Here is a 489,693-nt window from a genome sequence, read left to right as displayed (position 1 = left end):
GGCTGGCCTCAGCGCGTGGAAGGGAAGTCTGGCTGGTCTCAGAGCGTGGAAGGGAAGTCTGGCTGGTCTCAGAGCGTAGAAGGGAAGTCTGGCTGGCCTCAGAGTGTGGAAGGGAAGTCTGGCTGGTCTCAGAGCGTGGAAGGGAAGTCTGGCTGGTCTCAGAACGTGGAAGGGAAGTCTGGCTGGTCTCAGAGCGTGGAAGAGAAGTCTGGCTGGTCTCAGCACGTAGAAGGGAATTCTGGCTGGTCTCAGAGCGTGGAAGGGAAGTCTGGCTGGTCTCAGAGCGTGGAAGGGAAGTCTGGCTGGCCTCAGAGCGTGGAAGGGAAGTCTGGCTGGCCTCAGAGCGTGGAAGGGAAGTCTGGCTGGCCTCAGAGCGTGGAAGGGAAGTCTGGCTGGTCTCAGAGCGTGGAAGGGAAGTCTGGCTGGTCTCAGAGCGTGGAAGGGAAGTCTGGCTGGTCTCAGAGTGTGGAAGGGAAGTCTGGCTGGCCTCAGTGCGTGGAAGGGAAGTCTGGCTGGTCTCAGAGCGTGGAAGGGAAGTCTGGCTGGTCTCAGAGCGTGGAAGGGAAGTCTGGCTGGTCTCAGAGCGTGGAAGGGAAGTCTGGCTGGTCTCAGAGCGTGGAAGGGAAGTCTGGCTGGTCTCAGAGCGTGGAAGGGAAGTCTGGCTGGTCTCAGAGCGTGGAAGGGAAGTCAGGCTGGCCTCAGCGCGTGGAAGGGAAGTCTGGCTGGTCTCAGTGTGTGGAAGGGAAGTCTGGCTGGCCTCAGTGTGTGGAAGGGAAGTCTGGCTGGTCTCAGAGTGTGGAAGGGAAGTCTGGCTGGTCTCAGAGCGTGGAAGGGAAGTCTGGCTGGCCTCAGTGTGTGGAAGGGAAGTCTGGCTGGCCTCAGAGCGTGGAAGGGAAGTCTGGCTGGTCTCAGAACGTGGAAGGGAAGTCTGGCTGGCCTCAGAGCGTGGAAGGGAAGTCTGGCTGGCCTCAGAGCGTGGAAGGGAAGTCTGGCTGGCCTCAGAGCGTGGAAGGGAAGTCTGGCTGGCCTCAGAGCGTGGAAGGGAAGTCTGGCTGGCCTCAGAGCGTGGAAGGGAAGTCTGGCTGGTCTCAGAGCGTGGAAGGGAAGTCTGGCTGGTCTCAGAGCGTGGAAGGGAAGTCTGGCTGGTCTCAGACTGTGGAAGGGAAGTCTGGCTGGTCTCAGCGCGTAGAAGGGAAGTCTGGCTGGCCTCAGCGCGTGGAAGGGAAGTCTGGCTGGTCTCAGACTGTGGAAGGGAAGTCTGGCTGGTCTCAGAGCGTGGAAGGGAAGTCTGGCTGGTCTCAGAGCGTGGAAGGGAAGTCTGGCTGGTCTCAGTGTGTAGAAGGGAAGTCTGGCTGGGCCTCAGAGCGTGGAAGGGAAGTCTGGCTGGTCTCAGAGCGTGGAAGGGAAGTCTGGCTGGTCTCAGAGCGTGGAAGGGAAGTCTGGCTGGTCTCAGAGCGTGGAAGGGAAGTCTGGCTGGTCTCAGAGCGTGGAAGGGAAGTCTGGCTGGTCTCAGAGCGTGGAAGGGAAGTCTGGCTGGTCTCAGAGCGTGGAAGGGAAGTCTGGCTGGCCTCAGAGCGTGGAAGGGAAGTCTGGCTGGTCTCAGCGCGTAGAAGGGAAGTTGGACTGGCCTCAGAGCGTGGAAGGGAAGTCTGGCTGGTCTCAGACTGTGGAAGGGAAGATCGGCTAGAGTGTTAGCAAAGGGTAAAGGTGTAGGTTTCTCCCAGGGCCCTCTCTGCAGCCATACATGGTTCTGGGCAAAGCTAATCTGCCATTGTGATATTTGTGTCTCTTTGCTGCCTGTTTGTGGTTGTTTCAGTTGTGCTACATCTCAGCCTCTTTTTTCTTGTGTCTCTGCAGTGATTAGTATTTTTCCACACGGGTGAGTGACCCTTCTAAAGGCAATGTGCATTTCACAGGTGGAGGGGAGGCAGCCCCCGAGGAGCCAGTGTTAGGCCTTGTTGGAGCAGGTGGGAGCTTCCTGGAGCAGGGCTGTCCTGGGGGCACTGGGGTCCCCGTTCGGGGCCTCGCTGGTCTCTTGCTCTCAAAGCCAGCCTGGTGTGGCAGGTGCCCCCTGCTTCCCTCTGAAAAACAAAGCCAGCAGCTGTGGTGGTTTGCTGGTGGGCCTTGTTATGACACTAGTGCGTCTCTGCTGGACCTGGCCTTCCTCTCTGACTCAGTCTGAAACTTCTTTTGGTTAGCAGGATGCCAGTAGCCCGTGAAGTAAAAATACTCATGAGACTGGATTGAAAACGCTGGGTGTGTAAGCTTCTGTTTCTAAAACAAGAGCGGACTGCTAAGAGAGAGCGTCCATCTTGCAAACAGAGGTCTGGGAGGGGCTGGCTCTCCTGTCTCCTGACAGGACGCAGGGATTTATGAGCAGGAACTGGGCTAGGAAAGGGTTTGGAGTTAGGCAAGTGAAGAAGTGGGTGTGGAACGCGGGAGGGAGGCTGCTGGGGGCCAGATAGTAAGCTGGGCTGGGCGGGCAGCGATCTCTCCTGCAGCACAGGGGATGCTCTGGCTTATCAGCCGGGCGGTGTGGGTCCCTGCTCAGCAGGGGCAGGGGCGGGGTGGTGCTCCTGTTGCTCTGGGGAGACTTCCATTTCCTATAGATAAAGGGTGGAGCACTGTCTGGCACCATGGGGCCAATGGCTTGCACTCCTGCCGGCCCGGCCCCCCGAGGGACCCACAGAGTTTTGGATAGTAGCGTCATCTCTCTGTGGATGTGGGGGTGTTCTGCTTACTCTTTATAGAGCTATTAGCCAACTTAAACTTGCCTTTGTTTAAAAATTGAAACGAGCCGAGCACTGGTAGCCCACACCTGTAGTCCTAGCACCTTTAGGAGGCTGAGATCTGAGGACTCCAGTTCTAAGTCAGCCTGCCGCCAGGAAAGTCCAAACCCAGAAGTCAAAACCCAGAAGTCCAGCTCAAGTGCTAGAGTGCTAGTCTTGAGCTAAAGAGCTCAGGCACAGCTTGCAGGCTGTGAGTTCAAGCCCCACAACCGACAGAGAATAAAAGTTTGCTGTTGTTTGAAATGTCTAAGGCAACAGCTGGGCCCTGAGTGGCTGTGGGTATGGGCTCTGACCTGGGCTCTGCTGTCACCCAGCTCCTACAGTGGAGTGCAGGCCTGGCGCTGACACAAGATTGCCAGTCAGCCTGCCGACCTCTGGGGGCGGTCGATAAAGCGCCAGCTCCCAGGCTCATCACTCACAAAAGTATTTTTCTGCGTCTAATCCCTCTCCCTGCCTGTGTGTTGTTCACCCTGCCATGAAAGCTAATTTCCTAGAACAGGCCCAGGCACGCTCCCTCTCGGTGTGGAAGAGTGGTTTCCCCACTGTTTCGAAAGCCTGACATCTTATCAGGGGCAAAGACAACCTTTCATGGAAGACAGCCTTCCACTAGAAAGTCCATTTCTAGTGTCAACATCACTTACAGATCTTCCTCTTAGCAGCTGAGTGTGGAGTGCTGAAATGTACTGGATTTGAGTCACTTCTTGGCCATCCAAACATTGAAACAGAACTCAAACTGACTTACATAACACAGGGATTTGTCCACTCCTGTTGGCTCATTCCTGTAATCCTTGCTACTCAGGAGGTGAAGAGACTGGGTAGATGTGGTTTGAGGCCAGTCTGGGAGCAGGGGATGGGGAGAGCACAGAAAAGAGAGGGAGGGACCATCTCAACCAGTTCAAAGCAGGTGTGGTAGTGTGCGCCTGCGGTCCCAGCTATGTTGGGGGGGGCAGCCCAGGCACACACCTGACTCCCAGTTTACACACTAAACAAAAAAGGCGAAGGGCAAGCTTTAGATGGTAGAGAAACTGCCTAGCTAATGAGCAACCCTAGGTTCACACCGCAGAAATGCCACCCCAAAAAATGTAGTATCCAGATGGGCCTCAGACAAAGCTTGATTTGATAGCTCAACAGTCTTCCAATATCCATATCCAGCTCCACATTTCTGAGCTGTAGTGTTGGACTTCGATGTCTGTGAAGAGGGACAGCTGTGCATGTTGCTTGACCCTCTTCAGTCTGATTGGGACCATGTCCTGTGAACCTTGCCCCGCCCTGTGGCCAGCGTGTGAGGGGCTCTTCTCACAGCAGAGGGCTTCTCTCGTGTGTATGATGCCCTGGGTTTCATCCCAGTTCTGCAAGGGTTAAAAAGAACCTGTTCTCCCACAGTAGTATTTCGTCTCCTTTAATCTTGGCAAAGCATGATGTGGGGAACTATCCTGAGCATGTCTGTTTTATGGCCAAGGGCCCTGGGGTTTAGCGTGATTTCAGTGACGTCTTCAGGTCACACAGTTAAAAAAAGAAAGGCCAAGAACCTAGGGTTTTCCCTTTCTCCCCCTCTCCTCTCTCCTCTCTCCTCCCTCCCTCCTTCCCTCCCCCTCCCCCTCCCCCTCCCCCCTCCACTCACTTTTTCAATGCTTATAAAATCTTATGCAGCAATTCGCAACTTCCCTGTCAACGGAGTCCTGGCTGGAGGCGATTCTCTCTGGAGGTAGGAGGGAACAGGGCAGATGGCAGAGGCTGGGGAGGCAGGCTCACTGAGGACAGGCAGGGTCTGTGAGCAGAGCCTGGGCCTTGTCCAGGATGGTCTGGAGTTGAGGGGGGGGGGGAAGGGGGACTGTGGGCAGAATCCAGAAGTTCTACTGAGAATGATGCTCAGAGATGGAGGTCCTTAGATTGGTCAGCTTGGTTGGAGCACAAGAGGGCAGCCTTCAGGTAGGAGCCCCAGGCTTCCTGAAGGCCAGCTGGGCAGCTGAGGTGCAAGGGTCCATGTTTGGAGCCGGGCTCGATCCTCTTTCTGCCTGAGTCCAGGTCCTTCTGGCAGAAGGGGGCCCTCATGAAGGCCTTGCTCCTGTGTACCCGCTCCTTGCCTGCTGGCATCCCCTTCCACATAGAAAAGGAAGTGGTGCAGGGAAGGGGCAGGGACCACTGATGCAGCCATGGAGACAGAGGTGAGAGAGGACACGGAAAAGGCCCAGAGCACACAGGGGAACAGGTAAGGGGAGAGGAGGAAGAGAGAACAGGGCGGACACTGACCCCACAGACAGACGACACTGACCTCACAGACAGACACTGACCTCACAGACAGACGACACTGACCTCACAGACAGACGACACTGACCTCACAGACAGGATAGACACTGACCCCACAGACAGACGACACTGACCTCACAGACACTGACCTCACAGACAGACACTGACCTCACAGACAGACACTGACCTCACAGACACTGACCTCAGACAGACACTGACCTCACAGACAGATGACACTGACCTCACAGACAGACACTGACCTCACAGACAGACACTGACCTCACAGACAGACGACACTGACCTCACAGAAAGACACTAACCTCACAGACAGACGACACTGACCTCACAGAAAGACACTGACCTCACAGACAGACACTGACCTCACAGACAGACACTGACCTCACAGATAGACGACACTGACCTCACAGAAAGACACTAACCTCACAGACAGACGACACTGACCTCACAGAAAGACACTGACCTCACAGACAGACACTGACCTCACAGACAGACACTGACCTCACAGACAGACGACACTGACCTCACAGAAAGACACTGACCTCACAGACAGACACTGACCTCACAGACAGACACTGACCTCACAGACAGACACTGACCTCACAGACACTGACCTCAGACAGACACTGACCTCACAGACAGATGACACTGACCTCACAGACAGACACTGACCTCAGACAGACACTGACCTCACAGACAGACGACACTGACCTCACAGACAGGATAGACACTGACCCCACAGACAGACGACACTGACCTCACAGACAGGATAGACACTGACCCCACAGACAGACGACACTGACCTCACAGACAGGATAGACACTGACCCCACAGACAGACGACACTGACCTCACAGACAGACACTGACCTCACAGACACTGACCTCACAGACAGACACTGACCTCACAGACAGACACTGACCTCACAGACACTGACCTCAGACAGACACTGACCTCACAGACAGACACTGACCTCACAGACACTGACCTCAGACAGACACTGACCCCACAGACAGACACTGACCTCACAGATAGACACTGACCTCACAGACAGACACTGACCTCACAGATAGACACTGACCTCACAGACAGGATAGACACTGACCTCACAGACAGGACAGACACTGACCTCACAGACAGACACTGACCCCACAGACAGACACTGACCTCACAGACAGACACTGACCCCACAGACAGGACAGACACTGAGCCCACTGACCTCACAGACACAGACACTGACCTCACAGACAGGATAGACACTGACCCCACAGACAGACACTGACCTCACAGACACTGACCTCAGACAGACACTGACCTCAGACAGACACTGACCCCACAGATAGGACAGACACGGAGCCCACTGACCTCACAGACAGACACAGAGCTCACAGACACTGACCTCACAGACAGACACTGACCTCACAGACAGACACTGACCTCACAGACAGACACTGACCTCACAGACAGGATAGACACTGACCCCACAGACAGACACAGAACTCACAGACAGACACTGACCTCACAGACAGGATAGACACAGAACTCACAGACAGACACTGACCTCACAGACACTGACCTCACAGACACTGACCTCACAGACACAGACACTGACCTGACAGACAGGATAGACACTGAGCCCACTGACCTCACAGACACAGACACTGACCTCACAGACAGGACAGACACTGACCCCACAGAAACACACTGACCTCACAGACAGACACTGACCTCACAGACACTGACCTCAGACAGACACTGACCTCAGACAGACAGGATAGACACTGACCCCACAGACAGACACAGAGCTCACAGACACTGACCTCACAGACAGGATAGACACTGACCCCACAGACAGACACAGAGCTCACAGACAGACACTGACCTCACAGACAGGATAGACACTGACCCCACAGACAGACACAGAGCTCACAGACACTGACCTCACAGACAGACACTGACCTCACAGACAGACACTGACCTCAGACAGACACTGACCTCACAGACAGGATAGACACTGACCTCACAGATAGACACTGACCTCACAGACACTGACCTCAGACAGACACTGACCCCACAGACAGGACAGACACTGAGCCCACTGACCTCACAGACACAGACACTGACCTCACAGACAGGATAGACACTGACCTCACAGACAGACACTGACCTCACAGACAGGATAGACACTGAGCTCACAGACAGACACTGACATCACAGACAGACACTGAACTCACAGACAGACACTGAACTCACAGACAGACACTGACCTCACAGACAGACAGTGACCTCACAGACACTGACCTCAGACAGACACTGACCTCAGACAGACACTGACCTCACAGACAGGATAGACACTGACCTCACAGACAGACACTGACCTCACAGACACTGACCTCAGACAGACACTGACCTCACAGATAGACACTGACCCCACAGACAGGCACTGACCTCACAGACAGACACTGATCTCACAGACAGGACAGACACTGAGCTCACAGACAGACACTGAGCTCACAGACAGACACTGACCTCACAGATAGACACTGACCCCACAGACAGACAGTGACCTCACAGACAGACACTGACCTCACAGACAGGACAGACACTGACCCCACAGACAGACGTTGACCTCACAGACAGACACTGACCTCACAGACAGACAGTGACCTCACAGACAGACACTGACCTCACAGACAGGACAGACACTGACCTCACAGACAGACACTGACCCCACAGACAGACACTGACCTCATAGAAGTGAGTGTCCTTCCCTGACCCTGGGTCCTTCCTCCCTGACCCCAGGTTCTCACCCCTCCCCCGCCCCAATCCCAGGTCGTCCCCAACCCTGGGTCTCAGCTTCCTCAGGGTGCTTCAGCCAGGCTCGGCTATGCACTGTCCCTGGAGGGCCTCCCGGGACCTGGCCTCGGCCACAGTCGGCTCCTGGGCTGCGGCCTGGCCCTGGGCCATTCTCTTCCAGAGCTGTGTGGTCTGGTCTCCTCTGGCTGTGCTGCCTGAAAGCTGTGGCTGACTCCAGGCCGCTCTGGCGGGCCTCCCCTCACCTCGTCCCAGGCCTCTGTCTGGACTCTGTGGTCTCTGTCGCAGTCCTAGCCAGGGCTAGGAGGGACTTTCTGGACACAGGTGTGGGTGCGCCGATGGTGGGTCACTGGCGGAGGGGACCTCCTTGACCTCAGACAAGCCTCCTCTTTGTAACCTGCCGCATGGGTGGTTTTGTGCTATGAGCAACAAGGGGTGGAAAACTTTCAAACATGGAGCTATGCAGAGAGCAATGCACCCAATGGAACACAGGCATGAGTCCCAATTAACAGTGGCATAGTTTACTTTTCACTGCTGGGGACCCACCCAGGGCCTGGTGCCTGCTGGCAGCTCTGGCACCCGCCCACACTGCCAGCTCTTAAAGGGTTTATCTAAGAACACACCAACAATATGCAGGCATTAAACTTTGGTTTTAAATGAAGAGATAAAGCATTTGTACTTCCCTTTCCCCGTTGCACCCGGCACATCCTCAGACTGCTTCTCCGCCTCTAATCCCTAATGAACAGCCACGGTGGGGCTCCCATAACTCTGTGACCCCCGAATCACACCACAGAATTATGCGCGGACAGAGCCGCTGCCCAGGGCTGGAGGCCAGCCACTCACGGGGACCTCCTCGCCCCCTCGGGGCTGTGGCCTCTGCCGCAGTCTGCAGCTCGAGCCCATTTCTCACCCTTGCTACAGTGGTCATGTGACCAGGCTCACGGCACCAGCCACAGATGTGGCACCTGCTTCTCCGCATGGAGGGTGGGCATCATCACCGCTTGGGAGCCCACTGTTTCCTGCCACTCCCCAGCCTCAGGCCAGACGCACGTGGGTTTGTCCAGGCACATTCTTAGTGCCCAGTGTCAGGGCGGCTCTGTGGTCCCGCAGCCATTCCCAGCGGGCCTGGACCGGGGAGTGGCACTGGGTGTGGAGGGGACCTGGGGCGCAGGCATGCTTCTGTGCTTGTGTTCTCCCTACAGGCTACAGGCGTGAGGGCAGCTCCTGCAGCCCTGGGACAGCAGGGGGCACCAGACACCCACAGCTCGGCCCAGAGCCGGGAGGCCTGTGGCTTGGTTGTCCTCGGCCTGGACCCTGGGCCTTCCTCCCGGCCCCTGGTGCTTTGGGCAGAGTAGATGTCCACAGCGCACAGCGGAGAGCACTATTAAACCCTCACCCTGTCCTTGGTGGCCACAGGGCTGTCTCGGAGCTGCCTGCTCACCGTCTGTCAGGGGCAGGAAATGCCTCCTGGAAGGCGGCTGGGCCCGGCTAACACAACCTGTTAGTGTATTTGTGCATGAGTTAAGAATATCTCTGAAGTTTTAGAGCTGGACTTCAAAGATCAGTCAGTGCAGGATCTCCTAATTCAAAGTCATTTATACACCATCTTCCCAGGTGTTGACACAAAAGTTACACCAGAGCTACATTATACTTGCTTAATATTTTAACAGCTACTCTTGTAAAAACTTACATAATTATAAACTACATCTATAAATGGAAAATTAGTGTTTTTCAAATACCTGTTAAAATAAAGAATTAATGTTAACGAAAGCTCCCCCTCCTCCCCCCCCCTCCCCACACTGTGGATCTTGCCTTCTGCAACTCTTTACTCTGCATGTTTGGAACCAGGAAAACCAGCATGTGTTCGGCCCGGCCAAACCTGCAGAGCTGTCAGTGCGGGTGCTCCTCTGGACACGTGACCCAGTGGAACAAACGGTTTGGTCATTTTGGTGGGTCTATGACAAAGTTGTGCAGCAGGCAGGGTGCAGACTCCCCATGCTCTCTTAGTGTTTGCAGCAACTTTTTTGACAGGTAATAGGTTTGTGTCTTTGTGGGGTACACTGTGTTGTTTTAGTGCATTTATACATTATGCATTGATCACTCAGGTATTTACATTGCTCAGGACTCCAAACATTAGTCATTTCTTTGTGGAGAGAACATTCACAGCCCTGCTCTAGTTGTCTGGATTATTAACTACAGCACCAGCTCTGTGGCCGCTGTTCTGTGCGCAGGGTAGGGGACATGTCCCTCCTGGTGACCGGGGCTCGGCCCCCACTCACCACTCAGTCTCTCTTTATCCCCGGCCTGCTCACCTCCCCAGCCTGGTGGTGACTCTTCTTCTCTGTTCTCTGAGTTCCGCTGTTTTGCATCCAACAAACGAGTAAAAGCATGCAATGTTTGTATTTCAATGCCTGGTTCATTTCACTGAAGTTTATGGTCTCTAGGTCTGTCATGTGGGGCTTATGCCCTGTGTCTCTGCACTGCCTAACTCCTGGCCTAGACGTGGCCTGGCCTTGACTAGGAGAAACCTGGTGAAAACGCACCTTTGTCTCTCTGCAGATGAAATACTCATGATTCAACAGCAAGGCTATGGGAGGGAAGGGTCTTTGCCTCCATACACTGACCTTGGGCAGATGTAATCATGACTGAACTGTGAGGCTGTTGGACAGAGCTCTCTTGGCTTATCCAATCTCTGTGAACAATCAGTATGTGGCAGTTGTTCGGTTCCAGACACCTGCATGAAGTCTGCTCCCTATCAGAGGCCGCGCCTCCCGTCAGTTCTTACATGGTGAGCGATGCGTGCTGCGTATGTATAAGCTCTCCCAAACTTTCCTATGGGTTCTGTTAGTCTCCGTATTTTACAGATGAGAAAGGTGAAGCTCAGAGAGGTAGAGGCGACCTCTCTGTGTGGAGTGGCATTTGGATGCGAGTAGACCGACTTGTATCCTCTCCTCAGGGAAAGAAGGGTGGTCATTAAGATTTAGTTAAATACAATGAAGACTGAATGAAAACCAGCCCCTTTGTACTTTTTGGTTGTGGATTGGCCCCAGGGCCTTGGCACTCTAGGCAAGAGCTCCCACACGCCACCCCCAGCCTAGCTGACAAGGGCCGGCCAGCGGCCAGGGCCAAAGCACCCATTGCTTGCTGGGGGTGTGTGAATAGGTTGTTTAAGGGTCCCAGGATCCTTCCTTTTGGAAGAGTTATGTAAACGTTAAAATACTACACTAAGTGTAACTTTTTGTGCTGTAAATATTTTGGAAGGCTTTCAAGAACAACTCTGCATGATACAGCAACAGACACTGAAAGAACTCAAGCTCAGGCTTGGATTCCTGTGAGGAAGCCACACAGAGATGTTTCTACATGTAATAACATGCTTTGAATAGTACTTACTAAATAAGACTAACATGTTAAGTTTATGGACAATTACACATTTATTGCTTACAAATCCCAGTGTCCCTTTTATGGTTTTTTTTTTTTTTTTTTTTTTTTTTTTTGGGTCCGGTCGTGGGGCCTGAACTCTGGGCCTGGGCGCTGTCCCTCAGCTCTTCAGCTCAAGGCTAGCGCTCTACCACTTGAACCACAGCACTACTTCTGGCTTTTTTCTTTTTGCTAATGTGGTGCTGAGGAATCGAACCCAGGGTCTCATGCATGCAAGGTAAGCGCTCTGCCACTGAGCCACCTTTTTTTTTTTTTTTTTTTTTTGAGGCAAAAACTCACCTTTTAAAATTTCAGTCTTAAGTCTTTGTCCTTGTCTGGGTTGTAGACCTGACACTATGGTTAAGGGCTTGAGCTGCTGAAATGGCCGAGTTCCTGGCCCTCCGAGCTGCTGAAATGGCCGAGTTCCTGGCCCTCCAAGCTGGTCCCTGCAGGACCCCTGACAGAGAGACCACTGCCCCCCACCGCCCCCTCCTGCCTCTGAGAGCGCCATCCTCACCAGCAAGGGGAGACCCTTACCAGCCATGGGCTGCTGCCCACGGTGCTTCCTCTCTCCTGGAATGACTGAGACCCAGACACACATACACCAGGACCCCTGCACACACTGACATCTGGACCCCAGACACACCTACACCAGGACCCCTGCACACACCTACACCATGACCCCTGCACACACTGACAGCTGGACCCCCAGACACACCTACACCCAGACCCCAGACACACCTACACCTGCACCCCTGGACACACCAACACCTACACACCAGACATACCTACACCAGGACCCCTGCACACACTGACAGCTGGACCCCAGACACACCTACACCAGGACCCCTGCACACACCTACACCATGACCCCTGCACACACTGACAGCTGGACCCCCAGACACACCTACACCCGGACCCCAGACACACCTACACCTGCACCCCTGGACACACCAACACCTACACACCAGACATACCTACACCAGGACCCCTGCACACACTGACAGCTGGACCCCCAGACACACCTACTCCAGGACCCCAGACACACCTACACCTGGACCCCAGACACACCTACACCAGGACCCCAGACACACCTACACCAGGACCCCAGACACACCTACACCTGGACCCCTGCACACACTGACATCTGGACCCCAGACACACCTACACCAGGACCCCAGACACACCTACACCTGCACCCCAGACACACCTACACCTGCACCCCAGACACACCTACACCTGCACCCCAGACACACCTACACCTGCACCCCAGACACACCTACACCTGCACCCCTGGACACACCACCTACACACCAGACATACCTATACCAGGACCCCTGCACACACTGACAGCTGGACCCCAGACACCCCTACACCAGGACCCCAGACATACCTACACCAGGACCCCAGACACACCTACACCTGGACCCCTGGACACACCTACACCTGGACCCCAGACACACCTACACCTGGACCCCTGCACACACTGACATCTGGACCCCAGACACACCTACACCAGGACCCCTGCACACACCTACACCTGGACCTCGGACACACCTACACCAGGACCCCAGACACACCTACACCCGGACCCGGGACACACCTACACCCGGACCCCGGACACACCTACACCAGGACCCCGGACACACCTACACCCGGACCCCTGCACACACCTACACCCGGACCCCTGCACACACCTATACCTGGACCCCTGCACACACCTATACCTGGACCCCTGCACACACCTATACCTGGACCCCTGCACACACCTACACCCGGACCCCTGCACACACCTACACCAGGACCCCGGACACACCTACACCCGGACCCCTGCACACACCTACACCAGGACCCCGGACACACCTACACCCGGACCCCGGACACACCTACACCAGGACCCCGGACACACCTACACCCGGACCCCTGCACACACCTACACCCGGACCCCTGCACACACCTATACCTGGACCCCTGCACACACCTATACCTGGACCCCTGCACACACCTATACCCGGACCCCTGCACACACCTACACCCGGACCCCTGCACACACCTACACCCGGACCCCTGCACACACCTACACCCGGACCCCGGACACACCTACACCCGGACCCCGGACACACCTACACCAGGACCCCGGACACACCTACACCCGGACCCCTGCACACACCTACACCCGGACCCCTGCACACACCTATACCTGGACCCCTGCACACACCTACACCAGGACCCCTGCACACACCTACACCCGGACCCCGGACACACCTACACCCGGACCCCGGACACACCTACAGCTGCTTCCCCACGGGACCATGGAGCAAGCCGAGGGCTTCCCCGTGGCCACGGCTCCGCACCGCCGCCCGGCTCCGTCTCCGCAGATCGCAGGCGCGTGCGTTATTCCTATTTTTCTGGTAAGAAAATCAGGTTCAACCAGAGGAAGCTGCTCAGCCACCGCAGGTGTGCCCCGCGTGCCCCGCAGCAGCGGGTGTGCCCCGCGTGCCCGCGCCGGGCTCTAGCTCCGGGCAGGAAATCCCCTCCCAGCTGGCCGCACCTTCCCGGCGCCTCTCGGGCGGGAACGCGAGGCCCCGCTCAGGGCAGGTCTTGCGGGAGACCCGCGCTCGGTTCCGCGCACGGGGAGGCCCGGGAGCGGGATGCACATTCCAGCCACAGCCGCCGCGCCTGCGGGGCAGGGGCGCCACCGCGGGCTGAGAGCGGGCGCGGGGCGGGCGGGGCGGGCGGGGCGGGCGGGGCGGGCGCGGGGCGGGCGGGGCGGGCGGAGCGGGCGCGGGGCGGGCGGGGCGGGCGGGGCGGGCGGAGCGGGCGCGGGGCGGGCGGGGCGGGCGGGGCGGGCGGAGCGGGCGCGGGGCGGGCGGGGCGGGCGGGGCGGGCGGAGCGGGCGGGGCGGGCGGGGCGGGCGCGGGGAGGGCGGGGCGGGCGCGGGGAGGGCGGGGCGGGCGCGGGGAGGGCGGGGCGGGCGCGGGGCGGGCGGGGCGGGCGCGGGGAGGGCGGGGCGGGCGCGGCGGGCGGGCGCGGGGAGGGCGGGGCGGGCGCGGGGAGGGCGCGGGGAGGGCGGGGCGGGCGCGGGGAGGGCGGGGCGGGCGCGGGGAGGGCGGGGCGGGCGCGGGGAGGGCGGGGCGGGCGCGGGGCGGGCGGGGCGGGCGCGGGGAGGGCGGGGCGGGCGCGGCGGGCGGGCGCGGGGAGGGCGGGGCGGGCGCGGGGAGGGCGCGGGGAGGGCGGGGCGGGCGCGGGGCGGGCGGGGCGGGCGCGGGGAGGGCGCGGGGGGGGCGGGCGCGGCGGGCGGGCGCGGGGAGGGCGGGGCGGGCGCGGGAGGGCGGGCGCGGGGCGGGCGGGGCGGGCGCGGGAGGGCGGGCGCGGGGCGGGTGGGGCGGGGCGGGCGCGGGGAGGGCGGGGAGGGCGGGGCGGGCGCGGGGAGGGCGGGCGGGGCGGGCGCGGGGAGGGCGGGGAGGGCGGGGCGGGCGCGGGGAGGGCGGGCGGGGCGGGCGCGGGGAGGGCGGGCGGGGCGGGCGCGGGGAGGGCGGGCGCGGGGAGGGCGGGCGGGGCGGGCGCGGGGAGGGCGGGCGGGGCGGGCGCGGGGAGGGCGGGCGGGGCGGGCGCGGGGAGGGCGGGCGCGGGGAGGGCGGGTGGGGCGGGCGGGGCGGGCGGGGCGGGCGGGGGGAGGGCGGGCGGGGCGGGCGCGGGGAGGGCGGGGAGGGCGGGGCGGGCGCGGGGAGGGCGGGCGGGGCGGGCGCGGGGAGGGCGGGCGCGGGGAGGGCGGGTGGGGCGGGCGCGGGGCGGGCGGGGCGGGCGGGGGGAGGGCGGGCGGGGCGGGCGCGGGGAGGGCGGGGAGGGCGGGGCGGGCGCGGAGAGGGCGGGCGGGGCGGGCGCGGGGAGGGCGGGGCGGGCGCGGGGAGGGCGGGGCGGGCGGGGGGAGGGCGGGCGGGGCGGGCGCGGGGAGGGCGGGCGGGGCGGGGCGCGGGGAGGGCGGGCGCGGGGAGGGCGGGCGGTTCTCCGGAGCGGAGAAGAGAGGGCGGGTCCCGCGTGGCAGCGGAAGGAGAGTGAGTTCGTCGCCCAGGCGATCCCCTGTCCCCGTCCCCGTCCCCGTCCCCGGCTCCCCGCGCCGTCCCCGTCCCCGGCTCCCCGCGCCCCGCGCCGTCCCCGTCCCCGCGCCCCGCGCCCCGCGCCCCGCGCCGTCCCCGGCTCCCCGCGCCCCGCGCCGTCCCCGTCCCCGGCTCCCCGCGCCCCGCGCCGTCCCCGGCTCCCCGCGCCCCGCGCCGTCCCCGTCCCCGTCCCCGTCCCCGGCTCCCCGCGCCCCGCGCCGTCCCCGTCCCCGTCCCCGTCCCCGGCTCCCCGCGCCCCGCGCCGTCCCCGTCCCCGTCCCCGGCTCCCCGCGCCGTCCCCGTCCCCGGCTCCCCGCGCCCCGCGCCGTCCCCGTCCCCGGCTCCCCGCGCCCCGCGCCGTCCCCGTCCCCGTCCCCGTCCCCGGCTCCCCGCGCCGTCCCCGTCCCCGGCTCCCCGCGCCCCGCGCCGTCCCCGTCCCCGTCCCCGGCTCCCCGTGCCCCGCGCCCCGCGCCGTCCCCGTCCCCGTCCCCGGCTCCCCGTGCCCCGCGCCGTCCCCGTCCCCGTCCCCGTCCCCGGCTCCCCCGCGCCCCGCGCCCCGCGCCCCGCCCCGCCCTCCCTCTGACCTCTGACCCCGCCCCGCCCTCCCTCTGACCTCTGACCCCGCCCCGCCCTCCCTCTGACCTCTGGCCCCGCCCCCGCCCGCGGGCCGCCATGGCCTTCTCGCTGGCCGCCTTCGGCTACATGCTGTCGCTGGTGCTGGGCGCCGCGCTCGTCTTCTTCGCCGTCTGGCACGTGAGTACCGGCCACGGACGGACCGACAGGGCGAGCGGGACGGACGGAGGGACGGAGAGGGGAGGGGGGTGGGGGGAGCGCGGGGAGGGGGGAGGGGGGAGGGGGGAGCGCGGGGAGGGGCAGTGGGGTGAGGGGTGCAGGGGAGGGGCAGTGGGGTGCGGGGTGCAGGGGAGGGGCAGTGGGGTGTGAGTGCGGGGTGCAGGGGAGGGGCAGTGGGGTGCGGGGTGCAGGGGAGGGGCAGTGGGGTGAGGGGTGCAGGGGAGGGGCAGTGGGGTGTGAGTGCGGGGTGCAGGGGAGGGGCAGTGGGGTGCGGGGTGCAGGGGAGGGGCAGTGGGGTGTGGGGTGCAGGGGAGGGGCAGTGGGGTGCGGGGGTGCAGGGGAGGGGCAGTGGGGTGCGGGGTGCAGGGGAGGGGCAGTGGGGTGCGGGGTGCAGGGGAGGGGCAGTGGGGTGAGGGGTGCAGGGGAGGGGCAGTGGGGTGCGGGGTGCAGGGGAGGGGCAGTGGGGTGTGGGGTGCAGGGGAGGGGCAGTGGGGTGTGAGTGCGGGGTGCAGGGGAGGGGCAGTGGGGTGTGAGTGCGGGGTGCAGGGGAGGGGCAGTGGGGTGAGGGGTGCAGGGGAGGGGCAGTGGGGTGCGGGGTGCAGGGGAGGGGCAGTGGGGTGCGGGGTGCAGGGGAGGGGCAGTGGGGTGCGGGGTGCAGGGGAGGGGCAGTGGGGTGTGGGGTGCAGGGGAGGGGCAGTGGGGTGCGGGGTGCAGGGGAGGGGCAGTGGGGTGTGGGGTGCAGGGGAGGGGCAGTGGGGTGCGGGGGTGCAGGGGAGGGGCAGTGGGGTGCGGGGTGCAGGGGAGGGGCAGTGGGGTGCGGGGTGCAGGGGAGGGGCAGTGGGGTGTGGGGTGCAGGGGAGGGGCAGTGGGGTGCGGGGTGCAGGGGAGGGGCAGTGGGGTGAGGGGTGCAGGGGAGGGGCAGTGGGGTGTGAGTGCGGGGTGCAGGGGAGGGGCAGTGGGGTGCGGGGTGCAGGGGAGGGGCAGTGGGGTGTGGGGTGCAGGGGAGGGGCAGTGGGGTGCGGGGGTGCAGGGGAGGGGCAGTGGGGTGCGGGGTGCAGGGGAGGGGCAGTGGGGTGCGGGGTGCAGGGGAGGGGCAGTGGGGTGAGGGGTGCAGGGGAGGGGCAGTGGGGTGCGGGGTGCAGGGGAGGGGCAGTGGGGTGCGGGGTGCAGGGGAGGGGCAGTGGGGTGTGGGGTGCAGGGGAGGGGCAGTGGGGTGAGGGGTGCAGGGGAGGGGCAGTGGGGTGTGAGTGCGGGGTGCAGGGGAGGGGCAGTGGGGTGCGGGGTGCAGGGGAGGGGCAGTGGGGTGAGGGGTGCAGGGGAGGGGCAGTGGGGTGAGGGGTGCAGGGGAGGGGCAGTGGGGTGTGAGTGCGGGGTGCAGGGGAGGGGCAGTGGGGTGTGGGGTGCAGGGGAGGAGCAGTGGGGTGAGGGGTGCAGGGGAGGGGCAGTGGGGTGTGAGTGCGGGGTGCAGGGGAGGGGCAGTGGGGTGCGGGGTGCAGGGGAGGGGCAGTGGGGTGAGGGGTGCAGGGGAGGGGCAGTGGGGTGTGAGTGCGGGGTGCAGGGGAGGGGCAGTGGGGTGCGGGGTGCAGGGGAGGGGCAGTGGGGTGTGGGGTGCAGGGGAGGGGCAGTGGGGTGAGGGGTGCAGGGGAGGGGCAGTGGGGTGCGGGGTGCAGGGGAGGGGCAGTGGGGTGCGGGGTGCAGGGGAGGGGCAGTGGGGTGTGGGGTGCAGGGGAGGGGCAGTGGGGTGTGGGGTGCAGGGGAGGGGCAGTGGGGTGCGGGGTGCAGGGGAGGGGCAGTGGGGTGTGGGGTGCAGGGGAGGGGCAGTGGGGTGCGGGGGTGCAGGGGAGGGGCAGTGGGGTGTGGGGTGCAGGGGAGGGGCAGTGGGGTGCGGGGTGCAGGGGAGGGGCAGTGGGGTGTGGGGTGCAGGGGAGGGGCAGTGGGGTGTGGGGTGCAGGGGAGGGGCAGTGGGGTGCGGGGTGCAGGGGAGGGGCAGTGGGGTGCGGGGTGCAGGGGAGGGGCAGTGGGGTGTGGGGTGCAGGGGAGAGGCCCCTGGACGGGTGGGCAGCGGAAGGCTCTAGGACTTAGTGGGCACAGGGAGCCCGGGTTGGGGGAGCCATCCCCTCCCAGCCTCTCCCTCTCTCTGGTGCTGTGAATCTTCCAGTGGGAGAAGGCTGGGGCTGGCGGGCAGCACCGCGGGCTGTTGGTTGGGAGTGGTGTGGGTTTGCCCTCCCTTCTCTACCACATCTAATCCACAGTGGAGAGTTAAGTCTGGAGGGGCTGTTAAGTTCTGGCCAGGCTGGCCGCAGACCTCCACCTGCGCTGCTCGGCCGCTTCCTGTGTCTCGGGCTGGAATCTCGCACTTCACCACCGTTTCTTTGGTTTCTGCAGTGACCCAAGGGTGGCCAATTTCAGAGGGCTGAGTGGCGGGCGTGAGGGTCTCCGCACTGGGCCTGACTCAGAGCAGGCTGGTCACCAGGGAGAACCACTTTCTCTGGCTCAGTGAGATGATGAATAATGCAAGAACAAGTTAATTCAGGGCCTGACTTTTGCTGCTGGTGACTCAGAGGTGTTTGATTGGCAGCCTCAGGTTCCGCTGGCCCCGTGCTGGCTCTGCTCATCCCCAAGGGTGAAAGCCCACAACCAGCCCTGCTCCGTTCCTGGCGGAACAGGCCAGATTCCTGTTTCTAGTCATGAGAAGTCTGAGCTCCTTGACTTTAATTATAGTAACAGTTCTAAACCCTACCACCGATATTTGGTTCCAGAACACTGAACGGGGAAATTGTCCTGATTTCAGGACACGTGTTGTGTGTATGTGTATGTTGGTTGCACGGCGGTACTTATTTCAGCCAGAATTCAGAAGAGATGGCTCTGTGTTAGACTGTGTGCTTCCCAGATTCTTGTGTTTTTTGCACACTTAAGAAATCTGACATGGACTGTTTAGCAGGTGTTGATGCCCTGTGCCCCGCTGCACTGTTGTGTAGATGGGCTGCGTAGGAAGTCAGGGAAGGCGCTGTCCACGCATGGCCCTCGGGGCCCTGTTCCTGTGGGCTGTCCCCGCTTCTGAGAGTGAGCGTGGAGAGGGCCAGCTGCAGCACATTTGTTTCCAGAGGACACTGTTTCAGTCCAGCCCCATCTCTCTGAACATTTGTCCCATTTAGGAGTTTCATGGAACAGAGGTTTCTTTCCACATCAGGTTCTCAGAGCTCATGTGTTTCAGATGAAGAAGCTGGTTCTGAGAGGTTATGAAATGTGTCTGAGGTTGCACAGCTGTGTGCGCCGCGCTGGGATTTGAGCAGTCTGTGACTCTTCCTGTCACTCCCTGAGGATTGTTTGCAGGAGATAGTCGTCTCTACCCAAGAATTCTTTGTAAACAAGATATTTAGAGTTGGATTTTGGTTTGGAGTTATAACAATATTTCAAGTACTATATTATGTTCTTTTTTTTCTTTATTCTTTTCTGTCAGTCATGGGGCTTAAATTCAGGTCCAGGCGCTGTTCCTGAGCTCTTTTGCTCAAGGCTGGTGCTGTACCACTTTGAACCACAATATTGCTTCCAGTTTTCATGTGGTTTTGGGGGTAAGAGTCTCATGGACGTTCCTGCAGGCTTTGAACACGATCTTCTCTGCTGGGTAGCTAGGATTGTAAGTATGGAGCCACTGGCACCTGGCTTATGATGTCATTTTTAAAGAGAGGAAATCCTTTTGTTGTTGTTGTGCCAGTCCTGGGTGTGAACTCAGTCCTTGGACGCTGTCCCTGAGCTTCTTTTACTCAAGGCTACTGCTCTACCACTTGAGCTACAGCTCCATTTCTGGTTTCTTTTTTTTTTTTTTTTTTGTAGTTTAGTGAAGATAAGAGTCTCACAGACTTTCTTGCCAGGGCCAACTTTGAACTTTGATCCTTAGAGCTCAGCCTCTAGGGTAGGTAGGATTATAGATGTGCTCCACTGGTGCCTGGTAGGGAGTCACATTTTATTTTCTTTAGAATTAGGCTTTTGCTTGTAAAATAAAACAAGTCCATTGACAAATCTTTGAAAATACAGTGATAAATAATGAACCATCACTACTGATCTTAATATCCAGAAGGGCTTGGGCATCTTTTGTGTTTTTTTTTAAATTTTTTATTGTAAAGATACTATACAGAGGGTTACAGTTACATGAGCAAGGTAATGAGTACACTTCCTCTTGAGCATTGTTACCCCCTCCATTGTTTCCCCCCTACCATCCCTTCCCTCCCTACCTTCCCCGAGGTTCTTTTTTTTTTTTAATTGTGATTAAGTGATTACATAATTTCCCAAATTTCACAGTATTGTGGAATAATGATGCTCATTTAAAGTCACAAGTTCATTCTAACTTTCCTGGAGCAAATTGTCTATCATGGTCTATAACATATAACAGTGTTCACATGTTATACACCATACATGTGATCAGCAGCATGGGGAATTCCATGTATATATTTAGGAGGAAAGAAACCCAAATGTTGTAAAGAATGTGCAGCGACATGTTTCTTACCGTGTTTTCTCACAAGAATCTTGTTCTAGCCTGGTGGAACCCGTTTCTGAACTGTATAAACACAGATGACACCATTCTTAGAAAAGATCAGAGGTTCATTACCTCTTATTTTCAGGCTTTTAGTATTAAAGTTTTTATATCTAGAGTCAAGAGTTTGGACATTTTTGAATAAAACTGATTCTACTCCCTAGAAAGATTTGATGTGCAGTTGCACTCTGAAGTTTCTTTAGATTTACAGTGGCATTTGCTGGTGGAGTTTGTGCCTTCACAGGCGCCGGTGGCTCACGCCTGTCATCCTAGCTACTCAGGAGGCTGAGATCTGTGGATCATGGTTCAAAGCCAGCCCAGGCAGGCACGTCTGTGAGACTCTTATCTCCAAAAAAAACACTAGAAAACCGGAAGTGGCACTGTGGCTCAAGGGGTTGAGTGCTCGTCATGAGCAAAACTGGAAGTGGCGCTGTGGCTCAAGTGGTAGAGCGCTAGCCTTGAGAACTGATTGTTAAGTGGTAGTTCTCTGGCCCAGGTGGCCGGTGTCGGCTCATTGGTGGGACATTTGTGGCTCATAGATTATTAATAGGAGCTCACACTCATGAGCCTCCACGGGCTCACACCCGAGTCTCCCAGGGCCTCACACCCGAGTCTCCCTGGGGAGGTGTGGCCTTCAGCTATTGGACCTCTCTTTTCTTCCGCCCTTCTTCTGGCTTCTTAGACAGAGCCCATAAGCTGACCCCAGCTCTGCAACCACAGACAGCCAAGATGGGACTCTGACGGTTTTTGTTCTGTTCTTCTGAGCAGGTACGCCACTGTCAGCAGCGTGCATGCAAACTCCTGTTCAGGTCCCAGTGCTTCTCTGGGGTCCATGCTGACTTTGAGCGGGATTTCAGGGTGAAGTAGCAATTGTATGATTAATTTTTTTGGTGACTCCTTTAGTCTTACAGAATGTTTGGTCTCCCCCAAGCCAGACTTGTATTACTTTGGCCAGATACTTAAGAAAAATAGTTTCCAGGAGGAAGGCTTTATTTCGTTCATGGTTTCAGAGGTCTTAGTCCTCACACTGGAAGGTGAGGTAGAGCGGGGCCTGGGACCAGGGGCTGTTGATCATGCCCGCTTCCTCCAGCAGGAGCTCCCCCCGGCAGGTTCCCCACACAGCACCTCCGCTCAGGACCACACAGCAGGGACTCCATGGGGGCACATCATATTCAAACTGTGACATCACCTTGTGAACTTCCCTCTAGGGCGTCTCTAGCTGCTCAGGTTTGTGAATTTGCTTATGTACCTGGTCTGCGTGGACTTCATGACCTGAACTTCATTGTAGTCACTGTAACAGATATAGTCTTTCTTTAAGTCTTGGCATTACGTCCCAGTTGTCAGAAGTTACAAATGGTCCTTAAAAAGAGATTTTGCCAAAGACAGCTTCTGGGCCAGGCCGACTTTGCCCTATGACCCAGGAGAGTTCATCAGAAGCCATCAGCTGTGTTCTGTGTGTTAGGGCTGAGAGTGTTTGGGTCATGTGAAAACAGAGACATGTACCTGCTACTAAGAACACAGTGTAGCTTGCCAAAAAGTTGTATTGTTGATGGAAGTGTTGTTTGCATCTCTACTCAGAGCAGGGTAGAGCTCCAGTATGCCCTGAGGGCTGTCAGGACTGAGGTCCAGGGACCGCAGCCCCTCTGGGCTCTGGGAACTGGGGCTGTGGCTTTTGCCTCCCTGCTGAGGACTGCTGAGGACTACTGAGGACAGGACCTTGAAACAGCTGGCTGTCAGCTCCCTGGAGACGACTTGCACTCTGACTTCATTTTCTAGTGTTTTTCTGCTACTTTGAGTCACAAAAGTGGCTTTAAAGGAAACAAGTAGGTTTGTAAAGAGGTAATTATTAGTGTATGTGTGTGTGTGTCTATCTCTTACACACACACACACACACACACACACACACACTCAAACATATCCGCCTGGCGGTGCCTTTTTCTGCATACTGTGGGCTTCCCTTTCAGTTCATGGGTTCGGGGTGAGGCAGGGGTGGAGGCTGTAGGCCACTTGCAGCTGATGGAGGGTAGACTAAAGGACCTGCAGGAGAGGTTACCCGTTCATTCAGCCAGTGTTCGCTCTCTCCAACCAGAGGCTTGCGTCTAAGTCTGCACCTGACTGTGAGGAGTGCCGTCTTGGAGCTGCTTTCTAGGCTCTGCTTCTGATTCTGTGCAGTCTGTGAAGACTAGGTGCCTGGAAGGACCTGGGGCGGATGGCAGTGTGTCTGTGGTGTCTGCGGGTGTGTGTGATCACGGGGTGTGTCCCCACGGGGGTGTGTCACCACAGGGGGGGGTCCCTGCAGGTGTGTGACCGCAGTGTGTGCTCAGGACCTAGGTCTGACCAAGTGGTCCACTGGTTCTCTCCCTCTGGATTCCTTTCTACGAGCCAAGGAGGAGCCAGCTCCATAGAGAGCGGCCACGCCAGCCTTCCCCTCACAGGGACCCTCTTGTGGCTGTGTTCAGTGTGGTAAACCTGGTGCTCAGCGCCCATCACTGACCTGCAGGGTGCTGGCCAATCTGGAGCTGGGCTGTTGTTGCTAAGGCTTGGGACTGGCTTTCTTTTCTATCTCTCCCTCCCCTCTCGTCCTGCTCCTTTTTCCTTCTCTTTCCTTCCTTCTGCATTGCCTGTGATCTCTTCATATCTGACTGAGGCCCACAGCTGGTGGTCCCTTCCCTGGAACATAAGCTGTGACCACCTTTCATGTCCACTGCACCTACAACTGCAGACTGATATCCCCAGGGCAGGTCAGCTCCATGGCACCGAGAACCATAGGACAACATCCCCAGAGCAGGTCAGTTCCGAACCACATAGAACCTCAGGCTGACACCTCCTGAGAATGTCACCTCCACAGCACCTAGAACCTCAGGCTGACACCCCCAGAGCAGGTCAGCTCCACAGCACCTAGAACCTCAGGATGACACCCCCCAGCGCAGGTTAGCTCCACAGCACCTAGAACCACAGGCTGACACCCCCAGAGCATGTCAGCTCCACAGCACCTAGAACCTCAGGCTGACACCCCCAGAGCAGGTCAGCTCCACAGCACCTAGAACCTCAGGCTGATAGCCCCCAGCGCAGGTTAGCTCCACAGCACCTAGAACCTCAGGCTGACACCCCCCCAGCGCAGGTTAGCTCCACAGCACCTAGAACCACACCCCCAGAGCATGTCAGCTCCACAGCACCTAGAACCTCAGGCTGACACCTCCCAGAGCAGGTCAGCTCCACAGCACCTAGAACCTCAGGCTGATAGCCCCCAGCGCAGGTTAGCTCCACAGCACCTAGAACCTCAGGCTGACACCCCCAGAACATGTCAGCTCCACAGCACCTAGAACCACAGACTGACACCCCCAGAGCATGTCAGCTCCACAGCACCTAGAACCTCAGGATGATACCCCCAGAACATGTCAGCTCCACAGCACCTAGAACCACAGGCTGACACCCCCAGAGCAGGTCAGCTCCACAGCACCTAGAACCTCAGGCTGATACCCCCCAGCGCAGGTTAGCTCCACAGCACCTAGAACCACAGGCTGACACCCCCAGAATATGTCAGCTCCACAGCACCTAGAACCTCAGGCTGACACCCCTAGAGCATGTCAGGCCCATGCTACCTAGAACCTCATGATGACACCCCCAGAACATGTCAGCTCCATGTAACCTAGAACCTCCGGCTTACACCCCCAGAACATGTCAGCTCCATGTAACCTAGAACCTCAGGCTGACACCCCCAGAACATGTCAGCTCCACAGCAACTAGAACCACAGGCTGATACCCCCTGAGCATGTCAGCTCTGTGTGACCTAGAACCTCAGGCTGACACACCCAGAGCATGTCAGCTCCTTGCCACCTAGAACCTCAGGCTGATACCCCCAGCGCAGGTTAGCTCCACAGCACCTAGAATCTCATGCTGACACCCCCAGAATATGTCAGCTCCACAGCACCTAGAACCTCAGGCTGACACCCCTAAAGCATGTCAGCTCCGTGCTACCTAGAACCTCGGGCAGACACCCCAAAGCAGGTTAGCTCGACAACACCTAGAACCTCAGGCTGACACCCTCAGAGCAGTCAGCTCCACAGCACCTAGAACCTCAGGCTGACACCCTCAGAGCACGTCAGCTCCACAGCACCAAGAACCTCAGGCTGACACCCCCAGAGCACGTCAGCTCCACAGCACCTAGAACCTCAGGCTGACACCCCCTGAGCATGACAGGTCCATGCCACCTAGAACCTCAGGCTGACACCCCTAGAGCATGTCAGGCCCATGCTACCTAGAACCTCATGCTGACACCCCCAGAACATGTCAGTTCCACGTAACCTAGAACCTCCGGCTTACACCCCCAAAGCAGGTTAGCTCCACAGCACCTAGAACCTCAGGCTGACACCCCAGAACATGTCAGCTCCGTGTGACCTAGAACCTCAGGCTGATACCCATAGATCATGTCAGCTCCTTGCCACCTAGAACCTCAGGCTGATACCCTCAGAGCATGTCAGCTCCACAGTACCTAGAACCTCAGGCTGACACCCTCAGAGCATGTCAGCTCCACAGCAGCTAGAACCTCAGGCTGACACCCCCAGAGCAGGTCAGCTCCATAGCACCTAGAACCACAGGCTGACACTGCTAGAGCATGTCAGGCCCATACTACCTAGAACCTCAGGCTGACACCCCCCAGCGCAGGTTAGCTCCACAGCACCTAGAACCTCAGGCTGATACCCCCAGAACATGTCAGCTCCATGTAACCTAGAACCTCAGGCTGACAACACCAAAGCAGGTTAGCTCCACAGCACCTAGAACTTCAGGCTGACACACCCAGAAGATGTCAGCTCCATGTAACCTAGAACCTTGGGCTGACACTCCCTGAGCATGTCAGCTCCATGCAACCTAGAACCTCAGGCTGATACCTTCAGCATGTCAGCTCCACAGCACCTAGAACCTCAGGATGACACCCCCTGAGCATGTCAGCTCCATGCCACCTAGAACCTCATGCTGATACCCTCAGAGCAGGTCAGCTCCACAGCACCTAGAACCTCAGGCTGACACCCCAGAGCACTCAGGCTGACACCCCTGAGCATGTCAGCTCCTTGCCACCTAGAACCTCAGGCTGACACACCCAGAGCATGTCAGCTCCTTGCCACCTAGAACCTCAGGCTGATACCCTCAGAGCATGTCAGGTCCACAGCACCTAGAACCTCAGGCTGATACCCCCCAGCACAGGTTAGCTCCATAGCACCTAGAACCTCAGGCTGACACCCCAGAGCACTCAGGCTGACACCCCTGAGCATGTCAGCTCCATGCCACCTAGATCCTCAGGCTGACACCCCCAGAGCATGTCAGGCCCATGCCACCTAGATCCTCAGGCTGACACCCCAGAGCACTCAGGCTGACACCCCCTGAGCATGTCAGCTCTATGCCACCTAGAACCTCAGGCTGACACACCCAGAGCATGTCAGCTCCTTGCCACCTAGAACCTCAGGCTGACACCCCCAGAGCATGTCAGGCCCATGCCACCTAGAACCTCAGGCTGACACCCCCAGAGCATGCCAGGCCCATGCCACCTAGATCCTCAGGCTGACACCCGTAGATCATGTCAGCTCCTTGCCACCTAGAACCTCAGGTTGACACCCTCAGAGCATGTCAGGTCCACAGCACCTAGAACCTCAGGCTGATACCCCCCAGCACAGGTTAGCTCCATAGCACCTAGAACCTCAGGCTGACACACCCCAGAGCATGTCAGGCCCATGCCACCTAGATCCTCAGGCTGACACCCCCAGAGCATGTCAGGCCCATGCCACCTAGAACCTCAGGCTGACACACCCCAGAGCATGTCAGGCCCATGCCACCTAGATCCTCAGGCTGACACCCCTGAGCATGTCAGGCCCATGCCACCTAGATCCTCAGGCTGACACCCCCAGAGCATGTCAGCTCCACAGCACCTAGATCCTCAGGCTGACACCCCTGAGCATGTCAGCTCCATGCCACCTAGATCCTCAGGCTGCTGACACCCCTGAGCATGTCAGCTCCACAGCACCTAGATCCTCAGGCTGACACCCCTGAGCATGTCAGCTCCACAGCACCTAGATCCTCAGGCTGACACCCCTGAGCATGTCAGGCCCATGCCACCTAGATCCTCAGGCTGACACCCCTGAGCATGTCAGGCCCATGCCACCTAGATCCTCAGGCTGACACCCCTGAGCATGTCAGGCCCATGCCACCTAGATCCTCAGGCTGATACCCCTGAGCATGTCAGGCCCATGCCACCTAGATCCTCAGGCTGACACCCCTGAGCATGTCAGGCCCATGCCACCTAGAACCTCAGGCTGACACACCCAGAGCATGTCTTGGGAATCCTTTCTGTTTTCATATTCACTTGTTCCATTTTGCCTATAGTATCCATTTTTTCTACAGGGGAAAAATTCAGGTAGGAAAGCAAGTCTTGGCACTAATTTCTTTTTCTTCTTTTTTTTTTTTTCCTTATTGGCAATGAATTAAAAAATCTAAAAAAAGAGTTGATAGCAACATAGCCAGTTGGCAGGCGCAGCCCAGATGGCCCCCATATAATAGACATTTGTATCTTGGATTAAAAAAATATTCAAGTGATTTGATGAGCCTCATTAACAAAAGGAATTAGCAAACTGCATTCAGGGTTGTGGGTATGGAAGTGGTTAAATGATTAGCGGGTCTCCTGGATTGCTGTGGGAAGTCCAGGGCCAGGCGGGTGTGTGTGTGTGTGTGTGTGTGTGTGTGTGTGTGTGTGTGTGTGTGTGTGTGTGTGTGTGTGTGTGTGTGTGTGTGTGTGTGTGTGTGTGTGTGTGTGTGTGTGTGTGTGTGTGTGTGTGTGTGTGTGTGTGTGTGTGTCTGTCTCCCAGGCACCGCTGTGCTGGGGAGCTGCTGTGGCTGCCCGGCTGGCCGGGGTGGGACCCTGCCCCACAGGGTCCCCTTGCCCAGCCGACACCCAGGGAGAGCCTGCACTGAGGCATTGCATGTGTGCGCTGAGTCAGTGTTTGCTGCCTTTGTTGCCTTTTCATTAGCCTATCATTGAGGAAGGAGACAGAGTCATGTGATCATGGACCTGGATTTCTATGAACACCGCTTCTGTCTCCTCTGGAAACTAGGCTACGTGAGCCCCAAGGGACCATTCAGCCCACCTAGGGCAAAGCACAGCTCCTGGGTTCTTCCTCCAGGGCGCAGGATCTCCATCCCAGGCCCTGTGTCCTGTAGCAGCATGAAGCGTGTGGAGCTGTTCCCAGCCCTCACAGCCGGGCGTAACTGGGCTAAAGAAAAAATAGATTCCCATATTTCAGATAATTGCATATCCTTGAGGGTCTTAAATAAATACTTCTATTTGTCTGTCTGTCTTTCTTCTGTCACCCATCAATCAAGGAACCATCTATCAAGCTATCTATTCATCTATCTGTGATCTGTCTATCTAATTTATAATTTACCTACCTACTCACCCACCTTGCTATCATCTGTCTATGAATTAGTCTGTCCATTCATCTGTGTGTGTGTGTGTGTGTGTGTGTGTGTGTGTGTGTGTGCTCTTGGAGCTTGAACTCAGGGCCTGGGCACTATCCCATATATATGTATATGTATATTCACTACTTGAACCACAGCTCCACTTCCAGCCTTTTGGTAGGTAACTGGAGTTGAGTCTCAGACTTTTTTCCTGTCTGGGCCAGCTTTGAACTGTGATTCTCAGGTCTCAGCCTCCTGAGTAGGATAATAGTGGTGAGTGGCTATCTCATCTTTAGCCTATCCTCTGGTGATCATTTCTCTGTCTACCTATTATCTCTTGACTTGTCAATTATTTGTGTTGTATCTGTTATCCATCCATCCAGCCATTTAGCTGGTGTCTATCATCTGTCTATTTGTCTATTTTTAAGGAGATGTACTCTCTTCTTGTGAACAGGTTTTTACCCACCTAGCGCACACTTGCATTCTTAATCCTTTTTTTTTTTTTTGTCGGTTGTGGGGCTTGAACTCTGGGCCTGGGCGCTGTCCCCCAGCTCTTCAGCTCAAGGCAAGCGTTCTACCGCTTGAGCCACAGCACCACTTCCAGTTTTATTGGAGATCAGAGTCTTACGGACTTTCCTGCCTGGGCTGGCTTTGAACCGCGATCCTCAGATCTCAGCCTCCTGAGTAGCTAGGATGACAGGCGTGAGCCACCGGCGCCTGGCTTAATCCATTTTTTTTTTTTAAGATGGAGCGTGTGCTACATCTGGGTACCTGGCTCCAGTCACCCCGACGACCCCCCCCTGCAGGGCCCCCCCACTCCATCACACAAGAGGGGCCCTGGCCTCTGCCTCCGGCCTCCTGAGCTGGCCACAGCCCCTCTTCTGCCCTGATGAGCTTCCAGAGTGTTTCTCCCTGGCACCTGGCTTGTCTTTGGAAGTTCTCTACAAGTCATCAAGGGAGCCAGGCCCTGGCTTCTTTGTCATCATGGTCCTCTGACTTTCTACAGTCCTGAAGGTGCCAGGTCTTGAGCCAGGTCATGACTAGCTTGTCTGGAGAGGCTGCTGTCAGCGAGATAGATGGCAGGGACGGTGTCTCCCCCCAAGAGTGGGGGGAGTTGTGGAGCACTGTTCCAGCTCTGTGACGCATTGGTAAAGCCTGGTGCTGGCAATCCTTCATTTTAAGTCTCCTTCAGAAAGGTTATGTTTTCCCTTTAAATATGCTGAGATGCTGGGCACAGAGGAGATGCAACTCGCTAACTGACAACTGCTAAGCCCATCGGGTCTTCCCAGCTGTCCTAAGCAAAACACTGCCAAAGGAGCAACTAGACTACTCTCATGCCAGGCAGGCTCTCACCCGCCGCCCAGCAAGGCCTGCAGTTAGCATACACTCAGCCCTTCGTTTGCATAACAGCCCCATCCATCTGAGGTTGGTGCTGGGAAGGGGTCATGGGGCTGGGCCTTAGCTCACTTGTGAGCAGCTAGGACACTGCCTGCTTTGGCGTTACCACATCAGGTTCTCGGGGCTGGGAAGGTGGCTCAGTGGTAGAGCGCATGCCTTGCATGCCAGAGGCCCTGGGTTCGATTCCTCAGCACCACATAAGCAAAAAGAAAAAAGCCGTAAGTGGTGCTGTGGCTCAAGTGGTAGAGCGCTAGCCTTGAGCTGAAGAGCTGAGGGACAGCGCTCAGGCCCAGAGTTCAGGCCCCATGACCGGACCCAAAAAAAAACAAAAAAAAACCCATCAGGTTCTCGTGAGAGGTGTGGAGGTCTGCCTTTGCCAGGCTGGGGCTTGGAGAAGTGCAGGCGGGAGGCGGTTCCCAGCAGCCACAGGCCAGCAGACAGTCCCAAGAAAGCCCCGCAGCAGGGGGTGCCTGTGGCACGGGGGGGCCACGGTCCCTGGCGCGGTTCCGCGGTCAGATGCCCCTGCAGGAGCTGTAATGGCCCCTTGTTGTTACCCTGGCCGTCAGTGGCCCTGGACTGACGGCCGCCGTGCACTGCCATCGCCCCTGCCTCCTGTAGACCATGAGGACCTAAGCAATTGGCTGTCCTTCTTGCCTAACCTGGACCCATGGGGGGCAGAAAGGCTTGGGCCGGCCGGCCTGAGGCTGCAGCGGCCTTCCAGCTGTTAGAAACGGGCTGCGGTCCCGTGATGGGGTCCGCAGGTAGCGCCTTGTCTGGCTTCTGTGGCGCCTGCGGCAGCGAGTGCCCTTCATGGAGCCGTCCGCCCCTTGCCTTCGCTGGGGACACCTGGTGGACAGTCACATTTTCTGTGACTTCAGTGGTTTTAGATAGATGGATAAGAAACACAGCAGATAGAACCTTCTGTTTATAGTTTCCAAGATAGAAAACCTGCTTTTGAGCAGAACAGATTTCCTTCCCTATCAATGAAGAGACTTGTATAAGTGGAGAAATCAGGAACAGCCTGTTGTGAGGGGGGCCTGCCTGCTGACCTGTGGCCTTTGGCCTTTGGGAAGGCGGGCTGCCTGGCAGGTGGTGTGGAGCTGCACAGTGTTGGCAGGAGGCTGGTCAGCTGAGGCCCCTTCGTGTGTGTCACCACCCTGCAGCGGCTGAGTGACCGCAGGAAGGGCTGTGAGCTGCTGCCCGCTGGCTGCTGGTCCTGTTCTACGCAGCCGAGGAAGGGGAGGAAGGAACGGGAACGGAGGGCTGACATTCCGTAAAGATTTTGTTTCCCTGATGGGCCTGAGCAATTTCCCAGAGCTCCAAGGCTTGCGTTGGGAGTGATGGTGTGTGACAATGCCCAGGTGAGGCTTGCGTTGGGAGTGATGGTGCGTGACAATGCCCAGGTGAGGTTTGCGTTGGGAGTGATGGTGCGTGACAATGCCCAGGTGAGTCTCGGCGGCAGAGCCTCCCTTTGTGGCACCTGCTGGGCGGCCGGGGTCCAGCAAGTGGGGTGGACATCTGCGGAAGTGGAGGGGGGGCCTCGTGAGGGATCCTCCACCACCGTCAGGTCCCGGACCAGCCTGATGGCGCTCAAGGCTCTCCTGTCCTCCTCCCAGAGGGATCCTGTCCTCCTCCCAGAGGGATCCCTGTCTTCCTCCCAGAGGGATCCTGTCCTCCTCCCAGAGGGATCCTGTCCTCCTCCCAGAGGGATCCCTGTCCTCCTCCCAGAGAGATCCTGTCCTCCTCCCAGAGGGATCCCTGTCCTCCTCCCAGAGAGATCCTGTCCTCCTCCCAGAGGGATCCCTGTCCTCCCAGAGGGATCCTGTCCTCCTCCCGGAGGGATCCTGTCCTCCTCCCGGAGAGATCCTGTCCTCCTCCCAGAGGGATCCTGTCCTCCTCCCAGAGGGATCCTGTCCTCCCAGAGGGATCCTGTCCTCCTCCCAGAGGGATCCTGTCCTCCTCCCAGAGGGATCCCTGTCCTCCTCCCAGAGGGATCCTGTACTCCTCCCAGAGGGATCCCTGTCCTCCTCCCAGAGGGATCTTGTCCTCCTCCCAGAGGGATCCTGTCCTCCTCCCAGAGGGATCCCTGTCCTCCTCCCGGAGAGATCCCTGTCCTCCCAGAGGGATCCTGTCCTCCTTCCCTCTCGAGAGCCCCTCCCCCTCTGAGCCCCTGCACCTGTTCCTTCAGTACAGAGCCAGGCACTCCCCAGGGGTCTGCTGGTGGAGAGAAGTCTTGTCCGTGCCTTGGCCTTGGCCTACAATCTGGCCCCCAGCCCGGTCCCCGCTCGGGACTGTCAGCCGTGTGACTATGGACTTGGTGGTGTGTGAGTGGATGCTACCAGGAGCACGGGGTCCACAGAGACAGTGTGACTGGGCCCGGGGCGCCTGGGGCCTGGTGAGCTGCCCCGAGAGGCCATGCCCCCCCCACACTGTCCTTTTGTTCTCGTTCATGTTCTAGCTTCTTGGCACCTCTGTCATGAAATGTGAAGAATGGCCACATTCAAAGTGTCCCCAACCTCTTAGGCTCCCCCTCTACCACTGGAAGTTAATAGTAAAACAGTGAAGCTGGGGATGGTCAGTCCAGACAGGACAGCGGGGTGAGCTGGGGATGGTCAGTCCAGACAGGACAGCGGGTTGAGCTGGGGATGGTCAGTCCAGACAGGACAGCGGGGTGAGCTGGGGGACAGTCAGTCCAGACAGGACAGCGGGGTGAGCTGGGGATGGTCAGTCCAGACAGGACAGCGGGGTGAGCTGGGGATGGTCAGTCCAGACAGGACAGCGGGTTGAGCTGGGGATGGTCAGTCCAGACAGGACAGCGGGGTGAGCTGGGGATGGTCAGTCCAGACAGGACAGCGGGTTGAGCTGGGGATGGTCAGTCTAGACAGGACAGCGGGGTGAGCTGGGGACAGTCAGTCCAGACAGGACAGCGGGGTGAGCTGGGGACAGTCAGTCCAGACAGGACAGCGGGGTGAGCTGGGGATGGTCAGTCCAGACAGGACAGCAGGTGAGCTGGGGATGGTCAGTCCAGACAGGACAGCAGGGTGAGCTGGGGATGGTCAGTCTAGACAGGACAACGGGGTGAGCTGGGGGATGGTCAGTCCAGACAGGACAGCCGTGGTGAGCTGGGGGATGATCAGTCCAGACAGGACAGCGGGGTGAGCTGGGGATGGTCAGTCCAGACAGGACAGCGGGGTGAGCTGGGGACGGTCAGTCCAGACAGGACAGCCGTGGTAAGCTGGGGACGGTCAGTCCAGACAGGAGAGCCGTGGTGAGCTGGGGGACGGTCAGTCCAGATAGGACAGTGGGGTGAGTGGGGCGTGTGAACTCGGGTGCAGGCTGAGCAAGGCTGTAGGTCCCCAGTCTAATGCTCCCTGCCTTGTTTTCAGCCCCTCTGGGTCCTGGTCAGGACGGGTCAGGTCACATCACACCGCTGGTGGGCAGGGTGGGAGAATCTGCTAGACACAGCCACGTGCTCGGTCTGGCTCTGAAGTGGACTGCACGGGAAGGCGGGATGACCGAGGGCACCCAGCCTCAGTGTCTGCCTGGCTGTTGGAAATGGCACAAGATCTAAAATTCTAGGGACAGGAAGAGCGTCTGGGCATTGAGCTTTGTCCTCAGCTGCTGTTGCTTAAATTTCTCCGGCCTGTAACACTGCACAGGCCTGGCTTCTACTTGAGACTTTTTCCTCTACAGTGCTGCAATGCACACAGCTGCCACTAGAGGGCAGGTGTCCCTGCTCCCCTGGTCCCTGCTCTCCTGGGGTCCCTCTACCCTTGGGTCCTGCTCCCCTGGGGTCCCTCTACCCTGGGGTCCCGCTCCCCTGGGGTACTGCTCCCCTGGGGTCCCGCTCCCCTGGGATACTGCTCCCCTGGGGTCCCCGCTCCCCTGGGGTCCCCGCTCTCCTGGGGTCCTCCCCCCTGACTGGGTGGCCGGCCCAGCTCTGCCCTGGGCTCTGCTCCACACTGTGGGCCTGACTGGCTGGGCCAGGAGGGGAGGAGGGTCTGGCTTAGGAGGCCGGAGCCCAAGCATCCACAGGACAGTCTCCAGTGCACATTTCAAGTAGCAACACAACGGTTGTTGCTCTGTGCACAGAGCCCCCTACACAAGCTACTGTGCTCTTGCAGGTGAAACGTTGTATTTTAAGTCATTTCTCCCAGGACCAGGGCTTGGAGGGCAGCGCTCCGTGTTCGCTGCGTGCTGCCGGTGGTCCCGGGGGCTCCTCTGTGGAAGTGGTCCGGCCTCACCCTCCAGGCAGCTCCCCGGGCCACGGGGCAGGTGCTGTGTCCGAGTCTGCGCCTCCTCTGCTTTGTACCCGTCTACATCCAAGAGCCATACGTTTCCCAGCTTCCCTTCTGAGAGAAGCTCTTTGTAAGATTCAGGACCATACTCACGTGAGAAAAGGCCCGGGGCCTTCCGTGCCTGCTCTCAGTGCTCGGGCTGTACTGGGAGCTTGGGGTTGTGTCTGCTTTTGGCATCAGCGTGACGTGGCCATGCATCCAGGACACGTGGCCTGTCATTATTCTGGATGTTTCTGCACACGGCTAACATAAGCTGATGGACTGTCCTGCCAATGTGGGTGGGCTCTTTCCCCTGAATAGAGACAGTCCAACCTCCTGAGGGCCAGCGGCGGCCTTTACATTTGGCCTGCAGCCAGCGTCCTCGCAGTCTGTGTGATCGTACGCGGGCTCCTGAGTGGTGTCCCCACGTCCCCCACGCTGGTCTTTCTCTGGAGGACTCTGTTACGGAGGTGAGATGAAGCACCACCCATTTCCTCCGGTTGGTTGGGTTGGGAGCCTGTCGAGGCCGAGTGTTGGCGGAGTCTGCTGTGTCACGCCCATTGCCACACTCCTGTGGGTTCATGAACAACTGTCTTCCACTGCCCTCACCCGTAGTCCAGCGGGGAGCATGGAGGGAGAGGGAGGGGAAGGGGGGGAAATGGAGAACACAAGGGAGGGGAAGGGGAGGGAGCGGAGAACATGGGAGAGGGAGGGGAAGGGGAGGGAGAGGGAGAACACGAGGGAGGGGAGGGAGAGGGAGAGGGAGGGGAGGGAGGGGAGGGCGAGCCCAGCTTGGCCCTGCAGTTGGGCAGCCTGGCCATCCTCGTGAAGTCGCAGAGCTTCATGTGGACGGTGGTTGGTGGGATGTCAGGTACCACGGACATGAATTAAGCAGGCGGAAGTGCTCCCCAAAGCCTGGTGACCTGCAGCCTGGCACCTCCTGAGGTGCTTTGTGTACCCTAGCCCCTCGGCTCTGAGTGAAGACCTGATGAGCATTCGTACCCGGAGCCCGGAGAAGCTAGCGGAGCTGGGGGCCGACTCCCCTTCTCCTGGTTGCCGATGACACAGACACTTGCCTCCAGCAGCACGACGAATGGGGAGACGTTAAAGCTCCTAGTTTCCTACAGAACTGGCACTGAGCACACACCCTGTGTGTAGCCCGCGAAACAGCCCAGGGCCTTCAGCCTGGCAGCCATCGGAACTCCTGCCGTGCTCCCACCCCCGCCGTGGCCGTGGCCGTGCCTGAAGCAGTGTGGCGGGGCTAGGCTGCGGGCAGGCAGGGAAAGCGGCTCCCTGTCAGGACTGAGAGGGGCTCGGGGGCCTACGGAGGAGGCTCGGGCTTGCCGGGAAGTGCCTCTGCTCACTGCTTGCTCACGGCCTCGGGTAGCACGCACACCACGCTCCAGTCACGCTGGCCACAGGGCCGGGTTCTTGCTTTCATGGACGCAGCAGCTCAAAACAATAGAGCTTGTTCTCGGACGGGGTCGAGCAGGGCCGGGACCTCGCTGCTCAGGCTCTTCTGTACCTCCCGTGAGCTCACCCTCTCTGGGCCTCTGCAGAACAGCTTCCTTGGTGAGCGTCTTCCCCTGGACTCCGCTCGGGCACCTCCTCCTCCCTGGTGCTTCCCTGATCTCCTGCCCCATTCTGACTTCTTTTTGTCTCTGGTTTTATTTTTCCACAAACGTACTATGTTCTGGTCTATGGGTCATCTCCTTCCCCTGACTGTAGTCTCCTGGCAGCCTGCCTCATTCTCCTCAGTGCTGTTCCAGAGATGAGGGCGGGGGGTGGGGGGGTGGGGGTGGGGGGGGAGGGAGGGGCCTCAACCGGCTTGCCTCTCGGCAACCCTGCCTTCTGCCCTTTTGAGGGCCGGGCCTCGGGGGTGGACACTGCAGGCCGGGTCCCCCTTGACCTGCCACACCAGGATCGCAGTTGGGACCCTCTGGCTGGACCGCGGCATGCACTAGCTGGCAATCATTTCAGAAAGGTATGTCAGTGAGCGCGTTTGGCTGTGAGGCATCAGCGACTGAAGAGCTTTCTGAAACAAGGTGCCACAGAGCAGCGCCGGGAGGGAGGGGGAGGAGCAGCGCCGGGAGGCCGGTGGAATCGACTGGGAAGGGGGGCCAGGGAGGCCGGTGGAATCGACAGGGAAGGGGGGCCAGGGAGGCCGGGGGAATCGACAGGGAAGGGGGGCCAGGGAGGCCGGTGGAATCGACAGGGAAGGGGGGCCAGGGAGGCCGGTGGAATCGACAGGGAAGGGGGGCCAGGGAGGCCGGTGGAATCGACAGGGAAGGGGGGCCAGGGAGGCCGGGGGAATCGACAGGGAAGGGGGGCCAGGGAGGCCGGTGGAATCGACAGGGAAGGGGGGCCAGGGAGGCCGGTGGAATCGACAGGGAAGGGGGGCCAGGGAGGCCGGTGGAATCGACAGGGAAGGGGGGCCAGGGAGGCCGGGGGAATCGACTGGGAAGGAGAGCCATAGAGGGTTAGATTGAAGGCCCTGCTCCCGTACAGCCAAGGAAGCTAAGAACGCCCCAGTTGCTCTGACACTCCGTTCCGAAGGGACAGCTTGGGACAGGACTCCTCAGCCGACAGAGCCAAGGTCCAGCCATTCCTTCAACCTCCACAAAGATCCTGCCAGAACAGCATTCAGCAAAGGAACTGTTGTCGATTAGTGGGGCAGCTGTTTTGTCTCATGACTGAAAATGGCTTTCTCATGGGAGCCTTCCTCAGATGCTCCCTAAGGTCCTGCCTCCAGCTGGGCTTGGGCCTCCTTCCCACCGACCTCAGGCAGACAGGGTGGAGGCCTCTGGGCCTCGGCGGACCCTGCTTGCCGGAGAGGTTAGTACAAGCCTGGTGGTGGTAGGAACGACGTCTGTGTTGGAGAAAGGTGCGTGGCACTGGGCAAATCCTGGTGTCTCTCCTCCTCCTCCTCTTCCTTCCCTTCCCTCACGTCGAACCCGCTTTTTGGCCGCCCACTCCAGAGGCTCAGCGTCGCCCCCTTTTCTCAGGGAGGGCCAACCACAGCAGATCGTGGGGCCTGGCCATGGGGAGAATATTTGTGGCATTAGGAAGTTTTAAATCCAAAGGCATTCTTGTGTCCAGTGTTCCAAGTCTGATCTGTGAAAGAAAATAGAATAAACTGGGAAGTGTCACAGTGAAATTATTTTGCTCTTGGCATCATAGTGCTAGGAAAAGAACAAGCCACAAAACAAGAGGAAATACTCCAAATTAAATGCCTTCCAAGGTCTTTGTATCCAAAATATACTTCAAAGTCTGAATACTTTATTAATAAGAAAACTAAAATATACTATTTAAAAATAAGGGCAAAGCGTGTTTTGCCAAAGCAGACGCACAGATGGCAAAAAGCTGTGAGAAGATGCGTAGGAGTCCTGGACAGAGTGCGCTGGACCAGGGCGGGTCCTCTGCGCCTCCGGGCTGCGGCGGCGCAAGGTGAGTTGCCCCTGATGCGTGTGTGTTCTGTTTCAGATCATTACCTTTGATGAGCTAAGGACGGATTTCCAGAGTCCGGTGGACCAGTGCAACCCTGCCCACGCGGTGAGTGGTGGGCGCGGGGCATGGGGACCCCACGGCCCTGCGCCCGGCACTGTTTGGTGCTGAAGTCCTCTTCGGGTCACAGGACCCTTGTGTCGGATTTGCTCTTAGCGGGAACCAAGTGGCTGTGGGCTGAGGCACACTCCTGCTGCTGCTTGGTGGAGGAGTGTGACGGAGTTACGGGTCCTACTTTGGGGTCTTCCTGTGTCCTAGGAACTCCATAGGTGTAATCCTCGGCCTCAGGATGCTGCAGCCAGGGCCCACCACCCTACTCTGTCCTCCACAAAACAGGGCTCTGGTTGAGGTGACATGGGCAGTGGCCTTGGGGAAGCTGGGCTCGATTTCTAGAAAAGTCCTAGTGGGTGCCGCTGGTGTCTGGCTCGGCATGGTTGTAGAGTGAAGGAAAACGGAGGCACCAGCCCTTGTGAGCCCCGTGCTGATGAGGGGGCGGCGCCCTTAGGGTGCCCTGGGTGTGGGGTGCCCTGAGGGTGCCTGGCGGGCCCGCGGTGCCCTGGGTGTGGGGTGCCCTGGGCGTGGGGTGCCCCGAGGGTGCCCGGCGGGCCCGCGGTGCCCTGGGTGTGGGGTGCCCTGGGTGTGGGGTGCCCTGGGTGTGGGGTGCCCTGGAGGGTGTCCTGGGCGTGGGGTGCCCTGGGTGTGGGGTGCCCTGGGTGTGGGGTGCCCTGGGCGTGGGGTGCCCTGGAGGGTGTCCTAGGTGTGGGGTGTCCTGGGTGTGGGGTGCCCTGGAGGGTGTACTGGGTGTGGGGTGCCCTGGGCGTGGGGTGCCCTGGACGTGGGGTGCCCTGGGCGTGGGGTGTCCTGGGTGTGGGGTGTCCTGGGTGTGGGGTGTCCTGGGTGTGGGGTGCCCTGGAGGGTGTCCTGGGTGTGGGGTGTCCTGGGTGTGGGGTGCCCTGGGCGTGGGGTGCCCTGGAGGGTGTACTGGGTGTGGGGTGCCCTGGGCGTGGGGTGCCCTGGGCGTGGGGTGTCCTGGATGTGGGGTGCCCTGGAGGGTGTCCTGGGTGTGGGGTGCCCTGGGTGTGGGGTGTCCTGGGTGTGGGGTGCCCTGGAGGGTGCCCTGGGTGTGGGGTGCCCTGGGTGTGGGGTGTCCTGGGTGTGGGGTGTCCTGGGTGTGGGGTGCCCTGGGCGTGGGGTGCCCTGGGTGTGGGGTGTCCTGGGTGTGGGGTGCCCTGGGTGTGGGGTGTCCTGGGCGTGGGGTGTCCTGGGTGTGGGGTGCCCTGGGTGTGGGTGCCCTGGGTGTGGGGTGTCTTGGGTGTGGGGTGCCCTGGGCGTGGGGTGCCCTGGGCGTGGGGTGCCCTGGGTGTGGGGTGTCTTGGGTGTGGGGTGCCCTGGGCGTGGGGTGCCCGGAGGGTGCCTGGCGGGCACGTGGTGCCCCTCTAGTGCCCGGCAGTCGCATGGTGACCACTCCACAGCTGGGTGACTGAGGTGTACATGGTACGTGTCTGGGAGACATAGTCTAGGGCTGTGTGGAGTGGGGGGGGCTGTGTGGAGTGGGGGGGCTGTGTGGAGTGGGGGGGCTGTGTGGAGTGGGGGGGCTGTGTGGAGTGGGGGTGGGGGGCTGTGTGGAGTGGGGGGGCTGTGTGGAGTGGGGGTGGGGGGCTGTGTGGAGTGGGGGGGCTGTGTGGAGTGGGGGCGGGGGGCTGTGTGGAGTGGGGGGGCTGTGTGGAGTGGGGGGGCTGTGTGGAGTGGGGGTGGGGGGCTGTGTGGAGTGGGGGGGCTGTGTGGAGTGGGGGTGGGGAGCTGTGTGGAGTGGGGGGGCTGTGTGGAGTGGGGGCGGGGGGCTGTGTGGAGTGGGGGGGCTGTGTGGAGTGGGGGGGCTGTGTGGAGTGGGGGGGCTGTGTGGAGTGGGGGCGGGGGGCTGTGTGGAGTGGGGGGTTTGTGTGGAGTGGGGGGGCTGTGTGGAGTGGGGGGGCTGTGTGGAGTGGGGGCGGGGGGTTTGTGTGGAGTGGGGGGGCTGTGTGGAGTGGGGGGGGCTGTGTGGAGTGGGGATGGGGGCTGTGTGGAGGGGTGGCTGTGTGGAGGGGGGCCGGGGGACACTAGTGGTCCCTGTGCTCACCGCAGGCCCTGACCTCTGTCCCCTTTCTCCCCTGTGCACCTGTGCATCTGGACAGAGGGAACGGCTGAGGAACATTGAGCGCATTTGCTTCTTGCTGCGAAAGGTCAGCATGGTCTCCTTGGGGCGGGCGTGGGGGGGCTGGGGAGTGGGGTCCCAGGCGGGCCCTCCTGACGGGAAGCCGAGGTGGATGGGAGGGGGGGAGGCTCCTGCACCAGGCACAGGTGCCGTGGAGACCCCAGGGACCCCAGAACAGCTCAGAAGAGAACCCAGTGAGACGTGAGTGTGTGCTCCACTTTTCTAGAAGCGTTAGCAGACGCCCACTGCTCTGGGCATCCCTGTGCACACTCTGTTCTTCAGAGGACATCTAAATGCTCCACAGAGCTTTGCTTCTGTCCTCCTTCCTGAATGTTCCGCCCGGCGTCCTCTGACAGGGTGATCATTTCTTCTCATTGTATGTGACTTCCTTGCGTATCTAGACGTAGCCTGGTCATGAACTGTGGCCAGACCACAGCATGAGCTCTCGGCCAAGGTCCCGATGGCCAGAGCGCTGTGCCCTGTCCAAGGTCAACACAAAAGCAGAAATGATCATGGCCACTCTCCAGTTTGCACATGCTTTGCATACATTTCTAGAACCCAGACTTTCTGTCCAGGAAACACTGTCCTGTAGGTGTCTTTTCCTGTTCTTTCCCTTTCTGTGGTCTCCTTCCTCACCCACTCCTGCCTCTGTGGTTTCTGTGATGTTCAGTGTAACCGTGGAAGGTAGGAGGGGAGGGTCATCAGCGGGTTGTAGTCACAGTTTGGGGGATACCACATCTGCTATGTCTCTGCCTCTGACAGGCCGATGACTAAATAGGAGGGGCATCCCTCTCCCAATTTAACAGAGCCCTGAATCGTTTTCTTTAGAGCACACTGTGCCGAGGCGGGACTGGTCTGGGTTGGGCTCTTGAAGGAGGGGGTGGTTATACGTTAGATGATCTCTTCATTCCTGGGTTTTAGTTTCTGGGCCAGCAGCCATCCAGATGTCTGCAGAATCTGTGGGCACCAGGGCCATGCTTTGACAGCTCCAGGTTTCCAGTTACCACACAGGTTGACTGAAGATTGGAGTTTCTTTAGAGCCTCCCACTGTTTATCTGCCACTGAAGTACTGGATGGAAAATTCAAAATTTCCAACTTAAGGGTCTGTACTGTCATTGCTGTCTGTGCTTTGGGGGTCCAGTGACCTACACTTACCCCCCTTTTGTTTAACGAACTGAGGCTGTGTAGTGTGGCTGCGTTCCGCAGTGGCTGGCCCTTGAGGGTTATATGGGGTTCCTGTAATGTGCTTGATTTGCCACTTATTTAGGAAGGCTTGCAATCAATACTGGAATAAGCAGGGACATGGTCGGTTTTGATAGTAGAGGGACATCCATAGCAGTGAATCAGGAGAGAAGATGGTTTCTCTGGATAAAAGCATATCCCAAATAAAGCCAGAAAAGGTGTCAACAGTGAAATGTATGAAATGTAATCGGCCAAAGGATGGGTAATGGGTGACATCCATTTGCCAGGTATCACTGGGATTTAAACTTCTATGGTTGGTTCCAGGAGAAAGTGAGGGTGGCGTAATAGGAGCACAGGTAGGACAGGCTGCAATAATGGATTGAGCCTGAGTGTGAGGAAAAGCAGTGTTGGGTGGGCTAAACTGTGCCAGTCTGTAACTTGAATGAGTGAAGGGAGATCAGCTGATCAACAAAATCACTTTCCTGGGACAAAAGGCAATTGAGAATGAGCTCTAATACACATGGCAGAAAGGGAGGTTCTCTGAACTGCCTTCTGCAACCCAGTAAGAAGAAATCAGTGGGAGTTCCCAGTCCCTATTAAAGGAAGAGATGTGGCTGCGTATAACGAGATGAAAAGAAGCAGGCTCACCCTGTAGGGTGACACGTAGCTCATTCTGCTGTGCACACTGACAAGAGCAGTTCATTATTTTTATTTTTGGACCAGAATAAGCTGCCTCGTTTTTTTGTTTTTTTTTTTTTTTTTTTTTTTTTTTGTTTTTTTTTTTTACTTCCATCAGTTAAAGAGAGGTGCTTTTGAAATAGGATAGCTTTTAACAATTCTTTTTTTTTTTGGTCGGCCGTGGGGCTTGAACTCTGGGCCTGGGTGCTGTCCCTCAGCTCTTCAGCTCAAGGCGAGTGCTCTACCACTTGAGCTACAGCGCCACTTCCGGTTTTCTGGTGGTTTTATTGGAGATAGGAGTCTCATGGTCTCTCCTGCCCGGGCTGGCTTTGAACCGTGATCCTCAGATCTCAGCCTCATGAGTAGCTAGGATTACAGGTGTGAGCCACCAGTGCCCGGCTCTTTTAACAATTCTTGGCAAAGTCCATTGAGTATTTTTTAAAAATGAGATTTTGCCTTTTGGATAATGACATCCATATGTCCTAGATAGTTGGAAAGAGCTATCTGCCACGATACATTTTCCTGATGACGATTTCCAATCCCCTTATATGACACAGGAATAATGCTGTCTGGATCTTTACCTCGGATGGTCTTAAGTGGTAGGTTTCCTTGAAAAATCCTGTGTCCTATCTTACCCAAATAAGTTTCTAATTTTTTATCATAGTTGTTAGGGAGAAAAACCCATTCTGTCCCTCCTTCTCCCTGAATTAATCATCTTGATGGGACAAGGAAACCTGTACTGGGGGCCCGGCTGGGATTCCTAGGGAATGGCGTATGCAGCCACTATCACCCCATAATGTTTGCAAGTCATTAAGCATCTTCAATGGATCTGTTCTGATTTGAGTCTTCTGTGGGGGTAATCATGTGACCAGTTATCCTGGTTCCCAGATAAGGGGAGGGGAGGCTCTTGGACTTTCTCCTCTGCTATTAACAGTCCTGAAGCTGACAGCCCTCCTGGAGTGTGTGAAGAGTTTCTCCAGCATGACCTCATGACCAACAATACGTCACCCACAGAAGGGTAATTAATATAGGCATATGGGCAAGATTCCGCCCAGGCCGAAGGACAGCGCCTACTTAATTCTGACACACAGTGGGGTTACTGAGCATTCCCTGGGGCAGAGCTCTCTGGTGGTAGCGTTGTGTGGGCTGTCTCCTGTTTACTCCGCCCTCTCAGTAAGTAGCTATCTGGGTTGGTGACCATTTGGCCAGCAACCTCATCGCACCGCTGTAGTATTCTCACGGTGGAGGATAAGCCAGAGGAGCGGTGCAGGTGCACCACACTGGGCACATGGGCAGCCCTCTGTGCAGAGGAGTGGTGCAGGTGCACCACACTGGGCACATGGGCAGCCCTCTGTGCACAGAGGAGGAGCGGTGCAGGTGCACCACACTGGGCACATGGGCAGCCCTGTGCACAGAGGAGGAGCGGTGCAGGTGCACCACACTGGGCACATGGGCAGCCCTGTGCACAGAGGAGGAGCGGTGCAGGTGCACCACACTGGGCACATGGGCAGCCCTCTGTGCAGAGGAGCGGTGCAGGTGCACCACACTGGGCACATGGGCAGCCCTGTGCACAGAGGAGGAGCGGTGCAGGTGCACCACACTGGGCACATGGGCAGCCCTCTGTGCAGAGGAGGAGCGGTGCAGGTGCACCACACTGGGCACATGGGCAGCCCTCTGCACAGAGGAGGAGCGGTGCAGGTGCACCACACTGGGCACATGGGCAGCCCTCTGCACAGAGGAGGAGCGGTGCAGGTGCACCACACTGGGCACATGGGCAACCCTCTGTGCAGAGGAGCGGTGCAGGTGCACCACACTGGACACATGGGCAGCCCTGTGCACAGAGGTGGCACAGCTCTGGTTTCTGCCTGGAGGGCCGGCCCTCTCTGTGGCTCTGTCCTGGTTCTCTGGGAGCCCAGATCCGGGACGGTCCTGGGGTTTTAGCAGCACCAGGGGCTGACGGGCACTGTGGTGCACTGCAAGTTGGAGCCCAGGCCAAGCCCTGTAATGCCGGGTGGAGGGGGCACTTCTCTCTGTCCCCCAGGGTGTGCTTCAGACGGCCACAGTTTTCTAAATGGTAAAAGCAGCGTTTGCCGCCGGGTGCGGGGGTGGGCTGTCGCTGGCTCCTGACTCCAGCCTGCTTGCGTCCTTCTCGGCACAAACTTTGCTTTTAGATGGACGTTCCTTTTCCAGGATGTAATAAGTAAAAATTGTTTTCAACACCTCAAATGCTCCTCCTTCCCAGTCCTTCTTCTTGCCCTTTTCTGAATTGCTGAAGAAGCAGGAAACATTTATGGATTGTGTTTGTAAGCCATAAAATGGGCCAGTATTACCAAGTCTAACGGCTCTTATTCTCAGGAGCACTACCCCTCCCAAGAGACAAAAATAGAGGGTGCTGGGGCCCCATGGGGCCGGGGGTGAGCTGGGGCCGTGGGAGCACTCACTGGGGGGAGCTGGGGCTGTGGGAGCACTCATTGGGGGGGAGCTGGGGCTGTGGGAGCACTCACTGGGGGGTGAGCTGGGGCCGTGGGAGCACTCACTGGGGGGTGAGCTGGGGCCGTGGGAGCACTCACTGGGGGAGCTGGGACCATGGGAGCACTTACTGGGGGAGCTGGGACCATGGGAGCACTCACTGGGGGAGCTGGGGCTGTGGGAGCACTCACTGGGGGGTGAGCTGGGGCCGTGGGAGCATTCACTGGGCGAGCTGGGGCCGTGGGAGCACTCACTGGGGGAGCTGGGACCGTGGGAGCACTCACTAGGGGAGCTGGGGCCGTGGGAGCACTCACTGGGGGAGCTGGGGCCGTGGGAGCACTCACTGGGGGAGCTAGGGCCGTGGGAGCACTCACTGGGGGAGCTGGGGCCGTGGGAGCACTCACTGGGGGAGCTGGGGCCGTGGGAGCACTCACTAGGGGAACTGGGGCCGTGGGAGCACTCACTGGGGGAGCTGGGGCTGTGGGAGCACTCATTGGGGGGGAGCTGGGGCTGTGGGAGCACTCACTAGGGGAGCTGGGGCCGTGGGAGCACTCACTGGGGGAGCTGGGGCCGTGGGAGCACTCACTGGGTGAGCTGGGGCCGTGGGAGCACTCACTGGGGGAGCTGGGGCTGTGGGAGCACTCACTGGGGGAGCTGGGGCCGTGGGAGCACTCACTGGGGGAGCTGGGGCCGTGGGAGGACTCACTGGGGGAGCTGGGACCGTGGGAGCACTCACTGGGGGAGCTGGGGCTGTGGGAGCACTCATTGGGGGGAGCTGGGGCTGTGGGAGCACTCACTAGGGGAGCTGGGGCCGTGGGAGCACTCACTGGGGGAGCTGGGGCCATGGGAGCACTCACTGGGGGAACTGGGGCCATGGGAGCACTCACTGGGGGAGCTGGGGCCGTGGGAGCACTCACTGGGGGAGCTGGGGCCATGGGAGCACTCACTGGGGGAGCTGGGGCCGTGGGAGCACTCAGTGAGGGAGCTGGGGCTGTGGGAGGACTCACTGGGGGGTGAGCTGGGGCCGTGGGAGCACTCACTGGGGGAGCTGGGGCTGTGGGAGCACTCACTAGGGGAGCTGGGGCCGTGGGAGCACTCACTGGGGGAGCTGGGGCTGTGGGAGCACTCACTGGGGGAGCTGGGGCTGTGGGAGGACTCACTGGGGGAGCTGGGGTCGTGGGAGCACTCACTGGGGGAGCTGGGGCCGTGGGAGCACTCACTGGGGGAGCTGGGGCTGTGGGAGCACTCACTAGGGGAGCTGGGGCCGTGGGAGCACTCACTGGGGGAGCTGGGGCTGTGGGAGCACTCACTGGCCTGGCCTGGGCTGCGGGGTGAGCACCTCCATGACGCAGGGCCAGAGCCACGCTCGGCACCGGTCAGCGTGGTGGAGACGGGGTTGGTCCCCAGCTCGGCACCGGTCAGCGTGGTGGAGACGGGGTTGGTCCCCAGCTCGGCACCGGTCAGCGTGGTGGAGACGGGGTTGGTCCCCAGCTCGGCACCGGTCAGCGTGGTGGAGACGGGGTTGGTCCCCAGTGCGCATCCCAGAGGAGGCCCGCCTGGCTGTGGGTGTGTCCGGTGCCCTCTCCCAGCGTCCACTTGCTGACAGGTTGGCTGCGTGTCCACAGGGGCAGGCCCCGTCAGCTCAGGTCCCGTGCGGACAGGCCCTGTGGGAGAGCGCCTGGGAGCGCACTAGAGGGCGGGGGCGAGGAGGGTTCCGCGGCCGGGGCCTGTCACTTCTGCACACACATTCACCATCGCTTTTAGAGTACAGCCTTTCTTTCTGGTGAAATGTAAACACCCAGCATAGGCCACGGTGGTTTTAGCTCTTGTCAGCTGTTTTTGCCTGTGGGGCTGGACGAGCTGCCAAGCTGCTCTCTGTCTTCTCTTCTGCCCCGTGCACGGCTCTCTGCCCTCCATCCCCCCCTCCACTGCTCTCTGCCCTCCATCCCCCCCCCCCCGTCCACTGCTCTCTGCCCTCCATCCCCCCCTCCACTGCTCTCTGCCCTCCATCCCCCCCCACTGCTCTCTGCCCTCCTTCTCCCCCCCCACTGCTCTCTGCCCTCCATCCCCCCCTCCACTGCTCTCTGCCCTCCATCCCCCCTCCACTGCTCTCTGCCCTCCATCCCCCCCTCCACTGCTCTCTGCCCTCCATCCCCCTCCCCCCACCCACCCCCGTCCACTGCTCTCTGCCCTCCATCCCCCCCTCCACTGCTCTCTGCCCTCCATCCCCCCCTCCACTGCTCTCTGCCCTCCATCCCCCCGTCCCCGTCCACTGCTCTCTGCCCTCCATCCCCCCCGTCCACTGCTCTCTGCCCTCCTTCTCCCCCTCCACTGCTCTCTGCCCTCCTTCTCCCCCTCCACTGCTCTCTGCCCTCCATCCCCCCCGTCCACTGCTCTCTGCCCTCCATCCCCCCTCCACTGCTCTCTGCCCTCCTTCTCCCCCCCCCACTGCTCTCTGCCCTCCATCCCCCCCCCACTGCTCTCTGCCCTCCATCCCCCCTCCACTGCTCTCTGCCCTCCATCCCCCCCTCCACTGCTCTCTGCCCTCCATCCCCCCATCCCCGTCCACTGCTCTCTGCCCTCCATCCCCCCCTCCACTGCTCTCTGCCCTCCATCCCCCCCTCCACTGCTCTCTGCCCTCCATCCCCCCTCCACTGCTCTCTGCCCTCCATCCCCCCCTCCACTGCTCTCTGCCCTCCATCCCCCCATCCCCGTCCACTGCTCTCTGCCCTCCATCCCCCCCTCCACTGCTCTCTGCCCTCCATCCCCCCCTCCACTGCTCTCTGCCCTCCATCCCCCCTCCACTGCTCTCTGCCCTCCATCCCCCCCCCACTGCTCTCTGCCCTCCATCCCCCCCCCACTGCTCTCTGCCCTCCTTCTCCCCCCTCCACTGCTCTCTGCCCTCCATCCCCCCCTCCACTGCTCTCTGCCCTCCTCCCCCCCCACTGCTCTCTGCCCTCCTTCTCCCCCCCCACTGCTCTCTGCCCTCCTTCTCCCCCCCCACTGCTCTCTGCCCTCCTCCCCCCCCACTGCTCTCTGCCCTCCTTCTCCCCCCCCACTGCTCTCTGCCCTCCTTCTCCCCCCCCCACTGCTCTCTGCCCTCCATCCCCCCCCACTGCTCTCTGCCCTCCTTCTCCCCCCACTCCACTGCTCTCTGCCCTCCTTCTCCCCCCCCCAACTGCTCTCTGCCCTCCTTCTCCCCCCCCCACTGCTCTCTGCCCTCCTTCTCCCCCCACTCCACTGCTCTCTGCCCTCCTTCTCCCCCCCCCCACTGCTCTCTGTCTCCCCCTCGGTCCAGGCTGTGCTCTGTCCACCTTCTCTCCCTTGGTCTGGGCTGCTCTCAGCCTTTCTCTCAGACACTGTTCTGCCCCATTCCTCTTAATCCTTTATGTTATTTATCTCTCCTGAGTTTTCTTCATCCACAGCATCAAGCCGACGCCTCCTGGCTTTCCTGCACATGAAACAAACATGTGCATTTACTAGGGAGGGAGGTGCCCAGGCTCAGGGGCCAGCAGCAGGTGACGTGACCCCGGCAGGTGGCACTACCTGCTTGGGGTCTGACTTAATGTGCAGCCTCCAGTCAGAGGCTAAGGATGCTGGGGGCCTCTGGGGGCCTCTACCCTTCATGGACGCAGTGAACCAGGAACAAGCTGAGGGCCGGCATGCGTCAGGTGGGGTGTGAAGCATGGCGGCCTTCCAGAAATCATCAGTCTTGGTGCGGGGGCTCCTTCAAGGAGACCTGTGGTTCGCAGAGGTGGCTGGAGGCTGCTGTGTGGAGGCCGAGGCCTCTTCCTAACTCGAGCCTGCCTCTCTACCTCCTTCAGCTGGTGCTGCCCGAGTATGCCATCCACAGCCTCTTCTGCGTCATGTTCCTGTGTGCTCAGGAGTGGCTCAGCCTGGGACTCAATGTCCCCTTGCTTTTCTACCACTTTTGGAGGTACGTGTAGGGCCGGGGCAGGGCGGGGGGCCTTTCCTGGCCCAGCCACTGGTACCTTCCCCCCCATCCCTCCCCCCTCCCACAGGCTGTGTGAAGCAGCAAGTCAGTGAGGGAGGGAGCCCTTCATACAGGCTCCATTGCTTATAGCCCCAGACCTATAGGTCAGAACTAGAAGCAACCACAGCACTATTGCCGATAGACCCCCAAGCCAAACCAGCCAAAATGCTTATGCATAAAAAGTGTGATATGTCCATACACTGGCATATTATCTGGCAGTGAAAAGCTTCACAGTCACTTTATAGGATTCCATTGACGTGATATGTTCAGACAGAAAATAAAGGTGGTTTCCAGGAGGAAGCAGGAGAGGGCTGACTGCTAACGGGTGCAGAGCTCCTTTCCAGGGAGAAAAAAAATGATCTGAAATCAGGCAGTTCTGCTGGGGGCAGAACTCTAAGCCCCATGTAACTGTATACTTTAAAATGATGAAGTTTGTGGGATGCAAATATATTTCAGTTTTTTTAAAAAAGCACCTACCAGATGGGCTGGATTTTCTGGGACAGTTCTGGTTTCAAACCTTCTGTGCCCCACTAAGACCATGCGTCAGATCTTGTGACTTTGTAAAATGCAGTCTGCATATGGATCTAAGTGGCAGGGAGGAGAATATGAAGTCTTCCCTGTAGACTCCCTTTCCTGAAGACTTTCCCTTCCTTGAAGACTTTCCCTTCCCTGAAGACTCCTTCCTGAAGACTCCAGACTTCTTGGAGACTGAAGAGTACCCTTTGGTTGCTGAGGAGCAGCTTGCTGAACTTTCTCCTCCACCTACAGCACTTGCTTCACAGACATTCTAACCAATGTTCTTTTGCTGTTCTGTGGCCCTTCTGCAGTCCTGTCCAAATAAGTTCCAGAAAACGACTCTGCACTCATGGGAACATGATGGCCCTCCACACTGAGGGCAGAAGACACTTAATCCAAAGCAATTAAATGCAGTAGTAGGTAGAGTGCAGGTTTAGTGGAAGGAGAGGGTGATGTGGTTCTGTGCCTTGACCACCCTCCCAGCTCTGCTGCCTCTTCCTGAGTCCTCCCTGGGGACAACAGGGACATGTTTCCCCTTCCGTTAGGGCGTCTGCTGGGTGGGTGGAGACAACTGATGTGGGTAGATCTGGTGTTGGAGGAGTTTCTGTTTCACCTGTTTGGAGTAGTGGCAGAGCCACAAGTGGTGGTGTGGCCTGTGGCTTGAGGACTGCAGAGGGCCACTGCTGGACATGAGGAGAGGCCCTGGCTGGACATGAGGAGAGGCCACTGCTGGACATGAGGAGAGGCCACCGCTGGACATGAGGAGAGGCCACCGCTGGACATGAGGAGAGGCCACTGCTGGACATGAGGAGAGGCCACCACTGGACATGAGGAGAGGCCACTGCTGGACATGAGGAGAGGCCACCGCTGGACAGGAGTGAGGAGAGGCCACCGCTGGACATGAGATGCCCTGGCTGGACATGAGGAGAGGCCACAGCTGGATATGAGGAGAGGCCACTGCTGGACAGGAGTGAGGAGAGGCCATGGCTGGACAGGAGTGAGGAGAGGCCACGGCTGGACAGGAGCCAGGAGAGGCCACGGCTGGACAGGAGGAGAGGACACGGCTGGACAGGAGCCAGGAGAGGCCACAGCTGGACAGGAGCCAGGAGAGGCCACAGCTGGACAGGAGGAGAGGCCACAGCTGGACATGAGGAGAGGCCACAGCTGGACATGAGGAGAGGCCACAGCTGGACATGAGGAGAGGCCACGGCTGGACAGGAGCGAGGAGAGGACACGGCTGGACAGGAGTGAGGAGAGGCCACGGCTGGACAGGACTGCTGAGGGGCCCCTGCTGGACAGGACTGTGGAGGGGCCATGGTGGGACATGGTTGCGGTGAATGCTCCATCAGGAGTGCTGGCTGGGATGACATCGGGGTCCCCGGGCTTCAGAGTCCATGACCTCTTTCCTGCAGGTACTTCCACTGTCCAGCAGACAGCGCAGAGCTGGCCTACGACCCACCTGTAGTCATGAATGCAGATACCTTGAGCTACTGCCAGAAGGAAGCCTGGTGTAAGCTGGCCTTCTACCTTCTGTCCTTCTTCTACTACCTGTACTGGTGAGTCGGGGACAAGGCTCCAGATGTAGGAGAGCTGGAAGGAGGTTCAGACCAGCCTCCCTCGGGAGAAGGACTTGGGAGGAGGGCCCATGAGAAGGTAGGAGGTCCTGGGAGGAGGCCCTGGAAGGAGGGCTCAGGAGGAGGCTATTCTAGGAGACTCATGGAGGAGGACAGTGCTCTGGAGGTTCTAGGAGACTCATGGAGGAGGACAGTGCTCTGGAGGTCAAAGGAGATTCATAGAAGAGGACAATGCTTTGGGAGGTTCTAGGAGATTCATGGAGAAGCACAGTGCTCTGGGGATTCTAAGAGATTCATGGAGGAGGACAGTGTTCTGGGGGTTCTAAGAGATTTATGGAGGAGGACAGTGTTTTCAAGGTTCTAGGAGACTCATGGAGGAGGACAGCACTCTGGAGACAATAGAAGATTCATGGAGAAGGACAATGCTCTGGGGGTTCTAAGAAATTCATGGAGGACAGCACTCTGGGGTTCTAGGAGATTCATGGAGGAGAACAGCACTCTGGGGGTTCTAGGAGACTAATGGAGGAGGACAGCACTCTGGGGGATCTAGGAGACTCATGGAAAAGAACAGTGCTCTGGGGATTCTAAGAGATTCATGGAGGAGGACAATGCTCTGGAGGTTCTAGGAGATTCATGGAAAAGGACAATGCTCTGGGGGTTCTAGGAGATTCATGGAAAAGGACAATGCTCTGGGGGTTCTAGGAGATTATGGAGGAGGACAATGCTCTGGAGGTTCTAAGAGATTCATGAACGAGGACAGTATTCTGGGGGTTCTAGGAGACTCATGGAGGGGGACAGTGCTCTGGGGGTTCTAAGAGATTCATGGAGGAGGACAGCACTCTGGGGGTTCTAGGAGATTCATGTACTAGGACAGTATTCTAGAGGTTCCTGGAGACTAATGGAGGAGGACAATGCTCTGGAGGTTCTAGGAGACTCATGGAGGAAGACAGTGTTCTGGAGGTTCTAGGAGACTCATGGAGGAGGACAGTGCTCTGGAGGTTCTAGGAGATTCATAGAGGAGGACAGTGTTCTGGGGGTTCTAGGAGACTCAGAGGAGGACAGTGTTCTAGGGGTTCTAGGACACTCAGAGGAGGACAATCTGTGGAGGTTCTAGGAGATTCATGGAGGAGGACAGTGTTCTGGAGGTTCTAGGAGACTCAGAGGAGGACAGTGCTCTGGGTTCTAGGAGTCTGATAGAGGAGGACAGTGCTCTGGAGCTTCTAGGAGACTCATGGAGGTGGACAGCACTCTGGAGGTTCTAGGACACTCATGAAGTAGATCAGTGCTCTGGAGGTTCTAGGATATTCATGGAGGAGGACAGTGCTCTGGAGGTTCTAGGATATTCATGGAGGAGGACAGTGCTCTGGAGGTTCTAGGAGATTCATGGAGAAGGACAGTACTCTGGAGGTTTTAGGAGACTCATGGACGAGGACAGTGTTTTGCGGGATGATGAGATTCATGGAGGAGGACAGTGCTCTGGAGGTTCTAGGAGATTCATGGAGTTGACAGAAATTCTGTGGGTTCTAGGAGACTCATGGAGAACAGCACTCTGGAGGTTCTAGGAGACTCATGGAGAACAGCACTCTGGAGGTTCTAGGAGACTCATGGAGGAAATCAGTGCTCTGGAGGTTCTAGGAGATTCATGGAGGAGGACAGTGCACTGGAGGTTCTAAGAGATTCATGGAGGAGGACAGTGCTCTGGAGGTTCTAGGAGATTCATGGAGTTGACAGAAATTCTGTGGGTTCTAGGAGACTCATGGAGAACAGCACTCTGGAGGTTCTAGGAGATTCATGGAGGAGGACAGTGCACTGGAGGTTCTAAGAGATTCATGGAGGAGGGCAGTGCTCTGGGGGTTCTAAGAGATTCATGGAGGAGGACAGTTCTCTGGAGGTTCTAGGAAATTCATTGAGGAGGACCGTGCTCTGGAGATTGTAGGAGACTCATGGAGAAGGACAGTGCTTTGGGAGATGAGGAGATTCATGGAGGAGGACAGTGCTCTGGAAGTTCTAGGAGATTCATGGAGGAGGGCAGTGTTCAGGGAGTTCTAGGAGACTCATGGAAGAGAACACTGTTCTGGAGGTTCTAGAAGACTCAGAGGAGGAGAGTGCTCTGGGTTCTAGGAGTCTGATGGAGAACAGTGTTCTGGAGCTTCTAGTTCTAGGAGACTCATGGAGGAGGACAGTGTTCTGGAGTTTCTAGGAGACTCATGGAGGAGGACAGTGCTCTGGGTTCTAGGAGATTCATGGAGGAGGACAGTGCACTGGAAGTTCTAAGAGATTCATGGAGGAGGACAGTGTTCTGGATGTTGTAGGAGATTCACGAGGAAGACAGTACTCTGGAGGTTCTAAGATTCATGGTGGAAGACAGCACTCTGGGAGTTCTAGGAGCTTCATGTAAGAGGACAGTGGTCTGGGAGTTCTAGGAGATTCATGGAGGAGGACAGTGTTGTGGAGGTTCTAGGAGATTCATAGAGGAAGACAGCACTCTGGAGGTTCTAGTAGATTCATGGAGGAGGACAGTGCTCTGGGTTCTAGGAGATTCATGGAGGACGACAGCACTCTGGAGGTTCTAGGAGATTCATGGAGGAAGACAGTGCACTGGTGGTTCTAGGAGATTCATGGAGCAGGACAGTGCTCTGGGGGTTCTAAGAAATTCATGGAGGAAGACAATGCTCTGGAGGTTATAGGAGATTCATGGAGGAAGAGAGTGCTCTGGAGGTTTTAGGAGACTCATGGAGGAGGACGGTGTTTTGGGGATGAGGAGATTCATGGAGGAAGACAATGCTCTGGAGGTTCCAGGAGATTCACGGAGTTGGACAGTCTTCTGGGGGTTCTAGGAGACTCATGGGGAGGACAGTGCACTGGAGGTTTTAGGAGATTCATTGGGGAGGGCAGTGTTCTGGGGGTTCTAGGAGACTCATAGAGGAGTACAGTGCTCTGGGTTCTAGGAGTCTGATGGAGGAGGACAATGCTCGAGGGTCTAGGTGACTCATGGAAGAGGACAACACTCTGGAGGTTCTAGGACTCATGGAGGAGATCAGTGCTCTGGAGGTTCTAGGATATCATGGAGGAGGACAGTGCTTGGAGGTTCTAGGAGATTCATGGAGGACAGCACTCTGGAGGTTCTAGGAGATTCATGGAGGAGGACAGTGCTCTGGGTTCTAGGAGATTCATGCAGGAGGAGGACAGTGCACTGGAGGCTCTAAGAGGTCTAGGAGATTCATGGAGGACAGTGCTCTGGGTTCTAGGAGATTCATGGAGGAGGACAGTGTTCTGGGTTTTAGGAGATTCATATAGGAGGACAGTGCTCTGGGTTCTAGGAGATTCTTGGAGGAGGACAGTGCACAGGGGGTTCTACGAGATTCATGGAGGAGGACAGTGTTCTGTGAGTTCTAAGAGATTCATGGAGGAGGACTGTATTCTGGATGTTCTAGGAGACTCATGGAGGAGGGCAGTGCTCTGGGGGTTCTAAGAGACTCGTGGAGGAGGACAGTGCTCTGGAGGGTCTAGGAGACTCATGGAGGAGGACAGTGCTTTTAGGAATGAGGAGACTCATGGAGGAGAACTGTGCTGTGGAGGCTCTAGGAGATTCATGGAGGAGGACAGTGCTCTGGGTTCTAGGAGATTCATGGAGGAGGACAGCACTGAGACTCATGGAGGAAGACAGTACTCTGGGGGTTCTAAGATTCATGGAGGAGGATAGTGCTCTGGAGGTTCTAGGAGATTCATGGGGGAGGACAGTGCTCTGGAGGTTCTATAGAGACTCATGGGGGAGGACAGTGTTCTGGAGGTTCTATAGAGACTCATGGGGGAGGACAGTGCTCTGGAGGTTCTAGGAGATTCATGGGGGAGGATAGTGCTCTGGAGGTTCTAGGAGATTCATGGGGGAGGACAGTGCTTTGGGGGATGAGGAGATTCATGGGGGAGGACAGTGCTCTGGAGGTTGTAGGAGAGTCATGGATGAGGACAGTCTTCTGGGGGTTCTAGGAAGACAATGCCCTAGAGGTTCTAGGAGACTCATGGGGGAGGACAGTGCTCTGGGGGTTCTAGGAGAATCATGGCAGAGGACAGTGTTCTGAAGGTTCTATAGAGACTCATGGGGGAGGACAGTGCTCTGGAGGTTCTATAGAGAGTCATGGAGGAGGACAGTGCTCTGGAGGATTTAGAAGATTCATTGAGGAGGGCAGTGTTCTGGGGGTTCTAGGAGACTCATACAGGGGGTTCTGATGGAGGAGGACAGTGCTCTGGAGGTTCTAAGAAATTCATGGAGGAGGAAAGTGTTCTGTAGGTTCTAGGAGACTCATGGAGGAGGACAATGCTCTGTGGGTTCGAAGAGATTCATGGAGGAGGATTGCATTCTGGGGGTTATATTAGACTCATGGAGGAGGACAGTGCTATGGGGGTTATAGGAGATTCATGGAGGACAGTGTTCTGGGGGTTCTAGCACTTTTATGGAGGACAGTGTTCTGGGAGTTATATTAGACTCATGGAGGAGGACAGTGTTCTGGAGATTCATGGAGATTCATGGAGGACAGTGCTATGGGGGTTATAGGAGATTCATGGAGGACAGTGTTCCGGGGGTTCTAGGAGATTCATGGAGGACAGTGTTCTGGGGGTTCTAGCACTTTTATGGAGGACAGTGTTCTGGGGGTTCTAGAAATCTCATGGGGTTTGTTATGTCACTGGTGTTTGCTGCGTCCCATCCTCCTGGTGTTGAGAGAACTCCCCTGGGTGTATCTGCAGTGTCCTGACCTGCCTTACATCACTGGCGCTTGCCAGCAGTCTTGCCACACTCTCCATGGCTTCCCATGGCTTTCCTCCACGAGGCAGCAAGTCCTGTGTAAATGCAAGGTGAGTGAGCTGAGGTGAAGAGCTGCACCCCGAGCTCAGTGTCACAGGGACAGACTGGCTGGCAGAGGCCCGAGCGGCGTGCCACGGAACTGTGGCTCACTCGCAGCCTAGGGGTGGGGTGGAGGGCCTCTCCTTTGGTTTGCTCCTTAGGCATCCCGTTTTCTGTGTGGTGAGCTGAAGTGCCTGTAGAGGAGCGGAGTGTGTGTCCCTCCTGGTGGTGGTGGGCACCCTCATGGACCATGCTCTGAGTGCCTTTTTTTTTTTTGGGTCCGGTCATGGGGCCTGAACTCTGGGCCTGGGCGCTGTCCCTCAGCTCAAGGCTAGCGCTCTACCACTGGAGCCACAGCGCCACTTCCGGCTTTTTTTTTTGTTTTTGCTTATGTGGTGCTGAGGAATCGAACCCAGGGCCTCAGGCATGCAAGGCAAGCGCTCTACCACTGAGCCACCTTCCCAGCCCTCTGAATGCCTTTATTACACAGGAGGACCAGGGATCGTCCTGAGAACTCATTTTGCTCGTTTACCTGAAGGGCTGTGTTGGCTCGTCACCAGCAGTGCTGGTGGTCTTTACTCTGATCTCCAGCTGTAACACAGAATACAACGCCTTCTGTGGGGCCATTTTGAGCCCAGGGCAGCAGCTGGTGACATGGAGAACCTGCTGAAGCCCCCCACACCCCGTGGCCCCAGAGACATGCCCTGCCGCGGCAGGCAGCAGACCATCTGGGGCCAGCAAGGTACCCGGGAGCAACGGATTTTTCCATCCCAGCGACCAGCCACCAGTGCACTGTGCTAACCAGCGTTCATTTGCGTGGAGGGAGCAGGGAGGAGCTGACATGGGCCGTGGGGACAGAAATGGGGCTGAAGTCTCTGCCCAGAGCCCCCATGGCCCCTGCTAATGCTGCTTCTCCTTTGTTCACAGCATGATCTACACCCTGGTGAGCTCCTAAGGCAAGACCACACCATCAGAGATGGAGAGGCTGAGGCCCCGGCCCTTTGCCCTCGAGTTGCAAGCCCGGCCGGCGTGACGAGCAGCAGACAGCTGTGTGTGTGCTGTTGCCCATCTGCCATGGTCTCTGCCACGTGGCGGGGTGCCAGAGCCCCACACCTCCCTTGAGAGCCCGCGGCAGCTGCTTCTGGATCCACTCCACAGAACAGCTCCTGCCACACTCCCAGACATGGAGACCGGAAGGCAGAGGGTGTGGCTGGGTCCAGAGCCTGGGGGCCAGGCCAAGCTTGACCAAGGGCCACGGGCAGCCGTGCGGGGATGGCTGGCCACCTGGAGGGTGCTGCAGCCTCTCCATCTGCGGCTGAAGGCTGCTGGGCCTCTCGCGGTGGCCAGCCCGGGGCAGGCGGTGCAGTCTGCTCTCTGAGAGTGGGGTGGTTATGTCCTGAGTGGAGTGGGACGGGAGTTGGCAGGCCACGCCCAGCATGGAAGATGGACATGTTCAAGATGCAAGTTCACCGTCACAGGAGGCATCAAACCTGCCAGCGTCATCTAGTGCAAGCCAGCAGCGCGCATCAAAGCCGCCTTTCCACAAAGGCTCAAGGACCGTCCAGCCGGCAAATCCTGCGACGCTTTCTGTGCCGTGGACCGTGGACCCCAGCTGGGGCGAGGGACAGCGTAATTACCACGCTGTCCTCAGTTCAGGGTGCAGGAGCATTGGCCCTGCTCGGGTCAGGATGGGGACGTCAGCTGGTTTGGAATTTCCTGCTGGCTTCTATCCTTTGCCGGCCGGCAGCTGTGCGGGGCTTGGATTTTGATGATGGTTAAATTGGGCACAGTGCTTTCCACCCATTCCCTTGCTTTTCTTCTGTTTGACACATACATGCTATTTTTACTTGTGCCCAGCGGGCGTCTGAAGCCCATGACTCAGGCTTGTGAATGGAGGTAGTGTAACAGGCTGTGTGCCGTGTGTAACATATGTACACCAGGGACTTCTACCCCCACCCCACCCCTGCCTGTGCCTCTCCCCCCCATGCCCCTCCCCTCCCCCTGTGCCCCTCCCCTCCCCCCTGTGCCCCACCCAACCCATGGCCCTCCCCTCCCCCATTTCCCTCCCCTCCCCCTGTGCCCCTCCCCCTGTGCCCCTCCCAACCCATGGCCCTCCCCTCCCCCCATGCTCCTCCCCTCCCCCCTGTGCCCCTCCCCCCATGCCCCTCCCCTCCCCCATGCCCCTCCCCTCCCCCCGTGTCCCTCCCCCCATGCCCCTCCCCTCCCCCTGTGCCCCTCCCCCTGTGCCCCTCCCAACCCATGGCCCTCCCCTCCCCCCATGCCCCTCCCCCCATGCCCCTCCCCCCTGTGCCCCTACCTCCCTGTCTCCCCTGTACCCTGTCTCGGGTGCCTTCCTCCCTGGTGGTGGAAGAGGCAGGACTCTCAGTGGCGTGCTTCTCAGAGTTCTGTGGAAAGCGAGACGCAGGCCTCTGCGGGGCAGTGGTGGGAAGCTGGAGGGGCCCAGGCTGGGTGGGGACAGGTGGGAAGCTGGAGGGGCCCAGGCTGGGTGGGGACAGGTGGGAAGCTGGAGGGGCCCAGGCTGGGTGGGGACAGGTGGGCCTCCGGGGCCGGGGGGGGGTGCCGCCTTCAGGGCTGCTGGGTCCCCCCAGGAGCCCTCTCATCGTCACCCCCAGAACAAGTCTCCGGTTTCAGGATGTGGGCAGCGAATCTGGGCGACTTCTCCCCATGAAGCTGAGGGTTTGTTCACACTTGGGTTCATATTGGAGGCCGGAGCGCACAAGGATGGTTAAAGTGGCCGGACTGGACGTGCTGACCCATATCAGAATAGCACCATCTCAAACACAAAGCAGTGAATAAAACGAAGCCGCGCTCACTGGACGGACAGCTGCCTGCTCACTGGATGGATGGCTGCCCGCTCACTGGACAGCTGCCCGCCCACTGGATGGATGGCTGCCCGCTCACTAGACAGACAGCTGCCTGCTCACTGGACAGACGGCTGCCCACTCACTGGACAGACGGCTGCCTGCTCACTGGACAGACGGCTGCCCACTCACTGGACAGACGGCTGCCCACTCACTGGACAGACGGCTGCCCGCTCATTGGACGGCTGCCCGCTCATTGGACGGCTGCCTGCTCTCGGGCTGCCCGCTCACTGGACAGACAGCTGCCCGCTCACTGGACGGCTGCCCGCTCTCGGGCTGCCTGCCCACTGGACAGATGCCCACTCTCGGGCTGCCCGCTCACTGGACAGCTGCCTGCTCTCGGGCTGCCCGCTCACTGGACAGCTGCCTGCTCTCGGGCTGCCCGCTCACTGGACGGACGGCTGCCTGCTCTCGGGCTGTCTGCTCTCGGGCTGCCCGCCCACTGGACGGCTTCCTGCTCTCGGGCTGCCCGCCCACTGGACGGCTGCCTGCTCTCGGGCTGCCCGCTCACTGGACGGCTGCCCGCTCACTGGACGGACGGATGCCCGCTCTCGGGCTGCCCGCCCACTGGACGGCTGCCTGCTCTCGGGCTGCCCGGCCGGGCTGTCTCCCCACGGGCACAGCTCCCTGTCTGGAGGCACACATTTGGCGGCACACGGTGCCCTCCCCCCTCCCCCCCCGCCGTCCTGTCCACAAGCTCAGACCCCCTCTGCAGCCGCAGTGGAGTCGGCCGCGTGCTGAGCCGCACACATGGCCTCACGCGTCCTGCCAATCCTGCAAGGCTGAGCTCTGCTCACAGAGGAAACAGGAGGGGAGGGAGGGCGTCAGCGGTGACCCTCTGGCCCTCCCTGCACATAGCAGTGGTGTTTGCAGGGCGATGGAGGGCCTGGTTTCAGAACACGGGAGCACGTCAGCCCTGTGCCCTGTGGGGCTCCCGTCTCTTCCTCCCGCCCCATGTGCAGGGCTGGCTGTGCCCAGGCCCCGGGCTCCAGGTTCTGAGGAAGGAAGCTGGCGCTGTCTGTAGAGAAAGAAACCCCGAACCGCGCCACAGATGCCCCACTAATGGTCTGAAGAGATAATCACCTTCCATGAGACCAGTAAGAGGAGACATAGAGATTGCAGAAACCACTACCTCAGCACCTGCTCCTACTAAGTCTTAAGAAGTCAGGAATGTGTGATAGACTGGTGAAAACGTGTCATACATAGCCACCTGCGCCAAAGCAGAACCTTCCATTGAACCAGACGCAGAGCGGCAGCCGCATTCAGCACTAGGATTTGTTTTTTGAGGCAATTTCATAAAAATAGAACGGAAAAGAAAGATGCATGGCATCGCTGTACAGGTGGAAAAGCATCTCTGGAAAACAGAGAAGTGAAAATGTGAGGACCACTGAGTTCCGCGGTGCAGCTGGGTACAGGGACAAGCAGGAGGGCTGGGTTTGTCTCATTGAGAACAGGTGACAAGGTGAATGCTTACAGTAGCAGTACAAATACCCCAGGCTGACCAACGGCCCTAACAGCAAAACTGCACACCACATTCATAGAAGCTACACAAATGTTACTGAGAATTATAAAAGAACACAGAATAGAATTACAGAAAGTGTGAAAGAGTTGAGCCCTTGTGTGCGTGTGTGTGCATGTGCATGTGTGTGTGTGTGTGTGTGTGTGTGTGTGTGTGTGTGTGCACATGTGAGAGAGAGATCTTCCTTCCTCAGTCTCTCACATGCTGGGATTCCAGAGTGTGCCATCACACATAGTTTAAGATGGCAAGTCTTACAAGCCGGTGCTTTAACTCAATAATGTGATAATCTCCTAAACTAAAAAAAGCCATTCTTACATCCGCCTTCACTGTGAGCCACTACCACACTCTACATGTTGTTCATAGAAGTTAGGAATAGTACCATTAAGTACTTGTTGAGTTAACAATTCTAGTAGCCCTGCTATTTTATACTCTCTATCCAGACACATAGATAAATATCTCCACATGCCAGGCAGGGAACAAATGTCTGCTACATGAGTACATAGATAAGTGAGAAGAGAAAACAGGTATTTTTGCTCCATATATGAAACTATTACTTGTCTTGGGAAAGAGTACAAATGGATTTAAGGTACGAGGTGAGGAATTTGAGAACTTTTTATTATTCCACATACTAAACTAGATTCCACACCTGATGCTAGATACTAACCTGAGTGCAGGACGAAATACTTTGTAAAAAGTGGAATTATAGTTTTAAAAAATGGAAGAGAAAAGGAACTGGATATTTGCCAGCCTTTTAAGGTGAAAATAGAGGGAAAGACTGACATTAGGAAATATAAACTACACTTTCTCTAGATCTACCAGTTATGAAAACAGACAATGATAAATCCTCAAAATTAAAAAAAAAAAATCCCAATTGTTGGCAGAAAGAGTAGGATGCATTGTGTGCCAAGAAAATTCAGGTTCCAAAACGGAGCCCTTGGCTTATGATTTCAGATCTCATTAGCTCTTCTGAGGTCCAGAAAGGGGGCTGCTGGGCCCTAAAGGGAAAGGTCCACTCGGGGCTGTGGCCTGGAGGTCAGGGGAGGGAGGGCAGGCCGGGCAGGGCCCAGGTGGCTGTGGCGGAGGCCCGGAGGCCAGACTGGGAGGGTGAGGCTGGCTGGACTGGATGGGAAGAGGGAGGCTCACGGGAGGGGGAGGGGGAGGCTGGCTGGTTGTGGAGGGGGAGGCTCTCTGTGGCCTACAGGTCTGCAGGAAACTGGCTAGGCCATGCATGGGGTGGGGGCAGGGGAGCATGCTGGAGGGAAGTTGCTCACTCCATAGCCAGGAAGCAAGGGGAAAGGGGACAGGCAGAGGAGAGCAACCACGCCGGCTCCACGCCCAGGGCCAGTGAGCCTGAACACCCACAGGCCCCTCCTCCCCAAGGCCACAGCATCCCAGAGGAACCCAGAAGCACTGGCCGGTAAGTGCTGAGACCTGGGAACCAAACAGAAACCAGCAGTGCTCTGGGAAGCACAGGTTTTCAGAACTCAGAGTAACCTCCAGCACCACAGTTCTGTCTTTCCCTCCTTCCTCTTCCCTCTCCTCCTCCCCTCCCACCCTCCTCCTCTGCACCCCCCCCCCCCCGGCCGCAGTCTGGCAGTTGGCAGAGTGGCTCGGCATTTCCAAAGGGCAGCTCCACAATGTCTATTTATACCTTTCACAACACCCACCGCCGTCACGCGGCCGGTAAACAGAGAGGGATAGAAAGATGGTTGCTGTCACCAAGCCTTTTCATTACAACTGTTCGGTTAAAAAAAAAAAAAACAAAAAAAAAAACCAGTGAACTAAATTCCACACGCAACAAGAATTGGGTGAAGTGAAAGGCAGGCAGATCCCTGATGTGTGAGAGAAAGCACAGGGGTGGGCCGGAGCTGGCAAGGCCCATGGGGACGGGTGCGCGGTGATGGAGCTGTGGCAGCCGGGTTGTCAGCACTGAGGAAACGGGCCACTAAGGAAAAGGTCCACTGGGGGCTGTGGCCTGGAGGTCAGGCCGGGCAGGGCCCAGGCCTTGATCACTTGTCCTTGCTGCTTCAGGTGTGTTGAGGCAGTGTGCATGGCAGAAGCACAGGGTGGAATAGACCTGCACACCTCATGACCAAGAATCAGAAAAACCCAAGAGTCTAGGGTTCCAAAAACCCCCCAGCTGTCCAGAGGCCCGGCGAAGCCCCACTCTCTTTGTTGTTTGAGAGTCTGGCTACGGAGCCCGGACTTGCCCTCCTCCTGCCCAGGCCTCCCGTGCCGGCAGTAAAGGCTTCGCCAGGAGGCACGCCACGCTGGGGAGGGGCCTTTGGGACCTGGGCCAAACCACAGCAGCAGCGACCAACGCCTCGCTTTCCCAGCAGGCCAGCACTGTTCTGTAACAGCACCGCCCGCCTGCCCACCTGTCAGACATCCTGAGCAGCCCCAGCTGATCTGACTCGGCAAACCGACCTCGATCTCCATCCAGTGCACAAAGGAGCAAAGGAGCAGGGATTTGTAGAATGAATAGAGGAAACAAGTGGAAAGGTTGTGCCTTGGGGGCTGCATACTTTTGTGGACGGGGAGAGGGTTCTGCCCCTCAGTGTGCTCACCGCAGGCCTGCGGAGGACCCCAGCCTGGAGAAGGAGGGCCTTCCCTGCGCTTTGGCCACGTGGCATTTTGGGCCTTTGACAGATTAATCTCTTTCTTTTGACTGCTGTAGTTTGGACACGGCACTGGGCTGGCGCTTAGGTCGAGCAGCAACTTCATCCAGTTTGCAAGGAGGTGGTCAGAGAGGGCCAGAGAGCAGACCCTTGAGACAGAGGTGCCTGGCACGTCTTCCTTACACCTTCGGAAGGCTTCCGGGCAGCCAGGCACCATGACACACGCCTGTAATCCCAGCACAAGAGGCACAGGCAGGAAGGCTGCAAGTTTGAGGCCAATCTGGGCCACCAAGTGAGACATTGTCTCAAAAAGTCACCACCACCACCAACTGGTTTTCTGGGTATTTTGGTGCTATGCGTGGAGCAGCCAGAAGGCTCACCTGCAGGAGCTGTGGTCCTCAGCCTCCCACTGCTGGAGGCCAGGTCACAACCTGGAGGACCCGCCCCTTCCTCTTCCTGCTTGTCAGTCTGCCGCCACAAGGTGAGCAGCTCTGCCTGGTGCTGCCGCAGTGCACTGTCTCCACACAGCCTCCGAAGCCACGGGCCGAGAGACTGGGAGCTGAGCGGCCACGGGCCCAGAGACTGCCAGCGGACCGACAGAGCAAGGGCTGAGAAACTGAGGGGGAGCACCAAGCTGGGAGTCTTTTCTTATCATCAGCTGGTGACACAGGGTTTCCTGTAGTGGGGAGAGCCGGAGCCGCCCAGAGCACTGGTCCGCTCGGAGCTGCTGCCCAGGTGACTGGCGGCCTGTGCTTTCTGGCCGGCGTGGACATTCGTATTTTGATTTGTTTTGACAGACTGCTGTTCTGAGGAGGAGCCCACAGCCTGCCTTAGTGCCGCCCAGGTGCCCGGCCTCCCGGGGGCTGCTGATGCCCGCTCCCCACCTGAGGCCGGGCCGTGTGTCGCTGCTTGGGAGGTGGCAGCAGGAGGACGGCAGGTTGAGGCCAGCTGAGCAGAGGTAAGGAGATCCCCTCTAAAGACAGAACTACAAAGAAAAGGGCTTGGTGTGGCCCGCGGTGGAGAGCCCGCCTGGGAGGCTGAGTCAATGCACGGAACTCAGAGCGCAGGGGCTGAGGCCAGAGGCAGACAGGGCCTGGAGAGAGGCCGCGTGCTCACGCAGGCTCACCCCCGAGGGAGGCCGCGTGCTCACCCCCGAGGGAGGCCACGTGCTCACCCCCGAGGGAGGCCACGTGCTCACCCCCGAGGGAGGCCGCGTGCTCACCCCCGAGGGAGGCCACGTGCTCACCCCCGAGGGAGGCCATGTGCTCACGCAGGCTGACCCCCGAGGGAGGCCACGTGCTCACCCCCGAGGGAGGCCACGTGCTCACCCCCGAGGGAGGCCACGTGCTCACCCCCGAGGGAGGCCGCGTGCTCACCCCCGAGGGAGGCCACGTGCTCACCCCCGAGGGAGGCCACGTGCTCACCCCCGAGGGAGCCAAGGGAGGCCACGTGCTCACCCAGGCTCACCCCCGAGGGAGGCCACGTGCTGACCCAGGCTGGCGCCTTCCCCGATCATCACGCCTGCTCTTCCCTCTGATTTTCTGCAGCTCTCTCTTCCTATTGTGTTAGTCCATTTCTCAAAATCAAAATACATTAATGGCTAGATTGGTTTTCAGTTTGTCACAGAAACATCTGTTACTTAAAGTTAAAATTATAAAGTTGCTTTTGAGTGGGCAGGGGTGGCAGAGCAGCAGGGGGGTGCAGGGGGGTCTGGAGTGAGGGGGGCAGGGGGCTGGAGCGTGGGGGGGCAGGGGGCTGGAGCATGGGGGGGCAGGGGGCTGGAGCATGGGGGGGCAGGGGGTCTGGAGCGAGGGGGGCAGGGGTCTAGAGCGGGGGGGCAGGGGTCTGGAGCGAGGGGGGCAGGGGTCTGGAGCGAGGGGGGCAGGGGTCTGGAGCGAGGGGGGCAGGGGTCTAGAGCGAGGGGGGCAGGGGGCTGGAGCGAGGGGGCAGGGGGCTGGAACATGGGGGGGCAGGGGGTCTGGAGCGTGGGGGGCAGGGGGCTGGAGCGAGGGGGGCAGGGGGCTGGAACATGGGGGGGCAGGGGGCTGGAGCGTGGGGGGGCAGGGGGCTGGAGCGTGGGGGGGCAGGGGGCTGGAGCGTGGGGGGCAGGGGGTCTGGAGCGTGGGGGGCAGGGGGCTGGAGCGAGGAGGGCCTGGAGGCTGGAGCGTGGGGGGCAGGGGGCTGGAGCGTGGGGGGGCAGGGGGCTGGAGCGTGGGGGGCAGGGGGCTGGAGCGTGGGGGGCAGGGGGCTGGAGCGTGGGGGGGCAGGGGGCTGGAGCGTGGGGGGGCAGGGGGGCTGGAGCAAGGGGGGCAGGGGGCTGGAGCGAGGGGGGCAGGGGTCTAGAGCGAGGGGGGCAGGGGGTCTGGAGCGAGGGGAGCAGGGGGCTGGAGCGAGGGGGGCAGGGGTCTAGAGCGAGGGGGGCAGGGGGGCTGGAGCAAGGGGGGCAGGGGGCTGGAGCGAGGGGGGCAGGGGTCTAGAGCGAGGGGGGCAGGGGGTCTGGAGCGTGGGGGGGCAGGGGTCTGGAGCGAGGGGGGCAGGGGTCTGGAGCGAGGGGGGCAGGGGTCTGGAGCGAGGGGGGCAGGGGTCTAGAGCGAGGGGGGCAGGGGGCTGGAGCGAGGGGGCAGGGGGCTGGAACATGGGGGGGCAGGGGGTCTGGAGCGTGGGGGGCAGGGGGCTGGAGCGAGGGGGGCAGGGGGCTGGAACATGGGGGGGCAGGGGGCTGGAGCGTGGGGGGGAAGGGGGGCTGGAGCGTGGGGGGGCAGGGGGCTGGAGCGTGGGGGGGCAGGGGGCTGGAGCGTGGGGGGCAGGGGGCTGGAGCGTGGGGGGCAGGGGGCTGGAGCGTGGGGGGGCAGGGGGCTGGAGCGTGGGGGGGCAGGGGGGCTGGAGCAAGGGGGGCAGGGGGCTGGAGCGAGGGGGGCAGGGGTCTAGAGCGAGGGGGGCAGGGGGTCTGGAGCGAGGGGAGCAGGGGGCTGGAGCGAGGGGGCAGGGGGCTGGAACATGGGGGGGCAGGGGGTCTGGAGCGTGGGGGGCAGGGGGGCTGGAGCGAGGGGGGCAGGGGGCTGGAACATGGGGGGGCAGGGGGCTGGAGCGTGGGGGGGAAGGGGGGCTGGAGCGTGGGGGGGCAGGGGGCTGGAGCGTGGGGGGCAGGGGGCTGGAGTGTGGGGGGCAGGGGGTCTGGAGCGTGGGGGGCAGGGGGCTGGAGCGAGGAGGGCCTGGAGGCTGGAGCGTGGGGGGCAGGGGGCTGGAGCGTGGGGGGGCAGGGGGCTGGAGCGTGGGGGGCAGGGGGTCTGGAGCGTGGGGGGCAGGGGGGCTGGAGCAAGGGGGGCAGGGGGCTGGAGCGTGGGGGGCAGGGGGGCTGGAGCAAGGGGGCAGGGGGCTGGAGCGTGGGGGGCAGGGGGCTGGAGCGTGGGGGGGCAGGGGGGCTGGAGCGTGGGGGGCAGGGGGCTGGAGCGTGGGGGGCAGGGGGGCTGGAGCAAGGGGGGCAGGGGGTCTGGAGCGTGGGGGGCAGGGGGCTGGAGCAAGGGGGGCAGGGGGCTGGAGCAAGGGGGCAGGGGGCTGGAGCGTGGGGGGGCAGGGGGGCTGGAGCGTGGGGGGCAGGGGGCTGGAGCGTGGGGGGCAGGGGGCTGGAGCGTGGGGGGGCAGGGGGCTGGAGCAAGGGGGGCAGGGGGCTGGAGCATGGGGGGCAGGGGGCTGGAGTGTGGGGGGCAGGGGGGCTGGAGCAAGGGGGGCAGGGGGCTGGAGCGTGGGGGGCGGAGCTGGGGGGTGAATGGCACATTTTACCCCAGAGCTGTGGGGGGGATGGGGAGCCACAGGGCTGAGGGCTCAGCTGCTCTGCCTCACAGGTGGGGGAAGTTTCTGGAAGACAGGAAGCCAAGCAATGCGGCCAAGAAGAGAACAGCACAAGGAGAGCGTACTTAAGGAGGTAGCTCGAGGGCCTCTGTGACCCTAGCATCCAGCTCCTCTGGGGAAGTCTGCCACACAGCGTGGATGCGTGTGCGTGCCGTGTGTGTGCACATGTTAGGGGCAGGAGCTAGGTGCTGTCTGCATGTGGTCCAGCACGGGGAGGAGACAAGGAGACCCACAGATGTGCCTGGCGGAGCCGGGCCCGGGCTGCCCGGAGGGCAGGGCGCTTTGTGAGGGTCTGGGGCACGTGACTGTGTTCTATGATCAGCACAGTCTATGTCTTAAAGGGTTTGGAGTGTGAAAAACAACTTGGTGAACAATGGAAAAGTGCAATATTCTCCTTGAGGAACTGTGGCTGTGTGCGTAACTAGTTTTACGGTGGCACCCGTGCTCACTCTTTCCTGTGTTTTCCAGGCCTGTCTCACCTGGTAAGGGGTCAGGGAGGACCTTCCACAGGCCTGTGTGTCTGAGCACTCGCCGTGCGCCGCGGACCGTGCCGGGCCCTCGCCGGGCACTATGGTCTGGATCTTCTGGGTGGAGTAGCCCCCGCCCCTTCCCAGTCTACTCCTTGTTCTTCGTGGTGCTTCCTGCTCAGCCAGAGTCCCACCCTCACGTCTTAGACTGTGATGTTAGGATCAGCGATTGCCAGAAATCTGGAAAGCTGAGGGAGTAAGGTGGAGGTTGGCTTGGAATCTCTGTCTTTCTGCGGTTGGTGAGAAATCGGGTCCGCCTGGCTCCTGTGTCTCCACGTAGGCCCCAGTGCTGGGGCGGTGGGGAGTGTTCCCCCAGGGCTTAGGCGGGCATGAGGGACTTTGCTAGTAGTTGTTGCTGCTCCAAACTGTTGGAGCCTCAGGCCAAAGTATAGACCTGGGTCTGAGACTTGAAGCCACAAGGCTCCTTACCTGCCACCCCAAATGTCAGGAGATGAAAGAGGCCGCGGAGACACTGCTCCTACAACCCCAAAAGGACAGGAAAGGCCTAACCTGGGTAGCAGCCCGACTTCCTAGGCCTGCTTTGATTTCTTGGGGGGTTGGGAGAACAGCCAGGCTAAGAAAACTCTCCTGGGTTGTCAGCCCCAGACAGGCTTTCGCCCATATCAGCTGGGAGGACGCACCCAGTGGACGAGGGGCGCTCAGGAGGGCTGGGTGGGTGTGCTCAGCTGTGGGCTGTCTTGTAGCGGGTGATTGGCTGCCAGTTGCTGATGGTTAAGGTGCAGCGTGGACGGGGCAGAGGCTGAAGATCCCCAGAGCTGCCCCGGGACAGCACGTGGGGCCCCGGCGGAGTTTGCATCGATGTTGGAGCCACAGGAGCCTTTGGTGTCGCGCGGTCCCAGGCCCCATTCTCTTGTAGACTTGGCGCCCTGTGCACACCAGGAACTGGGTGGGCGGGGTCGGCAGCTTTGGGGAAGTGCAGCCTCGTCTGTAAGCAACCCGTAGCAAACTCACTCACCAGGCTGGAGTTGATTCTGGGCTGTGAGCACCGTCGCCGGTCAGAGGCAGGGGTGTCATCTCCACTTCCTGGGAACGTCCCCCAACACCAGCTGCTCCTGCACCCTCGTGCGGCCCCTTCTAGAGGGCTGCCTCAGCTCAGCTTTCCACTAATTGTTCCACGGAGTCCGGCCCGGCCCGGCCGCCCAGGGGCGGAGCGGCGGGTTTGTGTGTTTTCACACCTTGCTCTGTGCTCTTGATCACTTGTCTGTGGGGCTAAGGCTGTGTGAGGGGCGTCAGGAAAGACTGACAGGAGAGCTGGGTGCCCCCAGCAGCTGGGCGCTGTGTCCCAATGCTGGGTGTGGTCTCCTGGGTGTGGCCGCGTGTGGCTAGTGCCTGATGGGCTGTGGAGGGAGGTTCCTGAGCTGACTCCCAGAGGCTTTGGAGACCATACCAACCCTTGTCGCGTTGGAGGCCTTCCCCAGACCCCTGGAGGGGTCTTGTTTGTGCTTCTGCTTTGTTCTCGCTTCCAATGGCAGTTTGTTAGGAAGAACAGAGCCCAGTCCCCTAATGGGTACCTGGGGAGCCCATGAGCATGGGGCCTGCGGCGGCCGGTAGAGGCCAGGGACACGTGTCGGGCAGTGCTTCAGGCTAGACGGCCCTCTGCGACCTCTGTGCGGTGGAAACTGGATCTGTGGCTCCAGGAGAGAGCATGCCTCTTTCCAGAACTGCGGCTTTGAAGTGGCCTGCGTCGTGTCGTGAGTGACAGGTGCTCGCAAAAGCAGTGGTGCCGCCAGACCACACAGAGCACACAGTGCTAGTAGGATTTGAATTTCAAAATGGAAGCAATTTTTAATAAGAGTGTCTCAATGTCTGAGCATATGTTACTATAAAACCATTTGAGAATCTGAATTCAGGGTCCAGTCCCAGCAACACCAAACAAAGGCAGGCATGAAATTCAAACTCATCTTGAACATCTGTGTTGAACCCTGCAATCTGATTTACAATAAAACATTTTGGATTCATAAGGCTGTGTTTATTTTGCTTAAGATTTAATTTTTAACAAAGTCATGTATGCACAGATTTCAGGAAGATTGCATAATTCAACACAACTTGCTATAAAACAGCATTTTCCCCATTATTTTCTCCTTTCATTTCCCATCTTTAGGTTCTATAGCTGATTTTCCTGGCAAACGCCAGGCTGCATGGTGACTGTGGGTTCCATCCAGGATGGGGACGGAGGCTGTGGTCAGCGCCACTGAGGCCACAGGGGAGAGCCCCAGACTGCCCCGTGTCAGGCCCGCACCGTGGTGGTGAGCGGCGGGTGGGGCGGTCTGTCCAGTCAAATGTGTGGTTTGTGAAGCAGAGGGGAGCTGTGGAGTGAGCTGTGGGTACAGGTCAGGTGGAACCACCCGCAAGTCTGTCCCATACCTCTGCAGTACTTGAAGGAAACCACTTTTACTCCACTTGCTCCTGTGGCCAGAGTGCCGCCTGTCCACAGGAACGTCTGTGTGAGGTGGATTTATTTATTATTTTATTTACTTATTGAAGAAGGCTCGTTTAGACAAGTTCTAACTGCCTTCAGTTGTTAAGAATAAGTTTCTAAACTGAAAGGTCACAGTTGCTGGCGAGGATGCATTTCATTTCTGTAGCGTTCCAAAGCAGAGAAGATGAAATGGTCACGTTAGTTTCTGATGACAGAGAATGGAAAACAAAAGTGAAACCTGGAGAAGGAAAGAAATGCAGAATGGAAGGTGCGTGGCACAAAATGAGACATGAATGGTCTTCAAAGTGACAGCAGACTTGGTGAGGGCCAGCAGATGCAGCGGGAAGGGGGGCGGGTGGTGAGCACCGGGAAGCCAAGTGCAGAGCCCCCCTCCCCCATCCCTGTCTGCCCCCTCTCCGCTTTGCTGACAGGCCTCTCGGACAGCCTTCTCCCTCCTCTGCCCCAGCCACCCGGCTGCGGATTCCAGATGCTTCTGGCCTGCATGCTCTCCACAAGCCGACCCACGCTGCAATCTGTGCAGCCACGCCTCTGAAGACATCAGCTCATTTACAGCTCCCACAAACACCATAGTGCTCACTGGAGGACTTAGTAGATGGCTGCTTAATTGGTATTTAACAAAAAAGAATACTTATATTTCAGTTGCAATAGTTTTCAACGTACTTGCCCACACCGCCTCTCACCTGTTTCTTGGAGCTTATCACAAAGTAAGCAAGGCAAGTGCTAGCATTTAATAAAGCTTGGAAAACAAGTTCAACCATTTTCTTTTAAGCTTTTAGAGAAAAAGGGATGAAACTCAAATTGTTTATTCTGAAATGAGAAAAACTAGAACACAATGTGCTTGATCAGAATCCCTTTTGTGGGAGTCTAGAATAGAATTCTAGGTCATTTCTATATTCTAATGTGAGCAGATGGGCTGGCTTCCTGAGTCTCAGACTGTGAAGTCTGGCCCATTATAGAGAATAATCTTCAGAGATTATAAAGCTAGGTTATAAAACTGGCATTCGGCTGGAGAACAAGGGTGGGTGTGAGGGCCACCGATACTGTCGTCTGGGCACCCGAAGAGGGGGGAAGCTTCACACAGAGGCGGTGAGAGCCCTCCGGTGACCGCGAGGTTTAACCTCCCTCTCTGCCCTGGACACCAGATGTGGGTGAGGACAGCAGTGGTGGGCCGCCCTTGAGGAAGGGCCTCCCTTCCTCGGGTCCGGCTGCCTGGGTCTGCCAGAAAGCGGCCGACGCCGGCTGCCTGGCCAGCACGCAGAACTCTGTGTGCCTAGGACTCAGGGGCTCTAGGAATGACTCATTTGCAGCTTGACTGCTGCGGTGGAGAGAGTCCCCTCAGCTAGCAACGCTGGCCAGAAGGAGGAGACAAGTCAGACATGACAGGAGCTCCTTGGCTCTCACGGGTCTGGTGTGGTTGGTCCTCTGTGTCTGTGTCTGTTCTCAAGTGGTTGGTCCTCTGTCTCTGTGTCTGTTCTCGAGTGGTTGGTCCTCTGTCTCTGTGTCTGTTCTCGAGTGGTTGGTCCTCTGTCTCTGTGTCTGTTCTCGAGTGGTTGGTCCTCTGTGTCTGTGTCTGTTCTCGAGTGGTTGGTCCTCTGTCTCTGTGTCTGTTCTCGAGTGGTTGGTCCTCTGTCTCTGTGTCTGTTCTCGAGTGGTTGGTCCTCTGTGTCTGTGTCTGTTCTCGAGTGGTTGGTCCTCTGTGTCTGTTCTCGAGTGGTTGGTCCTCTGTGTCTGTTCTCGAGTGGTTGGTCCTCTGCCTCTGTGTCTGTTCTCGAGTGGTTGGTCCTCTGTCTCTGTTCTTGAGTGGTTGGTCCTCTGCCTCTGTTCTCGAGTGGTTGGTTCTCTGCGTCTGTTCTCGAGTGGTTGATCCTCTGTCTCTGTGTCTGTTCTCGAGTGGTTGGTCCTCTGTGTCTGTGTCTGTTCTCGAGTGGTTGGTCCTCTGTCTCTGTTCTCGAGTGGTTGGTCCTCTGTGTCTGTGTCTGTTCTCGAGTGGTTGGTTCTCTGCGTCTGTTCTCGAGTGGTTGATCCTCTGTCTCTGTGTCTGTTCTCGAGTGGTTGGTCCTCTGTGTCTGTGTCTGTTCTCGAGTGGTTGGTCCTCTGTGTCTGTTCTCGAGTGGTTGGTCCTCTGTCTCTGTGTCTGTTCTCGAGTGGTTGGTTCTCTGTGTCTGTTCTCGAGTGGTTGGTCCTCTGTGTCTGTGTCTGTTCTCAAGTGGTTGGTTCTCTGTCTCTATGTCTGTTCTCGAGTGGTTGGTCCTCTGTGTCTGTTCTCGAGTGGTTGGTCCTCTGCCTCTGTGTCTGTTCTCGAGTGGTTGGTCCTCTGTCTCTGTTCTTGAGTGGTTGGTCCTCTGCCTCTGTTCTCGAGTGGTTGGTTCTCTGCGTCTGTTCTCGAGTGGTTGATCCTCTGTCTCTGTGTCTGTTCTCGAGTGGTTGGTCCTCTGTGTCTGTACTCGAGTGGTTGGTCCTCTGTGTCTGTTCTCGAGTGGTTGATCCTCTGTCTCTGTGTCTGTTCTCGAGTGGTTGGTCCTCTGTGTCTGTACTCGAGTGGTTGGTCCTCTGTGTCTGTTCTCGAGTGGTTGATCCTCTGTCTCTGTGTCTGTTCTCGAGTGGTTGGTCCTCTGTGTCTGTTCTCGAGTGGTTGGTCCTCTGTCTCTGTGTCTGTTCTCGAGTGGTTGGTCCTCTGTGTCTGTTCTCGAGTGGTTGGTCCTCTGTGTCTGTTCTCGAGTGGTTGGTCCTCTGTGTCTGTGTCTGTTCTCGAGTGGTTGATCCTCTGTCTCTGTGTCTGTTCTCGAGTGGTTGGTCCTCTGTGTCTGTTCTCGAGTGGTTGGTTCTCTGTGTCTGTTCTCGAGTGGTTGATCCTCTGTCTCTGTGTCTGTTCTCGAGTGGTTGGTCCTCTGTGTCTGTTCTCGAGTGGTTGGTCCTCTGTGTCTGTTCTCGAGTGGTTGGTCCTCTGCCTCTGTTCTCGAGTGGTTGGTCCTCTGTCTCGGCTGTTGGTGTCATGACACACCAGGCTTCCTGGCATTCACTACGTGTGTGTCATGGTCTGGGAAAAGCCTGAGCGGGTAGATGTGCTTGTGCTTGAGTCTCAGCGTGTTGGCCTCTGGGTGCAGGGTGTGGCACCCCCAAGGGCAGTAGGCGGGTTGCAGGAGGGGCTGGGCATGCGGCCGCACCCCAGTTGCCTGCCTCCAGAGCCGTTCCCACCCCCGTCCACCCAGCCCCGGTTTACCACATATGTGCCACACAGGAAGCTGAAGTAGCGTTTGAGTAGTAAACTACCTGAGTCTAAAACAACCCATTGCTTCCTTGTGGGCAGAATGGGTTGGCCTGGGCTTTATCTTGTTGTCACTGGGAGAGACATCAAAATGTGCGGAGAAGCGCCCGAGGGACCCTGTGTGGAGCAGGCTGCCACCCTGCGCCAGAGTGGAGGTGGAGCAGGGCTGGGCTGCTGGGCTCTGTGGGACCAAGGGAGACTGGGACCGGCTCCAGCGTCTGACTCAGGTCCCTCCTTGAGGCTGTGGATGGCGCTCAGGGGCCGAGCTCGGCCAGCGCGTCCATCACCCTGGGTGTGCTCCTAAGGCGTCAAGAGCAGGCCAGGCCAGGGCTTTCCACACTGAGCCAGACTCTTGAGGCCCCCCTGGGGACAGTTGGTCCTGCAGAACACCCTAAAAGCCCAACCCCAGGACAGTCGGTCCTGTAGACTCTCCTGAACGCCCTTGAGGCCCACCCCGGGGACAGCTGTCCTGCAGCAGTCATTGTTGTGGCACTCTGGCCTGCAGATCTCCTGTCCTCAGAGCCTTGCTCATAAGGATGCATAAACCACTGCCCAGTGAGAGGTGCCCAGTGCCCACCACCCAGTGAGTGCCCAGTGCCCACCGCCCAGTGCCTGGTGGCTGGACTTTCTCCAGGTAGAACTTCCTGGGGGCCATTTCTGAAGTGACACTGACATCACCGTGAGAGAGCCTAGTCCTTTCCCCAGCCCAGGGCCCGAGGCAGCGGCCGAGGGCACTCTCTGCCTTCTTTCCGGATCGGCTGGATTATTGTTGCACCCCAGCGCTGCCCGGCTGTGCCCAGTGGGCTGCTGCTGCCCTTGCTATATGCGCACAGCATGGAGGCTGTCCACACTCCCGTATCTTGGGCAGAGCACGGGGTTCTCTGAGCTTTGGTTTTCTTGTTGTTAGGAATGAGAAATTGGAATCATGGTTCTGGCTTCTATGAGTCTACAGATCTTTGATTTCTTGACAGGAACATTCTATGACATCATTAACAAAGTTTGAAAAACAGCAAAGTGGCAAGTAGTGCCAGGAAGTCGCTGGACACCTCAGTTCTGTCGCCGTGGGTTCCATGCCGTCCTCTGTGGCGATGGCAGCGGCCAGCACGTGGGCTGTTTTCACTGTGTCGTCTGAAGTCGTTGCAGGCTTAACCACATGCCGTCACTCATCCCCTGGTCACACTGCACACACACGGACTCACACAGACATGCACACACCTGCATGAACACACTCACATGCCACATGTGTGCTCATGTGTGGACAGACACATGTACACACATGCACGCTCCATGTGTACATGCATACACACACAACTGTCTGAGAGGTGTGCGGGGAAGTGCTGAACTCTATACTTGAGCAATGTGCAGCGAGCAGTCTCTCAAATGCACCTGTGCTCAGGACAGTGGGAACACATGAAATGCATACCACTGTTGTGAGACCTTCATGGTGGACCCAAAGGGCTCCTACCTCTGTCTGCCAGGCCTCACCTCGTCCACGCAGTCATAGCATGGCTGCGCCTCCAGGATCCCTTCATTGTGCGTGACCTTGAAACTGGGGAGGAGGTGGTGGTTCTGGAAGGATCTCTTGATTGGGGTTTGTCTGAGATTTCTTCAGCTTATATGATTATTTTTGGCAAGAACAGAGTGGGCTGCGTCCTTCTGGGGAGGTTAGCAGGTGCATAGCGCCCGCGTTCCTAGAAATGCTGTTAGTGTTGATCTTGGGACTAAGACTGCATCTGCTAGATCTCTCCATTGTTGCAGCAGATGCTTTCCTTCCACTAAGGGCCACTGAAGCTATGAGGAGGCTCACTGCAAGGTCCCTGGCCTCACACAGCTGCCCGGCCTTCCCCAGAGCCCGGGTGCCACCCCGTCCCCTCCCCAGAGCCCCGTGCCACCCCGTCCCCCCTGTGTCACTCTGTCTTTCTCAGGAGATAGGGTGCTAGGGATCAAAGCCAGGGCCTGACGGTAGGCATGTACATTACCACTAAGCCACCACCATGGTCCCCTCTGTGTCTGTTTCTCTATCTATATTTCAATTAAAATCCAAACTTCCCAGATGGACTTTTTAAATTCTTATTGTAAAGGTGATGCACAGAGGGATTACAGTTACCTAAGTCAGTGAAGAATACATTTCTTTTTGGACAATGTCACCCCTTCCCTCACACTCTCCCAGTTTTTACCCTGTGACCTGGCAGTCCCACTCCTGGGCATTTACCCAAATGATCACAAACAAGGCCACGCTAAAGCTACCAGCACAACCATGTTCATTGCATCATTGTTTAACCATAACTAAGATATGGAACCAATCCAGATGCCTCTCAGTGGACAAATGGATCAAGAAAAGGTGGCATATATGCACAAAGGAATTCTACCCATCATCAGAGAGAATGACATTGCCCCGTTTGTAAGGAAATAGAAAGACTCAGAAAAGATTATATTAAGTGAAGTAAGCCAGACCCAAAGAAACACAGGCTGCATGGGTTCCCTCATTTGTGCTAACCAGATGGATTTTAAACAATGGTTTTGACAAAGACATTTAGCCAACTATTACCTATGCATCTGAGACCCCAGATGAATGAACCAATCTGGGCACAAACACAGTCTAATGGAGATTGGGTAAAAGCCAAGAGCAGTTGGGATACAGTTGTGGCCCTTCCCATGCTTCCCCTCTCCTCCCCTGCCCTCCCCAGCCCTCCCCTGTCCTCCCCTGCCCTCCCCAGCCCTCCCCTGTCCTCCCCTTCCCTCCCTAGTCCTCCCGTCTCCTCCCCTTCCCTCCCTAGTCCTCCCCTCTCCTCCCCTGCCCTCCTGCCCTCCCCAGCCCTCCCCCTCCTGCTCCTCTGCCTTGAAGCCCCAACCTAGGCCTGAGGTTAAGCTGAACAATGATGCTCATCCAACCTCTCTATCTTTCCCACTCTACTTTAAACCATTCTCATTATTATTATATTTTAATGGTATGCAATGCTTTTTAAAAATCATGCGTGAGCTATGTTGGGGGCTTCAGGTGACATCTGTGCACACACGGTGCTTTTATCAAAACAAGGAAAGGTACACTGAGCTGGTATAATGAGCTGAAGGGTGCCAGCATTCTGAAGGCCTGAGGGGAAAAGTTGGGAAGTAAAGGATCCCATGTTATTAAAAGAGGCAAAGATGGGAGATGGAAAGGCCCTATTTATGTGGGGTGGAGCTCAGGAGAAGAGCTCTTGCCCAACCTGTGCAAGACCCTGGGTCCATCCCTAGCACCATAGTAATAATTAAAAAAACCTAGGGGCTGGGAAGGTGGCTCAGTGGTAGAGCGCTTGCCTTGCATGCTCAAGGCCCTGGGTTCGATTCCTCAGCACCACGTAAGCAAAAAGAAAAAGCCGGAAGTGGCGCTGTGGCTCAAGTGGTAGAGCACTAGCCTTGAGCTGAAGAGCTGAGGGACAGCGCCCAGGCCCAGAGTTCAGGCCCCACGACTGGACCCAAAAAAAATAAAAAAATAAAAAAAACCTACTAAAGGCTCTATTGTATGTGGATATGGTATAGTTTGTATCTTGCTTGACAGAGAGAAAAAAGTGAGTTTGCATCAGGGCACAGTGGCTTAAACCTGAAATATTAACTGTTACCTCTCAGGGGATCAAGGCTGGTCCAGGCAAAGCGCCTACAGACATCATGGCGAGGCTGTGAGCTGCCTGCAGCACTGTGTCGAGGGCCGCAGGGTGCCTGAGATCCAGGGACAAGAAGGAAGATCAAAGCCCAGAGTAAAGTGAGACCCAATCTCGAAAATAATTGACACAGAAAGAGACTGGGACATGGATCAAGTGGTAGAGCACCTGCTTAGCAAGCACAAGGCCCTGGGTCCTACACACGCACACACGCACGCGTACACACACACACACGCACGCACACACATATATTTGCTATGATCTCTGGTGGAAGGGAGGAAAACTACTGTAGAGTATGTACTTACAAATTAATGACAGGAAAGGGATGAGTAACAATAGCAAAGGAGACAGGAGGCAGTACTGCATTGTGAGTTAACATAGCAAGCACGAAGCCCTGTTCAAGTCAAGGTGGCAGCACGGTGTGATACGTGTGTTGTCAACATCCACGCCAGCATGTGTCTGTGTACTCACAGGACATTGCTCCTGAGGCTGGGGCACACCTGTGTGCAGCAACAGCTGGCCTCCATGGTGAGCACACTTACAGCCACCTGACCTTGTGGGTGTATCAGGCACTTCAGAAGGGACTGGCAGTCCGGGTATCATGGACACACACATCCTGCCCGATGTAGCTCCTTGCAGGCCGCAGCCCCTCCACACTCCACCTGTCCTCATTAACCTGGGAGCCCCAGCCGGCCTCCCGCTGACGGAGTGCTCACCCTCAGTACTGCTCAGGTCCCCCTGACGGGGTGCTCACCCTCAGTACTGCTCAGGTCCCCCTGACGGAGTGCTCACCCTCAGTACTGCTCAGGTCCCCCTGACGGAGTGCTCACCCTCAGTACTGCTCAGGTCCCCCTGACGGAGTGCTCACCCTCAGTACTGCTCAGGTCCCCCTGACGGAGTGCTCACCCTCAGTACTGCTCAGGTCCCCCTGACGGAGTGCTCACCCTCAGTACTGCTCAGGTCCCCCTGACGGAGTGCTCACCCTCAGTACTGCTCAGGTCCCCCTGACGGGGTGCTCACCCTCAGTACTGCTCAGGTCCCCCTGATGGGGTGCTCACCCTCAGTACTGCTCAGGTCCCCCTGATGGAGTGCTCACGCTCAGTACTGTTCAGGTCCCCCTGATGGAGTGCTCACCCTCAGTACTGCTCAGGTCCCCCTGATGGAGTGCTCACCCTCAGTACTGCTCAGGTCCCCCTGATGGAGTGCTCACGCTCAGTACTGTTCAGGTCCCCCTGATGGAGTGCTCACCCTCAGTACTGCTCAGGTCCCCCTGACGGAATGCTCACCCTCAGTACTGCTCAGGTCCCCCTGATGGGGTGCTCACCCTCAGTACTGCTCAGGTCCCCCTGATGGAGTGCTCACGCTCAGTACTGTTCAGGTCCCCCTGACGGGGTGCTCACCCTCAGTACTGCTCAGGTCCCCCTGATGGAGTGCTCACGCTCAGTACTGTTCAGGTCCCCCTGATGGAGTGCTCACACTCAGTACTGTTCAGGTCCCCCTGATGGAGTGCTCATGCTCGGTACTGTTCAGGTCTCTGAGTGCCCATGCTCGGTACTGCTCAGGTCTCTGAGTGCCCACAGGCCTGGGTCCTGTGCTGCAGCCTCTGACTGTGGCAAGGCCGCCATCTAGTGGTGCTGCTGTCCCAGTTCACTCTGGATCCTCAGGTGGGCATGGGACACAGAGGACCTGACTCCCAGCAGTGTGTCGGGCCCGTGGGTGAGTAGGTCAGGCCTGTGGGTATGTCAGGCCCGTGGGTGAGTGTGTCAGGCCCACGGGTGAGTGTGTCAGGCCCATGGGTGAGTAGGTCAGGCCTGTGAGTGAGTGTGTCAGGCCCGTGGGTGAGTAGGTCAGGCCTGTGGGTATGTCAGGCCCGTGGGTGAGTATGTCAGGCCCGTGGGTGAGTGTGTCAGGCCCGTGGGTGAGTGTGTCAGGCCCGTGGGTGAGTAGGTCAGGCCTGTGGGTATGTCAGGCCCGTGGGTGAGTGTGTCAGGCCCACGGATGAGTGCGTCAGGCCCACGGGTGAGTGTGTCAGGCCCGTGGGTGAGTAGGTCAGGCCTGTGGGTATGTCAGGCCCGTGGGTGAGTGTGTCAGGCCCGTGGGTGAGTGTGTCAGGCCTGTGGGTGAGTGTGTCAGGCCCACGGATGAGTGTGTCAGGCCCACGGGTGAGTGTGTCAGGACCGTGGGTGAGTAGGTCAGGCCTGTGGGTGTCAGGCCCGTGGGTGAGTGTGTCAGGCCTGTGGGTGAGTGTGTCAGGCCCGTGGGTGAGTGTGTCAGGCCCACAGGTGACTGTGAGGCCCACAGGTGAGCATGTCAGGGCCTCAGGTGTGTGTGAAACCTACGGATGTGTCAGGCCCACAAGACAGTGGATCAGGGCCGTGGGTGTGTGTGTCAGGACGACGAGTGAGTGTGTCAGGGAGGTGGGTGAGGGTGGAGGTGTGAGGGTGGAGGTGTGAGGGGAGGTGTGAGGGTGGAGGTGTGAGGGTGGAGGTGTGAGGGTGGAGGTGTGAGGGTGGAGGTGTGAGGGGAGGTGTGAGGGGAGGTGTGAGGGGAGGTGTGAGGGGAGGTGTGAGGGGAGGTGTGAGGGTGGAGGTGTGAGGGGAGGTGTGAGGGGAGGTGTGAGGGTGGAGGTGTGAGGGGAGGTGTGAGGGGAGGTGTGAGGGGAGGTGTGAGGGGAGGTGTGAGGTGGAGGTGTGAGGGTGGAGGTGTGAGGGGAGGTGTGAGGGTGGAGGTGTGAGGGTGGAGGTGTGAGGGGAGGTGTGAGGGGAGGTGTGAGGTGGAGGTGTGAGGGTGGAGGTGTGAGGGGAGGTGTGAGGGTGGAGGTGTGAGGGGAGGTGTGAGGGTGGAGGTGTGAGGGTGGAGGTGTGAGGGGAGGTGTGAGGGTGGAGGTGTGAGGGTGGAGGTGTGAGGGGAGGTGTGAGGGTGGAGGTGTGAGGGGAGGTGTGAGGGTGGAGGTGTGAGGGTGGAGGTGTGAGGGGAGGTGTGAGGGGAGGTGTGAGGGGAGGTGTGAGGGTGGAGGTGTGAGGGGAGGTTTGAGGGGAGGTGTGAGGGTGGAGGTGTGAGGGGAGGTGTGAGGGGAGGTGTGAGGGTGGAGGTGTGAGGGTGGAGGTGTGAGGGTGGAGGTGTGAGGGGAGGTGTGAGGGTGGAGGTGTGAGGGTGGAGGTGTGAGGGGAGGTGTGAGGGTGGAGGTGTGAGGGGAGGTGTGAGGGGAGGTGTGAGGTGGAGGTGTGAGGGTGGAGGTGTGAGGGGAGGTGTGAGGGTGGAGGTGTGAGGGGAGGTGTGAGGGTGGAGGTGTGAGGGTGGAGGTGTGAGGGGAGGTGTGAGGGTGGAGGTGTGAGGGTGGAGGTGTGAGGGGAGGTGTGAGGGTGGAGGTGTGAGGGGAGGTGTGAGGGGAGGTGTGAGGGTGGAGGTGTGAGGGGAGGTGTGAGGGGAGGTGTGAGGGGAGGTGTGAGGGTGGAGGTGTGAGGGGAGGTTTGAGGGGAGGTGTGAGGGTGGAGGTGTGAGGGGAGGTGTGAGGGGAGGTGTGAGGGTGGAGGTGTGAGGGTGGAGGTGTGAGGGTGGAGGTGTGAGGGGAGGTGTGAGGGTGGAGGTGTGAGGGTGGAGGTGTGAGGGGAGGTGTGAGGGTGGAGGTGTGAGGGTGGAGGTGTGAGGGTGGAGGTGTGAGGGTGGAGGTGTGAGGGTGGAGGTGTGAGGGGAGGTTTGAGGGGAGGTGTGAGGGTGGAGGTGTGAGGGGAGGTGTGAGGGGAGGTGTGAGGGTGGAGGTGTGAGGGGAGGTGTGAGGGGAGGTGTGAGGGTGGAGGTGTGAGGGGAGGTGTGAGGGTGGAGGTGTGAGGGGAGGTGTGAGGGGAGGTGTGAGGGTGGAGGTGTGAGGGTGGAGGTGTGAGGGGAGGTGTGAGGGGAGGTGTGAGGGTGGAGGTGTGAGGGGAGGTGTGAGGGGAGGTGTGAGGGGAGGTGTGAGGGTGGAGGTGTGAGGGTGGAGGTGTGAGGGGAGGTGTGAGGGTGGAGGTGTGAGGGTGGAGGTGTGAGGGTGGAGGTGTGAGGGGAGGTGTGAGGGTGGAGGTGTGAGGGTGGAGGTGTGAGGGGAGGTGTGAGGGGAGGTGTGAGGGTGGAGGTGTGAGGGGAGGTGTGAGGGTGGAGGTGTGAGGGGAGGTGTGAGGGGAGGTGTGAGGGGAGGTGTGAGGGTGGAGGTGTGAGGGGAGGTGTGAGGGTGGAGGTGTGAGGGTGGAGGTGTGAGGGGAGGTGTGAGGGTGGAGGTGTGAGGGTGGAGGTGTGAGGGTGGAGGTGTGGGGGAGGTGTGAGGGGAGGTGTGAGGGTGGAGGTGTGAGGGGAGGTGTGAGGGGAGGTGTGAGGGGAGGTGTGAGGGTGGAGGTGTGAGGGGAGGTGTGAGGGGAGGTGTGAGGGTGGAGGTGTGAGGGGAGGTGTGAGGGGAGGTGTGAGGGGTGGTGTGAGGGGAGGTGTGAGGTGGAGGGTGTGAGGGTGGAGGTGTGAGGGGAGGTGTGAGGGTGGAGGTGTGAGGGTGGAGGTGTGAGGGGAGGTGTGAGGGGAGGTGTGAGGGTGGAGGTGTGAGGGGAGGTGTGGGGGTGGAGGTGTGAGGGGAGGTGTGAGGGGAGGTGTGAGGTGGAGGTGTGAGGGTGGAGGTGTGAGGGGAGGTGTGAGGGTGGAGGTGTGAGGGTGGAGGTGTGGGGGAGGTGTGAGGGTGGAGGTGTGAGGGGAGGTGTGAGGGTGGAGGTGTGAGGGGAGGTGTGAGGGTGGAGGTGTGAGGGTGGAGGTGTGAGGGGTGGTGTGAGGGGGTGGGTGTGAGGGTGGAGGTGTGAGGGGAGGTGTGGGGTGGAGGTGTGAGGGGAGGTGTGAGGGTGGAGGTGTGAGGGGAGGTGTGAGGGGTGGAGGTGTGAGGGTGGAGGTGTGAGGGGGTGGTGTGAGGGTGGGGTGTGGGGGAGGTGTGGGGTGGGGTGTGAGGGTGGAGGTGTGAGGGTGGAGGTGTGAGGGTGGAGGTGTGGGGTGGGGTGTGAGGGGAGGTGGTGAGGGTGGAGGTGTGGGGGGTGGGGGTGTGAGGGTGGGGGTGTGAGGGGAGGTGTGAGGGTGGAGGTGTGAGGGTGGAGGTGTGAGGGGAGGTGTGAGGGGAGGTGTGAGGGGAGGTGTGAGGGTGGAGGTGTGAGGGGAGGTGTGAGGGGAGGTGTGAGGGTGGAGGTGTGAGGGTGGAGGTGGGGGGAGGTGTGAGGGGGGGTGTGGGGTGGAGGTGTGAGGGGAGGTGTGAGGGTGGAGGTGTGAGGGTGGAGGTGTGAGGGGGGTGTGTGGGGAGGTGTGAGGGGAGGTGTGAGGGTGGAGGTGTGAGGGGGGTGGGGGTGGGGTGGGGTGGGGTGTGAGGGTGGAGGGTGTGGGGGTGGGGTGTGGGGGAGGTGTGAGGGTGGAGGTGTGAGGGTGGAGGTGTGAGGGTGGAGGTGTGAGGGTGGAGGTGTGAGGGGAGGTGTGGGGGAGGTGTGGGGTGGAGGTGTGAGGGGTGGGTGTGAGGGTGGAGGTGTGAGGGGAGGTGTGAGGGTGGAGGTGTGAGGGGAGGTGTGAGGGTGGAGGTGTGAGGGTGGAGGTGTGAGGGTGGAGGTGTGAGGGGAGGTGTGAGGGGAGGTGTGAGGGTGGAGGGTGTGAGGGGAGGTGTATGGGTGGAGGTGTGAGGGGAGGTGTGAGGGTGGAGGTGTGAGGGGAGGTGTGAGGGGAGGTGTGAGGGGGAGGTGTGAGGGTGGGGTGTGGGGGAGGTGTGAGGGTGGAGGTGTGAGGGGAGGTGTGAGGGTGGAGGTGTGGGGTGGGGTGTGAGGGGTGGTGTGGGGAGGTGGGGTGGGGGGTGGGGTGTGAGGGGGAGGTGTGAGGGGAGGTGTGAGGGGAGGTGTGAGGGTGGAGGTGTGAGGGGAGGTGTGAGGGTGGAGGTGTGAGGGTGGAGGTGTGAGGGGAGGTGTGAGGGTGGAGGTGTGAGGGTGGGGTGTGAGGGGAGGTGTGAGGGGAGGTGTGAGGGTGGAGGTGTGAGGGGAGGTGTGAGGGTGGAGGTGTGAGGGGAGGTGTGAGGGGAGGTGTGAGGGGAGGTGTGAGGGTGGAGGTGTGAGGGGAGGTGTGAGGGTGGAGGTGTGAGGGTGGAGGTGTGAGGGTGGAGGTGTGAGGGGAGGTGTGAGGGGAGGTTTGAGGGTGGAGGTGTGAGGGTGGAGGTGTGAGGGTGGAGGTGTGAGGGTGGAGGTGTGAGGGGAGGTGTGAGGGTGGAGGTGTGAGGGGAGGTGTGAGGGTGGAGGTGTGAGGGGAGGTGTGAGGGGAGGTGTGAGGGGAGGTGTGAGGGTGGAGGTGTGAGGGGAGGTGTGAGGGTGGAGGTGTGAGGGTGGAGGTGTGAGGGTGGAGGTGTGAGGGGAGGTGTGAGGGGAGGTGTGAGGGTGGAGGTGTGAGGGTGGAGGTGTGAGGGTGGAGGTGTGAGGGGAGGTGTGAGGGGAGGTGTGAGGGTGGAGGTGTGAGGGGAGGTGTGAGGGGAGGTGTGAGGGTGGAGGTGTGAGGGTGGAGGTGTGAGGGTGGAGGTGTGAGGGTGGAGGTGTGAGGGGAGGTGTGAGGGGAGGTGTGAGGGTGGAGGTGTGAGGGGAGGTGTGAGGGGAGGTGTGAGGGTGGAGGTGTGAGGGTGGAGGTGTGAGGGTGGAGGTGTGAGGGGAGGTGTGAGGGTGGAGGTGTGAGGGGAGGTGTGAGGGTGGAGGTGTGAGGGGAGGTGTGAGGGTGGAGGTGTGAGGGGAGGTGTGAGGGTGGAGGTGTGAGGGGAGGTGTGAGGGTGGAGGTGTGAGGGTGGAGGTGTGAGGGTGGAGGTGTGAGGGTGGAGGTGTGAGGGGAGGTGTGAGGGGAGGTGTGAGGGTGGAGGTGTGAGGGGAGGTGTGAGGGTGGAGGTGTGAGGGGAGGTGTGAGGGTGGAGGTGTGAGGGGAGGTGTGAGGGTGGAGGTGTGAGGGGAGGTGTGAGGGTGGAGGTGTGAGGGTGGAGGTGTGAGGGTGGAGGTGTGAGGGGAGGTGTGAGGGGAGGTGTGAGGGTGGAGGTGTGAGGGGAGGTGTGAGGGTGGAGGTGTGAGGGTGGAGGTGTGAGGGGAGGTGTGAGGGTGGAGGTGTGAGGGTGGAGGTGTGAGGGTGGAGGTGTGAGGGGAGGTGTGAGGGTGGAGGTGTGAGGGTGGAGGTGTATGGGTGGAGGTGTGAGGGGAGGTGTGAGGGTGGAGGTGTGAGGGGAGGTGTGAGGGGAGGTGTGAGGGGAGGTGTGAGGGTGGAGGTGTGAGGGGAGGTGTGAGGGTGGAGGTGTGAGGGTGGAGGTGTGAGGGGAGGTGTATGGGTGGAGGTGTGAGGGTGGAGGTGTGAGGGGAGGTGTGAGGGGAGGTGTGAGGGGAGGTGTGAGGGTGGAGGTGTGAGGGTGGAGGTGTGAGGGTGGAGGTGTGAGGGTGGAGGTGTGAGGGGAGGTGTGAGGGGAGGTGTGAGGGTGGAGGTGTGAGGGTGGAGGTGTGAGGGGAGGTGTGAGGGTGGAGGTGTGAGGGGAGGTGTGAGGGTGGAGGTGTGAGGGTGGAGGTGTGAGGGTGGAGGTGTGAGGGTGGAGGTGTGAGGGTGGAGGTGTGAGGGTGGAGGTGTGAGGGTGGAGGTGTGAGGGGAGGTGTGAGGGTGGAGGTGTGAGGGTGGAGGTGTGAGGGTGGAGGTGTGAGGGGAGGTGTGAGGGGAGGTGTGAGGGTGGAGGTATGAGGGTGGAGGTGTGAGGGGAGGTGTGAGGGGAGGTGTGAGGGTGGAGGTGTGAGGGTGGAGGTGTGAGGGTGGAGGTGTGAGGGGAGGTGTGAGGGGAGGTGTGAGGGTGGAGGTGTGAGGGTGGAGGTGTGAGGGTGGAGGTGTGAGGGGAGGTGTGAGGGTGGAGGTGTGAGGGTGGAGGTGTGAGGAGAGGTGTGAGGGTGGTGTGAGGGTGTAAGTGTGAGAGTGGAGGTGTGAGCGGCGGTGTGAATGTGGGGGTGTGAATGTGGGGGTGTGAATGTGGAGGTGTGAGGGGAGGCCCGTATTTGGATGCGCTCAGTCCGCGGTGTGCACTAGGAGGCAAGGTCACGCCGATTTGCGCAGTGGGAGGTGCGCAGTGGGAGGTGGGCAGTTGGTTGTATGGGTACGAGGAGGTGCGCAGTGGGAGGTGCGCAGTGGGAGGTGCGCAGTGGGAGGTGCGCAGTGGGAGGTGCGCAGTGGGAGGTGCGCAGTGGGAGGTGCGCAGTGGGAGGTGCGCAGTGGGAGGTGCGCAGTGGGAGGTGCGCAGTGGGAGGTGCGCAGTGGGAGGTGCGCAGTGGGAGGTGCGCAGTGGGACGTGCGCAGTGGGACGTGCGCAGTGGGACGTGCGCGCCCGTGACTCTGACCGTTATTGGGGCGCCTGGCGCGAAGCGCACGGACCTGGGCCGGCCGCGGACGGCGGACGGCGAGCGGCGGGCGGCGGGCGGCGCGGACGGCGGAGGCCGAGCGGTGAGGGCCGCGCAGCCTGGTCTGGGGTGGTTCTATCGGGCTCGGGCTCGCTGTCGGTGGCTTCTTCACAGCGGGGTCCTGGGGGCTCCCCAGCGGGGTCTCGGGGTCTCCCCGCAACTCTGCCCCTCCTTCGCAGCCCGCCCCCGGCCTGGCCTGTGCCGCTCGCCCGTCCACTGCGGGGTGGCGGTCTCGGCCCGGGCGGCTGTGGTCGGCCTCCTCCCCGGACCCAACGCGGGCCTCGCGGAGCGGGCTGTTCGGCCGCGGGCCTCGCGGAGCGGGCTGTTCGGCCGCGGGCCTCTCGTGGAGCGGGCTGTTCGGCCGCGGGCCTCGCGGAGCGGGCTGTTCGTCCGCGGGCCTCTCGTGGAGCGGGCCGGCCGCGGGGGCCATGTGAGGATGGACTCGGGCCCCGCAGCTGCCCGTGTGGATCCGGCTCCGGCGTGGTCCTGACGGAGCTGCGTGCCGTGTCCGTGCCGTGTCGTGGCCTGGGTCCGGGGGCTTGAACTCGGGGCCTACGGCCGGCCCCGGCCTCTTCTGAGCTCGGGGTGCTGAGGAGTGGGTCAGGGCCGCGGGGGGCTGAGGAGTGGGTCAGGGCCGCGGGGGGCTGAGGAGTGGGTCAGGGCCGCGGGGGGGGGCTGAGGAGTGGGTCAGGGCCGCGGGGGGCTGAGGAGTGGGTCAGGGCCGCGGGGGGCTGAGGAGTGGGTCAGGGCTGAGGGGGGCTGAGGAGTGGGTCAGGGCCGCGGGGGGCTGAGGAGTGGGTCAGGGCTGAGGGGGGCTGAGGAGTGGGTCAGGGCTGAGGGGGGGCTGAGGAGTGGGTCAGGGCTGAGGGGGGGCTGAGGAGTGGGTCAGGGCTGAGGGGGGCTGAGGAGTGGGTCAGGGCCGCGGGGGGCTGAGGAGTGGGTCAGGGCCGCGGGGGGCTGAGGAGTGGGTCAGGGCTGAGGGGGGCTGAGGAGTGGGTCAGGGCTGAGGGGGGGCTGAGGAGTGGGTCAGGGCTGAGGGGGGGCTGAGGAGTGGGTCAGGGCTGAGGGGGGGCTGAGGAGTGGGTCAGGGCCGCGGGGGGCTGAGGAGTGGGTCAGGGCCGCGGGGGGCTGAGGAGTGGGTCAGGGCTGAGGGGGGGCTGAGGAGTGGGTCAGGGCCGCGGGGGGCTGAGGAGTGGGTCAGGGCCGCGGGGGGCTGAGGAGTGGGTCAGGGCTGAGGGGGGGCTGAGGAGTGGGTCAGGGCCGCGGGGGGCTGAGGAGTGGGTCAGGGCCGCGGGGGGCTGAGGAGTGGGTCAGGGCTGAGGGGGGCTGAGGAGTGGGTCAGGGCCGCGGGGGGCTGAGGAGTGGGTCAGGGCTGAGGGGGGCTGAGGAGTGGGTCAGGGCTGAGGGGGGGCTGAGGAGTGGGTCAGGGCCGCGGGGGGCTGAGGAGTGGGTCAGGGCTGAGGGGGGGCTGAGGAGTGGGTCAGGGCCGCGGGGTGCTGAGGAGTGGGTCAGGGCTGAGGGGGGGCTGAGGAGTGGGTCAGGGCTGAGGGGGGCTGAGGAGTGGGTCAGGGCCGCGGGGGGCTGAGGAGTGGGTCAGGGCTGAGGGGGGGCTGAGGAGTGGGTCAGGGCTGAGGGGGGGCTGAGGAGTGGGTCAGGGCTGAGGGGGGGGCTGAGGAGTGGGTCAGGGCCGCGGGGGGCTGAGGAGTGGGTCAGGGCTGAGGGGGGTGCTGAGGAGTGGGTCAGGGCTGAGGGGGGCTGAGGAGTGGGTCAGGGCTGAGGGGGGCTGAGGAGTGGGTCAGGGCTGAGGGGGGCTGAGGAGTGGGTCAGGGCTGAGGGGGGTGCTGAGGAGTGGGTCAGGGCTGAGGGGGGCTGAGGAGTGGGTCAGGGCCGCGGGGGGCTGAGGAGTGGGTCAGGGCTGAGGGGGGGGCTGAGGAGTGGGTCAGGGCCGCGGGGGGCTGAGGAGTGGGTCAGGGCTGAGGGGGGTGCTGAGGAGTGGGTCAGGGCTGAGGGGGGGCTGAGGGGGGGCTGAGGAGTGGGTCAGGGCCGCGGGGGGCTGAGGAGTGGGTCAGGGCTGAGGGGGGGGCTGAGGAGTGGGTCAGGGCCGCGGGGGGCTGAGGAGTGGGTCAGGGCTGAGGGGGGGCTGAGGAGTGGGTCAGGGCCGCGGGGGGCTGAGGAGTGGGTCAGGGCTGAGGGGGGGCTGAGGAGTGGGTCAGGGCTGAGGGGGTGCTGAGGAGTGGGTCAGGGCCGCGGGGTGCGTGCCGCCGAGGTTGGCGACCTTGGAGAAAAGCGCCGTCACTGCAGGGCCCGCGCCTCTGCGCACGGCTTTCCACAACTGACTCGGAACTCACAGACGTGTGTCACGACGTTGTGGACAGCTAATTTCATGCTGTTGTGCGTGAAAACGAGCGCGTTCCTGTGGCGCCAGGGCCCGTGCGTGTGATCTTAGCTGCACAGGAGGCTGAGATGGGAGGATTTCAGTTTGAAGCCCGCCAGGCCTGTAAAGTATTAACTCCAACTCAGCACCGAAAAAGCTGGAAGTGGAGTTGTAGGTGAAGTAGTAAAGCTCGGGGACAGTGCACAGGCCTGCGTCAAGCCTTAGGAGACCCTGGTCTGTGTCTGTCTGTGTGTACATGCATATATATACTTCTTGAGTTTTATATAGTAAGACAATTGAAAAAATGAGAGAATCTACTTTTCATCCTATTTATTTTACTGTGTTGTATCAGTTTTATAGGCTGAGATGGGAGGATTTCAGTTTGAAGCCCGCCAGGCCTGTAAAGTATTAACTCCAACTCAGCACCGAAAAAGCTGGAAGTGGAGTTGTAGGTGAAGTAGTAAAGCTCGGGGACAGTGCACAGGCCTGCGTCAAGCCTTAGGAGACCCTGGTCTGTGTCTGTCTGTGTGTACATGCATATATATACTTCTTGAGTTTTATATAGTAAGACAATTGAAAAAATGAGAGAATCTACTTTTCATCCTATTTATTTTACTGTGTTGTATCAGTTTTATTAGGTGATGAGGGATTTTATTATTACTTGATATTTTATTATCAAGTCAAAATTAAAGGTGCTTTTTTTTCTCTTTGTAGGAGGCTATTTCATTTTTTAAATTCTTTCATTGTTTCTGATGTAGGAGAGTTTGGCCTAAAAAGCTCAAATAACATGTTAAAGTATCTTATTATTGTACTTGATTTATTATTGTGTCCATTTTTGTTACACATTGTACAGCATATATATATATGTGTATATATATGTATATATGTGTATATATGTATATTATGCAGTATATTTATTGTGAAGTGCAAGTTCAGACTTGTTCTGTTTTCCTGGTGAAGTGAACCTTTACTTACTGTATCTAGTGACTTTCAGTACTTTTTTTCTGGTAAAAAATAGCTGTAGTACTTTTATCTTGTTTAATTGTTTGCCTGTGTATCTCTTCCTGCTTTTACTTTCATCCTTTTTTATGTTTTTATTTTAAAGCTTTTTCTTTCTAGTAAGATATAACTGGAATCTTCCTCAGTTTGAGAATCCTTGTGTGTGTGTTTGGGAGTGTGCACATCCAGAGGCTTGAACTCAGGGCCTTCATGCTGTCCCTTAGCTTTTTTGATCAAGGCTGACTCTACCACTTGAACCACAGCTTCACTTCAGGCTTTTTGGTAGTTAATTACAAGTAAAAATTTAATGGACTTTCTTTTTTTTGGGGGGGGGTCTGGTTGTGGGGCCTGAACTCTGGGCCTGGGCGCTGTCCCTCAGCTCTTCAGCTCAAGGCTAGCGCTCTACCACTTGAGCCACAGCGCCACTTGCGGCTTTTTTCTTTTTGCTTATGTGGTGCTGAGGAATGGAACCCAGGGCCTCATGCATGCAAGGCAAGCGCTCTACCACTGAGCCACCTTCCCAGCTCTCCTTCCAACTCTTGATGGGGTTTATTATATCTTTTACAAGCAAGGCTTATGGCTGGTATCTTTCTTGAATTTTTTATGTTTTAAGATGTTGCTATAATGCGTTAATGAAATTTATCTTTGTGTAATATTCTTAAGCAATTCATTTTTCCCTGAAGAAATGTTCTGGCCTTTAAATGTTGTGGAGTTTGCTTTTCAGTTGTCTGATCAAAAAGAGGGGGAAAAAAAATCTGTTTTACACAGTTCAGTTAATGACATTTCTAATGCTTGCCAAATTTTAGGTGGTAACGATGAGAGAATACACAAATACACCTCACAAAGTAGAAGTTGTGATTTGCATGTATTCTTTGGAAGGGATTGGCAAATGATGGTTCACAGGCCATACCTGGCCTGGCCTATGTTTTTGTTTGATCTGCAAGCTAAGAATGAGCATTTATAACCTATTTGATGACAAGCATCAATTACCATCTTTGAATCCTAGTTAAGTGAAATGTTATTCCCTCTAAAAGAACTCAGTTCACAGGATTTGGTGGCTTATACCTGTAATCATAGCTACTCGGAAAACTGAGATCAAAGCCAGCCTAGGGCAGAGAAGTCCAGTCTGTGAGACTCTTATCCCCGATTAACTATCAAAACTCCAGAAGTGGTGGAACACTTAACTAGCCTTGAGTGAGAAAGCTAAGCGACAGTGCCCAGGCCCTGAATTCAAGCCCCAAGACTAGCGCGCGCGCGCGCACACACACACACACACACACACACACACACACACACACACACACACACTAATCTATCTCAGTAGGCTTTTTTTAAAATAAACTCTCTACTCAGTTATTATCAAATAATTTCATCAATAAAACATTTGTAACTTTTTTCTTCTCTGAGTACCTAAGTAAAAATTTCGATTTTGCCTTTAAAAAAATGTGTGCTGGTACCAGGAGTTGAACTTGGGGCCTTGCACTATCACTCAGCTTTCTTGCTCAGGGCTGGTGCTGTACCACTTAAGACATACCTCCAGTCCAGTATTTTTCTGGTTGAGTGGATATGGAGTCTCTTGGACTCTTCAGCCTGAGCTGACTTTGAACCAGAATTCCTCAGGTTTCAGACTTCTGAGTAGCTAGTGCTCAGTTTGAGGAAGAAATCTTAAATTTTTGTGTATCTGTCCTGGAGCTTGAACTCAGGCACTGTCCTTGAGCTTCTTTTGCTCAAGGTTAGTGCTTTACCACTTGAGGCACAACTCTACTTCCTCTACCACCACTACCACTATTTCCTCCTCCTCCTCTTCTTCCCCCTCCTCCTCCTCCTCCTCTTCCTCTTCTCTTTCTCCTCCTCCACCTCCCTTCTTCCTTCTTCCTTCTTTCTGCTTCTGCTTCTTTCTCCTCTTCTTATTCCTCTTTTTTGTTGTTAGCAGTTTACTGGAGATGAGATTCCTACAAACTTCCTAGCTTTAAACTGCAACCCTCAGATCTCAGTCTCCCAAGTATCTAGGATTATATACATGAGCCCACCTGCACCTGGCCTTAAGACTTTTTTTATAATCTTTATTGTGGAAGTTAACATGAACCAAGATTGTATTTATATAAATGTGTCAGTATAAGAAGGAAAACATTACCTTAGGGGAGAAGGTAACATACAGAATACCCTGCAAAGGGTAACTAGCTTAGTGATTAGTCTGGAAATCGTTTTGTATACAAAAAATGCTTGTGGTAATTGGGATGTTATGTAAAGTCTTGTGAGAAGTTGGGAATTATGTATGCAGATTTGAATACTAGTTTTCATAGCTTTCAAATTGTTTTGTATTAAAGAAGATAATGTGAATACATTTTTATAGCAACTCTTTATATAAAAGTTGGAGACATTTGTACTCATTGCTTTGACAGCTGGAAGTCAAGAGATGAACAGGAAAGAAAACCACGGAAATTCAAGGTAAAAATAAGCTATAATGACATGAAGGATGGGGCCTGGCAGAAGTGGCAGATTGCTGCCTAGCAAGCTTGAGGCCCCAATTTCAAACTCCAGTGCTGCCAATAAAATAGAATAAAGTAAAAAAAATGAAGTTTTCTCCTAAAGTAAGACTTCAACAATATAAACCATTAAGTGAAACATCTCACATGTAATGTGATGGTTGATTGAAGTTTAGATGATCAATGGATGGTTCTGGAGTTTATAAATGTTTCTTCAGAAATTTTGTTCCTGACAAGATAGGCAGATTAGCCTTGTCTGTGCTAAAGAGAGGGGGAGAGAGGAGAAAGGAGGTTATAGGTAGGAGAAGGGTGGAAGGTGCCAACTATAGACAGAAAATGACACCACAATGATGGAGAGAAGGCTGCATCCTTTAGTTCCTTTCCATACCCCTGGGGCACTTGCCACCATCGCAGTCCACAGAGACGCACCACCAACATGATCAGCCAGAGGATGGAGAGAAATCAATACCTCACCACTCAGCCCTGGCCCTGATGGGATGAGTGAGTATGTAACTGTGTGAGTCGTCAGGCGCACCCCGAGCAGTCTCCCCCAGTCGGCACAATACCGGGTGGTTAAAGGGAAGGAATGAGGCAGGGCCCAAGGGCAGGAGGACAAAATCACTCCTTGTGGGGAGGAGGTGGGCTGGGAAGGGTTAGTTGAATAAGGAATGATAGAGGATGAGCAGAGTTAAATGGTATAAGTAAATGCCAGTGGGAATGTCTATTGGATATACAAATAGATAAAAAGATGGAAATATATATGACAAAGATACCGTAGTATCAAAATAGCACAGCAGCAGGAAAAGAATCCACACAGTAACTGTAACTGAAGATAGAATGTTCAGCCAAGTGCGCTATAACTGTTCTAACTCATTTGAAACAGAAGTTGACAAACTGAAGGAGAAGTGGACAAATCTACTTTTATAATGGAAAATTTTCATAAGTTACTCTCATCAGTTAATCACTCTGAATCACAAAAATTAGAATATAGAGGATACGAACAACCAAATTAACAAGGTTGTTTTAAAGTAGACAGAGCTTTTTACCCAACAACTACAAGATATATATTTTCGATTAACATGGAAACTTGAGTGTGCAAATACACAAATTTTTAACAAAATTTCTAAACATCACTATGATTACTATAGATCATATATTCTTTAATTACATTAGAAATCAGTAAAAGTGATCAACTAGAAAACCTTCACTATATTTAGAAATGAAACAGTATTTTGAAAATGCTTCTAAGTAAAACATTAAAATATAATACAGGAAAAAAAATTAGGAAAATATACCTTAGAACTGAAAATATTAGACACAAGAATAAATGCTGACGGGCACCAATGGCTCATGCCTGTAATCCTAGCTACTCAGAAGGCTGAGATCTGAGGATTGAGATTCAAAGCCAGCCTGGGCAGGAAAGTCTATGAGGCTCTTCTCTCCAATAAACCACCAGAAACCCAAAAGTGGCACTGGGGCTCAAGTGGTAGAGCGCTAGCCTTGAGCTGAAGAGCTGAGGGACAGCACCCAGGCCCAGAGTTCAAATCCTATGACTGACCAAAAAAAAAAAAAAAAAAGAATAAATGCTTAAACTACTATACAACTATTATGTATTATTGAAAATTGTATGATTTAGCTAATTCATTGTTTAGAGAGAAATGTATAACAATCTAAACCTACATTAAAAAGGAAGAAAATAAGAATTAATGAGCTAACAATCCAAAAGTCTAAACTTGGTGATATACCTGTGAATTCAGCTATACAGAAGGCAGGGACAGGAGTATTGCAGTCCAAAACTGGCTTTAGGGAAAAAAGAGACTCTGTATCAGAAACATAACTCTGCTGGTCATGGCAGTCAAAGTGAGATTGGGAGGTCTGCAGATTGAAGTCAGCCTGGACAAAAAAAGTATGCACTGGTATGTGCTTGTTACCCCAGCTACAGAAGTAAGACCCTATATAAAAAATAACGAATATAGCCTGTAATCCTAGTTAGGAGGCTGAGATCTGAGGATTTCTGTCCAGTGCTAGCCAAGGCAGGAAAGTCTGTGAGACTGTAATCTTTAGTTAGCCACCAAAAAACTAGAAGTGGAGTTGTGGCCCAAGTGGTAAAGCACTAGCTTTGAGTGGAAAGGCAAAGGGACAGATACCTAGGCCCTGAGTTTAAACCCCAGTATTGGCACCAGAAACAAAAAGTAGCACAAACAAGGCTGTGGATTGGCTCAAGTGGTAGAGCACCTACCTACCTAGCTCAAGGCCCAGTACTATCATCAACCAACCAACCTTATCTACAGAAGAATAAAAAAAAGACATTAGGAAGCGAACTGAACAGAATAGACTTTAATAAAAGGAGAAGATAATACCAGAAATTAACAAAATAGAAATTAAAGAGGAAATAGAGATCATTAAAAGCAACGGCAGTAAAGCCAATTGTTGACAATATCAAGAATAAAGTCCAGAAGTAACATTACACATCATTCACAGTGTTCATCATTCACAGTGCAGTTCTGTTCATTGGCACCATTAACCAATAATATTTGGAAAAGGAAGAATAATACAAATGGACCTGTGACTAAAAGGATTTAAAACTATTTAATGACAATAAAGTTGAAAATTTGTACAAGCTATAAAATTTTTTAAAACTATAGTCAAAATGGACTTAAGAAACAAGGTGAATCACTGAAGTTATTGAAGTAGTAGCCGTGATCACTCCTACCAAGGCTCAGCCTATGTACACACATCCGCATGCATACCATGCATAGTTGCAAAGTTTAACATTCTATAAATTGATCATGGTTTACATTGTATTACAAAGTACAGGATATTTCATCTTAATTTATGGTATTAATTGTATCATTTATCAAACTTAAAAATCTATTTCAATTACAAATGCAAAATAATGGATAATATGCTAACATCTTACATTTTATTGGTGTGATTATTCATTTTCTTAGAATTTTTTCTTTGCCAAAAAAGAATTTTTTCTTTGTGATCTTAGACAATTGAAATATAAAGAACAGAAATACAAAAATGTGCTACGAAAGAATCAATCATCCCATGTATCAATAAAAGAAATGCAGAAATATGAAATATTCTCTGCACTCTTGAAAGAAGAGAGAACAGAAGAAATTTATCCAGACTACCGTTCAGGCATGTTAACTTATATTTTCTCTTATGGAAATGGAAAATGGGTTTTCATAGCATTAAATGAGAGCAAGTGAAGTAGATTAAAAAACTAGGTAGAGCCTACTTTCAAAATGTGAAGTTTGATATTTAATTCCACAACTCAATAGTAGTTAGCAATGTCTCCAAATACAAAGCTTGCTTGTTAAATGAACACAATCTAAATACTAATAGGAAGATGATAAAAACGTGGCTACCACTAACATTACAAGAATGTAATATCTCTCTGCCAGTTTACATTTTGTATTGCCTATGTATTGTCTCATACATACCATTTTTTACAGAGGTTGGCATGTTCTCAAGTGTCCAGGGCTTTCTGACTGTGTGACACCCTTTCGTGCCCTGAGTATTTCTCCACATATCTCCATTTTTTTAAAAAGTATTCCTTTGTTCTTGCTCAAAATATATTTCCAGTAATTTCATTAAAAAACAAAACCAAACCAGAGCTTCCTTTTAGAAGCCTTGCCCCGTCTGTAGAACTGATCTTGAGGATGGCTGGGCCCCTGTGCTTTACGGTAACTATCACTCTGCCACACCCTTACAACAGGAGCCATCTGGTCTTCTCTCAGATCTTCCTTTGTGGTCTTTTAAGCACACAAGCATGCTACCTGTGTGACTGAAACAAAGCAAAACCACATGAAACACCTGGAGGCCTGTTTTCCTTCCGGCAGTACCACTAGCACCAGAATTCCCAACATTCAGTTTGTGACTCCTCACCTCGAATTCAGCCTTCATCTGGCTCCTGCTTCCTTTGCTCTACTGATTGGACTTTTCTGTGTTCATGAGATCTTTACTCACAGCCAAATCCTTATAGAAGTGATTCATTTACAAAAAATAATCTTTATTTTACTGTGTCATTTTAATCTTTGACCACTCACTTTTATCTCCCTTGACTCTTGAAGAACACTGTTGACCAAGTCATCTTGCTTGCCTATTTTCGATCTTCTCTTTCTAGCCTCTTCCATGAGTGGCCCACTACCATTTTTAAATTTGTTTTCTCTGTTTTTAAGGTCTGTCAGAAATAACATCCCTTTTCCCCTGGAAACAAGAGTAGACCTTGACTACCTCAGACAGTTTATTTCCTCTTGTAGTATGTATGAAATCCACACATCAAACAACATTTAGCCCATTTTTTTCCATTGCCTTTGGCCTCTGCTTGAAGATTGGTTTGTTTGATTTCCTAAAAGGGCTTGATCTCCAGAACTTAGGACCTTGGTAGAGTGAGACTATTTGAATCTGATCCTTTAGTTAGTTTCCTCAGGAAAGAGAGAAGATACATTTAAGACTGGGTAGCAGTGCAAGGACTTGCTTCGTTAAGGAATAATTTAAGGAATTTCTTATTGTACTTTGAAGATAGAAATTGCAGAAAGACTTTTCATCTTTTTAAATCTTTAATATGAAATTTTGTGTTCATTTATTTTGTTTTATACTGAGATGGAGAGGCTAGAAGAATACCAAGTCTACGTATATTATGTGCGTGTGTATGTATATAAAGATGGCATAATAAGCTCACCACTAACTTTTGAAAGGGATGGGGAAAGAAGTTAAAGTAATATAATAGAGGGAGTAGACTTGTTCAAAGTATGTGCTCCACTTAATGGAATCATCACAATGAAGGCCCCTTATACTATGGATGTATGCTAATAAAAGTAGTTTTCAAAAGACGGTTCCTAGGTCCCTGGATCACTTAACCTAATGAATAGTGGTGCCGTGTACGAGTCAGGACTTGTGGGGTCTGAGGGAGAAGCCAGGAGTTCAGTTGTTGACATGCTGAGTTAGGAATATTTTGATCTATCTCAATGGGGAAGAATATCTGTTGAGCATATTTTTTGGAGCTCAGAGATGTCAGGACTGAAGTGGACCGTGTATTTGGGAGTAATTGGTGGGTAAAAGATTGGACCATAGCCATGGTGAAGTTAAGGGGATTGTATAAAATGAAACTAAAGCAATTGTAGTCCTGAGTCAGAGAAAGAAGGCAGTTGTAATGGACATGGGATTGGTTAGAACAGGCTCAAAGAGGGAGATGAAGAAGAGAATGAGTGTGATGTCATACAAAAGGAAATACTCTGTCAGAAAGGAGAAGTTTATCAATCACACTGATATCTCAGGGAAAATCAGGACTGTAAGAAGTCCATTGAATTTACTGACATCAGATGTCACTTGGGTGCCGTTCTGGTAGAATTTTAAGACTGCAGTAGATTAAGAAATGGATAGTTCACTTAACATAATTTTTTCCAAGTCTTTCCATTTCCTAACAAATGGGGCAATGTCATTCTTTCTGATGGAGGCATAGATTTCCATTAGATAGATAGATAGATAGATAGATAGATAGATAGATAGATGGATCAAGAAAAAGTGGTATATATATCACTTTTTCTTTTTTTTTTTTGTAGGGGGGGGTCCAGTCGTGGGGCCTGAACTCTAGACCTGGGTGCTGTCCCTCAGCTCTTCAGCTCAAGGCTAGCGCTCTACCACCTGAGCCACAGCGCCACTTCTGGCTTTTTGCTTACGTGGTGCTGAGGAATCGAACCCAGGGCCTCATGCATGCAAGGCAAGCACTCTACCACTGAGCCACCTTCCCAGCCCCTATCACTTTTTCTTGATCTATATATATATACCACTTGATATATATATATATATATATATATATATATATATATATATATATATACCATATATATACCACTTTTTCTTGATATATATATATATATATACCACTTGATATATATATATACATATATATATACATACACACACACACACACACACACACACACACACACACACATATACACACCACTTTTTCTTGATCCACTCATTTACTCAGGGGCATCTGGGTTGGTTCCATATCTTAGCTATGGTGAATAATACTGCGATAAACATGGTTGTGCTGGTAGCCTTGGTATGACCTTGTTTGTGATCACTTGGGTAAATGTCAAAAGTGGGATTGCTGGGTCGTAGGGGAGCTCTATGTGGAGTCTTTTGAGGATCCTCCATACTGATTTCCAAAGTGGTTGAACAAGTCTACGCTCCCACCAACAATGCAGAAGGGTTCCCTTTTGGCCACATCCCCTCCAGCATCTTGTTGTTACTAGATTTCTTGATTATAGCCATTCTAACTGAGGTGAGGTGGAATCTCAATATTGTCTTGATTTGCATTTCTTTTATGGCTAGAGAAGTTGAGCATTTCTTCATGTGTCTATTGGCCATTCTTATTTCCTCTTCAAAAAAGTCTCTCTTTAAGTCTTTAGCCCACTTATTAATTGGGCAGTTGTTTCTTTGAGGATTTGTTGTTGGGGGATTTAATTTTTTGAATTCTAAGAAACATAGGTCCCATGGTTTCCCTTTGTTGCAGTGACTAGTACAGGTCTAGGACAAACAGAGAAGGTCAAAGGCTATGTATAGATGACCATATAAGATGATGTTAAGCAAAATGTATCCCAAGACAAGGACACAAGTAGTTTTTTCTTGCTTGCTATTGTTTTTAATGTACTTATAATGCACTATTTGATTCTTTTGTAAGTTCTTTCCCCAGAGTATAACCTGTTTTCACTGTATTTGATTCCGGTGTTCTGCATCTTGTATATATATTTTTGTAATTTGGGGAGAGGAAGGGTTATAGCAGAATGCTTAAATGGGAATGCAGGTTGCCCCATTGTGCCGATGAGATGTACAGGACGAACTTCACAATGTCGGTGCGGGGGGAGAGAGGAGTTGGGGAGGTGGGGAGGGAAGGGATGGTAGGGAATCAAAACAAAGGAAGAGGTAACAACGCTTGATAGGAAATGTACTCATTACCCTACTCATGTAACTGTAACCCCTCGGTACAGTATTTTTACAATTATATATATATATATATATATATAAATGGATAGTACTAAAGAAAGAATAGTGACCCTTATGGCCCATCTATGAATAAAGACAACGTATAAATAAAGTGATCATTGGAGGGAGCTATGGTCACAGAATGAACTTTAAGTAGGAGCTGATATGCAAAAGAATAAAGAATAGTTACTAATACACATATGAAGAGATGGGATCAAACAAAACCTGGAAAGGATTGGTTTCTGGTTGGGAGGCACAGTTTGAACAGTGAGTGCAAATGTGGGTTGCTTGGTTTGTTTGGGAATAGCAGGTTGAAGGAATTCTCATCAAATGCTTTTATGATTCCCGGGAAGTAGACACTGAGATCAGCGAAGGGAAGACTGGAAGATATAACATTTCAAAGATTTGGAATTGCCAGTGAGAGAGTTGAAGAGCAAGTTAATCAGACAAAAAGGAGAGCGGTTTGTGTTCAGGGTCTATTTGTGGTCAGTTAAGTGAATTTGGACAGTTATGAATCTTCTCAGGGGGCTGTGAGACAGTGGTATAAAAAGCATAGCCAGCTGGGTTTGCCCAAGGCTTGTTTTTTGCCATACAGATCAAAAGAAAGAGGAAATTTCGGATATTGGCAAGGGTGTGCAGAAAGACAACATAGTCTGAACTGGACACGGGGAAAAGAGGGAGTGCATGGGAGAGTGACAGGAAGGGCTGGGGCAGAGGGGCCCTCCGGGGAGAGCCGAGACGGCCCAAAGGCCGAAGGGTAAGTGACGTCACACACTGAGAAGGATGTCATCCACACGGATCTAGCTGGATGTTGTTGAGTATGTTTCTTGAAGGCAGTCTGGCAAAATAATAAAACTGACGTTGTAGATAGGGTATATCGTTGCTTGATTTGATTGGCTGAGCTAGATTAGAGATAGAAGAATAGCTGCAAAAGGGGGAGGGATGTGTGTCTCAGAGATCTGAAGTCAGAAAAACTGGAGTTATCCAAATGCTGGAAGATGTGGAGAAAGTAGCTGTCCCCCGTGCCCACGTTGCAGTAGAGCTGAGTGATCAAGCAAGCGAGGTGAACTGATGTTGTAAAAAGTCTTGAGCTTCAGGGGCTGGGAAGGTGGCTCAGTGGTAGAGGCTTGCCTTGCATGCCTGAGGCCCTGGGTTTGATTCCTCAGCACCACATAAGCAAAAAGAAAAAAAGCCAGAAGTGGTGCTGTGGCTCAAGTGGTAGAGTGCTGGCCTTGAGCTGAAGAGCTGAGGGACAGCGCCCAGGCCCAGAGTTCAGGCCCCATGACCAGATTCCGCCCCCACAAAAAAGTCATGAGCTTCAAAGTAGGGTATCATTTTTCTTCCAAAGAGGGCAAATTATAATATTGGGGAAGTGGTAAATTAGAAGCAAGGAGGAAATGAGCTAACTTTCCAATCTGGTGTGAATGGTCTGTGGGATTTAATAATCTAGTTACTCCCTAGTTACTTCCTTGTTGCACAGACAGGGCAGGTAAGGCAGACAGATGATTAACTCATAAGGCAAAAAGAACTGTGGGTGTTAAGCTTTTCTCCTAGCATGGAACCTGGGGGCTTCGACTAGAGTCTCTCCTTAGTGCATTGTTGTTTTAGTGCCTTATATAAAGACTGAGTCACTTGGTGTGTCCAACAACTGAGGTATTATTTATAGCACACACTACTTATTCCATTAATAATGGCTATATTTTCAGATTACCCTCAAGGAAATATAATTCAACAACATATAGTTGCTCCAGAACTAATTTCCCATGAGAAGAAAGAGAAATCGAAGAGGGAAGAGGAACAAATTCATGTTTGTCCAGGAGACAGGAAAGGCCGACACTTTTTATATAATAGAACAGGTATGTCATACCATGCTAAACCAGTAGTTTAGAAAACTACACATTTTCACATTTTCTGTAGTAATGTGTTTATATTGGATACTGATTTTAGCGGGGAAGAGCAATCTTACTGAATGTTTTATGTTCAATTGCTTAAGCAATTGTTATTGTTTTTGTACAGTTTTAAAGAGTTTATTTAGTAAAGAGAAAGTAAAGGCCGCTCAGAAGAATGATCAGTGGGACCTAGAAACCAGTTGTCCCATTTGCTAATCCTTAAATTATTTTTGAAAATTAAAATATCATTAATTAGAAACTTTATAGACTGTTCAGCAATTCAGTTTTTAAAATAATGATAATGTCAAGACGTTCTGGTTTGTTTTAGAAGTTTTATGTAAGAGAAATTGTATAGTTTTGTTTTATGCTTGCAGTAAAGCTTGATGGTTATTTCTTTTTGCTATGCTGGGAATGGAACCCAAGGCTTTACATACACTAGACATAGACTCCACCACTCAGCTGCACGTCTATACCTTGATTTTCTGAGACTACATCTTGTTTAGCTCATGCTGACCTTGTGGTCCGTGTACACAGTGGAATGCAAAGAATAAAAATCCTGTCACTGTGGCAACATGGATAGACAGGGCTGGAGAAAATCACATGAAGTGAACTTAGCCAGGTGCAGAGAGATGAGTGCCACGTGTCCTCCGAAGGGTTCATGTCCTACCAACAGAGGGTAGAGTAGTCCTTGGAGACTAGCTTGCATATGTTAATTTTTTTCTTTAGGTAGAAATGTTGTATATTATCCTTGAGTGATATGGTATTTACATTTACATTTATATTGTACTTAAAATTTTTTTGACACCAGAACCACAGGATGATGAGGTGACAAGATTTCTTACTCAGCTAAGAGAAAAGCTTGGATGGCCAACTGTATTATGGAACCAGAGTCTGAAATATAATTGTCCTGAGCTTTTGGTTCAGAATGATCTAAAGGTATTCTATTTTATTCAGTTTGGGGCTATAAAGATGACTTTGAAACTATCTTAATGAACTATTTAAATCATTTCAGCTGTTACATCAATATAAGATGTTACGTTAATATTAAGGTACAGCAATTATTTCATGGAAAATGCTTTTAAAATTATTTCTCATGACCGGGTGCTGGTGGCTTAACGCCTGTAATCCTAGCTACTAAGGAGGCTGAGATCTCAGGATCGTGGTTCAAAGCCATCTGGGCAGGAAAGTCTGTGAGACTTATCTCCAATAAACAGCCAGAACACTGGAAGTGGTGCTGTGGCTCAAGAGGTAGAGTATTCGCCTTGAGCTGAAGAGCTGAGGGACAGAACCCAGGCCCAGAGTTCAAGCCCCACAAATAAAAAAAAAATATTTCTCATGATTTTATTTGACTAATTTAACAATAAAAAAAATAAAATAAACAATGAAAATGGATAAGGCATATATATGTAGCTATACATATATACACATTTTAAGACTATAACACATTGTAATATTTGTGTCTGTTTCCTCTGAAATCTCTCTCTAGCTGACTGTGTCTCCAGGGTACCCTCTGACTCAAATTAAAAATCTACTTTTTTGTTTTTGCATATCATTTTGTGTTTGTGTGTGTGAAGCAAGTAAAGGAACTCATGCCTATAGTCCTAGCACTCAGGAAACTGAAATCTGGAGGATCAAAGTTTGAAGCCAGCCTGGGCAGAAAGTTGATGAGATTTCATTTCCAATTAACTAGCAAAAAGCCAGACTGGAGGAATAGCTTAAGTGGTAGAACACCAGCCATGAGCAGGCAAGATGAGCAAGAACATGAGTCACTGAGTAAAAACCCCAGAGTCAGAAAGAAAAAGAGAAAAAGGGGGAAAAAAATCAAAGGAGGTAATCTCAGAAACCAGTTAGAAATGCATGTTCTCATTGGCGTCCTCGACCCACTGAATCCGAAACTCTGAAAGTGGGTAGCTAGCTATCTATTTTATTGAGCTCTCAGATGATTTTGATGCACAGTTAAGAACCACTGCATCAAACAAGGGATCAGAAAATTTTTCTAAAAGGGATCAGATGAAGCCAGGCGCCAGTGGCTCACACCTGTAATCCTAGCTAACTCAGGAGGCTGAGATCTGAGGATTGTAGTTCAAAGCCAGCCAGGGCAGGAAAGTCCGTGAAACTCTTATCTCCAATAAACCACCAGAAAATGGGAAGTGGTGCTGTGGCCCAAGTGGTAGAGCGCTGGCCTTGAGCTGAAGAGCTGAGGGGCAGCGCCCAGGCCCAGAGGTCAAGCTCCAGGACCAGCAAAAAAAAAAAAAAAAGGCTTCATGTAGAATGGCCAGTTTCTCAAAACACCAAGTAAATGACAGAGAAATTATATTTTATTGCAGAAGCTTTGAACAGGATTTTAGAGTCAGACTTGGATTCAATTCAGTTATTTGCCATGTCTTGAACCTGTTACCTTTCTCAAATTCCCTAATGTAAGAAAATATGATTCCATATCTGTATAACGAGATTAAAAATCTCACATTTTAATTCCTTAAAATTTAAGAGATAAAAGTTAAGATATTAAAGTCATTGCTATTAGTCTACATAATATATTATTGAATATATTATTACTTACTAAACATTTATTAACAATAATAGGAATTATTACTAAAATACTAAAGCACCATGTTTATCAAAATAAGTGATAGATTTTGTGTGCCTGGAAGGTTCCTGGTGTTGGCAGACAAATTCTCTGGAAGATGGCACATGTGCCATCAAGCTCCTTGGATTAGGAAGCAGGTGTTAGTAGGTACAAGGGACTTTCTGTTGAATGTTTTATCACTATGTTGTGTTAAGGAATGAAAATTAAATATATTAAATCTTTCATAAGATTAATCTTGTTAAAATTTAGACACAATGTGAGGTTAGTTATGCCTATTTTTAATCCATATTAAAATAGTTTCAATTCAATAGGTAATAAGTTCAAACATTTTTATTAGACAATTTAACCACATTAAGTTTTTTTTTTCTATTAGGCACCTTTGAAAAATGATTGTGTATTTGTGTATTGCCTTCCCCAACTTAGTAATAAAGGCTTTTGCAATCCGTATGATCTTCGGATAGTCTCTGCCCATACAGCTAGGCAATGCAAAGAATTTTGGACTGTCTCTGCTTCATTTATTTCAAAGGTAGTATATAATGAATGTCCTCAATTTTCATATTTATGGCAGAAAAATATCCTGTTTAAGCGGTTGTATCAGTGTATACCTACAGTCATAGCACTCAGGATGCTGGGACAGGAGGGTCAAGGGTTTGAGGCCATCCTGGGCTCCACAGTGAGACCTTGTCTCAAATGAATATCTAATTTAGAATTTAATTGCAGAAATTTATCTTTGTGCTTTGGAGAAACCTGATTATTTGAGGAGAAGATTACATTTAATAATCTCCTTGGTAGAAATTTAATAGTGATATTTTTCTTCTCTGTACAGATTTAGGTTTGACAATTAATTTTTCTTAGTTATTTTTGTGTTGGTACTGGGGCTTGAGCTAAGGGCCTGGGTGCTGTCCCTGAGCTTTTTTTTCTCAATGCTAGTGCTCTGTCACTTGTACCACCGCTCCATTTCTGGCTTTTTGGAAGTTAATTGGAGACAAGAGTCTCACAGACTTTCCCAGGCTGGCTTTGAATCACAGTCCTCAGATCTCAGCCTCCTGAGTAGCTAGAATTACAGATATGAGCCACCATTGCCCAGCTTGACAGTTAGATTTTTTTTTTTTTTTGTCGGCCGTGAGGCTTGAACTCTGGGCCTGGGCGCTGTCCCTCAGCTCTTCAGCTCAAGGCGAGCGCTCTACCACTTGAGCTACTGTGCCACTTCCGGTTTTCTGGTGGTTTATTGGCGATCGGAGTCTCATGGTCTCTCCTGCCCGGGTTGGCTTTGAACCGCGATCCTCAGATCTCAGCCTCCTGAGTAGCTAGGATTACAGGCGTGAGCCACCAGCGCCCGGCGACAGTTAGATTTTAAGAAACATTTTCACTTCTGAATTTCTTTATTAATATTTGGTGTCCATCGTGTCTTTTATGTTGTTTTTTGTTTTTTTATTTGTTTTTTTTGGGGGGTCCCTGAACTCTGGGCCTGGGCGCTGTCCCTCAGCTCTTCAGCTCAAGGCTAGCGCTCTACCATTTGAGCCACAGTGCCACTTCAGGCTTTTTTTCTTTTTGCTTATGTGGTGCTGAGGAATAGAACCCAGGGCCTCAGGCATGCAAGGCAGGTGCTCTACCACTGAGCCACCTTCCCAGCCCCTGGTGTAAATTTTAAAGAGAAGAACTTGAACATAGGCATTTACTGATATAAGAATAACAATAATAAAGATTACTTTTATTGGCATGTTGTCAGAAACTTCATTGCTACATTCAGAAATCTCTTTAGTATACTCTTACGTAGCACTTAGATAGCTATTATAAGATACAATTGCACTATTATTTGTTTTGATCAGTTGTTTGACATGTGTTTACTTTTCCTCTGCTTTCCTCGCCTTCCTGCTTGGGCAGGACCATCTCTGTATGAAATACAGCTGTGTGTGCAGATGTTAAATGTCTACAACATGCAATGGCGAATGAAGTTGGAGATGTCTATATTAATAAAAATCTCAGTAGGCCCAGAGCCAGAGGCTCACACTTGGCATCCTAGCTGCGCAGAAGGCTGAGAGCTAAGAATGGTTGTTTGGAACCAGTCTGGGCAAGAAAGTCAATGAGACTCATATCTCCAGTTAACTTCCAAAAATCCAGCAGTAGAGCTGTGGCTCAAGTAGTAGAGTGGGAACAAAAAGCATAATGTGGATGCTGACGTAGACATGCATTTATTTCTGAAAGAAAATGTTAATTTGGATGAGGGAGGGACTTTGGAAGAGAAAGAATTCTTTGATAAAGGGCATTTGAATGTCAAAATGACCCTGGGATTATAAATGAACTATTATGTTCATTTTGAGTTGAGTTTATAAATGATCTACCTATCTAAAACATACCATCATTTCTCTTTACAGATAGATAGGGATATAGCTATAGCTATTGATATAGATATATATTGATGGCCTAATACCTTTGGGGCAAGCATTGTACCACTGAGTCACACCCCCTAACTGAGTTCACTAACACTGCTTTTGTAGAACATATAAAAGTCTCGAGACTCAAAATTTTAATAGTTATTTGTAGGGAGTCATCTCTATGGAGTATCTTTTCTTCTCTCTGTGTAACATAGGAGGCTATCAGGAGAAAATAGCAAGTTTGGGAGCTGTGTTAGGTGAGTTGAAAAAAGCTTGATTAGGAAGCTAAGCCTATGCCAAATGTAGGCTTCTGTAATTTCCTAAATATATATGTCATCTTTTTGTACTGCACACTTACAGATTACTAAAACAGGCGTCAACATAGAAGATGTGGAGCTCATACCTGCTTTAGAATGGCTATCAGAGAGACAACAGTACTATTTCTTGCAGCAGTTTAAAATATTTTCCAATTTCCGGTAAGACAAATGGCACTAAATCAGTTTTTCAATAGTTGATTCTGTTGCCTGAGCCACATCTGCATTTCATGTTGGTGGGACCATGTTTCTTGGGAACTATAGGAGAAATGGGATGTTCTATATACAAGTTTAGGGAAAGGAAACTCTTGTTCTTTTAAATTTTTATTATATTTTTGTGTCTGCACAATTACTAGGATTTGAGCTCAAGGCCTGGGCACTGACCCTTACCTTTGTCCTCTCCATGCTATCATTTGAGTCACAGCTCCACTTGCAGCTTTTTGGTGCTTAATTGGTGTTAAGAGTGGAGTATGTTCTTGCCCTGTGCATAGCCCTTAGTTTTGTTCCCAAAATTCATAAAGTCATTTTGAATGTGGACTTACTGATGGCAAAGGTCATCAAAGATGGTGTTGTTTGAATTTGGAGTGGTTTTGAAAAGTTCAATAAATGCTAGGCATGGTAGTATATACCCACTACAATCCTACTTATGTGAGAGGCGGATTGCAGTCTGAAGTTGGTCATGAGCAAGAAAATGTAGAACCCTCTCTGAAAAATAAAGTATAAGAAAAGGGTTGCAGCATTGCTCAAGTGGTTGTTGAATGTCTGCCTAGCAAGTATAAGATCTTAAGTTCAAACACAGTACCACAAAATGTTTAATGCATGGACCTGTAGATTCATTACAAGGCCAGAATAACAGTTGGAAATAACACTAGTGCAGCTGTTTTGTAAATTTTTTTTTGCTTTTGGTGCTGTACTGGGTTTAAACTTGGGGCCTTGGCATTGTTCCTGAGTTTATTTGCTCAAGAATAGTGCTCTACCATTTGAGCCACAGCTCCACTTCCAGCATTTTTCATTTTGGTGGTTATTTGGAGATAAGAGTATCATGGACTTTCCTGTCTGGGCTGGCTTTGAACTGCAATCCTCAGATCTCCCTCACCCTCCTGAGTAGCTAGAATTACAGGCATGAGCCAGCGGCAGCTGGCTGATGCAGTTTTAAATATACAGAAAATGGTGGAGGGGTGAATTTGTCCAAAATGCATTATATGAATGAATGGAAATGCCATACAAAGCTTCTCGTATTCCAAGTGTGTACTAATTGAAAAAAAAATATATATATGTAAGTGAACAGATACTAAAAACTGTCCTCGATATGATATCCTAAGCTGATAATTAGTTTTACATGGTAAGTAGTTAGTGCTTGCATATCCTTGATAAGACATTTCTGAGAGCTGGTATTCAGCCACCTGCCCCAATGTGGCTTAGATCCCAGGCTTTTAGGCGGTGGGCTGTGTGCTGGTCAGAGCTTTCTGGTTGCATGGTGAGTGCCTGTTGAAGGGCTTTCTTGTGGACTGGTATGCATGGCTAGTGCGGGACTTTCTGGTAGACTGGCATGGATGCCTGATGCAGAGCTCTCTGGTGGACGGACTGATGGGTGTGGTTGGAGCAGTTTTCTGATGGATTGATGACTCTGCCTTGTTCAGAGCTCACTGTGTAGTGGTGTGTTTGTCTTGTGAAAAACTTTCTGGTGAAATTTTATTTGAGTGGTCTAGAACTTTCTGATGGACTAGTGAATGTCTGGGCATCTTTTGTGTGTGACTAGCACAGAGCTTTCTGGGATGTGTATCTGCTTCAGAGCTTCCTGGTGGATGGTGGTGTCAGTTTCAGAACGTGGTGGACCATGTGTGCGACTGCTTCATAGCACTCAAGAGATTTGCCTGTGGCCTGTGCCGAGCTTCCTGGGGGAGGGTGTGCATGCCCGGTGTGTCACTTTCTAGTGTACAAGCGTGTGTGCCTGGTGTGAATGGGTGGTGTCAAGTTTTTTGGTGAAGTGTGTACCTGGCATAGAGCTTTCTTGTGGGTTGATATATGTCTTGGGCTAACCCTTGGGTGGACTCATGTACATGTGTGCTGCAGAGCTTTTGGCTGGACTCCTGTCTGTCTGGTACAGAGCTTCCTGTTGGATTCTTGAGCATGCCTTGTGACAGAGCTTTCTCACAGGCTGTTGGTTGTTGCTTGTGCAGATCTGTCTGTGTGTGGCCAATGAGGAGCTTTGTGATGGACTGGTTTTATGTGGGGGGGGGGGGTGAGGCGGTGCATTGCTATATGGTACAGTAGTATGTGTGCTTGCTGTAGAGCTTTCTGGTGACAGTGTACATGACCTCTGCAGAGCTTTCTGGACTGGTGTGCATGCTTGGTGCAGAACTTCCTGGTAGGCTTCTGTGTTTGGCTCTGGCAGTGCACTCTGATGGACTGTCAGGTGTGGTGTGTGCAGTGCTTTGTGATAGACTGGTATGTTTTCCTGTTGCAGAGCTTTCTGGGGGAGTGTAGGGTACACAGCTACCTCTTCTGTGTGTCTAGGACAGAGCTGTCAGGGGGGTTGGATTGGTCTACTGGACTGGTGCAGAACTTTCTCAGTTGTAGGTTCCTTGGTCGAGAGCTGTCAGGTGGGATTGGCTGTGTAGAAGTGTAGATCTGTCTGGTGGGCCTCCGTGCATGCTTGGTATGGAACTTTCTGTTAGACTGGTGTTTGTGCCTGGCGCTGGCATTTGTGGTTGGCTGGTGTTGGAGGTGCTGATAAGTGTCTTTGGAGAGCCCTTTGGACATCTAGTTTGGTGGACTTTTGTTTGTTGCTTTGCACAGAGCCCTGTGATGGATCAGGCTGTGTTGTGTGCTGGTATTTCTGTTTCTGGCATACTGGTGTGTGTGGTTTGTGTAGAGCTTTTTGGTGGACTTAATTTAGAAATTTTTTTTGTTGGTACCAGGGTTTGAAGAAGTCAGGGCCCTGGAGTTCTTCAACTTGTTTGCTTGGCTGGAATTCTACCTCTTGGGTTATGCCTTCATCCTGTCTTTTTTTTGTTGTTGTTACTGGGGTACAAAAACTTGAACTGGAGGCCTTGCACTCTTACCCAAGTTTTTGTTTGTTTCTAGCACTTCCCACTTGAGCCACACCTCCACTTCTGGCTTGTTGATGGTATAATAACTGTAGATAAGTGCCAGAGATGTGTTTTTCTGGGCTGGCTTTGAACCATGATCTCAGGTCTCAGCTTTCTGAGTAGCTAGGATTACAGGAGTGAGCCACTGGAACCTGGCTTCTAGTGGGCTTTGTGTGTGCCTGGAGCAGAGCTTTCTGGCTGACTGGTGTGTGGCTGTTGGCGAATTTTCTGGTGAACTCAAACATTCACTTAATGTAGAACTTTGAGGTAGATTCTATGTGTCTGGTGCAGAGCTTTCTGATGAATTAGTTGGGTAGTTCATGCAGAGCTTGCTGGTAAAATGGCATGTATGCCTGGTTTAGGAGTTTCTAGTGGTCAGTATGTGTGGCTGGTGCACAGGTTTTGTGTCTTTATTGGTCTGTCTGAGTTACACTGATGTGTTTGTCTGGTGGACAGTTTTCTTTTGGACCATGTTGTGGCTGGTGCAGTTTCTGGCTGGACTGGTGTGCGTGCCTGATGAGACCCTTTCTCGTAAAATGCAGTGCGTGGCTGGCATGCCCCTCTGTGGTGGACTGGTGTGTGCGCCTGGTCCAGAGCTGGCGGGGCTTGGTCTGTGTGACTGCTTCAGGCTGTTCTGATGGGCTGGCTTCTGTGCCTGGTGCAGAGCGCTGTTTGTGTTCTGTGGACTGGTGCATGGCTGGTGCAAGGGCCCGCTGCAGGGTCAGTGCAGTGCTCTTGGGTTGTGAGGGATTTTCTAGATTCCTGAGGAAGTGGCATAGAGGATATGGACTCCTGTGAAATGTCATTGGAAGGCTGCTCATGTGGAGTGCGGTTGCTAGATCTGTGTGAGGTGACTGATTGCTCAGGCCTCAGGTGTGTCTCTAAAGAATACCTGAGATGGCCTTGGACTGCTTAGATAACTCCAGGGTTGTGGCCAAGACTGACCATCCAACTGGATTCCTGGGCATTTGTGTCCCTTCCTCAATGGCTTTCACCTGCTACTTAAGGATTACTAAGAATGTAAAAGTCACAACGGTTACCATTTCCTCAAGAGGCAGTGACCCCAGGGAAGGGGGGTTTGAGGTGTTAGTCAGTTAGACCTCGAGGGTACAAAGTGGGAGTCTGGGCGACAGATCAGAGAGGGGCATGTCTACTTCACATATTATGGAACATAAATAATCACCAAAGAAACCTATCAGCACTCTTTCATGTGGTTCTTTTGAGTTCTTTAAGACGGCACATGAATCTGTGTTTTGTAAGTATGATAAAATATCAAAATGACATATGCCATCTTAATTTTTATTCAGTACTCTACAAAGATTTTTATTTATCAGTTACCATTTCATTGTCACTGAAAATTGAGTTTTGACTATTCTTGGTCTAAAAGTTAGCTTTCAAAATAGTAAGCCAATTACTGTATAAGGGAAAGTAATAAACTTAGAGATTTTGATACTTACTAGTATGTTGCAGCTAAGTAAACTCTGTGTCTGATTTTCAAGTGCATTTATCTCTTACCGTATATTCTGTTGACAGTTTGGTAGAAAATTTATATCATTTAATATTTATTTTAATGCCTTTGGGATAAGTGAAACATATTGTAAGGAATTTTATAATACTGTTAAGCTCTTACTAAATTCTGTATAAACATATGATTTGTAAACATAGAATGTAAGAAGTGTTTTTCCTTTCAGAATTAATAAGGCTTTTGTTACCTGGAAAGTGAATGTTAGGAGAATTAAGACAGAGACGAGCAAGTAAGTCTTGATATGCAATAAATTTATACAAATTTTATATGTACCTATGCACCATTGCCTCACACCTGAAATCCTAGCTAGCCAAGAGACTGAGATCTAAGGACCAAGGTTTGAAGCCAGCTTGGGCAGGAAAGCCCATGAGACTCTTCTCTCCAGTTAACCACTATAAAGCCAGAAGTAGAGCTGTGGCTCAAATGGTAAGGCACCAGCCTGAAAAAGTTACGGGACAGCATACCCAGCCATGATTCAAGCCCCAATAGTGGTACCAAAGATACTCAAAGGAAAGCTATATAAGTGTACTATGAAAGCTGATGCCAGGGTTTGATGCCATGGCTTGCTTGGGAGTGGCATTCTCCCACGCGAGCATATCTCCAGCTCCCAAAGTGTCATCATCATGGTATGCCATTGCCGCACACATTTTTGATGAAACTACACGCTACCCAGGCTGCTTTCTTAGCATTGTCTTTTCAACGTTTTTTTAGTTTGCAGAAGTTTGACAGTGTTTATATGTCTTGTTTGTCTCTATTTTGAGTTCCCTTAGCCTCGTGGTCTAATGGGGCTCATGGTTTATGATTGTCTTTTGCCCAGTTTTGGAAGTTTTCAGCTATTACTTTGTAAATTGAAAGCATATAATTTATATAACTGTTTGGTATCACAAAATTATTAGAATTCAACAGCATAACAGAATAATACTGTGTGTTTTCTCTTCTGTTTTGCTTTTTTACTCAACATACCCAGCACCCAGAGCATTGCATGCAACACCTTCTAGTGCTTACTTGATCGTATTATCTAACGTGTGGTCTGTGTGACAATAGAGGGTTACAGGAGTGTCTTCTGCACAGTGCCAGCTTGCCTCTATGTGAAATAAACTCTGCTAGATACCTCTAGATACATTTTCTGTATTTGGAATAAAATATGTCTGAAAAATTTTAACTTTTAGGATATTTTTGTATAAACATCTCTTTTTCGCTGATGAGTTTTTCCAAGACTGTTTACTACATATAAAGGGACTTTGTGAAGATGCAATGAGTTTCAATAATAATAAAAAACGTAAGGATAAGCCACCCGTGGTGTGTTTTGTGAAGGTGAGTAGAAGGATATCACTATATACCAGTACTGGTATAGAAACTAGGAAAAACAAACAGTTGATTTTTAACAAGCCATTCAGTATATATCTGATTTGAAAGTCAGATTGGGTCATGAATGTTAGGCCCTCAGTAACAGAATAAGGGGAAAACAGGATCCAAGTCTCCCCCAAAGGATAGAGGCCATCTTAGTAAGGTTAGAGAAGAGTTTGCAAGAATTGAAGTTTCTGAGATTTAAGGAAAAGCCAGGTCAGGTATAGGAAGGGCGGAGATGTGTAGTTAGAAAAACAAAGCCTGGGATAAGGAGTCAGTAAGGGGCAACTTGTTCATGAGAACTGGAAGGCTGCAGGGCGGGATGGAGCAGGTGATGCGGGAGGTTGAAAGTGAGGAGATAAACAGGCAGCAAGTTAATGAAGGATGAGGTCTTACAGTAAACACCACAGATGGCACCCTGAGTGTACCAGAACACTCTCTTTGGAGGAAAGCACACTTTGTTTGGCTTTTTTGAGACAGGGTTAGCCAGCCTCAAATTCACTGTCCCCAAACCTTCGCCTCCTATGTGCAAAAGCACATAGGAAAGCACCCCTTTAAATGGGGTAAAATTTCTAGAAAGTAAACCCATATTTGCTCATTTTATTCAAATTTCCCTTTCAACCGAACAACGTGCATTTTACAGGTCACCACCTACCCAGATTCTCAGAATAAGGTACAGCGATGACACGGGATCATTTTTTGTAGCCAAGAGTGAAGTTAGTCAGGCTGGGAAGGTGGCTCAATGGTAGAGTGCTTGCCTTGCACGCATGAGGCCTTGGGTTCGATTCTTCAGTACCACATAAGCAGAAAAAGCCGGAAGTGGCACTATGGCTCAAGTGGTAGAGCGCTAGCCTTGAGCTGAAGAGCTGAGGGACAGTGCCCAGGCCCAGAGTTCAGCCCCATATGACCGACCCCACCCCCCACCCCCCCACCCCCGTTAACAAATTCCTCAGTTGATTCTTACATGGGGTGAATTTCCAAACTTTTTTTTTTTTCTGATCTTGGGCTTGAACTTAGGGCCTGGGTCCTGTCCCTGAGCTTTTTCGTTTGTTTTTGGTTTTTTTGGGTCCGGTAGTGGGGCCTGAACTCTCGTCCTGAGCACTGTCCCTCAGCTCTTCAGCTCAAGGCCAGCACTCTACCACTTGAGCCACAGCGCCACTTTCGGCTTTTTTCTTTTTGCTTATGTGGTGCTGAGGAATCAAACCCAGGGCCTCATGTATGCAAGGCAAGTGCTCTACCACTGAGCCACCTTCCCAGCTCCCATCCCTGAGCTTTTTCACTCAAGGCTGGTGCCTTACTACTTGAGCCACAACTCTACTTCTGCCTTTGTTGTGGTGCTTAATTTGAGATAAGAGTCTCAGGGAGGGGCTGGGAAGGTGGCTCAGTGGTAGAGCGCTTGCCTTGCATGCATGAGGTCCTGGGTTCGATTCCTCAGCACCACATAAGCAAAAAAGAAAAAAACTGGAAGTGGCGCTGTGGCTCAAGTGGTAGAGCACTAGCCTTGAGCTGAAGAGCTGAGGGACAGCGCCCAGGCCCAGAGTTCAGGCCCCATGACCAGACCCCCCCCCAAAAAAAAAAAAGAGTCTCAGGGACTTCCCTGCCCAGACTGGCTTCAAACTGAGATCCTCAGATCTCAGCCTCCTGAGTAGCTATTTTTAAAGAATAATAACTAGATGTTTCTGAACATGTTGTTTGAGGGAAAACATTGTAAATAAAGAGATACTGAGGGAATCATTACACTACTAAAACAATGCAGGTGTAAATATAATTCACAAGGGACTGAATTATAACATTGGTGGTATGAGCAAAGAAGAAAGATTTTGAGACATGTTTTATTGGGAAAATCAGGGCCTAGTGTTGAGCTGTGAGGCCAGGAGAAGGAGAAATAGTAAATCCAAATGCTGAGTGAGAGGAGGGCTGTTTGGTCTTGTTTGCTTGGGGACTATATATTTAATTATTATTATCAGTATACCTAAAGATGCAGAGGTCTGCTTGTTTATTGATGAGAATGCAGCAAAAGAATTTCACTGTAGGAAAAACAAGAAAATACTGAATGAAGGGAGGAAGAATGGTAGCAATTGTATGATAGATCAAACATTCTTTTCCGATGTTACTCCAAAGCATTAATGGCATGCTTGATACAAATTCTCTATACTGGATCCAGAATTAATTATGAGTAAATTTTATCTTATTCTTTATTATTTAATGTTTAGCCTCTATCCTGCATTTCATGTTTATGTTTTTATAAATATTTGGAATTTCAAAAGTAAAAGTAATTTCTAGGATTGTAGGTTTTTCAACATACTTAAAAATATCTTCAGCTTAATCATGGTTATGATTTCAAAAATGTGTTTTTCTCTCTTTGTATCCATGTTTAGGTAGATTTAACTATGGCTATTCAAATTTGAATAACATGTAAGCCATATAGTATATAAAGCATTAAGCATTTAAAGGAGAAATTATAAAGTGTGCTCTTGTAAATAACCTGAAAAGACAACCAAATATCTAATTTTTATGAATGAATTTTTATTTTCCGACACTCAGTATTTACTCTCATTTAACTAGCTGGATCGTTCTCAAACATACTCTCTTGATGAATTTTATGAAGAACAGTTGCAGCAAGGTGTGCGGGCTCTGAAACAACTGGAGGTCATCAAGGATAAATCAATTTTAAAGATAAAAAGCACAATCTTAAAGGTAACTCTTACTATGTACTGCCTGAAGCATGACTCCAAATTGTTTCCTTGGGAAATGGGCAATTGGACAGAAAGGGCAGTTGACTGACCAACTGATACTACCTATGTAGTATGTATAAGAACTTTTTAGCCTGGTGCTGGTGGCTCATGCCTGTCAGCTACTCAGGAGGTTATCTGAGGATCATGGTTCAAAGCCAGTCCAGGCAAGAAAGTCTGTGAGACCCTTATCTCCAATAAACTACTCAAAAAAATCGAAAGTGGAGCTGTGGCTCCACTGTGGTAGAGCGCTCACCTTAAGCAAAAGAAACTCAGGGACAGTGACCAGGCTCAGAGTTCAAGTACCAGGACTGGCAAAAGAAAAAATAGAACTTTCCAAAATGTTACAGAATATGCAAAGAAATATGTATGTATTTGTTGATATATGTCTGAATACCTATATATGTATATTTATACATGAACCTTAAAGCATAGAATCTATCTTGAGCTGGCAATGTAAAGGGAAACTATACTAATAATAAAGTTTACAGCATTCATAAGATAAAGAAAAATCTATTGCTCAGGAAAAACACAACTAGATGAAATAAAACTTTACAAAGGATTTTATAAAGAAGATAATAAATGATGTCTTTGACACATTCTTATTGTATGTACTGGTCACTAATATGTACTTCTTTATGTGACTTCCCAAACTTGAGTCAATTCCTTGGATGAGGCATGAACTTGCAAACTTCAGAAGTAAATTTTTTCTTTCATTTTATTTTTATTTTTTAAATTTAATGTTATTGTAGATGTGATGTACAGAGGAGCTACAGTAACATATTGTCAAACAGTGTTACCCCCCTCTAGTTTTTTCTCCCACTTTACCTCCCCTCCCCCCAACTCTTCCCTCCCAAGTTGTAAAGTTCATTTCCAACATAGTATCTTGTGAGGATCACTGTTGCATTGGTTCACCCTTTGTCCTTTTTCTCACCATTTTGTGATTCCTCTTCCTATCCCCAAATCAGACAAATATATATACAAGACACAGGGCACCAAAATAAAAAAACAGTGACAATGGAATAAACCAAAGGGGGGAGGAAAGAAAGAAAAAAGAAATAACTTCAGATAGTACATTAAAAAAAACAACACCTCTTGTTTGCATATCTTGAAGTTCATTTTGATTACCATAATTTGATATGGCTATTGAGCTATTGATCCTCTGCTAGGACTATACTAATTATTACAAATGAGGGAAACCATGGAGCCTATGTTTCTTTGAGTTTGCTTTACTTCACTTAATATGATTTTTTTCCAAGTCTTTCCATTTCCTTATGTATGTGGGGTGATGTTGTTTTTTTCTGATAGATGCATAGACTTCCACTGTGTGTGTGGTGTGTGTGTGTGTGTGTGTGTGTGTGTGTGTGTGCGTGTGTGCGTGCGTGCGTGCGTGCGTGCGTGCGTGCGTGCGTGCGTGCATGCATGTGTGTGTGTGTATCACATTTTCTTGATCCATTCATCTATTGAGGGGCATCTGGGTTGGTTCCATGTCTTAGCCATGGTGAATAATGCTACAGTGAATATAGTTGTGCTGGTAGCTTTAGTGTGGCCTTTTTGTGATCATTTGGGTAAATGCCCAGAAGTGGGATTGCTGGGTCACAGAGGACCTCTATGTATAGTCTTTTGAGGAACCTCCATACTACTTTCCAGAGTTGTTGAACCAGTTTACATTCCCACCAACAGTGTGGTAGCAGTCCCTTTTGGCCACATCCCTGCCAACATCTGTTGTTATTTGTTTTCTTGATAATGGCCATTCTAACTGGGGTGAGGTGAAATCTTGATGTTGTTTTGATTTGCATTTCTTTTATGGCCAGAGATGTTTGTTGAACATGTCATCATGTGTCTACTGGCTATTCTTCTCCAGAGACGTCTCTTTTCAATTCTTTAGCTCACTTGTTAATGTGGCAGTTGTTCCTTTGAGTTCTAAGTATATTTTAGATATGAGGCCCTTGCCTGTTGTATGGCTAGTGAAGATCTTCTCCCAGTCTGTGGGCTTTCTATTTATCTGGCTAGCTATGTCCTTTTTCCATGCAGAAGTTCTGCAGTTGAATGCAATACCATTTATACAGTCTTTCTTTCATTTGTTGTGTTTCTGGATCTTTATTTAGGAAGTTTTGACCTGTAACAAGGAGCCATAGTATATCCCCTCCCTCAATGTCTTCCTATAGTAGTTTCAGGGTATCAAGTTGAGTCTGGTTCAGGGTGTTATATAAGGATCTAACTTCAGTTTTCTACATGTGGATAGCCAATTCTGCTATTCTTCCATCTGATGATTTTAGCTTCCTTATTAAAGATTAGGTGGCTGTAGGTGTGTGGGATCCTTTTCTGTGTCTTCAGTCCTGTTCATGTGCCAGTAACAAGCTGCCGTGTGTGTGTGTGTGTGTGTGTGTGTGTGTGTGTGTGTGTGTGTGTGTGTGTGTGTGTGTGTGTGTGTGTGTGTGTGTGTGTGTGTGTGTGTGTGTGTGTGTGTGTGTGTGTGTGTGTGTGTGTGTGTGTGTGGCTTTATAATAGAGTTTCAAGTTTGGTCTTGATATTCCTCTGGCACTGTTTTTCATGCTAAGGATTGTTTTTGCTATTTGGGGTCTTTTATTTTTCCATTTGAATTTTTGGAATTCTACTATTAAAGAATGTTGTTGAGATATTGATGGGTGTTGCATTGAATTTGTAGGTAGCTTATGACAGTATTGCCATTTTCACAATATTAATCCTCCCAATCCAGGAGCATGGGAGGTTTCTCCACTTCCTTAAATCTGCTTTAATTTCCTTTTCCAAGTTTTTAAAGTTTTGTTTTTTTTTTTAATACAGAGGCCCTCCACCTCTTTGGTTAAGTTAATTCCTAGGTATTTTTTTGAGGCTATTTACAAAAGGAATTGCTTTTCTGATTTCAGCCTCACTCTTCTCCAGTAAAATTTGAATGAAAGTTGTTGATAAAGTCTTGTCCTACTATATTATTCAGGCTAATAAAATATTGTAAACTACAAATCATGATTTCATCATGTCTTGAAATTGTAGGTTTCAGAGAAGAAAGACATAAAAGAATATTTTGAGGAAAAGCTGTCTACTCTTGACACATCACATTTCAAGCTGCCTAAGCTTCGGCGCTTTTTAGAAACAAACCGGAGGTTTTTGGTCCTGGTTGACTACATATTTCAGGAGCTCATTCGTCAGCTTACGAACATTGCAGTCACTCAACTTTTGGAATTATTCAGTAATTCTGATAGAGTGCCTTTCTCAGTGGAAAAAAAGAATGAAAATCTCATCAGGTAATAAAATAGAGAGAGGGTCCCATAAATTAAATAAAGCTAGAATGTGAAAATCCCCCTTGTAACAGATATATTTATTTTTGTAATTCTTTGAGCTTATTAATTACTAATAATTTAATATTTTCCATGAAATTTAAGAAAGTAATCCCCATTTTCCTTTTCATTTGACATAGATATAGTTGTTGTAAAAAATACAAGATGCCCAGAGAAACCAGAATTTCAGATAACAAATAATTTCTATATATAAATATGTTCCAAACATTACCAATGCTAAAATTATTTGAATTTCTGAATTTCAGATAAACCAGAAATTTCACTGAGTGCCCTGTACTTTCATTTGTTCAATGTGGCAATCCTTGTATTGATATACTGTATCTTTAAAGTTCAGAACCAATTCTTAAAGATATGTGAGCTGCAAATGTAATGCCCAGAGACTTGAAGCGCCTAAAAAGACCACCAGAGACCAAAGATCAATGCAAGCGGCAATGAGTCGTTTATTGACGAGCTCGAGCACGGACCCCTCTGTGCACTGATGTCCGAGTGCAGAGACAGGCCCCCAGCACAGGGTTACAGCACCTTTTATATGTTCTTTGGTAAGGGTAAGGCCTCAGTATGTATTGGCAACGAATCAATACACCACGCGGGAAATTTAAATCATAATTCTAGCGGATGATTGGCACAGTACAAAGCGGGAAAAGGGCTGGGGCTAATAATTGGTCAGCCTTAGTGAGCTATTGTGCTCTAAACTAATTAGACAGTACTTCTAGGGTAATTTAGGAGAAGTGGTTGCCAGATGGCTACTATCTCTGACCCTGACCCGGGGGAAGTGGTTGCCGGGCAGCAACTATCTCCGATCCTAGGCCCAGAGAAAGTGGTCTGGAATGTATCAGGTACTTTGTCAGGTACTCCCTGCCAGAGGGTCGTTAATTTCAGCTCCAGATCCAGGAGTGTCAGGGGCTCAAGGGCGGGTAGAATAGCAGCTGCACTCTTCAAGGTTTAGCAAGCATGTGTACAGAAGCAGAAAGGCAAGTTAAAGAAAGTACAAAATGGTAAATACTGGTCTAATACAAAATGGCAAATACAGGTCTATCTGGTTATATATATCTCACGCTTCTCACAAGTTCCACTGGAACTTGTCTTAGTTCTAAGAGATGTCTATTGGATATTTTCCTCAGCTAAGAAAGTCTCTGAAAATATTTTGATTATTTATTTGTTTATTGTGCTGGTACTGAGGCTTGGAGTCAGGTCCTGGGTGCTATCCTTTAGCTTTTTTTGCTCTAGTATAAAACACTACCGCTTGAGCTACAGCTCTCCTTCTGGTTTTTTTTCTGGTTAATTGGAGATCAGGCCTATTAAATACTGCTATTATAAATAGTACTATTACCAATCAAAGCATGAATGTAGCCACTATTAACTTGTGGAACATGAATATTAATTGAAGTAGTACAATATGTCCAAACTGCCACCAGTTAGAAATAGCGTCTAGCAACAGCTGCAGTCTTGATGGTGAGTGCGCTGAGTGCTGGGAGTATGTTCATCGGAATGGTGCAGTCTTCGCACCCATAAACATGGGATGTCTCTCCCAGTTAGGGAGTCTTTCATTCCTTTCAGAAATATTTCCTACTTCTAGTGTGCATGCCTTAGTTTGTTACTTTTATTATAAGTATTTTATTTTTTATTTTATTGTGAATGGAGTTATTTTTATTTTTTAAATTTTTTCTACTTTTTTTAATTGTAGAAATGCTGTACAGAGGGGTTACAGTTATATGAGCAAGGTAATGAGTACATTCCCTATTGAGCATTGTTGCCTCCTCCGAATGGAGTTATTTTTGTGGTGTGGGGGGGAGGTCCGGTTGTGGGGCCTGAACTCTGGGCCTGGGCGCTGTCCCTTAGCTCTTCAGCTCAAGGCTAGCGCTCTACCACTTGAATCACAACGCCACTTCCGGCTTTTTTTTTCTGCTTATGTGGTGCTGAGGAATCAAACCCAGGGCCTCAAGCATGTGAGGCAAGCGCTCTACCACTGAGCCACCTTCCCAGCCCGAGTTATTTTTAAATGTTAGGATAATCATTGTTTATGTTTGGGAATAAAACTAGTTTAACTATGTTGACCTTGTCCTCAGATACCTTGTTGAATTTACTAGTTTGAATGACTTGTTTGCTTTCTCCATATTACCTGAAAATACAATTTTATTCCTTCCTTTCCAAACTGACATCTTTTATTTGTTTTTGTTCCCTCATTACCCTAACTGGTATATTATGCAGTACAATGTTAGCAGTGGTGAGACTGAGTATCTGTATCTTGTTCTTTATATTAGCTAGGAGCCTTTCACAGGTGCTTTGTATCAGTTGAGGAAGTTCACTTCTATCTTTAGTTTGTTGGATGTCTTTTTAGTCATGAAATGGGGTTGAATTGTTGTCAGATGCTTTTTTTCTGTGTCTATTGACATAACTATATATTAGGTTAATATATTACATGTGTACATTTTTATTAGTTGATCTAGCCTTACATTCTTGGGATAAATATCAATAATTTGTATATTATAGCATATAATCCTGTATGTGTGCTAATACATTATTCGGTTTATTAGTCCACTGCCTTTAAGCACAGCCTCCCACAAGGTTTTAGGACACAAACAAAATATAGACATGTTCTTTGGCATAGTGCAACACAAGTGGCGTCTGACCCTCAGCAAGGCCCTGAAGCCTCACAATTGGCAGTCTTCATTGTCGATAGTTTTCTAAATCAGCTTTTGGCCTTCTGTGTTCCTACCAGAACTGTCTATTATGCTGTACTTACAGTATCCTCGAGTTTCAATAGCCCTTACCTCCAAGCCCTTCCAGTTTTCGCCTGTAAATTCTTCCTTTGCAGCTCACTTGAGGCAAAGGCCTGATATTCACAAGGGTATTTTAATTACAATGACCTGACTTGTCTGGCCTCAGTTTTCTGATTTTCAAACACCTGATGGAGAAAGCATTTACCTTAACTCGGTTTCAGAGGGCTCAGTCGATCATGGTCAGATGTGTGTTGTGGGGCAGAGTGGTTCATACCATAGTGGCCAGGAAGCAGAGACAGGGTCAGTTTGCAATGATGAATAACCATTATGTTTGTGTGTAGATTCTCCCAGCAGGGCTAGCTCTGGTTCAAACCAAAATCCTGAGCTCTTGGCCTCCTGAGTAGCTAGGATGACAGGTGTGAGCCACCAGTGCTTGAAAGTTCCCTTGAATATATGTTTTCCATACTTTTCAGTCTCCCCAAATAGAACTTAGAAAATAGTGTTAAATTCTTTTCCTGATTCCACTGAAATGAGATGCAATTTTTCCCACATTTTTATTAGAAAATATCAATTGTTCAATGTAGAGGGTTTCGTTGGCAATTTTTAATTTTAATTTTATTTATTTATTTATTTATTTGGTCATGGAACTTGAACTATGGGTCTGGGCGCTGTCCCGCAGCTCTTCAGCTCAAGGCTAGCGCTCTACCACTTGAGTCACAGTGCTACTTCTGGTTTTCAGAGTGGTTTATTGGGAGATAAGATTCTCACTGACTTTGCTGCCCTGGCTGGCTTTGAACTGCGATCCTCACATCTCAGCCTCCTGAGTAGCTAGTGTAGCTAGGATTATAGGCATGAGCCACCTGGCGGCCGGCATCATTGGCTATTTTTTATTAGGCTAAAAGATACATAACAATATATATCAATGTAACAATTTTAAGGTTTGATTTGGTAACATTAAGTACCTTCATAACATTGTGTAACCATAATCACTATCCATTCCATTTTTTCCCCTTGAACTGAAGTTCTGTATCCATGAACAATAATTCTACAATATTTTCCTCCCTCTATTCTGTGTACCTCATATCAATGAAATCATAAAAGATTTGTCCTTTGTATCATTATTTCACTCGGCATAGTATCTTCAAGGTTCATCTACGTTGAAGCATGTATCAGAATTTCTTTCCTTTTCAAGATAATAGAATAATATTCTATTACCTATACATAGCATACTGTATTTATCTACTGATCTGTTGGAAAACATTTGGGTTATTTTCACCTTTTAGCTATTGTGAATAATGTTGCTATGAATATGTGTGTGTACATGCCTCCTTGGTTCTTGCTTATAATATCTTTGGGCACACACATACCTAGGCTGGATCTCAGGACAGTTCCGTGTCTCCACTTTGCTAAGCTGTGAGCTCAGAGCCTTGCACTTGTCAGGCAGCGGAGCCCTGCCCTGACCCATTTCTGTAATATAGGATCTTGCACTCCTTTCCAGACTCCAGCCCTCCTGTTTACACTCTGTGATTGCTGGGTAACCACCAGCTTTCCATTGAGTGGGAGGGGATCTTACTGGCTTTTGCCTAGGCTGGCCTTGACCCACAATTCTTCCATTTCTGACTCTAAGTAGCTAATGTTAGCTACTATTACAAACATGAGCTACTGTGCCTGGCTCACATCTGGCATTTTTATTTTTAGTTCATCTGGGGTTTGAGCTCTGGGCGTTGCACTTGTTAGGCGGGTGCTCTACAACTTGAGCTATGCTCTCAGCCCTTTTCTCCATTTTTTCAAATAGAGTCTGTCTTCCTTTTTGCCTAGAGTGACTTGGACTGCAATCCCCTATTTATGACTCACTACTTAGCTAGGATCCATGGGCACATGCTACCATCCCAAGATTTCTTTTACTTCATGACATGATTATAAGCCTTGAACCACAACCCTCCTGATGCTAGCTTCTCGAGTACCACGTGCAGCTTTTTGAGGAAACGTCCTTCCTTTTCACAAGATTGTGCCCTCTTCATCCAGCAGTACAGCCAAACTCTGATGCTCTCTCCAACATGTATTATTTTCTGAGACTTTAGTTTTCTTTTCAATAATAGCCATTCTAATAGTAACACCTCATTAGTAGTAATAATAATAATAACTCTAATTGTAATACCTCATTATGGTTTTCATTTGTATTTCCAAAAGATTAGTGATGTTAATCATCTTTTCTTGTACTTATTATCCATTTTTACTTTGGAAAAAAGGCCCATTCAGATATTTTTTAAACATTATAACTGTTTTTGTTATACCAAAATTCGGGGACCCCCAGAAGACCACGAGAGACCACGATCAATGTAAGCAACAAAGAGCCGGTTTATTGCAAGCTCGAGCTTGGTCCTCCGCGCACACGGTAACCAGTGACGCTAAGAGGCCCTGAGCATAGAATCAGTGCCGTTTTTATAGTATTGAACCAACAACTTTAAGGAACTTTTACATAAGAAATTACATGATTGGTTAACATTTACATTTAAAGCAAGCTAAACTGGGCAAATAATGATTGGTTGACCTTTACAGAAAAAATGTCCTTGGTCCATAGCTTGAACGAAAAAGGTTACCTCACACCCGGACCAACAGAATGCATGGCATGTCTTGCCCGGGGCTCTGAAGAATGGGTTGGTTAACAACTCTTAGTCCTAGGTGGGTGGGGGGCAACACCACTTGGGGGCTAACACCTGCCTTAAGCAAATGCCATCTATGGCTCCAAGAATTGTGCATGGCTTTCTGTCATAAATTCCTAGCATTGGGGCTAAAGTGGATCACGAGTCAAGTCGCAGAACTGAGATGGAGTGTTAAACAAAAATGGAGTTGCTTAGGTTTCTTAAAACATTATAATTCTTCCCTAGGGCCTTACTGCCTCGGCCTCCAGGAGGGGCGTTGCAGCTGTGCGGATAATTCTGAGGACTTTGCCCCCTTGGTCAGGGCTGTAAACCCTTTGAAGTCTTTTACTAAGCAACTCTAGGCTCACAGGCTGACATTCCACTACTAAGTAACTAAAACCAGTCACAGTTAAAACCATACAAAAACCATACAATCATCCAGTACAAAGCAATTCATACAGAAGCAAAAATGGCTGTTAGGTGCTGTCATTATATATATATATATATATATATATATATATATATATATATATGTTTTTTTGCGTTCTTCATTTTTGTCCATGAGTTATAGAAGTTCTTTATATTTTTTTTTTGGGGGGGGGGGTTGGGTCTGGTCATGGGGCCTGAACTCTGGGCCTGGGCGCTGTCCCTCAGCTCTTCAGCTCAAGGCTAGAGCTCTACCACTTGAGCCACAGTGCCACTTCCAGCTTTTTTTTCTGCTTATGTGGTGCTGAGAAATTGAACCCAGGGCCTCATGCACGCAAGGCAAGCGGTATACTTTTTATATTAATTAGATACATGATTTTAAAAGATTACTTCCTCCTGTTTTTCAACCTAGAGCATTGAAAGATGACCTTTATTCCTCCACAATAAAGATGACAAATAGTGAAGAACTCTTTGATTCAAATTCTGTTCAAGAATTAGGAGGGAAGGTAGATACTGATATTAACAAGGTAAGATGTTCTTAAAAACAACTATAGATTAAAAATCTAAGATGGATAATAAATTTTGGAGTTAAAAATATGATTCATGATTGCCGCGGACCGGGTTCTGTCGGGACGAAGGAGGATACCTAGGGGAGGAACCTGGAATAGGATGGGGAGATGGCAAACAGACAACTCACACACATTAGGAGTGGATGCTGAGTGCTGAGTGCGATTTAATGCAGAGGATAACAAACTTTTATAGCAAAAAGTCTCCAAAAGAAAGGGCAAAAGGTTACACAATCTTGCTACAGGGCTTCATTCTTGGATGGTCACCAGCTGGTCGCCTGAAAGGCACTTGTTTCCGGCTTATCTCTAAGAAATATAATGGGTTTCAACAGTTTGTCACCATCTCACCATTACCTTATTTCTATAGAGGCCTTAATTGTCCCATAAGATTTTTCCTGTTCCTTCTTTAATAGTAAGGTCACGGAGGCCTAGATCTAACAAGTCTCTTAGTAAATGAAAGAGAGTAACAGGAAGTTCTTTCTCCTAAGTAGTTATCTCAGCAATTGCCATACATTCTTTCTGTTCTAGCCGTACCTAGAGCTTCTTGCAACTCTCTTACAAACAATTCCTTCTGCTGAAGTGACTTCGTGAAACCCCCAATACTTTTATATTTGCTTATGACTTGTCTACTAGCCTCCATAAGAGGGGTTTCAGGGTAGCACTTAACTCTGGTGAGTTAGTCATATTTTTAAGATACTCATCAGATATTGGAGTCGTCAACACTCTTAAGAAAGAACTTTGAATAAGGGAACGTTGACAATGAGTAAGTACAATGAACAGCAGAAACAGTAAAAGATTAATAGGCACTCTTATGCAGTGAAGAAAAGAAAAGCAAGAACAGAAACACATCTTTCCCAGGGGTTTGTCAGCCTTTCCAGGAGTAGGCTTCTTAGAAGCCCTATTCTCCGAGGTAGACTTCGGTGAAGTCCCAAAACTCGGAGATAGGTCTCTGAAGCCCCTTTCTCAGGTCTGAAAGCTGGTTTCCCATGCTAAGCAGACTCCCCTGGAGTAGGCGTGGCACATGATTACAACAGTTCTTTGATCAGCTGTACACACTTTATGCACACATCTGCACATATACACATGTGCACATGTGTACATACATTTATTCTGTTGTAAAAATCTATGACACCTACCTCAAATTTCTCATTGACATTTGTTTCACAGTTCACTTACTTTAACTTATAAGTGTAGTTATAATTTGCTGTTTAAATTTATTATCCTAAATTACACATTGTATTAGTTTTATACTGTCACTGGTGTGCTAATATTTCTGTTACATTAGATTGTGAGTAGCAGTAAAGTAGAGAAGGATTTGAGAAAGATGTGTGCACCAGTATTTGAAGTAAATCTGTGCTTGAGAATTCCTGAGAGTGATTCTTCAGAAAATATTGCAGAGAATGTTGATGGATTTGACCACTGTATGATATGTGAAGACGATGAAATGTCAGAAGAAGGAGAAAATGTAGTCAAAAGTTGTTCAAGTGCAGACCTGCTCCTAGAAGCCAATAAACTTAAAACACTTGATGCCAGCCTTGAACCTGCTCCTTCAGGTAAGATGATGAGATTATTAAACCTGAAGAGAAATATTTTAAGATCTGGAAAATGATAGGTGAGAAAAACTTCCAACAGTTTGCATACTATATATTCATTGATTTTTACAAATTTTAAGGTAAACAGTACTAAAAGTGAGCAATAAACTTACAGAATTATTTGTGGCATATGTGAATGTAATTTTCCTACAAATCTTTTTGTAAAATCCCACAGATTGAAGTTTTAAATAAAATTTCAAAATTTGTTAGCTAATATTGGACATTGTATAAATAAGAAGCTTAATGAACATTTGACAGTCTTTATTAAGTTAAAACACCTGAAGCTATTATACACGTTTCTCTACACGTACAGTTTCTCACTTGGGAAAAGGATTTGATGACCCTCTTCATGAGAATGATGTCACCTAGAAATCTGTCAGGTGTTTAGACTCTTGGGTTAGGAGAGTAGCCAGCACGCGTAAGACCTGGGTTTCACCCAAAACACAAAAAAGAAGAAAGAAAGGCACACTCTTTCCTCTGTAAACCACCTTTCTCAGGACCTAGAGATGGTTGAGTATTGCCTTTCACATAACCACAGCAGTTTGTTTATCGTGTGTTGGGAGAGCCTTGTCATATATCAAGTAGTTATGTAGCAGTTATAAATCTCAGTGAATTCTTTATTCTTTTTTTTCCAATGGATTCCAATAAACACCGATGTCACAACAGCATATGAGAATAAACACATGTATGAGTAAGTATTAGACTTTTTTTACATTACAAGCAATTGTATTTTTTTAAGTCATTGTAGTATCCTAAACTACACTTTCTTTTATTTTCCCTCTAGAGTTCCAGAATTTCCTACAAATCTCTTTATACAGCCTAACCGATTAGAGTTTTCAATAAAAATTCAAAATTTGATAGCTAATATTGAAAATTGTATAAGTAAGTATTTAAAATGTTTAGTATATTTTGAGCAATATTTTCTTAAATTCAAGCACCTGAAGCTACTAGCCAGTGGTATGACAGGCACAGAGTGTAAGCAGGTCATGCATTCACAGTGTTTGAGATCTTAATGTGAACTTGGAATTATTTGAAGGAGGATGAATTATGTACATAGAGTGTATAAACTACTGGAGTTAGGAAAATAACTCAAGGCTTGAAATTTTCAGTTATGCACTATAGAATTTATTGAAATAGAAATATGTTATGTCATTTGAAAGCTTATGCTTATTTTAAATTCTGCATTATATTTAAATGAAACATGCAAATGGAGAAATACTAAGTTTTAGTAATGCCTACAGAATCCATTATGAATCAAGTAGCTGAGCAAAATCCAGAGATGTGAATGTTCATATTTGAAGACATTACATATTTGAAGACATTACAAACAGCTGTGGTTTCTTAATTTCTTTCCCCCAACGGTTCATAGACTTGTTCCACTGCTTTCTAGTTCTCAGAGTTAAAGATGGGACATCTGATGCTACTTTAAATTGCTTCTCTTGTATAAATCTGTCAGTTCTACTTATGGAAGTGTCCTGACTCATTATTCTGTAGACTATCAGTTTCGTCAGGGGTTTAATAAGTTGAAAGTTGTACATTTGGAGAAATAACTCTTCAGTGGTTGTTTGTTCTTCTTCCTGCATCACATTAGGTGGCTGTGGTGCTGGTATAACTTTTTATTTTTTTATTTTTATTTTCTTTATTTTATTTGTGAACATATTGTACAGAGGGGTTACAATTACATGGGCAGGATAATGCATACATTTCTTACCAAGCATTGCAGCCTCCTCCTTTGTTTACCCTTCACATCCCTTCCCAGCCTCCCCCCCTTTATTTTTATTTTCTGTCGGTCATTCTGTCAGTCGTGGGGCTTGAACTCAGGGCCTGGGCGCGGTCCCTGAGCTCTTTTGCTCAGGGCTAGTGCTCTACCACTTTGAGCAACAGCTCCACTTCCACTTTTCTGGTGGTTAATTGGAGATAAGAACTTCATAGGAGAGAGATTTCTGGGCTGTCTTTGAACTGTGATCTCAGCCTCAGATCTCAGCCTCCTGAGTAGCTAGGATTATAGGCATGAGTTACTGGCACCAGGCTCTGATACATCTTTTTAAGGATAGCTCTGTGACAGCTTGGTTAAGGGCAGTGTCTACCAAATTTCTCCACTATGAATTTACTGTGCTCTTACAACGAATAAGTTTTAGGGGTGAGCTTGTAACATTATACAAATATATTTCTAATCTAATTTAATCTAATCTAATTTGTATAATTTCATTATACAAATATATTTCTTTGTGGTGCTAGAGATGGAACCCAGGGCTCTAAGATATGCTGAACCACTATGATTTATGTATTACTCTTACCTGAAACTTCGTGCATTTGTACTGATACATCCTGCCCCAATTCAATACCTCAGGAGTCATTCTAGCTCTCTTGATATGTCACTTTCTCCTACCGTGAAAACATCTGGCTGATGTAATCAGAAATTTAGTTTGTTATAGTTTTGAAATACTTTAGAATGACTATAGAAACCCGTGAGACACAAATCCATGTCTTGTTTCTCCTTTTCTTTCCCCATTTTCCCTTCATCTTCTCCCCTGGTTTTCCTACTCTAGCTTTTCTTTGCTCTTAGCCTTCCACTTCCTCTGATGCCTTCACCCCCTTTCATCTTTTCCATTTCCTCCTCCCTATCTGCTCTCCTTTCTTTTCCTTTCCCTCTCTGTCTTCCCTGCTTCCTCTGGCCTCCCTCCCCTCTTCCTTCTGCTTAGTTCACCAGCGCCTTTTCCTTCTTCCTCATCAGCTCAGCTTACAGTTTGTAGTCTAAATGCTGTTTCTAAAGTCCCTTAGGCAAACCCCTTTCTTTCTCACTCTCTCCTGTCGGAGAAGTTACATAGTTCATTAGATTAATTTGTCACAATCTATTTTTCATCTAGAGTTCTTCCAGTACCTTGGCTAACTTTCTAAAACTTATATACCGAAACATTTACATTCTGGGTTTAGGTGGTTTGTTTGTTTGTTTTTAAGTCATGGGGCTTGAACTCTGGGCCTGGGCGCTGTCCCTCAGCTCTTCAGCTCAAGGCTAGCACCCTACCACTTGAGCTACAGCACCACTTCCAACATTTTCTGCTTATGTGGTGCTGAGGAATCGGACCCAGGGCCTCATGCATGCAAGGCAAGCGCTCTACCACTGAGCCACCTTCCCAGCCCCTGGGTTCAGTTTTATAACTGTCAGTAATTTGGGGGAATATATTATCGTTGTTGTTACTATTATCGTTAAGTAGGTATAGAAAGGGGTTTCAACTCAACAACTCAATGATGAGTGCACTGCGTCTTGATCAGTGCCACCCCTCAATGTTTCCCAGTCCCTTGCATGCCCATAGGTTGCATGGCTTCCTCTTCACCTCTGTATATTGAATGTGATGACCTGTTCACCCCTCCCCCTTGACCCTACCCCCAGAAAAACATGTTTCAGCTTCCAGATGTTCATTTTGTCTTTTTTTTTTTTGAAGTGGCTGTTCTGATAGTTTAACTGATACTTCATTGTGGCTATTACTTTTTCACTAGTAATTGGCAATGTTACTCACATTTTCTTCTCCTAATGTGCTGTTTATATATCTTCTTTTGTAAAATATCTTCTTTGGGATTTGTTTTTTGCCTATTTTTAGAAGTTTGGATGATGGTCTATTTATTGATTAGTTGTGTTCTTTATATGTTCTATGGATCAAGTCTTCTATCAAATACCTGATTTGCAAACATTTTCTCCCAATCTGTGCCTCATCTTACCATTTTCCTTCTGAGAACTAAACTAAATTTTTATAGAGCACAGCCCATCAATTTTTTTTCTTTTATGGATTGTGCTTTTTTGGTTTTATATCTAAGAATGGTGCCTAACTCCATTTATACTGGTTTTCTCTTAGAGAATTTACAGATTTGTATTTCACTTTTAGGAGTAGGATTCACAGTGCCTTTGTGTAAATATAGGGCAGAGTTTTTATGTTGTCTTGGCCTGTGGATAGCTAGATGTCTGACTGAGCTGTGCTTCTGCACAGTTGAGGTTGCATGCGCTAATCTTTGAACACTCGTGGCATAATACTCTTCACATAGCAGAGATATTCTAAAATGCTACTTAACTGAAGGATTTGTTCTCAGTGTTTAATCATGCATCCTCCTGCCATCACCTGGTTAACTATACATATTACCTCTGTTTTTATAGTATTTATTGTTGTTATTAAGGTGTTGTATAAAGGGGTTATAATTCCATAATTCAGGTTATGAGTACAGTGCTTCTTGGTCAATGTCATTCTTCCTTTGCTTTCCCTTATTCTGTGATATTTGAATCAAGGCTTTACATTTATTTTTAAATTGTGTCTGCCAGTGTAGAATATTGTCTATCCCTCATAATAAAGCAGCTTCAATTTTCAGTAGTTCTAGAGAGCACGGATAATGTTAAAGTGTGGCTTTCAGTGGGACTTCTGAAAATACTGATTTTTGAATTATCTATTTTAGCTTCAATTACCCCTTTTCACCAAGATCCTCGCCTGTCTAACTTTATTGAAATAATTTCAATTATGGAATCATCTAATGTCAAAAGTACTATGACCTTAAAGGAGACCAGCTGGCCAGATTCTCAGATTCTTTTTGAAACAGATCCTGTCTATCAAAATAAAGTAAGTTTAGAAACATCTTAGCTGAGGGAACAGAGTGCCACTGAAGTGCTTATGTAAAATGGTTTGTTGAAGAATTCCCAGTAAAATCGACAGCAGCTGGAAAACCAGCCCCAGCTTCTTTCTGTCTTCTCACACTTCCCACCCTGCCTTCTGCAGTGTCTGCTCATTTCCCCCGTGAAATGAGCTTTCTCCTTTAGGTGGCCCTCACAGTACTAGCTCCCCCCACTCTTCCATCACTGTCAAACGATGTATTTTCCCCAAATTAACAAGAGAATATAATTAGCCTAGCTGGGTCAGGATTGTACCCTATCCAAATTAGGAATTGAATGAATTAGATAAGGTATCGAATGGGCCTTTCTGAGGATGGCAGAGAGATCTGGCAAGGGAATGTGCTTCGAAACAAGCCTATTAACTGCAAAGTTTAGGGCTCAGTAGGCCTTTCCATAAAATCAAAATCTTAGAAAGGGTTAGTTAATTTTCTTAATCTTATCTTTCAACCTATCTTGATATTTAATTGATTCTGAACAAAATGAGCTCCACATAAAACTCTTGCTTAATTTTAAGACACTATTAACTTACAAGTCTATACCTTTATTCATTCTTATAATAAAAATTCTAACTTTTTAATATTTTTATTTGCAGATTGTGAGCCTCCTGACTATTATCGGTAATTCAATGGGCCTAGTTAGCATTTACAGCTTCAAGTTTCTAAAATTTTGCACCATGGTAGAGAAGGCCAAAATCATGAATATGAAAATATCATCTGTTAGACATTTAAATTCTACAGAGTTTAAAATTGTACTGCATAAATTCAGAACCTACTTTCGACATATTGTAACTATGGCTATTGAAAAACGCATTGGTATTTTCAACGTTGTTAGTTTGAATTTTCAGTCAGAATGCTTACCATATGTTGACAATGTCATACACACAAGCAGTAACCTCTTAAGATCTATTATTGAGAAAAAGAATGCAAATCTCTTGGAAGTAAGTATTTCGTTTTTTTGAATTTTCAGTCAGAATGCTTACCATATGTTGACAATGTCATACACACAAGCAGTAACCTCTTAAGATCTATTATTGAGAAAAAGAATGCAAATCTCTTGGAAGTAAGTATTTCGTTTTTTTTTTTTTTTTTTTTTTTTTTGGTTTTGGGTTTTTTTGGTGGTAGTGGGGTTTGAACTCATTGCTTGCTAGACAGGTGTACTGCTACTTGAGCCACACCTGTAGCCCTTTTGGCTTTGGTTATTTTTCGGAACTTAAAGTTTTGCCTGGGCCCACATCAGACTTCATTCCTCCTACCTACGCCTCCTGCTGGGATTACAAGCACACACCTCCCACCTCTCTTGCTTATTGGTTGAGATAGGTTACACTAACTTTTGACCTGGCTGGCTTTGAAATACAGTCCTCCTGATACATGCATCACTATGCACCACCCTGATGTTCTGCTTGAAAAGGGAAGGTAGAATCAGTAGAGGATCCATTAGGTCCTACATTTTCTTCTGCTGGGAGGCCTTATTACTGATTCTCTTTAAGAGGTTTATATCCTCCTTGGTTCAGTTTTGGTAGGGCAAATGCATCTAGGAATGTATCCATTAATTTTGCTCTGTAAGAGGTTGTACTTATCTTCATCATTTCCCCAGTCTTTTGAAATAAACCTAAAAATTGTATGTTTCCTAACAATTCCCTCCTCAAGAAATGATAGGTTTCAGTAATACAGCTCTACACCCTTACCAACTATAAGTCTGCTGTGAGACCATTTCATACTTTTAGTTCTGTATCATACAACTTTTTTACTCCCAGGATGTCCATCTTGTCCATTTGGATTTAACTATATGGGGGGAACTTCCAATCAACCATGATGGAGAAATGCAGACTAGATTTAGACTCTTTCCATGAAAAACTAAAACCTTAATACATGAAATACTTTCAGATGTTGAATAACGGAGTGAAAGAGTATTGCCTTTGAAATAAAATAAACAAATGAGAGATGTCTGCTTGGAGGGAGAAGATGGATGAAATTTTCAGGGCAGAGTCCTTTTAGAAAGGGAGGAAGAGTTGAGTACCAGTGGCTACATCTGTAATCCCAGCTACTCAGGAGGCTGAGATCTGAGGATCACGATTCAAAGCCAGCCCAGGCAGGAAAAGCCATGAAACTCTTATCTCTAATAGTCCACAAAAAAAGAACTGGAAGTGGGGCTGTGGTTTAAGTGGTAGTGTGCTAATCCTTGAGCTGAAGAGCTCAGGGACAGCACCCAGGTCCAGAGTTCAAGCCCCATGACTGACCAAAAAAAAAAAAAAGAAGAAAGAAGGAAGGAAAGAAGGAAAGAAAGAAAGAAAGAAAGAAAGAAAGAAAGAAAGAAAGAAAGAAAGAAAGGAAAGAAAGAAAGAAAAGAAAAGAAAAGAAAAGAAGGGAAGAAGAATTCAAGGCCAGCCTAGGATTCATAGGAATATTCTGTCTCAAAAGACAAGGGGTGTGTGGCGGGTTGTGGGAAAGGAAAGAGAGCTTGGAGAGGGAGGAAAAAACTTCAGAAATTTTGATGAGGGTTTCATGATTGTCTGGTGGTCTAGACTAGAATTTTACTACAGTTTTTACACAGTCAAACTATAGCAAGAACCTGCTTCATATCCACCAAAACAGCTAAAAGTATGAAGAATGGCAGTGCCAACTGCTAACAAGGATGCCAAGGAAGTAGAATTTTCTTTTTTATTGTAAAAATACTGTACAGAGGGATTACAGTTACATGAGTAAGGTAACAAGTACATTTCCTATTGAGTGTTGTTACCTCCTCCTTTGTATTTTTCCCCTACCATCTCTTCCCTCCCCACCTCTCCATCTCCTCCTCCTGCCTCCAAAGTTGTAAAGTTCGTTTTCAACATAGTGTCTTGTACACCTCATTGTTATAATGGGTCAACCTGTATCCTTATTTCAGCATTTTATTTCCCTTCCCTTCCCCAAATTAGAAAAATGTATAGGCAAGATTCAGGGCACCAGAATCAAATACAATGAAAATGAGGGTTGAATTCTCAGACATCCCACAAGACTGAAAAAGTGGCATTGTAACCTTAACACACTGACAGTTACTTGTTGCTGTTTTGCTTTTTGTGGGACTTCAGCTTAGGGCCTGGACGCTGTCCCTGAGCTCTTGTGCTCAGAGTCAGTGCTCTACTGTTAGGACCACTTGACTCTGTCTCCCCTCCTCGCTCAACTTCTGGCTTTTTTGATGGTTAATTGGAGATGAGAGTCTCATGGACTTTTCCTGCTTAGGCTGGCTTTGAACTAGGATCCTACTAAGTAGCTAGGATTATAAGGTAAGCCACTGGCATCTGACATGGCAATTACTTTGAAACATTCACTTCCTACTGGACCTGTCAATCCTAATTTTCATTATTTACACGTGAGAAATAAATACAAGTCCACACAAAACTGACATTAAGTGAGATCATACACTAAAGAACCTAGATCATAAATCCTTACAAAGTGGTAGCCGCAGCAATCATTTCTTGAAAAATTATTCATAGAACTTCTTTTAAGTTTCAATAGCATTTATTTCAGATGTGAGATTTATTCAAGTGCAGTTAATAATAGAAGGATTGGATTGTGTTAGTGCTTTGGTACTTAAATAATACTTAGAATTATGTTGAGGTGATATCTTTATTTTTAAATTATATTTATAAAAGAGAAATTACAAAACAGTGCTCCAGGAAAAGTCATTGTAATTATAATGAACATGTGGATGATTTCAGGTTGTGGAATCATCATTACAAAAGCTAGACCGAGATCCCACCGAAATAGAAGAATTTGTGGACCACTTCACTTTCTTGGAGGAAATGTCCTTAGAAATATCTAAATTAGAAAACGAGTACTTGACAATTTCTCAGCTATATTCTGTTGTGAAGTATCACCAAATTGATATTACAGAAGAACAAAAAGCCCTATCTAAACTTCTTTCTATGAAGTTTGCCCAACTGAAAACATCTCTGAAGCTGAGTGCAACAAACAGATACTCAACAGTCAACAAGTTCAGGAACAACTTGGAAGCGTACATCACTGGTTTACGGGTGGATGTTAGTGATTTAAAAGCTAAAGTAAGTGTTTCCCACTTTTCTTATGAAAACCTTTCTCAGTCCCATGCGTATGGATATTTTCTGTCTGTAGAGTCGTGGCTAATTTTTTTTTTTTTGAGCTGGCACTCAGGGTCCCTTAGCTTTTTGCTCAAGAGTGGCGCTCTGCTCTTGAGCCACAGCTCTACCTCTGGTTCTGTTGGTGGTTAAGTGGGCAGGAGAGTCATCACCCAGCCTTTCCTGCCCCAGTGGCTTGGAACCGTGACCCTCCGGTCTCAGCCTCCTGAGTAGCTGGGATGCAGGTATGAGCCTCACTTGCTGATTTGGTGGTACTAAGGTTTACAACAAGGGCCTCGTGTTTGCTAGGCAGGTACTCTACCACTTGAGCCACACCTTCAACCCTTTGTACTCTGGTTATTTTTGAGATAAGATCTTGCTTTTGCCTGGATCAAACTAGACCACACTTCTAGGTACATTTCCCACTGTGGCTGGGATGTCAGGTGTGAACCACCAGGAAAAGCTTTTCCTGTTGCGATGAGGTCTGGGAACTGCTCTCCCGGAAAGCTTCACACCAGGACCATCCTGACCTCGGCTTCCTGAATGGCGCGGAGTCAGGAGTGAGCCACCATGCCTGGCTTTTCGTCTTAAATATTTTTATCCGTATCCATAGACAGAATTTGGCAATTTGTGAACTTGAATGGGAAATAAAACTACATCTCCATTTCCAGTAACCTTTGTGCCTAGAATTTTCTCTGAATGTAGGTAACCAACAGCAGTGGGGCCGGGGAGTGTAAGTTACCCTAGGCTTCCACGTGCTGCCGGGGTGGCGGCGTTAAGCGGGAAACCCGGGCAAAATGTCACGGGAGCTGCGGCCCCAGCGTGAGTGAAGCGCGCTTGAGTCTACCCATTGGCCTCTGAGAAGGTCTCGCTGTGTTCTCTCTCAGATAAGAACCCCGGTGCTGCTGTGCGCGCGCACCCGGGCGGCGACGGCGATGGAGATGATCCAGGGCCTCTCGGAGGAGGCCGCGGGTCTGGCCCACAAGGCTCAGCTGTACTCGAGCTACCAGGACCACTTCGACGAGGGCCAGTCGCACATGCTCTGTCTGAACGTGGAGGAGATTACCCGCATCGTGCTCTCGGAGGTGGCGGACATCGAGTGGGACCTGACGCTGAGGAGAATTCTGTGGGAGTCGCACGAAGAGTGGCTGACGCTCTTCCGGGAGTGGAGGAAATGGTCCCTCCAGAGCATGGATGTGGAACTGGTACAGAGAACGGTGTCCAAGTGGCTCCATATCCTCCTCGTTCTAGAAAAAGGTGAGCGTCTTTCTCTCGGACTCCCTCGGCCGAGGTTGCGCGCGCAGTGCGCGGGCGCGGTGCTGGGGCGCGCGGTGCTGGGGCGCATGGTGCGCGGGCGCGGTGCTGGGGCGCATGGTGCGCGGGCGCGGTGCTGGGGCGCATGGTGCGCGGTGCTGGGGCGCATGGTGCGCGGGCGCGGTGCTGGGGCGCATGGTGCGCGGGCGCAGTGCTGGTGCGCGGTGCGCGGGCGCGGTGCTGGGGCGCATGGGGCGCGGGCGCGGTGCTGGTGCGCGGTGCGCGGGCGCGGTGCTGGGGCGCATGGTGCGCGGTGCTGGTGCGCGGTGCGCGGGCGCGGTGCTGGGGCGCATGGGGCGCGGGCGCGGTGCTGGGCGCAAGGTCCCGTGGCCTCTCTGGAGACAGCCCCGCAGGGTGGGTGAGCGGGCGATGTCTGCTGAAGCTTTTCCAGCGGTGCAGTGATGAGCAGCGTTTGTGTCCTTCGGAAGCTGGCTGATTGCGGAGCGTCGAGACGTGAGAGTTGGGCTCTGCAGAGACGCTTTAGAGGAAAGGACGCTCGGCAGAGTCGCCGCGCTCTGTGGGCGCCGCGGGAGGTGACGTCAGCACGGCGCTCTCTGGCAGGGCGGAGCCTGTGTGCCGGCCCGCCCGCGGCGCACCGACCTCCCGGGAACGTGTTCTCCGGAGCGCACGCACGAGGCCCTGGTTCCATCTTTCGCACCACCCAAGTTTATAAGTAAGCAACGATTTGGGCAAGAGGCGTAACTAACACAGGATGGCACAAACGAGCTATGAAAACCAAGGCAAGCGGGCGCCGGCGGCTGGCGCCTGGCGGAGGCTGAGGGCTGAGGACCGCGGGTCAAAGCCGGCCCGGGGCCGGGGCGACTCCGATCTCCAGCCAGCCTCCTGAAACCCGGAGTGGCGCTGCGGCTCGGCGGAAGAGCGCGGGCCGGGAGCTGAAGAGCGGAGACCTGTGCTCCGGAGAGCGCGGGCCAGCGTCCGTGCATCCTGCGCCTGCGCCCCGCTCCCCAACGCTGGCCGCCCAGGAGCGGCGGCCTCCCGGGGCGGGGGGCGGGGGGCACCTCGACGGTGCTCCTCAGTGGGGCGGGGGAGGGGGCACCTCGACGGTGCTCCTCAGGGGGGCGGGGGAGGGGGCACCTCGACGGTGCTCCTCAGTGGGGCGGGGGAGGGGGCACCTCGACGGTGCTCCTCAGGGGGGCGGGGGAGGGGGCACCTCGACGGTGCTCCTCAGGGGGGCGGGGGGCGGGGGGCACCTCGACGGTGCTCCTCAGGGGGGCGGGGGGCGGGGGGCACCTCGACGGTGCTCCTCAGTGGGGCGGGGGAGGGGGCACCTCGACAGTGCTCCTCAGTCAGTGAGGTCCAACAAAAGCAAGAAATGCTTAGCATCCTGCTGGAGTTGAGAGAAGGCTCCCGCGCCCTGGCTCCGCGCCCCGCGCCCCGCGCCCCGCGCCCCGGCTCCGCGCCCTGCCTCTGAGCTCTGCGCCCCGTCTCTGTACTCTGTGCCCTGCCTCTGCGCTCTGCGCTCTGGGCCCCGCGCCCCCGAGTCTGCGCCCCCCGCACCCTGCCTCTGAGCTCTGCGCCCCGCGCCCCCGACTCTGCGCCCCCCGCCCTGCCTCTGAGCTCTGCGCCCTGCGCCCTGCGCCCTGTGCCCCGCGCCCCAGCTCTGCGCTCTGCATTCCGACTGTCTTGCAGTGTTACTGCCATCCAGGCACCATATTTTCCAAGATAATTTGGCTTTGATCGTTTGTGTTTCTTTATTTCCATCCTTAGCTGACTCTTACGGAAAGGTGACATCGATAAAGGGTCACTATGTTATGTTACAATGCAGGCTAATAATTAACAGACCAGTCTTAAATTATTAGCAAATTTTAAGAAAAATTAGTATTTTCTCAATTGGTTGATTAAAAAATATAAGGAACATATTGTAAGCTTGTATATTTGTTGTTAATAGGTTTACCTAAAAACGACATAGTGCCACACCTTAAGCAATCTGTGACAGATTTTAAACAAGAGCTGCCAATCATCATAGCTCTGGGGAACCCGTGTCTGAAGCCCCGGCACTGGGAGGCTCTGCAGGAGGTGGTGGGGAGGTCCCTGGATAAAAACTGCACCGTGGAGAACGTGCTAGCCCTCAAGGTAAGCAGAAAGGACTTGAAGAAAGCAGGTGGAAATCGTGGAGAGAGCACTTAAACAGCAGGCAAATGTAGAAGGAATAGGCACACTAGTGGAAAGAGTTAGCTAGCTCTTGTACTACTATTGCATAGGTTCTTAGAGAGCAATACTTTTTACATGTGACGTTTCATTATCTCATAGTGCTATTTCTTATGGAGATGTTTTATAGAAATAGAAAATTTAGAACTACTTATTCTGTTATATATAAAAAGAAAATATATTAGGAACATGGTGTAAATCCTACCAATAACTTGGTATCATATTTAAAATACTAATTGACAACAATTTGATTGACTAAAAATGGCATATTATTTCTTACTTTTTCATGGAAATATTTTCTTGCCTAACTTACAATAAGCTTTCTTAGTAGTGTTTTGACAATAACTAATATAACCCAAATCATCATTTCTCATAAATAATTTTATTATAATGAACAAAGATATATTTAAATAGTTAAAAAAAAGTTTACTGACAACTTTAATTGACTTTTAAAATTAGATTCTTTTGTATCTCCAGTCCTCATCTCAACCTTCCTCTTGAACTGCAAACTTATATATTTAATTTCTTGTTCATTATCTCCGATTATCTTAAAAGCTGTCTCAAAATTAATATGTCAAAAAAGTTTACCTTTTATTCTCTATTTCCCAAATGCTGTTTTTCAGTCATCCTCGTCTCATTTAGTGGGAGCTCCATTCTATTAGCTGCATACACTGACCACCATAGGATGATAATCTTCTAATCTTCAGCTCTCCTCACCTTGCTGCAGTCTCTTACCCTTTCTGGGTCATGGCCAGAGCCTCTTTAACTGTTGTTTGTGCCAAAGGTGGATCTAACCAGCTATCTACATAATGGCAGAACGTAAGAGGTGGTGTCAACAGCTGAGTTGTTTAAGTTCACAAAACAAGCACAGTGTCATTTCCATTTTGAAACTCCTGGGTTATTGGAACCATTCCTGAGCTGGTTAGGTCGAGGGTGAGAATTTGGCAGTAAGAAATAGAAATCAGAAGAGACAAAAAATTGGGTAGCCGCTGGAAGCCTACCTGAGTAGAGGTCCATGATACCTCAGAGGGCCCCAGGGAGCTCTCCTTGCCTTTCCAGCCCGAACGGGTATTCAAAATCAAAAACAGTTAAGGCTGTGAGCGTCCAGTTAACCCTACCATCCTCATGCCCACCCACCTTTGACATGTCATGAAAAATAACAAAGATAAGTCAACCTGTTCATAGTCCTCACGGAGCTGGATTACCGAAATATAGTTAAACACTGTTCTTTAGCTCCATGAAGAGGACGTATGGGAAGAGCTGTAAATCCTTCTTTCTAACCAGCCAGTTGTACAGGCTGGATGTGACTAGCTCTGAGTGCGTCTCTGTTAACTGCATCTGGGAAGTTTAGATCGGGCTTCTGGTGAATGGCATCACCAACACTCAAAGAGACATGTGGTGTACTTAAGGAGATACGGCAAAGAAAGGGGAGTTACATCCTCTCAGGTGAATGTACTCCAGGGCTGATTAAAGAGAGTAAAAGCATGCCACATAATGGTTGAGCCGTAAGTATTAGTAAAGAGGAAAGAACGCTGAAGAAATAACACTATCTGCACATACACAGGCGGGCATCTGATGGTTCTAACCACCATTCCTGCCACTGCACAGGAAGCATGTGAGGTAGTGATAGTGAGTACACGTGATGTGGAAAATGAACTATGCTATGTAACTTGTGAGCAAGGACGGGAGGGAAAAACTGGAGGAGAGCAAAAGAAGCAGTGACGTTGTCCAAAACAAGAAATGGACTCGTTGCCGGACTTCGGAAATGGACTCGTTTCCTGACTTAGGAAATGGTAACCCTGCTGTGCAACACCTTCATAATAACGATAAACCTGAAGAGAGTTCTGTTAGGAAGGATAAGCGGTGGGGACTGGGGCCTCAGGCTGGCCTCAGACCGCCGGTCCCCGTCCTTCTTTCAAGCCATGCATTTAAATCTTCCATTTTAAATGTTTTCAAAATTGTTTGCTCTACCACGTCTTAAAAAATAACTTGTTTATTTTAGATGTTTCAGTATGAAAGTGAAATAAATGAAATATCAACCTCAGCAACTAATGAAGCTGCTCTTGAAAAGATGCTGTATAAGATCATAGATCTTTGGAACACAACGCCTCTGCATTTAGTGATGCACCACTCAGAGACTTATTCAATCTTGGTAATCTCATCTGTGGACGATATTCTAGCTCAGCTAGAAGAATCTCAAGTCATTCTTGCAACAATTAAAGGATCTCCCTATCTTGAACCAATTAAGGTAAATATAATGGCAAAGAAACAATGGTTTTTTTTATTTGTTTTATTTGTTTTAATTGGTTGGTTTGATTGAGACAAGATCTTGCTTATGTAGCCCAGGCTAGCCTCAAATTTGTAATCCACCTAACTCAGCCTCATGAGTACAGAGAAAATATCTTAATTTTCTACAGTTTATCCCTTTCTAGGCCTGTTGTCAGTGGCTCTCTCCTGCCCTGCAATCCTAGCTGTTTGGGAAGCTGAGATCTGAGAATCATAGTTCCAAAGCCAGCCCTGGAAGAAAAGTCTATGAGATTCTTTTCTCCAATTAACCAGCAAAAAAGCTGCACGTAGAGGAGTAGCTTAAGTGGTAGAGCGCTAGCCTTGAGCACAAAACCAAAAGGATAATGCCTCAGCTCAAGTCTTAGTACGCATCTCCCAAATTATACTATAATTTTGTGTTTGAATTCTATGAAATACTTTGTATAGTTACACAGAAATAAGATTAAATATGTAATGCCTTGATTGCTAAGAATAATTATATTGGTTTATATCAGCTATATTTCATTGCACATTGTTCTGCACTCCAGTTTTATTCCCTCTGTCACATTCTTTGTCCCACTCCCTCTCCCCCCAAAAACCTAGCATCTCCAACAGGTTTCTTCATTCTATTTTCATAGTTGCAGATGATCTGTTTCAGCAGTGTTCAATCTCCTGTATCCTCCCCACCAGACCAGCTGCCCTCCTGCTGGTCCCAACAGCCCTCCAGAGTCTTATTCTCTTCTCCCTGTTCTGTTGATCATCAGCTTTGCTGAGTTTCTCTATGCTGCCCTTACATATATACATTTATTCAACCTGGCTAAGAACAATTTTTAAAGAAACAGTAGTTGTGAGGAAATGTCAGAAAGTTTAATTTGGACAGATACCATAAACTTAAAGCATATAAAATATAACCCATAAACCTTGACTTTTACCAGAAGTGTTTGCTATATCCTAATAATCCCTGATTACATAACTCCATGTCCAACCATGTACCGCAGAAGTATTTTTTAATTTTAGCAAAGTTAGTAAGATAAGTAATAATATAGAAATGCTCAATAGCAAAATTAATATAGTTGACTATACACATATGTACACATGCATAGGTAGCTGCAGAGGTGTGTATTCAACGTGTGGAATGCACATGGCTGCAGAGGTGTGTATTCAACACGTAGAAGCCACATTCTTTGCAAATATACAACATTTAGAGATTTTCATTTAAATAGGCTTTAAAGAAAAATCTCAAATTATGAAAAAGAAGAAAAAATTTTAACAATGAAAAAGTGACATAATAACAATAAAAAAGAACAGCAGAATACTTGCATAAAAATCAAACAGGAAATGCAGTTCAAGTTTTTAAAATTCAGAAATAACACATAAGGAGAGATTACATATAAAACCTTACCACAGGGCTGGGAAGGTGGCTCAGTGGTAGAGCTCTTGCCTTGCATGCTCAAGGCCCTGGGTTCGATTCCTCAGCACCACATACACAGAAAAAGCCCGAAGTGGTGCTGTGGCTCAAGAGGTAGAGCGCTAGCCTTGAGCTGAAGAGCTGAGGGGCAGCGCCCAGGCCCAGAGTTCAGGCCCCACGACCGGACCCCCCCCCCCAAAAAAAAAGTTAAAAAAAAAAAAACCTTACCACAGTTTACCACAGCCTTATGAAAATTAATATTTAATGCACTAAATGCCTTTGTCAAAAGTAAAGAATGAAATTAAGAAATAACAAATGAGTGAAACACTTAGGAAGCCAAGAGAACATGACATGCACACACAAACTTCAAAGCAAAATGGAGTCATGCCCCAAACACGCAACCCAAACCAGACAGGACATATGGGATGGTAGTTTCCAGGACGCTGAACATCAGAGAACACAAACCGAGATGTCTGGGATGTGAGAAGCACACAGGTAAGCCCTACGATTACACCAACCCACCACCTTGCATTTCTAGACCTTGGTTGGGGGGAAAGCAAAGAAGCCAGGCAGGACCTGACATGAGATGCTGTTTAACATCTGGAGATGCAAGGGAGCTTAGAGCCTAGAAGATAGTTCATCCGGAGGTGACCTGTTAGAGAACATCAGCATTGTGTAAGGGCCCTCCCTGCTCATGTATTTGCCCAACCCAGTCAATGGCATGTGACTGTGAGGAACTGCCAGAGACCAGGGAACCAACCACCTGAGAGAACTTAGCCTGGAGAGATGCGTTCGCAGGCTTTCCCTTTCAGGAAAAATGGATGTGTTGACTTCTTGATTGTAGTGATCATCTCACAGGCATGAAAATAAGCTAAACTTAATAAACAGTTTAAATGTAAAAGAAAGTAAGAAATAAGTGAACCTAGGCAGAAAACAAATGTGATTCATGCATGGTCCCTTCCCTCAGGAGACAGTCAGGAATAGGCCTGGCTTTTAAGGAAGTATTGTAGCCTTGATTTTTTAAAACCATTTTCCCATGATATTATTTTTTTTTTGTATGTATGTGCCATTGAACTAATGGCCTGGGCTGTCCCTTAGCTTTTTTGCCCAAGGATAGCACTCTACTACTTCTGGCTTATTGATGGTTAATTGGAGATGAGTCTCACAGACTTACCTGCTTGGGCTGGCTTTGAGCTGTGACCCTCCTATCTCAGCCTCCTGAGTAGCCAGGATTAAAGGCACAAGCCACAGGTGTCCAGATCCATCTGGTTTTCTAGGGGAAGGGTAAATTGCAAATGGAATCCCTGGATAGTTTTGCAAGGCAAGAGAAGTCATTGTCAGTGTTTTAAAAAGCAGATTACAGGACAATGGGTACAATACAGTTACATGTGTATAGAAATGCCTAAGAAGGGACTAAAATAAAATGCTTACCAAACTCCTGGCTACACTTCTTCTACAAAAGGAATAGGAAATAAGTATTGAGTGGAAAATTCCTGTTACTTTCTACAGATGGATGTGTTAATTAAGGTTTTACCAAAATTGTTGATCATATAAACAAAATTAAACAAGGTATCTTAAAACTTCAAAAACTTAATATAGTTTGCTTTTCATTCATGTAACCATTAATGATTTTCTGGGTGTCATTAAAAGATCACCCTTCACATTGGGTTCTAGTATGTGGTTCTTGTTGTTTTTTTGTTTTTTTGGGGGGGGGGTCTGATCGTGGGGCTTGAACTCTGGGCCTGGGCGCTGTCCCTCAGCTCTTCAGCTCAAGGCTAGCGCTCTACCACTTGAGCCACAGTGCCACTTCTGGCTTTTTTGTTTTTGCTTATGTGGTGCTGAGGAATCGAACCCAGGGCCTCATGCATGCAAGGCAAGTGCTGTACCACTGAGCCACCTTCCCAGCCCTAGTATGTGATTCTTATAGAGAAGTTTCATACATTTTGTCTATGTGCTGTTTGTTTTTTTGTCTTCTAGGATCTTGTACGTAAATGGGACAAAAATTTAAATCTCTTTTCTTACACTCTTGGAGAATGGATGAATTGTCAAAGAAGCTGGCTTTACCTTGAACCAATCTTTCATTCTGTAGAAATACAAAGGTAAAAAAATACCAAAATATACCATTTCCAGGTAAAAATGCAAAAAATGCATAATGGAGAATTTTACTTCTGTAATTCCTGAGAAATCATGTCAACAAACTATCCACCTAGAGATATTAATTGCTGGTTCATTGTGACATTTTCTTTCATAAGAGATTACAAGCATCATCTTTTTTTAAAAGTCCAATTTCTCTGTTGATAATATAAAGATGTAAAATCTGGGAAGGAGATGTCACATACCTCATGATAACCATCAGTTCCAGGGTATTAGTATGGCCCTAATGTTGCACAAATGAGATTTTAGTAGCACTCATATATTAATGATAATTTTTGGCTTTGAATTTGGTAGATTAATAGAGCACCTTATCAGTTATTAAAATTTTACCTTTTTTCATTCATAGCATTAGGATTAATTGATTTTAATTTGGTTTTGGAGAGTTTGGGGGGGGTTGGTTGGTTTTTCTGTTTTTTTTTTTTTGATCGTGGGGCTTGAACTCTGGGACTAGGCGCTGTCCCTGTACTCTTCAGCTCAAGGCGAGCGCTCTACCACTTGAGCCACAGAACCACTTCCGGTTTTCTAGTGGTTTATTGGAGATAAGAGTCTCACGGACTTTCCTGCCCAGGCTGTCTTTGAACCGTGATCCTCAGATCTCAGCCTCCTGAGTAGCTAGGATGACAGGTGTGAGCCACTGGCACTCCAGGTGACTTTAATTTTTTTAAGTGATTGGTCTTAAGAATGTTTAAGTTGACAGAAATAAGTTTCTAGGAAGAATTGAAACTATTGGCATATAGGCTCATTCCTACAATTCTAGCTACTCAGGGGTCTGAGACCTAGAGAACTGTAGTCCATAGACAACCAGAGCAGAAAAGCCTGTAAGATTCTATCTCCAATTAATTAGCAAAAAGCCATTCTGGAGACATGACTCAAGTGGTAGAAAACCAGCCTTGAACTAGGAAGTTAAATTTGAATGAGAGCACAAGGCCCTGAGTTCCAGCCACAGTATGGGAACCAAAACAAGACAAAATAAAACCAAACAAAACCCAGCAACAACAAAAATGCAAGCTTTTGTAGTCTATAATCTGAAGAAAAGTGAGACTTTATGGGGTGCTAGGAAGCCTAGGATTTCAGGTTAAGTACTTGGAACTTCATTTTGGGGGAGAAAGAAAACTGTTCAGGTACAAGCATTGCTTAGTAGGAACAATATTTATTTTTGATATGCAGTGTTTGGGACGCTGTATATCTACGCTCACTCTTGACAGTCTTCCAAGGTGAGACTACACACCCATGGAGTGTATCCTTTATGGTTGCTCTCACTTTGAATATTAAATTCAAATCATTAGTACTTTTTACTAAAGATATTTTTTATTAATAGATCAGACTCCTAAATAAAAGAGGAAAAAATATGACTAAGTTAACCGTATACAAAATTTGGTGAGATTGTAAAAGGAAATATGAATTGAAAGATAGTAACAGCACTGATAAGATGAGTCTACAGATGATGGGAAATGAGTTGGCAATAGACCTTTAAGTAAAGGGGAAAGATGATAGGACAATACCAACAGGGGCTCTCAGAGAAAGGTGAAGTCACAAGAGGCTCGTGGTGCAGGAAGACTCTGTGATGGGAACTAAAGAATAAAGAATCCCGTGGGTGCCACACTAGAACCTTCCGGAAGGAGGGTGTGTTTCACTAAGTAGAGTTGGTCTGTCTTCTATGATAGGATTTCTGTTGCACTTCAGAGATGGGGAGCATGATAGTGAGAGAGTTCTTGTGAGAGTTTGACTTTTTTTTTTAATTTAAATTTTTATTTTTTGTGAACATACTGTACAGAGGGGTTACAATTAAATGGGCAAGATAATGAGTACATTTCTTATCAAGCATTGCAGCCTCCTCCTTTGTTTACCCTTCACATCCCTTCCCAGCCTCCCCGCGCCCCCCACCCAATCCCGCCCCCCCCCCCCCACCAAAGTTGTAAAGTTCGTTTTTGACATGACGACTTCTCATAGTTGCATCGGGTCCACCTGTATCCTTAAACGACTTGTTTTTCCCCATCTCCTGCACAAATTATACCCACATCAAATATAGTGAAAGCAGGGGTTGTACTGTGGGGGAGGGACATACAAAGCTACAAAGAAATAATCTTATAAATGAGTTAGAAACAAATGCATGAAAGAAAAAAAGACATTTAAATACTTATCTAAGGGTTCATTTTCCTAACATCACATTATCTGATCTTTCCTGCTTGACTCATACATGTACTAGATATTGCAAATAAGGGAAACCATGGGACCTTTGTTTCTTTGGGCTTGGCTTACTTCACTTAATATAATTTTTTCCAAGCCTTTCCATTTCCTAACAAATGGGGAAATGTCATTCTTTCTGATGGAGGCATAGAATTCCATTGTGTATATATACCACACTTTCTTGATCCATTCATCTACTGAGGGGCATCTGGGTTGGTTCCATATCTTAGCTATGGTAAATAATGCTGCAATAAACATAGTTGTACTAGTAGCTTTAGTGTAGTCTTGTTTGTAAACATTTGGGTAAATGCCCAAAAGTGGGATTGCTGGGTCATAGGGGAGCTCTATGTGAAGTCTTTTCAGGAACCTCCATACTGCTCCAAAGTGGTTGAACAAGTTTACACTCCCACCAACAATGAAGTAAGGTTCCCTTCTGTCCACATCCCCTCCAGCATCTGTTGTTGTTAGAGTTCTTGATTATAGCCATTTTAGCTGGGGTGAGGTGGTATCTCAATGTTGTTTTGATTTGCATTTCTTTTATGGCTAGGGAGGTTGAGCATTTCTTCATGTGTCTGTTGGCCATCCTTCTTTCTTCTTCAGAGAAGTTTCTCTTCAAGTCTTTAGCTCACTTATTTATTGGGCAGTTGTTTCTTTGAGGATTTGTTGTTGGGGGATTTAATTTTTTGAGCTCCAAGTATATTTTAGATATGAGACCCTTGTCCGTTGTATGGCTAGTGAAGATCTTTTCCCAATCTGTGGGCTTTCTATTGATCTTGCTAGCTATGTTCTTTGCCATGCAGAAGCTCTGCAACTTCATGCAATCCCATTTGTCCAACCTTTCTTTGATTTGTTGTGTTTCCGGGTCTCTATTAAGAAAATTTCGGCCTGAGCCAAGGAAGCCTAGGGTTTCTCCTATTCCATCCTGTAATGTTTTCAGAGTGTCTGCTTTGACTCCGAGGTCTTTGATCTATTTGGAGTTGATTCTGGTGCAGGGTGATATATAAGGATCTAGTTTTAGTTTTCTGCAAGTAGTTAACCAGTTTTGCCAGCACCATTTACTGAAGAGGCTGTCTTTCTTCCATTCTATTATTTTAGCTCCCTTATCGAAGATTAGTTGGCTATAGGTCTGTAGGTTCATTTCTGGGTTTTCAATTCTATTCCATTGGTCCTGAGGTCTGTTCTTATGCCAGTACCAAGCTGTTTTGATTACTATGGCTTTATAGTAGAGTTTGAAATTTGGTATTGATATTCCACCAGCAGTGTTCTTTCCGTTGAGGAGCGTTTTTGCTATTCGGGGTCTTTTATTGTTCCATATGAATTTTTGGATTGCCTCTTCTATTTCCTTGAAGAATGAGGTTGGAATTTTGATAGGTATTGCATTGAATTTGTAGATAGCCTTGGGAAGTATTGCCATTTTCACAATGTTAATCTTTCCAATCCAGGAGCATGGGAGGTTTTGCCATTTTCTAAATTCTGTTTGGATTTCCTTTTTCAAGATTTTAAAGTTTTCATCATAGAGGTCCTTCACTTCTTTGGTTAAGTTAATTCCTAGGTATTTTATTTTTTGAGGGGCTATTACAAATGGAGTTACTTTCCTAATTTCAGCCAAACTTTTCTCATTGTTGGCATACAGAAAAGCCATTGATTTTTGAGGGTTAATTTTATACCCTGCTACTTTGCCAAAGTTTTTAATCAGCTTGAGTGATTTGGGAGTGGAGTCCATGGGATTCTTTAAATACAAGATCATGTCATCTGCAAGGAGGAAGAGTTTTATTTCTTCTTTCCCTATTTGGATCCCCTTTATGTTTGCATCTTGTCTTATTGCTGTAGCTAGGCATTCTAATACTAGATTGAAGAGAAGTGGAGAGAGTGGACATCCTTGTCTTGTTCCTGAGTTAAGAGGAAATGGCTTTAGTTTTTCACCATTAAGTATAATGCTGGCTGTAGGTTTGTCATATACAGCCTTTATTGTATTGAGGAATGTTCCATGGATTCCTAATTTTTCCAAAACCTTCATCATAAAGGGGTGTTGGATCTTGTCGAATGCTTTTTCTGCATCTATTGAGATAACCATGTGGTTCTTACCCTTGCTCCTGTTGATGTGATGAATAATCTTAATTGATTTGTGTATATTGGACCAGCTTTGTGTCCCTGAAATGAATCCTGTTTGATCGTGGTGTATGATTTTTTGGATGAATTGTTGAAGTCGATTGGCCAAAATTTTGTTGAGAAGTTTTGCATCAATGTTTATCAAAGAGATGGGTCTATAGTTCTCTTTCTTTGATGAGTCCCTGCCTGGTTTTGGGATGAGGGTTATGATGGCTTCATAGAATGTGTTCGGTAGTGAGCTTTCTCTTTCAATTTCATTGAAGAGTTGGAGGAGTGTTGGTGTGAGCTCTGCTTTGAAGGCCTTGTAGAATTCCGCTGTAAAACCATCTGGTCCTGGACTTCTCTTAGCTGGGAGGTATCTTATTGCTGTTTCTATTTCAATGCTTGATATGGGCCTGTTAAGCTGGTTTAACTCATCTTGGTTTAGTTTTGGCATGTCAATATTTGCTAGGAAAAGGTCCATTTCTGTCAAGTTCTCAAACTTATTAGCATAAGGTTTTGAGAAGTATTCCCTTATAATGTTATGAATCTTGGTTGTTTCCCTAGTGATGTTTCCATTCTCATCTCTGAGTTTATTAATTTGGGTGTGTTCTCTTCTTTTTCTGATAAGATTTGCTAAGAGTCTGTCAATTTTGTTAATTTTTTTGAAGAACCAACTCTTTGTTTTGTTGATTCTTTCTATAGTTTTTTTGGATTCTAATTCATTTAATTCTGATTTAATTTTAATTATTTCTTTCCGTCTACTGGATTGGGGTTTATCTTGCTGCTCTTTTTCAAGGAGGTTCAGATGTCTCATTAAATTGTTGGTTTCAGATCTCTCCAATTTGTTGATGTAGGAGCTCAGAGCTATAAACTTGCCTCTGAGTACTGCCTTTGCTGTGTCCCAGAGGAGCTGGTAATTTGTGTGCTCATTTTTGTTGAATAGCATGAACATTTGAATTTCTTTTCTAATCTCTTCCATGACCCACTCGTGATTCAGCAGTGTGTTGTTCAGCCTCCATGTGTTACTGGACTTTCTTTGGTGGCTTTTGGTGTTGAGTTCTAATTTTATTCCCTAGTGGTCAGAGAGAATGCAAGGTATAACTTCAATGTTTCTGAATTTGGACAAGTTTGCTTTGTGGCCTAAAATGTGGTCTATTTTAGAAAATGTTCCATGTGCTGCTGAGAAGAACGTGTATTCTGATGCTGCTGGGTGAAATATTCGGTAGATGTCTGTTAAATCTAGTTGATCTATGCAGCTGTTTAGACCTGCAGTTTCTCTGTTGAGTTTTTGCCGAGTTGATCTATCTAGTGGGGAGAGTGGTGTGTTAAAATCCCCAACAATTAATGTCTTTGGATCTATGTGGAATTTGGGGGAAAGTAGTGTTTCTTGGATAAATTTGGATGCTCCATTGTTTGGCGAATAGATATTTAGAATTGTAATATCCTCCTGAAGGAGAGATCCCTTAATTAGTATGTAGCGACCTTCTTTATGTCTTCTCACGAATTTTAGTTTGAAGTCTATTTTATCTGATATTAGGATTACAACTCCCGCCTGTTTATGGGGGCCGTTTGCTTGGTAGATTTTGCTCCAGCCTTTAACATTGAAAATGTGTGTGTTTTTACAGGCAAGATGTGACTCCTGAAGGCAGCAGATAGAAAGATCTTGTTTTTTAATCCAACTCGATAGTCTATGTCGCTTAATTGGAGAGTTTAGTCCGTTAACGTTAAGAGATAGGACTGAGAGGTATTTGGGAGTTCCTGCCATGTTATCCACCTTCTTGGGGGTTGCGAACACTGGGTTCTTCCTATGGTTCTTGGATTCTCAGTTTGGGTGCAGTTTCTTGGCCTTTATTGTGGTCTTGTTGGTTTTCTATGTGTAGGACATCTTTAAGAATCTTTTGTAGGGCTGGTTTGGTGGAGATGTATTGTTTCAATTTTTTTTTTGCTATGGAAGGTTTTTATTTGGCCTTCAGTTATGAAGGAGAGTTTAGCTGGGTACAGTATTCTTGGTTGATAGTTGTTTGTTTTTAGGGCTTGGCATACATCATTCCAGGCTCTTCTTGCTTTGATTGTCTCTGCTGAGAAATCTCAGGTATTCTAATTGGTTTCCCTTTATAGGTGATTAATCTTTTCTCCTTCACAGCTTTAAGGATCTTTTCCTTGGTCTGAGTTGATCTTGTGTGGATTATAATGTGAAAGTGGGATGTCCTATTCTGATCTGTTCTATTTGGAGTTCTAAAAGCTTCTTGTATCTGAATAGGCCTGTCTTTTTGCATTTTTTGGAAGTTCTCTGCTAGGATCCTGTTAAACAAATTTCCTAGACCATTAACTTCTGTTTCTAGGTGCTCCTCTACACCCATTATCCTTAGATTAGGCCTTCTGATGGTGTCTTCCAAGTGCTGGATAGATCTATCATATTTCTTGGACTTGTCTTGGATGGTTGTATGTTCTTTCTCTATAATATCTAGGCTATCTTCAATCCCCGAGATTCGATCTTCTGCATGGTCTAACCTGCTGTCAATACTTTCTGCTTTGTTTTTTATTTCTTTTCCTTCTAATTGGTCAGCTTTGATGGCTTCAAATTCTTAGTTGGAGCTTTGTTTTAGATCTTGTATGGACTTCTTTACTTCCTTAATTTGGTGTTCAGTGTTTATTCTCAAATCACTTAGTTGATTGGTTATAGTTTCCTTGGACTCCCATTCCTTCTGTTGGGTTCCATTCAGCATTCCCTTTATGGTCTCCCTGACTTCCTTCAGCTCTTTGTTAATGGATTCCATGAATGCCTTTAGTGATCTTTGTGTATTCTCTTCCTGCTCTCTCAATTCCTGTATTACTCTTTGATTAGCTTCCTCCCGTTCAGGGGATTCCTATAGTTCTCTTTGAGTGTTCTCAGCCTGTTCATGCCATTTCTGCCTTTCTCTTGAGTATTCTCAAGCTGCTCACACAAATCCTGTATCTTCACGCTCATGATATTCCTGTATAAACCTTTGGATTGCCTCCTCTCTCTCCCTATCACGCTCATACAGAGTTCTTTGTATATCTTCAATCTTTTCATTTATCATGTTTGCCAGCAGTGTTTGTAGAGCTATTTGGGAACTCTCCTCTGGATTATTCATTATCTGTTCTGTCCCCTAATAATCATGAGTGGGAGTGGAGTTACCCTGACTTGCCATTTTTCTTGTGGTTTTCCGGCTTACTCTGCCCATTTGGGATGAAAGTAACACCAGTTTTGTGCTAGAACACTAACTTAAGGCAAGCATCAACCAAAGTCTGAATTTGCACAGTCAATAGTCTGCAGATACAATCTAGTTCAACAGATACCTCTATTTAACATCAAACAACTATATATTAATGGGCTACGAACCGCAAAGAAGAATTTGGTAAACCAGAAATTATTAGGGTTAGGGGGAGATGTGGGTAAAAAATAGGAATAGAGTGATGTGGGAAGGTACAGGGAGAGTTAACTAAGTCCTAGTCTCAAAGCAGGAAATAGGTTAGATAGGATGAAAGTAGAGAGAGAGAAAACAAGAAGAAAGAGAAAGGGGAAAAAAAGACACCAGAAAAAATAGAAAAATAAAAGTTAATAATATGCAGATTCAAGAACAATCTATTTAAAGAACGTGAATATATTGAGAGAAGGGGAGAGATATAAAGGAGATGTGAAAAACTTAAAAATAAAAATACTTAAAATACTATATAGGTATAAAGAGGTAGTACTGCTATTAAGGAATTTAAGTCTCAGAAGTTTTGAATTGAGTAATAAATTTGTGGATGAAGTGTGTACACAATGGGGGATAGGGTCTAATAGTAAACTACAGGTTTATCTGAGGATGTGCAGAACAGCGATTAAGTCTCATAAAGAAGAACAAAAGAGGGGGAGGCTGGGAAGGGAGGTGAAGGGTAAACAAAGGAGGAGGCTGCAATGCTTGGTAAGAAATGTATGCATTATCCTGCCCATGTAATTGTAGCCCCTCTGTACAGTATGTTCTCAAATGAAATAAAATAAAATTAAAAAAAAAAAAAGAAGAAGAACAAAAGAGGGGAAAAGGTGAGAAGGATAAGGAAGAAAGAAAAAAAAAGATCAGAAGTTCAGTCGAGCTAAGCAAAAAAACAAAAAAAATTTTTTTTTCTTTTTTTCTTTTTTTTATTGTAAAGATACTATACAGAGGGTTACAGTTACATGAGTGAGGTAATGAGTACACTTCTTCTTGAACATTGTTACCCCCTCCATTGTTTTCCCCCTACCATCCCCTTCCTCCCTACCTTCCCCGAGGTTCTTTTTTTTTTTTTTTTTTTTTAATTGTGATTAAGTGATTACATAATTCCCGGAATTTCACAGTATTGTGGAATAATGATGCTCATTTAAAGTCTCAAGTTCATTCTAACTTTCCCGGAGCAAATTGTCTATCACATCTGTAACATATAACGGTGTTCACATGTTATATACCATATATGTGATCAGCAGCATGGGGATATTTAGTAGTGGTTCAACAAGATGAGTGGGAGTTCTTTGTTTCTTAAGTCCTGTTAGTTTTGTCGTATCACCTAACGTTTTGGATTTAGCATCCACTTATCAGGGAGACCATGTACCGTTTGTCTCGCTCAACATGATTCCTTCTAGCTCCATCCATTTCCCTGCAAATGCCATTATTTTGTCATTTCTAATGGCTGCATAATATTCCATTGTGTATAGATACCACAATTTTTGGATCCATTCATCTGTGGTGGGGCATCTGGGTTGTTTCCATATCCTAGCTATTGTGAACAGTGCTGCAATAACATGGAGGTGCACGTGTCCTTGTATATTGGTTCCTGTTGTTCAGGAAATTTTTTTTAAAGAAGAAAAAAAAACAAAGAAAAATGCACACATACATGTATCCCTAAAATAAAGATTATAAGGGGGAAAAAAAGTTACTAGAAAACAATTTTTTTCAAAAAAGGTAAAAATAAAAAAAGTTTTAGAAAAGAAAAAAAATTTTTTTGTAAAAGGTGTAAAAAAAAAAAGAGGAAAAAAAAAAGTTCTTTGATTTTTTTTTTTTTTTTTTTTGGGGGGAGGGTTGGGAAAAATCCTGTATCTCCCTTGTGTCTGTAATCAGCCTCTGGTTGGAGTCTCTGGTCTGCTTGTGGTCCTGTGGCTTGGTTGGTTTCTTAAGTCAGTTTGTTTGGACAGGCAGAAAAATGCTCTGCTTTACCCAGGATTTTTCGATCCTCCTCCCAAGTTAGTTCAATGGGAGGGGGGGTGTGCTTTGAGTATCACAAAAGAGGGAGATGGCTTTTTCCTCAAGTTTGGAGATGCTGTGAGGAGGCTAGGTTCTGGGTAGAGTTGAGACCTTTCAGCAAACAGTAGCTTTTCCCGGGGGCTAGTTTGTGAGAAACTCACAGAGCCCAGCCTGGAGCCACTCTCAGGGTTTCTGTTTACTGAATTTCTGTTGATTGTCGAGGCTGCTAAAGGGAGGGGCAGCCTCTGGCTCTGATTACCCGATAAAGAAAGTCACTCCTAGGGCTGGCGCCCCAACTGGGTGACTTTTCCCTGGGTGGAGCTGAGTCTGGCAGGTCACGCTGCTGTTAAGTTCTTGTGACCTGTTAAATGACCCTAGTTTTATTCCAAGGCCTGAGTTGGAGCTAGCAGCTCCACCGAGGTTTGTCGGTATCCAAGATGGAGATCTCCAGTACTGGGGGGGGAGGGGTGGCCTTCCCTCCTCTGCTCCCGGAGAAGGAGTGAGGACATCAGGCTTCTACTCACGCTGAGTCTTGGTTCCTGGGTCGTCTCTGGTCTGCGAACTGCAGGATGAAGATGTCTGCTCCTTGTCGGTTCTTGCTGGTGTTGAGTAGAATCCGCTCGCCCGCCGCGTCTGGCTCTTTCGTCCTGGACTCTCTCTGTTTCAGGTATGGCAGTACGGCCCCCGCTGCTGCCGCCGCCGCCGCCGCCGCCGCCGCAGCAGCTGCTGGCAAGATCTCAGATGTGTCTCCTTGCCTGGATTTTCCCTCTCTGGCCTAACTCTGTCCTGTGATGGCACACTTGGTGTGATTTTCTGGCTTAGGACTGTGCACTGGAACTCTAAAACTGCTTTCTATGCGAGAGCTTGTTATGCCTCCTGCTTCTCCTCCGCCATCTTCCCAGACAGGGATCTTAAAACTCTCCATAGGAATCTTCTCTCCGTGAAATTACACGGGATAAAAGGCACTGGTACGCACGTGGTGCAGGGCAGGTGGAAGGCTGTAAATACAGGTGACAGCACTGACACATGAGTGAAGGCGAAGAGTCTTTCAAACTTGAGGAAAAAGTAAACCTGCTTGACTTGAGGAAGTCTGGAAGAGTTGAGGTGAGGAAGAGAGGCAGGATGCGTGCGTGGCCTCCAGGAACCCAGCGCAAGAATGACTGGGGTCAGCTGCGCTTCTGTGAGTCTCCTTGTTCCTTGGTTCCGGATCATCGAGTAGAGTGGTCAGGGTGTGGGTCTTCTTCCTCCCAGAGCCTGGCCTGCATGCCACCCACCTCCACCCGCCTCTCGAGTTTGACTTTTTTTTGTACCAGTATGTGGGGGCATTAAAAACCAGGGGGCTGGGCTGGGAAGGTGGCTCAGTGGTAGAGTGCTTGCCTTGCATGCATGAGGCCCTGGGTTCGATTCCTCCGTACCGAAAGTAGTGCTGTGGCTCAAGTGGTAGAGCACTAGCCTTGAGCTGAAGAGCTGAGGGACAGCGCACAGGCCCAGAGTTCAGGCCCCACGACCGACAAACAAAATAAACAACAAGGGTGCCCCTTCATGGGCAGCTCTAAAGCAGTCTTTAATAACAGGACCAACAAGGAATACAGGGGTGCATGGTTGTTATAGACCAGGAGCTCCCTGCAACAAGAGTGATTTTAGAGGTGTGTGTGTGTGTGTGTGTGTGTGTGTGTGTGTGTGTGTGTGGTGTGTATAGTGTATGCCTGTCAAGTGCAATTAATTTTCAGTTCAGTGATAGTTATATGTCTAATTTTCCTAGTATTTTTTACCATATACATTACCTACCATATACATTATACACATATATTACACTCATATTTATTCATTATGTATACATTTCTTACCATATACATTACTTAAGTAATATATAGTAATTAATAAATATATTTACTATATATAATTATATATTAGCTACTACATAAGTAACTATATAGCGGATATAATTAATATATAAGTATATAAAACTCATATAATTCAAATGATCAAGGAAAAAACATCAAAATTGTTTTATAAATACCACAGTATTCTGTAGCAAATACATTTAGATTATTATGTTAATGATAGTGCTTTCAAAAAACGGTTAAATCTAATTTTATTTCTAAAGGCAGCTCCCAGCAGAAACAAAGCACTTCTCCATGGTGATCTCCATGTGGAAGGAATTAATGTCAAAAGTGCAGAACAAGCTAGAGGCCTTACGAATAACCACTTCCGCAGGAGTCCTGGAAGTGCTGCAGAACTGCAATATGCATCTTGAGACTATAAAGAAAAGTCTGGAGGTAACTGCACAACCATGGCATGCAGACCCACTGCACACGCAGATAGCACCAGCGTGGGCTTCCTGCTTTCTTTCTCACTGCCAGCACTTCTCACACTCACGAATTTTGGAGGTCCTGAAAATAGGATTAAGAAAAAAAAAAGGACGACTGATCTCAGTGGCCTTCAGGCATAGTATCAAGGTTCAAGGTTGTTTTTTTTGGGGGGGGTCCTGTCGTGGGGCCTGAACTCTGGGCCTGGGCTCTGTCCCCCAGCTCTTCAGCTCAAGGCTAGCGCTCTACCACTTGAGCCACAGCGCCACTTCCGGCTTTTTTCTTTTTTCTTATGTGGTGCTAAGGAATCGAACCCAGGGCCTCATGCATGCAAGGCAAGCGCTGTACCACTGAGCCACCTTCCCAGCCCAAGGTTCAAGATTTTTTGTGCCCAGGATCCCTTGTCTTTAGGTTGAGAGTAAAGGCAGTGGTTCCCGGGGAGCAGAAGGGAAGGAGAGGACGCTGTTGAAGCACAAGATCTGGCGCTTACAGTTAATAAGTATTAATAGCATCACTATTAATTGTAGTTTTAGCAAAAACTGAATTCAAGTTATTTATTTTTGTCAGTCTTGGGGCTTGAACTCAGGGCCTGAGCACTGTCCCTGCGCTCTTTTACTCGAGGCGAGTGCTCTACCACTTCGGGCCACAGCGCCACTTCTGATTTTCTGGTGGGTTTAATTGGGGAGAAGAGTCTCAAGGGACTTTCCTGCCTGGACTGGCTTTGAACCTTGATCCTCAGATTTCAGCTTCCTGAGTTGCTGGGATTACAAGTGTGAGCCACCAGCACCCAGCTGAATTAGAATATTTTGATGAACTCCTACATCATTGTATTGGTCCCCTATGCTTTTTACATTGCCAGAGCATTAAGGGAGAAGAAGGGCGTCTCAAATTTTTTTAATAAGGAGGTTTTTTGCAAGGGAAAGATTGACGAGATAGGAGAGTAGGAAAATGGCTGCCATCCGCAAACAATGTATCTGTTTTACTGAAAAGAAGGATAACCATACACTAACTAGTGTGAAGTTGTGGAGCAGGAAAGGGGAATTCTGAGTAAGGAGAATGTGAGGTTATTTGAGCAGTGAGGCCGTGTTTCTCAGGTGAGGACGACACACAGAACTAGAGCAGCCAGAGCACACACACATGTGGGAACACCACAACGGCGTCCTGCTGACTGATAGTAAGTGTGCACATGTGCACTTTTCTGCTTGCTTTCATTTGGACTTTGGTTTTCCTATTTTATTTAAAATGTTTTCACAACTTAAACATAGCTTTCATTACTCACAGGCTAATATTTTGACTGACAACAGCTTTCACTGTGATATTTGTATGTAATGTAGGCCTATATGATGATTCAACCCCTATCATAGATTTATCTTCTGAACTGCATTTCTTTTGGTTCTGGACAGGATTACCTTGAAGTTAAAAGAATGATTTTCCCAAGGTTTTACTTTCTCAGCAATGCTGAGCTTCTCGATATACTGGCTGACAGCAGGAATCCTGAGTCTGTGCAGGTAACAGGAGCATTCTGTTAGCAATGTTATTTCCTAACCAAGTCAGGATTTTACAATATTACCAACATTATTTTCTGGTCCACAGCCTCATCTTGTGAAATGTTTTGAAAATATAAAACAAGTATTGATCTGGAAAGGAGAAATTGGACCCCCTGCTGTAAAAATGCTCATATCTGCAGAAGGAGAGGGTCTTCTGCTGCCCAAGTATGAGAGTAGGCCACCGGCTCATGGCCAAACCTCTTAGAAGCTTCTTATTTTGAAATTTCTGCTTAGATGTTCTCAGTAGTTGACAGGAGTTTGCCATGTGAAGTGTTTCTTCCAAGGCTTTCACTGTCTTCTTCTTAACACAGAACACTCTCTTCTGTGCTTCTTTGCTGTGTCCTAATGTTAAAAGGTAATCTTCAGAACTCTGCAGACCTTCTCATTTGTGCCTGTCTTTTGCTCTATCATTGAACTCAGCTTTAGTTTCATACTCTTTATGTTTACTTCCAAGTTTTATTATGAGCATAGATGGGAAGAAAATTTACTCTTTTGAGTTGTTAAGGTTACTACCATCACTGCGTCCACCAGCCTCTGTTTTCATCATTCTGGGGTTCCAGGAAAACAGGACAACTAGGGTTCTAGTCCGTGGAGCCTAAGCAAGGGCCCCAGACAGGGTCCCCACCTCCCAGCATGCTTTAAGAACCCTCCCAAGTCCCAACCAAGTTCTGCCACTTGAAAAGACCATGAGCAATCCAAAAATATTTTATGGTACAATTTTTCTATTTTGTGCATTTCTATTTTCAAATTCCTATTTGCCTAATTATTGTATATATTCATAGGTTTGATGTCAACATTTCCTGAAGCTAGGTAGTATGTTTTCAATATCATTTTCTAATTTAAAATCTAGAGAAACCAGAAAATATGATAGAATTATATTCCTCTGGTCCATAAGTAATATAGATATGTAGAAAACAGTCTATAAGTTTATCAAAAGACTGACATACAAATGAATTCATGTGATTCATAATATTATATAATAATACTGTTTTTGAAATACATAGGAAAATCCGCATAAGAAGTGCTGTGGAACAATGGCTGTTAAATGTAGAGAAAAGCATGTTCGATGTGGTGAAAAAGTGAGTATAACACTCAGATCCTAAAATTCTGTGATATACACACACGCACATATAGACACGCACTTTATTACCTGCTAATATAAATGGAAGGATGTTGGTAGAGTGAAGGCGCATATGTGGCTTTGTGCCCTTTGAGTTCATGGACACCTGAAGAGTGGCCAGACATCTGTCTCTGCCTGCTTCCAAGTACCTCACCCTCAGCCTCCAGTCTCATCCAGTTCAAGCCCCTTGACTGACAAAAGAAAAAAAGAACCCTGGAGACATTGTAACTTGCCAATATAATAATAATAATCCTGTATCTTTCTCTACACTTCTTGTGTGTGCCAGTACTGGGTGTCGGGTCCTCGGGTCCTTGTCTGTCCCACGAAAGACGGATGGGGTCCGGACAGGGTCTCCCAACCAGCCTCCCTTAGCCCAGGAGACAATCAGATGCAGCGGGAAGTCAAGTCAAGCAGGGACTCCTTTTATTACCACACAGCAAGCCCTTTTTGAAGCAAAAGATTGCGTGGGAGGGGAGGAACCGGAACCAACCAATCACTGTAAAGGTCACACCCTATCATGCACCTAAGCTTCCAGGAGCTGTTTATGCACTGAAGGTAAACAAGTCCGGCCCTGCCCACTCAACTTCCATCTTGGCTGCCTGTGTGCCCCACACTGGGGCTTCTTAATTAAATTGACTTCTGAATATTTTCTCTGTAGCTATTGTGAATGTGTTGATTTCTTAATTTATTGTTCAGAAAGTTTGTTGTTTATATAAAGAAACACTACTGATTTTGAGAGTTGTTTGGGCATTCCGGTCTTGTCATTGAGACTTGAGGAAACATTTTCAACTTTTCACTATTATTATAGTAACTGTACAGTTTTCATATGTAGTCTTGATTGTATTGAGGTACATTACCTTTATGCCTAATTTTTTTAGTTTTACCAGAAAAGGATGTTGAATTTTATCAAGTACTTTTTAAAGTATCTGTTGAAATTGTAGTTTCCCTTCATTCTATTAAAATCATAGATAATATTTATTGACTTGTATATATTGAACCATTTTGAAAACCATTTAGATCCTATTAGATTATGGAAAATGATTCTTTTTTATTTTTAAATTTTTTAAATATTTTTATTGTAAAGATACTGTACAGAGGGATTGCAGTTACATGAGTGAGGTAATGAGTACATTTCCTATCGAGCTTTGTTACCCCCTCCTTTGTTAAACCCTACCATCCTGGGGCTGGGAAGGTGGCTCAGTGGTAGAGTGCTTGCCTTGCATGCCTGAGGCCCTGGGTTCGATTCCTCAGCACCACATAAGCAAAAAGAAAAAAGCTGGAAGTGGTGCTGTGGCTCAAGTGGTAGAGCGCTAGCCTTGAGCTGAAGAGCTGAGGGACAGTGCCCAGGCTCAGAGTTCAGGCCCCACGACTGGACCCAAAAAAAACCCAACAACAACAACAAACCCTTCCATCCTTTCCTTCCCCGCCCCCCCCCACCAAGTTGTAAAGTTCCTTTTCAACCTAGTGTCTTGTACATCTCATTGTTACAAGGGGTCAACCTGTATCCTTATTTCAGCATTTTGTTATTTCCCTTCCCCTCCCCCAAATTAGAAAAAAATGTATATACAAGATGCAGGGCGCCAGAATCAAATACAGTGACAACAGGGGTTATACTGTGGGGGAAGAACATTCAAAAGAAACAAAAAAAAATCACATAGTACATTAAAAACAACAGTGACAAAGATAAAACCTCTTGTGCCCCTATCTTGGGGTTCATTTCACTTAGCATCATCTTATGTGGTCATATGTACATAGCTTTGACCTTTCCTGCTTGTCTGGTCAGATTATCCTAGATGTATACTAGTTATTGCAAATAAGGGAAACCATGGGGCCTGTTTCTTTGGGTCTGGCTAACTTCACATAATATAATTGGAAAATGGTTCTTTAATATACCATTTTATTTTCCTAGTGTTTTTTTCAGAGTTTTTATATTTATGTTCATTAGAGATACTGGCCTGTGACTTTAATAGTGTCCTTGCCTGGCTTTGGTGTCCTTGAAAAATGAGTTTGCAACTACTCCTTTGTCAGTATTTTGAAAGAGTTTGTGAAAAATTGGTTTTAATTCTTTAAATGTTTGATAGAATTTAGCAGTGAAAATACAAGGTGGTAGGCTTTTCTTCGATAGGATTTAATCGCTATATTCATTGTCTGCTCAGATTTCCAACTTTTTTCTGACTCAGTCCTCCACCTCATTTTTATGATAATCCACTGCTGTTCAAGGGAGTTTCTTGCTCATACAAGAATCGATGTGCTGGCTTTTCAGCACTCACTGAAATTACCATAACATGTGGACTCATTCTTTCCATTTATGCCTATCTTTGCTCGTGGTTTGGGGTCAATGGATATTTTTACTTCCTATTTTAGATTGTTCATTTCTTTGGGCATACTGTATGACAATTATAAACATCTTCTACTGGATACTAGTAACACTTTATGAATCCTATTTTTCTTGAAGCCTACACTTAGTAAAACTTGTTATGGCCCTGTAAGCAAGAGCCATATTTAAGAATAAAATGAAGCACCAATGGCATAATACAAAATAAAAATTAATTCGTAAAGATATATCTGCTATTGATAATGCTTTTGAAATACTGTCATCCCTCAATGGCCCCAGGGATTGGTTCCAGGACTCACTTCCCCCAGGAGCAGCAAGATGCGCACATGCTCAAGTGCTGTGAATAAAGTAGAACCACGTTTGCATGCCACCGTGTCTTTCCATACCGTCAGAATAATACCCAATACTCTATGTAAATGGTGATCACATCTATTGTTTAGGGACAAATTACCAGAAAAAAATAAGAATGTATTAAGTAGAGACACTTTTTAAAAAATCTGATGTTGGTTTTAATTCATGGGATGTAAAGCGCATTATGCATATAAAAAGTCACTTTCGTGACCACATCCATAACCCCCAGCACTTGGAAAATGGAAGCAGGAGGATCATGAGGGAAGGGCCAGTCTGGGTGGGCTTTCCAGTGTGAACCTGTGTAAAAGAAAAAAGTTGTATGACATGCTTCTTTTTAGCAACAGTGATAAAGAAGATAATACAAATAATAGCTATGATAGACAAGCACAGCAAAATTTAAAAGCATCAATGCTTCATTTCAATGTTCAAGTAAAATGTAAAACAATAAAGCTATTGCAGTCCTTTAAAAAGTCAATGAAAGCTAGTATTGAGAATTTGTAATCTATGGTAGTGATAAATTAAAGATAAAATACTGATAAAAGAAACTTAAAGTTACTCTATTAAAACCTGTCATGACTATCAAAATATATAATGTTGGCATATGTTACTTCAGGTCTAAATAAAACTTTCTAGATATATTTAATAAAACTTACCCTGGCTGGATACTGGTGGCTAACAGCTACAATTCTAGCTTTTCAGCAGTTTGAAATCTAAGAACCAAGGTTTGAGGTCAGCCTGGGCAGAAAAGTCCATGATACTCTTATCTCCAATTAACCTGCAAAAGAAAGCTGAAGTAGAGCTGTGGTTCAAGTGGTAGAAGACCAACTTTGAGAGAAGAAGTGAGAGGAAAGGCCCTGAGGTCTAGTCCCAGGAACTCCTCCCGCGTGCGCGTGCGCATGCACGCGCGTGTGCGCACGCGCACACACACACACACACACACCTGTCTTCTCCATTATAATTACCAAATGCAGGGCTCTATTATGAAGATTCACTTGAAATTTGTACAAAGTATTATATATTTGCTCTTGGTAGCACTTACAATTTGAAGGTTAATTTGTGTGTTTTTCTAGGTTAGTATGTACTTTTATTACTTCAGAGAGTGAATGACTAAAATAAGAAAGTAGAACGTGGTAGGAGCCACATAAAGGATTTGCAGTCTGCACAGACAGGTGAACAAAGCAATCAGCTGTCACTCAATGGCTGTGGCCACTGGTTAGACTCAGATAATGCAAATACGTTTTTGTTTGTAGGTTTGTGAGTCAAGGGGTTGAAGACTGGATGCAGCAGGATTTTTCCCTGTGGGCGGTGTCTCATCCAGGACAGGTGGTGCTCACGGTGGTAAGTCACACTGCTCTGAGTGTGTGGAGGAGAGTTCAGTGTGTGGCTCCATCGATAAAACCAAGATCTGGCAAAGGAGCCATTATGAAGAATACTAATACTTGTCGCTTACTTGGAAATACATTAAAAATAAGATGCCATTAGTCTGAATTGACAGGTGTAAATAATGTCATCGTAGAGCTCTGTGGGTTAGAAGACAGCCTGGGGTCCCCACACTGAGGTCGTGGCGTCAGAAGGCTTCATCAGGTATCTGCACTGAGACCAGAATGTCCGGTGTCTCTGGGCTTTCTGTCTCATTACTCCTGTGCTTATCTTCAAAGCCGGCACTGTTGCTTCTCTCTGACCTTCTTCCAACTCAAAGGTAGAACATGTTTTCCAGTTTTAAGAACACACATGATTACACTGAACTCAAATAATCCAGAGTAGCCCTCCCCCTCAGTCCTCGGTGCTCACAGGTGACATGGCCGCCGGTTCTTGGGATTTCCATGGGGCCTCTCTGTGTGAAGCCATTATGTAACCTGCCCACTTGATTCTGCACACATATTTGCAATATTGGTTTTCCTGGAGACTAAAAGAGAATGAGAGGGAAAATTTGGATGATGTCCAGAAAGTCTGAATTGGCAGTTGTTTTGTTGAAGCTAGAGGAATTATAGGGCTTCAAGCAGAATGTATAAAGTAAGTGTAAGGAAAGAGCCCAAGGAACAGCAATGTTTAATGAGTGGACAAAAGGAAAGCCACAGGGAGAAATGGACAAGAAAAACAAGAATGCCAGGGAGCAAATGAGGAGGTACAGGAAGTGGAGAAAGGTAGGGGAGGAGGGAGGAGAGCAAATGAGGAGGTGAGGAGGTGGAGGAAGGCAGGAGGGAAGAGGGAGGGAGCAAATGAGGAGGTGAGGAGGTGGAGGAAGGCAGGAGGGAGGAGGGAGGGAGCAAATGAGGTAAGGAGATGGAGGAAGGCAGGAGGGAGGAGAGTTGGATGAGAGTTGTCTTGGAGCTGAAGGAAGACACACTTTCTGTTCATTTCTTTGACCTTTCTCTAGAAAGAATTGCTTATTTAAAAACAGAGGTGGTCATAATTTTTAAAAGCTCTAGACAGTTGCAAAGATTGTCATAACCTGTTAGTCATGAAGCTCGTTATGAGCGTAGGGTTTGTTTTTGGTTTGTGTTTTGTCTTTTGGTACTACTGGGGCTAGAACCTAGGGCCTTGTGTTTGCTATGCGATTTCCCTACCTGTGCCTCACACGTCGTTGAGATCACAGCTGTGAACCACAACCCTGAACTTACTTTTTGAGATAGGATTTTTACAAAATAGTTTTCCTTTTGCCTGGGCTGTTCTCAAACCATGATTTACCTGATCAGCACCTCCTAAGTAGCTGGGACTACAGGCATAAGACTGTGCTTGTTCCTTCATTTTTTGTTTTTAGTGGGGTTTTCCTTGGCCTCAAGCTTGCTAAGCCTCTTGAGCTCTACCTCTAATTAAAAATAGTAGTTTTTCTGGAGTGGTAATAGTAGAAACCATGTTGCCACGAGTTGCTACTAGCAAGTATGTTTTAAATATGGATTTCTAGCCCATTGAAATATAAGTTCACACCAAGGCTCCAGTGTCTCATGCTTGAAACCCTAGCTACTTAGAAGTCTGAGATCTAGAGGATCATGGCTAGTATCAGCCCAAACAGAGAAGTCCCTGAGACTCCATCTCCAAAAATGACTAGGAAAAGCCAGGCTGGGGGCATGACCTAACTGTTAGGGGCGAGTAAAGCTGAGTGAACAAGTGCATGGGCCTGATTTCTAGTACTGGCAACAAAAATTAAAAAATGAAGTAAGAATAACTTCACATCTTTTTACTTTAGCTTGATCTACTACAATTCAAGTTTTCTAAGTTAATCTGGACTTGTAGGCAAAAATTATTCCTGTTAAATCTCTTTGTCCTTTATACTACTTAGTCCATTTGACTGAACAAATCCCATCTTCATCTGAAAGACTTCTTTAAGCAGTTCTGTACAAAGATGACAATAATAATGATGAGTTGATCTGCATATTTCTCTAGTAAATTCTACTAATCAAAGCTGCATTAGTAAGGGGTCTTCCCCAGATTCCTGGTGTTCCAAACATGTCTAACAATAAGAAACTGGCATTAGAAGTACTTCACGGAATGTGCCCTACCGATGCTGATTCATCTTTCCAGGAATAGTTTACCACTTCCCTTTGTCTTGAACCGCTGTGTGTGTTGCACAGAGGAGCTGTCTCTTAGGAGATGTAAAGGCCCCTGCAGGAGTACATACCAGGGGGTGTCTTTATGCATTGGCCACTGTGAGAATTTCAGTGTCCACTGACACAAAATAGTATAACCATTCTTTAAATAAATGAGCAAATAAAAAATTTAAGACCCATTTCACAATCTCTCTCCCCATGGCCATTCTTGAAGAATGGCTTTAAGTAACAGCAGTTCCATGGCATAAAGGAAAAAGTCTCTCCACACCCCATCCAGTAAAAGCATTGACTGGATTTCAGTTAGTCTTCAAATATACATGTTCAAGCTCTCTCCTTTACACACACACACACACACACACACACACACACACACACACACACACACACACACACACACACACACACACACACACACACACACACACACACACACACACACACACACACACGTATACATTATACAAATGTCACATATACTTCATAAAAGTGTTTTAATTAAAATGAAATGTATTTCAACTCATTTGCCTTTTTCAGGGCCAGATCATGTTTCATAATGATTGTATCAGAAGCTTTGTGAGTTCTAATCCAAGAGAAGAGTTGGAGAAAGTCCATGTTGCTGTGATTTGGCATCTGAAAGAAGTTGCAGAGCTGATTGGGTTGAATACTAGTAATTCTCGAACAAAAACTGTGCTGGAAGCATTGCTTACCCACTACGTTCACAGCAGAGATATTGTGATGGATTTACTACTTAAAAATATATTCAATGCAGAGGATTTTGAGTGGTCAAGGTAGGGAGATAAACTATAAGTATGTGTAATAACCTCTCATAAGCATCATTAGGTAAATAAATTCTCTGCTTCAAACGTTGTAAATATCAACTTGTAATTTTCAGGAGTTTGCCAAAATTCAAAGCAAGTCGCCCCCTTGTACCACATTCCTGCTCTGCCTTGTTTACCTCTTCTCTCCTCTCTCTATCACTTTCATGTCTTCACACTTTGTCTTTCTAATCTGATGGGGTTCTTTTTGCCACTCATCCGAGGAACATTTTTTAATTTCCCGGTGGTATCAACTCTCAAAACAAGTCAGAGAACACGTCTAGCCAGCTCCCTGGCCAGTACCTCCTGTGCTCCTTGTGGAAATATGAAGACATAGGAGAAGAGAGGCTGCCTGTGATGGAGCATTACAGTCTTAGCTTACATGTGAGATTTCACATTTTTATTTCTTTCTAAAGGTTGTCATCTGTTTTTTTTGTTTTTTTGTTTTTTTTTTTGTCGGTCGTGGGGCTTGAACTCTGGGCCTGGGCTCTGTCCCTCAGCTCTTCAGCTCAAGGCGAGCGCTCTACCACTTGAGCTGCAGCGCCACTTCCTGTCATCTGTTTTTGCTGATGATTATTTTTACCTTTGCAAGTTTGCAGTGCACACATTTTTAGACTTTTATTTTAACTTTTGTTTAGAAGTTTCTGTGTTTTTTTTTAATGATTTCTTTATAATCTTCCCTGTTACCCCAGAGAGGAACAGGCCCTCACAATGGTCTGTGAAGATGTATAAGAGACTCCATGACAACACACTGCAGGTGGAAGGAGAAGGGGCAGAGGGGATCCGTGCTGGGCCAGGCCTTCAGTGGGGTGCATGGCATTGCCTGAACCTCTAACCGCACTGAAACGTAGACACGTGATTTTTCCTATGATGTGTTAATTACTAAAACAATCAAGTATAAAATATATTCCAAAAATGGTCCTTGCAAATAGAGAGTGAAAGGTGGGAGGAAGCAGTCGTAATATTCAATGTATATGTGTGAAAATTGAACTAGGTGAACTTAGGGAAAGGGTAGGGTTGGAAGATATGGGGAAAGCAATGACAGAGGTGACGTTGGCCAGAGGTGCACTACACTCACAATCTGACAGGTTGCATTGAAAACCTGCTGTACAACTATTTAAAGATAATTCCTTTCAAAATAATCTTTGAAAATGAATTGGTACTGGTGGGCACATAAAGCAGTCAAGCATGAATTTTCATAAAATCACCTGTGGTTCTCGGACTGCACTCAGAGCCTTGAGAAGAAACATTTATCCTCAGCTACACAAGTCACAATGTTCACAGGATAGGTCAAAGTGCAGGGTTGTTGTTTTTTTACTTGTTTTTTTGTTTTTGTTTTTGTTTTTCCCCCCTGGGCCTGGGTGCTGTCCCTAGCTTCTTTTGCTCAAGACTAGCTAGCACTCTACCACTAGAGCCATAGTGCCACTTCTGGCTTTATCTGTGATTAATTGGAGATGAGTCTCATGAATTTTCCTGCCCCAGCTGGCTTCAAGCTATGATCCTCAGATCTCAGCCTCCTCAGTAGCTAGGATTATAGGCATCAGCCCTCAGCCCCCAGCCCCAAGCCCAGGTTTTTGATTCTTAAGTAACTATTTCTCAGTTCCCTCGTAAGAATTAAATTGTAATGAACAATATGTTTGATCACATTCCTATTGGAAACTAGTGAGCTATATAGTACCTTCAAATAGGAGGTGACATCATAAATCCTTCTTTGGGGTTGACATCAAACAAAGTAGCCCATATGTTTATAGTCATAACTTGTAATACTGGTGAATTTTATATCACATCTCATTTGTGTTAACATTTTGACTTCTGTTTGTTTTTTTATAAATTCCCCATTTTTAAACTCTATTAGATTTATTTGTGTGAAAAAAGTAATGTTACCCAGATAATATATGAGCATTCAAATATTTTGCTTTCAGACATTTGCAGTATAAATGGAATGAAAAACAAAAGCTGTGTTACGTTATGCAAGGAAACACCAGTTTTACTTATGGATACGAGTACTTGGGGTGTACCCCAAGGCTGGTCATCACACCCCTCACGGACAGGTGCTGGCTGACATTCTTGGGAGCACTGAGCCTGAACCTAGGCGGCTGCACTGCTGGCCCTGCTGGAACAGGAAAAACGGAAACTGTTAAAGATCTGGCTAAGGTAAGTGGCTTTCGTGTCCAAAGTAAAGCTTCTTTAATTTTTATCCTGTTCCACACAATTTAACTTGTACTATTCCTACAGTTTATTGCATTTAGCAAGTACCTTCATTAGGTCACACAACTCATCCATTTGTGTGTGTGTGTGTGTGTGTGTGGGTGTGGGTGTGGGTGTGTGTGTAATACTGGGGATTGGATCCAGGGCTTTATACGTGCTTGGCAAGTGCTATACCAATTAAGCCATATTCCCAATATTTTTTTTCTTTGAGGGAGGAATGAGCTAGGGTCACACCAATTTTGCCCAAGCTGGTCTTAGAGCTTGAGCTCACCCTGTGTCCACTTCCCAAATCACTGGGATTACAGATGTGCACCAGGCTTCAGCGATTGAGCTTTGAATTCCTGTTGGATGGAGGACTTGGGGTCTCAATGAGAGGACATTTGCTTTGTATTTGTGTGGAATATTACTATGTGAACTGCCTGGCACATGAAGCAGGTGACTGATAGAAGCAGAAAGTATAGTTTGTGACTCTAGTATGATTATTTTTTTTCCGGTCCTGGGCTTGAACTCAGGACCTGAGCACTGTCTCTGTCCTTTTTTGCTCAAGGTTTTCACTCTACCACTTAGAGCCACGGTACTACTTCTGATTTTCTGGTAGTTAATTGGAGATAAGTCTCACGGACTTTCCTACCCAGGCTGGCTTCAAACCATGATCCTCACCTCTCAGCCTCCTGAGTAGCTAGGATTACAGGTGTGAGACACCAACACCCAGCTCTTTTTCTTTTTTTTTAAACTGAAGATTTGAGTAAAGATTTGGTACTAAAAGGATCCTTCGGGACCATCCTAGGGAACCATGCAGAGGCAGGCAGGCAGAGGAGAAAGATTATTATAAGGTTTATTAGAGGGGCCATATCTCCCCAGGAGATGGAGCACATGGCGTCTGCCCCTATACAAGTCGAAGGTAGGTCTGGGAGAGGTGAGGGCGGAAGTGAGGTAAGTGGGTCTGGGGGAGATAGGGAGTGGCCAGCTATGGGGTGGGGGGGAGGGGAGACTCAGGGCAGGGAGGAGCTGAGGTCCTAACAGGTAGGAACTGATCAACTGTCAGTAACAGTATATGTATTTTTGTACTATATTGAATTTGGTGAAACTGATTTGGTATTTGATTGCAAAACTTTTCTCAAGAGTTTAACAGACATTTTATTGCTCTGGAACATTTAATGTTTTTGTTTGCTATCATGATTAAAGAACTATAGTAAGATAACATTTTTGTTTCCCAGGCCTTAGGTAAACACTGTGTAGTGTTCAGCTGTTTTGAAGACTTGGATTATAAGGTAATTCTTAGACATAAATCTCTGGGGGAAATATACACATAAAACAATTCATTTCGGAATGAAAAACCATGTTAAATATTAAGAATATTAGCTTAATACTTCTTAATATTAAGTATTAAAGAGATATTAAGTATTGAGAGAACTAAAAACAGTATCATTGTTTGAAGCTAATAGAGTAAAATAGAAACCTAGAGTGTAATAGAAACTTAGAATATTAGCTAACTTTTAGTTCAGCTGAACTCCTTAAAACAATAGTTTTCAGTCTTTAAGTCACTCTAAATATTTACTTACTGAAAAAATTATTAAAGGAAGGAAATTTTTTATGATTAATACCAAAATATGGCAGGAGCTCACCCACTTAGCAGTATCTTCAGCCCTGTGACTTATTTTTGCAAAATACAAGTAAAACACCCATGGTGAACAAATAAAGACAAAATCTGGCCTGCTGCCCGAGTGAGAACTCAGCTTGTGTGCTCATCCAGGTCTGGTGGATTTTCTCTTTTCTTTTCTGTTATATACATCTGATAAAATTGATGGCTTCTTAACCTGTATTCAGCCCAAAGATACGTCATTTTGCTTGTCGACTTTTGTTTCTTTCATTTTTTATTGTTATTATTAAGTAGTTGTACAAAGGGGTTACATTCCATAAGTCAGGGTGTGAGTACAGTGCTTCTTGACAATGTCACCCCTTCCTTCATTCTCCCCCATTTCTCCTCTCCCACTTTTTTTTCTCCCACTTTCCCTCCCCCCAACTCTTGCCCTTTTATTGATTGAGTTATTAATTGGGGGGGAGTTTCTTAAGGTCTTCTTATATTTTGAATATTAGATCCTTGTCACATGTATAGATCGCAAAGATTTTCTCCCACTCTGTAGGCTTATCTTTTTAGCTTAGTAACGATGTCCTTCGGTGTGCAGAATTTTTTTAGCCTGATATCGTCCCTATCCTATTTGCTGTGACCCTGGGACTCTCTTTAAAAAAAGTTCCTGCCTATGCCTATAAGTTGTAATAGTCTCCAACTTCATCTTGTAGTAGTTTCAAAGTTTCAGGACTGTCATTGATTTGATCATAGGGCAAGATGACAAATGGATCCAATTTCAGTTTTTTACATAGGGAGGTCCAGTTTTCCAACAATTATTAAAGAGGCATCTTTGGCTCCTTTGTCAGATGCCAGACGGCTGTGGACGGCAGCTTCCCTGGGCACACTAGTTTAGATTGGCAGCTGTTGCCATTGAGAGATGAGTTATATACTGCTGCAGGCTCTCCTGCATTTGGAGTGTGTATTGAGAAATCTGCAGTTATTCCAATCTTCTTTCCATTGTAATAAAGTTCTCGCTTTAATTTTGCTGCCTTTAAAAGTAATTCCCTGTTTAAGTCCAGAGTCTTTACAAGAATGTGTCTAGGAGTCTTTTTTTTTTTTTTCTGGTCTTGTCTGCTTGGAGTTCTGTATGCCTCTGTCATGTGAGTAAGATTATCTTTCTTTAACTTGGGGATGTTTTCTGTTATTATTTTGTTGAATGGGTTCTCAATGCCTTTTGTTCTGAATTCTTCTCCCTCATCTATTGCGATTATATGTAGATTTGATCTTTGGCAAAATCTGCTAATTCTTGAATGTCCCTTTGCATGTTCAGTGTTTCCAGTGCCTTTGACAGTTCTAATTCCTCTGCTTTATCTTCAACTCCTGACACCCACTTTTCAACTTGTTTTGCTCTGTGGCCTGTGCCTTCAACTGTGTTTTGTAATAGGAAGATAGAGCTCTTCCTGGTTCCAAGCTCTTTAGTGATGCTGTTTCTCTTGCCCTTCATGGAAGTTTTCATAGTTTCTGTCTCCTTGTTGGCCCTCTTTCTCATGTGCTGCATTTTCTTCATAATTAAATCTTCTTGTCCATTTCTCTTTGGTGCTCTAGTGGTTCATGTATCTGTTCTTTTATTTCATTGGCCATTTCTCTCATCATTGCTTTGATGATTCTTTTGTTTACCATCTCTTCTTCACTCTCATTTAAGTCTTCCCTGTGTTGTTTTTAGTTTTTGAGAGTGGCCTCTTGTTTGTTCAGGAATTTGTGATGTTTCATCATGGTTTACACATCTGGGTTCAGGTTTGTAGAGGCTGGCCAGTGGAGTCATGATGGAAGTGGGGAGGTGAGAGTAAACAGAGGTGGTGGTGGTGGTCAGCACTGTTCTTCTGGAGTCCCTGTGGCATTTCCCCCAAGGAGGGAGTGGTGTGAAGTCCTTCGTCCACCGCCTCCTTGGGGCTCTCTGAGAGAGGTGTCTGCAGGTGGTGAGGCTGGTACTGTCTGTGTCAGATTCTCGGTCATTTTCCAGTCCTTCAGACCCAGAGTTGTCAGTCTGTGTCTCCTCCCTGGTGTGGTGGGCATGCAGGTGTCAGAAGAAAGAAAAAAGCAGACGGAACACAGAAAAGAGAAAGCAAAGGAAGAGGAGAAGGAGAAGAAAGAGGAGGAGGGGAAGAAAGAGGGGGAGGGGAAGAGTTGGGTGGATGCGAAAGAAGAGGGAGAGCTGCTGCCTGATTGTCCCCAGTGTGCCAGTGTGTGCCCACCGAGGTCTGGCTGTCCACAGTGTCCGTCCCAGTGTGTGCCCACCGAGGTCTGGCTGTCCACAGTGTCCGTCCCAGTGTGTGCCCGCCGAGGCCTGGCTGTCCACAGTGTCCGTCCCAGTGTGTGCCCGCCGAGGTCTGGCTGTCCACAGTGTCCGTCCCAGTGTGTGCCCGCCGAGGTCTGGCTGTCCACAGTGTCCGTCCCAGTGTGTGCCCACCGAGGTCTGGCTGTCCACAGTGTCCGTCCCAGTGTGTGCCCGCCGAGGCCTGGCTGTCCACAGTGTCCGTCCCAGTGTGTGCCCGCCGAGGCCTGGCTGTCCACAGTGTCCATCCCAGTGTGCCCGCCGAGGCCTGGCTGTCCACAGTGTCCATCCCAGTGTGTGCCCGCCGAGGCCTGGCTGTCCACAGTGTCCATCCCAGTGTGTGCCCACCGAGGCCTGGCTGTCCACAGTGTCCATCCCAGTGTGTGCCCGCCGAGGCCTGGCTGTCCACAGTGTCCATCCCAGTGTGTGCCCGCCGAGGCCTGGCTGTCCACAGTGTCCGTCCCAGTGTGCCCGCCGAGGCCTGGCTGTCCACAGTGTCCATCCCAGTGTGTGCCCGCCGAGGCCTGGCTGTCCACAGTGTCCATCCCAGTGTGTGCCCACCGAGGCCTGGCTGTCCACAGTGTCCGTCCCAGTGTGCCCGCCGAGGCCTGGCTGTCCACAGTGTCCGTCCCAGTGTGCCCGCCGAGGCCTGGCTGTCCACAGTGTCCGTCCCAGTGTGTGCCCACCGAGGCCTGGCTGTCCACAGTGTCCATCCCAGTGTGCCCACCGAGGTCTGGCTGTCCACGGTGGCCCTGCTGTCTTTGCTGTGTCCTGACTGTGTGTCCCTTCTGTCCTGCAATGGATTCGCCACTGCAGCCCTGCTGACCCTGAGCTCTCCCACCATGTGCCGGCTTTATCCTCACTGCTGAGACCCAGCTCTCTTGGTGTGCAACTTTCACTGAGGCAGGCAGACTAGTGGTCCTCGGGTCCAGGTGGCCACAGGCACGCCTGCGGAGCACGCGCAGGAGGCGCTGGCTGGGCATGAGATGGGAAGAGTGCGCACAGCTTTAACCCCAGTCAGAAAGTGTCAGCTTACTTTAGAATAATTTCCCAGTCAGAAAGTGTCAGCTTACTTTAAAATAATTTCCATGATGAGCATTTTTTTTCTTTCTATGCTGCTTTATTTCTGTAAGGATACACTGAAACATTAGATGATAACAGCTAATGACAGAATGCAGAAATGAAGCATCGGTGTCTACAACCACTTCTACAAGAATTCCAATATGTATTGTCATTACATGTTTACTTTTGATTATTTTCTCATTATATATGTAATGTAATCATGGAGAATACAATAAGTAGGTGATCCCACAATTTCAGGGAAGCAAACTGTGAGGTGAGCGGCTGCCCCACTTCCCCAGAGAGACCTAAGTTCTCTAGGAAACCTCCTAGGAATCACAAGAGAAGGGACTTCGTAGTCCTCTTGAACACATGGACAAAGAGCCGACAACTTTTATTTTACAAAGGGATTTCACTTGTCATGGTTTTGAAATGTGATATTCACATTGACGCAGTCTGGTGCCTGCTTAAGCTACCCCTCAAGAGTTTTACGGTCACTCATTTCTATAAGATGAATCTCCAAACTGCAGTGACATCTGAGGGGGCTCCATGTCATGCAAGTTTCCAAACCCATAAACTATTTTTACTATTTAAACAAAATGCATTGAAAAGAAATAAAAAGGACGGAAGGGTGAGTTTTGTCAAGCTTCCACTGTGACAATGTGGCTCTGAAACAGGTTCATTTTCTCAGGTAGGCATATACACCTTCCCAGTCACCTATATATTCTGTACTTTAAAGTGGGAACGCTCAGAAAACATGCCACTGTCGGGCGGGGCAAGGGGGGGGTATTGGACGTTAGTAGGGAGGAAACTTAACAGCTAAGTTCAAATGTTAACTTTCATGAAATTCAATGTTAGTCAGGTGAGATCACAAAAGAATAGAAGGAGGGTCAGAGTTTTGAGGAGGATGTTAAACCATGCATTCCAGCAAGTTCTTTTTCTGCTCACCAGAGTGTGAGCTGTGAGCTACAGCAGCTGCTGCGACTCTTGCACGCCATATGACTGACTACATGGCAGGTCCCAGCTGAGCCTGGAAAGGCAGCTCAGCAGGAGCTTTATTGCTTATGTTTCTTGCTTACATCACAAAGTGGCTAAATGGTTGACACTTTTCTGCTCTATGATAAACATGCAGAAAAGTCAGTTCTAAGTTTTTGTTTGCTCATTGCAGCGGTAGAGAAATTAACTTTGCTACAAGGATGCTTGTTGCTAAATCCTAATACAATCACTGTTTGTCCTTATTTGAGCAACACTGCAAAACAATAGAAAGGACAGAAGGGAGAAGTTTAAAGAGGTGCAAAACCACTCTTCCCCTATCAATGGTGTGGGGCAGAGAAAAGAACAGGGCACAAAAAAACATGACTGAAATTCCGTTTCACAGAACTGACGCCCCCATCAATTTACAGCCTTTTGGCATAATCAGGGCAATACACCTGTTCCCCATGAAAAACAAAGCCTTGTTGGCCAGATTCACGGAGCATTTTTTGCAGTGGAAGCAATAGTTGTGCCAGGATTGTCCTTCATAGGCCACCACACTGGAGCCTTTACCAAACCCAGTGATGGGGTTCTTGCATCCAGCACACTTCTAGGCCACAGAGTTCTTGTAGCAATCCACGCAGGTAACACACACAGCAATCGGCATGCCAGGGCTGATCCTGGTAAGTGATTCCTCCACCTGTGATGACTTTGTTGCACTTCATGCAGTGCTTGGCAAACTTGGTCTCATGGCAAGTCACACAGTAGAAGTCCTCCCCTTTTGGGAAGAAGCTTCCAGTCTTGATGACTTGCTTGCAGTTGCTGCACATGAAGCAGTCTTTGTGCCACATGAGGCCCTTGTACTCCACGTTCTGGTCTCCTGCCACAGGGCTTGAAGCACCCTTTGCACCTAGGGTTGTCTTCCCACCGGTGGCATACTTGTTGCACAGAATATTGCTGTCCTTGGCCACAAAGGTCTCACTGGCCGAGGGGTGAAAGCACTTGGCACAGCGGAAGCAAGAGTCATGCCAGAAGCAGTTCTTGTAGTGCACTTCCTTGGAGTCTGGCCGATGGGCTTGCGGCATTCCACACAGGTGCTGGCACAGTACTTGCCAAAGCACTTCGGGCAGCAGTGATGGCCATCCTTCTCCACATACGTCTTTCCCTGCAAGGGATCTCTGCAATAGTGGCAGTCAGACTTCTCAGCCATGGTGCCCACCGTATACCTGGAGGGTTAGCTCGGGGATGCTTGCCTGCGCAGCTGCCCGGAGTGTGGCTGCCGGAGTGCGGCGGCAGTGGCTGTTGATGGCTGCGGCGATGATGACCGTCTGAGACTCAACTTTTTGGTTGTGTGTTGTTTATTTGCTTGTTTGTTTGTTTTCAGGTACTGGGAAAATTCTTCTTTGGCTTGGTTCAGTCAGGAGCCTGGTGCTGCTTTGATGAATTCAACCTAATTGATGTGGAAGTCCTCTCCGTCATTGCCTCTCAGATCCTGGAAATCAAGGCAGCAAAAGACAACTATTCCATCAGGTATTGTTGTTTAATTAATGTTGTTTTTCTTCTGTAAGTGTTTGGGTCTTTGGGGCTTTATGTTTATTCATTTTTATTTATTATTTTTTATTGTGAAAATACCATACAGAGGGGTTACAATTACATGGGCAAGACTATTTTTATTTTTTTATTTTATTTTATTTTTTTTTTGTCGGTCGTGGGGCTTGAACTCCGGGCCTGGGCACTGTCCCTGTGCTCTTCAGCTCAAGGCGAGTGCTCTACCGCTTGAGCCACAGCACCACTTCCGGTTTTCTAGTGGTTTATTGGAGATAGGAGTCTCACAGAGTTTTCTGCCCTGGCTAGCTTTGAACCACGATCCTTAGATCTCAGCCTCCTGAGTAGCTAGGATTATAGGTATGAGCCACTGGCGCCTGGCTTGCTTATTCATTTTTAAAGCATGTATCAAATGGAATGTTTGAGTATTTCTTGGTAAATGATATGAAAAGTTTACAGGAACTTTGCCTTATTCATGGATTTATTACATATGACTCTGACCAAGTATGGTCAGAAAAACAATAAATCATAATTCAAAAAATTAGCCAATACCAGTGGCTCATCCCTGTAATCCTGGTTATTCGGGAGGCTGAGATCTGAGGATCAAGTTCAAAGCCAGGTTAGGCAGCCAAATCAAAGAAACTCTTGTCTTCAATTAAGCAGCAAAAAGTCAGAAATGGATGTATGGCTCAAGTAGTAGAATATCATCCTTAAGCAAAAGAGCTAAGCAAGAGTATGAGGTCCTGAGTTCAAGTCCCAGAACTGGTGCACAGAAAAAAAATTTTATTCAAAAGTCAAAACTAAATTTTTGCACAAGTCACTTAATGTGGAGAAGCTTGTCCTGCGTAATCATCAATTGTGTTTAAACCATGTGATCTTCTATGTGTTTCTCTGCTCTGAGTTTTGTGAAAATCTGTTTTCCAAACAGCAAGGTGAAAGAGAGTGTGCTTCATTGAAGTGAACTTGGGGATGTGTTAGCACGCAGCATGTCTGTGGTGGGGACTAGGCAGGCCACGCTGAAAGCAGGCTTGCACTCCAACATCTGCAGCACAGAGCTGGACTCTGCATCCTGGGCATGCCTGGAGCCTCATGCCCATGGTTACCGACTCCGCTGGTTGGTTCTGCTTTCCCATGAACTTAAAGGTGTCTGACACCCAGCTAGGTTTTAACACACTCTCTGGAGCTGCCTGCCAGATCAAGGATGCAAATATATGTCAGCTACTCTCTCTCTTTTTTTTTTTTTTGGCCAGTGAAAAGCATATGAAAACATGCCTCTTATGTGTGATCATGTGGGGAGTTTGTGTTCTGGCTCTAAGACCCACATAGGAGAGAAGGCATATGTCATTTATCTCTCTAGGCCTGGCTTATTTGCTCAGTATACTATCCGGGTCCATCTGTTTCCCTGAAAATAACATAATTTCATTTTTTCTAATAGCTGTGTAAAATTCCATGTTGTGTATGTGTCACTTTTTAAAAATCCTGTCATCCACTGTGGAGCACCTGGGCTATTCTGTACCTTGTCTGTGTGAGCCGTGCTGTGATGAGCGTGGGTGTGTTCAGGGAGGTGCCTTTCTTGCATTGTGGAATGCAGTTTTTCAGACATGGAATGCCCAAGAGTGGTACTGCTGTATCTTAGGACTGCTCTGTGTTTGGTTTTTTTGAGGACTCTATCCGGGTATCCACAATGGTTGCTCTGGCGCACACCCCGCCAACAGTGCATTGGGGACTCTCTATCCGGGTGTCCACAATGGTTGCTCTGGCGCACACCCCACCAACAGTGCATTGGGGACTCTCTATCCGGGTGTCCACAATGGTTGCTCTGGCGCACACCCCGCCAACAGTGCATTGGGGACTCTCTATCCGGGTGTCCACAATGGTTGCTCTGGCGCACACCCCGCCAACAGTGCATTGGGCTGTCTTTTTCTTTCATAGTCACCAGCACTTGTTGCTGTATGTATTCTTGAAAATGGCCGCTCTTAACTGGAGTGAGATGAATCTCAGTGTGGTTTTCATTTGCACTTCTCTTATGGCTAGGGATGATGAACATTCTGTATGGGTTTGTTGACCATTTTGTTCTGCTACTGGGAAGGTCTCTTTAGCTTCTTTGCCCACTTACTTATTGGTTCTCTGAGGCTTTAGGATTTTTTTATATTTCTTTTTATATTCTTTGTATATTCAGGTTATTAGACTCTCATCGGATGTATAGGTAGCAAATATCCCCTGAAACCCTTCTTGTCTTGTTGCTCTAAATTAAGATGCTTTCATTGAAAAAAAAAAAAAACCTTCAGTAACAATATATGTAAATTGAGTAATACAAACAAGATGTTACTCTTTGAGATAAACAGTAATTCACATGATTTACTTTATGGATTTGTGGGTTTCAGTTTTTATGAAACATTTCTAATTATGGAAATAGGTGTAGCTTGTCATTTTACTCTTTAAAGCCTCTGTTAGTAGGCTGTGCACGCCTGTAGATAAAGCTGGCCCTGCAGCGACCAGATCACACCATTCAGGTGTGTGCCTCAGCCGCTACAGAACTTCCTCGTGCTTGCCATTGATTCCCAGGTTCTGCCCTGGCTGTCCTTCTTCTCGTGTTTTCACCATCATCTTTGGTAGCAGTCATCTAAGAAGCCCGTCATGGTGCCAGTATCCAGCCAGGGGTTTATTTCACGGTTGTCTGAGGTTTTGTACCTAGGGAAAGGGTGATGTGGTAGCCATGCTGTATTTATCTGAAGATGGAACCGGGAGCTGCTCCCCTTCTTGTGTCTGTTCTCCCTATCATTTCCCCTCATTCTTGCCTGTGTCATCTGTCCAGATGGAACCTTCTAGTGTTAAGAAGGGTCTTCCAGACCCTTTCAACATCTTTCGAGGTGAGCACACACATGTGTGTGCCAGCAGAGGTCACCTCATTGCTCAGCATGGGCCCTTTGTTTTGTCTCACCACTGTTTTTTCTAGTGTGTACTGTTGGAATTAAATGTGCTACAGATCACAGACTTTGGCCTAGATAAGCAATTCATTTTAGTGGTGAATACTGTAATGTCTTGTAGATTTGTGCTGGATGGAAGAGAAATACGCATGAACATGTCCTGTGCAGTGTTTATCACCATGAACCCTAGGTGAGTACCAGTGCACGCGGAAGGGGCAGACACTGACTGAAAGGCTGTTCTTTCCTTGTTTTGGTTTTTATCATTTTTATTTAGCAAACTTTACTTTGGGGATCAACTTGAGTTTCATAACAAAACTGAGCACTCACACTTCCCCAGCCTCCTTCACTACTGGTGTCTTCCACCACAGGAGCAAACCTGTCACAACCCACAGCCTGCCACTATCCCGCCATTGTCCAAAGTCCATAATACACCTCAGAGTCACTGCCGGTGACGTACGTTTCATGCATTTGAATAGATGCATTATGATACATAGCCACGATTGGAGTATCGTTGGAGTAGTTTTTCCTTCTAGAAAATCTTCTGTTCTGGGCTTTTTAACTTTTATTTTGTTATAAAGGTGCTGTACGGAGGGGTTACAGTTACGTGAGTAAGGTAATGTGTGCATTTCTTGTTGAGCATTGTTACTCTCTCCTTTGTTGTTCTCCCACTATCCCTCCCGCACCTCCTCACTCCCTCCTCCCCCAAAAGTTGTGAAGTTCGTTTCCAGTCTACTGTCTTGGGGTATCATTGTTGCAGTGGTCATCCTGTGTCCTTGTTACAGCATCTTACTCTTCCCCTATCTTCCACTATCAAGTCCAGCGGCAACAGGAGATATACCATAGGGAGAGAACATACAAAGGAGACAAAACGGTCTCCTAGGGCATTAAGTACAACAACTAAGAAGAACTGCTGGTGTCCATATCTTGGGGTTTGTTTCGCTTAGCATCATCTTACATGGTCATGTGTACATAGTGTTTGAGCTTTTCTGCTCATCTGATAAAATTATCCTAGCCGTATACTAATTACTGCAAATGAGGGAAACCATGGGGTGAAAAACAGTAGAGCAAAAGAATGAACTGTATAGAGGGGCTAATGAGAGCCTCTTTTTTTGTGAAAGTTGGTGTGCATGTTAATATGCTTCTAAAATGCACTAAGCATTTGGGATCTGGAGATCCCCTGTTTAGAGTATCTTCTGCATATTCTAGTTCTTACAGATGAGGAGGGAGATCATGTGACCTGCTTTTCTGGCTTACTTCGCTTAATATAATTTTTTCCAAGCCTTTCCATTTTCTTATGAATGGAACAATGGAAGCATAGAATTCCATTGTGTATATGTACCACATTTTCTTGATCCATTCATCTACCGAGGGGCATCTGGGTTGGTTCCATATCTTTTTTTTTTGGGGGGGGGTCCAGTCGTGGGGCCTGAACTCTGGGCCTGGGTGCTGTCCCTCAGCTCTTCAACTCAAGGCTAGCACTCTACCACTTAAGCCACAGTGCCACTTCCAGCTTTTTTCTTTTTGCTTATGTGGTGCTGGGGAATCGAACCCAAGGCCTCATGCATGCAAGGCAAGCGCTCTACCACTGAGCCACCTTCCTAGCCCCTGGTTCCATATCTTAGCTCTGGTAAATAATGCTGCAATGAAACCGTTGTACTGGTGGGTTTAGTGTGGCCTTGTCTGTGGACAGTTGGGTAGATTCCCAGAAGTGGGATTGTTGGGTCATAGGGGAGCATGGGGTCATATGTGTAGTTTTTTGAGGAACCCCCACACTGCTTTCCAGAGTGGTTGAACAAGCTCACTTTTCTTTTTTTTTTTTTTTTTTTTTTTTTTGTCGGTCGTGGGGCTTGAACTCTGGGCCTGGGCGCTGTCCCTCAGCTCTTCAGCTCAAGGCGAGCGCTCTACCACTTGAGTTACAGCGCCACTTCCGGTTTTCTGGTGGTTTATTGGAGATAGGAGTCTCACGGTTTCTCCTGCCCGGGCTGGCTTTGAACCGCGATCCTCAGATCTCAGCCTCCTGAGTAGCTAGGATTACAGGCGTGAGCCACCAGCGCCCGGCAAGCTCACTTTTCTTAAACTTTAACCATAGATGGAATTACCTGACATCATGTACCTGACTTCCAAACCCTCCAGACCCCTCAGACCTTCCCCAATACCCACACCCATTGTGAACCGGCACTTCATAACAGCTCTTCACTTGTTCATATGGTAGTCTCTGGCCAGGGGACATTTCCATTTCTTCATCTCGAGTAAGAAAGGAAGAGGTCAGCTGTTCATCACCATGGTGACACAGGCAGAAAAGCTGATGACAGGCAGGGGCACTGTGCGATTAGGCCACTTCACTTGTCAATTTATTGAATGCTGATGGAACGCCATATTAGTCCAGGGAACTTGGGAGCTGAGGTGTGATTAATTGTGGGATAGAGCATGGGAAGAAGTATGGTTTTCCAGGGTGCTCCATGAAATGAAAGATACACTGTGAACCACTCTGTGAACTCACTTTAAGATAAAGATCATACAGAGAGCCAATAGAATTATTTGGGAGGAAAGTACCTTATGTGGTTCTTCATTTGGAAAATTTCAGAGTAGGGGTTTATATGTTGTTATCCTTGTTACATTTTCTTTGCTCTTAAGGTATGGCGGTCGAGTGGAGCTCCCAGACAACCTAAAATCACTGTTCCGCCCTATAATAATGATGGCACCTAACTTCCAAATGATTAGTGAAGTAATACTATTTTCATTTGGCTTCAAGTCTGCAAAAGTACTCTCCGGGAAGGTAGTTCATCTTTATGAATTAGCTAGCAAGCAGCTTTCACAGCAGGTAAGGAACTGGTTTCTCAAACCATTTGAAGGCGCTGTTTGAACATAGTGTCACATTCCTGTGAACCCAGCTAAGCAGAGGCCAGGCAGGGGAGAATTGAGGCTTGATGCCAGCATGGGCAAAAGTTAACAAAACCTTATCTCAGAAAACAAGCAGACACTGTAGTCATTGATAAAACCTAACTTTATTTGAAAATATGATGAGCCTATAGTTGTGTGTTTTTAGATAGACTTCGTTTAAATTTCAATGGTTTTTATTTTTGCCAGTCCTGGGTCTTGAACTCAGGGCCTGGGCGCTGTCCCTGAGCTTTTTTTGCTCAAGGCTAGTGCTCTACCACTTGAGCCACAGCGTCACTTCTGGCTTTTTCTGCTATGTGGTACTGAGGAATCAAACCCAGGGCTTCATGCATGCAAGGCAAGCACTCTACCACTGAGCCACCTTCCTAGCCCATGATATACTTCATTTTAATAAAACATACGGTTTGAAGGAAAAAACAAACAATCTGGATGTGGTAGTTTGCATCGTAATGTCAGCTAGCTGAGAAAAGGAAGTCAGTGCAGGGCAAACACAAGATCTGAAAACGTCAACATCTAGGCCTTTCGTTTGAGAGTCTAGAGATTGATGATGAACCTGTAGCTTTAAGTAACTTCACATCTAGAACAATATTCTCCAGCTTTATTGTATGTCAGAATAATTGGGGGACTTGTCAGAACACAAGTCCAGGTTTGTAATTCTGTGTCTGATGTGGAACTGTGCAGTTTCAAGAACCCCTTGACTGTTTCTAATGATACTGATTTGAATCCCACACTTTGAGAATCACCATTCTGCAAATCAAAAATTTATGTCTAATCCAAAATGATTTGGATAGAGAATCTACTTTCTCCAAAGATATATACTTTCAAAATATTCTCCAAATTTCTCTTTCCAGTTCACAAATAATTCAGATGCTGATAGTTGTTAATACTCTTCTTACCTTTCCTTTTGAGAATGAGGCATTTGGGCAGACTCAAACCTGTAATTCTAGCTATTCAGGAGGCTGAGATCTGAGGGTCATGATTCAAAGCCAGCCTCTTACAAGCTTTCATAAGAAAGCTTATGAAACTTTTTTGGGGGGGGGGTCCGGTCGTGGGGCCTGAACTCTGGGTCTGGGCGCTGTCCCTCAGCTCTTCAGCTCAAGGCTAGCGCTCTACCACTTGAGCCACAGCTCTACTTCCGGCTTTTTTTCTTTTTGCTTATGTGGTGCTGAGGAATCGAACCCAGGGCCTCAGGCATGCAAGCCAAGTGCTCTACCACTGAGCTACCTTCCCAGCCCATGAAAGCTTATGAAACTCTTATCTACAATTCATCACCAAAATGCTAGAAGTGGAGCAGTAGCTCCAATGGTAGAGTGCTAGCTTTGAGCAAAAACCTCAGGTACAGCACCCAGTCCTGACTTCAAGCCCCAGGACTGGTGCACATAAGAAAGAGATTTTGGGGGAGTACAATGGTGGGCCTCTGTATTCCCAGAAGCTCAAGAGAATTGTTTGAGCCTGGAGTTTGAAGTCAGCCCAGGTAAGATATCAAAACTTTGTCTCAAAAATGAAATTGTTAATACTTTAGCCAATCTAACTAACCCAAATGAGTAAAATTAGAGATGAAAATAAGAACACGAAAAATAGGATAATGAGAGAATAATTTGAAAACCTTTACTCACAAAAACTGGAAAAGGTAAAAGAAATGGATGCATTCCTAGACGTATATAACCTATTAAAATTGAACCAAAAAGACATACACCACTTTAACAGATCTATAACAAGCACTGAGATTGAAACAATAGTCTCCTAACAAAGAGAAAGCCCAGAACCAAATGGATCCAATATCAGATTCTATCAGACCTTTACAGAAGAGCTAACACAAATACTCCTCAAACTCTTCCCTGTATAATAAGGGAGATAATGCTGCCAAAATCAAAACCAGAGACAAGATAAAAAAAAAAACAAAGGAATTACACATCAGTCTCTTTAATGAATGTACCTACAAAAGTCCTCAATGAAGCTCTTGAAAACTGAATTCAATAAAATATTAAAAAGATAGATATACACCATGATCAATGAAACTCTTGCTTCTACGAATAATGTAAGCTAATTTTTTTAATATCCTAAGAGAGAGCTGGAAAGACATGGATGGAGAGAGGCTTTGAGGAACTCCAGTGTGGGCGGGTGGGACATTGGCAGCAGCGGGAGTGGAAAACAAGCGTCCTGGGATCACATGGCTCTTTCCCTTCACAGCATAGATAGCCAGCAATTCATGGTCTTGTGCAATTACTTTCAGGTGGTTTTACTTTTCCTACACAACCTATAAAAACACAGATTTTTTTAAAACTTTTGTTTTATAGGATCATTATGATTTTGGCATGAGATCTTTGAAGACAGTTTTAATAATGGCAGAAAAGAAGAAGCAGGAATTTAAACGGTCAGTTCAAATTTAAATTTAGTATTAGGTCCAAGGAAGTCAGAACAATAATTTGTAGAGTTGTATATAATGAAGGCAAGTTAAAATGAGAGGTTAATCAGTGTCACAGTAAAAAAAAAAAAAAAAAGATTCTTGAAGGATATGAAATAAGCTGGTGTGTTTATAGACCTGTGCTCACAGCTTCTTCAGAGGCCGGCCTGAGTGAGACAAGCAAAAAGCCCGCTGAAAGGTGCTGGGCATGGCTCACGTGACAGCATGCTTGTCTCAGCCTGTGTGAGGCCCTAAGCTCAGCTCCTAGTACACATACAAATTTTAAAAGTCAAAATAAAAATGCATAAAATCACTCTATAAGGAAAAAATAAGCTTTACCTTTACACAATGAGAAACATAGTGGAATAAAAGACCTTATTTAGAAGAGAAATAAATTATAAAACTTACACAAACATAAAATTTATACCCTGTCCAGAGGTTCTTCAAGTGGGGATTCAACCAACTGTAGACTGAAAATATTTGCAAAAATACATCTATACAGAGCATGCATAGACTTCTCTGTCATTGACGCCTACACAATACAATTTAACAACTATCTACAGAGCATTTATGTTGCATTAGGTATTTTAAGTAATCTAGAGATGATCTAACGTATATGGAAAGAAGATAGGTATCAATGGCTCATGTCTGTAATCCTGGCTACTCAGCAGGCTGAGAACTGGAAGGTTGCAGTTCCAAACCAGCCTAAGCAGAAAAGTCTGTAAGATTTCATCTCCAATTAGATGGAGGCCTGGCTCAGGTAGGAGGACATCTGCCTTGAACAAGAAAGCCAAGTGAAAACACAAGGCCATGAGTTCAAACCCTGGTACCTGCACAAATAACAACCACAAAAAGAACATATGGAAAGGTGTGTGTAGGTTCTATGCAAGCACTGTGCGTGCATGCAGACTGGGACTTTCTCAGACCTGGATGCAGGTGGAGTCGTAGAACCAACCCTGCACAGACAGTAAGGGGTGGCGGGATCTGCGTAAGACATGTGCAGAACCTCGGCAGGGAAAACATGGGTAACTAAAACAATACCCTGCCTTTGTAATGTTTTGTGTTTGCTTTCGTTGTTTTGAGATCCCAGCTACCCTGGGACTCACAGTTCTCCACTTCAGCTTCCCAAGAGCAGGGATTGCAGGCACATACCACCATTCATAGCTATATAGCATTTTAGAGAACATAGCATGAGGCTGGAGACATGGCTCAAGTAGTAGAGAGCCTTCCTTGCAAATACATGAGCCTTGAGTTTAAGCACCAGTATGGACCAAAAAACAGACAGCTTAACATGATGAAGAGTTAAATTATTTACTATTAATTTTTGGATAAGAATATTCTCATTAAAAATACCAAAAGGTGGGTTTGTTTGTTTGCTTGTGTTTTTTTAGACAAGCTGATACTGAAACTTATACAGAAAAATAAATAAAACTGGGTAGAAAAACAAGAGCAATGAAAGGAAAATAACCCACAAAATACCAAGTCGTGTTGTAAAGCTTTAATCATTGAAACTGGTGATACTGGCTGAGTAGAAAGGCAAGCAGCTGAACAGAATAGAAAGTCTACAGTAGGATTTTCTCCTTTGGGCACTCCCAACCAAGGCAGTAATGATTCTGTAGTGAGCAATTCTAGGAAGGCGAAGCAGACGGGCGGAAGACTAAGGTGGAATCATTCCAGTCATCTGTCAGAATCAGTAAAATAATTTAAACAAAAAAATATCTGGGGGAAAAAAACCAAGTACAGAGGCTTTTGAACTAAGACTCAAAAACCAGAAGATTTATAAATGGTCACCATATATATTTTCTGAATGAAAGATGCTTGCAGCTTACTGCCTACAGCAGCAATTACTTCTAGCCCTGGATCTGGATAAACATCTGATTCTGAGTCACATTGTCCCTTATGAGACAATACTGGTGTTTTGCCTTGCTGGGCGATCACTGTTCACAGGTTCTGGAGCAGAAGACGTGAGTGGACACAGGGAGAGCGAATTTGTTTGTACTTAGCATACACCTTTTTCCTTGGTTCCCTTAGAAGAGTCTCCCCCTAAAAGAATTTTCCAAAGTTCTTTCATTTAGAAAACAAATTAATTGTTCAACAATGTACAGTCCTAAGACCCCTTAGTAGAAAAGATTTGTATGTTAACTCCTGTAATTCCTTTCTCTCTCACACACTCTTTTTTTCTGTCTCCTGGTACCCAGGGCTTACTCACCTAACTCTCTCTACTCGAGCCTGCCTCCAGCCCAGATTTTTACTGCTTGTTTAGAGATGAAGGTTCCTGACCTTTTCTGCCTGGGCTTCAAGCTGTGGCCACTGGATCTCAACATCCTGACTGTCAGGGTTACAGCAGGAGCCACCAGCACCTGGCTCACATGTCCACTTCCAAAATTTAGAAGTCTTACACCAGTGCAGGCCACAAAATGAGCCCCAGCTAATTCCAAAGACAGGGCATCATGAGCACTTTAATAATGGGTCAAATAATATTACGTTAGTTGACCTTTCCTTGAATCTTAGTTGTTTGCATTTATCTAAAGCTTTCCTTGTTTATTCTGTGATTTTTTTTTTTTTTTTTGGTCTGTCATGGGGCCTGGGTGCTGTCCCTCAGCTCTTTAGCTCAAGGCTAATGCTCTTGAGCCATAGCGCCACTTCCGGCTTTTTCTGCTTATGTGGTGCTAAGGAATTGAACCTGGGGCCTCCTGCATGCAAAGCAAGCACTGTACCACTGAGCCACCTTCCCAGCCCCTCCTTGTTTATTCTGTAACCAGAACCAGTGTAATTTAGCCTGCTATCCCCAAAGTTACTGTTATGGACTTTGATGAAATGTTAGATTTATATTAGATATTATTATATTGTAATGGAATTGGCTCTAAATAGCTATATTTAATACTTCCCCTCAACTATATGTACTTTTCACTTCTGGTTATTTCTCATTTTCTTTTAAAATAAAAGAAAATGTCTTATGAAAAATATTAAAAAGTGACAGGTCTGACAGGGACCTTTACCTCTTTTCCACTGACATCTTTTAGGTAGAAATGAGCCATTCCTCTGCCTTAAAGTCAGAGGGTCGCCTGCCCTTTCTCTACTGAAGCACATTCAGATATATTCTTAGGGAAACAAAACAGCCAAAACTGACTTCACCCCAGCAGGGAACAGCAGCGTGACCTCAGAGAACACGGGCCCCCCCTGGCCTGCGTCCATCTCTCCATGGCTCCGGCCTCATCATTCTTATCAGTATCACTCTTCCCGATTCTTAGGTTATCAGGAAGCTTAATACAGTACTTGTTAAGAAAATTAGGCATACACCCTAGTAAGATGTTCTCAATAAATGTCATTTTATTAGGAATTTTAAAAAACAAAAACAAAACCTTTCACTGGGCCAGACTATAGTTCAGTGATAGAGCACTTGTGTAGCATGTACAAAGCCCAGCACCCTAGAAAAACCAGAAACAACAAAACTTATTACCTTCCTGACGTCCTCATCAGGTATCAGTAGACAAGAGCATGTGATAGAGGTCTATACAAAGGAAGCTTCTTCCATCTCCAAAATCCCTTCATGCCCCACACAGTCACCTACTGACCTTTTTGGTCACATGCTTAATACATACAGTACATACCCAGGTTTCCTCACAGAGTAATAGATGCATGTTGAGGTAATGGAAGGAGTGTGTTAAAAAATAACAAAGCACTCACTAGCTGCTCAGGAGACTGAGATCTGAGGACTGCAGTTCAAAGCCAGCCGGGGCAGGAACATCTACGAGACTCTTATCTGTAATAAACTACTCAGAAAAAGCTGGAAGTGGCACTGTGGCTCAAGTGGTAGAGCGTTACCCCTGAACACAGAGAGGCTCAGAGACTGTGCCCAGGCCCTGAGTTGAAGCCTCAGGACCAGTAAAACAAAAAACAAAACAAAGAAACCCACTCAAGTGGGCTTAAATAGTAGAAAGAATTTGCTTTCTGGCCAAATTAGGAAGTCTGAAAGTAGGGCAGAATAGAGTTTCAGCTTCATTTCCTTGAGATAGTCTTCCCAACACTGCAGTCTTTTGAGTTCTGGCTTATATTAGGCTAGTGTCTGTTGTAGCAAGATGACTTTCAGTCTATCCATGTGATTGAACTGAAGTCCTGAGCTTCACGCTGAACAGGTAAGTTCTTTGTTTCGACTCTTGAGTCATTATGTAAAGAACTGCGACACACTGGGGCTAGAGCTGAATCTATATTTCTTGAGTGTATATTTGTAATACCACACATTTGCTTCTCCTTTGTAACTATGGCTTTGATGAACAATCTTTGTAAGCCATGACAGCTACCTGAAGCTAGTGAAAATAGAAATCAGATACACGGCCTATTGTGGTGTGGTGACAGCAGGCCCTCTCTGTAAACAGTCGGCAGAAGTAGCAGGGAGTCCAGCAGTGCGTGTGTCCCGCCGGCTTGCCCAGCCCTCCGGTGGTGACAGTCCTGTCACTCTGGTCTCCACAGACCAGTTATGGAACATGATTTGGGCCATTGCTCCATTTTCATCCTCCTAGACACTCTTAATAAATCAGGGGATTTTTTTTGTTTTATATTAGCCTATATTCATTTGTTATTTGATACTAAAATCTCAGTGATACTGTGCTCATCCCCAGATTGCTGATTAAGGAATGGCATTCCCGTATTAGTTCTACACCAGTGAGACCTGGAGCAGGAGACCCGAGTAATCCTGCCATTCAGCCTGGCTGCGCAGCAGCAAGGGAGGGTGGAAAGGCATTCACAGAGAGCCCCGTAGAAGGGACTTTAATGCCACACAGCTGGCTTTTTGACTTGTTCTTCTTCCACCATTGAAGGGATAGTTGCAGCAGTCTTTGTGAAGCCGAGGAAACCGCGGTCATGATCAAAGCCATCAGAGAAGCCAGTCTATCAAAGTTTCCTCCTGAAGACGTCCCACTTTTCGAAAAGATTATAGCAGATATTTTTCCTGAAGTGAAAGTTTCGAAAGAAAGCCACCCTAGCTTGGAGGTAATAAGACCTTTGAAAACAATCAAGTTACTTGGCTGGGGAATACAAATTAGGTTAAACACCAGAGGTGGCCTAAAAAATTCTAGTCATTCTTTTTTTTTTTTTTCTTTTTTTTTTTTTTTAATTGTATTTTATTTTATTTGAGACATACTGTACAGGGGGGCTACAATTACATGGGCAGGATAATGCATACATTTCTTACCAAGCATTGCAGCCTCCTCCTTTGTTTACCCTTCACTTCCCTTCCCCGCCTCCCCCCTCCCCCCACCCAATTTTACCCCCTCCCCCCACCCAATTATACCCCCCTCCCTCCCCCACACCGACATTGTAAAGCTGGTTTTGACATGACATTTTGTACTTCTCATTGTTGCAACAGGTCCACCTGAATCCTTAAACGACTTGTTTCTAGTCATTCTTGAATGCTCTATTTACATAGAACAAGTAGGAATAAAAATACTTCGGTTTATTTCTGTAATAGTCTTTATTATTTCTACTAATTTGAGGTTTGGTTTGTTCTTGTTTTTCTTTTCAATGTATAACAGGTTATTTAAATGAGATCTTTGTGCTTTTATGATATAGGTGCTTATTCCTACAAACGTCCTTCTGAGAATTGCTTTTTCTGTTATCTTGTAGGTTTTGCTATGTTGCTATGGTTATCTGTCTCAAGAAATTTTATGATTTCAGTTTCTTCATTAACACATTGATTCTTCCGGACTATCTTGTTTAATTTTGTGTATTTGTTTAGTAACAGAATTCTTATCAACTTCTAGTCTTCTACCATTGTGATCAGATATGATACTGACATGATTTCCATTGTTAAAATATTGAGGCTGTTTTGTGGCCAACTCTGTGGCCTATTAAAGAGTTTTCTGTGTGCTGCTGTGGGGGAACGTCCTTGGTTGTCCTGGGGATGGTGAGTATACATTTTGAGGCAGTATCTCACTGTGCAGCCAGGCTGGCCCAGACCAGAAGTCCCCTGGCCTTGCCCTGCTGAGCTCTGTAATTACAGGTGTGTGCATGAGGGTTTCCATTTTCCCTTCCGTAACAGGAAGTATGACCCAGGAGTTTACTGTGTTCCTAAATGTATGAGATTTTAATGTGATTTTTATTATCAATATTGGTTGAATTTTAACATTTTTGTTATTAATTTTGGTCATAGAATATGCTCTTTAGTTTGTCCTTTATATTTGCTAGAGTTTTGTATATCACATGAGGAATGGGTGTTTATTACAGAAACTTCAGATACTGCCAGAAGCAGTGTGTGTTCTATGCTTGATTGTTCTATGCCTTTTTGTCAGGGCTTTGGTATTGGCCTATTTTTATTGATCCATCAGTTTCTGAGGGAGGATTATTGGGCTCTATCTCATCCATAAATCTGCTTTCTTGTACTTCTGTCTTTGTGGCTTAAGGGACTTTAAAGTTTTAAGTTATGTACATGCTTTCTTTTTCATTAGTATATTATAGCCCTTCCTGGCCCATAAGCTAGTTCTGTTTAGTCAGACATTAAGGTTGTTAGCTAACAAGTTTGTTTTCACTTGTTTTGCAGTGCTGGGAACCAAACCCATGTTTAAATGGTTCTGAGCACCGTCACTCAGTCACTGTTTTATTTCCAGTACCCTTACTGAACAGGGGTCCTTGCTTCCACCTGACTGGGCTGGACTTTCCTAACCCTGCTGTGTCCAGACACAGGCCTCACAGAGCTCAGCGATCCGAACACGCTCACCTGTGTGTAGGATTTTGTAGATTTTCCTTGTTCCTTACTTTAGTAAAAATGCAAGTTTATTTTTCTGTTTTGCTTTGTGAGGCTTCCAAGAGAAATACAGTTGGTACTTGTTTATCAACTAACAAAATCTTAAGTATTTTGATTTATATTTACATTTTGAGGATTTTTCACTTTAATGGAAAAAATGGAAATGGCAAGTTTCATTTTCTGTCTGACATGAGCATCTTTTTGTATTTCCCAGAGAGAGCCAGACTCCATTCCCCTTTACCTAGTCACAGCATTTAGGTGCCTCTAGTGTTACATTTTTTACGTGTGTGTGTGTGTGTGTGTGTGTGTGTGTGTGTGTGTGTGTGTGTGTGTGCGTGTGTGCGTGCGTGCGTGTGCGTGCGTGCGCACTCAGGGCCTGGGAGCTGTCCCTGAACTCTACCACTTGAGTCACAGCTCTACTTCTGTCTTTTTGGTGATAATTGGAGATAAGAATCTCACAGTCTTTCCTACCCTAACTGGCTTCAAACCATGATCCTCAGATGTCAACCACCTAGGCAGCTAAGATGACAAGCATGAGCTGCTGGCACCTGGCTCAAGTTGTGATGATTGTAAGATTAAATTTGAAGTAATATAGTCTTCAGTGCTGCTGTTTTGATGACCGTAGAGTGAGCAGCTATGCATCACATGCCACATAGGCTCTGTCTCATTAAGCACACAGTCTGTGCAAGAGGTGACTGTACTTTGCCCAACTTGTTCACATATGTGTCTCCAACAAGAAGTGTGCATGTTAGCTAGAGCAACCAAGAGATTAGCTGAAAACTACTTAGAGAAACCACATCAAATAATGATGGCTATGTACAGGTCACAATCCAATTGACTACAAGGAACATCCTACATAGCTTTATTTTAAAACCTTCCAAAGTAGGATGTTCAAAAAAATACTTAGCTGAGAGGGATGACTTGTCTCAGTGTCTTTTTTGTGACTGTCGTGATTGAGCTGATCTTTCCTGCATCACATGCGATCCCTACTGGACGCCTCTGTGACTTATGGCTCACATCCTGGCAGGCACCAAGGCTAGTATTACTAACTAGACAGAATTCAGTTTCCTTGTCTAAAACTACTCCTAGTCCAGGTGATTAGTGGACATCTAATCGTTTCTAAAGAACTCTTCTTTTAAAAACCCTCTCAGCTGACTGCCTACCTGCAGTTAGTCTTGCCATCAGAGATGCACCTCTGCTGCGTATCTCTTCTACTCCTGCAGCTGTTTCATTCTGTCTCATTGTAGGGATGCAAGGAATGAAGAAGGGTCTAGGAGTGGCCGGTGGAAAGAAAGGGTGATACTTGCTTTGTGTAGATAAATGTGTTAACATTTATCCCTTTGCTAGAAAATTAAGAAGCCTTTGCTAGCTGCAGGACACCCCTTGGACATTTCAGCGTATAACTAGATCATGTTTTTGAACTTTCCAGTTTTGCTTGCTATCTTAGAACATTCTTAACACCGAAACATTAAGATAATCATTATAACATTTAAAAAGCTCCCTTAATGGCCCAGGGTAATGAGATGGTGGTACTCTGGCAATAGCTAGTTCCTAAAAGTATTATGGAGCAAGAGTTCTGAGAGGGTTTGTGAATTTGCTACCAGAAATCTATGAATATAAAATTTTGTATAGAGAGTAATAATTTTCATTATTCCAGAGATGGAGGTCAGTGAACTAAAAAACTGAGAATTGTATCCATCTAGCAAGCACACGGCCCTGAGTTCAAAGAAATACCATCTTACGGTGCAGTAAACGGTACCTAGTTCAAGACTTTGAAGGATTAAAATGTAAAGGGTTTGAACTAAAGGTGCAGCTCAGTGGCCTTGCTTGGCATGCTTGTACATAGTGCTGGATATGATTCCCAGATAGCCCTTCTACTCCAAAAAGACTAAAGGATTCATTTGCAATGCACTTTAACATACTTATTTCCTTTCAGAAAGCAATAAGCATTTCAACGAAACTATTAGGCTTTCAACACTGGCCACCTCAGAAAGAGAAGATCATACAGTTTTATTTTCAACTACAGGTATGGATAGACTTACATGTTGGCAGTTCTTTGCCTGTGTGTAAGGTGTTGGAGCAGAGAAAAGGTGGAGGGAGTAGAGTGTGGAATGTCTACCCTAGAGCTCTGCACTGTCAAGCACCTCTGGGTTTGTACATGCACAAATTAGGAAGTGTACATGCACAAATTAGTCTCGAGAGCCAAGGATGTGGCCAGTGTCCCCTGACTAGCCTGGAGCAGGGACTCATCTGAAATCACCTTAGCCTCAGCATGACACTACTACTCACCCCTGAGGGTGTACAGTGCTGAGTATGTGAGAGAGCCTGTGGGCTGGAATCCAGTCCAGTCTTCCTGCACTTATGTGAGCACACTCCAAAAGCTTATGCGGAATCAAGTCTGACACAAAGCTGTAGCTATGCAGCACACATAGGAGTCCTTTACTGTACCTGAGACCCCAGACTCGATGCACAGGGCCACAGGGCAGGATGGGCAGGGGAGGCTCAGTCAGACAGAGGATTCTGAGTCATCTCACCACAGACCCAGGAGTCAGTGAGACAGAGGATTCTGTGTGATCTCACCACAGACCCAGGGGTCAGTGAGACAGAGGATTCTGAGTGATCTCACCACAAACCCAGGGGTCAGCCAGACAGAGGATTCTGAGTGATGTCACCACAGACTCAGAGGTCAGCGAGACAGAGGATTCTGTGTGATCTCACCACAGACCCAGGGGTCAGTCAGACAGAGAATTCTGAGTGATCTCACCACAGACCCAGGGGTCAGTGAGACAGAGGATTCTGTGTGATCTCACCACAGACCCAGGGGTCAGTCAGACAGAGGATTCTGAGTGATCTCACCACAGACCCAGGGGTCAGTGAGACAGAGGATTCTGTGTGATCTCACCACAGACCCAGGGGTCAGTGAGACAGAGGATTCTGTGTGATCTCACCACAGACCCAGGGGTCAGTCAGACAGAGAATTCTGAGTGATCTCACCACAGACCCAGGGGTCAGTGAGACAGAGGATTCTGTGTGATCTCACCACAGACCCAGGGGTCAGTGAGACAGAGGATTCTGAGTGATCTCACCACAGACCCAGGGGTCAGTGAGACAGAGGATTCTGTGTGATCTCACCACAGACCCAGGGGTCAGTCAGACAGAGAATTCTGAGTGATCTCACCACAGACCCAGGGGTCAGTGAGACAGAGGATTCTGTGTGATCTCACCACAGACCCAGGGGTCAGTCAGACAGAGGATTCTGTGTGATCTCACCACAGACCCAGGGGTCAGTCAGACAGAGGATTCTGTGTGATCTCACCACAGACCCAGGGGTCAGTCAGACAGAGGATTCTGTGTGATCTCACCACAGACCCAGGGGTCAGTCAGACAGAGGATTCTGTGTGATCTCACCACAGACCCAGGGGTCAGTCAGACAGAGAATTCTGAGTCATCTCACCACAGACCCAGGGGTCAGTCAGGTAAAGGATTCTGAGTCATCTCACTATGGGCCCAGGAGTCTGCCCATTTGCTTGGTTGATAGTTTTATTTATTTTCACACTTTTTAACCTCCCAAAGAGGTGGCATATTCAGCCCTAAGTTTTCCTAGAGCCAGAGCATATAGCTAGACTATTGGCAAAGCCCAAGAGAAATGTCTGCACACTGATCAGAGGGAATGTGTGTGCTGGCCCGAGCTACACAGTGAGAACAATCCGGGTTTAGTTTGCTGAGCCCTTGATAAGCCAGATTCACACAGATGAGGAATATCTGTGAATCAAAAGTCCCAAGAAAGCTGAACACAGTGGCCTGTCCCTGTTATTGCAACTACCTGGTAGTGATTGGGAGGGTGGTGGTTCAGCATCAACCCAGACATAAGAGTTCAAAATCCTATCTAAAAATTTACTGAGGCAAAACAAAACACAGCAAACTGAGGGTGTAGCTAGGTGGTAAACTTGGAAAGTAAAAGTTTGGTTGAACCAACAGCTTTCTTTTAGGTGACATTCACTGCAAGGTTGTTTTTTGTTTGTTTGTTTTTGGTTTTTTTTGCCATTCCTTGATGACCCACCGTGGTTTGTCCTGGGGTGTCTTGCTTATCTTCAATTTGAGATCTTGACGCTAAGTGCTGGGATTATAAGTGTATCCAGCTTACATGTTTGATTCTTAACATTGTAGGGCCTGGAAAAATCCAAGATGAAGGTACTGGCAGATTCAGTGTCTGCTAAACCCTCTTGTAGGATTATGAGTGGTCACCTTATTGCTCATCCTCATATAGGAGGGCAGGGGTGGTTAGAGCAGACGGGCCAGGACCTGGTAAGCACACATGAGCACGCGGGGTTCTCAGCTCCAGTGCCACCACATGGGGCAGAACCTCAGCATGCAGGTGTGAGGAGGGCCCAGGCCCTCAGTACAAGGCAACACAAGGTAATTGGAGTTGGGATGGACAGGAGACAGGACCAGGAAAAAGCTTTGTAAGAGACAAGGGGATACAAAAGATTAATATCTTACTCTGGAGAATTGGTACACAGGGATTTGACCACTAGATTAGGGGAATAATAGTAGTGATGGTGTGAAAAGATGTAAGTTCGATTATGTTACAGTTTAAGAATTCTATGAGACATCCAGATGGAACTATTAAGTCTTGAAAATCTGGTGTATCCTTTGGAACTAAAGACTGGGATAGGTGCGTGCCCTGGGGAACTCTTAGGGTCTACTGGAGTCCAAGGCCCTGTGGATATGACCAAAAGGCAGAGTGCCGCGGGAGCACCTCAGGCAGAGGAGAATCGGAGCCCAGGGAGGGGAGACTGCAGCGTCCTGACAAACAGCGTTACACAGCTGCAGCCAGAAAGAAATGGAAGGTAGGGTAGAAACAGCTCAAGACTGTAAGTCAGCCTTGAATCTCAAAATTAGGAGTCTTTATATGATTTAAACGTTAGCCTATTCAGAAACAGCAGAAGCCAGAGCACAGTAATGGAACAATGATTGGAAGGAAGATCAAGGATATAAAAAGAGATATATTTGTACATAAATTGTTAAGATGATTTATGAATGAATAAATGTACACATTTCTTTTAGGCTTGCGTGGGTGTGATGTTAGTGGGTCCAACAGGTGGAGGAAAGACAGCAGCCAGAAAAATTTTAGAAAAAGTATTAATATTGTTACCAATTATAGACACCTTATCAATCACAGAGAGGCGATCTACTTCAAAGGTAAGTATTCTATTAAAATATTTCTCGATTTGTTTGTATTGTATTTTATACTTCAGTTAACATTTTCTTTTTCACTGTGTTTTCATTGACTATTATTTCTCATTTTTAGTTTTATGTGTGTGTGAATGTGTGCATGTGTATATACACATGTGTACGTGTGTGTGTATACACCTACACATGGATATGTGTGTATTTCATAAGGAGCATATTTAGGAAGCAGGCAGAATCTCAGGGATTATTGTTGTTTGGTTCATCCTCTTTAGTTCACAACTTCTCATTAGTCTGGTCAAGATATTTGTATTTTAGTTTAATCTGTCTTTTTGTTTTTATTATCTGGTCTCATTTCTCTTTATCATTGAAATGCTCTTTAGTGCTTTTATTGTGTGTTCTTAGGTATGTATGTGTGTTTCTGGATCACAGTGTAACTCTGCCAGATCAAATTCACACACACACAACTCACACACTCACTCACACACATGCTCACACCTGTACACATGCTCACAGCCACATGTACACACACACACACACACACACACACACACACACACACACACACACACACACACACACACACACACACACACACACACACACACACACACACACGCTGGTCCCTAATGACTCAAACCTAGAATCTTAATTACTCTGAAGATGGAGATCTGAGGATCTAGTTCCAAGCCAGTCTGAACAGCCAAATCCAAAAGATCCTTATTTCCAGTTAACCAGGAGAAAACCAGAAGTGGTGGTGTGGCTCAAGTGATAGAGCACCAGCCTTGAGGAAGAAGGCTAAGAGTGTGAAGCCCTAAATGTAATCCCAGTACCAGCATGCACAAAAAAGAGAAATTCGTACAACATTGCTGTTATAAACATTTGTGCATGAATTGTTAAGTGTCTTGGGATTGAACTCAGGGCCTCGCTACCTGAGCCACGCCCTTATCCCTTTTGTTTTTTACTTTTGGAATAGGCTCTCAGTACTTTTGCCTGAGCTGGCCTTGAACTCATAGACTTCTTACCTCTACCTCCTGAGTGGTCGGGATTATACATAAGTACCACTCCTGGCTCACAAGCAACTGCTTCGAAGAGCATAGAGTACATGGCGTTTCCTGAGGCCCAGTGCTGTACAATCTTCACCCCTCTGCCATTTCAAAGCCTTCTCACCACCTCATGGTGACAACCAGCTCCTCCTCCAATAAGGAATCAATCGCTTTCTGTACCCTCCCTGCTCTCTGACAACTACCAATTGCCTTTCTGTTTCTATGGATTTCCTACTCTGGATATTTTACTTAGAAGGCCCTTTTGTCTGGCATGTGTTGTTGGAGTTTATCCAAGGTGCAGCATGTATCATGTATCAGTATTTCATCTCATTATAGGCCTGAACAATTATAGTAATTGTGTATCCATTCATCACTATTTGTTACGCAGTAGATAGATAGTTAGGTTGTTTCTACCTCTTAGATATACCAAATATTGCTATGACAAACATTCTTACATGAACTTGGCAGGGGCGGGGAGGGGGATACATGTTTTCATTGCTCTTGGGTATGTACTGGGTCATATGGTAAATCTATAGTTAATGTTTGAGGAGCCATCATAAATGTTCTCCACGGTACTTACACTGTTTCAACTTGTCATTAACAATAGAGGAGACTTTCTCTTTCTCCACATCTTTCTTAACATTTTTTCTTTCCCCGTTCAAGCAGATATGAATATCTCATGATGAAGTTGATTTATGTTTTCTTAATGAAGGATGGACATCCACTCCCCTCCCATGTATGCATTGGCCATTTGTTTATCTTCTTTGGAAATGTCCAATTTTATCCTGTTTTTAAAGATTATCTTTTTGCTTGTAGAATTCACAAACTTTATAGACCAACACAATGACCATTTGCCTTGTGAAGGTTAAAATGTGTTTATAACTTTAACTAAGTATCATTATCCTGCAATACTGTGAAATTGATGCAATCATTTAATCTCAAAATTATTATAAAAAAGATTGTCTTTTTGTTTCACAGTTGAATTCTTTGTATAATCTGGACATGAAACATGATTAAATGTAAGATTTGCCTATTTTTGTGTTCTGTGAGTTATCTTTCCCCATTCTGGATGATGATGTACAGAAGCCATTGATTTTTATTAAATCCAATTTATTTAGTTTTTCCTTTATTGTTTATGCTTTTGGTGTCAGATCTAAGAATGTATAGTTAAATCCAAAGTCATAAATACCTCTTGTTTGTAATGGCTTACAATTTTATTTCTCACATTTTTAGTTCATTTTTGTATATGCATTGAAGCAGGGACCCACCTTCATTCTTCTGCACCGGCTGTGTGCTGTCTGTTCCATTTGCTATAGTCTGTTCTCTCCCTCTTGCAAGGGGTTGCTGCCCATGTCAAGACCACATTGCTTGGGTTTATTTCTGGACTCTGGCTTTTAGGCCATGGCTATTTCTCTATCCTGATGCCATAATGTCTGGGGTTTGATTGTCATGTGATTTTATAGTGATATTGAAAGTGGGAAATGTGAATTCTCTACCACACTGCCCTTTTGAATGTTGTTATGACTATTGAAGGCCCCTTTGAATCCTTCTCATTTCTGTACAAAGGCCATTGGAACTTGGATAGGGATTGAATTTGTCCTAGTCTGTTTTCTGTTGACATAGCCACATACCCAAGCCTAAGTACTTTATAAAGAGACCCACTCAGCTTACAGTTTAGCAGGGTTAGAGCCTTCCTGAAAAACCATGACGTAGCCGATGGTGTCTTGACCTCTTGGCAGCAGCTTGTATGAGGAGATAGAGATGTAGTGAGATGGTGTGTGAGTCTGTAGTCTATAACTAGGACAAAGTACCTGTGGAGGCACAGTGCCTCCTAATAGGAGCATGTGGTGGTCAAGTCCTGCTTGTTCACTGTAGCCAAGAAACAAAAGGAGACGAGAATCTCAGTGACCCAGTGTTCTTCCCTAGACCCCTCTCCCAAGACTCCACTGCATCCCAGTAGAGTCACAGACTGAGATTCGATGTGAGAGACGGGAAGCAATGGGTGCAGGGGCTGGGCTTTCCTGCTTGTGACACCCTCTGACAAGAACCAAGTCATAGGCTGGAGGCATGGTTCAGTGTCAGAACACCTGCCTAGCAGGCAGAAGGCCCAGAGGTCAAACACCAGTATCAACAAGAAAAAAAGGAGTCGAGTCACTCTATGAGACTGAAAGTAATCCCTTCTGAGGGTGATAACCATGCCTTGACCCCACACCATACGGGCTCCTCACTCAACACTGCACGCAGGGAGCCAGGCTCCCAGCTCAGCGGTGTTTGAGGGACGCACCCCCAACCCATATCCAAACCACAGCAGCCTTGAATCTGTACATCACTCTAGGACACATCACCATCTTAACAGTAGTTTCTCAATCCATGAATAAAGGATGTATTCCTATTCTTAGGTCTTTCTTTTAGCAATATTTTTGAAGTTCTCCTATTAGTAAATTTATTTTTCAGCATTTTATTCTTTGGATATTGTAGTAAAAGAAGTTGTTCTTAAAATTTCCTTTTTTGATTGCTTTCTGTTGCTGTTCAGAAACAACTGACTTTGGGGTTCATTTTACACCTTAAAAATTTGTTGATTAGCTCTGATAGTTGCTTTATGAATTCTTGTGGATGTTCAAAATATATAGCATCACATTATATGCAAATAGAGATGGTTTTGTTTCTTCCTGTCCACTGTGTTTGCCTTTTATTTCTTTTCTTGCCTAATTACTTGGCTAGGACTTTGAGTTGACTTGACATTTTTCTCTTTTAATGTGTTTAATAAGTGTTATTTTGGTTCTTAGTACTTTCATTGCATCTCAAAAATGTTGGCATTTTGGATTTTCATTTTCACTCATCTCAAAGTATTTTTTAAATATCCTGGCTATCTATTCAGTGACCCATTGGCTGTTTAAATATTTGGCATTTTCTGTTAGTCTTGCTTCTGTTTCTAGTTTCATACCTTTGTGATTGGTTAAGATAACGTGGCCTAACAGGTGATCTGTCCAGCAGTATGCTCCATGTGTACTTCAAAAGGAAGCATGTGCTGCTCAAGTAGAGTGCTTTGTACAGTGTTAACTCTGAGTCACAGTTTTGTTATGGATCTCCATCTATGTGTTTTGTCTACTACTGAAGATGAGTACTCATGACTCCAAGTGCTAATGCACAACCACACATTTTCTCCAGTTCTGTCATACAATCTGTGTATTTGTTATTGGATGTGCATGTGTACAATAATTATTTTATTTGCTTGACAAATATACTTTTTCATCAATATATAGCATCTTTGACCTAAAATCCATTTTCCTGATATAAAATCAGTCCCATACCAGAACCCTAAACTCTAGGGGTTCCAAAATTAGTATAGCTACTAGCCCCTCTCCCAGTTACTGTATATGGAATAATTTTATCATGTTTTCTCTTTTAAACTTTTAAAATGATTCATATAGTTCCACTTTCAAACTACTTAAAGTCTTGTTTGGGAGTCTGGAATAAGTCTCCTTTATGCAGCAAATATTATTTTTGGTTTTGGATTTTTTTTAGTCCTCTGTGTTATTCTCTTTTAAGTAGTAATCTAGATTTAAAATAATACTGATAATGAAAGACTTCTGTATTTTGCTGCTGTTTTCCTGTCTTTTTATTTTCCAATTGTTCCAGTGCTGCTGTCATTAAATATTTAATTGTAAAAATTTTAATGGAATAACATAGCAATTTGATAGCCATTATCACCCATTTAAGAATAATTAGTAGTTCAAAAAAGACTATATATTATGGATAATTTTACAATGTCAGTTTTCACTGTTCCTTTTAAATTGCTACCTTTTCAGAAGATTTTTCTTTAATGAGAGGCTCTTAAAAACCTTCATAATAACAGTGCAAAAATTAAATAATTCTATCATAGTTACTGTCTTATAAGTAACACCAAATTTTTCTCAGATTCCAGGAAGAAAAGGAAAAGTAGATATTTGTGTTTTAAATCCAAAGTGTATTACTCTTGGTGAGCTATTTGGACAACTAGATCCTAACACTATGGAATGGACTGATGGGTTATTAACAGCAGCAATTCGAAGTTATGTGTGTTTGAATAGTGAAAGGTACTCAGAAAATGATGGTGATCCTGAACTAAAGTCAGAAACCTTATCAGTAAGTTTAATATGGAATACGTATTTTCATTTGACTAACACACAATTACATATTCAAAGACCAGGACTAAAGTATCTTTGGATACCTGTTAGTAGTATATGAGTAAATTTAAAGGTATTATGAGCAGTTTTTAAAAGAAAAAAGTGTTATTAAAAACAGAGCATGCTGTTGTGTTTTTCAATGCCCAGTAACATGAGATGAAGACATTTGCTTCCAAAGGAGCACAAAGTGAATTAAGTGTGCCTGAGGTACCCTGGTTACCCTGCCCAGCAGTGCATCCTGAGCCAGTAAGATAAAATCGCGTTAGTAAATAAAACAATGGAAGATTCTTCAAAGAGTCATACAAATGGCAAACCATTTTAAAAGTCTTATTCTTGTTAGTAATTAGATTACTGGCAAATTTTATCAGCTATATCATTGTAATTGAAAAGTATCACAAAGTAAAATTTTACTTATTTACATATGTAAATTTACAAATTTTAGGTTTTCCAACTTGATTCCTCTGATACAACAGATACTGATAAGTTTGTGAATAATACAGAGAAAAATGTTAAAATTAGAGAAGATCACAGTGAGTATTATTAGTAAAGATGATTCATTACTATAGAAAACAAACTTTGAGCCAATAGGAGCCATCTTTATGTCTTTAAGTGCTTTTTTTTTTTTTTTTGGTCCAGTCATGGGGCCTGAAGTGTGGGTCTGGGCGCTGTCCCTCAGATATTCAGCTCAAGGCTAGCGCTCTACCACTTGAGCCACAGCGCCAGTTCTGGCTTTTTTCTTATGTGGTGCTGAGGAATCAAACCCAGGGCCTCAGACATGCAAGGCAAGCGCTCTACCACTGAGCCACCTTCCCAGCCCCTTTAAGTGCATTTTTGATTAGTGATATTCTGTGTTATACAACTTTTTTTCTCCAATATTTATTTAAAATGTGTATAGTATTACCACATACACTGTTGCAATATATATTATTATTTATCTCCTAAGGCTTACCTAGCCCTTCATTTTATAAGTGACTATAATCTGCCATTAGAACCAAGTAGATACTAAAGGTGGCAAAGGCATGTGGAACAGCAGACACACACACCATGGTAATGCTCCTGAACTGGGACTCCAGGCAGTCTTTCTGTGACCATCCACAACAGATTGTCTCAATGAGTTGCTCATCTGATTGATACATGCTGGATATTTGGCCACATGCCCCAGAAACTGAAATGTGCATACAGTCTGGTCCCTGGTCCTTAAGAGCTGATGGCCTGCTGGAGGAGTTGAAGCCATTGCTTTGCCTGGTCCAGACTGAACCACCTAACAACGTGCTCTTCAGCAGCACATTTATGACACAGACTTCAAGAGAGACTTCTATTGCTGCTTTACCTTCCTGAAGCTTTACCTGTCATTTTGAAAAGAGTACAGTGACTTACATATTGAGTTTTCTTATGGAGTTTTTAGAACAAGCTGTAGGACAGGGTTTTCAGCCAGTCAAGCCCATCTTCACACTGGCTTCTTTATGGAGCCTGACTCTACTCTTTGATTCTCCTGGGCTAGGATAATACCTTTAGTGATAACTCTTCTGTCTGCTGTGTAACCTATGCATGTTCCCCTCTCCTGATGAATAGATTTTCTGCAATGGAGTGCAGTGGTGGACACAAGCATGTGTGCTGTGGTCTGAAAATTTATATCCTTCCCAAGATTCAAGTCTTAAAATCTTAACCATTAGGGTGAGGCTATTAGGAGGTAAGGCTTTGGGGAGAATGGGTCACAAGAACCTATGTGGATGGAATTAATGCTCCTGCAGAAGAAGCCCAGGGGAGACACGCTTGCACTCCTGAGAACAAGAAGCCCACCCTCACCAGACCCTATATATGCCAGTACCTTGGTCCAGAGCAGCGAGAAGTAAACTTGCTTATAAGCCACCAATTCCACAGCAGCCCAAATGGAACCGGTGCATAAAGAGGCATGGATTAGTTCCAAACATGATTTGTTTCTTTCTTCAAAGGGTGTCTGTTTACCTTTGCTGTTCACCAGGGGCAACACATCTAAAAAATGTTTCTCAGTAAAAAGGAAAGATTGACAAATCATACTATTAAGAAAAAGATAAAATCAATCTCCATTTTCTCCATTATCCCATTCGACAGTCTAAGAATGCTCAAGGCCTTATCAAGTATGTATCATGAATCTCCACATGTAATGAATACTAGAGCCCACATGTAAGTGTCACTTCTTTTCACTCTCATACTGTTGTGCAGGTGAAGAATGTCTAGCACCGGGCTCCAGTGCAATACAGACTAGTGTACACACACATCAGTGTTTTCCCAGAACACCAGTTTTCATCTAAATCATAAATTTTAAAAATGCAATGAGAGCAGCCGAGACTGCTCCTGACCACATTAACAATACTGTTCTCTCCAGATCTTGATTGGAAGTGGGTTGTCTTTGATGGCCCAGTAGACATCTTGTGGGTGGAGACCCTGAACTCTGTGTTGGATGATACAAGGACACTGTGCCTGGCAAACAGTGAGAGAATTGCACTGACCAACACAGTGCGTCTGATATTTGAAGTGGACACTCTCTCCAAAGCCAGTCCTGCTACTATTAGCCGGTGTGCGATGGTATACATGGTGAGTTCTCTTAAGCCAGTGTGCAATGGTGTACATGGTGGGTTATAAGCCAGTGTGCAGTGGTGTACATAGTTCTCATAAGGTGTGTGCGATGGTGTACGTGGTGAGTTCTCATAAGGCAGTGTGTGATGGATGGTGTATGTGGTGAGTTCTCATAAGGCAGTGTGTGATGGTGTATGTGGTGAGTTCTCATAAGGCAGTGTGTGATGGACGGTGTATGTGGTGAGTTCTCATAAGGCAGTGTGTGATGGTGTATGTGGTGAGTTCTCATAAGGCAGTGTGTGATGGATGGTGTACGTGGTGAGTTCTCATAAGGCAGTGTGTGATGGATGGTGTATGTGGTGAGTTCTCATAAGGCAGTGTGTGATGGTGTATGTGGTGAGTTCTCATAAGGCAGTGTGTGATGGTGTATGTGGTGAGTTCTCATAAGGCAGTGTGTGATGGATGGTGTATGTGGTGAGTTCTCATAAGGCAGTGTGTGATGGATGGTGTATGTGGTGAGTTCTCATAAGGCAGTGTGTGATGGTGTATGTGGTGAGTTCTCATAAGGCAGTGTGTGATGGTGTATGTGGTGAGTTCTCATAAGGCAGTATGTGATGGATGGTGTATGTGGTGAGTTCTCATAAGGCCGTGTGTGATGGTGTATGTGGTGAGTTCTCATAAGGCCGTGTGTGATGGATGGTGTATGTGGTGAGTTCTCATAAGGCAGTGTTTGATGGATGGTGTATGTGGTGAGTTCTCATAAGGCAGTGTGTGATGGTGTATGTGTTGAGTTCTCATAAGGCCGTGTGTGATGGATGGTGTATGTGGTGAGTTCTCATAAGGCCATGTGTGATGGATGGTGTATGTGGTGAGTTCTCATAAGGCAGTGTGTGATGGATGGTATATGTGGTGAGTTCTCATAAGGCGGTGTGTGATGGTGTATGTGGTGAGTTCTCATAAGGCAGTGTGTGATGGTGTATGTGGTGAGTTCTCATAAGGCAGTGTGTGATGGTGTATGTGGTGAGTTCTCATAAGGCAGTATGTGATGGATGGTGTATGTGGTGAGTTCTCATAAGGCCGTGTGTGATGGTGTATGTGGTGAGTTCTCATAAGGCCGTGTGTGATGGATGGTGTATGTGGTGAGTTCTCATAAGGCAGTGTTTGATGGATGGTGTATGTGTTGAGTTCTCATAAGACAGTATGTGATGGATGGTGTATGTGGTGAGTTCTCATAAGGCAGTGTGTGATGGTGTATGTGGTGAGTTCTCATAAGGCAGTATGTGATGGATGGTGTATGTGGTGAGTTCTCATAAGGCAGTGTGTGATGGATGGTGTATGTGGTGAGTTCTCATAAGACAGTATGTGATGGATGGTGTATGTGGTGAATTCTCATAAGGCAGTGTGTGATGGTGTATGTGGTGAGTTCTCATAAGACAGTATGTGATGGATGGTGTATGTGGTGAGTTCTCATAAGGCAGTGTGTGATGGTGTATGTGGTGAGTTCTCATAAGGAAGTGTGTGATGGTGTACATGGTGAATTCTCATAGGTGGTGTGCAATGGTGTGTGCGGTGAGTTTTCAATACAGATTTTTTTAACAATGTGTGTTGCTTATAATAGTAACTAGCCACTTTCTGCAGTAGGTTAAGTTACTTTTACCTCTGGACCAGTAAAGTGACCCCCAATAATTCAGACGTTTATGTCCCACAAAGCCTTGTGATTGAGTTTATAGTTCATAATCATAGTTGTGACCTCTTCTCCCATAGGCCGAGTGTCAGCATGTCCATAGCTCTGAGCGAGCAGGACTTTTTATGTAGACAGGCTAGGCTGCTGATAGGAATTGCATTTCCAATAGAAGAAAGATTTCCCGAGGCCCCTTATTATCCCATGTTTCTTATAACGTGGGAAACACATCACTGAGACTGGTGAAGAGGGAGAAGACACACAAAAATAAGGATTTGTCTATGGTTAGTCTTGGCTCTGATGTAATAGTCTGAGCCAGGTGCTGATGGCCTCTAGATAGTCAGGAAACAGCCCACACCTGCATGGGATCTCAGCATATGCCTGCTGATCATCATACATTGCCTGATGTCTTAAGAAATACCATGCTTAAGAATCTCACATCATCCCATGACCATTTTCCCTTCAATAAATAGTCATTCATCACAGGTGTGATGCAGTAAAAAGATAGTAAGAAGGTAGGAGAATTGTTGCATTTCCATAAGACATTCTATGTTTTATTTTGTATCAGGACCCTGTTGACCTGGGATGGGAGCCTTATGTTCAGACATGGCTTTTGAAAACTTCTAATATTATGAGTCAATCAGGAGTGAACTGTCTTGAATTATTGATTAAAAAAAGTGTCCCAGAGGGTCTGCGATTTATAAAGAAATTTCAGAAATTCCAGCCCTTCCCTGTGCACAGCATAACAGCCGTTACAACCCTGTGCAGAATTCTTGATTCTTTCTTTGAATTCATGAGTACGAAAGGAGGCTTTGGACAAGGTGAGTTTTTATTCTCCTAATTCTAATAATGACATTATGTGTTATCTAGTCTGTGACACTTTATCAATTCATGATAGATTTTATAAAAGACAATAAAACAAGAGGCCAAGAATTTTCAGCCTATTTGAACCAATGGCAGACCTGTGCATTAAAAAACTAATCACTTATAGAAAAAGAGGACTTTAAGTGGAGGAAGAACATGGTGAAGTGAGAACTGCTGTTTAAATTGACTGCTCCAGAAATGGTGTGGAAAGTGCATCTGAGTGGAAGAAACTGGAAATGAGGCAGGCTGGACAGTCAGTGATGAGGAATCCTGAGCTAGTATGGTGGTATGAGTGAACAGACACCAAAACAGTGCCTATGTCAATGAGGGCGGGGGGAAGGGAAAGAGCAAGAATCAGTCTCTAGTTTCTGACTAGGGAGCTTGAGTTGTCACCAACTGAAGCAGAATTTCAAGAGGGCTAGTTTCTAAGAAATAATGGATTAAGTTTTTACATGTAGATTGTGTGGGATATTCAGTTGAATTCATCCAGCAGGAAGGTAAGCTCCAAAGCGGGTCCAAATTTGGCATTCATCAGCATGAGCGTGAATGAGGTCATCCAAGGAGAATACCCAGAATGGGAAGGACCCACAGAGGAAGAAGCTGAGAATAGGAAGCAAGCAAGCAGACAGAGGCAAAAAATAGACCTTAGAAGATGCCTGTGGACATCAGTTAACTATAGGAAGGCCTCTCATAGGCCTTGGGAGAGATGAGCATTACAAATGTGTCTGGGTAAGGACTTAGAAACCTGAAAGTTGTCACCTCTGGTGAGTTCAATTCTTCCTACAAAATTAGAAGTGAACTTAATCCAAAGATGAAAGGTAGGTTTGAGGTAAGTGATAAAGGCTTGGTGATCATTAAAAGACTAAGAAAATATGTTAATCAAGACCAAATGAAGAATTGATGATTTAGGTTGATGGCTCATTTGACCTTTCCTGTGGGGAAGAATGAACATGATGTTAGAAGACTTCCGGAAGCTCTCGGGTAACCCTCTTGTATGTGAAGCATGGTCAGCCCACAAGACTTCCATTTGCTTTCTCTTATTGTGTCTTATACCTGCTGAACAAGAGCAACTAGTCCAAGTTATGTAATTGGAAACAAATCCAGTTTGTATCAGCTATATTCTCTCTAGAGTCATTAATTAAACAAATACAGAAACAAACATAGATCAGATTTGTTTCATCTACCACTTAGCTAAGTTTAGCAAAGGAAAGCCAACAGTACAGTATTATAAAAGTTGCTCCTCATAAGGCACAAAAGAAAAATTAGACATCAGAATTAAAATCTGTACACCAAAAGATACATATTAAAAGATAACCCATAGAATGGGAGAAAATATTTGCAAATCACATGTAGAGGTTAATATCCATAATACATAAAGAACATCCACAAAAACTCATTAGCAACCAATTCAAAAATGGGCAAAGACTATGAATAGGCAATTTTTAGAAGAAGGCAGACATATATGACCAGCAAGCAGGTGGAAAAGCACTTAGTATTACCACTCACTATGGCAATAGAAACCAAACCACAGTGAGATACCACTTCACACACACTGGGATGGATGTTACTAACAGTAACAGATATTAGCATAGCAGTGGAGAAACTCATCAAAAATAAAATGCTATGAGCCAGTATGGAAAGGATTATGGTAATTCCAATTTTGCACAGGTATTGAAAATAACTGAGAGCAGGAATTCAGACATTTGCATGCAAATGTTCATCTAGATAAAAGGTGGAAAACCAACATAACATCTGTCTGTCAGTGGGACAGTGTATAAACAAAATACAGCAAGGAAAAAATAGGTGAAGTAATGCAGGAGGAGGAGGAGGCAGATAGAAAACTTCTTTGAACAACTTAAACATTTACTAACATTTTCAATAAAGCTTTTACGAAAATATTCAACATTACAAGAAATAGAAGTAAATTTTCTTTGAAAGTAGGATGAATCTTTTCTGTCAAATAGTAGGATTTTCTAAAACAAAACACATCAGTGGCTACAGTGTGCTGACACATAAACTTTAACGTAAGGTACTTGAAGTACAGTGATTCTTCCTTCTTTGGCAAGCTATTTGGAAATGTTTGTAGACAATATTAGTGTACTCTGCCTTAGTATCACTTTTTGTGGAGCCATGATGTAAAGAAATAATCCAAGAGGTGCACAAAGATTTATGCACAAGGAGGTTTGCACATAGGTAGCAGACTTATTTGCAATTATAAGGCAGCCTAAATTTGAACAATGGGGGAAGAGCTTGGTAAATTACAGTGCAGCAAAAGTATGTTGTGAAGGATTTTAGCAGCTTAAAATTGAAGAGCTAGATAAGAATACAAGTTTTTTAAATGTGTTTAAGTTTAAAATTTAAAATATGTGTGTAACTTATAAGCCAGTATATAAGAAGTACATTAACATTTTTACGGCTGCCATCTGGGAGTGATAGTTATGTGCATTTTCTCCCGTGGGATTTTCTGTATTTTCTAAGGTAAATTTTATTTCAGTATTTTAAAAATAGTAGGAAAAATAAGATAAGAAGGGTGAGTAATGGCTTCCTGCCTGGGTTCGTGACTTGGACACCAGGAAGTGGTGGGGATGTGGAGCTCAGAGCAGGGGCAGCACTGGAGGCTCAGCCTCCTTCACTAACCAGCTGTTGCTCATTGTGCAAAATCTTCTTCTTTTTAAGGTGATAAGAATTACAAGAATGACACTCCAGCTGAGGAGCCACAAGCTCCCAAAATCAAATTCAAGGATGAGAGGAGGTCAGTCACGTTCTGGTAGTGCCTGCGCTCAGATGCATGCAGGACTAGTGGCCGAGAAGCCATGCTAGGTTTTGCCATAATGTGAAAACCCACCTGAATGCACTTCATTCCAACTTAGAGACCTCAGTACACCTCACAAAGAACAATTTGCATACTGTTTGAAAATAATGCGCCTTTTATGACTAATTGTCCATCCTCTGTATGTATTTGAGAAAGTTACAAAATTGATATGAATCTCTTTTATTGAAGCTGCCATTTATAAGATGTAAAAGGTTGAAGCAGTGACCACATCTTTTAATTTTTGTCTCACTCATAAAGCCAGAGTCCTGTGAGTTGCGTGGCTGCAGTGTGTGGAGTCAGCCAGGGGCTCCTTGAAGCCAGGTTGTTGTGTCACTTCTCTGTCCTCTCCTTCCTTTCCCCTCCCCTCCCCTCCCCTTCCTCTCCCCTTCCCCTCTCCGTTCTTTTTCATTTTTGTCTGAGATGAGCTCAAGCTGAGCTCCTTACCTGACACTTTTGTTCATTGGCTAGTGACTCTACCAGCTGAGCTATCTCTCCAGCCTCCCCTCCCTCCTCTCTCCCCACTTCCCCTCCTGGTCTCCCCTTCCTTCTCTTCCTTCCTAGAATAGTGTCCTCTGAATGGACTCTGTCCTCTCCAGGCCCTGTGAGTTTTCAGGCCTGGAGACGACCTGGTTTTTTTTGCAAGGCTGACTCTTGTCATCCAAGCCTGAGCCCCTATTGGGCTCATCCTTTACCAGGGGACCCTAAAAATTCCCACTGTTGCCTTCTGTTCATCTCTGCCCCATCCCAGGGTGTGGCAGTTTGACTGCACAGAGCAATTATTCTGTCTTCTCATAGGTACCCTCAAACATCTTTTGTTTTTAGTTAAAAAGAAATTGTTATTATAAAGGTGATGTATAGAGGAGTTACTATTTTGTAAATCTGGTAATGAGTACTTCTATCCCACCTGTCCCCCCCTATCTCTCTTCTCCTCCCTCGCCCCTTTATTGGTGCTGGGCCTAGAGCTGGAACTCTGGGCCTGGGTGCTGTCCCTGAATTTCTTTTGCTCAAGGCTAGGGCTCTACCACTTGAGCCACAGCACTACTTCCAGGTTTTTCTGGGCTAGTAGTTTGTTGGAGATAAGAGTCTCATGGCCTTTCCTGCCAGGGCTGGCTCTGAACCATGATCCTCAGATCTCAGCCTCCTGAGTAGCTGGGATTATAGGCATGAGCCATCCACACCCAGCATGAGTACATTTTTTTTTGGACAATGTCACCTCTTCCTTTGCTTTCTCCAGTTTTCTTTCCTAGTCCTGCCCATAAGTTGTATAATTCCTGTTAACAGAGTGTAATCTAGTAAGTACACTGTCCCTGAGCTCTTTTCACTCAAGGCTAGCCACAGCACCACTTCTGGTTTTCTGGTGGTTAATTGGAGACAAGCCTCGTGGACTTTCCTGACTAGGCTGGCTTGTCTCTCAGCCTCCTGAGTAGCTAGGATTACAGGCGTGAGCCACCAGTGCCTGGCCCTAAAATTTTTATATCAACATTTAATTGTAGTATTTAAGGATGAAACTGGCAGAATATTAAAGTAAACTTATTTGCTCTTTTCTAAAAATTTTACCCTTCACCTTCCAGAAGCAGCTATTCCACGGATGAAAGTACATGGTTTCTGGAGAAAAATCCAGATAAATTAGCAATAATGCTCCAAAAGCTTTTTGTATTTGCATTTACCTGGGCCTTTGGAGGAACTTTAAAACGTGAAGATGAGCATGAAAACGATGTAATATTTCATTCAACATTTGGAAATAATTCACTTGCAGAAGTAACCTATAATTTTGATAGCCTTGTTCGTGAAATATTTGAACACGATTCACATAGAGGTATGTTCTGGGAGCAAAAAATCATTATTGTGCTTATTTAGAATATTTATTAGAAACTGTGATGGGCTCTGATTGATTAATGTGTGAAGATAAAAGGTACCCTCACTCCACTCAAATCACAGACTCGCCAACCGCAGCCCAACCACGGTGAAGCAGAAACTTCTAGAGGCGAAGAATAGTAGATTGTTAATTTTTTTTAATTCCAGTTATTTTATAAAGCCTGGGATTTACTCTGTATTTGTTTTGAGGTCAATTGCAATAAATGGAATCCACCTTATACTTTAAAATAGCAGCCTCCCCATCAACTATTGCTGATTGAAAGAGCTATAAACATATAGATTGTTGGAGCTGATATCAAACAGATAAAATATGAATCTACTTATAAGAATTTTGTTAACTAGGATGAGTACTAAAACATGATACTGAAAATGCATGTCCTGCTCACCCCTCCTCCCAGACACTCGCTTTGGAACCAGGGCCTTTTCTGTGAGAGCCCTGCACTCCTAGCCCTTTTATGTCAGAATTTCCCACTAAAAAACAGTATTACTTTTACAATGGAAAGTAGCTGAGTGACAAATAAGTGACACATTGGGTTGGCCACAGTCAGCACATTATGAGCATTTGCTAGCTTCCAGGCACAGGGTGGTAGGCAGGGCTTTGCAATAAGATTTCTAAGGACATCAGACAATAATTTTACTTTTTCTGTGTATAGAAAGAACAAAAAGCTAATGTAAGTTTGCTTTTGTACCACTCAATATTAGGGGAAACACAGGCCTATTTTATATAGTTGGATAAACCTTTGCTTCAAAATATATACCCTCTACTTCAAACACTACCTTTTGAGTAGAGTTCATATTGCTGTTGAGCACTCCTAAGTTGAGCCCTAATCTTACTTGGATTTTCTCACTCATCATTTTCAGAGTTAGGTATCAATCTACCAATTGGCGACCAGTCTATCTTTGGATATTTTGTCGATATACAGCAATGTGAATTCGTACCTTGGTCAGAGTTAGTTCCTAGTGTTCATACACTAATTCATAAAGGTAAGAATATTTTAAAAATCATATTTGGAACTGTTCTGAAATTCTGAGAGTGCTATATAAAAAGTAGCTATATTAGCCGGGTGCCGATGGCTCACGCCTGTAATCCTAGCTACTCAGGAGGCTGAGATCTGAGTTCAAAGTTCAAAGCCATCCAGTGCAGGAAAGTCCGTGAAACTCTTATCTCCAATAAACCACCAGAAAAACCGGAAGTGGCGCTGTGCTCAAGTGGTAGAGCGCTCGCCTTGAGCTGAAAAGCTGAGGAACAGCACCCAGGCCCAGAGTTCAAGCCCCACGACCGACCAAAAAAAAAAAAAAAGTAGTTATGTCTCCATCTTTGAGAACTAATAGATTCAGATTGTATACAGATGGTTTCTAATTTATGTTTATTAAATAAGCCTTATTAATCTTTGAATATTGCTTTTTGAGAAATTTGGAGTATATTTGGGTTTGTTTGTTTGTTTGTTTGTTTTTTGGGTCTGGTTGTGGGGCCTGAACTCTGGGCCTGGGTGCTGTCCCTCAGCTCTTCAGCTCAGGGTTAGCATTCTACCACTTGAGCCACAGTGCCACTTCCTGCTTTTTGCTTATGTGGTGCTGAGGAATCGAACCCAGGGCCTTATGCATGCAAGGCAAGCACTCTACCACTGAGCCACCTTCCTAGCCCGGGTGGAGTATATTTGTTTAGAGGCACATTGTAAAATTATAATGCATTAAAACTCTTTATTAGTGGTAGTATTTATTCTTTTAATTTGCTGTGACTACATGAAAGGAGAAAACGGCAAAGACCACTTCTGAGACAGGAAAAACGTGTATGAAAGATCTTCTGCTTGGTTATAAAGAAAGCCAATAATTTACAAAAGAGTAGTCATACTTTTACTACTTATGACATAGACATCCATCCACAGTAACTCTCTCAATTGTCTCCTGTCACAGGAGACACAGGAATGAGCCACACGTCAGGAGCTGGGTAGAAGTTTAAAGCTCTTTTTTAAAATCCTTGGCTTATGGTTTTTCCAACTGTGAAAACAGTTGCCATTCAGTTGAACCCATATGTTGAATTCTGAATTTGGATCTTTTCCCAGTCTAGCAACAAGCTACAGGGCTCTCTCCTAGTGCTGGGCAGTGCAGCAAGCCAAAGCCAGGCCACGGCCCCCACCACTCAGCATAGTGTTCCCAGGCAGGATGCTCAGAAGGCTAGATTAGGAAGTACACTTTTTAATCCCCTATTTTCAACTTACTGTAGGTTTACTGGAATGTAATCCGTCGCCTGTGTGTAAGAGCATGTGGGTAAGACATTTAATAAATGACAGTTGAATTGCTTTGAGGTCACATTTCTCTCACCAAAGAACTTCAAAGTTTGGTTGCAGGAAGTTTTGAGAGGAAAAAACCAAGGCTATCACAATTATAAAACCCTCAGAAAGATCTAATTCTACATTTATGTTGGCTGGAAACACCAAGATTATATTGTACAATATTTTACCACCCAGTACATATTAGTAGACTTAGTTATTTAAAACACCTACATTGTTTTTCATGTTAGAGCTATTATTGATTTTGGGAGTGTTGTGCTTTTTTTCGTTTAGTTTGCTTTTTTCCCAGTCCTGGGGCTTGAACTTGGCTAAGGTGCTGTCCCTTAGCTTTTTGTTCAAGGCTAGCACTCTACTACTTGAGCCGTAGCTCCACTTATGGCTCTTTTGGTGATTAATTGCAGATAAGAGTCTCACAGACCTTTTTGTCTGGGCTGGTTTTGAACACAATCCTCAGATCTCAGCCTCCTAAGTACGTAGGATTACAGTCATGAGCCACCAATGCCTAGCTTATTGGTCATTTTTATCCTTAGATTTTTGCTGTTATTGAGAAAAGATATAACTAATAGCATTTATTCATAACTCCAATATCCAATAAATGATAGTTATTTATGAATAAAATATATCTTCCTCTTTGGGAAACCAGTGTTATTTTCTCCAGTTCTATTCTAAGACATTGCTTCCTTCTGGTTGCAACTTTCTGCATGCAAACAGGTTTCCAAGCTGAATCTGTAACCAAATTTTTCACAAAATCCTTTTTCCAGGGAAAAACCAGTTTACATATGAAGCATTGTAGAATTGTTCAGCAACCACCCCTAGTGACTGAGGCTTTTCCTCACAGAATTTGTATTTAAAAAGAATAATCCTAATTGTTTGTTATCAGGAGATGCAGGACACATTAACCAATCAGTTTCTCAACGTACATACCTTTTTATTTTTGTGGGAATATAAAAAAAAGATCAATGATAAATGGTTCATTCTTCCATAGAAAAGTGGGAAGATGATGATCCTTTTAAATAATTTTAAAGAGAGGAGGGTATATATATTCTCCTCCTCTTTGCCCTTTTTGCTCCTGGTTGCAGATATGTAATAGAAAAAAGGTTCCCACGGAGGACCTGAATGGGAAAGTTCAAGGATAGCAGGGCGAAAAGATAAAGCTGGGCGGACTCCCAACCCTGAGCAGCTGACATAGCTTTACAGAAGAATGAGTCCACGGTTTGAAAGGCATTCTTCTTTTTTGTTTAAGTTTTTGTTATCTTTAGGTAGTTGTACTGAGGGATTGCCACTTAACAAAGCAGTTTGTGAATACAATGCATCTTGATCCATGTCACCCCTTTCAACATAAGCTACTCTTATATGTGGAGCTGTTATGGCAAACAGGAAAAATATACATATTTCCTTTTTTTTTCCTTTTTTGGCTGGTTCTGAGGCTCGAACTCAGGACCTAGGCTCTCCCCCTGAGCTTATGTGCTCAAGGCTAACACTACCACCTGAGCTACAGCCCTACTTCCATGCTTTGGTGGTTAATTGGAGATGAAGAGTCTCCCAGTCTTTTCCACCTGGACTGTCTTCAACCACAACCTCAGATCTCAGCCTCCTGAGTAACTAGGATTACAGGGCCCAGCTAAAAATAGGATTTTTATCACCCTAAATACACCTTTTAGTAGTTGGGCATGAAGTGATGACATTAAAAGAGTCCTTGACATAGCTGACACTAGAGACAGAGGCTTGGTGATGAGGGTCTGTCACTGGGGAGACCCTTGCGACATTGGTGTGGCCTGGTGCACACTCAGCAGCCTGTTGCCTGTGGTACCTTGGCGGAGAATAAGCACATGGGAACTGACTGCTTCAGGCGCCTGTACTGACGTCCAGTAAGAGAGAAGTGGATTTAGATAAATGCACGCGAGCTGCAGGAGAGGATAGGGAGAGCAGGGCCTTGTGGGGCCACCGCCCAACGGTGCAGGGCCTGGGCCGGACTTCGGGAAACAGCGCTGCTTCTGCCCCCAGACCTCAGAGGTTGCAGCGTGGACCTTGCATTTCTCAGGGGCCTTGTGTCCAGTGCTTTCTGCTAGGTGGGTGCCTCTCCACAACGAGGGTTGGTCCCCCCACGAGGGCCTGTGGCTGCCTTCATGAACTTGGGGGGAGGATAAGCAAATGGGGTGAGTACAGAAAGCAAAGAGCGAGGGCAAACCCAGTGCTTGCTCTACCCCTGAGCCATGCCCCGAGACCCAGAACAATAGGTGAAACCTCTTAGCATCCTTGCCTGGTTATAGCACTGACTGAAAGGGAAAAGATGGGCTAGCCTCTGTCCGGAGGATTGCAGAACTCTCTTTCCACTCTCACGGTAGAGAGGGGACTGGAGGAAAGCATGAGATGAACCACACACCTTATTTAGGCTTCCCATCCCACTTGATACGTTTAAATATGAATTTCATAATACTACAATTCAACCCAGCGAGATTACTGAAGAAATTAAACAAACTGATCAAGTTAAGACTCAGGTTTGCTGTTTGAGGGCCAAGAAAAAGAAAGCCAGAGCTGCCTCCCTCTGCCTGCTTTCCTCCCCCCTCTCTCTTTCTCTCTCTCTCTCTCTAATAGAGATTCTTTTTTTTTTTCATCTTTAACCTTGGCAAAGGTCTTGGTTACTTTGGGAAGGTATAAAGACTCCAGTATTGGCAAGCAATTTATCAGTGTCCATCAAAATCATAAGCCAGATGCCTGTGGCTCACACCTGTGCCACTCCTGAGGAGGCTGGAATCTGTAGGGTCATGACTGAAGCCAACCCAGGCAGAAAAGTTCACTGGTTTCCATCTCCGAAATAACCAGCAAATGGCACACAGTTAGAAGTGTGGCTCAACTGGTAGAACACCTGCCAAGAGAAGAAACAAGCTTAATAAATGTGAGGCCCTGTGTTTAAAAGTATAAAGTGTACAGTTTATAATTTATGTTGACCACAATTCTACTTACAAGAAGTGATTCCATGCGTATGTGAAACGCTATGAATATTGCATAAATCTAATTTATTTATAATAGCAAAGGCCATTTGTGTAGCATGAGTGAAAAGCTTACTATTAAATGGAATCAAAAAGCATCTAGTACCTAAAAGACTAGATTAGCATTTCCTTCTAGGCCATTGGAAACTTGAAAGGTTTTTGAACTTAGGGACATCACTGCTGAGTGACCTCCAACGAGCTGGTGAGAACATCCTGATGGAGTACGGAGGGTGGATTAACCATACTGCCACCAGGGACACCACCTGCCTCACGTTCCTCATGAGCCTGCTCCTGAAGAGCTCCAGCCCTGTGCTGCTCATAGGTAAGACAAATGTGTAACTGAAACCATGTCAGAGGTAAGAAGAGGTCTGAAGATGACTTATTCTTTGCAGTTTTGAAGTGGGTGAATAAACAGGCCCTTGAAAGGGTTTGGCAGTTTATATTGATTTCTGTTCTAACCAAGACTATTCCAGTACAGGACAGACACACAGCAGTTCATGAACACCCACATTCCAGTACAGGACAGACACACAGCAGTTCATGAACACCCACATTCCAGTATGGACAGTACAATAAGAGCTGGTCTAGAACTCTCTATGTAGTCCTATTGCCTCTGTCTCCTGAGCCTCCATGTGCAGCTTGGGCATTATAAATCTTTCTATATTGTTATTTCCCCCAGGACTAATTCTAGAATTAGAAGTATTATAAAAAATTGGGTTGACCTCAATAGACAATGGGCTTTCAAGTCCCAATTGGTTTAATTAAACATTATTACACAAATATTTTCAGCCTCTACTGTCACTAAAGGGTAATTTGATGTAACTCCTACTCTAAACATTTCTTTGAATTTACCAGTTACCTTTACCAATCCTCTAACTTGTGTATCAACAGAGGCAAATTGAGTGACATTTTTATTTCTACCTTCAAAAACATGGCAGTAAACCGGGCACCAGTGGCTCACGCCTGTAATCCTAGCTACTCAGGAGGCTGAGATCTGAGTTCAAAGTTCAAAGCCATCCAGTGCAGGAAAGTCTATGAGGCTCTTATCTCCAATAAACCACCAGAAAACCAGAAGTGGCGCTGTGGCTCAAGTGGTAGAGCACTCGCCTTGAACTGAAGAGCTGAGGGACAGCGCCCAGGCCCAGAGTTCAAGCCCCACAACCAACCAAAAAACAAAAAAGAAAACAACAAAAACAAAAACTTGGCAATGTAACTCTGAAAATCCATAGCGTGCCAATCACTGTTTCTACTGTACTTCTTTGTGGAATGTGAAGTCACAGGTCCCTTTCTGCTTCAGAAAGAAAGTCATGGCCAGGCCCATGGCTTTAGTGCTAGAACCCCTGCCTAGCAAGCATGAGCCCTCAAGTTCAAATCCCAGAACTACCAAAAAGTAAAGAAATGTATCACTAAATTTCTCCTGCAGACTGTACTGGTAGAACATTTTCAAAGAGCTAGTAATGCTGGCACACAGCTGTAGTCCCAGCCCTTGAGAAGTTTTGAAACAGAAAGATCATGAGTTTGAAACCTGTCTGTGTTTCATAGCAAGACTGCCACACACACACACACACACAAACACACACACACACACACACACACACACACACACACACACACACGAATTAATGGATGCCGGAGCCTGCCGGCAACGAAAGGGAATCCTGAATTAGGGGGCAAGGACGGAAAAATAAAGACATAAGACAAAGGATGGGGTCAGGAGGTCTGCAGCTCAAGACTGCAGTACCGTTTATTTTTAACTTTCCCTAATATATACTATTAGAAGTCAAGAGATAACATAAGGTTACAGTAGTCCAGAAAAACGAGGAAAATTTCAGTAAAAACAGAGTGCAGTAAAAACAGGCCAAGGTCAACTGGTAGAAAGTAAAACAAACTCTGAAGACATAGCAAAGCAATCCCGGGCACCGGGTGTTTTTCAAGAAAGCCAGCTCCTTGTACGTGCCTTCAAGTGAGCATCAGGGTCAAGATGACCTTTAAACTTTACAGTTGGCTCCCAACAAATGGAGATTTCATTTCTTGTAGTATCTCTACTAGTAGTATCTCTTGTAGTATGCTACAAGCAAAAATATTTGCAATAGAAATAATGATTAGCTCTTAATCTACTTCTAATAAAGGATGTAAATCAAACAGATTGAGAGGTTCATATTAACCACTTAAATTAGCTTCTCCTGCTTTAATTTAAAAAAAAAAAAAAAGAAGAGAGAAGAAAGAAGAAAAAAAGGATCACAGTTTAAAACCAGCCCAGGCAGAAAAGTCCATGAGACTCTGTCTCTAATTAACCAACAGAAAGCTGTGTTGGAGGCGTGGATCAAGTGATAACATGGCACCATGCACAAGCACACTGAACAAGAGTGTAAAGCCCTGCGTTCAGCCTCCAGTAGTAGGGGAGGCTGTACAAATTTCAAAGGCAGGAGAGTGCTATTGCTTCACTTCAGCGTGCTAACGTGTATTTCCTCCTAGGCGAGTCTGGTGTTGGGAAAACGGCGACCATTAACCAAATGCTTGAGAAGTTAGAAGTCCCAGGAGCACTGGATATCAAATATGGGTCCATCTTAGGAGATGTCCTATTACATAATGAAATTAAAAAGTCAAGGTTGTATATATTAAACTCCAAATGTTATTTGTCTGATAAAATGTTTGCCTTAATGTATGTGTACCTTGTTTTAAAGTAAATCTGTTATCCCAAAATGAAAAATTACTCAAATGAAATAATTTTTTTCTATTCTCAACTGTCCATGTTTGACAGACAATAAGTGTTATCTATTTTGCCTACAATATAGTTAGGAAACAGCTGTTAGCTAATTAACATCCTTTGCCCCATACACTTGACATTTATTTTAATGAAAACACTTAAAATTTGCTCCTTTAGCAACTTTTAGATATACATTATTAATTACTCCATGCTGTACAGTAGACCGTGAAATCTCATTCCTTCTATGGAACTGAAGCTGGTGTGAGATAAGCATCTCCCCATTTCTAGCTACCCTGCCATCGGCTCCTGACAAGAACATCTTATTGTCAGCATCTCTTCACTCGGCTTTTCTCAATTAGTAATAGAATGAAGATTATGAAGTCTTCATTTTGCCATGCCTGGTTGATTTCTCTATTGTCATGCCAGTTCCATGTTATTGTCATTACTTTTGACTTGCAGTATATTTTGAAGCCACATGCTATTTTGCCTTTGTTCTTTTTTGTTCAGAATTGCTTTGGCTATTTGGAGTTGTTTGTGTTCCAAAGGAAAAATGAAAAGTAGCACTAGAATTTTGCTAGTGATTTCATTGGATAGGACAGGATGGATGAAGTAACAGAACTATTTCTTCTAGTCTGTGAACACAGGGCAGGGTTTTCCATCTATTTGTGTTTTCCTCAATTTTTCCCATTAGTGCTTTATAGTTTTAATATGTAGATTTTTCATCTCCTGATTAAATTTACTCCTAAATGTCTTTTCAGCCATAGGGATTGAACCCTGTTCCTTGCCCATGTTAGGCAAATGATCTACCACTAAGCTACCAATCCTTGGAGTTTTGTTTTGTTTTTGTTTTTTTGAGACAGTCTGTCTTTGTAACCCAGGCCAGCCTAGCCTGGGAGCCCTCCTGCCTCAGCCTCTGAGTTCTGAGATGTATGGTATCTGAGTTATTTTCTAGTGATAGTGTGAAGGAGGTAGCTTTTCTTTTTTCAGATAGTTTGCTGTTAGCATATAGAAACTGAACTGGTTTTTGTATTTTGATTTTAAATCCTACAACTTTATTAAATTCATTTATCAGTTCTGATTATTGGTGCAAATAAAATGATACCATCAGCATAAATAATCTCACCTCTTCCTTTCCTCTTCATATGCCTTTGTTTCTTTTCTTTCCTGGTTGTTCTGATGGAGACATCTAGCACTAACTTACAAGGAAGTAGCTGGTGCCCTGGCCACACAGGAAGAACTCTGAGTGGGAGGCTGGCTGTGGATTTGCATGTGGTTTTTAGGTTGAGGCACATCTCTTCCTAACATTGTAAAGGTTTTGTTATAATGGAATATGTTAACTTTTGTGGCATGCTTTTTCTGTGGCAGTTGAGATGGTCACACAGCCTTTGCCCCTCTCTCTACTGATGTGATGTATCACATTTATTATTTTTGTGTGTTGAACCCTGTATGTTGAACCACTTGATCATGGTGACTGATCCTTTTAATGTTCTTTTTGAATTCAGTTTTGTTAACCTTTCATTGATGATTTTTGCCTCTGTGTTTATCTAAGATATTGTCCTAAAATTTTCTTTTCTTGTAGTGTTATTTTTGGGCTTTGATGTCATGAAGATGCTACTGTTGTGAATTGAGTTTGGAAGTATTCCTTCCACCTCCACTCATTGTTAACATGTGAGAGGTTTGGTGCCTGTTCTTCCTTCAATGATTGGCAGAATTCATTAGGAAGCCAGTCTGTCAGCTCTTCCTTAAATGACTGGTAGAATTCATTATGGAGCCATGCTGTTCTGGGCCCTTCTTTGGCAGGAGGGTTTTAACTACTAACCTCACCTCCTTGCTTTTCATTCGTTTACCCAGATTTTCTGTTTAAAAGAAAATAGTTATTTTTCCAAACTACTAGCAATGAGATTCATTCCTCTGAGTCAGAAATTCTTACATTTATTTTTAATATAGCAAAATTTTAAATCTCAATTATTATATAGCATGAAATACAGCTGCAAGCCTGGCACTGGTGGCTCATACCTGTAATCATAACTACACAGGAAGCTGAGATCTGAGGATTACATCTCAAAGCCAGCCCAGGCAGAAAAGTCTGAGAGACTCTTAACTCCACTTAGCCAGAAAAAAAAAAACAGCCAAAAGCAGAAGTGTGGCTCAAGTGGTAGAGCAGCAGCCTTGAGCAAAAGAGCCAAGCACTAATGTCAGGCCCTGAGTTCAAGCACCAATACCAGCACAAAACAGAAAGGAAGGAAAGAAGAAAGAGAGGGGGAAAGGAGAAAGAGAGAGAAAAGGAAATAGGGAGGGAAGAATGCAGGGAGGGAGGGAGGGTAAGACAGAGAGAGGAAGGAAGGGAGGGAAGGAAGCAAAGGAAGGAAAAGGAAAGGCAGAAAGAAAGAGAAAGACAACGAGAAGGAAAAAGAAAGATAGGTGTAAACTTTTTCCTCCTAGAATAAGCACTTAAGCTGTACAAATCAAGTTTTTCATACTATTGTTGCACTAGAAAAAAAGATCTACTTATCAAACATAAAAATGCAGGGGATTTCCCACCTCTTACTGGGGGAAAAAAGAAAAATTATAAGTTGTACAAGCAAAAAGTGTTACTACAAGTTACTACAAGTTCTGTTGATGTATTAGAGAAAACAGTTGTTGTTTGGATTGAACAAGAAGCCCTGCTCTAGATGATAGCATTGTATTCCATGTCACTGGGCTTGGACATCTCATGTGCGTTGACCTTAACACATCCAAAACCTGACTTTACATCCCTTCGAGGCCCCGTCACCCATGGCTTTCATTCCAGCAAATGAGACTCCATACTGGGGCCTGGGGCTCAGGGCCCATCGGGTGTGGGTCATTTCTCATCTTCTCCAGTCTGTGTCCAAAGCCCCTGTGATCCTGCTCCCCTCCCCCGCTGACGCCTACTTCACTTCAATACCTCCTTTTTAAAGTGGAAATTATTTCTGAAGCTAATACAGTAGAATACATTGCTAGCACAAATAATTGGGAATCTGATAAAAAATATGTACACTTAACATTTTAAATGGATTTTGACAACAGAGAAAGACAATTCTTTTCAATCCAACACAAAAACTTTACTGTAAAATAAACCCCCTAGTGTTAGGTAAATGAGTCTTTTGGTGTTTGATCTGTAGAGCAAAATGCATTTTATAAAGGCCCAAGGAAATGATGGCTTAATTAACCTTAGAAAATGTCCAATAACTGGTATGTTATGAGTATCCTGGGTTTTTTTCAATTTAATCCAATATTTTATTAAATTTGAATGTTGATTATAATAGTGATACTGATTTTATCTCAAAAAATGTAAATAGAGAAAAATAAGGCTTTTTGTGGGAGATGGAAACAAAATAAGCTATATGCTGTTATGGTTACTATTTTTTTCTTACTACAACTACGGTGGTAATCAACTAACTTTGGATCCTTAAATCATTTGATTCCAATAGTCTAAAGCAAAATCTCAGCATCCTGATCTCCAAGACTCACAAGAAGGAGGGCGGAAGCCCAGGTACATGTGATAGTGCCGCTCAACAACCATTCCGGGATCATGGTGCAGCCACACAACCATACACAAGCCACTCAGAGGGAAAACCGTACTTGGTAAATGTATCCAGTACCTCAGAAAGCACCTGAGGCCACTCAGAAAGCAGAGGCTACCATCAAAACCTGACATCCAGCTCACGCCTGCCAACAATCTGCTTCTCTTTCACTCACTTAGATTTGGCACAGGCAAAAGTTACGATTCTGTAGCCCTCAAATCTGGTCATAAGACAGGAACATTAGATGGGATCTCAGGAGTAACAGCTGTGCTTCCCAGGAAGGAAGGTGTGGCAGCGGGAAGCTGGGGAAGGGCAATGGGAAAGGCAGCCAGAAGATGTGCCAGAGGCATCTGTGTGTTGAAGTGTGGTTCTCGCTCAGGGAATGCACTCTGTTTGGGTTTCCTTGGCACAGCCGCTGCATGCTGCTTTGGGATCTAGTTCTGTGTGTCTGACATGCACAGATGGGAAGAGGGTCTGCTGAGCTTTCCCACTGCTGCACGTGGCTGTGGCTCAAAACTTTTGCCTCCAAAATCAGTGCTGAGTGTTCTAAAGTCAGCCTTCTTTCAGAGTAATTTCTTAAAAAGGACAACAGCATAGCAAAATTACATCATTCCCAAATTTCTTAACACCCCAAAATAAAGCAAAAATACCAAATGTTCTAAATTTGTTTCCTTTTCATGGTTGACATAGATGCTACCACTAAGAAGCTCGAAGGTAGCCCTGATGACAGTTCACTTAAAGGAATTACAGCAACCACAATAAACTTCAGCGGCAGTCTCACAGCCACCAAAATCAAGGAGATGATTCTTAAGAAATTAATAAGAAGAAAGAAAGATACCCTCGGAGCCCCTAAGAACAACAAGGTATGCACCCACCTCTGGTCGGCATCTGTGGTTCTGTGAGAGCGACAAAGTGATTTTCTTTTACTGAATGTTTGTCACTGGACATTCCCAAAAGAGCATTTTAGAACAGACACTATGGTTTTCAAATCAATACAATTCCATTTCTAGCATGCTGGTTAATTGGCAGATAAACTAAAACCAGAAGCCACTGAAATCTGAGTGAAGAAGTCTAAACTTGAGTTTGAAATCTGCAAATGACATTGCATGCTATTCTTTGTTAATGTGCATTCTGTGAGGTTTTCTCTTCATGGCCTGGAATCGTGTCTTCCCCAAGGAATAGGCTAGGGAGCCCTCCAGGGGCCCAGGGAGCCACACAAAGACCTGATGTCTCTTCTTCTTACGTTTGGTCAGTTAGAACAGGATTAACTGTCCACTAGTTTAACCAAATTCTCTGCAGCATGTGAAATCGGTCAGGATGAAAGACTTGCAAGGCTCACGAATAAGAAAAACACACAGTCCCTGAGGAGCCCTGTGCTTTTAACCCTGTAACTATCCACTTCAGGGCTCTGTGCATGGGCCTCAGACTACTTTGATTTTAACTTCTATAAACTTGATACATGGGTAAACTTTAGGGATTTTGAAAAGGCTAATAAGGCTGCAACCTCATCACACAACTGGAAAGTGTAAGCAAGAAATATTCATGTCCATTTGTGATACAAGACAGGGAAACTGAGTGTCTTACTAAAAACTGGTATTGATTGTTAAAGATTGAGTAATTAGGTCGCTAAAGTAAAATAGCTATTTTGTAATTTGAAAAGTAGCACTTTTAAACATGGAAATGTGCCTGAGTTTTCTGCTATGTGTTCATGATACCACTTGCAACAGATGTAAAAATCTATCTCTAGATGATGCTTCTATCATCAAGCCAGGGTGCATGAGAAATGAACAGCTTAAACATCTACACATCTGCCAATAGTATGTGCTTAATAATAAAGGCTTAATAAATGGTACATTCCTTCTTGAAATTTATTATATTTGTAAAGGAAACATATTGTCAGGCATAACTACTACAGATCTAGAAAGGGTGGGTAGAATTTTTGCCATTTTGAACACTTGTTTTCTAAAAACCATATCTTCAAAATACAATTTGATCTGTTTTTTAATAGAAAAAGATATTTCATTTTTATGTTTGTTCTTGAACTATAGCATAACTTAATATTTGTACTTCATATTTAAAGAATGACTGTCTTGAAACACGATGTTTTTCTCAAGGTTGTAATATTTATTGATGACATGAACACGCCAGCATCAGACCCAGGTGGGAGGGCACAGCCGCCCCTGGAGCTGATCAGACAGCTGTTGGACATGGGAGGGGTTTACGATACCGAGCAGAACACATGGAAGGTACAGTGCTCACATCAGACATCGATACCTGCTATAAATTCAGTGTTTATACTAATTTTTTTTCTTTTTTATTGTGAAAATACTGTACAGAGGGGTTACAATTACATGGGCAAGATAATGTGTACATTTATTATCAAGCATTGTAGCTTCCTCCTTTGTTTCCCCTTCCTATCCCTTCCCATCCTCCCCCCCGCCCCCCTGTTTATACTAATATTGAGTGAAATCTTGAAAGTCTAGCCAAATGGACTTGTTGGGACCCTGAGCTGATGATATCAAGTTTATCTCCAGTTTAACACAGATGGAAGGGTTCATAGAAAGTCTAGTTACACTGGGACCGGTGGCTCACGCCTGCAATCCTAGCTACTCAGATCTGAGGGTGGCAGTTCAGAGCCAGCCCAGGCAGGAAAGGACATGAAACTCTTATCTCCAATAAACCACTCAGAAAATAGGAAGTGGCACTGTGGCTCAAGGGGTAGAGCTCTAGCCTTGAGCTGAAGAGCTGAGGGACAGCGCCCAGGCCCAGTACCCAGCCCCATGACCAACAAAAAAAAAAAGTCTAGTTGTGGTAGGTCCAGATCTTATGAAGATGCGAGAAGAGTCTCCTAAAAGTTTCATTTGAGTCTAGTGATGCTCACTGCTGTTGACAGAATCATGACTAATCAGAATGTTTATGTCTTAACAGTTAGTTCAGCTGAGGAAGGCCAGTGAAGCGAAGGCCTGCCCAGTGCCTCCTAAATGTCTGTGGAAGACACATTATACACGCATGGCATAAACATCATAATGAAACCCCACAGCACAATGCACATATGCTAACAAACGTATGAAAGACTTCAGATGTCTACAGCAAAGAACATACACAAGCATTTCTAGAGATATTATATGCCGCGGACCGGGTTCTGTCGGGACGACGGAGGATACCTAGGGGAGGAACCTGGAATAGGACGGGGAGATGGCAAACAGACAACTCACACACATTAGGAGTGGATGCTGAGTGCTGAGTGCTGAGTGCTGAGTGCTGAGTGCGATTTAATGCAGAGGATAACAAACTTTTATAGCAAAAAGTCTCCATAAGAAAGGGCAAAAGGTTACATAATCTTGCTGCAGGGCTTCATTCTTGGGCGGTCACCAGCTGGTCGCCTGAAAGGGCAAAAGGTTACACAACCTTGCTGCAGGGCTTCGTCCTTGGGTGGCCACCAACTGGTCGCCTGATAGGCACTTGTTTCCAGCTTTACCTCTATTTTTAAGAAATACAATGGGTTTCGATGATTGTCACCAATTAACCACTACTTTTTTCTATAGAGGCCTTAACTGTCCCATTAAGATCTTTCCTGTTTCTTCTTTAATAGTAAGCACCAAGGAGACTTCGATTTAGCAAGTCTCTTAGTAAATGAGGAAGTTCTTTCTCCTAAGTAGTTATCTCAGCAATTGCCATACATTCTTTCTGTTCTAGCCGCACCTACAACTTTTTGTAAATTTCTTACAATTCCTTCTGCTGGAGTGACTTTGTGAAACCCCCAATACTTTTATATTTACTTATAACTTGTCTACTAGCCTCCATAAGAGGGGTTTCAGGGTAGCACTTAACTCTGGTGAGTTAGTCATATTTTTAAGACACTCATCAGATATTGGAGTCGTCAACACTCTTAAAGAGCTTTGAATAAGGGAACGTTGACAATGAGTAAGTACAATGAGCAGTAGAAACAGTAAAAGATTAATAGGCACTCTTATGAGGAAAAGATAGGCAGAAACACATCTTTTCCAGGGGTTTTTGCCAGCCTTTTCCCAGGAGTAGGCCTCTTAGAAGCCCTATTCTCCGAGGTAGACTTCGGTGAAGTCCCAAAACTTGGAGATAGGTTTCTGTAAAGCCCCATTCTCTGAGGTAGACTTCGGTGAAATCCCAAAACTCAGAGATAGGTCTCGAGGCCCCTATCATGGTCTGATAGATGGTTTCCCATGCTAAGCAGACTCTACTGAGGTCGGCGTGGCAATTATAGTCAAAAAAATCTGAGAGACTCCTGTGCAGCGATTTTTGTTACATTAAACAAAGTGAATAAGGTTTAAGAATTTGAAAGAAAAAGTATATGTCCTATTTTCAATGATTGCATTTTTATTCTTTCATTTATAGACAATCATTGTACATAGATGTTGGGTGAGACATATATAGAATACAGATACACAGTGTATGGCAGTCAGATTTGAGGAATTAAGGTATCTTCACATTTGTCATGAGAACATTCAAAATCATCTAGCTCTTTTGAATGTTTCACAGATGGTTGTTCAATATAGTTGCCCTACTGCACAATAGATTTTTCTGCTATCTGTACTTGATGCCTGTGGTCCAAACATGCCACACTCGCTCCTCGCCTCTGTAAGACCAGCTCTTTAGATTGCACAGCTGAGTGAAATCCTGTGATATTTGGCTGTGCCTGTTCACTCAGCATTAATCCATGCTATTGCAAATGGCAAGGCATCCTATTAGCTTAAATAGTATTCCATTATCTACCACATTTCCTTCATCCACCCATCACTAAGGCACATATTGTTTGATTCCATATCTTTGCTAGAGTGAGCAGTACTATGTATGAGTACCTTTTTGACATACTAATTTCAGGGTGGTTTATTTTGTCAGTTGTAGGGCTTGACCTCTGGGCTTGGGCGCTGTCCCTCAGCTCTTCAGCGAAGGCTAGTGCTCTACCACTTGAGCCACAGCGCCACTTCCAGTTTTCTGATGGTTTATTGGAGATAAGGGTCTCATGGACTTTGCTTCCCCAGTTAGCTTTGAACTGTAATACGCAGATCAAAGCCTCCTGAGTAGCTAGGATTACAGGCATGAGCCACCAGCACCTGGCTAATCTCATTTTTTAATACATGTTTTCAATAGATTGTGTGACCATGTGATGATTCTAGTTTTAGCTTTCAGAGGGACTTCTGTGCTTTTTTCACACTAATTTATGTCCATCAGTAGCATATGAGAGTCATCCTTCTCCCCACAGCCACGCTGACAATGTTATTTTCTGCCTCTTTGATAGTAGCTATTCTAACTTGGTGAGATAATATCTTACTGTAGTTTCTATTTGCATATTTCCTGGTGATGCATAGATCATTTTTTCACATAACTGATGCCATTTTACATTATCTTTTGTTAAAATATTTTGCCTATTTTATTGGATTATTGGAAATTTCTGTTGAGCTGTTTAAGTTCCTAATATATGCTGGATATTAGCTCTTGTTAGAGCCATCATTTATAAATATTTTCTCTGATTTCATAGTCTGTTCACTATTTTAACTGATTGTACAAAAGATTTTTGCTGTGATGAAGCCCATTTATCTCTTTGTTTTTGTTACCTGTACTTTAGAAATTTTATCCCATAAATCTCACACCAATATCATGAAACATGATCCCATGCTTTCTTCTAGTAGTTATATAGTTCCCAGTGGTTGCTTTGGGAGTGGGGGCAGTTCTGGGGCTTGAACTCAATCCCTCATGTTCTCAGATTCCACTCACAAGTGGTGCTCTACCACTTGAGCCACATTTCTAGCTCTCAGATTGTCTACCTTAGAAACTTCTCAATTTTGCTGATCCTCAGATTTGAGCCTCCCAAGTAGCTAAGATTGAATACATGAGCCACTGGCCACTGACCAGCAATTGCTTTCTTCTTCTTTGTCATCTCCTCCTCCTCCTCCTCCTCCTCCTCCTCCTCCTCCTCCTCCTCCCTCCTCCTCCTCCTCCTCCTCCTCCTCCTCCTCCTTCTCCCTCCTCCTCCTCCTCCTCCTCCCTCCTCCTCCTCCTCCTCCTCCTCCTCCTCCTCTTCCTCCTCCTCCTCCTCCTCCTCCTCCTCTTCCTCCTCCTCCTCCTTCTCCTCTTTTTCTTTGCAATTCACTGAAACAGTTTATGAATACAGTACATCTTGATGAATGTCATCCCTTTCAACATTCTCACTAGCCCCTCCCAACCCACTACTTCTCATACTTATATATATATTATGACTGTGTTCAGTCCTTCTGCTCTCCATTTCTCTACTCCCCTTCCCTTGACCTTACCCCTCCCATAACACATGACCCAACTTCCTGGTATTCTTTTTGTTAAACTGTAAGTTAGTTGTTCCAAGGAGTTACAGAAATGGAATATATTCTCTCATATGTGGAAGTTAGATCTCAATTATAAATATGTATGTAACTACATGCAAGGTCATATGCACATAGATACAAATGTGTTAACTAAAGTATGGTAGATTCAGGAGAGGGTTCCAATGGTGAAAACATAGATTTCTACTAGCATTTCAAGTAAATAGTCATCTAAATCCATTTGCTCAAGTAAATTTCATTTCCTTCAGGTGCATTTAGATATTCTCTGTTTTGCTTTTCGCACAGACTATTCAAGATCTTTCCATAATTGCTTCCTGTGTCCCTGTATTTGGTAGGAGTGACATTAGTCCACGCCTCCTCAAACACTTCTCCATGCTGGTGTTGCCTCACCCCCCACAAAATGCCTTACTTACGATTTTCCAGGTAAAAGCATCTAGCTCATTTCGTTTCTGCTTTCCTACTTTCCTTCCTCCCTTCCTCCCTCCCTTCCTTCCTCTTGTTCTAATGTATCTAAATATAATTTAATGTGCATAAGTAACACAATTGATGAATGTTCAATGTATATTTAAAAGACAAATACCAGGATTTCATTCTTAGAGATTTGGGGCCCAGTATATCTGAGTCTGAACTGGGGAATCTGCGCATGCCTTAAAGTAGTTGAATTTTGTTCTTTTCATTTTCATATAGAATGAGAATTATGACCATCAAGCTGGACTAGTGTATGTTTGGATACTTTCTTCTAAGACAGATTATTTTTTAGATGTGGACCCTGTGACCATTAGCATCAGAATTTTCAAGGGCATTTTGAAAAATATAATTTAAATGTATCTTTAAACTTTATAAAGAATAAAGTATAAGATTATATTAAGTGAAGTAAGCCAGGCCCAAAGAAACATAGGTCCCATGGTTTCCCTTATTTGCAATAACTAGTATATGTCTGAGACAAGCAGAAAAGGTCTGATAAGTTGATGTTAGGTGAAATGAACCCCAAGATAAGTATTCAAATGTTTTTTCTTTCTTGTGATTGTTTCTAACATATTTATAAGATGATTTCTTTGTTGCTTTGTATGTCCCTCCCCCATGGTATAACCCCTGCTTTCACTGTATTTGATGTTGGTATAATTTGTGGAGGGGAAGGGAAAAAAAATCATTTAAATAGGGATACAGGTGGACCCATTGCAACAATGAGATGTATAAGTCGTTATGTGGAAAAACGAACTTTACAACTTTGGTGGCAGGGGAAGGGGGGGTGGGGGAGGAGAGGGAGGGGATGGGATGGGAAGGGGAAACAAAGGAGGAGGCTACAATGCTTGATAAGAAATATACTCATTATCTTGCCCATGTAATTGTAACCCCTCTGTACGGTATTTTCACAATAAAAATTTTTTTAAAGATTCTTCACAATATATTTTAAAGAATGTAGCAGTTTTTGCATAGGATATATTTTTCTAGCCTTGCTAGATTTCAAGTTGACTCATTTCCCAATAAGATGTTTAGAATTTTCAGAAGAAAGCATGAATGAAAACTGTTCCAAAATGAGATCATATTCTATCACTTTGCAGGTCTAGTAACAGTTGCTAGGGAGCAAGGAAGTGAGAGTTACAGGCCCCCCTGATTGTATGGACATGGGACATACACTGTCCCAAGCTCAGCATTCAGGGATCTGGTATTCTAGACCATGCTTCAGACTAGGGCCATCTGCAGCTCCAGGGTGTCTTTGTACATATTCCCTCACCCTACTCTAAATGGATCTTAGTTATTAACATTTCTAGTGAGGTGCACAGGTCTGCTTCTTCACAGAAGAAGTCAGAAAGGGTCTATAGGTTTTAATTAGCTAAGTTTTCATGCTTCTTTTTTATTTTTTTTAAACTTTATTTTATTTGTGAACATACTGTACAGAGGAGTTACAATTACATGGGCAGGATAATGCGTACATTTCTTACCAAGCATTGCAGCCTCCTCCTTTGTTTACCCTTCACATCCCTTCCCAGCCTCCCTCCTCCCCCCCAATCCCAATCCTTCTCCTTCCCCCCCTTCCCCACCCCCACCCCCCCCCCCCGCTCATTTGGGACATGACAACTTGTACTTCTCATTGTTGCAACAGGTCCACCTGTATCCTTAAACAACTGGTTTTTCCCCATCTCCTCCACAAGTTATACTGACATCAAATATAGTGAAAGCAGGGGTTATACTGTGGGGGAGGGACATACAAAGCAACAAAGAGATAATCTTATAAATACGTTAGAAACACATGCATGAAAGAAAAAAACATTAAAATACACATCTAAGGGTTCATTTTCCTGACATTACATTATCTGACCTTTTCTGCTTGACTCATACATCTACTAGATATTACAAATAAGGGAAACCATGGGACCTATGTTTCTTTGGGCCTGGCTTACTTCACTTAATATAATTTTTTCCATTTCCTAACAAATGGGGCAATGTCATTCTTTCTGATGGAGGCATATCATGCTTCTTTTTTAAAGGCTCATTTGGGAATCTATTTCTCCAACAATGGCTTTGTGCCTGACATTCAGAGATGTAGGGAACAGATAGCATCTTGCTCCCTGGCTGTGTACTACTTTGTGTGTAAGACTATGTTACCAACGCCAGCAAAATGCCACTACACGTTCAACCTTCGAGACATGTTTAAGGTCTGCTTTTAAATTCGTTTTCTGGATTTATTTCTAAATTTTAAGTTGACATGTAAGTTTACTGCTTTGAACTTCTCCTCTTCCTCCTCCTGGTTGAGTTTTCAAAATTAAATTCTTAGAAACAGAATTGTAAAATTCATGTGGTTAGTTTTGCTATAAGCCAATGAGTAAGTTGAAAAGAACTGTTTGAATAATTTCAAGCAGGAATTCAATAATGAAATTACTAGAATTGTCTGAGCTACTCAGCAGGAAAGAAATAGCAAGGTCTAACACAGATTTGATTTTGCTTTGTCTTAGAGATTTATTGTGCCTACTAGGAAATCAAAGCATTATACATCTCATGAACACTGTCAGATTTTACCACCCATGCTGACTGAGTCATCAACTTTGGTTAAATAATTTTCAAAGTTGCAGTGTTTCCTGGCACCAGTGTCTTGTGCCTATAATTCTAGCTATTCAGGAGGCTGAGATCTAAGGTCTTGTGGTTCAAAGCCAGCCTAGTCAAAAAAAAGTCTGTATGACTCCATCTACACAATAACCAGCAAAGATAGCATGTCTAGAAGCATGACTCAAGTAGTAGAATACCCTAATCTGCCAAAAAATGACAGTGTTAATGAAAACAACCTTTTTTAATATTTTTATTGTAAATACAGAGGGATTACAGTTATATGAGTAAGATAATGAGTACATTTCCTATTGAGCATTGTTATCCTTCCTTTGTTTTTCCCTACTATCCTTCCCTCTCCACCTCTACAACTACTCCCCCCCAAGTTGTAAAGATCATTTTCAACATAATGTCTTGTACATCTCATTGTTACAATGGGTCAACCTGTATCCTGATTTCAGCATTTTGTTATTTCCCTTCCCCTCCCCAAATTAGAAAAATGTATGTACAAGATGCAGGGCGCCGACATCGAATACAGTGAAAGCAGGGGTTATACCGTGGGGGAAGAACATACAAAAGAAACAAAATATTCACATGGTACATTTTAAATACATTAAAAACAATAGCAAGAAAGAAAAAAACACTTGAGTCCCTATCTTGGAGTTCATTTCACTTAATATCATCTTATATGGTCATATGTACATAGCTTTTGACCAGATATGGAACCAACACAGATGCTCCTCAGTAGATGAATGGATCAAGAAAATGTCACACACACACACACACACACACACACACACACACACACACACACACACACACACACACACACACACACACACACACACACACACACACACACACACACACACACACACACACACACACACACACACACACACACACACACACACACACACACACACACACACACACACACACACACACACACACACACACACACACACACACACTGGAATCCTAGGCCTCCATCAGAAAGAATGGCATCTCCCCATTTGTTAGGAAATGGAGACTTGGAAAAAGTTATATTAAGTGAAGTAAGCCAGGCCTGAAGAAACATAGGTCCCATGGTTTCCCTTTTTTTGCAATAACTAGTATAAGTCTAGGACAAGCAGAAAAGGTGAAAACAACTCTTAATATGGATCTTCCTTCTGTAAGAGCTCAGCTTCAGCTAGCGCATACAACCTTGAGACGCATTATGAGATTTGTTAGCAGGCTCACCATCGTATAAACATAGCAGTGCTTGCCTGGCCTCCTCCAGCTCACTGCCTGCTCCTGAGCCCTTTCCTCTCAGGGTCCTCCTGAGCCCCCCATGTCCTCAAAATGCAGATTGCGTGTGCGCGTGCGTGCGTGCGTGTGTGCGCGTGTGTGCGTGTGTGTGTGTGTGTGTGTGTGTGTGTGTGTGTTTGCTGGTCCTGGGGCTTGGCCTTGGCTCTGAACCTGAGCTTTTTTGCTCAGTGCTAGCACTCTGCCACTTCAGCCACAGCCCCATTTCTGGCTTTTGGTGGCTAGTTGGAGCTAAGAATCTCGTAGACTTTCCTGCCCAGTAGCTAGGATTCCAGGCAGGAGCCAGGGCCACCTCACAAGGGCTTCTATTATGGAACATAAACCTGCAAAACGTATGCCTTTATTTCACACACAGTCCTGATAATATTTCAGAGTCTGTTCTTTATAAATCCCTAACAGCTTCTCCTAGGATTGCTGCAAGCTGACAAGAATGTCATCATCAGCCCAGAGATGGCTGCAAGGTTCTTCATTCACGAAGCCACCCGAGTGTTTCATGATCGCTTAATCGAAGCCACTGAAAAATGCCTCTTCCATCAGGCTCTTTCAAAGGAACTCGAGAATTATTTTCAGGTAAACTTTATGTTATAAGAATTATTTCAAATGGCAAAAATATTTCCTGAAAGTTTTCAACATTTCTCTGCTAGTAAAGCAACTTTTTAATATTTTTTTAATATTTTTATTGTGAAAATACCGTACAGAGGGATTACAATTACATGGGCAAGATAATGAGTACATTTCCCCTTCTCATCTCTTCCCATCCCCCCCACCCCCCCTACTCAATCCTCCCCTGTCCCCCGCCTGACCAAAGTTGTAAAGTTTGTTTTTCAACATTACGACTTGTACGTGTCATTGTTGTAACGATTTGTTTTTTTTCCCTTCCCCTCCACAAATTATACCGACATCAAATACAGTGAAAGCAGGGATTATACTGTGGGGGAGGGACATACAAAGCAACATAGAAATAATCTTATAAATGTGTTAAAAAACAATCGCATGAAAGAAAAAAAAACATTTGAATACATATCTTAGGGTTCATTTCCCTAACATCACCTTATCTGAGTGATTCTGCTTGACTCAAACAAATACTAGTTATTGCAAATAAGGGAAACCATGGGATCTGTGTTTCTTGGGCCTGGCTTACTTCACTTAATATAATTTTTTCCAAGTCTTTCCATTTCCTAACAAATGGGGCAATGTCATTCTTTCTGATGGAGGCATAGAATTCCATTGTGTATATATACCACATTTTCTTGATCCATTCATCTACTGAGGGGCATCTGGGGTGGTTCCATATCTTCCCTATGGTGAATAATGCTGCAGTGAATATAGTTGTGCTGGTAGCTTTAGTGTGGCCTTGTTTGTGATCATTTGGGTAAATGCCCCAAAGTGGGATTGTCGGGTCCTAGGGGAGCTCTATGTGGAGTCTTTGAGGAACCTCCATCCATGCTGCTTTCCAGAGTGGTTGAACAAGTTTACTCTCCCACCAACAATGCAGTGGGGCTCCTTCGGTTAAAGCAACTTTTCTTATGAATAATTCCACTGTTGACTTGAAAAATTCTGGGAGTGTATGTAAAGAACTGTGGAGGTGATGGGGTGATGTCTTTGTGGGCACTTCTGCCTCTCTGGAGCCCACAATGGCCCGTTGTCCCCCGGGACTGAGGACTGCCTGGGGCGCCTCCTGAGACGCTGCCCCCTCGGCCCCTGGAGTTTTAGTCCCGCTGCTGTCTTTCAGGGTGGTTGCAGAGACAAGGATCTCAGTAAACGGACTCACAGGAAGGCCGGCGTCTGAGCAGGCCACTGCGGGGCCTGTGTCTGACCTCTCATTGAGAGAGCTGGGAGATGTGTCCCTCCAGCCAGCAGTCCTCTGGTCCCACGTCTCCTCTTTGCTAGTGCTATCTCCTCCTACCCTAGTCATAGAACTCCGAGAAACAGAATAATTTACAGGACACAACTGTACTTGATAAGAGAGAAAAAAGAATTCTAAGACTATAAACGTCATGCATGGAAAGAAAGGTAGCCATAGACACATTGTATACCACGTGCAAATGATGTGTGAATCTGCCTGTAGGTGTGTAGGTGTGCATACACACACACATATGGACTGAGGGTGTGGCTCAAACCATACACAAGCACAATAGCCCAAATTCAAACCTCATTACCACCAAAGAAATACATCTTTTTGAAAACTTTAAGATGTTGCCACCATTATTTTTCCTGCCATTTTCACCATGATATAATCACCCATGCCACATCTGTTCGAGTCGTGTTCCACCTCCATCCTGGTGTCCCCCTCCGCGTCCTCTGTGCCGTCCTCCCAGCCCTTCCTGCATGGCCTCAGGTCTCAGTCATGTCACCCACTGCTCTGTTGTTCTCACCCTTCTTCCCAAATGGCCAGAGACAAGGGCCCTGCCTGTGTTGAACGCCCCCTTTCAGGTGCTCTGTGCACTTGGGCAAGGGACCCCTCCTGTCTTGGTTTTCTTGTCTCTGAAATAAGGCTGTGTTCGTGCTGCCTTGTAGGACTAGGTGAGAATGAATAGCACCAGCTTAAATAGAATAGTTAGACTAACTTCTGGCACATAGTTTATCTTTGGTAGATGTAAGCTACATGTTGTATCTACTTTCTTGTGCAGGCAGACAGTTCAATGAACCCAAACTGAACTTCAGAGACAGACCTTAGTCTGGCCTCTATATCTGTGTTGCATTACTTGGCTACTCTGGGCATTTCATGCTCAACATGTGCATGTCCATTCCCAATGTCCATCCATGCAGCTTCTCCACCATCAAGACTCCCTGCCCAACTCCCCCCACTCTATCCAGGCTGGACCCTTGATTCTAGGCAACACAGTGTATCCTCACCACCGCTTCCCTTACACCTGACAGCCCCTCCTTCCAGTCACTCCTAGCTATTGCTCGAGGCTTGGCTAGGCCAGGCTCCGTGGCTCAAACCTTTAACCCTAGCTAACTAGGAGGCAGAAACACAGAGGCTCTCCATCTCAGAGAACAACCCAGGAATCCCAGCTGCACTGGAGCACTGTGAGGGGATGGGGGATGTGGGGAAGGGAGGAGGGAGATTGATTAGAGCACTCTGTAGACATGTGCAGACACTGCTGCATCCTAATAAAAAATATGTTTTAAGAGAAAGTTATTCTGAGAGGTTTCTAGAGGCTTCATGACCAAAAGTAGTCCACAGCACAGGGAATACAGAGCCCAGTCCTCCAGCCCCTGCTACAGGACCTTCTCCAACACAGGGTGAGAAGTGTAACTGCACTATGATGATGGAACTTGAGTCTTAGGAAGTAAATGATAATTGGGTTCCTGTTTTACCGCAGATTGAGTGGAATTACCAAAAGCTAATGGATGACTCAACTATATTCGTGGACTTCCTGGATATCAACAAGCCTCACAGAAAAAAGGCCTATCAGAATACCAATGACTATGGGAAACTTGCCAGTGTGCTTAATGATTTCCAAATGAAGTTAAGTTCTTCGCCTTTGGAGGTAAAGACATACAGAAACCCACATAGTGCTGTGTGTGTGGATGTGTTCTTAGGTACACACGTATTTACTTACCCAGAATTGTGTGTGAGGTGTGTGAGGAAGAGCTAGAGGGGAAAACATGTCCTCAGATTCAAAGCGAATGGTAGCTGAACAGTTTTACATTGTTTTCATCGTTTTGTCTCAGCACATATACTTTTGCAGTCAGTACACACAGGCTGTGGGAGCTGAATGAATGGCATTAGTGAAATTAGGAAACCCAAGACGGTGACACAGGGCCTAGGTAACAAAGGGAAACATCTTTCCATCGTTCCCTTATCATGGGCAAAGTGTGCTCAAAAGGCAAAAGGCCACCAAAGCACAGACACCTGAGAAATGTCTTGCTCCCATCATCCACCGCTGCCAAGATGGCCAAGGCCAGATGCTCTTCTTCTCCACTGCCCAGCTTACTCACCGCAGTGTGAGCCCTCACTGTGAAAATGTGCTCTTCCCAAACACTGGCCAAACCACTGAGTGTACAGGGTCCCCAGACTGCTCAGTTATAGTTTACTCCTGTGCCCCAAGGTGCAGACCATGGGGCACACCAACCTCACCTCTAGGACCACGGGGAAACATCTGATTCTTCCATAAGATTGTCTCATCTCTCTTGACAGGTCTCTCACCCCATGGTGTTTTTCAAGGAAGCCATTGAACACATTGCAAGAGTTACAAGAGTGCTCAGACAGCCAGGGAGCCACATGCTCCTGGTAGGGCTTTAAGTTTCTCTAGTGTGTGTGAGTTTGTAAACTAATTCTAATGCCAAATAATCTATTTAGAAAAGTCTCATGCCTTCTTTATGAAAACTCAGAATAATCGAGTCATAGGACAGAATCTGTCCTTAGAATAATCGAGTCATAGGACAGAATCTGTCCTTACTAGTTTACAAAAGAAACATACCAAAAATGGTGCTTGTTTCTGGAAGGTATTTGCTATGAATAAAACTAACAAGCCTGCCCCCTCTCATGTGGCCTGGATGTAATACAGGCTCTGCACAGGTGGTCCCTGGCTTCAGAAATAATGCATCATCTTGAATGTTGATTTAGAAATGGGAGCAAAGGCAGAGTCAGTGAGCAGGAGCAAAATTCTTGGAAAATTCCCAAATACTTTAAAAATATTTTTGGAAAACTAAGCAAATTCCAGCATATTTATAAACAACTTGTTATTTGATTTATATGTTTTGTGTTGCTAGACTTCTCCCTTGAAGTAGAGCTTTATTTAAAGGGCCCTTTATTCAACGGAGCATGGTAGCACACCCGTGATGCCACTACTCAAGAGGTGCAGGCAGAATCGGGAATTAAGGCTAGCCTGGACAAAATGAGTGAAACCCTATTTCAAAAACAAAGACAAAAAGGGCAGAAGCATAAATCAAGTGATAAAGCCATGGATTCCTTTCCAGTGGTTGACATAAGTAAATAAACAAACAACCTTTATTTAAATTGACATGCAACAAAATTAGCTAAAAAGATTTATTTTGTTAATGGCCAATATGGGTGCTGTTGTTCATCTCAAGATGTGGAGAAGTGACCTGTGCCCGCTCAGAACACAGGGATGATACGTGAACTTTAAGACTTCCCTTGCCAGATGTGCCTGCAAGTTCTGGTCATGCACTCATGCAGAGTGTGTGCTTCTTAACATCTCAGAGAGAAGGGAGACGTAAATAGACCTTGTATTCCTCCTATTCTTGTTGCTGACCCCTAAAAGCACATGGTAGGAGGGGAGAGTGCTTTTCTGAGCCTTCAGTTTATACTTCCTGGGTCTAATTTCTGAGTCTGGCTCTTTTCAGTATTTATTATTTTGAATTTCCCCATTTCTTCTCTTATCCATGAGTATGTCACCTGCAGATGAGGCCTGGAGACTCCAACGAGAATCCACTCAGCTGCATTTGTGTTTCCAGCAGCCACACCCCCCTTACCTTCTTCACCCTCCCTGGCCGCAGCCAGGAGAGGGCTTTGCTCTCAGTATCATTGTGTTAGTCACCAGATGAGTTAGGGTAATCTCACATTGCAAGTTTTCAAGATCCTTGGCCTTTAATTATACCTGCAAAGTCTCTCTTGTCCTTCACAGGTTTCAGGATCTGCCTACCAAAAAAGAGTAACTATATTTTACTCTTTTTCTCCTAATTGCCTTAAAAATAATTGAGTGAAAAAGTGCTAGAGATGTGACTCAAGCCGTAGCAAGCACAAAGCCCACAGCTCAAATTCTAGTATTTCCAGGAATTATAAAAAAGATAACCGCACAAAATAATTATAAAAATTATTGTTAGTTCTATAGAATACGAAGAGGTAATGAGGTTTCAAAAATAAAAGAAGACAGGGGCTGGGAAGGTGGCTCAGTGGTAGAACGCTTGCCTTGCATGCCTGAGACCCTGGGTTCGATTCCTCAGCACCACATAAGCAAAAAAATAAATAAATAAATAAAAGAAGACAGAGGAAACAGAGCTTTATTGGAACTAACCTTATTGACTTAACTGGAATTAAACTTGTATTCATCTGAAGTAGATTGCCATAAACTAATTTATAAAGTATCATCCAGTTATGCAAGATGAGTAAGACCCAGAGCGCTAATCTATACCATGACACTGTATAATTTCCTTGAGGTTTAGTAAAAGGACAGAGCTTAAATTTAATCTTCTCACATAAAGAACCAAAATATAAACATATAAAAAAGGAAAAATTAAAGTAGAACCCTAAAAATTAATATAATGAAGGAAAAACAAAAAAGGAAATGAAACATTGAAAACAGCAAAGAGGTGGGAAAAGGTCAAACTATATCAATCATAACCATCAATATAAATGCATCAAATATTCAAAAAGGGAGAGATCTTAAAACCATAGCTTAAAAAGAACAAACTCTAAATGTATGTTCTTAACAAGATTCAGAGATGTAAAATGATCCGAAATTAAAGACTTGGGGGGATGTGTGCAGTCTGCCCCAAGCCAGCAAAGAGCCAAAAGAGAGGGAGGGGGACGGAGAAGGAGTGGAGGTAAGTGTAATCAAAGATCATTTGCAATTAAAAGATCATTATGCAATTAAAAATTAAAACAGTCCATTTGGAGTATTTACAACAAAATACCTGGGTCTGGTAACTTGCACAGTAAACATGTGTATTTGGCTTCTGGTTCCGGTAGCTAGAGGGATCAGAGAGGCTGACAGCAGTACCGTGTGTGGCCTCGCAGCACCACACAGGCAGAGAGACTGAGGGGATGTGTCCATGAGCACAGGGCCACTGTGTGCACAAGGACACAAGAGATTTGGGAGCGCGGGCTCTCTTACAGCACCTGCTCTTGGCAGTGTCTCACAAAGCTGAACAACCCAGCCACCGGGCAGCTACCTATGTGCCCAACTGAACTGAACACTTAGGCCCACACAGAGTCCTCCAGTGAATGATGACATCAACCTTATTCATGATCAGCAAATACTGGACACAACTGACAGGTCTTCAGGTAAAAACACAGGGACCTGGACGAATGCCTTATGACCTGAAGTAAGTTTATTGTCAAAATCTCCAGCACAGATAAACAGAAAACTCAATCCCAGAAAATATACAGGAATCATATGTTGGATTTTTTTTCTTCGAAGATTGGAATTGATGGGTGTGGAAAAGAAACGTGTGCAACCTTAGCCTGTTACTTGGAAGAGCACAAACTGTTCCATGTGCCCGCACCTTACCTGGGTGCCTACATGGAATTCAAGGAAATGTTTAAGAAAGTGTTCATCCAAACGGGGCTGGAAGGGGACCCTACCATGCTGATGCTTGCCCCGCTGCACCTAGAGCACGTACGTACCTTCCTGGCCGTACAGCTTGCGGATGTGGATGCGATTGTGTAGGTCCTACTGCTTGCCCTCTCTGTTGTTTTCATTATCTGTCCTCTGCACCATCAGCATATATTGTAGTCATGCCAGAGTTTTTCTGACTTTACCATCTTCATTTTAATGGAAAGGTCCAAAGTAATATATATGTTGATCTGGACTTGGTTTTTTTATATCAGAACTAGTCTATGCTGTGTGCATTTTAACAGACGTTGTCAGCGGTGTGCAGTGTGTGTGATCTAACGTGTCTCCACAGTTCCTTCCTTGGTCACCATCAGACACAGTCAGTTTTTCCTTGGAGAAAATTCTTCTTTGCATGCAAGCTAAAAGTGCTAGTATATATTGTTTCATTTTAAGACATAATTTATTGTGTTTATATTGTGTTGTATTTTAAAACACAACTAAGAATACATCTCAGATTATATTTACTCCCATTTTATGATGAGATTGAAGGGAACATTGTTTCACATTTGTAATTTGACATGTAATAAGTATTATTACAAACTCTTGTCCTGATTTTTCTTCTAATGCTCAGTCTCTACCATAGAGTTTTATTTGTCCTTCATAACAATTTTTTTTTATTGGTCATGGGGCTTGTACTCAGGGCCTGGGTGCTGTCCCTGAGCTTTTCTGCTTGAGGCTAGCCATCTACCACTTTGAGACTCAGCTCCAGTGCTGCTTTTCTGGAAGTTAATTGAAGATAAGAGTCTCACAGACTTTCCTTCCTGGACTGGTGTCAAACTATGATCCTCAGATGTCAGCTTCCTGAGTAGCTAGGATGACAGGCATGATCCGTGGATGCCTGGCTTCATGACATATTTTAAGGGTAAATCCAAGTACCAGATCATACCTGCTGTATAAAACCTGCTCTTTCTGTATGACCTCCTCAAGCTTGAATTCCCTGCTCTACTGATCAGTAGAGTCTCTGCACACACTTCACAGCAGTCACCTTTCCCAGGCCAGCCCAGCGTTGTCTTTTAATAAAGCATTCTTCAGAAAACCACTTCAGGACAAAGCTGAACTGAACTGTGTCCCCCACTTCCACACCACTCAGGACTCCAGGTCCTGCTATCCAGCTACGGCATTTCTGCCCACCTGTGTAGGAAGCCTTATCCATCTACCATCCCTGCTCACCAGAGGGTCCCCCCTCAGGGGCCCCCAGCTGGACCTCTGCAAGCTGGACACGACCCACAGGTCTCTGACCTTCCCTACCACAAGTCTGTGAGTGTTTGAGAAGGGTCCTGAAGAGAGTTGGATTCTCTTTTTTTCTTTGTAAAGAAAGCTTGTGTTTATTCTCACTGTAAATAGTTACACCTTTATGAGAAGGCTCCCTCTAGGCCTGTCCTCTGCTTTGCCTTTCCTGTGAGATAGAAATGCACTTGGTGAAGGCTGGGCATAGTGACCAGGCCCGTGGGTCCAGATGGGAGTGGCTGAGGCCAGAGGGCCAGGTTCCAAGGTCCTCTTTCAGAGAGACAGACAGACGGAGACAGATGGACACAGACAGATAGATGGAGAGATGGAGAGAGACAGTGAGCTTGGTTAAGTGAAGCCCTCTCCCAAGTTCTCTCTATTTTGCCCTCTAGTCTAACCCGTGAGAGCTTGTGCTGAGGGCTTCCGTGATTGGTTGACACTGGGCCTCCGTCCGGCCTGTCAGCAGCCCACTTCCCGACACGGGCATCGGGCACGGTATAGGGGCCAGGCTGAGGACCTGGCACAGAGGGCTGAATACATGAGTGGGCGAGAAAAACTTGCCTGGACTCAGAAAAAAAAAGTTACCTTTCAAATGTGTCTTCCTAAGGTCATATATATGACCTTACATATAAAGTTTACTCATTTCTAATTAAATACATCTTTCACCTAAGGAATCATTTTTGGAAGATTTGAACTATATTATCAATTTGGGGAAGATACCTGACTTATTTGAAAGTGAGGAGCTGGATTCCATCACAGTGAGGATTAGGTGTTATGCGGAACAGTTTGGCTATGTAGATGACAGACGGACTTTACTTTCATTCTTCCAAAAGGTAATTTTTTTGTAAATTATTTTATGAGTGCGGACCACATTGTACAATTCTGTTTGTAATGTTCAAGTCCAATATTACTTCTTTAGATCATGGAGTGAGAATTTCACAGCTAAAATAATGACTGTCCTCCCAACACATGCCAACAAGTATGAGTCTGATTCACTGTTGATCTGTTTGTCATCATCATAACAGCTGAGGACAATGAAAGAAAAACATCATCTTGAGATTATTTCTTATACTAAGATTCCTTTCTAGTTAGTGAAGTTTTCACTTTAACTGTGTTGGTAACTAACAAGTCAAGAAAGAAAGAAGAAAATTCGTTCAGTCCTTTCAACCGCTGTGGACACGACCAGAAGAAGGTGTGGAATGGGCCTGTGGCAGTGTGAAATGGGTGAAATAATCCGTCTACCAGAGAGAGCAGACAGCTGAGAGGGTCAGAGGGAGGGAGGGAGGGAGGGAGGCCGAGGGAGAGGGGGAGGGAGGGGGGAGGGAGGGAGAGAGAGAGGGTCAGAGGGAGGGAGAGGGAGGGTCAGAGGGAGGGAGGGAGGCAGAGAGGGGGAGAGGGAGGGAGAGAGGGTCAGAGGGAGGGAGAGAGAGAGGGTCAGAGGGAGGGAGGGAGGCAGAGGGAGAGGGGGAGGGAGGGAGAGAGAGGGTCAGAGGGAGGGAGAGAGGGAGGGGGAGAGAGAGGGTCAGAGGGAGGGAGGGAGGCAGAGAGGGGGAGAGAGGGTCAGAGGGAAGGAGAGAGAGAGGGTCAGAGGGAGGGAGAAAGGGAGGCAGAGAGAGAGGGTCAGAGGGAGGGAGAGAGGGAGGCAGAGAGAGGGTCAGAGGGAGGGAGAGAGAGGGTCAGAGGGAGGCAGAGAGAGAGGGTCAGAGGGAGGGAGAGAGGGAGGCAGAGGAAGAGGGGGAGAGAGGGAGGGAGAGACAGAGAGAGGGAGGGAGGGAGGCAGAGAGAGGGGGAGAGAGGGTCAGAGGGAGGCAGAGGGGGAGAGAGAGGGTCAGAGGGAGGGAGAGAAAGGGGGAGAGAGAGGAGGAGAGAGGGTCAGAGGGAGGGAGAGAGGGAGGGGGGAAGAGAGGGTCAGAGGGAGGGAGAGGGAGGCAGAGAGAAGGGGAGAGAGAGGGTCAGAGGGAGGGAGAGGGAGGCAGAGAGAAGGGGAGAGAGAGGGTCAGAGGGAGGGAGAGAGAGGAAGAGAGGGGGGAGAGAGAGTGAGGGAGAGAGGGGGGAGAGTGAGGGAGAGGGGGAGAGAGAGTGAGGGAGAGGGGGGAGAGAGAGTGAGGGAGAGGGGGGAGAGTGAGGGAGAGGGGGGAGAGAGTGAGGGAGAGGGGGAGAGAGTGAGGAGAAGAGGGGGGAGAGGGAGGGAGAGAAAGAGGGGGAGGGAGGGAGGGACGGGGAGGGAGGCAGAGAGGGAGAGAGGAGAGGGAAGGAGGGAGGGAGAGGGGGAGGGAGGCAGAGAGAGGAAGAGGGGGAGAGAGAGGGGAAGAGTGAGGGAGAGAGGGGGAGAGAGAGGGAGAGAGTGAGGGAGAGAGGGGGAGAGAGAGGGAGAGTGAGAGAGGGGGAGAGAGTGAGAGAGAGGAGAGGGAGAGGGAGGTAGGCAGAGGGGGAGGGGGAGGGAGGCAGAGAGAGAAGGGGGAGAGAGAAACAGAGGCAGAGGGGGAGGGAGAGGCAGAAGAGGAGGGAGAGAGAGGCAGAGGGAGGGAGAGGAGCCAGTGGCTTAGTGGACAGTCAGGCATGATTCCCAAGTCCAGGGAAGAGCCGGGTTGGCTTATTCCTGGGTCCCTCTTTTTGCTGGACTCAGAGTCATTGGAGGCAGACCCTGGATCCCGCCATTCCTCAGCACATCCCTGCTTGGAAGAAGTTGGTTTGTTTAAATCCCGGAAATGGAGTCCACAGTCGATGGAGAACAAAAGGAAAAGAGACTACTAAGATTGGCTACATTTTATTTTTTAATTAATTTACTTTATTGTTGTTATAGAGGTGATGTACAGGGGGTTACAATTACGTGAGTGCGGTGATGAGTGCGTTCTCTTTCTACAGTGTCTTCTGTTCTCTCCCTCGCTCCCAGTCCCTCCCTCCCTCCTGTCTCCACCCACTTCCATCAGTGTCCAGGGAGCTCCACCGCCACTTTTTCACCCTTTCCCTTGTTTGTACCCTTCCACACCCCCAAAGCTATCCATGAGAATCACCATACATAAGGAAAAGAAGACAGAATCATCAAAACATAAAAACTAACCAAAAGTCTGTTTCCATACCTTGGAGTTTGTTTCAGTATGTATATTATTTTCTATAAACGTGAAGAGGCTCTTAGGCATGGCCCGTTCTCTTAAGAACATCCTCTTTTGGTCTCACTGTGTGAGTATCTAGAATCCTGCATAGTTTGTCATATCCCAGTGCATTTTAGATCTAACTTCTGCATATCAGAGAGAACATGTGCCATTTGCCTCTCTGATCTTGGGTTACCTCACGTAATATGATTGGTTCTAGCTCCATCCACTTCCCTGCAAATGACATTATTCTTTCTAATAGCTGCATAGGATTCCATTGTGTATAGGTATCACAGTTGTTGGATGCACTCACCTGTTGTGGGGCATCTGGGCTGTTTCCGTGTCTTGGCGGTTGTGAATAGTGCAGCAGTGAACATGGATGTGCAGCTGTCCTCATATCCTGGCTGTGGTGCTCAGGAAGATGCCCAGGAGTGGTATGGCTGGCCGCAGGGAAGGTCTCTGTTGGGCTTTTTGAGGAACCTCCAGACTGCTGTCCAGAGTGGTGGTTTAGTTTACATCCCCACCGGCAGTGCAGTGGGGTTCCTTTTCCCCACATCCCCGCCAGCATTTGTTATTGTTCCAGTTCACAATGTGTCCAATCTAACTGGGGTAAGATGGAATCTCAGGGTCATTTTGATTGGCATTTCCTTCATGACGAAGGAGGATGAACGTTTCCTTATGTTTCCTTGCCATTCTTACCTCTTCTGAGCAGTCTCTCCTCAGCTCTCTTGCCCATTTAATGATTGATTTATTAGGATTGGGAGGGGTTCGTTCCTTGAGCTCCTTGTATCTATTGGATATTAGGCCTTTGTCTAATGTATTGCTAGTTGGCTGTCTTTCTAGTTTAGTAACTATGTCCTTAGCTGTATGGAAACTTTTTTCTTGGTTGATCATAACATTTGAACTCTGAGCCTGAACACTGTCCCTCAGCTCTTCAGCTCAAGGCTAGCACTCTACCACTTGAGCCACTTCACTACTTCCAGTTTTCGAGTGGTTTATTGGAGATAAGAGTCTAGCAGCCTGCCTTTCCCAGGCTGGCTTTAAACCCTGATCCTCAGATCTCAGCCTCCTGAGTAGCTAGGGTTACAGGCATGAGGCACCAGCGCCACCCAGCTTTAGAAACTTTTTATTTTAATGTAGGCCTACTTGCCCAGTCTCTCTTATCTATTGCGCCCCAGGGACTCTATTCAGGAAGTTCCTGCCTGTACCCATAAGTTCTAAAGTCTCTCCTACTCTCTCCAGCAGTAGTTTCAGAGTTTTGGGTCTGACGTTGAGGTGAGGTCTTTGATCCACTTTGAGTTGATTTTAGTGCATGGTGACAAGCAGGGATCCACTTTCAGTTTTCTGCATGTGGCTGCCCAGTTTTTCCTAACACCAATTATTGAAGAGGCTATGATTTTTCCACTGAATGTCTTTGGCTCCTTTGTTGGATATTAGATGACTGTAACTATATGGTTTTATTTCTGGGTCTTCTAATCTGTGCCATTGATCTTGGGGTCTGCTTTTGTGCCAATACCACCCTGTTTTTGTTATTAAGGCTCTGTAGTAGAGTTTGAAGTCTGGAATTTTGATCCAGCCTGCGTTGCTTTTTTGCCTAGAGTTGCTTTGGCTCTTCTGGGTCATTTGTTGTTCCATATGAATTTTTGGATTGTTTTCTCTATCTCAGTAAAGAACATCATTGGGATTTTGATGGGGATTGCATTGAATTTGTGTGTATGACCATTCTCACAATACTGATTCTATCCATGAACATGAAAGGTTTTTCCATTTCCTGGTGTCCTCTTTGTTTTTTTCTGAGATTTTTATAGTTTTCACTATAAAGATCTTTTACATCTTTGGTTAATTTCTAGATTTGTTTGTTTAAGGCTATTGCAAATGGACTTGTTCTCATGATTTCCCTTTCTGCTTGTGCATTGTTCGCATACAGAAAGGCTACTGATTGTTGTGGGTTAATTTTGTATTCTACTTTGCCAAAGTGGTTGATTAGCTCTAGGAGCTTGAGGGTGGAGATTTTGGGGTCTTTTAGATATAAGATCATGTCATCTGCAAATAGGTATAGTTGAATTTCTTCTTTCCCTATGTGAATCTCTTTAATGTCCTTTTTTTGCCTTATTGCTCTGGCTAAGATTTCCAGAACTATATTGAAGAGGAGTGGAGAAAGTGGTGTCTTGCCTTGTTTCTGATTTTAGGGGAAATGGTTTTAACTTTTCCCCATTTAGTATGATGTTGGCTGTTGGTCTGTTGTGTATAGCCTTTATTGTTTAAGGAATGTTTCTTCCATTCCTAGTTTCTCCAAAGAAATGAATGGATGCTGTATTTTGTCTAAGGCTTTTTCTGCATCTACTGAGATGATCAGGTGGTTCTTGTTCTTGGCTCTGTTCACGTGGTGAATTACAGTGATTGACTTGCATATGTTAAACCAGCCTTGCATCTGTGGGATGAAGCCTACTTGGTCATAATGTTTGATTTTTTTTAATTTCTGGCTTCTGTTGGCTAATACTTTATTGAGGTGCTTTGCATCTGTGTTCATCTGAGAAGTTGGTCTGTGTGTCTCTCTTTTGGCTGGATCCTGCCTGGTTTGGGGATGAGTATGGTATTGCCTTCATAGAATGAATTTGGAATTTCTCCCTCTGTTTCTATTTCACAGAAAACCTTGAGGAGTGGGGGCTGGGAAGGTGGCTCAGTGGTAGAGTGCTTGCTTTGCATGCATGAAGCCCTGGGTACAAGTCCTCAGCACCACATAAGCAGAAAAAAGCCAGAAATAGTGCTATGGCTCAAGTGGTAGAGCACTAGCCTTGAGCTGAAGAGCTGAGGGGAACAGCACCAGGCCCAGAGTTCAGGCCTCACAAAAAAAAAAAAAAGAAAAGAAAAAAGAAAAGAAAACCTTGAGGAGTATTGGTGTTAGTTCATCTTTAAAAGTCTTAATAGAAGTCAGCAGTGAATCCATCTGGTCCTGGGCTTTTCCTTGTTGGAAGACTTCTGATTACTTCCTCTATTTCGTTGTGTGTTGTTGGTCTGTTTAACTGTTTTTTTTTTTAATTGTTTTGGTTCTATTTAGGAGGTTTGTATGTCTCTAGAAATTTGTCTGTTTCTGCTAGGTTTCCTTTTTTTTTTTTTTTTGGTCAGTCGTGGGGCTTGAACTCTGTTCCTGGGCGCTGTTCCTAAGCTCTTCAGCCCAAGGCGAGTGCTCTACCGCTTGAGCCACAGCGCCACTGCTGGTTTTCTAGTGGTTTATTGGAGATAAGAGACTCATGGACTTTCCTGCCCAGGCTAGTTTTGAACCGTGATCCTCAGATCTCAGCCTCCTGGGTAGCTAGGATGACAGGCCTGAGCCACCGGCGCCCGGCTTCTTTTTTTTTTTTTTTGAGTATAGGTTTTGAAAGTAGTCCTTTACAATCATTTGGATTTCTTGGATGTTTGTTGTAATGTTTCCTGTGGTATCTCTGATTTTATTGATTTGAATCTTGTCTCTCTTCTTCATCAATCTCACTAGTAGTCTGTCAATTTTATTAATTTTTTGAAAAAAACCCAGCTTTTTCTTTCATTGATTTTATGTATAGTTTTTGGGTTTTTTGTGGGGGTTCTCTACTTAGTTAACTTCTGCCCTAATCTTTGCTATCTCTCTCTGTCTGTGGTTTGTTCTTGTTTTTCTAGCAGTTTTAATTGCATCAGAAGGTTATTTACTTGAACTGTTTGTATTTTCTTTATGTGTGTGCTTAGAGCGATAGTTTCCTCCCAGCACAGCTTTTCCTATGTCCCAGAGGTTCTGTGTTTTAGTTTTCATTGAGTTGTAAGAACTTTCTAATTTCTTCCTTAATTTCTTCCGTGACCCAGGTGTGAGCTACATTTTAAAATAGCACATTTGTCTGGTAAGTTGTCTGATTTATTAACTAGATTGTGAGTGGTAAGGAAGAACAGAGAAATTCTGATTCAGGTGTGGTAAATAGTGAACTCAAAGAGTAATAAACCATGAATCCCAGCCAGAAATCTATTTTATGGACATGTCAAGACAAAACTCACTTCTGCAACTCACTGGTGCCAATAAAAAAGTATATGGGAGAAGGGAAATCTGTTTTAATTATTCGGGTTTATTAATTAGGTTAATGTATATTTTAATTGTTCTATTGGTTAATTAGGTTAATGTATGTTTTAATTGTTCTATTGGTTAATTAGGTTAATGTATGTTTTAATTGTTCTATTGGTTAATTAGGTTAATGTATGTTTTAATTGTTCTATTGGTTAATTAGGTTAATGTATGTTTTAATTGTTTGGGCTGGTTAATTAGGTTAATGTATGTTTTAATCGTTTGAGCTGGTTAATTAGGCTAATGTATGTCTTAGTCGTTTGGGCTGGTTAATTAGGCTAATGTATGTGGTTCTGTCAGGTTGATAGCTCTCGTGTGCAAGTGCATATACATCGCGTGTACAAGGCACCTGCGGGGGGGGGGGTGTGAGGCAAGGTTCTTCCACTGTCACACTGGACATCTTGTGGGGTCTGGATTCTGCGTTGATGAGGTACACGTTTCATTTATAAGCATCTCCCCTCGAGGGTGGGAGCCGGGTGGGCCCCATGCCTCAGCTCCCTCAGAAGAGCTCTGTGGCTAGCACGCACTTCATGCACAATTGGTCTGTCTCTCACCTACCTGATTGAACCAGGTTTCAAAGATGTTGATAACATATTTTTATTAATTTCAGAGAATATTTAAAAACCTGCACATCTGCCTGGTCATGAGTCCTGCAGGATCTCAGTTTCGCCAGACCTGCCGACGGTATCCATCCATGGTTAACTCGTGTACCATCGACTGGTACCAGAGGTGGCCTGAAGAAGCTCTCCTTCTGGTGGCCAACTCTTACCTAAGGGAGAAAGTGAACTTAAAGCACAGACAGGTACCTGCTGCCCGTGAAGGGCTCACTTTATTCATCACCCCTGACAGCATTGAACTCTAGATGGGCAGAACGGGCAGCTCTAAGCCAGATGGTGAAGTGAGTCCATCTGTTTATCTTGATTCCTTGTCAGCCCCCGTCTCCCTCCCCGCTCACCAGCCCATTTTAAAGATGGGAGCTCCGTGCTTCCTGGCTCTCTTCTCTGCTCTGTCCCTGTGGTAAGCAGAAAGGTGTCTGTGGAGAGACAGGAGGGTCTGTTGGCAGACCCTTTGGTAAGATGTCTACTCGACATTGTGAATTGTTCTGGCACATCTACAGCAAAGAAATAAGAATTCTCCCCACAGTGTGAACTTAGTGCTTGATTGGCGAGCCAGTGGTGAGGAGCTCCTCTGGGGTGAACCGAAGCTACGCTCTGTGGGACGCTTTGTAAGAGGGCTGGAGAGAGCCGTCTGTGTGCAGGGAGCAGGGGAAGCTGCTGCTGAATTGACAGTGATCCTCTGGGTTTGCGATTACGCACAAGCAACCAAGATGGGGTTATGTCTACATGCGCTGGGCACTCCTTCTTCTCTGGGCCCTTACACTTTTGTTGCCTTGTTTGACTCAAGGAAATTTCCTCCAATATCTTGGAGTCAACATTGTTTGACTCAAGGAAATTTCCTCCCTCAACATCTTGCTATTCTCAAGTACTTCTACAAAGGAATTGAGATATTATCCCTTGGCATGGTCCTGGTGCCCTAAATTCGCCAGCAGTTACATCAAGCCTGAGGGTGAGGCCCGGGAGCAGCCGTAGACCACACCCGCTGCCCGGCTCCCTCCTCTGCCTGCCTCTCTCCAGCCACTGCCACCCCATGGAACCGTTTGTCCAGAATCTAGACACACAGCCCTACATCTCAGAAGTGACCAACCACTTTCAGTTATCACCCTTCTGCTTGTGTATATTCAGATTGCTGGCCTTTGATTCTTTAAAAAATATTTTTCTTCAGCACTTAAGAGAAAGATTTGTCCGAACGTGTGTCCAGATCCACAAAAGTGTAAGAGACTTGTGCACACAATACCTTGAAGAAACTAAAAGTCACTACTACATCACTCCTAGTAGCTATTTACAGTTCATGGAAACATTTGTACATATTTTGAGGTCACAAGAAGAGGAGATGCAAAGAAAGAGGTAAGACTTTCTATTTCCATGCATGCATTTTATATTGGTGCTGTTATTCTTTGTTTTATTTTTGTTTTGTGGAACTTGTTTGTGTTTTGAGATGAGACTAGCTCATCTCTGTGTGTCCCATGCTAGCCTCAGACTCGTATCTTCACTAGTGTTGGTATTGCAGGCATTTGCCACAAGGCAAAAGCACCTGGCCAGCACTTTTACATGAGAGAGAGAAAGAGGGAGGGAGGAGAAGGAAGGAGGGAGCGAGGGAGAGAGAGAAAGAAAGGAAGAGAAAGAAAGAAAGAAAGAAAGAAAGAAAGAAAGAAAGAAAGAAAGAAAGAAAGAAAGAAAAAAGAAAAGAAAGAAAGAAGAAAGAGAAAAGAAGGAAGGAAGGAGGAGGGGAGAAGCACAAAACAATGAGGCCATATAGGGTAGAAGCCATTTTGAGGACAAACAAAGCATCTCAGAGAGTGGGGGAGGAGGGAGAGAGGGGAAGAGGGAGGGGGCGAGGTCACCTGTCTGGCCTGAGGATGACGGCAGGGCCTGTGCTGTGCCCACGGGGTGGCGAGGTCACCTGTCTGGCCTGAGGATGACGGCAGGGCCTGTGCTGTGCCCACGGGGTGGTGAGGTCACCTGTCTGGCCTGAGGATGACGGCAGGGCCTGTGCTGTGCCCACGGGGTGGTGAGGTCGCCTGTCTGGCCTGAGGATGACTGCAGGGCCTGTGCTGTGCCCACGGGGTGGTGAGGTCACCTGTCTGGCCTGAGGATGACGGCAGGGCCTGTGCTGTGCCCACGGGGTGGTGAGGTCACCTGTCTGGCCTGGGGATGACCGCAGGGCCTGTGCTGTGCCCACGGGGTGGTGAGGCCGCAGCATGGCTGCCCACCTCTCAGCCACCAGCGGCTCCTCCCCCAGGAGACAGGAGGAGAGGCCCCGGGACCCAAGCCTCCATAGCAGCCTTGGGTCTAGTTTTACAGAGCTTTTGTTGCAGTTGGTGGGGTGTGGGGCAGCTGAGCCCTCTGGGCCAGCACGGGGCACCTTGAGGCCCGGCCCATTCCGGAGGCAGGGGGCCCTCACTGGCTGCTGCTGCTGCAGGCAGGTTCTACTATGAGAGGCTTCCTGGTTCCCCAGAGACTCCCAGAGAAGAACCCAGCGGTGACCAGCGTCTCCCTACACCCAAGGAGCCACCTGCTGTCTCCGCCCTCACACCTGCACCTCCCTCCTCTTCCTCCCTCCTGCCACCCAGGTCCAGAGGACATTCCTTCCCTCTGTCCCCCCTCTCCTGGACCATCTCCCCATCCCCCCTCTCCTGGACCATCTCCCCATCCCCCCTCTCCTGGACCGTCTCCCCATCCCCCCCTCTCCTGGAATGTCTCCCCATCCCCCTCTCCTAGAATGTCTCCCCATCCCCCCTCTCCTGGAATATCTCCCCATCCCCCTCTCCTGGAATGTCTCCCCATCCCCCCCTCCTGGAACATCTCCCCATCCCCCCTCTCCTGGAACATCTCCCCATCCCTCCCTCCTGGGACGTTTCTCTCCAGGACATTTAAGAGTTAAAGAAGAGGAAAAAATCACTGCCCCATGTTCCCTCTCGTCTGCAGGAAGCGTTTCTCTGTGGGTCTGTCTAAGATCCTGGAAGCAACCTCACTAGTTAAAGATATGCAGGAGGAACTCTTGATTATTGGCCCTCAAATAGAGCAAAAAACAAAGGTATGTTTTATTTGAAATTGTTCTTGAAGACCCAGTGTTAGAAAGCAAAGGCTCTGACAAAAGTGAGTTCAAATTCCAGGGTAGCTGTGCAGCCTTGAATAAATGCTTAACCTCTTTTGGTCTCAATTTCCTTATCTGTAAAATGAGGGAGGAAACTGGAGGCACGGCTTGAGTGCAGAACAGAACACAGAGGCCTCGAATTCAAGCCCAAGTGCCAGAGAAAAGACAAGAAAAGGAGGGCAAAACAGCAACAAGAACAGAAAATAGTAATGTGATTACACTTAATCATTTAAAGTGACATAAGGAATCTCAGTGAAAGCTATTGGTCAACAGGGACTTGGGAGATAGAAAGACATAGAGACAGTTATTCAAAGCAAAATATAGAATGTGTATCTGAAAATGGAAAAAAAAAAACAACCTTGGTGCAATTTAAAAAAAAGAATGATAGGAAAGTAACATGGGTCCTGGGTGGGATGCGGCGTCAGCAGGAGGAGAATAAGCATGAACACATTCAGCACGTGTATGTTATAAACGTGGGTGGTCCATGCGCAATTCATCTGAACTGTGATGTGAGCGCTGCCGCCTGCCTGGTATCCCAGAGGGCACAGTGTGCCCCCTGCCCGTGGGTGGGGCTGCAAAGGGGCTGGGCCCAGGGAGTGAGCTCCTCCCAGCCTTGTGTCTTGTGTGGAATAATACTAATTGTGTTCATCCAAATTAATCTCTTAAAAACTTACTACATGCTGGTTGTGATAAATTGTATAGTAATAAAGTAAGCCATTTGAATCTCTCGTGTCTCTAAACTCCTTCTAATAACCATTTGGTTGACTAGGAAACAGAAACCCTAATGGAAAAACTACAGAAAGATTCACAAGTAGTTGAAAAAGTTCAGATGCTTGTTAAACAGGATGAAGAGATTATGTCCGAAGAAGTAAGGATTGTGGAAGATTACGCTCAGGTAAGACCCTCCGAGAGCCTCCAGGTGTAAAAGGGTGGACTGTCCTTAGTGCCTAGTGCCCAGCCAGAGATACTTTTTATCCTAGCAAATACTTACTGAGTCCTCACCCTACACAAGACACTATTAGGTGGAAGGTAGGGAGAAAAGAAGCCAGCTTTGGAGGCTTTTTGTGTTCCACGAGACTCACCCAGCCCTTAGGAGAAGCATCTGCAAGACATGAGCCGCTCCAGGGCTGCTGGGACCTGCCACCTCTACCGCTCACCGTTCACCTGGCCACTCTCCCATTCCCTGCCTTGACTTGCTCATCAGGAGCCCACATGGTTCCACTCTAGTCTGACCAGAGATTGGAATGGAGCTGTACCTCCTGTCTTGTGTGTGTGTGTGTGTGTGTGTGTGTGTAGACAGACAGATATAGAAAGATACATATATATGGATACATGGCTATTTCCCAACATTGTGTAACTACCAATCACACACACACGTGCTACTATCATGGGCTGAAATTACAAAGCATAAGACAGATGAGGTTTTGTGTGAGCCGCAGTGAATGTGAAAACATCCCATCGCTGTGGTCATTGGGGGTGACTGGTGTCTTCTTGTCAGACATGAAGCAGTCTGTGTCAGGAACTAAAGCAGTCAGCCCATCCCACTCTTGGCAGTACTTTCAGTCCAAATTGCTTTTCAGAAATCTTTTTAGCTACCTGCCATTTTTGATAGTTTGGAAATTTCTTTCAGCATTCTAATTCACTATTGCCAATGCTGCCTTCCTTTTGAGAACTGTTATCAGAGGGTATTAGCAGCAACAGCCTTTCCAGGCTTTTGTAGAGTGATGAATTTTAAATATTGTTTAAATTGATTATATTTATTAGCCAGCTTTGGATCATTCTCATTACAGAGATATATTCCAATATTTAAGTTATTTTTGGTAATGTTACTATTTATCATAAACTCACCAAGAAATAAAAAATGTTCCCAATAAAATCATATGATTTCCATGTTGCTGGGAATTAAGTCCAGGGCCTTGACTTGGGCTTACTGGGCAAGGACATTTGGGTAAGCTACACCTATAGCCCTTGGTTTTTGAAGACAGAGTCTCCCTATGTAGCCCTCCTGCCTTTGTCTCCCAAGTGCCAAGATTACAGGTGTGTACCACCATATCTGCCTTAATCATATGATTCAATCTTGATTGCCTGATTAAACAAACCACTGTCAACTTCATCCTAAATTTATTTTTCCTTAATAAATTACTGATTTGGGTATGGTATGAAATTCTTTATCACTGTTTGCTCCTCAGTATCAGGATAATGGCTAGTGATTTTATCAGACATTTACTTTTAGTTAATTTGTAAATAAAATGTAAGATCATGCAATAAGGTGCTTTTTACAGTTCTGTGTGGAAATCTGTACTCTCTCCCTGATTTTGTTGGAACATTCCAATACATCATTCCAAATGCAACAATTGTTACTTAAAACCTAGAAACAGCTGGGTGCTGGTGGCTCATGCCTGTAATCCTAGCTACTCAGGAGGCTGAGATCTGAGGATCTTGGTTCAAAGCCAGCCCGGGCAAGAAAGTCCGTGAGACTCTTATCTCCAATAAAACACTCAGAAAACCAGAAATGGTGCTGTAGCTCAAGCGATAGAGCGCTCGCCTTGAGCTGAAGAGCTGAGGGACAGCACCCAGGCCCAGAGTTCAAGCCCCACAACCAACAAAACAACAACAAAAAAAAACCTAGAAATTCTGACTAATTCTGTTCTATACAACTTCCTTTAAAAAAAAGTGGATCGTACATTTAAATGAAAATCAAACTCTCCCCTTACAGTTTTATGCTTCTAATAAATAGAGTTTTCACTGAACTCACAAGGTGCAAAACACTGCCCACAGTCTTCTGGGGCTAGGACCTGTAGGCCAGGCTTACCTAGCCAGGTGACTCGGGCTCTATATCTTACTGTCACGTGGTCAGGAAAATTGGAACAGTAGACAAAAGAAATTTCTGAAAACCATTCCTATTGCTGATGACTTAATAGTGAAGTCACTATTAACAGTATAAATATTATTTCCACCTTACCTCCCCATAACTCCAGTACCTCCTGCCTGCTCAGAGGGGCAGAGACCTGAGTGTGTTAAACACCTCACTTTGCAGGTTTAAGAGGCATGGACAGTCCTTCAGACACGAAGCAAGAGTTCATGAGCTGCACCATTCTTCAAATGGGCATCCAAATGGAACCCTAAGTCTGAATGAGAAAGCTGTGTGTTTTCTCTTCCACAGACTGCATAGCTCTACACATAGGGCTGTGGCATGTTTCCAGAAGAGGAAACATGGGTGCACATATGTAAATCACACGGATGCAGAACTTCGTGCATTGTAAAATGTCCAGTTCAACACATAAAAGTTTAAGTGGGCAACTATATTCAGTCATACGTGTTTGGGGCTTACTCTTTTATTGCAGAAAACTGCCAATGAGCTAAGAAGTGTGATGCCCATCTTAGAAAAGGCTGTTGAGGCTCTAAATTCATTGGATAAAGCTGATGTTGCTGAGTTAAGGTAAGTAGGTCACCTATTTCTTCTGAGATGGAAAAACAGAATAAAACATAGATCCAAGCTGGGTGCTGGTAGCTCACACCTGTCATCCTAGCTACTAAGGAGGCTGAGGTGTGAGGATCGTGGTTCAAAGTCAGCCCATGAGACCCTTATCTCCAGTTAACCACCAAAAAAATGGAAGTGGCTCAAGTGGTAGAGTGCAGCCTTGAGCAAGCATCCAGGGACAGCATCCAGGCTCCAAGTTCAAGCTACAGGATCAGCACACACACACACACACACACAGAGAGACAGAGACAGACAGAGATCTAGGTTAAATATTATAAAATATTCCAATTTGCATTTTACCCATTTGGCTGTGTTTCATTACATCTGGCACATTTGGTAGGTTACTCATTTTATGATACCATCAATTGTAAGGTATACCAGGATTTTAAGGAGAAAAGAACGCTGTCCATTAGCTGTGCAATGTCATTTCTTACACTGAATCCTAGTCCCATCTCCAAGCTGATAGTATTGCTGAGCTGCAGTTCCAACCAGGAGCACCATAGGTGCACCATTTGGGCCCCGGGGCTGTGGATGGAGGGCAGGGCACACACAGACGCACCTCCACCTTATGCACCCTCCCAGAGGGAGGGAAAGGGGCTAAAGACAGTGCATAAGAAAAGACTGGAAGCCATGAAACACTTCAGGCTCCAAGGCCGGGTCCTGTTAGTTCAAATTTGAACTAGAGATTTTCTTAGGTTTATTAGCACAAATTATTATACAAAGAGGCTTCACTGTCTATGATTTACTTTGACCAAATTTACCCCATCTGTATTACTTCACATCAGTTTTAAACGTTTGTCGTACCGTTTTCACACATGTACACGAGTGTGCTTTTGTAATTTTTATCTCACACACCCTCTTCCTTCCTTTGCCCTTCCCTCACAGTCTCCCTTTTGCGGGTGAAAAATGTGAGATTTGTCTTTCTGAACTTGATTTACTAATTTCACATACCATGATGATCTCCAAATGCACCCATTTTCCTGAAAATGCTGCAGTTCCATTTTACTATTTAGCAAATAATACTTTTCTGTGTACAACTTCATTTTCTTTCTCCAGGCATTGGTTGGTGCCTAGGCTGGTTTTATATCTTGGCTGATGTGAATGATGCTGCTATAAACAGGGTGTGTGTCTTGTGTGTTGACCACGCCAGGGGTGGTGCGGCAGGATTGGGTGGTAGACCTCCTCTTAGCTCCACACCGTCATGGGGCCGCCTCCACGGAGCTGCATGTCAACGTTCCTGTCTGTTGCAGGGTGTACACACGCCCCCCCTTCCTCGTACTAACTGTCATGAATGCAGTGTGCATCCTGCTTCAGAAGAAGCCCAACTGGGCCACCGCAAAGCTGCTGCTCTCAGAGACTGGCTTCCTGAGGAGACTGACTAACCTGGACAAGGACAGCATTCCTGATAAGGTAAAGAATTCCCCGAGATGAGTACAAGATTGATGCTTTCCGTAGTTCTCATCTATGAAGCCAAATAGACACAGTAGAATTAAAATTCCAGATTGTGATTTTTTAAAGTTATAAAACAAATTTTAGCACACACACACACACACACACACACACACACACACACACACACACACACACACACACACACACACACACACACACACACACACACACACACACACACACACACACACACACACACACACACACACACACACACACACACACACGGAAGAAAGTAGTTAGAGATAAACAACCAGAGAGCAAGTTGCAGACGAAACAGAAGAAACTGCTTGGAAATGTCCAGCAAAGCAGCCGATGCCTGAAACGGGAGGACAGATGTCTCTGCATCTCCTAACATACCGAGGATTCCCGTGGGGCAGTGTTGTAGAAAGGACCTCTTGGCCGGATGTAGTATGCTATGAGTGTACAATGATTACACAAAGTTGCTGGCCTCAGTGGCTCACACCTGTAAGCTCCTCAGGAGGCTAAGGTCTGTGGATCATAGTTTAAAGCTAGCCCAGGCCCCAAAATCCCTGAGACTCTTCTCTCCAACTAACCACCCATAAAAAGCAAAAGTGGAGCTGTGGCTTAAGTGGTAGCGCATCAGTCCCAAGTGAAAAGCTAAAGGAGACTACCTAGACTCTGAGTTTAAGAATATTAAAAGCAAAGGAGATAAAGGGGGGGGGAGGAAAGAAGGGAGAGGGAGGGAGGGAGGGAGGGAGGGAGAAAAAAAGCAAGCAATACTTCACGTGAATAAGAACACCCCGTACACAAGTTACACCCCTTTTTTTGGAAGGTGGCTCTTCCCCCAGTTCCTGTAGCCCATATATAGCACCTCCTTCTGAGAACTGACTCCCCAAAAAGTCCCATATCCACATAATGTGACCCATGTGACCGTCCACTAAAATCTTGTTTAAATTCCACCCATCTGTCCACTACTGCCCCCTCCATTCCAGCTTGGAGCGTCTGGCAGGTCTGTCCCCCATAAAGCCTTGGGCCTGTAAAAAGAAGAAAGAGAGAAAAGAACACACCAGTAAAAAGCTGAGAGTGGGTTGCCTGCCCTCTGACTTCCTAGTAAAATCATTCTTCCAGGCAAGAGGGGGTGAGGAGGCCTGCGAAGAGCCTCATTGCAATGTGACTCCCACGGGTGGACGGAGTTCCAGATGGCTCGCTGTGGGCCGCTGTGAAGCCAGGGCATGTGGCGCAGCGTGGCCAGGCCTCCCAGAGCCCTGGGGCGCAGGACTCTGCGAGCCACAGGGGTGGGGGAGCAGAATGCTGTCCCCTCCCAAGGAGATGCAGTCAGGACACCAGGCCTCCCTGCACAGAAGAGCTCCCTGGCAGGCCAGCCCCAGCCGGCCCCAGCCAGCCCGGGCAGGCTCTTCCTGCTCTTGAGCGTCTTTGACTTAGCTGTTGAAAAGTAGTTGAAGTAAAACGCCATTGTCATGCACATTAGAAAAAACTCCAGATGAACACATTTTTGTCACAAATAATTCTCTCTAGGTTTTTCTGAGACTGAAGAAGATTTTAAGCCTTCCTGATTTCAACCCAAGCAAGGTCGCCCTGGTCTCCATGGCTTGCTGCTCCATATGCCAGTGGGTCATAGCTCTGAACCACTACCACGAGGTGCAGAAGGTAGGCATCCTCCTCTCAGAAGGAGACATCCTCCTCTCAGAAGGAGACATCCTCCTCTCAGAAGGAATCCTCCTCTCAGAAGGAATCCTCCTCTCAGAAGGAATCCTCCTCTCAGAAGGAGACATCCTCCTCTCGGAAGCACAGTGTGACCTGGAGGGAAACACTTCAGTCAGATGCATTGTGTGAGCTCACCTATTAGCTCTTCTTAAAAGTTTCCAAAACAGCAAATGCTATATTCTTATTTGTTGTAATATTCTGACCATAATGAACTACTTTATATCCCTTTGTACATATACAGCATCCCTGGAAAGTTCTCTTTAGCAGTTGATACCTACACACATCTCAAAGAAAAGGGGAAATTTTCCTATTTTACTCTTTTATTAGCATATATGATTAATACAGGTTTCCTTGTGACAGTCTTGTAGATGCCTATAGTATCCTTTGAACAAATACACCCTGCTGTATTTCCTTAGTCTCTCTCTCCCTCCCTTCCCTTTTTTCAAACAGCAATTGGTGGGTTTTATTGAACCATCTTTGTGTGTGCGTGTGTGCATGTGTGTGTGCGTGCGTGTGTGTGTGCATGTGCGTGCGTGTGCGTGCGCGCATGTGCATGCATGTGCCTCTCCTTTCCCGCTCATTTCCTGCTGATACCCTCCAGACAGTTGCCTTTTTATACTAATGATCATCATCATGATCACATTAGGTCTAGATCCTATATTTGAGTGAAAACATGCAATACTTAGCTTTTTTGAGTTGGCCCTTTTATTTTCAATTACTTTTACTGTTGTTATAGAGGTGATGTACAGAGGGGTGACAGTTACACAAGTCGGGTACAGAGCACATTTCTTTTGGGACAGTGGCGCCCTTCCCTTTCTCTCTCCCAGTTTTTCCCTCCCCTCCCCACGCACGGTTATATAGTTCATCTTCTACAAAGTGTCCGGTGAGCACCGCAGCTGCATTTGTTCCCCTTTGTCCCTCTGTGTGTGTGCTTCCTCTTACACTCCCAAAGACAGGTAAATGAAAAAGACAAGAGCAAAAAGGAAAAAAGCTTGTTTCCATTTTCTGGAGTTCATTTTGATGTATGTTATGTTATATGAGCAAATGCACATTGGCAATGTGATTTCAATGAATGTTATAAGATCCGATGCACCTGGCATTGTGACTCGGCTTCTTGCTCAATATAGCATCTATTTCCATCCATCTTTCTCGAAATGGTATAACTTCATTCTTCTTTGTGGCTAAACGATACTCCACAATGTAAATGTACCACATTTTTATCCATCTTTTAGTTGTTGGGCATCTAAGCTGATTCTACAACTTGGCTATACTGAGGTGTTGCTGTAAGCCTGAGTGTCTGGTTTTCATGAAAGGCATGCTTAATAGTCCACTTGACACATCCTGTCCTTCTCTTTCAGGTAGTGGGCCCTAAACAAATCCAAGTTGCTGAGGCGCAAAATGTCCTTAGAATTGCAAGGCAAAGACTGGCTGAAAAACAAAAAGGTGTACAGCTGGTAAGAAGTTTTCTTTTTACTTATTAAACTCTTAGTACTTTTATGAACTATACAAAAGCATGGAGAGAGAGCGACCGTCTCGGGGGCTGAGATGCTGGGGGTATTGGAGTTCTTGCCTGAGATGCGAGGCCTGGTACCCCCGGCACCAGGGAGGACGAGCGTCACCGCAAAGGTCAGATCAAAAGATCAAGGCAAGACTGAGTAAACAATGCAGATCCACATGTAAAGCTCCTAGTGCTCGCTGCGTAGTAACATGTACAGTAACGGTAATGATTGTGCAATAGCATTGTAATTTAGCATTTCACCAGATTTCTCTGGGAGAAAGACGTAAGTGGGGTCAATGTGTCTTCCTGGCGCGACCTGTTTGTATCAGTTACTCTGCCACCTTGGAAAGGCATGGTTCTTTCTGAAATGTCTGATTTTGAGTGGGAGTGTGCGGAGGCCCGCCACACCAGTCCCTGTGCGGCCCTCATCCTGAGCGTGTAGAAGCCAGACCGCGAGCAGGCAGCCAGGCCTACCTGCCGCCAGCACCTGCCCTGCCTGGTGCCTTCACGTCTTCTCAGAATCCAGAAAACCTGGCGACCAAACAGCTTTTCACTAGAGCCACGCCTCCACTTCTGGATACTTGTTTTTTAGAGATAATAGTCTCTCAGACTTGTCTGCCTGGACTGGATCTCAGCTCGGATTGCAGGCGTGGCACTGGCACCTGGCAGAGCCCTACCCTCACTTGGCTGTGATCAGTCCATGGACTGCCTGGTCCTGGAAGGGTTCTTGCATACTCCAACATCCACACAGAATTGAGTGTTTGTGAAGGAAGTCAGTGAATTTGGCCTTGGTTCATTTCACATTGGTATATCATGGTATTTGTTTTACTGTAACTTAGCTGTATATTTTGTTTTGATAGGTGCTGGACAGCGAATGTTTGCTGAGCTTCTGCTGTCCTCTGAGTGCCATGCTGGCACTGTATGCACCTTTTCCTCACTTAATCTTCAAAACAATATTTAGAATTATGTATTTACAAAGGAGAGAACTAAACTTGAAAGCATTCTTTAAGTGCTCAAGCTGTTGGGGGAACAGTAGACATACTCTGATTCACATCTGTGCAATCTGAAGCCTATGTGTTTAACTATACAGTGTAAAATCCTAAGATAGCCAGCAACCAGTGAGGCTGCCTTGCGCAGCCCCACTGCTGAGCTCACAGATGAGGTCTGGGCGGGACAGGCCGGGCCGGCACCCTGTGGCGGGCAGCAGCTAGCCTCCAACTTGCTGTAGTGAGGACCCGGGATTTAACACAGTGAATCAGATGCATGTAATAGACGCATCGCCAAGCACACAGTGCCTTCCTCTGCAGTGCTGCAAGGCATCCTGCAGCTCAGTCTGCACTGGGCCACAGCATCAGTCTCAAACATCAATCCACAGACACCACACGTAGTATCCACGCGACCACAGAGGATGAAGTTTGAAAAACCTCAAAACTGGAAAACTCACTGATACACAGGAAGTAAATCACACATCTTAATGGATCCGAGAAGAAAGCACAAGGGAAATTAGCAAATGCACAGAGACAACTGAACAAGGGCAGTGTTCCAGAGAAAACTAAGTTAAAAAGAAGGAAAGGTGCTGTACAGAGGGGTTACAGTTACATAAGTAAGGTCATGAGTGCATTTCTCATCCAACAGTATCACCCCTGCCCCGACTCCCCTCATTACCTGACTTATATAACTGTAACCCCTCTGTAATCTCCTTTACAAAAAATAAATTAAAAAAACAAGAATTGTGCTCCCCTGCCTGCTGTAACCATCTCTCAGGCAGATAGAGCTTTCCAGAAAAGATAATTCTGCATTTATAAATAGGTGAACCAAGAAATTAAATAGTAGTCTCTTCACTTGTACCTTTTCCACTTGATACACACTCCCAGCTTGTACATTATTTCTGTTTTTAACAAGATGTCTTAGTGAGAACTGTTTAAAACTAAGCTGATAAAATGCTCATGCTGTGTTTGTATCCTGGGGAAAAAAAGAAGGAAGATTGCAAATCAGTAACCTGAAGGAACTAGAAAAAGAACAAACTAAACTCAAAGCAGGCTAAAAGAAAGAAATTAGAAATTAGAACTGAGCCAAGCGCTGGTGGCTTACACCTGTTATCCTAGCTACTCAGAAGGCTGAGATCTGAAGATCCAGGTTCAAAGCCAGTCCAGGCGGAAAAGTCCCATGAGACTCTTTATCTCCAATTAATCACCAGAAAACCAGAAGTGGCTCAGTGGCTCAAGAGGTAAGAGTGACTGCAATGAGCTAAAGAGCTGATGGACAGCACCCAGGCCCAGCATTCAAGCCCCATGACCGACCCCCCAAAAAAGGATTAGAAAATTAAAACAGAAGAACAATACAGAAAATTGGTGAAGCAAAAAATTAAGGGATTGGGGGGTCGGGTGGGGGGAGGGTTGTAGCTGAGGAGGTAGGAGGAAAGGGATAGTAGGGGAAATACAAAGGAGGAGGCAACAATGCTGGATAAGAAATGTACTCTTGGGGCTGGGAAGGTGGCTCCGTGGTAGAGCGCTTGCCTTGCATGCATGAGGCCCTGGGGTCAATTCCTCAGTACCACATACACAGAAAAAGCCAGAAGTGGGTGCTGTGGCTCAAGTGGTAGAGCACCAGCCTTGAGCTGAAGAGCTGAGGGACAGTACCTAGGTCCAGAGTTCAAGCTCCACAACCAACCAAAAAAAAAAAAAGAAAAAGAAAGAAAAGTACTTGTGACTTTGCTCATGTAACTGTAACCCCTCTGTACAGTATTTTCACACAAAAAAACTTAATTTTTAAAACATTAAGTGATTTTTAGAGATCATCAAAATTAACACATCTCTAGTTTAAGCAGAGCAAGACAGAAGAGAGAGTGGGGAGGGAGGAGAAGCAAGTAACTAAAACCAGAAAAGTCTCTGACTTAAGCAGAGAAGGACCAAGGGAGATAGAGAGAGGAGATACAAATCAGAAAAGAGATTAAAAAAAAAAAAAGAGAGATTAAAAAAAAACTTTTGTATGAACAAGTATACATAAAAAAAATCGACAACGTAAGAATGGACCAATTCCTTGAAAAACCTAGATTATCTAAACTGACCTGAGAAAAAATTAGCCCATATAAACAAGAGATTGAATTGATGATCAAAACCTCCCCAACAAAAATATTTAAAGAATCAGCATTGGTCCCTCTCAAAGTTTTCCAAAACTTTGAAAAGGAACTATTTTGTCTTATAATAATAACACCATTAGAGCGGCAGAGGTGTAGTTCTCAGCCTGCATGAGCTGGGAGGGGTGGCAGAGGGCGGCTTCGGGCCTGACGTGAAACCTGTGGTAACGCTGTATCATTTGCAGGATTAGGATTTTAGCGTAGGAATTTGGAGAAGATACAAACTTTGAGGCTAGAGGTGAAGTACCTAGGAAATTCAAAGGAATTGAAACAGGACTACAAGCACTAGCATGTAAATGGTCAATATCCAGCAGGTGTCCTGTTGAATGGACACTAGTTAGAAAAACACAATGGGAGAAAAACAGCAACTACAATTACAAAATATCTAGGAATAAACTTTCTTACAAAATAGGCAGTATCAGGGCTGGGGAGGTGGCTCAGTGGTAGAGCGCTTGCCTTGCATGCATGAGGCCCTGGGTTCGGTTCCTCAGCACCACATAAGCAAGAAGAAAAAAAGCCGGAAGTGGTGCTGTGGAGCTGAAGAGCTGAGGGACAGCGCCCAGGCCCAGAGTTCAAAAAAAACAACAACAAAAAAGGAAAACAAAATAGGCAGTATCAGCATATCAGAAACTATAAGGCTATAACGAATAAATATTCTTTTTTTTTCTCTCAGTGGTGGGGCCTCAGCTCTTCAGCTCAAGGCTAGCGCTCTACCACTTGAGCCACAGCGCCAGGCATGCAAGGCAAGCCTCTACCACTGAGCCACCTTCCCAGCCCAAAATATTCTTGAACAAAACAATATTCTAAAGATGTTAGTTTCCCTAAAGTGGTCCATAAACTTGAAACAGCTACAATTAAAATACCAGCTGATTCTTTTTGGAGCTTTTCAAAATAATATTATAAATGTGGTAAGTTTAATTAAAAAAGCTTGCAAGCACAACTAAATCAACCTCAAAGGGGAAGGCAGGGGTTCTTGCAGTCATGGGGGTGGGCTACTGTAGTTTGGTGCTTTGCAAATAAATGCTGGAGCGCTCGGCACGGCTGTCACCGCTGGCGCCGGTGACACCTGCCTCCGGCAGGTGCCAGCAATCACCGGTGGCCAGCATTCGACTCCAAGTGAGAGCTGCTGCGACCCCGAATGAAGGCAGCGTGCGTGGCCAGGCAGCGGCACCCAGAGACGGCGGCACGCGGGGCGCGCAGTGCGCGGAGAACCCTGAGCCCTGAGCCCAGAGACGGCGGCACGCGGGGCGCGCAGTGCGCGGAGAACCCTGAGCCCAGAGACGGCGGCACGCGGGGCGCGCAGTGCGCGGAGAACCCTGAGCCCTGAGCCCAGAGACGGCGGCACGCGGGGCGCGCAGTGCGCGGAGAACCCTGAGCCCTGAGCCCAGAGACGGCGGCACGCGGGGCGCGCAGTGCGCGGAGAACCCTGAGCCCAGAGACGGCGGCACGCGGGGCGCGCAGTGCGCGGAGAACCCTGAGCCCAGAGCCCAGAGACGGCGGCACGCGGGGCGCGCAGTGCGCGGAGAACCCTGAGCCCAGAGACGGCGGCACGCGGGGCGCGCAGTGCGCGGAGGGCCCTGAGCCCTGAGCCCAGAGACGGCGGCACGCGGGGCGCGCAGTGCGCGGAAGTCCCTGAGCCCTGAGACGGCGGCACGCGGGGCGCGCAGTGCGCGAGGGCCCTGAGCCCAGAGACGGCGGCACGCGGGGCGCGCAGTGCGCGAGGGCCCTGAGCCCAGAGACGGCGGCACGCGGGGCGCGCAGTGCGCGAGGGCCCTGAGCCCAGAGACGGCGGCACGCGGGGCGCGCAGTGCGCGAGGGCCCTGAGCCCAGAGACGGCGGCACGCGGGGCGCGCAGTGCGCGGAGAACCCTGAGCCCAGAGACGGCGGCACGCGGGGCGCGCAGTGCGCGAGGGCCCTGAGCCCAGAGACGGCGGCACGCGGGGCGCGCAGTGCGCGAGGGCCCTGAGCCCAGAGACGGCGGCACGCGGGGCGCGCAGTGCGCGAGGGCCCTGAGCCCAGAGACGGCGGCACGCGGGGCGCGCAGTGCGCGGAGGGCCCTGAGCCCAGAGACGGCGGCACGCGGGGCGCGCAGTGCGCGGAGGGCCCTGAGCCCAGAGACGGCGGCACGCGGGGCGCGCAGTGCGCGGAGGGCCCTGAGCCCAGAGCCCTGACTCGCATGTCCCCTGTGCCAGCAGGCCCCTCCCCAGGGTGTCCCCCACTCCACACACACCTCTTCCTATTTTAGAAGCAGACCTTTTGTCCACCTGAGCCCAATGTAAAAGATGCTTGTGAAGCACGTAGGGAGTGTGCGGAGACGTGGTTCCCGGTGCTGCACTGCTGGAGACAGGCAGGGGCAGTGCACGCCAAGGCCGGCTGAACATCTAGATGTGATGGGAAAAGACAGAGAGTGATGGCTCTTGACATGGCAGCAGGGCAAGGACATTTTGAGAGAGGAAGGTAGCATTTCGGAACATGCGCTTGGGCATCTGCGTGCGCGGGTGCACAGTGTGGTGCGAAAGAACCTGTACACAAAGTAACAGTGAGGGGTTTTGTCTTGTTTTGATTATTCTTCAGGTGGAAGAACATTTGCAGGCTTTGCAGGCATCCTACAAAGACACTGTCGCTGAACAAGAGCTCTTAGCGAACCGGAGAACACTGGCCACCAGGCGCTTGCAGTGTGCGGCTGTCCTCCTGAGCGTGCTGGGGGAGGAGAAGGCACGCCGCGCCCCGCTGTCCCGCCCTGGGCTCTGCCGCCCCAGCCCCTTCCTTACTCGCGGGGAGTCTGGCCCTGGCAGTCCGCGGCCGCAGAGGCCTGAGGCACTCTTCTCTTGCTTCTGTCCGGTGATGAGGTCCCGAGCACTCTTGAGTTTTCCTTCCTCATCCTGGAACACCTGGGCCAAGGATGTAAGACACGGGTGGGCAGGAGCGAGGAGCCAAGTGACAGAAGTAAAGGAACACTGCGTTTCCTTCTGCCAGTATTCTGACCCTCATCTCTTTTTAATTTTGCCTCTAACTCATTTATTTGAGTCTCAAGTAAGCTAGCAAAAATCTTGGTTAAGTTACACTTCAGCTCTTACGAAATTCTCAAGGTAATTCTAATGTAATTATTTAAATAAATACATACCAAGGAAGACCTGTGGGGCAGGGTGAGGTGGCTATGACTGAACCCTGCCAACCCCGGGGAAGCCGCAGCCCTCAGAGGCCCTGGCACGTGCAGATTTTAATGGTCCAGGCACTTAAGTAACTTATCGAGTTACTTTGATAAGTTTTTAAGCCTGCTTCCCTGCTGTGTTCCATCCCAGTGATTGAGGATCTGGGTGTGTGCAGCACTGATCCAACACATGGGCCACAGGCAGCGAGGAGGAGTCCAGAAGCCTGGGACGGACATAGGACATAGGACTGGGGGGTCAGAGAGTGAGTTGGGGCTCAGTGTGTAGCCCAGGCTGCCCTCAGACGCTGTCCCTCCTGTTTCAGACTCTGGAGCACTGGGGTCACACCTAGGCCCCACCTCTCCGTGGCCCTTAGGGCTTGGGAGGACCTTGAACCTGTCCCAGCCCAAGAACAGGGCAAGTGCTCCTCCTCGTGAACGCGTTCATATCACCTCCCCCTGCACCATCTCCCAGCACACAACTCATTTTTGCCGTACTGTTTAGATACGATGGCAGGAAACGATTGAGCAGATTGACTGCAAGCTGGAAGGGACGCTGGGGGACGCGCTTCTGGCCGCGGCGTGCATTGTCTACAGCGGGGCCTTGACACCCGAGTTCCGGCGGCTGATCATCAGTAAATGGGAGAGTTTCAGCATTGAAAACAACATCTCCATTTCTTCCAAGTTCTCCTTACCGGACGTGATGGCACAAAAGAATGAGGTAGGACTGTTCTTGCCGCTCCTTAACAGGCTATTGCTGGTATGGGCTTTCGCTTGGATTTCCTTTCCCTAGATAGCGCTGATAAACTTTTGAAGCTTTAATTAATTTTTTTAACTTGTAGTTCTAATACCTCAGTTAGCTATATCACTATTCCGTATCCTTTAAGCAAAATTGACAACATATTATTTTTCCATTGTAACCCTCCTGCTCTCTCCTGATGGGCTCAGCCCATTTTCCCTGGAACTCCGCGAATCAGTAATACAGCCAACCACAGTCACAGCCAGAATGCAGGCCTTGCAAATGTATCAATAATAATCTATGGTCTACTTACCTAAGTCCTACGCTCATGCTCAGAAGGCCAGCACGGCAATATGCCTACGTCTTAAATCCTCACTGATAATTTTGACTTGACCATAAAGTGGCCTTCTATGCCTTTAGTGCAACTGCCTGATCGTGGCCCTGCCTCAAGTTTTAACAAATATCAAAGACCTGAAACCATACAAACCAAAAAATGCCCAGCCAGAGCATAAATGAGCTTGAGTCAGCAATTAAGACAACTTTGAAAATCAACATGGAAAAAAATGATACATTGATTTTTTTTTTCTTGGAAATTGTGGCTGTGATGGAGGGTCATTAGCCAGGTGCTGCCCCCGGCCCGGTGGGCACGCCTGCAGCCAGCCGGAGGCAGCACCGTGACACGGTCCAGCACGGAGGAGGGACAAACAAACTAGCATGCACGCACACCATCAAAACCAGCGTTTAGCAAAGTCAGCCTGGAAAGGGTGTTTGCCCTTCTCTGTGCAGAGGGCTAAACAGTGCCCGACGCTGCTCAATCTGACTGTCACAAGGGGGCTTGGAAAGTTCTGCAAACTTGAGAGAGAAAACAATGAGGTGCTGAGATAGATGTGAACGCGTGTGCCAAACCGATGAATCTGAAGATGCAGTACAAAGTCCCCAACTCTATTCAGATGTATCCACAGGTTCCACGCAATCCAACAGGAGTGTGTGCACATGGGTGTGAGTGGGCGTGTGTCCTGAACAGATGAATTTTTTAGAAAAGTACAGAACCACAAACCTCAAACTATCCAAGATAGTGAAGGGGTGCACAGGAGCGGCAGGCCTGCTGGGTGTGCCTGCTCCTCGGGTTTTGGCTGAAGGCACACCCTTCTGCAGAAGTGAGGTTTGTCTGAGATTGTGACTGTCACCGTGGCTCTGCTGGTTGTTGGAGAGCATGTTTATAATAGTAATAATTTTAATGAAGACATGGTATGTCTTTCTTTGGCTCAAATTACTCAATTATTGCTTTTGAAGGAACATTATTGTTACCAACTCTGTAGTTAATATTAACCCAGAAATAAATTGCTTTTATAATTTCTACCAATTTTTTTAAAAAGTAAGTGTTCAGTTGATGCTGATGGGCTCACATCTGTAATCCTAGTGACTCAGGGAGCTGAGATCTGAGGATCATGGCTTGAACTCAGCTGGGGCAGAAAAATCTCTGAAACTCATCTGTAATTAATTAATCATCCAAAAAGCCAGAAGTGGGCTGTGGCACAAGTGGTGGAGCCCTAGCCTTGAGCATCAAAGCTCAGGGACAGCGTTCAGGCCGAGTTCAAGCCCCAGGGCCAGCACACACACACGCACACGCAGAGACAGGATTAATCTTTAATAAAGGTGCATCATGAGGACCGTGGTGTAGTTTATGCGTGCTCACACTAATCCAGGGTGGACAGCACCATAGAAGACCGTGGGGGACCCACGTAGGCCCCTACCACAGCACTGTCCTGCAGAAGCCCATCCCTCTCCCTATGGGCGCTGTCACAAATGGCCCTCACTTCATACCACACACAAAAATTCAAGTAGAGCACAGTTTAGGAGACTGTGCATGGCCTTGGGTTAAGACAAAAGATTTCTTAAAACTAAAACATATGGGGTACAGGAGTGGCTCAGTGGTAGAGTGCTTGCCTAGATGTGTGAGGTTCTGGGTTCAATTCCTCGGCACCACAGAGAAAGAAAAAGCCAGAAGTGGTGCTGTGGCTCAAGTGGTAGAGCGCTAGCCTTGAGCTGAAGAGCTCAGGGTCAGCATCCAGGCCCAGAGTTCAAGCCCCATGACAGACAAAGAAAAACAAAATTAAAATATATGGTAAAACATTGATCAATTACATTAACGTTTAGGCCCATTCACCAAAAGACACCATTAAGAGGGTAGAAGGCTGAGCCAAAGGCAGGAGATGACTATTTGTGACATGTATTTTCAGCAAAGCTCTGTCTAGGACATAAAGAGAACTAGTAGGAACCAAGCCAGAAATAGACAGCAGCCAAGAGCCTGGGTGGGCAGCTCTCCCGACAGCCAGACCCCCCACCCCCCCACCCCGGGACTCCGAGGGTGCTGGGTGCTGGTGGATCCAAGACCCGCGGAGTGCCCGGGGCTTCTGGGGGGTCTGCTTGCCGCCTCTCACCACGTGGCTTTCTGTGGCTGCCTTCTGCTACCACCGGTGCTGCCATGAAACGGTGACTGGGCCACAGGTCTCCACAGCATGTGTCACCTGCCTTATACTGGGTGTGCCGCCGCCGTGTGGGAACCTGACCTATAGCCTCCCTGTCCCCAACGGGGAAAGGAGGGCATGTGGAGAGATCTGCCGAGAATACACAGACGTGCACACTCCTGCCGCCGTCCACGGCTGCGGCCGGAGCAGGTCTGCACAGCTGCAGGATCCAGACCACTACACAAGTTTCACGTCCAGGCTGCTTTCATCTTGACAGCTCAGGAGCCTTGTGCTGGCTAGGCAGGTGACCCACCACTTGAGCCATTTTTGTTTTGCTTTAGTTATTTTTCAGATGAGTTTCCGTTTTTTTACCTGGGACCCGTGTGTGGCTGCGCCCCGACGTCCACCTCCCACTCTTTGCCCAGCTCCTTCCTGTCCCCGAGTCCTCAGGAGCTGGGGCTACAGGCGCCCGCCACCCCTGACCAACGGCGTCGTCTGAGTGGCTTTGGAATTGCTGGTGCCCTTAGTCCTTGGTGAAGTTCCTTTCCAAAGGCGGCGGTTCTGCAGGGCCGTTGGGCACCCTGTGCAGTGCCAGGAGTGCGTGTCAGGCGTGCGGCGCTGAGCGCTCAGGCGTGCCCCGTGTGCTCCGGGTGGGGGGGTGTGAGCGCTCAGGCGTGCCCCGTGTGCTCCGGGTGGGGTGGGTGTGAGCGCTCAGGCGTGCCCCGTGTGCTCCGGGTGGGGTGGGTGTGAGCGCTCAGGCGTGCCCCGTGTGCTCCGGGTGGGGTGGGTGTGAGCGCTCAGGCGTGCCCCGTGTGCTCCGGGTGGGGTGGGTGTGAGCGCTGCTCCGGGTGGGGTGGGTGTGAGCGCTCAGGCGTGCCCCGGTGTGCTCCGGGTGGGGTGGGTGTGAGCGCTCAGGCGTGCCCCGGTGTGCTCCGGGTGGGGTGGGTGTGAGCGCTCAGGCGTGCCCCGGTGTGCTCCGGGTGGGGGGGGTGTGAGCGCTGCTCCGGGTGGGGTGGGTGTGCTCCGGGTGGGGTGGGTGTGAGCGCTGCTCCGGGTGGGGTGGGTGTGCTCCGGGTGGGGGGGGTGTGAGCGCTCAGGCGTGCCCCGTGTGCTCCGGGTGGGGTGGGTGTGAGCGCTCAGGCGTGCCCCGTGTGCTCCGGGTGGGGTGGTGTGAGCGCTGCTCCGGGTGGGGTGGGTGTGAGCGCTCAGGCGTGCCCCGGTGTGCTCCGGGTGGGGTGGGTGTGAGCGCTCAGGCGTGCCCCGGTGTGCTCCGGGTGGGGTGGGTGTGAGCGCTCAGGCGTGCCCCGGTGTGCTCCGGGTGGGGGGGGTGTGAGCGCTGCTCCGGGTGGGGTGGGTGTGCTCCGGGTGGGGTGGGTGTGAGCGCTGCTCCGGGTGGGGTGGGTGTGCTCCGGGTGGGGGGGTGTGAGCGCTCAGGCGTGCCCCGTGTGCTCCGGGTGGGGGTGGGTGTGAGCGCTCAGGCGTTGCCCCGTGTGCTCCGGGTGGGGTGGTGTGAGCGCTTGCTCCGGGTGGGGTGGGTGTGAGCGCTCAGGCGTGCCCCATGTGCTCCGGGTGGGGGGGTGTGAGCGCTCAGGCGTGCCCCGTGTGCTCCGGGTGGGGTGGGTGTGAGCGCTGCTCCGGGTGGGGGGGGGTGTGCTCCGGGTGGGGGGGTGTGAGCGCTCAGGCGTGCCCCGTGTGCTCCGGGTGGGGGGGGTGTGCTCCGGGTGGGGGGGTGTGAGCGCTCAGGCGTGCCCCGTGTGCTCCGGGTGGGGGGGGTGTGCTCCGGGTGGGGGGGGGTGTGCTCCGGGTGGGGGGGGTGTGCTCCGGGTGGGGGGGTGTGAGCACTCAGGCGTGCCCCGTGTGCTCCAGGTCCGCCTGTGGCACAGCCAGGGGCTGCCCCTGGGGCAGCACGCGGCCGAGAACGCCGTCCTGATCCTGCACAGCCTGCGCTGGCCGCTGCTGATGGACCCGCACCGGCAGGCCGGCGCCTGGATCCGCGCGCTGGAGGGCGAGCGCCTGCAGACGCTCTCGGCGCTGGACAGCACGCACATGCGCAATCTGCAGCACGCCATTAGCACGGGCGGCAGCGTGCTCCTGCAGGTACGGCCGCGCATGCGCATGCGCATGCTCACACATGCGCACACACGCTCTCCCGGCTGGACAGTGAGCACGTGCGGCAGCGTGCTCCTGCAGGTACGGTCGCGCCTGCGCGTGTGCATGCTCACACATGCGCACACGCGCGCACCTGCGCAAGCTGCAGCGTGCCACGAGCACGGGCCGCACGCATGCTCACATTCACTGGCACGCTCACACACGCGCCCCACATTCCAGGACGTGCAGGAGGCGATGTCGGTCGGCCTGAAGGCCGTGCTGAAGAAGGACGTGTACCAGAGGAGGGGGCAGGACTTCATCCGCGTGGACGGCTCTGACATCGAGTACAACATGAAGTTCAAGTGCGCTCCCGGCCGCGCCGACGGGAGGGGTGGCGAGGAGGGGACAGGCAGGGCGGCTCAGTGGGCGGGACACAGTGATGGGCGGCAGGGCAGTGGTGGGTGGGGTTGGGTGTGAGGGGAGATGGCGGTGGGCGGGGCCGGTGGTGGACCCGGGCAGGAGGGGCCAGTGGTGGGCGGGGCCGGCGGTTGGGCGGGGCCGGCGGTGGGCGGGGGCAGGAGGGGCTGGCGGTGGGCGGGGCCGGTGGTGGGCGGGGCAGGAGGGGCCGGCGGTGGGCGGGGGCAGGAGGGGCTGGCGGTGGGCGGGGCCGGCGGTGGGCGGGGGCAGGAGGGGCTGGCGGTGGGCGGGGCCGGTGGTGGGCGGGGCAGGAGGGGCCGGCGGTGGGCGGGGGCAGGAGGGGCTGGCGGTGGGCGGGGCCGGTGGTGGGCGGGGCAGGAGGGGCCGGCGGTGGGCGGGGCCTGCGGTGGGCGGGGCCGGCCCGGTTCTCCCTGCTGGGCGGGCCGCCGCGCATGGCCCTCCCTGCGTGGGTCTGGTTCCTGCACGCGTTTCCCTCCCCTATCTCCCCCCTCTTCCCCCCGCCCCCCGCAGGCTGTACCTCTCCACCGACAAGGAGAACCCGCACTTCCTGCCGGCCGTGGGGAACCTGGTGACGCTGGTGAACTTCTCGCTGACATTCCTCAGCCTGCAGGACCAGCTCCTGTCGGCCGTGGTGAGCCGCAAGGGCCCGCGGCTGGAGGAGCGGCGCGGCCGGCTGCTGGAGAGCGTGGCGGCCGACAGCGCGGCGCTGGAGGAGCTGGAGAAGCGCACGCTGCAGCTGCTGCGCGAGGCCCAGGGTGCGCCATGGAGGGCAGGGGGAGGGGGAGGGGAGGAAGGGGAGGGGAAGAGCGGGAGGGGAGGGGAGGAGGGGGGAGGGGAGGAAGGGGAGGGGAAGAGCGGGAGGGGGAGGGGAGGAGGAGGGGGGAGGGGAGGAGGGAGGGGGAGGCCGCGCTGGAGGCCCCGGTCCATCCCACCGCCCTGAGAGCCACTGACCCCTGACTCACTCTCATCCGCCTCCCTGTCCCCTCCAGAAAGTTCTACTTCTCTGTAAGGACACCTGCCGGCCGTCCACTGTGGGGTCCCCTAGATCAAAGCGTCCGCCTGCCATCCCAGATGCTCAGGAGGCTGAGACTGGAGGATCGCAGTTCAAAGCCAGCCCGGGCAGGAAAGGCAGTGAGACTCTGATCTCCGGTGAACCAGGCAGCCGGAAGTGGCTGTGGCCTGAGCGGTAGAGCGCTGGCCTTGAGCTGAGGAGCTGAGGACAGCGCCCAGGCCCACGACCAACCACAACAAAAAAAGAACATAAAACAAAAGGCAGGGCATACCACGTGACACATGAACTGATGGTGGGCTAGCTGTTTCTAGAATTATTTTTTTTTTTTGTGGGTCCTGGGGCTGAACTCTGGGCCTGGGAGCAGTCCCTCAGCTCTTCAGCTCAAGGCAAGCGCTCTACCACCTGAGCCTTGGCACCACTTCTGGTTTTCTAGAATTTTTATTGTAATGTTTGTAATGGATCATATTTTACACACACACATATTCACATACATGGTCACAGTGTATTTGTTAGGATGAAATAGTTACTATGATCCCGTAATAAAATAGAAACCTCAAACTCCAAAGTAATATCAAGAAGAGAGGGTGAGTGCTGAGACCAGTTTCAGCCGGCATCAGTGGCTGGCAAATGGAAGGTGAGCGGCTCAGGAGGCTAGATTCACAGCTCAGAGCCAACCACGAGATTATCATCTCCAATTAACCAGAAAAAAACCAGGATTGAGCCATGGCTCAAGGGCAGAGTGCTAGCCTTGAACAAGAGACGCTCAGGGACAGTGCCTAAGACCCAACGACAACAAGCCCACAGTAAAAAAAAAAAACACCATGTTCCAGCCGCCGCTCGGTTAACATTATACTTTTTATGTGTTTAGGGTGCATATTAGATAATGAAGAGATTGTAGATACTTTAAAAAAGTGTAAAATGACATCAAACGAAATTTCAAAACGCATCAAAGCAACGGAAAAGGCGGAGAGTGAACTCCAAGCAGCCCGGGAGCAGTATCTGCCCATTGCCACTCGGGGAACCCTGCTCTACTTCCTGGTAGCCGACCTCGCCCGGCTCAACTACATGTACCAGTTCTCCCTGTCCTGGTTTCGGGAGGTGTTTGTTTCTTCGGTAACTTCCAAAAGCGAAGAACAAGAAATTGACGTGAAACAGGAGACAGTGCCTCCAGATCAAGTTCATGGGATCACAAGTCTAACAACACTACCTGACCTGGAACATAGGAACAGTAACATATACACGCATATTAAAAACACAATGGATGTGTTGACAAGAAATGTGTTTAAGGTGAGCTTTTGATTAGTGACTGTGAATTCTGAGGTATGTTTATTTGGGCTGATCTGACAGCTGTGTGCTCCCACAGGTTGTTTCTTCCACTTTATTTAATCAACATAAACTCTGCTTCTCCTTCTCACTGTGTACTACGATCATGAAAAATAATGCTGATGGAAATTGGATGAGTGATCTTGGGTCTCTGCCAGAGGAGGAATGGAACATCTTTTTATACTCTGGCATATTGATAGATATTAAAAGTATATTGCCCACACCTGGAACTGACAGTAAGTAAAAGTAATTTCTCTGGATGTGGCCAAACTGTGACCCTCAGTCACTCTTCTGCGGTTGACTGAAGTAAACACACGTAGATGTGGCTGCCCAGCACAGTGCGTGCATATGTACCATCATTGTAACCCCTGCGCATGTGTGTGTGTACACGCTCATGCACCGCTTCTGAGGTTTGAACTCTGGGCCTGGGAACTGTCCCTAGCTAGCACTCTTCCACTTGAGCCACAGATCCAGTGTCAAGTCAGAAGATCCTCAGAACATTAAGAATAGAACTATTTTGCTGAGCACCAGTGGCTCACCCCTGTTATCGTAGCTTCTCAAGAGGCTGAGACCTGAGGATCACAGTTCAAAGTCAGCCAGGACAGGAAAGTCCCTGAAATGCTCATCTCCAATTAACTACCCAAAAGCCAGAAATGCAGCCATGGCTCAAGTGGTAGAGAGAACACTAGCCTTGAGCAAAAAGGGTCAGGGACAGTGCCCAGGCCTTGAGTTCAAGCCCCAGGACCAGCACTAAAAAAGAAAAGAACAAATAGAACTACTCTATGATCCAGCAAATACACTCCAAATATATATCCAAAAAGTTAAAAGCAGTTCAGTGAATTGATATGTAAAAATGTAACACAGACACACCTTGGAAGAGTGTCCAGCCTGACAGAGGAAGCCTCAGCACGGGTGAACCTTGTAGAACAGATTTGAAATGAGCTCAGGTAGGCGGCCACTGCGGAAGCTGAGCACTGCTCACCAAGTTCTTGGAGAAGTGGGGAAACAGGGTGCATTGTGTAACGGGTGGAGGGGTTTGTATTTGCAGACAAGGGTCTGCATTCACAGGGGTGTGAATGTGGCTCCACCCCTGGACTGTGTGCTCTTAGTAGTCCAGATAAACTTTTTGTGCATCTTACCACAATAACCTGAGTAAGTTTTGTGTAAACTGTTTCTCTGCTGTGCAATAAGTAACTCGATTGTTACTCTGATGAGTGAGTGACAGCTAAAGGACTTGGCTCTTGTCACATGACCATGTTTCTTTTCCTGTTAGATGTGTTTGAGACCTGCAAAACCCAACATCTTCAGTGGCTGACCCCCTCCAGATGGAAGCAGTGCCAGTATGTCAGCCATCACCTGGGGGCGTTCGCGCCCCTCTGCAGGTCCCTCTTGTCGGACGCCCCGCAGTGGGAAGCCTTCAGGAAGAGCAGGACGGTGTACTCGCTGCTTAGCATGCCTTTCTCCTCAAAGGATGGCTCATCCCAGGAAAGTAAGAAGAGCTACTGGCGCTCACGCCTGTAATCCCAGCTATGCAGGAGGCTGAAATCTGAGGCTCACAAAGCCAGCATGGCAGGAGTCTGTGAGACTTCAACCAAAAGGCTGAAGTAGAGGGTGGCCCAAGTGGGAGAAAGCTAGCCTTGAGCAAAACGGCTCCTGAGTGCAAGCCCCAAGACAGGCACGCACCAAAAAAGTCTTGGGCTTTCCTCTGTCCTAAGTGTGTGTCTGTGTACACGGGTTGGCAGCTGAGAAATAATTCCGGGTCTTACATTTTAACATTAAGGGGAGGAATACAGCCATGCTCCACGCACAGCCACTGCTGAGATGGCGTCCCAGGAACTCTGCCCACGCCTGGGAAGGTGCTCAGGCAGGAAGCCGAGTTCGATCCTCAGCACACATACCCAGAAAAGGCCGCAAGTGGCGCTGTGGCTCAAGTGGCAGAGCGCTCGCCTTGAGCGCGAGAAGCTCAAGGAGAGTGCCCAGGCCGGAGTTCAAGCCCCACGACCGGAAAACACACGCGGGCTGCTCTAACCGGTCCTCCCCGCCTGCCTGCGTCCACAGAGCCGCTGGGTGACCACGAGCAGCCGCGGGAGCCCTCCCGCTTCCCCTGGGAGGAGCTGACGCCCTTCCAAAGACTCATCCTGGTGAGGGGGACGCGCGCGCGGGGGGGGGGGGGGGGGGGAGGAGGGGGGGACGCGCACGCGGGGGGGGACGCGCACGCGGGGGGGGGGGACGCGCACGCGGGGGGGGGGACTGGGGGGACGCGCACGCGGGGGGGGGAGGAGGGGGGGACGCGCACGCGGGGGGGGGGGACGCGCACGCGGGGGGGGGGACGCGCACGCGGGGGGGGGACTGGGGGGGACGCGCACGCGGGGGGGGGAGGAGGGGGGGGGACGCGCACGCGGGGGGGACGCGCACGCGGGGGGGGACGCGCACGCGGGGGGGGACGCGCACGCGGGGGGGACGCGCACGCGGGGGGGGACGCGCACGCGGGGGGGGACGCGCACGCGGGGGGGGGACGCGGCGCTCGCCCCGCCCCGAGGAGGGGACCCGCCCCCGCCCTGCCCGCACTTATGCAGGGGCCCGGCCAACCCAGGCCTCGAACCCCGCCACCCACCCGCCCGGACCTCGGGCCCCGCCACCCACCCGGGCCTCGGAACCCGCCACCCACCCGGGCCTCGGAACCGGCCACCCACCCGGGCCTCGGGCCTCGGGCCCCGCCACCCACCCGGGCCTCGGGCCTCGGGACCCGCCACCCACCCGGGCCTCGGGCCTCGGGACCCGCCACCCACCCGGGCCTCGGGCCTCGGGCCTCGCCACCCACCCGGGCCTCAGGCCTCGGGACCCGCCACCCACCTGGGCCTCGGGCCTCGCCACCCACTCGGGCCTCGGGCCTCGGGACCGGCCACCCACCCGGGCCTCGGCCCGGTGCAGCCAGCAGAGGGAAAAGCAGGAGGGAAAGTCTTCTTGTGCTGAATCAAGGAGCACGGCCGGGTGCCGCCCCCCCTCTGCGGCCGCACACGGCCTCCCCCCCCTGCGGGCCCAGCCTCCCCCCCCCTGCGGGCCCCAGCCTCCCCCCCCCTCTGCGGCCGCACACGGCCTCCCCCCCCCCTGCGGGCCCCAGCCTCCCCCCCCCTCTGCGGGCCCCCAGCCTCCCCCCCCCTCTGCGGGCCCCCAGCCTCCCCCCCCCCCTCTGCGGCCGCACACGGCCTCCCCCCCCCTGCGGGCCCCAGCCTCCCCCCCCTGCGGGCCCCAGCCTCCCCTCCCCTCTGCGGGCTGCACACTGCCTCCCCTCCCCTCTGCGAGCCCCAGCCTCCCCTCCCCTCTGCGGGCTGCACACTGCCCTCCCCTCCCCTCTGCGAGCCCCAGCCTCCCCTCCCCTCTGCGAGCCCCAGCCTCCCCTCCCCTCTGCGAGCCCCAGCCTCCCTCCCCTCTGCGGGCTGCACACTGCCTCCCCTCCCCTCTGCGGGCTGCACACTGCCTCCCCTCCCCTCTGCGGCCGCACACTGCCTCCCCCTCCCCTCTGCGGCCGCACACTGCCTCCCCTCCCCTCTGCGGGCCGCACACTGCCTCCCCTCCCCTCTGCGGCCGCACACTGCCTCCCCTCCCCTCTGCGGGCTGCACACGGCCTCCCCCCCACTCTGCGGGGCCGCACACGGCCTCCCCTCCACTCTGCAGGCCCCAGCCTCCCCCCCTCTGTGGGCCGCACACGGCCTCCCCCCCTCTGCGGGCCCAGCCTCCCCTCCCCGGGCCCCGGCGCCCGGGTCCTCCCTCCATAGAGCCTCCCGGGTGGTGGCAGTTACCTCATTTGCTCTTTTTCCTTTTAGATAAAGATTCTTAGGCCAGAACACTTGAAGAATTCAGTGAGAAGCTTCATAAGTGACCACATGGGACATGAATATATCCCCAGAACCACAGTGAGTCTGAAGGAATCCTACGACGACTCCACGTCCCGGAGCCCGCTGCTCCTGATCCACCCCTCTGGTGAGGCGGGCGCGCTGGCTCTCCCGAGGGGCGCGCAGTGTGTCCGGGTGCGCGTGGGTTCGCTTCCCCACCGAGGTGCGCGTGGGGTTCGCTCTCACCGAGGTGCGCGTGGGTTTGCTCCCACCGAGGTGCGCGTGGGTTCCCTCCCACCGAGGTGCGCGTGGGTTTGCTCCCACCGAGGTGTGCGTGGGTTTGCTCCCACCGAGGTGCGCATGGGTTCCCTCCCCAACCGAGGTGCGCATGGGTTTGCTCCCACCGAGGTGTGCATGGGTTTGCTCCCACCGAGGTATGCGCGTGGGTTTGCTCCCACCGAGGTGCGCATGGGTTCCCTCCCACCGAGGTGCGCGTGGGTTCCCCTCCCACCGAGGTGCGCGCGTGGGGTTTGCTCCCACCGAGGTGTGCATGGGTTTTGCTCCCACCGAGGTGTGCGTGGGTTTGCTCCCACCGAGGTGCGCGTGGGTTTGCTCCCACCGAGGTGCGCGTGGGTTCCCCTCCCACCGAGGTGCGCGTGGGGTTTGCTCCCACCGAGGTGTGCATGGGTTTGCTCCCACCGAGGTGTGCGCGTGGGTTTGCTCCCACCGAGGTGTGCGTGGGTTTGCTCCCACCGAGGTGTGCGTGGGTTCGCTCCCACCGAGGTTGTGCGTGGGTTTGCTCCCACCGAGGTGTGCGCATGGGTTTGCTCCCACCGAGGTGTGCGTGGGTTCCCTCCCACCGAGGGTGTGCGTGGGTTTGCTCCCCACCGAGGTGCGCGTGGGTTCCCTCCCACCGAGGTGCGCGTGGGTTTGCTCCCACCGAGGTGTGCGTGGGGTTTTGCTCCCACCGAGGTGTGCGCATGGGTTTGCTCCCACCGAGGTGTGCGTGGGTTCCCTCCCACCGAGGTGCGCGTGGGTTTGCTCCCACCGAGGTGTGCGGTGGGTTCCCCTCCCACCGAGGTGCGCGTGGGTTCCCTCCCACCGAGGTGTGCGCAAGGGCTGCTCTCCGGTGGGCACGGTGGTCGCCAGAGGGGTGTGCCTGGGGTGTTTTTGCTTTGGTGCTGTGAGGCCTATGCAGAGTGCTGGCCCAGAGCAGCTGGGGAAGGCCAGCCCCGGGCCTAGCACACACACAGAGCAGAGCAGACTTGGTATTTTTACGGACTGGGCCTCCAGGCACCCTCTCACGCTCCAGAGAACAGAATGGAAGGAAGACGTGGGGCACTGCTCCTCCAGGGAGACAGTAGGTCTGCCCAACGTGTTGATAACAGCTGCACTGCCGGGGCCTGGCCACAGGCCTGGAGCCCCGCGACTGAGGAGGAAGGACAGACAGGCATGGAGCAGACAGCGCCCCCAGCACCCCCTGCCTGCCCTCCCCTCCCCGCAGGAGCAGAAAACCCAGGTCACGGCAAGGAGGGGGCAAAGACAAAACACCAAGTCTGGGCTCTAATTTCAAAACCCTGTAGCCTCAGTGCTCTGACTGTGTCCTCCCCCTCCTCCCCCTCCCCCTCCTCCCCCTCCCCCTCCCCCTCCTCCTCCCCCCTCCTCTTCTCCCTCCTCCTCCTCCTCCCCCTCCTCTCCCTCCTCCTCCCCCTCCTCCTCCCCCCTCCTCTTCTCCCTCCTCCTCCCCCTCCTCTCCCTCCTCCTCCCCCTCCTCTCCCTCCTCCTCCTCCTCCCCCTCCTCCTCCTCCTCCCCCTCCTCCTCTCCCTCTTCCTCCTCCTCCCCCCTCCTCCTCCCCCTCCTCCTCTCCCTCCTCCCCCTTCTCCCCCTCCTCCTCCTCTTCCTCTTCTCCCTCCTCTTCCTCCTCCTCTTCCTCCCCCTCTTCCTCCTCCCCTCCTCCTCCCCCTCCTCCTCCTCCTCCCCTCCTCCTCCTCCTCTTCCTCCTCCTCCTCTTCCTCCTCTCCTTCCTCTTCCTCCTCCTCTTTCTCCTCACCCTCCTCCTCTCCCTCCTCCTCCTCCTCTTCCTCTTCTTCCCTCTTCCTCCTGTTCCCTCCTCCTCATCATCTTCCTCCTCCCCCTCCTCCCCCTCCTCCTCTCCCTCCTCCTCCTCCTCTCCCTCCTCCTCCTCCTCCTCCTCTTCCTTCTCTTCCTCTTCCCTCCTCCCCCTCCTCCCCCTCCTCTCCCTCATCTCCCTCCTCCTCCTCCTCTCTTCTTCCTCCTCCTCCTCCTCTTCCTCCTCTTCCTCCTCTCCCTCCTCTTCTTCTTCCTTCTCTTCCTCCCCCTTCCCCCCTCCTTCCCCTCCTCTTCCTCTCCCTCCTCCTCTCCCTCCTCTTCCTCTTCCTCCTCCCCCCTCCTCCTCCTCTCCCCCCTCCTCTTTCTTCTCTTCCTCCTCCCCCACCCCACTCTCACCCCTGCACCAAAGTGCTGCCGGTTTTTGAAGAGGAGATGAAATGAGCTCAGTAGTTGTGGGGTTTGAGGGTTTGAAGATTTGGTTTGTTTGGTGTGTGTGTGTGTGTGTGTGTGTGTGCGCGCGTGCATGCGTGCACATGCACACCTGCCAATCCTGGGGCTTGAACACAGCATCTGGACACTATCCCTGAGCTTTTTGCTCAAGGCTAGCCCTCTACCATATGAGCCATGGCTTTTTGGTGGTTAATTGGAGATAAGTCTCACAGACTTTTTTAGTGCCTGGGCTGACTTCAAACCGCAGTCCTCCGATCTCAGCCTTCTGAGTAGACTGGACTGCAGGCGTGAGCCATGTGCCGGGTTACACGCCTGTCCCCCTCTGCACAGGGACAGACCCGGCTGGCATGCTCCTGAGGTTTGCGCTGGAGTTGAAAGGAACCACGAGCCACGTGACCATGATTTCCTTGGGCCGAGGCCAGGCCGCCAAGGGCAGAAGATCTCATCTCCAAGGCGCTGGGCAAGAAGCAGCAGTGGGTCTTCCTGCAGAACTGCCACCTGGCCGCCTCCTTCATGCCCAGACTCTGCGCGGTAGTGCAATCGTAAGACCCCGTGGTTCACTGTCAGGGATCAGATGGTCAGAGCTACCAACAGAGGTAGAAGCGGCTGTAGACACTGTGCCAGACAGAGACAGATGGTGCAGGCAGAGGGAGTCTGAGCCAGAAAGCAGGCTGAGACAGGGCAGTCCTTGCTCAGGACTCCCGTGGTGTGCGTGCCTGCTGTGCTCTGTGCTCTCTGGGCCTGTGCGCTCCGCTCAGATGCAGGGGGTAGGCCTGTCACAGAGCGAGGCACATTCCACACGGTTCTGGTCCACCGCACGCGTGCGCGTTCCATGGGACTCTGGGTGGCACACGTGCTGTGTCTGCCGGCCTTCCCTGGAGGACTCGTGGTCACTCCACCACCTCGCCCAGGGAGAGGCAAGCAGGCTTCTCCTGGTTTGAATGCGGGCTGCTGTGACTGCATGAAACTGGGGGGTCTGTCTCCTGCCCCCCAGCCAGCGGTCTGTCTAGTTTTATGGGCACTGTTGTAGAATAAGCGTGTCTACATGATGGTCTCTCACTGCTGTGTGTGTGCATGAGCATGTGTGTGTGTGCGCGTGCGTGTGTGTGCATGAGCATGTGTGCATGTATGTGTGTGCGTGAGCATGTGTCTGCGTGTATGTGCGTGCGTGCGTGCGTGTGTGCGTGCACGTGTGCGCTGTGTGCGCGAGTGTGTACGTGCGTGCGTGTGCGTGTGCATGCATGTGTGTATGCGTGCATGTGGATGGGTGCATGCGCGTGTTGCAGGTCTGAGGTTTGACCTCAGGACCTTGCGTTTGCTAGAGCGCCTTCTGCCTTCGGAGCCCTGTATCCAGCCCAGGAGCTCTGAGGCTGCCAGGGGGGGGCTGTGGTTCAGTACCCAAGATGACACTCACAGCAGCACACCCCACTCTAGATGAGAGGAGAAAGAAGAAAGGATGAGGGAGGGAGAAAAGAGGGGAAGGAAGCAATTAGGAAAATCTTCAGAACATTATATGTGAAAACTTAATGGAGCCAGACTATGATGAGCAGGAATTTGTTTCCTTATTCATCACGTCTTTAGCATGTTGAAGGCTACCATTCTAGGAACCTAAGTGGGAGAGAGAAGCGTGAAGAAATAGCTCTCAAGTTTACAAGTTAAAGAAACATATTCATAATAAATTGCTAGAGGAAACAAACAAAGCTAGGGATCGATTGCGTCTTATTTTAGACACGAGAGGAGTGGTCACAGGTTTGTTTCATTTTTATTTAGCGGCATTCTGGGGTTTTGTGGTCTTTTCTTGCTTCTCTTATTTTGCTTTGTACATTTTTAAAGAACAATTTCAGACTTGATGAAAACCTGCAGGGTCAGTAGGGCCTCACCCTCCCCTCTGACTTCCAGAACTTTCTGCCACATGCACATGTTTTAAACTGTCACCCCACAGTTTATGCATTCCTCGACTTTCAAATGAAGTACAATTATTGTTGTATTGGTTTCTTTTTTTTTCCTTTTTTATTTTTTGGGGTCCCGTTGTGGGGCCTGAACTCTGGGCCTGGCCGCTGTCCCTCAGCTCTTCAGCTCAAGGCTAGCGCTCTACCACTTGAGCCACAGTGCCACTTCCGGCTTTTTTCTTTTTGCTTATGTGGTGCTGAGGAATTGAATCCAGGGCCTCATGCATGCAAGGCAAGTGCTCTACCACTGAGCCACCTTCCCAGCCCTGAAATGGTGTTTTTCTAACTCTACCATTGCTCCTAAATTTACTTGAAGGAGCTCAGTGGTAACCAGCAAGCCTAGCGTGCGGGAGAGGCAGACTCAGTCCTTCTGCTAGAACTATTCATTTATCTACTTAGGAAAGTATGGACTTGCTAATTCTACTTCATTCAATGGATTTGGCCCATAATAAGAAAGAACAAAATGAAGATTTGTGGTTAGCTCAAGTGCTGGAGCACCTATCTAGCAAGCATGGGGCCCTGAGTTCAAAACTTTTGCCAGTAGATTAAAAAAAAAAAAAGGGAAAAGAGTGGACAAAATGAAGAGTGCTACTTGTCAAATTTGGGACAATTAAATGCAAAAATAAAGGAGGGAGAGTGGGAGTTGATGAATTTTATGCAAATTCTTGTACAACATGGAAGCTCTGTGGTATTTCTAAGGTCACTTCAAATACTGAAGTGCTGGGACTCTTAAGTACACGTTGTTTAGAATATTTATATTAAAATACTTTGTTTTGCAGATTTAATAGGCCAGAGGTGTCAGTAGACCCTGACTTTAGGCTGTGGTTAAGCTCAAAGTCAGTCAGTACATTCCCAGTTTCTATTCTTCGAAAAAGTGTGAAGGTAAGAACAAAGTCAAGCGTGTTCGGAAGAGGGTGCTGGTTCTCAGGCTGAGCTGGGCCCAGGCCCAGGCGAGGCTCGCAAGGTGCTGACACAGTCCACAGAACTCACGGCGTAGCTCCTGCCCAGAGCAAGTAGGGATGCTAAGGGTCCAGGGGCTAGAAACCAAAATGCGCCTTCATGTGTTTTTGAGCCGGTCTCCCTGTACGTCCTAGGCTGGGCTGGGGCTGGAGATTTCATTCACCCTTCCACCTCCTCCTCTAGCATGTGCACGCTGGCTGCACGCAGCCTGTCCGTGGCCACTCTACGGTCCGTGGGACTCTGAGTGAGGACCCGGCTAGCTCTGGGCAGGGTCCGTCGGGCAGGCAGGAGACGTGGCGCTTCCCACACGCACATGCCTCACGGGGGAGGGCAGGTGTCTGTCCCGGATGCGCGGGGGGGGGGGGGGGGGGGGGAGGGGGAGGGGGAGCGCTGGGCGCCTGGGCTGCCGTGCCGCTGCGCTCTGTGGATGTTTGTCCTCTGTCTGCTGGACATTTTGTAATAAAGTCCAGCTATCTGCTGACACGGCAGGTGCGCGAGAACCCCGCGCTCTGGGCGCGGCCGGGGCTCTCCTGCCGCACAGCCCCAAGAGTCACAGGCCACGCCGAGCCACAGAGACTGTCCCAAAACACACACACACGTGAAGTTATTTAAAAATAGGAAAAGAAGGGCTCTAGACACCTCTCCTCATTCCCAAAGCAAACATCTTCCCCATGGCACACACCACAGTCCTCCATCCTGTCCAAACCCCCCCCACACACACACGTGGGGAGCGGTATGAGCGTGTGCAGGTCACGCACACATGCACAGCCATATGCCTTATGGCCGTCTTGTGTATACAGCCACACAATGGTATGAGCCAGGTATAGCAAGAATACATACCACAGGTGTTTTGACTTAGAAGGAATATGGAAGCAGTTACATTCTGGCTTTGTGTACTGAGCAACGTATCAGACCCTTCCCAGTTTTGGGCTGACAGCCACACTGTGACTTCCATCCTCCTCCCCCCACACCCTCAGCACTGTCGCACACATGCCCAGGGCTGAGGGTTTTACTGGCTAGGTTACGGGCATGAGCCACCAGCACCCAGCTTCACACAGGCACTTTTCTTTTTTTTTTTTTTTTTTTTTTTGCCGGTCATGGGGCCTGAACTCTGGGCCTGGGCGCTGTCCCTCAGCTCTTCAGCTCAAGGCTAGCGCTCTACCACTGGAGCCTCAGCACAACTTCCGGCTTTTTCTGTTTATGTGGTGCTGAGGAATCGAACCCAGGGCCTCATGCTTGCAAGGCATGCACTCTACCGCTGAGCTACCTTCCCAGCCCACACAGGCACTTTTCACCGCAGTGCAAACTATGAGTTGGAACAATACAGAGCGTCCAGGACGGTCCTTTTGTAGACAAGGTTTTGATTGGTTGATGAACCCTGAAGGTCTCAGCGGTGTTGATGGACGTGTCTCCGGTGACCTGCGCCCCCATCTTCACTCCCAGATCGCTATGGAGCCTCCCCAGGGACTGAAGAGCCACTTACTCCAGATGTTCGGGAGCGGTGGAAGTGGAGAGGTGACGGAAGAAACACTTGAAAACCCTGAGTGTGGACCAGCGTGGAAAACACTTCTCTTTAGCCTGTGCTTTTTCAATGCTGTGATTAAAGAAAGGAGCAACTATGGAACACTGGGGTGGAATATCCCCTATAAATTCAGCTCCTCGGACTTTGAGGTGAGCGTGACTCTATAGAGAAGCAGCCAGGGCCCCCAGCGGAGGGGGGGGCCCCGGAGGGCGGCGGCTGAGCTCACAGCCCTGCAGCCAGCCTTCGCGGTCAGGGCGGCGGACACAGCGGTCCATTTCAGCAGTGTGCTGTAGCCAAGTGGATTTATTCTAGCAGTGTATCCGTGGCTCACTCCTAGAAATCCACAATCCTGCTTTAGACAGTCATCTCAACAGGTGTGGGGAAGGCATTTCTTATGACTTTTTGAAGCCATTTTGAATAAAACAGCAAGGAGAGGGGGGGTGAGCACGGCGGGCAGGCAGAGCTGGTGAAGGGAAAGGAAGGCAGGAGCGGAGGGGGGACAGCTGTCCCACCAGCCTCCCGCTGGCTGGGTTGGGGTGCGGGTCGGGGCTAGGCCGGGGGCCAGGCCGGCCCTGCCTGCGAACGGAGCACCACGTTTTGTTTTGAAGAGGTCATGTAAGTAGCTCAGTGTTCAACACAGCAAAAATGACTGGAAAGCTGTGTCGCGCTTTGCCTGTGGGAGGGGTCCAGGGTCAGGGGGGCTGATGTCAGCGTGCTGACGCGCGGACCCTTTCTGAAGGTGTCGGTGAAGGTGCTGGGCAAGGCCCTGAGCAAGCAGGCCGCCGTGCCCTGGCAGGCCCTGCGCTACATGGTCGGAGAGGTGACCTACGGCGGCCGGGTGTCGGACGTTTGGGACAGCCGGTGCCTACACACGCTGCTGTACAGGTTCTGGAACCCTGATGTGCTCAAGGCTGGCCATGAGGTAGGAAGAGAGGCGTCTCCCGACAGTGCTCAGTTGCCTGCAGCTGGGCATTGTGACGCTATGTGAAAGATGTGTTTAAATAAACGCTAGTGTTTGTGAACTTTTAGGACAGGGCCACAAAGGTAATTTGCCACAAGTAATCCAGGAGGCAGAGATACTCTGATCATCTCATTTTACAGGGGAGAAAACTGTGTCTCAGAAATGAAGATACTAAGCAAGGTAACATAAAATCTGGGCTTGGCTAATCCTGACACCAGAATTATATAAACTCTTCCAGCTCTTAGGGTTCTATTTCTTGCCCACTAAGCATGAATTATAGCCAGGCATGGTGGCTAGTCCTAGCTACTCTGAAGGCTGAGATCAAAAGGATTGTCATTCTAGGCTAAGTCAGGCAAATGCTTGTGAGATCCAATCTCAACCAATAAAAACCTGGATGTGCATCTTAGCTGTGTGGAAGACGACACAAGATTGCTGGCCAAGCGGAGAGCAAGAGCCGGTGCGATCTGCGCAGAGGGGCTGGAGGCATGGCTCAGGTGGTAGAGCAGCAACCCAGCGAGCACTAGGTCATGAATGAAAACCCCAGGACTGGAAAGAAAGAAGAAAGAAAGGAAGAAAAGAGGGAGGGAGGGAGGGGGAAGAAAGAGAGAAAGCAAGAGAGAAAGAAAGGGTGAGAGAAGAGATGTGGATTATAAAGTTTATGTGATACTGAGAAAGACTTTAAACTATTGCAATTAAATGTAACCGTAACTCTGACTTCAAAGATATTGAAAACATTGGGAAAATGAAAAGTTTTGATAAATTAAGCAAAAAATGGGATTATTTCAGCTCATGATCAAAAGCATGACTCTATGTTTTGGAATCCCTCCTTTCCACGTTAATTTTTTTTTAAGATAATCCCCCTATTCCTCTATTAAATACCATCTTAAGCAGGGCTGGAAATAAAGGCAGTGATAATAAAAATAAAAGGACATGACCGGCATACAGGCATGGCTCAGGGGTGAGCCGCTCACCTGGCACGCATGGAACCCTGATCAAATCCTAGTGTCACCCCAAAAACAACTGTTTTTGAGCTCTTAGCCACGCACAAGTGGTTCACACCTATAATCTTAGCTACTCAGAGGATGAGATCTACAGGATCATGATCCAAAGTAGAAAAGTCAGTGAAGGTTTATCTCCAAAGCAACCAGCAAAGGTTGGACTGGAGGCATGGCTCAAGTAGAAGAGCAGCACCAGCAGGTGAAGGGCTCTGAGCTCAAGCCTGGGGCCAGCAAAGGTCCATGCCCTATGAGAACTAGAATATAAAAGGCAAGGCCTGGGAAGGTGGCTCAGTGGTAGAACGCTTGCCTAGCTAGCACACATAAAGCCCTGGGTTCGATTCCTTAACACCACATACACAGAACAAGCTGGAAGTGGCTCTGTGGCTCAAGTGGTAGAGAGCTCACCTTGAGTAAAGGAAGTTTAGAGACAGCGCCCAGGCCCTGAATTCAAGGCCCAGGACTGGCCAAAAAAAAACAAAAAAGGGCAGTAGGGAACAGAGGCAAGCGGTGTGGATCCTGGTGCACACGGGCGAGAGCGCTCAGCACGAGGCTGATGAGCAGCAACGCTGTGCCCCTCCCCTCCCCCACACCCTGGGCCTCTGGGCCCCTCCCCTCCCCCACACCCTGGGCCTCTGGGCCCCTCCCCTCCCCCACACCCTGGGCCTCTGGGCCCCTCCCCTCCCCCACACCCTGGGCCTCTGGGCCTCCTCCCCTCCCCCACACCCTGGGCCTGTGATGACCTGTCTGTGGTGGCCCAGTGCATCATGGGGGAGGAAGGAGAGGGGGAGGGGGGCTGTCACAGAAGCTGGGAGCAGACTGAGGACCTCTCCCATCTCCCCGGCCTCTGCAGGGACACACTGGGACAGGCAGGGACCAAGGCTCGACCTCCCCAGATGCCCCTAGATACACTTCCATCCCAACCCTGACACCGGGACCCTCACTTTCCTCCCACAGTTTTCCCAAAGTAAAATGGCTAGTTCCAACTGTGGCATCCATTGTCAGTGAAGTGCTTGCCCGGCCCCCTGGCATTTAAGTCGGGCCCGCCTGTGGTCTCCGCGTTGTGTGAGCAGAAGCTAACCAAGTGCCTCGACTTTCAGCCGTACCCACCAGTGCCTGGCTCCGGAAGCTTCCAGGACTATGTGCAGCTTGTCCGGGCCCTGCCTGAGGAGGACAGCCCCGAGGTGCTGGCCATCCACCCGGAGGCTACCAGGAGCTGCAGGGAGGCGGAGGCCCAGCGGCTGGTGGACAGCCTGATGGCCCTGCGGCCCAGGGCCGTCCCCCTCACGCTCATAGTCAGGTGAGAACAGGCCACCAGTGCCACGCAGGGGCAGGGCGGCCGCGCGCACACCGCGCCTTTCCACAGGAACCGAGGCGAGGCGCACACTGCTCCCGCCCCAGACGCCTCTCCTGTGCTCAGAATCTGTTTCACAAGGAGCTCTTAGTCTTTAGAAATCCCTGTTTCTGTTAGGTTTTTTTTTTTTGTTTTTTTTTTAATTTTTTTATTGTAAAGATTCTATACAGAGGGTTACAGTTACATGAGTGAGGTAAAGAGTACACTTCCACTTCCTCTTGAACATTGTTACCCCCTCCATTGTTTTCCTCCTACCGTCCCCTCCCTCCCTCCCTTCCCCAAGGTTCTTTTTTTTTTTTTTTTGATTGTGATTAAGTGATTACTTAATTTCCGGAAATTCACAGTATTGTGGAATAATGATGCTCGTTTAAAGTCACAAGTTCATTCTAACTTTCCTGGAGCAAATTGTCTATCACAGTCTGTAATATATAACGGTGTTCATATGTTATATACCATACACGTGATCAGCAGCATGGGGATATTTAGTAGTGGTTCAACCAGATGAGTGGGAGTTCTTTGTTTCTTAAGTCCTGTTAGTTTTGTCATATCACCTAACATTTTGGATTTATCATCCGCTTATCAGGGAGACCATGTATCTGTTAGGTTTTTAAAAAGAGGTAGCCAAGTAAGAACTGCACCACGCACGTGGTATTCAGGTAAGGGGTTAGGTTTATTCAGTAGACCTGCTGGGACCAGGCAAGGTTGGCACTCCACGCAGCTGGCAAAAGAAAAAGGGCGGTCAGGCCGCGGTTTAGGCCTTATATAGGGTAGGGGGTGGGGAAGGGTGTGTCCAGGTAAAGGGAAGTGGGATCAGGTGGGAGAAAGGTGTGGCCACATCAGGTTAAGATGTGACCTCAGCGGATGCGGATGTGACCTCTTCCAGGTGTCCCAGTTGCCTAGGTAACGCAGGTACTGGGCGAGGTCTGTTTGCCGTCCAGGAATGGACTTTACAGTTTCCTTCTCTCTCCATGTCACCAGACAGCATTCTTGTGTGTGTGTGTGTGTGCGTGCGTGCATGTGTGTGCGTGTGCGCATGTATGCGTGCGTGTTTGTGTGTGCGTGTGCGCATGTGTTTGTGTGTGTGTACATGTGTGTTCGCGTGTGTGTGTGCGCGCCTGTGTGTGCATACGCGCGCATGTGTGTGCGCGCACACACGGCACTCAGGAGGCCCCACTTCTCCCTGCAGTCCTGGGCAGAGCAATGAGGACCTGGTGCTGGAAATCGTGGCCAACTTGCTGGCCCAGCTGCCGCTGGGAGTGGAGGCGGAGGTCCCCCAGGAGTCCAAGCCCACCACCCTGAGAGGCCTCCTGGCCAGCTCCATCTGGCAGAAGCTCTACACCAGCATTCAAGGTGGGCCAGTGCAGGGCCGGGCGTGCTCGGGCTGCCGGGTGACATCAGTGTGAAGCAGGTGTCCCTGTCACAGGCCGACGCGGGCTGGGCATCGCCAGGCCTCGGGGGCCGCTGGCCGGGCTTTGGGCTGCATCCAGCCCTTCATATCTTGTGCAAGCTAAAGCGGTGTTTGAATTTTTAATGGTTTAATGGGCCGTGGGCGCCAGGCCCGCAGCGGCCGGTTCCCAGGCTGTGAGCACGTGCACCCCCGCCAGGAGAGCAGGCAGGGGCCTCCGACAATACGGCATCCGCCATCTGAGACCCGGGAACCCCCTCCCCCCCCGGCGGTCAGAGCCTTGCCGACAAGCCCCGTTCTGTCCCCAGGCCATGACCCCCTCATCCACTGCGCCCTGATAACCTTCCTAAACCAAGAAATACAAAGGTTTGACAAGTTGCTGCTGGTGGTACACCAGTCACTGAAGGACATCCAGCTTGCGGTGAAGGGAGAGCAGGTGCTGACGCAGGACATGGAGGAGACCTACGACTGCTTGATCAGCATGAAAGTGCCCACCCTGTGGCAGGTAGGACGGCCAGGCTGACGCACACGCCATCCACGGGAGCTGCCACCCAGATCTGTGAAGGCCACCTCTGAGAGCAGTGTGGGGATTCCATTCATGCATGAGGTGTCAGGCGGGGCAGAAGGGGTCAAAGGGCAGAGGGCGGATGCCTGCAGGCCATCGGGTAGCGGTGAGACTATCTTATTTTTTGGGGGGGGGGGGTCCGTTCATGGGGCCTGCACTCTGGGCCTGGGCACTGTCTCTCAGCTCTTCAGCTCAAGGCTAGCGCTCTACCACTTGAGCCACAGTGCCACTTCCGGCTTTTTTCTTTTTGCTTATGTGGTGCTGAGGAATCGAATCCAGGGCCTCAGGCATGCAAGGCAAGCGCTCTACCACTGAGCCACCTTCCCAGCCCCGAGACTATCTATTTTTTAAGGATTATAAAAATATACATGTTGGCGCCAGGCACTGGTGGTTCACGCCTGTAATCCTAGCTACTCAGGAGGCTGAGATCTGAGGATCTCAGTTCAAAGCCAACCCAGGTAGGAAAGTCCTTGAGACTCTTATCTCCAATAAACCACCAGAAAACCAGAAGTGGCGCTGTGGTTCAAGCAGTAGAGTGCTTGCCTTGAGCTGAAGAGCTAAGGGACAGCGCCCAGGCCCAGAGTTCAAGCCCCACAATCCACAAAATATCACACACACACACACACACACACACACACACACACACACACACACACACACACACACACACACACACACACACACACACACACACACACACACACACATATACACACATGTTTGGCTGGGAAGGCGGCTCAGTGGTAGAGTGCTTGCCTAGCGTGCATGAAGCCCTGGGGTCAACTCCTCAGCACCACATAAGAAAACAGCCAGAAGTCGTGCTGTAACTCAAGTGGTAGAGTGCTAACTTTGAACAAAAGAAGCTCAGGGACAGTGCCCAGGCCCCGAGTTCAAGCCCCAGGACTGGCACATATATGTATATATACATACATACATGAGGCATCCATTTCTTTATAAAAGCATGTGTGTTTTAGATTCAAGAAACACAAGTAGAAGGTTTAGAAGGAAAGTACGTTGTGTTGGTGTCTGTGAGGGAGGCGATGAGCCAGGAGCCCGTGGTGGAAGGGGACACTTTCCTCCGCTGTTAGGTTTTTAAAAAGAGGTAGCCGAGTAAGAACAGCACCAGCACGCACGTGGTATTCAGATAAGGGGTAGGTTTATTCAGTAGACCTGCTTGGACCAGGCAAGGGTGGCACTCCACGTGGCTGGGAAAGGCCTGGGAATGAGAGAGAGCTGGGAAGAGAGGAAAGAGAGAGAAAAGAGCAGAGAGAGGGGTAAGAACAGTAGCACTCACGTGGTATTCAGGTAAGGGGTAGACCTGCTGGGACCAGGCAAGGTTGGCACTCCACGTGGCTGGGAAAGAGAGAGAGCAAGAGAGCAAGAAAAGAGCAGCAAGGGCTAGAAAAGAGCAGAGAGAGAAAAAAGGGAGAGTCTGGGCCTGGGCTAGGCCTTATCTAGGGTATGGGTGGAGAAAGGTGTGGCCACATCAAATTCAGATGTGACCTCAGCGGATGCAGATGTGACCTCTTCCAGGTGTCCCAGTTGCCTAGGTAACGCAGGTACTGGGTGGAGACTTTGCTGCGAGGAGGGTGGAGTCTGCTCGCCATCCAGGAGCGGACCTTACACTCCGCACTTTGTCTTTTACGCTGTCGGTGTGTTTGCCGCCTTACTGGGACTTTTTTCTTTCTTTTTTTTTTTTACTGTATTCAGGTTTTAGAATAAAATTTGAAGCATTGGCATTGACTGTTGAACTAAAAATGTTTAACTATTTTAGGATTAGTAAACACAGGGAAGAGCCGGGGAGAGGCTCGGCTTAGCAGAGCCGGAGAGAAATGCAGGGCTCAGAGCTGTCCAGGGCGGGGCCGCGGACAGGGCGGTGGGGGCCGGCGGGCGGCGGCTCGGCTGTGGACAGGCCTGTTCCGGAAGCCCAGGGCCTCCCCACCCCGCCTTGGTGTGTGGAAGATGACTGGTGGACGGGGAGGAGAGGGACCCCGGAGAGGCCAGACAGGGAGGCAGGAGGGAGCAGGCCAGCCGCCCCTTCCGCGCTGAGGACACTGACTCTGCCAGCCCTCCTCCCTGGCAAGGAAGGGCCAGCCGCCCCTTCCGCGCTGAGGACACTGACTCTGCCAGCCCTCCTCCCTGGCAGGGGAGCGCTTAGCAGCGTTTGCAGACGCCCCCCTCCCGACCCTGTCTCCTTCTAGAAGCATGCTTACAAATCCTGCCGGCCACTGAGCTCCTGGGTCAGCGACCTCATGGAGAGACTGCGCTTCTTCAACACCTGGGCCAAGATGGCCTCCTCCGCCATCTACCGCAGGTATGAGGAGCCCGCCCGCCCGCCCGCCCACCTGCCCTTCCCCCCTCCCACTCCCTCCCTCCCTCCTTCCTTCCTTCCTTTCTTCCTGTCTCTTTCTGTCCCGTTTCTCCCTCCCTCCCTCCCTCCCTCCCCTCTCCCTCTGTGTACTGCCCTGAGCTGATGTGTGGGCAGGTTGATGGCTGGGTTCTTGCTCTTTCTTCCCTGCAGGGCTGAGCCCGGCACAGTGACGGGAGCACAGCCCTTTCTCCACTGTGCTCAGGAGACTAGCTGGAGGGTGTGACATAACATAGAAGGAACTCCTAATCAGTAACCAGAGTGCTCAGGTCTTGCCGGGGGTCAGGACAGAGCCGTGCACACGTAGCTCTGGGTGTGAGACACACCTGCTCTAGACCAGACCCGGTGCACGGGCACCGAGCTCTGCACCCGGGGCCGCCATCCACCCCTTGGGCCATTCTCCAGGTGACACGCTGTGGACACGCGTCCAGCCGAGTCAGGGCAGGGGAGGGGAGGGGCTGGAGAGGGCCTGACCTCCTAAGGAGCCACGGGTCTACCCAGCCTCCACCTGCGCCCCCACCCGATCTGTGCACCCTCACCTGTGTCACCTGTGTGTCCTCACCTGTGTCACCTGTGTGTCCTCACCTGTGTCACCTGTGCACCCTCACCTGTGTCACCTGTGCACCCTCACCTGTGTCCTCACCTGTGTACTCTCACCTGTGTCACCTGTGTGTCCTCACCTGTGATGTTGGGTCTTCATCTGTCCCACAAAAGACGGACGGGGTCCAAGGAAAGGTAAGTGCGGCGCTCGCCCGTTCCCTAGCCTCCCTCAGCCCAGGAGACAATCAGACACAGCAGGGAGCCAAATCCAGCAGGTAGAAAAACTCATTTATTAACAGAGAGCAGCCCCTTTTAAAGATAAAAAGGGTGGGTGGTATGGTAAGTGAGGAAGAGGAAGCAATCACTGTCAAGGTCACACCCTATCATTCACCTGAGCCTTCACGGGCTGGTTAGGTACTGATCAGAAGATCAATTGGGGTCTGCCCACTCAACCCCCTCCCAGCGCCATCTTTGCTGCCCATGTGCTCCACAGATTCCCCCCTTTTTTTTTTTTTGTTTTAATGGCAGACCCACCTAGCACAGTAATAAACATCAGTCCCACCACAGTTAGAAATGTCGGAAGCAGTTCAATTAATTCCTGGGCACCTGGTGTCTTTTAAGTAAGCCAGTTCCTTGTACGTGCCTTTAAGCTAGCACAGGAGTCAAGATGACCTTTGAGCTTTACTGTCAGCTCCCAATTGCTCCCAACATCATCTCCCCCCATCTTTGCTTAAAGAAGCGAACCCGCCTGTCTTAGGTTGGGTGGATCGCCTTGTCTGCCTTACCTGTCATCGGGAACTTCTTCAGAGCGAAGCTGAAGGCCCTGTCTTAGGTTGGTCAGACTGATACCCCCTCTTACCCGTCTCTGGCTGCGATTCCTCTCAGGGGGGAAATTCATTCATTTGGAGCTTGACAACTGGCTGGCTAAGCTCATAAGAGTATTACAGTGCACGTATAATGCAAGGAAGGCATAGAAAAACCATCAGCAAAAGCATTCCCAGGCCAGGAAATGTCACTAGTCCTTTAACCTTAGTGAAGGATGGGATAGCAGTCTTTGCCACTTCAGAGTCCAGAGGTGGGGATTGTTCTAATCCAGCTATTCGCCTGTGGGGTTGGACAAAATCTAAGCTGAAAGCATAACAAAAGGTGGTTGTTTAACAATAAGTATGGATTCAATGCTGCTATACAAGCAATTAGTAAAAGGACAATTAAAGCAGGTAACATTAAAATAATTAACTCCTAAAAAAAATATTAAATAGTCCATAGGGTGGTGACCAAAAATGAAGGTCAGGCCACCAGGTCGAAGGGACAGCTTCTCTTGTGGTGCTCCTGACGATTTCTGCATTGCCAGCGTTGATCACCGCCCAGGTCAGATTCCATAGGGCCGTTCACAGGACCGGGAGAGTCAGGACAGCCAACAGCTGGAGTATCTGCAATTGTTAGAGAACACCAGAGCTTCTCAAGGGCTGGTTGCTCTTGGGGATGGTTAATGATTGTCTTTCTGGCTTTTGTCTTTAAAACACAAGCCTTGGCCATGGCCTTTTTGTTGTTGTTGTTGGTTAGCTTATTCTTGGGCATCCTCCTGTATAGAGGAAATGGGTAAAAACTTACGGTTCCTGGCAGGGATCCAAATAGGAGCGGACTCCCCTATGGGGAAAACTCATCCAAATCCCCTGCCCATAGTAACTAGGGGGTCAGGTCCTCTCCATTGGTGTGTCAGGGGGTCCTTCCACCTGACTTTCACTTGGGGCTTAGGGTTTAGTTGTCCCCAGTGCTTCTGAAATCTGGATTCAGTTGCCTCTTTTGACAAATTTAAAAACAAAGCTAGCTGTACCTGTACATGGGGGCTAACTCCCATTTTTTGTTTTAAGGGCACAAGACTATCTTTAGGGACAGAAACCCATGGCAACAGCCAATTGATTTCCCCTAAAAGACTCTGAAGTTGGGTTAAGGTTAGAGTGGCCGGAATATCCAGCAAAGGCTTAAGGGGGCTGGCCTGAGTCAAGGTAAGGTGGGTCCCGAGCACCTTAAAAGGAGCCACCTTTTGTATTTTATTAAGGGCTATGGTAAAACCCCCCTTTTTTAATATGTCCAGAACCTGGGCCAGAAGGCCCTCCAGGCAGCTTGGGTCTCGGTGCCCCAGAATTATATGGTCCATGTAGGCATAGGCAAGGGAGGTATCTGAACCCAGCACAGGCTCTAACAGTGTAGCCAAGTATTGTTGGCAGAAGGCCGGGCTATTGGCCATACCCTGTGGCAGCACTGTCCATTCAAACCTCCGATCAGGCTGGGAAAAATTTAAGAGAAGGTATAGAGAAAGCAAACTTCTCGCAGTCATCTGGATGCAGAGGGATAGAGAAAAAACAATCTTCAATATCAATCACAACCAAGGTATATTCTGAAGGTATAGCAGGAGTCCAGGGCATGCCTCTTAGGGGCGTTCCTAGAAGGGCGGATATGCCCGAGGCTTATCTGCTCCTCCACCAGAAGGTGGAGGGCTTCAAGTTTAGGTTTGGTCAATGGCCACTGCTCCACCCAGATTGGGCTTCCCGGCTTCCACCTAATGGGAGGTACCCGGGGGGGCAGTGGCCTTTAGGATTGGGGGTGCACCCGAGCGGGCCCCCTATGTTCTTCTCTGTAATTATGAAAGTTAAAAAAATCCCTTTCCTTAACTCCCTCTCCATCCTGTTTAAGCCTTTGTGCTTCTTGCCCATCCAGGATATCATCATAGGATGCTCGATGGTCTGCAGTGACCAGGCATCCATTTGTCTTAGCATATCTTGCCCTAGTAAATTGGCTGTGAGGTTCTTTGCCACTAAAGGGCGTATCTTTCCCTGTTCTCCATCTGGGCTAGTCCATGTCATAAGGGCAACCGTTTCTTTGGTCTGGGAGTTGTCCCCTACCCCCAATATCGGGGGCCCAGGTGCAAGCTTCCAGTCCAAGGGCACTTCCTCCTCCCTGAGTATGGTTCGGTCTGCCCCAGTGTCAATTAAGCAGTGAAACCTCTTTCCGCCTATGAGAATACTCATTTTAGGGCGGAGTCCGTCCACCAGGGGGAAGGTCCAATGGACCTGGGCTGCCCTGCCATGCGGCTGCCTGGGCCTCACAGCAGAGGGGGTTCCTCCTTGAGTTAAAGGGGCTAGAGGATGCCCCTCCCCAAGTTTAAAGACTTCCCCTCTAAATCAAACTTGTATCCCTCCATGCCCCTGGGGCAGGGTGTAGGGGGCGGTTTGCCCTCAGGCCGGTTGGCGGGGGATTGTTGTAAACAGTCCCTCTTAAAGTGCCCCTCCTGCCTGCATTTAAAACAAGTCCCTCTCCCCTATGGTCTTGGGGTTCCTCGGCCCTGGGCTGCCAGCGCCTGAGTAATAGCCTCAGTCATTGTAAACGCCTGAGCCTGTAAAGCTAAAGCTAGTGATTGGGACTGGTGCTGTTGCGTTTCCACATCCTGTGAGGTCACCACCCATCGGCTCAGGGAACTCTCTCTCAATCCCGCGCAGGCTATGCGGTGGTCTGCATTCATCCCTTCCCCCGTCCCTGCTAGCATGGCATAAGTAATAGGTTGAGCCTGCCGGTTACTCTCTGCTTGCACTCTGCATTCCTCCTTAAAGAAAGCACACCATTTCCAGTCCTTAGGGACACACGGGTGATAGGCAATGTCTTGTAATAGGGTCTGGGTCCAGGGAGAGTTTGGGCCATCCTCCGCCACCGCCTGGCGGAGCTCTTTAAGATCCTTAGCTTCCCATGGATACCATTCCAAGGGCCTGTTAGCTCCTGGTGCCAGATTGACTGGATACGCTTGGGGAAGCGAATCCTGTGGCCGAGAGTCTGGGCTCTTGGGTGGCCCTTCCTTTCCAGGGCTCTTTGGTGGCCCTTCCTTTCCAGAGGAGGTCTCCGAGGAGGTTACTTCCCCGGCCCTCGGCCCCTCCATAGAAGGCTGGTAGGGGTCTGGGTCTTGCAAGTCCCTCTCGCAGGTCTCGTAGGGCGCCGTACCTCCCCTCCAATCAGGAGAATAGGGAGGGGGCCTCGGACCGTCAGGATCAGCTGGGTCAGAGGGTAATTTTTACCCTCGTTTTGACTTCTACTGTGCACGTCTCAGTCCGTTATCAATTGGATTTGACCCTTTCCTTTTCCTTCTCACTTCCCACATCCTCCTGTACCCCTTCTAGGCCTAATGTTGTCTCTTCCTCCTCCTTCTGTGAGATAGCATTACCCATATTTAGGGTTTCACTTACCCCGAGAGACCGCTTAGCCTCGGCCGGTATCTTTTCCTTTCGTGCCCCACGTTGGGCGCCAGATGTTGGGTCTTCGTCCGTCCCACAAAAGACGGACGGGGTCCGAGGAAAGGTAAGTGCGGCGCTTGCCCGTTCCCTAGCCTCCCTCAGCCCAGGAGACAATCAGACACAGCGGGGAGCCAAATCCAGCAGGTAGAAAAACTCGTTTATTAACAGAGAGCAGCCCCTTTTAAAGACAAAAAGGGCGGGTGGTATGGTAAGGGAGGAAGAGGAACCAATCACTGTCAAGGTCACACCCTATCATTCACCTGAGCCTTCACGGGCTGGTTAGGCACTGATCAGAAGGTCAATTGGGCTCTGCCCACTCTCCTCTCTCCCAGAGCCATCTTGGCTGGCCATGTGCTCTACAGTAAATTAGGCTCTGCCCACTCAACCCCCTCCCAGCGCCATCTTTGCTGCCCATGTGCTCCACATGTGTCACCTGTGTGTCCACACCTGTGTCCTCACCTGTGTCCTCACCTGTGTCCTCACCTGTGTCCTCACCTGTCCTCACCTGTGTGTCCTCACCTGTGTGTTCACCTATGTGTGTCACCTGTGTCTTCACCTGTGTCTTCACCTGTGTGTACTCACCTGTGTGTCACCTGTGTCCTCACTTGTGCGTCACCTGTATGTTCTCACCTGTGTCCTCACCTGTGTCACTTGTGTGTCCACACCTGTGTCCTCACCTGTGTCCTCACCTGTCCTCACCTGTGTGTCCTCACCTGTGTGTTCACCTATGTGTTCACCTATGTGTGTCACCTGTGTCTTCACCTGTGTCTTCACCTGTGTCCTCACCTGTGTGTACTCACCTGTGTCCTCACCTGTGTCCTCACCTGTGTGTCCTCACCTGTGTCCTCACCTGTGTCCTCACCTGTGTGTCCTCACCTGTGTCCTCACCTGTGTGTCCTCACCTGTGTCCTCACCTGTGTGTCCTCACCTGTGTCCTCACCTGTGTCCTCACCTGTGTGTCCTCACCTGTGTCCTCACCTGTGTGTCCTCACCTGTGTGTCCTCACCTGTGTGTCCTCACCTGTGTCCTCACCTGTGTGTCCTCACCTGTGTCCTCACCTGTGTGTCCTCACCTGTGTCCTCACCTGTGTGTCCTCACCTGTGTCCTCACCTGTGTGTCCTCACCTGTGTCCTCACCTGTGCATCCCACCCGTGTCTTCCCCCAGGTACATGACATTCGTCACGCTGTGGAAGCATAAATCCCAGCCGATGCCTGGAGACTTTGCTGACCCGGAGGGTCCCCCTCTCGGGGGCTTCCCTCAGCGCTACTGGTTCCCCGCCTTCTTCTTCCCACAAGGTGAGGGGGGGATGGGAGGGGGAGGGGGCCTGGCCTGGCCCACACCGGCCCAAACCTGTCACGGCCCCTGCCAGCTGCTCTGCTTTATGGCAGAGGCCCAGCCCTCTGCTGCCCGCCCAGTGCGTCCAGCTTAGCTCAGGCCCAGCTCCAGGCCCCGGGTGTGAGGCCAGAAGCTGACAGCCCTGGGCCATGCCACAGGGTGGGGTGGGAGGGGCAGGAAGGACTCCTCAGCTTGCAGGTCCTTACGTACTGGCCACTTCCCGCCATGGGCCGGGGACGGTGGAGGAAGGGGAGGAGGGGGAGGTGGAGGAGGAGGGGGAGGTGGAGGAGGAGGGGGAGGTGGAGGAGGAGGAGGAGGTGGAGGAGGAGGGGGAGGTGGAGGAGGAGGAGGAGGTGGAGGAGGAGGTGGGGGAGGGGGAGGTGGGAGAGGGGGAGGAGGAGGAGGAGGGGGAGGAGGAGGGGGAGGGGGAGGAGGAGGGGGAGGTGGGGGAGGAGGGGGAGGAGGAGGAGGTGGGGGAGGAGGAGGAGGGCGGCGGCGGCAGGCCAGGGCTGCCCTCAGACCCAGGACGGGCTCCTGTGGCTTTCTCGGAAGGTTTTCTTGTGGCTGTGCTGCAAGACTACGGGAGGTCCCAGGGGCTCCCCATGAACATCCTTGGCTTCTCTCACCACGTGATCTCCGACACACACAGCCACGACGACCCAGAGACCTCCCCAGGGCTGCCCAAGATGCTTAGCATAGCCGAGAAAGCCTTCAAGGTACTGGGACCCCCAAGGCTGGGAGGGACGCGGCCAGCCGGGCCCCGACGGGAGGCCGCCTGGAGTTCAAGATCGCCCAGGCCCCCAGCCGCCGGGGGCCAGCCGGGCACAGGCACTGCGTAGCCCGATTCAGCTACTCCAGTTGCACCTGACGAGCGGATGGCAGTGAACTTGTATTGCTTTGGGGTGATGTGGGCCTCGTGCATGCCAGACAGGCGCGCGGCCTCGGCAGCCACCCACCGCAGCCCTTTTATAGATGTGCTTATTTATTTATTTTGTCAGTTGTGGGGTTTGAGCTCTGGGCCTGGGCGCTGTCCCTCAGCTCTTCAGCTCAAGGCGAGCGCTCCACCACTTGAGCCACAGCGCCACTTCTGGTTTTCTGGTGGTTTATTGGTGATAAGTCTCATGGACTTTCCTGCTGGGGCTGGCTTTGAACTGCGATCCTTGGATCTAGCCTGCTGAGTAGCTCAGATGACAGGCGTGAGCCACTGATGCCCGGCTAGTTCTCTTGTTTAGAGGGACTTTGTCGGTCAGCGCAGGGTCATGCGGCTCATCACCTTCGGACAAAGCCCTGTGCTCCCAGGTCTGGGCTGCGGTGGATTTTCTGTTCCTAGCCTCTCTATGGAAATGACCACCTCAACCCCCACAACTCTGTCAGTGGGGAAGTCACTCCATACCAGGCCTGCTTCTGGAAGCTTCTTTCCTGCCGCTGGCAGGTGTCGGTCAGTGGCAGCCCCTGAGATTTTCTCTCCGGGTCTGAGGGAGGCTCAGGAGGCGTACCCTGCTCTCCTTGCTCTCCGGAGGCCATCCTGACCCTCGAGCAGACAGGACTTTAATGACCATTCGCTGACACTGTTCCACTGCTCAAGCTTGAACTCACCTGCTTGGGTTTCCCTTTTTCTCCGGTGTGGTCTTTGGCTCAGGAGGTGGGGCCGGGACTCCCTCGTGGGCTGGGTCCTCGCCTGCTGGGGTTGGTTTAGGGTTTGCTCTGTGCTGAGCTTACCGGGGCCTCGTGTCTGCGACAAGGGCACGGGACCCATGGGGCTGGGGAAGGGGAAGGGTGCACATGTCTGTGTATCCTGGGGGTGGGGGGGGACACCACGTGCTGCAGCCCTGGTCTTTGCCCTCACTGGGTCCAGGCCTCAGAAGGCTGGTGTAGGGGATGGGTGGTCGTGGGGAGGGAGGGAAGGAGGGAGGGAGGGGGGTGTGGAGGGATGGGTGGTCCTGGGGAGGGAGGGAGGGGTGATGTGGGGGATGGGTGGTCCTGGGGAGGGACCTTCTCCATTGTTTCGGCTGTATACCAGGGAATGACTTCAATTCAGGTAAAGATGGCTTCCAGGTGCAGTGAGAGGCGCTTCAGAAAATGTCTTTTATGGAAAAGACCCCTGTTTTGCACGGCCAGGCCACAAAACATGAAAGGAAGCCGAGACTCTTCTCCCCGTGGTTACAGCGCCCAGGGTCACATTTCTGTAAATCCCATGTGCAAAACCACTCGCAGAGTAAGTCAGAAATATAAGCGCTCTCCGTGAATCCTCAAGGTGTCACACAGCTGGGTCCCAAGCTCAGCGTGACAGCACCGTGTGGTACCGGGCAGCAGAGGCCTGGAGCCGCCTGCACGCCGCCTACCGGCCCCGGAGCCCTGCCTGCACGCGTACAGTGCCACACGTCCACGCGCGCGCACGTGCATGCCGCACCGCGGGGCACACGCTGGGAGCAGAGGGGACGGCTCAGCAGCTCCCACAGCTCGCTCCGTTTATTCATCACCTTGTGTTATTTCTCAAATGGAAGACAGAACCCTTTCCGGCCTGTTTCTAACTCCCAGAACCTGGCTGAGCAAGCACCACACGGCCCAGGCTGCCATGCCAGCATCTCCTCAGACGCCTTCTGTCCACTTCAGGGCTCGGACGATACTCACGGAGGAGTTGATGTTTTTGGTTTATTCATCGAGGGGGCCCGGTGGGATTATGAACAGAAAGTGCTAGAAGACTCGCTGCCTCTGGAGATGTGCTGTGATTTCCCCGACATCCGCTTTTTGCCAACACAGGTACCACCCCCCGCCCGTCACCCCTGACCTCACAGGAAATGCCATGTCTCTGTACAAGATGCTGACAACAGCTGCACAGAGCCAAAGCCTGACAGGTCCCAGACCACCTCTGCCCACCTTAGAGCATGGACTAAAGTCACCATGCAGCAAACACCAAACTGTTTTCCAGGCGAAATTTCCATCTCATTCGAGCCTTAACTGTAATTTAACTCACAATAAATTCCCCCAAACCCAGCTTACTGAAAATACTAGTTTCACGTGACTGTTGCTTCCTCTTTTTTAAGATTTCTACTGACATGCCCAGTGCTTCCGACAAGACAGATTCAGACCTCCACACTTTTGAATGTCCAGTTCACCAGACACCCGAGAGGTCAAGAATTTTCACAAGTACTGGCATCCCGACAGCTGTGACATCCGTGCATTTACCAACAAGGAGACCCCCAAGCCACTGGGTCACCATGCAGGTCGCACTACTGTGCGAAAAGAATGAATAAATTTCCATACCACCCCCTGCAGGCTAGAAGCAGGTTTACAGGAGCGGAGATGTCCCCACGTGGGCAGTGCCCTTGACGCGTCTCGTGCACCCCGGCATGCGTCTTCCCCAGCACGTCACTGGCCACCTCACCACGGGCGGGAACCATGTGCCTAGAAGGCCCCAGGGCACTCTGGGCGCAGGGATGCAGGTGTACAGGGTGTCCCAGGGAACGCTCCCTCAGGCCTCTGCAAACATAGCCACCTAACGGCAGCCTCCAGAGCCTCTTCCCAGCGACACAGGCTTGCAGGAGTTCCTGCAAAAGCCTCAGCCCCCGGGCGCTACCCTCCAATTGGGCCAAATCTGACACAGCAGCTGATCCGGCTCCCGGCTGAGTGGGCGGTGGGCCCACAGACACACTTCATCCCAGAGCCAACTAGGGGAGGCCACAGCTCACTCCTGGAGGGTTGGAAGAGGGCGGGGTGTGCGAGAACCTAACCACACACACTGCCGTTCAGAAAGGAAGTGCAAGGCAGAAGATTAGAATTTTAACAAAAGGCAAACAGGCGAGGCTCAGGTGCAACCCGCTGAGATAGTTAAGAATTCATCCATGGTGGGCCAACAGCCCAAGCTCTGTGACCACCACCACCAGGCTTTGTCCCAAACAGGAACCAGATGTGGGCCGAGTCCTGCTAGTGCAGGAGTGCAGGGAGCGGCACACCCCCACCACTGGGGGCACATGCACCTGGCCATGGGGGAACAGTCCCGGCCGCTGCGCTGAGTGCCAGGCCGACGGCAGACTCCTCGGGCCCTAGCTCCCGAGTGTGAAGAGGTGGGTGTGTGCGCGCTGAGTCTGCACGGGCCCGGCTCCCGAGTGTGAAGAGGTGGGTGTGTGCGCGCTGAGTCTGCACGGGCCCGGCTCCCGAGTGTGAAGAGGTGGGTGTGTGCGCGCTGAGTCTGCACGGGCCCGGCTCCCGAGTGTGAAGAGGTGGGTGTGTGCGCGCTGAGTCTGCACGGGCCCGGCTCCCGAGTGTGAAGAGGTGGGTGTGTGCGCGCTGAGTCTGCACGGGCCCGGCTCCCGAGTGTGAAGAGGTGGGTGTGTGCACGCTGAGTCTGCACGGGCCCGGCTCCCGAGTGTGAAGAGGTGGGTGTGTGCGCGCTGAGTCTGCACGGGCCCGGCTCCCGAGTGTGAAGAGGTGGGTGTGTGCGCGCTGAGTCTGCACGGGCCCGGCTCCCGAGTGTGAAGAGGTGGGTGTGTGCGCGCTGAGTCTGCACGGGCCCGGCTCCCGAGTGTGAAGAGGTGGGTGTGTGCGCGCTGAGTCTGCACGGGCCCGGCTCCCGAGTGTGAAGAGGTGGGTGTGTGCGCGCTGAGTCTGCACGGGCCCGGCTCCCGAGTGTGAAGAGGTGGGTGTGTGCGCGCTGAGTCTGCCTGGCCCGCATTCCCTTGTCTCAGCACGCCTCCCCCCCTCTCTCTACCTCCTTTCAAGCTCCACCTTGCTGGCCAGGGGCAAATGAAGACCCCCAATAATGTTCCCAGAAAACATGGGGCGGGGGGATGTGTCTTGGTACCAAGAGTCCTTGCCCAAAAGACAAACGAGGCTGCAAGACAACCAAAGCAACATCTTTATTTTCTAAGATTTTTTTCAACTTAATCTACAGCTTAAAATTAAAACCTCATTACCAAGCTTATCAAACAAACCTGCCATAGACAAAATTAAAAACAAATGAGCTGCTCCCAGAGGTGGGGGCAGGCGGGGCCACGCCACGCCACGCCACGCCACGCCACCCTCCCCCCCCCCCAGCACGGGCACAGCGCACACAGACGGCAGGGACAAGTGCGAGAAACACACCGACTCGGGTACCAGCACCAACGCCGGCACGCCGCGGCCAGGGACGCGGAGCGCAGCCAGCCGCTGCCCCGACAGTGCACGTGTGTCAAGGTGGAACTCAGGCCCAGGCACTGACAGGCTGAAGCTAAGCCACGAGAAAGCAGCCCTGCGTGCTCTGTGCTCTCTAGACAGAGCGCCTACCGGGAGTAAAGTTTTGTAGACACAAAAGATGTACAAAATGCACAGCATAAATGTGCGGAACAGTGAGCAAAAATGCTGCCAAGTTGAAAACTCAAAACATATAAAAATACTAGCCCAAAGTGGCAAATTTTCAAATACCAATGTGTAAAAATGCTTAAAATAGTGATGTTCCTCAAAAATATATTTTCTATCTGCAATGGTTTATAAAGGCCAACACACATCTGCAAATTGAGGTAGCAAAGCCAAATTCACAAGTTCTGGATTAAAAAAAATACCTCTTACATTTTAACAGCGTCTTCTGTACAATAGGAAAAGAATTCTAATTGTTTCAAAAATTTTTAATTCACATTACTCTAAAGTGTAAACCACTGAAAATGTCCTTTGCTACCCAGCTCCACATCCTGACAATTCCCTGACATTCAGAAATCTGAAGCCACCGTATGCATTACGTAGAAGCGAGCTTTGTATTTACATTTTCTCCCAGCAGTGCCAGTCCCTGCTCTCACTTCGCACAGCACTGAACGCGTGCATCAGGTTTATTTGTATCACATAACAAATGCCTTCAACAAGAATAAGAACCCCATTTCCTTCCCTGGGTTTGAGATGGGGCTTCTCCACGGTGTAGCCGGGCCTTGCGCTCTTGAGCCTCCCAAGTGCTGAGATCACACCGGTCCTGTCCTTGCTGCCCCCACGGGGAAGTGCTCTCCTTGCTGGGGAGGGACGGTGAGGACTTTGCCTGCCTGGCAGGCATTCTACCAAGCCCAAAATTCTATTTTAATGCAGTGAACCATAGTGTATTTTAACACTGTTTTCATCTTTAAAAAAATCAACAGGCAAAAAAAAAAAAAAAAGCAAAAGCAAAGAACGCAGCTTGGAAGGAAATGAAACTATACACATCAAGAGCATCCTTTTGGGCGGGAGCCTGGGGCCGGGGGGCTCTACCCCCCGCCCCCCCCCCCCCCCCGCCACGCAAATGCTAGATTCTTCATTTGTATTTGTTCCTTAGGTGAACGGGTAAAACTTTAATACGAACACAGTGAACCCGACTACATTAGAAGACCTACTCTGCATCTATGGTCCCAGCTCAAAAAGACGACACAAACTCAGGGCCCGCCAGTGCACAGAGTCTAGGGACTCTCCGTGGGCGCGGGCTCAGTACACGTAGGGGAGGAGGCGGTAGGGCACCCGCCGGCAGTACTGCTCCCAGGCCAGGCCGTACTTCCTCCGGCAGTGCTGCTCGTCCCGGGCCTCGCGGTGGACCAGCAGTGCCGTGAAGTAGATGACGTAGAAGTAGGGCAGAAGGTGACCAAAGCCTGCAAGCAGGGGACAGATGTCTACTAGACCCGTGCTTCTCTCCTGCCTCGACCCCCCCTTACAGGGGACCCTCCCAGCCCCCCGCAGCAGATGAGGACACGCACACGGCACACGGCACACACCGTGCACACCGCGCTGGGCCCCAGGAGTGCGGCCCGCTTACCGCAGGGCAGGGACCAGGCCAGCGCCATGACCAGGTCGCCCAGGTAATTGGGGTGGCGGACGAGGCCCCACCATCCGGACACCAGCAAGCTCTTCCCAGTAGAAGTCTGAATCGTTTTTAAATCTACACAGAAACAAAGGCACACTTAATGACCTCTAAGAAAGAGACTTAAACCCCCACATCAGAAACAGAAATCAGAACTCACGCGCAAGCTTTGGGTCCGTGGGATTTTTCCGGAATGCATTTTTCTGAGAATTTGCACATCGGAAGATTACATATCCACAAACTGAAATGTTAAGTCATACTTTTGTTAATAATTTAGATAGTCTAATGTTAAACATCATCTAGAATTTCTCTTACAAATCATTTCTGGGTTCTGAGGAAATGTCCTGATGAGAATGTGATCTTTTAAAAACAAAAAAAAACATTCTTTTGGAAGTGGCTCAAGTGGTAGAGCGCTCGCCTTGAGCTGAAGAGCTGAGGGACAGCGTCCAGGTCAGAGTTCAGGCCCCACGACTGACAAAAAATAAAAATGAACATTCTCGGTTTACAATGTCAAACAGTAGTTGGGGGCACTGCACTGAGGCGGGAACTCAGGCCTCACACCGGCTAGGCGGGAAGGCGCCTCTTCAGCCACGCCCCTAGCCCTATTTGGCTGTCTGGATGGTTCTTTCCTTCCGGCACATCCCTGCTGCCTCGGCCAGGACCAGAGGGCGGGCCTCACAATCTTCTCAGTGGTTGGGTGGAAGGCAAAGACACCCCCTGGCAGAGGTGGTCTCTGAGGTCTGCATCATCATCCACCATGGCTCAAACCCGCAGTGAGGCAGAGTGGAGTTAGCAGCCCCACCAGGAAGGCCACGCGGGCCCAGCTGCAGGCTACGCTGGGAGCGGCACGCGTGTTGATAATGCCAAAATGAGCTGGGTGCCACTGGCTCACGCCTGTAACCCTAAACTGCTCAGGAGTCTGAGATCTGAGGATCACGGTTCAAAGCCAGCCCAGGCAGGAAAGTCTTGATCTCCAACGAACCACCAGAAAACCAGAAGTGGCGCCGCGGCTCACAAAGTGCTAGAGCACTCGTCTTAGCAGGGCAGCACCTGAGCTTAAGCCCATCACCAATAACCAACAGGCCTGCTGGCACAACAGAGGACCATCTTCAGAGTCCAGAGTAAACAAAGGCCTCTGCTGGCCACTACTCACTAGACGGAGGAAGGACGGACACACACACACACGCACACACATCAGCCAAGGGTGAGATCGTATTCACCCAATGGCTCTGCATTCCTTCCGCGTCACACGCCAACTCCCCTCCCCTACTTCTGACCCTCAACTGGGCAAAAACAGAGCCGCTCAACTCCCCTCCTCCCCCTGCCCCTTCCCCCCTCCCCACTTCCCTTTCTCCCCCTCCTCCCTCCCTTCCCACCCCTGCTCTCCCCCCTCCTTTCCCCCACCATCCCACCTTGCCCATGAAAGGACTTCAAGCCTGAGCTGTGACCAGTGGGAATGGCCGTGACAGGCAGGCAGGCAGGCAGGCAGCTCCATGCGCAACACTCACGTTTCAGGGCGGTGGAGAGCGCGGCCACAGGCCACGACAGGTCCTGGGGGTGGCGGACCAGGTAGAAGGCCTGGAGGCTATAGGTGAACGGAACCCATACCAGATCTCCAAATGCCAGCATGAACCCAAACCCGTCGTGCGTGATGTCCATGGTGGTCAGCAGAGCCTCCTGTGCACACGGACAGACAGGGAGGAGACCGCTGGGGACGCACAGTGCCCACACACATCCCACTGCTGGCCACGACAGCGGGACCGCAGCGGCCTGCGTGGCACTGGGTGGCGACCCTGACGAGCAGGTGCGCGCCCGGGCGCTCCTGCCCGGCTGTCTACGGCTTGGTCTCACCTCTGCCCCTGCCCAGGGCCTTCTCAGCGGGGCCACCCGAGTCGGGGTGGAGAGAGAGCTCCTCTCTCCAGAAGTGGGGACCACTTTCTACTTCCGTCACCCACGCCCGGCAGATCTGGCAGGGAATGAGCAGGACGCTGAGGCCACCAATTCCCACAGCAGCCCGCACGGCCTCCCGTGGCACAGGCGCCTCCCTTGGCACTGCACCAAGCGCATCCTGGCAGGCCAGGGCCCCTGGGCTGGACCTGACCTGGGCCCACAGAAGCCCCTTGCTGCCCAGCACGCCTGGAATCCCAGCTCCTCCAGCAGCTGAATATTGAGGATTAAGGTTTGAGGCCAGCCCAGGAACAAAGCACACTAGACTCCATCTCCAAAACAACCAGCCAAAAGCCAGACTGAAGGCACAGGCCTAAGAGGTGGAACATGGACTGAGCAAACAAGTTCAAACCTGGGACCTGCCAAGAAAAGTTCCTAGCTTAAGAAAGAGATTAAGAAATAAAATGCTCATTCATTCCTATCTAACAATAAACCTAACAAAGGAGGAAAGAACCTCAAAAGAAAACCATAAAGCTGAAATCCTTCTGAGCTCCAATGATCAATGTTCAAAGCCAGCCTGAGAAGGAAAGTCCATGAGACTCATATCTCCAATTAATCATCAAAAGCTGGAAATGGAGCTGTGAATGAAATGGCAAAGCGCCAATCGAGTACAAAAGCCAAGGATGAAGCCGGGCGCTGGTGGCTCATGCCTTGTAATACTAGCTAGTTAGGAGGCTGAGATCTGAGGATCGTGGTTCAAAGCCAGCCGGGGGAGGAAACTCCATGAGACTCTTATCTCCAATAAACCACCAGAAAAACCAAAAGTGGCACTGTGGCTCAAGTGGTAGAGCGCTCACCTTGAGCTGAAGAGCTGAGGGACAGCACCCAGGCCGAGTTCAAACCCCACGACTGACAAAAAAAAAACAGCCAAGGATGAGTGCAACCATGCAGTACTAACACACACAGATAAACAGACATGAATGCAATGTGTGGAAGAAAAGAGACCACAGAAGACAGAGATGGCCAGTTTAGGAGAATCAGTATCAAGAACACATCCACACTGCCCCAAGGTCATCTACAAATGTAACACAGTATCTATCGAAATCCCAACATCAGTCCTCACAGAGATCTTACAGCTCACATGGCAAGCTATTCTTGAGCAGCCAGAGCAACCCTGAACAACGATGCCAATGCTGGTGGTCTTCCAACACCAGACTCCATTATTCTATAAAGCCATTCCAAGGCCGGGCGCCGGTGGCTCACGCCTGTAATCCTAGCTACTCAGGAGGCTGAGATCTGAGGATCGCGGTTCAAAGCCAGCCCGGGCAGGAGAGACCGTGAGACTCCTATCTCCAATAAACCACCAGAAAACCAGAAGTGGCGCTGTAGCTCAAGTGGTAGAGCGCTCGCCTTGAGCTGAAGAGCTGAGGGACAGCGCCCAGACCCAGAGTTCAAGCCCCACGACCAACCAAAAAAAAAAAGCCATAACAAAAAAATTGGCTTGGTAGCTGTCCAGAAGCAGATCCTAAGACCAATGGGACAGATCAGAAGACCCGAAAATAAGAACATGCATCACAGCCAACTGCTATTTGACAAAGAAACAGGAAACACACATTGGAGAAAGAAGACCTCTTCACCAGACAACACCAGAACTGGACATCTACAGGCCGACTTAAACTGGAGCCCTGTCCCTCATGCTGCATCAACTCAAAGTGGATCAAATACATGCCTGTCAGGCTGAGACCCTGCGACTACAGTGAAGCCAACTTGTCAGCATGGCAGAAACTTCCTGACAAGAATTCTAGGGGCTCAGCAAATAGAAGAATTGACAAATCGAACTGCATTAAGATACAAGGCTCCTGAGCACAAAAGGCCTTGCACAGTAAGGGCAACAGCCTGGGCTTGAACCCCAGTATCAAAAAAGACAACAAAAAACTTAAAAAAAAAAAAAAGTAAAAACTAAAACCCCAAGGAATCAATAACCCAGGTAACAAACGGGCAAAAGAGCTGAACAGATACTTCTGGAGAAGTTTAAAGGGCTAATAAACACATGAAGAAGTGGTTAGCATCCCTGATCAAAAAGGAAATGGAGGGCTGGGAAGGTGGCTCAGTGGTAGAGCGCTCACCTTGCATGCCTGAGGCCCTGGGTTCCATTCCTCAGCACCACATAAGCAAAAAGAAAAAAGCCGGAAGTGGCGCTGTGGCTCAAGTGGTAGAGCGCTAGCCTTGAGCTGAAGAGCTGAGGGACAGCGCCCAGGCCCAGAGTTCAGGCCCCACGACCGGACCCAAAAAAATAAAAAATAAAAAAAAATAATAAAGGAAATGGAGGCTGAGATCTAAGGATTGAAACCAGCCAGGACATGAAAGTCCATGAGACTCTTATCTCCAATTAACTTGGCAGTTGAGGCTCACATTCTATAGCAACAGCCAAGAACACAAAAGCTCAGGGATAGCACCCAGGGCCACGCTCAAGCTCCAGGATCACTGAAAAAAAAAATCTGAATATTCATGTTCACTACAGCACTATTTACCATAGCCAAGTAATGGAAATAGTTGGATGCCCTATAACAGAAGACAGGTCAATAAAATGTGGGGTAGAACAATCAAATTATATCATTTCCCAGGAAAAGGATGGATCTGGAAAAAAAATGATACTCAGTGAAGTAAGCCAGACCCAGAAGGACAAAAAGCCATGTTTTCTGTCATGTGTGGATAACAGAGCCAAAAGACAAGCTCCCAGGTACACACACACGGGGAATCCGAATACACACATGACCATGCCAACTCAAGTGTCACATGCTACACACCGTAAACCTTCAGAAAAATTCCGCGGGATAAGCCTGAGTATCAGGAAACGGAATGGTTTTGAATGGGGAGGGAACAGGACACATGCAAATGAAAGAAGGGAGGTGGTGGAGGAGGACAGTCCTGTGAGAAAGGAAAGCAGTCTCTGGGACAGAAGAGGACTACGGGGAGGGGAGGAGGATGGAAGGGGTGCCGTGCTGGGTGCGTAAGACACGTCCTTGACTGAGACTACCCTCCTGCAATCATTTGTAGATTAAAAACTTTAGAAAGGGCTGGGAAGGTGCTCAGTGGTGGAGCGCTGGCCTCGCATGCGTGAAGGCCTGGGTTTGATTCCTCAGCACCACATCTACTGAAAAGGCTGGAAGTGGTGCTGTGACTCAAGTGGTAGACTGCTAGCCTGATCAAAAGCAGCTCCAGGATAGTGCCCAGGCCTGAGTTCAAGTCCCAGAACTGGCACCAAAACAAAAAAAGTTTTTTTTAAAAAAAGGAAAAGGAAAAAATGGCTAACTCCATGGATATTTCTCCAGAAGATAAAAGGACCAAGGATTTTTTTTGCGGGGGGAGGAGGTGGGGTGGGCGACCCTCACTACTCCCTGGCAGCAGGGGGAGTGAATGGGCCATCCTCACTACTCCCTGGCAGCAGGGGGAGTGAATGGGCCATCCTCACTACTCCCTGGCAGCAGGGGGAGTGAATGGGCCATCCTCACTACTCCCTGGCAGCAGGGGGAGTGAATGGGCCATCCTCACTACTCCCTGGCAGCAGGGGGAGTGAATGGGCCATCCTCACTACTCCCTGGCAGCACTGAGAGGCCGCTTCAGCAAGAGCCAGCCACTGGGGCGGAGTCCGTGCAGTGAGGGGAGCCGCCATCAGAGCAGCTGGGCTGCCCCTACCCCTGCCCTCTGTCTCCACCCTGCAGAGCGGGTGCAGGGTCACACCACAGTCACTGAGTCTTCCTCTGTCTTGCATGAAATGCCAAATTTAAGACCAGCCTCAGTGCAGGGAGAAGACAGCAATGGAGGGAGAACGTCGTGAAGAACTCAGTGCACGTCCTGTACAACTAACTAAAGGCCGTGAGAGGAGGACTGGGCTGGAGGGGTGGGTGTGAGGCACCGCATGCACAAGCTGCTTTGTTAAGTACTAATTCCTGTGTACAACTACTTAAATTTACTCTTGTCTCTGAGTATCTTTTTTTTTCTTTTTGCCAGTCCTGGGGCTTGAACTCAGGGCCCGGGCACGGACCCTGATCTTCTTTTGTTAAAGGCAAGCGCCCCACCACTGAGCCACACTCACAGCCCCGTCGCTAAATATCTTGTAACTGAAAAATTTGTATATTATTTGCTCTATTAACCTCTCTTAGTGGACAGAGATGATCTAAGTTTTGTGAGCTTTTTTCCTATGGTTATACAAAGTATGCTTTCAGACTTGGACTTGTTTGCTGTTCCTACGGCAAACCATGTTCAGTACATCTTAGCTATAGAAAAGAAAGCCACAGGAAAGCCTCCGACTCAAGAGGCTTACTCTCCAAATGTCAGCAGACTCTCAAGCACCTTGAAACTGCGCTGCGCTGACATGGAACTGCATGCCCCCAGCACCAGGAAGGCAGAGGCAGAAGGAAGGGGGATGCGCCTGGCCAGAGCCACACTCAAGACTCTGCTGCAAAACAAAAACAAAGGCTGACACCTGTCATCCCAGCCACTCAGGAGGCTGAGATCTGAGGATCGCGTTCAAAGCCAGCCCAGGCGGGACAGTCTATAAGACTCTTATCTCCAATCAACCACCAGGAAACCAGAAGTGGCGCTGTGGCTCAAGTGGCAGAGCGCTCGCCTTGAGCAGAAGAGGTGAGGAACAGCGCCCAGGCCCAGAGTTCAAGCCCCACGACAGACAAAAAAAAAAAAGTACCTCATTCCAGAGAGCATCTACCACATACAGGAGCTGGAAACTGTTCACCAAGATCATTGCCAGGGATGGAGTGGGGCGGTTCTGCACTTCCATTTCAGCCAAGAGCATCACCAAGTTAACAATCACCTGAAATAAAAGAGCAGTCTCAACGGCCCCCAGTCCTTGCTCCGCAGGGACCAAGGCCCAGGCCAGGGCCAGAATCACCGCCCTGTGCCAGCACTGGGAACAAGACATTTCAACACCGTGACCACCGGGCCACAATCCAATGAGATGCAACACAACTTCCGGCTGTTCCTGCCACGCACCGGCGACCTCACTGGGGCCATGAGAAAACACCCAGGGCTTCCCTACAAGTGACCTGGTCTTGTTGCTCCCTATAGCAGGGCACAGCAGCCTCCTACAGAGGGCGCTGCAACAGCGCTGCCAGGGCCGGGTCTGCAGCTTGGCTAACGGCCCCGCAGAGGGGGTTACTGCAGTTACGCAGCGGCGGTCACTGTGTGGGCCTTCATGTCTACACTGGGAAGGGGGGCAGGGCAGAAGGGAACTCGGCACTCTCTTCTATAAGTCTGAAATTAGGCTAAAACAAAGTTTTTATTAAAAAGGGAATAAACCAGAAGAGAGCAGGGGAAGGGGCGACACTGCCCCAGAAGTAATGTCCTCTGCCTGACTTATGTAGCTGTAGCTCCTCTGTACATCACCTTATAATAAAAATTAAGACAAAAAAGGAAATAAAATATGGCTTCTCTTATTTTAATTCATGTACACAAGCACAACATGAATTCAAAAGTGTTAAAAACAATGGAATAACCTCGAACAAGATATCCGCTGGCAAATACTTGTAGTATGAAGACACTGAGGAAGACAGAATTATGGAAAACTAATACTTCCTAAAAGTCTACACCTACTTCTTACTCTAAAATTGCTTATATTTCTTTCTAAACAAAAGATGAATGTACACTGTTAAAATAAAATAAAATTTAAGAAAGAATAAGACATACCCATCCAATCAATCCTGGACGCAATTCACAAAAGTATTTGAGATCAAAAGTGCCAATTCGAGGGTTTAGTTCACGGCCAATGAAGAAATCATAGACAGCATTTCCTGAGAAGGGAAAAGGTTTTACCCAAACCACGACCCATACCAGTGTGAGTATGTAACTCCACCTCTGGCTGCAAATCCGTTACAGGTAACAGCTGCTGCAGCCAGCTCCCGCAGCCCAAGAAAGCTGCCAGGTTTTCCAATGTGAACTCATTTTTTAAATAAGCAACTTCAAAAAAACATTTAAATCCTTTAGGCAAGAATCAACCCATTTGCCACTTCTTATTTTTGTGGGAAAATAATTATCCTCTTCCTTTAAGTTCCTTTATTTTTCTTACTTTGCTTCATTCCCCATAAAATGAAGCTAGGAAGCTCTCTAGAGATGGTTGCCGGGCTCTGGGACACCCAGCCACAGGCGAAGCCCCACAGGCGAAGCCCCACAGGCGAAGCCCCACTGCTCACCAGAGCTGGCGGGCGCCAGCTCACTCCTGGGCACCTTCAGAGAGCGAGCATAGAGGTAAACACTCAAGACCACCGAAAACACTGTGGCCGCGAGCGCCAACTGAAGGAAGTGGCTGTACACCCAAGAGAGTTCCACGCCCCAGAAGACAGCTGCTCCAACCCCTGCCAACGTCAGGGCGAACGCGTAGAACCCTGTAAAATAAGAAAGCAAAATGTCTAACACATCCGCCAGCTCAGGCTCGCCTGCGATTCACACCATTATAAAGAAACAGGATGTGTTCTGTGGTTTTTTTTCATGAGCTCGGGCCTTGCTAAGTCGTCCAGACTGGCCTTAACCTCCAGGTCTCCCTTGTGACCTCCCACGGGCTGGACTACAGTATGCCCACCCTATGCTCTTAGACAGGGTCTCATCAACTCTTTTGCCCTAATCTAAAACCAAAACTCTCCTGATTACCTCCCAAGGAGCTGATTATGACAGGACTGAGCACCAAGCCTGGCTCACTATCTGCTATTAACATCACTGCCAGGAAAGATATAGAACTTTACTGTCATAAAACTGAAAGAATCTCAAAATGCACTGAACCCCAAAGTCAAATGGCTAAAAAATGAACAAAGTTAGGCCAACTATACATTTTAAACTCCAGTGCTATTACCTAATGGTAGAGTAACTAAGTACAAAATTATCAGTATTTGTGCTTGAATTAGCTTGTTAATAATGGTTCAGATTCTAGTCATAGTCTACTATCTAGAATGTCTCGGAGCAGAGGCCACAGGGAAGCCAAGGCCAGGCCAGCCTGGAGGAGCAGGCACCATCACTGGCACAGCAAAACAAACCTCCAGTCGGCCCTGGTGGCTCACACCTGTAAACTTAGCTACTCAGCAGGCTGAGATCTGAGGGTCATAGTTCCATGCCTCAGCCAGGGCAACTAGACTCTGATCTCCAATTGACTATCAAAAACCACAAGTAGAGCTGTGGCTCAAGCGTTAAGAGCACCAGCCTCGAGTGAAGAGCTCAGGGACACAGGGACAGTACCTCAGTCCTGAATTCAAGCCCTAAAACCAGCACTAACAACAAAAAAACAAGACAGGCTTCTCTCCCACTGGCTTAACAGTTCTATGTCTTTGAGATTCCAAAGAAACACAAACACATTTCTTAGAAGCCAACTGATGCCCAGAATACCACTAAGAGAAATCTACGGGCAAGGGCAAGCAACTGACTGACATAGGCCCAGCTCGCCAGCACACGGTAAGGAGCAGAGCCTAACAAGTGCTCCATCAGCAAGGAGTTTGCCAGAACACTGTAAAGGTTTAAGCACCCCTGGGAGTCTGGCACTGAGCTCACACACTTGACACCAAAGGGGCAGATGAACCCGGTAGTCAACACCAGATGAGGTACTGATGAGAAAGTATTCGGTCAAAAAGCAAGGGTGAAGGAAGTAGCGGTGGGCCTGAGTGGAGCTCGGGAGTTTCCCATTCTGGCATGGTAGGAGCCAGGCTCAGATCTGCCTCTCCTCCCGCTATGACGCAGGCTCAGAGGTCCCTGTGGTGTGGTGCGGTGCGGTGCGGCGCAGCACGGCCTGTGGCCTGTGATCAGAGGCCAACAGCTCTGCAGCGCACACTGCTGCCCAGTGCAGTGCACTGGGAGTGCACCCTAAGTTACCGGGCATCCGTAACAAATCCTCAAGAAAGCGAAGACAGCCGGGCGCTGGTGGCTCACGCCTGTAATCCTAGCTACTCAGGAGGCTGAGATCTGAGGATCGCGGTTCAAAGCCAGCCCGCGCAGGAGAGACCGTGAGACTCCTATCTCCAATAAACCACCAGAAAACTGGAAGTGGCGCTGTAGCTCAAGTGGTAGAGCACTCGCCTTGAGCTGAAGAGCTGAGGGACAGCACCCAGGCCCAGAGTTCAAGCCCCACGACCGACAAAAAAAAAAAAAAAAAAAAAACAAGAAAGCGAAGACACCCTACCTGGTACAGTAAAATGGATAATCATTCAAGGAAATCAGATTTGCAATATTCTATCAGTCTTCAGATGGCAAAACCAGATTGATAGCTCCTGCCACATGAGAAACTCGAAAATCTGTTCAGTTCTTGAGTGCCAATGAAGCACTCCTACTATAACTCAGTGGTGGTTGTACTGGGTACTCGACGGTCTGAACTAGGGACTAAGAAGCAGTTGTACTGTGTACTCAGCAGTGGTGAACTGGGTACCCCTTCTAGAACCCAAAGGCCTCCATCAGCATGAGTCTCAGCTCATGAAGCTTTGTCGAGGAGGCAAAAAGTTTGGATGAATGAACAAAGAGCACTAAAACAGGAAGACACAGTACCAGAGAATAAAACAGGGCATGGAAGAGGAACGGACCCCAAGGCTTCCCGAAAGCATTTCAGGGAAGTTTCCCAGGAAAAGGGCTGAGAAGAATGTGACACAAACTCAAAAGACATCTCACAGGCCAGCCAACTGGCCAGACCAGCCAGGCCAGCAGGGGTTGGGGGGGGAGGGGGGAGGACACCCACACCAGTGCATAGCTCACAATGGTAAGATCACAGATGCACAGGCACGGTACTTCAAATAGTGACAAGTCCATTTGAAAAAACAAAACTAGAGCTGGGCACCGGTGGCTCACGCCTGTAATCCTAGCTACTCAGGAGGCTGAGATCCGAGGATCACAGTTCAAAGCCAGCCTGAGCAAGAAAGTCTATGAGACTCTTATTGCTAATTAAAAAAAATAAAGACAGAAATGTCTCTGGGGCTCAAGTGGTAAGAGGGCTAGCTTTGAGCCAAAGCAGCTCAGGGATAGTACTCAGGCCCTGAGTTTAAGACCCAGGATCAGCACAAAAAAAGAAGAAGAAAAAAGAAAACAAAACTAGCAGGCATAGTGGCTCACCCCTGTAATCCCAGAACTTGGAAGGCTGAGGCAGAAAGATGCAGAGTTCCAGGCCAGCCTGGGCTACCTAAAGACCCTATCTCAAAAACAAACAGGAAGGGAAGGACAGAGAGAGAGAGAGAGAGAGAGAGAGAGAGAGAGAGAGAGAGAGAGAGAGAGAGAGAGAGAGAGAGAGAGGGAGGGAGGGAGAGAGAGAGAGAGAGAGAGAGAGAGGGAGAGGGAGAGAGGGAGGGAGGGAGGGAGGGAGGAAGGGGGGAAGCAGAGTTGGGGAGGGGAAGGGTGGAGGGAAACTAGATGTCAACAGTGACTGATGAGCTGTTACTTTATGTGGCATAAGTTTTACATATTGGTTTATCTGCATGACTTTCTTCAAACTACTGAGATGGTTTACTACTTAAACTGTGGTGTCACCAGCTTTGACAGTTTGAAGAGTAGAAAAGTGGCCAACTCATTAGTTTTAAAAGGCATCACCATTTAATCTATACTCGAGTCTTCTTCCATCCACAAGAGGTGTTCCTTCTACAACCTTAAAAGAAAAACAATTTTAAATTAAAAAAGCAAACCCAACTCACTGGACTGTACATTTTAAATAGGTGATTGAATGGCATGTCGCTATATCTCAACACAACTATCGAATTCTTTCAAGGCACAATATACAATGTCTTCAACTTCATCACACCCCATGAAGAGGACCTTACAGTAGGAAAATACAGTAATACGCTGCAAAAACCTTAGTATCTATCCAGTTCTTCGATGAAGCAGTTCCACCCTCAGGAACGTATCTTAAATACAAATCAATCAGAAACGCTCAGAGCACCCGACCAGTGTGACAGCCACGCCCCGGGCCAGAAATAACCACTGTCTTCCCACTGCTTACAATGCCATTTGCTCACCGTCATGAGGTTCTTTCCAAGTAGGTTCTGCCCCACTTACCCAGTCTACCGTAGCCGATATCATACCACCGACGCCACTGCTCACATGTGCGCACTCACCCGGTGCTCATTTACTGTGCACACATGCACGCCCCCCGCCCAGTGCCTCTAGGAGCAGGAGAGCTCACACTGTGTGGGAACCACCCAGCTCTTCCCCTGGCAGGGTGCATGGCAGCTCCCGTGAGAAGTGCAAGGACAGCCATATTCTAACGCCACGGCAGCAACGAGTCAGTACTAAAATGGCACCATCTGCCAGCACCCTCTCATGAGCGGAGAGAAGCATGAGCCTGTCTGAGATCACTCGATAGCACCTGGTCATTGCACAGGATCCTTATCAGAGGTATCTATTACAGAGGGTGAATAGACAAGCACACACACACACAAATAGACACATATGCACATATGCAGAGAATCACTGTATTATATGTTTATGTATTTGTAATTATATGTTACATGTATACTGAGAATTACCATCCAAACTGCCTCTCTAAATATTATCTGCTTTAAAACAGCCTCATCCTACATTAATTGGAATTTGACTACAAAGCTTTAACAATGACTAAAGTCCGTAATTGCAGAAATCTATGATAGACCCAACTCAGCCGCTGGTGAGATCGGGTGATCCTAAGTCCACACACTGTTTGCAGCTATAACCTCCTGTCATCGGCACGAACTCCTCCTAACGGAACTGTAACCTCTGCTTTACAGCTAGCAAACTTTGTAATGCCCTAAGACTATGATCCTTATTCACTGCTTCAGAATCACGTTCCTTTAAATATATCTAAGAAAAATATTCTACATTAAGAAAACTACACTTGGGACTGGGAAGGTGGCTCAGTGGTAGAGCGCTTGCCTTGCATGCATGAGGCCCTGGGTTCGATTCCTCAGCACCACATAAGCAAAAAGAAAAAAGCCGGAAGTGGCGCTGTGGCTCAAGTGGTAGAGCGCTCGCCTTGAGCTGAAGAGCTGAGGGACAGCGCCCAGGCCCAGAGGTCAGGCCCCACAACCGGACCCAAAAAAAAAACAAACTACACTTAGCAACAGAAACAAATTTAAAAACTATCATGAGATTGAAAAGTACACAGAATGTTCTTGACAATGAATTTCTAAAAGGGACAAAAATTAAAGTCATGAAATTTTTACAAAGCCTAAAAGATATACTCTGATGTCCCCTGACCTCGGAAGACTCTCAGTTAGTGATCTGTCAACCTAGCTACTCAGGAGGCTGAGATCTGAGGATTGCGGTTCAAAGCCAGCCAGGGCAGGAAGCTCCTTGAGACTCTTACCTCAAAAAGATCAAAAACCAGAAGTAGTACTGTGGCTCAAATGGCAGAGCACTAGCCTTGAGCAAATAAACTAGGGACAGCACTCAGCCACTGAGTTCAAGTCCCAGAACTATGACCAAAAAAATATCTGAATCAGGTTTTTGGGGGGTTTCTCAGTTGTAGGGCTTGAAATCAGGGCCTGGGCTGTCTCTGAGCCTTTTTGTGCTCAAGGCTAGCACTCTATCACCTGAGCCAGAGCCACTTCCGGTTTTTGAGGGGTTAATTGCAGATAAGAGTCTAATGGGGACTTTACTGACCCAGCCAGCTTCAAACAGGGATCCTCAGATCTCAGCCTCCTGAGTAGCTAGAATTACAGGTATGAGCCACTGGCGCCCAGCTATATCAGGTTTTTAAATTTCTACTTAATAACAAGTGTAATAGAGCACAATAGTAAGTTTTGGTAGTTCTGCCCAACAACGACAGATTCTCACCTCAAAATAACTAGACATGGAAAATAAGCTAAGAAAATCTCACAGTACCACACATACCCCACTAACAAAAACTTACCTTCCCAACTGGCAGTAGGTAGAACAGGGCTTGAACGAGAAACCAGAGCAAGTAGACTCCACACACTCTGGTCTCCCATACGTCAGCCCAGGCAGGCAGAGGAGGGGGGAAACTCAGCAGGCTGGGGTCCTGCTGCTCACACATGAGCAGCAGCAGGAAGAGGAAGACAGGCAGGCCGAGCATGATGAGCAGCGCCCCTGCAGGACACCGGTGAACAGTCAGGCACAGGGGAGTCTCAGCCAAGGAGTGTTCAGTTATCTTGTTAGTGAACTGCTGTCAGTGAGTCTAAAAGTCACTGTCCACCCGCAATGTCAAAACTCAGGTCTGGCTCCCAATCCAGTACTCACACCTGATCCTAGCTGCTCAAAAGGCTGAGATAGAAAGATCACAGTTCAAAGCAGCCTGGGCAGGAAAGTCGAACAGATTCCATCTCCAGAATAACCAGCAAAATGCTGGTCTGGAGGTGTGACTCAACTGAGCAAGTATGAGTCCGAGTTCAAACTGTGATACTCACAAAACAACAACAAAACTGAGGTTCAAGGAAGATACAAGGAAATGGAAAGACTTGGAAAACATTACATTTAGTGAAGTAAGCCAGACCTACAGAAACAAAGGTTGCATAGTGTCCCTGGTAGATAGATTGTACCTATAAATATGCAAGTAAACACACTAGGTTGTATGCAAGGGGTGACCAGTAAACGGAATGAACTGTTAACAGCTCTACAGCGAATGCAGACACTATAATGCCTCTGCTCGGATCGGCCCTCGGGCGCTGTGCAGACTATAATGCCTCTGCTCGGACCAGCCCTCGGGTGCTGTGCAGACAGTATAATGCCTCTGCTCGGACCGGCCCTCGGGCGCTGTGCAGACTATAATGCCTCTGCTCGGACCGGCCCTCGGGCGCCCCCTCAGCACCCCTCTCACTCCCCCTTAAGCCAGGTGCAGGTGTCCCAGAGGCATTTGCAAGGCACCCAGGAGCAACCAGACCCTGCTAACCTACCAGGGACTCCTCCAAACTCCAGGTCTTTCCTCTGTGGGCTGGGTGTCACTTTGAAGGTTTTGAGCAAGTCGGGTTCTTTTGGAACAAGCTTTTCTTCTTTAGAACTTGTTTCTTTTGCTTGCACCTCTTCTCTCCTCAGACGAAGGTTATATTGTGAAGATGTACAGCTACTTTCTTGTGACAAAATCAATCTCTCCTAAATAAAAAATAAAAAGCATTAAATATCTATAGTCAAGAATTGTCAGCCAGGCACCATGGCTCACGCCTGTAACCCTAGCTACTCAGGAGGCTGAGATCTAAGGATCACGGTTCAAAGCCAGCCTGGGCAGGAAAGCCCATGAAACTCTTATCTCCAGCGAACCATCAGAAAACTGGAAGTGGTGCTGTAGCTCAAGTGGTAGAGCGCTAGCCTTGGGCTAAAGAGCTGAGGGACAGTGCCCAGGCCCAGAGTTCAAGTCCCACGACCAAAAAAAAAAAAAAAAAGAATTGTCAGGACTTATCATTGCTTCTGGAGGAAGAATCACTTTGATAAAGAAAGAAAACGGGCTGGGAAGGTGGCTCAATGGTAGAGCGCTTGCCTTGCATGCTCGAGGCCTTGGGTTCGATTTCTCAGCACCACATAAGAAAAAAGCCAGAAGTGGTACTGTGGCTCAAGTGGTAGAGTGCTCGCCTTGAGCTGAAGAGCTGAGGGACAGCGCCCAGGCCCAGAGTTCAGGCCCCACGACCGGACCCGAAAGAAAGAAAGAAAGAAAGACAGAAAGACAGAAAGACAGAAAGACAGAAAGAAAGAAAGACAGAAAGAAAGAAAGAAAGAAAGAAAGAAAGAAAGAAAGAAAGAAAGAAAGAAAGAAAGAAAGAAAGAAAGAAAGAAAGAAAACAATGACTCAAGATGAAAGAGCGCTGCTGTTTCCTACCTGGGAGTTTTTATGAAGAATGTCATTGCACTCCCTGTGTTCCCGCTCTCCATTGTAGATGGTGACACTGTTTCCAAATGGCTTCTAAATTGAACATAGCATTTTAGTCCAAAGAACTGTAACTCATTAAAAAGAAACACAACAGTAACAAATTACAACTATGATATCCAACAATTAAGCAAAGCTCAAGACTTTCACAGTCTTAATTCTAACTAATTCTGGTGCAAATTTGCACCAGAAAACCACGGCACTTGGGCTTACCAAGTTACCTTGCTGGTAAGAGATCAACTCAGAGACAAATGTTAAAAAGTCACAGTAACAAGTAAAATGTAAATAAAAACAATGAGCTTTGAAAACCTCCAAACACACTGGCAAAAAAAAGGAAAATAAAATAAAAATGAACATTTATACACTATTGATAATTGGCATAACCTTTCTTTTTTTGTCTGTTGTGGGGCCTGAACTCTGGGCCTGGGCGCTGTCCCTCAGCTCTTCAGCTCAAGGCTAGTGCTCTACCACTTAAGCCATAGCGCCACTTCCGGCTTTTTTCTTATATGGTGCTGAGGAATCGAACCCAGGGTCTCATGCATGCATAGCAAGAACTCTACCACTGATTCCCTTTCCAGCCCTGGTAAAAACTTCTTTAACACAATCTGATAATATATAAAAGGCATCTAGTTTGTGCTATACATCTGACCTTGTAATCTCATTTGTGAAAATTTATCCCAAGGAGATAAACGGATTGTATAAAAATACTTCCTTAGAAAAACACATATAATGTTGACGATTTAGAAGGAAAAACACTACAAGAGCTAACTCAATCACTGTACATCTCTATAATTTAGGACATATAGTATATGATACAACAAAAGTGTAGAAAAATATACCATATACACTCCTAGTTTTAAAATTAAGTAGTTTGACTACAAAACAGTATACATGCAGTCCATTATTTTTAAGATTATTAAAAGCTGATGGATACCAGTGGCTCATGCCTGTAATCTAACCCATTTAGGAGGCTGAGATCTAAGGACCACCATTCAAAGCCAACCTGGGCAGAAAAGTCCGTGAGACTCTCATCTTCAATCAACCACCCAAAAAGCTGAAGTGGAGTTATAACTCAACTGGTAGAGTGCTAGCCTTGAGCAAGAGCTCAGGGACAGCGCTCAGGCCAAGTTCAAGCCCCAGCACATACACCAAAGAAATTATTAAAAGCCACAGATGGCCAACTGCTGGTGGCTCATCCCTGTAATCCTGGCTACTCAGGAGGCTGAGTCTTACAATTCAAAACCTGCCCAAGAAGAAAAATCCATGAGACTTTTTCTCCAATTAACCACCAAAATGGTGGAAGTGGGGCTATAGCTCAAGTGGTAGAGTGCTGTCCTTGAGCAAAAAAGCTGAGAGACAGTGCTCAGGCCCTGAGTTTAAGCCCTAGTACCAGTACCACCAAAAAACAAAAAAACAAAAAAAAGGCAATGTATATTTGTTTTGTTTTTTGGTTTGTTTTTTTTTTTGGTCCAGTCGTGGGGCCTGAACTCTGGGCCTGGGCGCTGTCCCTCAGCTCAAGGCTAGCACTCTACCACTTGAGCCACAGCTCCACTTCTGGCTTTTTTTCTTTTTGCTTATGTGGTGCTGGGGAATCGAACCCAGGGCCTCATGCATGCAAGGCAAGCGCTCTACCACTGAGCCACCTTCCCAGCCCGGCAATGTATATTTGTATGCACATTTTATCCATAGAAGAAGAGATACAATTATGTGACCAGAACACAAGGTAATCCTAATTCTTTTCTTTGAAAAGCGGTCAGTCTAAGAACTCTTGTGTGCTATAACACACCCCCTCATACTTCCCATCATGCACTTTTAAAGTAATTCCATTAAACTGCCATTTCTAAACGGGGATTCAATGCTAAAAACAGAGTTAGTTACGTAAGTCAGGCAAAGAATACATTTCCTTTTGGACAATGTCACCTCTTCCCTTGCTCTCTCCCAGTTTTTCCCTCCCATCCCCCCACAAGTTGTATAGTTCATTTTCAGCATCTTGTCCAATGAGTACCACAGCTTCATTTGTTCACCCTTTGTCCCTCCATTTCTATGCCTCCCCTTACACTCCCAAAGACAGATAAATGAAAGAACAAGACAAACAACAAAAAGAACAAAAAAGGAAAAAACCTTGTTTCCATTTCCTGGAGATCATTTTGACAAGTATGATTTTGTATGATCAGATGCACACAGGCATTATGCCTTTTTGTTCCTCTCCAGAGAACAATTTTAAGACCACACTATTTAACAGCACGTCAGTAACTTAAGGACACTCTTTTTTCTGATGTTGAAAAGAACTATACTTGCTACTCCACTTTTAATATAATCTCCCAAAGTCATTACATATTTAATGTCTGACACGTTAACATAATTAAGTGTAAATGGTTTGAATGAACGTTTATACATAGCAAAGAATGTCTTACACAGACAAAATGCCAGATAAGGATACAGTACCAGTACAAGCGGTGTCAACTTAACCTCCAGAATCTGACCCATCGTTCCCTTAAAGTCAGCTTGGTAGGAAGCAGAAGCCGACCTTCTGGAACCTTTGGGCGGTCTGCCAGGGGATCTGGAGCGTGACCTGGACCAGCTGCCACGGCTTCGGCCCCGGCCCCCACGGCGTCTGGAGGGCGAGCTGGAAGTTGAGCCACTTTTCCTTTGCTTAAAGGATGTTAAAGGCTGGAAAGGGAGAAAGCATCAAAGAGCTCACCACAAATCACAACACCTGGAGACAAAGTCAAGCTAGACAAGGACAATCTCTAAAACCATCATGGAAACCACAAGGCCTGAGAATAACACAGGCCAATGAGAAATGTTACCATCGTGATGATCCTACCTCTGATCAATGTGGCCTTTTGACCCCCATAGTATGAATCAAACTACGACACTTCTAATGACATGTACAAGGAGAGTTAAAACTAATGTTAGTTAAAACAGATACTATTACTTCACCATTTTGTTGAGATTAGACTTTGAATGGGGCACATGATCAAGCATGACAATGCTGACTATAGAACAGTATGCATATATTCATTCAAAGATACATGCAACCAATAAAGAAAGTGACCCACATTTTGCAAGTCTGAGTTACCTGGCTCTATCTGTGCCAATCCCGTGGATTCCTACCCCTTCATTTCACTGCCTTAGGGACCCAGTGCTGGGGAAGGCACTGATAAATTATACCCCAGCCAAACACCACCCACTCATTCTTTTGTGTGTAGCCTCAAGCTCACCACTTTTTTTTTTTTTAACAAATCTTTAAATGACTGCAAACAAAACCATAACTATCTATCTATCTATCTATCTATATTTTTTTTGTCAGTCGTGGGGCCTGAACTCTGGGTCTGGGCGCTGTCCCTTCGCTCTTCAGCTAAAGGCTAGAGCTCTACCACTTGACCCACAGCACCACCTCCAGCTTGTTCTGCTTATGTGGTGCTGAGGAATCAAACCCAGAGCCTCATGCATGCGAGGAAAGCACTCTACCACTGAGCCACCTTCCCAGCCCCCCAAAACAATATTTGACAAAATTACCTGAAATTCAGGCCAGCACTGATGGCTTACGCCTGTAATCTTAGCTACTCAAAAGGCTGAGTTCTGAGAAAAAGCTGAGATCTGAGGACTGAAAAAAGGACGGGAAAAAAGTCCCCATGAGACTCATCTCCAATGAACCACCAGAAAACCAGAAGTGGAGCTATGGCTCAAAGTGGTAGAATGTTAGCAGCTCAGGGACAGCACCCAGGCCCTGGATTCAAGACCCACAACCAATAACTCGCCCCTTCCTCCAAAAAAGTTGCCTGAAATTCAAATCTCATTGTTCATGAAGTTTTATTAGAACCTAGCTAGGTCCCTTCCCTTCCTGGGGCTGACCCAGCACCACAGAAGCCACATGGATCACAGAGCTAAAATATTTACTAGAGTGTACTACATGTGATCCAGGCCTGGGTCCCCAATTATTTGTTGCAGATAAGCAACAGGTACCAAAACTAAAGGATGCTGTGTGAAAGTTTTAAAAAAGGATTGTACACCTGGATCAGAGGTTTTCAAACCCAGCGGTTTGAAGCTGTGGGCGATACTCAGCTCTGCTGTCAGAGTCTGAGTTGAAGTCCAAACTCCTGAACACGGAGTATCAGCACCAGTTCCAGCGGGACACCTGCTGGCCCCTCCATCTACTCTGCTGCCACTGGCTGTGTTCCCCTCGCCCCCCAAGCCTTAGAAGCTGCCCCTGCATCACCGTCATTTTCCCATCTGCCCTTACCACTTGGCTCCTACATCACCATCTGTGGAAACACCTTAAAACCTGGGTCCTCAGGTAGGGAAGGTGGCCAGCATGCATGAGGCCCTGGGTTCCATTCCTCACTACCACATACACAGAACAGGCCAGAAGTGGTGCTGTGGCTCAAGTAGTAGTGCTAACCTTGAGCAAAACAAGCTCAGGGACAGTGCCTAAGCCCTGAGTTCAAGCCCCAGGGCTGACAAAAACAAAAACAGGGCCCCCCTTGCTACCCAGCTATGCCAATACCACCCCGATCAGACCCTCGCTCTTCCTGTGAGTCTCTGGCAACTATACCTCCTGCCTGATTCACACCTTCCCAGAGCAGAAGACAGCATGTACCCACAATGGGAGCAGACCCACCTACACCTCTTAGCGAGTCCAAGCTTAGAAACTGCATCTACAGACCTAGAGTTGTCCTTTGCACTGCGAACGCACCCAGCGAACAAAGGAGCACTTACTTACCTTGATATCATTCTCTTTCAACTCAAGTTCGGTTCCATCTTTGTATTTTACCGTGTAGAGATGTGACTTTTGGTCGTAGCTCAGAACTTCTACTTCATAATAAAGTGAACTTCCTGGCCACCGACCTCTCACCACTTCACCATCTGCAAATTTCCTACTTGGCATTTTCTAGAGTTAGCCTGAACAATTTTAAAGAAAAAAAAAAGTTAATATCTACGCTAATGTGTGTTCCAGAGATCAGTCATCAAGAAGCATCTTCCAGATGTGTTAGATGGTCAAAATTTTAGGCCAGGAAGCCTTCCCCAAAAGTGGCATGCAACTTAAAGATGACAACCCCGAAGCCTAAGGTGAGCACTACGTCCAAAGGCACAGAACTGATGCCCAAGTGCAGACAACACAGGCAGCTCTTCCAGCACCCAGGGGTCTCACGTGGAGTCACCTTAGCCACTGTGGGACAGGTAACTAACCCTGAGAATTAACTACAAGGCAGACCAGACGCCCCTTTGTACCATGCAAAATGCAGCCCACCTAAAATGATCAAAAATCAGATTATAATCTCACAAAATACATTTTTCGGGGGGGGGGGGGGAGGGTAGGTTGTGGGGCTTGAACTCTAGGCCTGGGCACTGTCCCTGAGCTCTTCAGCTCAAGGCCACAGCACCAGTTGCAGCTTTTTCTGCTTAGGTGGTGCTGAGGAATCGAACCCAGGGCCTCATGCATGTGAGGCAAGCACTCTACCACTGAGCCACCTTCCCAGCCCACAAAATACATTTTTGAGTTTTGTTTTTTTTTGGGGGGGTCCAATTGTGGGCCTGAACTCTGGGTCTGGGTGCTGTCCCTCAGCTCTTCAGCTCAAGGCTAGCACTCTACAAAATACATTTTTATTTGTAAATTTTTGTGTTGCTTTCTGAGAGATTTAAAAATATATTTAAGGGGGCTGGGAAGGTGGCTCAGTGGTAGAGTGCTTGCCTCACATGCATGAGGCCCTGGGTTCGATTCCTCAGCACCACCTAAGCAGAAAAACTGAAAGTGGTGATGTGGCTCAAGTGGTAGAGCACTAGCCTTGAGCTGAAGAGCTAAGGGACAGTGCCCAGGCCCAGAGTTCAGGCCCCACAACCAGCAAAAAAATAGATATGTATATAAATATATTTAAGTTTTTAATTAATTACCCTGCTGAAAATAATAAACTAGGAAACAGACTGGGAAAAACAAGGATATGCCATCATCAATACCAAGAAAAATAATTTCAAATCTGTAATGAATAATAAAACTGAGTTTATTACATAAAATTCCAATTCTTGAGCCCAAAAATTGCATACCAACTATTCACAATAGCCAAGATATGGAAAGAGCCCAGATGCCCCACAATAGATGAGTACACCCAAAAAATATGGTACCTATACACAAATGAAATTTCACACAACCACTAGAAAGAATGTCATTTGCAGGGAAGTGGATGGAACTAGAACAACTCATATTACATGAGGCAACCCAAGATCAGAGAGACAAATGGCACATGTTCTCTCTGATATGCAGAAGTTAGATCTAAAATGCACTGGGATATGACAAACTATGCAGGATTCTAGATACTCACACAGTGAGACCAAAAGAGGATGTTCTTAAGAGAACGGGCCATGCCTAAGAGCCTCTTCACGTTTATAGAAAATAATATACATACTGAAACAAACTCCAAGGTATGGAGACAGACTTTTGGTTAGTTTTTATGTTTTGATGATTCTGTCTTCTTTTCCTTATGTATGGTGATTCTCATGGATAGCTTTGGGGGTGTGGGAGGGTACAAACGAGGGAAAGGGTGAAAAAGTGGCGGTGGAGCTCCCTGGACACTGATGGAAGTGGGTGGAGACAGGAGGGAGGGAGGGACTGGGAGCGAGGGAGGGAACAGAAGACACTGTAGAAAGAGAACGCACTCATCACCGCACTCACGTAATTGTAACCCCCTGTACATCACCTCTATAACAACAAACTTAAGAAATAAAGATTTGCATAGCAGGGACCCCAGGCCAGCATGTGCCTGGCCTCAATCCCAGCTCTCCTTCCTCAGCCTATAGCAGATACCCACTCCATTAACATTCCTATACACTGTCTCAGAACTGCCTTGTGCACACTGCAGGACGCCTCAACCTTCATAATACCAACTGCCTGAGGGCTGAGGCAGGAAGACCACCCACCAACTAAATGATAATGTTGCCAGGTGCTGGTGGCTCACACCTGTCATCCTAGCTACTCAGGAGGCTGAGATCTGAGGATTACGGTTCAAAACCAGCCCAGGCAGGAAAGTCCATGAGACTTATCTCCAATAAACCACTAGAAAACCAAAAGTGGTACTGTGGCTCAAGCAGTAGAGTGCTGGCCTTGAGCTGAAGAGCTGAGGACAGTGCACAGGCCCAGAGTTCAAGCCCCATGACCGACAAAAAAGAAAAGAAAAATAATGGGGCTGGGAAGGTGGCTCCGTGGTAGAGCGCTTGCCTTGCATGCATGAGGCCCTGGGTTCTTCGATTCCTTAGCACCACATAAACAGAAAAAGCCGGAAGTGGTGCTGTGACTCAAGTGGTAGAGCGCTAGCCTTGATCTGAAGAGCTGAGAGACAGCGCCCAGGCCCAGAGTTCAGGTCCCACGACCAGCAAAAAAAACAAAAAAACAAGAAAAAGATAATGTTTACATCTGAAGTGGACACGGCTTTTAGTTTGTACTCAGTGTTTCTACAGTGCCTAAGTTTCACGTGTAAACTGAGGAAACACCTCTGTGTGGAAAACATTCTGGCCCCTGGCATTGTTACACTTCTTTAAAAATGTTATTAGCCAGTTGTCCAAAAAGGTTATACCTCCCTAAGTCGGGTCAGGAACCTGACCAGTGTCCCCTTCCACCCTCTGCTTCGGCTCAGTCCTATCTCCTCCACAGTCCAGCTTCTACACACGTGCACTGCATGTAACGACTGTGTGCTAAGCAGGCAGAAAGCCCAACACCAAAGGAAGCAACAAGTGCGCAGGGCCTGAAGATAGGGCCTCTGACCCGCCACCGTGGCCCAGACGCCCAGCTCCCGGCCTCATGGGCTCGCAGCACGTCAGTCCCACGGGCTAACAGTCTGTCAGTCACAGGGCTCGCAGCACGTCAGTCCCACGGGCTAACAGTCTGTCAGTCACAGGGCTCGCAGCACGTCAGTCCCACGGGCTAACAGTCTGTCAGTCACAGGGATCACGGCACATCAGTCCCACGGGCTCAGTCCGTCAGTCCCACGGGCTCGCAGTCCGTCAGTCCCACGGGCTAGCAGTCCGTCAGTCCCACGGGCTCAGTCCGTCAGTCCCACGGGCTCGCAGTCCGTCAGTCCCACGGGCTCGCAGTCCGTCAGTCCCACGGGCTCAGTCCGTCAGTCCCACGGGCGCAGTCCGTCAGTCCCACGGGCTCAGTCCGTCAGTCCCACGGGCTCAGTCCGTCAGTCCCACGGGCTCAGTCCGTCAGTCCCACGGACTCGCAGTCCGTCAGTCCCACGGGCTCGCGGGCGGTGCGGGCCGGGCGTAGGTGGGGAGACCCGGGCAGCGGCAGCCGCCCGGCCGCCCTCCTCCTCCTCCTCCTCCGCAGCCTCCGGCGGGAGCTCGGCCGGCTTCCGGCTTCCGGGTCCCGCCCCGCCCCGCCCGCCGGCGCCGGCCCCGCCCGGGCGCGCGCACGCGGCCTGCCCGCCGGCGTCCGTGCGCGGCCGGGGTGCGCGGCGGGGCCCCGGGCCGCCGCCTCCCGCCCGGGCCCTCGCCCCGCCGCCCCTCGGGGCCGGGCGCCCGCCACCGGCACAAAGCGCCGCCGCCGGGTCCCCCCGCGACCCCCGCCGGAGCCCGGGCGCCCGCGGCCCGTCAGCGGCCCGCCTCCGCGCCCACCCGAGGCCCCGCCGAGCCCAGGGCGCGCCCGGCGCCGCCCGCCCGCCGCCGCGGGGTCGCCGGGAGGCCCGAGCGGGCGGGGGGGGGGGGGGACGGGGCCGGCGGCGCCCCCTCACCTGCCGTCCGGCGGGAACGCACGGCGCGGGACTCCGCCAACAGCTCGCTCGGCGAACGCGCCGCGCCCGGCCCCGCCCCCGGGCCCCGCCGCGCCATCCTATTGGCCGGCCGCTCGTTTGAATGCTCGCCGACGCCGGCGATTGGCGCGCGGGGTGGCGCGTCCGCCCCCGCCCTGGAGGCGGCCGCCGCTCCCGCCTTATCCGCGCGGCCCCGCCCGCCCCGGCCCCGCCCGCCCCGGCCCCGGCCCCGCCCGCCCCGTCCCCCCCACCCGCCCCGGCCCCGCCCGCCCCGTCCCCCCCCCCGCCCCGGCCCCCCCCCCGCCCCGGCCCGCCCCGGCCCCGCCCCCCCGTCCCCCGCCCGCCCCGGCCCCCCCCCCGCCCCGGCCCCGCCCGCCCCGCCCCCGCCCGCCCCGGCCCCCCCCCCCGGCCTCCCCCCCCCGCCCCGTCCCCGCCCGCCCCGTCCCCCCCCCCCGCCCGCCCCGGCCCCCCCCCGCCCCGGCCCCGCCCGCCCCGGCCCCCCCCCCGCTCCGGCCCCGCCCGCCCCGGCCCCCCCCCGCCCCGGCCCGCCCCGGCCCCGCCCCCCCGTCCCCCGCCCGCCCCGTCCCCCCCCCCCGCCCCGGCCCCCGCCCCGGCCCCGCCCGCCCCGCCCCCCCCCCGCTCCGGCCCCGCCCCGGCCCCGCCCCCCCGTCCCCGCCCGCCCCGTCCCCCCCCCCCGCCCGCCCCGTCCCCCCCCCCCGGTCCCCGCCCGCCCCGGCCCCGGCCCGTCCCCGGCCCCGCCCGCCCCGTCCCCCCCCCCCCCCCCCCGTCCCTGTTCGGGCGGCCACGGGGACGGCAGGGAGCAGAAAGACCGGGAGTGAGGGGAAGGGAAGGGGGGGAAGGGGGGAGCGGGCGCTACGACCCCACTGCGCCCCCCGCGGTGGACGCTGGGCTTCCTGCCGCTGCCCTAGTCCGCCCTCCTCCCGCTCCCCCTGCGCCCTCCCCTCCCCTCCTCCCGCTCCCCCTGCGCCCTCCCCTCCCCTCCTCCCGCCCTCCCCCTGCGCCCTGCCCTCCCCCTGCGCCCTCCCATCCTCCTGCCCTCCCCTCCTCCCGCTCCCCCTGCGCCCTGCCCTCCCCTCCTCCCGCCCTCCCCCTGCGCTCTCCCCTTCTGCCCTCCCCCTGCGCCCTCCCCTCCCCTCCTCCTGCTCCCCCTGCGCTCTCCCCTTCTGCCCTCCCATCCTCCTGCCCTCCCCTCCTCCCGCTCCCCCTGCGCCCTCCCCTGCCCTCCTCCCACCCTCCCCCTGCGCTCTCCCCTTCTGCCCTCCCATCCTCCTGCCCTCCCCCCTGAGCTTTCCCCTCCCCCTGCACTCTGCCCTCCCCTGCCCCAACTCCTGTCCTCCCCCCCTCCCCATGCTCTCCTCTCCCCTGGTTTTCCAACTCTTGCTCAGCCCTGCTGAGCCTCTTCTTGGCCACCCCTTCCAAGGCCAGTGGGGCACTGTGCCTCCCGGGCCACTGCTGGCTGGCCCGCCCCCTGCGGGAGGTGAGGTGGGCCAGGCCTGCCCAGCCGCCCTGCCCTTCCTGCCCTGCCCACAGCTCCTTTCCTGGGTTAGGCCTGGTCAGGCTGTCATTGCCCACAGCCCTGGGTTGTAGTCAGAGCAGCCCCACAAGCCACCACCACCAGTACCTGAAGTGGAGCCCGGCCCAGGGCAGGCCCCAGCCTCCCAAGGAGATACAGGGTGGAAAAACCTCACTGTCGGGGTCAAGCTTACACAACCCTCCTGCAGCCTGCAGGTCCAGTAACAGGACACAAGGTGAAGCCAAGGATGGCAAACCTCATGCCGAAAGTCATCAACTAGAAAGACCCTTGTTTTAATAGACCCAATTTTGACATTGGAAACTAAACAATTCCTTTTCGCTTCTAGTTAGTGGACAGCCGCATGTGAAAAACCAGATAAATCCTCAGGCTATTTTGCTCAATGAAGGGAGCTTGGTGTTTTCTTTACTAGACTGAAGGTGTGACTCAAATGGTAACACACCTGCCCAGCAGGACCAAGCCTTTCAATTCAAACTGGCAGAAAAAAGTACTACAAACTGTGCCTTTTCTTTTTTTGGCCAATCCTGAGTCTTGAACTCAGGGACTGGGCACTGTCCCTGAGCTTCTTTTGCCCAAGGCTAGCACTCTACCACTTGAGCCACAGCGCCACTTCTGGCTTTTTCTGTTTATGTGGTACTGAGGAATCAAACCCAGGGCTTCATGTAGGCTGGGCAAGCACTGTACCAAGACACAGCCCCAGTCCAAATTGTGCCAATTTTGAAGTGGAATTTTCAGGCTTAATTTTCAGAAACACGTTTATCAACCACATTAGCAGGTTTTCAGATATACAAAGTGAGTCATGAGATTCATGTTTTGGCACTGCTGTGTCGGCAACCCAGACAGTGGAGACGGGCCACACACCGGCCAAGAACCCTTCAAGCATGGTGTGCCAGTGTGCAGCGGCCCCCAGGCAGCAGTTCCCCAGGCTGCTTCAGGACATTCATCCAGGTAAAACCTCACGCAGCATGAGGGCCAGCTGCACTGTGTGGTGCTGTTTGTAAGAAACAAACCTTGACGTGTTTGTGTGGTAGATGTACCTAAGAGCCTTCTGATAGAGCTGTGCAGGTGCATCTTTTGTTTGCAGGTGGATCTTCACCTGTGCTGGAGGCGAGCAGGTCCGGTTCACAGGTGGAGAGTGACAGGCACCTCAGCAAGCCGGGAAGGCTTCTGGTGCAAACGGGAGTGAGGGGAGGTTCTTGGTGGCGGAGACTCACCTTCCTCCCCTCCTTCCTCGCACTCGCTCACACCTCTGCGCTGCGGCTGCTGCTCCCACACGCCCACCAGCCAGGTTCAGCCCACCAGCCAGGTTCAGCGCACCAGCCAGGTTCAGCGCACCAGCCAGGTCCAGCCCACCAGCCAGGTTCAGCGCAGCAGCCAGGTCCAGCGCACCAGCCAGGTCCAGCGCAGCAGCCAGGTTCAGCCCACCAGCCAGGTCCAGCGCAGCAGCCAGGTCCAGCGCAGCAGCCAGGTCCAGCGCACCAGCCAGGTCCAGCCCACCAGCCAGGTTCAGCGCAGCAGCCAGGTCCAGCGCACCAGCCAGGTTCAGCGCAGCAGCCAGGTTCAGCCCACCAGCCAGGTTCAGCCCACCAGCCAGGTCCAGCGCAGCAGCCAGGTCCAGCCCACCAGCCAGGTTCAGCGCAGCAGCCAGGTTCAGCGCACCAGCCAGGTTCAGCGCACCAGCCAGGTTCAGCGCACCAGCCAGGTTCAGCGCAGCAGCCAGGTCCAGCGCAGCAGCCAGGTCCAGCGCAGCAGCCAGGTCCAGCGCAGCAGCCAGGTTCAGCGCAGCAGCCAGGTCCAGCGCAGCAGCCAGGTTCAGCGCAGCAGCCAGGTCCAGCGCAGCAGCCAGGTCCAGCCCACCAGCCAGGTTCAGCGCAGCAGCCAGGTTCAGCGCACCAGCCAGGTTCAGCGCACCAGCCAGGTTCAGCGCACCAGCCAGGTTCAGCGCAGCAGCCAGGTCCAGCGCAGCAGCCAGGTCCAGCGCAGCAGCCAGGTCCAGCGCAGCAGCCAGGTTCAGCGCAGCAGCCAGGTCCAGCGCAGCAGCCAGGTTCAGCGCAGCAGCCAGGTCCAGCGCACCAGCCAGGTCCAGCGCACCAGCCAGGTTCAGCCCACCAGCCAGGTTCAGCGCACCTCTCAGGACCCACAGAGGACTGTGGCTCAAGTGGTGGAGCGCCGGCCTTGAGCTGAAGAGCTGAGGGGCAGCGCCCAGGCCCGGGGGTCAAGCCCCAGGATCAACGGAAAAAACAAAAACAAAACCACCTCAGACTATTGGCTGGGTTCCAGCAGCTGGAAGTCATAATCCTCCTCAGGGGACCCAGGTCTGAGGACCGCGCTCAAAGCCAGTCCAGGTAAGTCCCTAGGAGTTCCCTTAGGATAACGACCAAGACGCCGGATGAGCAGCTGTGGCTCAAGTGGCAAAGCCAAAAAAAAGCTCAGGGTCGGGCCCAGGCCCCGCACTCAAGCTCAGGACCAGGAGACGCACAAAATACCTCCAAATTGGAAACTGTCCCCCTGTACTAGAGCTGTGGTGTGCGGGAGACCAGGGCGCGGGGAGCCGGCGTCAGGGCTCCACCCAGGGGCTCCGCGCCAGGGCCGTGGGCTGGGCCGGGGCCGGGTGAGCCCCCCGCCGTGAGGCCGGCCCGGTGCGGGGGGTCCCCGGGGTCAGGGTGAGCCCCCCGCCGTGAGGCCGGCCCGTGCAGGGGGGGGAGTCCCCGGGGTCAGGGTGAGCCCCCGCCGTGAGGCCGGCCCGTGCAGGGGGGGGAGTCCCCGGGGTCAGGGTGAGCCCCCCGCCGTGAGGCCGGCCCGTGCAGGGGGGGGAGTCCCCGGGGTCAGGGTGAGCCCCCGCCGTGAGGCCGGCCCGTGCAGGGGGGTCCCCGGGGTCAGGGTGAGCCCCCGCCGTGAGGCCGGCCAGGTGCAGGGGGGTCCCCGGGGTCAGGGCGCGGGACTGCCAGCCCCGCCCCGGAGCCCCCGCCGTGAGGCCGGGCCGGTGCAGGGGGGTCCCCGGGGTCAGGGCGCGGGACTGCCAGCCCCGCCCCGGCGCCGCAGCTTCCTGTTGAGCGCAGCCTCGTGGTCGGCAGGGCCGGAAGCTCTGCCCTCCGCGCACCTGCAGGGGTCAGAACAAAACAATGCTGGGCCTCCTTTCAAGTTTCCAAACAGGAAGAAAAAGAACAGAAAAACGAGCTTGGTTTCCTCCGGAAGCCGCGGGGCGGAGGCCCTGGAGCCCGCGCTGGGCGGCCCGGCGGCCCGCGGCACCCACTCTGTGCCCAAACGCATCTAACAATGAGCACATGATCAACGGACAGCGACGGCCGGGAGCCCGGGGCCGAGGCCCGCCCGCACGGGCCGGGCTCAGGACGCCTGTTGGGGGCACGGCCGTCCAGAAGGCCACCCGGGTGGGGGGCGGAGTCAGCCCTCAGATCCTCCCCGGCCTCAGCTCCTCCCCGGCCTCAGCTCCTCCCCGGCCCTCAGCTCCTCCCCGGGCCTCAGCTCCTCCCCGGGCCTCAGCTCCTCCCCGGCCTCAGCTCCTCCCCGGGCCTCAGCTCCTCCCCGGCCTCAGCTCCTCCCCGGCCTCAGCTCCTCCCCGGCCTCAGCTCCTCCCCGGCCCTCAGCTCCTCCCCGGCCCTCCCCGGGCCTCAGCTCCTCCCCGGCCCTCAGCTCCTCCCCGGCCCTCCCCGGGCCTCAGCTCCTCCCCGGCCCTCCCCGGGCCTCAGCTCCTCCCCGGCCTCAGCTCCTCCCCGGCCTCAGCTCCTCCCCGGCCCTCAGCTCCTCCCCGGCCTCAGCTCCTCCCCGGCCTCAGCTCCTCCCCGGCCTCAGCTCCTCCCCGGGCCTCAGCTCCTCCCCGGCCTCAGCTCCTCCCCGGCCTCAGCTCCTCCCCGGGCCATTGCTGACCGTGCCCACCGGCCCGCGATGGGCTGGAGCTGGGGGAGCCCTCGGGAGCCCTCGTGTGCGCCGAGGGGCCTCCGGCCGGGGTTCACGTCGGGAGGGGTGGGCTGCGCAGAGGCTCTGCGGGAGGCAGAGTTGTTCCCGCGTTTCTTTTTTTTTTTTTTTTTTTTGGGTCTGGTCGTGGGGCCTGAACTCTGGGCCTGGGCGCTGTCCCTCAGCTCTTCAGCTCAAGGCTAGCACTCTACCACTTGAGCCACAGCGCCACTTACGGCCTTTTTCTTTTTGCTTATGTGGTGCTGAGGAATCGAACCCAGGGCCTCCGCTTCCCAGCCCCAAATTCCCACGTTTCCAAAGCCTCCCCCCTCCCCCCTGTATCCTGGATGGGGCCGGGAGGCGGGGCGGGGCCTGGGGCCGGGAGGCGGGGCCTGGGGCCGGGAGGCGGGGCCTGGGGCCGGGAGGCGGGGCGGGGCCTGAGGCCGGGAGGCGGGGCGGGGCCTGAGGCCGGGAGGCGGGGCGGGGCCTGGGAGGCGGGGCCTGGGGCCGGGAGGCGGGGCGGGGCCTGAGGCCGGGAGGCGGGGCCTGGGGCCGGGAGGCGGGGTGGGGCCTGGGAGGCGGGGCCTGGGGCCCGGGAGGCGGGGCCTGGGGGCAGGGAGGCGGGGCCTGGGGGCAGGGAGGCGGGGCGGGGCCTGGGGGCAGGGAGGCGGGGCCTGGGGGCAGGGAGGCGGGGCCTGGGGCAGGGAGGCGGGGCCTGGGAGCCGGCGGCCCCCAGCGCCCCCTCGGAGCCCTGTGAAGCAGAATTTCAGTTCTGCGCCTGCGCGTGGCGAGGGCCGGCGAGATACTGGCCTCCGTTCCTTCAAAGGAGACAGCCGACAGGCCGGGTGGGTGGCGGCCGCGCCCCTGGCTCTCAGGAAGCGCGCCGCGCCCGCCCAGCCCGGGAGACCCGCCACGCTCCAGGCACGGGGCCGGGGCCGCCTCGGCCGCGCCACGCGTCGGGAGCCTGCGCGTGGGCCCCGGTCACCCTGCCCCCGCGGCCGCGGCGCGCCGGGACGCAGTTCCCCGGCCGAGAGCGAGCCTCGGCCCGCGCGAGTCCGCCGCGCCCGGGCCTCACCGCGGCGGCTCCGGGTCTCTCGGCGCGCGCGCCGCCATGAGCGCGCCCGTCCCGAGAGCGCGCCCCGCCATGAGCGCGCCCCGCCATGAGCGCGCCCGTCCCGAGAGCGCGCCCCGCCATGAGCGCGCCCGTCCCGAGAGCGCGCGCCGCCATGAGCGCGCCCGTCCCGAGAGCGCGCGCCGCCATGAGCGCGCCCGTCCCGAGAGCGCGCCCCGCCATGAGCGCGCCCGTCCCGAGAGCGCGCGCCGCCATGAGCGCGCCCGTCCCGAGAGCGCGCCCCGCCATGAGCGCGCCCCGCCATGAGCGCGCCCCGCCATGAGCGCGCCCCGCCATGAGCGCGCCCCGCCATGAGCGCGCCCCGCCCCGCCCCGCCCCGCCCCGCCCCACCGCCGGGCCGCGCGGCGCCTTCGGCTGCGGCCTTGGGGGGACTAAAAACAGGTGGATCTGGGCCTCGCCACGGAAGTGGGCTGCCCTCATCTAGACAGGGCCCTGGACAAGGTGGAGCGCGACAAGGTGGAGCGCGACAAGGTGGAGCGCGACAAGGTGGAGCGCGACAAGGTGGAGCACGCAGCCGCCTCCCCCTCCTCCCCACAGGCTCAGCTGGGAGCACTCAGCCTCCTCCCCCTCCTCCTCCCCACAGGCTCAGCTGGGAGCACTCAGCCTCCTCCTCCCCCTCCTCCCCACAGGCTCAGCTGGGAGCACTCAGCCTCCTCCTCCTCCCCCTCCTCCCCACAGGCTCAGCTGGGAGCACTCAGCCTCCTCCCCCTCCTCCCCACAGGCTCAGCTGGGAGCACTCAGCCTCCTCCTCCTCCTCCTCCTCCCCACAGGCTCAGCTGGGAGCACTCAGCCTCCTCCTCCTCCTCCTCCTCCCCACAGGCTCAGCTGGGAGCACTCAGCCTCCTCCTCCCCCTCCTCCTCCCCACAGGCTCAGCTGGGAGCACTCAGCCTCCTCCTCCTCCTCCCCCTCCTCCCCACAGGCTCAGCTGGGAGCACTCAGCCTCCTCCTCCTCCTCCCCACAGGCTCAGCTGGGAGCACTCAGCCTCCTCCTCCTCCTCCCCCTCCTCCCCACAGGCTCAGCTGGGAGCACTCAGCCTCCTCCTCCTCCTCCTCCCCACAGGCTCAGCTGGGAGCACTCAGCCTCCTCCTCCTCCTCCTCCCCACAGGCTCAGCTGGGAGCACTCAGCCTCCTCCTCCTCCTCCTCCTCCTCCCCACAGGCTCAGCTGGGAGCACTCAGCCTCCTCCTCCCCCTCCTCCCCACAGGCTCAGCTGGGAGCACTCAGCCTCCTCCTCCTCCTCCTCCCCACAGGCTCAGCTGGGAGCACTCAGCCTCCTCCCCCTCCTCCTCCCCACAGGCTCAGCTGGGAGCACTCAGCCTCCTCCTCCTCCTCCCCACAGGCTCAGCTGGGAGCACTCAGCCTCCTCCTCCCCCTCCTCCCCACAGGCTCAGCTGGGAGCACTCAGCCTCCTCCTCCTCCTCCTCCCCACAGGCTCAGCTGGGAGCACTCAGCCTCCTCCCCCTCCTCCCCACAGGCTCAGCTGGGAGCACTCAGCCTCCTCCTCCTCCCCCTCCTCCCCACAGGCTCAGCTGGGAGCACTCAGCCTCCTCCTCCTCCTCCCCACAGGCTCAGCTGGGAGCACTCAGCCTCCTCCTCCTCCTCCTCCCCACAGGCTCAGGTGGGAGCACTCAGCCTCCTCCTCCCCCTCCTCCCCACAGGCTCAGCTGGGAGCACTCAGCCTCCTCCTCCTCCTCCCCACAGGCTCAGCTGGGAGCACTCAGCCTCCTCCTCCCCCTCCCCCTCCTCCCCACAGGCTCAGGTGGGAGCACTCAGCCTCCTCCTCCCCCTCCTCCCCACAGGCTCAGCTGGGAGCACTCAGCCTCCTCCTCCCCCTCCTCCCCACAGGCTCAGCTGGGAGCACTCAGCCTCCTCCTCCTCCTCCTCCCCACAGGCTCAGCTGGGAGCACTCAGCCTCCTCCTCCTCCTCCCCACAGGCTCAGCTGGGAGCACTCAGCCTCCTCCTCCCCCTCCTCCCCACAGGCTCAGCTGGGAGCACTCAGCCTCCTCCCCCTCCTCCCCACAGGCTCAGCTGGGAGCACTCAGCCTCTACCGCCCCTCCCCCTAACCAGGCTCAGTTGCTGTGCAGGCCAGACTTCTAGTGTATTCCATGCAAAGAAAAACAAACGCAAAAACATGGAAATACTCCAATTGCACTGTGCCAGAAGACAGACTTCCTAGCTTGCTGTTAGAATCACCTTATTTCCCAGAAAATGAGAACACACATAATGAAAGTGTATCTTATATCAAATGACTCCCAAACACGTGGGTACACACACACACACGAAAACAACACTGGCCACACAGGACCCACCTGCTGTAGTCCCAATCTTGCCCATCTCTGATCTGTGGACATGGATAACTGACAGGAAAAACAAGCCGTGTGCCCGTCTACCAGGGCCTTTTGGACATCTCCTGATGCACACAAATAGGTGCTAATATTTAAAATAATTACAAGCGGCCCTTTGGAAAGCACCTATTGCCCGTGTCCCTTCTCTTGGATCAAAAGAGAATAAATCTAGCCAGGCACTGGTGGCTCATGCATAATCTCAGGAGCCTGAGCTCTGAGGATCACAGTTCAAAGCCAACCCAGGCAGAAAAGTCTGTGAGATTTATCTTCAATTCGCCACCAAAAAATGGGAAGTGGTGTTGTGGCTCAAAAGGGCAAAAGAGCTCAACGTGTGGGCTCTGAGTTCAAGCCCCAGGACTGACAAAAACAAACCAAAAGAAAAAAACCAAAGCCTAAAGCTACCGATAACTGCAGAGACGCTCAGCACTAAATGTGAGCAGAGGAACCTCGCGGACAGGCAGGCATGGGCTGCTGGCCAGGCTGGGTGCCACACACAGCGACGGAGCAGAGACGCAGAGCAGTCAAGACGGAGTGCCACACGGCCTCCCCTGTCCAGTGTCAGTGACAGGCGTCATGGTGAAGCCCAGTGGCTGTGAGGAAGCCGAGTGACTAAATCTTCACCCCTTCACGAGAGGAGGGAGACCTGGCTGGACCCCAGCACTGGGTGTAGGCCTCCATATTGCCTTTCCCAGAGGCAAACCCTCCTCCTAGGACATGCTACGCGGCAAAGCAGGCGTGTGCAGAGCGGAGCCCTGCCAGCGCACCCAACATCCGGGCCTGGCCACCACGCTGCTAGCATGCGCCCAGGACAAACGGAACTCCAGGCAGGAGAACGAGAATCTGACGCCGGTACACCTCCCACTTCCCAGTCCAGGTCTGCACCCGCATCGAGGCAGGCAGCAACACTGGATTTCTCACGGAGCGTGATGGGCAAGGCAAGTGGAGCAGGTCTGGGGAGCAAGGCACCCCAAGGACCGAATCCTGCAACTTGAGCAGCGCATTGGGTAACTACAAGTTTCTGTTGCTCAGGGCGGGGAACAAACCCTGGGCCCAGCACCCCCAGGCACACACAAGCTGAGCCGCACCCCGGCCCCAGGGCATATTTTAAGTATGAACCAAGAACTTTTCTATGAACTTGGACAGAAGCTTTTGTGCCTCACAATTAAATACCTCACTACAAACACCAATACATACACAGTTCCTCCGAGGGTATTTCTCATGCAACTAACAGTGCCAACGGCATGGCTTGTGTGGATTCTCAAGGAGTACCCCAGGCCACACAGAACCAAACCACCTATGCGATTTCACACACACACAAGTGCTGTCATCTACAAAGGAAAGCTGGGGCTCAAAGGTGGAGTTAAATCAGATTGGTAACATTATAAACCACGAAGTTGTCACTGTGTACACTTGTTTTCTTGTGGAGTAAGTGCAGTTTAACACATTTAGCTCTAATGAACTACGTAAAGCTTTTATTTTTTTTGTTGGCCGGTCTGGGCCTGGGCACTGTCACTCAGCTCTTCAGCTCAAGGCCAGTACCACTTCCAGCTTTTTCTGTGGTACTGAAGAATGGAACCCAGGGCCTCAGGCATGCAAGGCAAGCACTCTACCACTGAGCCACCTTCCCAGCCTCTGTGAGACTCTTAACTTCAATATAAACCACCAGAAAACTGGAAGTGGTCTTGAGCTGAAGAGCTGAGGCCGAGTTCAAGCCCCATGACCAACAAAAAAAATAAAGAAAGAAGAAAAGAACTTTTTGTTCACTAATGTAGACCCAGCAAATGCCTGCAACGAACAAAAGCACAATGCAGTGGTGTGCTCTGCTCCTCCTGGCCATCTTCCCTGGCCGGACACAAGTGCCCGAATCCCACACATGGCTCAGCGATGGAGCCTTCGCTCACACACGCAGTGTCTGCGTGTGCATCTGTGATAGAGGGGAAAAGCCATTCCTTTCCACCTCCATCTTCACACCAATCCTCTCCAACTCAACAGAAACCATCAGTAAACAGGGCAAATTCTTACAAGGCCCAAAGTCACCACAACCAAGTCATTTTTTTCACCTTTCCAGAAGGACTTATTAAGAAGATGCGTAATTATACTTGTGCAGATTTGCGGTTCACCAATTTTCATCTTCTGACTTGATCACTTTGCTATTCCACTAGTAGTAACCATTCTAAATCAACTGTAAACTTTTTATGGCACATGGCTGACAGCTCAGCTTCTTGGTGGAACGTGTGTTCATTGTGCCTGTCTTTATAAAGATACCAAGAGCCACTGTTCACTTTATCGCTGCCTTCGAAACACCTTACAAACATTAAATGATGGCTTCCAGTGACGTGACCTGGCCCTCCCTTCTCCCCCGCTCTGGGAGGCTCTAACCTTCCCCGTGTGCAGAGCCGAGGGCCACTCCCCCTGGTGTGCGTGCCACATAGGGGTCCCCACCCCGAGTCCACCTTTCTATTTAGAAAAGTGTTACCCAAAAGGCTGAGTTTGGAAGCAAATGCTAGAATAAAACTTTCCTTTGGGAAAGGTGGATCAAAAGCTTCACATACATAATTTTCTTTGTATGATTGTCAGATTTTTGTGCTTGTAACTCATCGAATTTAAAGGGAACAGGTTAATACTACAGCAGTAGCTCACCTCTGCAATCCACAGAAAAGCTGATTCTTCACTGTGGCTCTCTCAAGTGTATACAAACCCAGAAGACAAAGTTGCAGTCAGGCAAATCTCAAAGGCTAAAGTCAGTGGCTCACACCTGCAATCTTCAACTATTCAGGAAAAGCATGTAAGACTCAACCTCCAAAACCATCAGCAAAGTCAGACTGGAGGCATGGCTCAAGTCGTAGAACATCAGCTAAGCAAGCTACTGGAGCACAAGGTCTCAATTCAAATACCAGTGCCAACAAAAGGTTAGCATCTACAGCTTAACTCATTTTCAAACTGGAAGGGATTTTTGTCTAGACAACACTGTGATTCACATACAGAGAAGTGGAATCTGAACGTGTTTAAAAGCATGTTGAATGGCTGCAAATGCTCATGGGGAGGGGGGCAGATCTCAGTGGAGGGGAACAAGAATGATGGAAAAACTCCAACCCCCGCCCCAGAAGAATGTTGTTCTTCTAACAAAGACACTGGGATTCTAACACTGAAAACAAAAGTACTGAGGCTCCTATGTATGAATCAAAATTACTCAGTATCTCCTCTACCTTGCAACTATACTAGGAAAAATTCTATATGGGGTGAAAAAGAGCCGTGGGGGACGGACACTCATTCACCGTCTTGACTGGCACAAAACGCCCAGTCAAGCTGGCTGAGGGAAAGGGACAAATGCCACCTCCCACGAGGCCCCACTGGCTCCATGTCCCCCAGTGGGGTTGACCTGTACAAGCCCCACAAAACAAGGATGGAAGCCAGGTGCTCTGCTGGCGCGGGTCCGTGTGCGTTTTACTGGAGAAATGACAGGCGATTTCCCAAGACCGCCTGGGCAGTGTGTATATACCGCAACTTTATTTCAATTGCACAAATGAAGTTAGCGTGTAAGAAATTTAAATCAAACAGTTATGATAAAAATAGCCAGGAAATGAGAGACCTAGAAAGGCATGAGTTCAACATTCATCTGTGTTCCACCTTCGGTTCTGGCCGACGCGAGCTGAGCCGGTGACAATGGAGGCGGCTTCGGCGCCAGCGCTGGGATTTGCACGTTCAGTTTGTTTTCCAGAGTGGATGCAGGTCAGATCACAGTGTTGAGAGCAGTGCCTTCCTGCAGAGGGGCCCTGAGCTGTCCTGGGGAGGACATCCACACAAGCCACACTGGAGGGAAACCACCACGGGCCCGTGCTTCCCTCCCCACCGGCTGACATCCCCAACAGAGAACCACGGGGGTTCCCAGAAGCAGCCCGCTTTGCATGGCTCCACACTGCTTCTCCAGCTCTACAGACATCATGTTGGGGTTAGACCAAGGCACGGCACGTTAGTGAGTAAGCCAGGTTCTCTGAAGGTTCAGCATGTGTTTTAGTCTTTGATCTTACTTTGGACCACAAGGCTAGGCGATTTAACTAACCCAACAAAATCAAAAAGTCATTTCTGGTCAGATTCGTAGGGGCAATAAACATTTACACTGTCGAGGTATCTGCATGGCCCAAAGCACACCATTAAAGAGAAAACTATTTCTTTTAGACAACAGTAATTTAAAAGCATACTGCATCTTCAAAGCCTTTACTACTACTGCATGTGATGAATAATAGAAAAAAAAAGCTATGTTTGCATTAGAATAGCTCATCCATCACAGTTTAGTCTAAGAAGTACGTTTCTACAGATTTTAACAGTGGAAAACCTTTCTTCCATTCAAGGTCTTTGTGTGGTGCTGGCTGTTAACCAGCGGCAGGCTTTCGGGAAACTGTGCTGAGCTATCAGGAGAATAGATCAAAACGGGCCGTTTCTTCAACATTTTAGCTAAAGGTCGGCTAAAGCTTTCGAAGCAAATATGGCACGTAACAACTCAAGCGTGTACTGATGTGGAGAGCCTGGGGGCTTCCGACTCCCTAAATCTGCCAAAAGCTGTTGAGACAAGAGACAGGACCTCCCTCCCTCGGGCCGTTTCTGTAACCTTAACTGGTGCTGTCACTGTCCCTGGCTGTGCTCACGGTAGCAGTGTAGAAGTTCAGAAGCAGTCTGCACCCAGGCACGGGTGCCTGCACACCGCAGGGCTGCGGGGCCCGGGAGAGCCCAGACAGACCCAACCTCGAGTTCCACAGTAAGGTAGAATCCACGTGAAGCTCACAATCATGCTTCAGACCATTGAAATTACCGCTTAAAATACAAACAGCTGAAGACATGACAAAAAGATTAAGTACTTGGTTGTGTTAACGTATTTACCAATCAAAGTCACAAAATACTTCTCATTATTAGTCATGCAGGCAATTGAGAGAAAAAAAACAATAGTGCAGAAATTAAATAAAAAATTATTCCTTCCCTTCCTCCCTCTATACTCTACAAAATGTCTTCCCCGGGACCAGGTCTGGAGAGGCCTCTACACGAGCATGACATGCTTCACCCTCTGCAATTAAAAAAGCTAACTGCGGTGACTTATTACATTATAAAAATGTCCACATGCAGAAGTCTAAAAAAGATTGAAAAGCTACAGTAAATCTACAATATATTGTTGTACATTTGACCACTGGTTTTATATAGAAGTCATAGATTTGGTAAAGCATTGTAACAATTTAGGAAGGCATCTAAATCTGTAAATTCTTGGCGAATTTATGTTGTTTAAACTACAAAATTGCATGAAGGCTAACTTGGACTTCCTATCACTCTACAATCCCTCACGACGGACCCGGTCATCTTCAGACACTTTCTTGTAAATGTCATCCTTTGAAAACATGTACAATTCCATTTGTTCCTCATCTTAAGATCTAAACCTACACAACGCTGATCTCAATTAGTCATGGAATACCAAAAAAACGATAGGAAGACAAACCTGAGAGAGACATTTGCAATACAAAAGCAGAGCTTGCTCAGTTCCTCAGCACCCGGGGAGGGGAGGGGGCACGGGGAGGGGGGAGAACTTCATGAGCCTTTCTCCTCTTTATTTTAGCAGTGGGTTGTGGGAAGTGTGTGGTTTTATTTCAATGTGAAAATATCTCAATGCATGGCGATCTTGCCTGATGGGTTTACATTTTCTGCATAAATGTTATGGGAAACTCATACATAACTCTCTTTTCATCCTGTAGTAAAGGTCAAAGCAGCAGCAAATGGAGAGGAAAACAGATGATCACCAGAGTCACAACTTAAGAAGGTTTCCGAGGATGCGATTTCCCCTCGACTCTGTTTTCTCTTTCTTCTGATAGCTCGTAACTGAAGGGGTGGTGTTGACAGTTGTTTGTAGGAATTTTTGTTTTTCTCCAGATTCAAGTCTTATCTCTGCTTCTCTATGCAGTATTTGACTTGCTCAGCTCCTGCCTGATTGCTACAAGAGGAAACAAACAGCACTGAAAGTTGATTCTTCTTGTGTGTGTATCCTGGTTCTGGACTTGAACTCAGGGCCTGGACACTGTCTCTTAGCTAGCCACAGTTCCGGTCCCAGCTTTTTGGTGGCTAACTGATGATAAAGAGTCCCATGGACTTTCCTGCCCAGGCTGGCTTAGAACCCAACCCTCAGATCTCAGCCTCCCAAGCAGCTAGGATTACAGGTGTGAGCCACCTGAGCCCATCCTTTTTTTTTTTTTTTGGGGGGGGGGGGGGAGGGGGTCGGACCTGGGGCCTGAACTCTGGGCCTGGGCGCTGTCCCTCAGCTCTTCAGCTCAAGGCTAGCACTCTACCACTTGAGCCACAACGCCACTTCTGGCTTTTTCTGCTTATGTGGTGCTGAGGAATCGAACCCAGGGCCTCATGCATGCAAGGCAAGCGCTCTACCACTGAGCCACCTTCCCAGTCCCTCACCTGAGCCCATTCTTAAGAAACCTTACAGGTCATGTTCAAACTCAGTCCTAAGGAAACAGTCTTTAAATCTTTACTGTAGGAAGTGGCGCTGTGGCTCAAGTGGTAGAGCGCTAGCCTTGCGCTGAAGAGCTGAGGGACAGCGCCCAGGCCCAGAGTTCAGGCCCCTCAACGACAAAAATCAAAACCAAAAATCAAAACCAAACAAAAACTTTACTGTGTATATTTGTTTAACATTATAAAGACAATACTAACATATATGCAGATTTACTTACTTCCTCCTTTGCAATAAAATGAGGCACTGACTCTGGGCTCAAAAATAAGGAAGGGGTCGGGCGCTGGTGGCTCACGCCTGTAATTCTAGCTACTCAGGAGGCTGAGATCTGAGGATCGAAGTTCAAAGCCAGCCCGGGCAGAAAACTCCAGGAGACTCTTATCTCCAATAAGCTCAAGTGGTAGCTCAAGTGGTAGAGTGCTCGCCTTAAGCTGAAGAGCTGAGGGGCAGCGCCCAGGCCCACTACCGGACCCCAAAAAAAGGGGGGAGGGAGGGGCGCCTGCAGGAGCTGGGGAGGACCGTGGGGGGAGGGGCACCTGCAGGAGCTGGGGAGGAGGACTGTGGGGAGGGGGGGATGGGGGGAGGGTGGGGAAGGTTGTGGGGGAGGAGGGTTGTGGGGGGAGGGGCGCCCGTGGGGGAGGAGCCTGGGAGGAGGACCGTGGGGGGAGTTTTAAGTGCTAAGGACCACTTACCATCAATGAGCTCCTCTTTCAGCTTAGTTAGTTCTTTTCTCATCTCGTCTAAAATATCCTAAAATATTAAAGAAACACGTGAAAAAACAAACATACTAAAACTTCTTACTCTTATGTACATTTAAGGAGCGACACAATACCACTTTTTGTTTCAATAACATCAACCTTGGTACGCTTTGTCTGAGTGTTTTCTAACCTAGGCAGACATGCAAGGGGAGGCTCTGGGGGTCACTCAGTAGCCAAGGCGGTGGCTGTACGGCTGTGCGTGGCGCAGCACAGACACGTCAGCATGTCCAAGAAGAGGACCCCACTGGACACCAGCCCTGGCAAACTCCCGACCTGTCTCACGTAAGGCATTTCTCAGGTGCCACCCAAATATCCATACTTCAAACTGCATTCCACAGACCTACCCTCCTCTGCAAGGCCTGGGAAAGGCCATTCTGGGCTCATGCTGCCCAACACAGCAACAGCAGGCCCAGCCCGTGACCTGCTGAGCTCCTAACAGAAGATGGAAAACACACCACACCAGATTCCAAATAGTTACTAGGAAGAAAGCAGGCCAAAGCAACACACTGGCATTTCATAATGATGACTACGTATTGAAATGATTGTTTGGAATGCATTAGGTTAAATGAAGCACTTAACAAACAGGTCGTCTAGTGTAACTAGTAGTTTTTTGTGTTTTTTTTGAACTCAGGGCCTGGGCCCTGTCTCTAAGCATCTCCACTCAAAGCTGATGCTCCACCACTTGAGCTACAGCTCCACTTCTGGCTTTTTTTTGGTGAATTGGAGAGAAGAGTCTCTCAGACTTTCCTGGGCTGGCTGCAAATCCTGATTCTCAGGATTTGTTACGCTGGTTATTTTTATTTTTGAGATAAGGTCTTGCTTGCAACGCTGCTATATGATAGCTGGACCATGACCTGTACAGGCATTCAAAATATGGACAATAACTTTTTCTCTTAAGAAAAGAGAAAATGCACGCATTTGCATTGTGACTTGTCTCAGATAAGACAGCTAAGTGTTCACAAGTCACCGTGAACTATCTGGGACCCAACTCCACTACCCCTGTGTACGATTCTTCCATACTTTGCATTCATTTACTTGCAAATATTCCTTGAAATAAAACTGCTGGGGTAAAAGTTTTTTAATTTGTTTCTGTAAACTGATTCTTAGGAGGAAACATCCAAGTCTACATGATTTTGTTGTTGCTTTTTTTAAGCAACTGCACATGCTGTGCTCACAGCTAAGCTAACAGCCTCCCACTACGCCCCGCACCCCTCCCCCCGCAACCCCCCTCCCCCCCGCACCTCACTGAATGTGCCTCCAGCCAGAATCAAGGCCCCCAGAAGGGGTGACGTGCTGGGGGGCTGCTGTTTAACGTGCACGGAAGTGTTTTTTCACCATCTGGTTGTCCTAAGCACATCCAGGCGCGTCAGGGTCTGGAGAGCACCTACCTGCTTCAGTCTGTCGCAGTCAAGGCTTTCCGTCTGGACCCCGTTGGCACTGGGCTGGGACAAGGGTGTGGACTTAGGTCTGTACAAATGATATTTCCAGGACAGGTAGGTAGGTAACTAGTACTCAGAAGATTTAGTGAGCTCATAAATAGAACCTGAACAACCCAACACCAGATTTTAAATACACTTCTTAAACAAAACCCATAATGTTAAGAAGTTAAAATTTTAAGACTGTTTAGAACAGAAAACTAATATTATAATTTCAGTAATTTATACACAAATTAGGCAAGACAGCAAATGACAGTAATCACACAACAGGTGGACTTGGACCTCCATCAAGAGGCCACTGAAACTTCCAGGGTCTCATCTTCTTCTGAAAACACCCAGAAATCAACAGAAGGAAAGACGAAGACATACTTTATTCTAACATAAATCTGCTTGTGAGTTGTGTGTTTGGTTTGCAGAAAGAAAATATTTCAGTCAACATCATTTCTTTGTATATATTTTACTCCATTGCCAGCGTGAATATAAATAAAAATTTGAAAAAGTGATTATTTAACTAGAAGTATCTATAGTCAGCCAGGCACCGGTGGCTCATGCCTTTAATCCTCCTCAATCTACTAATTAGAATTATTCCTAGTTATGACGCTATCCTTGGCAGAAAAGTCTGCAAGACTCCAGTCCAAAACCACCAGCAAAAGCTGAGTCAGAAGGAAAGCTCAAGTGGTGGAGCACCAGGCAAGGAAGCAAACCGCGCAAGTGTGGAGCTGAGTGCAGACCTCAGGACTGGCTCCATACAAAGCGGCTCTATTTTGTTTTGTTTTAATATGGAACTATCATTGTTTTAAAAATAAATGTTAAAAACAGAGTCTCAAGTATTATTCACTTTCTAAAGTTTAGCTTCAATTAAAAAATTTTACCAAGCTGGGCGTCGGTGGCTCACGTCTGTCATCCTAGCTACTCAGGAGGCTGAGATTTGAGGATTGCGGTTCAAAGCCAGCCCGGGCAGGAAAGGCCGTGAGGCTCTAATCTCCAAAAACAACACCAGAAAACCCGAAGTGGTGCTGTGGCTCAAGTGGTAGAGCCCTGAGCTGAAGAGCTGAGGGACAGCGCCCAGGAGGCCCAGAGTTCAGGCCCCATGACCGGACCCAAAAATAAAAAAATTTACTTGACAACACACACACACACACACACACACACACACACACACACACACACACACACACACACACACACACACACACACACACACACACACACACACACACACACACACACACACACACACACACACACACACACTTACTTTTCTTTCCTTCTTTATGCTGGTCCTGGGGCTTGAACTCAGGGTCTTGGCATTGTCCCTATAGCACTCTACCACTTGAGCCACAGCTCCACTGCCAGCTTTATTTTTGGTGATTTATTGGCAAATAAAGAGGTTAACAACTTTCCTGCCCAGTCTGGATTCGAACTGGGACCCTAAGATGTCAGTCTCCCAAGTAGCTAGGATTATAGATATGCGCCACTGGCACCCAGTGAATTAGGCCTATTTTAAATACAAGTTTTAACATAAAGCAAGGGGCTCTAGTTCTGCTAGTTAGGAAAATTCTCAGCAGAAAACCTGGAATTTTAACAGGGATACCTTTGCGTTCTAGCTAAGCACAATAGAAGGAGACTACTCTTTAAGGTCTACAAGTCAGGGCTGTTTGAAAACATTAGTCAAAGCTCTTATTTTACCACTATTAGAAATGTGAATCAAAACCCAGCAGGCATACTTTTTTGGGGGGAGGGAGAAGGGCAGTCCTAGGGCTTCAACTCAGGGCCTGGGCGCTGTCCCTGAGCTTCTTTTGCTCAAGGCTAGCACTCTACCACTTGAGCCACAGCACCACTCCCAGCCTTTTTCTGTGTATGTGATGTTGAGGAATTGAACCCAGGGCTTCATGCATGCTAGGCAAGCACTCTGCCACCAAGCCACATTCCCAGCCCACATATAGCTTTTGTTAAGTTCTATTTTATAAATCATGTAAGACACAGCACCTCAAAAACCCATACACATTATTCATGAAGCCGTGGAATACTGAACTAATCTGCTTTAGTAGTAAAAGACATCACTGGTTAAAAGTTTATCATGAGGGGGGCTGGGAAGGTGGCTCAGTGGTAGAGCGCTTGCCTTGCATGCCTGAGGCCCTGGGTTCGATTCCCCAGCACCACATAAGCAAAAAGAAAAAAAGCCCAGAAGTGGCGCTATGGCTCAAGTGGTAGAGTGCTAGCCTTGAGCTGAGGAGCTGAGGGACAGCGCCCAGGCCCAGAGTTCAGGCCCCATGACCGGACCCAAAAAACAAAAAAGTTTATCATGAGGGGCTGGGAAAGTGGCTCAGTGGTCGATTGCTTGCCTTGCATGCATGAGGCCCTGGGTTCAATTCCTCAGTACCACATAAGCAGAAAAAAGCCAGAAGTGGCGCTGTGGCTCAAGTAGTAGGGCGCTAGCCTTGAGCTGAAGAGCTGAGGGACAGTGCCCAGCCCAGAGTTCAGGACCCACGACCAATGGGGAAAAAAAAAAAAAAGATTATCACGAAGCAAATCAACTAATTTTACTTCGAGTGTCTGCTTATATGGACAAGGGAATAACCTCCAGAAGCGTTGTCACTCAGTGCCGCCCAGGCACAGGTGCTGAGAGGGTGCCGGTGCTCACAGGACGCCCCTCTTCCTCTGCTGAGACCCACGTGTCCTGGGGTTGGGGTGCAGACACATCACTTTTCATCCACTCTTATCTATCCCTGCTCTCCAGAATGCACAGCTCCAAGGGGCCACATAACTGGGCAGTATACTATAGATGTATTCACATTCACTAAAGAGTGTCATGTAATAATTGTGGAAACATGCAATTTTTACAAAATTATTTCATGCTAACATGCAATCCTCCACCACCACCACCACCACCACCACCACCGTGAGAGTTAACTCAAGGGGAACTTTTCATACTGAAGGAAAGATGTAATCACCACTTTCTTATTTTTTTAAAGGTTTTTTTCAGCAACCTTATCCTGGGGTATGATGTGTGAAAACAGTAAGATCTCATGGTCAAATACTATTTTTCTATGTTCTAACAAATTTTCGTAATCTTTTGTTCAGAACAGTTAATCCACCTCAGAAACACTTTTTCAATATAAGCATTCTGTGGAGATTTATTTAGCTGATAAAATAAACCTGTCAGGTATTTTGTTAATTAATGACATGAAAATAGCTTTAGCACGTAAGAAGTTTTACCAGTCCCGTCACTGAAGGATCACTCCCGGCCTCGGGTATACACTCTGTATACTATTTAATTCATGTTTTCAGTAGGGTTGAAATGTGTTTTACCATCCAGCTACCAAAGTAGCCCAGGAGGGCCTTGAACTCTCCATCTTCCTGCTTCATCCTCCCAGGCCCTGGGATCACAGGTGTCAACAACCACATCTGGCTTTCTCAGGTTTTAATCTATGGGTTTCAACACAACTGGTAACAAAATACCAGTTTATCAGAGGTTTTTGTTACTTTAAGAGTGTTGCCTCTAGACACTTGCTTATAACTGTACTACTACAATGTTTAAGTTCCTATTCTGCCAAGTAATTTCTACAAATAGCTGAGAACTATTTGGAGATTTTTTAAATTGTCAACTTCTTTTAATTAAGCAACAGATGATTCATACCAAGTGTTAACTACTAGAATGCAAGATATTTGACTATAAAGCACCTAGGACACAGAGATCTTTGGTATCCCCAAGAAACGCCCGCAGCAACGGGGCTCCCCATGTCCTGTGGCCTGCAGAACTAGCCTGCGCTCTTCCACTCCACTTTTTACAATCTTGTCTCACGGTACAAAGAAAGCTGAATTTAAAGCTACAAACAGCCTAGACAAACTACTGACCATTCTGTTTTCCATTTACATGGATTGTAATCAACGATTGGTGATAGCATGTAAGTGTTAAAAATAAAGCGAACACTGAAAACCTCAATGCTCCTAACGCCCTCTTGTGGTGATTACCAATCCAGGTAGAAAAAGCTCGGCCTGTCCTGTCTCCAACCACAAGGCCACAGCAGGATGATACCTGTATAATGGCTCATAGGACCTGTTGTCAAAAACAATCTGATTTTTCCTTGGAGAATCCCGTCTACGAAGGGGAAAAACCATTTAAAGGGGTTTACAGCAGAACTTAAAATAGTCATTCTCATGTTACTGTGTTACAGACTTTGTAGTTATAGCAAACAAAGTAAGAATGAAAGGGGCCCATTATTCTTAAATACTGATTTTACGCCGTAAACGAAGAAGCTACATTGAGACTAAGGTGGAGTTCTAGAGGAGGATCCACTCACAGAGCACACCATGGGGAAACCGTTCATGGTCAGTCAGGAAGCAGCTCCTGCTCCAGGTGGGAACAGCAGAACCTGCCTCTCACAGTCTGCTATAGTCATCAGAGACTAAAAACCACTGAAGCCTCAAGTGCACAAACTCACCATCCTTAGGCTCCCCAATGGTGAACAGGAGTAACCTTTTACCGGAAAAACCCAAACACTTTCCAATACTGCATTCTAGCTGGGTCTTAAAATGTCTAGACTCCAACCTTATTATTATTATTTGGTGGGGTTTGTACTTGCGAGTAAGATGTTCTGTCTGTGTGCGGCAGGCCTCCAAACCTCTGTGTTTTTAGTTACTTCTCAGGAAGGGCATCGTGTTTTTGCTGTGCTGGTTTGCTGCAGTTCTCCATCATAGGAGCTACATGCCCAGTTTCATGACTGAAGATGGGGCCCCACCACCTTTTTACCCAAGTTGGCCTAGAACCATGATCCTCCCAATCTCCGCCTCTCAAGTGCACCACCAAGGCCCTTTTCTGTCTGACAGCACTTCACATGTAACGTGGCATCCTGTGCGCAGCAGAGGGCAACCAAACCACCTCCATACAGAGGATCCAAAGCAACGCTACGGCATGATCAAACCACAGAACCACTGGTGTACTTGCCTTCAGAAGGAACAGAGGCAGTGACTTAGAATAAGATCTGCAACATACTTGTTAAGACTTTTTAAGAAACTAAGTCTTATCTGGTTAAATCAATTTCACCTCCAAAGGTCTCTGAGTGGTCAGCACTTCCCGAAGCTCCGCCTACCAGATCTGAAGGTAACTGCTAAGAGTCAGCTCCTCTGTGTGTGAGTCCTTTCAGAACAGCAACCTTCTCAGCACTTCAAATTAAACTTCCTCCTTTGTAGAAGGCTGAACAGAGTATTCTGGAGAATTATTTTTTCCTTTAAGTATGGTCAGGCAAACTAAGGAGCGCCTCCCACGCGCAGCCCAGTGTGGCTGCAGTCTGGCGCCGGGCAGCTCTCTCTGTAACTACCCTAGAGAAGCAGGGCGCCGGGCGGCTCTCTCTGTAACTACCCTACAGAAGCAGGGCGCCGGGCGGCTCTCTCTGTAACTACCCTACAGAAGCAGGGCGCGGGGCGCGACTGCCACAACTCAGCTGCAACAGGCACGTGCACATCAGTGCACGCGGGAGCTCTGCTCCATCGCTTTCCTGTTAGCTACATCAGCCTTGATGGTGCACTACTAAAGAAAACAGGTTCCGGTCACCTTCACTAGGCATCTGAGAATAGAAATACACAATTTTCCTGCCCTATGGAGAAAATGTCCACCCAAAAAAGTTCTCTTTTACAGTCAACTATGACTACCTCTGGGTCGTAAAGAAACTAGCAGCTTTTATGTATTAAATAATACAAAGAAAGCTTGAACAACTGTGTCTCCACCAGGTCTTTGCCAAAGAGGCCAGATCCAATTTTTTTAGTCTAATGCAGAATAAGTACACTTCTATATTAATTTTCTATAATCCAGTCAAGTGTGCTTTACAGAAGGAAAAACTAAGAAAACTATCTTAATTCTCTAAATATATACCTCAAAATTTCCACTGTGAAAACGCTTTTTAGGATCTCTCACCGACAAAAGTTGAACGTGTGATGACAATGTAGTCGTGATGATGATGCGTGCTTAGTACTGGGGCCCTGCATCTGCCTGACCCTGCCTACTCTAAGGTCTGCCAGGACCCCTCCCACCTCCTGGCTAAAGTCTCCACCCAGAATCTGTTACGTAGGTAACTGGCAGACCTGGAAGCCATCACCTTCCCCTCCTGCCACGTCACAGCCTGGGCTGGCTCTGGTCACCCCTCCCATCTGACCTTACGAGTGTCCAGGCCCTGAGGTCACACCCAATCCAGTGTGGCATGGCCACACTCCCCCCCCACCCCCGGGCCACATCTCTTCCTCCCCCTGGCCTAAGCCCGGGGTGGGCCTTCCTTTTTGGCCATCTTTCTCCGCCATGCATGCTGGGTGGGGGGGCGGGGGACAGGGGGCAGCAGTTCGGTAAATAAACTTCTTTTCCCGCCTGACTAGCGCGTGGCTGCTCTCTTCATCACCTACCTAATAAAACCTACCTAACAAGTTTTGTTTCTGGCACCATCTTTCCTAACTTGATTATAGTTAGCAAATGTTTTTCTTTCTGTTGGTCATGGAGGTTGAACTCAGGGTCTAGGCACTGTCTCTGAGCTCTTTTGCTTCAAGCTAGTGCTCTACCACTTTGAGCCATAGCTTCACTCCCATGGTTAGCAATTTCAACTGACATAGAACACATTCCACTTCACAAATTCAAAGTGTTATTCTGACACTGCCCCCCATCTCCACCTGATTTTCAGTTTTAAAGTTTAGAAAATTGTGTGCGTGTGTGTATGTGTATTTATTTATTTTTTTGCCAGCCTGGGTCTTGAACTCAGGGCCTGGTCACTGTCCCTAAGCTTCTTTTGCTCAAGGCTGGCACTCTACACCACTTGAGCCACAGCACCGCTTCCGGCTTTATTCTGTGTATGTGGTGCTGAGGAATCAAACCCAGGGCCTCATGTGTGCTAGGTGAGCTCTCTACCACTGAGCCCCAGAAAACTGTACTCATAACATACTCATAGATGTGTACAAGTATGTAATTTTCATTGTGTGTGTATTCCCGTGGAGATGACTGCGGTAGGATAAGGGGGAGGGGAAAAGAACTATGTATGACGGTGACATAAGGTAGGGTTTGGGGTCAGGAGAAAGCTCATGAGAGGCTTATTCTGATTAAAATATAAAACATAAAATGTCTGCAATGCATGGTGAAACCCTTTGGTATTATTTATATACACCTACACCCAAAAAGCACCTCAGAAGACAAAGAAATGACAAGAAAGCAAAACAGGCTCTGTTGGGTTTCTGGGTAATATGGTAGAAAAGGGAGAGGAAAACAGAGATAGTAAACGATGATAAATACGGTTGTAGTACTTGGTTTTCATATATGAAAATAGAAAAATGAAACTTGTTGGAACTGTTTTAGAAGTGAGGTGAGGGTAAGGGAGAGTGGTATAATAAAATATGAATTTGTATGTATATATGCAAATGTCACAATAAAGCCCCCCTCCATACAACTAATATATGGTAATAAAAGAATATTTTAAGTGGGCTGGGGATGTGGCTTAGTGGTAGAGTGCTTGCCTAGCCTGCAGGAAGCCCTGGGTTTGATTGCTAGGTACCACATAAACAGAAAAAGCCAGAAGTGGCACTGTGGCTCAAGTGGTAGAGTGCTAGCCTTGAGCAAAAGAAGCTCAGGGACAGCGCCCAGGCCCTGAGTCTAAGCCCCAGGACTGGCCAAAGAAACCAAAAGTCTTTTAAGTAGGTAAAGCTATCTCAATTTTTAGTAAAAATGTAATTGGCATCGAGCACTGGTGGCTCACGCCTGTCATCCTAGCTACTCACGAGGCTGAGATCTGAGGACCACGGTTCAAAGCCAGCTGGATCAGGAAAATTCATGAGAATCTTATCTCCAATAAACTACCAGAAAACTTGAAGTGGCGCAGTGGCACTTGCCTTGAGCTGAAGAGCTCAGGGACAGCGCCAAAGCCCAGAGGTCAAGCCCCACGACCAACAACAACAACAACAACAACAACAAAAACAGTAATTGACTCAATAGCTATCAAGGAATAGCAGGATGAGGGTGCTTTGTGTTCTCCCTGCATAACTCCCATTTTACGACTTCATTATTCCTATATGCCAAAATGCATTGGTTTATATGTGTGTGTGTGTGTGTGTGTGTGTGTGTGTGTGGGTGTATCTCCATATATACATATATATTTGATTTAAATCATCTGCATGTATTTTAGTACCTGGAGATGACAGGTGACTTGCTGCCGTTCATTGCATTTGTTCTTTCCCAAGGTTTCCTGGTTGGTTCTTTAAAAATGAGAGAAATATTTATTAAGTATCAGTATGTGTCCTAAAAATCACTGTAAAACAAACAATGAAATACTGAAATAATCATACCCCTTTGTATAGTAATACAGATAAGAACATTCAAATTTAAATCCTAAACACTATTCTAATTTCTATAATTTCAGTTCTTAAAATAAGAATAAGCAAACATATAAATTTCCTTAAAAATGCCCTTACAGGGCTGAGAAGGTGGCTCCGTGGTAGAGCGCTTGCCTTGCATGCATGAAGCCCTGGGCTCGATTCCTCAGCACCACATACGCAGAAAAAGCCAGCCTAGGCAAACAAATCCTCAAGAATCTCAGTGAAGCTGTGGCTCAAGTGGTAAGAGCACCAGCCTTGCCAGGTGCGGGTGGCTCACACTTGTCATCCTAGCTACTCAGGAGGCTGACATTTGAGGATTGCAGTTCAAAGCCAGCCACAGGCAGGAAAGTCCATGAGACTCTTCTAATCTCCAATTAACCACTAGAAAATCCAAAGTGGTGCTGCGCTGTAGGGCACTAGCCTTGACAAAAAAGCTCAGGGACAGCATTTAGGCCCTGAGTTCAAGCTCACGACTGACAAAAAACCTACAAGCCAACAACAATAACAACAAAGCAACAAACACTTCGAGCTTTGAGTGAAAAAGCTAAGGGACAGCACCCAGGCCCTGAGTTCAAGCCCCAGGAGCAGCACACACAAGAATCTATTTCTAGGCGTCAATGCAATTGTAATGACTCATGAGGCTGAGATTTGAGATTCTCAGTTCAAGGCCAGTCTCAGTAGGAAAGTCTGTGAGCCTCTTAACTCCAATTAATCACCAAAAAGCTATAAGTGGAGCTATGGCTCAGGTGATCCAATGCAGCTTTGAGCGAAAAAGCTAAGGGACAGCACTCAGATTTCTGAGTTCAAGCTAGCACAAGAGAAAGGAGGGAGGAGGGGGAAGAACTATTTTAATTAGGCCTATTTTGAATAGATACTTTTTGTTTACCACTTAGCATTAAATGGTAAGCAAGTAAAAAGTGTAATATGTCTGTGTACTTACTTCAACACTTCATCTAAAGCCAAGAAAAAATTTCTTTAAACATCTCAAAACAGATTACAGAATCATGTCATTCTGAATCAATTCTTAGGATCTGGCAGACAATTCCAAGCCCTGTCACAAAGAGGCTGGTGGCTGGCCAGCTAGCGGGGCGGGGGCGGGGGGAGGGGGGGGGCAATTCACCGGTGTGGTTGCCGGGCTTCACTGCAGGACTGTGGGAAACTGTGAGTGGAATCTTGTCTTGATGAAAAGCATTTGGACCACATGGAAATAAATGTATATATGGGCTGTGATTTTGCTGTTTTTTCTTTCTAGTGCTGAGTCTTAAACTCAGGGCCTGGGTGCTGTCCCTGAGCTTTTTTCTTCAAGGCTAGTAATTCTATCACTTGAGCCATAGCTCTACTCCCAGCTTTTTGGTATTTAATTAGCAATAAGCGTCTCAGGCACTTCTCCACTCTGGCTACTTTCAAAGCAGGATCCTCAGATCTGGAGGATTATAGAAGTGAGCCACCAGCACCGGGCTCCACTGAGTCGTTTTCACCAAGAATCTGAGCTCTTGCTTCTGAGATGGCCTCTAACTAGCTTCTGCACATTGTTACTTACAAGCTTTAGTCTCTTTTAAATGCACAGATTCAAAACTAAGTCTCCTACAAAGCTTTTTGGTACCGAATTTCTGTTGCATGCAGGTGTCTACGTAAGACAGCTTGTCTTGCTTTATTCCTCATCATTTCAATAGTTCCTTCCTTTTTTCACTATTTTTTATTCCTCCAACATATAACACTTTCTCTCACTGACCCTCCCCCCCCCCACCCTCCGGGCTGGCAAGTTCCAGAACATCAGATAATCAGAGGGCATTTAGGATGGGCAAGTCAGAAACACATTCAACACAGCAAGCAGCCTAGGCAGGCGTGAAGATGAAAAACCTGCTGCAAGCAGTGGAGAGGGAGAAGCACCATCCATCAGACAATGTATCAGAGAGGGGCAGGTGGAAGGTCCAGAGTGGTTAAGACAAAGCAACCCTCTCCAAGGTCTTTTCTCCACTAGGCAAGCTAGACTGGCCCTCAGCCCCACAGGCTGGCTGTTGGGAAGATGTGCTCAGTTTGGGCGCGGAAGACCACGGAGAAGCAGTGTAGCTCAGAAGTGCTGCGGCTGGGCTGAGCCCCGCCCGGCCTAGGAACGTCCTCCCACACGTTTCTGCCCTGCTGACTACACGTCACACCTCAACACCCGAATGTTTCACAGTTCTAACTCACCTTCCCAATACCCCAGTAGGACTGACCATTCCGGGCAGCTGAGTCTGTTGATTACTTTTCTAACTTTTTGACGCTGCCCCACCTTTGTCTCAAGGGCTTATTAATCCACTTGACGTGCAAAGTAAAATGCCGTTTTTTCTACAGAGATGACCCCATATATAAGTGCCCTCTCTGAGTTTTTAGATTCAACACGGGGTCGTAAAGGTTAACTCCCCCTTGTGCATGCCTCACATCGTCAACTGGACTGTGGGGTCAAGGTCTTCATTCATTTGTTTTGCCTATTGAAAAAACTTGAACGAAACAAGTAGAAAAAGGCGTCATAGCCCTTCTGAATGATGCCATTTTACATGTGTGACACACACAGGGACATGCTAAACACAAACTCATGCTTTAGCTTTGCACACGTAAAACAGGGAGAGCTGTACTAGACAAGATATTCTTAATGTGGAGATCACGGGTGACCATCCAGGAGTTTAGAAGCAGTAGGAGGTCATGAACAGATCTGTATGACCTGTATAAAAATGACTCTTTTCTGGGGAGAGACTTTATGACTCTGACCATATTCTAAAGATTTTGTTGTCCTCAAGCACAGGGCAGTTCTAAATATCTGTAACAGTTAATGTCTAAAGTATCCTAGTAACAGTTGTTTGGGGTAGTTCTTTTTTTTGGGGGGTATTGCTAATACTGGAACTTACTTGGGTCTCACACATTCGCTAGGCATTTTCCACTTGTCACTGGTGCACTACCACTTAAATCACACTTGTGTTTAAAGGGTAAAAGTCCCAAGGATTTGTCTGCCCACACTGGCTCTAACCCTCAACTTTCATACCTCAGCTGAGTATTTAGAATGATAGACATGAGCCTCCAGTGCCCAGCTTAATATAGATAACAGATTTTGGCTCAAAAGGATAAAGCTAGCAGGGTGTCAGTGGCTCAGGTCTGTACCCTTAGCTTGAGAGGCTGAGGTTTGGGGGCCAGGGCTTGAAGCCAGCAGGGCAGGAATGTCTGTGAGACAACCAAAAAAGCCAGAGGCAGATCTGTGGCTCAGTGGTAGAGTGCTAGCCTTGAGCAAAAATGCTCAGCAGCGGTGCCCAGGACCTGAGTTCAAGCTCCATGACCAACAAAAAACCAAAAAACCAAAACAACAACAACAAAAAACCCAGATATAGGTCAAGCACTAGTGGCTCATGCCATTATGTAGAAATACTAGAGGTGGTTAGTAGCCTCTAAATCAAATATGCAGGTAGCAAGACAGATCACTCCCTATAATGGTTCCTATGAGCTATTCTGGATATTCATTCTTCACATTTATCTATGTCACTTCATTCCAAAATAGATCAGAATGAAAACAGACAGCCCAACTTCTTAAGCACTATGAAGACAGGCATAAAAATACACTGTGGCTATGTACTCCTATTTTGGAGCTAACACTTCAAGTAAACACATCAAGTAAAACATTTTGTTAAAAATGTATTTTATATCCAAGAATCCTTATGTCAGAAACTTTATTCAATGTTTTCCCAAGTTTTTAAACTTAATTTCAATTTAAACGTAAGACGCACAATTTCCTTAGCTGACCAGCAACATCAGCCAAGATGAATGATTAAAATGGTAATATACTTTTTTTCTTCTGGTTCTGGTGCTTGAACTCAAGCCTTAAGCTCTTTTGTCAACTTTTTCACTCATAACTGGTATTCTACCACGTGACCTACAACTTCAATTCTGGCTCTTTACTAGTTAATTGGAGGTAAGAGTTTTTCAGATTTGTGTCTGGGTGGGCTCAGATCTCAGCCTCCTAAGTAGCCAGAATTATAGGCGTGAGCTGCCAGTGCCCGGCACTGTCAACCTTCTTAATCTGAGAATGCCTTGAAAGACTGCAGTGATCATCTACTTTTTACCTTTCAGATGAAAAGTATCTCTCTTATCTAATAATGTAATTTCCCTTCTTTTACTGAGCAATTTTAAATCATCAACCATATACATAGCATATGTAAAAAACATTTTTCCCCCAAGAGAGCCATGGGCAAAATTGCTGAATTTTACCAGCTCTTAAAGAGTGCCAGGAAAAGAGCTTTTGGTTACTACAGCAGAGACTATCCATGTCAACAAAGAACACTCTTATTTTTGTGATCAAACAGTCACTTGGTCCAAACACAGGACCATGTTTTAATTGTACAGTGTTAACATTTCAGGAAAGGTCAGGAAAGGTTGTACAGTATTATACCCTCCTGAACTTACCAGGTGTACTTGTTGATGAGACCTTAGAAGTTACAGGTTCTGACTCTTCCTAAATACACAGAAACACATGTGTAAGTCTCATAGCCACTGGAAAACAGCCACTGTGCACACACGGTGTTTCTCCCATTGGCGTTTCCCCGTCCCTCCTCCCTTCACCTGCCCCTCTCCCTTGCATGCCAACCAGCTGTGACCGCTTCCTTCTCTCACCATCCCACTACCCTCCCCAAGACCCTGTTCCCGACCACGCTGCAAAGCCAGGTAAGAGGCAGGAGGAGGCAGCCAAATGGCAGGGAGAAACACTATGTCATATGTTGACCACCAGTGTATAGAACAGGCAAAGCAGTCTGCCAGGCTCCAAGGGGGAAGTTCAAACACTATCATTTACAGGATGGAGGGTGCTCCAAAGACTAAAAGTGGTCGCTGACTTCTCCATAGCCCATCATACTACTACTGGGCATATATCTGAAGGAGGAAAAAAAACACTCCAGAAAGGTGTCTGCCTATAATTGTGCCTATAGCCATTGATGGAATCAGCCAAAGTGCCCAACAACAGACACACATGCATGCGTGTGCATACAGCATACACAGGAATACTACACAGCAAAGCAAAATCATGTCATTTGCAGGAAAACATATCCAACTGGAGATATAATATACATATTCTCACTCATATGTGGAAGCAAGACTTAAAAGATACTACATATTCATGGATATATACACATAACCATCTATATCACTGTATATATGGATAAATGCAGAATATGAATCTAACTAGGGAGTTACTTAGGAGGACAGGGCAAGGGGAAAAAAGCTTTTCCCACATTCTCACACATTCAAGTCATTTTATAAGAACGCCACTGAAATTTCACGAATATTACTCAAACAAGCAATTTTAAATATCTGAATAGTTAAAAACAAGCAAACGCCAGTTCAAACTGAGTCCAAATGAAACCTTGTCTTTTGTGTGGTTTTCTGAGTAGGGCCATCTTTATTCACTTACATTTTCTGCTTCTATTGTTGATCCCTTTTCAGCAATTCTTCTCCTAGAAAGAAGGCAAATTCTATTTTTAAAAATAATTATCTCAGACTGGGTACTGGTGGCTCATGCCTATAAATCCCAGGCACTCAGGAGGCTGAGATGGGAGGATCATGGTTCAAAGCCAGCTTAGCCAGCAAAATCATGAGATTCTTACCTCCAATTAATCACCAAAAGGTTGGAAGTAGAGCTGTGGCTCAAGTGGCAGGGCACTAGCCTTGAGCACAAAGAACTCAGGGACAGGGCCTACGCCCTGAGTTCAAACCCCATGACCAAAAAGGAAACAACAAAACCCCTCTAAAACAAAAATAAATCCCCAAAACAGCCGGTTATCTTGGTATAAGAACTTCTCTCAGAAGTTCATCCAAGCTGAAGTTGTGTGCAGGTGAACTAATGTTAGCAAGCTCCGCTCAGTTCGGGCGTGTCCCTGGGAGCAACTCTCACCTCCTGGCCAGCAGCGCGCTCATTTCCTCCATTAAGCTGCTACCCGCCAAGGGAACGGGTCCATTCCCACGACCCAAGTCTGCTTTAGCTGAGGCGGGGTTCACACCAGCGGCCGTCCCTCCGCCCGGCAAAGAGGCATCTTCCACCTGAGTGAGGACACAGACAGCAACTTCCTCAAATATGGTCATTAGCCACCGAATGGAGAGTAAAGCTCTCTATCACGAGGTGGTGTCAAATCTAACATTACCAATAACGGGATGGAATACACATTTAGGTCATACATGTTACACTGAGAAAGACACAAATCTACTCCAAAATCTACTCCAAAATACAATCTGAATCCAATCTTGAAGAAAACAAATCAGACAAGCTAAACTAAAGAACAATCTGTCATGACACTCCTCAAAAACATCAAAATCATGAAAGGCTGAGAATCTTTCACAGGTTAAAGTAGACTAACAAGACATTACCACTAAATGTAACCCGTGACCTTGGACTAGAAAAAGAAAGCTGTATTATTGGACAACAGAGTTGTGAGTTACAGGATTGTGCCCATGTTAACTCTTCCAACTCTAATAATTAATTATACTGTAGTCAGTCAGGTGAATATCCTTATTCTTAGAAAAGATACATTCTTAGAAAAGATACATGGTGGAAGTAGGGAAGTAAGAGCATGATATTTTTGGCCAACTCTCAAATCATTCAGACAAAAAGTTGTGCCTATTTAAGAAAACATACACATAGAAAAGAAAAAGCAAACATTGGTAAAATATTAAGGTGACTCTAGATGCTGAGTTCATAGAAATGCTTTATACTGTTCTTGAAACCTTTCTGCAATTTTAGTTAAACTTGTAACCAATGAAGCAGAGAACACAGGGTTCAAGAATTCAAGCAGAGTCCCTGCTCAGGCACACACAAGAGGCACACACACGCCTGCAGAGGTGTTCACACGGCTCAGGCACACACAGGAGGGACACACACGCCTGCAGAGGTGTTCACACGGCTCAGGCACACACAGGAGGGACACACACGTCTGCAGAGGTGTTCACACCGCTCAGGCACACACAGGAGGGACACATGTCTGCAGAGGTGTTCACACCGCTCAGGCACACACAGGAGGCACACACACGCCTGCAGAGGTGTTCACACGGCTCAGGCACACACAGGAGGGACACACGTCTGCAGAGGTGTTCACACCGCTCAGGCACACACAGGAGGGACGCACATGTCTGCAGAGGTGTTCACACCGCTCAGGCACACACAGGAGGCACACGTGTCTGCAGGTGTTCACACGGCTCAGGCACACACAGGAGGGACACACGCCTGCAGAGGTGTTCACACGGCTCAGGCACACACAGGAGGCATGCACACGCCTGCAGAGGTGTTCACACGGCTCAGGCACACACAGGAGGCACACACGTCTGCAGAGGTGTTCACACAGCTCAGGCACACACAGGAGGCACACACGCCTGCAGAGGTGTTCACACGGATCAGGCACACACAGGAGGGACGCACACGTCTGCAGAGGTGTTCACACGGCTCAGGCACACACAGGAGGCACGCACACGCCTGCAGAGGTGTTCACACGGCTCAGGCACACACGGGAGGCACACACGTGTCTGCAGGTGTTCACACGGCTCAGGCACACACGGGAGGCACGCACATGTCTGCAGAGGTGTTCACACCGCTCAGGCACACACAGGAGGGACACACACGTCTGCAGAGGTGTTCACACCGCTCAGGCACACACAGGAGGGACGCACACGCCTGCAGAGGTGTTCACACGGCTCAGGCACACACAGGAGGCACGCACACGCCTGCAGAGGTGTTCACACCGCTCAGGCACACACAGGAGGGACACACGCCTGCAGAGGTGTTCACACCGCTCAGGCACACACGGGAGGCACACACACGTCTGCAGAGGTGTTCACACCGCTCAGGCACACACAGGAGGCACACACACGTCTGCAGAGGTGTTCACACGGCTCAGGCACACACAGGAGGCACACACGCCTGCAGAGGTGTTCACACCGCTCAGGCACACACAGGAGGGACGCACACGCCTGCAGAGGTGTTCACACCGCTCAGGCACACACAGGAGGCACACACACGTCTGCAGAGGTGTTCACACGGCTCAGGCACACACAGGAGGGACGCACACATCTGCAGAGGTGTTCACACGGCTCAGGCACACACAGGAGGGACACACGCCTGCAGAGGTGTTCACACGGCTCAGGCACACACAGGAGGCACGCACACGCCTGCAGAGGTGTTCACACGGCTCAGGCACACACAGGAGGCACACACGTCTGCAGAGGTGTTCACACGGCTCAGGCACACACAGGAGGCACACACACGCCTGCAGAGGCGTTCACACCGCTCAGGCACACACAGGAGGGACACACACGTCTGCAGAGGTGTTCACACCGCTCAGGCACACACAGGAGGGACGCACATGTCTGCAGAGGTGTTCACACCGCTCAGGCACACACAGGAGGGACGCACATGTCTGCAGAGGTGTTCACACGGATCAGGCACACACAGGAGGCACACACGCCTGCAGAGGTGTTCACACGGCTCAGGCACACACAGGAGGGACACACGCCTGCAGAGGTGTTCACACGGATCAGGCACACACAGGAGGCACACACACGCCTGCAGAGGTGTTCACACGGCCCAGGCACACACAGGAGGCACACACACGCCTGCAGAGGTGTTCACACGGCTCAGGCACACACAGGAGGCACACACACGCCTGCAGAGGTGTTCACACGGCTCAGGCACACACAGGAGGCACACACACGTCTGCAGAGGTGTTCACACGGCTCAGGCACACACAGGAGGGACGCACGCGTCTGCAGAGGTATTTACCCGTGACACTTTCCTAAGCTTGGCTCCAGCAATCGCAGCTGCAAGTCCAGTTAAAGGACGATTGTCTTCTGATAAGGATCCCGAAAAAAATCCAGATGCAGGAAGGGGAGGGGCAGGAGGTGGTACAGGAGGGGGAGGGGCTTGATTAGGAAGAGGGGGTGGGGGCGGAGGGGGAGGAGGGCCAGAGGATGGCAGTGGGGGTGGAGGAGGCGGTCCTGGGGGAGGAGGGAGTACAGAGGCCTGGGCTGGACCTGGTGGGAGTGGTGGAGGAGGTGGAGGTGCAGGTGGTCCCAAAATAACACCTGAGAAGAAGCAGTGTTAACATAAGCCATCAGAAACAGCGAAGTGACTGATACCAGCTCACAGAGGCAGGCACACATACTGCCACAGTAAATTAAGCTGACTCAAATAGTACACAGGAGGGCAATTTGTCGTAACGCTTAAAGTCTACTAGATTCATAAACTGCTTCGCTAAATGGCAACTGCTTTGTACAACTATTTAAAGATAATAACAACAAGGAAAAAAGGATACTAAGGTTACATATAACTATTTTAATGTTAGTCCTTTAATAACACAACTATACAAAACAAAGATCATATAATTAAATGTTTTACCTCAATAATTTGGAAAATAATCTTTAAAATGCTTATAAAATGTGAGGAGCAAGCACTCCTGAACACACACACACACACACACACACACACACCAACCAGTATACGTGGTACACTGCTAGTGCTACATGAAGTAGCAGACCCTAAGCAAGAGGCTGAGACCATATACTCTAGGATGAAGGCATGTTTATTATGTACAGATGACCAAAGTACCTGGGTTAAAAATATGGAGGTGGAGTGGGCCTTAGGCTTCAGTATCTTAAAATTAGTCTACATTTCACCTCTCCATGTAACAGGGCCCTAGTGGCTCATTCTTGTAACCTAGCCACTCAGGAGGCTGGCACTAGAGCATCAGGGCTCAATGCCCAGGCAGAAAAGTCCAAGTAACCAGCAAGATGCCAGAAGTAGGGCTGTGGCTCAGGCAGGAGAGTGCCAACCCGAAGCAAAAAAGTCAAGTGACAGCACAAGGACCTGTGTTCAAGAACCAGCAACAGCACCAAAATATGAGCATAAAAAGAAACGTGTCCAAACCTTGTAAAAACACAGAAAGTAAACACCAAATTAGTACTCCTTTCTTTTTATTTTTTTGGTTGTGGGGCTTGAACTCAGGACTTAGGTACTGTCTCTGACCTTTGCTGCTCAAGACTCTAACATTATGAGCCACAGTGCCACTTCTGGCTGGTTCTCTGGTGGTTAATTGGAGGCTGAGAGTCTCAAACACATTCCTGCCCAGCTCGCGTGGGGACTTGGAGGACGGGTGAGACTGGGTGCTGTGTGCACACAGGGTGCTGATGGCTCTCAGCAGTTTCTTGGGCAGCTGCACAAGCAGCACACAGAGCAGAGAGTGTCAGGATGCCCGGCACTGTCACAGGGATACAAACTGCCAAGAACCTGACTACTTTAAAGCACTGGCATGTCAAAAATATTCATCATGTCATTACTTCACACTTTACATTGAAAAATGGTATCAGAACACAGTTCATGCATTTGGTCTCAGCCATCCTCCTTTACCCTAATACCACACAACCACAACAAAGCCCCAGCCCACTGCAGCAGCTCCAGGGGGGCAGTCACTGGAAGGACTGCCTTCTAGGCCAGTCCTGGCAAAAGCTAAGGGAGACCTCATCTCAACAGGCAATGTCAGGCAATATAGTTCATACCTTAAGTCAGGTAGGCAAGAGCCTGCAGATAGGAAGATTTGGGTCTAGGCAGGCCTAGACAAAAATGCACTTCATTTCAAAGTAGTTAAAAAAACAAGGGCTGAAAGAAGGTGAGGTGCAGGTGGTAGAACACCTGTCTAGGAGGCATGAGCCGGGAGTTCAAACCCCACTGCTTTCAAAAACAAATGTAAACCGGTGGCCAAACGCTTTCTCAAGGAGCCAGGTCCTTGTCTGCCAGCCTAGGCGGTGGCCACGCCCTCTCTCCCGAGTGCCACACCACGTACTGTGTGCTGGGGGGTCTGGGTACAGCTGCAGCGCATGCCACTGTGTTTCCCTCCGCCTTCTGGGCATAGCCAGGCTGGGGGCTGAGGGCTGGGGGACGGGACCGATGGCCCAGCCTGAGAAGGGCCCCAAAGCAGAAGGGCTCCAGGGAAAGGCTAGGGTGGCAATGATGAGGACCGCTGAGCACTCAAAGATAAAGCCTTAAGGAACACAGGCCAGGCCCTCATGATGGGCTCACGCCTGACCTCCTAGCTAATCCAGGAGGTGAGATCTAAGGACTGCAGTTCAAAGCCAGCCCAGGCAGGAAAGCCCAGGAGACTCTCACCGTCAATAAACTACTTAGAAAAAGCTGGAAGTACAGCTGTGGCTCAAGTGGTAGAGCGCTAGCCTTGAGCACAAAAGCTCAGGGACAGCACCCAGGCCATGAGTTCAAGCCCCAGTACTGGGGCACAAAACCAAAAAGGAACACACTCACACCACACACACACTGGGGTCGAGCAGTGTACACACACACACACACACACACACACACACACACACACACACACACACACACACACACACACACACACACACACACACACACACACACACACACACACACACACACACACACACACACACACACACACACACACACACACACACACTGGGGTCGAGCAGTTTCCCCAGTGCCTTAGGAGCTGGAGAGCTCTGTTTAGAATGCTGCAGTACACTCTCAAACCCACTTCCACACGACACCCTTCAACTGCAATCGAGCAAACAGGACTCACATGGCTGCTTTTTACCTTTCATCTTTTAACTTTCGAAACCACATGGCTCTATGGTAAACAAACGTCCAACCCTCCTCCCAGTCTCCTGGGCAGCTCAGCTGTGACCACTGTCAGGAGCCATGAAGAAACCTTACCCTGCGGGGCTGGAGCCTCGGCCGGCTGAGAGGCTGCCTGCAAGCCTGGCTCTGCAGCAGAGGGGTCTCCCAGCTCAGAGTTTACAGGGGTCTCCACAGAGGCAGGGGTGGCTGCAGAGGGAGAAGGGAGAACACTGGGCTTGGGGGCGGGGGCGGGAGCGGGGGCAGGGCCCGGAGGAGGAGAGGCCTGCAGGCCGCAGTGTGGGAGAGATGCAAGGGCAGGTGGCGGCCCTGCCGGCCCCGCGGCGGGCGGTGGAGACACAGGGCACGGCACCGAGTCCAGCAGCCCCTCCGGTGCTGTGGGCGACGGAGGCATTTGGGGCACAGGAGAAGAGACACAGACAGGGAGGACAGGCCTCGGACCAGTAGCTTTGCCAGGGGGACTGCTAATCATTATTGGAGGAGATGGAGGGAGGGGTGAGAAACTGGAAGGAGACCAGGCACAGGACTTCGAAGCTGGAGGCTGAGGAGAGGGTGTGTTCACAGGAGAAGAAGGTCGAGAAGTTTTGCTCAGGGGACGAGGTGCTGTGGCGTAGTGGGGAAGAACGGGGTGGAAGGCTGAGCCTAGGGAGGTGGCGAAACGTGTAGCTGAGTGCCGCAGTGGAGGTGTGGGGGGCGTGGGAGCAGGAGGCAGAGCGGTCACTACAGCGTAATCAGGAGTGGCCTCCGACTCCGGAGCAGAGATGACTTTAGCGTATGATGGAGGAGGTGCTGAAGGAGGCTGGCAACTGGAATACTCAGGAAGTGGAGCACTATACAGGGAGCTGTCTGAAGACGGAGCTGGACAGAGGTGGAAAGCAGCAGCAAAAGACGATAAAAAAGGAGAGAGAAAAAGGGAGCTAGTGAAGCCACAGAACCAGCAATCAGACAAAATGTATAAATGTAGACTAGTTAGTAGCAGAGAATTGGACACATGTGCAAATCACTTTCATGCAGTACTTTTAATCTATACACACATTTTAAGATCTAGAAGAGGATGAAATAAATTTTATCTTAATCTAATAAGTAGATAAATTATTCTTATAAGGATAGTGACAGTCTTAATTTTAATTACTGCGTCCATTACAGACATTAAAAATATGTGCAAAAGCTCATCAACGAAAAATAACTTAGTTGTTTAAAGAAACAACAACAAATAGCCAAACTGGCAAAATGTTCACTACAAAGGGCAAGTGATTTTCTAATTAAATGTTTATTTGTGAGAAAGTTTTGTCTTCTTCCAGAAGATAATTAGGCAGTTAAAAACAAATGAAGTATAACAGACCAACCAACTAATATTTAGTCAACTCACACTGAGGATTCTGATATAGGCAACAAAGAATACAAGTTCTTTAGAGAATGTTAAATGCCTCAAACTTTCAGCCACATCTCAAATCTTTATGTCCTCTAACAAGTGCAATTATGTATTTTTTTTCCACTGGCTTTTCAGAAGACTATAAAGTATATTTAAGCAACCAGTAAATGTGGGAATGTATTTTTTACCTACTATTTTAATTCCTCCTTCAACACCTAGACCTTATCAAGCTAATTTCTTATTGCACAACACTGAGATAGGGTGTGAAGTGCCGGGTACTTTCATGCGGGAAATATCCTCCAGGCTCACTCATCATGAAAGATGTCCCATGTAACACCTCCACCTCCTCCATGGGGGTGTGGGAAGACCTGGAGTACTAGGATAGATATTCCCAGTAAGAGGACGTAATGGCTGCAGGTTCCTGTCGTGGCCTGTGTTGCTGAGACCCGAGCACCTCGCACACAGCTGAGCGGAGCTCCCTTACCAGCACTCGACACTCTGCGCTCTCGCTCCCATTCCACCTGCTCCCGCTGCTCCAGCCGCTCCCGTTCCAGCTGCTCCAGCCTCTCTCTCTCCAGCCTCTCTCTCTCCAGCCTCTCTCTCTCCAGCCTCTCTCTCTCCAGTCTTTCCCTCTCCATTCTTTCTCTCTCCAGCCTGTCCCTCTCCAGCTCCTTCTGACGTTGCTGTTCTTGCAGTTGCCTGAAATAAAAATTAAAAAATAAAAACATGCACCTACTAAAAAGGAACCCATACTCACAAAGGCACGTGGCGCCTGTGCTCTCGGGAAGGAAGGCTGCCTTTGCAACGCCTTTCCATCAGTCCCACACTGGCCCCGTGCGGCAGCACATCACGCTGAATGAAGCCTTGTTCTGTATTCCCAAGAATAAAGTGTTAGAAACAAACAAACGTTCCATATAATGGAATAGACCACTTTAATGACTGGAAGTCGTTATTATAACCATTTAAACCATTTCATTTTTCTTCCTAAAGGTAACAACCAAATTTTAACAGTACAAGAAATAAATGGTCACTCTATAAAGTATCCTGATGGGACAAAGCTGAACAAGCACTTGCTGAATTCAAACAAAACACAACAGGGAAACCCAGAATTTGGAAACATGATGGTCTATGCCTGCAACCCCAGCCAATCCTAGCCAGAAGGTGGTAGTGGGAAGATCACAGGATGGAAGCTAGGCCCAGGAAACAAAGGAACCTTCCAGACTGTCTCAAATAGAAACATAAACACAAAAGGGCTGGGAGTGTGGATGAAATGGTAGAGTACTTGCTTTAACTACAAGGACCTGAGTTCAATTCCCAGCACCATAAAACAAAGTAAGACAAAACCACTCCCAAAACATATTTAAGAAGACAGAAATTCTGAATCAAAAGCAGCTGTAACTTTTTGTTTGTCGGTCGTGGGGCTTGAACTCTGGGCCTGGGCGCTGTCCCTCAGCTCTTCAGCTCAAGGTGAGCGCTCTACCACTTGAGCCACAGCACCACTTCCGGTTTTCTAGTGGTTTATTGGAGATAAGAGTCTCACGGACTTTCCCGCCTGGGCTGGCTTTGAACCTCAATCCTCAGATCTCAGCCTCCCGAGTAGCTAGGATGACAAGCGTGAGCCACCTATGCCCGGCAGCTGTAACATTTTGATTCTCTGTTTCTCTCTCTCCCTTTCCAGGACTTGCCTCCTATAAAAATACACACACACACACACAATTTAAAAACCAAACAAATTACAATAATAATGTCCCTATGCTTGCTTTCTTTTCTTCAATACATTGTGCTTCATTTTTTCCATGAGAATGTAACAGTGCTCGGCTGTCTCCTGTCCAAGGAGACAGGAGAGATCCTAACACTGTCACTAAAGGCCGCAGGCCTCTGCCTTCATCCCCAAGATCAATACCAACACACATTTACTAGTGAAATGGCATACATCCCCAAAGATTCTTAACATATGAGTCCAAATTTCCTTTAGGTAATTGTACCAATTAGCCCTCCTTAAAAAACCAAAGTCTCATCTTACAGATCTATTTCACATCACTGTAGGGAAGATTAAATGAGCTGATATTTTTTAAAGCTCTTTAAAAAGTAATAAGCATAATGGTTCACACTGGGCTAATTAACTATTTGGGTTCTATGTAGAGGCAAACTTATAAAAACAAGTGTGCTACTGTTTCTCCCAGCAGTATGAATAAACCAACAAAATCTTTCCAAAAACCTCCCCCCTTAATAGAAAAGAAAAAGACCATTTGACAAAACAGAAACCAAAGAACCCAGGGGACAATCCTGTGATGGCCGCCCAGCTGCTACGGGTGGCAGTGATGGAAGAAATCAGACACGCGTGGGGAGACTATGCTAGTGAGAACCAGACAGGTAAGTCCGGTTGTAAAACATGAAGTCAGTGAACAACTCAAATGGAATTTGCATGAAAGAACCAAGATTTTAAGACTTTTCACATGTGTCTCCTTATTAGAATGTTCTTCATTTATATCAAAATAACAGAAAAATACAGTTTTACAAATCCCATCATTTCCCCAGTCTTTCCAGTATTTTTTGTTATTGGCTTTAGATATCTACGTTCTAACGGTGAGATGCTTGCCATCCCTCCTGTACACAGGCTTTCCCCAATGCATACGTAATCACAGGAAAAACCAGTGCGTAAGATTCCATTCTTAGTCAGGCGCCAGTGGCTCACGTCTGTCATCCTAGCTACTCAGGAGGCTGATTTCTGAGGATCACAGTTCAAAGCCAGCCCGGGCAGGAAAGTCCGTGAGACTCTTATCTCCAATAAACCACTAGAAAACCAGAAGTGGCGCTGTGGCTCAAGCGGTAGGCGCTCGCCTTGAGCTGAAGAGCGCAGGGACAGCGCCCAGGCCCAGAGTTCAAGCCCTACAACCAACCAAAAAAAAAAAAAAAGATTCCATTCTTGATCCAATGAAAGTATCATAGGCATGGCCCAGCTATGATATTCCAATTCCACTTCATTTCTGACTCTTATTCCTAGTGTGCGGTGTGTTTTAAATGAACAGCTGTTTCTAAACAATATGAGGCTTTTTTTTCTTTTTGGTATGGGGCTTGAGTGCTATCCCTGAAATTTTTTGCTACCAGTTGAGTCACAGAGCCACTTCTTTTTTGATTAAGTGGAGGTAAGAGTCTCATGGACTTTCCTGTCTGAGCTGGCTTCAAACCTCAATCCTCTGATCTCAGCCTCCTGAGTAGCTAGGATTACAGGTGTGAGCCACCAGTGCCCGACTCTAAAGACTTTTTGAAGCATGTGGAATACAAGTAACAAAATCTCAAAATGCCTAACCTAGGTAAATACAGAGGGATTTCAATCTTACCATAATAAAGTAGGAGAGCTGACTAAGGAAAATGCTTTGAGTAGGTAACATTTTGTCACATTGATATTATCATTCATACTTTTCGGAAAAAACCTACAAAGATATAGTTTGCTTCCCTGTTTGAGAACAAAAGAAGTGGATAAAACCTACCAAGATAGTTGAGTTTCAATATCATAAAGCCTAATTAGGAACTAGCACTTACAACAGAAGACGGTCCACTTTTGGTCCATCCTGCCTCTGCAGGGTCAGGAATGGGCTGCACGCTTCCATGGCCCGGCTCCTCCGGTCTGTGTGGTGCCACACCCCTTTATAGCTGCCAGGCGAAGTGGTGACCAGAAGGCTATTTATAGGTATGAACTGAATTACACTCTATGCTTTGACTAGATAGGACTGACTCATGTTTCTTAGAATGTATGTTCCCATCACTACCAAGGAAGCCAGATGTTAGTAAGGTGAGTAGAATTTAAAATTAACAAATGATAGACAAATGAGTAGAAAACCTTTTTTTTAACTATCATGTTACTACAGTAAAAAGTATTAGACTAGTAAAGTTTAACATGTAAACACTTACCAACTCAACTTTACACTTACTAGCTTAAAAAGTCAAACAAGTCAGGTGCCAGTGGCTCACGTCTGTAGTCCTAGCTACTCAGGGGGCTGAGATCTGAAGATCACAGCCAGCCTGGGCAAGAAAATCTGTGAGGCTCTTTTTTTTTTGGTTCGGCCATGGGTCCTGAACTCTGGGTCTGGACCCTGTCCCTCAGCTCTTCAGCTCAAGGCTAGTGCTCTACTGCTTGAGCCACAACATCACTTCTGGTTTTCTGGTAGCTAACTGGAGTTTTATAAAAGTCTCATGGACTTTTCTGCTGGCTCTGAACCGTGATCCTCACATCTCAGCCTCCTCAGTAGCTAGTATTACAGGCGTGAGCCACCAGTGCCAGCTCTGTGAGACTCTTATCTCCAATAAACTACCAAAAAACCAGAAGTGGGGCCTTGAGCAAAAGAAGCTCAGAGACAGTGCCCAGACCGAGTTCAGACCCTAGCATCAATGAAAAAAAAAGTCAAACTATTAAAAACTTTATGATGGGGCTGGGAAGGTGGCTCAGTGGTAGAATGCTTGTCTTGCATGCACGAGGCCCTGGGTTCAATTCCTCAGAACCACATAAGCAAAAAAGAAAAAACCTGGAAGTGGTGCTGTGGCTCAAGGGGGAGAGCACTAGCCTTGAGCTGAAGAGCTGAGGGACAGCACCCAGGCCCAGAGTTCAGGCCCCACGACCGGACCACCCCCCCCAAAAAAAAAACTTTATGATAAAACAGTTAACATCCCTCAGCACTCTTGGATTCCTCTTCCCAGCAGCAATTGCATTCAATACTCTGATATTTAATCTCATGTTTCTAAACAGCCACTTCTTTAGAACTATCATTTCTTGATATTTCAGATTCAGATGATGTACGTACGTACGTACGTACACACACACACACACACACACACACACACACACACACACACTCCTATCTGTATCTGTCTCTATATTTACATACTGACCTCTTCCTAGCCACGTGATTTTATAATTGTAATTCTGACCTCACAACCTTTTTCTTTCCCATTACCTCAATACAATTGTAACAGCCCTTTGATTATTGTTAGCAATATTCATATGTCATATTATTCATCACTCATCACATCAGTTGTCAGAAAAACACTTTTCTTAGTATTTTTTGTTTGTTTTTTGTTGGTCATGGGTCCTGAACTCTGAGCCTGGACGCTGTCCCTCAGCTCTTCAACTGTAGACCAGCGCTCTACCACTTGAGCCTCAGCCCCACTTCCGGCTTTTTCTGCTTATGTGGTGCTGAGGAATCAAACCGAGGGCCTCATGCGTGCAAGGCGAGCGCTCTACCACTGAGCCACCTCCCCAGTCCCTTCTTAGTATATTTTTAACATGACTCCAACTTCCCATCAAACCAGAACCCTCCTGACTGGACAGGCATGTCGGGGCCTCACGCTTTGCTTGTTTTGCTTTTCCTTCCCTCTGACACCACCCTGGCCTCAAGGATCTAGTGGAAGAGCTGCCCTTCTACCACCGAATGGCTCCTCTCCCAAACAGCATCCCAAATGTAAGCATGTTCAAAGCATGAGATTAACATCAAAAATCGTCAAACATACACTTAGCTTATGTCTAAAACACTTTTTGAAGCATATACAATATAAATGACAAAATTCCAAAACTATGTTTAACCCAAGAGGTGGGATCCAGGCGCGCGCGCGTGTGTGTGTGTGTGTGTGTGTGTGTGTGTAGATGGTGAGGGGGGCTGAGTGTGCAGGCCCCTGTCCAGGTGAGGGGTGTGTGTGGGGGAGGGGGTGTGTGCGTGTGGGAGGAGATGGTGAGGGAGGCCCCTGTCCAGGTGAGGGGGTGTGTGTGGGAGGGGGGGGGAGGAGACAGTGGGGGGGGCTGAGTGTGCAGGCCCCTGTCCAGGTGAGGGGGTGTGTGTGGGAGGGGGTGTGTGCATGTGGGAGGAGATGGTGAGGGGGGGCTGAATATCGAGGCCCCTGTCCAGGTGAGGGTGTGTGTGTGTGAGAGAGGAGACGATGAGGGGGGGGCTGAGTGTGCAGGCCCCTGTCCAGGTGAGGGGGTGTGTGCGGGAGGGGGTGTGTGTGGGAGGAGACGGTGGGGGGGGGGCTGAGTGTGCAGGCCCCTGTCCAGGTGAGGGGGGGCGTGCGGGAGGGTGTGTTGTCCAGGTGAGGGTGTGTGTGCAGGAGGGGGTGTGTGCGTGTGTGAGGAGACGGTGAGGGGGGCTAAGTGTGCAGGCCCCTGTCCAGGTGAAGGGGGTGTGGGAGGGGGTGTGTGCGTGTGAGAGTAGACTGTGAGGATTGGGGGCCCAGTCGGGGATCCAAACGCTCTTCGCAAAGACTCTTGAAGTCACCATCTCATGTTAGGATTACTAACTGGCTTGCTATGGACCAGCACCACAGATCTTCACCCTAGATGATCTTCATTCTAAGCTTTGCTGATGGAGTACAACTAAGTTAGTTACCTCTTGTATTTGTCAATTTTGTGCAAATCAAACAAAGTGTGTGACTGAATTCAGAAAAGAAATGCATGGTTGAGGAGTGTGGTGCATCAGAGATAGTCACAGGAGCTGCCCTGGATATGGGAAAAGGGGCCCTAGAAATGCTGAGCAGAGGGGTGAGGGTGGGAGCAAGATAGGAATGTTCATCTGGTTGGTAGACTCTGAAGCCCAGTGTCCTTCCTCCATTCCCAAATTATACAACTCCAGAATCGTACAAGTATCTATCACACTCATGATAAAGCAGGTAACAAACAGCAGGAAGGAGTATACATTTACCTTTGATATATTCCAACAAAGGCCAGTCTTGCCCATCGTAGGCCGTCCTACTAGCTCAGCCAGGTAGATGATGCCCCTTCCTTCCCGCACACTCCCGCTCCCCCAAGACTTACAATGAGCTGCTCACCAAAGGAGCTTCTCAGCTGGCTCTCCTGCCGTCAGTCAGATGGCAGCTGTGCTCACAGCAAAGTGCTACACAACCCTTCAACAGCACAGGACAGCCTGGCCAATGTCTTTTTTTATCCTTTTTCTCTTTTCCATCTTTAAGTAGTCGTACACAAAGGAGTTGCCAGTCAACGATTAAAGAACACAGCAGATCTTGATCAATGCTACTCCTTTCACCGTTCTTTCCCACCCTTCCCATGACAAAGGCCTCCCTTATTTTTCTTAATTTTATAGGATATATGCTGAATTGTATGACTGCAATCTACCCACTTCCTCTCTCCATTCATCTACCCTCCCCCTCTTAATCCTGGCCCCTTTTCAAATGCTGTGTCTTGTACTGTGTTGGACTGTAAGTGAGCCTTTCTAAGGAATTACACAATTTGAGTTTTCCTCTGAATAAACAAGCAGACCCTAGGAAAAACTACTTGAAGGAAAGCTGAGACGCATAAGCAACGATTTAGGAGGACATAATTCAAATTAAGAAAAAGAAGAAAGAGACATTGAAGGTAAGAGCCGTAAGACAGCACACAAGCACGAAAAGGAAGAGACCATGTGCCCTCCGTTAGGTCCCACAGGCACTGTGGCTCCTGCACACTCTGCATGCAAGTTGTTGTCAGTCTGAAAAAAAATTAGTTTGTTGGCTGTGGGGCTTGAACTCAGAACCTGGGCACTGTCCTTGAGCCTCTGTGCTAGCATTGGGCCACTTGAGCCACAGCACCACCTCTAGTTTTTTATGGTAATTGCAGATAAGAGTCTCACAGGGACTTTTTTTGGGGGGGGAGGGGGGGTAACCGGTCATGGGGCCTGAACTCTGGGCCTGGGTGCTGTCCCTTGAGCTCTTAAGCTCAAGGCTAGCGCTCTGCCACTTGAGCCACAGCACCACTTCCGGCTTTTTTCTTTTTGCTTATGTGGTGCTGGGGAATCAAACCCAGGGCCTCAGGCATGCAAGGCAAGCGCTCTACCACTGAGCCACCTTCCTGGCCCTCACAGAGACTTTTCTGCCTGGGCTGGCTTCGAACCTCGATCCTTAGATCTCAACCTCCTGAGTAGGTAGCAGGCGTAAGCCAACAGAACCAACAGAAATGTTTTTAAAGTATAAAATATGCACTGAACTTGGTATGACAAATGTTATTAGTGCTTTTAGTGTTAAAAACGTATTTTTTGATATGGTAGATTTCATCTATTATCCTATTTCACTCACTAATTAAAAACAGCACTACTCAACAATGCTGGCCTAGAATATAAGGTTACTAAGAAAATTAGCAGAGCATCAGCTGTTACACAGGTAACCCTAGCTACCTAGGAAGTTAAGATCTGAGTATCCTGGTTCAAAGGTAGCCTGGGAAAAAGTTCTTGAGACTCTTCTTCTTAATAACCAGTAAAATGCCATACTAGAGGTGCGCCTTATGGTAGAGTGTCAGCATGAGAGAAAAAGCTGGGAGAAGGCCAAAGAGACTGGGCCCACGCCCCAGTACCCACACCAAAAAGAAAAAACAAAACAAAACCTGCCAGAATATAGAACAAAATACATGGGAAACTGGGAGCAGAACAAACAAACAATAGTCAAGAACAGAGAAAAGAAAATGCTCAAAGCAATAAAGTTTAGAGAATTTTAAGATTGTAAATGAGGGCTGGGAAGGTGGCTCAGTGGTAGAGCGCTTGCCTTGCATGCCTGAGGCCCTGGGTTTGATTCCTCAGCACCACATAAGCAGGAAAAAAAAAGCCGAAGTGGCACTGTGGCTCAAGTGGTAGAGCGCTAGCCTTGAGCTGAAGGACAGCACCCAGGCCCAGAGTTCAGGCCCCACGACCGGACCCTCCCCCGCCCCCCAAAAAAAGACTATAAATGAGTCTTTAAATGGAAAGGGTACCAAACATTGGGCTATGTAAACAGAAATATGCCTGCCTACATCTGCCTCGGAGGAGGCCAACAATGGTTAAGTACGACATTGGCATGCATTTACACAGTGTATAAAGGGAGCCACGGGGCTTTAAATGGACTGCTCAAACACACAAGACCAAAGATTCACTGACAGTCAACAGGAGAAAATCAGCTGCAAGATGGAGGCAGAGCAGGGCGCGTGCAGAACAGCTGTGCCTCTCCACCAAGCGAGGCCACAGGTTCTGTGGTTGTTTGAAAAAGAAGCCAGTGCTAGGACAAAAAACTCCATCTGTACAACGGTCCAGGCTCACAGTGGTGACAACCCTCTCCCTCAAAAACAAACAAGAGCATGGCCACCTCTAAAAACCTTCCCTCTGGGATGTCATGACACATGTCTCCATAATCGTGTCCCGGGTCCTGTCTCCTGGCATCCCAATTCAGCTCTCCACTGGAGCCAAATTGGTTTGATGATACTGTTTTTGTTCTTTCTTTCTGGCCTGTTTCCCAACAGTGTTGTACTTGGAGGCTGCAAACCTCTGTTACAATGGGCAGCCTGCAGACTGCTAGTGTTGTAATAAAGGCTCTCAATATGCCACCCTCAAAAAAAACCCTTCACTTTGCTTAGAAGCGGGACACCTGATTTAGCGATCTTATTTTCAGTTACGGAAAGTACCTGAATTTGAAAAGCAGTATTGCAAAATACTTCATAATGCAAACAGATAATTTTTTAAAAGTTACCCCTAAATGCAGCTATCTGTAGACTATTGAAATGATGTAAATGATGTTGCTAATTCAGTTCAAACAGCATCTAGTCATAAGGCAAGATATTTGTCTTTTACCACTACAATTATCTTAAGATGGCCACTTTGTAGAACCAGCCAACACAATGTCAACGTTCTAGTTGGGTTGGTTATGTAAAATAGTTAGATTTTATGATTAACTATTATAAAGTGAGACTTGTTGTTAAGTGTGCTTAACATGTTCAGTTGTAACAAGTTATGTAAGATTTAATAACACCTCATGTGAAGCATTCACAAGTCACTCGTTGCTCGTGATACGCAAACTCACATAAAAGTGGACTTTCAAAGCTCTGAAAAGACATGAACTACTTCCAGTAGTAGGGTGTTCACAGTTTTGTCTTCTGCAGTAGGAGAAAAAGAGTGAAAACAGTGAGTTACCTTCTTTGGATTTCCAACTCTTCTTGGGATGGGCCATTTTGAACTTGAGCAGGCAGTTGTGAATTTTGTCTAGGCAATGTTGGCCCTATAAAGGAGGAAAACATTACAGGTGAACATACGTTCCATTAATTATCAAGAAGTAAAATCATGAGGGCAACATAAAACCATCACATATTTACAAATGTATCTTCTTTGTCTAGCAAAATAAATTGTAAGCTTTACATAACACACAGCAAATGAAAGACTGCAACGTAATACTGTCATCATCCCCAGAAGGCTTGAGACAGATGAAAACATCAACGACAAAGGAAAATAAACACTTCTATATGAAGAGAGCTTGAGTAAAACAAGTGTTCAATGAGCATCCAGTAGGCACCCGAGCTGGACATTTGCTAAGACAATGAGACATTCTCTTTGGGTAATTCATGAAGTGGAGAGGGAAAACTTAAATGAAAATTCAGAATTTAAAAACTCACCTAAATAGAACACTGGAATGAAAAACAGGAGAAAGAGAGCATGAGAACCTTATTACTAGACCACAGAGGTATGCTAATGCATTATCCAATTTGCCCAACTTAAGCTGCCACTTCTGCTTAATAGCCTGGCATTTCCAATACTGGTGAAAGAAACATTTGCTTAACTTTCATATAATAAATGAACCTACATCTAATTTTAAATATCAAATTCATAAAATGTAACAGAGGTAATCTTAATGACTTTTCATTTGGGAAAGAAAGAAAAAAACCGGCATTCATACCAACATGGTACTGTCACAAGAAACTAACAACCATCCATTCCTGCATACCATATACATAATGCAGACCCATTTCAACAACCTAGACAGAATGCTACTAAATTATGGGGAACCTTAACAGCACTGGATATAGAAATTAAGTGAGATCATTGCTGGACCTAATATATTATGCCTTAGGATATTCTAGAACAATCTTGAAACAGCAAACAAGAGAGTAAAGAGACAGTTCTGGCCCACTTCTGGGGATGGGTGCGGAGTGGTATACTACATATACTTCTGAATTCTAGTCTTCCTGACCAGTTCTGAAAGATTATGGTAACGCACCAGTATAAAAATCTTTAAATGCTTCTATACATAATGCAGACTCTTACAATCTATGAGCCATAATGCACTACTGGAAGTTAGCTCCATCAGGGTAAAATATTGTACTGGTATATTACAGATACAGAGAAACAGAAATAATTTGATCTCAACTTACCTAGTAGCTTTATCCTCACCTCTTTATAAATGTTTTTAGACTAATCACTTAATTTATTCTCTAAGGACAAATTAGACAAGTGCAGTGATATATTTCATAAACTATCCTAAAAGGCTGTTATTTTAATAGCCAAATGAAGGAAACATCAAAAATCATTAGCAATCAAAAACCAAAAAAGCTTTTTATAATCAAGATTAAAAATACACATAAATACTTGCAAAAATAAACAAATAACTTTTTTCTAGTAAGCAGACTAGAATGCTTTGGCAACTAACATGATGATTTAAAAAAAAACTGTCACATTTTGTGACCTACTAATGCTTAATGTTTTACAGGAATTAAGTCCCCTCTCCTGGAAGAAGTGGGGCTATTACACAAAGTGGGAGCGGAGGTTTGAGAAAAAGTAAAATGGATGGGGACAGGTGTACTTTATCCAAAACTATTAAATGCAAAAGAATTTGGCACGGTCAAATTAGTATGGCTTAATTACCTTTAAAAATAAGGTTTGAAAATTTAAGTGAAAACTTCAGGCTACACAAATATTAGAACAAGACTTGTTTGACAGATCTAAAACAGGGATTCTATCAACAATAATTGAAATTTTAAGTTTTATTTCAAATATATATATTCAAGAAAAAAGATGTCAAAATTCCAACCCAATACTGTTAAACAGGTTAAAAAAGTAACAAGTCTGATATAACTCATGAACAGAGTTAAGAAAAAAATGTTTATACCAATCTACAGAACCGTTCTCAACTCTTTCTATTGTTTTCTGTGGTTGTAGCACACATGTAATGAAATTTACTGCTTTTCCCCCTTGTTTTGGTGGTGCTGGGGAATGAACTCAGCACCACCACACAGACAGGTGCTCTACCACTTAAGCCTCGCCTCCAGCCCCTCTGTTTAAGCTTTTTAAAAGCTTTCTTGACAAATCCGTTGAAGAAGGGTACCTAGGAAAGAGGAACATTTTTGATCCAAGAACTCTTGACATTTATTCATTACCTGCTACACAGTTCTCCGTGATAAAGGCCAGATACTCTTCCTGCAGGGAAGAGGGAGGGAGCCCGCCTTTGCCTTTTCCCTCATTTATATTTAATCTGGCTGTTTTGTTTGCCTTTTCTTCATCAATATCATCAAATTGTAAAAACTAGAACACTGGAAATTTACATGCATTTAAAAATGCTTATAAACAGCATGACATATTAAATACAAGTTCTGGATAAATGTGAAGCAGAGGCACATAATTACATTTTGCCTTGTGGTCAAACATTCTAATGGGTTTTAAAATCAATGACTGATACCAAGGCAGTACACATCTAACAGTGAGAAGCCACAGCCACGGGCAGCCAAGGCTGTGAGCTATCACTGTCCTTTCCGGGATGTGGCATTTCTTCACAAGGTCTAACTCCTACTTCATAAAATACAGAACAGGTGGTGACAGCATCACATGGGGACTAACACAAGGACAAGCAAGCTCACGAGCTACAGCACAGCCACAGTAGCTCTTTCAGGGTCAGTCTCCTCCCCTAGTACCAGGGACAATGTTTGACCTTAATGTGTCCTGGCTGCAGGATACACGGCTTGTGACCTGCTTGTTTCTAATGAAAAAATGTGGCAGTGTCACTGACATAATAGCCCACAAATGATAGGAGCTGTGTGCAAGTGGCTCACGCCTGAAATCCTGGCTACTCAGAAGGCTGAGATCCAGGGAATCTGGCCAGGGCAGAAAGTCTGAAAGATTCCATCTTCAAAAATAACGAGCAAAAAGCTGGACTGGAGGTAGGGCTCAAGGGGTAGAGCACCAGATAAGCAAGCCAAGAGTGAGGCTCAAGTTTAAATCACTGTCAAAAATAAAAGTAAAAATAAATCCAATAGAAATCTCCCTGTGAAACATGAATAGCACTATCATCTTGCCTTCAATGTTCAGTTTTGGTTAAAGTACTTACTGTTCCTATTTTAATTTTCACAAGTCTAGTTTCACACATAGCCACAGACTATTTAAAAGCACAGGACTAAAAGACAAATAGATACTATTATTCACAATAGGATTCATTTAAACTTAGCAAAGTTGTAATTATGCTGTTTGCTCACAGATAAAGGTAGTAACAGAGGAAATCTGCTTTCTAACCTATTATTTTACAAACTTAATATTCACCTGTATTAATAGGCCAAATCCATGTTTTTGCTACAGTTATGTAAACTATTCTGCATGGGAACCTAAGATTTTAAGATGAAAGTTAAATAGGTGTTCAAAAATGAAATCAACTGATCCTTAGTAATAAAGGTATCAATGATCTCTCATGGCTAGCTCAAAGAATGGTCTAGAAGAACCTCCAGGAGGAGGCAGGAAATCAGAAATAAGGTTACTAATTGAACACTTAGTCTGTACTGCTTCTTATGGAATCTGAAAGGGAGAGGAGAGAGCTGTAAAATGTCCACACAATAGGCTCAATACTGAAACAAATCTAAAATATAATTATAGTCAGGAAATATATTAGAAGCCAGGCACTGAAGCTCACACATATAATCCTAGCTGCTCAGGAGGCAGAGATCTGAGGATCAAGGTTTGAAGCCAGCTAGGGCAGACAAATCTAAGAGGTTCTTATCTCCAATTAACCAGCAAAAAGCTGGAAGTAGAGGTGTGGCTTAGGTTGTCAAGTGCCAGCCTGGATCCAAAAAGCAAAGCAAAACCACAAAGCCCTGAGTTTAAGCCCCAGCACTCACAACCACACGCAGCACACACACTTTTGTTTTCAATTTATATACGTTTCTATACCTAAACCAGTAAATACATAAACTTTAAAATGATTCTCTTTAAGGAAATAATACCAGTAATACTGAGGAACCTCATTAAAAGTTTGAGTCCCATGTATAAAGCACAGACACACAGACTGTGTTGTTACAAAATTCTTGCAGTGTATCAGTATAGAGCTTTCTTTCATAAAATAATCTGGATGGTCAAGATATACATACATGAGTCAAAATAAGTTACATAAATTTAAAGAAAGCTCAAATATAATTAATTCACCTTTTGGAACTTGGGCTTTTAAAATGTAAAGTTTCAGAATCAAATGGAAATAAAAGGACTTCAAACAAAGATACACATCTCTCTCTCTACCTATCTATCCCAACATGCAAGGATAGGGATGTGAACACACCTGATCAGCTCTCATCTGGGCTAAGTGACAAACCTCACTTGTCCATGCAAACAATACGTGTGTGTGCACACATGTATGTATGAGTGAGCATGACAAAAATATTCTATAAGCCTAAATTTACTCCTAAGCCACAGGCATCTAACATATAAAACATAAAAAGAAAAAAGGAAAAAAAAAGCGTGTTGAGCAGAAGCCTTTTTATTAAAGCAGTATTTACATCTGCCTCTTACAACATGCACATCTAAAATTAATTCAAGTTAAGCAAAAGCTCCCTTCAAATAAGACATTTACATTCCTCAAATATTAAAATGCATACAAACATTTCCTTAAATTCTCAGTCAAAAGTCTGCTTTCAAACAAAATAGTTAAAAACAAAAATGAACAAAAATCCCTCTCCTTTGTATTGGAAGAGGTAGGTGTTAAGATTAAGAGGTAGAGGTGTTAAGATCCCAGTTCTAACTAAATCCCAGCAAGCCAATTCAAGAGCTGGCCCAAATCACCTACACAAACCACAACGAATATCACAACATTAAAACAATAGCTTGCTATATATCCCAAAAACCACAAACCAGACTACGGCCTAAGGAAACAAAAGGTATGGAAATGTGTAAGTAGTATGTACCACAGCTTGAGAAAGTAATGTAAACATAATGTTGCTTACCACAGAAAATACATCGCAAATTAGAGCTGTCCTGGGTAGCAGTAACTTTGCTCTGGGCTGCAACAGACACCTTGGTGTTAGAAGCTTCCAAGGACAACGGGGCCATCTGAAGAACTTCACATAAACTAAAAGGTGCTCTGAAAGTTCAAAATGTTTTTACACACACGTCCTATCTAGATCCTCATTCTGGACGCGCTGTAATTTAATAAACAGTATCCTCTTTAGCATAGCTCTTAAAAATAACTTACATGTAATCTTACTTGTGGAAAACCCTAGAATAAGCCTCACAACACAGGATGCAGTTATAACTTAGTTCTAGAGTTATACAATCAAAGAGTGCAACTCGCATTGTAAGATTGTATTTTTAAAACATTAATGAAGATAAAGTACAGAAAGCTGAGATCTAAGGCAATTAGATTTTATAGTCTACCTTCCCATTTAGGAAAATTACACCTGAATAAAATTTAGGGGAAATACTCAAGATTCATTTAATGTGAGATTAATGCATTTCTACAAGCTAAAAAACAACAACAACAAAGGCTGCTATAAACAGCCTGCTGCAGTACATATTCACTGATATAAAATATTTGCTTTAAACTTTGAAAAAAACCAACTATTGTTTACCAAACCACATTTCCACATTTCGTTTTTTTTCTCAATATGTCCACATACTTGACAAAATATTTTACTGAACCAATCGCATCAATTAGCCATTTTATTTAGGCTATTTAGACAAAAATTAGCTAAGTGTCAATGAAGTAAATTCTCTTTAGAGAAAAACTCAGAAGTTAGTAATTCATTAAAAAAAAAAAAACCACCTTTTCCCACATGAAGGTGATATTAAAAACTGGGATGGAAAGACAAAAGTAAAATATATTTTCTTATTAGTAACATCTAAAGTTTTCATCAATTTTCTACACAATTCTAAAGAAATTCTATTTAGCATGTCAAAAATTTTGTGTTCATTCATATCAAGATATAGTTCCTGGGTTAAATATACATCAGCTTATGAAATATCACATAAAGGCAAGTAACTATATTTTATATTTCCCTGAACCTACATTTCTTTCAAGAATGTTGTAACTCCTGCTAAGTGAAAAAGTTGGAGTAGAATCAAAACCAAATTAATTTATAAAGAATGAATACCGTAAAATGGTAGTAAGTCTTAAATAGTCAAGAAAAACTTTGTAGTTTGAAAAATATATTTAACACAATTAAGTTTGTCTGGCTCTAATATATTACAGATATTTGCAAACACAAAATAAATAAGGTTAATAAAAGTTACCTTGCTAAGTTCTTAAAAGCACGACTATATTATTAAAAGTTATATCGTCTTTATATTAATTACAAAGATACAGAAAGACCACAAATCTAATCAGATCATTCGAAAAAGCAATTTAGAAAATTTGAACAATTACATTTTAAGTTTGAATTGATTAAAAAATAAATCTATTGTACTGATAATTCATAAATGGCTATTAACAACACATTTACACTAATAAACATGCCTAGATTTCAGGATTTACCCATTAGTTCCTTTTGTATTTAAGGGAAAAATCAAGAACAAAACAAAACACAAACTTACAGGAAAAAACTGAAAACACGTCTCCTTTCTGACAGCAAAGGAAGTGTTCTATCTCACTGCGGGGAACTTCAGCACAAAGTTTCTGACAGCTGCCACACAGCGGCACACCGTGATTAGTGCACAGATACCACACAACACGCCCAGCTTCACGACAGGCTCAGGGCGACACCAGCCTCTTACGCGCCACTGACTTTTACTTCATATCATCAGGTAAAATACTCCTCTACCTCCTGACAGACCGCTGGGATTCTACTGCAGTTTGCATTTCCTGAAGATATTGCATCTCAGGCACTTCCTGCTTCATACACCATTAACTGCTCACTCAGTCAAGGGCACAAGATGGGTTAGGAAAAGATTCACTGTTTGCACTGAATGAATTCAGTAGCAGAATGTGAGCATTTACATATTACATCGTTTTTTCCAAAGGTATTTACATTATACATACATAGGGCGGAAAGAAATAAGGATGAGACCCCCCCAAAAAAGGGGAAAATGGGAAACTTGAAATGTACCAAGAACCTAAAATTGAATATCTATACTATCTATACTTCAGGAAAAGAAAACTTCTCGTATTCATCCCTATTCTACCATGTAGTGGTGTCCGCTCATCCACCCCATCTACATGTGACAGTGTCCCCTCATCCATTACATCCACATGTGACAGTGTCCCCTCATCCACCCCATCCACATGTGACAGTGTCCCCTCATCCATTACATCCACATGTGACAGTGTCCCCTCATCCACCCCATCTACATGTGACAGTGTCCCCTCATCCACCCCATCCACATGTGACAGTGTCCCCTCATCCATTACATCCACATGTGACAGTGTCCCCTCATCCATTACATCCACATGTGACAGTGTCCCCTCATCCATTACATCCACATGTGACAGTGTCCCCTCATCCATTACATCCACATGTGACAGTGTCCCCTCATCCATTACATCTACATGTGACAGTGTCCCCTCATCCATTACATCTACATGTGACAGTGTCCCCTCATCCATTACATCTACATGTGACAGTGTCCCCTCATCCATTACATCCACATGTGACAGTGTCCCCTCATCCACCCCATCTACATGTGACAGTGTCCCCTCATCCATTACATCCACATGTGACAGTGTCCCCTCATCCATTACATCTACATGTGACAGTGTCCCCTCATCCATTACATCCACATGTGACAGTGTCCCCTCATCCATTACATCTACATGTGACAGTGTCCCCTCATCCACCCCATCCACATGTGACAGTGTCCCCTCATCCATTACATCCACATGTGACAGTGTCCCCTCATCCATTACATCCACATGTGACAGTGTCCCCTCATCCATTACATCCACATGTGACAGTGTCCCCTCATCCACCCCATCCACATGTGACAGCAGCCGTGTGGCAGTGATGCCTAGCCCATCTCCTACTCTGGTCCTGTAAGGGAGTTCCTGTGGAGGCTTGGTGCAGCGCTGTAGCTGGGTGAGGCCTATTAGGAACAGAAGAGGACAGGCACAGGCTCTCTCAGTCTCACATTGGAGGTCTCTACTTTTAGCAGTGAGCTCTGAGACCGTGTGTAATTGGCAACATTAAATGACATCATGTTTTCTTTTAAAGACTGGTTTGGGTTTGGTTTCCAGTTTCTGGAAATCCAGTCTGTTGAATATTAGTGAGTCAAAGCAGTTGTGTTCATGCTCTGAACAAGAATGTACTTCCCGCCGGGCGCTGGTGGCTCACGCCTGTAATCCTAGCTACTCAGGAGGCTGAGATCTGAGGATCGCGGTTCAAAGCCAGCCCGGGCAGGAGAGACCGTGAGACCCCTATCTCCAATAAACCACCAGAAAACTGGAAGTGTCGCTATAGCTCAAGTGGTAGAGCGCTCGCCTTGAGCTGAAGAGCTGAGGGACAGCTCCCAGGCCCAGAGTTCAAGCCCCACGACTGACAAAAAAAAAAAAAAAAAGAATGTACTTCCCACATGACAAAGAGGGAGGGGATGCGAAGGTATCTGTCTGCTCTAATGTGAACAAAAAGTGAGAGACAGGCGTTGCAGTGGTATGGTTATATATAGTTAAAAATCAAGCACTTGCTGAACACCATGACACTTGTAATCCTCACTACTTGAGAGGCTGGGATCAGGAGGATCAAGGTTAGAGGCCAGTCAGAACACAAAGATCACCAGACACCTTCCACAAAAACAGCAGGCCACCGTGATGTGTACCTGCCACCCAGCCCCACTGAGAAGCATAGGTGAAAGGATTGGGGTCGAGCCCAGCCCTGGAACAAGACGGGCTGGAGTACGCCAGAGCGTCAGAGCACCAACCAACCTCCCAGGCATAAAATCCTAACCACCAGTTTAAGCATTAAGGAAGGTTTTTACACCTAGTAGGAAACCAGCCAACCAAAAACCAACAGCAAACCAAGCACCAGATTGTAGAGTACTGGATTTTGGAACATGGAAACTACAAACAATAAATTTGATTCAAAGAAATAGACCTTTTTTTTTGGGGGGGGGGCGCGGTAGTGGGGCTTGAACTCTGGGGCCTGGGCACTGTCCCTGAGCTCTTTAACTCAAGGCAAGCACCCTACCACTTGAGCCACTTCCAGTTTTCTGGTTAATTGGAGTGGTTGATTCTAGATAAGAGTCTCACAGACTTTCCTGCCTGGACTGGTTTTGTACCGTGATCCTCAGATCTCAGCCTCCTAAGTAGCTAGGACTATAGGCGTGAGCCACCAGCACCCGGCAGAAATACTTTTTTATTGTTGGTGGTGGTGGTGGTCATGGGGCCTGAACTCTGGGCCTGGGCGCTGTCCCTCAGCTCTTCAGCTCAAGGCTAGCACTCTACCACTTGAGCCACAGCGCCACTTCCGGCTTTTTTCTTATGTGGTGCTGAGGAATAGAACCCAGGGCCTCATGCATGCAAGGCAAGCACTCTACCACTGAGCCACCTTCCCAGCCCCAGAAATATACATTTTAAAAGTGGTATTATGAAACACTTTCATGGCCTTATTTCAAATTTTATTTTGAAATGGTACATGTTTTAATGAAAGAAAACCTCTGTCTCTCTCAGGAAATACAAGTATCATGAAGCTACAGTCACACATGAAAAAAATAGCACTTTCCAGAACTCTCCTTTCTTACACAATCTTAGGGAAATCTACATAGATGTTTGGGCTCTCCCCTTCCTTTGTTTATTGTACAGCTTCACCTGCAGTTTGTCCACGCTACGGTAACTATGGAAACGACAGCTGGCGGCTGATCTCAAGATGACTTCCTGTGCTGCACCAGTGCACCAGCTCATCATATGCTTTGTAAATCATTTATTTTTGCCTCTAGTAAAGAACTCCAGAAGTTACCAGAAGGTGAGGCTTATCATCCTCACCCCTACCTACCCTGTCAAATCTGCTGGTTCTAAGGCGAGAGTAAACAGTATCCTCACACTCATTTCCTACTTTCTCTTTGGAAGTAGGAATCATCTGTGCCTGCCCAAGAAACCACCACATTCACGGCTCGAGTAGGGGCTAACTCTCTAAGCGGCAATCTACGCAGTTCCACACACCACACCACAGCAAGATCAAAAGCCCTTCCTTCTCTTCACTCCAAACCTGTCAACGCCGCCTCCTCATCGACCTGGCCTATCTTCACTGCTGTTCTTCTCATGCTCTGACCTCTTATATACTAGTTTAATTGCTGTTCGAAGTTTAGTCACACTACAGGGTTGTATTCTTCATAAGACATTTTCTATATTAAATCACAGCCCTTTATTGCCTGCCTTCCAAAAATAAAACACAAAACGGCATCTTTGAATTTAAAAGCAAAATATGACTTTACATTGTTTACTGAGTAGCAGACAGAAGATGTCTGTAAGATGAAGGGAAAGCTGACTGTCTACTTAACAATCTGTTCCTGCTGCTTCACCAGCCTCGGAAGGTGTTTAAAGGTACTGTGCCCTGCCAGCAACCAGCATACAGCTTAGCCCATAGAAAGGAATCAACAGGCTTGTTTAAACTGTTTTCTTTCTTTTCTTTTCTTTCTCTTTTTTAACAGAACCAACTTTTTTTTTTCTTTTGGGTCAGTTGTGGAGCTTGAACTCAGAGGCCTGGTGCTGTCTTTGAGCTCTTTTACTCCAGGCTAGAACTCTAGTACAATGCCACTTCTGGTTTTCTGATGGTCAATTGGAGATAAGTCTCATGGACTTTCCTGCCCAGGCTGGCTTTGAACCTCAATCTTCAGATCTCAGCCTCCTGAGTACCTGGGATTACAGGCGTGAGCCACCAGTGCCCAGCTCTGATTCAACTTTTTAACAGACTTTAACTCAAGGTATACTATCTGCTACTTGTTTGTTTGTTTGTTTTTGGTCGGTCATAGGGTTTGAACTCTGAGCCTGGGTGTTGTCCCTTAGCTCTTCAGCACAAGGCTAGCGCTCTACCACTTGAACCACAGCACCACTTCTGGTTTTCTAGTGGTTTATTGGAGATAAGAGTTTCACGGACTTTCCTGCCCGGGCTGGCTTTGAACCGCGATCCTCAGATCTCAGCCTCCTGAGTAGCTAGGATGACAGGTGTGAGCCACCAGTGTCTGGCTCTGCTACTTGTATTCTAAGTTTTGTGTGTGTGTGTGTGAATCTGCTCAAGTAACACAGATGGAAGACAAAGAATATGAGGATGAATGAATAACTATGTGCACATTTTGCAATAAAGGGAGAGGTAGTAATGATTACAAAAGATGTTTTTATCTTGCTTGATTATGAAAGTAGGAGTGACAACGACAACTCAGAAGGAATGTATCCATGTTATATGGACACTGGCAAACTGGTAGGTCATTTTACAGACTCATAATACACGGCTAAAATTAAATTGCAAGCAGACATGTAGCTGCTATTGTGGGTTCCAACTATTCCCTCCAGATTAGAAGTGGTTCCAGCAATCTATTCTTACCATCTATGCACAACAGTATATATATTGGTTGATTAAAGCCTCTCTTTATCCTGGTGGGAAGATGAGCTGCATCAGACAATTCATTTTAAGATGCCTGACTACCAGAGAGACAAAGATGCAAGGCAGGGGGCACAGTACTTACATGACAACAAACTGTAGACTAAATGACTTGCTTCAAGATTAGAAAGCCGGAGATGGTTACAAAAATAGTGTCTGCCTCTTTTAGTCCATTAATCCTTCCTCTGTGGAACAGGACCAATTTCTGACCAACTTCCTAAGACAGAGCTTGCTAAGTCAGGCAGACCTGACTATGAGCAGCCTAAAAGCAGCATCCCTGAACTGCGGTGAAGCTCCTTTATGATAAGTTATGGCTTACTATGATAATTCACCTATATTAGCATATGACACATGTAAATAATGTAACAGAAATCACAAACACCCACGTAACTAGCAAGCAGACAACCTAAATTTTTTTTTTTTTTTTTTTTTGGTCTGGTTGTGGGGCCTGAACTCTGGGCCTGGGCGCTGTCCCTCAGCTCTTCAGCTCAAGGCTAGCGCTCTACCACTTGAGCCACAGCGCTATTTCCGGCTTTTTTTCTTTTTGCTTATGTGGTGCTGAGGAATCGAACCCAGGGCCTCAGGCATGCAAGGCAAGCGCTCTACCACTGAACCACACCTTCCCAGCCCCGACAACCTAAATTTTTAAGAGGCAGCAATAGAAAACTGACAATAACTACTGTGCCAGATAGACAGACAGTAGTTTGGGAACCTACCACAGGACAACTTGACATATTAAGCATGACGAAAGACACTAGAGCTACATCTTCCCCTTCCAGTGATGGGGGAAACCATGAAAGGAATTAGAAATAATCTCTATCCACTTCTGTGACTTGCAAAGTCCCAATGTCAAACACCAGCTTCCTTATACTGGCTTCTTCATAGAGAGGAGATAAAACACAAAAGCAAAAAAAATTTTTTTTGGTTGGTCATGGGGCTAGAATTCTGGGCCTGAACGCTGTCCCTCAGCTCTTCAGCTCAAGGCGAGCACTCTACCACTTGAGCTACAGTGCCACTTCTGGTTTTCTGATGGTTTATTGGAGGTAAGAGTCTCACGGGACTTTCCTGCCCGGGCTGGCTTTGAACTGAGATCCTCAGATCTCAGCATCCTGAGTAGCTAGGATGACAGGTGTGAGCCACTGGCGCCTGGTTGCAACTTTTTTTTTAAATCTAGAAAAAATATTTCTTTGTTAGCAAAGCCAGACATGCCCTCCTACACTAAAGGGAAAGAAAGTAATTCCTATCTAAAAGACAACCCTTAAGGCTTCTTTGCCAGATGGGAAGACTACAGAAACTGTTCTCCACCATGAGCTTGCCTCTGTAAGTTACAGCAGCAGTTTTCAAAGGTTCTGGTCATGAGATCCACTTAACTTAAACCCCTAAAATTATTGAAGATCCTGAAAAGACTATGTGTTTTATCAATTATAGTTTGCTAAGTTTCTAATTTGTACTAATTCATTTAAAAGCTGTAACATCTAAAAGTAGTAACATTATGAAAAAATTGTTTCCAACACAAGAATATCTACTGTTGATTAGGAGCATGTAGCTCATGTTTCTGTGAGTCCTGTCAGGATCTGGTGTTCTCTGACTCCGAGGCTCTGCCTGTTGGTGTCGGTTTTCAGTGACGCAGGGCAGAGCCCCACGGTCGTCGGTCACTGGGGACGCCCCACCTCAGGAAGGCTCTGGGGTAGCTCTCCTGGGACCTTCGTGAGCTTCCACAGGACTCTGGCGAGAGGCACTGCTTCCTGGCTGGCACTGTGATCTCCTGACCCGAAGTGTGCAAGTCCCACTGTGATGACATTGGCCTGAGACTGTGGCCCAGCCAGGAGCACAAGTCCCCAAGACTCTCATCTCAGCAAATAGAAAAGCTGGACACAATTGTATGCAACTGCCACCCCTGCTCTGTGGCTAGCATCAATAGGAAGGCCATGGTCCAGGCAGTGTGTGCAGAGAGACCCTATCTCAACAATAATCAGTGCAAAAAGGACCGGAGACATAGCAAAAGCGATAAAATGCTTGTCTAGCAAGCCAAAGACCCTGAGTTTAAATCCCAGTACTGATATGAGGAAAAGAAGAAGGAGGGAGTGAGGAAGAGGAGAAAGGAAGAGGGGAATGAGGGAGAGAGGGAGGGAAGGAGGGCTCAGCTGGTAAGACTGTCAGCAAACACAGAACCTTGTGTTCAAATCCCAGCAGGACATCCTTAAAAAAAATAAAGGCCAGAAAGATGATAAATGAATGGCCAAGCGCCGGTGGCTCACAACTATAAATCCTAGCTACTCAGGAAGCTGAGATCTGAGGAATGCAGTTCACAGCCAGCGTGGGCAAGAAAATGTGAGACTCTTATCTCCAATTAATCATCAGAAAACCGGAAGTGGTGCTGTGGCTCAAGTCACAGAGCACTAGCCCTATGCTGAAGAGCTCAGGGACAGACCCAGGCCCAGAGTTCAAGACTCACAACTGACCAAAAAAAAAAGAATGATTGAAACATTCTACAAAATATTATGCAAATTTACCCCTGCCAACCATAATAATATTAGTTTATATAATCCATAGATATTTCCTGCAAAAACCTGTAAATGATTAATACAGAAATAATATCAATGTGGGTAATATACTTGTTTAAAATAGAGTCAATTTCCACTGGAGAAAGGGAAAAAATACACTGCAGCATTTGGTATAAAAGAAATAGCACCAATTTACCTCTTAAAAAAAAAAAAAAAAGCCGGGCGCTGGTGGCTCACGCCTGTAATCCTAGCTACTCAGGAGGCTGAGATCTGAGGATCGCGGTTCAAAGCCAACCCGGGCAGGAATGACCGCGAGACTCCTATCTCCAATAAACCACCAGAAAACCGGAAGTGGCACTGTAGCTCAAGTGGTAGAGCGCTCGCCTTGAGCTGAAGAGCTGAGGGACAGCGCCCAGGCCCAGAGTTCAAGCCCCACGACCGACCAAAAAAAAAAAAAAAAAAAGTTAAAGCTTTCTTTTTTCACTGTACTTTAGCACCTTCTTACTTTTCAGTATACCAGATAATTGCACACCATATTAAAAGCAAAATAAAATTCTCTCCACCTGCTTTTTAAAAATAAAATTATAAAAGTATTAAATACATATACACAGATACAACATCATGAAAAGGTCAAAATGAGTAGCCTCAAAGAAAACTAGGGTTATATTTGTTGTTGTTGGTTGTTCTTAATTTTAAAAAATTTGAACCAGACACCTGTGGGTCACGCCTATAATCCTAGCTACTCAGGAGGCTGAAATCTGAAGATCTTAGTCCAAAAGCCAGCTAGCTCAAGGAGGAAAGCCCATGAAACTTTCCAATTAACCAGCAAAACGAGAAATGGAAGTGTGGTTCAGGTGGTAAAACATCAGCCTTCAACAAAAACAACTAAGACACTGCACCCAGACCCTGAGTTCAAACCCTCATGCCGGCACACACAGTGAAGAAACCTCACATAGTGCTACATGCCCGTAACTCTAATAGTCCAGACGCTGCCTCAAACCTCACACATTGAGAGAACCTGGGACAGCAGGGCTTGGAGAGGAAGGGAGAACTGTGTGAAGAAGAAATATGCAAACCTGTTCTGAAAAGACATGCAGGTGCATTACATAATGGCCTCAGACCCACATCAATCACAGAAGCTTTTTTTTTTCCCCTGGTCCATTTGTATCATGAGCTTTGGTAAAAGATTTCATCTGAACCAATGCCCATGATTTTAGTCTGAAAACCACTAAGAATTTACCAATAATAACACTTATTGACATAAACACCTAATACACAAATGTAAGCAGAAACACTTAGTAATTATTCTTCCATTTCCTTTTGAATGGTACAATATTCTTTCTGATGAGCAAATTCCATGTGTATATATCAAATTTTCTTGGTCCATTCATCCACTGAGGAGCATCTGGGTTGATTCCGTATCTTGGCTATGGTAAACAGTCCTGCAATGAACATGGTTGTGCTGGTGGCTTTCGTGGCCCAGTCTGTGGGCCCAGGAGTGGGACTGCTGGGTCACAGGGGAGCTGTATGTGTAGTCTTGAGGAACCTCCATTCTGATGTCCAGAACCAGTTTACATTCCCACCAACACTGTGACTACGTCCCTGCCAGCACCTGCTAGTTTTCTTGATCATGGCCATTCTAACTGGGGTGAGCATGTGTACCATTCATAAGGAAATGGAAAGACTTGAAAAAAATTGTATTAAGTGAAGTAAGCCAGACCCAGAGAAATGTAGGCTTCATGATTTTTTCATTTGTGGTGGCTAGAATAGGCCTATAAATCTACAAGTAAACACAATGGATGGTTCAAAAAAATACACTGGGACATGACAAACTATCCAGGTCTCTAGGCATACATTCACACACAGTGAGACCAAAGGAGGGTGTTCTTAGGAGAGGAACACAAAGGCACAATAGCTGTGTGCATCTGATCATATAAAATAATATTTATTGAAACAAACTCCAGGAAATGAAAACAAGGTTACCTTTTTGGTTTTCCTTCCTTTTTGTCTTGTTTATCTGTCGTCGGGAGAGTAAGGGAGGACACAAATGTGGGACAAAGGGTGAACAAATGCAGCCTGTACTCACTGGACACTATGTTGAAAATGAACTATACAACTTGTGGGTGGGGACGGGGAGAGCAAGGGGAGGAGTGAAATGTACTTTTTATCTGACTGATGTACTACCCAAAACCCCTCTGTAGATCACTTTTATAGTAACAATAAAATGCATGAAAGTAACTAGCACACATTTGTTGTACAAAGGGGTTTCGCAGTGCCATTCCCATTACGTACAGAAAATATTGTGGTCAAACTCACTCCCTCTACTGCTTCCTCTCCCCTTCTAAAACAATTTCAACAGGTTTTATAATTTTATTCCATGAGAGTCTCAAGTACTTCAATCGTACCCACCCTTATTTACCCTCTCCTATGCTCTTCCTCTCTCATCTCTGTTACTCGCCTATCATTCTTTTTGGAGAAGATTTTTAAAGTGGTAAGAATAAAACTAGGGGAGACAATAGAGGTTAAGAGAGGTGGGTATTTTTAGTCTGGTATCAGTATGTATGAAAAGAAATAGGTCACAATGAAACCTATTTCTCTATGTAATAAACACCAATGTTTTTAAATGCTGGATGCTAGTAGCACGTGCATGTAATCCTAGCTACTCAAGAGGCTGAGATCTAGAGGATCATAGTTTGTGGGAGACCACATCTCCAAAATAAGCAAAGAAGGCTGGATTGGTAGCATCACGAGTGGAAGAGTGCCAGTCCAGGAAGCAAGAAGAACTAGGCTACAGGCCCTAATTCAATATGATGTTAGAGGGGCTGGGAAGGTGGCTCAATGGTAGAGCGCTTGCCTTGCAAGCCTGAGGCCCTGGGTTCGATTCCTCAGCACCATATAAGCAAAAAGAAAAAAGCCAGAAGTGGTGCTGTGGCTCAAGTGGTAGAGCGCTAGCCTTGAGCTGAAGAGCTGAGGGACAGGGCCCAGGCCCAGAGTTCAGGCCCCACAACCGGACCCAAAAAAAAAAAAAATAATAATCAATATGATGTTAGACATTACGAATTTGGCAAGATTGTTAGCCAGTTGCTTTCTCTTTATAAGTAAGTTTATGTTATTTTTGCTCCTGGTCAGTTTCATTGAGCTACTGTTTGTTTATGGAAGACGTTCAAGTTAGGCTTTTTCAATTGGCTTTGGCAGAAAGACAGCAGATGATTTCATCAGGGAATCAGCTGTGAACCCAAAGCAAACAGATCTGGTGGGGGACATATGGCCATGCTGAAAGAGGCAATGGTTATTACTAGGTATGTTTGTTTAGGTGGGTGAGAAAAAGCCCATATAATCACACCAGGACAGGAATCTACCTATCCTGAACTGAACTGAACCATCTGAACTGAACTGAACCATCCTTCCTAAGGACACTTTTTGTTTTGTTTTAGTCAGTTGTGGGGGCTGAACTCAGGGCCTGGGTGCTATCTCTGAGTTTTCTTTTGCTCAAGGCAAGCGCTCCACCACTTGAGCCATAGCATCACTTTGGCTTTTTCTGGGTAGTTTATTGGAAATGATAGCTTCATGGACTTTCCTGCCCAGGCAGGCTTCTACCCGCGATCCTCAGATCTCAGCCTCCAGAACAGCTGGGATGACAGGTGGGAGCTGCCAGAGCCCAGCAAGGATACTTCTTAATATCCACGTCCTCCATGCTGCTAGTTTCAGGCCAAGGCCAATTAACAGCATCAAAAGTCAGAAAGGGCTGTTCTGTAAGTGTCAGTTCCTAAATAAACCAGATTGTCCACATTAACTACTTAAATGTCTAGCCCTCTACAGAACTGGAAGCTTCTTTGCGAGTGAGGTGGCTGGTGATGAGAGACGGCTAACACGGCCAGCTCCTCTCACAAGAAAGCATCATCATCTTAGAAGAGTGCTATTTTCTTTCTACGCCAAAACGTTTCCTCATCAAGTGAAAAACAGGGAGCTGATTTCCTACTTGCAAATTCTGTGTAATGTTGAACACTCTTTTTTAATGCTTACTAAACTCTATAACAGAATGTAATGGAATCTACATTAAAACAATTTCAAAAGATCAAGATGTGGTCAGAAGGAAAACATTACTAACATTTGATTATGAAAGCAAACTATATGGCTACTATGATAAAAGCAATTTTTATTTGGTTAAAAAATAACACAATAAGCAATAATTTGAACTATGATAGCATTCAGTCTTAAATTTCACTAGCTACTCTTCTGAAGGCTCAGAAATAAAAATAACGGTCGTTTCTTCCAAACACATGAAGATAAGTGTCATCACACAAAATAGGTTAACTGTTCTATTAAACAAGATACAGAGAACTGTGATTAATTTCTATCCTCTGGTAAAATTATGATTGGTGAAACTGATTATATAATTTTATCACAGATAAGAGGGCTAATAAAATATACAGTAATTTTCAAGAAAAGTACAGTGATTTAAAAATTATCTACATGAGACCAAACTTCCCCTATGCTGTTTTCTGTACTGAGAGACAAACTAGGACACATTTCAGTAATTTCCTTCCTCAACGGGAAAAAAGGGTGAACCAATTCAGCCGTGGTACTCACTTCACACAAAGTTGGAAATGAACTATACACAACTTGGGGGGAAGAAAAAACTGGGAGAAAATGAGGGAAAGGGTGACACTGTTCAAAAGAAATGTACGCAATACCTGACTTACATAACTGTGACCCCTCTGTCCCTCACTTTTACAATAAAAAAGACAACTATCAGAACAAGTTACTATGGATCCCAATTTCCTCAAAAGAAAATCTGATATAAAACATATACAGGTACAATAACATAAGAGCTTCTTCAAGATCCCAAAATGCCTTCTTGCTCTAAAATCCGTATTTAAAATAGACATACACAAGCTAGATGTTTCAATCCATTTTGAAATAAGGCAAAATGTAAATATAATTTAATGTTACAGGTTTTTGAAATTCTATACCTTTGACAAAGTATCAAACTTTCATCTCATAACACATTTATATCCTTAAAACCACTAAATATACAGTGTGAACAAAATACTATTTTTATTGCCTTTATATATAACCTTTACTGACTATAAAACCTCTTCAAACAAATACTATACATTAGTGCATTTCTGTTTCTACTTCTGAAACCAATACAAAAGTAAACTTAACCTTGGAACACGCTGAGCTTTAAGCTTTGAGATTCTTAATTATTTCTAAACATCCTGCTAAAATGCAATGTCAAAAGAGGCAATTCATAGCTTCTACCACATGAGGGCAACCCTCACATCTTCCAACAACTTCTAAAGTCAAGTGTGTGTTTTCCTAGGACGGAGACTATCCCATGGGAAGTTCCTGGGCTCAGTAGCTGATTGAAAAAGGATTTTCAGCAAATGTGTTTCCTCATAAAAAGTAAAGTAATAGGCATGGGACAGGGTGCTTTTAAGTCCCAGTTACGGGGGGGGGGGGGGTTGATGCCAGCCTGTACAACATAGAAATGTCCACAAAAATTAAAGGGAGCATAATAATAAATGTGTGTGATTTCTAGCCACTCTGCCTCTTCTAGGCTTCACATCCCAGCAACAACAGTTGAGTTTCTAGAGCAGAATAGAACAAACTAATCAACTTCAAATGAGAAGGTAAAGAAATCACTGGATTATTTACTACCCACAAATGTTCACATTTTCATATTGTCAACAAAGTTCAAGAATTATACCCAATACATGTGTGATTAAAACCGGAGAGCACAGTTCTGCCTTAACATGTGCATGGCACTTCAGGACCGCACGGACGCCTCACCTGCCTCCTGTGAGTTCAGCACTTCTAAGGCATGCATCATAGCACTTGCGAAGACATTGGCATCCTCCTTGCTGCCAAAGTTAAGGCCGTACACCTGCCTGGCATCCCTCCACTGGTGGAAGGTCTGCGTCGCCTGATTATACTTCAGCCCTTTGGGGATGGCGCAGTTGATCACCACCTACAAGGCAATGGTAACCGTTATGCGTTTTCTTACGACTCTCAGCACTAGGCCACAGCACCCCATATTCGCCTTTCTATCTTCCTTCAAGCACTCCCCTCCGGAACTCTGGAGTCAGTCTCATCTTCGTGCACTCGCTCTCTGCTGCATTATTTTCTGTCTCACCATTTCACCTGACCATCACTGACTATTATTCTATTGTTTCTTTTTTTTTCAGGTGGTGCTGAGCTTTGGACCAGTCTTGCATTCACTGGGAAGGTGCTCTAGTGCTTGAGGGACATCTCCAGCTCTTTTCTGCCTTGTCTGAATATGAAACTTGAGCCTTCAGACCTCAGCCTCTTCAGTAGCTAGTGTTGCAGGCATAGTTACTGGCAAATGGCTATTGTACTTTCTTGGGATGAATGGCTGACTCAAAATCAGTGTTACTGATTTTCTTTGCTACACATTTAGTCTTTACTTCTCATTTAGTGCTACTTTACCTGCATTCCATTGGAACCGATACTAGTGTTCAGCTCAACAGTTTAATTTCAGTCTTGCTTGACTCACAGGTTAATTTTTTTTTTCTGGTACAACTTTTTAAAAGCATTTAATTTACTGAAACACTCCTGTTTACATAGTTCTGCTTGTACTGTTTTGCTCTGTACTGACACATAAAGTTTTTTACATTATTTTCAGGCAGGGGTTGTGATAAGACTTTTCTTTTGTGTTTGTAGTCATATTATCATTTAGAGTTTGTCTCCTCACCATGGAAAAGAGATTTTGGTTATTCATTGAAGTATTTAATTTCTACTCCTACATGGTTCTCTATCTTATTTCCAAATTAATTCTGCAGGAACTAGAAAACATGACGTGCTTCTAACCCTTTGAAATGTGTTGACACTCAATTATGAAATATGTGACACCTAAGTCTGGAAGTATGACCGGGGTACCAACCCAGTTAAGTTTGATGTGCACCTGAGGCCTGTCACAGTTACCAGGACACATGGCTCACAACTGCTATCTTAGCTATTCAGGAGTCTGAGAAATGGAAGATCCAAGTCCAAACGATTTTTTATGTCCAAAAAGCCTGGCCGGAGGTGTGGCTCAAGTGGTAGAATGCCAAACAAGCAAGCAAGAAGCCCTCGGTTCAAATCTAGTTTTCAAGAAGAACCTTCATCGTGACTCATGAATTATGCCTGTTGTCACTTGGTGGAGCGGGTCTCACTGAGAAGCCAGGCTGGCCTGGGCTCTGATCCCCATCATGAATGCTGGGATTATGTGACAGGGGAATACAGTCCATCTGGCATTTCCACATTCTCTTTACTGAACATATTTTAGTAACCTGCCCCATGTCCTCTCAATAACGTATTTTTTGCCTTACAAACTACTTTGTATAACAACAGCTCTTTCTCAGCTAGGAGCTTTCTAGTTTGTCTTTTTTTTATTCATGTGTTTACTTTTTGTGCTCATACTGGAGCTTGAACTCAGGTCTGGGCGCTGTCTCTGAGGATTTTTGCTCAAGGCTAGTGCTTTATGACTTGAGCCACAGCTCTACTGCTGGCAGGTGGTTAACTAGAGATTAATGAGTTTCATGGACTTTATTATCTGGGCTGGTTCAAACCACAATCCTCAGATCAGAGCAGACTGGAGTAGGTAGAGTAGCTGGGATTGCAGGCATAAGCCACCAGCACCTGGCTCTTTTAAATTTAACATTTCCTGTAGTCTTATCTTTCAATATGAATGTTAACAGAATACTTTTTAAGTTGTTTATCCAACCTTCTACTTTCTGCTTTGAATTTGCAATCAAGTTACGTTTAATGTAAACTAAACATAATTTTGGACCTCAAACTGCCATCTACTTGCTTCTATTGACCAGACTATTGCATGTCTGTTTCTCTTCTTTTTATTATGACCTCCACTAGCCTATTAGTTATATTTTTCACTGTTGTTTTAGTAGCTGCCTTAGAGATTACAACAGACATCTTAAACCCATCTCCAAATAAAAATTAATACCTTTATTTTTTTCAACAATACAGGCCTTCACAAGGGTGTCCTCCAATAATACCCCTCTGGCAAGTCAGCCCTTCAGATTCTATACTACGTTTTAGCAGGTATTTTAAATCAAGTATATTTTACGCCCTGTGACTGTGAAATGTGAATATTAATTTCATATTGCCAATGACCATTTAAGATTTACCCGTAACAATTGTTTTTTTTTTTGGGGTGGGGGGGAGAGGTTGATACTGGACTTTGAACTCAGTCTTGTGTGTGCTACTAATCCTCTTTTTATGCACAGCTTTGTCTTTCTCACACATCTTAGCTTCAGTCTGAATTATTTCTTCTGACTTACAAGCTAGTTCACCAGTACTCTTTTAATGTGCATTTCTTTGGCAGTACTGCAGTTGAACTTCTCTACTTCTTAGGTCGGCAGACACTCTACCTCTTGTCCTTTTGACGTGAGCTCTGTTTTCAGACTCAGTCTCACCTCGATCTTTCTAACTCCATCGTCTGAGTACTGTGCCACCAAGCCAGCTCACTGGTTCTTTTTAACTATTTCTGAATGTTCACATCCTCCTATCACTGGGCTGTTAAGAGAAGGCACTACTGGTAACTCAGGAGCTGGATTCCTCAGTGAGTCTGCTCTAACGCTGTCCACTTTGCCTCTGTTTATACCGGTTATTTTGTTTGTCAGACATCACGTATGGTCAACTGTATGGAAATTTTGAGGCCTCAAATGATGTTAAAATTTCTACCAGTGGGGCTGGGAAGGTGGCTCAGTGGTAGAGCGCTTGCCTTGCATGCTCAAGGCCCTGGGTTCGATTCCTCCGCACCATATAAGCAAAAAGAAAAAAGCCGGAAGTGGCGCTGTGGCTCAAATGGTAGAGCACTAGCCTTGAGCTGAAGAGCTGAGGGACAGCGCCCAGACCCAGAGTTCAGGCCCCATGACCGGACCCCCAAAAAAAAAAAAAAAAAATTTCTACCAGTAAGACATTCACTTCTGGCAAGCAGCTCGGGAAACTAACAAATTCCAATTACCTCAACTCAAACAGTGATTAAAACAATTAAGAGGCTGGGATTCTGCTCCTGTGAAGGCTAGTCTAATTCTCAGCCAATTTCCCCTTTGGTATAGAGATTACTAAAACTAATACTCCTGCTTTGTTACCAGGCCAGAAACTGTACCATTTTCTAATATGGATCCTACATCTGAATCCCCCCAGAACTGCTCAGCTTTTCAATGCAACTTAACATGCCTCTCAGGTAAAAGGCAAACAGATTCAGAACTAGAGTTACCTCTCTGGTTCTTCTTTTTGAGGGGGGAGATCTGTACAGGGGCTTGAATTCAGGGCCTTATGCTAAGTTGGCATGTTACCATTTGGGCCACACATCTAGCCTGTTTTTGCTGGTTGTTTTCAAGATAGGGCCTCTAACTTTTCTGTCTGGGCGGACCCCAACTGTGACCCTTCTGCTCTCATCTTCCAGAACAGCTAGGGTTACAGGCGCCAGCCACTGGCACTCCATTTCCAGCTCTTTAGTGTTTCCAGCTCTTTAGTCTCTCGGACGATAGACTGATAATTTAAGCTCTCCAGATATTTCCTCTTCTTTTTACATTCTGTGCAATTATTGTAGTCTCAGATAGAGGCTTTACCAAAATCACCTACTGATAGTGAAATATACATTTGAGAATTACATTATTAAGTAAAAAGGCTGGGCATCTGTGTCCATTTTATCACAGCTATCATGTGATTCTTCTTACATACCTAAAATCCAGAGAAACAAGGAGAAAGTGGTGAATAGGGAAGGGATGAAATGGGGAATTATTGCTTAGGAAGTAGAGACCCATTCTGAGCACCTGAGGGAGGTGAGCTGGTGTTGACAATTACACAGTACTGTGACTGTATTTAGTGTCACTGAACTGTAAACTTAACAATAAGTAAAATGGTGAATTTCAGACTACATATTTCACAATAAAAATATAATGACCACTTAGTTTTTTTCTATAAATATTGAGGTGAGGCCACAAAACTCTAGCTACTAGTTATCACTATTACAAATTCCATTCTGGGACAGATTTATATGCTTACTTGGCAAATAGCCTAAACGTGGTAACCAAGAAAAGGAGGAGTTACATTGAGTTTATGCTTTTCCACAACATTGTCTCTTGAGAAAACACTAGAATCAAACTTAGCAAAGAGCTCTTTTTTTTTTCTGCCTCATGCTTACCATCTTACTCAGAAGGTTAAGAGCTGAGGATCACAATTCAAAGTCAGAGGAGTCCTCAAGACCCTGCCTCCCATTAACCAGTAACGGAAGACTACGATCAAGGCCTAAGTAGTAGAGCACCAGCAGCAAATGAAAAGGCCAAGTTGAGCGGATGTTGAGTTAATGCCCTGGCAGTAGAATCCGTATTTAAAAGTCAATATCCTAGTCGCCTAACCTTTAAGAACAAAACACTACAAACAACTTTCAAAAGTAAGGAGGAGCGAGGTGCTAGTGGCTCATGCCTGTAATCCTAACTACTCAGGAGGCTGACACATTAGAGGAACGATTTCAAAACCAGCCCAGCCAGAAAAAGACGCTTACGTTTGATTAACCTCAAAAGCCAGAAATGGAGCTATGGCTCAAGTGATAGAACGCTAACCTTGAGCAAAAAAACTCAGTGGCCAAGCCCTGAGTTCAAGGCCTAGGACCAGCACCCAAAAGAAGTAAGGAGCGAGTGTATGTTTTCATTACTGGATATCCTCTAAAGTGTGCTGTCAAAGCATAGACCCACAGGCTGTGGCAGCAAGTCTGGCGAGCAAGCCCGAGTTCTGGTGTGGTGTGTTCTAACACAGACACACCCTACTCTCCCATACCCTTCCTCAGTGCCAGCCTTGTCTGTGAAATCATCCATGACTTCTCCTAGGTTGTCTCAACAAACTAGTGATTCTTGAATGCTCAAACTTTCATTAAAGCTTCTATTATAAAAATTAACATATTATTAACTAAACTGATACAAGTGCTAATTCCTAAATATGTAAAGTCAAAACTATATTTTCTGCTTATTGCTAGTTATATATAAATGTTACTGGTTTTTAAATACTGATTTCTAGCAACCTTACTAGTTTTCATACTTTAAAGATACTGGAATATGTTTTGATGTGGACAAAATTATATCACTGGTGAATAAGAACAACTATTTCTTCCTTTTCAATCGTTAGAGCTTCTATTTATTTTATTTTATTTTTTGGTTGTGGGGCCTAAGGTCTGGGCCTGGGCGCTGTCCCTCAGCTCTTCAGCTCAAGGCTAGCACTCTGTCACTTGAGCCACAAGTACCACATCCGGCTTTCTGTTTGTGGTACCGTGGAATCGAACCCAGGGCCTCATGCATGCGAGGCAAGCACTCTACCACTGAGCCACCTTTGTTAGCTAGAATGTACTCAGCAACACTAATGAAGTTGATTAAAGCAGAAATCCTCAACTTTTACAAGATAAATAAAAATCAGTGAAGTATCTGCTTTAAGTTTGTATTATCCACCTTTAGCAGCTTAAGAAAATTCATTTTTATGCCTGATGTGCTGTAAATGACTATGGAATGGTTTGAATTGTATCAAGCTATTCCTGATTCTCTTGTCTCTTGTTTGTTTGCTGCTGGTCACACTACCAGTTATCTAGTGGTAAACACTCCTGAAAAGAGACGTGGATTCTGTGCCGCTGCATTTGGTCTATAACGGTTACCAAGGGCTTCTGCATCTGTATGTACGTTCATAATCAAGACTGACATGTAGTTCTCCTCTCTCTAACTGCTCTTCTTCTGTTTTAGATATCAAAATTACACTAGCTGTGTGAAACACTACTCTCTACAACAATATGCATCAGGTGGCGAGTCTCTTGAAGCCTACAAGTCTCATTTGCAAATGCTCTGCACTCCCAGGCATCCTTTTAAGTTAGGGGTCCATGTTTTTATCTTACGTTGTAGTCTACTTCTCTTTATACTCTTCCATTTCTGGTTGGTCCTGGGGGCTTGCGCTCAAGGCCTGAGCACTGTCCCTGAGCCTCTCTGTGCTCTACCATTTAAGCCACAGCACCACTTCCTGCTTTACCTGACTCGTTTATTGGGGATGAGTCTCACAGACTATGTGAGAGGGGCTGGCTTTGTAGAACTGTGATCCTCAGGTATCAGCCTCCTGATGGGGTAGGATTATAGGCAGGAGCCACTGGTGCCTTGCTTATATTCTTCTGTGTTAGAAAATTATGGTTTTCTACAAAATGGCCCACTTTTAGCATTTTTTAATAACATTCCTTTTTATTTTCTTCCTACAATGATAGTCATTTTTGTGTTTTTGTTGTTGGTCATGGGGCTTGAACTCTGGGCCTGGGCACTGTCCCTCAATTCTTCAGCTCAAGGCTAGCGCTCTACCACTTGAGCCACAGCGACACTTCCGGTTTTGTGGTGGTTTATTGGAGACTTTCCTGCCCGGACTGGCTTTGAACCATGATCCTCAGATCTCAGCATCCTGAGTAGCTAGGTTGACAGGTGTGAGCCACTGGCACCCAGCAATGACAGTTATTTTTTATTCCTACTATTATCTTTTCACTTTTTTTTTTTTTCCTGCTTATGTGGTGCTGAGGAATCGAACCCAGGACCTCAGGCATGCAAGGCAAGCACTCTACCACTGAGCCACCTTCCCAGCCCTATCTTTTCACTTTTTAAAAAATCCTGCCAGTCTGTCTAGTTTGTTTCCATTTCTTTTTTGGTATTTTCTTCTTGGGGTAAGTTCGTTACTCCCCCTTCTATCCCCCAGAACGTGCCAGTAAAATCTGTCCTCAGGGCAAGCTCTAAGAACATCTTAGTTGACTTACAGGCTATTTTTCCTTTGTGCTTGTACTGGTGCTCTATCAATTGAGATATACCTCTAGATTCAGCTTTTGGATGGTTAACTGGAGACAAGTCTGGTGGATTTGTCTGCCTGGGCTAGTTTCAAACTTCAATGCTCACATCTCAGACTGCTGAGCAGCTAGGATTACAGGATGTTCAACAATTTCTATCACCCAGTTTTATTTTGCTCTCTGTAATAATATCTTAAGGGATAACTCATTTGTCTCTTGCCTAACTCCCAACTGGTGCACCCTGCTGGAGATGGATGAAAAGAAAGCTCACAGCATAATCCACTGTCTACAGACCAGGGTACAGAGCTGTGGTAGAGAGGCTGAGGAGAGAGCAGAGGCAGGAAGCACAAAGCAGTGGGGAAGGAGGAGGGCTAGAGTCAGAGAGGGATACCGAGGAGGCAGAGAAAAGGGCCAGCCTGAGACAGTTTCTATTAAATCAATCAACTTGATATTTTCAGCGAATTGTTTTCTGTAGACTGACTTCAAAGCTGTCCCTTTCTCTCCAGAGGCATTGCATTTATTTTTACCAGGTGTCCCCAGAGAGTCACTGGCCTGCCACTAGTGTTGTTGATAATTTCTTGGCTAGTGTTGTTAAAGAGGTTGTAGTTTCCATTTCTTGAGAAAGCTCCTAAACCAGCTCAGACAGAAACTGTTCTTTGCCTCCCTGTCCTGAGAAGGTCTTCTGTAGTTCTCTCTAACTCAGTGCTACTAGGATGCCTAAGTTTCTGCAGTTACCCATTTCCCAGCCCAATCTCTCGCTAATCTGTAGTTCATACATGTAATCTAAGCCCCTGGCTACTGTAGTCCATACTCTCCATTCTAAAACGTGGTTAATGCAGCAGCATCGGTTTCACATTATCCACCCATCACATGTCCTAGAAGCCTAAGGATGGCCTTTCTCTAGCTTAACTGAACACTGAGAACAAAACCTGGTAAGATTTCCCTTGAATTTTGTCAGAGGGACTTTAACATTGGCTGATTCTAACATCTTTGGAAATTTTTCTCCCAAAAGTATGTTGTATGGCTTGGAGTATGGCTCATGTAGCAGAACACCACCTTAGCAAGTTCATCATATGTCAGTAACAAAATAAAAATACGTAACACATACACACATAAGCATAGTTCGTAAAAGTTTTTGCTCCTATTATCTGATAGTTAGTGCTAACAAGACCCTATGTACCTTTCCTTTGCTCTATTGCTTCTGATTTGTTACAAACCAAGAACCAAAATATATCAGGTTACTTTATTGGAAATGTAGAGAATTAGGAAAAGCTTAGTGATCCATGTTAGAAATAATCAGCAATTTTAATTCTTATCATGTATGAGCTTAACACGATTTCCTGAAACTACGTACCCTTTTCATTCCTTTTGCTAGCCTCATAACCCACTCTTTTGGCAGAAAACGGACCTCATAAACACAGTCTGCTCCTTAAATACTACTGCATTACTTTTTATCCTTAGATTGCAAAAACTGGCTAACTGCAAGGGCAGATGATCTAGAAGATTCATAGAGAAACAAAAATTTTTGCACAATTAGATTATCACTCTTCATCTAAACTCAAGCTTCCTAAGCAGCAGAATGAGTGGGCAGGCAAACCTATGTTCAATTTTTCCCAGAGAGATTATTTTGAAGCACTACTTTATTTTAATGATATGCCAATTACTTCAAACAACAACGTCTGTGAGTACTTACCTGATGGTCCTGGATCTTCCTGCCCACCACTCTGAATGTGTTGTTGCCTGTGTGGTGATAGATATGGACTCTGCTGAACCCAGTTGAGCCACCAGCTGGCACCCACTTCTTATTGGCATCATCATAAACCATCACAGCAGCTCTTGCCTGACAGATACTCTGTTCACTGTTAAAAAAAAAAAAAAAGAATAAAATAAAATATTCAAAGTTAAAATCTTTAAAATATGCTGGATACCCCTCGCAGCCATGTAAACCAGGGTTCATTAACCTAGTAGCCCTTGAGTAAGTGTCTAAAGGAAAGACAAACAGTACAGGGTGATAAGGGTCCAAAATGAGATGAGAATCCACAGAATAGCATGTAGACAAACACAGCATTTTTTTCCTTTCATGTAGTTAATTTAGTCATTAAATGGAATACAAGTATCAATTAATCATCATTTAAGTGTGCATATGCTTTTTATACTGATGACGGATTACCCTTTATTGACATTTCCATTCCTTAAGACATGGGAATTAGTACTTACTAGTGCTTGATGTCACTACGACTAAAACCTTGAGTCTCTTTGGTCAAAGTAATATACTATACTTCAACATTTTTTTTTCATTTAGAAGTACAAAAATAAAAAAGACTTAAGGAGTCTAGATTTCAAAATCTAACCTGAATAAAGAAAAGGCAATTCCATGACAGAATTACTGTCTTAGTTTCACTGTCTCAATGATCAGAGAGAGAGAAAAAAACTCTAATCCATATAAAGTAATAGGTTCATCTTTCCAGCATTCTGTAACACCTCTGGATGAAAAACTTGACTCAAATTTTACCTTGTTCCATACCATTAAAAAAAAAATCATGCCAGGCGCTGGTGGCTCACGCCTGTAATCGTAGCTACTCAGGAGGCTGAGATCTGAGGATCGCGGTTCAAAGCCAGCTTGGGCGGGAAACCCTGTGAGACTCCTATCTCCAATAAACCACTAGAAAACCGGAAGTGGAGTTGTGGCTCAAGCAGTAGAGCACTCACCTTGAGCTGAAGAGCTGAGGGATAGTGCCCAGGCCCAGAGTTCAAGCCCCATGACCAACTCAAAAAAAAAAAAAAAATCAAATTCTGATGTGCACCAAAAGTGATCATCAGAAATAGGTGCATCAACTCTGCTGGCTACCCGCCAATTCTCACCCAGAAAAGCCTTGTGGGGCTCCCAAGTGCTGGGTGAGAGGCCAGCAGCTCTGCAACTGCAGGTGTAAGCAGTACTTCTATGTGGTTCCCCCCAAGCCAGGCCCCGCCCCCCCCCAAGTACAACCTAAATGCACAATGAACGCAACTCTGCAGGGGGGGTTTATGGTGAAGTCTCACCCAGATGTGAAGGCAAGATCAAGAGGTCACTGAGCAATGAGGTTATCACTGCGCATCGTTTCTAATAGGAAAGGTTAACAAAAACGAACATAACAGTATTGATGTAGCAATCCCAATGGTGCATCATTTTTATGCTCAGCTGACAGTTTTTACTAAAACATTTCTGGAAATAGAAACAAGACAATGTGACTAAAGCCTGAATTACTTTTAAAGGGTCAATTAAAAGGTACTTGTCAGCACAAAAGTTAAAATCTCTTCACTCACGAGAAATAGCTGCTGAGTGATATATAACTATAAAAAGATTACATTAGACAAGTTAAGGTACCTCATACCGCTTATAATTTAACAAATTTACCAAGCTTTGGAAAAAATTTAATCAGTAAACTTACGGGCTAGAGACATGCCTCAAGTGTTAGATCTCCTGTTTAGCATGACCACAAAACAAATATAATTTTTAAAACCCTATAAATTAATGCAGAACATTTTCTAGATCCCAAAAATTAGTATTTGGGGGGCCTACATTTGGCTTCCGAAAACCCAAGCAATATTTTCTTTTCAGTAAGTCATAGGTCAAGCTGTGCATTAAAAAAGTTTCTAGGGGGATGGGAAGGGGAAATCAAGGAGGAGGCTACAAAGCTTGATAAGAAATGTACTCATTATCTTGCCCATGTAATTGTAACCCCTCTGTACAGTTTTTTCACAATAAAAATAAAATAAAATTTAAAAGAAGACATGCTACTCCAAAAAGTCTTCCTTCATCATCCCCAGAGTTGCATGAAGACAAACTAAATATTAAAATAAAACATGGGTAGTTTAACAGCACTAACTAGTGCCAAATCAAAAGGTTATAAATCTAATAATATAAATAACTGTGGGCCAAAAAATATTCAGAAGGAAAAACCCTGCATCCATACTGAGCATGTGCTGGACATAGACAGCTTTTCTCCTGTCATTATTCCCTAATAATACATGTTTACATTGTTTTAAGTATTACAAATAACCCAGAGATGCACCACGATTACAGGGTATGCTGTAAAGGGATCTTGGAACCAATTACCCACACATAATGAAGAACAAGTATGTAACAGAACTCTTGGTCAATAATCAAAATCAAACGTCTGGCTACTTCAACTTCCTGAGAAAGCTATAACTACAGTGGAAGATTATCCCCAAAAGGACACAGCCAGGAAGTGAAAAAGGTAAAATTAATAATAATAATAATAATAATAATAATAATGGAAATAAAATAAGGGAAAGTGGGAATTACTAATTTTCTGTTGAAGAAATTTTCTAAGAAGTCATCACAGAGCTGCAACTTAAAAGAACAGCCAAGTGAGTTGCTATTAATGCAGGGGTACGAACCCTGGCTTTGGGAATATCCAGAGTTCGGTTCTGATCTACCCATTACTTTTTCTTGCTCTCTTTCAAGGAGAAGGAAATCGCCAGCTAACCTGGATTAATGGGAGTTCGCATCAAAGCCACAGCCTGACTGGTGGACAGACTGAGGTGACATACTTAAGAGCGATTAGACTACTCATCAGTGAAAAAGTAAAATCCACGCCAGGGTCCCACCCTGTGGCAAGAGATGAGATACAACATAAAAATGGGATCCTTAATTTCTAACACACTTAATACATCACCATCTGCCTCCCAATAGACCTGCCTTTACAGGTTAAAGCAACAACATGTAAGGAACTGGAGCTGTTACAGGGACACGGGCACAAGGACCAACTGTGGGAAGCGGCATCAAGAGGCTGGCTCCTTGGAAGGCCCAGGAGGGGCTCAGAGGACAACTATCTTGTGATCATTGTCAACACAGACTTCCATCATCCAGAATTAGGAGCTTCTGTGGAAGTCAAAAATAACAAAACAACAAAAGAACCCTGAAGAAATAGATCAGTAGAGGATACCAACAGTGAACCAAGTACACGATGGGTGGATTGACATGAACTTATCAGCAATTAAGTAACTTTTCTCTTTTGCTATATCATTAAAACAAAAACTCTTCCAGAAACGGGGTGGGAGAGGGTCGGGAAGAGCTCTGCGTGCTGGTAAGTGTGATGTTCTGCCCCCACAGCTCACCGAGGAAGGACCGAAGTCACTGACAAACAGCAGATTCAAACAAACCTGCATTCTGCAAACACGTAGAAAAGCAAACTTCCCCTAAAAGAACACAGCTTCATATCCCATTTTCCAGGGAAATTGACAGTTGTTTTTTTCTTAAAGAAGAAATACTGAAATGCCTCTACTATACCTACCTCACAATACTTATCTACAATGTAAAATGCAAATGTAATCTAGTAGAAGAATTAATTAAGAATGTATCTAGGGCTGGGAAGGTGGCTCAGTGGTAGAGCGCTTGCCTTGCATGCCTGAGGCCCTGGGTTCCTATATTTCAGCACCACATAAGAAAAAAGAAAAAAGCTGGAAGTGGCGCTGTGGCTCAAGTGGTAGAGTGCTAGCCTTGAGCTGAAGAGCTGAGGGACAGCGCCCAGGCCCAGAGTTCAGGCCCCACGACTGGACCCAAAAAAAAAAAAAAAAAGAAAGTATCTAAAGCAAAACAGCATATTTTAGAAAACATTTCAGCAAAACTAGGGGGCCTTAAAATATAAAAACATCTCAAAACTATGAAGAAAACTGTTATGGCCACATTTGTAAAAATGATCTTAAAGGAAGTCATCCCTTACTTACTCAAGTAAGTTTAGACTACAGAATTCAAATATGTCTCAGTCAACAGAAAAAGCCAGCACTCTCATTAACACACGTGGAGACAAGGGATGTAAAAACAACACAAAACACACAAGGTTCCAGCTACAGCAGAAAACAAAAACTAGGACTGCCATCTAGGCACACTACCACCACCTCAATCCAAATGTCTAGGTGTAAGTTAATGCAAAGTCAAAACCCTGGGGACAGTTAAGGGTTCTATTCAATTACATAATGATACAAATAATACATATGGCCACCAACACTGGTATGTACACAGTCATTGCCAAGTATCCTATATTGTTCTGTATGTTTTTGCTTTTATTCATTTATCTCGACGTTTTATTGGCATAGACTGTTAATATGCCAGTTCACAAATAGGACACTAGGACACAAACACTGAGGTAAACTAACTTGACATTCTACAGGGAGAGGCAGAGATGGGAGTCAAAGAGTCAGTGGGCTTCCAAGCCTGCACCTGACCATTCCACTGAAGTAAGTAGATTATGTCCATCAATCACAGCAGGTCCACAAAATTACCTTTCATGTATTTTCCATTATTTCAGTATTATATGTCATGATACATGCTTAGTTCGAAGGTTAAAATAAAGGAATTTTTTAATTTGCTCAATTTTTTTAAAATAAGCATACTTGCTTGCCTTGCCCGAAGCCCTGTCTTCAAACCCTAGTAAAAAAGAATCCAAAAAAATCACACTACTGAAAACACTGTGTTGCCTTGTAACAAAAATATCTCTACAATATCACAGATTTTTTAAAAGATAACAATAAAAAGTTAACTCATAAAACTTAATGTTCCAAGGAATGTTTCTTGCAAATAAGATGTTTCCTTCAATGTTTACATCAAAGGCAAAATCTGCAGGGAATTTTAGGTATTATATTGCAGATACACACACACACACACAGACTAAGTATGCCTGGCGTCTGAGCTGAGAACACAACAGAAGCTCAGCATGGGCTGGGCAGGTAGCTCCGTGGTAGAGCGCTTGCCTTGCATGCCTGAGGCCCTGGGTTCGATTCCTCAGCACCACATAAGCAGAAAAAGCCAGAAGTGGCGCTGTGGCTCAAGTGGTAGAGTGCTAGCCTTGAGCTGAAGAGCTGAGGGACAGTGCCCAGGCCCAGGGTTCAGGCCCCACAAAAGGGAGGAAGGGAGGGAAGGGGAGGGGGAGGGGGAGGGAGAGGGGGAGGGGGGAGGGGAGAGGAAGAAATCACAGCCTTTTCTCCATCTGAAAAGCCCCCAAAGGTTCAGGTGCTTTGGGGATGTGTTTAGCTCACTAAACCACTGATGAGTCAAATACTCTCTCTATACGGCATAAAGTGATAATTTTGGTACAAGATAAAACACCTGTATTGAACAGATGAGTTTCCAATAAGGTTGGCAGAAATTTTACTGTTAGATTGTTTACAGGGTATATTCCTGTCTGATTTTCCTTCAATTAGACACAGTAACAAATATGAATCCCAATCACTGTCTGAACGTGAAAAGTGAGCGGATGACGCAGTATACTCCGGCACAGCACTGCTTTCTACATACACAACAGATGCCCCAGAATCTTAATTTACAATACTGTGCTAGTTAGTTACTTTTTAAATCTGCTAACAAGACTTTTTTATACAAAGTTTGGACTTTCACAAACAGACTGAAAAACAATTTATAACTTGGTAAACTTTAAAACAATTAACTACTTAAGTATCTTTCAATTGTGCTTTAAAGTTAGTACTTCTCTTATCATCAAAATTAAACTACAAGCTGAGCACTAAAGGCTCAGACCTGTAGTTTGAAGCCAGCTAACGCAGGAAAGTCTTGCCAGAGCCATGGCTCAGTGGTGGAGGGCCAGCTGCTAGTTGCTACCTGCTTGGTTCTGTAGCATACTGTGATTTCTGGGGGATAAGGTTGAGCTGGGTGTCTTGGTCTATTCTAGAATCCACTGGCTTCTTGCCTCAGCCTTATAAGTGCTATGAGTACAGAAGTACACACCATTCCCCAATACCTTTTTTTGAAGTTTTTAAACATCTAGAGTCATAAAAAGAATAGACAAGCTGGCACCAGCAGCGCAAGTCTATAATCCTAATTACTCAGGAGACTGAGACCTGAGCATCACAGCTCAAACCCAACACAGACAGGAAAGTTAGTGGGATTCTTATCTCTAACCACCAAAAAGCCAGAACTGGAGCTGTGGCTTGAGTGGTAAAGTGCTAACTTTGAGCAACAAAGCTCAGGGACAGCACCTAGTCCCCAACTTCAAGCCCCAAGATCTGCAAAAGGGGATGGAGAAGGACATATAGACAAAGACACTTTTAGAATTAATCTTAATCACAGTAACCGCTGACAGTCTCTTCCGTAAAATCTCTTTGGAGTTGCATCTTTATGGCAAACTTTGCTTCAAAAACTTCGGGGGGGGGGAGGAGCTGGGGAGTTGGGAGGGAAGGGATGGTAGGAGAAAAACAAAGGAGAAGGCAATACTTGATAGGAAATGGACTCATTACCTTGCTTATGTAACTATAATCCCTCTGTACAGTATTGTCAGAAAAAATTCTGGCCCTGTTGTGCTTCTAGACCCTATTCTAAGTATACACTATAGACAGACAACAAAAAAATGCTTATTAATGATCTCCCCACCTAGTACTCATAGACTTGTCTGTTGAATAGAGTAAGGCAAGAATGTCTCTTCCAAGGTTAATTTACAAAAAGATGCAGGGTCCTGCACTGCTTGCTACCTTACAGGCACACCCACATGGTCAGTCACACTGCCAACCAAGAGAGACTCAGCTTCACAGTCCAACAGCCCACACACAAATGAACCCAAGATCTTAGAGGCAGACTTTCTCTGGTAACAACTTCAATTGAGATTTCAGTACTGGCCAACTTGACTACTCTGAGAGAGCCCCGAAGGCTGAGGACAAGCTACCCTGAACAGGACCCAAATCCACAGAAACTGGTCATCACTGCATGTGATCTGATGTCTGTCCATGAGTCACCAAGACCCCACCACTCCACTCAATTGTTCCCTGTACCTTTAAAGGTCTTAAAAACAAAATAACCTCAGATTTCATGTCTCATAAAACTTGGCATACACGTAAGAATGTGAGCTTCTTAGTGTTTAGTCATCCATCTGTTTTTTTAAGTTAATCTGGCTATTTTCAAAAACCAATTCCCAATGCACCCACAGATTTACTCTCTCATTAACAGAACAAGAGCTCACAGAAAGTCTACAGATCTAAAACCGGTCAGTGAAGGGACAGTACAGGGACACACTTTCTTGTCCTAATAAACCCTACCTGTTTCCTGCAGTTACTTCGCCTCACATTCTTTCCCGTTAAGTTCTACAGCAAAACACCCCCCAAAGTGTTTCCAAACAAAATGGCGTGAAAACCAGGAAGTGTGGCTAATTTAGCTCAAGATGCGGGTGAGGCCAGGTTAGGATGGATTTGGAAGTTAAAAACAGAGTTAAGTAAGAGGGGACTCACTTTCCCCTGCCCTCCATGTTTAAGATCACTCACAGCGTGAGCAAAGCCAGAGGCTCTCCACAAAGACCACCGCCACAGACCCTCAACCCCCAGAACTACCAGAATGGCACCTTTCCAATGACAGGAAAAAACGTGGGAAAATCTTAAGTAGCAGCTATGTGAAGGCACTGGAGAGTGACTAGAAGCACCCAGCTATTAAGAGAACAAGTGACACGGGAAGAGCTGGGATTCTCGCCAGTTTGAGCTGGTGCTGCACAGCACTGCTAACTGTAACACTAACCACTCCCACTGCTTCTGCACTGCAGAGTTCAGAGCATCAACAGCTGCTGAAAAATGAAACGCTACCTCAAGAGGGGAAAGGAACCAAGATGCCCCCAGATTGTATAGACTTCCTGCCGGAGCCGCTGAACAACCCTGAACACAGCGTTAGAATGTGCCAGGTCACCAACAAGCAATGAAAAGAACTACATCATGTCTGACCTGCTGTCCAACTCAGAGGATCTGCTATTCAAGTCCAACTGAACAGCTACTCATAAAAAAAAAGTATAAAAAATTTAAATCACAGCCTAGATGCTGTCCCTTAGCTTTTCCGCTCAAGGCTAGCACTTTACCATGGGAGCCCAAAGCTCTACTTCTGTCTTTTTGCTGGTTCATTGGAGATAAAGGCTCTTGGACTTTCCTGCCCAGGCTGGCTTCAAACTGCAATCCTCAGCTCTCAGCCTCCAGAGTAGCTAGGAATATAGGCATAAGTCAAGGGAACTTGGCTTTTAGAGAACTTTTTAAATATGAAATAAAAATTCCACTACCCTTGAGCTGAAGAGCTGAGGGACAACTCCCAGGCCCAGAGTTCAAGCCCCACAACCGACCCAAAAAAAAAAATTCTACTACTGAAAAAATATTTTTCTTTATTAAAAATAGAAATTCTTTGGGTGGGGCAAGCAAAACGGAGACAGCAGAAGAAAGAAATAGTAAACTTTCTATTAATTGTTTTTTTTTTTTTAAGATCTCGCCAGGCACTGGTGGCTCACATGTGTAATCCTAGCTAGGCTGAGATCTGAGGATCATGGTTTGAAACCAGCCCAGGCAGGAAAGTCCGTGAGACTCTTTATCTCCAACTAAATCACAAAAAAGATAGATGTGGCTCTGTGGCTCAAAGTGTAGATGCTACCCTTGAGTACAAAAGCATAGAAAACAGTGCCCAGGCCCACACTTCAAGCCTCAGGACTAGGAAAAATAAAAATGAAAAGATCTGCAGGGGCACCCAGTGGCTCACGCCTGTAATCTGAGGATCATGGTTCAAAGCCAGGTAGGCAAGTCCATGAGACTCTTATCTCTAATAAACCATCAGAAAAACTGGAAGTGGCGCGTTGTAGCTCAAGCGGTAGAACGCTCGCCTTAAGCTGAAGAGTGCGGGACAAGCACCCAAGCCAGAGTTCGGCCAACCAAAATAAATAAATAAAAATAAAATAAATAGATCTTGCTTAGAAATAAAGAAAGGATTTGGGAAAGGGTTATTAACAGGAAGTTAGAAGTCTGGGATAAGATCAACAAGTCTAGCCAGGCACTGGTGGCTCACACCTGTAATCCTAGCTACTCAGGCGGCTAAGATCTAAGAATTGCGGTTCAAAGCCAGCCTGGGCAGGAAAGCCGTGAGACTCTTATCTCCAATAAACCACTAGAAAACTGGAAGTAGTGCTGTGACTCAAGCAGTAGAGTGCTCACCTTGAGCTGAAGAGCACAGGGACAGCGCTCAAGCCCAGAGCTCAAGCTCCACAACCAACCAAAAAAGAAAAAGATCAACAAGTCTAGGCGAGCATAATAAATCTAGAAATAGCCATAGGTATGCATATCATCGCCAAAAACAAATCTAGAGAAACACTAGAAACAGCCAGAGGAAAATGAAACATTACACACAGGAGAACAACGGTTCAAATTACCAAAGATTTTTCTTCAGAAACAGGAAAGACAAGAAGACAATAAAACGGTCTCTTTAAAGTTCTGAAACACAAAATTGTCAATCTAGAATTCTACATCCAGGGAACATACTTGAAAACTTTTATGTTTTCAACAAGTTTTCAACTATGACCACGGTAGAAAGAAGGCAGTAAGCAAAAGATTTTCAGATAAAAGAGACTTGTAAGGAAATAGTACTAGATAGAAATTCAACTATTCCACAAGAAATGAAGAGCACCAGGTGCTGGTGGCTCACACCTATAATCCTAGCTACTCAGGGGGCTGAGATCTGGGACTGTAGTTCAAAGCCAGCAGGAAAGTCTAGGTGATACTTATCTCCAATTCACCCTCCATACCCCCTGCAAAAAAGCCAGAATGGAGGTGTGGCTCAAGTGGTAGCGCTAGCCTTGAGCACAAAAGCTCAGGGACAGTTCCCAGGCCCAGAGTTCAGCCCCAGGACAGCACCCAAAAGCATGATACTAAAGGAACATGCCGAACATTTTTATGCCAAGAAATCTAACAAATTAGATGAATTTTTTTTAAAAAACTCAAAAAAATAGAAACAAGGTATAACAAAATGAAACTATGCTATTACTAAACACACTGTTATAGAAGGTTCTGACAGCGAGCCACAGCCCATCTCCACTGGTGAACCACACACATCAGGCATTCAAGGATCAAACAGCACTAACGTGACACACATTCTCAGGAAGTAGAGGAAAACATTTCTAGCCTGTTGCATGATGCCAACACAATCTAAACAGAAAGTGATGAGCACATCACAAATAAAGAAAAGTACAGGACACTTCCATAAAACAGATAAAAATTAACAAATTATGCCCAAGCAACATTAGTAATATGTTAAAGAGAACAGAGCGCATATTCCAGAATTACAAGCAAAGAAATCCACTGTTAACTGGGAGAGAATGGAGAAAAAGAGCACTAAATAAAACGCAACGCTTTCATGACAAAAACTCCCACCAAAGAGCAGAGGCATTTTTGGGGGGGGCGGCAGGCGGGGATCCGTCGTAGGGTTTGAACTCAGGGCCAGGGCGCTGTCTCTGAAGTCTTTCCTGCTGAGCTCTTTTGCTCAAGGCTGGCACTCTACCACGTGGAGCCACAGCACCACTTCCAGTTGGTGGTTAACTGGAGACAAGTCGGCTTGGGCTCCATTTGAACCACGGTTCCCAGATCTCAGCCTCCTGCGGAGCGAGGATTACAGGCTTGAGCCACAAGTACCTGGCTAGGAAAAGTGTTTAAATGTGATCAAACACATCGATAAACCCTGCTTTGTGAACTCAATTCCTTCAGGTGCATGGCAAGGAGACCCAACCGTTGGCCTTCTGCAAGCAACAAACTTACGTAAGGGAGAATGAAAGACGGGCCAGGAGGGGCAGAAGGTGAGAACGGAGGTGGAGAGCATGGAGGGGGGAGGGGGCGCAGGCCTCACACAAGCAGGCACCAGCCAGGGAAAACACACATCTGACATGGCCAAGATGCATTTTTAACATTCCTACAACTAAGTTGTTAAAATACAGATAACCAATCAAACAGCAGGCAAATTATTTGAACAGATGTTGGAAACATAAATGTTCGGCAAATTCATGTGAAAGTGCTAAGCATCCCCATTAGGGAAACCCAACTACAGGCCCACCAGAATGGCCAGAACACGGTGGTAAACTAAGTCCCGCATCTATACTCACACTGGTGACTCAAGTATGAAATGATTCAAGAAGTTTGAAAGGCCACAGTTGGAAGTGTCTGACAGAAACTCCCAAATATCTCAAACGAGCCAAAAGTTTAGACACCCTTCAAGAGGAAAATGAATAAATCATGTTATGTTTAAACAACGACCTAGTACCAAGAAAAAAAAGTATACAGCTGATACATATAACAATTCGTGAGGGGCAGGGTAGGATGGGAAGGGATGGGAAGGAGAAACAAAGGAGGAGGCTGCAATGCTTGATAAGAAATGTACTCATTATCTTGCCCATGTAATTGTAACCCCTCTGTACAGTATTTTCACAATAAAAAAAAGGGGGGGCTGGGAAGGTGGCTCAGTGGTAGAGTGTTTGCCTTGCATGCCTAAGGCCCTTGGTTCAATTCCTCAGCACCACATAAGCAAAAAGAAAAAAGCTGGAAGTGGCGCTGTGGCTCAAGTGGTAGAGTGCTAGCCTTGAGCTGAAGAGCTGAGGGACAGCGCCCAGGCCCAGAGTTCAGGCCCCACGACTGGACCCAAAAAAAAATTTAAAAAAAGCCGGGCGCTGGTGGCTCACGCCTGTAATCCTAGCTACTCAGGAGGCTGAGATCTGAGGATCGCGGTTCAAAGCCAGCCCGGGCAGGAGAGACTGTGAGACTCCTATCTCCAATAAACCACAAGAAAACTGGAAGTGGCGCTGTAGCTCAAGTGGTAGAGTGCTCACCTTGAGCTGAAGAGCTGAGGGACAGCGCCCAGGCCCAGAGTTCAAGTCCCACTACCGACCAAAAAAAAAAAAAAAAAAAAAAAAATTTAAAAAAAGATGATGCAAGGAAGACTCTCAAAAAAAAAAAAAAATTAGTGAAAATGTGCTATTAAGGAAGCCTTTTTAGACATTTCAATGATTTCTATTAAGTTCTGGAACTAAAAACCAATCCATAGTAAAAATTATTCAAAACAGCATTTGTCAAAAGGGAAATCTAAATCCAAGAATGACATGGGAAAGCACTTCAATGACCTCTGCCACCATTCCAGAATGCTACGCAACCTTGAAAGGAACTGAGTGACACATGTGTGCATCTGTCAACACGCACCCAGTGGTCTCTGTCCTGCATTACATACATACATCAAAGACAAAACACATGTAAACATTATTAAACCTATTTAATGATGCACTTACTGGAATAGGAAACTGTGCTAATAACTGTAATTAATTTTAGAAGTGCATATGAATAAAATTAAAAGGAAAGGCAGACAGATACATGATAAAGCAAGCACAATAAAATATTTATGGGGGCTGGGAAGGTGGCTCAGTGGTAGAGCGCTTGCCTTGCATGCATGAGACCCTGGGTTCATTTCCTCAGCACCACATAAGCAGAAAAAGCCAGGAGTGGCGTTGTGGCTCAAGTGGTAGAGTGTTAGCCTTGAGCTGAAGAGCTGAGGGACAGCGCCCAGGCCCAGAGTTCAGCCCACAACTGACCAAAAAAAAAAAAAATTGGGCTGGGAAGGTGGCTCAGTGGTAGAGCACTTGCCTTGCATGCTCAAGGCCCTGGGTTCGATTCCTCAGCACCACATAAGCAAAAAGAAAAAAGCCGGAAGTGGCGCTGTGGCTCAAGTGGTAGAGCACTAGCCTTGAGCTGAAGAGCTGAGGGATAGTGCCCAGGCCCAGAGTTCAGGCCCCACGACCGGACCCAAAAAAAAATAAATAAATAAAATAAATTATGGTACTACTCTAGATTGTGGGTACATATGTTCACTAAATATTACTTCCAATCATTCTATAATTTTTCATATTAAAAGGAAGCTGGGCAGTGGAATCCTAGCTACTCAGGAGACTGACATCTGAGGGTCACAGTTCAAAGCCAGCCTGGGTAGGAAAGTCTGTGAGACTCATATCTCCAATTAACTACTAAAGTAGCCAGAAGTGGAGCTGTGGCTCAAGTGGTAAAGCACTAACCTTGAACAAAGAAGCTCAGGGGCATCACACAGGCCCTGAGTTCAAGCCCCTGAAACAGTTAAAAATAAAGGATGGAGGAAATTAATCATGTGCCATGCGCTCTCTTCTATAAGAGCTAATTATGCAAACTTTATAACTATAATAAAGATTATATAAGAGGATATTATATCTTCATTGAAAAAAATGGAAAGACAGATGACTGGCATGTTTTATTTTCTCATACTCATTCAAATGAGAATTTTAAATTGAATAGGTGGAGAAGCAATGCGGAGATGAAAGTGATCAAGGTCTAGTAGGAGTGTGGTGACTAATCCCTCCCTGAGCAGCTCCAAACACACACAGCACCAAGGATCAACCAGTCCACATGCAGGGTTCCAACTACCACCCGTTAAAAAGTGCCAGGTGTTATTTACAGTCTATCCTTCTCCTCTGAGCTCCAAAGCCTGCTATGGGCTCTCCCTCATCTTACCATCGTACTCTATCAGCTCCCCTCTTCCTTCCCATACAAAACACTCCAAGTCCCCGCTGTCCAGCCTGGCTAGGGAACGCATGTCACCACCAGTCTGTCTCTTCTCCTATCTCCTCCTCTTGGTGCCACTGTCACATGCACTGTCTCTTCCCCAGATAGCTACACAGGCCTCCAAAGTCACCTCCTTGTAGGAGCCACAGAGTCAGACCTTTCAAGCCAATACTAGCTAGAAAATATGCTATTTCTGCATAGGAGACTTGAGGCAAGCATATTTTTATTAGAACCTCTCACAAAGCAAATTTACAGTTCTGTTGACTTCCTAATCTCCTTTTCAGGCAAACCATTAAAGAGTTTTCACCTAGTACATTATTCTGTAGCGAAAACCAAATGACAATGACGATCTGACTTAATTATATAACTTACTAGACACAGGCATTATCAAAATCACTGACAAAGACTACAATGTGGGTTGGTTTATGTTTTTCACCAAGGCCTCAGAGTCTTTCTAAAATCTCAGACATAAGGTATTTAACTCTACAAGACAGAAAGTGATTATCTTTACAGAACTCTTCATTACAGAACACAAAAAGATCAGGAAATTAAGTGGCTAGAAAAGACTTTAAAATTAACTGTCTGCCGGGCGCCGGTGGCTCACACCTGTCATCCTATCTACTCAGGAGGCTGATATCTGAGGATCGAGGTTCAAAGCCGGCCAGAGCAGGAAAGTCCGTGACACTCTTATCTCCAATAAACCACTAGAAAACCAGAAGTGGTGCTGTGGCTCAAGTGGTAGAGTGCTCGCCTTGAGCTCAAGAGCGCAGGGACAGCACGCAAGCCCAGAGTTCAAGCCCCACAACTAACCAAAATAAAATAAAATAAAATAAACTGTCTAAAGGAATGATATAGCAAGGGTGAGTTTGATCAGAATACATTGTATGGCAAGGACACAATGAGATTCTTTGTATAAACTAAGCTAATAAAAGTAATTTTAAATTAGAAAAGACTAAGCGGCTGAGGCAAGAACTAGAGTGAGCAGTACGGACTGGGAGATGCTGCATGCCAGCGCTTGGTGCCTGTGGACCAGCCACCACACCTGGTACCACGCTGGATAAATAAAGCACGGTCATGTGCAACAATTTGCTTCTGGGGTTTATTTTCCATACTTGTAAAATTGAGAGGTAAAGAGGCTCTGAAATTAAATGAGATCAAGAAGCAATTGTTTCCAGCATTCAGTAATGACAGCTTTGTTTTAAGGAGGTCTGCAGTTTTGCCTATCTTTTGACTCTAATTACTTATTTCATAACTTATAAAGGAAATAATATATGCAAATATTTATCCGTGATTATCATATAATTACTAATATATAGATATTTAGCTATAGCCTTTATATGTAATGTTCGGCCAAGTGCTTGGCTGGATAGAAAAGTCCAAGAGCTTCTATATCCAACTAACCAGTTAAAAAAAAAAAAAAAAAAAACAAGCTAGACTGGGGTGTGGCTCTAGTGACAGTACAGCTGTGAGAGGACCAAGAAGAGTTGGGTAAGATTGCAAGGCCCCAACAACAAATGCTGGCGGGGATGTGGGGAAAAGGAACCCCACTGCACTGCCGGTGGGGATGTAAACTAAACCACCACTCTGGACAGCAGTCTGGAGGTTCCTCAAAAAGCCCAACAGAGACCTTCCCTGCGGCCAGCCATACCACTCCTGGGCATCTTCCTGAGCACCACAGCCAGGATATGAGGACAGCTGCACATCCATGTTCACTGCTGCACTATTCACAACCGCCAAGACACGGAAACAGCCCAGATGCCCCACAACAGGTGAGTGCATCCAACAACTGTGATACCGATACACAATGGAATCCTATGCAGCTATTAGAAAGAATAATGTCATTTGCAGGGAAGTGGATGGAGCTAGAACCAATCATATTACGTGAGGTAACCCATGATCAAGAGACAAACGGTGCATATTCTCTCTGACATGTGGAAATTAGGTCTAAAATACACTGAGATATGATCAATTATACAGGATTTTAGATGTTCACACACAGTGAGAGGATACTCTTTGGAGAGAAACACAAAGGTGCGATGCCTAAGTGCCTCTTCATATTTATACAAACTAATATACATCCTGAAATGAACTCTAAGATATGGAAACAAGAGACCTCTTTTTTTCTTTTATTGTTTTTGATGATTCTGTCTTCTTTTCCTTATGTATGATATATTCAAATATACATGTTAGGAAGGGTTGGGGAAGGGTACAGAACTTGAGGAAAACAGAGTAAAAAAGTACAGCAGGGGAGCTCACTGGACACTGATGAAAGTGAACTCTACTCGTGGGTGAAGATGGGAGGGAGGGACTGGGAGAGAGTGAGGGGCAGAAGACACCATACCAAAGAAGATGTACTCAGTACCTGACTCATGTAATTCTAATTCTTCTGTACATCACTCTATAATTACAATAAAGTAAATTAATAAAAAAATAGTATAGCCGGGCGCTGGTGGCTCATGCCTGTAATCCTAGCTACTCAGGAGGCTGAGATCTGAGGATCACGGTTCAAAGCCAGCCGGGCAGGAAAGACCGTGAGACCTCTATCTTCAATAAACCACCAGAAAACCGGAAGTGGCGCTGTGGCTCAAGTGGTAAAGCGCTTACCTTGAGCTGAAGAGCTGAGGGACAGCGCCCAGGCCCAGAGTTCAAGCTCCACGACTGACAAAAAAAAAAAAAATAGTATAATAAAGCTGGGTGCTGGTGGTCATCCTAGCTACTCAGGAGGCTGAGAGCTGAGGATCGTGGTTCAAAGCCAGCCCAGGCAGGAAAGACATGAGACTCTTACCTCCAATAAACCACCAGAAAACTGGAAGAATCCTTGTGTCTCAAGTGGTAGCGAGTTCGCCTTGAGCTGAAGAGCTGAGGGACAGCGCCCAGGCCCAGAGTTCAAGCTCCACGACCCCCCCCACAAAAAAAAAAAACAAGGCCCCAAATTCAAGCCCCAGTACCAGCAAAACAACAAAAATACATATTATTTATATATGTATATTATATAATGCTCATTTTGTGTTTAAAATGGCGAAAGATTCAGAAACAAGAATAAAACAAAATTCAACTGCTTAAAGCATTATTGAATATCCTATAATGAAATGGCAGAGATGAGACAACAGAAATTATGCAATAAATAATGAAAGTACCACTGATATTTTGAGAAAAAAAAAAACAGGTTACAAATCAACATACATTATGGCCCTACTTATGTACAAATACATGTACACAAACACACATATACACATCACATACATACACACCAAAAACACCAAATTGTTTGTAGTGGTAATCTACGTAGGATGGAATAATGATGGACCTTAACTTTCTGTTTCAAGGAGAGGAAATGGGATCCATATCCTCAATACTTCCTACATTAGTAAAAAAGGGAAGTTATTTAAAAGCAAACTGTCTGATAGATGTGGTAGCTCACACCTGTAATCCTTGCCACTGGAAGGACCGTGGCTCCAGGCCAGCTCAGGCAAAAAAAGACCCCACTTAAACCCAAAAACAGGCCCGCTGTCCAGTTCTGTGGACAGCAGAGCAGAGCCCAGGTCCAGATTAACCCCATAGTTAATCATCATGGCTCATGATAATGATAATGGTCCTAACTACTAACCACCAAAACAAAAATAAATAAAATAAAGCTGTGGCTCAAGTGGTAAGGCATTAGCCTTGAGCACAGAGGCTCCAAAACAGTGCCCAGACCTTGAGCTCAAGCCCCAAGGCAAGCACAGAAAAGAGACAGAAAGACAGAGAGAAAGAAAAAAGGGAAGAAGGAAGGAGAGAGGAAGGAAGGGAGGAAGGGAGGGAGGAGGGAGGGAGGGAAGGAGGGAGGGAGGGAGGGAGGGAGGGAGGAAGGGAGGAGGCAGGGAGGGAGGGAGAGAGGAAGGAAGGGAGGGAGGGAGGAGGCAGGGAGGAGGCAGGGAGGAGGCAGGGAGGAGGCAGGGAGGGAGGGAGGGAGGAGGCAGGGAGGAGGCAGGGAGGGAGGGAGGGAGAGAGGAAGGGAGGGAGGGAGGGAGGGAGGAGGCAGGGAGGGAGACAGAAAGGGAGGGAGGGAGGGAGAGAGAGAGGAAGGGAGGGAGGAGGCAGGGAGGGAGAGAGGAAGGGAGGGAGGGAGGGAAGGACAGACACAAACCAGACCTGGAGGTGTACTGTAGCATAAATGGTAGAGTGTTTGACGTGCAAAGAGTGAACAACTGTCAGGCTAGGGAGATCACGCCCATAATTCTAGCCATACAGGCAGCCACGATCTGAGGATCAAGGTTTGAAGACAGCCTGGGTAGACAAAACTGAGACTTATACTTATCTCTAACTACCAAACAAGCCAGAAGTGGAGCTGTGGTTCACCAATAGAGCATCATCCATGATTGAAAAGGCCTAGCAAAAGTGTAAAGACCCGAGTTTCACATGGGCAGGCATGCTGGACACGTGCACACCCCAATGAAACACATGAACATACTAGGCACTTGCAGTATATGGTACAGGTTGCAGAGCAGCGTTTTGGCAGGTGGAGACAGTAGAACCCCTCCTCCAATACAGGAACCTGGAGTGCTGCCAGCCCCACGTGGGGAGCCAGCTGGCCCACACCCTAGCCAGGTAACCAAGCTCAACTGCCTATCAACTGCATCCCAATTGGGCATTCCTCATTTCTATTCATCCTTGGGTACACATTGATATAATGGCTACAAACTACAAATGGCTGTTTTGTAACACATCTTCATAACCATTGGAATACAATCCTAATTTCCTGCCACAATTTAACTACCACTGTATTTGATAATCATATAATAAGGAGTGTGGGGTTGGGCTGGGAAGGTGGCTCAGTGGTAGAGCGCTTACCTTGCATGCATGAGGCCCTGGGTTCGATTTCTCAGCACCACATAAGCAAAAAGAAAAAAGCCGGAAGTGGCGCTGTGGCTTAAATGGTAGAGCACTAGCCTTGAGCTGAAGAGCTGAGGGACAGCACCCAGGCCCAGAGTTCAGGCCCCACAACCTACATAAATAAATAAGGGCTGTGGGCACTTTAAGTCCTAAGGATTACTTATCATTTTTTAACCCATGCAAGGCACAAATGTAAACAATACTCAGGACATTAGATGTGTCCCCTGCTCAAGTGCAAGCTCTTGAGGGAAGCCTGGCTCTCCCATTATCCCAGGGAAACCTTTAATTGTTCAAGAGAATTTCTTGGACACTTGTGGTTCCAGAACTATTATTTATAAAGCTTGGCGAACACACTTTACATCTGCCAGCTGCCAGTTCCTGCTCAAAGCTACTTTGTAAGTTGTGAAATTCCGCTACCGCTGGGGACCATACTTCTCACCTCTTTCTCCATATGCAGCTGCACCACTGAAATCAGGAATCTGCTCCCAATGTAAGATAGCAGATTGCCCTTGGCACAAATAAACTAAACCAAAATGAGGTCAAGGACTAGCTTATGACGACTTCGATATGACAAAAATTCCATCAGACAGTATTGAAGAACACACATTTTTTTTTTTTTTTTGGGTCCGGTCGTGGGGCCTGAACTCTGGGCCTGGGCGCTGTCCCTCAGCTCTTCAGCTCAAGGCTAGCGCTCTACCACTTGAGCCACAGTGCCACTTCCGGTTTTTTTCTTTTTGCTTATGTGGTGCTGAGGAATCGAACCCAGGGCCTCGAGCATGCAAGGCAAGCGCTCTACCACTGAGCCACCTTCCCAGCCCAAGAACACACATTTTTATATGCTGCATAGTAGATCCTGTTCATAACATTCTTTCAGCCACATTGCCATGGGATGTGGACAGGCCAATGCCCCGAGAGAGGGCTGCTCTCACACCTCAGTGTGAGGGCAACTTGTGCTTACACCTCCCAGGCAGGGATACAGGATGCAACGTCCACAGTCATGCTGAAGACGCATGGGGACAGCTAAGATGATTTAGAATCACTAGCATATGATGTTTTGTTCATATACTTCAAGGCTATGTTCAGAAAGTAATGACAGCACTGCATAACTGAAGACAATTACTAATTAATTAAAAACAAACAAACATGGAAGTGGCACTGTAGCTGAAGTGGTAGTGAGCTAGCCTTGAGCACAAAGAGACTCAGAGAGTGCCCAGGCCCTGAGTTCAAGTCCTAGGACTTACTAAACACACACACGCACACGCGCACACACACGCACACACACACACACACACAACAGTAGCCTACATCTATGAATCATCTTCAGTCAAATACAAGCTATATGACATTCCGAAGAGTTTGGACTCTCTTAACTTGTGCTTCTGTAAAACAAGGTGTTAGCAGTCACTAGTACATGATTTTTAATTATGAAGTGCTTGTATACTTGTATAAAGGGGTTACAAGTACTCTGTAAGTCAAGTTATAAGTACAACGAGTCTTGATCAGTGTCATCCATTCCATTGTGTTCCCCCCTCCTACTCTCGTTACAGAACTCCTTTTTCACACACAATACACTACACACAATGCCTGCACTTGCTTACCCCCTCTTCCCAACATGCTTCCACTTCTTGTCATTCATTTTGTTACACAGTTCACTAGTTGTTCAGAGGAGTTACACCTTTGGATTTCTTCCCTAAGTATACCATCCTTTGGTCAGTTTGTGTATATATGATAAAGCACTGTAGACAGTTATCATGTTTGTATTTTAGATCTAGCTAGCTTCCATACTGAGAGAAAGCACTGTCTCTGAGCCTGACATCACTGAACATACATGTTTTCTCTAGTCCCAACCATTTGTTTCTAACAGATGAATAAACTTCCACTGTGTATATATGCACTACATTCTCACGATCCACTCTGGGATGTTTTTATAACATGTCTCTTGAGAGTAATGCAGCAATGAGCATGAGTGTGCATGTGCTTTTGACCACATCCTGGTCTGTAGTGCCCTGAGTCAATGCCCAAGAGTGGCACGGCTTGGGCACAGTCTCCTGAGGAACCTCTATACTATCTCCCAGAGTGGCCAAACTAGTTCACGCTCAACCTCTCTGCATCCCTGCCAGCATGTGCTACTGTGTTCTCAATGATGGCCAATCTTACTGGGGTGAGATGGAATCTCAATGTTGTTTTGATTTGCATTTCCTTTATGGCTAGGGACACAGAGCATTTCCTCATGTGTTTATTAGCCATTCTTACATTTTCTATTTACTTCCTTTGCCTATTTATTAACTGGGTTTACTGATTTTTGTAGGGCATAGTTTCTTAAGCTCCAATATATTTTGAATTTTAGGCCCTTGTCAGATGTATACAAGGTGAAGATCTGCCACTCCCTAGCTTAGTAACTCTATGTCTTTTGCATTGCAAAAATGTTTCAGTTGGGGGGGGGGGAACTATAGTAGTGGAGATGGGAGGGCAGGGATGATGATGGGGGAAAAACAAAGGAGGAGGCAACAATGCTTGATAAGAAATGTACTCATTACCTTGCTCATGTAATTGTAACCCCTCTGTACGGTATTTTCACAATTTAAAAAAACTTATTAAAAAAATGTTTCAGGAAGTGGAGCTATGGCTCAAGTGGTAGAGCGCTCACCTTAAGCTGAAAAGCTGAGGGACAGCGCCCAGGCCCAGAGTTCAAGTCCCATGACTGACAAAAACAAAAACAAAAAAAAACTTAAACATTAAAAAAAAATGTTTCAGTAGTCTGATGCAACCCCATTTGTCAAGACCTAGGACATCAACACAGAAAGTTCCTGTCTACACCAATAACCTCTAATGTTCCCACTACTCATTCATGTAGTAGCCTCAAGGTTTCAGGTCTGAGGCGTGAGGCCTTTGAGTCATTTTAAGTTATGGTTGGTGCATGGTGTCAGGGACTCAATTTCATAGATGTCTAGGTTTTCAACACCATTTGTTAAAGAGGCTGTCTTTTTCTTCTACCATGTACTTTTGGCTTCCTTGTAAAAAATCAAGTGACTACGTATATGGGTTTATTTCTGGGTCTTCCAATCAATTCCATTGGTCTTCAGGCCTACTTTTTTTTTCTTTTTTTTTTTTTGGGGGGGGGGATGATTTCGGTCGTGGGGCCTAAACTCTGGGTCTGGGCGCTGTCCCTCAGCTCTTCAGCTCAAGGCTAGCACTCTACCACTAGAGCCATAGCACCACTTCCGGCTTTTTTCTTTTTGCTTATGTGGTGCTGAGGAATCGAACCCAGGGCCTCATGCATGCAAAACAAGTGCTCTACCACTGAGCCACCTTCCCAGCCCCTTCAGGCCTACTTTTATGCCAGTACCCAAGATGTCCACTTTCTCTACTCCTTTTCAATACAAAACTGGAATTTCTAGCCAGAACAGTCAAGAGACAGACATAAAAGGGATCCAAATAAGGAAAGAAGTCAAATTATCCCTATTTGCAGATTATATGACCCTAAAGGACCATAGACTCCATTCCCAAACTTCTAGAGCCTACTAATAACTTGGGCAAAGTAACAGGACACAAAATTAACCCACAAAACTCAGTAACTTTGCTGTATACCAACAATGTAAGGAGAGAGAAATCAGGAAGACAATCCACTCGCAATGGCTTTTTTCCACCCTGTGTGAATCAGGGAGGACTCCAGCACCACACACTCCAGGCAGACCCTACTACAGTAGGGCTCTCATTCATTTTCATATGCTCCCCAACACTCAACCCCAAATGGAACTGTGATTAGGCAGAGCCTTTAAGAGATGATGAGGGGCGAGGTGTAATGGGACGAGAGTGGTACTGCACAGGCACATTAGATAATGGCTGGAGGAGGCCCCAGTAAGAATGACCCACCCCCTCTCTCTCCATACAGATGTAGCCACTTGACCCTGGTTCCTGCTACCTCCAGGGCTGTAAGAAGTCACTATTCCTTACAAATCACTCAACTCAGGTACTCTGTTAAAGCAACACCAATTGTAGTAGGACAGGAATAGGCAACTTTGGGGCTGGGAAGGTGGCTCAGTGGTAGAGCGCTTGCCTTGCATGCCTGAGGCCCTGGGTTCGGTTCCTCAGCACCACATAAGCAAAAAGAAAAAAGCCGGAAGTGGCGCTGTGGCTCAAGTGGTAGAGTGCTAGCCTTGAGCTGAAGAGCTGAGGGACAGCACCCAGGCCAGAGTTCAGGCCCCACGACCGGACCCAAAAAAAAATAATAATAATAAGCAACTTTATATTTGAGGTCAAAAGGAAAACTTCTCTTTATGGATAATGTTTGCTGTAGGAACAGAATACAAACAGCTTTACTAAAAGCATGATCAATGGAATTTAGAAACTCTGTGTATCTACTAAGAAAAAACATACAGAATTTATACAATTGAGGAAAAATAGTTGAAAGGAAAAAAAAATCCATATATGGGGGTGTTTCAAGTAAGTAAAAAGTACCTGCTAAGCAAGTACAAAACCTGAGTTCAAGCCTCAAAAAGAAGTCAACACGTAACAATGTGAGAGATAGTTATTTGAAGCTTCAGCAAAACTCCTCACCAAATCAGCCAATTATTCATGGCACAAAGACTCAAACTACTCTGACTAATCAATACATTTTGACAAATGAAGTATGGAATTTGAAGATAATTTAATGAAATACACTTTGACATTAGTACTGGTCATTCTTACCTAACTCCTAAACAAATGAGGGATAATACGCCAGACAGTGAAAGACAGACTTCTAGCTATGAAATGAGCTTAGTCACGATGGTCTAGTACTTAAAACCAGGTAGGCCTGCCTAGAACATCTTATCATTCCGATGCCCCCCTTCTAAGGATTTTTATTTTCATCTGGATACTGAACTCTGGTAATCCTAGCTCACATTTGAAATCCTACCTACTCATGAGGCTGAGATCTGAGGATCACAGCTTAAAGCCAGCCTGCACAGGAAAGCCCATGAAATTCATCTTCAAATTACCAGAGGGGGGAAAGCCAGAAATGGAGCTGTGGCTCAAATGGTAGAGTGTCAACCTTGCCGGAAAAGGTAAGTGAAAATGTGTGTGATGCCCCGAGTTCAAGCCCTAGTGCTGCCCCTCCTCCAAAGAATAATGTCTTTTTATTCTCATTGTGAGTTTATTTGTAGCAGCCATCAGCTGACATAAGTTCCAAATCATGACCTGATTGCTCAGCATTATGCACACATTTCTCTACGCAACAGCTGTGTAATCTTTCTAGTATCTAAAAATACATAAGTTCAAAACATTAAATGAATTTCATCTAACATTTAGAAATATGACTCAGCAAAATACAGCCAATTCAAAGCATGTTAAAGGAAGCCAACATTCGAAATGATGAGCAACCTAATTCATAAAAGAATGACAGTGTTTATGGGCTGTATTTTAATTTTCGAAGTGTCTGCAATGCCTGACTGTTTCTCAGCTTCTGGCTGAGATCACCTGAAGACAGCAGGACACCCACCACAGCCCCCAGCCCAAGGCCTCACACAGCCCCGAACTTAAAACATTTCTTCTACTTATTTCTCTTTTTGGCTAAAATATTAGAAAAAGAATTTTTTTTCAATATCCTGATGTAATTATATGCCTCCCACAGCTTCTATTGTTGAAAAACACTCTCTAAAGCAGGTTTGTCTATCCTTGGATGACCTCATAAGCTACTTACCTAAACAGCTCATGAAATTTTCTAATACTCTATCCTGAAGTCTCACTGCTAATGAGTGTTATATCTAACTCAAAGTTCTCTTCACCCAATTTCTAAATACCTTTCTCCTCTTAGAGACAAAACTAATAGCTACCACATAACTGACTCCTCTACCAGTCATAGCCGGCACTAGACAGCAGAGGCAGAGGTCTGTAGCGCAGGCCCCTCCAGTCTTTCAGTAAGTTATGCATAAAATAAAGGATTCCTGGAATTTCCCAAACCTTATTATAAGACTAGGAGATCCAAAGCAGATGTAAAGAGACTATAAAGCTTCAGACTAAAGAGGGGAGGGTTTTAAGGTGAGCTCAACAATTAATTAGCTTCAAACACCTTTTTAAAAAGGTCAACCACTTGATACTCATCAAATAAATCATACAACTGTGGCTTATGAATACTTTTCCATTTATTAAGCCTAAAAAAATGATTTAGCTCATATATCTTAGCAATTCCTAGGAAAATCTTACCAGTGACAGATTCATTTCAAAAGCCATACAATATAAGCATTGTAATGTGGCGATACAACGTGAGCAGCAAAGACTTCACGCTTGCTGCTCCCTCTGCAGTTAGACTAGTCCTCACAGACAAGGCGCTTGCTTCCTTTTTTCTTTTTTGGTCAGTTGTAGGGCTTGAACTCAGGGCTTGAGCACTGTCCCTGAGCTCTCCCCCTCAAAGTTAGCGCTTACCACTTTGAGTCACAGCTCCACGGTCATTTTTCTTGTGGTTAAAAGGAGATGAGTCTCACAGACTTTCCTGTCTTGGCTAGCTTTGAATTGTGATCCTCGGAATGCAGCCTCCTGAGTAGTTAGGATTACAGGCATGAGCCACCACTGCCCGGCACAAGCTGACTGCAACCTTTCTATAACATTAAAATAAAACATCAACTAGAGGTATGGCTCAAGGGGTAGGGTGGCAGCTGTGAGCAAAACAATCAAAGGAGAGCACCAGGTCCTGAGTTCAAACCCCAGTACCAGCATCAATGACTGACTGAAACAAACATCTGTCCAGCTAAATAAAAATGGTAAGTTAGTCTAGAAGCCATTTTGTCATTCTGTTGACATTTAAGACGTTTCTTCCTATCTTTCATCTTTCTACCCATATTGTTTAAAAAAAAAAAAAAAAGCAACTGCCAGGATTAGTGATCCACCTGTAATCCCAGCACTGAGAGGAAGGAAGACCTTTAATTCAAGGCCTACCTGTGCTACATAAAACAATTCCAGACCAACTTGACTACAGATAGAGAACCTGTCTCAAAAACAGACAGAGAGACAGACAGAAGACAGACCAAAAAAAAAAAAAAAAAAAGCAACCAAGGTCTCCAGCTCACACTTGTAATCCTAGCCACATGACATAAGAGATTGAGATGTGAAGATCGTGGTTTGAAGCCAGCCTGGGCAGGAAAAGTCCATGGGCCTGGGCGCTGTCCATGTGCTCTTCAGCTCAAGGCGAGCGCTCTACCGCTTCAGTCACAGAGCCACTTCCGGTTTTTCTAGTGGTTTATTGGAGATAAGAGTCTCATGGACTTTGCTGCCCAGGCTGGCTTTGGACCATGATCCTCAGATCTCAGCCTCCTGAGTAGCTAGGATTACAGGCCAGGCGCCTGGCCAAGAGACTCTTATCTCTAGTGAAAGTGAACCGAGGCGTGGGCTCTGTCCTGATCTCTTTCTGCTCAAGGCTAGCACTCTACCACTTTACTTTCTGCTCAAGGCTAGCACTCTACCACTTTGAGCCATGAGTGGTAGAGTGGTAGAGTGCTAGCCTTGAGCAGAAAGAGATCAGGACAGAGCCCACGCCTTGGTTCACACCCATGACCAACCAAAAAAAGTCAAGGTTGAAAAAGACTGAATTGTTCTAAACTAAAAAGAGAAAGGGGGCGGGGGTAACAAAATGTTACTAACCTATAATCTGAATGAAATCCTAGAGGAGGGAAAATATTATTTTACATTTGGTACACAAGGACAAACCTATTAACCTGCAAGCAAGAGCTACTGGCGGTATCTGTCCTTGGATCATATTCTATGAGATCTACATCTCAAATTAACCTGTTTAACTTTTTAACTTCAAATTTTTAATTTTAATCAGCAACATTAAGAATCCCTCTCTGCTTAATATTTTTTTATCAATTACCAAAATTTTTGTCTAATTCTATGATTCTATCTTCTTTCAGTCCTCAAACCTCTTTGCAGGGTTAGTATTCCTCTTTTTTACGGGGAGAGGGGGAAAGTTGAGATTTAAACTCAAAACCTAGATTGCTTCTACACCTTGAGGATTCTCAATGGTTTGTCCCTTTTTTTAGATAGGATCTCAAATTTTGCCTGGGCAAGCTTGGGACTGTAATCCTCATACTTATGTCTCCAAGGTAGCTAAGATCACAGGCACACACCACCATGCCTGGCTTGTTGAGTAAGATGGAGTCTCTTGAACTTTTTGCTCTGGCTGGCCTAAAATCAACTTCTATCTCTACCTCCCAAGCTGCTAGGATGCCAGGTATATACCTCTGACCTACATTATTTTTTAACATTAGGAAACAGCAATCTATAAAAAACAGAAGAAACTTACATACAAGCACTTAGCTGGACCGAAATTTACTTCAGTGTTTAATATGCACTAATGCCTTATACAATAAAGCATTAGTGTGCTGGGCGCCAGTGGCTCACGCCTGTAATCCTAGCTACGCAGGAAGCTGAGATCTGAGGACCACGGTTCAAAGCCAGCTTGGGCAGGAAACTCGGTGAGACTGGTATCTCCAATAAACCACTAGAAAACCAGAAGTGACACTGTGGCTCAAGTGGTAGAGCACTCACCTTGAGCTGAAGAGCGCAGGGACATTGCCCAAGCCCAGAGTTCAAGCCCCACCATGGACAATAAATAAATAAATAAATAGCATTAGTTTTAAGGGACTAAGTTGTTTGCCTTTTATTTTTTTTTAGTTGTTTGCCTGTTAAAACTATTCCTACACTCTCACAGGAAGTACTAAGCTTTATTATTTGGAAAGTAAACTATTCAAGAAATGCATACAAATCTTCTAAGAGAGAAAGCTGACACGAGTATGGAAGGAAGAACAGAAAAGTGAAGGGAGGGAGACAAAGTGTGTGTGTGTGTGTGTGTGTGTGTGTGTGTGTGTGTGTGTGTGTGTGTGTGTGTACATATGTATGTGTATATATACATACACACACACACACACACACACACAAAAGCTAAAAGTTGGGGGAGTGAAAGGGGGTGACATTGTCCAAAAAGAAATGTACTCTTTACCTAACTGATGTAACTGTACCCCTCTGTACATCACTTTATAAAACAATAAAAAATTTAATGCCAAATTTGTTACCCTGAAGAATATTAGTAAGAGGAAGCCATGCCCAAGAAAATAAGAGTATAATAAAGATAGTTAAATTTTTTTTTAACAGTGGCAACATATAAGTCAAAGACAAATGACCGAAAACAGGAAAAAAGAATGTACAACTTCTAAATCTATTAATCAAATGGAAAGCAAGGCAAAAAAGTAAAGAGAAGCCAGGGGCCGGCGGCTCATGCCTGTAATCCTAGCTACTCAGGAGGCTGAGATCTGAGGATCACGGTTCAAAGCCAGCCCGAGCAGGAAAGTCGGTGAGACTCTTATCTCCAATAAACCACCAGAAAACCGGAAATGGTGCTGTGGCTCAAGTGGTAGAGTGCTCGCCTTGAGCTGAAGAGCTGAAGGACAGCGCCCAGGCCCAGAGTTCAAGCCCCACGACCGACAAAAAAAAAAAAAGTTAAGACCAAAACTTTTAAGAAATACAAATAATAGAAAAACTCTGGACTCTTAAAGAATTATGTTATTCAGCTATCTAGCACAATGTGAGACCCTGGCCACTACCATAGGAAATTAAGGAGTTTGACCTCTGGCTGGGCACTGGTGACTCATGCCTCTAATTCAAGCTACTCAGGAGGCTGAGATTTGAGGATCTTGGTTCAAAGCCAGCCCAGGCAGTAAAGTCCATGAGACTCTTATCTCCAATAAAATACCAGAAAACCGGAAGTGGCGCTGTAGCTCAAGTGGTAGAGCACTGGCCTTGAGATGAAGAGCTGAGGGACAGCACCCCAGGCCCAGAGTTCAAGCCCCATGACCAACCAAAAAAAAAAGTTTACCATCTGGAAGAGAAGCGATAAGGCTGTCATTGTTACCAATGACATCATCATCACACTAGAAGAACAGAGGCAATCTACTTTCCTACACAGACTAACCTACAAAGTGCTGCACTCTCCAATTGCCAGGTAGATGCTAAGGAGTTCTACAAACCTAGCCAAAATGTTTATGTGGCCTTGAAGGCAGCAGCTAAATGACCCTCAAGAAGCAACCTGCATGATGATACTACGGAGGACAGCCACACAGTTAAGAAAAAGGAGGCCCTGACCACAAGAGCAAAAGGTAAAATACAACTCACATGAGGACCTAACGAAGGGAAGGACATCACGTATCACGCTGAAGAAAGTCATTGCCCTTACTAAGTCATACATACTTAAAATTTAAGAAGTTCCACCTCTATATAGATCTAGATCTATATAGATCTAGATCTATCTATCTATATACATATCTTAACGTAAGTTTAAAATACATATTTAAACACTCCTGAGTTAGTAAAAGAATAACCACCCATGAAATAAGTTGATGTAATTTGCAGCTCCAAGGAAATAATTTTAATTATATACTAATATTTAAAATAAAAATAGCAAAAGTTGGGGAGAAAAAAGTACAGCTGTAAATATAACCTTGCTTTTTTCTTTCCACTCTGCTCATCTTCAAATTTAACACTACTATCAAGCTCAGTTTCAAAAAGGAAAGGAATTGCTATGTTTATCCAACCACAGCCTCAAAACGTACAGAGAGCCACTCTTTATAGCCATGCTTCGGCTACCTAAGAGATATGAGTCATATTTATTTTCAAAGACATTAGGGAGTATCAATCAGAAGGAATTTTAGAAAGCACTTATGGGGGGAAAAATGAGCATTTACTAAACAAAGTTTTAAATTAGAGCATTAATTGTAATTCATTTCTCAATTTAAACAAGCATATGGCTATGGGCTAAGTGGTCAAAGTAATCATTGTTTTTCCCCACCTTGGGATCATAAAGAAAAAAGGGACAAGAGTATGACTTAAGTGACAGAATATCTGCCTATCAAGGCAAGTGATAGATATCTGCCTATTAAGACAGGGCCCAGAATTCAAACCTCCGGAGAGGAAGGAAGGGAGAGGGGGTAGAGGAAATGGATGGGTTCGAGGGGGAAGGGAGGTTTAGAGGAGGAGAACAACAAGGGAAAGGGGGAGGGTGGAGGGAGAGAGAAGGGGAGAAGGGAAGGAAGGAAACAGAAGAGGGGGAGAACAAATAGGCAAGGCATGGTAGTGCATGCCTCTAATTCCAGCAAACATTAGCTTGAGCTACATAGGGAGAACTTTTCTGAAAATTAATTAATTAAAAGTAAGAATAAAACAATGTCAGAAGCCAGGAGCCTACCATCTAGCTTCTCGGGAGGCCAAAGCCTGGAGGATGGAGATTGAGCAGAAAAGTTCTCAAGGCTCCATCTCCAATTAACTAGAAAAATGCCAGACTGAAGGTGTGGCTACAGTGATATAGTATCAGCCATAAGCAAGGAGGCTGAGCAAGAATGCAAGCCTTGGTACTGTAGAGAGTGAAGTGTGTGTCTGAGGGTGTAGCTCGATGGCAGAGCACTCGGCCAGTGTGTGCATGTCCCTAGGCTCCACTTATCAGTCCACCACTGATCAATCACCCAATGATGCGTTGGGTTTTTGTCTTTTTGTTTTTTAAAGAATTAAATAGTATTAGGTTGAATTTCGGGCATAAGTCCATAGTCTTACCATTTTTGGCCACTTTGGGTTGTTAGGGAGGGAGTGTTGGTAACTGGAAAATGTTAGGGCAGAATGAACAGAGCTAAAATGGTGTAAAATTGAGGACTTTTGCTATAAATAGAGTATGTAAGTAGGTGGGAAAATACAGTATTGCTAGTACTATCAACCGAGCAACTACATACTGAATGACAAAACAGACTTTTTGAACAGGGGAAACCAAGATTTGAGAGTAGGTATAATTGAGATTGCCTCAATAAGCCCCGAAACAACATACTGTAAGATGGCTTTGAGCATGCCTTGGCCAGCATCAATGAGACACTAGAGTATGGGCTTTGTACATAACAAGGGTGATTTCAGACTATGGTACTGACCAATCCCTGGGCTAGAGAGAACATCATCAGGAAAACAAACCTATGGATTTTGAGAAATCAATTTGCTTGCTAATATCTGAAATGCAAATATAAAACACCATACTAAAAACATCTCAAAAAGAGAAGCTTAGTTATTACTCCTGAACACACCAAACACGTAAAATGCAACTTAAAACAGATATACAGCAGAAGTATTTTGTACATCCTTTCAGAAAGAGCTGGGCTAGTACACAAAAAGTCCCAGAATCATGGGTAACCATCAAAAAAGATGTCATAGTGTAATTTAAGTTGAATGCAAAGATATGGCTTTAAATTTTACTGCAAAATTTTTTAAAAGCCCACAATCTTCTTTTAGTATGCAGCTAACATAGCTAACCACTAAAACTAGCCTTTGATCAAACTGACAAATTTTTATTCTCTGCCCAAATCTATATGCAGTGGGAGAGAAAAGGACAGACACTCACAACCAAGTACAAAGCAAACCTCCACAGTGAACTCAACTGAAAACTAATACTGTAGGCCCACACCGGTGGTTCACGCATGTAATCCTAGCTACTCAGGAGGCAGAGATCTGGGGATTGCACGTTGAATCTAGCCCAGGCAGGAAAAAAATCTGTGACACTTATCTCCATTTAACTGCCAAAAAGCTGGAAATGGAACTGTGGCTCAAGAAGTAGAGCACCAGCCTTGAACAAAAAAAGCTTAGGTAGGGGCTGGGAAGGTGGCTCAGTGGTAGAGTGCTTGCCTTGCATGCCTGAGGCCCTGGGTTCGATTCCTCAGCACCACATAAGCAAAAAGAAAAAAAAGCCAGAAGTGGCACTGTGGCTCAAGTGGTAGAGCGCTAGCCTTGAGCTGAAGAGCTGAGGGACAGCGCCCTGACGCTCAGGCCCCACGACCGGACCCCCCCCCAAAAAAAAAAGCTTAGGTACTGCATCTAGGCCCTGAGATCAAGCCCAGTACCAGCACCAAAAAAAAAAAAGAAAAAAATTCAGTAGAGGAATAAATCAAGAAAAAGTGGTACCTATACACAATGGAATTCTATGCCTCCATCAGAAAGAATGGCATCTCCCCATTTGTTAGAAAATGGAGACTTAGAAAAAACTATATTAAGTGAAGTAAGCCAGGCCCGAAGAAACATAGGTCCCATGGTTTCCCTTATTTGCAATAACTAGTGTAAGTCTAGGACAAGCAGAATAGGTCAAAAGCTATGATGTATGACTATATATGATGACGTTAAATGAAATGAACCCCAAGATAGGGACACAGTGTTTTTTTTTTCTTTCTTGCTATTGTTTTTAATGTATTTAAAATGTACCATGTGAATATTTTGTTTCTTTTGTATGTTCTTCCCCACGGTATAACCCCTGCTTTCACTGTATTCGATGTCGGCGCCCTGCATCTTGTACATACATTTTGCTAATTTGGGGAAGGGAAGGGAAATAACAAAATGCTGAAATCAGGATATAGCTTGACCCATTGTAACAATGAGATCTACGTTGAAAACAAACTTTAAAACTTGGGGGGGAGGGGAAGAGGTGGAGAGGGAAGGGATGACAGGAGAAAAACAAAGGAGGTAACAATGCTCAATAGGAAATGTACTCATTACCTTACTCGTGTAACTGTAACCCCTCTGTACAGTATTTCTACAATAAAAAAGTTTTTTTTTTAAAAAGTTAAAGCATGCTGATCACATATATGGTATATAACATATGAGCACCGTTATATATTACAGACTGTGATAGACAATTTGCTCCAGGAAAGTTAGAATGAACTTGTGACTTTAAATGAGCATCATTATTCCACAATACTGTGAATTTCCGGAAATTAAGTAATCACTTAATCACGATCAAAAAAAAAAAAAAAAAGAACCTTGGGGAAGGGAGGGAGGAAGGGGATGGTAGGGGGAAAACAATGGAGGGGGTAACAATGTTCAAGAGGAAGTGGAAGTGTACTCATTACCTCACTCATGTAACTGTAACCCTCTGTATAGTATCTCTACAATAAAAAAATTAAAAAAAAAAAAAAGTTAAAGCAAAGAATACGGTGATTGTGGTGACTATATCCTAAACTATTTAAGTTTTTACATAATTAAGAAATGAAAATCAACTAAAAAGATGTAGTCAATAAATCCTTATATAGTTACAAATAGCTGGGGACACACTTTTTTTGTCTTGAAATAAAATAATAAATGCTATTTAAATAGATTCTTTGTATTACGATGCTACTGAAGTTCCCTGGAATGCCAGGAACAGAGGCACTGAACCAAGAGCTCCACTCCCACAGCCTTATTAATCCGACGCCTGCCTGCGCCAGTGCATTCAGCACTGGCTAGGAGCTCTACAGGTACAGGGCAGACGGGCGTGGTGATGATGCGTATGATCTAGCACTTGGGAAGCTGAGGCAGGAATACAGACTTCATGGCCAGCCTGAGACACACAGTAGGTCTCTGTCTCAGTAAATAAATAGGTAATTTACACAGTGAAATGACATGTAGCAATACAGATGGATGGCACAAACCAAAGAAGCCAGACAGAGGATAATGAAAGTTGCTTAGTTCTTATTTGTCTATTCACTAAAGTACAAGCAAAACTACATTACACTGTCAAATCAAGTTCCCTTAGAAAGACAACTTGCCTTCAACTTGACTACTTACACACACATACACAAATTATCAGTTAGAAACATAACTAGCCAAAACCAAGTCAGGGTAACTGCAGTAAGAGGAAAACATGTTCTTGAGACAAGAGAACTTAATTCAGGAGCTTGCTACAACTTCCACTTATGAGACTTTTCATGAGAAATCTTGAAATACTTTTATGTGGATCTCGATGGGGAAATGGGGAACCTGAGGAACCCCTCTACTCTTACCTGGTGACTACGGAGTAAATCTGGCTGAACAACATGGAACATATATAAATCCTGAGAAGATCAAGGCCCTAGTCTCAAAGCAGAAGATCATGCATAAATATTCAAGGAGACAGGTGGAGGTCAAAGGGGAAAAGTAAGTTCCTTAGGGAGTGGGAATGCACGCACACCTCTAACCTCAGCACTAGGAAGACAGGAGGATTACCACTGCGGCCAGTCTGGGCTACAAAGAGACCCAGTTACAAAAAAAAAAATAGAGTATCCATAGGAAGGAGGGTCAGGAGGGAAAAACTAGAAGAAAATGAAGAGAGGTGACACCGTTAAAAAGAAATACATGCTGGGCGCCGGTGGCTCACACATCCTAGCTACTCAGGAGGCTGAGATCTGAGGATTGTGGTTCAAAGCCAGCCCGGGCAGGAAAGTCCGTTGAGACTCTTATCTCCAATTAACCACCAGAAAACTGGAAGTGGCACTGTGGCTCAAGCGGTAGAGCGCTAGCCTTGAGCTGAAGGACATCGTTCAGGCCAAGTTCAAGCGCCATGAACAACAGGAGAAGGATAAGGAGGAGAAGGAGAAGAAGAAGAAGAAGAAGACGAGGAGGAGGAAGACGACGAGGAGGAGGAGGAGGAAAGAAATACACTCATCTGACATGTAACTGTAACCCCTCTGTATACCATCTTTACAATAACAATAAAAATGTATTTTTAAAAAATAGTGTTCAGCAGAAGGCAAATAGTCTCCAAAAAAGCCCACCCCACATACTAATTCTTAAGTTTATATGTGCTCTGCTATTCTCTTTTTACATTTGCCCACTGTCCTTTATTCTAGACCACTAATACAATTAAATTCATGATCCATGAGTAAGAGCATGAATTTAGAAAATATTACATAGAAAATCCAATGGCTGTAGACTGCATCATTTAAGAATTCTCTAATAATATACATTAAACTACCAAAAATATATTATCTGTATACTCTTCAGAAAGGAATAGCATATAAAATGGTACAGAAATTTACTGAAAAGGTGAGCCAAAACTTGTTTTACATCATTACCATAGCATATATAACTTTCCACAATTAGCCACAAGATAAAATAAGCTGCATTCTTTTACAATATCTAGGGGAAAATGTCTAAAAGGTTGGTGATTTACACCCAAACTAACTCATTAGCAGCCCAAAATAATATATTAACTTCATTTGAAAAAGCTACAGAAAGTAACTTGTTTTTTAAATAAAAAACAAAACAAAACAAAACAAAAACACCATTTTAAACAGAAAAGAAAGGCACTCCAAAAGAGGGCAGCCTAGCACAGCAGTAAAGAGCACAGAAGAGCCGGACGGCTGGTGCTGGAAGCCTGGCTCCACTAATCACTAGTTTTGTATTCCTGTCTCTACCTCAGTCTTCCCATTTGGAACAAAAGTACTTACCATAGAGGGCTGTTATGATGATTAATTCATCCAAAGTGTTTAGAAGACAGCCTAGGCTAAGTTCTACCCAGTGGGGTACAAAAAGCTCCTACACAGTTTCAGAAATGGACAGCAATGAAGCTGAACCACAATGTACAACTACTTCATGCAGCAGATGGTTAAAATGTATCATAAAGCTATTATTCATCAACCATTTTCTTTTAAAGCATTTTAACTTCTCCTAGTAGAAAAATATTCTATATTTACTTGTTTTAAAAATAACTTGGGGGGCTGGGAAGGTGGCTCAGTGGTAGAACGCTTGCCTTGCATGCATGAGGCCCTGGGTTCGATTCCTCAGCACCACATAAGCAAAAAGAAAAAAAAGCCGGAAGTGGCGCTGTGGCTCAAGTGGTAGAGCGCTAGCCTTGAGCCGAAGAGCTGAGGGATATCGCCCAGGCCCAGAGTTCAAGCCCCACGACCGGACCCCCAAAAAAAAAATAACTTGGGGGATGGGGGGGAGATGGGAAGGGATGGGAAGGGGAAACAAAAGAGAAGGCAACAATGCTTGATAAGAAATGTACTCATTACCTTGCTCATGTAATTGTAACCCCTCTGTATGGTATTTTCACAATTAAAAATAAAGAAATTTAAAAAAATAGCTTTATGGGGGCTGGGAAGGAGGCTTAGTGGCAGAGCTCTAGCCTTGAGATGAAGAGCTCAGGGACAGCATCCAGGCCTAGAGTTCAAGCCCCACGACAATAATAATAATATTAATAATAATAATACAATAAAATAAATTTCAGGATATTGGCTCACACTATGGTAAAGTTCGAATTATTTAACTTGAATTCTCAAGCAAAAACCTATACTAGGGGGGCTGGGAAGGTGGCTCAGTGGTAGAGTGCTTGCCTTGCATGCCTAAGGCCCTGGGTTCGATTCCTCAGCACCACATAAGCAAAAAGAAAAAAGCCGGAAGTGGCGCTGTGGCTCAAGTGGTAGAGTGCTAGCCTTGAGCTGAAGAGCTGAGGGACAGCGCCCAGGCCCAGAGTTCAGGCCCCACCACCGGACCCAAAAAAAAAAAAAAAAACCTATACTAGGAATTAGCAGTAATGCCTTTTTTATAATAAAAATACACTGCTCTAACCTGAGACAACCAGGAAGTATCTATAAAACTGTGAACATAGCATTTTAGCCTATCTTCTGCTTTGGTAAGGAAAAATATAACCAATTACAAATAGCAACAAAAATCTTCTGATGCCTGTTTTAAAATAAAACCATGTGAAGTAACCTCTAACTACTCCTCTCAGATTACAAAATGAGCATGTGGTGGAAAGGGACAGAGAATACCAATTTACTATACCCTATACTGCCTGAGAATGTTTGTTGCATAGCAACAGGACTCTGCAGTCTGAAGCAGCACAGAGTTCCTTTTCTTGATTGCCAAGCCACAATTAACCCTATCAGGGCTGAGAGAATATTCAAAAATACATTTGCCACAGCCACCAACATCAGAAGTTTGATGTCACCAGCCCAACTTCTCATACTTACAACTATGAAGTATTGGTATATCTGTGCTCTTCATGCCTCTTTATGTTCTCAATGCTTTTCTGTTACGCAAAAGAAGGCTAAAGCCTAATTTCAGATCACATTTCATTTAAAAACATAATCTCAAAGAGAGCTTAAAAAAAAAACTAGGTAATAGCATTCCCACACATCTTTTGTTTCAAAATTCTGAAAGTTTGATCCTTTCAGTTTATGTTCTAAAAGTCATAATTTACAATAACTAATTTCCTAGTGGTTTAAACTCTTCTTAGAATTTGAACTATTTCTATGAGCCGCCAATATATATAAAACTGTTAACTTTTTAAAATAAAATTCTACATCTAAAGAACTAAAAATTAAAATTGCAATTATTCCTAACACAGTTTAAATACTTGTTTTGGTGTTTCCCTTTGTATTCTGAGAACGCTTCATAGCCCTAGCCAAGAAATAGATTAAGAAACAGATTCAATACAGAGAAAATCAACTTAAAACAGTAGTTCTGGGGCTGGGAAGGTGGCTCAGTGGTAGAGTGCTTGCCTTGCATGCACGAGGCCCTGGGTTCGATTCCTCAGCACCACATAAGCTGTGGCTCAAGTGGTAGAGCGCTAGCCTTGAGCTGAAGAGCTGAGGGACAGTGCCCAAGCCCAGAGTTCAGGCCCCACGACCCACAAAAACAAAAACAAAATGGGGTGGGGGGAGGGGAGACAGTAGTTCTCTGAAGTTTCAAAGATGAAATGACACTAAATATATGAACTGGGGGCTGGGAAGGTGGCTCAGTGGTAGAGCGCTTGCCTTGCATGCTCAAGGCCCTGGGTTCGATTCCTCAGCACCACATAAGCAAGAAGAAAAAAAGCTGGAAGTGGCGCTGTGGCTCAAGTGGTAGAGCGCTAGCCTTGAGCTGAAGAGCTGAGGGACAGCGCTCAGGCCCAGAGTTCAGGCCCCACGATCGGACCCGAAAAAAACAAACAAACAAACAAATAAATAAATAAATATATGAACTGTTCTATTTGTAATAGTCCATGCACTTTTCATTTACTAGCTCTTAAATGCTTCTATACATAATCACCAAAGCCCCTCTGTAAGCTTGAAATACAATACACATGAATGCGGTCATCTTCAGGCTACAGACAAGGCTTAGCAGACATAGGTGTTCAACTATGCTTCAAATAAGGAAGTGGCACTGTGGCTCAAGCAGTAGAGAGCTAGCTTTGAGCACAAAGAGGCTCAGGGACAGCACCCCGACGCTGAGTTCAAGCCCCAGGACTGGAATAATTAATTAATTAATTCTTACTATCCTAAAACCTCAAGTTAGAAGTCAGTAATTCATCAGAAAGGTTGAAATCATTCATCTTAAAGGAAGGCCAAGTACCATATAGTTTGGAAGTGAGAGGTTTGGGTCCCAGCTCTGCCTCTTTTTGGGCATGCACTCCTGGGGCAGGGGCATTCATAAAACGCTCCTTAGAATACGGAGAGAGAAGTAACAAACAGGAAGTGTATGACACACTGGCTTTGTCCCTTCACTGCCTGTCACTCAAAGCCCTATACAATCCAGTCCAATCTGCCACATTTCCTACCACTTCCCACACAAACTCCAGCATGAGAATTCCGACAGCACTGGATGTGATCTTAAGGACAGAAAATGAAATCTGAAAAGTAAACAGCAGTGAAAGATACAATAGTAAGAAGCCATATAAAAAAACTTAAAAGCAAGGCCTTAGACATCGCACAGGCCTGATTGACATCTCAGCTGCCACCTACCAACAATATGACTTCAGCAAGTCACTGAGCCTCAGTCCCCTCCCCTGGGAAAGGACAATACTGAACCAGTGTGTGAGGTGACCCAGGTCCGGTACCTCATCTTCACATGGCCATCAAACACTGAATGTACATCACCTAAGTAAGGAATATTAAGTTATCTATAATCTGTTATCCATCTTGATTTTGTATCTAGTGTGAGCAAATATTAACCAAAGGTGAGGTCCAGAGATGCTCTATTCTATGCCAAGGAATCATGGCCTGTACCAGGGTATATGCTATGTTGATGTTCTTCAGCTGTTAGGTAACTGGATCACTGAAGAAAACTTAAAACCAGATTTGAGAGATCATAAATTAATCTTTAAAAACAGTAAGTTTAAATACTTGCATTGAATTAACAGTAAGTTACAATGATATCTGTCACAATACTTTCATTCCACTTACATTAAAATTCAAAACCTGAATTTATTTCTTGAGGTACCCACTAACTTTCATCAAATAGGCTTCTATCAGTTGGCTTGGTTTGTTGTTTTAAAACAGTATCACTAGGCGACATAATCTGGCCTGGAATTCTCAACTCTCCTGCCTCAGCCTCCCACGAGGTGGAATTGCAGGCATGAGCCACCAAGCTGAAGCGCTTTTCATTTAAACATCAAACCCTGAAATATGAGCTAGGCATGTGATGCATACCTGTAATCCCAGCTAGAGGCAGGAGGAGGAAGACCCAGTCCAATGCAAAAGCGGCTCTATCTAGGGGGAAACAAGGGAAAAGGGGTCTGGGAGTGTGGCCCCAAGTTCAAATTCCCAGTACCGCCAAAAGAAGTTAAATATATTGAATATATTTATGAAACTAATGAGTTATGCAGAAGTTGCTGGATTCACAGAATTTAGAAGTACAGTCTGCAACTGGAGTTGGGGGTTTTCTTGTTTTGTTTTTTGTTTCAGTCGGTCGTGGGGTTTGAACTCTGGGCCTGGGCGCTGTCCCTGCGCTCTTCAGCTCAAAGCAAGTGCTCTACCACTTGAGCCACAGCTCCACTTCCGGTTTTTGAGTGGTTTACTGGAGATAAGAGTCTCACAGACTTTCCTGCCTGGGCTGGCTTTGAACCACATCCTCAGATCTCAGCCTCCTGAATAGCTAGGATTACAGGCGTGAGCCACCCAGCTGGGATTTTTTTTTGACCTTGTAAAAAAACTGGCAGTGAGCCAGGAGCCAGTGGTTCACGCCCATAATCTTAGCTACTCAGGAGGCTGAGATCTGAGGACTACAGTTCAAAGCCAGCCCAGGCAGGAAAGTCTGTGAGACTTATCTCCAATTAACCACCAGAAAACCAGAAGTGGCGCTGTGGCTCAAGTGGTAGAGCACTCACCTTGAGCTGAAGTGCCCAGGCCAAGTTCAAGTCCCAAGACCAACCCAAAAAAACAAACAAAAACAAAGAACCTGGCAATGTCAGGGGACATTTGGCTATCCCAAGAATAAAGGGCACACAGCCAGCACCTAGCGTGTAGCGGACAGCCTCACAGAGACCCACCATGCCAAGATTAAATGACCCCGATTTACATGCGGGAAAGAACACTGAACTGTTTCAAAACTTGGCTTTTTCTTCCGTCATTTGTTGAAAAGATTATGATGTCTTTTCCCCATTCAATAGTTTTGTCCTCTTACTGGAAATCACTTAACCTATACATTTGAGTTTTATTTCTGGACTCTCTATTCACTGCCAGTTGTAGTCTATTTTAACTACTGTAGCTTTTTTGCTAAGTTTCAAACTTGAGAAATAAAAGAATCCTCCAATTTTTACAGCTGCAGTGGGGTGCTAAAATCCCTTATCAAGTTTAGATGGGTTCTTTTATTTTATTCTTATTTTATATATTTTTTTTGGGGGGGAGGTCAGTCATGGGACTTGAACTCAAGGCCTGGGTGCTGTCCCTGAGCTTTTCTGCTCAAGGCTAGTGCTCTACTACTTAAGCCACAGCTCCACTTCCAGCTTTTTTGGTGCTTCATTGGAGATAAGTCTCATGAAGGGCTGGGAAGGTGACTCAGTGGTAGAGTGCTTGCCTTGCATGCCTAAGGCCCTGGATTCGATTCCTCAGCACCACATAAGCAAAAAGAAAAAAGCTGGAAGTGGCGCTGTGGCTCAAGTGGTAGAGCGCTAGCCTTGAGCTGAAGAGCTGAGGGACAGCGCCCAGTCCCCAGAGTTCAGGCCCCAGGACCGGACCCAAAAAAAAATAAAATAAAATAAAAATAAAAAGTCTCATGGACGGGGCTGGGAAGGTGGCTCAGTGGTAGAGTGCTTGCCTTGCATGCATGAGGCCCTGGGTTCGATTCCCCAGCACCACATAAGCAAAAATTTTAAAAATAAAAAAATTTTAAAAAATTTTAAAAAAAGTCTCATGGACTTTCCTGCAAGGTTGGCTTCAAACCACAGTCCTCAAATCTCCTCCTGAGAGGCCAGAATTAGAGGCATGAGCCAGCAGTGCCCAGCACATTCTTCTACTTTTAGAAATATCAGTCATTTTCATAGGGACTTCACTGTATCTTCATTGTATCACTTTAGGTAGTAAGTACTGTCATCTTAACAATATTAAGTTTTCCAAAATTATAAACACAGGTCTTTTCATTTATTTAGGTCTTCTTAAAAAATAATCAATGTGCAACTATTTCACCTTTGGCCAAGAAAGTTCAACTGATTCCTAGGTATTTTATCCCTTTAGATTCTATCATAAATGGAACTGCTTTTCTTAGTTTCTTTTTTGGATGGTCCATTGCTGCTATGTAGAAACAAAACATTTGTGTGTGTGACTCTCAGACCCTACAACTCTGCCAAATGCATTAGCTCTCACAGCTTTATGGATCTTTGCATGTATGTATTTTTAACTTGCATATAAACAAGTTTCCTTCTATATCTGACATGAGGTAGCGCATCTAACTAAAGATGAATGAAATCAAAATGACATATACCAAAATGGAAACTTGGGCAAAGCACTGCAGCTGAAAACCTAACGGTAGTATATGACTCCATCAAGAAACAGTTATTGCCAGGGTTGCTCACGCCTGCAATCCTTGCTACTCTGGAGGTCGAGATCTGAGGATCATGGTTCAAAGCCAGCCTGGGCAGGAAAGCTCAAGGAGACTCCTATCTCCAGTTAACTACCTAAAACCAGAAGTAGAGATGTTACAGCACTAGCCTTGAGCAAAAAAACTTAAGAACGTACCCAAATTCTGAGTTCAAGCTCCACAACCAACAGAAAGAAAGAAAGGAAGGGAAGGAGGGAGGAAGGGAGGGAAGAAAGAAAGAAAGAAAGAAAGAAAGAAAGAAAGAAAGAAAGAAAGAAAGAAAGAAAGAAAGAAAGAAAGAAAAAGGGGCTGGGAAGGTGGCTCAGTGGTAGAGCACTTGCCTTGCATGCATGAGGCCCTGGGTTCAATTCCTCAGCACCACATAAGCAAAAAGAAAAAGCCGGAAGTGGTGCTGTGGCTCAAGTAGTAGAGAACTAGCCTTGAGCTGAAGAGCTGAGGGACAGCGCCCAGGCCCAGAGTTCAGGCCCATGACCGGACCCAAAAAAAAAAAAAAAAAAGAAAGAAAGAAAGAGGGGGGCATGGGGGGAGGGAAGGAGAGAAGGAAGGAAGGAAGGAGGAACAGTTACTACAGATAGAACCAGGTGGTAGGGCTGGGAAGGTGGCTCAGTGGTAGAGTGCTTGCCTTGCATGCCTGAGGCCCTGGGTTCAATTCCCCAGCACCACATAAGAAAAAAGCTGGAAGTGGCACTATGGCTCAAGTGGTAGAGTGCTAGCCTAGAGCTGAAGAGCTAAGAGACAGCGCCCAGGCCCAGAGTTCAGGCCCCACGACTAGACCCAAAAAAAAAAAAAAAGAACCAGGTGGTAGAAGAAACAGTTACTACAGATAGAACCGGGTGGTAGGTCCTTAATCTTTTAAAAGGAAATGTATCATCAAACTCAACTCATGCCTGTAACCTCAGCACTTGGGAGTCTGAGGAAAAAGGGTCATGAGTTCCAGGTCCGTCTGGGCTCCATAGCAAGATCCTGACTAATAAACAAGGAAAACGTCTGGAAAGCCACGAGACCACCGAGACAAAAGGCTGGGGCGGGGCACTTCAAGTCAAATCATGTCAGGGACCACAGCAAGGAAGGAATCCTGAATCGAGACCGAGACCGTAACACCGAGAGTCTACCTCAATCGCCAGATACTGGCCTGCCCTACAATCTGGACTCAAGGTTCTCCATCGACTCTTCTGAGTTTCCACACTATGGGTGGCCGTACTATCCCAACTGCATGAGTCCACTCCAAACCCTCTAACCTGACGGCAAATCTCAAACTAAGGGAATTATAGTCCCATTTTGCAGACAAGAAATTAAGGCTTGATTAATGAATATCTCAGCCAGCAAGTGGCAGAACAGCTTCGAGGTTAATGCTGATGCACTAAACTGAACTACCTGCCCTCAAAATAAAAATCATTGGAAAGGGGCTGGGAAGGTGGCTCAGTGGTAGAGCGCTTGCCTTGCATGCATGAGGCCCTGAGTTCGATTCCTCAGCACCACATAAGCAAAAAGAAAAAAGCCGAAGTGGCGCTGTGGCTCAAGTGGTAAAGCATTATCCTTGAGCTGAAGAGCTGAGGGACAGCGCCCAGGCCCAGAGTTCAGGCCCCACGACCGGACCCAAAAAAAAAAAAAAAAAATCCTTGGAAAACTTCAAGAGGGCATTTCCTTAAATTAGAACAAAAATAACACTTTACTAGAATGGCACACAATAACACTGGCTTCAGATGTACTGCACGAAAAAAGTAACTGTAGTTAGTCATGTAAATTTCAAGTAAAAAATATCAAATGAATCTCCACACACAAAAAAATTAACTGACACGGTGGGTATGTTATTTGGCTTTAACCATTCTACACTGTATTCTACACATTTGCCAAGCATCCCACTGTATGTCAAAAATGCTATACAACTCCGATCTTCCCATTTAAAACTGTAGAGGCTGGGCTCTACACACCTGTAATCCCAGTCACTGAGGAGACAGTGGGAGGAGTGAAGGTAAAGGACAGCCTGAACAAACATTAGTAAGATGCGAGGTAAACCCACAATCTGCACCCAATGATCTATTCACGCAGCCCCGGCAAAATGAGTGGCCACAGCCCAGGTGGGCCCAGAGTGAAACCCTAGCAGAAAAACAACCAGCCACAACCCCAGGACTCGGTAGAGTTTTGTCTTAGCAAGCACAAGCCCTCAGCTTAATCCTTCAACACAACAAAAATTTATTTTTATGAAACAAATCATTGGCCATCTCTAAAAAGCCTAATAAATATTACAAAAAACTTTAAATATTGTGCGAAAATACCATCATTTAGAATGGAATCAACCAAATTACATGTAACGAATGGTCCCTGCCCTCACTGTGCAAGGACTGTTTGCAATACTGGAGAACTGAAGGATGCTGCATTCCCTACTAAGCCAAGTGCTCAATGAGAGCACATCTTAATTCCATGAGCAAAGATGACGTGGTGCTGTAGACATGAGGTTGAGCGAGTCAAAGGAGAATTTCAGAAAGATCTGATATTATCTCTTACAGATATAAGACTGCTGAGAGTAACAGACCAGAAAAAAATGTGAGAATCCAGAATAATGCTATGCTAAAATGGTAGTACTGTTTCCACCTTACTGATCTGCAAACCTACTGGACCCACAGCTATGTGAACTAATTTCCAAGCCTACAAATTCTCCAATCTTACTATGGTAAACCTCAAAATAAGGTAATTATTAATTGCAAGGGTCTCAATATAAAAATTCACTGCCCGGCTCTCAGAAGTTATCAGGGAAGTAAAAATAATCCTAACATAAAAATATCCACGCAAGCCGGGCGCTGGTGGCTCACGCCTGTAATCCTAGCTACTCAGGAGGCTGAGATCTGAGGATTGAGGCTCAAAGCCAGCCCAGGCAGGAAAGACCGTGAGACTCCTATCTCCAATAAACCACCAGAAAACGGGAAGTGGCGCTGTAGCTCAAGTGGTAGAGCATTCGCCTTGAGCTGAAGAGCTGAGGGACAGCGCCTAGGCCCAGAGTTCAAGCCTCACAACCGACCAAAAAAAAAAAAAAATATCCACGCAAGGATTAATGTTTATAAACTAAACCCATGCTGTGTGCCAGTGGCTCACAGGAGGAGCTATTCAGGAAGGTGGGATCTGAGGATCGCAGTTCAAAGCCAGCCTGGGCAGGAAAGTCTGTGAGACTGTTATCTCCAATAAAACATCAGAAAACCAGAAGCGGCACTTTGGCAAGAGGCAGCCGGCTCGCCTTGAACTAAAGAGCTGAGGGACATCGCCCAGGCCCAAAGTTCAAGCCGTCGACCGACAAAAATTTAAAATAATAAATAAATAATAAACAAACGGAACCCCTTGGAACATCCCCCAGACAGGATTAGCTTCCAGTGGGCTGCTATCTGTCCAGTCAACTTCTCAATGACTGGCAGGCACTTTTGTTTGAAAATCACACACAGCAAACCATCTATAGGGTAAAAGTGTGAACTATCCTTTACAGAAAAGATAAATGATGTCTCCACCTAAAGGCAACAATGAACCAGGTGCTAGTGGCTCACGTCTATAATCCTAGCTACTCAGGAAGTTAAGATCTAAGGATCAAAGCCAGACTGGGAAGCGAAGTCTTTTGAGGCTCTTACCTCCAATTAACCACCAAAATGCCTAAAGTAGGGCTGTGGCTCAAGTGGTAGTGTGCTAGCTACTCAGGAGATTGAGAGCTGAGGATTGAGGATCAAAGCCAGCCTAGGAAGCAACGTCTTGTGAGATTCTTCTCTACAATTAACCACCAAAAGGCCCGAAGTGCAGCTGTGGCTCAAGTGGTAGAACACTAGCCTTGAGCAAAAAGCTAAGGGGCAACCCTGTGACCCCGAGTTCAAGCCTCAGTACCAGCACAAAAAAAAAAAATAACAAATAAAAATGCAAAGATTAAGAAGACTATAAAGAAACAAAATAACTAAGCTTTAAATAACACGTTTCAGAAATCATAAAATGACAGAGCCGAGCACCACACCTGTAATCCTAGCTATGCAGGAGGCTGAGATCTGAGGATCACAGTTCAAAACCAGCCTGGGCAGGAAAGTCTGTGAGACTCTTATCTCCAATTAACCATCAGAAAATGAAGTGGTGCTTTGGCTCAAGGTAGAATGGTCACCTTGAGCTGAAAAGCTCAGGGACTGCACCCAGGTGGTGCTTGTAATCCTACCTACTCAGGAAACTGAGATCAGAAGGATCTTCTAAAGCCAACCAGGACATTCCATTTCCAAAAATAATCAGCAAAAAGCCAGGCTTTGGCTTAAGTGGTAAAGCATCAGCCAAGCAAGCAGAAAAATCCCTTCACCGAACTGAAAAACAAGCAACTTGGGTTCGCACCCTTGAGATTTAACCTAAAGTTATCCCATTGAATCTTTCTTACTTCTCTACTACCAAGCAGACAAATATAACACAGATACCCAAAAGAGCAGAAGACAGAAGAAGCTTGCTAAAGCCAAACAAAGAGCAGTCATTTGAATTTCTATCATCAGATACTACCTAGACCAAATATTCTCCCAAGTCTACCCAAGAAAGACACTAATCTCACTTTAAAATATCATCAGGATATCTGAGAACAAACACTCAAGAAAAATACTACCCAAGCCAGACAGCTTCTCAAAAGCCTGGAAGCAGCGTGCCTACCAACCTCAAGGCCCTGAGTTCAAACCCAATGCTGCCCCAGCAAGTTTCCAAAGCAGTCCGATATATCTGCTTCATAACATTCTGCTGGTGCCCTTCATCATCCCTACTCAAAACGAAGCCATCAGAGAAAAGGCTGACAAGCTTAGAGTGAAGTGTGCCCAGCCTCTCAAACACATCACCATCAGGGCAGGTACCTCAGCCTCCTGTCTGGTCCCACAGAAAACAAGTCCAGCAGTCATGTCTTCAAGATCTTTCCTTTAGAAAATATGAAAATGTTAGCGTTCACCTAAAGTAATAAAAATGTCAGTATTAACACACATTAAAAAGAAAAGCGGATTCCCTTCTGGCATCATCTATCCTAGTGAGTAAACTGTAACAATGATAATCCCAGGTCGGTAGCTCTTGACATACACATTAAGTCGTTCAACCATCAACACTGTCTAACTCAGAACATGTTCATCACCTCCAAAAGGAAGCCCATACAGAAACAGAAGCCACTCCAAATTCCTCCCAACCTGCCACGACCCCCCAGCTTGTCTGTACTCATTTGCCTGTTCTACACGTGTTCTATAAACAAAACCATTCAGGATGTGACCTTTTGGATCTAGCTTTCTTCTCTGTGGAATGCATTATTAGTACTTCTTCCTTTTGATGACAAATATTATATCATTATATGGATAATTCACACATTTTGGTTATCTGTTTGGACTTCTGGGTTGCTTTACAAATGATGATGGTATGAACACTTGTGTACAAGCTTTTAGGTGGACATATACTTTCATTTTTCTGTATTTCTATTAGTGAAATTGATAGGTTATAGAACTCTCAATTTAAATTTTTGAGGACCTGCCAAACTATTTTCTAAAGCATCTGCAACGTTTTCCATGGATTTTTCTTCTACATTCTTAACATAAACGTGAGATGTTAAGACTTCCATAAAAGTACTGATTAGAATTATTCTTACAGAGCCTGCTTTGGTGCCACATTTTAATTTCCCAACACTCTGTAAGGCAGAAAGAAATCCAAATATGGAGGAAAAAAGTTTGTAAACTACTCAAAAATGAGAGAAATGAGTTCAAAACTAGAATTTGAACCGAGTGACTTCAAAGCCTATACTCTAGACCAAGCATTTACAGCATTTACTTCTCAAAGATATATTAACACTGCTTCACACCAAAAGGACCCTTTGCAAAAGCTAAGTGTTAAATTTATTAGAATCAGCTGGCGCCGGTGGCTCACGACTGTCATCCTAGCTACTCAGGGGGCTGAGATCTGAAGACCGCAGTTCAAAGCCAGCCCGGGCAAGAAAAGTCCATGAAACTCTTATCTCTAATAAACCACTATAAAACCGGAAGTGGCGCTATAGCTCAAGTGGTAGAGCGCTAGCCTTGAGCTGAAGAGCTGAGGGACAGTGCCCAGACCCAGAGTTCAAGCCTCATGACAGGAAAAAAAAAAAAATTAGAATCACTGCAATACCGAAATGTCCCAAAAAAGGAAATCCCTATAAAACTGTAAGTCAGGGGCTAGGAAGGTGGCTCAGTGGTAGATTGCATTCATGAGGCCCTGGGTTCGATTCCTCAGCACCACATAAGCAGAAAAAGCCAGAAGTGGCGCTATGGCTCATGTGGTAGGGTGCTAGCCTTGAGCTGAAGAGCTAAGGGACAGCGCCCAGGCCCAGAGTTCAGGACCCACGACGGACCAAAAAATAAAGTCTCTAACAATGTCTCTATAGTTACAGGAAAACAAAGCCTACTATGACTCCCTAAGCACTGTAGGTTACCTTCTTCCATCAAAGTTGTGTTCACCAACCAAAAGCATACAGACATCCTCAGCTATGCTCTGATGAGTGGTGCCTTCCTGGTTAACAGACAGATGATCTGAAGCAATGTGGGTGTATTCAGAGGCAGGACTCTCAGGGGGAACCGTGGTTACGTGAGATCTATAGATCTGGCCCCTAACCTAACCTAACAGGGTTGGGGACTTCACAAGGAGAGTGCTAGATATATGGCTAGAGTGGTAGAAGACTCTAAATTCAACTTTCAGAAGAAAGGAGAGGGGAGGAAGAGAAAATGGGAGAGGGGAGAGGGGAAAGGAAGACGGAGACAAGGGGGAAGGAGGCAAGGAGAGAGGAGAGGGAGAGGAAGGGGGGGAGAGGAACAAGAGGGGAGAGGGAAAAGGGGGAGAAGGGGGAGAGAGAGAGAGAGAGAAAGAGAGAGAGAGAGAGAGAGAGACCCTCCAGCCCCACTCATCCCACCAACTGAAGAGAGAAAGGAGCCTTCTCTAAGAAAGGAAGCACCCCCGGGGACCACAACTACATCGCTGGCAGGAACCTGACGACGAACTTCCACTCTAGCTGTACAGAGAAAATAAATTCCTGTTGTTGAAGTCCACAGTTCTTTGTTATTATGCAACCCTGAGCTAATATGCATCTCCATGAATATCATAAGCTACCAAATTACTGGAATCTCAAGCATTGGAACAAGTCAGACAATGCACATAAGCTAAACTAAGAGATTCACAAGCTTGTCGCCCAAATAGATCTGAGTTAGTTCATCAACAGACTAAAACCAGAATGATGATTCTATTCATCAGTACTCAACAATAAAATCAAGGCATCTTCCAAAGGTGTCTGAAGTTCAGAGAATTCTGAGGCTGAGCCTGTGCTCTGCTGAGGAGTAAGAGACATATCCCAGCCGAGCGATGGTGGCTCACACCGGTAATCCTACCTACTCCGGAGATTACAATTAAGAGGATTTACCTTCGAAGTCAGCCCAAGCAGAAAAGTCCTTGAAGCTCTTATCTCCAACTACCAAAAAGCTGGAAGTGGAACTGTGGTTCAAATGGTAGAGCACCACTCAAGCAAAAAGCTGAGACAGCACACAAACCCTGAGTTCAAGCCACGGCACACGCGTGGGCACGCAAACACACATACACACAGAAGAAAAAAAAAGCAAATTCTAAACCCACTTCTGTAATCAAGATGTCAGTTTTTAATTTTAATAACAAATTATCTGGGCTGGGAAGGTGGCTCAGTGGTAGAGCGCTTGCCTTGCATGCATGAAGCCCTGGGTTCAATTCCTCAGCACCACATAAGCAAAAAGAAAAAAAAATAACAAATTATCTGCCAAAAATTGTGCATCCTACCGTATCTAGTAGTTTCTAAGCTTGTATAAAGTTATTGGCACTCCAAAAAAAAAAAAAATGGCGATTGTTACTGTTAGTAAATAAGGTCATACAAGAGACACCAAAAGGTCAAACTTTATATAGATACCCTGTATTTGCCAAGTATTGTATCATTGTGCTGGTATTATAATTATGCAACTCAGACCCTTAAAACTAGTGACACGACTCAGTAATGGAGTGTTGCCACAAGGTCCTGGGTTCAACACACACACACACACACACACACACACACACACACACACACACACACACACACACACACACGCGCGCGCGCGCGACCCTATCTTCAAGAAATTTACAATACAGGTCAAACAGACTCAGGTAATTATAAAATAATATAAAAAATGCAATAGCAGCCAGGCGCCAGTGGTTCATGCCTGTAATTCTAGTTACTCAGGAAGCTAGGATCTAAAGGATTATAGTTCAAGGCCAGCATGGCAGAAAAGTCACTAGACTCCTAGCCATCTTCAAAATAATCAGTGAAAAGCAGGACCGAAGGCAATATAGATCACCAGGCTAGCAAATTTAAAACTCTGAGTTCAAATCCCAATACTGCACAGGAGGGGAGGAAAGGGGGGAATGATGTAGGAGTAGTACAGAAAATAAAGAGTGTAGAGGACATACAGGAATGGGGAAATAGAGGAATCAAGAACTACTTCTCCATTGTCCCAGGGCACCCACTTGTTCCTCACCCAGAAAAGCGGACAAGCCCTAAGCAGAGCGCAGCACCCATGGCATTGGGAATGTAGTCAGATTCTCACTAGAGTGTCTACGTCCACGCAGTTCTGTTTCAAAGGGGGTTTGGAGTAACAAGTGACGGTAGCACCAAAGGCTCTGAATATCTGCATCAAAACTACCCTCACTGTCCCATATCTTTCTTACATTCATGATAAAGACAGTGTTTTACACCAGGCGCCAGTGGCTCACTCCTGTCATCTAGCTACTCAGGTGGTTGAGATCTGAGGATCACGGTCCAGCCCGGGCAGAAAAGTCCGTGAGACTCTTATCTCCAATAAACCACTAGAAAACTGGAAGTGGTGCTGTGGCTCAAGAGGTAGAGCACTCACCTTGAGCTGAAGAGCTGAGGGACAGCGCCCAGGATTCAGGCCCCAAGATCGACAAAAAAAAAAAAAAAAAAGACAGTGTTTTACAAGTTACACAATCACCCCTATTCCAACCTATTGAAGGATAAATTATCCAAATCATCAATTCAGTGTCTGTTTTTTTTCTCCACCGTTCATATGACCCCTATGAGTTATTTTGCTTATTCCAACTGGACTAAAAAGATAATGAAAACTCTGAATACTGTATTAAGTATTGGTAAACTTTTCCCTACTTATCCACACTCTTATTCAAGATACACTTAATAACTACCTATGATACTGATGTTCAGAAAACTGAAGATATGGCTCCTGAACCTAAAATACATTTTCATGGGAGAATCACATATCCAACAGCTACAAGTATAAATGAAGACCCATGGGAAGAGAGACTACTATTTGCATCCTTTCAGGAATATCTTACCTCACACTATGATCCTGGAAGGTGAGAGCATTCCCTCCACTGTTGCCAATTTACTCAGTTAACGTTAAGTCAGCACATACAACCTGGATTTCCCAATCCCAACTGGATCACTCTAAAACGTCAATTTATCCTTACTTACATGAAGGTACAAAATCACAAACAGTAAAGATTCTAAACACAGGAAGAAACTTAGCAGTTTCCTCACCTATAAAACAAAGCTGGAATAGTCACAGATGGTTAAATAATGGACATTCCAGGAACCAATGTCCAGCGCCAGCCTGTGGAAGCCACTTGCCAACCAAATTACTAGTAACAAATCCTGTGTTCTTTCCCATCAAGCCCCAAAATGCACCTATAGCAAAATGTACTCTCGACATCCTTAAATAAAGTCCAGAGGTAAAACAAACTGTTCAAAAACTTTACTCAACTAGTCTAAAATAGAAGTAGGCAATATACAAGGTAAGTAACATAACTGTATAATGCTTAGAAGCACTCAAAATATCTTTTGTCATTTAATCTTCACAGCCCAGTAAAGAACTGCCTCTATCTTTACTGATTTTTTTGGGGGGGGGTCAGCTGTGGGGCTTGAACTCTGGGCGTGGGCGCTGTCCCAAGCTCAAGGCCAGCACTCTACTGCTCGAGCCTCAGCGCCATTTCCGGTTTTCTAGTGGTTTATTGGAGATAAGAGTCTCACGGACTTTCTATGCCCAGGCTGGCTTTGAACCAATCCTCAGATCTCAGCCTCCTAAGTAGCTAGGATTACAGGCGTGAGCCACCGGCACCCAGCTTCTTTACTGAAATCTTAAGAATATAATTATGTGCTTAGTTCAAGGTCAGCCAGCTAGTAAGTAAATTCTCACAACCCCATCATGTCTTTTTACAAGAGAGTAGCTAGTAGATGCGTGGTCTGTTACTAAAGACACAAGAACAGCAATACAAAATTCCGAACTTTCTTAGCCATTAGACCCCGGGCAATTTTTTTAGATAAGACAAACTCTTCTTCTTGTAAAAATTAAAAACCTTCTAATTAACCAACTAATATTAAAAGATAGGGATCTAAAGAGCATACAGAACCTTTCCTACACAAAGCCTTCAAAAAAATTCCTTTTTTTTTTTTTTTTGGTCCAGTCGTGGGGCCTGAACTCTGGGCCTGGGAGCTGTCCCTCAGCTCTTCAGCTCAAGGCTAGCGCTCTACCACCTGAGCCACAGCACCACTTCCGGCTTTTTTCTTATGTGGTGCTGAGGAATCGAACCCAGGGCCTCGAGCATGCAAGGCAAGTGCTCTACCACTGAGCCACCTTCTCAGCCCCAAGTGCTGCTGGCTCATCCTATAATCCTAGCTACTCAGGAGGCTGAGATCTGAGATGTTGGTTCCAAAGCCTGCCAGTGCAGGAAAAGTTCAGGACAGTCTGTGAGATTTTTTTATCACCAACTAACCACTCAAAAGCTCAAAGTGATGCTGTGCCTCAAAGTGGTAGAGCCCAAGGACAGCACCCAGGCCCTGAGCTCAAGCCCCACAACCATCACCACCAACAACAAATTCTTTTACTTTTCAAACACTGCATAAGTTAAAAATAGAAAGCCAAGCCGGGCGCTGGTGGCTCACGCCTGTAATCCTAGCTACTCAGGAGGCTGAGATCTGAGGATCGCGGTTCAAAGCCAGCCCGGGCAGGAGAGACCGTGAGACTCCTATCTCCAATAAACCACCAGAAAACCGGAAGTGGCGCTGTAGCTCAAGTGGTAGAGCACTCGCCTTGAGCTGAAGAGCTGAGGGACAGCGCTCAGGCCCAGAGTTCAAGCCCCACGACCGACAAAAAAAAAAAAAAAATAGAAAGCCAAACACCAAAAAATAATTGTAATAACATTTAATGAAACTCTTCATATTGGTAACTACTTACTAATTTTTCATTTGAAAAAGTAACCTCAGTGCTAAATCCCTCCAGCAACGTTACCCTGCTGTTGTGTAGAAACTATCGGCCTACTGGTGGGAATTTCTTCCTTCCTCTGTGTCAGGTGGGCAGTGAGGTCTGGGGCTGGGCGTGCAGGGACAGGCGTACGACCAACAAATGATGGGATTTTATCTGTTTGACTCTTCTCCTTTAGCTATTTGCATTAAACAAACGCCAAATATCTTAAAAGTACTTTGACTTTCAAAAAAAAAAACCGAAAGCCAAAAACCTGGATACTGAAAATACCAGTGTTTGTGGTCTCAACCTTTCCATTCTGTGTAAGCAACAGACTTTTTCATTTTTTAATGCTTACCTTTAAACAAAATTAACAAATCTATAAACAGTGTTTTACATGTGCAGAATGCCTTATGACTGACTCAGAAACACAAAGTACTATTCAGTTCCCTTCTGTTTAATCTCAGTCAGCAAGCTATTCCTGAAATCAAAGTAATCTGAGATATTTTAAATCATAAATATTTGCACTGTAACATATTTATCATGTCCTATTTTTAGAGCTGTAACGGGCTTCTTCTGGATGGCCTTTGAAAGACCAAAACTACCCTTTCATAACTAAAAAAGACTGGACTTTAAAAAAAAAAAAACTACCACTTATAGAGTGCTTGGCCTTGAATGCCTGAGGGCCAGGGTTCAATTCCTCAGCACCACATAAGCAGAAAAAGCCGGAAATGGCGCTGTGGATCAAGTGGTAAAATGCTAGCCTTGAGCTGAAAAGCTGAGGGACAGCGCCCAGGCCCAGAGTTCAAGCCCCATGACGGACAACAACTACCACTTATATAATATTATTTAAAAGCATCATGGAAACTAATGAATACCAATGAGAAATCCTTGCTTACAGACCAAAATATCCCAAAAAGTGCTACCCACACTTTTTACCAGCTCATCAGCAAAAGATATACAACCAAGCTGAACACCTAGCAAATAACCCAATGCCTTTCAAAGGAAAAAGCAAAACCTGATTCTTTTTCTGTTCTTAAGTTATTTAAAATCAGTCTACAAGGAATTACCCTAAGCTCCTTCAGAGAACTTTTCAGACCTGAGTCCCACGTTTTGTATTCATGCTACTGGAAAAACCGCAGAGTGATTCCTTACTTTCTACGCTTACAGGATAAGGCAAAAAAAGAGAAGCTACATTTGACTAGAAAGGGAACCTCTGAGATCTTCCCCCTTTCACAACGTTTAAAGTGGGTAATCTATGATTGTTTTTATTTTAAAATACTCCTCTTTCCTGAACATTTTCTAGTCCAAGATAAATCTGGTCTGCAAGGCCCTAGCAACCGCTCTCTCGAACATCAACAATACGCAAGGGTCCATGGCAGACGCTTCACTACTGCTCCTTCATTCTCAAGAATACCCGCAGCTCGATTTGAAAAGTAAACTAACACGAACAAACATACAAGTTTTCCAAGCTGCATTTTACAAGAATTATGGTTTCTGGGCTGGGAAGGTGGCAGTGGTAGAGCGCTCGCCTCGCACGCATGAAGCCCTGGGTTCGAGCCTCGGCACCACATAAGCAGAAAAAGCCGGAAGTGGCTGTGGCTCAAGCGGTAGAGCTCCAGCCTGGAGCCGCGGAGCCGCGGAGCGCAGGGACGGCGCCCGGGCCCAGCGTTCGGGCCCACGACCGACCAGCACAAGAGCGGGGAGGGCTGTGCCTCTGCCCCGCACGCCGCGGTCACGCTCACCCGGGGCGGCCGCGGCTCAGGGGGCTGGGTGGCCCCGGCGCCAAGCCACGAGCGCTCGCGAGGCAGACAAAGCCGAGCGCCCGCCGCGTGCAACGGCCCGGCCCGCGGGCGGCCTCCGGGGCCCAGCGGCCGGCACGAGCCCTCCACAAAGGGGAGTCCCGCTTCCGAGCCGGGGGTCCCGGGAACCGGAGGGACAGGGAACCGGAGAGGGCCGGGGCCCAGGGGGCCTGGAGTCCGGAGGGGGCCGGGGCCGGGGCCCAGGGGGCCGGGAGTCCGGGGAGGGCCGGGGCCGGGGCCCAGGGGGCCGGGAGTCCGGGGAGGGCCGGGGCCCAGGGGGCCGGGAGTCCGGAGGGGGCCGGGGCCGGGACCCAGGGGGCCGGGAGTCCGGAGGGGGCCGGGAGTCCGGAGGGGGCCGGGAGTCCGGGGAGGGCCGGGGCCCAGGGGGCCGGGAGCCCGGAGGGGGCCGCGGTCGGGAGCGCCGGGTCCCGAGCCCACCGAGCCGGCAGACGCGGGCACGACGCGGGCGGGCACGAGCGGCGGCGCGGGGCGCCCCGCACCCCGGGGACGCGGCAGGGGCCGTCACGCCGCGAGTCCCGCACCGCGGCAGGGCGCCCGCGCGGCGGCCGGGCGCGGCGGGGACGCGAGGCCGCGGCCGCTGCAGTGCGGGGCGGGCCGCGGGGGCAGGTCCCCCCGACGGAGCGCACCTGGCGGCCCCACCCCCCGAGACGACGCCGACGCGGGAAGTACCTGGCCGGCGGCGGCCCGCGCCCCTCCCCGCCCGCGGCCCTCGGCATGGCCGCCCCGCGAGGCGGCGGACGGCGCCGGACGCGGTTCGCGGGCGCGCGGGGCCCGCGGAGGGGCGGACAAAGGCGGGCCGGGCCGACGCCGGCCGCGGCCCGCGGAGGCCGGCCCGCGGCACAATGGCGGGCGCGCGCCCTCACCTCATGGCGCCGGCGGACGCCGCGCGGGCGCGGGCTCCTCGGGGCCGGCGCGGGCTCCTCGGGGCCGGCGGGGTCGGCTCGCTCCGCTCCGCTCCGCCGGCGGACGCCCTACTCCATCGCCGGCCGCGCCGGCCGGGCCGGGGCTGCGGGGGGCGCGGGGCCGCGGCGGCGCTCCCGCCGGTGCGCGGGCTGCCTCGGCCGCCCGCCGCCGCCGCCGCCGCCGCCGCACAGGCCCGCGAGGACCGAGAGGACCGCAGCCGCCGCAGCCGCGGGAGGAGAGTCGGGAGCGCCGCGGGGCGCCGGGGGCGGGGCGCGGGGAGCGCGCAGGCGCCGCCCTCGCCCCCCGCCCTCCCCCGCCGCCGCCGCCGCCGCCGCCCTCCCCCGCTCCTCTCCCCCCGCCCTCGCCATCCCGGCTCCTGCCCCTCCCCCCGCCCCCTCCTCCCCGCGCCCCCCCTCCTCCCACTCGCTCCGCGGGCGACGGACGTGCGGGGGCGTGGCCGCCGTGGAGGGCTGTGGGCGGGGCCTCTGCGGTGTGGGCGGGGCCGCCGCGGGCGGGGGCGGGGCGGGGGCTCGGGGAGGGGGCGCGCGCCGCGCCGCCCTTTGTTGTTGCCGCGGCCCCCGCGCCGCCCGGGGCCCCCGCGCCGCCCCGGCCTCTTCCCCCCCGCCCGCCCGCCGTGCCGCAGGCAGGGAGGCCGGGGCGGCGCGGGGATCCGGGGCCGCGACCCCCGGGCCTCGCGGCGGCCTGCGGCGCGGAAGGCGTGGCCGTTGGAGGCGCGGAGGGGAGCCGAGGCCGGACGGGGCTCCCCGCGCGGCGGCGCCCGTGGGTGTCGTCACGGGCGCGTCACGGGGTCGGCCCTGGGCGCCCCGCTCCGCGTCCCCGGGTGGGGGAGATGGCGCGCGGCGCGGGGCGGCGGCCCCGGATCCCTCGTCACCGCGGAAAGGGAATCCCGGGCGCGGGGCCGCGGCCCGTCCTCCGGGCGCCCCGCCTCCGGCGCGCGGGGCCCGCAGCCGGCGCCCGCCCGCGGTGGCCCGCAGCGCCCGCTCCCGCCGGCGGCCGCGCTCCGTCGGTCCGTCCGTCCGTCGGCCGGTCCGTGAGGACGGCCGTCGGGGCGCTGAGACGGGGCCATCTTGGGAAAGCACCTCGGGACCGAGGCCGGACTCGGTGGCCAGGCCTCGCGTCGGGCGGCGTGATGAGAGGACGCGCCCGCTCACACCGGAACCGGCCCCGCACACCGGAACCGGCCCCGCACACCGGAACCGGCCCCGCACACCGCCGCTCACACCGGAACCGGCCCCGCACACCGGAACCGGCCCCGCACACCGCCGCTCACACCGGAACCGGCTCCAACAGCGCGCGGAAGGACGGAGGCCCTGGGGCCGGTCTGGGGGGCCGCTCCTGCCGCTGTGTCTGCTCCCCGTGGACCGGCGAGAAGGCCGTGTCCGCCCGGCTCGAGGGGACGGCCAGCCCCCGGTGACCACACCGTGTCCACCCCGAGGGGACGGCCAGCCCCCGGTGACCACACCGTGTCCACCCCGAGGGGACGGCCAGCCCCCGGGCGGCCACACCGTGTCCACCCCGAGGGGACGGCCAGCCCCCGGTGACCACACCGTGTCCACCCCGAGGGGACGGCCAGCCCCCGAGTGACCACACCGTGTCCGCCCCGAGGGGACGGCCAGCCCCCGGGCGGCCACACCGTGTCTGCCCCGAGGGGACGGCCAGCCCCCGAGTGACCACACCGTGTCCGCCCCGAGGGGACGGCCAGCCCCCGGCCCACACTGTGGGCTTTGGATGTGGATACCTGGGTGGCCTGACCGGCAAAGGTCATGGCAAGGAAGGGCTGGCGGTTGCTGTTGCTGCTTGTTCATAGCTGGCTTAATGTCAGAAGAGAAGGGCGGGTGCTGGGGTGGGAGACCGGGCAGAGAGCATCACCAGTGAAGTGCCACCGTTCTCGGTCCCCTTAGGAATTACCAGGACAGTCAGAGCCTGCGTAGAACTGAAACCTGACCCCCAGGTTTCCAGTCCTTAGTCCTCCAACCCTCTCCCCAATCGTGGGATTTGTATCTGCAGCATAACACTCGTGGTGAGTCTCTTCTCATAAACCTTGCTTAAATTTAAAGCAGACCTTCTCTGAACGTAGAGAGCCACGCCGCACACTGGCCACCCTAGCGCTCTGGAGCCTGGGGAGGGGGATCACAAGGTTTGGGGCCGGCCTGGGCTACAGCACAGGTTTGAGACCAGCTTGGGCTACATAGTAACAAGCTGCCTCAGAAAAGGGAGTGGAGGGAGGGAGGGAGGAAAATCATCTCAACTGTCCTCCAAGGTGTTTACTCAGCCTGAAATCCAGCGTCTGTGTTGAGAAACAAATATTTGAAAGATGAATGAATGTCTTAATATAAAGAGAAAACTAATTATTAAAAGAAATAAAGGGGGGCTGGGAAGGTGGCTCAGTGGTAGAGTGCTTGCCTTGCATGCCTGAGGCCCTGGGTTGGATTCCTCAGCACCACATAAGCAGAAAAAGCCGGAAGTGGTGCTGTGGCTCAAGTGGTAGAGCGCTAGCCTTGAGCTGAAGAGCTGAGGGACAGCGCCCAGCCCAGAGTTCAGACCCCACAACCAGACCAAAAATAAATAAATAAATAAATAAAGGGGCTGGGAAGGTGGCTCAGTGGCAAAGTGCTTGCCTTGCATGTATGAAGCCCTGGGTTCGATTCCTCAGCACCACATAAACAGAATGAAGCCAGAAGTGGTGCTGTGACTCAAGTGGTAAAGTGTTAGCCTTGTGCAAAAAAAAATCAAACAGCTGAGGGACAGCGCCCAGGCCCCAAGTTCAAGCACCAGGACTGCCCCCCAAAAAATACCATCAGGGGTTGGAGACATGGCTCCATTAACAGAGTATGCACCAGTGAGCAAAAGCATCAGGCACTGAGTTTGAGTCCCAGTCTCAGACTAAGAAAGAAAATTGGGAGTGGTTTTTCCTCATGCTGAGCCTGTTCTGTACTGTTCTGTGCCACACAGTAAGAGGCCCGCTCTGAGCAGACAGTGCAGCCTGGCACTGAAACAAGACTGAAGGGACACATGCCTGTGGGCACCATAGGGCTGTGGCTGTGGTAGGGCCTGTGGGCACCGTAGGGGCGTGGCTGTGATAGGGCCGTGGCTGTGGTAGGCCTGTGGGCACTGTAGGGGCCATGGCTGTGGTAGTGGCTGTGGCTGTGGCTGTGGCTGTGGCTGTGGTAGGCCTGTGGCTGTGGTAGGCCTGTGGTAGGGCCGTGGCTGTGGCTGTGGCTGTGGTAGGGCCGTGGTAGGGCTTGGTAGGGCCGTGGCTATGGCTGTGGCTGTGGTAGGGCCGTGGTAGGCCTGTGGTAGGGCCGTGGCTGTGGCTGTGGCTGTGGTAGGGCCGTGGTAGGGCTTGGTAGGGCCGTGGCTATGGCTGTGGCTGTGGTAGGCCTGTGGCTGTGGTAGGGCTGTGGTAGGGCTGTGGCTGTGGCTGTGGTAGGGCTGTGGCTGTGGTAGGGGCTGTGGCTGTGGCTGTGGCTGTGGCTGTGGTAGGGCTGTGGCTGTGGCTGTGGTAGGGGCTGTGGCTGTGGTAGGGGCTGTGGCTGTGGCTGTGGCTGTGGTAGGGCCGTGGTAGGGCTGTGGCTGTGGCTGTGGCTGTGGTAGGGCTGTGGCTGTGGCTGTGGCTGTGATAGGGCTGTGGCTGTGATAGGGCTGTGGCTGTGGTAGGGCTGTGGCTGTGGTAGGGCTGTGGTAGGGCTGTGGCTGTGGCTGTGGTAGGGCTGTGGCTGTGGCTGTGGTAGGGGCTGTGGCTGTGGCTGTGGCTGTAGTAGGGCTGTGGCTGTGGCTGTGGCTGTGGTAGGGACTGTGGCTGTGGTAGGGGCTGTGGCTGTGGCTGTGGCTGTGGTAGGGCTGTGGCTGTGGCTGTGGCTGTGGTAGGGGCTGTGGCTGTGGTAGGGCTGTGGCTGTGGCTGTGGCTGTGGCTGTGGTAGGCCTGTGGCTGTGGTAGGGCTGTGGCTGTGGCTGTGGTAGGGCTGTGGCTGTGGTAGGGGCTGTGGCTGTGGCTGTGGTAGGGCTGTGGCTGTGGCTGTGGCTGTGGTAGGGGCTGTGACTGTGGCTGTGGTAGGGCTGTGTCTGTGGCTGTGGTAGGGCTGTGGCTGTGGCTGTGGCTGTGGTAGGGGCTGTGGCTGTGGTAGGGGCTGTGGCTGTGGCTGTGGTAGGGGCTGTGGCTGTGGCTGTGGTAGGGCTGTGGCTGTGGCTGTGGCTGTGGTAGGGCTGTGGCTGTGGCTGTGGTAGGGCTGTGGCTGTGGCTGTGGCTGTGGTAGGGCTGTGGCTGTGGCTGTGGTAGGGCTGTGGCCTGTGGCTATGGCTGTGGCTGTGGCTGTGGTAGGGGCTGTGGCTGTGGCTGTGGTAGGGCTGTGGCCGTGGCTGTGGCTGTGGCTGTGGTAGGGCTGTGGCTGTGGCTGTGGCTGTGGCTGTGGCTGTGGTAGGGCTGTGGCCGTGGCCGTGGCTGTGGCTGTGGTAGGGGCTGTGGCTGTGGCTGTGGTAGGGGCTGTGGCTGTGGCTGTGGCTGTGGTAGGGCTGTGGCTGTGGCCGTGGCTGTGGCTGTGGCTGTGGTAGGGCTGTGGCTGTGGTAGTGGCTGTGGCTGTGGCTGTGGTAGGGTCTGTGGCTGTGGCTGTGGTAGGGCTGTGGCTGTGGTAGTGGCTGTGGCTGTGGCTGTGGCTGTGGCTGTGGTAGGGGCTGTGGCTGTGGCTGTGGTAGGGCTGTGGCTGTGGTAGTGGCTGTGGCTGTGGCTGTGGTAGGGCTGTGTCTGTGGCTGTGGTAGGGCTGTGGCTGTGGCTGTGGCTGTGGCTGTGATAGGGCTGTGGCTGTGGCCTGTGGCTGTGGCTGTGGCTGTGGCTGTGGTAGGGCTGTGGCTGTGGCTGTGGCTGTGGCTGTGGTAGGGGCTGTGGCTGTGGTAGGGGCTGTGGCTGTGGCTGTGGCTGTGGCTGTGGTAGGGCTGTGGCTGTGGCCTGTGGCTGTGGTAGGGCTGTGGCCTGTGGCTGTGGCTGTGGTAGGGCTGTGGCTGTGGTAGGGCTGTGGCAGGGCTGTGGCCTGTGGCTGTGGCAGGGCTGTGGCTGTGGCTGTGGCAGGGCTGTGGCTGTGGCTGTGGCTGTGGCTGTGGTAGGGCTGTGGCTGTGGCTGTGGTAGGGCTGTGGCTGTGGCTGTGGCTGTGGCTGTGGTAGGGCTGTGGCTGTGGCTGTGGTAGGGCTGTGGCTGTGGCTGTGGCTGTGGCTGTGGCTGTGGCTGTGGCTGTGGTAGGGCTGTGGCTGTGGCTGTGGTAGGGCTGTGGCCTGTGGCTATGGCTGTGGCTGTGGCTGTGGTAGGGGCTGTGGCTGTGGCTGTGGTAGGGCTGTGGCCGTGGCTGTGGCTGTGGCTGTGGTAGGGCTGTGGCTGTGGCTGTGGCTGTGGCTGTGGCTGTGGTAGGGCTGTGGCCGTGGCCGTGGCTGTGGCTGTGGTAGGGGCTGTGGCTGTGGCTGTTGTAGGGGCTGTGGCTGTGGCTGTGGCTGTGGTAGGGCTGTGGCTGTGGCCGTGGCTGTGGCTGTGGCTGTGGTAGGGCTGTGGCTGTGGTAGTGGCTGTGGCTGTGGCTGTGGTAGGGCTGTGTCTGTGGCTGTGGTAGGGCTGTGGCTGTGGCTGTGGCTGTGGCTGTGATAGGGCTGTGGCTGTGGCCTGTGGCTGTGGCTGTGGCTGTGGTAGGGCTGTGGCTGTGGCTGTGGCTGTGGTAGGGGCTGTGGCTGTGGTAGGGGCTGTGGCTGTGGCTGTGGTAGGGCTGTGGCTGTGGCCTGTGGCTGTGGTAGGGCTGTGGCTGTGGTAGGGCTGTGGCAGGGCTGTGGCCTGTGGCTGTGGCAGGGCTGTGGCTGTGGCTGTGGCAGGGCTGTGGCTGTGGCTGTGGCTGTGGCTGTGGTAGGGCTGTGGCTGTGGCTGTGGTAGGGCTGTGGCTGTGGCTGTGGCTGTGGCTGTGGTAGGGCTGTGGCTGTGGCTGTGGTAGGGCTGTGGCTGTGGCTGTGGCTGTGGCTGTGGCTGTGGTAGGGCTGTGGCTGTGGCTGTGGCTGTGGCCTGTGTCTATGGTAGTGGCCGTGGCTGTGGTAGGGCTGTGGCTGTCGTAGGAGCCTGTGGCTGCTGTAGGGGCCTGTGATAGGTGCTGTAAGGACAAGGCCCACCGGCCCTAGGACTGGTGGAAGGCTAGCCACACAGGCTCCCCCTCCGTGGACCAGCAGGAGGAAAGTGTGGCTCCGAATCCTCAGCAGTCAGGAAGTCAGAGCAGGAACTGTGCAGGGTGTGTGAAGAAGAGAAGGCAGCCGAGGGCGCCTGGCTGTGTACTGCCTGCCAGGGTACCATCCTGTTGTCCAGTGGTCATTGGCTCACAGCGTAAGACTTGTTTAGGACGACATGCCAGTAGCACTGAAGGTATTTTTATGTTTCAGCTCCCAGCTCTGACTGCACACATGTAATCTCAGTTCTTAAATAGTGTGCAAAGACTGTCCAGGAAACCACTGACCTTTCTGCCGTTGGTTATATATTTCCTTTCCAAGTTAGGACTTCCTTAGTTCATTTCACTTATTCTTCCCCAGTCTTTTCTTAGTTCAACAATGTGTAGACTTGTCAGAAGTCTACCAGAAGCAATGGTATTGAAGTTAATCAAGAGACATACTCCATAAAATACAGGCCATTGTTTCCACACAGCTCAGCCATAGATGACATTAAAGAATATGGCAGGACTCGCCTTGAGCTGAAGAGCTAAGGGACAACGCCCAGGCCCAGAGTTCAAGCCCCACGACCGACAAAAATAAATAAATAAAAGAAAGAATATGGCAGGAGGGGCTGGGAAGGTGGCTCAGTGGTAGAGTGCTTGCCTTGCATTCATGAGGCCCTGGGTTCAACTCCTCAGCACCACATAAGCAGAAAGAGCTGGAAGTGGTGCTGTGGCTCAAGTGGTAGAGCTCCAGCCTCGAGCTGAAGAGCTGAGGGACAGCGCCCAGGCCCATGACCAACAAAAAAAAAAAAAAAAAAAGGAGGAGGGTTCCATTTCTAGATAATAACCAAATAATGGTGCTTTAGGAAATGGCTGAAAAGAAGTACGATTATAATCCATTCTGAACCCTTATCTCTCTTATTTTATAAGTCTGGCAGGTAGCTTTGTAAGAAAAACAGTGGTTTCCCTCTTCCTTGAATTGAATTGACTTGCTTGTCCTATTTATTGTAATCAAACTTTAAGAGTAGAAGGTCGTTCTACTGGACATTATTATCAATGACAACTGACCTTGAAGAATTTCCTTGAAAAAGATCAGAAAGAAAGTCAGTAAAGCAACATTATATATTGTATTATATATATATATGTATATGTATATATATTCAACTTTATACAATGGGCATACACAATATGTATGGCTGATCATGGTAGAGAAAAAGCCACTGCCACTGAGACGTACCTTGAACAAACTTGCCAAAGATCAATCGATGCACACTGCTCAACATCACCCCTTTGGAGTTTTTATGCCACCTTTGAGGTTGCCCAGCCTATTGAAAATCCCAGTCATCTTTCTCTTTGAAACTGTTGCTAAGCATGGTAACTTGGCAAAATCCTATTGTGAAAATTATCTTCATTTTCTTGGGTTCAATATCCAAAGTCAATCTGTCTACCTAAAGTTTGAAGAAAGGCAGAAAATAATTTCATTTTATCTTATTAGTCATAATACATTCATTTGGCCTCCAAGTTTTCTATTACCTTTAACTTCATAGTCCTGCCAGATGAGGACATCAAATGGTGATATTGTACTCGTTCTATAAGGAAGATGTGGAGTCCTTTCGTCAAAGCAGCCAGTGGCTAAATACTGTGTTTACTGCAAAGTGAAGTCAACTGTGGATCAAAAATGGAAGCCATTGTAGGCTGGGTGTGGCTGGGGTGAGCGGCAGGCCTGGCTCGCGCAACCTTCCCAGGGTTTGATTCTCCAGCACTGCCTTGGGGGAAGACTACAAGTTTGCCTCTTGTTTCTAGCCCTTTGTCCAGTACTTGATGTAAATGGAAGCTGACATTCACAAGCTTTACACTTAGGGTGCAGAGTGACCCCGCAGTCCCGGGCGTGCCAGTGCGGCCAGCTCCTGAGGTGAGGCCCTGGCAGCCACGCGGCCGGTTCCTCCGATTTCAAACAGACAAAAGCTGGGGGGCATGAAACTCGGCAGAACTGAGACACGCGAGGCCCCGGGGTCTGATTCCCAGCCCTGGAAAAGCAAAGCAAAAAAGGCCTCAAGACCAAAATCCCTCCACACCTAACTTTTCTGCCACAGAAAACTAGAATGCAGTCTTTGGTAAAAACCTAATATTCCATCATCCCCAGCCACGGCCAAGCCCGTGTGTGTGTGTCTGTGTTTCTGTGTGTCTGTGTGTGTCTGTCTGTGTGTCTGTGCCTGTGTGTCTGTGTGTGTCTGTGTCTATGTGTGTGTGTGTGTCTGTGTCTGTCTGTGTGTCTGTGTGTGTCTATGTGTCTGTCTGTGTGTGTCTGTGTCTATGTGTCTGTGTGTATATCTGTGTCTATGTGTGTGTGTGTGTCTGTGTGTGTCTGTCTATGTGTGTGTCTGTGTCTGTGTCTATGTGTGTGTGTGTGTGTGTGTCTGTCTGTGTGTGTGTCTGTGTCTATGTGTCTGTCTGTGTGTCTGTGTGTCTGTGTCTGTCTGTGTCTGTGTGTGTCTGTGTGTGTGTCTGTGTGTCTGTGTCTATGTGTCTGTGTATGTGTCTGTGTGTGTCTGTGTCTGTGTGTCTGTGTGTGTCTGTGTGTCTGTGTCTATGTGTCTGTGTGTGTGTGTCTGTGTGTGTGTCTGTCTGTGTCTGTGTGTGTCTGTGTCTATGTGTGTGTGTGTCTGTGTGTGTCTATGTGTGTGTGTTTGTCTGTCTGTGTGTCTGTGTGTGTGTCTATGTGTGTGTGTGTGTCTGTGTCTGTGTGTCTGTGTCTGTGTGTCTGTGTCTATGTGTGTGTGTCTGTCTGTGTGTGTCTGTGTCTGTGTGTGTCTGTGTCTATGTGTGTGTCTGTGTCTATGTGTGTGTCTGTGTGTCTGTGTCTATGTGTCTGTGTCTGTCTGTGTGTCTGTGTCTATGTGTGTGTGTCTGTGTCTGTGTCTGTCTGTGTCTATGTGTGTGTGTCTGTGTGTCTGTGTCTGTGTCAGACAGACAGCACGTGTTCGTGCGTGCTGTTTTTGCTCTGGAAACTTCTGCCTGTCTCTTTGTTGAGACAGGGTCTAGCTGTATTCCCAGGCTGGCCTTGGAATTGTCATCCTCCAGCCTCACCTTCAGTGTATGCCTGCCTGTCATTGTGCCTGGCTGATAGTGGTGGTGGTTTTGCTTTGTTTTGCTTTTTACAAATTACTGCATACTGCCCAAGTCATTCATGTGATTTGGTGAGTTTGAACACATGCTTGTGGATTTTTAGGTTGTGCGAAAAGTGTGTGCCTTCTCTACTGACACACAGGCTCAGGAGGGAGCAACACCAATGTGACCCTGGTGCTTGCTGCTTTTGCTTTGGTTGTTCACAAAGTAAATATAGAAGTCTTCATCTAGAAGCCAGTTGCTGGTGGCTCACGCCTGTCATCCTAGCTACTCAGGAGGCTGAGATCTGAGGATTGTGGTTCAAAGCCAGCCCAAGCAGGAACGTCCCTGAGACTCTAATCTCCAATTAGCCATCAGAAGACTGGAAGTGGTGCTGTGGCTCAAGTGGTAGAGCACTTGCCTTGAGCTGAAGAGCTGAGGGACAGCGCCCAGGCCCAGAGTTCAAGCCCCAAAAAACCAAACCAACCAACCAAAAAAAAAAGTCTTCATCTAGAATGAGGTATGCCAGAATCTTTTAAAAGAATCCATGGGTTTCTTCATTTACATTCTCATGAAAGACTTTTAGGATCTAAATTACTCATTTAGAACTCAGCTGTAACGCACATGGTTGTAATACTTCAGAAGGAGTCCCTGAAGAGGCCCGGAAGCCACCTCCTCACGCCCGTTCAGGTGTTCTCTTCCACCTCAGTGCTGGCTTCAATCTGCCAACCTCCTCCATTCGTTTTCCTCTAACTGGCTCTTGGTGCTTTGTGTGGCTCCCTCCCCGAAGCACCTCATTGTACTTGATTGTATTCCGTGTTTCTCCCTTGCAAACATGATTTCCCTTCCAAAGTTCACAGTCTGGTCTTTCTGGTTTTTTGCTGTTTTCTCTCCTACTGCTAATGAGATAGCGATTCTTGATTTGCTTTGTTTGAAGTACTTACTTATATCTTTCAGCCTCTGTTTAATATCAAATCTGGCTTGATCCTTTTCTTACTGCATGATGCCCAAATTAAGTTTAGACACAGTTCCTAAGAAAGCCGTCCCGTAACACGTCATGCTTCCTGGAATCCCGAGCGCTGGCCAGGCTGTTTAATTCTGAAAGCTGGTGTAAGCGGTGAGTGCAGCTGTGTCGGGGTGACTCTAGAGTGTCTTACAGCACAGCGGTTCCAGACCCCCGCGGGAAGCCGTGCAGGGAGGGGGGTCAGCATGCATCAGGGTTGTGGCCAGGGCTGGGACGTCTAGGTTAAGTCCTTCCCATGTGGCATCAACCCGGAGACTACGAGACACGTGGCCAGGTCCTAGTGAGAGAGGTCTTCCAGAAAGGAAGTCTCCGGAAGAGGGGTCTCTGATGCTGAGTCCAGTGCCCCTCGAGAAGGAGTGCGTCGGCCTCGGCCCGGCCAGGCTCGCATTAGACTCCCGGCCGCAGCCACAGAACCCAGATGGCCTGGTGTCTGTGTGCAGGCAAAGCCTGTCCTTCGGCTGGGTGGGTTCTGGGGCTCAGGCAGTGCCACTGTCTCCACCTCTCACCTCTGCTTAGCCCTGTCTTTATGTCTCAACCTATTTTCTCCTGCGGCCCTGTGTGGTGTGGCCATCCCAAACCCACCACCACAGCCGGGGAGGGGGGAAGGGGGGGAGGTCTCTAATCATCACCCGGCCCGGGGAGAGCCCAGCTCTTCCAGGGAGGGAGGATGAAAGAGGGAGGATGAAAGGATGAAAGATTGTACTGTGCCAGCAGCCAAATCCTGATCCACCCAGAGCCCTCCAGTTGGGGAAACTGAGGCTAAAGGATGACAAAGCCCTTCCATGAGACAGGAGGCGTGGGCAGGGAAGGATTTTTCTTCAATGACGGGTCAGTTTGCAAAGAGCAGAGAGCAGAGCCCTTGGAAAGCAGTATTTCTCCAAGTCCAAATATAGCCATGGCCCTCTACAGATGCTGGGCGACGGCCAGAGGCCAGAGCCCGGGGTCCAGGCCGAAGCCCCGCAGAGCACGGGTCACCTCACAGAGCCCGGGTCACCTCACAGAGCACGGGTCACCTCACAGAGCACGGGTCACCCCACAGAGCCCGGGTCACCTCACAGAGCACGGGTCACCTCACAGAGCACGGGTCACCCCACAGAGCACGGGTCACCTCACAGAGCACGGGTCACCCCACAGAGCACGGGTCACCCCACAGAGCACGGGTCACCTCACAGAGCCCGGGTCACCTCACAGAGCACGGGTCACCCCACAGAGCACGGGTCACCTCACAGAGCCCGGGTCACCTCACAGAGCCCGGGTCACCTCACAGAGCCCGGGTCACCTCCTCACAGAGCCCGGGTCACCTCACAGAGCCCGGGTCACCTCACAGAGCACGGGTCACCCCACAGAGCACGGGTCACCTCACAGAGCCCGGGTCACCTCACAGAGCACGGGTCACCCCACAGAGCCCGGGTCACCTCACAGAGCACGGGTCACCTCACAGAGCACGGGTCACCCCACAGAGCACGGGTCACCTCACAGAGCCCGGGTCACCTCACAGAGCACGGGTCACCCCACAGAGCCCGGGTCACCTCACAGAGCACGGGTCACCTCACAGAGCACGGGTCACCTCACAGAGCACGGGTCACCTCACAGAGCACGGGTCACCCCACAGAGCACGGGTCACCTCACAGAGCACGGGTCACCTCACAGAGCACGGGTCACCCCACAGAGCACGGGTCACCTCACAGAGCCCGGGTCACCTCACAGAGCACGGGTCACCTCACAGAGCCCGGGTCACCTCACAGAGCCCGGGTCACCTCACAGAGCACGGGTCACCCCACAGAGCCCGGGTCACCTCCTCACAGAGCCCGGGTCACCTCACAGAGCACGGGTCACCTCACAGAGCACGGGTCACCCCACAGAGCCCGGGTCACCTCACAGAGCCCGGGTCACCCCACAGAGCACGGGTCACCTCCTCACAGAGCACGGGTCACCTCACAGAGCACGGGTCACCCCACAGAGCACGGGTCACCTCACAGAGCACGGGTCACCCCACAGAGCCCGGGTCACCTCACAGAGCCCGGGTCACCTCACAGAGCACGGGTCACCCCACAGAGCACGGGTCACCCCACAGAGCCCGGGTCACCTCACAGAGCCCGGGTCACCCCACAGAGCACGGGTCACCTCCTCACAGAGCACGGGTCACCTCACAGAGCACGGGTCACCCCACAGAGCACGGGTCACCTCACAGAGCACAGGTCACCCCACAGAGCACGGGTCACCCCACAGAGCACGGGTCACCTCACAGAGCCCGGGTCACCCCACAGAGCACGGGTCACCCCACAGAGCACGGGTCACCCCACAGAGCCCGGGTCACCTCACAGAGCACGGGTCACCCCACAGAGCCTGTCTTAGCCTAGTTTCAGTTGCTAATATACAAAAAAACATAGACTGCTTCAACATCTCCTGCTTTGTTGGTTTTTTTGGGGGGAGGGTCTGGTCATGGGGCCTGAACTCTGGGCCTGGGCGCTGTCCCTCAGCTCGTCAGCTCAAGGTTAGCACTCTACAACACCACTTCCGGCTTTTTTCTTATATGGTGCTAAGAAATCGAACTCAGGGCCTCATGCATGCAAGGCAAGCACTCTACCACTGAGCCACCTTCCCAGTCCTTCTGCTTTGTGTTTGAGACAAGAGTCTTAAACGCTCCGCCATGTTCTTCTGCCCCAGCCTTCCAAGCATTGATATTGCAAGCCACACAGCTGGTCCAGACTTCATGCATTTTAAAGGAACGAGTTTGAAGGTCCAGTGTTGAAGGATTGAATCTGGTGTGGACTTTCTTGCTGGGAAATTCCAGAGGCAGTAAAAGGTATCAGATGGCAAAAAAAAAAAAAAAAAAAAAGTGTGTGTATTCATGTGTGCTTGTGTGCGCATGTGCACATGATCTCTTTTTTGGTGGTGCTGGGGTCAGAGGGTCTTACACACGCTCTGCCCACTCTGCTGGTGAGCCGCAGCCCGATGACCCAGTGCACTCCTCGTCACCCCCAAAGCCAGGCTGCCAGCCTCAGTCAGATTACGTTCCCAAGCTCTGACCGGCTCAGCGTGGAGAGTAATGCCAACATGAGGTTCAGGGGGACAAACCATATTCAGCCAGAGCAGTTGGTGTAGAAAAGAAAGCACAGCACAACATACATTTGTCTTGAAAAAAAAAAAAAAAAAAAGATTAGAATGACTGAATCATTTGGTTTAATATTGACCTCAGATAAGAACTGGACTAGGGGCTGGGAAGGTGGCCCAGTGGTAGAGTGCTTGCCTTGCATGCATGAGGCCCTGGGTTCGATTCCTCAGCACCACATAAGCAAAAAGCCGGAAGTGGCACTGTGGCTCAAGTGGTAGAGCGCTAGCCTTGAGCTGAAGAGCTGAGGGACAGTGCCCAGGCCCAGAGTTCAGGCCCCACAACCGGACCCAAAAAAAAAAAAAAAAAAAAAAGAACTGGACTAGCCGGGCGCAATGGTGCTGAAGCAGGACTAGGAGTTAAAGGCCAGACCCGACTCCAAAGTGCGGTCCTGTCACAGAAAATGGTAGGGACAGGTAGAGTCCGAAAGCATTGTTCCATTTTGCACCCCGCAACAGTAAATGAGAGTTTCATTGCTCCACACCCAACCCTTAAGAGTTTTTAAATTCTGACCATTCTAGTAGGTAGGGAGTGGCATCTCTTTATGATTTAAATGCGTATTTCCCTAATGAGCCTCATCTGTGATTATTGGCTACCTCCGTTTCTCCTTGTTCTTTTTCATCAGTATCTAACCACGTGCAGGCTCTCAAGAGCTCCTGCCAGACACAAACTTCTAACTCATTCCATGACAAACCCAGGTCTGATGTCTCCTGGCCGCTTGGAAGCCTTCCGACTTCTCAGAACACAGTTCACCCTTGGCGCCAGCCAGCACTAAAGCCTACCCATTTAGCCACCTGAGAATGTGACAGACTGATTTTCTACCAGTTTTCCTCCTAAACTGTCATGGTTTCCCTAGTGCTTTCCAGCTGCTCCTGGGCCTGGTGGTCGGCTGTGGCCCTTGATGCCACTGGGGTCACCTTTGCCCTTCCCTGGGTGACAAAACACTCATCATTAAGGCCCAGGTCAAGGGGCCCTGCTCTGAAACCTTCTGCCTCAGAGCTGACGACCCCTCCCCATGGCCCTCCCCTTGGTACTCCCCCATGGGCCTCCCCCCAGTACCCTCCATGACTTTCCCCCCTTGGTGCCCCCCCCCGTGACCCTCTCCCTGGTGGCACCTGGTCCCCCATGCTGGCTGTGGAGCAGCAGCTTTTCCTTGCTGGAGTTTAACTCCTGTAGAGCAGCTACCTTGTCTCTCTATATCTGGAAGCCCCATCAACTGTTGCTTAGTACAACTTGACAATGTCAACTATGTAAATAAGTGCACAACACACCAGGCGCTGGGGCTCACACCTGTAATCCCAGCCTCAGGAGGTGAGATCTGAGGATCGCTGTGTAAAGTCAGCCCAGGCCAGAAAAGTCCCGTGAGACTCTCACCTCCAATTAACTACCAAAAAGCCAGAAATGGAGCTGTGGTTCAAGTGGTAGAACTCAGAGTCAGCACCCAGGCCCTGAGTTCAAGTCCCAGGCCCAGCACCTGTGCGTGTATATGTATGCACAGTGCTCTCCGTGACCTCTGGCCCTTGCTGCCCACGGAGGCCCCTTGGTAGCAGCAGCCGGGGGGTTGGGTGCCTGGTATTTTCCCATGTCCTCCCACGTTTCAGCGCCTCTCTATGACTTGCAGCACCTAGTAAGCGGGAGGCTGCTCTGCTTGCTGGACGACACTGACACGTCTGCAGGGGCCACGCGTCTGTGCAAGGGGAGGAAGGGCTGGAGCTGAGCTGGGGACGCAGCTCCGTGGAGGAGCACTTGTCTGGCACACCGCTCCAGGTCCTGGGTTCCATCTTCAACAGCTGAACAGCAGCATACACCATATTGAATGCCACTGGGCTGTATATGTTGACAAAGGCTTCATAGGTTAAAATGTATGCTATGTATGTTTTTTATTATTTTTTAAATCTAACATCTCCAAGGAGACAGGTTTTTGGGATCCCTGATGCTACTCACTTCCCTCCCCTCAAAAAAAAGACCTAACTCAGGGCCGATTCAGCTCAGGTTCCCTAGCCGGAGTGTGGTCACCGTGCCTCTGAAACCCCTCTTCCGTCCACTTGTTGTAGGACTGGCTTGGCCAGTGGTTCTGTCTCTCTTTCTCACTTTCAAATCAACAGGGATTGTGAGAATGCGAAGGGATGGGGCATCACTACGCTGTCACCTCACTTCAGGAAACGGAGCTGCTCCGCCCCGCCCCGCCCCGCCCCCACCACAGAGCTCAGTTTTCAAACGGCTCAGGTTTCCTCACACCCTTCCAGAAAGATGAAGTCGTGAAGTTGTTGCTTGTCTGCCTTAAAGGTGGATGGTATCAGCGGGGCCTGGTCAGTGCTTGGAAATGCCAGGCTGAACAACAAGATGCTGATGCCGGGCTTCATGGTACCGTTAGGCGGAGCATTCCGGCACTGACCGGACGGGAGCGGCTCTGTGTGTGGAAGGAGCTTAGTCGGCCTCAGCAGTTCACGTGCTTGCCACACTGGACCGAGTTACCAGCTCTTCAGATTAACTTTTTTAAAGCAAGGAATGAGCCCTTCGGAGGTGAATGCAAGGGCCTGAGTTCGATGCCCAGTGTCCTGTGAGCCGTGAGCTCTATCGGAAGCCCAACCCCAGGGCTGCAGCTCCCTCGTGGCCCCGTTTGGCCTCCGTGGCGTCTGCACGGGGAGGAGCTGTGGGTCCTGCTCCGGTGACCCAGTGTCCTCCAGCCGGCCTGGAGCGCCGCTGCTCCGGGACAGGGGACAGTCTCGGCCCGCCGCTCAGATGCTGTGACAAGGGCGCGGAGAAGGAACGCGGGCTTTTATCTTGAAGTATGAATAGAATCCCACAGGAGAGCTCCGAGCCTCAGTGGAGCAGCTCCCCACGGGCCCGGGTGTAAGGTCGCTCCTGGATGGCCAGCAGACTCTGCCCTTCGCAGCAAAGTCTCCACCCAGTACCTGCGTTACCTAGGCAACTGGGACACCTGGAAGAGGTCACATCTGCATCCGCTGAGGTCACATCTGAATTTGATGTGGCCACACTTTTTTCCCCGCCCATACCCTAGATAAGGCCCAGCCCAGGCCAAGACGCCCTCTCTCTGCTCTCTCTGCTCTTTTCTAGCTCTCTCTGCTCTTTTAGCTCTTTCCTCTCTCTCTTTCCCAGCTCTCTCTCTTTCCCAGGCCTTTCCCAGCCGCGTGGAGTGCCAACCTTGCCTGGTCCCAGCAGGTCTACTGAATAAACCTAATCCCTTACCTGAATACCACGTGAGTGCTGCTGTTCTTACTCAGCTACCTCTTTTTAAAAACCTAACACAGGGGCCCTGAAATAGCTGGCCGTGTGGAAAAGACAGGCAGCCTGGTACCGACCGCGGTTCATTTTCCTTCAAGCAGACACAAGCTCCTGCGGAGGACATGGCTTTGCCTGTCCTCTGCCCTCCCCGTCCCCGCCCGGCCCGTTTCCTCCGTGGCTCTCGTGGTGGTGAGGGGCTCTGTGGCTCTCGTGGTGGGTGAGGGGTTCCGCTGTGGCTCTCGTGATGGTGAGGGGCTCTGCCATGGCTCTCGTGATGGTGAGGGGCTCTGCTGTGGCTCTCGTGGTGGGTGAGGGGCTCCGCCGTGGCTCTCGTGATGGTGAGGGGCTCTGCCGTGGCTCTCGTGGTGGGTGAGGGGACCCGCCGTGGCTCTCGTGGTGGGTGAGGGGCTCTGTGGCTCTCGTGGTGGGTGAGGGGTTCCACCGTGGCTCTCGTGATGGTGAGGGGCTCTGCCGTGGCTCTCGTGGTGGGTGAGGGGCTCTGTGGCTCTCGTGGTGGTGAGGGGGCTCTGCCGTGGCTCTCGTGGTGGGTGAGGGGCTCCGCCGTGGCTCTCGTGGTGGGTGAGGGGCTCTGTGGCTCTCGTGGTGGGTGAGGGGTTCCACCGTGGCTCTCGTGATGGTGAGGGGCTCAGCCGTGGCTCTCGTGGTGGGTGAGGGGCTCTGTGGCTCTCGTGGTGGTGAGGGGGCTCTGCCGTGGCTCTCGTGGTGGGTGAGGGGTTCCGCCGTGGCTCTCGTGGTGGTGAGGGGGCTCCGCCATGGTCTTCAGGGACAATGTCAGCCCACTCACCGCTGTCAATCATTGGCTTGAGAAGAAAATGCTTTTCCTGGGCTCTTCCTTGGCGTTCCCTCCTTCCCACAGCCGATGGTTTACATGGAAACAGCCCTGGAGCTCCGTGGAAACAGGACCCACAAGGCGGGGGCCCTGCGGGGCCGTGGGAGCCAGGGGTGAGCGCCTGCCTCCCAGAGCTGGAAGGGCCCTGCGGCCAGCCGCACACACCACGTCCTAACAAGACCTGCATGCCGAGGCCCTGAGACCAGGCCCCCGGGGCCACCTCTGGAATTTGCTTTTCTCACTTATTCATGTCTTTAGTTTGATTTAACTAATTTAGGTAGCACTAGAGTTTGAACTCAGGGCCGTGGGATCCTCAGGCAGGGGTTCTACTGCTTGACGGGCCCAGCCCCAGCTCTAGTTGTGTATCAGATAAGGTCTTCATTTTTGAGTCAAGAAACTTCAAACAATGATCTGCCCAGTGTCTACCTTCCAAGCAGCTGGGATTACAGGTATACACATAGCGCCTGGCTTGGATTTGCCTCTGGTGGCAATAGAAATGCTACTCTGAGTGCCGAGCGTGGGGCTGGCGGGGACCCCCAGCTCGTGGCACTGACCTTGGGAAGGGGTGCAGACCACGCCAGGCCAGGGTCACCTCCCAGAAGCTCCTGGCAGGTGCTCTGGCAGGCCTTTGAATCTCTTTGGACCCTACGTCCCAGCACACCTCTGGCTACGGAGGAAATGGAGGCCACATGATTGGGCAAAGCCAGGTGAGGACGGCGCTCTGACAACTTGGTCCTGCAGCAAGCTCCTCCCCAACACACCCTGCCTCTCCTGACCTTCCCCCAGCGCTCAAGAGCCCGGCGGCCCAGGCGCTGGCCACCCATGGAGGACCGTGAGGTCCAGAGCCACGGGGGAGGAGGGGTGAGCACGGTGAGGGTGTGTGTGATCCTGGGAGCACGGTGAGGGTGTGTGTGTGTGATCCTGGGAACACGGTGAGGGTGTGTGTGATCCTGGGAACACGGTGAGGGTGTGTGAGTGTGATCCTGGGAGCACGGTGAGGGTGTGTGTGTGATCCTGGGAGCATGGTGAGGGTATGTGTGTGTGATCCTGGGAGCATGGTGAGGGTGTGTGTGTGTGATCCTGGGAGCACGGTGAGGGTGTGTGTGTGATCCTGGGAGCACAGTGAGGGTGTGTGTGATCCTGGGAGCATGGTGAGGGTGTGTGTGTGATCCTGGGAGCACGGTGAGGGTGTGTGTGATCCTGGGAGCATGGTGAGGGTGTGCCTGTGATCCTGGGAGCATGGTGAGGGTGTGCCTGTGATCCTGGGAGCACGGTGAGGGTGTGTGCGTGATCCTGGGAGCACGGTGAGGGTGTGTGTGATCCTGGGAGCATGGTGAGGGTGTGCCTGTGATCCTGGGAGCATGGTGAGGGTGTGTGTGTGTGATCCTGGGAGCACAGTGAGGGTGTGTGTGTGTGATCCTGGGAGCATGGTGAGGGTGTGTGTGTGTGATCCTGGGAGCACGGTGTGTGTGAGTGATCCTGGGAGCACGGTGAGGGTGTGTGTGTGATCCTGGGAGCACGGTGAGGATGTGTGTGTGATCCTGGGAGCACGGTGAGGGTGTGTGATCCTGGGAGCACGGTGAGGGTGTGTGTGTGATCCTGGGAGCACGGTGAGGGTGTGTGTGTGATCCTGGGAGCACGGTGAGGGTGTGTGTGATCCTGGGAACACGGTGAGGGTGTGTGTGATCCTGGGAGCACGGTGAGGGTGTGTGTGTGATCCTGGGAGCACGGTGAGGGTGTGTGATCCTGGGAGCACGGTGAGGGTGTGTGTGTGATCCTGGGAGCACGGTGAGGGTGTGTGTGATCCTGGGAACATGGTGAGGGTGTGTGTGATCCTGGGAGCACGGTGAGGGTGTGTGTGTGATCCTGGGAGCACGGTGAGGGTGTGTGTGATCCTGGGAGCACGGTGTGTGTGATCCTGGGAGCATGGTGAGGGTGTGTGTGTGTGATCCTGGGAGCACGGTGAGGGTGTGTGTGTGATCCTGGGAGCACGGTGAGGGTGTGTGTGATCCTGGGAGCACGGTGAGGGTGTGTGTGATCCTGGGAGCATGGTGAGGGTGTGCCTGTGATCCTGGGAGCACGGTGAGGGTGTGTGTGTGATCCTGGGAGCACGGTGAGGGTGTGTGTGATCCTGGGAGCACGGTGAGGGTGTGTGTGTGATCCTGGGAGCACGGTGAGGGTGTGTGTGTGATCCTGGGAGCACGGTGAGGGTGTGTGTGATCCTGGGAGCATGGTGAGGGTGTGCCTGTGATCCTGGGAGCACGGTGAGGGTGTGTGTGTGATCCTGGGAGCACGGTGAGGGTGTGTGTGATCCTGGGAGCACGGTGAGGGTGTGTGTGTGATCCTGGGAGCACAGTGAGGGTGTGTGTATGTGTGATCCAGGCCACGTCCCACATGCCCTGCTCAGACCCCTGCTGCCTTCAGAGCCACCCCTCCCCCCTCCCGCCCTCCCCTCCCCCCCTCCTGCCCTCCCCTCCCCCCTCCTGCCCTCCCCTCACCCCTTCCTGCTCCTCACCCAGTGGGTGCTCCTCCTGAGCCCCCACCCCTCCCTCCCCTCCCCCCTCCCACCCTCCCCTCCCTCCTTCTGCTCCTCACCCAGTGGGTGCTCCTCCTGAGCCCCCACCCCTCCCTCCCCTCCCCCCTCCTGCCCTCCCCTCACCCCTTCTGCTCCTCACCCAGCAGGCGCTGCTCCCTGAGCCCCCACCCCTCCCTCCCCTCCCCCCCTCCCGCCCACCCCTCACCCCTTCTGCTCCTCACCCAGTGGGTGCTCCTCCTGAGCCCCCACCCCTGCCGCTGCTTCCATACTTGTCACATCTTGCACAGACAGCATGGAAAGGAAGTTGGCAGGCGCCCTGGGTCTCAGCCCATCAAATGCCAAAACGAATAGGGTGGTGGGCCAGGAGGAACTCCCTGATCAAGCGCAGGTCATGCACAGCCAGCTCAAGCTAGACGTGCACCGCGGAGACCACACCGCCCCAGCCCACGGAGGCGCGGGCCCGAGGCCACGGGAAGCCCGTCCCCGCGCTCAGCCCTCACGCTCCTACCAAGGCTGGTCCCTCGCCTTGCACCCGCCTCTCCTTCCATCTTGCCCTCTACATTTGGGTCACTTAACAGACAAGGATCCTGGCTAAAAATAAATCCTCATTCTCCTCTGAAACGCACTGTGTTCTCCAAGCTCCAGCCAACACTGCAGGTGCACGGACGCACGCTTGTAAAATAAACCCGCAAGGCTCCTCAAAGCCTGGACTGTTCCAGAGACTTCATTCAGATGCCGCCGGCCTTCTGTCTCTTTGTTTTCGTTCATTTTGTTTTAGTTTGGTTGTTTTGAGGCACGTTCCCTCCATGTGCCAAGGTGACTTCGCACTGTGAAGCCTCCTGGGCGCTGGGGTGGCAGGTGTGTACCACGGCGCTGGGCGCTGGGCGCTGGGCGCTGGGGTGGCAGGTTTGTACCACGGCGCTGGGCGCTGGGCGCTGGGCGCTGGGGTGGCAGGTGTGTACCACGGCGCTGGGCGCTGGGCGCTGGGCGCTGGGGTGGCAGGTTTGTACCACGGCACTGGGCGCTGGGCGCTGGGGTGGCAGGTGTGTACCACGGCACTGGGCGCTGGGCGCTGGGGTGGCAGGTTTGTACCACGGCGCTGGGCGCTGGGCGCTGGGGTGGCAGGTTTGTACCATGGCGCTGGGCGCTGGGCGCTGGGCGCTGGGGTGGCAGGTGTGTACCACGGCGCTGGGCGCTGGGCGCTGGGGTGGCAGGTTTGTACCATGGCGCTGGGCGCTGGGCGCTGGGGTGGCAGGTTTGTACCATGGCGCTGGGCGCTGGGCGCTGGGGTGGCAGGTGTGTACCACGGCGCTGGGCGCTGGGGTGGCAGGTGTGTACCACGGCGCTGGGCGCTGGGGTGGCAGGTGTGTACCACGGCGCTGGGCGCTGGGGTGGCAGGTGTGTACCACGGCGCTGGGCGCTGGGGTGGCAGGTGTGTACCACGGCGCTGGGCGCTGGGGTGGCAGGTTTGTACCATGGCGCTGGGCGCTGGGCGCTGGGCGCTGGGGTGGCAGGTTTGTACCACGGCACTGGGCGCTGGGCGCTGGGCGCTGGGGTGGCAGGTGTGTACCACGGCACTGGGCGCTGGGCGCTGGGCGCTGGGCGCTGGGGTGGCAGGTTTGTACCACGGCACTGGGCGCTGGGCGCTGGGCACTGGGGTGGCAGGTTTGTACCCCGGCACTGGGCGCTGGGCGCTGGGCGCTGGGCACTGGGGTGGCAGGTGTGTACCACGGCGCTGGGCGCTGGGCGCTGGGGTGGCAGGTGTGTACCACGGCGCTGGACGCTGGGCGCTGGGCACTGGGGTGGCAGGTTTGTACCACGGCACTGGGCACTGGGCGCTGGGCGCTGGGCGCTGGGGTGGCAGGTGTGTACCACGGTGCTGGGCGCTGGGCGCTGGGCGCTGGGCGCTGGGGTGGCAGGTGTGTACCACGGCACTGGGCGCTGGGCGCTGGGCACTGGGGTGGCAGGTGTGTACCACGGCGCTGGGCGCTGGGCGCTGGGCGCTGGGGTGGCAGGTGTGTACCACGGCGCTGGGCGCTGGGCGCTGGGCGCTGGGCGCTGGGGTGGCAGGTGTGTACCACGGCGCTGGGCGCTGGGCGCTGGGCGCTGGGGTGGCAGGTGTGTACCACGGCGCTGGGCGCTGGGCGCTGGGCGCTGGGCGCTGGGGTGGCAGGTTTGTACCACGGCACTGGGCGCTGGGCGCTGGGCGCTGGGCGCTGGGGTGGCAGGTGTGTACCACGGCGCTGGGCGCTGGGCGCTGGGCGCTGGGGTGGCACACAGCACTGGGCTATTTTGTTTTTAATGAAACAACTCTCACTCGGTAGCGCCTCCTCCCCCTCCCCCCATCTGGAACTTGTGATCCTCCTGCTTCCACTCCCAAGTCCCGCCACGGATCATGGAGAGGTCCTCTCCTGGAATTCGCAGCCCCCTTTGCTGGTGTGTGGCGCTGGGGACCAGCCCACGCCGCTGCACTCAGGGAGAGCTGCACCACGGCCCCGCCCCCGCCCTCTAGTGTGTTTTTGGTGTTGCCTGTGTTGTTAGCCTCCCTCCAGGGAAGAGATTCTTGAGATAAATCCACTTAAAAGAGAGGGAAGGTTCCAGTCCGGGAGGCAGGCCCACAGCTTTGGGCCTGTGGCAAGGCAGACATCATGGACGCGGGTGGTGAAGGCAAGCACTCAGCTCAGGACGCGGAGAAGTGAGAAGGGGGGGCGGCGGGGGGAGAGGGGGCTGCAGTGTCCCAGCCCCCCAGACGGCCCCGCGGCCGAGCCTCCTCCCTTCTAGGGACTTCCATTCCAGGAGCACTCATTAATTAGTTAGTTTATGCTCACTGCGCAGGTGCTCTACCACTGAGCCACGTCTCCAGTACACAAAAATTAATTTTCTTTACAGGTTAATTTTGTTGGTCGTGGGGCTTGAATTCTGGGCCTGGGCGCTGTCCCTCAGTTCTGCTTGAGGCTAGCGCTCTTCCACTTGAGCCACAGCACCACTTCTGGTTTTCTGGTGGTTTATTGGAGATAAAAATTTCATGGCCAAGCCGGGCACTGGTGGCTCAGGCCTGTAATCCTAGCTACTCAGGAGGCTGAGATCTGGGGATCACCTTTCAAAGCCAGCCCGGACAGGAAAGACCGTGAGACTCCTATCTCCAATAAACCACCAGAAAACCGGAAGTGGCGCTGTAGCTCAAGTGGTAGAGCGCTCGCCTTGAGCTGAAGAGCTGAGGGACAGCGCCCAGGCCCAGAGTTCAAGCCTCACGACCGACAAAAAAAAAAAAAAAAAAAAAAATTTCAGTGGTAGAGCGCTTGCCTTACATGCATTAGGCCCTGGGTTCGATTCCTCAGCACCACATAAGCAAAAAGAAAAAAGCCGGAAGTGGTGCTATGGCTCAAGTGGTAGAGCGCTAGCCTTGAGCTGAAGAGCTGAGGGACAGCGCCCAGGCCCAGAGTTCAGGCCCCATGACCGGACCCCCCCCCAAAAAAAAATTTCATGGCCTTTCCTGCCCAGGCTGGCTTTGAACCCTGATCCTCAGATCTCAGCTTCCTGAGTCTCTAGGATTACAAGTGTGAGCCACCAGTGCCTGAAATTTTTATTTTTTTGTTTGTTGTGGGGCCTGAACTCTGGCCCTGGGCGCTGTCCCTCAGCTCTTAGTTCAAGGCGAGCGCTCTACCACTTGAGCCACAGAACCACTTCTAGCTCTTTTTTTTGTTGGCTTATGTGCTGAGGAATTGAACCCAGGGCCTCATGCATGCAAGGCAAGCACTCTACCACTGAGCTATCTTCCCAGCCCCTGAAAATTTTATTTTTAATACATATCCCAGTACCTTTTGTGGGTGTCCTTTATCTACAACAGGGTTGTACCTCAAAACAGCATCCAGCCTACACATCCCAGCTCCGGCTTGCCGCGCCCGGTGTCTTCAGAACAGGAACACAGGCCGACAACAGGACAGGGAGCAAGTCCAGGCCTGCTTCCTTCTCCCTGGATAACTCATGGCTTCTGGAATGCTGGATTGAAAAACAGAATGGTTGCATGGTTATATGTTGCACTGTGATGTTGAACACAGTAAGTCGAGCCCTTGTGGGCTGAAGGTGGGCTGTGGGGGAATGGACTGGCAGTCTGTGGAATCAGGGTGCCCAGCCCCAGACCCACACTTCTGAAGTTGTTTGGGAAGAGCAGGGGAGTTGCCTTCCTCTGCCCTGGGCGATCACCATCGCAACGTCTCCCAGGTTCTGCTGGCTATGTGCTCAGACCCTCAAGCTGAATACTTCACAGTCAGAAGACCGCCGATGTTAACAGAGGAAAACGAAGGTCCAAGAGAATGAGTTCAGGGACCTAGTGGCGGGTGATCTCTGGCCAGGTTAGAAATGCATATGCTTATGTTTTTATTTTGTTTTCACTTTTTGTATCTGTCCAAAAGTGATCCACATGCAGAGGGTTAAACGGATGAGGAAATAAATTCCGTGGTGTTGGACTGAGTCACAGGGAAGCGGTATGTTCCCGAGCCTCAGCTCTCCAGCTCGTTTGTGGCTTTGGGTTAGCCACGGCTGGAGTTCCATGGCACAGCTATTGGCTGTTGGCTGGAGAGGATTAAATGTTCAGCGTCAGCATTCGTTTCCCTCTGTGCTGCACACTGTGGCCGTGCTGCGGGTGGGCTGGTGTGGAGCTGGGGTTCGCCTTGTGTCAGGGGAAGGGGGGCGGGGGGGGGGCAGGGAGCCGTGTCCAGCCCAGTGGCTGTGGCTTCACCCTGGATCTTGCGGGCATTTCTCTCTGTTCCAACTCTGACTAAGCAGTATGGAGAAATGGTGACCAAGAACCCATCCTGGTAAGACACGTCCATACAGCGCGAACGCCCGTGGCCCCTGGGGCACCCGGTCCTTGGCCGGTGGCCTTAAAAGAGCCAGAATCTGGTCCGGAGGTCGCACTGCCACCTTCAAAGTCTCAACCAGGAAACCCCTCACCGCTGCACCTCAGAGCCTCCCGGGGCGAAGCCAGCGCCCAGGCCTCGAGGAGATTCCCGCAGAGGCTGAACAGGCCTAGGACGCTTTGGCAACTTCCACCCAAAGGCCCCGCGGTCTTTGGACTTTTCCTCATCGTCTAACTTAGAGCATGGACAAGAACATCGGAAGCCATAGCCACCTTTCCCCATGGTCTCGGTGAGCTGTGAACTTGGGGTAAGTCACGAAGCTGTTTGCTCTGACCTGGCGTGTTCATGACCACCGTCCTGGACAGAAGCTCCTTCCCCCGCCTGGGGTGAGCAGCGGGGGCCGCGGGGGGAGCAGGGGGGGAGCAGCGGGGGGGGGGAGCCGCGGGGGCCACGGGGGGGGGGACAGGGGGGGAACAGTGGGGGGGGGAGCCGCGGGGGCCACGGGGGGGGGAACAGGGGGGGAGCAGTGGGGGGGAACAGGGGGGGAGCAGTGGGGGGGGAGCCGCGGGGGCCACGGGGGGGGGAACAGGGGGGGAGCAGTGGGGGGGGAGCCGCGGGGGCCACGGGGGGGGGAGCAGGGGGGGAGCAGTGGGGGGGGGAGCCGCGGGGGCCGCAGGGGGGGAGCAGGGGGAGCAGCGGGCCCTCGGGACGCAGTTTGACCCTGGGCGGGGCACCGGCTTCCCACACCACCAAACAGAAGGTGAATCCAGAAGAGGCCAGGCTGCCTGCCCTAGTGCTGCCAGGAGCAGAAGACACACAAAGGCCATGGACCTGGCCACAGCCCCACGACCGGCCAGCCGCCTCCACGGCCACCAGGCCCGGCCTGGCCACGGCCCCACGGGTCAGCCGCGTCCACGGCCGCCAGGCCCGGCCTGGCCACGGCCCCACGACCGGCCAGCCGCGTCCACGGCCGCCAGGCCCGGCCTGGCCACGGCCCCACGACCGGCCAGCCGCGTCCATGGCCGCCAGGCCCGGCCTGGCCACGGCCCCACGGGTCAGCCGCCTCCACGGCCGCCAGGCCCAGCCTGGACCCCGCAAGATCAAGGTCAAGTAGAAAAGTGATCCCAACCATTCTGAGAACACAGGCTTCACGCCCCCGACGTGGAGGGGAGCTGCGTGGCAGGCAGAGGTTACAGAAGGCTGCAAGGCCGGGCACAGGCCTCAGCAGCAGCCTGTGGGCAGCGGGCGGCTCCATTCCAGAACTACCAAAAAAACAAAGGGCACAAGACCATCTCCCAGCACACCTTCGTTTCCGTGTGCTCCCCCGGAGGGCTTGCACACCCACCTGACTAGTTAATAGCTGGGCCCAGCCCACTGCAGATCCCCTCCTGCTCTGCGTCACCCAGACCCTCTAACCAACCCAGAGAGAGCATTTCTTTTTGTTTTGTTTTGTTATTTTGTCAGTTGTGGGGCTTGAACGCTGGGCCTGGGTGCTCTCCCTGTGCTCTTCAGCTCAAGGTGAGCGCTCTACCACTTGAGCCACAGCACCACTTTTGGTTTTCTAGTGATTTATTGGAGATAAGAGTCTCACCGAGTTTCCAAAGGCTGGCTTTGCACCATGATCCTCAGGTCTCAGCCTCCTAAGTAGCTGGGATTACAGGCGTGAGCTGCCGGTGCCCGGCTGGAGAGAGCATTTGGACACTGCTATCTCTGGCCGCTCCCGCTGCGAAGTGCGCACGCGCTCACACAGCCTGGCAGGTGCGTCCACACTGCCATGTGGGCCTCCAGGCTGTGCCCAGGCTGCCCGCAGCCCGACGGCTCAGCTGAACAGCTCCACGGAGTCAGGGAGTCAGGGCAAACGTTCTGTGGTCTCGTGGGAGCCTGCCATAACGACGGCAGCGGACCCAGCTTCATGGAGAGGCGGCCTGCGGGGCCCGGGGAGGCAGCCGGCCGGGGCTGGCCGGGCCCCTCCCAGGGCCTTTGGACCCAGAGTCAGGCTTGCTCTGTTTAGATGGCAACCAAAACTCTGGATACGTATTTAAGCAGTTACAAAGCTTTTAACAGGCCCCGAACTTGGAAAATGAAACACGCCACTCTGGAGCAGCTGCACATCCCCCACCGCGAGGCGACGGCTGGGCCTCCCCGAGCGCCTTTGGTCCCCAGGCCATGAAACGACAGCGTCCGTCCGCAGGGGCTGACCTGACGGCGGCCAACCAGGAAGGAGCCGCAGGGCCGGCCGCGGGCTCGGGGGCAGCGCTTGCCTTGCATGCATGAGGCCTGGGATCGATTCCTCAGCACCACATAAGCAAAAAGAAAAAAGCCGGAAGTGGCGCTGTGGCTCAAGTGGTAGAGTGCTGGCCTTGAGCTGAGGAGCTGAGGGACAGCGCCCAGGCCCAGAGGTCAGGCCCCACGACCGGAACCCAAAAAACAAAGAAAGGTGCCACAGCCCGGGCTCCTCGCTTGGAGGAGAGGGCCCTGCCATGTTCCCAGCTGGCCCCAAACCCAGGCTTTGAATCGCACGGTGCACATTGCCCCCACATGCCACGGTGACCCGCACCCCCAACCCCAATCCGGGGTCCATGAATTCCAACCTGACACTGCACGCAGGACGCGTCACGCCGCAGGACCTGGTTTTATGCACAAAATGACTGGAAATACTGTACAGAGAATGGCCTGCTGCGAAGTTTGTGAGGCGCGTGATTTCCAGCCTGACGTCTCATTACGTAGGTGAAACATGGCAAAAGTCCACCAGGCATGGTGGCACCTGCCTGTCCTCTCGGCACTTGGGAACATGATATAGAAGATCACAAGTTCAAAGCCAGCCTGGGCATCTGAAAAGCAAAACCAATGACAAAAATTCCAAGCTGGATGCCGGTAGCTCCTCCCCATGACCCAACCACATTGGAGACTGAGATCAGGAGGATTGCATTCAAGATAAATGTGGGCAAATTCGTGAGTCCCTTCTTGCCAACAGCCAGGGTAGCAGCCTGAGCCTGGTCTGCCTGTGGCAGGATGTCTAAGCGGTAGAAACTGGGAAAAGGGACCCTGGCTAGCCAGGGCAAAAAGCAAGACCCAAACTCGTGATGAGGATCTGGTCTCAAATAACCAGGAGGCTGAAATCTGAGAATCATGGTTCAAATCCAGCCCCAGCAGCAAAGTCCCTGAGACTCTTATCTCCAATTAACCATCATGGCTCAAAGTGATAGAGCGCTAGACTTGAGCAAAAGAAGCTCGGGACAGTGCTCAGGCCTTGAGTTCAAGCCCCCTGACCGACAAAAAAAAAAAGAGAGTTGGGGGCATAACTAAAGTGATAGAGCTCCTGCCCAACAAGCATGAGACCCCAAGTCCCCCAAAAAGCAAAAATAAAGAATCCAAATCACACGCAGCCCAAGCAGTGAGGCCAGGAGACCCTCACCGGCTTTTATCCCTCAGCACCCACCGGGCAGAAAGGGCTGACAGACACACAGGTACCAGAAATGGCTGCAACAACTGAGCAGAAACATCTTCCCAGAGGGCTGCAACTCTGTTCCCCAAAGGCCCAGCACATGCCAGCCCCCCACCACCACTCCCCTCCTTCCCCACTGCACCCCGGGCCCAGCAGGGCCCAGCAGGGCCCAGGGGGTGCAGGCCCCCCTCCCTGGAATGGAGCCTCCAGGCCTCGAATCGTTCAAAGCATTTCTCAAAGCTCTGCGAGCCAGGCCAGGAGCACTCAGAAAGCCGGAAATAGCGCCTGCCCGCCGGCCACGGCAGCTGCGGCACTGCGAGTCAGTGCCCCTGACCACAGGCTAGGAATCCCCGACAAATGATAGGAGCCTGTCCACCTGTCGGGAAGCCAGCGGGGGTGCAAAGAGCCGAG

The 489,693-nt window shown here is 48.7% G+C and overlaps 6 protein-coding genes and 1 pseudogene across 24 annotated transcripts; 3 read left to right on the top strand and 4 right to left on the bottom strand.

Annotated features, from left to right (window-relative positions):
* Positions 1-16,033: 16,033 nt before the first annotated feature.
* Cnih3 (cornichon family AMPA receptor auxiliary protein 3) lies at positions 16,034-56,622 on the top strand. Of its 6 annotated transcripts, XM_070023256.1 has the most exons (8): positions 35,649-35,806; positions 36,331-36,657; positions 37,306-37,374; positions 39,498-39,545; positions 47,671-47,783; positions 49,769-49,912; positions 54,674-54,781; positions 55,698-56,622. In XM_070023256.1, the coding sequence occupies exons 2-8, from the start codon at positions 36,550-36,552 to the stop codon at positions 55,723-55,725; spliced, it is 618 nt and encodes a 205-aa protein (XP_069879357.1). In that variant the 5' UTR covers positions 35,649-35,806; positions 36,331-36,549; the 3' UTR covers positions 55,726-56,622. The 6 variants fall into 6 exon arrangements, with proteins under 6 accessions (XP_069879358.1, XP_069879361.1, XP_069879362.1 ...); XM_070023257.1 differs by lacking the exons at positions 35,649-35,806; positions 36,331-36,657 and adding an exon at positions 16,034-16,134; XM_070023258.1 differs by lacking the exon at positions 39,498-39,545.
* A 26,971-nt stretch (positions 56,623-83,593) lies between these two features.
* Positions 83,594-86,337, bottom strand: LOC138827574 (uncharacterized). Its single transcript, XM_070023149.1, has 2 exons — positions 86,290-86,337; positions 83,594-84,568 (listed from the first exon to the last, which is right to left on the bottom strand). The coding sequence occupies exons 1-2, from the start codon at positions 86,335-86,337 to the stop codon at positions 83,594-83,596; spliced, it is 1,023 nt and encodes a 340-aa protein (XP_069879250.1).
* On the top strand, positions 83,937-123,848 carry LOC138827606 (dynein axonemal heavy chain 14-like). Of its 3 annotated transcripts, XM_070023253.1 has the most exons (13): positions 83,937-83,995; positions 89,728-89,773; positions 92,807-92,958; positions 98,523-98,672; positions 99,514-99,641; positions 101,666-101,818; positions 104,028-104,143; positions 108,765-108,827; positions 109,768-109,912; positions 112,511-112,642; positions 115,690-115,940; positions 122,195-122,309; positions 123,746-123,848. In XM_070023253.1, the coding sequence occupies exons 2-13, from the start codon at positions 89,742-89,744 to the stop codon at positions 123,773-123,775; spliced, it is 1,467 nt and encodes a 488-aa protein (XP_069879354.1). In that variant the 5' UTR covers positions 83,937-83,995; positions 89,728-89,741; the 3' UTR covers positions 123,776-123,848. The 3 variants fall into 3 exon arrangements, with proteins under 3 accessions (XP_069879354.1, XP_069879356.1, XP_069879355.1); XM_070023255.1 differs by lacking the exons at positions 115,690-115,940; positions 123,746-123,848 and having other exon boundaries at positions 122,195-122,254; XM_070023254.1 differs by lacking the exons at positions 122,195-122,309; positions 123,746-123,848 and having other exon boundaries at positions 115,690-115,944.
* Positions 123,849-129,381: 5,533 nt separating this feature from the next.
* On the top strand, positions 129,382-300,351 carry Dnah14 (dynein axonemal heavy chain 14). Its single transcript, XM_070023147.1, is given in 72 exon segments — positions 129,382-129,403; positions 129,511-129,650; positions 132,289-132,630; positions 133,551-133,920; positions 135,887-136,071; positions 138,149-138,394; positions 141,797-141,918; positions 153,578-153,749; positions 155,183-155,287; positions 155,373-155,491; positions 156,331-156,405; positions 160,383-160,470; positions 163,215-163,468; positions 165,418-165,649; positions 166,921-166,974; positions 173,021-173,166; positions 176,230-176,298; positions 178,743-178,929; positions 181,304-181,380; positions 186,228-186,399; positions 190,086-190,175; positions 193,217-193,351; positions 198,304-198,510; positions 198,994-199,081; positions 200,917-201,125; positions 203,357-203,609; positions 206,329-206,404; positions 208,036-208,280; positions 209,201-209,323; positions 213,790-213,942; positions 216,096-216,228; positions 219,780-219,841; positions 220,563-220,735; positions 221,987-222,118; positions 226,490-226,627; positions 228,694-228,861; positions 230,954-231,124; positions 233,884-234,051; positions 234,702-234,794; positions 237,667-237,864; positions 239,760-239,921; positions 246,875-247,066; positions 248,047-248,228; positions 249,810-249,918; positions 250,748-250,873; positions 253,323-253,417; positions 254,710-254,869; positions 256,412-256,543; positions 257,959-258,054; positions 263,809-263,949; positions 264,888-265,103; positions 269,456-269,686; positions 269,918-270,039; positions 270,626-270,870; positions 271,996-272,414; positions 272,491-272,686; positions 273,724-273,939; positions 274,509-274,591; positions 276,275-276,431; positions 279,135-279,235; positions 279,237-279,346; positions 281,533-281,635; positions 283,157-283,384; positions 283,975-284,157; positions 286,292-286,491; positions 287,732-287,895; positions 288,259-288,455; positions 290,717-290,829; positions 296,869-296,999; positions 297,592-297,755; positions 299,653-299,799; positions 300,084-300,351. Coding segments are annotated over 72 exon segments (11,523 nt in total). The 3' UTR covers positions 300,294-300,351.
* Positions 172,062-172,864, bottom strand: LOC138827566 (four and a half LIM domains protein 1 pseudogene; annotated as a pseudogene).
* A 1,520-nt stretch (positions 300,352-301,871) lies between the features above and the next one.
* Lbr (lamin B receptor) lies at positions 301,872-331,186 on the bottom strand. Of its 2 annotated transcripts, none has more exons than XM_070023252.1 (14): positions 330,833-331,186; positions 324,253-324,431; positions 321,972-322,196; positions 319,479-319,562; positions 318,565-318,760; positions 317,565-317,761; positions 315,272-315,326; positions 311,917-312,108; positions 311,414-311,517; positions 310,416-310,541; positions 305,332-305,500; positions 303,984-304,064; positions 303,779-303,901; positions 301,872-303,614 (listed from the first exon to the last, which is right to left on the bottom strand). In XM_070023252.1, exons 2-14 carry the CDS (start codon positions 324,415-324,417, stop codon positions 303,454-303,456), a joined length of 1,878 nt encoding a protein of 625 aa, XP_069879353.1. In that variant the 5' UTR covers positions 324,418-324,431; positions 330,833-331,186; the 3' UTR covers positions 301,872-303,453. The 2 variants fall into 2 exon arrangements, with proteins under 2 accessions (XP_069879353.1, XP_069879352.1); XM_070023251.1 differs by lacking the exon at positions 330,833-331,186 and adding an exon at positions 328,253-328,353.
* Positions 331,187-340,699: 9,513 nt separating this feature from the next.
* Positions 340,700-461,149, bottom strand: Enah (ENAH actin regulator). 11 transcript variants are annotated; one of them, XM_070023240.1, is made up of 16 exons: positions 460,883-461,149; positions 405,828-405,993; positions 397,111-397,288; positions 382,238-382,294; positions 377,187-377,271; positions 367,763-367,977; positions 365,985-366,764; positions 363,024-363,325; positions 360,153-360,298; positions 359,673-359,715; positions 358,673-358,721; positions 354,058-354,124; positions 349,941-350,003; positions 345,854-345,932; positions 344,400-344,457; positions 340,700-343,182 (listed from the first exon to the last, which is right to left on the bottom strand). In XM_070023240.1, the coding sequence occupies exons 1-16, from the start codon at positions 460,885-460,887 to the stop codon at positions 343,145-343,147; spliced, it is 2,331 nt and encodes a 776-aa protein (XP_069879341.1). In that variant the 5' UTR covers positions 460,888-461,149; the 3' UTR covers positions 340,700-343,144. The 11 variants fall into 11 exon arrangements, with proteins under 11 accessions (XP_069879341.1, XP_069879340.1, XP_069879345.1 ...); XM_070023239.1 differs by lacking the exon at positions 460,883-461,149 and adding an exon at positions 460,689-460,766; XM_070023244.1 differs by lacking the exon at positions 460,883-461,149 and adding an exon at positions 460,689-460,766 and having other exon boundaries at positions 365,985-366,095.
* Positions 461,150-489,693: the final 28,544 nt, after the last annotated feature.

This window comes from Dipodomys merriami, unplaced genomic scaffold (genome assembly GCF_024711535.1).
Source record: "Dipodomys merriami isolate MVZ:Mamm:240054 unplaced genomic scaffold, mDipMer1.0.p SCAF_158, whole genome shotgun sequence".
NCBI lineage: Eukaryota > Metazoa > Chordata > Mammalia > Rodentia > Heteromyidae > Dipodomys > Dipodomys merriami.
This window is presented reverse-complemented; position numbering and strand designations above follow the sequence as displayed.

Bases quoted from the DNA above. Each gene is read 5' to 3' on its own strand.
- Enah (XM_070023239.1), bottom strand. From the start codon at position 460,735: ATGCCGAGGGCCGCGGGCGGGGAGGGGCGCGGGCCGCCGCCGGCCAG. The intron at 382,295-397,110 runs GTGAGGCGTCCG...TGTCTGTTGCAG, and splicing joins GCTGAACTCACAGGAGGCAG to CCCAGAGCAAAGTTACTGCT. The intron at 358,722-359,672 runs GTAAGTGAATAA...CTGTGTATTTAG, and splicing joins CAACAATAGAAGCAGAAAAT to GAAGAGTCAGAACCTGTAAC.
- Lbr (XM_070023252.1), bottom strand. From the start codon at position 324,417: ATGCCAAGTAGGAAATTTGCAGATGGTGAAGTGGTGAGAGGTCGGTGG. The intron at 317,762-318,564 runs GTAGGTTAGCAG...GGTGTCCTGCAG, and splicing joins GGAGTTTGGAGGAGTCCCTG to GGGCGCTGCTCATCATGCTC. The intron at 303,902-303,983 runs GTGAGTTCTGAT...GTTTCTGTGTAG, and splicing joins CACGGACCCAAAGCTTGCGC to ATTTAAAAACGATTCAGACT.
- Cnih3 (XM_070023256.1), top strand. From the start codon at position 36,550: ATGCTCCCTAAGGTCCTGCCTCCAGCTGGGCTTGGGCCTCCTTCCCAC. The intron at 39,546-47,670 runs GTCAGCATGGTC...TACCTCCTTCAG, and splicing joins TTTGCTTCTTGCTGCGAAAG to CTGGTGCTGCCCGAGTATGC. The intron at 49,913-54,673 runs GTGAGTCGGGGA...GTGTATCTGCAG, and splicing joins TTCTTCTACTACCTGTACTG to TGTCCTGACCTGCCTTACAT.
- LOC138827606 (XM_070023253.1), top strand. From the start codon at position 89,742: ATGAACAGGAAAGAAAACCACGGAAATTCAAG. The intron at 115,941-122,194 runs GTAATAAAATAG...TTTTCAACCTAG, and splicing joins AAGAATGAAAATCTCATCAG to AGCATTGAAAGATGACCTTT. The intron at 122,310-123,745 runs GTAAGATGTTCT...AAAATATTGCAG, and splicing joins TAGATACTGATATTAACAAG to AGAATGTTGATGGATTTGAC.
- LOC138827574 (XM_070023149.1), bottom strand. From the start codon at position 86,337: ATGAAATTAGCTGTCCACAACGTCGTGACACACGTCTGTGAGTTCCGA. The intron at 84,569-86,289 runs GTCAGTTGTGGA...CCCACTCCTCAG, and splicing joins CACACGTCTGTGAGTTCCGA to CCCCCCGCGGCCCTGACCCA.